The sequence below is a fragment of the Podarcis gaigeae genome, assembly GCF_964106915.1.
Source record: "Podarcis gaigeae genome assembly, chromosome: 9".
In the NCBI taxonomy this organism is placed as follows: Eukaryota; Metazoa; Chordata; class Lepidosauria; order Squamata; family Lacertidae; genus Podarcis; species Podarcis gaigeae.
This window is the reverse complement of record NC_139685.1, coordinates 44,823,996-45,276,405: the sequence shown is the minus strand read 5'-3', so window position 1 is coordinate 45,276,405 and position 452,410 is coordinate 44,823,996. Positions and strand designations below refer to the sequence as shown.

The following is a 452,410-nucleotide window of genomic DNA, read 5'->3' as shown; positions in this document are numbered from 1 at the left end:
TTGGGTGGCCAAGTGAAAGAGGATGGGACTCTTGCACGTTCAATAGTTATACAGAAGAGGAAGCTTCAATTGATGAAGTTTGTTACTCAAGCTAAATCTGCTGAAATCCCCTCTTCTGCACAGCTGTTAAAGGGGCAGGAGCCCTGTCTTTAAAGCTCTTAAAGGGGCAGGAGCCCTCTCTCCAGATTGTATCGCATTACAAGATTCAGATCCCAGAATGCCGCACTGCAAGTTGCAGCCTTGCTTAGTGTCTAGGCACCTTGAAAGGTATTTATATGTTCAGGTGCTGTTCCAGGGCGATGACCTTGAAGCTCTGACTATGAGTTCAGTTTCTTCCTGTGCCCTTGCCATCTGCTTTCTGATCTACCCACATCCTATCTACAGAACAATATTTCATCAGTCTCTTTGTTTAAGGATTAGGCCAACTGATAAGGTGTCGAGGACATTGACCTTAAACCAGGAAATCTGCAGAGAATTGGAACCTTTCAGAGATTTGAGTGTCATCTCTGTGTGCAAAATCGTTTTTAAATAGTCTCTTAGGAGGTTTGATATAGTTGTTAGACGCAACCTTGTGTCCCCAGATGTTGTTAGACTACAAGACCCATCATCCCTTACCTGGTCCTGATAGCCAGGCACGATGGACGTTGTAGTCCAACAACATCTGGGCACCTAAAGATGAGAAAGGCTGTATAGTGTGTTGAACTAGGACCAGGGAGATCTCACTTTATGTAAAAACTATCTCTCAGTCTACAGCACCTCACAAAATTGTTGTGAAGATAAAACAAATGGGCCAAACTATGCCATTCCTGCTACATATCAAACAGCTGCCATCTCTGTTATCTGTTTGATAATATCTGTTACCCTGTTGAAGGCCTTTCTTTTCTAGCGAGACCTTTAAGTAGAGATTTCTTTCCCAGTCTGTATTTGTGTTGGACTTGTTTTTAATTCGCTTTCATTATTGATGTTTTCATTATTAAATTGCTTTGAGGTGTTTTATGGGGAGCAGTTCATAAATACTAGAAATAATAATGATGATTATAACACACTGCCTTCAACTCCTTGGAGGAAAGATGGGATATATATTTAGTAAATAATTAAGTTCCCATTGCAGTTGAGATTACTGTTTCCGCCCCCCCCCCCCGAAATAGTACCTAAACTCAAGACACTCATTTCCCCCCACTACCTCTCTCCTATGCTTCTTACAGCAGGTTGATTTGCAGACAATGGTACTTATCTTTATAGCAGGAAAAGCATTATTTGCTGGAACTGGAGATACAATTGATTTTAGACAGACAATATCCTGATCATCACATAGTTATCTAGTAGACTTCTCTCAGTCTGGTTGATTCTGATTATGCAAGACTTCCTAGGTCCCAGCCTCAGGCATGAAATCAAAGGCCCTTTGTTACATTTTCCGCACCTGACTTTCTCTGCCATGTCATCAACACACCTCTTTGCTTGCCAGAGTCTAGACGACAAGCTGAGGGTTACAGATGTTCTGTGTATCAGTTACTAACCTGGTGGGAATTATTGCCAGGGTGATCACTTCCAAAAGAAGGCTCTTGTGCCTTTAATGGTTGTGCAGAGTTCATAGAAAATTTTGGCAAAGGCAACTTGTCTTGCAAGGTCGAAAAGCTACACTAGCTGCAGCCCCTTGTCTGTACAGCTGTTAAAAGAGACAGGAACCCTTTTCTGTTTTGCTTCCAGTCTATCCTCAGAGGGGGAGAGATTCACTTTTCATCATGTTATCCCTGTTTTCCCTCATTCTTCAGTATGAGATTCATTGTTGATATACAGGTAATCCTAAAACTTCCTAATTCAGATTACTTTGGCAATTCTCAGGAGGAATTGGCAGGGAAAGAGCTGCATAGTTATGTGATGCTGCTATATAAAGTGCCTTTCATTTAATTGGGAACATGCAACCTTTTGTTAGTTTTTAGCCTTATTTGTTTAAGGTGAAAGGAAAAGAAAACTGAACAAGGAAGAGCTGAGCTGTGTTTCATGGGGTATGTATGTTAGGATAAGGATGGGGAATCTGTGGCTGTCCAGATTATCGTGGACTCTAATTCCCATCATCACTAACTATTGGTCATGCTGACTAGGGCAGATGGGAGCTGGAGTACAAGGAGATATCTGGATATGGACTCCCACAAACAATACATGTTGTGATGTGGGTTATGAGTTTGTTTTAAATATGCAGAACTTGTCTATGAACAAAATGATCTAAGCACCAAGGAATAATGAGCTGTTCATCATAACAGTTCTACAAAGATGTTTCCTTATTTGTAAACTATAGGAATTCAACACTTCACAAGGCATATGAGGTTTAATCTCGTTAAACAAACACTTTTTATATCTATGACAAGTGGAAACAGCATTAGAAAATGGGATATGAAAGCTAGGAGCTAAATGGCACCTTAAACCTAGGTTATGGCGCAACAACAGAATGTCTAGGCATGATTTTTTTATAGAAAGAATACAAAGCTGAAAATGAATGAACTTCAGCTAAAATATTATGTTCATTTTTCACATGGTCTAGTCTTTCCCCTGCCTTCCCCCCTAATATTCTAAAGAGGCTCTCTTCCCCAGTCTTCAGAGAGGAGCTGGAAGTGGGGAGGCAGAAAAAGATCCTTCTTTCCTTCCACGCTGCAGTTTTAATTTGAAATCTTAGGCGCATTACTGCACCCAGAGCTCAGAAACTGCTCGCGCTAATGAAATTCCTTGTCGCAAAATGTGCAAAGAACAATGAGAGTTTCGAACACTTGAGTGGAAAAGTTTACAACTGTGGTGATTTGTGCCTGGGGAACATCAGAACACTTCTTATCCAGGTGTTGGATTATTATCTGAATCGTAAATGGGTTTTTGAAGGTAAGGTTGCCCCCGTTTGGACTCTTGCCCAATAAAACAGAACAAAATTATGACCAACCAGTTACGCTGCAAATCATTCCAGTTCACTGTTTGGAAGAACTGTGCTTCCTTTAAAATATATTTAATAAAGCCACTATTTTCCATTGAAAGAAAAGTACATTAACTGATCCCGTATATGTTGTTCTTTAATGTTAGATCTGTTGCTAGTTGTATGTTTGTTTGTTTTAGTTCAAGAGCTTCCAGCGACATTACAGATTTTGACTTAGCGCCCTCTTCTGTTTGACACATGTCACTACACTCAAAGCAACTGGCTGCCAGTTAGTCACCAAGCCAATTTTAAGTTGCATACAAAACTCTAGATAAAAGGCACAATGATCAGCTAACAAAATCCAGTTCAGATTATTGGTTTGCGATAATACAGAGGGAGGCTTTTTTTTCTGGTGGCAAGGGATGTAGCTCAGTGGTAGAATATCTGCCTGCATGCAGAAGGTCTCTGTTTCAATCCTTGGCACTCCCAGAAAAGACTGGAAGAGAATCCTGGCTGAGCTGATTCAGTATAAGGCAGCTGTATATGCTCCTTTACTGGTTTGGAATGTCCCCTCTGCTGAAATAGGAAAAGCCCCATCATGGTTGCCATTCTTCCAGCTTCTGAAGTTACTCCTGTTTAAGTAAGCATTCCCCTGAGGTAAGCTTCTGCTTTTATTTTAACGGTATGCTTTTTTAATTATTGTTTTATTATATGTTTTAATTAAGAATGTTTTAATGCCCAGTGGATTTGTGTTTTAATTATGTAATAATTTTACAGTTGTAAACAGCTGAAGAAGCCATTTTGACACATAAGCGGTATATAAATTATTAAAAAATAGTGCACTTGGTCAATCGTCTTAAACATTGCAACAGAATGCTTCAGAAACGTCTGTACTGGGTCCCAAGGTTGAACTCTGAAGGCATCTGAGGCTACTACCTTGCTAAAATGAAGCAGGTCTGCATCTAGTCGGTGTTTGGATGGGAGATTTCCTGGGAACCACATGAATGTCACCTTAGGTCCCATACAGAAGAAAAGTGAGTGAGACAGAAAACTAAGGGAATAAATAAAGCAAGTAGGAAGAAATGTGTATGCTGTGTTATAGGGGGAAAGAGGTATAAAAAACCATATAACTAGAAACCAGAAATGGAAATTTTGACTCTTTTGAGTGCTCTACAGCATCAACACCATAAAGCCCTTCGGTTCCTAGACTGCTCCTTCACACACACAGCATACCTTTGAAGTACATTTGAAGCACATTCTTTCCCTCAAAGAATTCTGGGTACCACGGTTTGCTATGAATTGCTGGGAATTGTAAGTCTGTGAAGCCACTGTAGTGCCCACAATTCTTTGAGGATGTGTTACAGATCACACAGCCTGGTTTCCTCTCTTCCTGTCCTCTTCACTCCCTGGTCTGTATGTTCCTGCCTCCCCATGCTCCTTGCTCTTCACAGCCCTTTCTGCTCTTAGGCCTTGTGTAAGTTTCCCCTTCCCAAGGGGTATAACCGTTCAACCAATGAGCGGAGGGTGAATTTGCAGAGGTGTGGAATCCAATCTGTTGGGTAAATATATCAACCTAATTTGAAGTGATCTCGCTCCTTTAGTTGTGTATGTATGTTTTTAAAAGAGTGTTTCTTTAGTAGAAAACTACCTTCTTAATGCCAATACAGTGGTACCTCTAGATACAAACGGGATCCGTTCCGGAGCCCCATTCACATCTAGAAGCAAATGTAACTAGCGATGACACGTCTGCGCGCGCGCCGCTTTTCGCCGCTTCTGCGCATGCGTGTAACGTCATTTTGAGCGTATGCGCAAGCGGCGAAACCCGGAAGTAACGCGCTCCATTACTTCTGGGTTGCCACAGAGCGCAACTCGAACGCACTCAACTCGAAGCATATTCAACCCAAGATATGACTGTACAGTGGTACCTCGGGTTACATACACTTCAGGTTACAGACTCCGCTAACCCAGAAATAGTACGTCTGGTTAAGAATTTCGCTCCAGGATGAGAACAGAAATCGTGCTCTGGCGATGCAGCGGCAGCAGGAGGCCCCATTAGCTAAAGTGGTGCTTCAGGTTAAGAACAGACCTCCGGAACGAATTAAGTACTTAACCCAAGGTACCACTGTACAGGCTTTACTTCAAACTAGTTCAGATTCTGGGGGAAAAATAAGATTTGAGATATCTCTCTTCAGCACATTCTGAACCTTAACAATGTGTTCATGGCCCTGAATAAGGCCATAATCCCAATGGCAATTAATGAAAAAAAGGCTTACTCCGTCCGAAAGGTGAAACTATATGGATGTTAACAGCTTGATGCAAACTGACAATAGTACGTAGTTCTGAACTGAGGTAATAATCTACACAAATCATGTTTGCCACTAGTGCCAAGGTCGGTATACTCCTCTACTGGAATTTTTATCAGCGATTTCCAAAAGAAATTAACACTTCATTTAATATATGAATTGTTAAATTGTTCACTGATGAATCTTTGTGATTATTACAAGGATACAAAATTCTACTGCCTACTTAAAGCTGTTATTCATGGAAATCACAGTACCTTTGCTTTGTGATACAACCACACAGATCCAAGGCATAGAGGCACCTCCAGTCCATCAGGAAACCACCCTTCATATTCATGAATAGCATTTTAAAGATCCCAGATGCACTACTGGGTTGTACAAAACAGGGATCTGAAGCACAAATTCTTTCAGACCATCTCCAAAAATCATGACATGACAGATGCGAACACAACATCGGAATAACATTAAGTGTGTTGGCCAACATGCACTGTCAAACTAATAAAGAATGCTCAAAACCAGGAAAATGAGATATGTCAGCAAAACACTGATAAAGACGACAGTGGGCTAGCTGCAGTATGATCACATTATTCTGTTCTGAGTTAGTAACAGGTTATCTACAGGATATTACATTTGAAAGCAAAAGGAAATAGTAAATTGCCATGAATGTGCCCTAAGGGAGGTACTGTAATCTTTCCAAGAGTGTATTCCTTGTAGACTGAACATTATATATTCCTTTTAAAGCCCAGCTATGTTTTGATAAATGGCTCTGTTATAGGTAACCAGAGCAAAAACTGTCATTCTCAGCACCTTTACTTAAAAATCAATTATGTTAAAGCCAATAGGACTTACTGCAGAGATCTTTTCTGCATTCAAGAAAACACTTGGTCAGAATAATCTTGCCTCTATTGAGAGATCTGCTTTTACTGTCTTATACTGGAACAAGGCATGTAGTTGTATCAGGGAGGAAAAGATAATTTCCCAGTAAATTATAATGTGCCATCCTATTCACAATAAATATTTGTAATTACAGTGGTACCTCAGGTTACATATGCTTCCGGTTACAGACTCTGCTAACCCAGAAATATTACCTCAGGTTAAGAACTTTGCTTCAGGATGAGAACAGAAATTGTGCTCCGGCGGCAGCAGGAGGCCCCATTAGCTAAAGTGGTGCTTCAGGTTAAGTACAGTTTCAGGTTAAGAACGGATCCAGAATGAATTAAGTACTTAACCTGAGGTACCACTATACTGTTGTGAGGTCATAATAGAGGCATGTTCAGCATCAGCCCGTAGGCCCCTCCCTACTTATTTTCAATCCTTTGTAGGAATTCCAAATGACTCTTTGTGGTGGTCCTTTCCAGTCTTTGCAGGCCCATGTTAAGCCCAATCAATAGTGGGAGTGAAGACAGGAAAATGCCCATATTGTGTTCCTCTTCTCCCTGGATCCAGAGTAGTATGGTGGAACAAGCATCCATTTTTCAAGCCTGTTACAGCCAATCAATCACTGCTTACTCAAGGCCAAACTAGGCAAGATATAGAACACAGGGATGGTCTCTCACCTTTTTTTTGGGGGGGGTTATTTTTATTGAAATGCAGTCACTGAATAGGGGCTTGGACACACAGCAACAAGGATCTGGGTAGAATGATAGGACAAATGCCATGGCTGAGAAGTAGAACCAGTTTGTGTACATATTACTGTACTGAAATGCAGCAAGGTTGTTCCTTATCTCAATTGGGATCAAAGCTGTTTTGGAGAAAATGGCATCCAAACACAGTATTCCATAAGAAACAAGAGGATAGATGTGGATTGTGGCTAATGGGTGCATACCACTTTCAAAACTAGCAGTAGGAGCACACTGGATTGAATAAATGGGAGTGTGTACACATCCTTTACTTTCTTCATAAAAAAATTAATTCTTTGTACTGTCTTTCTCCTCTTATGCTACCTCCTCTGCTTTCTCTTATTGTCTCATTCCAACACTGACATTGGGCTCAAATGCCGAGGCAAATAATGGGTAGTGGAGCCTAACCAGGCTGTAATGCAGGCTGCATCTCAAGTACACTTACTGGGGAGTAAGCCACATTGCGTTCAGTGGGACTTCCTTTTGATTAAAGTATTATTAGTATTGCATTATAAACATAATATGTATGACTGTATAGTGTCTCCCCTGCTCATATAATGGGATAGAGCAAAAATATGTAAAAAAGAGAGGGCTGTGAGCCTTCTTGCAAGTTCTAAAGATTCCAGTTGCGCCATGGCTCATGACCTGTCAAATCAGTCTGGATCATGGACCAGTTGAAGCATGAAATGGGAGGTGGAGAAACAAGCAACTGTTGGAAGAGGGTCAGTGAATGGCAAGAGAAAACAGACTTTTTCAGCAGAGCAACCCTGCAACAGGGTTTTAGATGCAGTGGCCAGACTACAACAAAATAACGTCTGAAGGAAAGAGTCCTCTTTTCACACCACCCCAGTCACTCTCAGATATGTTCCAGCAACTAACTTGGTTATATGTCTTTCATTCTGACTCAGTTACAGCATACTGCTGTAAATGTTTGCTCAAAAGTAATTTCCAAGTCCATAGTTATTCCCATGCACTGGGTGGCTTACCCAGACTTGCCTCCCACCAGCATGAAAAGGGTATTTGGGGGGACAGGCCATTGAAAATTCTTATGAAGAACAGCATGGGAATAATAAATATTTATTTTTTATGCTTATGTTAGAAATAGGTTGTTGCATTTACGTGAGGAAGAACTTGTTCCCCAGAAACATGTACAATGAACTATTTACACTGCCTAAGTCTCTTGAACTGTGTTAAGAAAACAAAGTAATCTCTGTGAATGAGACTTGTTTAGTTCTCTATGAACTTCATCTTTCATTTAATGAACTATTCTTTTAGCTAACCCAGCCATCAAGACATTGTTCGCTCTAATGCAGAATGTCACATTCAAATACTTCTGAAGATACTTCTTTCTAAAAACCATGGAGCTAAAAGAATAGCAGATGGCTAGCATAACACAACTTGGAATTTGCCTGGAGCTGTGGACCAGCATGATCAAAAGCTGGAGTCCACTGCAATTTAATTCATCTCTTAAATTGTGCATGTTAAATCAGTGGTACTGAGTAACGCACAGTAATTTTAACATATAAGCACACAGGCTGTTGCATTGCCATTGTCAAGTATGACATTTAGGGTCTTGCTTGTATTTAAAAGACTATTTTCAAATTTGAACTTTCTGCATAGTTTACATTATTTAATAAAGTCATATTCAAGGGAATAATATTTCCATATGTTGCCAGGGGCGGAAAGCTAATGTCTAAAGTTATTCAAGATCATCACCAACAGAGCCCTCCATGTCTACTTAGAAGTGTGACTGAATTAAATTAAGCTTACTCACAGGTAGGGGTGTATGGGGTTTTAGGGGAGGGGTAGTACCTCTGGTGAGGGACATGTCATGCTCCTTCTGGGGTGGTTTCTCCAGCTTTGGTCCCTACCCTGCACTCAGCTCTCACCTGTGGCTCCTAGAAGCTGTCAGCATGTGACAGTAGCCACACCCCAAGAAATGGCTTTGACTGGCCAGTTAAACCAGGTGAGAGTAGCCAATGGATCTCAAACACTCAGTGAGTTAGGAACTTCCTATGCATGCAAAGACAGGTTCCAGCAGATTGAGCGGATGAGACCAATAGGAGGTCCAATGGTCAAGTAGGGTTTCTGCATGTGCTGTGAGGGAAGTGAAGGGCAGATGGGGCTCATCAACTTGGGAAGGTAGCCCATCTAAGAGAAGGAAAGCTCTGATCCAAAACCTCTGCTGCCTTTGGGACATCTTCAGGAGAAGAAAAAGGCTAAGGAGTAAACCCTACAGGAAGCCAGAGTGGAGTCCCTAACATGGTTGGATGACGCCTTGTATGCCTCCTTCCGGCAACTCCTGCAGTCAAGCTGGTTCCGAACATATTGCTCTGCTTTCCTTTGGATTGCATCAGTGAGGCCTGAGGAGCTGGATCCTGAGAACCCATTACCTTCAAGATGTTGAGGGATTCCAACTCCCATCAGCCCCAGCCAGTATGTCTAAATATCACCACAGTCCAACATAATCTGGACAGTGCCGTTGCACTCTGCTTGTGGATTCCCCATGGGCATCTGGTTGACTACTTTGAGAAGAGGATGCTGGACTAGATCCAACAGGCTCTTACATTCTTAATAGAGAGCCACAGGTTCTTGACTTCATCTTTAAAACTCCTATAAACCATGTTGGATTTTATTATAAACAAGTCCCCCTGCAAATACACACACAGACACAAATTCTCAGGTCAATATTTCCAACGTAACTCTTAATCTACAGGTTTCAGTATCTATTCAGTTGTTAAGATCTGCAGAAGAGCCTCTTCTCTGGGTGCCCCCACCTTCAAAAGTGAGGCATGTAGCAACTGGAGATACCTCATTTGTTAAGCAAGGGAGGTCCCTACTTTGGAGGGTTGTCTTGTGGATTTTTTAATTGTGAGAATTGATTTGGGAACTGTGAAGTTCAAAAGTGGCATATCAATAATCAGAGAAGGAAGGGTTGGTATGGGACAGTTGGAGCACGTGTGTACAAGACGTCTGTAGTTTTATTTCCTTATGACAAAAAGCCGTAATATTTATCTTCAGTAGATTGTTAGTTAACTTTAACATCCATGGCACATGTTTATTTAAAATGCCACAGTTATGACTAAAACTAAAACCCACTGAATGCTCTGACAAATGGTATTTTAAAACTAATAGCAGGACCTTTGTACTGTCAACAGTTGTGTTGCAAAGCATAGCCGCTCTGCCTGCATTTGCCATTGAGCCCTACTCTGCAAATAATCTGAAGAAAGTAGAAGTGCCAAAGTCTAAAATACATAGTAACTAATTGATGTTTGGGATTAGCAAAAGACATTTCTGTCCATTACAGTTAAGTCTGAGTGGGGATAAAAGTTCAGTTTGCGAAATCCTTTTAAATATCTCAATTAAAGACATGAATCTTCGAGTAAATGGCAATATCAATGCATGCATTTTTCTTTTACTATATTAATGGAAGCAAATTATTAATGCTCCATGAACATTTAAATGTGAGTTAAAAGAAAAAAGGAAGAGCAAACAATTAGCAAAGGCATATGGGCTGCTTATCAGTCATTACCAAAATGAAATAAGATAACCTTAATTCTCAAGGCAAATGTAGCATGAAAGAAACAATAGCATCTCTGGTGCATTAGACTAACTTAAGAAGGATGCATGTTAAACACATTTAAATTAAGTGTTGCTCTAGAATTCTGAACTGGTTGCTTTTTCTCTGCCTTTGTGTGCCATCCTCCATATGCAATGGAATCCTACAAAACTGCCTGCTTATATTAAATAGAATGTACCATGGCAGGCTCTAAGGTTTTGTTGTCATCTCCACATACCCCATACACATTACACACAGACAAACATTGAAAACTGGACTTAATACAAAACTTTGACTAGTTTCTGGACCAAATTCACTAACACTGTTCAGCTCAACAAATCGGGACCACAAATCACAGCTCAAGGTTGGCTTGTGAATCTCGGGGTACTTTCGTTGCAGTTTGCTGTTAGTCAAACTTGATAATAGCTTCAATTATAAAAACTCAACTATTATAAAAAAAACTTTCTGAGTGGCAGGATGTCACATGAGTCCAACAGATGCCCAGTTCTGACAACCTCTGATGCTAGACTTGGGTCAGAACCATGTTTGTAGCAGAGGTATCTGCAATTTCCATACTATTCAACAGGCAAGCCAATTTCAAACTGAAAGCGGTTAGCCTATTAAAGCTTTGTGGAAGACTGCAATAGATACTGCAAAGTTTCCTCGGGTACCCATATGCATACATTTACAGAACTGCACCCTTTCACTGTGTGACACCATACTAAATATTATCCTGTTACAAAAATAGTTCATTTTTAGCAGATACTGGTATCTGTAGAAACATAATAAACATAATTCAAGGAAGCACTACAGGTTTCACAAGAATGCAAAGAAAAATTGTAAAACAAAATCCTTTATTAAGAGGTAGGCAAGACACCGATTTCAGCATTCTGTTTCCCTGTATCATTATTCCATGTGAAAATGACTGTAATTAGGAATTCAAATCTTCAATTCTGTTAATACAAAATATTTCAGTGCAATACTACATTACGACTATGCTTACTAATTGTTGTTCCAACTATATGTGTGGGGAAAGGTGCTTCCCCCTCAAAAGTTGAAGTGATGTAAGGAAAATTTGAGAACCCCTTTATTTTGCAGCTGAAATAAAGCAGCTATATTTCTATCTGATCTCCTAATGTTCTTAAATGAATTTAGCAGTTCCATTTGGAGATACAATAATGGAAATCACCTATGTTAAAAAACAAAATTAACTTAAGTTTATTGTGCCAACTTGAGTACTTTTACACATTAAAACTGGAATTTCTCCAACTCTGCTTGTGGTTTTCATTTGTACTGCTTATATTTAATTGTACTGCATCTCATTATATCAGTGTTTTTATCCCATTCTCTTCAGCATCAGAAATAGCAGTGTATTTCTGGGAAGCCAAATTGGCATTCTCATGAAGCCAGGGGAAAGCCGCAATACAGTAGCAGACAATTATTTCCATCTATAAGGTCTGGAGTTCAGTTGGCTTGCCCCGTTCACAGCATTTCAAGCTTCAGGGCTGTGGAAAACTTGACATCCCAGTTAGTTATTGATAAACAAAACTAAGCTAGCTAGATAAATATAATGCAGTTATTTACATAAAACAGATATTGCAAGAATGTAAAAAGTCCCAAACAGACTTGGAAGTTTGGTTGGGAATTTCTACCACAGGAAGGTTGTGGTTTTTTTTTTAATAAAAAAATGTAATTTATGTATTGCATTTATATTCCACCCTTTTCTCCAAGGCGCTCTAGGTGGCATACATGGTTCTCCCCCTCCCCATTTAATCCCCCCAACAACAACCCTGTGAAGTAGGTTAGGCTGAGAGACAGTAGCTGGCCCAAGGTCACCCACTGTGCTTCATAGCCAAGTGGAGATTTAAATCCTTCTCTAAGCTCCACCCATTCTAATTCTTTCTGCGGTCACCCAAGCCAATTTCCATACCATTCCAGAGGACCCCTAAAAACTTCCAAAACAGATTTTGGGAAGGTACAGAATGCTTTGGGTCTTTGCAAAAATCACCTCCCCATCCCCTTCCCTCTGGCAAGAGTGACTTGTCCAAATAAGGCTTGCTTCTATAAATCATTTAAGATCAGGTCTTTTTAACTGCAACATCACCAGCAATGACAAAAGTGAACTCACGTTACAAATTACTTAATGATGGATACAAATCAGATGACTAAGGGGTGTATTGGTACTATAGAGCCCTTCCTAATAAAGGCCTATGTTTTATTCATCTAGTTTTTACCAGTTTAATGCTGAAGGCATTATCTGTGATTAAGAGAATGCTGAACAGTGTCAGGTTCCACTGTCCACTACATAAGACAAAGAGTTGCAAGGAAATATATTTCCATGGCCAGCAATGAAACAGAGCCTAGAATGCATTCATGTTACTCACTTCCTGGATCGCAGCCATCAAAATTATTTTGGAATGGTCTTATTTGGTCATTGTTTTTAGGGCTAATCAGAAATCACATTCTCATTCTTTGCATAATGAAGTCTGAAAAGCACTCAGAATTATAGGTGGTATTCTCTGCTTGTCTCTACTCAGAGTAGAAACATTGATGTTAATGGACATGTTTAACTTGGGTTCATTCGTTTCAAAGTATCTACCCTGAGTGAGAGAAGCATTGAATACAACCCTCCAAATAATGGATGGTTTTGGAAACACGCCAAAAATAATAATAGTGTTGTTTTTTTAAAAAAATATTCAGAAAGGCAATGGATTTGGCAGCAGAAGAAAACCACACAAGATTTTGTAATAGTAAATATATTTCTAATGGGCCAAAATGCCTCTGTACACATCTTACAGCTTGTGCATTTAGGAGAGAAAGAGCACACTGAACTGCACTCAATTCTATTTATAACACACTCTCTAGGCATGTCCAGCTATTTCTTCTGGACAAAATCAGGAGCCTTCTACCACAAATGGCAAATTAGGGCTCCTTCTTCCAGAAATATTTTGCAACAAACTACCTAAAATAAGTTGTATGGATTAAACTTGGAAACTGCAGCTGAAATCATATCTCATTTATATTAAAATTCAATTAAGGTTTTAAAATACAAGTTTATTCTGTGTGGAATACTATGTTAACGTGAGCAAAGCAGTGCTTCCTGTGATACAAGGTAAAATGCCTACAGATTTCCATTTGTAATGTTAACCTTGCGTTTGGGCTGCCTCTGAGCTGGAAGGAGCATCTTGCTCTTCTTGCACACCAGAGGATGCCTCTTCAACAGGCGATTCGTCTTCTCTCTGTGCTTCTGCAGATTCAGTGTGCTTTTCATTTTGCACTTCCGATTCACCAGTAGTTACTGCTGCAGTCTCTTCTTCAACTGCATCCTTTACTTCCTCACTTGCATCAGTAGTTTCGTTTGCTTCTGTTTCATCGTTTTCTAAGGCTTCATTTAACATAACAGAGAAATCATGAAGCACAAACATGCAGTGTGAAACAGGTTAGCCTGTTACCTTGTTAATATGTGGAAAGAATATATAGCATGAAGCAAAGGGTTACTATGAAGTACATAACAAAACAAACAGAAACATGCTACGATAACAGAGAATTATTTATAAATGTACAGCAGTTAAAGACTGCAGCCATCGGGAGGGAAATGGCAAGGATGCCATTGAAAAGAGGCTCAGTTCATGTTCATATTCTATGTTTAATATATGAATGATATTATTAAAGCCAACCTTAATAGGCTGCTATGTTTAGAAGCTGCTGTGGAGCATAGCATCATGCTATAGAGCTGCAAATTAAGAAACAGCAAAAACAAATCTGCTCAGGCCACAGGTCAAACTATACTATCACCTTGATGAAAGAGCAGTTTGTGTATGCAGGAACAGTATTGTCATACTTGAAGTTCCTGAAATGCAATAAATTCTCTGTCCTTTTCACCTGGAGGAAACGGCTCTGCACATTCCTTCTACTGAAGTAGATTGCGAGCCAACCACTTTGAGGGTTTTTTTTTTTTACAAGCAAGCAGTATAGAAATAAGAAATAAATTGTAGGTTTGATGTGAATGTTTAAACTGCTGCAAATGTCAAAAATATCAAAATGCAGGAATAAGACCAAAATGCAGGAATAAGACAAGTGCTATTTATGAGCCCAGCTTTCCCCCGTTCATGAATTGCGATTCCATTATTATCCGTCTTTTTGCAATAAATGCTGAAGTCCACTGAAACAGAAATGCACACCCCAGCCTAGAAACCCGAGGACATGTTTTCAAACAGGGATTGTAACATTCTAGGTAAGAAGGCGTGGAAATGAAGATGTAATTGAACAGGCACCAGCACCACACAGATGAGAACAGTGACCCACAAGCTTTGTTAGCTGACAGACAGCAGCCCAACTGGCAAACAAAGCTGAGGAGAAATTAACAGACAATGACATGCAAAGATAGGTATGTGAACAAAGGGAGAGAGACACTGTCAGGTTTAATAATGATTGGCTACAAAGAACATAATTATTTGATGTGATCAAAACATCCAAATATTATCTAAGTTTGTACTGAGAAGTAGGTATTTCATTTAACTTTGATAGTAACATGAATAGGGACAATTATTTTAAGTTTTTTGTTTATGTCACATCATTCTCTTATGTATTGGTACAGCAGTGCGTCTTTAAGACTTGAATAAATTGACTTTTAAACAGATCCAGCTCCTCTTTTTCCTGCTAAAACAGAGACCATACTACCCAACTGTGTCCCTCTATGGGATATAACAAATTTCTAGAAAACTAACCTATTCACACAAAACACAGATTGACAAGCAAGATAAGTGTTCAGGACCCTTTATTGGACAGTCAATTACAAGTGTATTAATTCAAAACAGCCAGTGTCTTAAGAGTGCCAAGTTATCTTCTATAGGATGTATTTAAGTTGTGTTTTATCTTGGCCTTGAAAAGATATAATTATTGGGGAGTATTCTCACAAAAATGGAGTTCTATAAGAGATGGTTTTCTCAAGTTTGGCTGCGAGGTATACAACGATGGACTGTCCTTAAAAAAATTAATTCCTCGGTTTTGGAAAGATTTCCTTTGTATTTTATTCTGAAAGTGTAAAAGCAGAGGAACAATTAGAAAGATTTAAATACAATCTTTCTAGTGAAAGAAAGATTAATACAGCAAAGGAGATCAGAAACAAGATTAAGAGAAGGAAACAGAAATTGGAACAAGAAATTGCATGAACACACTCAGAAAATTGCAAAAACTGGAACGTTAGCATACACTATAAACACCATTTTGGAATTTTGCAGGTTATTTCTATTAACATTTCCCTATTCAGTTCAATGTCAAAGAGCTGGTTCATGACAAAAAATTATGGGTTTGCCTTTGAGTGCACACCTAACAGGAAGCTTCGGCATGCAGTATTTTTTCTGTGGTACCCATGTTTGTCACATACATTTTACAATTTTGAGTGTACACTTAACACATTATAGGTGTACAGCTGAAAATATATTACGTGTGAAGTAGCCTAAAGTCTTCTGCTGAGAGGTTAGAGGTTTTGTCTATTTTTTTAGTAAAGTATAGAACAGGTTATGGGTTTTCCAAATCATAGGTGAATTTGAAAGGCATCGCATTATTTAAAAACTTGAGGGAAATATAATACTTGCTTTTCTGAATGTTTCATTTGTTAAGATAATTTAAGCATACAATTTAGATGGAGGTAAGGTCATTTATGAAAGGCAATAAAGGGCCAGGGAAGGAGGAATATCAAATACCCTGCATTCTTCTCATAATAAGGCACATGAAAAGAAGGCAGAAAGACAGGAAGAGAGAAAAATAGCATGTAACATATGAATTAATGGTTTTCAAAACCCAAACGTATTATTCAATATAAATGTTAAAAAGGGGGCGGGAGAAAAACCAGGTCAGGTAAATGCAATTTGATTGCATTCATTGCGTCTAGGTAGGGAAAAGAAAAGCAGCTACATGTGTTGGGTGAGATCCAACAGTGCACATTTTTCAGAGAACAGAAGCAGTTGGGGGAACAGGTACTCCCTGGAGGGTTTTAGGGGACCCTTCAGAAAAAATTTGAGGTTCACAGGGGGCTGGAGAGAGGAGGAAAGGAAAAAGAAGCGTGCTCATGTAACAGTGGATAGTGTCCAGGTAGTCTGAGAATGCGTTCAGTGGCTGAGCTGATAGCTATTTGTAATGTCTAGCCCTGTAACTGCAATCTTAGGCAGCAATCCTTTGCGTACTTCCCTGGGAATAAGTCTCACTATGCACACAAAAAACTTATTTCTGGATAAATATGCACAGTAGCAAACTGTTTAGAATTTAACTGTGTTGGAAGTACTATTGCATTAACTTACTAGGCAATCCTATACATGCCTACTTAAAAATACATCCTATGTAGAGCTTACTCTCAGGAAACTGGGTATAGGGTCACAGCCTTCTAAACATTCCTTCATCCCTAAGATGAAACAGCTTCCATCAAAGAAACAGATCCTAACTCACGGACTATTCAGTGAGATTAATTAATAGAATTTCACATTTCTATATACTCAGCAGCACTATCTTAATGATCCTTCAGTATGAACTGTATGAGTGAAAACATGTTGGTTCATTCCTGAGTTAAGCCACAGTTCAAACTGAGTTCCCTCTATATACCTTCTTAGTTATTTCATACTGAAATATTTTCATTTATTTAAAATATTACGCAAATTATAGACATAAAAATGGTCATTTCAGGAAGCAATTTGGCAGTGCTCATTTAGTTATAATAAGCAGTACTAGAGAACAATTCCCTGGGTTTTGTGAATAGAATTTCCCCCATCAATGACTTAGCTGAGCACTATATTCAGAGTTTTCTGAAATTCCTGAGCCATCAAGCTGCTGACAGACTGGAATTATCATCTCAAACAAAACCACTTTTGTAATTTTAGTTATATGAGTTCTGTAATTAGTTAACTTTCACTAAACGTTCAACCTTCAGCGCTTTATATTTTTTCTCTGTGATGCTTAATGAAATCTTTTTAAAAAAGAAAAACCAATCCCAGACTATGTGTTACATGAACTGAATCACTTTCAGGAATGTCTTTGCATTTTAGTTGCAACAAAATGATCAAATGTATCTGAGCAAACTAACAATCATGGGTGTAGCGAAGTGGGGCAGCTGCCCCCCCCCCAATCATGTAAATCAATAAAAATACTTAACTAACTCAAGTTCTTGGGCCCCCAACATAAAGTCTGCCGCCCTAACATAAATCCTGGCTTGGTCCATGGTAACAGTAGCAATGTATGCATATGTAGCATATAAACCTTGCAACCAATAATATTCTAGGACCTAGGAGCCATTAAATTAGAACCATTGTAGTCCTGTCAAAAATAATTAAATTGACCAGAACTCTGATACATAGCCATGTAAAGTCTAACATAAAGTTCAACAGATTAGCAGCTTCTATATTTCCACCCCCCTACTCCTGTCTTTGCTGTTTTTAAAAAAAACAAAACAAAAAAGCATAAATTCTCAACTTACACTGAGGAGGCCACGGTTTTGGTTTCCATTCTGCTACAGTTCTTTGCTGCATATCAGTGATACGTTCGTTGTACCTGGATTTGTCAGAAGTAACCGTTCTGTAGGCCTAAAAATAATAATTGCACTTATCTCCATATGCCAAGACTGTGTTCTTTGCTTTTCCTATTAATTTTTATAGTTAGCAAAAATAATACATATCATCAAGGGAGAAAATGAACCAAATCCCACATAATCTGTAGCTCCACCCACTTCCATTTAGGGAATGCTTGTCAGAACATGGGATACAAAAAAAACAAACCAATAATCCATACAAAACTGTCCACATAAAGTTCAGGTTGGAAAAAAACAATTGTGACATCTTTGACCAAGGGACAAGTGGGGGAAATGACTAAATAGCATTCCAGATTATAATGTGGAGGTGGACTTTCTTTGTTCTTTCTTTGTACTTATAAATATAATAAAGTTGCACCAATCAATGAAGAAGGTGTCTTTCTTATATTCCATGTAAGACTCTCAGCTTTTACTAACTCTTCCATAAATGCAATAAATGCAAAACAAAAACACTATGCTACAAATAATCCACCATGTCACCTTTGAGATCTTTCTAGTGTGTACTCCAAGGCTAGTTTCTAAAGGGCCTCTTAGGCACATGGAAACACTGTTGTGCGTATATTTAGTTTTGGCATGAATGGGCAGTCTCCAAATAACTCATACTCTAATTTGCTGCTCTCTACTAGATAAAGTGTCCTTTTTTTTTTTTTACTAGTTGGCTTCTTGCACTGCGTTAAAGTCACTTTCCAAGGTCTCCCAAATTCCAGGATTTGCTTTTCAGCCAACATGATATTGGGGGGGGGGGGTTTGGGTAAAATGTATAAAGATCACAGTGAGTATTTTTATATATAGGCTAGCCTTTTTAATGAAGAGGGTCAGATTAAACATTAATGATCAAACGTAAATGCTTATAGCCAAAAGCCACTGCAAACCAGGAATAAAATAACAAACACAGATCATAAAGATTAATAAAACATATAAACTCTGTCACCAAAATACAGTATATGAATATATGTATACAAATACAGGAATGTTAATAAATTTCCTTTAATAGGTTAAAATGAGAGATAAAAATATATAAATTAAACTGTAACACCCTATTCTAGCTTTATAAAAATTATATCGAAGTATTTAAGATTTGATTAAAACCCTCTTCAGAATATTAAAATCAGATGAAATGATTTATTAATTAGAGTCAGATTCAAAGTTCTATTAAGAGCAACAACACGTTGACCTGGCTTGCATATCACGCTAAGCCAAGCCATGGCTTAGCAAAAATGTATAAGCTCTCAGGCAGCAGCTGCTTGTTTTGCTGCTGCACTCAGCTAAGTGATGGTTTCGTATGTTATGTGAACCTGGGGCCTCTTGGCGCGCCCAGGAGCGGGGTGAACTGCCCATGGGGGTGGGACAGTGCCCATAGGCAGGGATGGGATGGGCAGCACCCATAGGGACAGGACGGGGCGCGTGGCACCCATAGAGAAGGGACTGGGCATGTGGCGCCCCTAGGAACAGGGGGGATGCCGCGGGGCCTCAGCTGGGGGGGAGGCAGTGGGCAGACGGCGTGGAGTCTGCGGGCGCCAGAGACGCATAGCTTGGGTGCGCTGCAGACCCCACGGTGAGTGCCGCCTGCCATTTTGTCACACCCCCCCTCAGTGGCGACACCCGAGGTGCACTTACTGCACCCCCTGGCTACACCCCTGAACCTGGGCTCATGAGTTAGCTTTGCTGGACAAACCATGAACTAGTGGACAATCCTTGTTTTCAGTTCATGGTTAATCTAGAGACAGCTAACCCATGGGCCTGAGCTCATGGCATACTAAACTGAGTCTAACTCCTCTTGTCTCCGAGTTTTATTGGTGTAACTCAGAAGATAAGCCATTTTTGGCTTACAACAAGTGCAGCACAACAGCAGAATGATGGGCGAGGATCTCCTGTCCGAAAGTTTGCACATTTGCACTAAGCCATGGTTACTACATTAAAGGTAAGGTTAAGGCAATGTAAGACTGTTGTTTGTATTTTATTTTCTGTTTGCTTAAACAGGTAGAAATGCTATAGTATAACCTTACAAAAAGTTTTATGGCATATCTTCTACTATTTATTTAGCCAATGTTTGCGATAACATTTTGACGACTAGTGTTATTTTTGTAATAAAACTTATGATAGCAATAAACAATAGTTAAACAAGCACTGCTTTTCAAACATATATTACTTAGAATTAAGCTCTATTGATATCATTTCCAAATTCTGAAAATCAAAGCTGAAATGTGTAGCAACTAATGAATATTAGACAAAGAAAACTGAATGCTCGATTCAGCTGGTTAAACTCATAGGTACTAGTTAGAAGAGATGAATAACATATTTACTGTGTGTGTGTGTGTGTGTAAATATTAAAATATTGCATTCCTGAGTGGTGGGAAATAGTACAAAGCTCATTTCCTTTGGTTGGAAGAATGTTTTGGTGTCCATTTACTACATTTACATATTGAGAACGTAGAACAGGTAGGATCAGTCAGTAGGAACAATCAGTGTAGGCATCAAACTATACATGACAATGAGTTCATGCAGCCTTTTCTCCATGATTTTTTATATAGGTTTGTTTTGTTACACAATCCATAGCTATGGATGATACAATCTTAAGTTAGATAGCTGCATGGGACTGGGGAGCATAACTATCCCCAGCATCAACACACATACTTGAGACTGCAGGCTCTTTGAATTCATCATATTGATCAAACAAACTTTACAATTATTATTATTTCTAATGCCCATCTTTGACACGAAGACTATACTAGAACTGCCACTGATATTTGCTTCCAATTTCCAAGAAAACTTTTATTGGAAAACTATTCTAAAATTCATCTATTGCTGTGTATAATCACATTGACATTTAGGATATGTCTAATATTAACTTTAAGTTGTCATCATTGTAAGCAAAGTTCCAACTTAAATTTTGGTTTGACTACATTATCATTTCTCTATCCTGTTGAGAAGATTGAGAGTTTTTGGACAGTGTAAACAGATGTGTAAAGAAAGCACTCACTAAAAAACCTCCTGCTGCAGCAGCACCAGCAACGAGCAGATAATAAATAAAATTCTCCCCAGAAGATCCAGGAACGCTTCCAGATGACATCTGGCGGAAAGGTGCTTCAAAAATGAAAGCTATAATATTAGTGATAATACTAAAAACACAAAACAAAACAGTAAGCTCAACATGCTGTAATTGAGATAATCTAGAGATCTTTTTAAAGAAATGTATCAGCTACAAATCTCATAATGTAAGATAAAGACAGGATCAATAGCTCTTTCGATCATACAAATCCACTGTTGCACTTAGCATTTTCATAAGTTATTGGTAATAGATCAAGCCGAGAAGCAGTTGTTAACGCTGTCCAGAGCCTTTCCTAATCCTACCTGGAGACACTGAGGTCTTCAGCATGCAAAACATGTACTCTACCACTGAGCTAGTCTTTCCCCATAACAACATCATGATGCCCTTTCACATGAGGTGAATCCCAGGAAAAGATTCTGCACCTGATGAATGGCACAGAGTAACCAGGTAATACAAAGTGGAAATATAATTTTAAGACATTCTTAATGTGGACTTGAATATGCTGACCAGAATGAAGTTTAAGCCAGGTGTTCATTTGTTTTTTGAATGGGGCATGATAAATCAGTTGGTTAGAGCACGGTGCTGAGAACACCAAGGTTGCAGGTTTGATCCCCGTATGGGATAGCTGCATATTCCTGTGCCGCAGAGCGTTGAACTAGATGATCCTCAGGTTCTCTTCCAACTCTACAATTCTATGATTAAGCAAATATTTTAAAAAGGATAGACATGGATTTTTCTCCCTTGCTCCAAAAACTTTCTCTAGTCTAACCATCATGTCTTGAAATTAATAATGTAAGATACCTGAGGGCCTCATCACACATTCCCTACCGCAATGCCCCATATAAGCACTCCTATAGCGTTTTTTCAATCAATAAATGTTGCAGATGTAAACTACATTGTTTTGGGAGAATTGTGGCATCTTCTTTCAAGACAGAACTTCTGCTACTGCATTCCTACATTACACAAGTCACACTATTATATAACTAGGAAAAATGCACAGTCATGTGGAATATGGCCATGCACTCCTATTTGATGTCAGTAATGGGGCTACAACCTTCCCCTATCCCACTGCCCAGGCCATTTCTTAACATGTGTATAGCATTTTAAGTACTGTATATGCTTGTCAAACCTAATAACAAACAAACAATGGAAGCACCAATCTGACTCTTGCCAATTTACAAAACTTTCAGGGAAGAAATCATACTGCTTGGACAAAATATCCTCAAACACAGTCATCTGTCCCACTGACACCCTCGGTATTAAAGAGCAGTGTGGCTACCTCACCTGCAGCACCGCTAATCCGAATCCATCCCCTGAGAGCAAAACAGACTACTAGACATAGATATGGGCTAGTATAACCAGTGTACAGTGCTTAACTAGCAGGATCCATCTTTCTAACCTAGAAAGGCCCAGATCGATCCTCGCAGATAAGGACGTACACTGTGCAGATAGAGGACGGATTATTTTATGAGCAGAATCAGCAAGTTCTCGCCAGTCTGTGCTACCTCAGCCACATTCACATGCCCAATAAGAAGGGAAATCACCAGCCCTTTATTAATTTTTTTCCGGACTCTCCCTCCCAGTGGCGTAGCGTGGGCGGTGCAGGGGGGCCGGCCGCACCGGGCGCAACATCTGGGGGTTAGGGTTAGGGGGCGCAAATCCACGGGTTAGGGCGTGCAAATTACTTGCCTTGCCCCGGGTGCTGACAACCCACGCTACGCCATTGCTCCCTCCCCAACACCCTGCGCCGTTTTCTCTCCCTTTAGCCTGAATTTCTGTCAGCTGCTTACACACTGGCCAGGGGTGGGGGGAGTGATTCTGGTTGTCATCTTTTCCCCTCCGGTAAACAGTCCCACCCTGTTCTCCACTAGTCAAAATAACTTCGGAGGGGAAACAGTAAAACACAAGAGGCTCTGGTGGCTTTCTTTTCCCCCCACCCCGGGCTTAAGATGCATCTGCTGCTGCTGCTGCTCCGCCGCCGCCAGGAAGAGCCTCCTGGGTCTCCCCGGCGCCGAGGGGCTGGGCGAAGGCGAAGCGGCTCTCCTGCGCGCCAGGAGCCGCGTCCTCTCGGCTCCCCTCCATTGCCTCAGCGCCGTGACCTTCGCGTCTCCTTTCCCAGGCAGCCAACGCAAACACCGGCGCCCTCAACCTCTGCGCGCCCTCCTCGCCCAGCAGAGCCACGCGGCTCCTCACCAGCCCCCGCTCCTCGCCTCGGCGTGCTTCTGGGCGGGGGGGGGGGTTTCGACGGCGCAGCCACGCGCGCGACCCCTCCGCCCCTCCCCCCCCAAAAAAACCTCACCGTGTCCGCGGACGAAGGGGGCAGCCCCTTGCGTGAGGCGGCGGACCAGAGGGCGCCACGCGAAGCTGCAGAGGTGCATGGTGGTGGTGGTGGCGGCGGCGGCAGCAGCAGCGCAGAGTGGGCTGCCGCGCAAGGGTTCGCCTCGTCGCCTGGAGAGCTTCTCCTGTTCAGACAAGAGTGACAGGCGGAGACGCGGGAGAGACGGGGAAGAGCGAGGCGGCGACGAAAGGCGAGACTTCGGCCAATCCAAGCGCCGCGGCTCCGCCCTGCCTGCGTGCGTGCTTGCGCTCAGCTTGCCCTGCGGCTCTCTTCAAAGCGGTAGCCTTTTCGTGCTGGCCTGGCCCCCAGGGCGGTGGGGACCTGCGAGGGGGCGGGAGTCTTCCCCGCTGCCCCCTCACCTTCAGCGGAACAGCCTCGACTAGGACGACGAGAAGGGCCTGCAGAACTGGGGAAGTGGGAGGTGCTGGAATGTGTCTGCAGCAGGAGGCTTTTGCCCAACGGAACGCACACATGCATGCAAACCGCGCCCCAGGACGCCAGTGGCTTGACGGTATTCGCAGAATTGGAGCTTAGCTGTGTTTTGTATGTAACCTGGGGGGCATTTAAGACGGATGGCTAAGTGCGGTTTCCCACGCCCACCCCCAAACTGGCTGGAAAATGGGTCTCTTTCTGCCTGAACAAAGGTGCAACCCCAGAATTCCTTCCCCTTTCCTTATTACAAGGATGTAGCTGCAGGCGCTCACACACCAATATTGGCACCTCAATAAACTGGCAAGACAGGCCAGTGCTGTTTAGCTAGGATCATGGTAATATACGTTAATTTGAGACAGGACCCAGCTCTAACCCATTTGCAAAGCTGAGTGTTGTAAAGGATTAATAAACAGTAGTGTCTCCAAGCACCATGTTTTCATCACCGCGAATGAGCAAATAGAGCTGCACCCCCATCTTGGCATTACAAGGGTGGGCCAGGCTGATATAGCACTTTTCTTGTCACTAAAAGTAGGGGGAAGCTTGCAATCTTGCTGCAAAGTCCTCTGTGTGACCAGAGTACCTCTGTTCTGTTTTAAAATGGCAATGGCTTATTAACAGAATTTCATAGTAAATGAGATTCTTTGTCTCAGGGTCATGGATTCAAGCCCTGGGGTTGGGCAAAATATCCCTGCATTGCAGTGGGTTGTGTCCCAACCTTGGGCCTCCAGCTGTTTTTGGACTACAATTCCCATCATCCCTTGCCACTGGTCTTGCTAGTCAGGGATGATGGGAGTTGTAGTTCAAAAACAGCTGGAGGCCCAAGGTTGGGAAACACTGGATTAGATAATACTATGAAACGCCCCTTATGTGCTTGGCCTTGAGGTCCAAGCCAACTTCCCCAGGTACACATGTCTGCCTGCAGCAGCTTTCCTGGAGCCCTTCCCCCACTGAAATTAGACTTGAATGTACAGTAGTACCTCGGGTTACATACACTTCAGGTTACATACGCTTCAGGTTACAGACTCTGCTAACCCAGAAATAGTGCTTCAGGTTAAGAACTTTGCTTCAGGATGAGAACAGAAATCGTGCTCCGGCAGTGCAGCGGCAGCAGGAGGCCCCATTAGCTAAAGTGGTGCTTCAGGTTAAGAACACTTTCAGGTTAAGTATGGACCTCCGGAACGAATTAAGTACTTAACCCGAGGTACCACTGTACCATATTTTTCGCTCCATAAGGCGCACCTACTTTTTTTTGGGGGGGGGGGAGGGAATTAAAGAAAAGAAATATGCGGCTCTTGGGGGCTTTTGTGGGAGGTGGGGGGAGTGAGAGAGACTCGCTCTGTCCCTTCCCCCACCTCCCACAAAGGCCAGGGATAGCCGTGCAAAACCTCCCCAGGACAGCAGGATGAAGGCTCCCCGCTGCCCTGCGGAGGTTTCGCAGGCTACCCCAGAGCTGCTCAGGAGGAAAGAGGGCTTCCCCCACCGCCAGCCCCAAAGAGCAGGTCGGGGCTGACAGGGGAAGCCCAGGTCGTCGTCCCCCCCCCCCGCCAGCCCCAGGGACCACACATTCGCTCCATAAGACGCACAGACATTTCCCCTTAGATTTTAAGAGGAAAAAAGTGTGTCTTATGGAGCGAAAAATATGGTATTCTGTTGTTGCCAGTCAGTAGAATGGTGAGAGTAGAACCCACAACCATTTATCCAGTTTCCAAATGAGCTATAAAAGAAACACATTTCACATAATGACATTTTTTATTTAGTTGGCTTTCGTTCCCTCCACTTCTTCAGAGGCTAGTTGTTTTATCTTTGTTTTCAGTGGTTCTTATTTTTATCTAAGTGGCCTCAAGTCCCATCAGGGGGAAAATGTGGAGTATAAATAAATAATTTTATTATTTATAATAATTCTCTTACTTTAATATACGAAAGCATCTCTTATTTATGATTTTTTCACACTCAAAAATATAGAATTTGAACAGACATACTACAAGAAGTAGGAAATGGGATGAGAACAAAAAACGTTGCAAAAAATTCTGCTAAATGCCTGTAAAATAACATGTTCCTATAAACCTTATAGGAAACCTTCAAATGAATCAAAATAGATTCTTAAAAGTATTGAGTGCTTGCATTCAGTTGCCATCCTATGTATAGTAATCTGGGCCTCAATTAACTCAGCAGGATTTAATTTTGCCATAAGATTGTTTTGCATAGCTTCTACAGGATGGTATGACATGTACAAGAAGCCACACACAATGTTGCAGATTAATGAATATAAATGAAGTTATGACTGAATAATGTGACTAAGGCTGCAATCTTATGGTCTCTGGGGAGGTTCTGGTGGACACAGAATGCTGTGGATCCCCGTCTGCTAGAACTGACATGCCTTCAGAACAGAGTGAGTGGGAAAGTATTCCTACCCTAGAGCTTGAATACTTATTTTCTCTCCCCTTGGGATCAATGGGAAGCAAAATATTTTTAAAAATAACCTAACAATGGACAAATAAAGAAAAGGAAGCCTTGCAGTCTTTGAAAATATAATAGTGTGACACAGCCAATTATCTTCAGCTTGAAAGGAAGACGTGCAGGAAAGTGCTGTAGGTGAATCAACCTTGAAATATAACTTAATTCAAGAATCTACTTTAATTCTAGAAACAACTATTGAGAATATGAAAGAGTAGTGTGGATTATCTAAGGAATAATAAATCATCCACTTGCTGTGAAAGTATTACATGTTGAGGAAATATTTAGGAATACCCTCATAAGATTGTTATACAGAGGAGTCTCACTGCGGTTGACAAGAAATGAACAGGGAAACTTAATAATGCAAAGCTGAAGAGTTGAACCAAATATCCCATATATCCTCCTTATGCTGCACTGTTACTCCAAGTAAACAGTGCAGTTTATTACTGCACTGTTACTCCAAGTAAACAATGTAAAGACAGCAGCAGCATCTTCTCATATGATCTGCAATTAAACCATAGCTACAGTGGCAGTAGCCTCAAAGTTTTGATAGTAAATAAATAATAATTAGAGTTGCTGTTAATGAACAAAAATGCTGAGAAGGAATACAAATGCTAATATGCACAAGTGAAGTCAGTAAATCATGTTGCAATCCTACACACCTGTGAGACAAAGTCCTACTGAGTTCAACATACAAGACTGCACTGTCATACGTTATTTATCTATACAAAATAGGGTCAGAAACTTTTTTTCTGATGGGATATATTTTATTTATAGCCTTTAGAAGCAACTATGTGAAGCATAGAGATTTCAACCACCTTCCATGCTTTCTTTGCTTTATTTCAGGAAAATTAGAATTAGTTTGGAGTTAATCCAACAACCAATGGGTTATCTACTAACACAAAAATATCCTTGTAGACTATGCATTGGCTGTAACAGTTTCTATGGAGACCATCTTCAACCTAGAAAAGAGAGGAGGTAATTAAGCCATACTATGTACAGGTGCAGTCTTTACATGGCCCACAGGGTATTTTCAAAGTCAGGAAACATGACAGTCTTATGGATTTTGATGCAAAATTAACAATGGGGAAAGTGATTGCCTAACCCTGCCTGAGTACTCTTTGTACTCTTGGTCTGTCTCTTTTGTCACAGAAAGCTAATAACTAAGTGCCTAATGTGACTAAGTGACTGATGATAGTTAATCAGATAAACAGTATTTTAATCAATAATTAGTCTGTTAAATAATCACAAGCTGCTAAAGTAGAATGTGATTACTCCAGTTTAAAAGCCAGGAACATACTAATAGGGAAACAATGGACAAAATACCAGGATTAATGAGTTTGCTACAGAAACAGTGTAATGCTGAACTGAGCAGCATGCTATGCCTCCATCCATTCCATGCTGTCAGCAGAGTACTGCACAGGGACTGTGCTATGTGAATGTCCAGTAGGCAATCTTTAATGAAAATAGCAGTGTGTTTGAGAATTTGCAGAATGCAAACCGTATCACAAAATCAATCATTTGCATCTCTCAAAGGTGCAGCAATCATCATAGCTGTCCTGCTTTCTGCTCTTTAGTGGGAGATGACAGAAGACAAGGCCAAGAATACATATTTACACATCTATAATTAGCAGCTGCATGGCTGCTAATAATACAATGAAAAAGAGACTCACTTTCTGTCTTCTCCTACTGTCCTGTTATTTAAAACAATAGGGAACAGGAGCTCTGAGCAACAATTGAGAATATAATGTAGCCTACATTTGGATATAATGATACACAATTGCTTTTTATTGTAAGAATGAGCCCAGGTGAGCCTCAGGCTCATGTGTTCTCCCACAGGCACAGTTGGCAAAATCTAGCTTTGACTTATAATTTTGACTAATCATAGGTTAGAAAATCCTGAAACATGGTTAATCTTAACTATGGTTAATTGAATCAAGCCAGGTTCATACCCCATGGTTTAAAACTGGTCTGCTTCAACTAACCACAATTTGCCATGGTTTAGACATATCGCTAAGCTGTGATTAACCAAAATCAGAAGTGAAAGCTTCCAAACTCCTCCATCTCACATGACAAAGAAGGGTGAAAGGAAGAGTAGAGGAGCCTGAGGCTTCCCTAGGCTCATTTTCATAATTATAAACCATTAGCATGGTTTACCATTATGTTGGAATGCAGTCATTATATATTACGGTAAGGACAAAGTCTTGGATGTGGAACTGAAGAGTGCAGGGCAGATGGGGAAGTCAGCCATTACAGTGGTGCCCCGCAAGACGAACGCCTCGCAAGACGAAAAACCCGCTAGACGAAAGGGTTTTCCGTTTTGGAGACGCTTCGCAAAACGAATTTCCCTATGGGCTTGCTTCGCAAGAAGAAAGCCCATAGGGAAATCTCCGGGGACCTCTTTTAAATGCTAGCGTTGGGGAGCAAAGTCTTTTCCCCCCCTCCGGCCTTCAGAAGAGGTCCAGGAAGGCCGACGGGGGCCGAAAGGCTTTGCTCCCCACCGCCAGCATTTTAAAAGCAGTCCGGGATAGCAGGGAAGCGCTTCCCGCTTTCCCGGATGGCTTTTGAAGGCAGGCGGGGGGGGGGGGAGCAAAGACTTTTGCCCCCCGCCCACCTTCAGAAGAGGTCCTGGACCTCTTCTGAAGGCTGGCGGGGGGGCAAAAGTCTTTGTCCCCCCTGCCTGCCTTCCCGGGGGCTTTTAAATCGCCCCGGGACAGCGGAGAATTCCTCCGCTGTCCCGGGGTTTTTAAAATGCTGGCGGGCGGCAGCGAAGAAGTCTCCGCTGTCCCGGGAAGGCAGGCGGGGGGGGGGGAGCAAAGACTTTCGCCCCCCGCCGGCCTTCAGAAGAGGTCGGGGGACAGACTGTTCCCGGACCTGGTCTGAAGGCGGTTTCCATAGGAACGCATTGATTGATTTTCAATGCATTCCTATGGGAAACCGTGCTTTGCAAGACGAAAAACTCGCAAGACGAAAAGACTTGCGGAACGAAATAATTTCGTCTTGCGAGGCACCACTGTAGTTGACACCATAAGGAGTAACTTGGACAGATCACTTAACTTAAAAACAGCAACACAATAAGCAGACCAAGGCACTTATTTTGAAATATAGCAGAAATGTAATACTTTTAAAGAAACGAGTCAACTAGGACATTAAAAAACTGAAGAAAACAGCAAGAGAGTATTAATGACAAAACTGCAACATTTGTGATCTCTGCTGTTCATTACAGGCAACAATTTTACAAGTTGGATTATTATATAAACAAGAGCAACCATTTCCAGAAAAAATTGAGGTTTATAGCTTTATTCAGATCTCACCATAATTTTAGCACCTCCATTATGAACCTCTCTCTGCTCTTCGCCTTTCATATTCTGCTTGATGTTCATTATGCTGCTTTAGGAGCTAAAAAATAAATACACATGGTTTAAGAGCATGAGACACGCAGAGTCAAAATGATTATTTTAGGGTGGACAGGCATTAAGTGATCAGGGTTAAGGGCTGATCTGAAACCATTTGATTAATTATATATTCAAAATTAAATATTTATTATTGCAGGGGTAGGCAACCTTTTTCAGCTGGAAGAATACATTCCTTTGTGGGGAACCTTCTGGAGGCTGAGTGGGAACAGAGTGGGTCTAAATTTTAGTTTCCAATTTGTAAAGCTGTAGTAAGAACAGTTTACTCATTCTTATACTTTGAAATTCTGCTAAATAATGTATTTCCACTCATATAAACACTTAGTGGTCTAATTTGCACATCATAAAGCTAAACCACACTTTATTAAACTATGGCTTATGATTACTGTGCAAACTTTGCCCAGGTTTAACTATAGTTTGCCAAGAAAACAAGATCTGAAGACATGATTTATTGGTTTATAACTCTCATCTTGTTTTAATTATGGCTTGAGATTTCAGCATTATGGTTTGCCTGGCCACTCACCAAACAAGAATAGCTGGAAAACAAACCAAACTTTAGAAGAAAAAAGTAATGGTTTGACTGATCATTCATGGAACAACTTGTGGTTAACTTGTGATTTGTTAAACAAACAATGACTTGGTATATGTGCAAACCAAGCCAATCAACAATGTGCCTTGAATGTGGAACTGTAATTTTTCAAATGATTAGTAATTAGTGGACCCAAACTAAGCATAACGTATTATCACATTTCCTTTATTGACAAAAGTAACTAATTAAGGAAGAGTTACTTTGAAAACACTGCTAATCACATCCACAGTGTAATTCTTACCAGCACCCATATTGCTACTGAGGCACCAAAAGTCAGGCCAACTTTAATCCAGTTCGGTCTGTTTATATCATCAGGCTGTGCCCTGAACGCAGAACGAGATGGTTCTGAAATAAAGGAGTTCAGAAACATGTTAGTTCTGAGACAAAATTTTGGAGGAGAGAGTGAGCAGTTTACTTATGAAAAGGGGCTTTCACTGCATTCTGTTGGAATAATTATTCAGTCAGTCATTGATCACCTTGACATATAAGAACAGTGGCAGAAACTGTACAAATTGGAAATGTTCATTCCATATGATGAATTGACTCAGCAGTTACTATATGAATTTATATTTGTAAAGAATAGCACAGCAATGTGGTAATATTTTGTGTTAAAGGAAAGAATACATAACAGGGTTTTTAGAATGGATTTTGTCTAATGGGGATGGAACAGATAATAGGAAAGGGTTCTTTTAGCAATATCAGGGCAAACGAAAGAGACAGTATTAAGCGCTGATATTTTAATATTCTGTATTTCAGGAGACAACTCTAGTTGTTCCCTAATGTCTCTGTTTCAGTCAATATAGACCAAGTCACTGTTCTTTTTGACTCCTTCGTTGTGGCTTGCTTCCGAAAATTATTTTTCGCTCTAACCTAGGCTATGTTTTCAAAACCAATCTACTGCTATTCTTACAGTTTCAGTACAGTGGTACCTCGGGTTACATACGCTTCAGGTTATAGACTCTGCTAACTCAGAAATAGTACCTCGGGTTAAGAACTTTGCTTCAGGATGAGAACAGAAATCCTGCTCTGGCGGCACGGCGGCAGCAGGAGGCCCCATTAGCTAAAGCGGTGCTTCAGGTTAAGAACAGTTTCAGGTTAAGAACAGACCTCTGGAACGAATTAAGTACTTAACCCGAGGTACCACTGTATTATGCTACTTTGTTCCCACTTAATTCACCCAAACCCTGAAAATATTTTTTTTTAAAGCTTTAAGTTCTTTTATAGACAAAGCACCAATACGTGCTTTGTTTCACTTCTTATCGCCACACAAATCATAATCTAGAGGAAAAGTAAACATGGCAAGGAAGAAGAATCCATGGAGAGGATTAGGGAAGATGAGAGCAAAAATGGTCCATGGTATTTGGGAGCAGGTGCAGGGAAGATGTGACTAAGATAGTTTATTGTATTTTTAAATGGCTGTCTAATTATCAGAGAAGAGAGGTAAAGAACTGAGTTCATTTTGATACAAAGAAATAGCGCATGCAAATGCAACACACAAGAACTGCTTTTTAGCATCAGACCATCTAGCCCAGCCTTCTCCAACCTGGTGCTTTCCAGTGGTTTTGGACAACACTCCCAACAGCCTCTGCTACTGCTGTATCATTAGTTACTTCAGGGATCAGAAGATTTCAGACAGGTCAGATACACTTTCTTTGTTTACTGGAACCCAAATACATACCAAATACAGCCAGAAACAAATGATGTATCTATAGAGTTACAAAAGAGTGCCACTTGAGCACATTACGAGGTTAGGAATTTGTTTTCAGTAAGTGAACTAAACTGAGCTAAGAGTCCTTTCACACAGAAGTCTGCTCCTGGTTAGCTGCCTTAATTTTAGCCGCCTAGTTTAGATGCAAAAAGTGTTTTGCTATTACTATTTTTAAGGCAGTTGACAGGTAGAAAGCCTTGTCAAATACTGCAGGTCCCCCAGACATCTACCAGTAGATCCCAATCTACCCACTCTGCCCTATGCCGACTCTCTAGGACCATGGTTCCCAAAGTGGGGCACATGCCCCACAGGGAGGCAATTTGATTTTTTGGGGGGGGCAATTCGAGAATGGGTTATAAACACTTAATGGCCTTTTAGGCTTCCTTGATGTGAAAAGGAGTTCGTTTTTTGAATAAGAAAAATTATATGGGGGGGGGGTCAGGATTTTAGAGATGCTTAGATGGGGCATGGCCAAAAAAAAAAAAAAAGGTGGGAACCACTGCTCTAGGATCTCTGACATATATCTTTTTCAGTTCTACTCTTCGAATGAGACTCTTCGAATCAGAAAAAAAGAGTACTGTAAAATGAAACAATGCGTGCATTGAACCAGTTACTAAAGAAATAACATACAAGCTTCTTACAAGGAGCTTTTAAGAAACGGAAAATTGGGCAGGGTGTGAAAGTTTACGGAAGGAAAAGGGTAACTGATGTCCATTCTACTCATCCACAGCAGCCCCGCAACCCTTCTCATACCCGCACAGCGATATCGCCGATGACGCAAGGCGATGCTCTAGCCTGCCGCTATGGGGCGCCGCTAGCAGTTTGGGCACGAAAGGCCCAGGCCATCCAAACTCACAGCAAAGAATGGAGAGTGGGAAACAGATGGGGCAGGAAAAACCAGCAGACCCTGAAGGTTACACGTAGGAGACTCGGATGAAGCGTTCCCACGTTCATTCAACGAGGGTGCTACTGAGGAAGGGCAGGTGGGCAAATAGCTCATTCCTCTGTCCCGCCCAGGTTAGGAAAAGAGAGGGAGGTCCACTGGGGCCCCGTGACTCACCTCGGATTGGGTTCCCTGATAACCGCAAAAACCTCCGCGCAACCTGCAAGGGCGCCGCCATGTTGTTTTGCTTCCTCCTCCTCCACGTAGGTTCCCTGAGCGACAGTGCGAACACGCCAATCAAACAGCGCCAGGGGCGGGGCTTCCTAACTGATCCGGAAGGAGAGGACTCAGGCAGGGAGGGCGCCCCCTCCTGGTCACATGGCCGTAGGTAGTGGCTGCTTCGGAACGCTCTCCCCTATAAACATACAGTATTAAGCCAGACGCTGGCTCAGCAGCTACGAAACTGCCTTTACATCAATCAGTCATGAGAGCTGTGAGGAGATAGTAGAGCATAAAAAAACCCCGTGGTTTTGTGTTTCCGTGACTTTAGAACACACACTGCGGAAGCAGCATGCTCACGTTAGAATTTTCATAAATAAAAGTAGATGTTATTCTGCCTTTATCATGGCATTTCTTATGTAGGATATTGTAATTAACAGCAGGAAGGCTGTACCAAGCGACAACTTGTGAGAACTTCGACAGAAGCAAAATTGTACAATAGGTTATGAACTTTAATAGGTGATTGTTTCAGAACAAGTGATGTAGACTATGCAGACAAGTAGTCCATATCTCAAATATATAAGACTTCCACTGAAATCCGCTAAAGATGAATGTTTCTGTCAGAAGTTTTGGAAAGTACTGCAACTGACATGAGGGTACTCAACAGCCCACTTTCAGTATTACGGTCTTAGATCTTACTGTTGTGCTTCATACCTTAAGAGTGTAATCAATGCAGGTCTACTTAGAAGTGTTATGTTCCATTGAGTTCAATGGGACTTACTCTCAGGTAAGCACGTACAGGATTGCAGTCTGAGACAGTCCAATTGCCTGGAGTGCCATTGCTATTTATGCTGTATTATGCACACGTGCCTGGCAATAAGCCCCCATTGAACTCAGTGGGAACTCTGACTGAACATGCACAGGGTTGCGCTGCAAGGCTACATGCAATTATATGCACATTTATCCTTGGAAAAAGCCCCACAATAGCACTTACATTGAATAACATTGGCCACACTTAATTTCTAATTAAACAGCAAAGACGGAAAAGCCATTTGTCAGCGTTACATGCAAAGTTTCATGTCTATGAAAAGGCGGTTCCTTGCAATCTGAAAATTGTCTGTCATCTTCAGACCAATTTACTGTTTCTTAATAATTGCAATAATGTGCCAAAGGCTAATGAGGCATTGCCATTGTTGCAGGAAGGCAATATCACAAACTGGTTCTTCCAGTGCTTTGAGTTTAACATTGCAAGACGTCCATCAAGAAGCGTGTGTAGGTGTGGAAGCAGAACTTGGCTCTTGCAGGGATGACAAAAGAGGAAGTAAGCAGACAGAGGTGAGAGAGAAAAGAAGTGCACAGCAACACATAATTAAGTTACGGAATTCACTGCCACAGGATGTGAAGATGGCTTCAAAAGGGGATTAAACATTGAACGGCTTTTAACATCGACAGCTACACAAAATCTTCAAGTCTTTAAACCTCTAAAGGTATACAGCTATGGACCTTCCTTGTATTTAGCAAATTGGGGCAAATTTTCTCCAGGATCCAGAACTCATTACTATATTTTCAGAAAATATAAGAGGAGAAGGAATCTGAGGACCTCCAGATGTTGCTGAACTACAATACCCATTACCTCTGACCACTGAATCAGGGACGCAGGTGGCGCTGTGGGCTAAAGCCTCAGCGCCTAGGACTTGCCGATCAAAAGGTCGGTGGTTCAAATCCCTGCGGCGGGGTGCGCTCCCGCTGCTTGGTCCCAGCGCCTGCCAACCTAGCAGTTCGAAAGCACCTCCGGATGCAAGTAGATAAATAGGGACCGCTTACCAGCGGGAAGGTAAACGGCGTTTCCATGTGCTGCTCTGGCTCGCCAGATGCAGCTTTGTCACGCTGGCCACGTGACCCGGAAGTGTCTCTGGACAGCGCTGGCCCCTGGCCTCTTAAGTGAGATGGGCGCACAACCCCAGAGTCTGTCAAGACTGGCCCGTACGGGCAGGGGTACCTTTACCTTTTACCTGACCACTGAACATACTAGTGGGCAGAGTTGGAGTTCGGTAACATGTGAAGGGCCACTGATTCCCCATCCTTGATTATAATGTCTTAAATAATATTCTAGAAGTGTTTACAGTAGAAGTACTGTTCCTTGTGTTCAAAGCTTTTGATGTACCATAGATTTTCAGTACTTCCCAGAAGCATCTGGGCTGGCTACTTGTGGAAACAGGGCAGTGGGCTCTATGGGACTTTGTTCTCCTTGTGTTAAGCATAATTTAATCCTAACATTAAGCTTGCCATTGTGGTTTTCATTTGTGTAGCATATCCTGGACTCACATGAAAATTGGCACTTAGTGTAGAAACAAATATAATTATATAGAGTATAGATCGTGAATGATATTTATTTCATAGAATCATAGAACCCTAGAGTTGTAGAAACGGAAGGGATCCCGAGGGTCATCTAGTCCAACTCAGGAATCTCAATCATAGTGTGATGATGTCAACAACATTACAACCCTTGTGACTATTTTGATTTTAATGGGCTGATACACAAAGCCAAGTTACAAGGCACAGCTTTTTGGATACAATATTTCCAAACCACTTCCAAACGTACTTAAAGTCAACACAAACAAAATAAATGTACAGTATAGTGGTTTATAAGAATAAATGTAGAGTATTTTTGTTTATAAAGAAACCCCCTTGGGTTACAACCACCACCATGTAAATTAAATGTAAATGTAAAACCACCACCAAAGTAAAACAAGTGATAAAAGTTTAGATTGTAGCCTTCAAGATGACTATACAATTACTGCCACTGTGGATTTTTGGACTAATACTATGCCAGCAGGTATTCGGATTTCTGTAGTGGTGCCCAGAAATCTGCCTCGCGCCACTCTAGAGACCATCCCCTTCGCCCCTGTTGAACAATTCACTACTACCCATGTCTATGGAGAAGCTCATGGGGGACGTACTCTGACAGTAAGTCCTGCCGAGTTCTCAGCTAAGTGGCTGCAGGACACCAGCCCCGGGCTGCTGCGCTCCTGCGCTCACCTACCTGCTGAGCTGCACGCGACTGGCAAGCTCAATAAGCATCCCGCTCACGCGCCCGCACCCCCCCCCCCGCCCCGCGCAGGCGCACTCCTCCAACAGTTCCCAGCGGGAGAGTACTCTCATTTCTCAACTTACCTTGTAGGGGCTATTAAGCCTACATAGAGAAAAGAGGGCGAAGACGTGAGGCAGAGGAGGAGGTGGCGGCGGCGGCCGGGGTCGTGGCGCATGCGCGCGGGGCTCGGTGACCCGGCTGGGGAAGCCCTCGGCGGCGGCCATTTTGGCGGCGCCTCCTCTCTCCGGCCTGTTCAGTTAACCACGTGAACCGCCCGCCGCCTCGGGCTCGCTACGGGGCCAGGGGTAAAGTGGGCGCGGGCACGGCGGCTGCGGAGGCCGCTTGGGGAGGAAGCGCCAGGAGGAGGAGGAGCAGCAGCAACAGGCGACGGCGGTGCTGCTGCTGCTGGTAGCCGCGGCGGCCTGGCGGGCAGTCCCTCCCGGGAGGTGGCGGCGGCGGCGGAAGCAGCGGCAGCAGCGCTCAAGCCTCGGCAGGAGGAGGGAGCTGGTTCACCGGCCCGGTAGCAGCAAGAAGGGCGGCGGCGGTGGTGGCGGCAGCAGCGGCGGAGACGATGCCGTCCGTGAGCCTCCCGCCGAAGGAGAACGCGCTGTTCAAGCGCATCTTGGTGAGTCGGGGTGGGGGGGACAGGCGGAGAAAGGCCGCCCGGCTCCTTCCCTCACGGGCTTGGGAGGCGGCGGCGGCGCCTCGCTCGCTGCCCCTCGGAAGTGGGCCCCAGCGGCGTTGCCCCAAGCCGCCTGCCTGCCCGCCTCTGGCTCGGCCCCCTTGCAAGAGGCCGGGCCCCGGGTGCCCTCCGCGCCGGACGCCGCTGACAGGTGCCCCCTGGAGCTCGAGGGATTCCTCGTTCCAGAGCCGCCCGTGGAACGCGCCGGGCATCCCCCGCTCCAGGCGCGGCCGGGAAGAGATTCTTGTCTGGCGGGGGCTGGGTGGAGGCGGGGGCGGGGGTCTCGTGCGCCAGCAGGGTGTCCTAAAAATAGCATTGGCGACCGTGGTGGGTGGGGGAGGAAAGGCGCGCGGCTGGGAAGGGGCCTTTATCCAGAGGATTTGTGGGGAAGCTGGAAAGGCAGCGTTGATCATTTAAGTTGGGGAGAGTTTCTCCAACTTGGGACGCGCGCTAAGGTTTTGTTCTGCCCTTGCCCTCCTGAGCGCGCGGTGCTTCTGAAAAGTGATCCGCGTAGCGTCTCTCGGCGATCGACTTCAGATTCCCGGAGAACTGCACGCTCCTTTAAGAGGGTTGAGAATAGACCGGTGACGAACAGGGAGGGAGCAGCAGCTCGTGCGCGCTCTGCTAGTTCATGCCTCCTAATGTAGAATAGGCTTAGGGGACTCAGTTGTGCCACACGCCACTGAAAATAAGCCTGTGTGTTTGTGTACTTTAAAAAGTGCAGAGTTAGAATGTGCATGCAACGAAGTAGTGGTAGGCAGAAACAATCCTACTAAGGGCTACTTTGAAGTAAGTCTCATTGTATTCATTTAAGGATACATAGGATGCTAAGCCAAGTTGTCATAATAATGTAGTAACATACTACAATTCTAAAATAAAATAAAGCTGATTTGTATAGTTCTTTTAGTCTGTTTAATCCTTTTATTAAATCAGTAAGTAAAGGGGGGCGAATACCTCCACCAATCTTTTACAGATCAGTTACTTTACAGTGCAATACTAATGTCTGTTCAGATATAAATTCTATTAAATTCATTGGGGCTTACTCCCAGGCAAGTGAGATTAGGATTATACTCTTAATTGAAACAACTGGTGAAGTGGGCAACTGAAAACATTGTTTATTAAGAAACTGTAGTTAAGGGTGCCCTACATTTTATCTATTAAAACTTAGAAGCAAATGGATTTCTTTCTTGAGAATGTTAATCAGTGTGTTGGTTGGTTATCTGGTATGCTTTGCATTCATAAATTATTTGATTGTCTATTAATAATACCCTTACAAACGTGTTTCTGTGGAACAATCTGTGCCCAAGAAACAACTTAGGAAAAAGAAATATTGAATTGTTCCCAAGTAGTTATAAGGCCTTGATATTAAAATGATAATTGTAAATAATACAAGGTGCAATCTAGCCATTGATTAAAGTGTTTTAAGTCCCATTGACTAGGGCAGAATACAGTTGAACACGTGCTAGATTGTGTCCAGAGTATTGTAGTGTTCAAATTCTGTGGTTGCTGAGCCTGTGGACTTGCATGAGTAGCACATTATAGCCTCACTGAAAGTAATTGGGGTACAATTATATTATGGACAACATGAAAACTGTTAAGGAAAAGGATTGTGTTATCTATGTGATCTCATAAGTTATGCAGGTGAAAACTTTTATGGAATACCTCTGGTTGCGAACGGGATCCGTTCCGGAGCCCCGCTCACAACATGAGCAGAACGCAATGCGCGTCTGCATGGGTCGTGATTCGCCGCTTCTGCACCTGTGTGTGACGTCATTTTGAGCGTCTGCGCATGTGTGAGTGACGAAATCCAGAAGGAACCCTTTCCAGTACTTCTGGGTCACTGCGGGACGCAACCTGAAAAGACGTATCCTGAACCAAAAGTAACAAGAGGTATGACAGTACTTAATATGTTATACGTATACAAAGTAGCAATTTTATTTGTTTGTTTTTATCCTACTCTTCTCTGAATTGTTTAGAGTGGCTTAGTTTGAGTGCTTCCAGTGGTTTCTTTTCAGGCACCGATCCAGATCCGCACCTGCTTAATTTCAGTAATGAGGTCAAGTACTCCTGAAGTGTAGAACCTAGACATTACCATGACTAACATGGGGCTTTGAGCCATAGTAAAGCATGGAGTGATTATTGCTTCATTGTTGCAATTGGACGCATGCTTTTGGAACAACCAGTTCAGCATAAGATGAGGAATTTAATTCAATGTTCCTTGCTTGCCCCAGCTTGCTTGTGTACATTTTAACACTGTTATGCAAATGAACAGGTCTGTAAAATGCTTTTATCAAGCACATTTAAGGGACTCACCCAGATTAGTTGTTATCCTCAGAAAGTGCTAAACTTGTCTAGTTTCTTATGCTGAGGTTTTCAGATGCATGGCAAATCAAATAAGTGCAGCTATGCAGCTACATCTTTAGAACAGTTGCCACCATTCCAGTTTACAGCCAGCTAATGCCAGTTGCTTTTTCCCATCTAGATTACTGAACCTGTAGCTTTGCTTTCTAGGACTTTCTTTTATCAGTGCAATGTGTAGTTAACAACTGGGATGAAAATGCATGTGTGCTCAGCTTCAAGAAACTGATGTTAGCCAATCCAAGTGGTCTGCTAGAAAGTGGAGCATGCTGTGCTTATGGGATGTGTGGCATAGTATGCTTACCCCACCTCCAAACCTTTGGCATACCTAAATATGATCAGCACACACCCCATAGCATGTATGCTTGGTATGTGTAATCTTTACCACTTCATATTTTCATAAGGTAAGCACTGCATATTTCACATGCATGTGTGTTGAGATGCACTTGCTATTGCCACGAGTAGGCATTAAAGCAAAGGTAAAGTGGTCTAGCGGGGCCCACTGCAGATTACTAATGAAGGTTTAAATGGGTTTTGAAAAGTATGCAGGCTATTTACAAAATAAAAAGGGCCGTGTTAGCTTTGGAAATTTTATACATGTCCCCATTTGCGTGTCACAGTAAGCCATAGTTAGAAATAAACTATGACTTACTGTAAATGTGCAGTGTGTTTAAACAAGTTTCTTAAATTGCACCTGCCCAACTCTGCCTTTTGCCAGTTGGGGGGAAGGAAGGCATAGCACTACTTCTGTTTCTCAAAACACTCCATGAGAAGAAGCCATGGTTTGGTCTTGGCTTCCTTTGGTAGATTATTTGAGGAGAAATAAATCACAAGCTCTTGTCTGCATATAAACCTAAAACAGAGCTGTGGTTTATTGCCTTTCAGCTCAGCAAAGGGAGGAGTGAGGCATATGCCAATGGCTCATTCACAGTAAACCAAAGTTTGTTTCAGACTGTGGCTTACCATGATGTGTGAACCAGGCCAATGGTAGAAACATAAGGCAGGTGGGTGACCCTTAACAGGAAAGGCAAATATCCCCGGAGTGTCCTCATAATTTTCTTTTGGTAGGCATATTTTCAATTTTTTAAATCTTAAATGAAAACTCTGGTATTTGGGGTCTCTCTAAACTTACCTGCTTGAATGGTGATAAGTTAATTAGATACTAACTATTCATTTCCCATAGATAAGTAAGGATTATATAGGAATTTCACCTTTGGGTCATCTGTAGTTTAAGAAGCCTTATTGCTTTTAGAGCTCTGTATCATACCATTTATGTATCATTAATTAAACCAAGGCTCAAATCTCAGTTATAATTCCTTGCCATCAGATATCACTTCTAAAGTAGTATATCACCAGTTAGCATCCTCTGGAGAATTTCCAGTGTAAGAAGAGACTGTGTGGGCATTGGTAGGGTTGCCTTACACATTCAGAAGCTGAAGAGGCTGTTCTGCAGCTTACAAACTGATTAATAATCTTTAGCAACTTCCGTCTGCCTCCCTAGAGGAGATGGAAGACTCCTGCTTTCTTTCTGCTCTGTTTCCACAAACCATAGTTGAGATTAGCTTTGGTTAAGAGATAAACTAACTGTGGTTAGTCTAAAGCAGAAGCTTCTAATATCCTTGAAGCTGTTCTGAAGAAAGGGTGGTGGATATGATTTTAAGGTTTCATTGTTAAACTGAACTGTGATTTAGCATTACATGTGAACCTGGCCAATGAAAACGTATTGTGATTGGAAAACTTTGGAAAGAATGATTGAGACATTTGGCCTTCAGAATACAGTATCTCTCTCTTCAGTTTTTCTCTAAAAACTTTGTCATCAAGATACAAAACTACACAAATAAACTCCTGCATAGCTTTCCACTGATTTTGCATAAATCCTTTATTGGTGTCACTGTGGATGCATGATTATATGCCTACTGCAAGAAACGTATTGTGTGTCACTATGGATCATGAATTTGCCAATAGGTTCATGGTTAGCATTCTCTATAACTGATCATCTGCATTAACATTTCATTTTTATTGCAAGGAATTATATCTGTACTTTATTACTTGTTTATCCCGTACCCCTTATGCCAGTAGTCTTCAGTTTTTCAGACCCAACATGGAACATATGTTCTGCTTCTCACTTTTCTGATAGATGTCCATCTTTCTCTTGGATTTTCTCCTTCTCTATTCTTTTCTTGTTCTCCCCACTTCTCCATGCTCCCTGTTCTCTTCTTTCTCCTTCCGAGATAATAGCATGCAAAACAAAAAAGGTAGTAGTGCTGCAACTGGTACAACCCACTTCAACTTGGATGTAACCAAATCCTCAAGTCACCAGTTGGTAGATTAATGCTTTAAATAAGTTTAGATTGGCTAGAATCAAACTGGTAAGCAACCAGTATAGTGAGCCTATGCACTGTGGAAATTTGCACTAATTACTAAGTAAACTTCGAATTTCTTGTTTTCAAATATTGCCTGTAGCATCCTTCCTTTCATAATAGCGCTGATAACTTAAACAATTTAGCAGAAATAAGCTACAGTCACTTGGTCACTGCATGAAAAAATGTAGAATTTAAAACATGCTTCCCAGTGCATATATGTAAAAGGGAGTGTGGCACAGTGGTGTGTGATGTAGTGGTTAGAGTGTAAAACTATGACACTACCTTGAGCTCCTTGGAGGAAAGGTGAAATACGGTAAAAATGCAATAATTAAATAAATTAAAATGTTTACTTGCATTCAGAGGTAACAATAACCATAGGAAGAATCACCACTATTTGTATATTTAGTAGTTTGTTTATTTGCAGAATGGTTTTGAACCCTGGAGTTAGAAGTAAAATGCCCTACATCATTCATTCATATATATATATATATATATATATATATATATATATATATATATATGAGAGCTAGCCATAGACTATGCTGCATAAACCTGGTTGTGCAACATTGTGCTAGTACATTAAATGCCTGGTGGTCTGAATGACTTTTGGAGTTAATTATTGAATTGAAGGGCTATTTATAAATATAGAGAGCAAATTAAGTTGATGACCACAGTTATCACTAGCCCAAATAAAGGTGACTGTTCCCTTCTCAGTGTTCACATTGCTCCTTGGTATATCTGAAGTGAGTTAAGAAGACAGTAGTCTCAATGTGGTTGTTATCTTGTGTAGACATTTGGAAACATGGGGCTGTTTTTCCAGCTCAGCGTGACACTTTAGGACACACCCTGGAGAGTCACTGATAGAATCTGTAGGATAGCTCCCTACTCAACAGAGTAATGAAGCATCTTAACTAGATTCAAGTTATTGCTGTTTTGGCAAAGCAAGATCAGTCATAGGCAAGACATTAAATGTTTATGGATATAATTATTATATAGGTCAAACTTCAATAGGAGTGAAAGTACATGGAATTCAGCCACAGAGTATCTGTATATGCAACCTAAACTGCAGGTTTGGCTTCAGCTGCAGCATCAGTTCACTATTGTGTTGATAATAGCCCAGATGACTTGCGCTGCTGCAGCCAGAAGTTCTTAATAAGGATGCAGAGAGGTGGTTCAAAGGGTACTCTCTTGGGAAAGTGACCTTCTGAATTCTGATTGTGTAAACAAGTTTATAGCTAAGCTACAGGAGCAGCTAATGGGCTGTTCTTAATTTAGCAATGTGAAGAATAAATGACCTCCCCCAGCAATAAATTCCTTATTAATGACAGCTTATTAGAGAGATGATGCTCCATGGGGTGTTATTTCTTTTTCTTTTTCTGCCCTTATATCTAAAAAGACAAAATTGAGTATGGGAGAAAAATCACAACACACCATTCCCCAAATTTCAAAGGCAGCTTGTGATGGAAGAAACCTACTGTGTCAAACTGTTGAGCATTGAGCACTATAGATCTTTTATACATTAATTCTAATTAAATGTTATAATACATAGACAATAATGTTCCTTTTGGGCTGAAGAACTATTGATAGTGCCACAGATGAACTTCGATTGATTCAGAAAATGTGGAGCTTCAGAATGATTTTGAAATTACTTATGGGTCTCTTAATCTAGTCAGAAATGAATGTTAACGAACATACTTTCCCAAGCATGTGTATGTAGAATAACCTAAGTTCTTTAGTAGCATCCTCCCCAAGAGTAAATTAGTTTTGAGGGTTGTTGTTTAAAAAAAAGAAAGTTGATTCTTAAGATAAGTTAGTTTACATTCAATGTGGCTGCATACTACTTAGCATGCAGCCTTTATGGCTGTTTTATCACTCTTATGTGGACAGTTTTATTTTTACTGTGAAACTTATACAATTGGGATGAGCCATAACTCAGGGCATGTGCTTTGCCATATATAAGTCCCAGTTTTCCCCATGCCATCTCCAGAGACTGTCTGAGTTCACACTTTAAACCATAATTTGATGTGATGTGAATTTCAGGCTCACTTGCTTCCACCTTACCCTCCTGTTATATAGCTGGGAGGATAAGCTCAGAAGCTTCATTTCTGCGGAAATGCTTTTTGTCATTCTACCTGAACTGACAAACTGTTGTTAATAGTAACAATGCTTTGTCTGAAACACACTAACTTCAAACTCTGATTTTCTGTGGTGTACAAATGTGGCCAAAGAATCTTGAGTACCTGACACTTTGGACTGACATGGGCTCTTCAAATAGATGTTGCTGTGCTGGATGCACTGACCAGTGGTCTCGCTTAAAATGAGATGGCTTCTTATCTGTAAATCAACAGATAGAAATTTTAAATGTGAAAATACATGATTTCTTTGCATAATTTGCATTTCAATAGCAATAGGGAATTTATTTCAACAAGAAATGATTTTTCACTTAACTATTGTGAACAATGAACAAAAATTTGTACGGAAGGGGTTAAAACTTGCAAAACGTTGGGGGCCAGGAGGGCAATTAACAACATGAAGTTAGGATTCTGGCGGTGACTCATTCCCGCCCCCGCCCCCCACATTCCCAGGTTTCTGATTTGGACTTTGAATGGTGAACACTAATGCTCTAGAAGATACTTTGCTTATTTTGATTCTCCTTAGTTTTTAGAAAAATGAAATCTTCAATCACATTCTGCGATGAAAGCAAAACTTGTGATGTAACTGACAAGAACTTTATGATATACTACCTGTGTAATAAATCATTGGGCTTTTAACAGTGAATTGCAATGGGGCAAGTCATTTTCAGGAATAGACTAGGAATAACTTTCTTCTTACTAATATCTATCATTTTGCTGAAGTGTTTGGAAGAATCATGTTCTTTACTCCTGAAATTTGTTTCTCCCAACCTTTAATTGTATACAGAACACAATAAGAGCAGAAATACTTGTGCTAGAAACTGTTAACACATGCGACTAATGGGATCCCTCATGTTTAAACTTGCCACCCACGTATCCCTTCAAAACTAAGTTATATCCAACAAAATATTTGCATGAGTGAAGAATTTTAGCTCACACAAAGCCACTTCCCTCCCTCTCCCGTCCCTGTGAACATCCCCAAATCTGGTTTTCTCAACCCACTCCCCAAGAGCAAATTGGCTGGATGTAGAGGTGCACAGGGGATGGAGGGGAAGTTCTGCCGCGTGAGCAAAAATTGCTCTGCTCATGCAATGACTTGGTTGGATTCATTCTTGCTTGATATGGTTAAGGGTTTATGAGTGTAGCTTATTTCTGTCACATTTGTTACAGTCGCTTTGGATTTTTTTTTTTGTCTTTACAGAGGTGTTATGAACATAAACAGTACAGAAATGGTTTGAAATTTTGCAAACAAATTCTTTCCAATCCAAAGTTTGCAGAACATGGAGGTGAGTCTTCAGACTTCTATATAAACAAGTACTGGTTCTGAACATGTTAAGTTTTAAAATTGGCTTATATTTATAGTTTGCCTCATCCTTATGGTTTGGATTGGGTAGCAATATATGTCTACAATTCAATTTGAATTATGAAATTGAATTTTTAAAAAACTTCAGCCTCATTCCAGTCATGAAAACAAAGCCTAAATCGAAAGACCTTTTGAAAAATGGCCAAAATTATTTTGGCAAGTATACAAAGGTCTGTAATTGAAGGGCAATTATTCTCCTGTGTATCCACATTCATGATATGTTGGAACATTTCTTAGACTTGTAAACGGCTAAGAAAAACTGGAAGTGGTAGTAGATGTGATGGTGACAGAACTGCCTTGAAACAGCATTCGGCACTGAAATACAGAAAGTGGAGTGGGTGATTGCATGTGGAGAAGAGACAGGCCCTGAACCCTTCTTCAGTCTTGCCTACATCCCCACAATCCCTTCTCCCTGGCTGCTACTCTAACCGAACTCATTTCTGTTTTCAAGGCTTGTGGGGTTGGGGAGGGTGACTTTGGGAAGAGGCGGTATGCTAAGGTAGAACATCCCACTTTCCTAGCTTAGAGGAACATAGGAAGCTGCCTTATACTGAGTCAGAGACCATTAGTCCATTATGCTCAGTATTGTCAACACTGACTGGTAGTGGCTTTCCAGTAGTTTGGGCAGGGGTCTCTTCTGGCCCTAACTGAAGATTTCAGGGATTGAACCTGAGGCCTTCTGCATGCAGCAGGTCATGGTGTACCGCTGTGCTTAAAGGCCTTCTGGCTTGAGATTGCCCCACACAATCTTTGTGTGTGTTTGAACACACACAAAGCCAGGAGGGAGGCAGAAGAAACAAAAAGAATGCAGAAATTCTCAGTGCCAGCTTGGAATGTTTATTGTAGCACAACGAGGTTTGGAATAAGTTCCTTCTTCAGGAGTTATCAGCTTATACAGATGCTGTTGCCTATCTGGCACTACCTGAAGGATGAGTCCTCTCCCCCACTTCCAAAACCCTAATGTCAGTTCCATGATACAAATTGACCCTTTGCCCCAAGTTGTTATTAGCTGCAGAGAAGAAAATGGGCACTAACTAATTAAGCACAGCAGGTTTAGGGATGGAGGGAATTGTATTGGGAATCTATGCCGAGGAGCACTAACTTTATTTATTAACTGAATTTACCATCTCATCAAATAAGTTCTCGGTGGCTCACAAAACAGATACAACAATTAAAATGCAGTATAGAACAATAAACGCAATTAAAAATTAAAAGCACAATTAAAATACAGATTTAAAAACCTGTGGGTGATATCCAGAGTCGCACAAATAGACTCTGATCAGGCATAGGAGTTCTCCTTTCTCTATTACCCACTGTTTTCCCAACATCTGCTCTAGATAGTCTCCCAACCTTTCAAAGCCGACTTTGGGGTGTGTGGTTCTGCCTGCGGATGGACACTTTGTTGTTTTCATCCTAAAAAGATTGGACCATAAATAATCTTATCCCATTCTTCTCTTCCACACAAAACATGCCCCATCCCATATTCCACTGCTTTTAATAAAAGAAAGGTATGGCACGACATCCAGTCACAGATCTCTTGTGGAGAGATAAATTGGTCCTGAGATCCTGCACATTTGAAACAATTAAAATCTGCTGAAACCTGCCAGTCATAGCACATACAGTTACCCTTCTGGGAATCTACTACAAATAAATGTTCAATCGGTAAGGAATTATTTATTTGAACAAAAATTAAGGGCATCTTCCAACAGAAAAGGGATTTGCTCTTAAAGATGCAGAAGCACTTCTGTGTAATAGGCATATCCCTGCTTTCAGATTTATAGAAATGCTGCTTGGAATTTAAAACAAAATCTACTGATAGAAGTCTCTGCTACCAGTTTCTCTGTTCATAAAACTTCAAAATATGTATTACTATTACTATGGCTTGGCACAGCTGGTAATGATTTTTTTTCTTTTTCTTTTTAGAAACCCTGGCTATGAAAGGACTAACGCTAAACTGCCTAGGTAAAAAAGAAGAGGCATATGAATTGGTGCGAAGGGGCCTACGAAATGACTTGAAGAGTCATGTCTGTATCCTTTTCAACGTGCACATTAGATTGGCAGACAAAGAAAATGATAAGCAATAAAAAATAAATAGAAAACATATATAAACTAGAACATAAAATGTAGCCTCTCCCTTTGTATTATGTACCTTCCAAAAGCATTTGTTGAAACTTTTTGAACAGTTATATTACAGCCTTTGGATCAACCATCCTAGCTTTTAGTCTGTAATGTACCTTACTAATTCTATTTACAGACCAGATTCGAGTGAGTGCCTAAACAGCAGAGTCTTAGAAATATTTGGGCCGCATAATTAACTGTATTTAAGTGCTGACTTCTAATACTCCGAGGAGCTTTACACATATTTCATTGTAAGTATTATGCTAGTTTGTATTGGTATACTAGTTATAGTTTTCTCTAGCTGAGGGGGGAAAGGCATTTACAGACGTGGAAATAGTTGAATGAGTTGTTTCTCATTTTCAATTGTTGCAAAACGGATGACCTTAACTGAGGTTTCCAGGTTGGCATGTCTATGGCCTCCTCCAGCGATCAGACAAGAAATATGATGAAGCCATCAAATGTTATAGAAATGCACTGAAATGGGATAAGGACAATCTCCAAATTTTGAGGGACCTTTCTCTGCTACAAATTCAAATGAGGGATCTTGAAGGCTACAGGGTAAGTCAAGAACAAGCCTCAGGAAGGTTTTACAAGCGCAGTAACTCTAAATAGTTCTTAAACTATGAAAAGTATGAGAGAGCAAAACCTTTTTGCCTTGCTTTCTACCCTAATAATTTGGTAGGGATTTTGTTGTCGTTTAGTCGTTTCCGACTCTTCGTGACCCCGTGGACCAAAGTATGTGGTACGGATTTAGTTGAGAACAAAATGATTTCATCTAGTGCTTTCTTAAGTGCTTAGAATAATGCACATTTCTGCCTGCTGACTTGTAGAAGAACTAGGTTCAGATTATCAAAGACAGAATCATAAAATTGTAGAGTTGGAAGGTATACAGAGGGTCAATCCATGCAATGCAGGAATGTCAGCTGCAGCATCCATGACAGATGGCCATCTAACTTCTGCTTTAAAAAACCATCCAAAGTAGGAGAGTCTACCACCTCTTGTGGGAGTCTGTTCCACTGTCAGAAAGTTCTTCCTGATGTTTAGTCGGAATCTCCTTTCTTGTAACTTGAAGCCATTGGTTCATGTCCTACCCTCCTGAGCAGGAGAAAACAAGCTTGCTCCATCTTCATGTGGCAGCCCTTTAGATATTTGAAGATGACTATCACATTTCCCCTCAGTCTTCTCTTACCCAGGCTAAACATATCCAACTTTGTCAACCATTCCCCATAAGGCTTGGTTTCTAGACCCTTGATCATCTTTGTTGCCCTCCTCTGCACACGTTCCAGCTTCTCAATATCCTTCTGAAATTGTGTCAGCCAGAACTGGGCACAGTACTCCAGCTATGGTCTGGCCAAGGCAGAATAGATTAATACTATTACATCTCTTGATCTGGAAGATCAAGATAGTTACACTGGTTCTGCAGAAAGAATTGTCCACCTTTTCCCTTTATAATGCAATCCTAAAATAGTGATGGCCTTATTTTGTCTGCATTGTTTGATTTCTAAAATGGTTTCTGAGTTACATTTCTGTGTCGTAGTTCAACAGCTGTTCTTCCTAGTGTCTTTCTTCTTAGAAACCTGAGATATTAGTGAAGTTGTCAAGTATTAGTATTTTGTGCATGTTGCAATTAACTCATCTCATTGCTGAGTTCCACACAGATTTAGTCATTATTATCCTTAGCTGTGTTGATGCCATAGTTGATAGTGCTCAGGATTTACTACCAAAAATATACTAGTTTTATCATCAGCACTGTTCAGGTCTGGAATAGTCACATTGATCAAACTGTTTTTCACAGGTTCTGTACGAAATGTATATAAAGGCTTTTATATGTTGAAACCTTAAATTTTGAACTCTTGTCATTGATTTATTGATTAATACTGTTGATTTAGTTATGAATCCAGAAGACTGGAATGTGAAAGCTACCATTTTATTACATTTATGCAGGAAACTAGGTATCAATTACTTCAACTTAGACCTGCACAGCGAGCATCATGGATTGGCTATGCGATTGCTTATCATCTTCTGGAAGACTATGAAATGGCAGCAAAGATTTTGGAGGAATTTAGGAAGACTCAACAGGTATCATTAAAAAAACAAAACCAAGTTTGTATATAGCTAAAATTATCAGAATTGAAAATGAAGAATAAAATATAATATTTTGTGTGTCTAAGGGCTAGGTAAAAACATTTACCTATCAGACTCTCCCTATGGAGCTGATGGTTGATGTCATCTATCATCCAAAAGTAGAAAACATGCATGGATTGAGTATTCCCATCCTTCCATAAGTGATTGTATCTTTCAGAACTACCAATGCCAACCATCTTTAGTAAAAGGCGAAAGATTTATACGATCTGAGGTGAAACCAGAGTTTACCAATGCCAACCATGTGTTTGGCTGGTACATGTGCTATCTTGATTCAGCAAAGGACAATGTTTGGGAGATTGAAGAGCCACATACAGGTGGCATTACCAGTTCAAAATCTCCCTCCTTTTTTTCTGTACATATTTGGGTCACATCTGACAATCCAGATGGTCAGCCCTTTTTCCTCATACAGGTCTCCCTGATCAGTTTATGTGGGGTTTTGGTTGCAATGCTAACATTAAAAGGATGAATACTGAAGTGTTTTCTTACCTATGCAGACATCTCCTGATAAAGTAGACTACGAGTATAGTGAGCTACTCTTGTATCAAAATCAAGTCCTCCGGGAAGCAGGACTATACAAGGAAGCTTTGGACCATCTTAGTACCTATGAAAAGCAAATCTGTGACAAATTAGCAGTTGAAGAAACTAAAGGTAAATGAGCCAATAGGATTCTCTTGTTCCTAAGCCTGTTCTCAAAGAGAAATGTTAAATGAATAAGAAATAAGTTGCCTTACAATTACTACATAATTGGCAAGTTCAAAGCGTGCTATATATTAATTTGGTACTGCTATATATTTTTCTACATATTAAATTAATAATAGAGTTGATTCTTTTAAAGGCTGTCAACAATCTGGTAAGTGGGTGTGACTTTGTATTGTAACCAGGAAGCAAGAAAAATTGGAGGCTAGCTGGCCTTAAGTCTGAACTTCATTGAATATATTATACATTAATTTCCTTGAAACCTAAACAATGTTTTTTCTGGGTATTCTTGGAATAAATTGTTTCACTTCTGTTGTGTGTGGCTGGAATGCTATTTGTGTCAAAATAGTGTTGTGCTCCTCAGCACACTTTGAGGCAAGAAAAATACACTGTCTTTGATATAAGAGTTCTGCTGTCACTGTCAGTGGTTCTGGCCCTAGAAAAATGAAATATTTAACTTTGGACAGGCAGAAAAATAATTTATTAGAGTGTGCATTATGTCCATGGCAAATGCTATCTCAGCATACTCTCTAGTAAATTTTTCATACAAATACGGATTTGAATAATGTACAATTCTAAAAGTTTAGGAAGAATTCTTAATAGTCTGTGGTAGTGCCCATGGCTAATTCTTCCTAAACTTTCAACATTGTTCACTATTCAAATCCATATTTGAATATAGATTACTGGCTTGATGCTGGATATATGAAGACACATTCAGTTGAATGCATTTAGAGAAATCTTTACAAAATGCTTTAGTTGTCACAGTGTGATATAAAATTTGTTCCTCCTTGTGTTTTCACAAAAATAGAGTAGCAATACGACATAGGGTGGGAATTAATTAATGAGCCCCACCAGTAGAAGCCCACATAAGGACTTCCACTAGCTTAATGGGGCCTCTTCCCCTTCTCATCCCCCATTAGCTCTGGGGAGAGGTTGGCAGAACCCCAGAACATCACCTTGGAGGGACAGGGGTGAAAAGAGAACAGAAATGCTTTCACTGGTGGAATGATTTGCTAACTCTATGTTGAATATCTTCGGTAGAATTCTTGATGAAAGAGCTGAGTCCCAACAACAAAGGGCAGATGTTCTCATACAAGTGCACTTCTTCTCACAGATAACATACACAAACAATAGCTATATTTTGCAGCAGAGGCCATCCTGCAGATAACCATCTTATCAGGAGGTCCATTCCACATGCTATAGCCATTGGGACTTTCAGTGTGGCAGTGCCTGCTCTTTGGAACTCTCCTATTTGCATATCAGACAGGCGTCTTATCTGTTTATTTTTTGGTGCCTGCTAAAGACATTGCTCTTTCAACAAGCTTTCTAAAATCTTTGTCCCAGCTGGTACCTGTCCTGAATGTGAATTGATTTTCCATATGTGGTGGTGATTTAAACTTTCTATATTTTTTAATGTTTTGCTTTTAACAGGTTTTATATATGTAATGTGTCATTTTATTGTAATATGCTTTGAGATGGCCCAATGGAAATGATTCATAAATGAAATTTAATAATAATTGGCTTAAACCTTAGCAGAACTATATTATACATTGTTGCTGTGACTTTCATCTCCTCCAGTCCTCAAAAGTACAGAATTCAGCATCTTCATATTTCTTGGTTAGATTTATTATTTTTTTAAAGGGTATTTCAGGCCCTTCTTGCTTTGAATAAAAATTTGGAGCATATTGGTAGTCTGTGTGCCCTTCACAGAAAAGTATATTAGGTTACATTGGTGCAAAATACAATAGCAAATCTTGGGGGCTTGCAGGGGGTGAGGGGGGAAAGGTCTATTCTGTTTGGACAATCAGAAGTCTGTTAGATATTATCCAGCAACTTTGTGAAGACTCCATTTTTTTTTTGTTAGTGACAACTGTTGTATCTTAACAATGCATATGCTCTGTAGTAGCTTCAGACAAGTAAATCCCTTGCCTGTGGCAGTATATAGGCTTTGCTTGATAGAAAAGGGCTCTGCACAAGTAGGAAATGTAGCATGTTGAAGGTTAGCTCCATGATACTTAGAAAAACATTGTTTCATTGGCACAATATACCGTATATAGATATGTATATATTAAATACCCTCTCACGGTTTATTTTATAACTCTGCATTTTTAACAGGCGAACTTCTGTTACAACTCTGCAGGCTGGAAGAAGCCACTGAGATATATAGAGGATTGCAAGAAAGAAATCCTGAAAACTGGGCTTATTACAAAGGTTTAGAAAAGGCACTCAAACCAGGTAACAATATAGCCTGCACCAAGTTAGGTGCGAACCTGTAAATAACAAAGCCCTTATTTGATTTTTATATGTGATAGGAGCATATATTTTGTCATAATCCTCAGTTACTTTTCATAGCAAGCTGAATTGCGGTGAATTTACTTTCCTTTTGGAAGAAAACGTGTGTATGATGGCTGAGAAGTGCTCTATGTGTAAGCGTACACACAAATTAGTGATGGGAGAGGAATTCATTTTACGTAGGCTATGCTTCAAGAATTGCAGTCTATTTTGAATTTCAGTAAAAGTGAGTTAATGTACATTTCTTTCTTTATCCATTTATGTCTCACTTTTCTAAGAAGTTCATAGTAGTATAAAACTGAGGTCAACACAACTTTTTCAACATTGCATATTTGAGTTCTTCAGGTGTGATCAGGTTGGTTCTTGTCTACGTCGATGATGAGGGGGAACACTTGGAACAATTCAGTCTATGCACTATGTGCTGATTGTATTCATAGAATTGTAGAGTTGGAAGGGACTATGAGGATCATCCAGTCCAACCCCCTGCAATGCAGGAATCTTTTGCCCAGCGTGGGGCTAGAACCCATGACCGTGAGATTAAGAGTCTCATGTTTTACCAACTGAGCTATCCCAGACTCAAAATCCAACACTGCTTTTTAAGCTCATAGATTTGTCATTCTTTGGAAGGGGGTATTCATATGCTGGTGTGTTTCGAATTTAAGATCTTTTTCTAAAATTTGCAGTAGCAGAGATAGTGGAAGGCAGAGTTACTGGAGCAGATGGTGAACAAGACAGTTCTGCACTTGCTCTCCGTCTTGCCCACCCTCCAATCTTGGTAATCAGGAAGGTTTACCTGCTTTACCCTCAAGCATGCCATTGCTGAATGCCAGCTCAGTCAAGACGAGGAGTCAGTTGTTACTGGCCCCCTTGTGCAAGAATAGATCCATCACGCTTGTGCCACTGAAACCTGGTTGGGTGAAGTGGGGTGTAAGTTACTTTTCCCAAATATATTATCCAGGTTTCAGGACATGACACCAGTGTATACTTGAGGGACAGCAAGGTTGTTTGAGCCTTAATGATTTCCTCCCCTGCTCAGGTATCCCGTTGAGCAGGTAGCCAGGATAAAGTTTCTGCAGTTGGTGTTGGGAACTTGAAACATGGCCATTTCTGCTTCAGCTCTGAGTGTAGTATAAAGGACCCCAAGGCTGATTATTTTCAGAGACTTTAGCATTCACACTGAAGATACATTATTAGGAGGTAGCTCAGGATTTGATGGCCTCCATGACAACTTTGGGCCTCTTTCAGTTGTATTTGGACCAGCACACGTAGCAAGACACACACTGGACTAGTTTTCTTCATTGGACTGGAAAAGGGTGATCTGTGGGGTAAGGCCTACCTTTTGTCTGGATTCCTGCCCATCCTGGCTGTTGTTGTTTTTTTTTTTATAATAATTTTTTATTGTTTTTACAAAACAAAAAAAGCAGGGAACAAGGGTATCTTAACCGTCCGATATTTTACAATAGTTCTTAAGGTATACTTTAAATTTTCTCCAATCTTCCTCCACGGCCTCCTTCCTCTGGTCACGGATTCTGCCGGTCATCTCTGCCAATCCCATATATTCGATCACCTTCGTCTGCCATTCCTCCAGAGTGGGTAGTTCTTGCATCTTCCAATACTTTGCTAAAAGAATTCTTGCTGCCGTGGTTGCATACATAAAGAAAGTCTTATCCTTCTTCGGTACCAATTGGCCCACCATGCCCAGAAGAAAAGCCTCTGGTTTCTTTGAAAACGTCCATTTAAGGACTTTCTTAATTTCATTATAGATCATTTCCCAGTAGGCCTTAATTTTTGGGCAGGTCCACCAAAGGTGATAGAAGGTTCCTTCAGCTTCCTTACATTTCCAACATTTGTTATTGGGCAAATGATAGATCTTAGCAAGCTTGACTGGAGTCATGTACCACCTGTAAATCATTTTCATAATATTTTCTTTCAAAGCAGTACATGCTGTGAATTTCAAACCGGTGGTCCATAACTGTTCCCAGTCAGCAAACATAATGTCATGACCAACATCTTGTGCCCATTTAATCATAGCTGATTTTACCGTTTCATCCTGTACATTCCATTTCAGCAGCAGGTTATACATTCTAGATAGGTTTTTTGTATTGGGTTCTAACAGTTCCGTTTCTAGCTTTGACTTTTCACTCTGGAATCCTACTTTCCTGTCCAGCTTAAACACTTCATTTATTTGGTGGTAATGTAGCCAATCTCTAACTCTATGTTTTAATTTTTCATAGCTCTTTAATTTAAACTTTTCTCCATCCTTTTCTAACATTTCATCATATTTTAACCAATTTGAGTCCATGTTAAGTTTTTTAACTGCTTTTGCTTCCATTGGTGATAACCATCTGGGGGTTTTATTTTCCATTAAATCTTTGTACCTGATCCAGACATTATACAATGCCTTCCGTACCATATGGTTTTTAAAACTCTTATGCACTTTCACCTTGTCATACCACAGATACGCATGCCAGCCGAGGTTATTATCATAACCTTCTAGATCTAAGATGTCTGTGTCCTCAAGAAGTAGCCATTGTTTTAACCAGCAGAAAGCTGCTGCCTCATAGTAGAGCCTCAAGTCCGGCAGGGCAAACCCCCCTCTATCTTTTGCGTCTGTTAAGATCTTAAACTTAATTCTGGGCTTTTTGCCCTGCCAGACAAATTTAGATATATCTTTTTGCCACCTCTTGAAACACTCCATCTTGTCCAGAATTTGTAAAGTCTGAAACAAGAATAACACTCTCGGCAATACATTCATTTTGATAACAGCTATACGGCCTAACAAGGAAAGTTTCAGTCTAGACCATATATCTAGATCCCTTTTGACTTCTGTCCAACATTTCTCATAATTGTCCTTAAATAAATTAGCATTTTTTGATGTTAAGTTTACCCCCAGATATTTAACTTTTTTAACAATTTCCAAACCCGTTACATTTTGAAATCTATCTTTTTCTTCCGGTGTCAAATTTTTCCCCAACACTTTTGTTTTTTGTCTGTTCAATTTGAATCCTGCCACTTGACCAAATATCTCAATTAGGTCCAACACTCTTTTCGTACTCTCCTCTGGCTGTTGTAATGTTAGAACTAAGTCGTCTGCAAATGCCCTTAATTTATAATGTTTCGCTCCGACCTGAATACCTTTAACCAGCGGGTCCATTCTAATCATGTTTAACAAAACCTCCAGGACAGATATAAACAGGAGGGGAGACATAGGGCATCCCTGTCGTGTACCCTTTTCTATTGATATATCATCCATCACCATACCATTCACGATTAATTTTGCTTTTTGTTCTGCATATATCGCACCTATACCATTTTGAAATCTTTGGCCTACCCCCATTCCCTGGAGATTCTTCATCATAAAATTCCAATTGATATTGTCAAAGGCTTTCTCCACATCCACAAAGATCAAAACTGCCTTTTTGTTAATGTCCATTTCCAACAGTTCCAGAATGTCTAAAATATTTCTCACATTACTTGACATATATCTCCCTGGGAGAAAGCCTGTTTGGTCCTTATGAATCTCCCCTACTAGCACTCTTTTAAATCTTTTTGCCAGAATGTCTGCAAAAATTTTATAATCCACATTCAACAGTGATATAGGCCTATAGTTTTTTACTTGGCTTTTGCCAGTCTCTGTCTTTGGTATAAGTGAGATGAATGCCTCTTTCCACGATTCGGGAGCCTTTTTCCCCTCCAAAATTTGATTGCAAACTTCTTTCAATGGTTGAGTCAACCATTCTTTTAACATTTTGTAATATCCTGCAGTTAAACCATCCGGTCCTGGAGATTTCCCCAATTTCATATTCTGAATGGCACCCTCTATTTCTTGTTCTGTTATTCTCCCATTTAAGGTCATCTTATTCTGTTCTGAGATTTTTGAAAGTCCATATTTTCTGATGAATTCCTCTATTTCTTGCTCGTTTGTTGGGCCTTGCGCGTACAGTTTTTTGAAGAAGCTTTGAAAACAATTGCTTATCTCATTTGGTCTAATGATTATTCTTCCATCTTCTTCCAAAGATGTTACAGTATTCAGTTTTTGTCTTTTTTTCAAATGCCATGATAGCAGTTTCCCACATTTATCTGCCGATTCAAATGTCTTTTGTCTCATCTGCTTTATCTTCCATTCTATTTCTTGATTCATCAGTTCCATATATTGCATCTGATAGAATTTTATTTCTCTTAATATTTCTTGTGACTTTGGTTTAGATCTTAACTTCTTCTCTTCTTCCTTTATTTTTTCCAGGATTTTCTCTTCCCTCTCCTTTTGCTTTCTTCTCTTTAGGGAATTCTGCTGAATAAGAAAACCACGCATCACGGCTTTACTTGCATCCCAGATTGTTCTTTTCTCCACATTTGTTCTTAAATTTATCTCAAAGTATTCTCTCAAAGTTTTTTGGGCCTTCTTGTAGATTTCTTCATCTTTTAAGAGGGTGTCATTCATTCTCCATCGAAATGTTCCCGCCGTTGTTTGTTTCATTTCCATTTTTACAGCATTATGGTCGGAGCAGGTTTTTGGGCAGATTTCTATCTTCTTAACTTTTGATGCCAGATTGCTGGAGATCCAAATTTGGTCAATTCTAGTCCATGTCATCTTTGCTTCGGAGAAAAAGGTTCCCTCTCTTTCTAGAGGGTTCCTTGTTCTCCAAATGTCTATTAAGTCCATGTTGTCGGTCATTTCAAAAAAAGCCTTTGGTAGTCTCCCGTCCTTGGATATCACAAGTCTTTGAGCTTTATCCATGTTTGTGGAGACTACTCCGTTCATATCGCCCATCATTACAATTTTATAGTCCATAAAGTCTGATAGAGTCTCATGCAGTTTCTTGAAAAATTCCACCTTCCCCTCATTAGGTGCATACACCCCTACTATTAAGAGTTTTTCTCCTTGCGATTGAATTTCAACTGCCAAATATCTCCCTTGCTCGTCCTTAAATATCATTTTTGGGGCCAATTTTTCTTTAATGTACATCACTACGCCTCTTTTTTTGACTTTATCTGATGATATAAATTCCAATCCTAGTCTCTTATTTATCAGAAGCTTCCTGTGGGTCCTGGCTATATGTGTTTCTTGGAGGCATATTATGTCCAATTGTTCTTTTTTTAGAATGTAAAAAACTTGTTTTCTTTTTCGGGGAAGGTTCAAACCATTACAATTCCAGGTTAATAGTTGCAGAGACATCTTTGTTTATTGATGGGTATCTGTTCCTCCGACCGCACCTAATAATTGTTCTTCTTCGGTTGGTGGTGGTGAAGTAAGTCCAAATGATAGATTTGAAATGTCTGTTGGTTCTCTTAGGGTCACAGTCCCTTTTTGTAAGTCCTCAAAGTTTCTTTCCAAAAACTGGTCCTTGTCTTGTATTGTTTTGATCTTTATCTTCCTCCCTTTAAAGTTGAAGGACAATCCTTGTGGGAATTCCCACCTAAATGGGATGCTATTTCCCTTCAGCAGGTCAACAAGGTCTTTAAAGTAGGTCCTTACTTGCAAGATGTAACGAGGGATGTCTTTAAAAATCTGTATCTGAGAGTTTCCTATCACCAATGCCTTCTGAAAATGTAGATTTAATATTTTGTCTCTCTCTTCTCTGGATCTTAATGTGATTAGACAGTCCCTCGGCTTTTTGCCTTGTCTCCTGCCCAGCCGGAAGGCTGTGGTTATCTCAAAATCTTCTTCTCCTTCCCAATCCTCCAACCAAAATCCATGAATATTCTCTGTAAGGAATTCCTTAAGGTCGTCCTTTTCTTCCTCAGGGACAAGTCTCAGCTTCAGATTCTTCCCTTTTCTCTCAAGTTCCATCAAGGCCAAAGTTGCATCATGTTCACCCACTTTCCTCTCGATTGGAACAAATTTTCCTTTAAATTCCTCAACCGTACTTTGAGCACTCTCGGCTATCCTCCTCGTTTCTGTATTTTCCTGTATTAATTTATTTATGGAGTCGGTATGAGATGAAATCGTTGTTGTGTTCAGGTCTAATCTTGTTGTAAGTTCTGTCAATTTTCTGGAATTTTCTGCCAACTTCTTGGAGTTGTCTGTGGATTGCTTTGTCAATGCCTCTAGAGACTGGTTTATTTTAAGCAGTGCCTGTGTCATAGAATCCATTGATGCTGTTGTTACTCTTTCCTGTGCAGCTGGTAAGCCTGCCGTGGAGGCCCTTTTCTTTTGTGCTTGTGCTTTTGTTCTGGCCCTTGTTGATATTTCCTCCACTGGATTGCTCATAGCCAAGGTCGTTCTCACAGGAAAGGTTTAAGTGGAAAATCCCACTGTTATTTTTTCCAATGGAACAATGTCTCTCTTTCCCTCTAGGGGGAGTAAAATGTATCCCAAAAGTGAAAGTCACAAAGAAGCCTTAAGCATATATCGATACAAATCCAATAGTCCAACACGAACTTTACTTTGTATCAAGGTAAAACAATCTTCTAAATAGGCCAAAACCGTTACTTTTTGTCAAATAGAGTCATTCACATCTACAGTCCGATTTTGACAGCTCCCTTTTGACAGTTCCCCTTTTCCGGCGATACAACTCTGATCAGGCAGCCCCTACCAGGGGGGTTTAGCGGTGAGGAGGGATGACTTCTCTTAATGTTTTCAGCAGGTTAATAATGTCTCTTTTTTTTCTTCTTCCCCCCCTATTCCTGCCCAAAAGGGGGGGAGGTTACTCTCTGATGTCGGGCTTGTAGTTTTAAAAAGCACTTGTCACATAAAAACAACTTGATTTTTTCGTTGCTTGATTAAACATGCAGTTTCCGGGGGGCAGACTTCCTTGATTTAATGCCTCCCGTTTTCAGCCAAATCCAAGTTTTTAAGTCCCGTTAATAGTTGTTTTTAAGTTCTTACTCACGGGTATCGATGCCAATTGTAGTTTCAGGAAGGAATCGGCGCTCTCCGTTAATGGCGACGCGGCTTCACTCTGCGGGCTGGGTAGCGACTCTCAGCACCGCGCTCACACCCGATGCCGCTCCGGAGCCTTTAAAAAGGCTCTTTCGCAGTACCGGGGGGCGCAAAGGTGCCCACCGAGTCTCCTTGTTCGCAGGCTTCAGCGCCTGCGATTTTAGGGGTCCCCCGCTCGCCGTAGCGGGTCAGACCCGAACTCGCAGAGCAGTCTCGCCTCGGAGCTCGAGGCTAAGACCGCCATTAAAACGCTGGCGCCGACCGGAAGTCCTCCATCCTGGCTGTTGAAGTCTGTCAGAATGGAGCTGTCCATGTGGGCCTTGGAGGTTGTGAATGCCTCATTGAGGGATGCAGTTGTCTCTACTGCCCTTAAAGCGGGACTTGTTGAGAAGCCTAATTTAGATCTTTTGGCGTGAGAGATTATTGTATTCTTCAGCAAGGTGGCAGAGCAAGTGGTGATGGAGTAACTCCAGTCGGTGTTTAAAAATCCTATTCAGATCATTTCCAGTCAAACTTCAGGCCTGCCTTTGGAACAGAAGCAGCCTTTCCCCATTGGAAATGTAGGGAGAGAGTGTGATCCTATCAGTTCTTCTGTAACTCTTAAGCATCTTTCAATACCATGGGGTATTGCCATGCCTGCAGATGGACTCTGTTTGTGTCAAGGGACATTACTCCTGAGAATAAGGTGGCACTGTTAATGTACTGTTGATGTACCATTTGTGTCAGAGGAATAACTTGAAGGCAGCACAATCCGCAATCCTTGCAATCCTGGCATGCAAGCCAAAAATTATTTGGGTTTCTTCTTTTCAGTGTGCCATCTGTCACTTGTACAATATGTAGTAATGGCTGCCAACTTGGACTGCTTTAAAAGGGGGTTAAGACAAATTCATGTGAGAATTTCCCCCCCCCCCCGCCCCATACAGTCATGCAGTGTAGGAACCTGTTTTTTAAATATAGGGAAATTGCAAGAGCGGTTTACAATCTGGCATGTGAAACCTGTGTAAAGGGGGGGGGGGGTGGAATGCTACTACTCAAGCACTAGGAGTATGAAAAGGGACACTCTGGATTTTGTCCATGGAAGTTACCCAAGTGAATGTAGTTTCAGTTACGTTTGGAATCATGAAAATTATTGGCCACCTTAAATACCAAATGACATGGTTTTTTTCTTCTAGCCAACATGTTAGAACGGTTCAAGATCTACGAAGAAGCCTGGACTAAGTACCCAAGGGGACTAGTTCCAAGACGACTGCCATTGAACTTTTTATCTGGTGAGTTTCATTTTGGCAATTAGGAGAATGAGTTACAAGATTAGAGTGCCTCCTTTTCTTGCTGCATCACCTTGTTATTAGCCACCTAGAAATTGCATCAAAATTTTGCTTTCTTTTAGCCAGCTTTAAACATTAGAAAGCATAGTTCCTAATTCCTGATTACTTTTCATATCCTGTCTCTATACTGCAGCTTTTCCCAACCTGTTGCCCTTTAGCTGTGTTGGATTCTCAACTCCCATTAGCCTAAGCCAGCACTGGCATAAGTCAGGGTGATTTGATCATTTAATTTTTATACCGCTTAATATATTAAAAATATCTCTTAACCGGTGTACCAAAAAAGAAGCAACAACATATAACCCAAACAAAATATTACAAAAATACACAGTTACAAAATGTTTACATATAAAAATGTTACATTAATACAGAGTGACCAATATTTAGAAATCAATGCCAGCTCATTTTCCTTCTTACATACCGTCCTTCTCTGCCTCTGGGTTCTCACCCAGGGTCTAGCATGATAGGAGTTGTAGTCCAAAACTTCTGGAGCATACAAGGTTGGAGAAAACTGATCTGTTGTTAGAGTCACAGGTGCTTCAATCGAGGCATTGTTGAAGTAATTGGCAGAGTTGTGTTCCAGTTCTCCACCCCATAGAAATGCATAGACAAAGAGGGAAGTCCATGCACTGCAGGAGATATTAAAGTTCACCTTAATTTAGTCTAAGAAAGAGAGTGATTAATGTAGCACTTCATTTGACTTAAACTTTTTTTATTTGCCAGCATACAAAGTAACATTTGTGACGTTTTTCTTGTAGGTGAAAAATTTACGGAATGTTTGGATAAATTTCTGAGGATGAATTTCAGCAAAGGCTGCCCACCGGTCTTCAATACTTTGAGATCACTATACAAAGATAAAGAAAAGGTCATTATAACATCTGTGTGCTTTGCTTTTTAATGTTCTCTTAGAAAAGTCCATCAGACACTAAGTGTGTATCATTATGTTTTCTTATGCTGAACAGGCCTATCTGGAACCTAAAAACTTCTGTAGGGATTCACAATAATGCCCTTTATGAATGTTAATTTTCATAGAACCAGGTTAAGGATGTAAATTTGTTGGGGATGGAAAGACTCTGGGTAAAGCAAGAACAGATACAACAATTTCGTTCCGGGATCCCTACAATATTCATGGGCCAAGATCTCTTTACTGCCAGTGTGTTTGCAGCTTCCCCAGAGGGCCCTGAATGCATTCCCAGTCTGGGATGTAATCAAGCAGTATATGTGTGCATCTGAAATATGAGTACTTGTGAACTGACTGAGCCCCTGTGTATAGGGAAGTAGAATATGAGCTATAAAACAGACCTCTTACATGCTGAAACTTAAATGATGATCATGATGGGCTAGTTTCACAAAGCTTTAATATGTGTTTTGTAGGACTAGGTAATTTATTCTTGGATTACAAGTTAGGCTTCTGTTGAGGGTCTGTGGTAAACTACTGATTAATGTCATATCTTGAAAAGTGCAGTGTAAAGTAACTGCTGTTAACCTATCGGCTGCAATTAAACCGTGAAGTATTTTCTAGAAATATGTTCAAGATCTGGAAGCTCCTTTGTCAAATATGGGGCCCTAGTTGTTCGCCTAGTGGCAAGAGAACGATTTAGAAGGATTTAGTCCACTTTGTGGGATGTTTGGCTGCGGCCTAGCCCATCACTTCTTGAGTAGGAAGTAAAGCAACACTCCTGTAAAAGTAGTTACTGACCAGACTCTTACGTGGACAGAACACTTCATTCTTCCAATTCTGATTTATACTTCTACAGTCATACCTCGAGTTGAAGTAACTTCGGGATAAGTATTTTCGTGTTGCGCGCTGCGGTGACCCGGAAGTAACAGAGTGTGTTACTTCTGGGTTTTGCCGCTCGCGCATGCGCAGACTGTCAAAATGACGTCATGCGCAGAAGCGGTGACCCGTGCGGACGCGGGTTGCGTTCGCTTCTGGATGCGAACAGGGCTCTGGAACGGATTCCGTTCGCATCCAGAGGTACCACTGTATTTATGAAGTAGGACTTTATGGAGATGGGTTTGACTCTGAATTTGCAGTCTGCTGAATTAAGCTACTAATAGGTACTTGATTTAATTGTTGTCTTGTGTCTATAGGTGGCAATCATAGAAGAGCTAGTGGTAGGTTATGAAACTTCTCTGAAAAGCTGCAGATTATTTAACCCAAATGGTGAGTGCCACATGTTATATTACTATTCTGTAGCTAGGAATAAGCTCCTCAAGAAAGCGGTTGGGGTGGAGAATAGGCATCAAACAATCCATGTAGCCTGGTTTGCACCTGCACCTGCACCTCCCATACCTGTTCCTGCCGATAGTTTCCTCTATCACAGGCTTATCTAGTCTTAGGATCATTTGAACTCAGGGTGTGCCATAGCCGACAGCCTTGCATCATATGGGTAGAGCCATGTTTGGGCAGCCAAGCTCATTCTGCTCCATGCTTAGATGGCAGTGGCTTAAATGAAGGGTTGTATCACTCACATATACTCACATTCAGCACCCTTTCTCCATGCTGCCGTGATGCAGCTGAGCAGTGGAGCTGCACCTGGTGACTTGGGCCTGCCCTTCATTCCTATGTTAGAGCTGCAGCTTCAACACAGAGTCCTCAGCCCAGCTCACATTAAGATGTGAAGTGTACTTTGTAGAATACCTGGGTACTTTGTAGAACACCTCTAGATAAGTTATATAACCTGATATATAAAGGGGAAAATGAGAGTATGAGCATGAAATGGAATAGTTTAAACCATCTGTATCTTAATAAGCTTCACAGACCAGTCCACCCCCTTTCTATATAATAGCTTCTCAGCAGTCAGTAGCAAATAGCATGCCATTGGGTTTTTCCTTGTGCAGCTTACTATAAAATGGAAAGGGAAAAAAACCCTGTGAAATTTCCTCCAAATAGATGACGGTAAAGAAGAACCTCCAACGACTTTACTCTGGGTCCAGTACTACTTGGCACAACACTATGACAAAATTGGGCAGCCATCCATAGCTCTGGAATATATAAATGCTGCAATAGAAAGCACACCCACCTTGATAGAACTCTTCCTTGTGAAAGCTAAAATCTATAAGGTAACTCTTTTTATTATTGCAGCAGGCTTTTGCCATGTAGCACTACCCTTCTTGATTCTTTTTCTTCCTTGTATTTGGAGAATGAACAGATGATTTGGCTGTCGGTCAGGGCTCATAAGAGCATAAAGAACCCTGCTGGATCAGCCCCAAAGCCTCTCTAGTCCAGCTTTTTGTTTCCCAACCTGATGCCTCTGGGAAGCCCACAAGCTGGACATTTGGGCAAAATTCCTCTCCTGAAACTGTTTCTCAGCACTTGAAAATCAGGGGCATGTTACCTCTGCTCCTGGAGGTAGTATATAATCATCATAGCAGTGTCTGGCACAGAACTTCAGTATCTGGGTTGTTGTTGTTTTTTTCTTTTTTAAAAATCCAATCTCTGCTACCATCCGTACAGCTGCTGCTAGCACCAGTTGTTCTACTCATCATGGTTGTAGAGAAGAACTTGGAAATGTGCCTGACAGGGATTGCAAGTCAGAAGAGAACTTGGCTGCTCTTTGTTATAGAGTGGGACTTCAGTGTATCATACAGCATGCTATCTTTCTATTACTTTTTTGCTCTATTGGCCAATGATACCTGGTCTCCTGGTACTTAAGCCATGCATTCAGATACCAATTTTAGAGGATCTGGATGCATTTCCCAAAAAAGAAAAAAAAAAGAAGGATAACTGGTTACTAAATAAGAAAGGATGGCTTAGATGATCTAGACCAGGGTTCCCCAAACTTGGGTCTCCAGTTGTTGTTGACTACAATTCCCATCATCCCTGACCACCGGTCCTGCTAGCTAGGGATGGTGGGAGTTGTAGTCCAAAAATAGCTGGAGACCAAAGTTTGGGAAGCCCTGATCTCAACCAAGGGTAGCCAGTGTGGTGCCCTCCAGATATTTTAGAATACAACTGCTGTCGGATGATAATGGTTGTGCATGGTAATGGTTGAAGTCCAGAGCATCTGGAGGACACCATGTTGGCTAACCCTGATTTAAGTTATAATCCTGTGCACAGTTACTTGGGAGTAAATTCCCTAGAGCATTTTGACCTTTGTTTCAGAGTAAACATAATTGTATTGTTAGGGTTGGGAATTGTTTTCGGCCTGTTTTAATGAGGAGCAGTACCGAGTATATTACTTGCACCTTTCTTACTTTTATCTTTGCATTGAGTTGAATCTGGCAAACTGCAGTTTACTGCATTTATCCAGCTTACTTTTGCCTTGTCTTTTCAAGCATGCTGGAAACATAAAAGAAGCTGCAAGATGGATGGATGAGGCTCAAGCTCTGGACACAGCGGACAGGTTTATTAACTCCAAATGTGCAAAGTACATGTTGAAAGCCAACTTGATAAAAGAAGCAGAAGAAATGTGTTCCAAATTTACAAGGGTTTGTTTGGCTTACTGTACTTTTTATTTTACTGTGCTCTTTGTAGGCCATTGCTTTGAACAGCCCTGCATATTCAGTTATTCAAAAGAGTTTTAGGGGTTACTTGGATGCCAAAGCATGGGATAAAAGTATGTAAGTAAATCAGTGTCTGAATTGGGGGTAACTAGCCCCTCCAGGTGGTTCAGACTGCAACTCCCATCAGCCCAAGTTATGGCCAACAGTCAAGGCTGATGGGAGTTGTAGTTCACAGCATCCAGAGGTCACCACAGTTGGCTACTCCTGGCCTGAAGGAAGTTGTTATTGTCATTAAAGTAAAGCATTTCAGTTTCTAAATGAGGTTTTCCCTTTTATTAATGTTGACTTTCCTACCTGTCCCCCAGTCACAGCAACAAAGCAGTTCAGCGTGTACTAGAATGCCCCTTTTGATCTTCTTGCACATTCACATTTTTGAAATTCACATTTGGACGCAATATTGATGTGTTGTTTCTTGTCTGTTGCACTTGTCTGCAATGTTGGCCATACTATGTAAGCATGTTTTTCTTGCTGTAAGAAAGACGAAAATGTTTTTTAGAAATACCTTTCAGAGTCAAAATATTGCATATCCTTTTTAGTTAACTGTATATTTATAAGCTGAATATTTGTAGCAGCTTGCCTTGTATTTATTTATTTTTTTCTAATTTTTTCCTTTCTAGGAAGGGACTTCAGCAGTGGAAAACTTGAATGAAATGCAGTGCATGTGGTTCCAGACAGAATGTGCCCAAGCTTATAAAGCAATGAATAAATTTGGAGAAGCACTTAAAAAATGCCATGAAATTGAGAGAGTATGTTGACCAATTTAATATTTCTTAGTGTTCCGTTCTCGGGAATCAAGTCTGACGAATCTCTTAAGTGTATTGTTCTGAACCTCAAGAGTATCTAAACATGGGCTGTGCTTTATCTCTCATTATACTGCTTAAGGCCATAATTTATAACGCGTTCAATTCAGACATAACACCAAAACATAGTTTGATGATGGAGAAGAATCTGTGGGACCATACGTTCCATTTCCCTATTCCCGTCACATTCAGGTTTCCTTCCCCATGTTTTTGGTTTCGCTAACCCTAGCTTACCATGACATTTGAATTCGCAAAGTACGGTTACCACAGTTTGCAGACCCACTTCAAACCTTCTTTGGAATCAAAGACATCATTTAGATAGCATGAAAAACTACAGAAAAGAGGAGGAGAGCACGTGAGCCCATAGGAAATACTCCTCATTTGCCAAACTGTATTTTGGAATTGCCTCTGATTTAACACTAGTTTTTGAAATACGTTCCAATGTAAGACTGCTGTATGCAGTGTTTGCATAATGCCATATCTAATTTGGCCTTCAGAGTCGCAGAGGTTCAGTCCTGGCTTGCTATGAGAGAGCCTTTTGAACTAGAGATACCAGGGACTGAATCATGACTTTCTGTCTGGGTTGTGCATGATTTATCACTGAATTATGCCCTCTTTATGCTAAATTTTGGGTTCTGCTCAATTGTGTTATCAGTGCTTCTGTTTATGGTTCTGAAGTTTAGTTTTGGAACTTTTCTCATTGTACTTCCCCATGCTTACTAAATAACATGATATTTTGTTAGCATTTTGTAGAAATCACAGATGACCAATTTGACTTCCACACATACTGTATGAGGAAAATCACGCTTCGATCATATGTGGACTTGTTGAAGCTAGAAGATGTACTTCGACAGCACCCATTTTATTTTAAGGCAGCAAGAATTGCCATAGAAATATACTTGAAGCTTCATGATAACCCTCTGACAGATGAGAACAAAGAGCATGAGGCTGACACAGGTAGAAGTTGCTTCTAGTATTTTATGGTTCATGGTTCATTTCTCACACAATGTTAAACCGCACTTTAAAATAAACTATGGTTTAACACACTCAAGCTCCTTGCTCCTTCCCTGCTCCTCACTGTGCCATGTGGGAAAGGAAACAAGCCAGAATCTGGCTGGTCATAATGCTTGTGGTTTGTTTGGAGGAAAGATTGGTCTTTGCTCATGGTTTGTTGGAGAGAAACAAACCATGAGAACAAGTTTGCACATCACAAAGCAGTCTTGTTTCCCAGCTTGTTTCCTCCACAGAGCAGCATAGCCAGGAGCAAATGAGGAGTAAAGGGCTTTTGCAAGTTGAACCATAGTTTATTCTAAACTATGCTTTTTGTATATAGTGAGCCATATTGTCCTTTTGTGTCATTTCCATTGCCATGAGACACAAAATTGGTGGGGGGAGTTGTGATGCTGTAAAAGGTGCATGCTGCGCTATGCTTGCTTGTTTTTGGGCAATAGTAGCACAGGGAGTCTCATCTAAAGGAAAAACTGTAAACAACAGTATTCCATCCGATGTGTGGTTTCAACACTTTTCCCAGCTACACACACCCTCAAATACTGCTAATTCGAGTCCGTCCCTCCCATTGAAGAACGATCATCTAGCTAGTTGGGATCCTGTTACGGAATTAGAGTGCCTGCAGCTAATTAAAACATTAAAAAATGGCAAAGCTCCTGGTGAGGATATGATCCCCCCTGAGGTATTTAAATCAAATGCCCAATGGTGGGCCATCTTTTTGGCCAAACTTTTTACGGCAATAAACAACACATGTAAAATTCCAGCAAACTGGAAACTAAGTGTGGTAGCCCCTATCTACAAGAAGGGAGATATTCAAGATCCAGCAAACTACCGCCCTGTAAGCCTTCTGGACATCGCATACAAACTTTATACCCGGTACTTATTAAACAAGCTGGTAGACTGGGCGGACCATTCTAACCTGTTCAACCAGGAACAGGCAGGATTTAGAAAGGGCCACAATACGATAGGTCACTGTATGGTACTACAGACCCTGGTAGCTAAATATGCAAAAGCATATAAGAGCAGACTCTTTGTGGCCTTTGTTGACTTGACATCTGCCTTTGACTCAATCTTTAGAGATAGACTATGGAAAAAATTATATGAAACGGACATTGATAGACAGCTTTTAAAAATTCTCAGAGAGTTACACACAGATACTACAGTCAAAATCAGAACTGGGCCATCGGGAACTCTTACGGACCCACTGCCATTGGGGAAAGGGGTCGAACAGGGATGCCTGCTAGCCCCATTTCTTTTTAACTTTTATATAAACAACATTTTGTCCAGTACATGGCAAAGTACAAGTCATCGGCTCCAGCCCTTGAAGGTATTTTTTTTATTAAAAAAACCAGGTCAAAAATTTAAATATAAAGCTTACATTTTAAGGAGTTGCAGTGTTATATATTGGCCATCTAATAACTTTTTAAAAACATCCTAACTATACATTCATGTGGACTTCGTGTTCTGAAAATGTACCAATTAAGGGTTCTGCATATTCTCTTGATCTTCTGGGATAAGTTACAAAATGTATATTGTGGCAATCCAAGTAGTTCTGGGTGAGGCTGCATTATAGATAAGCCACTATGCCTTTTCTAACGGAAGTCATCCAGGTTTGGGCCATGATTTGGAATTTGAGAAGACTTAGAAAATGATATTAATAACCTGAGCTGCAAGAATCTAGGGTTTGTTATTTTTAAGGAATCGTTCTATTCATAATCAACAAAGTATTTTTTCTGTATAGCAAATATGTCAGATAAGGAGCTAAAGAAGCTACGTAATAAGCAGAGGAGGGCTCAGAAAAAGGCTCAGTTGGAGGAGGAGAAAAAGAACGCTGAAAAAGAGAAGCAGCAACGAAACCAGAAAAAGAAGAAAGATGACGACGATGAAGAAATTGGAGGACCAAAGGAAGAGCTTATTCCTGAAAAACTAGCAAAGGTATTGAAACTTGGGAATGTAAATTGTGTTTGAGCAACCATTTACACAGAACTATTTGAAGAGACTCCCACACAAAAGCATATCACTCTAAAAGTGACTCTTGCATGCTGACTCAATCACAAGTAGCAGCTTCTGTCAGAGCATTTTCACAGTTGTTTTGTTGCACTGAAGAATGAAACCAGAAACAGCTGAATCATTTGTGCTTCTTCAAGTGCTTTGAATATGAACTGCTTCTTGGGGCAGATGAGACTCTCTATTTTTTAAATACAGCATTATTTTCTTTCTTTTTTTAAAAAAGCAGTTTGTATTTGAAGTACTGGAGGAAGTGCTTTGACAAAACCCAAATCACTTTATTCAGGCCCTTCAACTGCATTAGGGAGTTCCCAAAGGGAACTGATGTTGGGACTTTGGCTGTGCATGGTGCGCTCCAAGCAGCAGGACTTCAAAGCATCTTGCAAAGGGTATTGCAGGCAGCAGCTGTCAGCTGATTGGTGTTGTCTGTAAACTCCTTTTTAGCTCGGCTTCAACTTTACCTGCCTCATATATAGCATCATGTAAGTGGGCATGCCTCTGTGAAGATGAGTTTGAGGGCCAAATGTTATGGTTTATCAGCATTTGAATTGGGTCCATATAAGAACACATACACCTGTTTTATCTGGGATGTATGAATGAAGGCCTTATATATTGTAAGGAACCTAGTATAGAGATAATGCACATTTGCTCCACCTGTGTAGCCCAGGCCTTAGTGACAGGGATATCTAGTACCAGGAGGCCAGATTTTGCTTAAAACCACAAGATTTGTATGCAGTGCTTTACTTTTGCCTGTAGAAATGAATAGCAGCCACTTATAGGGGATATGGACTGTATTTGTGGCCAGGAGTAAATCTGCTCCTTGCCTCTACTGACATTGGGCACTAAGAATGAAAGAGTTCTAGTTTCTTCATTGGTGTTTGTCAGGAAAAGAAGTGTTTCTGTCTGACAAGTGTTCTTCTGAAAAGTCCTCTTGCAACTTTTTCCTGTTTTGTCACCCAAAAAAATGTATGTTTAGGTTGAAGCTCCTTTGGAGGAAGCTATTAAGTTTTTAACTCCGTTGAAGAACTTGGTGAAGAACAAAATAGAAACCCATCTTTTTGCCTTTGAAATTTACTTCAGGAAAGGTAAGTGGAAGGTAGAATGAAGTGGAAACACACCACTGTACAAAAGCAAGAGTCATGCAGATGTTAGAAGGAGCAGGAGTCAGTCTTCCTGTTTTCTTCCATACCAGACTGGGCCTTCAGGTGGAGTGTTCAGACACCTTCCCCACTTGGGTATCAGTTGTAATGAGTTGCCATTATTTTCTTAGGAGTTCTTTTTATAAACAAAGAATCCTCTTGTAAGTAAGTTGAGAACCCTGCGCAAAAGGAAACCATGTTTCAGAAGATTACAAATTTTTTCTCTTGCAGAATTGTTTTATTCATTGTTTGTGATTGCCAAGAGCTTGACAACTCCGTTGGCCTAAGGTGGTCTATATCAACAAATTTTGATTGTCAGAACTGACAGTCTGGAAGAAATGTTGACGTCCGGTATTTAGATTACAGTTTGAAAAAATCTAACTCTCACTGCTTGGCATTTGGTATGCAAGCTAAAAGGCATTGCTGCCTCTTGTAGCATGTCAGGTTTATGAGAAAAAAATAGTAATCTTTATAAAACCAATAACTTTCCAGTATTAGCCATATAAATAAAAAAAAGAATTTCCTAAACATACCGTAGCATAGTTAAACTATTTCACGAAGCTAAGTCTTGATCCAAAGGCCCTGTACACATGGGGACACCCAGCCAGATCAGCGGGGTATTAATAATAATAATAATAATAATAATAATAATAATAATAATAATAATGGAGCGTTTCCCCCCCCCCCCACATAGCTTTCCAGTCCAGCAGCTTGTCACAGTCACTAAACAAATGCCTTTGGGAAGCCTCCAAGCAGGATCTAAGTGCAACAGCACTATCTGCATTATCAGACACTGCTTATAATGGTCCCCCAACTTCTAGGAGAAGCCTTTAGAAGGCAGGACTGCTGTGCTAGAAAAGCTTCAGCTCACTAGCAGAAATGTTTTCCATATGCACTTGCTCTTTAGGTCCAAGCCAGCTTATTTTGTTTTGTAGTTCCCAGAACTCACTGCATTTAAGTTGAATAAAACTTCTTAAATTGGTATATAGGTTGCATGACCACGGCATACCCCTCTGCTGAAAATGTAGAACCTATAAACATAATGACCTTCATCTTATTTATTCTAAGCATTATAATTTCAAATGTAATTATCTTGATCATAACATCTAAAGTATAATGAGGCTTTCTGTTGTATTTATTTTCTGAGTCTAATTCCCTAGTACATTAGAACATCTTGTAATGTGGTGCCAATTTATTTTGTCTCCTGCAGAAAAATTCCTCCTTATGCTGCAGTCTGTGAAGAGAGCATTTGCTATTGACCCTAGTCATCCATGGCTCCATGAGTGTATGATTCACCTCTTCAGCAGTGGTATGTACCTAGCAATCATAATTCCAGACGCTATTATAATCATACCTTATACCTGATAAAGACACTGAGCAGTTTACTCAAATACAAACAGCAAAATGGATTACATTTTCTGATTTGTTTTGATATTTCTTTAAAAGGAGTGCATGGATCTGTCCAGTTTCTCTCTCTCCTCCCTCAGTTTATCTTTCCGTTACTGCATAATACTTGCAAGTTTAAAATGCCTGGTTCAGTATGCTACCTTTTATCATTATGGGCCTCTTCAGAGAAGGGAGGAAATTGCACAATACTAGGGTGTTGTTGTTTTTTTAGAATCAATATGTTGACGAAATACATGAGTAGTAAAGAAAAGAATGGCTGGGATTGGGGTGGGGCAGTGTTCTTGGAGATAGACAAAATGCAGGAAAGCTCTGCGCACAACTCTGCTTGGTTTCTCATTGTAAAGCAGGGCTTATCTACTTCCAAGTAATTATCAAATTTCACCCTGGAGAACCAAAACTTGTCTGAATAAATAGCACTGAACTGGACAGACCATTTCTGTCACTCAGTATAAAGTACAGTGGTACCTTGGTTTAAGAACAGCTTAGTTTATGAACAACTTGGATTAAGAACGCTGCAAACCCAGAAGTAGGTGTTTTGGTTTGCGAACTTTGCCTTGGAAGCAGAACATGTTTCGCTTCCTGTTTAGTGTGTTCCATTTGTAAATTGAGTCCCCCGCTGCTATGGGAAAGCACGCCTTGGTTTAAGAACCTTTGTTTTAAGAACGGACTTCTGGAACGGATTAAGTTTCCGAGCACAATTCAAAGTGTTTGTTCTGACCTTTAAATCCCTAAAGGCCTCAGTATACATGAAGGAGCATCTCCACCCCCATCGTTCAGCCCGGACACTGAGATCCAGCACCGAAGGCCTTCTGGCAGTTCCCTCATTGCGAGAAGTGAGCTTACAGGGAACCAAACAGAGGGCCTTCTCGGTAGTGGCGCCTGCCATGTGGAACGCCCTCCCTTCACATGTGAAGGAAATAAGCAGTTAGCTTCTTTTTAAAAGACATCTGAAGACAGCCCTGTTTAGGGAAATTTTTAATATTTAATGCTGTATTGTTTTTAACACTTGATTGGAAGCCGCCCAGAGTGGCTGGGGAAACTCAGCCAGATGGGTGGGGTATTAATAATAATAATAATAATAATAATAATAATAATAACTTTATTAGTTCATAAACCAAGGTACAACTGTAGTTCATGAGTTTAAATGATTGATTTTTTAAAAAATAAAATAAAGCAAGCATATTGAATTAAGTGTCTCCCATTCTGCTATAAATTCAAAACTACTATTCACAAAACTCTGACAGGCCATCTTGGGGCTTTAATAGAAGAAGCAACTACAATCTTTAATAAGTGTATTAAAGCGTAACGTATTCTGCAGCAGTTAACTGTGTTTTCTAACATTACAGTTTCTGAAAGCAAAGATCTACCAGAAACAGTTAGAACAGTGTTGAATCAAGAAATGAATCGGCTTTTTGGTGCAACTAATCCAAAGAACTTCAATGAAACTTTCCTTAAACAGAACTATGATTCACTACCACACAGATTATCTGGTATGTAATTTGTTGCATATTCCATGTTTATCTTGGCAGTTTTTAATTTTGCTGCCTAGTAATGTACCACTCTTGGTCCTACATGTGAGATCTTGTCTACCATACCAGTTGCATTCATGCCAGTTTATGGCAAGACGGCTTTCATCAATCCAGAAACATTAGAATGTATTTCTTTCAAAAGTCAAGAGTCAGGATACTAGAGACAAGGTACATGTTCAGTTTTATGTTTATGTGAGGGATCAAATGTTTGAATGCTCTCTCATATTAAAAATAAACATCCCTGTGCAATTTTTTTCTTTTTAATCAAGTTTAGTCACTTGAAACCCAGTATTACACTGCTGTTTATTTCCATATTAGAGCTGGGATGTCTTGACTGTTCCATTGCATAACAGATATACAGACTCATAATATTATAATTCTAGTGTTTCAGATTTTTTGAACTAATTCTTCGTAATGAGGTAGCTGAGCAAAGGAGGTGGCATAAACAAATGACTTTCACAGTTGCTGTCACAAGCTCAGCAAAAGTAGCACCAAGACGAGCTAGACCTTAAAGTAATGCAATTAAAATCCTACCTTTAGCAGTTAAGCATAACTAGTTAATGAGAGGAGTGTTTTGTAGTAGGCAGTTATCAAAGTAATGGGATATTGGTATTACGATACTAGTTTTACTAAGATAAGTTATATAGTCTTACCCAGTAGCAGGTTGATGATTCTTTCATAACATATGTAAAGGAGGCTTTGAAAGCATTGTACATGCTGGATTCTTAGACTGTGTAATGGTAACAAGTTTACCATTTTTTTTAAAAGGCTGCCTGAATCTTTTCTATTACTTGACATTAAGCCCTGGGTAGCAATCTGTGTTTGATGTTATTGCAGTTAGTCCCATTTATAAATTTTCCAAACAACAAGAAGGCAAAATTAGCAACTTTGCTTTTGTTTCTTTGATTAGGTTATCTCTTACTGTCAAGTAAGAAATTGCAGTTAAAATGTAACCTTTTTAGGTTGTGATCTCTCAGTGCTGCATGCACATTTCCATATTTACAAATAGAGGCTTGGATCCTGAATTTCTCTAAACGGACAAATCCAGTTGGCGGAAGTGCACCCCAGCCCATGGAGTCCCTTGTGCTACAAAGACTTCGTGCAAAGTTAGGACGTAGGAAACTGTCATATACTTTTGGGTCCATCTAAGCAGTTGCTCTGCCATTGAGTTAAAACCCTTCACCTTCGGGATCCTCCAGAACTTCTGCCACTTCAGTCAGTGGGAGCTCCTGCTCAATTGAAAGCCATTCCATTTATACTTCAGATACAAGTCAGAGGGTTTATAGAGCAAAGTGAGAGGGAGAGTTAGTAAGCTCTTCATTTCCCATTCCATACACCAGACCAGGGTATAAGATTCCTATCTTGATCCTAAACTCATTGGCTTTGCTGCAATTACCCACATACTCAGGCCTTATTCTACCCAAAGGGCACATCAAGTTTACAAAATGGAAATGCCCACTTGCAAAAAACAGATTGGCCGCATCTGAAAGTAACTTTAAGAGATCACAGCCTTTTTGTTTCAGTTTTATGATTAACTGAATGACTTCCCCTCTCTCCTAGCTGCCAAAATGGTGTATTATTTGGATTCTACTAGCCAGAAAAGAGCTGTGGAGCTGGCAACTTGCCTTGATGAATCCCTCACAAACAGAAATCTTCAGGTAAATATGTCTGATATACAGAATGATTTATTATCTTAGCATCAGATGTACCTTTTCCAAATGATACAACAAACCCTTGGTTAAAAGAGCTCTGCAGTTAGTGGAACTTGTAATATTTAATAAAATCTCTAGGGAGCGGAAAAAGCATCCTTTTCATAGTATTCTAATGTAAGGTAAGAAACATGTAAATGTTAAACATTCAAGCAAGAAAATAATCTTTTAAAATAATGAAAACAGAACTAGCAGTAATGTGAATTGATACACAGGATCTGTTAAAATGATTAACACTGTGTTTTCACATTTTAGACTTGTATCGAGGTATTGGAAGCATTGAATGATGGTAGCCTTGGAGACTGTAAAGAAGCAGCTGAAATGTACAGAGCAAATTGTCATAAGCTTTTCCCTTATGCTTTGGCTTTTATGCCCCCTGGATATGAAGAGGATATAAAGATCACAATTAATGGAGATATATCTGCAGAAACTGAAGAACTGGCCAATGAAATATGAACTTTTTTAAAGGAGTGGAATGATTTTGGACCGTATCTGGTGTATAATATTTTTGTCACGCACCTGCTGAATTGTTCTAACCTACACAGAATGGAAGGAGTAAAAATGGTTGCCTTCAAAGTTTTACTTTTTTTATCCTGCTGACAAGTATATAATATAAAGTAACGTATTACTGGATATAGGTGGCTCAGTTAAAAGAAAAACTAAGCACTGCTAAAATTGAAAAGTATCCTTTATCTACATACCCCATTTTAAACTAATTTATATGGAATCTGAAGGCTTAACACCCACTGGAGCAGGTGTGTGGCAGAAATATTACTTTAAATTTGTCTTGTTGAGATGACTATCTCAGACAGCAAAAATGCTGTTTTAGCACTGGATCCTTTTCACTGAGCACAAAGAGTTGTTGGGGCTTTAACATCTGACTGATTTTGATACAGAGATGATTCTACCCTTTGGAAGTATGCAATGTGAATCACTATTTGCAGACAAACCTGCAATACATATATAATGCTGTTGTAGAGACTGGGACTTAAAATATGAAGCAAAATAACGAAACATAAGGTGTTCAATTAGCTTGTTGTGTCTCCGAAATTCACTGCACGTGATCAGTTTGGTGTTCTTGCACCACAGTTTTTAAATGAAGGAACCAGTTAGAACATACTTTGTTTTTATTAAAATTTGAAAAGAAATCAACACTGCTGTTCAGGAGATGAGCATGATGACAGCATCATTTGGCTGTACATGTTAAAACTGTAATGCAAGAACCAAATGAAATTATGCACTGTGATGTGGCACCAACTCATTAAAAAGACAGCATGTATTTTTCACGTACAGTGAAAATATAAATGAACATAACTATGGCTTGAAAATTCAAAGAGGGGAACTCCTGACTTCCAATTTGTGACTGATCGAGAGACTAATTGTTTAAAACCTCAGCAGGCCTTGTTCATGTTATGCAGAAAAAAGTGCTGCAGTTTAGATACCTCTGGAACTTTTCCACAGTGTCACAGGTTTGTAATACTTGAAGCCCTACATTTCTAAGAATATATTTCTTGCTCAGTTGTTTCAGGCAAGCCCATGACTTTGTAACTTTTAACGGGCCCGAGATTTTTTTTCAATAACAGACAAGCTTCTTATTCCTGCAGTTACAGATGTAATTTCCTTTGTCAAACATAAGGTACCAAATATAATGCAATAAAATGTTTTGAAAAAGAGCTGTGTGGCTATAGAATTTGCAAACTGCTGTCGGAAGAGATGTAGTGCAAGACCAGTGTAACATGAATTATAATAGCTTTTTGTTAGTGTTGGTGAAATCCCACAATGCATAATGCAGCAGTGCTTGGAGACACTATTTCCTCTTCCTGCCCCTCTTCTCCAATAAAGCTAACCCACAATGGCTGCTGTTGTGAACAGTAATTTGCAACTTGGCAGTAATGTTTAAGAGTTAATAGTAAATATCTCTGCAAAATACAACATCTTTATGAAGACTACAAATTTAAATGAGAACTTTTATAAGCTATGAAGTTTGGGATAAGAACTCTAAGGCAGAGTGTAGAAAATGGTAAAAATAATTTGCAGTATGAGAAACTTGACAGTTGACACTTCATGGTTTTCACTGCTGTACATCTCTTTAGAGAGATCATTACTCTTTCTGTGATAAGAAAAAATGTTAAAGGAAAGTATTGACTTGTCATTAATCTAGAGCCTTGCCCTTTTGGCATATATACATCTCTGAACAAAAGAAGTTTGTCATAACTTTGTGTTAACTGTACTACAATATTTTCATGGACTAATATTTCCAAGAAAATAATTTTGCTGTCTGCTACTGAGACACTCTGCTACATTACATTCAAACCACAAGCTGAATATCACGCCTAGTCTGCAAATATTCAGTGTTACCTATCTGGAAACCTTAGTATCCTATGTGCTTGTTTTTCTTCCCCTTAACTTAGCCACTTTATTATCCAGCAACCCTTCAGGAAATACTTGCTGTAGTCATGATATTCCATGGAAACTGCTCTAGAATTAGCCCTATTGTCTTTCAGGGTGCCACATTATTTCTAAAGTGCTCTGCTAAGAGGAGATGGGCTTGGGTTAATAATTTACACCTTTGTTTTTCCTCTTCCAGTGATAGTTGGTCAACTAAAACTCTCTTAAGTGCTGAGATCCTACAACATAGATCACTCATTTGTGGCTTTTGTTTTTAGCAAGGATAGTATGTTTCATTATAGTTACAACTGTGTGATCTTGCAGTGACATAAATTTTGGAGGTAGGTATATAGTGGGCATCATATACACATAAAAAGTCACAGTAATCTGGTCATTACTATTTAAGCAGCACACATGCACACCTTTTGTAGTGGGTCATTAAAAAATGATCAGTGTAACCTATAGGAAGGCAAAACCAAGGCAGCCCAGAGGCATAAAAATCATGCTGGTCGACTTGGAAACGTATTTCACTGATTTTGGTGGTACTTGCTCTGTTGTAATAAAGTATAGGGTTGTGTTAGGTTTTTTAAAATATATTGTCCACTTAAGCAGGCAGAGGAGCTGAGCAAGGGGTGGTGCTCCATTGCACTTTGCACTCCCTGAGAAGCAAAATTAATTATGCAAAACAAGTGAAGATGGACAAAGTTGCTGGGTTTTTAGAAAATGAGGAGCTTGGAGGAGGGTTTCTGCTGAAAAGCACTGGCTCCAGCAGGAAAGTAGAGAACAATATGTAAATAGAAGCTACTGCTCAAAGGCTCATGTATTGCCCAGGATAGCTGATCTTTGCCATGAGCTGGAACTACAGGTAAAAAATAAGACACTGTTCCTGCATCTTTTCTAACTCTGTAGAAGGGCGATTCAGCAGTTTGACCTGAAGTTTCCTTTTTGGCAGCTTCCTACCAGTACCGAAATTAACTCTTCTATCTACCCAGCTGTTTAAAGGCGCAAGAGCGTGGTCTACTTTTTCACCCTTTTCCATCAGTTGTGGGAGCAACAGATCTTGGCTAGGAAGAGCCCTGTTGGTCCAGTGCCCAGCCGGAAGCTGATGTTCATGGCTTTCCCCACAGCTAATGCCAGAGGCGCTGCAAGTTTTAAAGCTTGGTCTGTGGGGGGGAATTGGCTTTTCTGGGAACTTTCTGCCCATCAGTCTCGCCGGGTGACTCCCGCTTGTATATTTGGGGACGAGAGAAAGAGACAGCCAGGGGTGTGAAGCGCTCTTGTACTGAGGAGACTGGCACAAGCTTAGCGCTGGCAACAATGACAGCCAGATGGCCGCTGCCGCCCCCAACCCGCCATTTAAAGCCGCGTCCATAACATCCCACTTCTCGCGAGCTTTCGTGTTCCCGTCGTCCCTGTTTCCCCCCGCTGAGGCGACTGGAAACGCCCCTTTCCACGGCCTCGCCTTTCTTCGCCTTCAGGCCCGGCCTATGCCGCGAAAGGGGCGGAGCTGTTCCTCCTACGTGGCTTAACACGCGTGAAGCGGCAGCCGCCGCCCTCAGGTGCGGAAGCGAAGCGGCTTGTCAGGGAGGGGGGAAATGGGCACGCGCGAGCGAGCGACGGGGGCGCGCGGGCCTTTTTCGTCTCTCCGCCGCGACGTGAATCCCTCCGCCAGGTTGGGCCTGAGCGACTAAGCCGCGAGTGACTCGGCGCAGGGGAAGGCGCCTTCGCGGGCCCGGAGGCGATGGCGGCGGCGGCCGAGGTGGAGTCGTCGCTGGAGCTGAGCCTGTCGAGCAGCTACGCGGGGCCGGGGACGTTGCCCCCCGCGCGCTCCCGCATCTTCAAGATCATCGTCATCGGGGACTCGAACGTGGGCAAAACGTGCCTCACTTTCCGCTTTTGCGCGGGCCGCTTCCCGGAGCGCACCGAGGCCACCATCGGGGTGGATTTCCGAGAACGCGCCGTCGACATCGACGGGGAGCGCATCAAGGTGCGGAAAGCCGAAGTCGCCTCCTCGGGCTGCTTTTCCCCTGCCAGGCTCAGGGGCTGTTCTGCCGGCTGCCTTGCAGCTGGCGCGTAGTAGATGCAAAGGAGCAGGGAGTCCAGGGCTGCTGCTGCTGCTCCTTTAACAGGTGTGTGCAGAAAAGGCAGGTGCTTTGCCTCGGCAAGCGACGTCTGCTGAGATTTCCTCTGCTGCAATACTGTTATAGGTGCAGGTGGTGAAAGATGTCTGCATTGCCACGGGTTGGACTAGATGACCCTCGTGGTCCTTTCTGACTCTATGATCTATTACCTCTTTTACACCAGGCCACCTGGCAGGACAGGAGTGGGCAACTCTAGTCCTGTTGCTCATCCATGCTGTGTGGAGCTGACAAACGGCCAAAAATATGGAGGTCGTTTGTTATACTTGTATCTCAGCTGCTTCCCCTGAATCAAGATTTGTGTTTGCAACAATCTGAGTACAGTAACTTGAGGAAGCCCCCACCCCCACCCCGAGCTTCATCGCTGAGCCCTATAGTTGCACCTGTAAATATTCTGTTAGTTGCACCTCTGAGCCCCTTGGTCTAACTAACTGTTGTTCATGTGCTGAGTGCTGAACATGTATTAACATCACACAGTTTTGAAGATGTGCTTATATTTAGTCAAACCTGTGGCCTATTGCATCTCTTTATCCCAGTGTTTAAATAATATCACAAAAGTTTGCAAACACATAACGCTAGTTTGCTAGGGCCTTGCAGAATTCTCCATCCCACCTCTAGCAACATGTGGTTTCTATGCTGGGTACAGAGAGGTAGAGCTTCCATGCAACCAGCTGCATGGAATTCCTTGTTACCATCTAGTGCTTAAATGGAAAGTTGTGTCATCCTTATACATGTACAGTATGTTAAGCAATGACACCTCTGCTTTTTAATTGAAATGTAAGCATGCTGATTTTTAAATCACATAGATCCTAATTAAACTTAATTCTCATCTCACAATGTGAATTTATTGGCAAGCTCTTAATTCCTGCAATACCTTCATCTACAGTAAAAGACACACAATTACTAATATTTAGTATAACTGTTTTTGAAAAGCTGATGTATAAAAAGGTGTTTGCAGGAAGCTTCACAGCAAAAGTTTTCATTTATGTTTTGTTGCTGTTGCTGAGATATAAAACCACTGACCTCAAAGACCCTCATGAACAGAAATCATAGCAATATAAAAGTACTGTTGAGTTAAATTTGAAATTATGTCTTTCCACCAGCATGAGTGAAATCATTTTTTTTTCTTGTTTCTCTCCCCTTCTTGGTACATCTAGATTCAGCTCTGGGATACAGCAGGGCAGGAGCGATTCAGGAAGAGCATGGTACAGCACTATTACAGGAATGTACACGCAGTCGTTTTTGTATATGATATGACAAATATTGCCAGTTTCCATAGTTTGCCACTGTGGATCGAGGAATGCAAACAACACTTGCTCACCAATGATATACCCCGGATTTTGGTTGGAAATAAATGTGATCTGAGAAGTGCAATTCAGGTCCCTACGGACATGGCTCAGAAATTTGCTGACACTCATAGCATGCCACTGTTTGAAACATCTGCTAAAAACCCTAATGACAATGATCATGTGGAAGCCATATTTATGACCCTGGCTCATAAGCTCAAGAGTCACAAGCCACTCATGCTTAGTCAGCTACCTGATAACACAATTCACCTAGAACCTGCAGTAAAACCTGCCATGCCATGTTGGTGTTAGCTCACAGTATTTTTGTAGTCATCACTTTGGTCTGTTTGCCAGTGCTTTGAGAATATGGTGTTGGTAATGTTCCAGTTTAGTAGAAATTACATTGAATCTGCTGGGCACTTTATTGTATGTCCTCACATCTGGATGTGTGCCACTCTTATCTCTGCACTTTGTTAACTGTATCATCTAAATTACTGAAGATTTATGGAAGTTAGATTTGTGAAGCTTGACTCTGGTCCCATTGAAGTAGCTTAGTTCTGAGATCTTTTCTCCACTAAAATAGAAATGTGTAGGTTAGGTCAAATCACTGATGCCTTTAGCATTCAATTTGAGCAGATCACGGTTCTATAGAAACCCAAAGAGTAGTATGACTTGATAATTTTAAGTGAATTACTTTTAGATAATGTTGTAAATTGATTTGTGAATTGTACTTCTATCATATGTCTTAATCATGCAATGGAATGAAGACTCGACTTGAGCACAAGTGTTAAGTCACCTCTTGCCTTCATCTCATTACTTTACCTAAACTCCAGGTTAGTTAATTATGAAAGCAAGTGAAGCTCTACGGAGTTTACTTTCTGTGTAAAGTTATGTTTGATGGCCCTCATAGTTTTGTATTCTTCTTTATATGTGAGACAGAAATGACATTGGAAAAATATCCAGGGTTATCTTTTGCACAATAAAATGAAATCATGTGAATCTCATGGGACATTGGAAATTGCATTGAAAACTGAAGCTGTAGTGGATTGTTTATTTCTGATGTAACCACAAGAGATCAGAAAGTATCCACTCAATTGTGGCATTGCTCTGGAGGTGAAGCCATCAATAGGAACGCCAGATCTTGTAGTTCAGATTCTCCCTAAATACTGTAACTTTTTAAAAAGCTCTAACAAAATTCTAAAAATGTATCATTTATATTCATAACATTATGATGTAACTTAAGGTGTATTGTTTGACTTTCATTATTAGCAGTGGTTATAACCTACACAACATACAAAATGCCAAAACGTGAGAGTTGATTTGGGTATTTTTACTACCCCAATGGAATACTATGAAGCAAATGGCCAAGGTAAAAGTCTTAGGAATGCATGGTTTATCCTACTAAAAACAAACAGTGAAATCAAATGTAGACTGCAAATAATATAGGGAAAATCATATGCTATTTTGTGTGGTTGACTCACTAAGTTTTGCTTTTGAAATAGCATAAAGTAGGAGCAACTGAACTTCAGAATCTACAATTTGTAAAAAAAAAAAACTACTTGTGTGCCTTAGCTATGAACATATGGAAGGGGCGGTCTATATCATCTCATAGTATCAAAAATAAATACATAAAATATGAATGAAAGTGGCTGTTTTCCATAAGTAGTATTAGCAGCTTGTTTTTAGTAACAGTTAAGAGGTATCTTCAAATCTATTTGCAGCACAGAGTGTCTTATCTATAAAGTGTTTAGAGCTGAACTTACAAGATTTCTTGCTTGATGATTTTGCGTAGACATTTCTGCTATAACAACTGCCCTCCACCTCTGGGCAGCTCGAGCTAAAGGTGTAAGGGATAGGTGGGCTTTCCTGTGTTCATTGTGTAACATGCACTACTGGCACAAGCCTTCCAGTCCTGAGTAATTGGCAAGTGGAGAAATCCTGGTGCCTTTCTTCATCTCCTTGCACAAATATAGCTCCAGCCTTGTATATCTATTGTTGCTAATTAGGACCATCACCCATTAAAGAAAGGAATTTGAGCTTTTATTGACTAATAAAATATTAAAGCTGCAAATATTGAGGAAGGGATAAAACAGTTCTGTAGAAAATGGCATACGTTATTTGTGTGAATGACAGATAATGGGGATTGATTTTAATTACATTTAATCTTTGTACTCTTGCTCTTCCCTCCACTTGGAAAGCTCAAGTCGCTAACAGTAACATGTTATTAGAATCCTGTTAGCAGTGGCTGCCACCTGGTGTTTTTTAAGTATTAAAAACAAATATTTTACAAATCAATCAATGTTAATCAACTAGGACAGCAGGAGACAACATGGTGCCCTCTAGATGTTGTGGATTACAACTGCCATCATTCCCAGTCAGCTTGACCAGTGAACAGGGATGGTGGTACTTGTAGTCCAAAACATCTGGAGGCTACCACAATGGCTGTTTCGGAAGTAAGCATTACAAACCTTAGTATAAGTGAACCTTGTGTAGGAGTTAATCTTAACTCTGTTGTTCAGTACCATATTGTAACCTTTTTGATCCTCATTCTTCATTTATTTCACATGTGTCCTACATTTCACATTTTGTGGTAGCTTACATATAACTTTTGGTTACATAAAAAGGGAAAGCAATGAAATTCAAGATACCGTTACATATTATTCTAAGAGAATGGAGTATCAGTATTATAGGCTAACACTTAAAGAACAATTTACTTAATATTCCAAATCCAATTTGCTTATATCTACTGTGTGCTGCTTATTAAATGTCTTACTAAGTTTTAACCTTTACTGTAATGTTATTGAAGGCAGACATATTAGTACAATTACTGTAATTGTAATTGCCAAATACTAGGTGCTATTCTGTTGTACATTAGCATAGTGAAGTATAAAACACTAGCTTTTATGTTTAGGAAAATCTATTGATTGCACCTTAATCAGTAAAATGCAAGGAACACAATCCACTTGCATTGTGGGCCAAATGTGTGAGAGGATTGTGTCCAAGTTTATATAGGATTATTATTATTTTGCTTATAACCAGAAGTGACAGGGTTTTTCTTGTTCAGTTTTTCTACAACACTTGAAAAAGGGAAGTTCTTTTTACTCTGTTTTGTGTCTTTACTTTTGGTTTACGCACTTTCTAGAAACCATTTATTTAATACGAATAAATGTATATTTCTAAAATATTTCTCAAATATAGTTTACACTCCTCTTTAGAGGACTCACCTGTTTACTTTATTTTCTTAACACATTTTAGTAAAAGATAGCTTTTAATGCAAATGTAATTATAATGTGTGCATTACATCATATCCTAAAGAAAGTAAAAAATAAAAACCAGGGTTCTCTAATCAGAAGGAAGAGGGTGTTGAAGAATAAATCATGTGGACACAACATATAGGACAACATCCCTGTATTGCTCCCAGGATAGGTCTGGTAACTAATGTTGGATTTCACCCATAAATACTGATGAAATGGTTATTTTGAAACTGTTTAAACTGCTATAGTATAGTATAGAATTGTCCTATCTTATTACTGCAAAATAACATTGAGCATTGTCATCTTATCAGCACCAGTTACGTTGATAGTATCTTAAACAGAGTGTTGTCAATCCAAAATCTTCCCCATTTAATAATGCTTTACCTACAAAATGTCAATTGTTCTTTCTAAAAGCAAAAGGAAAGATTTATTTAAATTACCACAAGTACGTGCCACTGTCTTAAACTAATAAATGCTAGCAAGTAAAATTCTGCTTTTGTCTCATTTTTCCCCACTGTAATTGCCTGTCAGTTAGAAACATTCACATTGTTATGAGTGTTGTGAAGCTTCCATGTCCTGAAAGATTCTTGCTTGCCTCAGGCAGCTACACCTATGGCTATTAAAAAAGTGTTTTATTTCTGGAGTTATATGTGTATTTGTCTTTAAAAAATGAATCTGTGGAAGAGAACCAATGGGCAAGATGGGATATGTTCAAATTGATTTCTTTAGTTTAGGCCAGATGGAGCATATGATATGAAAGCTGATGCCTCTTTAATGAAATACTAATTCCATACAAAACACAATCCATAAATTCTAACAGGGGACATTGGTGAAATCATTGGAGTAGAGTGCATTGGCTAATATTCACAGTATTTAGCTGCCCACTCTTTGCTTTCTGTGCTAGCAGTGAAACCAGTTATCACACGGAATCTTATGATTTTTGCACACCATTCTCATTTGAACAAGCAAATTTGCATTTGGAAGACTCATTTGCCCATGACAATTTTTCTGGTTCAAAGAATGCTTGCTATTATTGAAGATTCTATTGCACAGCAGAAGTCAAATAAACACCATGGGGCTAAATTAAAATTTATGAAAATAGAATTAAGTTTATTAACTGTACAGAAAATAGGTCACCAGTCTTGAAATTCTGAGGATCTCTTCAGAGTGGTCAGTCATTTCTTAACTTTTAAGAATTGTACAAACGTCTCAGTAACGTTCTTAAGTTATAAAGAGCTTTTAAAAAAACTTATTCTCCTAGAATTTATATTTAAGTCATCCTGATATACGGAGGTGGTTTGGGCACATCATCATCAGCTTCCATATCTAAATCTGAAAGTTTTACAGGAGAATTAAAAATTGTATCCACTTGACCTAGAATAGAAAACACACACAGTGAGCATATGTAGCTGCAGAAAGCAAACTTTGCCTTGATTACATGTGCTAGTTACATGCAGACTAGACTATTGTAATACACTGGTTGTACATGGGGCTGCCTTTGAAAATGGTTTAGAAACTTCCACTGGTGCAGAAGGTAGCCGCCCAGATTCTTGCAGGGATCAGGCATTGGGAACACCTAATACAGTGGTGCCTCGCAAGACGAAAATAATCCGTTCCGCGAGTCTCTTCGTCTAGCGGTTTTTTCGTCTTGCGAAGCAACCCTATTAGCGGCTTAGCGCTATTAGCGGCTATTAGCGGCTTAGCGGCTAAAAGGCTATTAGCGGCTTAGAAAAAGGGGGGGAGCGAAAAAAATCGCAAGACTCGCAAGACATTTTCGTTTTGCGAAGCAAGCCCATGGGCAAATTCGTCTTGCGAAGCGCATCAAAAAACGGAAAACCCTTTCGTCTAGCGGGTTTTTCGTCTTGTGGGGCACCACTGTACCCATATTTTACCAATTGCATTATCTGCCAATTCGTTTCTGGGCCCCATTTAAAGGACTGGTTTTGACACTTAACGTAGCCCTAGACAATGTAGGGCTTTATTTGAAGGACAGCCTACACTCTCAGAAATCTGCCCAGGATGGAACATTGGCTTCAGAGGCCTGGCCTTGGTCCACCATCAATATCTATTATTATGGGCACCAATGAGACATATTTTTCTGTCTTCCAAGGAATATTACCAGGGCTTTATTATCTTTTAATTTTTTCTGTTCTACCCCACTATTGATTAAAAGAGCTATGTTGGGTTTTACAGTTCAAAATTAATAAGAACAAATTAAACTAAAACCAGCAGTAAAGTAATGTCCTGGATTTTATTTTTAACCACTACTGCCTAGTTTTTGTAATTGTAGTTAGATTGCTTTTATGGAAATGGCTTCTAATTATTACGATGATTTTAAATAATATTTATATAGCCCAAATGTCTTCCTTACATATTCATTATTTGACTTACATATTTAGTAAATCCGAAATTAATTTTCAAGTAAAACAGTGAGAACACCTACATACCAGATGGAATGCAAACTAATTCCGCAATTTGTAGCTGGTCTTCATTAGATTCTAGCCGTTCCTAAGAATGAAAGCATGAGATTGCTAAATAGGTTCACCTGAGAATAGCACTGATCTTAGAATGTGCAGTCTTCGAGACAAACACGGTTTCATTTTGTAATTTGGTTACCAAAAGTAATTGCAATGGTATAATAATGAACAAGACTAAAAATAAAAAGTTCTGCAGTTCAAGAAAAAGAAGCTATTCATCGTATAATGCCCAAGACAGTTTACCGTATTTTCCTTTACAAAAGTATTTTTTAATTTTTTTGCAGCTACCATCATCATAATTAAGATATTTATTTCAAACCATTTACATTTAATAAACCTGATAAGCTGAACAGACATATCTAAGAGATGCATAAATATGGCAGTTATCAAACAATGAGAGGTCATCCTTAGAAGTGGTAAATGCTACATAATTGGCAAATCTTAAACACAAGGGGTGGTATTCACTCAGGGTACACTGACTGAAATTAACGGAACTTATTTAGTCAAGTTCATTAATTTCAAAGGATCTACTCGGAATTAAACTTAGCTGAATACCACCCATAGAACTGTGAACCTAGTAAAAAACATTTCATGCACACACCTGTCAAGAAAAACATGCAGAAGGGGCAGTTATATACAGTTTATACCCCACTCCTTAGGAAGTGCACAGAAGCTTATATAAGGATGACAGTTACTTACCATCAAAGCACTGATGAGGTTCATAGCTGCTTAGTGTATACAGTGCTATAATATGAGATGCCCACAAATCATTTTTTTCCCAAATGACAATTCAAAAAATTAGTTTTGTGTGCATTTTGGGCTTAACTAGTTGAAGGGGGGCGGGTTAAGGAAATACGGCAACGTCATATCAAACTGTCCAAAAATGTTTTTACAGAATCCCAAAAGGCTTTCCTTCCCAGTACAAGACAAGTAAACCCACCATTTTTAATGGCAATGTTGCTACTTACAAGTCCAGTGACACTGTCATAGCATGAACAACATGGAAGACTTCGGCAACTCAAATAAGCAATAATCAGCACAATAAAAGCACTGAAAAGCGATGCAATCAGTAGTGTGATGTTGGCTCCTTCTACAAGTTTACCAAGCACAAATGCCTGCAACACAGAAAATGAGCACACACACCCTTTATCCAACCTTAGAAGTGGTGTGGGTATTGTTTTTTAAAACACCTGGAAATTCTCTTTTTTATATTTTAATTATTTTACATGAAAAGGAATGACAAGTGAAAAACAACAATAAATAGTAATTGATAAATAGTTGAGGAACCACATATATGATTTATACATATATACAAACTGATGGTGTCAATTAATATCCTCAAATTGGGTGGATAAAATGAAAGTAATATATATAAGGCAGACCAAACCCTGATCTGCCCCCAGTGCCTGTGGGAGGCATCCTTTACTATGGAATTCCCAACAATACCTGCCATAAAAGGCATTTCAGGACCAAGAAGGGGGCAGTTGAGCAATCCAATGATTTTGCCTCTGCTTTGCCAGCCTGGACCTTGTTCAGTAAAGAAACACACAGAGAGATTTTCCTGCACCATCTTCTGCCCTAACTGATGTGAGTGACAGACCTTTGGGTGTGCTAGTTACTCTCTCGCTCCTAAACTGTGTGCAATGTATTCAAAAGGGCAAGAACTGGATAGTTTGATACTTACAACGGTTGGGTGATGATAAGAGGACACATCGTCAAACCCTTCATATTTTTCACCATACTCTAATGTTATAGACGTATAGATGATTACAAGTAGAGTGACGAAGCAGGAAAATACAGAAGCAATTATCATTGCATTCACCTGTACAAAAGGTATAGGGGTAGAGAAGACCAGAGTTAAATTTGGGCTTCAAGTCAAAGGATGAAAAATAGTTCCCCATATGCCTCTTATGCAATCTTTGTACACAACAGTAATTTATTTTCCAGAGTCTTTGGGGGAACATGCATTCACAATACAATTTCCGAAATGTGGGTATGAATCAGTGAAAATCAAACCTTTCCTTTCCTAATTAAATACTGTAAATGGAAATCAACATACAGTACTTAACTGTGTTATATTTCATCCTGTGTTTTTAGGGAGTGTGTGCAGGTGTTTGCTGTTTTAAGCCCATTCCCACACATGCCTTTCTTGGAAGCAAGATCCATTTAAATGTATGAGACTTTCTTAGAAGCAATAAAGCGGCCAGAAAGAATACATTTGAACAAAAAGTACTGAGCAAAGATACCTGTGGATTTGGGCAATCAACAGAAGGGATGTTACCAAGGCAGCCAAGAAACCAGATAGGTAGAAACCATTCAGATTTTCTAGGAAAGCAGCATAGTGGATCAAAATAAGTTAAGTGGGGAATGTTTTGCTGCATTCATTAGAAAGAGATTGGCTGACCCAGCTGCTGGTCTGCTCTGTTCCGCTTCTGAGTGAGCAAAGGACCCCTCCAGGAATCACACAAAATCACACAATTTGACATTACCATCTAGTCTAGATTTGAGAAGGTGATGGTGACCAGTTGCAGCAGAAAAAAGATGGTCAGCTGCTGTGTTTTCCCAGCAGGTTTTAGGCTTAACTAAGACCCATTTCTACTTCAGCCATTACACTCATCACCCAAGGTCAGTTAATGCTCAAAGTATGGATGATGTGCATGGAACTTTTAAACAACCATGTCTATGAACTCCAATTATGGGTGTTTAAAAACATGCCTCCCAAAACCATTGTGCTTGCTATGTAAAGGGTATTGAAGGCCAAAGGTGGAAAAGGTAGTTAGGAATTTTATTCCCTCCCCTTTAACATAAATAAAAATTTTACATATGTATAGATAAAATTTGTGCCGTGTATTCTAAAACATGCATATTCTTACCTTTCAACTGTAATGTGTTACTGCAATCCAGCCATTTGGAGCAACACAGAGAGAATGAGTTATGAATTTAGAGACAGACTGAAGAAATTTTGAACTGCTGTTGAAGTGGTTCTCCTTGAGACCTTTAATCTGTTGTGGATTTTAAACTCCAAACCCCAAAATCATACATGTATGATCACTTTAATTGTAGCCTATGATGTATAGCTCCAAACACTTCAGGGCAGAGATTAAAGTTTGTTGTTGCTTTTTGTTGGCATCCATCTGTCTCGGACAATGGAGTGTGCCTTCGGGGGGTGAAATCAAACCACCGTGCAGAACCAAAGTGAACTCCCAGGGGTGTAAGCCTGGGCAGTGTGTAAGGGGGTCCTGGGCTACCCATATGATAAGAACCTCCATCTCGGCCTTGTTGACGTGGTCCCAAAGGAAAGGAAAGCAATATGTTTGGCACCAGCTTGGCTGCAGGAGTTGCTGGAAGGAGTCATACAATGCCATCCAACCATCTTAGGGACTTCACTCCAGTTTTTTTAGGGTTTACTCTTTAGCCTTTTCTTTTCCCAAATATACCCTGCAAGGCAGCGGACATTTAGGATCAGAGTTTTTCTTCTCCTAGATGGGCTACCTTCCCACGTTGACGAGCCCCATCTGCCCCTCAGACGTGAAGTAAAAGTTATGTAAATAAAAGGTGTATGTATTTATTACTTATAGAAAGCCGGCTGTATGATTTGTCCCCATCCACTTTAAACAAAATACAATAGAAACATACCAAAACAGGATTCTTTCTCAGTGAAGAAAACAAAGCCATAATTCCAGGAATAGCCATAAACTACAAAACAAAAGGTAAAGGGGATTAAGTTGGGGTGGAATGCCCAACTTTAGCATATAAAAAGAAGTGAAAAAACATTAACTTCAGGAAGATGAAAACAAACTAGAGGTTTTATTTTATAGTTTTAACTGATTTTTACTTGTTACATCCTTGTAAACCACTTAGATATAATTGTAGTTAAGCAGTGTATAAATATAAATACACTGGTTGGCAAGTGGTTTCTAAGACACCAGCTCCCGATCAACAACCAGCAGATCTATGAAGCACAAAGGCTGAACGTGGTTTATTCCATAATAAGTAAACATCTTTCCTTTAGGCACGATTTCAGAGAAGGTCATTTTGACACCAGAGAGGGAACGTAATTGTTCAGCTGGCTGTTAAACGTGGGCTCAAGATTCTTGGTCAATTTCACCAGATGCTTTTTCTTATACAGGTGAAAATGTGATTGACACATGAGGATAGTAATGTAATCGATGGCTATCAGATCACTAGGCAAGGGCAAGGAGTTGGGTATGTGAAACACTCAAAGTGTAAATCATACATTCACCCATTGCATTTCTAACATTAGCTTGGGACCCAAGAAAAGAAAAAGTAAAAAAAAAAATTCTTTCAGCAAAGTGATTGTACCGTAGTAAAATGCTGCCACTAAATTATTCGAAGTCACTACTAACAGTCCCAACTGCTTCTTGCTTGTAGCATCACCACCACAGCTCCCATGTACCACCCCCAAATAGTGTTTGTAATTACTACAATCAGCTAGTAGAATCAGAACAGTTCAGCTTCTGCAGTGCAATTTTCTCCCAGAAATCATTCACTTTTCTCAGTCCTGTTCTCCCCTCCTGAAGTAAAGCAGGGGTCCTACAAGTATCATCCACTCTCCCAATTAGCCCCACCCACTATAAACACCAGCTTCACCTGTGGATGCCCCCTTCTTTCAACTTTACTAGATAAATGATATCTCCATGTTCAAAAGCAATATATTTCTGAATATCAAATGTGGAAAACAAACATGTTGCCCTCATAATTTTCTGCAGGCAACAATGTAAGACAGGGCCTTCTTGTTATCAGCCCCATAATTATGGAATTTCTTCTAACTCACAATTTGAGTTTTCAACCCCAGGTGAAAAATCACTTATTTGTCCAGAGTTTTGGAGGCATCTCCTACACTGTTGATTTGGATTTCTCTTGGTTTTAATGTAACCTGCTTAGGGATTGCCTTGGCACTGAAGAACAGGTAGAAATAGTTTAAATACATAAACAGAAAAAACTTCCCATTGGCATTTGACTGGCCGCAGCTGGAAATGGAGCGCTGGAGAAGATGGAGATAAGCAACTAGCCTAAGACCACAAGCCATATGAAGTGCAAACACCATAAATCAATTCCCCCTTCCAGTTAATTTACCTCCAAAAAACATTAAATTCTCCTATGTTTCCCAGGAGAAATAAAAGTCCTCATTCCTCTCTCACCCAGACTAGTCCAGAGCATTCCTTCTGTGAACCTGATCCTCAGCTCCCCCACTTCCAAATTAAGGAGATGCAAGTCAGAAATCAAAGGCAGCTGCAGTCACACTTGCCCTCTAGGCTAGGCTTCCTCAACCTCAGCCTTCCAGGTGTTTTTTGCCTACAACTCCCATGATCCCTAGCTAGCAGGAGCAGTGGTCGGGGATGATAGGACTTGTAGTCTCAAAACATCTGAAGCCTGCTCTAGGCTCTTACCACAAAGCAACTAGGCCAGCACTCAGGGACGGCCCAAGGTGTTTCAGCACCTGAGACGAAATGCCCTGCTGTCACCCCTGCAATGGGGGAAGGACTCTTTAAGGGCTTCTTCTCAGCAACAGGGGTCTCCCAGCAGCTGGGCAAAGCCCCACCACACTGTCCAGCAGAGCAGGGAGATCTGCTGGCTTGTGGAATATAGAACCACAAGTTCTCTAGAACAGTGAACAAATTCCCTGTATTATACCAAATTGTACAACCCTCCCTGCTGTACTTCCGACATCTACTGAATACTTTTTTTTATTGCAGCAGGCATTTCAATTGAAGTTTGATTTTATAGCTTTATAGTTTATACATTGTTAATAAAAAGGGGTGGGGGGTAGAATTTATATAGCTTACCACTCCAGCCCAGATGGGTATCCTAGATTTGCTCAGTGCCGAGTCCCTTCTGAAAGCACCATCGATTAATCCACCTATGATACAAACTGTAGCACAAGCTATCTGGAGGAGCCCCAACAGAACCATACTTTTCTGATTGAAGATGAAATATCTGTAGCGATCCATTTCAGCTAATCCACCAATTGCCACGTCTGTTCAAACTGGGAAGAAGCACGGAGGTTGTTCAAGAGAAGGCTGCCCTTGTGGCTTTTCCTGAACAGAAGATGCAAGAAAACTCATAAGCACTTCAACAAGCATCATCTGACGAATTGTTCACATGCCATTCCATTAATAGTATGGACAATCTTCCAATATCCAGACGCATTAAGCTTTGGATTCTCTGCATATGGAGAGCGCTGGACAACTTTATCCAGTAAATATGTATTTAGAAAACAAAAACAAAAACTTAAATGGTCTGGGATGGTGGCATTTTTTAAAAAACAAAGACATATTTATATCTTTAGGAGATCCCTATATTTGATATCAATATAGAAAACATGGAACTTTCAGGTTTAAAATATACTGATGCAAATTTCAAATCGTTCATTTGTGCCCATGTTTCCAAATAACAAAAGACACAAGCAAACAAAATTCCAAATAATACAGATTTCTTCCTTATCTTCACACTTCCATTATATGCAATAGATATCACCAGGAAAATACATTAGAGCTTTCAAGAATGAGAGAATCTGCAGACACAAGACTGTCAAGAAGAAATAGTTCTGTGCTTGCTGTGTGTTTGAGCCTTCCACCAGAGTTTTGCTCTAGAGAATGGCTGGAAACAGATTTGCAGCTGAAAGGTCAGAGAGCACTGTGAGGTGGCTGAAGAATCTTGAAGTACAGACTCTCTTGGGAGATTTGGTGTAAGATAATGGATAATGCTATGAAAGAGACCTGTTTGCCTTCATTTCTGCTTTGCTTTTAGCTTGTAAATAAGCTAAATATTATGAGGACACCCTCCAGAGCTCTCCTATCCCAACAAACCCAGACACTGTAGCCATATCCTTGATACTTTTTTGTGGGATAACCAATCTCATATAACTGACATGCTTAAGTCTAATTAATGCGTGGAGGGCTTAGCTCACCTTAGAAGCGACTAGGTAATCAAACTTTTGTTTCCCTGCAGTCTACTTGAGAAACTCACTATGTGAAGAGCTTGCGCTGGTCCCGCTCAGCCGCATGGCTCTTTCAAGACACTCATATTCACATATTAATAATTTAGGAACTTTCACCACTGCAACTAAGCCAAGTTTTACTGCCTGTGCAACCTTTTCTAAATGCTGTATGGAAAAGCACATGAATCTGACCTTTGGAGAGTTTGTAAGTAAACCATTTTAACTTACCAAACATGTGGTAGTTTTCTATGCTAGGAGAAGAGGGGTGTTTTAGAACTCCCAATCACCTATTTTAAAGGTTTAACAGTCTATATTTCCACGTTTTACTTAGCAGCATATTTTGTTATTTTAAATCTGCTGGGGTTCTCTCACCAAAGAGTATTTGCCCTAAACTTTATCTTGGCATCCAGCAATTCTCCATTCACATATATGTATTTTTTCCTTGCACCAACACTTCTCACCACGCAGCAGTGGTGCAGTGAGATAAAGTCTTGTCCCAAGGGCACCACTGCCACTCTGGGAAGTGCAGTGCCATTATCAATTTTGAGGAATAGTATTTGATCTAAGGAAAGCAAAGCAGCTGTACTTCTCTTCCTGCTCCTGCCCCATACAAGTGAGCTACTGGCAATAGAAATATCTGTTAGTCTGTTGCAGGAAACACAAGAGCCTTCTGGCACCTTGAGTATTACCTAATTGACCAAGAAGTCCAATTTCCCCACATGTGGCTTGAATTGAAATAATGGGCTATTCTTCTCCTTCAAGTGTCAATTAAAGCAAACATTATATATAGCACAACTAACTTGTCATAAGGACTGCTTTGTATCTAACCATTTTATATATGTTTCCAGCATTAATCTTGTCATAGTGTGTATTTTTTGCCATTTCATTTCCCATTTTAACCTGTCTTACAGTTTTCCCTCCTCCACCATACACGTATATAAAAATTATACCTATTCCTGCCAATTTAGGAGAACACTTCATGCATCTGATGAAGTGGACTTAGGTCTGCAAAAGCTTGTACCATAATATATGCATTAGTCTCCAAGTTGCCACAAGACTGTTGTTTTGGCACTGGGATGTGAAACTTGCCACGAGAAAGGGCAGCTCCAAGCTCCACACTCGAAGGATGAATTGTGTGTTGCATAATAGGAGACACTGTTATTGCTGATCTTTCTTACAGAAGTCCCCACCACCACTATTGAAAGCTAAGTTTGTGAGCAATCCTTCTATTTTTTGTTTTTTGTTTTTAAAGTGTTTAGATATTTCAGAGTCTACAGCCGCAGAGTTACTTGTTATGGAACATGGGAAGTGGAATACTCTAAGAGTTCTGTGTGTGATTGCAAAAGGAGGGGGAAAGTCAGTGGACTTTAAACACTTCATGCAGGAGAAGTAGATGAGAAGAGGGAAGGAGCACTTCAATTTCAGGTGCACAGGAAGGGCAATTTATCAAAGCGGGTTTGCTCTCTTTGGGAAGCACCTGGCTGCCTAACCTCAGCTCCCTCCCTCCCTCCCTCCCTCCCTCGGGCAATGAAGAGGAAGTTTGAGAAAGAGGAGAGTTGAGCAGTTTGCACCTCAGGGCAACCACAGAGGAAGGAAAGCAAAACATACGCAATCCCAGAGTAGAAGAGAAAGGCACTTACTTACCTCAGCCAGCTTTACCTCTTCCTCTTTATGAGAGACCCCTAGACAGGTGCGCTGGGGTGGGGATGAGTCACCCAGGGGCTGGCTCTGCTTTGAAAGCCCCATGCAGTTCTCACTGCAGCCTGCCCCACCCCTCTGTTGTCTCAACCAGCCCAACCCTCTGCAGGTGACAACCTTCCTTGTTGCCTCCCCGCTGCATGATTTAACTCCTCATGTGCCGCCCTGTGGAAGTACTGGCTCCTCAAACAACCTAGGTTGATGGAGGGCACTTGGGAAGTTCCCCAAAGATGGCTTTTAACCGCTGTGTGTGTGTGTGTGTTGTGTTAAGCAGGGCTTACCCTGCTAGATAGTAAATTCTTATATTCTTATAATTTTGTGTCAGTTTATATAGACCTAGGTTACCATAGCCACACCCTTTTGCTTCATATTTCAGCCTCATCTCTAACTATTGAAGATAAATGAGAGATGGGATGGAATAATAATAATAATAATAATAATAATAATAATAATAATAATAATAATAATAATTTATTAATACCCCACCCATCTGGCTGGGTTTCCCCAGCCACTCTGGGCAGCTTCCAACAAAATATTAAAATACTGTAATGCATCAAACATTAAAAGCTTCCCTAAACAGGGCTGCCTTCAGATGTCTTCTAAAGGTCTGGTAGTTGTTGTTCTCTTTGACATCTAGTGGGAGGGTGTTCCACAGGGAAGGCGCCACTACCGAGAAGGCCCTATGCCTAGTTCCCTGTAACTTGACTTCTTGCAATGAAGGAACCACCAGAAGGCCCTTGGCACTGGACCTCAGTGTCCAGGTAGAATGATAGGGGTGGAGATGCTCCTTCAGATATACTGGATGGGCCATATAAACATAACTGGTAAAGAGAGAAGAGCCTGTTTATCTCTGTTACCTGAGAGATTTCTTCAGTAAACAGTTACATTACTCATGTGCATGCCTTATGGGTCAAGATGAACCAGGAGAGATGTTTTGTTAACTATTTCTTTCTCAGTTTGTCTGTTCAGAATCAACCAGAAATAACCAAGTGCTATTTTGCATGGATTTAAATGAAAGGGTGGGCTGGGGGGAGGGGAGGAGAGAGTTTAAAATGGCCGCTCACCCTTCTCAGGTGGGTGGCAGTTGCAGACCTTTGCCCCCCCCCCCCCCGTCCCCAGCAGCAGAAGCCCACTTGTTGGCTGGCTATTAAGGAATGCTCTGGCCACCAGAAAGTCAAGATAAAATGGACCAATTAGAGGCCCTGCTAGAGGGGCAAAATAACACAATTGTGTACTTCTGCCCTTATGGCCAAACACAGGGGGAAAAAACCTACGAACCCCCCCCCCCCAAAAAAAAGGGGCAAAAAGCAACCATGCTGGCCCATTAAGAAGATCTCCAAAATCCATGAGTCAAAAAGGAGCAGCTGCTTGAACCATACCAAATCTGCCTTATTTGCAACTAAGTGACTTCACATCAATGGCAATGTTTTTGTTCTGGTGCATTGAATAAGGATGCTAGTTCAGTATTTAAATATTATAGACTACTTTTAAAGGAGAAAAAAATGGTTCAGAGGCAAATAGCTTCATTCATGTAATGCTTTATTTTCATAACACAGTTTAAAGCAAGTACATTTTTTGCACCAGAAACATTATCCCTACTTCCTTGTACATGCATTCATCATATTCATAAAAAACCTCATTCATAACACAGAAAGTGCAACTTTCATTCATGTAAACTTTTCTTTACAGTTATCCATAGTTTTAGAAGTCATTTGTAAAATCTATGGATGTCAATAAGGCTCATCGTTCTAGTAACTTATTTTATGTCATCAAGTACTCAGTACGGCATACATGTTAAAATAGTATGGAATTGCCTGTCAATTATATGCAGGTCTCTTACCACACCACAAAATGTGGTCTCATCTGAGGAGCAAAGAGCTACCACACCAGGCCACACGGAAACATCTGGATCCATAGTTTCAAATAAACCAGGAGCGTTTCTTTTTGCAAGAAGCTTAAAGTGAGTAGCAGCTATTTTGAAAACAACATTTAGTTATAATACAATACAAAAATTTCACACATCATACAGGAATATAGAGAGAATAATTTTTGAAACACATTTCATAAAGCAAAACAGATCCTAATTGAAAACTGTGAGAAGGCAGTCCTCTTTTGCAGGACTGTAGAAATTAATGTTCTATTGCAGGTGTGGATCCATCTTGGAAAATGCATATTTCAATATGACAGCTATGCCAAAATGGCAGCTCTCTCATTTCTGTATATAAATATCTATATATCATATATGGGAATTTCTGTAGCTGAGGTCAATATATTAGTATGGAAACGTTAAATGCACAACAATAAACAGAAGTGGATCTACATATTGTACTGTAATGTGTACTATTTCAATATAAACAAGCTACACACTAGCAGAGTTTATATGCACCACTAAGCTGTAATTTGTTTAGCTTAATTGTAATTTGTACCTCTAAACACACCCCCATCAATAAACCTGAATATGAAATCATGGTTTAGCAAATCTCATCTTGTGCTGACTGATTTTACATGACATCAAAACCCACTATCCTGGTTTAATTATGGTTTGTTTTGGCACATCACCCCACACACTTGCCTTGCCACAAAAGCACAAGGCAAGGTCAGCACCAGCAGCCAACTTCTCATCAGCAAGACACAGCCGGATCTGTTGAAAAAAACTATGGTTAAAATAGACAATGGCTTAACATTATGTGCAAGAACAACCTAAGTTACAGTTGGCTTCAGTTTACTAAAATGGAAATTTAAAAACTGACAGAGAACAGAGTAATCCAAACCCCCAATCTGTCCTTGCACCTAGCCCTGCCCCACCAGCCTCTATCAGTGGGGGACATTTGCCATAGACAGTAAGGAGTGCTCTAGTGTGCCTGTCCAAGTGGTTGGCAGGCAGTAACTACCTTGAGTGTTATTGCTGCTGACAGTAGACAGAACTCCCCCAAATGGGATGTCTCTGGCAGGGCTGGGCCAGCATAGGATCTGCTGGCTCTGGCGTGGACCCTTCTGCCTTCATATGATGGTGACAGGCCCAGTCCAGGTATCTTCAGCGCAACATGGGAGCAAAAGGGCATTTTTCTCCCTCCTCCCTCCCCACCATACCTTTTCAACTTTTCAGTTCAAGTGCTGTTAAAGGCGGCATTGGCTGCACTGCTGCATCAAGCCCTGACTAGCGGGGCAGGATCGCACCCTAAATCATTTAAAGCTGTAACTGGTTGGCAGGTGGGTGTGGTTTTTGAAAATGGCCTCACAGGACAAACCTGGCCTGTTGGCATGAACTTTCCTACCCCTGCTGTAACAGAACTAGGCAAGCAAAGGCACTGAAGCACTTAAAAGTTCAATTCTAGTTACGACATACTGTACAGAAATACGGCAGGTGCTCTTTTAATATATACATTGAAGAGTTCAAGAATTCTACATTATGAAATATTCACCAGGTGTTAGGCTTGTGTTTACAAGACAGAAAACCGTATCAAATTCAGTCATTTCCTTTGCAGTTTTCATATTTCAGTCTGGATTGCTTGCAATAGGTTTTCATTGTGCGTTTTTTCCCCCTGGCAAGCACAGTTCAACAGCTTGAGACATGGGTCTCGTTTCTAAAAATTGTGACTTCAGCCCTGATAATAGGTATCAAATATTACCCCTATTCACTAGCATAGAGAAGACGCAGACTGCAGCTATGTCCTTGCCTCCAAATAAGACCATCTCATTAGCAGGTCAGCATGCAGTGATTAAAACATCCTCCCAAATGGAAGAATTTGGGAGTAAACATCTGGATAAATAGTGCTGCCTCATCCACAAAATGACTTGCAGATTATAAAACAAACTGTACTGCAAACTGAAACCTTGTTGGAACTAAAGTTATGTGAATGCCTTATCGATGTCCATACTTTTTCCATAAGAATTTTCTTTCTACTGACAACTGTAACACCTATCACATCTTACAAGTGCATGGGATCTTCTTAGAGCATCACATGTATCCCTTCTGATGACTTCAATAATAGTGTGTTACAGCTATAGGACAGCTACATTGGCATTCACTGTACATATAGCAAAATGTTTAAACCGTTTGCTACTAATGTCCCTCAGCTAAAGAACTCTTGCTGCTGAATTTGCCTGCTCCTTCATCACCTATGCAAGTTGCTCCACAAGTGAAGGCTGTGCATTCTTGCTACCTGAACACCATCGTCCACAGTAGTTATTACCTGAACATGTACAACGCAATCTACATTCCAAGTAGCTGAAATAACTCCTCTTTGTGGAAGTCCTCAAATTCTGCAAGTTCTTTGGCACAACAAACTGGAAGGACCAACATGCTAAGTTCAGCACCAATTTGCTCCTTTGCAGCTAAGCAAACCCTTTTGTCTAGATAAAAAATTGTTAAGCTGAACTATTGTGGATTTTTTTTAGGCGAGTGTGGCGTTGACTCTCATGAGAGTTTGCTAAAATTGATTGCTGCTCATTAACTTCCTTTTGTGTCCAAGTTCCTTTAACTTGTTCCTTCCAGCTTACCGTTTTACTTCAATGCATATTTGTGCTCCAGACTTCTTTGAAGAATTTTCCCCACTCCACCATGATTTTTGCAACTTTTGCCAATAAATGTCTCAAGATGGCACATCAGCATTTTCAAATTCTGAGCTATAATATAACCCAAATTATATGTATTATTAGCATTATTTGTAAGGAAGCACAAACTGCCATCATTTGGATCCTGACATAGGATATACAATCATAATATATGGGAATCTACTACTGAAGTGTTAGCAAAAATATCTAAATCACCCCATAACTTTGACATTAAAAACTCACTTTTATGGGAAGAATGAACATACATTTTAACAACAACAAGAATCTATAGTCTGGTGTCTGCACAGCATTTGAATACCCATAAAACACTGGGAAACTGTAACAAAACTGTCATTCAACATTTAACCCTATGGCAGCTAACATTGCTAATATTCCAGAGAAATCTCCTGTCATATACAGGGAGTGCAAGTCGAAAATCCCTTTAAAACTAAGTTCTGAAACTTACATACTTATGTTTCCTGCAGAAAGATTGCATTGAATTTGTACAGAAAAATCTCAAATTCCAAGCCATATGACTGACTTCCAGCAAGACATATCTCAAGAGAACAAACTAAAATCAGTAATACCACCAAGGAAATATACAATGGCCTATTACAAGCTTCCCCAAATGTTTTCCACTATAATGGCTATGCTGGCTGAGGCAGATTTATTTTTTAAACAAAATTTATACACCACTTAAAGGTAAAGGTAAAGGTACCCCTGCCCGTACGGGCCAGTCTTGACAGACTCTGGGGTTGTGCGCCCATCTCACTCAAGAGGCCAGGGGCCAGTGCTGTCCGGAGACACTTTCGGGTCACGTGGCCAGCGTGACATCGCTGCTCTGGCGAGCCAGAGCCGCACACAGAAACGCCGTTTACCTTCCCGCTGGTAAGCGGTCCCTATTTATCTACTTGCACCCGGGGGTGCTTTCGAACTGCTAGGTTGGCAGGCGCTGGGACCGAGCAGCGGGAGCGCACCCCGCCGCAGGGATTCGAACCGCCGACCTTTCGATCGGCAAGTCCTAGGCGCTGAGGCTTTAACCCACAGCGCCACCTGCGTCCCATACACCACTTACCCAAATAAAATTTCTAAGCGATTTATGAAGAGCAATTAAAAAGTAACTATTAGAAAGAAACATTAGAAACAAATTGAAATTAATGGAAGTTTTATTCCAAAACAACTAAAAGGCACCAAGCTGAGAAGGCTGGCTTATTAAAATGAGCAATTACCTTTTTAATAGTCATAATCATACAAATTACAAACACTGGAAAAGTTAAAGATTTTATCTAAGTTACTGTGTATAATAGTGATTATCACTACCCACATATTCTATACTTGATCCCAGTTTTCCAAATAGCTTGCAAAAGAAATGGGAATCATTTTAGGGTTCTCATAATTATTCAGTAATGACTTTTTATTGGTTCCTGTTTCTGAGGCATGGTAAATCCTCACCTTCTTACTCCTAATGTGGTCTATCTAAGTCTTCATCACACTTGAGTCCCCAGATTTTTAGTCTACAGCTTCCATATCACTGACCATTGGCTAAGCTGCCTGGGTATGATGGGAGCTGTTGCCCAATAGCATCCAAGGACTGACCGTTGAAGAACTCTGGTCTGTATAAGTTGTTTCTTATGACAATTTCCAGAATAAACTAATTTGGTGTCTTTTGCATTATGTTCCTTGGAGGATTATGTAATCAACAAGTATATTAAACACCAGTAATAAAATATGTTAAAACTGCTCACAAATGAACCTCATGAACCTCAAAATCAAAAGCCAATATACCTTCTCATATGCAATACTAAAACTTTTGGATCAAAACAGAAGAAAAGACTAGGAGGTTTGCAAGTCTGCCATCTTAGAATCCATGCATTTTCTAAAATGGCTGCATACCTGAAGCTGGCTGTAACACTGTCTACAATCCTGCAGAAGTTGACCTTTTTATTTGCCTTCTGGCACCCCAACAAATATTGTTTCACTTATTGTTGACATTGGATGTTAAATAACAGGAAGCAGAGTTTATAAGAGTCAGGGGTGTCTCTTATATGTTAATGTTAATAAATGTTAATAAAGTATATGAACATTTGATGATAAAAATGCAAAAGCTTTATATATGTTCCTTATCACCCTGATGCCTCCTTTATTGTAAGATAAATTCTGCTTAAATTTAAATGTATTTTAAAATGTTCCATCTGCTTGTTTAAACTTCTACACTGTGCTTTTTAAAAAACAAAGTTACTAGTGTAAGTCTTCACTGCCATAAAAATAATGTGCATACAGCTATGATATATATACTTGTACAGTTAAAAAACAACACAAAAACACAAAAAACAAACCCAACTTCCTGCACATGATTTTATGGCTTGGATATTTCATTGCTTTTAAACTGATAATATCACAGCCCACCCACACCTCCGCATAGAAGTTTTTAAAATTACTGTGTGCTCATTTTGGTTTTTGATTAAAAATTATAATGCTGCAGAAATTCTAATGTTCAAAATCTTTAATTTATGCAAGCATGCTCTTCAGATAGTAAGTTAGCTTTTCCAAACAACAGTACTATTGCTTTTAACATAGCTAGGGCCAATTTACCATGGACATAAAGATTAAAATATTTTTGCACAATTCTACCTTCCTGGTGATAATGACACCCAGTTTTCAATGCTCTACTGCAAGTGGCTTGAGCACATTTTAGTTTTTGGGAGGAGGGGGAGAAAGTTTGCAAAGAAGCATGTAATACTATAATCAGTAAAAGGGGAAAACTTAGTTATTAACCCATTACCAAAGACTGATTTCACCAGATCAGTGACAGGCAATGAAGAATGCATAGACTAAGTTTAGCTTGCTTGGGTATTTCCATTAAAGACTACTTTCCCATCTTATTCAGAATAATCAACACTTTGTACAGTTGCCATATGGTATTAGCTTGGGACCGGGTGACCGGAGACGAAGTTGGCAAAACATGGACTTTGTACCTAGCTATATGTGCAATAAAAATATAAGAATATTGTCGCACTGCAGTTTGGTTGGTTACAGCCAGGGGCCACTGCAAACCACAGCACGATAGCCATTGCAGCTGCATCGGAGGGTGAGAGGGAGGGAAGCAGAGGTGGAAGCAGGCCAACCAGCAGATGGGCTAGCAGGTGGCAAGGCTAGGGGGGCAGCAAACAGGCTTCTTTCTCACGCTTCCCACAGCAGACTGGAAGAAGTGAAGGGGACAAAGTAGTGTCTTTCTTTCCTCCCCGCTGCCAGCCAATGGAGGGAGGTTGTTGAGGGAAGTGAGTGAGTGGTTCAAGTGAGTTGGGGTGTTTTGGCAAGTTGTGAGTTGGGGAAGGTCTAGGGGGAAGCAGTGGGTGGCTTTGGTGAGAAGCATAGGAGCCAACTCAATTATTTACTGCACACTGCCATTCAAATGGTGTGCGTGCACCATGTCATGTGATTGATTACGTGGGGCAGAAGAAGAGGAGGAGTTTGGATTTGATATCCCGCTTTATCACTACCCGAAGGAGTCTCAAAGCGGCTAACATTCTCCTTTCCCTTCCTCCCCCACAACAAACACTCTGTGAGGTGAGTGGGGCTGAGAGACTTCAGAAAAGTGTGACTAGCCCAAGGTCACCCAGCAGCTGCATGTGGAGGAGCGGAGACGCGAAGCCGGTTCACCAGATTACGAGTCCACCGCTCTTAACCACACCACCACACTGGCAGGGCTTACGTGGGCCTCCCAATATTTTATTCAAGTTGACACCCCTGGTGAGGGGGTTTGATGGGGATGTAGGTGGGTTTGGTGAACAAAGCAAGCTTGGCTGCAGTCCCTAGCTGTCTACGTAAGAACGTAAACAGAGAGTTGCTGGATCAAACCAAAGGTATAACTAATCCAACATCTTGTTCTCATAGTGGCCAATCAGATGCCTTTGAGATCACATACATGGGAGGAAGCACATTGCCTCTGACAGGACAGGCAGAACACAGCCATTGTGACTAGCAGCCATTGATAGCCTTATCCTTCATGAATTTGTCTAATCCCCTTTTAATGCCATAGAAGTTAATGGCCACCTCTACATCTTGTGCGAGGTAATTCCATAGTTTAACTATATGCTCTGTGAAGAAGTCCTGTCTGTATTGAATCTTCAAAGTTCCAGCTTCACTGGATGGCCCCTGGTTCAAGATTTACAAGAAAGAAAAACTCCCTATCCGCTTTCTCTAAGCCATGCATAATCTAATACACCTCTGCTTTGCTCTTCCCCGTTATTGGCCTGTTCTCTAAACTAAAAAAAGCCCCAAAGGGTGTAATCTTTCCTCACAGGGGAGGTTCCCTTTTCCGAAACATCTTCCACCTCTACAGTGTTCCTTTTGAGGCAACACAGCCAGAAATGCACACGGTATTTCAAGTGTGTTCACACCACAAATATGTAGAACAGCATTATGATATTAGCAGTTTTATTTTAACTCCTTTCTCTTATCATCCCTACCATGGAACTCACTTTCCCCCCACAGCTGCTGTCCACTGGATCACTACTGTTACTGAGCTATCAGCTTTGACCCCAAAGTCTTGTTCCTGGTTAGTTCACTGCCAGGTAGGAATACTTCTAAACTAGATTAAGTTCAGAAGCCTCTGTGTCAGGAGACAAAAGCAGAAGATAATCATGGTTATTGGGAAGCAAAGATGATGTTTCCATCTTGCACGTTAATAATATGTTTGAAACAGACAACAGCAGCCGTTAAAAAATGATTATTGGTGCTTGCTACAGGACTTTTTATGGGTATAACAAAATATTCTGTACTCTAAGATCCTAAAATAGACACACACACTATTCCATTAGGAGCAGTAGGAACTATCTTCTGAATGCAGTAGATGGTGTGCACAGAAATTTCTTGGTAGAAGTCACAGGAGATACCAAGTCACAGTCTGTAAAGCAAAGGGTAGAGTTCACTCAAGTGCTCTCTTCCCCCAATCAATATGTGAAAAATAATTTAAAAACCTATAGCAGCTGCTACCCTCAAGCACACATAAGGACATAAGTTATCAAGTGACTGTGAGAAAAATGATCATGTTTAACTTCGTTCATGTGAAGCATCACAACATTTAGATTACCGGTAATTCTATGCCCACTCACATTGAACTGACTTTCCTCAACATGCAGGTAGCTCCCTGTACATATTACATACACAATTTCTGATCACTTGCAGGAGAAAAGTCTGCAGGCAAGAAGATGATGATTGTGTTCTATATTGAAACCCAGTAAGTTGCCTTGACTTGGTTTTCCAAACCTAGTTCTAGCATATTTTCTCAGTTTTACTTCTGTAGGCTAACTTAGGTAAAGGTAAAGGTACCCCTGCCCATACGGGCCAGTCGTGTCCGACTCTAGGGTTGTGCGCCCATCTCACTTAAGAGGCCGGGGGCCAGCGCTGTCCGAAGACACTTCCGGGTCACGTGGCCAGCGTGACAAGCTGCATCTGGAGAGCCAGTGCAGCACACGGAAACGCCGTTTACCTTCCCACTAGTAAGCAGTCCCTGTTTATCTACTTGCACCCGGGGGTGCTTTCAAACTGCTATGTTGGCAGGCGCTGGGACCGAGCAGCGGGAGCGCACCCCGCCGCGGGGATTCGAACCGCTGACCATACGATCGGCAAGTCCTAGGCGCTGAGGTTTTACCCACAGCGCCACCCGCGTCCCTCGTAAGCTAACTTCCCACCCCCTAATTCATAAGGTTGATAGAATACGATGCACTTACAAGACAGTAGTTGATATTTCTCTCCCTCTGTTTTAAAAAAGTGAAGAACATGATTCATTGCAGGGGGCTAACAGATGCCCCTCCCAATCCACAACCCTGGACGTTCTGTGCTCCCTTTTGGCGATTTGGTGCATTCACAAAAACAGTCCACCCAGAAACAAACACACACACATGCACTTTGCTGGCTACATTTTTCTCCTGTGCAGCAGCAGCAGCAGCCTCACCATTGTGATTGGCAAAGGCACAAGGCAGGATTCTTTGAGGGCAGGAGGTCTGAAAAATGATAAACTAGCCATCTCCCCCCTGCTCCTTGCTCCGTTTACTGCAAAACACAAACAATGAAGATAAAAATGGCTGCTACCATTTTCTTCAACAGTTATTGTAAGTACAAGTCAGTATATGTACAAGAATCTATTTTTTGTGATTGGATATTGACAAATACCATCAAACTTCACACCTCCAACAAACACAACTATAGTCTAGTTTGGCCACTGTTAAGAGAACACAATGCTGGATGAGACAGCAAAGCAATTCTTATTAGAAAGTCACCACAACTACAGGAAGATCAGCAAAACAAACAACTTCTGTGTGTCCTGTTTTGGAAAAGTATTGTGCCAATTCCAATACAACAGAGTGAGAATCCAAGCCAAATGAAGCGCCAGAGAGTAAACACTTGTCTTGCTCTTCAGATTTAAAAAGGCAAGCATTAATTCAAATAATTATTTTTGTCCTTTCTTTTGTCCTTTCTCTAAGTGCTATTATTGCCAATATTGTCAAACCATGTGTTTTGTGGGGTGGGCTTTCCCTAGAAGTAACATTAATAAATTCATCATTTTTCTGAATGCAAGGTCAGACTGCGCACAAACCACAGAAAGGGCAAGACCTCTCCGAATAGGATTCTCATATGTATGCATCAATGTATGACTAAGCCTTGCATTAAGACAAAAGGTTAAAGCCAGCGGAGAAGGAAGCTGAACAACAGTTGTCAAGTATCCAAAAGGCTGCCATAAAGCAGAAAAATAACAATTTCACACAAAAATATGTGGGGTTAAACTTGCCGCAGAGCAGTTTCAGCTTGACTTATCAGCCAATATTTCCTATTTCTCAAAACAGGCAATGGAGCTGGCAAGACAGCTGCAGAATTTACTTCCCTATATGGGTTTTTAAATGCAATGATGAGTATTAGTCAAATGTGGTTTATGTCTACAGTCACATTGATTCAACAAGTATCAGCAGAGTTTTCCAAGGTACTGTAACTCTTTTCACAACTTTGTCGCTGCTTTTTAAAATGAAACGTGAACCAAATGGAGCTTTCCAGAATTATCCCCATCCCTCACCTTAAGAGACCATGCAGATTCTTTAGCAGAACTTTCAACAAACTGGTAACCTCAGATGTTGTTGGACCACAGCTCCCTTCAGCCCCAGCCAGTTTGGCTAATGGTCAGAAATGATGGAAGTTACATTCAAAACCATCTGAAGAGCTCAGGGCTGGGAAAGGCTGTTCTAGCTCAATATTCACATCTCCTAGAAAAGAACTCTCTTTACTAGTAAGAAAGTGCTCGGCTTAAGTGTTAGCACTTCACATGAACAGCAAACTGCTTCTGAAGAAGAATTAAAATAAAAATCACAAGCAATACCAAAAATCATGAAGTGAAAATTAGCTGGAACACATCCCTATCTAAATAGACCACAGAGTGCATTGTAGTCATGCGGAGTTCAGGAGCACATAACAGAAAACATTTCTTCACTACTAGAATAGTAAATCAGTAAGAATATCCAGTAGGAATCTTTCTAGCATTTCTGCATCTTAACAGACAGCATATGCACTGTGCTCCTAAGCATGTTTATTCAGAAGCAAGTGAGCTCAATGGGGCTCTCTCAAAGTAGTATTTCAAAAGAAACTCCATGCAGGCAAACTCAGGAAGGATATTACAAGTAGACCACGCTTCCTCTCAGATGGAGTAATTTCACTGAAACAATACCCAAATAGTGGTCTATCAACTTGAATAGTATTTCTCTACTAACAGCAATTAATGTTGTGCTTAAGTGCTTGTGCATTTGCAAAACAGACTTTTCCTCTTCTGTTTGCACCAATTTGTAGAAGCAGCATTATAACATTTCAGCCTTTTTTCAGTTCACTTCTATAAGTGAGGATCAGTTCAACCTCAAAAAGCCCAGCTGAGCCAATCAAACCTCATCTGTGTTAGCTATTTGCTATAATTGAGGGAGCTAAAAAATACATTCTATAGAGTAAAAAGCTGGGAGTGCCACCAAAGCTTCCATTCACTGCTCTTTTGCTATGAAATCACATAAACTGCTTTTGATTTACTCATTTAAAAAACAAATCTAAAAAACAACCAAACTTAGTAAATTGCCCAAAACATTTTGGAGGAAACCATCCTTGTTTAGTTTGGGAAGGAAAAACTTACTAGACCCTCTGAGAAAGGTTTCTACCAATGTGCAATTTACTATTTTATTTTATAGATTTCATTGCAATTTTGAGGCTTGCCTTTTCTTCTCTTGTATTTGGTGCTTCCCGTTCCTTTTTCCCTCTCTCTATAAGAGGATGTTCAGTGTGCAGGTAACAAACATACACAAGGGAATTTTCCCATAGGAGAAACTAAAAGTGTAATCCAATATATGTCTACTCAAAAGTAAGCTGTACAACAAGGCTTACTCCCAGATAAATAGCCACAAGACTGCAGCCTGAGAGCCATTTCCCCCCATAGGAGTATGTGCACATTTTTCTAGTTACAAGCATTTTTAAGCAAGTGATCCACTAACACTGCAGATACTGATAAATCTGTTTTAAAAGGTAAGTGTCAGTACTGCTTGAAAGCTCTTTTCTTTCATTATAATATTGTGTCACCACAGTTAAATGCTAGTTAAGAACAATAAAATGTATTTATTTTCTAATTTCCAAAAAGCTATTTGACATGACATGTTCTACAGCAGAAATTGGGGTTTTTGCTATTAACCTTTAAATTACTCGTTTTCTTCCAGTTATTTGTTTACCTATGTATCAAAATAAATCTACCCTGATGGATTCCCACCCAACCATTTAGAGACAGGAAAGGGGGTGAAAAAGAAAAGGAAAAAAGTTTAGCAAGCAAAAAAACCTCATGGTACAACCTTGATTCACTTATTTTTATGCTGATTATAATCATCAGCATATCTTTATAAATTACTCTTTCACATTTCAACTTTATGTTTAAAAAAGTCATCTAGAAATTACCCAGGTGTGAACATCATAATTAAAATCATACTAGCTCTGGTTTTCATAGGCACATTTCTTAAAACAGTTTGTCCGCAGAGCCATAAAAACCCACATTGTTGTTTAAACCTCTGTGCAGTCTCCTAAAAGTGTTTGTCTTTTAGCGAAATGACAGTGTTAAGAGAGGGAATCTACAAAGGACAGCCTTCTGTGCACCAAAGATAGAAATTGTTCTAAAGCAATATTCTCAAAGGTTTTTTGAGAGCAAAAATTATGCTCCTTTTCTAGAATATTAAAAACAGCACAGTTCTATTACCATCACAAAATGGCATGTGTACAAAATGCAGCTGCACAATAACTACTAGGTATTTTTTGGGGGGGGGGGAGGGAGGACTCCAAACACCCTATTCCCCCCCCCTTCCTAGAATTTGGCAACTTTGCATATGATACAGAATGGTTGCCAAATAATGACACTGCTTTGTATGGCATATTGAATAGTTTTTTTTACAACACTAGCTGAGTTTTTAAAAATTGCTTGAACTTAAAGGTTAAAACTTGTTATTAGGGAAAATAAACCCTCTCTGGCACGGAGTGAAGGGTTGCAGGACAGCCATAGACAAACCCTGGCTGTCCTGGTTTTCAGTATCAGTATCAAGGGTAGTGCATAGATCCATTGTGAGGAGGGAAGCTGTACGTTTGTCACTTCTTCTGAGTAGCCTGGAAGGCTTTCAGTTCCACCTGATACCAGCCTGGAGCTTCCGGCCCATTTTGTCCAATGGGATTGTGGTCGTATCCATAAGCCACTGTTAATTCTTCATCCTTCTCAACAGCCCTAATAGTGCGGATACATTTAATCAACCCAAAACGAGGATGAACAAACCTAGAAAGGAAGGAAGCATACGCAGTCAGAAAAAGGAAACTCAGCAAGCCCAAACGATGTATTCATTTTCTTGAAAGCTTTACATATATCCTGTGTGTTTTTTAGATATAGGTGACGCAGCACTACCAGAGAACACTATAGGAGTGTTGCTGACCACTTTTTTTTCTGCAGCAAAATATTCATATCGTAAAACCTTCATTGGCATCACATACAACATCCAAAACAAATCAATAGAGAATGGCCACTTCCCCAGCGGCACAAAACATTTGCTAAAAGAAAGGAGGCAGAGCAGTCTATCGTCACATCTCTTGGTCTCCAGGGAGATCAGACGTCTGCAGTGTATTGCAACGACAAAAAACCAAATAGAGATATTTAGCCAGCAGCAAAATATTGTTAAATAGCAACAACAAAAGTTTTGGAAAAAGTTACAGTTAAGCAGTCCGTCCACTGTGGATAACACAGGAGAGTGGATGGGACTAAGAACAGAGGGCAGCGGAAACAGCTCTCTTGACTCATAGTAGGGCCACTGCTGAATGCAGAGGCAAAACTATGAAGATACACCTCAGCATCTTCTTCAACGAAAAATCCTGCCACCTACCTCTGAGCAAAATGTTTGTGGCTCATGCAGGATTTTCCACTTAGATAAGGGGTGCCTAACCTTTTCTGGACAGAGGGTTGTATTCACCTATTATCAACCCTCGGGAGTCACATGTTAACGTGGGTACCAACAAAGCACACAACTGGGCGCAGTTAATGAGTCTGCCTTCCAAAAGGGTCTCCCAAAAGCAATTCTACACCATTTAAAATAATTTGTCTTCATTCATTAAATTCGGTTAAAAACCATTTAATTTAAAAAAATGGTAGGTTTTTTTTAGGAGGAGGGCCCCAAAAAATCTTCAGGAGTGGGTGGTCAGGGCTAGCCACCCCTGACTCAGAGCATGATGGATAAGTGCCATTTTCCAGGAATGCTTCCCTTGCTTTCAACTGTATTTTTCATCAGTTTTTCCCACCCACTTGATATAGTGCTGTGGTTGCAGTGATCCTTTGATATCATCTGCTATCGCATTGGCAGATACAGTTCTGACACCTGAAAAGCAGCACCTTCATAAAGCACAAGTTTAATACTTACGAGTCATAGACACTATTTGGTGTGAAAGAATGATTTGCCTTGTGCCCCAATGAGGCACAGTATTTGGCTGCGTGGTTGTAGGGTTCCGGTACATCTATGACTGTTTCGTCATCAAGGGATATTGTGTTTCCATTCAGAGCCCAGTCCCTGCCATCCACCTAAAACAGACATTGTTGCAGTGTCAACTTTGGGTTTTTGTCAGACTGAAGATACAATGCAGATTTTTCTTGTGTTATATGCTTTAAAGGAGAGAGAGACCAGTGGTATTTAATTACGCTTGCAAGTACAGTCATACCTCAGGTTAAAGACGCTTCGGGTTAAATCTTTTCAGGTTGCATCCTACAGCAAACTGGAAGCACCAGAAAGCGTTACTTCTGGGTTTCGCCGCTTGCACAGACGTGCAAAATGACGTCATGTGCATGCGCAGAAGCTGTGAATTGCGACCTGCACGTGCGCAAACGCAGGTTGCGTTCCTTTCAGGTTGCAAATGGGCTTCTGGAATGGATCCTGTTCGCAACCAGAGGTACCACTGTACTCTATTAGGAAACAAATTTAAGAGAAGGAAAACATGCCACTCCAATAGTCCTGACCATAGTAAGTTGCCTTAACTTCTTGCCCTTTCTGCTTCATTACCTCTACACAATAAAAATCAGTTTTACAGCAGACTTGTGGCATACCTACTGAAATCTGTAATCGAGTAAACAAAATCATCCTTAATTTTCTAAGGCTTGCTGGACTGATATTAAAGAAACTGAGAAGCAAGATACACTTTTAACAAGACAATTCTCTGTAGAGAACCTTTGGAGATCCCATAATGACTACAGGATCCTTGACCATGCATTACATGACACTTTTTTTACCTAATTCTGATGAATACTGAAGCATTTTTGAAATAACAAGGTGAACAAGCAACAAAAATGTTTCCAAAAAGGAAGTGTTTCAGAAGTAGCAATGAAAAGTTCTCACTTCACTTTACCTCCTGGTGTGTAATTCGTACGCCATTGTAAAAGGACATAACTGTGCCAGCCTCAGCAGATACTTTAGTAAATAACCCTTCTCCTGCGCTGGAAATGAGAGATGCATCTACATATACCCTGATGAAAGGAAAGAGTAAAAAGAAGGTACAGTGTCATTATTACTACTCTGTAATACACTAATATTTTTAGAAAACTATTTTATTAGTTTATGTAAATTTAAGATCATTAATTTTGGGCCATGGGAAGAAATACTAGCACAGGTGTCAAATGTGACAAAGCCTCTGTGTTTAGAAAAAAGGAGAAGTGTATCAGCGCTTTGTCCAACAAAATGCAGAGTCCCATCAAGTTTCTGTCCCTGCCAAATCCTGATTATGTATATTGAAGATCACCTTCTGAACAGCCAAAGAAAAGTATTGCAATGTTTTTTGGGGCGGGGAGTGGGTGGAGAAACAGTTATTTGTAGCCACTGAGAGATATAGAATTATTAATCTGAAAGCACCAGAAGCCCCTTTCCTGGAAGGTTACACCCAGGTATTTAAAGGTTGCTACCTGTTCTATTGAGCGATTGTCTATTCTCCATTTGTGACTGAGAGATATATATACTGAGAGATATATTAAACAAAGAAATACTTTAGTACAGTATCACAGTTTTTCACTACTGTACTTAAAAATTCATTTAAAAATCACTTTTAGAAGAAATATAAAAGTTTCCTCCTAATAGTTACAGATTTTTCATACCAATTCATGTTTTTAGGAAAACATTTCAATTCAATTAAGCTCATGCAAGATAACCATCAAATTAATGAGCTAATATGATGTCATTTGCACACAAGTAGTTCTGTTTGCAATTCAAAGGAATAAAGTGTTGCTGAATGCTGTCTTAAAATGCAAAGCAGAACAACTAAATTGTTTCTTTGCAAATATTTACGAAAGGGGGCAAAATGATACACATAAATTATTCTACCTCTCCGATTCATAAGGATCAGGAAGAAGTGCATTTGTAGAAATGCAAGATGAAGTAGATTTATCAAAACTGTATACTGGGCCTAAAAACAAAGCAAAACAAAACAAAAAAGTACACAAATTAACGGACAATCAAGATGAAGATGCAGGTCTCTCTCTTATTAAAGTGTTATGCATTCAACACACCATAAGGAAATTAAGTTTTTAAAACAAGACAGCAAAGATGTTGTATTTAGGTCTGTCTACTATATAATAAAACAGTGCTCTGCATATTTTTTTTTCACCATTTTCATTTCTCCTCAAAACTGCAAGCAGTATTCAGTCACCTTTGTAACAAATATGAGTTCAGGTTTATACATGCTAGAAATAATGTTTCCCAACAGTGCTTTAACATTATATTTCCCCCCTGAATATGTAAAGCCAAGTTAAAAATGCATGCACCCCACATCAACGATATGTGGTCAGTGCATATTATCACCAACACTTTTCCTTAACAAAATCAAAAGCAGCAGCAATTGATTTAGACCCGGGACCCAATTTCATTACCTTTTACCAAAGGAAGTGGAAAGTAAAATGTGTCTCAACTGATAAATGGTATTTATACTTTGCATACCAGGTCCAAATTCAAAATGTAATGTGAAGCAACCCTAAACTACTATCCCTTATATTTCTTCTGGCTCCGAGTGTACAACCCGCTCCAATCCATTTTGTCAACACACCATAGCAGCTCTAATTTTAGTAATTCTATCTTGCAGAGTGGAGGGCATTGGCACAAGAACAAAATTGGAGCAATGTGAAAAAAGAAAAAAACTGAAAGCATTGTTTGCTCAAAGTTATCTTCAAAATGGTGTGTGGAAGCCATGCTACACAACACCATTTTGCACATCAAGGAGAACTTACTGCCTGGCAGCACTTCAAATTGTGGCTTCCCCTCTTCTATGGATACAAGAGTTGCCAGCTTTGCTTCCAACATTTCACCATCTATGAAGTGTCCATAATAGGCCATCTTCCCATCAGGGTACACATAGGCTATCTTCTCGCCAGTCATCTCTCCCTCTTCATTAACTTCTCCAACCAGATGACCACCATCCTGAATGAGAAGCATTAATAGTGGTACAATAAATGCTGCACCTTTTTAAGAGGGAAATGTTTACGTGTGCACACACATTTTTGAAAACTTTCAATAGCAACACAGATATTGCACTGCATCCAACTAACTTTTTTCTCAGAGAAGACCCATTGAAATTAATGGACCAAAGCTAATCATGTCAATGAGTCTACCCCAGGTATAATTTAGATGGATACCACCCAAAAGTAACAACTGTGCTAATCAAAATACATCTATAATATTTTTGTTTCATAGGTACCAGCTGCAGCTTAGGTTCTTTAAACCTCACTTCCTGCTGCCTCTTATCTTTTGCTACCCTGTACAGATCTCAGTGAGTTGTGTTTATTCCAGCAATCCAGTTCTGCTATAACAAAGCCCTGTAAAAAAACCAGGGTATTTCTACAAAAAAGGGGGTGAGGACTCTTCTAAACAAATTGCAGCCAAATTAACCATAAACCAAGTAAAATAACTGAACAGCATTCTTTAGCTCTTCAATCCATAAACAGATAGATGGATAAATAAATAACTTGCAGAGGAAATGTTTTTTGGGGGGTTTGTGAACCAAAGATAAAAATCCTAAGAGGCTTGTTGGAGATACATTACAGCTTCATCTCAAAGATTGTGACAGCCTGTTCACTATTTTATTGAAAAGCACAGAACAGACACTTCTCTGAACAGGTTCTTTGCATCTCTAGTCATGCCTAGTAAGTTATATATATTTTTTTAACTTCCCAAGATTATCCAGTTAAATGCTGATATTTATAAACACACATTTTACACAGAAGTCACCTTGACCTCCCTCCTTTGGGGGGCTGGGGGCTGGGGAGGACAGCAAAAATATAGATGTTTAAAAGCACACTGAATCCTTTTTTCTGGCTTCCGAGTACAGAACATTTTGTTACAGCAGACTGATGTCTAAAGCATGTACATAGTTACTATTCAGTATTTATTTAGGCAAAGTGTCACTAGCTTGAGTGGCCTGAATAGAGCTATTCATTTGTGAAAGCCAGAAGCAACCCTGCTATAATGGTTCTAAATTAAAGACAGTAGAGAACTATGTTCAGCAAAGTATTTATGAAGAAAAGCACCTCTCTTAGAATGGAAAGTAAAACCCACAAAGCCCCCCACAGGTTTGACTTAAATCTTTAAAAAGATGCACATGGCTGAGAAAGGCACATGGTGCGTTTTACTCTCATGTACACAGTTTGCACACAGCAGCAACTTGTGGAAGGCAAATGTATCTTACCATGCTGCATCTGCATCCAAATTATGAGAAGCCACAACCACCACAAGTGTGAAAAGGATTGCTAGGATTCTGGCAGGCTGACAAATCACAACCCTTTGCGCTCCTTTGCAGGTGGAAGTTATGCAGCCCAGCTGCCTCTCTCAACAACGCAACAGGATTTGTCTTCCCCATGTGTCAGATATCACTTCATCTCCTACTTGGCTGCCACACCTCCCCATTTAGGTTTATAACTCATTTCCCACCTTGCGTATTTGAAAAAGTCCAACGTACTTACAGGGTAGTATATCCAACAAATCCCACATCGAATATTATCTTTGTATTGCCCTTTGAATATCAGTCGCCCGTCAGCATCATATTCCTGGGCTGGCCCATTTAGTTCTCCATCTACGTAAGTGCCATGAAGAGCCCCTCCATCTTCATATGTATATACACCCTGGCCTTGCAGAGCATCATCCACATAATAGCCTTCTAATGTGCTGGTAACGAGAAAAGGGTAGGGCACAGGGATCAAGAGTATCTAGGTTATTTTGCGAAATGTTCTCAAAGTAAAAATGTCTCATTACCTTAAGGACACTCTCCCCACAATGCAGAACTGCTTGGGCTTCAACATCAGCCTCAGCCACTTTGCTCTCTGTACCATCATCTCAGGTAAGTGAGCAACAGGACCTTCTTGGTAGTGGCCCAGTGACTCTAGCATTCTGTACCTGCAGAGGTCTGTCAGGCTCCCTCTCTGGTTCATTTTCATCACAAGTTGAAAACATTTCTTTTCTGGGCAGCCTTTAACATCTTGAGTTTTACTGTCACTGGCATTATATACTTGCAGATCACTGCTCATAATCTCTTTATGGAAGTGTTTAAGATGTGTGTTGCTTTTTAATTTGATTTTTAAAAAATGTTTTACTGGAGACTAAACCCCTGCTTGCTCTGCTTACCAACCCACCTGCCATTCCCCCCACATTAACACTTTAGCGCTTCCCCCTTCCCACCCCATGCAACTATTAAGCTTGATTTTCCCTCTCCCCAACCCCCTTTCTGATACCACTTCTCTCTTCTATAGTGCAATCCCACTTTGTCCCCCTGTTTTCACCTTCACCTCCATGCTTATGCCTCCCCCACCTTTTGTGCAACCTCCCTTGCACACAACCCCCCCATAACCTCATATTATGCATCTCCCATACATTGTATTGCTAAGTGCCCTTTTTAGCTTCTGCCCAATTATGAAGTCACTATCCCCTGCATTCTTCAGACTCTTTCATGTCAGTTTTCATATTCAACCCCATTCCGGTGCCACCTGCTTCCTCCTTTCTTGCACCCCCATTTTCACCATCACTCCCTTTCTACCTCCATCGCCTCCTTACTTTTCTGAACTGTCCCTTGCACACGGATTACCCCCATTTCCAGACTTCATCCTCTCTCCTGTTTACAGTCTCCCTTGTGTGCACACCCCATGCTATTACTGTATGTTTAAGGTGACTAGAACCTTAAGAGCAAGCCTGCCAGTTATCTTGCTCAGTTAGAGAAGGTTACATCTGTTGATGGATGCTGTACATATAATTACTATACTGGACATGGAGCTTTGTGTTGAAGACAACACATGGTACCAGGAGTGAAATACATTGCGGGAAGGTACTATGAAATGTTTCAGGGCTCTAATGAGGCAGCTGAGGAATGGAAGAGGGAGAAGTTTAGAACAGCTTTTTTCCCTCCCTTTCAGTGTCTCTCCCTTCTTGCTCTACTCAAACAGCATTAGCAGAGTGAACTGCAAGGGTAAGGTATGGTAGGAGACGTATTAACTTTGTCTTATTTTCACAATCATAGTCTGAGGGGGGAAACAAAGTTATAAAAATATTTGAAGTATTAAGCAAACAAAAAAAAAGCTATACCCAAAGGAATGCCTACCTTCCATCAAAGAAGAAGAACTTTCCACGGCCATTCTTCTCTCCATGCACAAAGTTTCCCTCAAATCTGTCTGTGGAGGAGTATGTGACCGTACAGAACCCGTGCGGCATCCCATCATCATCGAGTGCACCTAATAAAAATTGAAAAGAGGCCAGTGAGACCAAGATAATGATACTGCAAGAGTTCATTCAGATATACCTTCATGTGGATTGGACGTGGGGTTTTCTGCTTTAGCACAAGTTCCGATTCCTAACTCAGCCTCTGTTCCTCTACTGCTGCACAATCCTGGCTCAGACATCAGCATGGATTACTGCCCTTACCCTCCATGCTTTGGCCAAACTACTCGCTTTTAAGAAACCTTGTTTTCAGATAGCCAGCATATTTATTAACTTAATTGTTTCTTTGTCCTTCCCCTTTTTAACTTAAAACACTATTCTGGATGTGGGGGCTGAAGAACAGTTGTGCAATTGCCCTGAGAACTAGCCAGCCAGTGTTCTGCGTAGCTGGGAAGCTTCAAGAACTTATTCACACACCGACACACCAAGTACAGTACAATAGAACCATGTCAAATTCACAAAACAAAATACATGAAGAATGTACATATACAGAAACATAATGCAGTATAAAAATAAATAAGATCAGAGTGCTACAAAGTAGTATAATGCAAAATTCCAAACACCACGATGCATATACAATCATTTGTCCAAGTTCAGTCACCTCCATTTCACACAAAATTCACTACCTCAAACATTACCATGTATACAAAAACCACTCATACCCAACAATACCACAACTCACATACAAAGGGTCACTGCCAAGCATATATATATAATACACTCCTAATGTCTGAAGCACTCATGAACTCATGCCCCACTCCCATGGGACAATCTAATTCTCTTCTCCCATCTCTCACCTGAGAAGGGTCCAGATCTATACCAGAGCAGGTTTTCACCCTGAAGGGTATAGAATCATAACACATGTCTTCTGTTTTGATTTTATATTTGTTGTATCATTGAAAACAAACAAATAAATATTTAAAGAATAACATGTGTGGTACTGTACAACCTCAACATCTGATAAAGAACCATCAGCACTGGTAGCATCACCCTCACACTCAAGGTGCCCCTTAATGTCACCATCACCTCATAGAACCATAGAATTCTAGAGCTGGAAGGGACCCTCAGGATCATCTAGTCCAACGCTCTGCAATGCAGCTGTCCCATATGGGGATCGAATCTGCAATCTTGGCATTATCAGCACCATGCTCTAACCCACTGAGCGAAGCCACTAGTCCCCAAATTGTTGCAGCCAGCCAGATGCTAGGCTCTCTCCCTCTGCACCAGCAACTTGGCCTGGTTATATGTGATGAGTCAACTCCCATCATTATTTAGCGTCAGCTATAACTCAAAGTCATGCCTGACATAGTTTCCTTGACTACAGGAAATTCCATAGTCTGTATGGGCCATGCCATCAGTCTGCAGCAGAAGGAAGGGATGTAGGGCTACTCTGTCGCCCTGGTGAGGGGCCAAATCCATCGCATCTCCCTTCTCTCATCTGGCAACAGCTGTTTCGTGAAGCTGCAGCAGGAGACTCCATCAGTTCTGCTTAGAGACCAGCTGTCATCCTTTGCACTAGCAAATGCACTACAGTGAGGAGAACTACAGCTAGTTTTGCTAAAGAGCTGCTGCAGTGTTTATTAGTTGTCCTTCCCCAGTGCACAGCCTGGTCATACAAAACCAGAAACCCTAACCCCAACCTGCAGCACCACAAAACTTGGGATACATGTGAGGAATGTGTTTTGATCCACATGTATCCTATATGCTTCTCATACTTGAGACAACTGTTCGCTCATGAAATGGTTAACGTTCTTGAGGAGAAGAAATAAGAACCAATCAAGCTTCAAGCATTTTTACATGCGTTCAAATATCTGTCTTCACAGTTTGTGACAGACAGCAAAAGCACAGGCTGTTTTAGAAGACTCTTACAGGGACTCCAGTACTGTACTTGGCTGATCTGTAGGAATGGGTCGCACAAGCCATCCAAGAAAGCATAAATTGTGTAACTGTCAGTCCTCAGGCAAAGCTCACTTGTAACTTTATATCAGTCTGCAGTGGCTGAACCGAACTTGACATTTGTTCCACACAGTCTCGTTCAGACCACTGAATTATTTTTTCCATTTTGCTTTTTAGCAGGCTTGGAGTCAGCCTCTTAGGCTGTGTACACATTATCGTTTACTCTGGAACCACTGTGATCTCACCACTGGTGTCTGAACCCATGTGCAGATGGCCACAATCAGTCTCCATCCTATAGTTTATTGAGAAATACTGCTGTATGCTTTATTAATGCTGCAGCTAAGCTGGTGTGTACATCTGAGAAGGAAGATTGCACAGCAAAAGTGGCCATGGCATGGGAGCAAGAAGGGAGAGAGATTGAGAAGAAGGAAAGGAGTGATTCAAAACTTTTAGGTTAATGTGTATATAGCCTTAGTTAAGGAGCAAATTTGAAACCTTGATCAGATTTTGCTTAAAGCCTCTGGAACTCAAGATCATAACAAATACAAGATAGTAACAAGCTGGGTGGGTGAGAACAAAGGGGCCTGCAGGCAAACAAATGACACTTCCATGTCAAGGTGTAGAGATTGACGCAAGCTGCACTGATAAACTAGGGATGAGTGAGCCCAAACAGCCATGACTGTCATTCTGCTGTTTTAATCTCATCTCTGCAAATAATGATACTCACTGTTGAACTATACACACACCAGAATGTATTTCCTACCTGAGAAGGAAATAACTGAATTCTGTGTTTGCAGAAAGAGGAAAGTGTGGTGAATTGAACATTCAGAAACAACATTATTATTTTTCTTATTACAGCCAATGAAAGTCAGTAAATTATGTTTGTTCTCAAAACACACACACGCACACACACTCCTAAAGTCTTCTGCAGTAGCAGAAGGAGCAGAGTGCTTAGGACACACTTTGTAATTAATTACACTAGTGTAACGTCCTAAAACCTGTTGCATACCAGCACTACTGCAATGCCATACCACCACCATAGGCAGATATACTGCTGTTCATGTTGAAGGCTGGGGCTCTACAATAGCTCAAAATGGTTTTGAATCATTAGTAATTAAGAAGCTCACTTACACATATAAATACATATATAAATTCTCACAAATGGAAGCTTTCCTTTCCCAGCTTAAAACTGCAGCTGCAAAAAAAGAGAGTTTTGAGAGGTGAAATGATGGGGTAGGGTGGGTGGAATGGCAATCTTTAAGAGTTGGATAGGGTCACAGAAAAACAAAATTCACTCTGATATGGGCAACGTAGGGCCATTTGGTTTCTGAACTAAAAAGACACAACTGATTTTAAGAGTCTTGGTGATGTCACAAAGGCATCATTTCCCATGACTTGCATAATTATTTTATTTTGGCCCACTATTTAGATTTTTAAAAAATGAACAGAGGTTGCATAAGTGTCTATTATACCACTGGGGGGGGGGGGGGTGGAGCCTGAATCCAGCTTGAATAAGCCAACACTGCATTCACTTGCAGACAGAGATTTTGTGTATGGGGTAGGGGGATGCACAGGCATGCACACATTTGAAATAATTTCTTCTTCTGCCCCACCTGTTGTAAGGCCAGTATCAGGTTTCTTACCAGGACACTTTCAATACACCCAACTGCCCATCAACCCTTCCACATTTCCAACTCTGCTGTCACTTCTGCAATTTTGTCGCACTTCTGAATCAAATCCTGTTGACTAATAAAGCTCTCCTGGCAAGAATAGAAGACAAGGAGGAGCTGCCAGGGTCCAAACCAAATGGAAATGTTAAGGATTCCCAAATTAGTCAATGATCCCAAGGTTCATATCTACACTACAGAAAGAATGCTCAAAACATATATATATTATGTCATATATTATATGTAAGTTGTTGAAGCAAGCACCTGATAAGCTACATATTACTATAATACTTGCAATTACAAAATTCCTGTTAGGGAGAAATCCTGTTAGGGATGACATTTCTCCTGTTAGGGAGAAATGTCATCATACTAATACAAGTATTGTCCTAATAGGGCTTTAGGGATTTTTCTAATGGGCCAATATGGTTACCTTTACTTTCTGTATTCATGTGTAAGTGCTTGAAACACAAATAATTAAATATTTACAAAAGACAACATCTTTCCACAGCTCCAATCACTATGTTTTTAGATCACCAGCACTCAATACAGTATCCCACAATTTCTATCCTAAAGTTTGCCACAAGGATCTGGAGTGGAAATATAATTTCGAATTGGTAAATATTATAAATCAAAATTGAGTTTCAGCTTCAGTGCTGCTCATTTTACTTTCTGGCCCCTATGTCTTCTACCAAATCCCTCCTGTAGGCAGAACCTCTGCCTTAGCTTGCACAGTTGACTGTAACCCCAGTACAATTGTTCAAGCAGCTCTGTTCTGCTTTTATTTGTTAGAGAACAATAGAGCTCATTTTTACAGCGTTTATTTTTTTCATAGGAAAAAAAATGCTTCAAAATACAGCTGCAGTCCCACCCACAAACCGTGCACAGGCAACCCCTGCATAGGTTTCAATGGAATTTACACATAACTAGGGGCAGAATTCAATAATGAATTGAGTTACTCCTTGGAATTTAAGTGATCATTTAAATGTAGTCAACATAGGAATTAAGTCAGCGGCAGCCAAGCATACTTCACGCTGGACTAAAGAGAAAATCTCTGGCCGCCAACACCATTATAATTTCCAAATTTAATAGTGCCAGGTTTACAACATAGCTGCTCATTTGCACGCCACAAATGAAGCAGCCCATACAATACACTGCATTGATTCTACATGCCACACTAGAACTACGTGGATCCTTTCAGGACCAAAATCTATGGACACAACACAATATAGCATCTAGATCAAGGGAAGTAATAGTGCCACTGTATTCTGCTCTGGTCAGACCACACCTGGAGTACTGTGTCCACTTCTGGGCACCACCGTTCAAGAAGGACACTGACAAACTGGAACGTGTCCAGAGGAGGGCAACCAAAATGGTCAAAGGCCTGGAAACGATGCCTTATGAGGAACGGCTAAGGGAGCTGGGCATGTTTAGCCTGGAGAAGAGGAGGTTAAGGGGTGATATGATAGCCATGCTCAAATATATAAAAGGATGTCACATAGAGGAGGGAGAAAGGTTGTTTTCTGCTGCTCCAGAGAAGCGGACACGGAGCAATGGTTCCAAACTACAAGAAAGAAGATTCCACCTAAACATTAGGAAGAACTTCCTGACAGTAAGAGCTGTTTGACAGTGGAATTTGCTGCCAAGGAGTGTGGTGGAGTCTCCTTCTTTGGAGGTCTTTAAGCAGAGGCTTGACAACCATATGTCAGGAGTGCTCTGATGGTGTTTCCTGCTTGGCAGGGGGTTGGACTCAATGGCCCTTGTGGTCTCTTCCAACTCTGTGATTCTATGATTCTACAATACTATTTCCAGGAGTAGTGTTCAAAGACGAATATCCAAAGTTGAAAAACTATGCCACTGTCCAGAAAGATTAAAGGGGAAAAAACCCCGAACATCTATCTACCCTTTCTAACAATTTCCAAGTGATACACATTTTAATATTTTCCATAGATGTGGATCTATAATATTATTGAATGGCCAAAAAGCAGGAAATTAAGAAACCAGGGCACTAAAGCTAGTCAAGCTTTGCCATTTTAGCCATGCATCTTTTCACATTTCATAAAGCCCCAGATCAATAAATCAAGCAATGATAGCATCATGAAAAGGCTCAACTTTCATTAAGCCTTTGTGGTTGCTGAAAACATTTTTGACAATACAAATTGTAATTACATTGCTAGAATGCATTATAGGTGGGCCTGACTTTGAAAGACAGTTTCAGCTGGTGCAGAAAATGCTGCTAGATTATTAATAGGAACCAAACATATATAACGTTGGTTCTGGCATGACTGCACTGGCTTCTGGGCTGAATTCAAGGCTCAGGACCTTGCAGAACATCTCTACCCATATGAGTCTGTCTGGAGGCCTTTCTGCAAGTGTCCCCTTGCAGGAATACAGAAGCTGTTAGAGGGTCTTCTCAGTAGTGACTCCCCTATTTATGCAATGCTCTCCCTAGGAAGGCCCACTTGGAACTAAGATGGTCATATTATCAGAGGCAGGCAAAAACTATTATTTACTCCCAGGCATTTTATTGTTGGTGTTTTCTCATCTCCTGCAGGGGTGGGGTTGTTTTTCACCCAGTTTGTTGTTTTTAATATTATAGTGGTACAAGTGGCTGAATATCTTAACTTTTTAGATACTTATGTGTCTTTAGAGTAGGCTTGGATTTTATTGCATGTACTTTTCTGTATCCTTTTGATGAAAGTGGCCTTAAGACCCTTGTGGTGAAACACAATTAATGAATAATTTAATTATTATCCTTAGAACAGAGAAAGATTGTGCAAGCATTCACATATTTTCAACACTCGGTCAGATTGTGGAAAGACCCCCACTGGCCCCTCAATCACACATTTACCTAGGAGTGGGGAACCTGTAGCCTTCCAAATGTTGAACTACAACTCCCATCATTCCTGTGGGCTGCTGCTTAGGAGAGCTGTTGCCCCACAACATCTGGAAGACCACAGGTCTCCTCCCCATCTCAGAATAAAGAGTCCCAGTGATTCTAATAAAACTTGGTAACAACAGGAAGACCTGACATGCTCTCTCCGCACCTATCACGCATCTCCTGGAGGAAGAGGAAGAGCACCAGCGCTTGCAGACCGGGATGGGGCAGCTATTTCTGTCTGAGCTTATTTGGGAGGGCAGCTCGCTCCGCGCTTCTTCGCGCGATTGGCTTCCCTCAAAGCTGCAGTCGAGGCCGAGCCACGCGCCTCCGGCCAACTTCCAAGCTCCGGGCTCGCGGCAGCCTGCCTCGCGCGCTTGCTCTCCTCCTCCTCCTCCTCCCGAGGTCTCCCCGCTCCCTCGTGTCCCACGAAGGAGAAGAGCAACCAGCCCGCCAAACCACCGCAACAAAAGCGGGAGAAAGGCGGCGGCGAGAAAGGCACCATATTTGCCCTCACGAAAGGCGGCGGCGGCGGCGGCGGCAAGGGCTCCTCGGAACCGTCACGACGCGGAGATGCGCGAAGCCCCGTCGCAAAAAGGCGCCTCGGAGACCCCCGTCCCTGCTCTCCCTCGCCCCCGCCCCAAGACGCTGTGCCCGCCTCCCCTCAGGCCTAAGGGACGCAGTTACCCTCGACGGTCTCTTCCAGCGTCTCCTCGTCACTGTCCATGGCTCAGCGCGGAGAGACGACTTCCTTGGCTCGGCTGGCCCTGCTCGGGAGCGCGCCCGCCGCGCTCTCGTCTGCGTCCCGGCGCTCGGCCGAAGAGGGCGGCTGGCTGCCGCTGTGTGCCCCCGAGAGCCCACGAAGGCGAGCGAGGGGCCGCCACCCCGCAGCAGAGTGCCTGCGTCGCCGCCCGCTTGCTCGTCTCCCCACGCTCGGCGCTTTGTTATAGAGCAGCTGATCCGCTGACATCACCCTGGGCTGGGGCTGCTCCCTGACTGACAGCTCCCCGCGCAGCCCCAAAAGCAGGGCCCGCCGCCGCCGGCGCAGCAGCAGGGGGAACAGGCTAGGCGGGCGCACGACGCACCCGGCCCTCCGCGGTAGCGCGCGCAACCAAACGCTCGCGGAGCACGAGGGTCCAGCCTCGTCGCCGCCGCCGCTTAGAGTCTCCCTGGTATCCACGCGCGGGAAGGAAACTCGGGGCGGGAAAGAAGGGCTTCACTAAGGACTAGGTTGCGCCACGCAGTGCAGCGGGAGGGCGGCGTGCGCGGAAAGGCGCGCGCACCCTCCAGCTGCAGCGGCCCGCGAGCAGAAACACGCCGGAGAGGAGCCGGAAGGAAGCGCCTCATGGGCCGAGGCGCCCATTCTTAGAGCCGCTTTCCTGCGACTAAGCCCCATTGGGTAAGCACTCAGTGGTGCTGTCTTCTGAGTATTTTATTTTATCAAATTTGCATACCGCCTTTCTTCAGCTGGTCTCAGGGCGGTTCACAACACAAAAACGCCACATGGTAAAATACATGATAAAAAAAAGAACACACACACACAAACCGCGCCCCCCAGCATGTCTAGGATTGCACGGTAACTGGCGAAGCAAACGAGCGAATTTGGAGGTATATAAATCAACAGCCACGAAGATTCATCCTTGAAGTGAGAAAGAAGTAATAAACTGGAGCCCGGTTTTCATAGGGTGCTTCTGAATGGAGCCTTGTATCGCAAGCATAAAGGTCAGATCTGCACATTCATTATACTATACTATATAAGGCTGTTCATTATATTGTATAAACTGATGGAAGTACCTTTATGATGTATCTGGTACCAGTGTCACTGTGTCTGTCTCTTTCTCTGTGTGTATAAACACACACACATATATATAAACACAAGCTAGGATATAGACATACCAAGAAACAAAATTATATTGAATGCGATTTGAAGAGTGTTTGCATGTCCCCCTTCTTGGAGGTCTTCAGGCACAGGCCAGACTAGGTGTCCTCTAAAAAAAATAACTGGCCAACTACATGAGAAGCTTCTGGCTTTTCACGTTGTTTCTGGCTGGGAGCAAAAGGTCTTTAAAGAAGTCTTTCTAGGTCATTCCAGCACAGTACTTTGTCTCTTATTGTGGCAAACATTTGATGTTACAGAGGAAATGTATAGCCATTGGATCAATGTGTACAGCAAAATCAGTTCATATCTACTTAGAATAAATCCAACTGTGCTCTAGTTAAGAGTGTATATGATTGTAATCTCAAAGGTTACCTTTCCATTCTCCAGCACTTTGAACCTGAGGTTTTGCACACTTGAACCCAATGCTCTAGTCTAGTCATTGCCCATTGGGTAAGGAGAAGCAATTTGATAGGAAACTGAGGTTTGGACCAAAGTCATCAACCAAACAAAAGCATGCTTATCTGGGTTTGAAACAATGTACAAAAAAAAATATGTTCATGAACCACCACCACGCCATTCCCCTTCTATACTGTTGCAAATAGTTTCTATTTTTTAACTGAAGTATACTCATTCATCTATGTTTAGTTACACTTTATCCAGCAGCCAATATATGACACATGCTTTAAGGAGAATCCCTCTCCTGTGCCAGTTAGAAATATTACTTCACTTTCCCTTAAGTGGTGCTTTTCCTGGTAGCCCTAGTTCCCATCAAAAATAAAACTGAGCAGCAAAGTTGAAGAAGAGCTTAAGCTTCCTAACTTTATCTGTACAATGCACCATTGTACCATTGTTGTCAACTACCACAGGATAGGAAGGGCACTTCAGTTCCTAAAAGCAGATATATTCCTTACCTACCTCGTTTCTGGGAATTAACATGAGCCACATAAAGGCTGCTGAGAAACACCTCTGTGGCTTACAGCATGTTTATACATCTTCCTGATAACCATCCATTCCCACACTTTTCAGTGCTTTTCCTTTTCACTTTCCAAATTGCAAAAAGCCTCATTCTTTTTTAAAGCTACTTTGTTACACTCAGACTGGGGTGGGGAACCTCCAACCCACAGGCTGGTTTGGGCCTTACATGGGTCCCAGTTTGTCCCACAAGTCCATTTCCTTCAAACTACATATACCTTTTCCATACCTAAAGTCATTTATGATGTATGGTGTGGACACAACTGGCATGCAACCAACCCCAGCAGAAAGCAGAGCAGAAGTCACTGCCTGTCAGCTAAAGCCACTTCCGGCCTGCCCCAGGAGGTGGGGTTGCGGGCTTCACGCCCACCCCACGTGAGCGGGGGCTGCTCCCAGCCCCCCCCCCCGCGAGAGCGAGGGAATCCCGGCCGGGCCAGCCCCCCCTGCCAGCCAATCAGCTAGCTGGCTGGGGGGCGTGGTTTGCCCTATTTAGAGCCGGCACGGAGGGGGCTCGCTCTCTTTTCACCGGCTCGCCCTCACGTTTCCCACCCTCCCTCCCTTTAAGTAGGCTTAAGTAGGTCTTTGACTTTGCTATGGACTTCGGTCTGTCGCCGCAAGGGGCATGGTAGGAATTTTTCCCAATTGGCAATTTCTGGCCTTTTGGTTTTTCACCTACCTTGTAGCAACTCGTCACAACTTCTCGGCATTTGGCGGTAGGCATTGGTAAGAAGGGGTTAAGAGGATGTGGGGGGGGGGAGGAACACCATCACCTCCCCCCAGCGAGCGAAGGGTGGTCCGTTAAAGGACTCCGGGGGGCGTGGCCCTGTCCGAAGCCTATGGAGGTGTGGGCCAAAGGCACGCCCCAGAGCGGTGACCCAGGGGAGTTCCTAGTCGATGTGCCTCGGCAGGAGACTCCCCCGATATAAGGTTAACCCTTCCCCGTGTCCCCAGCAAATGGGCTGGAGCCGGATGGTCGTTAGGACCAATGCCTAAGCAAATGCCTCTCATTCCTGAATTCAATAAAGTTGTGGCCTAATTCGCCCAATTAATTTTAAATTTGGTGTCTCGTGTCTTTATCCTGGTGGGGGGCGGGAACTCGCCACGCAATGAGCAGTGACTTTGCGACTGCTGGGTCAGCTGAGAACCAAGTTCCCCATGGGAAACTCAATTGCACAGCTGATCCTTGCAGGAAAACAGCTTTGCCTGCCCTTGGCTCAGCACTTCCCAAGCTGCTGTTCCCAAGTGTCCAAAAGCCAGTTGGGCCTTTCACAGGTGGGTGGGACAACCCACTTGTCAGTCATCAGCTGGGTTGTCCACCCACCTGTCAAAGGTGCCTTGGGGTGAGGACAGGTGAGGCCAAAAGGTGTCCCACCTCTGCCCTGGGGCAACCAGGCCATTTGAATTCACTTTAGTTATGCAAACCTACATTTATGGTATGTGCTTGAATCCCTTCCATAAAGTAGTGACAGTCTGGAGACTGCCTGTGTGGCAGCGGCTCAATGCAGAAATTTGTTATATCCATTGGTCCTACTGTGTGCAGAGAGTTTTCTTGCCAACTTTGTGCAGAACTGCACAGTAGACTTTCCACATGGGGAATTTCCCAATTTGGATGATTTATCAGTACCCTAATCATTGCTTTTCTGCTTTAGGCTAGAAGTGAAAAAGAAGCTCTAATTGCAGATTTCTAAGACCCTGTAGCCAAATGGGCAGTTGCATTCCTCCCAGCTTCAGAGAAGGGGGGGGGGTGATTTGCAGTGAGACCATTGTGTGTGAGAAAAGCATTAAATACCCCCTCACTGTACTGTGGATAATGATTGCCCAAGCTGCAGGGAGGGGGGCGGGGTGGGAGAAAGATATACAGGCAATACATTTTGGGAAGGGAAGGGTAGAAGTAATAGAGTTTACTAGTCCTAGAAAGGAGAGATTATAGAGAAGGAAATGGCTAGAGCACAATAGTGGTTGAGCAATTTATACAGATGATGGATTATCTACACCTGGGAAAATTACACAGCTGTTCCATTAGGTTTTTCAAAAAAAAGCTATGGAGAAGATTGGAAGCAGGATGGGGAAGAAGAAGGATACATTTTGTTTATTAACTCTCTTCATGTAAGCAAAACTACTTCATCTACAGATATTATACTCGTGGGTTAGAGGGCTTTCTCTGCTGATTGCAACTTTGTCAACTCCTGGTTAGAATCCTAAATCTCTGGGCCAGATAGTCTTCATTTCCAGCACACTCTGGAGCAGCTGCCTCTCTGGGATGGGTAAGTGATTCTTTTAGAGGTTGAGGCTGTGGAAAGTAGGTTAGAGCATGGTGCTGATAATGCCAGGGTTGCAGGTTTGATCCCCATTTGGGACAGCTACATATTCCTGCTTTGCAGGGGGTTGGACTAGATGATCCTCAGGGCCTCTTCCATCTCTACAATTACATAATTCTATGAAAGGGAGAACAAAATTTATTTTGGCTTCTCTTCCAGGCATATTCCTCTCTCTAGGTCTAAGTTCCAGTACAGAGGTTTCAAGAGCAGCACAGAGATGTTTGCAAAAGAGCTTTAAAACAGGCTTACCCTAAACTTTGGCTGTGTGCACACCTGTTACCCTCAGGAGAAGTGGTCACACAGCCAGTGCTGAATAAAACCCTGTCCCGGCTATCAGCTAACATCACCCCCCATGACATCGGCTAAGTGGCATGTGGGTGTGAGTTTTTTTTTAAGGCATTACAGACCTGTCCAGCCAAGACTGTTTCACAGACTGGTGGTGTCCAACCCCTGCAGTACAGAATACATCTGCTGTGAAGATTATATGGGTGAAATGGGAAAAGGCAAGAGATTTAGAAATGAGGTGAAGTGTAGGGCATAGAGGAGAGGCGAGTCAGAAGGCAAAAGAGAGATGGGCAAACTTCTCCCACCATAACAATGAGTTGGCAGGTGCTATTTCTTCATAATACTATGGAGAAATGGCACCTGCCAATGCAGTGAATTTGGAGAGAAAAGGAACATGGGAGATAACTGGTACAGATGAATAGAGAGTGATGGCAAACTCAGTGTGCCGAAAGCACAGTTTAAGCTCCCACCCTAGCAGCAGACTGTGAGACTTCCCAGGAGCTCACCAGACCCATTTACTAGGCCTCTTTTATTCTCATGCTCTATGTCTGGAGAGAAAGTCATAATAGAAAAGCATCCCTATAAACAATGGCAGCAATGGTTTAGGACCTTTATATACGCCTCTTCTCTTCCCTTACTTTTCATACTTTGCCAATGCTAAGTTACCTTAAACCTTTAAATAGTTTTAAAAGAGAATGTGTAGCCACCCTGGAAAAGTGGTGATGACACAGACATTGTCCTAGGCCACCTTTCCCAAAATGAGAATGAGGAGGCAGAGAGGGAGGTGGAGGTTTGCTGCCATTGTGTTAGCAGTAGCATAGCATTGAAACTAAAGGGTGTGGAGAGCTGGGGTGTAAGGAAACCAAGTGGAGTCCAGGAAATGCTAAATTGCTGCCCTACTTTAGAGAAACTATTGCATCAGTTTCTCTAACAGGTGGGCTAGTGTTGCCTACATTGAAATTAATTTTGAAGTCCTGGCATAAAGTCCCAGTTGCTGGGACCCCATTCCTTTTGAAATTAATTTAACTCCTCTTTTAGCAGCTGCAGATCATTTCTAATTCCGCTGCTTCTTTTTGATCAGCCCCTGTTTGTAATAATCCAGTCTATCTCGCAGTCTTTTGTCTAAATAACCTCACACTTGAGAGAAAAATCTAGATCCCAATTTGGGCTTTGAGCAGCTATGCTCAGCTGTTCAACGGGGGGCATCTGGCAAATTGATGAGTGTGGCTCAGCCACTTCAGTGTGTCATCCATCAAACATTCCTGGAAAAACTGTGACCAGCTACAATGGCTGTTTATGGGCAGAGAGTCACTTCTGAGAGATGAACTCTCATTGCTGCTTGGGGAGTTAATAAGCCTCCAACATTCCCATCACACTGATTAACTGCTCACTTTGGGGAGTGGACAGGTCCTTCCATGATGGAAGTTTAGGCGGAAGGTAAGGAAGGTGGTAAGATTTGAGATGGGCTTATCTCCATTCCTCTTAGTGCTCAGGAAGATTCAGAATTTCAGTTGCATTTAGGGGTAAAGAGAACCACAAAAACCCTCTAAGAGATTCGGGTTGCAATCCTGTACCCTCTTACTGGGAAAAAGCCCCACTGAACCCCACTGAGTAGACATGTCCACGATTGCACTGTCAGTAACATTTGACTCTTGGTGCAACACTCACCCTGGTGTGGCCAGATGTAACAAAGGACTGGATTATCCAACCATTAATTCCTATGGTAACAAACCAACTGTACTTTGCCAACTCTTTAGTATTGCAGAAGCCTTTCTTTCCTGCCTGCTGGCTCCCCATAGGCATCTGATGGGGCATTGTGAGGACAGGATACTGGACTGGACTGGATGAGTCTGGTCTGATCCAGCAGGGCTCTTCTTATGTTCAGAACTGGCAGACTAAGCTTGTCCTGCAGACATGACTTTTTAGACATTTTCTTCTTCTTTCACAAATGGATTCATTGATTCAGAGTGTCTTTCTCAAAATCCCATAGAGTACAATCCTAGTCTCATGACAATATATTTTATACAAGTTAGTTTCAGAGGTGCCTTTTGGTCCAAAGTTAGCCACAGTGCTTCTTGGCCAAACATGGGTTTGGATTTGAACCATGTCCATGTCTGTACAGTCCCTTCAGTGCACTGCTTGACCTGCTATGCTAATTAGAACTATGATAGACCCACAGTGAAGTTAAATGTTGCATATTCCTCCAAGAGGACTCATAAAATCCAGTGAATTTAATAAAATCTTTAAAAGGGAAATTATGAAATAAGAAAGCATTTGATTTAACAGAATAGTTAAATCACTTGCAGGTTAACACAAATGGAAGAAGTATGGGAATTCCAAGTTAAGGCATGTTTGCACCATATAAACAGTAAACATGTTCTACACTATATATATTTTGTATATTGTGCTACTCTACAACTCGTATGCATGTTGCTATTTATTGTATTATTATATTTCATTGATACTGCCCTGGTTTGTATGCCACAATGAACCAAAGTTCTTTAATACAAGAATCATAGAATTGTAGAGCAGGAAGGGACTCCAACCCTCTGAAATGCAGGAATCTCAATTAAAGCATCTAAACATAGATCTATAAAGAGAAAATATATTTGACATGTGAGCATAACATTTGATAGCATATTGCCTGAAAAGAATTCTTTCGGTGGAACAACATGCTTGGGCATATTGAGGGGGATGCTACTTTGATGTGAAAGCTGTTTGACTTCAGGTTGTTGGGGGGTAAAGTTCACAAACGGTGTTTGTGTATTTAGAAAGAAATCAGCATGGGAGCATCATGCTTGAAAGTATCCTACAGAAAGGAAGGTTGGCACTGTGCACAGTACTAGGAGTGCCAGGACAGTCTTCTCTTGTTAGGGTTATAGGACTTATTTCAGGGTGCAAAACCCACAAAACATTGGGGGCAGTTTTCAGAAATGCTTTGAGTCTCCATGAATCCAAAGAATAACAACTGTCAACTGTGTGTGATAACTAGATGTTTTAACACATGCTGATCCAAGGTATGTGGCATAGAATGAGGACAAAGGAAGTATAAGTTCTGAGGAGGCTGATTTGATTGTAGATCTCATGATTTGCTAGGCTTGTGACTAAAATGGAAGGAATTATAAACAACTACAGTGGTACCTCGGTTTAAGAACAGTCCGGTTTAAGAATGATTTGGTTTACAAACTCCACAAAACCAAAATAGTGTCTTGGTTTGAGTACTTTACCTTGGTCTAAGAATGGAATCCAAATGGTGGAAGGGCACCAGCGGCGGGAGGCCTCATTAGGGAAATCGTGCCTCGGTTTAAGAATGGTTTTGGTTTAAGAACAGACTTCCAGAAAGGATTAAGTTCGTAAACCAAGGTACCACTGTATTGCAAACAATAGAACATCTCAATAAATACTATCAGCTTTACAGGAAGCATGAAAGAGTTGAAGTTTCTTACTGGAACTATAAAGAAGAATTAAAAGTATGTGCCATGGTTTGTTTTTTAATGACAGAATTGTACTATGAGACCTAAGGAAAGAAATACCTAAGTACATAAGTCGTTTGGGGACTGAGCTATGTAAAAGAAGAGCTGGGAAAGCTGTTTATTGGCTAGGCATTTGTGCTAAACAAGATACAGTCATGTACCAGATGTCATAACTTCAGGGATAAGAAAATCAATTATGTACAAAGTAATGTTCTGTAAAGAGGGAGAGATGAAATAATAGCAGGAACCATTTCTTGATCGGGTGCAAGGAGCAGAAGCAGTTCTGGACATTGTTTATTCTAACTAGACACATTTTGTTTGAAGAAATTGTGCAGTGTGAAATACGTTTTTGTGTAATTGGGATATGTGGTTTAATAAGCAGCTAGGCTGTTTCTTAAAAAGAGGCAAACGGCATTCAGACAAACTGAAGCACAGTCAGATATAATGGTAAGATTAAGTTTGTGCCCTGGACAGTGTTGCAAATAATGCATTAATTCTTTTACAGGAAACAACCACACAGTTTTGAGCAGTTATTTTGTGATGATCCTCCATTAAACCCTAGTATACCATAGCAGGAAATATAAACTGAATCTTGACTGTATTTTACAAGGACCATAATCATTCTGGGCAAATCCTAGTCACCACAGTTATAATGGGGTGGGGTGGGGGTGGCTTAGCAACTTCTCAGTTATACTTTCGGGGGAGAGGGCATATTGGTGTCTAACTATGGGGACAGAAAATATTCTTGACCCTAAAGAATTATAGGGAGGGGGGGCCTATTAGTTCTTCTGTGTTTTTCTTAGTTCTTCTGTGTTTTCCCTTAGTTCCTCTGTGTTTTTCTGTATAAATTTCCCCAATTTCAGCTTTCTATTGCTATTTTTCTTTCCCTCTCTCCTTTCCTGTTCTCTTCTGGTTGTAAAAAGGTTTAGGGGCGCAGAGGAGGGGTCATGCACAGGTAGCTTCCACAGTAGGGGGGGGAGAGCTGAGAATATATCCTGGTTCTGGGGAACACCTGCAGAGAATGGAATTCTTAGAGCAGCAGCTCTTTTGAATAATAAAAGTTGCACGTTCACTAAAGTGTGTTCCACACTTCGGTCTCTTGTGGCATCACTTTTTAAAGTTTTCAGCTGTAAACACAGCACTATGATTTCCTTTCCCCAATCCTTAAACAATGATGTGTGATGGCTCCACCTAGTGGCAGCAACTACAGAATAGCTTCCTATATCCCCTGAGCCATTCTTGCCATGATGATGCTCTTAACTGCTCTTTAAGCAGTCTCATTTAAGGGATGCTTCATGTTGCACAATTTACTTTATATAAATCAGCCTCCATTTAGAATAAAAACCCAGCTCACTCAAAATAATTCAGGCGTGATCAAATGTTTTGTGGCTTGGTTTGGTTTTTTACCAGGAGGACACTGATAAACAGCTGAGATAAATTTATGTACTAACTTTAAATTTATATCCCACCTACCTTCCATCACAGAACCCACATAACAGAAAAGTGATTGGAAGAATGTTGAAAGGCAGAGGAATGTGATGGAATTTTGGATGGAGTTAGAGTGAATGACTGTGGAGAATCATAGTTGAAGAGTGGCCAGAGAATGAGAATGAGATGTGAGGTTGTTGGCATCTGTCGAGAGACAATGGAGTGCACCTCTAGGGGTGAAAAATGGCTGCATTTTCAGCACTGAAGTGACCTCCCCAGGGTGCAGTCCTGGGCAGTGTGTCTGGGGGTCCTGGGCTGCCCTGACAACAAGATCCCCTTCTTAGCCCCGCTGAAGTGGTAGGAAGGAAATCAGAGCAATATGTTTGGCACCAGCTTGGCTGTAGGGGTTGCCTACATCTAACCATCTTAAGGACTCCACTCTGGATTTCTGTACAGTTTATTCCTTAGTCTTCTCTCGAAGTTTCCCCACAAGGCAGTGGAAGTTTAGGATCAGAGTGTTCCTTCTCTTAGGTAGCCTACCGTCCCAAATTGACAAGCCCCATCTGCTCCTCACTTCCCTCTACATCCGCCATAGCGTGTCTTCGCTCACTGAGGCTACCCTCACTTGGTTTAACTGGCAAGTTGAAGCCTTTTCCTGGGGTGTGGCCGCTGTTGCATGCTGACATCTTCTAGGAGCCACAGGTGAGAGCTGAGTGTAGGAGAGGGAATGAAAACATGGCTAGGGGGCATATCTGGAATTTTGAGAAACTCCTGTGGGTTCCAGTCACAAAACAGCAGCTGTTAGGGTGTGGAATTAAACAATATGGGTGCTGTGGAGAGCATGGGATAATGGCTGCCACAGTTGAAAGAGCAGAACAAGAGACAGGACCACAAAATGGCGGGGGTATCCCCCCCTGCATCAGCTGCCCATCAGAAAAGATCTTCGTACCCCTCCTCTGTTCAGAATAGATGGGAGGCTGGGTGTCCATAGAATCATAGAATCACAGAGTTGGAAGAGACCACAAGGGCCATCGAGTCCAACCCCCTGCCAAGCAGGAAACACCATCAGAGCACTCCTGACATATGGTTGTCAAGCCTCTGCTTAAAGACCTCCAAAGAAGGAGACTCCACCACACTCCTTGGCAGCAAATTCCACTGCTGTCGAACAGCTCTTACTGTCAGGAAGTTCTTCCTAATGTTTAGGTGGAATCTTCTTTCTTGTAGTTTACAACCATTGCTCCGTGTCCGCTTCTCTGGAGCAGCAGAAAACAACCTTTCTCCCTCCTCTATGTGACATCCTTTTATATATTTGAACATGGCTATCATATCACCCCTTAACCTCCTCTTCTCCAGGCTAAACATGCCCAGCTCCCTTAGCCGTTTCTCATAAGGCATCGTTTCCAGGCCTTTGACCATTTTGGTTGCCCTCCTCTGGACACGTTCCAGTTTGTCAGTGTCCTTCTTGAACTGTGGTGCCCAGAACTGGACACAGTACTCCAGGTGAGGTCTGACCAGAGCAGAATACAATGGCATTATTACTTCCCTTGATCTAGATGCTATACTCCTATTGATGCAGCCCAGAATTGCATTGGCTTTTTTAGCTGCCGCGTCACACGGTTGGCTCATGTCAAGTTTGTGGTCAACCAAGACTCCTAGATCCTAGGTCCAATTGTGGCATGAAGTGAACAGTGGGCAGGTTTAAGGGTATGTGATTAAGAGGCTGAGCTGAACCAGTGCAAACAGGAACTGAGCAGGAAGGGCTAAAAGTCTCCTGTCCATTGAAATTTGAGGGGATGCTTACTGAGACCTTTAGCAGGTGTCACAGGAGCTGCAGGAGGGCACACTGAGGCCCATGCATGTCACAGTAGTGAACTCTGCATTAGGATAGTAGAACTCTTTATTTTATTAATCAATATAAATTGATTACTTGTTCTGAGTGTTACATTCCCTAAACAAATGTATCTTTATGTTTTAACTGTGTTCTGGTATGGGTAGCTTCTAGGGCCAGTATATCTCACCTCCCATGTCTTGTGTGGATGTATTCATGCAAGCATGTAGAGGGAGAGTCCTACTGCTCTCTGGAGCTCAGTAGGTGGCGGCAGCAATACATTGAGAAGTTTTTTCCTTAGTGGCGCGGTTTCTGTCTCTTTGCCAGATCTGAAAGGCCTTCCTTTTCTTGTCAATAATGAATTCAGTCTCACTGTCATTCTCATCAAACCAGTCCTGGTGTTTCTTTTAGGGGTGAGCAGAGGGGATCCTAAATAGGACTGCTCAGTCATGGATACAGCTGCTGAGCTGCTCAACTGCCTCATTCCTTGAGTCAGAACAACTGACTTTGTATCCACCGCCCACGTGCCGGTTAATGACTAGGGGCTTCCAGATTTCATGGTCCTGCCCCCATTACCATTTGCCGATCGCTATGGGACTTTTGGGGGGTTTGGGATGGGTTTTTGGAAGATGCCTGTGCATGAATTTGTTTTATGTGTATAGATCAGTACACACGGACCAATGCAGAGTCTTCACAGAAAGGCTCTCTTCCAATGGCATGAGTATCACAACAACCAGTAGATTTTTATCTGCTGCAGCCTTCATTTGCCTTCACAACCATTGTAACATGCCACTTGTTATCTTCCGCCTGTTCTGCCATTGAGGACTTCTTAGATCATTCCTTGTCTAGCTCCTCCCCTTTGACCTTACCACATTGGGTGACCCTGCTGGGAGTCCGAGACTCCTAACGGCTTTGCTCACAAGGGTCATAGGAATGTACAAGCCCACTCACAATGATGAGGTGGTGATCCAGCGAGTGAGATCCTGATAACAAGGAGTGCCTGGCACAATATTATTGAAATAGTCTCAATGCTGTAGCATGTGGCACTTTTGAGGGTTAGAAAAATGAAAACAAAAGCAAGAGCCGAATAGTATTGGGCTAACTTGATTTTTTTAAATCAGGGGAGTTGAATGGGAGGCAGTGGAAATACTGTATTTTTCGATCTATAGGATGCACTTTCCCCCCTCCAAAAATGAAGGGGAAATATGTGTTGTCCTATGGGGCGAATGCAGGCTTTTGCTGAAGCCTGGAGAGTGAGAGGGGTCAGTGCGCACCGACCCCTCTTGCTCTCCAGGCTTCAGGAAGCTATCCGGAAGCCTTGGGAGCCTGCGGGAGTTCCCACCGGTCTCCCCAGGCTTGCGGACAGCAGCCTGCAGCTCGAAACCTGGGGAGCACAGCGGAGCGTGCCCCGGGCTTTGGGCAGCTCTCTGCAAGCCTTGGGAGCCTGTCGCGACCTCCCGCCAGGCTCCCTAGGCTTGCGGATAGCACCCTGCATCCCGAAGCCTGGGGCGCACTGAGCAGCGCGCCCCAGGCTTCGGGCAGATATCCGCAAGCCTGGGGAGACCGGTGGGAAGTCGTGCCGGTCTCCCCAGGCTTGCGGATAACAGTCTATTCTGGGGGCTGGGATCGGGGGAAGTTCGGTCTTCCCCTGCCCCAGCCCCGCGCCTGGGGGAAAAAAATAACATTTTCCCCTTTATTTCCCCCCCCCAAAAAAACTAGGTGCACCCTATGGGCCGGTGTGCCCTATGGGGCGAAAAATACGGTACATTTTACAGGCCACAGTTAACATGGATAGCAGGGAACAGCTCAGGGACTTCCTGTCAGAGGCTGATAATCTCACCTTAACTATTTACAGAGCTCCACATGAGGTAGATGATGCACTGCTAATGACAGAAAAAGTTTCACGTGCCTAAAAATAAATGCCCCACGAGGGTGTTACTTGCTTCATTCTTGTCTTTGAATCTGCATGAACAAAACACATAGAGAAACTTTTGGAATGGGGCTACAGGGAAGTATTTCTGAAGTCTGAATATCTTTTCCCTTTCATGCTCTGACAATTATATCCCTCCAGAAACTCTTTCTTCACACATCAGGGAAAGAAATGAATTTAGTTCACAAGGGGGCACAGCCAATTAAGGTAGAACATCTAGGGTAGGTTCACTGTGATTAATTATAATGTGTAAAGACATAAAATTATGCAAGTCCTTTACTCTTGATTTTAATGCTGTGCCATGCTACAATGAAAGACTGGCTAAGATGCTTGAAAATTAATACAGAGCAAAATGAAGCAGTAATGGTGTATCAAAGTGACTTTAAGGGCATATATCACTGATAGTGCATAATATCCACCCTCTATGTGCTCCTCAGCTGTGGGTTGTACCATTGGGCTATAGAAGTAGCTTATTTATTTTCAATTTGAGGACAGGTTCCAACTTTTTTGTGTCTTCTTTGGGCATGGCAGCTGTCTGTCATATTTAGAAGTCATTTCCCAATACAGCTTTTGCTTTCCTTATGCTCATATTATAGTAGAGAGAGAAAAAGATCTATATTCCATCATATAATATTTGTTCCTCTGCAAAGCCAGAGTAGAGGCATTCTGGTTGTATTTCAAACAAACCTCTTCGTTCTCAGAACATGCTAATGGGAGGAAAAGCCCTACCTACCAGCTACGACCATCTATGCCTAAAAAAATATGATAGCATGTGGATCATTTCAAAGGCTGTGTTGCTGAACTCTAGGAGAAATGTATGTGTCAAATAAACGTTTGGGAGAATTCAAAATGCATATACTGCTTGATGGTAACTAAACTTCTAAGCAGTTTACAAGAAATATTGCAATTATCTATCAATTAAAAAATAGGTAAAAACAAATAATTAAAAACATTTCAAAACAATCAAAATCAGCAGTAAACTAAAAGGAGATTAAAACACATCAACATTTACATGTCTGGATAGACTTACCTAAGAAAATGAAAGAAAGAAAAAGTGAAAGTGCCTGCCTGGTGTCAACAGGAAAGCAGTTGCAAACTGTAATTCATGCCACACCAAAATAAAGATTTCTTGCAAATGTGGGGTGATTATTGTGTGGTACCTAAACAAGTGCCAGTTCCACAGATTGAAGCAGCTGAGTGAGCACATATGAAGTAAGGTGATCTTGCAAGTAAACTGGTCCCAAACTGTTAAACGCTTTATATACTTGAACTTGGCCTGGTAACAAATTGGCAACTGGTGCAGATCTCTGAGCGGACATATAATATGCTGACAGTGCCTCACTTCAGGCAGTAACCTTGCTGCAGTATTCTCCACTAGTTACAGTTCCCATATAGAGTGCATTCCATTAATTCAGTCTCGAAGTTGCCAATGCCTGAACTACTGTGCTCAAGCTCTCCCAGTCTGGGAGCAGTCATAGCTGTTGTACCAGGTACAGCTAGGAAAATACACTTTTAGCCACGGAGGCCTCCAGTGACTAGGTCCACAAGCACTGCCAGATCATGTACCTGCTCCTTCAAGAGAAGCGCAACCCCATTCAGGGCAGGCAGTTGACTAAGTTCTCAGATGTGGGAATCACTTGCCCCCAGTGGATTCATCCCACTATTGCCTCCAGTTACTGGTCCAGTCCTGCACAGCCTCTCCTGAATCAGATGTCTTTTGAGAAATAGAGTTCAGCGTCATCAGCTTCTCAGCCTTTTGGCTAAGAGCAAACATGGCAAATTTGGTCTTACCTCCTGCTGCTGATTACCATTTGGCAGCCTTCATTCTAGAATTGCTTTACGGTTCTCTGGCCTTTACAGAAATAATGGTGCGAAATTTTCTCAGGAAAGATATGTGCAGATTTCATGGTTGTCATTTGGACACACTTGGAAGCAAAACTTGGAAGCAAGTTCTGGTTAAGCCAAAATCTGGTTTTTAAAATTTATTTAGAAAGCCTACAATTTGATGCTGTGCATTTTGCTCTGAAGTAACTTCCGCTGAGTTCAGTAGGACTGAGTTCCATCAGATCTCCATGTCTATAGAGCAGTGTTTCCCAACCTTGTGCCTCCAGATGTTTTTGGCCTACAACTCCCATCATCCCTAGCTAGCAAGACCAGTGGTCAGGGATGATGGGAGTTGTAGGCCAAAAACATCTGGAGGCACAAGGTTGGGAAACACTGCTATAGAGGGAGCAGCAGATCTGTCCATACAGTGGTACCTTGGTTTACAACCATAATCCATTCCGGAGGTCCGGTTGTAAACCAAAACAGGTTGTAACCCAAGGCGCGCTTTCAGCAATGGGGCCTCAAAAACAAAAAAGGGGGTTGTAAACCCCCCCCCAAATGGGTTGTAATCCAAAAAAAGGGACACACACTTCTGGGTTTGACGTGGTTGTAATCCAAAACGGTTGCAAACCAAGGTACCACTGTAATGCCTTCTGGTAGATGTAGATCACTCGTGTGGGGTAATTAATAAAAGAATTAGCTGGATTTCAAGATCCAAAGCAAAGGCCTAAACGTGCTCTCTAGCAAGAAAGAGACCCCAGCTGAATTTAAAATCACAGAATCATGCAGCACAATGAAGCGTGGGAATTAAATCTTTTAAATATCCCATTATTCCACTTACATCGCTTCCCCCTCTCTGCCCCTGTTTTAATGAACAGACTACACTGTTAGTAAATTTATATGCTTTACTTACAAAACTCCAAAGTTTACATTCATGTGTTATTCCATGCAGCAACAAGAAGAACACAGGTAGAACGTATTGGGTTTATAAAACATGGTGAAATAGCTCTAAGCACGTGGTCAGAGCTTATAGAGAGCAAGCTGAGGCATGTCCTATCTCAGTGAATTCACATGGTGAAAGAGAATGAACAAAGAAGGAAACTTAACTTCCTTCCTTCCAGGTGAAGGGCATGACCTAGCTAGGAATACAATTCTATGATCTTAACCCTTAATGCATTTAACTAGCCCTATGCTTGTTAGTTACCGTATTTTTCGCCCTATAAGACGCACTTTTCCCCCTCCAAAAATGAAGGGGAAATGTGTGTGCGTCCTATGGGGCGAATGCAGGCTTTTGCTGAAGCCTGGAGAGCTAGAGGCGTAGGTGCGCACTGACGTCTCTCGCTCTCCAGGCTCCAGGAAGCTATCTGCAAGCCTTGCACGCCCGGAGGGAGTTCCCCCGGGCGCGCAAGGCTTGCGGGCGGCAGCCTGCAGCGCGGAGCACGGGGCGCCCTCCGGAGGACGCCCAGTGCTTCGCGCAGGTGTCCGCTAGCCTTGCGCACCCGGGGGATCTCCCCCGGGAGCCGAAGGCTTGCGGGCGGCAGCACGGAGCACGGGGCGCCCTTCGGAGGACGCCCCGTGCTCCGCGCTGGTGTTGGCCAGCCTTGCGCACCCGGGGGATCTCCCCCCCGGGAGCGCAAGGCTTGCGGGCGGCAGCTGGCAGCGCGGAGCACGGGGCACCCTTCGGAGGACGCCCCGTGCTCCGTGCTGGTGTTGGCCAGCCTTGCGCACCCGGGGGATCTCCCCCCGAGAGCGCAAGGCTTGCGGGCGGCAGCTGGCAGCGCGGAGCACGGGGTGCTCTTCGGAGGACGCCCCGTGCTCCGCGCTGGTGTTGGCAAGCCTTGCGCACCCGGGGGGGCGCATGGGGCGCCCTGAAACAGAGGGTTCCCCATGCTGCGGACTGTAGCCTGCCGCCCGACGCGCGGGGCACCCTGAAGCAGAGCGCCCCTCGCGCCAGGCAGACATGGGCCAGCCCCACAAGCTCGGGGGACAGCGGGGAGGCGCAGCACCGCCATCCCACTGTTCCCCGACCTGGTTTTGGGGGAGAAAATTTTTTTTCCTTTATTTCCCCCCCAAAAAAGTAGGTGCGTCCTATGGGACGGAGCGTCCTATGGGACGAAAAATACGGTATATATGCAATTTATCACAAATTAGAATATTGGGGAAAATGTGGAAAAGATAGTGCATGCTCATGACAAATTCTTAAAACTAGTGCTTCTTTTCTAGAAAAAGAGGTACCAGAACTCATGACAAATGCCTCCATTGTTCTCTTATAATGGCAGGGGTGCCCACCTGAGAGGTGCTGGAACTGAGTTCCAGCGAGTTCTGGCTGGGAAAAAAGTCCTGTTTAAAACAATTTTAAAATTTGCACTAGAATGCCTTTTCCATTAAGTGTTTTGTGAATATTTCAGTATTTCCTATCATCAGCCAAAAGGCATGATAATAAAATAGTGGTGCCAGGAAATGTAACAGTGAAGGTGCACTGGAAGAAGCACAGAGAAAACATAGGAGGGCTACTAGCTGATGACAATGTCATGTAGATGCCCCATAGGAAATGGGTGAACAAAGTGTCCCTCCACACAGAGTAAGAACATATAGGATTTCAACTAAAGGCCATAAACCAAAGACATTTAGTGTGGGTAAGCCCTGCTGAACTAAACTGGTCTTGCTTAAAAGGAAATGGTTGGTGGAGAAGGACAGAAGAAAACAGCCTGCAAATTCCACTAGAGGGCCTAGCAGATACACGTACTTCTAAATTGCCTTTTGCTTCGCCACTGTTTGCTCTTAAATAGCATGGGGGGAGGAAGCAAAGGGAAATAGCTTATTGTAATTCAATATTATTGCTGACCTTTCATATGTTATTGTAAATACTTGTTTTTTTAAAAAAATCTTTAGGAAAAAAGGAAAAAAGAACCCAACTGAATGAAATATATAAATTATATATTGAAGCCAATAATGTTTTGCCAGACAAACAGAGCGGCAGGAAGACAAAATAATAATCACAGTCAGAACAGACCCTCTCATCAGACAGAGTGAGACAACCATTTCAGGCATCAGGTGTTGGGGGGCAGAGGTGGCAGCCCCCCATCCCCAACCACCCTCTATTTCTCCTCAGCCATTTCCTTTTGCAGGGGGACAGGGCTCTTTGTCCCACAAGGTCTGCCCTGTGCCCACCTGAACTAGCTTGCTGCCCTCGGAAGTAATGGGGGATGCCACCTTGTTGTGCTGAAGTGAAATTCAGCTGTCAGTCATGTCAACTCCTGTACATGGAATTTGGAGGGCACCATCTTGTCCTTCACCCCAGACAAGGAAATGCATCCGTTGGCTTTGCCCACTGTATAATTAAAATAATAATTTTAAAGAGAAAGGAACGAAATTAGCATTAATGAGCAGTCTTTCTAAGAAAAAATAACTCTGGAGAGGGTACTAGGACAGTTCTTTATTATGAAAGATGTGCAGCTTAAAGTTTTCAATTATGTTTGAGGGAACTGAATGGAGAGAAGCTCTGTTTCTGAAGCTGAGTTTGTACTGGAAATGGGATGGACTAGATTCTTTAATTTTGTTGTCAATATATAACTGAACATGCACACCATTCAGTGTAGTTGCAATAATATGGAAGAAATAAATATTGGGAAATGTCACCAGTTCTAGTATAGTTGGTATATAAAACATATATATGACCATAGCTAAAATAAAGGAAATAAATTGAATAAACTATATATTAAAAAAGATTTCCCATGTATCAAGGTTTAGACTGTAAGCTCCTCGGAACAGGGACCTTGTCTTCTTGCACTCTATAAAGCACCATGCGTGCAGGTAGTAGAGAAAAGCAGGAATTTATTTCTTACTAAAAGTGTCCAAGCTCTGGGAACAGCTTCTGGAACACTGATAGAACAAACAAGGTTGGACAGAAGGAAGTTGGACTTCTTCCACTGTGAAATGGCGTGAACAAGGCAGAAGCGCCAGCTTTGGCTAACGATGGGGGCGGGCGGGCATTGTCATGTCACACACGATGCCATGCGTATCACATGTCTGTGATGCCATATGTGTGTGACAGCACACATGTGATGCATGTCGTGCGTGCATCATTGGGAGGAGACTCAGCACCTAGCCCAGCACCTTGCAGCACCAATGGCCGTGGCTCCTCCTCTCTCATGCTCAGGAGGAGCCTGCCACTGATGCCGTACCATGTCTGGCTTGGTGTTTGGCTGAGCCCCCGCTAAACAATACTGAGGGGCTGGAAGAAACCTCAGCCCATAGGAGTTGGCGCGTATGCAACAAGGGGAGATTTGAAGGTGGGGAGGAGAATGGTAGGCAGGAAGAAGAAGGCTTAACCTTTTTTCTCCCCAGCACTTTACCACTGAAACTGGGCTCCAGATGTTTGCATTATAAAGCGGCTGAGAGGGAGAAGCAAAACCAGTAGTCCATAAATAGTTTTTGCTTGTTTGTTTGTTATATGTAGGTATTTCTTCAGTTTCCAGGATGGCTTACAATTCACAGGTGGGAGCTTGTGGCCCTCGGGATGTTGTTGGACTCCCAATTCCCATCAGTCACAGCCACCATAACCAAAGGTCAGAGATGATGGGAGTTGAAATCCTGCAACACTGGATGGCAGAAGGGCCCTACCTCCACCCCTGCTTTAGCTAAATGGATGGCCAAGGGCATCCTGACTTTATATTCCAGGCAAAGTTGACTAAAGATCTTGATTAGAATTTTAAGGTATGAGAACTAATGTTGAGAGCTGGGAAATCAATAGCTTAAATTGTACCTGATCCCCACAAGTAGGGAGAGTGCTGTTCAGATCGTGCCCTGCTTTCCTCCCTGATTGCAGGCTTCCCATAGTCAACTTGCTTGGCCAGTGTGAAAAAAGGATGCTGGACCTTTGGTTTGACTTAGCAGGGCTCTTTTTATGATGTTCTTCTATACTCAGTTTCAGCTTTCCTATGAAACATATGGGTAATAACACTACAGGCCTGTTGTAAAGATTATTGAGATAACGTACCTGAAGCAATTAATGCACTCGGTATAAATTATAAGCGTTCTTATTCCTGAGCATACTCCTTTGGCAATGCAATATTGTACATTTTTACTCAGAAATAGCCCCCCCCCCCCGATATTCCAAGGTGAGAGAGAACATAGGATTGCAGCCTCGGAGATCTTTCTTGATTATCCGGTACATTTCACATTAAATGCATAGTTGCATGGAATCCGAACATTTATCATTGCCGAAGTAGTTCTCTTTTAGAGGTAGTGCCTCTTTCTAGCATCAAAACTGCAATTAATCCTCTGTCATTTGGAAAATGAGATTCATTGCTGCTACATGTGCTGTGAATATGGCTGCAGGAGCATTGCAGACATCTAACGGATGGTGCCTGGGAGATCACCTGCAGTGAGCGACACAACTCATCTATGCCAATGACATCTTGTGAATTTTAAAAAACGCACATCCCAGCTGTGATACTACAGCACATTGGACTATACAGCCAGTGCCTGTTTTTAAACAGCTATGATTCCAGCTATTATGTCCTAGGAGTTGCCTCACCACTTCAGGGAGCTATGTGAAGTGTGGGTGGGTTCCCATCAGGCAAGAACTTATATAACTGGGAAATGGGCAAAGCAAATGCTTATATACATTCCTGAAAGCCTGGGCCACTCCCACTCCCAACGTGATTGGCTGTCTAAACTTCCAAGCTGCAAATCATGACTCAGAGTTCCAGGGCCAATGACAGAGGCCCAAATCCTGAAATGTTCTGTGATTGGACACCATGTATCAAATACAGGAGCTCAGAATCCTTAGTCCAGACTCAAGCTCAGGCAAATACAGATCACTGAATACATAATACCATGATTCTATGATTCTGTAGAATTACCGGTATAGCAATTGGGGAGGTGGAAGGGACCATGAGGATCATCTAGTCCAATTCCCTGCAATGCAGGAATCTTTTGCCCAACATGGAGCTTGAACCCATAACCCTGAGTCAGTTGGTCTTTCCCCCCAATGCTTTTGCTGTCGGTTTGCCCTGTCCCATGCAAAGACACCACTTGGACTCTCATCCAACCTCACTTATAAATATAAAAGATAGAGGACGTGGAGATTTGCAAATACTGTGGTAGCTCAGGTTACATACGCTTCGGGTTACATACGCTTCAGGTTACAGACTCCGCTAACCCAGAAATGGTACCTTGGGTTAAGAACTTTGCTTCAGGATGAGAACAGAAATTGTGCGGCGGCAGAGCAGCGGTAGCGGGAGGCCCCATTAGCTAAAGTGGAACCTCAGGTTAAGAACAGTTTCAGGTTAAGAATGGACCTCCAGAACGAATTAAGTTCTTAACCTGAGGTACCACTGTGGCAGCATGATTCTCTCCTGGAGCAAAGCTGTTTGCTCACTCCAAAGAGTGATATATTATACAACTTAATGATGGTTCAAATTTTTCAGGTTTAACAACATGCATATGATAATGTGGTTTAAAGATTTTATTAATACAAAAATTGGTTCTATACAATAGTAAAACAACAACAACAGGAAGAGTGGGTTTTTCCATGGTTGTACCCTGATTATCAGGCAGCAGTAGTTGGGTATTTGTCATTTTTCCAGTGCTGTTTAAGACCTCAATGTGCTACATTGCCAAGTGGGTTTGTTGCGCAAGAACACCAAATCAGCTTTAATTGCATGATCTCAAATTGCCAGTATGCAATTGAATTCCACCCACAAAGTGACAGTCTAGAAGTACCCAACATCTGTGATTTTTTTCCTGATAATCTGGGAAAGAACTTTTTTCCTGATAATCTGGGAAAGAACTTGCAGAAAAGTGATATGTAAAGGCATGGTTGTCTTAAGCATATGCAACGCCGGGGTGCAAATATCCACCCGGCACCCCCCCAGTTGCCCAGTCCTAGGCACGAAGGAGGGCGGAGCCAGCCGGCCACCTCAGCATCTTGCTGGCTCAGTCACCCCCAAACCCACAGTGCAGAGCCGCCTGTAGCAGAATAGCCCACTGCGGCGCTCCGACTGACGGGTGGGCTCCTCCCCGAACTCAACTCTCGGGCCCCAGACTCTCGGGCTGGTGCCCCTGAGAGCCTGCTGCCTGGGTGTCCCGCACCCCTAGTGCCTATGAGTAAGACGGCCGCCTTGTGTAAAGGTGGACTTCCTTTTCTTTAGCTTGTTTGCAGGGGTGGCACTCATTGAAAAACTGGCTTCTTCTTCTTCTTCTTCTCCTCCTCCTCCTCCTCCTCCTCCTCCTTCTTTCAACTTATACACCACCCTATACCCGAAGGTCTCAGGGCGGTTCACAACAAGACCACAACATATAAAATCAAACCAAAAGCAGTAACCCAATAACCCCCACCCCCAAAAACCACATTCTAAAAGCAGAATACTTACATCCTTTCTGATTTTTAAAATTATTGTTAGCATGCATATTGCTTTCTCTCAGTTGTGGAGAGGCAGGCAGGCTTGTTGGCTGCATCTTTGAAATGAAACAAGTTCAGAACCTTGTTTCTCACCTCAGAAGACAAAGCATCCATTTGCTTAGCTTCGGAGTGTGAAAACACAGGTCAAAATGTCTCATTGTTTAACTGCAAAGTGGTGCACATGTCAATCTTCAGAAGGCAAAAGGCCTAGAAGATCTGCTTCTTTGAAACAGGAAAGGTGGCAACAACGTGGTGGACAAACCTTTCTATAGGACTAATAATATGCACACACCAAGAGGAGCAATTGCCATTGTGATATTGTTTTCCTTGCTTGTGCTTACATCAGCAAGGCATTGCAATAGGCAAATGACTCATCAGAGAAGTGAGAAATAGGTTGCTAGGCAACCCAGCAGCCTGGATGGGAGGCCGGCTCCTATGTCATGAAACTGACATGTCATGAAACTGACATGCTTGATGGTTCTCTAGATTTTAAAAATACAATAATTTTATGAGGCAGCAAAGGCTGGAAGGATAAGCATCCCTCACAGAGATGGAAGATGTCTGAGGACAGTGGGAGATACTGTACAAAGGAAGATTTGTGTAGAAGGGATGTGTACTGATTAGAGAACAGAGTGGTTAACTAGAGAAGAAATATGACAGGACAGAAAAAGGGAAGCAATGCACAATGGAAAGATGTAAATGAAATTAAAAGATTGGTGAAAATCCTAGGATTAATAGTTTAAAATTGGTAATAAGAAGGCTGTGCATTGTGCTGAGGAACAATCTACTCTTGAGTTCACAGGCTGGAAAGAAAATATTAAGAGAAAACATTAACAAGTACTATTCAAACTATAGGAAGTCACTTACTTGTTAGTTTTTAAGTACCTTTGAGTATAGGAGATGTGTTTCTGTGACTGTCCCTCATGATCCCTTCCAACTCTCTTCTTCTTTGGCAATCACTTGTAGCCGAATAAGATTATCTTCTATGAACATGGTCTTAACAGTGAGTCCGTAACTGACTGGAGGCCAATTCTGGATCCACACCTCCTTCCACAGTGGGGACATAGGTTTCCAGATGGGAATTGGTTATGGTGAGAGTTGCCAAATGTACTTTCCTCTTAGCTCGTTTCTCCCTTTTGTCCTGAGTTCAAGCGTCTTCATAGTCCATGATACCTTTGATAAAGGCTATTCCCCAATTGGAGCATTCATAAGCCAGTGTTTCCCAGTTGTTGGTGTTTATGCTACATTTTTTCCAACTCTATGATTCTGTGAACAACACACTTCTATATACGGTAATACTTATTTACTGACACTCATTATGAGGGCAGAATAATCACCCAAATGTATTGTTATATCAGCATGGTTTTCATCATGATTCTATAACGCTGTCTTGGCAGTGATGTTTGGTCTTCTCTTGTGACAGTCAGTTGTACTGACCAACAGTCTGATTTTATCAGGCAGCTTCCTATGTTCCTAGTTGTTCACCATGGAGAAGCAGAACCCATTGACTAGTGTATCTTGACAGAGACAAGCAGGAACCTGAGTGTGTCATAACATCGTCCTTAAAATATTTACATATTTAAATAGAGGAGATAAGTAGACTAGCTGAACCAGAAGTCGATGTTAAGCATCTCCCTCAGCAAAATATTTCTAAAACATGTGAGTACATAGACCATACAATGAGTAACCTTAAAAATGAAGGCACGCCCCTCTTTCCTCCATTAGTTTTTTCCTTTCCCTTTGGACGTTTTCTTTATTCCAGCTGCTGCAACAAACTTGCACAGATAACTCTTTCTGGAAGTTGTCCTACATTTGAGGGTCTTTGGAAGTAAGGTTCTTAAGGCAGACTACAGAAATTACCTTATCCAAAGCTCCACACTTCTTTTTTATGTTATAGAGGCAAACCCTTCCAGCTTTGTCAGAATAACACCCTCAAAAGCGATTACTTGATTCAACAGAGTTTATATTTAAATCTCTTTTGGCTGTACTTGCCCAGCCCAGCCATCTGCTCTCTTGTTGCAAGAGTTTAGCACCCTGCTGAGATTTGCCTCCTCAGTGAGGTCAGCAAAGAGTTACTATAGCTTGGCTGGGATGGAGGAGAAAGAAAGCATGCCAGTGGGCAGAGCCAAAAAACAATGAACGGTAGAGTCAGTGAATGCTATGAAATTCCTGATTTTAGCATATCCCTGAGCAAATTATTGTTGGCACCGAAAGGTGGCATCAGTAATACAGTGGAACCTCTACTTACAACCATAATCTGTTCCGGAGGTCCGGTCATAACTAGAAACGTACATAAGTAGAGGCGCACTTTCCATAGAAAGTAAAGAAAAAGTGAATTGATCCGTTCTAGACAATGAAAAACACCCCCTAAAACAGGAATTTAACACGGATTTTACTGTCTAACGAGACCATAGATCCATAAAATGAAGGCAATAATCAATGTACTGTACTATAAAATAAATAAGACAGTATTGTAGATGGAAAAAATAAGCTTTCCCCCCCCTTACGTGCAATGAGGGTGGGTGAGCTGGGGATGTGGCAAGGGTCAGTGAAGAGCTGATTCACTTCGGCCAGGGTCACTTTTTTTCTTGCCAGCCAGGTTCTTCTCTGGATTTCCTCAGGTTAGTTCCTCGGCGGGGTTTGGGACTGCAGTGTGCCCTGGTGTGCCTCTTGCAGGCGGCACCTCTTCCACAGCTTTGAGGGTGGGATGGGGGCCCTCTCCCTGGCAGTGGAGGCCCCAGCGCTGCCCTGCAGCCGGCCGGCTGAGCTCTGGGCTGCTGGCAAGACCTTGGTTCGTATCTAGAGGGAAGTTCATAAGTTGAAGCAGCTACTGAAGGTTGTAACTGGAATCGTACATGAGTAGAGCCATACGTAAGTAGAGGTTCCACTGTACTCCATTCTTCTGATAGGTCCAAGCGTCTTTCCTTACAGTAGCATAGTTGTTTATTGTGTGGGACACAGGTGAGCAGCTGAGACTCCAGTCCTCTCTCTCTGGCCCTTGGGACTCTTCTCCAGGCTATGCTTCCTCCAGAAGCAATACCTCCTTTCCATAGGCCAAGCCCTTCACTGGCTGTGCTCCACTCCCTCCTCAAACACTTTCAACTGGCTTGAGTGTGTCCTTAAATTGTGATAACACGTCTTTCTTGCCTGGATGAGAGGCAGCAGGGTGTGTGAGAGTGTAAGTGTGACTGTAGAAACCTCTAATTTTTGAATGGTTGGAATGCAAACTGCTGGGTGAAAGGAAAAAGTCACCTCACCCGCTTTTTGTCTCTGGGCCTGCTCATCTCTTTCATGTGGATCCTGGAAAGCCACCCATGAGGGAATGTGGACCTCAAGCTGAAAAAGGTTCCACAGCCCTTGTGCAGGTTCTAGATGTCTTCCATCAAGACCGTGCTTTTGTTTTTGGGATATTGCATGGTCCTGCCACTAACTGCACATTTGTTGCTGGGAAAATGCCATTCCTATACCCACATGTGTTCTTTGTTATGTTTTTTTTATTTTTAAGGAGCACAACCATGCAATGGGCTTGAGTTGCTGCTCGGGGAAATTCCACAGAACCAGAAACAATCTCTTTCAGTTACAACCATTTTGTAATGTGAACTTTGCAGTTTTGTTGTTGCTTTTTTAAGTAGCATGATTAGCTTTCTCTTTACTCAAAATGACATCTGTGCAAAGAGGACAGCTTCCCTTTTAGTAGGAGAGCTAATTACTCTAATTATGCACATTTAAAGCACATGACTTCCCCAAAGAATCCTGGGAACTGTAGCATGTTAACAATGGTGGGAATTGTAGCTCAGTGAGGGGGAAACTACAGTTCCCAGCGTTCTTTGAGGGGGCAGTCACGTGCCTTAAATGTGCATTGAATGTGCTTGAAATGGAGGGTATGGATCTCCCCAGTGTTGCAGAGCCTAGGAGCTGATATATTGTCGCTGAAAGTCTTACCTAGAGACAGCTTTGCCTATTAGGGCTCATATATATTTCATTGCATAGCTCTCATATTAGGTTTTGGGAGCACTTTAAGAATGGATGATCATTTGTTCAACTTTTTCCTTAGGCACATTGTTAGGTTGGGAAGAAAATGTTTGTGTACAGATGTAATATTTATTAGTTCAAAAACCAAAAGAGTGCTGGGAGAAAAATCAAAAGGGTGATGGGAGAAGAGATAATAATATAAAAATCTGCCTCCTTGGAATGCACTGGCACTATTTAACAAAAGGGAGACTTTCCAAGAGCAGTTATAACTTCTCTGTCCGCTGTGCAAAAAGAATGTGGCTTATACATCTGGGTGAGGTGACTTTGTTTTTCAATAGTTGGACACTTTGGTTGTGTTACTGGAAACAGGCAGGTTGCTTTTATTGCTTAGTTTATGGAGGAGATCACAGCACATTCCCAAAACTGTGTGTTAAGATAGGTCTTATCCCAAGCATGCTTACTAGGGAGTAAACCGGATGGAGGTTTTCTCAGTACAACTGCTTACTTGAATGTCTAACTTGACCAAAGCTCAAAACAAACGAGAAGAATCGTATCTGCACATTTTGCCCCATATTTCAGGTTATACAAAGGCTAGAAATGTACATCCAGGATAGCCTGGACGATTTTCATTTATTTTTGGATTAATAAGTGCTCTATGCAGAAAAGGTCACAAAAAGAAGGTTCAAGATCTTTGGGGGGGGGGGGGATAACTTGTTACACTTGATGGGTACCTGTGATAACTCTAAGGTTTCCTTGCAACTGCTGTTCAGCAGGTATACTGTAGCGGTTGGTATACTGAGCTGTGAACTGGGAAGTTCCTATTTTGATTATTGCCTTACTCCTTAATTCAGTTGGCAAGCCACTTTCCAATCCACAATATGATTGTACTGGCCCACCATAAAGGGAGGCTGTTAGCATTACTTGAAGTACGTCAAACACTCTAAAGTGCAGTATAAATGCTAAGCGTCGCCACTATCAGCATCTAGTTACCTTGGGTTAATGGTCTGAGGAGAAATTTGATTTAGTGTACATTTAAAGGTGATTCTATCAAATTCTCACTTTACAAAGCAATATGCAAACTGAAGCACAGCTATCATTTGAAATTTGCACCCATCTGAGTTTTGCAATGCAGTTCTCCAACCAAACAATGTTTACAAAAATGCATATGTTAAGGGGAAAGTGTGCATAAAAATGAAGATGTTAGTGCACATAACATTAAAAAATGCTCTTTAGTAGCCGAAATTGCATAGCAAAAATGTATATGCTAGTTTAAACTATGTACAAAATTTGCATACTAGGAGAAATTTACTTTGCTGCAGAATTTTCATGATGATTTCATATATCACAGAGTGCTGCAAAATGTGGAGAAATGAATTTAAGATTGAAAAATGAGAAATTGAGAGAACCAAAATTGACAGATCCTTCCATCGTTCTCTTGGGTCTGCTGCTGGCCCCAATGTGGTGAAACACACTTGTCACAAGAGTCTAGGGCAGGGGTCGGCAACCCGCGGCTCCGGAGCCGCATGCGGCTCTTTTACACCTTTGCCGCGGCTCCGCAGGTCCTCGGGGACCCTGAGCAGAAAAGCAGAAGCGCCAGAAAGAGGAGGGGGATGGAGCTGGGCAGCCGAGCCGGGCAAAGCAAGGCGGCGGCGGCAGCGGAGCTCGAGAAGTGGCGGCTGCTGGGATGAAGGAGGAGGCAGCGGCGGCCGCAGAAGGGCTGCTGCTGCTGCTGCTTCTGCCGCCGGAGGGAAGTTCTGCCAGGCGGCTTCATGGCTCATAGCTTCCCCCGGAGTAGGACAGGCGGCGAGGGGGATGCCTCGTCTGGAGGACGATGAGGAAGCGGCCGAGCAGCTCACGGCGGCGCCTCTTCCCTCATGGTGCAGGGAGCGAGGAGGAAGAGGAGGAGGGCGGTGGCAGGAAGGTGTGCTAGGGCGCAGCGACGGTTCTCTCCTCAGGTGGACGCAGCTGCCACTGCCACCGCCGGCACCTGCCACATGCAGGCGCGTTTGCTTTCGCCGTTGCGGCAGCCCGCCCGCCCTTAGGCGCCGCGCGACATCGAGAGCCGCCCACCCAGGCCACGCTCTCCTCAGCCCAGTGTGCGAGGCACCTGAGGTGAGGGAGAGAGAGAGCGCGCTTGAGGGAAATGGCGGGGCGGGGTTTTTGTGTGTGTTTGTGTGTGTGTGGGGGTGCTTCTGGATCCTTTTCTGTGCCTTGCTTCTGAGTTGCCGCCGAGTTGAGGGAGAGCACCTGAGGTGAACCACAAAATGGGCCTGCCCTCCCTGTCAGGGAGGAAGGGGTGAATTACTCAGTGATGAGGAGGGGGTCCAGAGGTAGCCAGCAGGAGAGGAGGGGGAGCACGAGAGCAATTGCAGAGGGAGGGGGGGGGCTGTTAGGCACCAAAATCCTGCATGCAGGATTTCCCCCATTCTCTCGTGCCTATGCAATTCCTGCCCTTCTCCCTTCCCCCTCGAGATTTGCTGCAGAGACAATCAAATGAAGAAGAAAGGGAAGAGTATTAGCTGACATGTCCCCGGATCCCATGGAAAGCACCACAGATTTCTTTGCTTACCAGCTCTTTTTATTTTAAGTTGGCTTCAAACCTGTAATTGTGTAGGTGTGTGTGTGTATACATATACACACATAAATATTCATATCTCTTCCCTCTCACCTTCCTTTCACCCAGTTTCTCTGGCACTGGTTTATAAATGCTGCTATGTAGAAATGATGAGAAAGTTGCACCAGCAGAAGGAATGGATATGTGCTGTTAGTAAAAAGAGAGGGAGTTGAACTGCAGGGAGGGACAGACACTTTTCTATGTATTAATTTGTATAATGCCCTCTATGCACATGGTGCTTTGCGAAAAAAGGAATATGAGAGGAACCATACCCCTCTTTGCTATCTGAAATAGACTCAGGGAAAAGAGAGAGAATGGGGGAAGGGGAAGAATGTGTGGTTATTTACATTTGGCTTGTTTTGCGGCTCCCAGTTTTTTTTTTCCCCTGGAAACGGGTCCAAGTGGCTCTTTTTGTCTTAAAGGTTGCAGACCCCTGGTCTAGGGCCCTGCAGGATTTGACATCTTTCTGCAGGGCCTGCAAGATGGAGCTGTTCTGCTTGGCCTTCGGCTTAGACTCATCTGAAGAAGTATGCATGCACACGAAAGCTCTTACCAGTAAGAAACTTAGTTGGTCTCTATATGGGATTTGGTATATAAATTTTCCCTTGGCTTTTTTGCTGGCCCATGTAGGACCAGCATGGATAGCTGGCTCGGGTGAATATCTGATGTTTCCTCCCTTTATGGTCTTGATTTATGGGCTACTACTAAAATGAGGCTGCATTTTAAGCTGTATTTTAAGCCGTATTTTAATTAACTTTGTTTGTTGTTGTTGGTTTTCTCTCCTGCATTACGTTTTATTGTAATTCATATTTGGTGTTAGCCGTGCTGAGCCCGGCCCAGGCCAGGGAGGGTGGGGTATAAATATTTATTTATTTATTTATTTGCCAACAGTGTCGTGAGTGACACTATGTTGGGGGTAATTTAAATGGCAGACTTGCAGCTGCCTATTCCAGACTGGATGTCTGTCACTGCTTGCTACCACTACTACTAGCAGGTAATTTGCTAGACAGCCACTTCCAGGGTGCATGGGAGACTCCGAGGTGGTTCTGATTCTAAGTACTTTTAACATACTACCAGCTGCCTGGAAATGTCCAAAACTTCCCAAGCACTATCCAGAAAATAACTCTGTCATTAGAGCATGAGACTCTTGATCTCAGGGTTGTGGGTTTGAGCCCCACCTTGGGCAAAAAGATTCGTGAATAGCAGGACTACATGGCCCTTGGTCTCCCTTCCAATTCTTCAATTCTGTGATTCCATTTTGTACTTCATTCTTGAAGGTATCATGCATACTGATGGGGCTGGCTATCATTTATCTAATAGTAAAGAAAACGCTTCATGTTCAGCTTGATTTCATTAACTTAGCTGTTGGTCTGGCCTCTGTCAATTTTAAGCAAACTTTGTTCAAGCAATTTAAATGAAATAATTGAAAATCAATTTCACATAGAGATGTGCCATTGTGTGAATCTGGATTCCTCCGGTTGTTTCGCCATGTTTGTTTTAATAATACAACATCTTTTGGGCAAACACCTTAAATAATTGTGTGGGGGTTTTCTTTAGGCAAATCAGGAAAACCCTGTCTTCCTCAAACTTTCTGTACTATACTAAACTTGTCAGAACAGTATTCGAAGCCTCCATCACTGGATCAGCTGGTTCCAATGAGTTTATTGTGGCACATTCAGTTGGAGGTTCATAGGCTTTTAAATGTGTTTGAGACTACTCATGGCCCATGATCTGCTTATTTGGCTGCTCCCACAAGACACATAGCTACAAAGCACCTATAATATCCTTCCCCACTCAGCATATGTGCTGGGAATGAGCAGTTGGGCAATGTGACCTCTGGAACACCTAGCAATAGACACTATAGTAGGACGGTGCAGCAAGACAAGCTGCTAGCCTACCAGAACCATCTGCGTGCATTACAAGAAGGGATTAAACCAAGCAGAAAAAGCTGGGAGAAGAAAGAAACGAATCACAGCAGTAGGTGGATTTTCAGCAAGTGAGCTCAGCTAAGGAAATGGGCTTTTTAAAAATACATTCTGAACAAAAGCCCCAGGGGAGCTGGGAGGACCAGTGAATGACCATGGACCATCTCTTCCCCACCCTCCAGATGCCATGACCATTGATGGCTGTTGTCAGGTAGAAACTGTTGGTTTGCAGCAGTGAGCAGGCATTTAATATGCCCCCTGGTGTTTCCCCTCCTAAAGCTGTCCATTTACAAGGGTGTAGAGTCATTGCCCCATCTGTGTTTTCTTCTGTTGCATGTTAACACCTTACCATGTGGCGACAGCTGCCATGTGGAGCAATGAGAAGTGGCATTTGCATCGGAGCTGTAATATTTCCACCAGCCCAAAGAATTATTATTAGCCCATTCATTCAGTTCAGACTTGTCAGGCAGTAGAGGCGGGAGTGTACATTTTAGGGTGCTGCCACATGGAACTGAGGAGATGACGTGATAGCTCAATTGAACAATAGTAGCTTGCCTGTAGAAGGCTGCTGGGATCCTAAAGAGCTGCTCTCAGATTAATGGCAGTGGGTAGATGGACCAATGCCTGACTCTATATAAGGCAACCTCCTGCAGCCAGGGGCGAATTCCTTTTGCCTATTGGTTCATAGCTGTTATCAAACCTTTCCTCATGTGAAGGCCTATTGAGGGTGAAAGTCTCCACCTGCTTGTTTGTAACTAATTATCAGTATCCAGAACCGGTACACCAAATTTTGGGACCTTTCAAAGTCCACTGCTTTTCTCAGTGCAGAACTTTAATTTTCTTTTAGCACAGAGGGCATGTGAATCTGGTCATCCCCTAGCCTTCACTTTATTTATAGCTCCCTTTGCCTTACTCACAGGAAGGCTAAGAATGAAGTACATGACCAGGCCACCAACTGTCTGTGGGTCTCCAGAACGTCCACTAAGGTCATTAAAATGCAAAACATAACTCAGTCTGCTTCTCTGTAACTTCCATGCTTGCAAATAAAGCTATTATTATAGCCAGAATTTGTTCAGTCACTTTTTACAGGGCATCTTCATGATGTCAGGAGTAATACATCTTTACCCATTCTCCCATTTCTGCTTGTTTTTCAGAGCTCAGGTTTTAAAACAAAACACAGTGGAACAACGGCACAATATTTCCATGTGTGAATGACCCATTACAAAGCTGTGAGCCTGACCATAGGCAGAAGCCATCTTCTGGAGGTGCTCTCACTTTCAAAGGTTAGTCTGATGCAAATGGCGAGAGGGCATTTTTGGTTGTGGCCCCCTGTCTATAGAACATCCTCCCCAGAAAAATACAGCTGGTGCTCATGGCTGTGTATTTGAAGAGCCAGGCAAAAAGACTTTATTTGCTCAGTCCTATCCAATATCTCTTGAATTAGTTTGTAATGTTCTGTTGTGTTCTGCTGTTTTAATCATATTTACTGAATGGTTGCAGTGGTTTTAGTGTTTTCTTTTGGTTGCCTTCATTATTGTGAACAGCCCTGGTAAAAGTGAAGGAAGGGCAGATTATAAATTTCTGAAAGAATAAATATGTGCCCAGCTTGCTTTCCTTAATACTTCTCCTGTAGACAAAACTAATCAGCATTTTACCTTATCTTCCAAATGGCTTTGTGCATAGCTGGGTTATTTCAACCAAAGTAGTCATAACATTTTTTTTTTAAACCTTCTTTTAAATAGCTGTCCCTGTATTTTTTATTTAAATAGGCCCATGGAGAACAATTTTAATTTTGTTCAGTATATATTCCCTGGCTACTTTCTGTTATATGTTTTAACCTGAACTGTTTGAAAGATTGTTTTTGGATTGCTGTAAAAATAAGTTCTTATTGTTTAAACAAAAAAAATTCCTTCCAGTAGCACCTTTTTTTTTGTTTTGACTATGGCAGACCAACACGGCTACCTATCTGTAACTTCTTATTGTTTGTTGCTGTAAGTTGTCTACTGGATCTATCGGCAGCAAAAGTGGGTGAAAACAACTGAATGAAAATAATGAATTGATCTGTTTAAGGTAAATGACAAAGAACACACACAACACGGTAGCCGTGTCGGTCTGACTCAGTCAAAATAAATTACAAATTAAAAATTGTCCAGTAGCACCTTACAGACCAACTAAGTTTGTTCTGGGTATGAGCTTTGTGTGCATTCACACTTCTTCAGATACACTGAAACAGTGGGGTTTTTCTCAGAAGGGTAGTAGGAGATAGGTGATTGACTCAATGGGTATGGTAAACCTGTTGAAGACTGTTAATGACTGCAATTAGTCCTACAGGAAAAATCAAGGGATAGTATGCAGATGACCAAAATGGCAACAGCTGTTCAGCAGTAGAGCAGACTGCCTTGGCAGGTGGGTGGTAGACAGCCATCTACCAGTCAGGGATGATATAGCTGCATTGTACAGGGGGTTGGACTATATACCGGTAACTTGTAAGATCCCTCACAATTCATGGTTTCGGTATTATCGCCACTGAATCTTTCTCTCTAGTGCAGGCATAGGCAAACTTGGCCCTCCAGATGTTTTGGGACTACAACTCCCATCACCCCTAGCTAACAGGACCAGTGGCCAGGGATGATGGTAGCTGTAGTCCCAAAACATCTGGAGCAGTGGTTCTCAACCTGTGGGTCCCCAGATGTTGTTGGACTACAACTCCCATCATCCCTGAGCTCTGGCCTTGCTAGCTAGGTGTGATGCTTCTGCTTCTCCTGGTGGTCTCCTAGGCTGAGTGCTAATCTATCTGGTTAAAGCTCTAGAATTGGCGTTTGCCGGAAGGCAGAACTGGCAACATAAGGTTAGACTGGTATTTTGGTGGACTCATTACAAAATAGCTTTTTACATCAGTCATGTGCAACCTGTACTCCAGAGAACTCTGAAGTTCCTCAGGAGCTGATCAGGAGTCCCTCAGCAAGATATTAATTAATGGTAGGTAATGTCTCTCTGAAAGTCAGCTTGCCAACATATGCAAGAAGGGAAATCTAACACTATCAGATGAAAGGAAAACTATTTATGAAACACAATTCTCAAGTGACTTTTTTCTGTAGCTGCCATATTTATTTTGCCTGCTTGTGAGACATGCAATCCTTTTCTCCTCCTTTCATGACTAACTTTTAGGTCAATTGTTTTTTTATTTGAATTGGATCATTTTTTTATTCTTGATAGGTGCTGCTTGGATTGCAAATTGTTGGTTAGTCGAAACAAACTTTGTAAACTGATCTAAAGATTATTCCTATGTGTAAATAAATTATATGCGTCTCTTGGGCATCAGATGAATGAGCTATGTGGATCAAATTACAAGCAGGCAAATTTCTTCACTAGCTTTCCCTTGCAATGCAAAATGTACAACATTCCTGAGGTTTTTTGTCTTGATTTTTAAAAAAACTTTCATCCATGCAGCAAGAGGCGATTTGAAATGCATATATGTTTTAAGATAGCATAAATACATTTCACTGGCTTCTGAAATGTATATGGTACAGAATAAATAAATAAATAAATAATCAATCAATCAATCCAGAAACCAAGGAGACAAAATATAGAATATTTTGATTACTTTATGCTACATGTACAAGGCATTTGCTTTGACTAATATCTTCCAATTTGGCTAATATTTCTGGATTAGTGATCGTTCTTTTGAATGTTCAGTGGCATTTAAAGCACTGGATCCCTGGGTTATTTGAAATCTCAGGAAGAAAATTTAGGGAGTAAGGCAGTGACCATGCTTTTCTTGACAGTGAGTCATAGAATTGTAGTGTTGGAAGGGAACTCCAAGGGCCATCTAGTCCAACCCCCTGCAATGCAGGAATCACAGATAAAGAATCACACACAGCCAGCCAGCCAGCCATACGTCAACTTCTTGGTTATTGTGTGGAAAATTTCATAAATGTACCTCTTCAAAAGTTTATCCAAATGTCAATTAGTTTATAATTAGCTGAAAATGTCAAAATGCTTTATGTAATAATGGGCAATTCTCAGTGTGGTGTAGTGGTTAAGAGTGGTAGTCTCGTAATCCTGGGTAACTGGGTTTGCGTCTCCGCTCCTCCACATGCAGCTGCTGGGTGACCTTGGGCCAGTCACACTTCCTTGAAGTCTCTCAGCCCCACTCACCTCACAGAGTGTTTGTTGTGGGGGAGGAAGGGAAAGGAGAATGTTAGCCGCTTTGAGACTCCTTAAAGGGAGTGAAAGGCGGGATATCAAATCCAAACTCCTCCTCTTCTTCTTCTTCTTCATTGCTTTGAACTGAGCAGACACTAGATATTCCACTCAAGCTTTTTGGGCTACATTTATGAAACTCCCCCATTTAAATGTCATTTTCCTTCAACATTAAGCTGATTATCAGCTGGTGAAACAGCACCAGCCATGTAGTTGCTCGGAATGAGAGAACTAATATCTTTGTTAGAAAAAAAATGAGAAGGAGAAGAAAAGCAGGCCTGCGCAATTAATCACATGTCAATAAATGTTCAATACAAAAATCAAGGCCTGATTTTGTGAACTATTGAGCAGTCTGAACTCCCATTGAACTTGCAGACTGTAAAATTCCATCAAGCTAGATGAATAAAATGAAACTATCTATACCACATACCGTGGGCTAATTTTGCTGTTGCACTGCTGACTGCTTTAAGATATGTGGTTTTAAAATATATATGTAGCAAGTTCTGCAAATATTTTTATGTCTCAGTCAGATCAGCCTTTCCTAGAGATTTTTGTGTGAAATAAAATTGTGTAAGGAAGAAGCAGAAATAGCAATGACACAGTACTTCTGCACTTTCGAGTAAAAGTATGGAGCACTTCAGCTGTAGTTGGACTACAAATCCCATAATCCCTTACCATTAGCCATGCTGTCTGGGGCTCATGGGAATTGTAGTGCAACAACAGCTGGAGGGCACCATGCTGGCTATCTCTGACGGAAGACTTGATTTATTATAGGAAGACACTTGTTATGGACTCCTTACATTGTGAAGTAACTGTCACTGCTGTTAATATTTGAGCAAGCTTACTTATGTTATTAGGGACATGGGTGGTGCTGTGGGTTAAACCACAGAGCCTAGGACTTGCCGATCAGAAGGTTGGCGGTTCGAATCCCTGTGACAGGGTGAGCTCCCGTTGCTCAGTCCCTGCTCCTGCCAACCTAGCAGCTCGAAAGTAAGTGCAAGTAGATAAATAGGTACCGCTCTGGCGGGAAGGTAAACAGTGTTTCCGTGTGTTGCTCTGGCTCGCCAGAAGCGGCTTAGTCATGCTGGCTCCCTCGGCCAATAAAGTGAGATGAGCGCTGCAACCCCAGAGTCGGTCACGACTGGACCTAATGGTCAGGGGTCCCTTTACCTTTACCTTATGTTATTGACTTCTTACCACATCAGGTTAAATGCTTCAAAAATGGAAGCCAAGCTGTGAGTTTGTACGAGGCTATGATCAAAAGTGATTCTATGGAACATATTCAAATACATTCCCATCTAGGGACTGCACCTTCTTTCCCCTTCTTAGCCGGCATGGGATGAAGTCTGGTTTGAAAGCTCCACCACATCTTTCTCTCTCTAAATGGGAAGCAGTCCTCTACGGAGTCAGACCATTGGTTCAGCTAGTAGTTCTCCAGGGCTTCAGACAGCACTCTCTTCCAGTTCTACCTGGAGATGCTGGGGATTGAAACTATGACCTTCTGCATACAAACCACAACCTCTGCCAATCAGGCGCTTCCCTAAGGTGTAAAGTTTATGCACGGAAGCAGCTCTGGGAAAAGAACAGGGACAAACCAGTTGCAATAAAAAGCAATGCTGTTGCTGCATGGCATCAGCCTGATCGGTCACCCCATATAAATTTGGGTGCCTATAAACAAGCAATTACCTGTGTGTGTTTTGAGAAGGGTACAGGCTCAGTGAAGGATAGTACCATGGGCCTTTAAGTCTGAATTGGGTCTTACAGAGTGTGTGTTTTGCAAGCAAAAGATCCTAGCTTCATTCCCTGGTTTCACCAGGCAGGAAAGACTCATGCAACTGTCAGCATAAACAACAGCATGCTAGATGGACAGATGATCTGCATTGGTATAAAGCCGTTTCTTGTTTATTCTATGTTTTTTGTACAGGAGCAATGTGACCACCTTTTTGCGTCCCTCAAACTGAGTCAACCAAATCAGGTAAGAGAGAAACTCCTAAAAATTAAACTGATTCAGATAACAATCTTTTATTATTATTTTCTTTAAAATTGGTATGTTATTAGTTCCTTTCTACATTTTTTCCAGAGCTCTGTACAGTTCTTAAAAGGAAATAAGCAATGTTCAATGTACAAAGTAAAAAACAGTAAACTAGAAAAATCTGGATAAAATGGAGCAAGTTGCTGGCAAGGATACAGTACAAATTAGTAATTAGACATCTGAAGTGCAATACCACTGCAGTGAGGATGAGTTAAAGAATGAAATAAAAATACTCTATTTTAAACAAACATTATATATATATTTATATTTATATAATATTTATTTATATGTATATATTTTACAGATTAGACCCAGTGATATCTGCAGGATTGTAAAAACATATTTACAAATAATTCTTTTTTTAACATTTCATATACATCAGCACCATAGTAAAAAAACAAAACAAAACCCAAGATATTAAAGTTTGACTTTTTATTACTTGGTCCCAGTTCAAAATATTTGGAGAAAGCTTTTCAAAGATAATGGATTTTGAGGCCTCATCAAACACTAGGTCCTGTACTTTTTTGATGAAGATGAATGTTAAATTTCTTTACTCATTAGATTTTGTGCGGTTCAAAACTCCAACTTCTTAGTCTTCTTGTTGTCACCCTTTCCAGCAAAGAGTGAGACTGCCCCAGAGGAGTGATGAAGACAGATACTTGGTTCCTATCTTATGCTTTTGCATGCCTATTCAGGTTTAAAAGAAGGTGGTTGTATCTCTCACCTCTTCAGCTGATTTCTGTAACCCACAGAACCGTTTTCTTGGTCTTCCAGTCCTCAGCGCTAGCTGATATAATGATACCTAATTACGCTCAGAGTATTTGTGGACTAAAATCTTCTTGGGATCCTCAGGCCACAATTCTCCACTGGTGCTAAGATGAGTCCTGACTTGGCACATTGTGCACCGAGAACATGGCAAACCACTTCTCTGTTAGCAAGCTTTGCCACATGCCGAGTCCACTGATGTGCAAGCTCATTGGTCAACCTTCATGTTAGCACAAGCAGGAAGTTGCATGAAGTGGTTCTTTTAGCTCACGACATCCAACTTTCAAAGGTGTCAACAATATGTCTCCCACTAATTCCAGTGAGTTAGATGATGAGACAGTATGTGGGAGTTTCAAAATCATGTCACAAACCAGATAAAATAAATGAGGGCCTAAGTACACCTTATATGTAAATATGTGTAATTGAATCGTGATTCTCCCCCTTCCCCATTTTCCAGGAAAGTTAGCTTCTGGAGGTGGTGGTTTTAAGTGAAGTGTGGGTTGTGATTGAACCCTTCTCTGCTTGCTTCTTCTCCACTTTAAAACCACCCCTCCGAGCTGCTTCTGTCCTACGGAGTTCCATATGTGTGTTTGCTCTTGCTCTCGCTCCTACTCTTCACCCCATCCCACCCTCTATTTTAAATAATAATAATAATTTATTACTTATACCACACCCATCTGGTCGGGCCTCCCCAGTCACTCTGGGCGGCTCCCAACAGAATATTAAAAACATGGTAACACATTGAAAACGTCCCTAAACAGGGCTGCCTTCAGGTGTCTTCTAAAAGTCAGATAGTTGTTTATTTCCTTGACATCTGATGGGAGGCCATCTGATGGGAGGCCATTCCACTACCAAAACTGGAGTATGCTAAAGAACATGGGGCAAACGGTGGCTGGGGAAAGGGTCAAGTATTCCATCTCTCTGCTGATTTTCCACTAAAAAATAAAATAAAAAAATGCTCCCTCTGAATTTGGATTTCCCAGGGATAGGGGAAATACGGACTGGAGTTTGGTTACACATTTACATGTAATGTATAATCAGGCCCGAAAAAGTGACATGTGTTTAATACCAAGCCTGTATCTAAAACACAGGCAAATGGTATCATATTCAACTCCCACCAACATAAATGACTCCACTTTTTTGCAGGTCAGTTCCAGCCACACAAAACTGTGGCTTAGACAGTTCCATTTGAAGATTGACCTTTGCAATGTTGTAACTTTATGTACAACTACTTCCAGCAATTACCTGAATGGAAGACCCTTCCTTTCTTATTCTGTCACCAACTAGTTTAGGCATCATAAAGAGCTTGGTGTTATCATGTTCATAGTAGGAAGGTTGACAAAGAGGACCAGCCGTTAGAGAACGTTAAGCATAAACTTGCTTCCAACCTGTCAAAAGACATGTTGACATTGCTCCTAAATAATTTCTATGTAAGACCACCAAGAGAATTACTAGCCCCTCTCCCTTAACTCCCAAAGACATCTGCCTGTGCAACCCAACCCCTCACAGGTAACACCTATTCATCTTGAATTTTCAGGAAAAGAACAAGCTGGACACCACTGTTTGCAAGTTCTTAATACATATAACCTCTCCCTTTTTAATGCCTGCTTTCTTTTGCGTCTGTGTCTTTGGTAGCTGCTATCTCAGTGAGCAATATAAGTACTGCAGCCTTTGTGTGTCCTACAGCTCTGTATTTCCCCCCATCCTTAAAAAGTGACTAAAGAGTCACTTGGTTATAGAGGAAACAGGAAACACAGGAATGGCAAACTATGTAGAGGGGGACTTTCTCTGCACCCAAAGGAGACTTGATAGCACATTGAATGGACCCTTTCATCTGCGGCCATATCTAGTCATAACCATAACCAAGCAGCCTCTGCTTGACTCCTGATCAAATCAGACACATAACTACATGAAGAAACTTGTCATTTGCTTAAACCCAGAGTTTAGCACCTGTACTGATCCCGGCCTCTCTTTCTCTTTCAGGTGCCCCTTCTTTTGTCTCGGCGCCTGTCTCTGCAATGTCCTGGCACTGCAGCAGTTCCAGTAGAACCGTGGTGGAAATTTTATTGTTATGGGGCAGCCAGTGCTTGCCATGTGGAGACTACCAATCTTCTTCCATAGCCCATGGGCAGCAAGTAGCAATTTTTGGAGCCCCCTACCTCTCTCTTTGTCTTATTCCCACCTGCAGCAGGCGGACTATGGGGTGGAGACTGCTGTGAGGACACCAGCAAGGCCTTCTGTTCAATGCTTTACATTCCATCCATGCCTTCCACAATCAGCCACAGATCAGCTTGCTTTGCACTGCTTTAAAAACAAAACAAAGAAACAAGGATGGACAACATCCTGCTTTCCTTTTTTCTGACCCCACAAAGGTTTGTAACTATACATATCCCCATGTGCTACGGATTTCCAAACAGCTCATCAAGTTCTTGCATCCACTCATCTCCTGGCCCACCTTTAATGATGGAATCTACAAGGTCTGTGCTGTCTGCTATACTTGGAAAGGAACCGCCAGCTCCTTCATTGCTGTAACTATAAGATATGTCCTGAGTGGGATTCCTCTCATAGATCTGACCTTGGCTGCTCTGAGCAAAGCTACCCCCTGGTATCTGTTGTGCAGGGGACTGGTTAAAACCAGCCATGGTGGGAACTGCTTGGCTTATTGTAGGCATAACCATTGGTCTAGCTTGGTTGTTGGTTCCTTGTTGTCCAGGGAGTGGTTGCAACATTTGCCTTCCCATCGCTGGATTCAGGGTCCGTACTGTTCCACTTGTGTCCATGACAGACTGACTAATGCCTTGTGGGAAGTGTTGCTTAGGCAACCTTGGCTGAGCAGATTGCATCGGGTAAGCTGCACCATTATTGAAAGGTCCAATTTCACCGCTAGTCCTTCCAGGGATACCTTGCAAGCCTCGTGCCTGCCAGTTCTGTGCTCCTTGCGGGACAGGCCCCATCATGTTTTGAAGTCTGGGAGCTTGTGGTCTGGGTAGAACCTGGCCCACAGGTCCTTTCATCTGCTGGTGTTGTTGAGATATGGCAGAGTTCACCAACATGTTTGGACCAAAGCTACTGACCATGCCAACCCCTTGTGTTGAGGTGGGCTGCCTTGGCCCCTGACTTGGGTTGTGTGCCAGGCTCATGCTACTTTGGTTTGGGTGCTGCAACATTTGGCTCATTCCTGTGTTCATATTGTACATTCCTGGCTGGCCGGCTGCTGGGCTGCTGTAGGGAGCCATCCCCATCTCAGATTGGCCAGCTGCGGCAGACATTGCGCCAGTGTTTTGTGAGGCTCCCATGGTCATCATGCTGGTGTTCTGGGACATCATTCGGGAAGTCCTCATGCTCTGAAGAGCTGCCTGGTTTCTCACTGCCGCTATATCCTGTGGGGAACCTGAAGCAGAAGAAGGAAAAATATTAAAAAGTGAGCTATGGCAATAATATTTTATTGGACGTTCGGGCGCAAAGGGATCTGGGCCCCTAGGAGGTGGCTCCTATGCTAGGCACTGGGGAACAAAGCAGGAGATGGCTATTGTGCTCATACGCTTCCTGTGAGCTTCCCATAAGCCTTTGGTTGACTGCTGTGGAAATCAGGATGCTAGACTAGGAAGGCCTTTTGGTCTGATCCAGGAAGGCTCTTCTTGAGTTGTCTTGCAATGCTAGTATTACCTCCAGATATGGGTCTGATTGCAGTTAGCACCCAACCTGGTAGTGAAACTTCAATGCCGTACACAGTTACCAAGGAGTAATTCCCACTGAAGCCAATGGGAAGTACGTCTGGGTAGACATGTAAAGGATTGTGCTGTCAATGGTAGTGCAAAGAGGTGTCAGTGAGGTCCATAATAATGCAAGCATTAGTTAGAAATCTATTTAGCCATTTAGAATTGCAAACAAACAAACAATAGCCTGACCATTAGTTATCTGAGGCACTCTTTCAAATATTTCCATTATCTTTCAAAACTAAAGCCATGAAAATAGAAATGTCAGGCGCAGAGAGGCTAATCAATTTTTTTATAGCTTAGGAGGCATAAGTGAATGGATTTTCTATAGTGTTGTTACTGATTATGTCTATGGAAAGAAGAAAAATTTAGAACAGAGACGGTGTATTAACAAATCAATACTGTAAGCACATTTTGCTCCACCTTTGGACCAATGACGGGAAGCCAGAAAATCCTTTGCCTGTTAAATTCTACACCCTGGCAGATACACCCAAACTAGGTGTCTTCCTGTTGAGGAGGGATGTAGAGGGAGGAGTGGATGGAAAGGATTATTGATTTCTGGAAAGCAAATATGCTCCGGTGTTTATCATCTTTATTTAAAAATAATTAGAGGAATTTTGATTATGCCAAGAGTTCATTGTGGCACCAGCTCAATACAATGCTGAGTACACACTGCTGACAAGAGCATAGCTCTCACCTCAGTAAAAAGATACATGAAATCACTGTGAAAGAATAATATTTCTGTGAAGCGTTACCTGACTGTTAAAAAAACCCAGGAACCAAGTATATCTCAGTGTCTTCCTTTCTTTCATTGACAATATGAAGCACATCCCCCAGCTTAATATAATACAAAATAACAAATCACCATTTTAACCACCAGGAGAGTGTTTTGTTTTACAGACCATGTATTTAGATTTCTCTCTTAAGGCTACACCAAGAAAAAAAGTACCAATGAAACTCACAAAATATGAAAAATGTCCCCCCTCCTCAACACAATATTTATGTGTTTTGAGCAGACAGGGCTCTTCACTGGACAACATTCTAAGATTAAATTTAAAAGATGAAAACAATGTGGATTCAATGTAGCTCCTTAAGATTATCTTTATCAATAGAATTTTGTGTACACAGGATGAAAACCCCATGAAAATTAATGGGATGCTCAACACATGGAGGTTTGAGAGGGGAAGCACAGGGCCAGCAAGCATAAGGCCACAAGAAAAGCCAACTGGATCAGGCCAATGACCCATGTAGTCCAGCACAGCGCCCAACCAGATGCCTGTGGAAACCCACAAGCAGGATCAAAGCACCAGAGCACTCTCCTTGCCTGTGGCTTCCAGCAATACTTACTGTATTCAGAAGCATTACCGCCTACAACCATGGGGCAGAACATAGCCATGGTTGCTAGCAGCCATTAATAGCTTCCTCCTCCATGAATTTGCCTAAATTCTCTTTCAAAGTCATCTAAGTTGGTGGTTATCAATGCATCACAGCTTTACATATCAACGGGACAGACTCTGACAAATAGAGGATGTGATGCCCTTACGTAGAGTTTCGGTCTCTGACAATCTCCTCTTGGGTTGCCTGCTCTTGCCTGCCACGTTAATAACTCTGTGTCAATTAGCAGTACAGTAAATAGAATGCCAGTGCTCATATCTAGCTATGCGTTAGCAGGCAGCTTGTGCTCCCTGAATGCCTGTTGGGCTCTCACCTTGGAACTGATTGACCTGCTGCACAGGGTAGGGGTTCCTCTGCTGTTGCTGGAGGTGCTGCCGAGGCAGATGCGACTGCTGTTGCTGCTGTTGCTGCTGCTGCAAATGCTAGAGAGAGGAGCAAGAAGAAGAAAAAGAGGTTGGTGAGCCTGCTGCCCGGCTGATTGTTGCGACAGCAGTCGGCAAGGCAAGCAGCGGAACTGGCGCTTTTCCAGCAAGATGTTCTTGAACGACAAGTGCTGCGTCGAAGTGGCAGGCAAAGTGAGCAGCGGCCCCGTGCAGATCAAGAGCCCTCCGCACACAGCGTTGCTCAGACTCCAGGCATCGACTGCCTCTCCACAGCAGCTCTCTGCTCTTCACTTGCTGAGAACTTTTCGTACTTCTGCAAGACTTGGGAAAGGAGAGGAGAGGAGGGAATGCTCCTAGCTGAGAATCGTGAACCAAACTCTGGGACCATCTAGTATTTCTGGATCTAAGTTAGTTAAGCCTGCGGGGCTGGTTCTTATGAGCTGGGGCAGCCCAGTTGCTGCTGCCCTGGAAGTTCCAACAATGGAGGAACAGAAGAGCCATGTAGGGGAGGGATCTGGGATGGTGTGGGGAGAAGAATGCAACCATCAAAACAACCGTGAGTATGGTTTACACTTTCTCCTTTGGCTTCTTTTCATGGAGGTTCAGTAAGTTAAGAATGGGAGGACCAGGTGAGGTAAATCACACCGTCCATTCATCTTCTAGTCCTGGGGTGGGGAACCTCTGACCCTCCAGATGATGCTGGTCTTCAACCCCCACCAGCCCTGACCACTGGTGAAGCTGGCAGAGGCTCATGGGAGCTGGACTGCAACAACTTCCAGAAGGACACAGGTTCCCCACCCAGCTGGGATATGTGGCTCTGTCCATTTCACCTCACCCAGTTCTTCCATTCCTAGCTTACTGAACCATCGTGAGAAGAAGCCGTGGGGGAAAGCGGAAGCCATACCAATCCCATTACAACCTCTCCTCCTCTGTGAATATGTTCCATTAGACTTCTCTCAATAAGATGGGCAGGTTCAAGCACTGTCACATCCTTATTTAATGACTAAGAATGATTACATGGTGGGGGCAGGGGAGATAGGAAGGATACTACCCTGAGTGCTGGAAAGAAGACCTTTCTGCTGCAAGGCCCATTTCCACCTGGCCTAGGGGTTGGGGCCCAGACTCCCCTTTAACAGCTAGAAGAGGCTCCTGGGACATTGCTGGAGCCACTCTTGGGTGGGGGCAACTGACTAAAATGTTTTAAACGATTGTTCTAATTTTGGTTTCTCTGTTTCATTTTTGTCAGGTTGGTATTGGTTAAATGTTTAGTTGGTGGTTATTTAAATTTGGGTATAACTGTAAACTGTTTATTATTATTGGTGTTGTTGTTATTATTGCTTTCTATTGATTTACTGGTTTGTTTGTTGCTTGTATAGGATATTTTGTTTTTTAATGTTTGATGTTTTGTTGTGTTTTTATAAATGTTGTAAGCTGCCCAGAGTGGCTGGGGAAACCCAGTCAGACAGGTGGGATATAAATTTTTTTAAAAATTAATTTATTATTATCTTGCAAGAAACAAATATGCTGGATTCAAGACTCAATCCCTGCAGACCATCGACTAAAAGTCAGAACTACTGGAATGATCCAAATCTTGGCCCAAGCAGCAGCAAAGGCTGACAGAACTGCTGCTGCAGCCACAGTTCATATCTGCCAGGGCAAGCAAATCACCATGCTAGTCTGGAACTGATGCCATGAAGTAGCGGCATTGAAGGTGGCTCAGGTTCAAGTGGATCCTGGGCCATCCCCACAACACTTCATTTTGGGGCTTTCTCTGGGCTTCTGCCAGTGGAGATTCTACTTCTGCCTGTCCTTCAGTGGCCAAAACAGAGAGTTGAACAGCAGTGGAGCGATGCAGGCATCACTCCACGGCCAGAAACCTGGGAGGAAGGACAAAAGCAGGGGGTTGGATTGCAGCCTAAGTGCCAGCAGCTGAATGTATGGATTTATTCATTCATTTCTCACTTCCTTAATAGGTTGTGCACTCTCCTGCTGTACAACAGCGGCTTAGGAGTACAGATAGAAGCAGATTTTGTTGCTGTTGCTTGATTACAAAAAAAAATGCAGGCAGTGCAGCAGTGACTAGCTCTCAAATCCTTGCTGTGAGGCTGTTCTCCACCTATTACTGCGAATGAGGCATCAGGCTACTGAAAAATCATTCACAGTGCCTAAAGATGCACTTATGGCATACTTCAGGGATTTTGTGTGGAAACCAGGCCCTGATGCACACTTGATAATACGCCTGAGCTCAGCAGGTGTATAGAGTGGCTTCTTCACAAATGCTGCCTTACTTGTGCAGGGAGTTACACCAGTCACCACTGCACCCGGCACATGAAACATCACTTTGCAGTTCTGTGGGATTTTACTAACTAGCCATATGGCAATTTGATCAGTTAATTAATTAAACGTAGTGCAGAAGATCCCCCAAAATTGCAAGACCAGCGTTTGATGTATTAGCATGCAGTAAACAGAAACAGATGAAAAGCAAATGCTTTTCCACAGGCTTCTTTTTCACTAAGATGCTTTCACTTAATACAAACTTGAGTGGAAAAAGGATCCCGTTCCCCCCCAAAACACTTGTTGATTCTGGGAGGCTTTTTTCACCTTCACCTAGCCAATAGCACAGTTTGCTTACATCTGTGATCAGGATTTGTTTTTATTTAAGTTTAGGTTCTTACATTAGGAGAGTGGCTTGGTTGCTGCTGTTTCTTAATTTCTCTGTGCATGGTGCTTAGGGTGTTCTAACAATGGGCGAATGGAGAAGCATGGGACACATTTTGGTGCTTGAAGTGGAACAGCAAATGCCTCCCTCAGCCAAGATGCAGAATACTCAAGGCTGGCTAAGTAATTTTGGCACCCGAGGCAGAAAAATCCCCCCAAGCTCCTCTCCCTGGGAGTAAAAGTGCAATAATTATAAATCAACGACTAACCATTTGTGTTCTTTTATGACATCCCAAATAAGCTGCCAGAGGCAGCTGCTTCACTCTCCTTAATGGTAGGGCTGACACATGGGAATCAGCACACCAGCATTAAAAAATGAATTGGGAGAACACAGGAATGATACAGGCTATAGAAAGAATACTGGTGTGGTTCTTCCTTTCTCTTAGATCCAATGAGATCCTAACTTTTACTTTGTGGAGACATGTCATAGATGAAGTGACAGCCATGCTGTTCCCATAAGCGAAGAATGATCTCCCATGATTGAATCAAACACCTTACAGAAACAGCAGAAAATTATTTTCTAGGTAGCCATAAAATAAGGAAGAGGAATGGAGATTCCTTAGAGGCATACATTCCGTTTTTCTCTGCAACATGCCATTAAAGGACCAAAGCAATTGCCTTCTGTCCCAATTACACCAGTAATTAGCATTATTGTTTATATTGCACCTTAAAGTGTTTAGCAATCCTTATCTTGTTTATCCTCCCAATAGCCTTGTGATGGAGATGGAGAGAAAATGGAGAGAGCAAACTAAGAATCAAATGACTATTCCAGAGCTGCCAGAGAGAGAACGAATCAGTGGTCCACAGAGGGAAGTGAGTTCTTCTCTAGATCTGCCTCTCTAAGTCTGTTGCCCTGCAGATGTTTTGGAGTAGAAGGGCTGTAGCTGATGGGAGCTGTAGTTCAAAACATCTGGATGACACAATGTAAGAAAAGGCTGGAGCTCAGAGCAATACACAAGTTATTGCACTATTGTGGCAGTCAGTCCCTTGCCTCATAATTGACACATGCATGACAAATGAAAGCCTAGATTACGGAAGCTGCAGGGTGCTTGTATGAACCTTATGGATTGCACTGTTTGGTTACAATTGTTGTTGGAAAGACCCAGTTGTGTCTCTGTTCCAGGTCTGGGAATGGTCACTTAAGGCGGGCATAGGCAAACTTGGCCCTCCAGATGTTTTGGGACTACAATTCCCATCATCCCTGACCACTGGTCCTGTTAGCTAGGGATCATGGGAGTTGTAGCCCCCAAACATCTGGAGGGCCAAATTTGCCTATGCCTGACTTAAGGTATGGAGCAAAAGGGTGCAGTACCTGTTCTGCCAAGATCTGCTGCTGTTGCCGCTGCTCTCGTAGAAACTGCTGCTTCTGCTGTTCCATCATGTGGAGCTGGGCCCTTTGCTCAATCAACATCTGCTTCATAAGGGCAGCCTGAGGCTGTCCACCCAAGAAACTGGCATTGACCGAACTTGTGCCCACGTTACTGGATCCTGGTGGCACCGAGGACTGCATGGGACCTGTGGACCGAGACAGTCCCACTGCGTGCTGGTCCTGGACAAGGAAACAAACAAAAGCCATGTGAGGAATCATTGGGTATGTGATTAGGCTTATCTTCATTTATTCTCAGTATTTATATCCCACCCCTCCATCACATGCAATGGAACATCAAGGTGCCTTACAAACATCACAATTTAGAAACAAAGCAAGATTTAAAAGGGGGGGGGGAGGGAGAGACAACCAGCTGATTATTTGTTTATTTTGCAAAGACACAGGTCATTACCAATCAGACGCACCAGAATGATTTAAAATTTCCACGTAGCATCTAAAGGCCACCAGGGAGGGAACCAACTGAGTTTCTAGATACGAGGGCTTCCAGAGTCTGGGTACCACTACAGAGTAGGCCTTCTCCCACAAATGCCAGCATGGAACAAGGCCTTCTTTAATGAGCTGAAGAAAAGTCCAGCAGGATCATTGGGGGAAGGTATCCCAGTCCCAAACCATTCATGGTTTTAAAGGTAATAACCTGAATTTTGAATCCGAGTCAGAAATGGGCCAGGAACCAGTCAGTGAAGCTGCTAGAAGAATTGAATCACACAACCCAACAAATCAGCCCCAGTGGAAGCGTTTTGCACCAGCTAAAGTTTCTCAGCACAGTATGTGGGGTGCTGCAAATTGCAGGAGGAGGTCTCCGCGCCTGTCTAGATGTTACACTTGCTGCAGGGATCGGCATCCCTATGGTGAGTTTTCCACCACCTGCTGTATTGTTTAGAACACGTCACCACATGAATATTGTGAGTTTTTCTGCTTTTGAACTATATCAGTGGTGTTTCCTGGCAGGAGGGAGAGACTTGTGGTATGATGTCCAACCCACATAGTAAGCTGTTTTCAGTGAGGGTTTGGGAAAACAGTCAAGAGGTTGACGTTTGCTATGGCAAAGGCAGGAATGGGTGAATCTGTCAATTTTTACTTTCTCTTACTTTCTCTTTTTTCTAGAGTTCAGGCCTGCACATTTCTGAATCAGTTTATTTAATGACTGATTGATTTTAAATTCACCAGCATTTTAGTACAAATTTATTCTCATATACTCACTTCTGCCAAGCCATTTCCCCCGAATACAATGCATTTTTGGATGGCATTTCATGAATATATGCATTTTCATGTACACTTCCCCACAATACACATATTCTTTTACATATTATTTGGTTGGAGAGCAGCATCAGAGAATTCAGGCAAGTGTGAATTCTGAAAGATAGCTGCATTTCATTGTGTGTATTGTTTCAGGAAGTGTGAATTAGGGAAGTTCACATTAAAAGCACCAATGGACCTTCATTTCTCCTCCATTCCTCAGTGACTGCAAATATGTATAGAGCAGTTTGCAGTTTACAGAGAAATAAAGTTCAAGGAGAGGCATGGTCCAAAAGTACAGGAGGTGGGAGAGGAGGAGGGAAGTGGATGATCAAGGAACTGTTGGGTGCAGAAGCCTAAATCCAGTTTTACTCTCTCTCTCTCTCTTTTGCAAGCATTGGGTGCACAGAATGCCACTTTATTGTATTCCTTCTGACACTGTATGGTATGCAATCAGATCAAGTCTAACAGTAACCCTGGCAGGTTATTAACTCATATCTGAGGAAGTATATAAGAGGTAAAAGATATATGAGGAATGGTACAGAGAGCTGGGGACAAAACCCAGGACCCCTCAAGCCAAGCTCAGTCATTCAAAGCAACGTGAGTTACGGATTCAGCAAAAAGCAAGGAACAAAAGTAGTAATTAGGGCTTACATTTTCTTGCTGGTGAGGCAACTGAACAGGGTCAGGTGGCCCCAGTTCCTCTGCACGATGCTAACCCATGTAACCTCATTATAACTTCCAGGCAAAGTGAGGTGGATGAAAAGAGATTCAGCACCTGGAGTCCAATGCCAGGGAGTCGGGTTTGAGTGCAGGGCACCACCATGATACTTTTCAGGTTAAAGAGGAGGTAGTAACATCCTTTCATTGCTGCTCGTTGCCCATTAACATGCTTTTATACCCCCATGCGCCCACACAATCAGGAAGATTAAGAGGAGATCAGTTAAAAGTGGGCTATTTTTAAACTTTAATCCAAATAGGAGTGAATGTAAGAGGAGAGCAAGGTGGTGCGAATTATACTGCAAATTAAAGGACACCTCCCCCCCCCCCCGCACACCACGTTCCTGCCTGTTTGCCTGCGATGCTGCTGGTCCCTTTGAAGGCCTTGGCTAGAGGACTTAAGAGAGGAGGCCTGGAAAGGATCTCATTAGCAGTTCCGTCAACACAGTGCTGATCGCCTTTCTCTTCCCAGTGTAACCAATGGCGATTGTTATGCAGGAGAGATGCACCAGGAACATCCCCAGGTGGTTAGAACTTAATTATGAGCAGCCCTGAAGAGGGAAATTTAGATAGATGAACATGCATTTTTTTGGGGGGGGGGGGACCAACCACTTTCTGTTACTTCCCATCCTCTCCGTTTTTCCCCTGCGAGATCCAAGTGAAAACTTGAGAACCAACTGTTGCAGCTATTAAGGCCCTGAGCAGCCGTGAAATCTACCAAAGCTTGTAGTGGAGGTCTTACAAGCTGCACGGGATATCGGGGTACATCTGACCTCTCCTCCTAAATCCATCCACGTCCTAACACCCCAGGCAGCCTTGGGGGGTGAGGCGGCAGGTGTGTGAGAATCACTTAGCTGCAGTTCCTCCCGAACACCAGCAGGTGGCGTCCCAAGCCTGGTCCTCCACAGCTCTGTCAACCTGGGTTGGTGACTGATTGCTGCCCTGGGCTCTTGCTCTCCTCTCCCTCTCCCTCCCTCCTCCTTCCCCACCCTCCCCCATGCTTGCAGATGGCTTAATCATGACTACTGTTCCCTCCTCCTCCTCCTCCTCCTCTCCCCATCCCCCTCAGTACTTCTGCGATAATGCTGCTAACGCAGAGCTAGGCAGTCAAGTGTTACAGCACAGAGCAGGTAGCCTGGCAACTGAGAGTATAATACCGAACAGATGGTGTTCGTACACATGATGGACATCACACACGACAGCCTGAGACAATCCAGGAATTCCCTGGTGGTTTGAGGCCCTCTTTATGGAAAGAGCGGGGGGGGGGGGAGGGACACACAAAACAAAACACAAGCCTGTTGGCTGCTTTGGGGATATTTCCTACCCTCTCCCACCCAACCTGACACTGAACCACTAAACTGATTTCTTGTTACTCCTGTTTTGCTAACAGCACTAAAGGGACAGCAGTCTGGTAGTGTGCGAGGGGGACGGACGGAGGGTTAAGCTTTGCGTAGCCTGAATTAATCAGGCATTACGCTGGGCCTGAGCGAGGACAGGGTTGCTTGACAAAGGAGCCACCCTTGCTTCTGCTCACAGCCGGCGCTCTCTCCTCGGTGAAGAGACTGTCTGGGTCAGGGGACGTCCCTGCAACTGGAAGCTATGCAGGAGGTACAACAGGTAGACTCCTGTGAAACACACAAAGGGGCATTTGTAGGCTGTGCCCAGGTGGGAGCCCAGGTTATGCATTTACAGTGTTCTGGGTATGAAGAAAGAGCAGCCACACGGGAACACCTGGGAGATGGGAAGAAAAGGAGCGCCAGCCTCAAATCCTGCCCCTCATCCTCTTTCTCCAAAACAAAGAAACAAACATCTCTCCCTCTCCCACTGGTGAGAGCTGCAGGCGCACACTGCAGTGCACTGCTCAGCCTCCAAATTCAATGCAATGCTGAGGGGGCTCCTGACACTTCTTCCAGGGAGCATGCTGCTCTTTACTAATGAGCTCAGGAAGCGGAGACATACCCAGGCTGTCAAATTTCCAAACACTGAACAATGCATAATCTGTGTCTGTGACGGGGCTGGGGAGAGAGAGCGCAGCAGAAGCTCCAGGAAGAGAGAGGGCGTTTTTTCTTTCTTTCTTCCTCCCTCCGAGGAGCAAGGTGGAAGGAAAGGAAGGGCTGCAAAATGCCATCACAATAGGTTTCTCAGAGAAAGCAAAGCCACCCATGCAAACGTCCCCTCGAGAAAGGTGAGCCAGAGTCTGACTGAATAAACAGTGGAATTATTTAACCTTTCAGAGTGCTCTGTTGTCGTCGTCTCGCCGTTCCCCCTTTCCCCCAGCGCTATTCCCCAGACCTGCCCCTCCACTGCAGACAATGATTTATCGGTGAGGAAATAGGTTTTCCAGTGCTAAGGTCAGAGCTGGCCGTCAGACGTTACCTTGCTCTCACTGCAAGAAAAACCTTGGGCAAGCTTCCAGAGTTCCTGCAAAGCCAGCCTAGGGATCAGCCAGAGTGATACGTGGCAGCACTGTACACCTCAACGTATCTCAAAGAATACCTTGTCCTGCAGGGGACTCTCAGATTTCATTGCCTTTAATAACCTGCTTGTAGCTGCTATACTTCTGGAGAAGAATGGAAGGGCCTCTCCAGACTGGTGTGTGTTTGTTTTTGCAGCTGTATTCTGATCATATATAACTTCATGAACACAAATCATAATGAATGCTCAGTAAAAAGGATGTCCCTAAACCACATAGGCACACTTCTAAATCAGGAGTCATCAGGGGACCCCAGCAGTCTCCTGATCAGAGTTCCCCACTGTCTTAGGTGTCAAATGAAGTGGTGGATGTCAGAGGTCTGAGTTCAAATCCCAGATTTGCTGTGCTCATGCACATGCGCAAATGCCTACATTGCAGATTCATGTAATCTGCGCACAAAGAAACAACAAGCCAACTATCAGACCAAACACAGAATCACATGGCTTTTGCAGTTACCTTTTGTGCCCTGTTGAATGGTGAAGAGTGGAAGACAAGTAGGGAGAGGGAGGAGGGGAAAACAAGTATCAGAACAGATCAGACTGGGCTGCGCACAGCAACAGCCACGACAGCTCATTTCTGTGCTCACACATAATTTTTATCATAATAAATTTTAGTTGGAACATTTGCTCCTCTTCAGAGCAGTACAGGCTGAGCTGTGCAAATTGCCATCTCATGTGACGCTTGCAAAGATGTTTCCAGTGCAGAAGCTGTGTTGTGTGCTGCGGGCTAAGCCAAATTCAGCTCAGCGTTGACCTGTGGGTAAACTCAAGAGTATAGACAAGCCCTCCATTGCATTGCATCACGGATTTACTCTGCAGAATCCAGTAAAGGGAAGGCACACTCCTGCACAGAGGCCTTTACAATCTCCAGATGGGAGCCACATCGCACAAAGTTCGGGTTGGAAGTAGGTGGCAGCTTTCAAGAGAGGAATGCTTAGGGCTCAACTTACAGTTTGACAGCCAAGCAATGCCCAGCTGCCTAGGAAAGGGCAAACCATAAAGCACACAGTTATAAAACAGACACCTGGCTTACTAAGGCTCCTGGAAACATCCTTGCACATTGCCTTGTAGTGGCTGCATGAAGGTTGGCATGGAAATAGTTTCAGAAAATATAAATAAAATCAGATTCTGAGTCGCTCTGACCTTGGTCACAATAACACAGTCACAAAGGTCCTACAAATATTTGTTGGACTGCTTTCTCCCACACTGGTCTCCCTGCAACTATAGAGATGGCCGTCCCACCACAGAAAGGCCTGCCTGGCCTTCATGTTCCTATTATGTTTATTTAAGACATTCATCTACCACTTAATCGTCAGCATTTCCAAGAAGTGTACATAAAATAAACTACACAGAATCAAACAATAAAAATAATCACAAAACCAAACAGAAGCCCCTTACACTTGACCTGAAAATGCCTGCTGGAATAAGGAAGTCTTTGTCTTATTTCAGCTGGGAGGAAGTTCCACAGGTTTGGGCCCACAGAACTGAATGACTGACTTCTGGCAGTTGCAAGCCTTGCCTCTGAGCCATTGGGGACCACCAACAGAGGCTCCCCTAAGGATCTGGGTGATCAGGCAGAGATATAAGAGATCCCTTGGTTTCTAATATATCCCTCAGCTAGATGACAGACAAAAACATTCTGGTTTCCCCAGACTTGGAAACTGTTAATGTTCGCATTCAAAACAATACTGACTCCACTGTCTGTTGCAATGGAGTGCTGCTATTTTGTTGTGTTGGTTTGCATGCTTCAGTTTATCATTTTCTACATTTTAATTTCACTTTTATTGTTTCTCACTATTTTGTTTTCTCCACTCTGGGAACATAAACGTATGCTGAAGGTGTAGAATGAAAATTATGCAAATAAATACACACCCACCCCCTCATGTTGCATCTGGTAGAAATCACACAGCCCAGTAGGATGTGTTCAGAAGATGCTTGGAAGTACACCTTACACTTTAACGAGCAAATGAAGAAAAAGTGCTCTGAAAGGGAACCCAAATCTATGTTCCCCAGTCTTAAGTAATTCTAGTTGTTGCCCAGGAATAATAGTGACAGTTAGGGAGTAATATGGATGCCTAGAAAAGCACAGCTGCTAGAGACACTCAAACTGTCAGAGCATGCAAAGAATATTAAGGGAGGAAGCCCACCAAAGATCAAAGAGAGGTCTTGAAAAAGCAGAAACCTGCCTTGTAAGCTCTTTGCTGTCATGAACGGGGAGAGTTCGCATCACCCATGCTGGCATCTTTACAAAAGGTTATAAACTGAGACTATTTAAACGCTAGAGGGAACACGCTCAGAGTCTCCTTTTGAAACCAGCTCAGGTGTCAGGGATGGAGCTGTCTCGTGACAGGTTGTTTTGCCTTGTCTTGAAAATTAATTTCTGCTCTTAGCTGTGGCATCTCCAGCATTGCACTTCCCTGAGCTCCTTTTCACCTTCTCCTCAGTTTCAAAGGGGGGAGAATTTAATCTTTTTCAACGTAGCGTCTGAGCATCCCCACACTGCAGAATTCCTGTGTGTGCCTTATAAATCTCAGCAGCGCCCTGAGATGGAGAGTAAATGTATGTGAAGCAGAAGGAAGGGATGTGGAAGGGGGGGGGGAGAGTGAAGAATCAGGGAAGAGGAGAAGAAATGGCAGCTGACTTACAACCTTTCTGCACAGCCAGATAAAGCTGCACCTGGTTTTGTGGGTGGGAGACTTTCTCTTGGCTCGGAGAGGAGACAGATAGCAGTAGCAGGGCTGTTGCTGGGGGGGGGGGGGCGAGAGGTATCAGCCTCCCATGTCTCCTTCTGCTACAGCTGGAAAACAGCAGCCTGTTGGAGGAGCCAGGAAGTTTGGCTCCCTGCACATGAAGAGCAAGAACTTCCCCACATCTTTAGCTGCTGGTGGTGGTTGCTTTTGCAGGGGGGGGGGGGCGGGAAGAGCCTATTTATGTGAAGGCCACTGTTGTTGATGGGCCAGCCCAGTGAAGGAGTGTGGTGAGGGCACCCTCTCTGGGCGATTAGTTGTGGGCAAGTTGGTGGGGGGAGAGATATGAGAGTTAACCCGGCTTCCCAGGGGGAGCACTAAGGGGCTGCATTTGTGGTGAGAGGATGAATGCAGCACATGAATGCATATTCAGTGTGACTGGCAGGTCCTTCCTGATTTTTGCTATTGTTTTGTTTGATTTGTTGCTCCGTTGTATCCTTTGTTTGTGTTGATATGCATAACCATGTCTACTCAGAAGTAAGTCATAGAACTGAAGAGTGGTAAGGGACCTCCAAGGGCCATCTAGCTCAACCCCCTTGCAATGCAGAAATCACAGCTAAGGAATCCCACACAGACAGCCATCCTTACTCTGCTTAAAAGCCTTCAATGAAGTCCAGGCACTGTAAACTGAGCCTGAGTGTTTAAGCTAGCTTTCCTCAACCTGGTGCACATCTGTGCTGACAGGAGTTGCTGTCCTAAACGGCTGGAAAGTTCCAAGCTGAGAAAGGCTGCATTGATGGACAAGTGCTGCTGTCCACTCACAGTGACTCCAGGTTCTGTCCTCTCACGGGCATTTGGGTTTTACTTCGCGCCTCCTTCCTCCCATTGCCAAACAAGGTGAAACTGAGAAGAGGGATGACTCCTATGGAATGCAGTGGGCTTGCTCCCAGGTAAGGAGAGTTAGAATTGCAAACAGACTGATTACTACATTTATACTTTGTCTTTTCATCCAAGGGGCTCAAGGGGCCATATGTGGTTCGATTACCCCCTACTTTATCCTCACAACAAAGGAGGTGGAAAGGAAAAGCAAATTCATGCCTTTCCCCTGCTTTTAAAAGAAATGGTTTTTCTCAGAGTAGACCCATTGAAATTAATGAACCTTTCTAAGTTAGATCCATTAATTTCTGTAGGTCTGCTCCACGTAAGGCTCAGTTAAATACCACCTACTGGTATTTAGCATAGAAGCTAAGAGACCATACTCTGAACAAGAAACTCATTTTGCTGCTTGCAGCTTAAAAAGAAGAATAGGGGATATCGTAAACAACTGACTTATGCTGTGAATTCACTAGGTGGTCTTAAGCAAGCCCGTCTCAGCCTCATGCCTGTCTCCCATCTGCCACACGAGAAAAAAAATCCTATTGATGTACCATATAGTGTTGTTGTAACAAAGATAATGTATGTGACGCGCAGTGAACTTTGAAACATACCATATAAAAATGGTACATCCTTGCTTTGTGCAGATAATCCTTGGAGCTCTCCTTGCTGCTGCAGAGATCAATGACACTTCAGTGTAGGTTTTAATCTGAACTTTGTATTTTTAAATGTGCCCTCCCCTTCCCTGGTGTTTCTGTTTCCTTCTTGCGCCGGGGTTTTAAAACAACTGACTGGCTGCCCTCAAAAGAGCAGGGGAACTGTGAGGGATGTGTCACCTGCACAGTGGAGCAAAGCAGCTGTTCCAGATTCCAGGCGGCCTGATTTGGTCAAACACAGCCTGCTAATGATCTCTTAGCTGTTTTATGAATTGAGCCCTTATACCCACGCGCCTGCTCTCTCCCTTTCTCTGTGCTGCCTTCTCTTTCCTTGCTTCAGGGAGAAGTGGGGAGGGGGAGAGGGAAGCATCAGCTGTCTCTGGCAGAGCTTGCCTGCAAAGGCTTTCTTCTGCCACCCCAAATTCCCCACCCACTCCCCTCTTGCTGGCCCAATGAAGCCATCAAGCTAAAGATTGCATAACTGATGAACAGGCCTATCTTGTGTTATACTGGGAGATGGGCCAACTGCCTCCATTTATAGACAAAAGTGCCATCAGTCAGCCAAATGAAACCCTTTGCGGCAGCTACTACAAAGGAGGAAGAAAAAGAGATGGGGGAGCCAGATTGGGGGATGTGCTGTGTTGTGACGTCACCAGGAGCTTCCTTCCACCACTCCCACCAGTCTCCCCAGTGCACAAATGCCTTCCACAGAAGAAACCTGAAACCAGACTAAACATAGTTCGCAAAGCCACTCTTCTTGAACGACTTCTTCTTCTGCCTGCCCCTGAATTCCCCCCTCCCCCTCCCTGTGCCTTGAACTTCACTTAAGTCACACAGTCCTCTATCATATTATATCATCAATCAAGCTAATGCTAATCAGATCAATAAGAATATATTCTCTCCAGTGCTTTCCTTTCCTTGCTCGTAGAACTCTAAAGATTTAAAATAAATCAATCCGGCCAATGCTAGACCAAGAAAAAGTAATGCTTAAAGCACCCACCCACATCCTGCAGCAAGCTTAAATACCAGCACAATGCATACTTCGTACAGGGTTCACTTATGGCTGATTCACACCTGCATGTTCATCAACTATTGTGTCATCATCGGATGACAAGTCAGATTGGAAGATGTGAGCTCCTGTTTAAAATGATTCTTATTCCCCAGTACATATGAACATACATGTCTGCTGTAGCATTATTAAACATGGTGACCATGTATATACGAACTTGCCCAAAGTCATGTCCAGATATAGGAATGTGTTTTTATTTTTTAAACAAACCTTAGAAGAAGACAATCATGTTGTGGACTGGGTGAACTCCCATAAAAGGATCTGGTATTTACCTAACATTTGCAATAGGCAGTTGGACTGAGGTCTGGCAAGCAGTTAGTACTGGATGGGCAAAGAGGAACGCTGGCAACTATGCCAGGAACAGCCTGGTTGTTAAAAAGCAAGTGGGAAAGATGGGCATTTGTTGCTTTTACTGTTGCTCACCCTAGTTTCTGGCCTGTGAAACCATTAGCATTCCTGCCTGGCCTTGCAAACCCCGCTCAGAGTTAAAACTAATCCTAAGCAGAGCATTACCAACTGCTCGACTATTGCAAGATGCTGCCTTTAGCTGTGTACAGGCAATGGCTATTCTGAGACCAGGAGAAAGCACTGTGGAGCTGCCACACTGCACACAATCACTTTCTGCAAGTTGTGGTAGTGCTTCAAAATGCACTTTGCAATATGCTATACGCTGGGTCTCAGAAATGTGACAACAATTGCTGCCTTGGACAATACGTATGTATGTATTGGGAAAGCTTCATACCATACTCTTTCACCCAAAGACTCTTACCGTAACTAAAAGAACAATTAAAAAAACCAATTCAAACAACAAGTTAAAACAGGACAGCATTAAGTAAATTAAAAAACAGTGACACATCAGGCTTATAATCCATGAAATCAATGCAATATAACAGGGCTGTGCAAATAAAAATGCATCACCTGGTGCTGAGAAAACATTAAAGTTGGTTCCAGGTGAGCTGCTCTGGGGACATTCCAGAAATTGGGCACCATCACAGAAAAAGCCTTATGTACCTTTCGGTCTGAGTGTTGAAGGCAGCAATTGCATAGTGGCCATGGAAAATCTCCATTTTCAAGTTGGGAGCAGTTTCGAAGGTGTTTTGTTTGTTAAAGTATATATTTTAGTACCTGAAAGGACATGTGCTTATCCACATCAAGGCACACACGCATGCGCACGCACGCACGCACGCGCACACACCCACACCCACCCACACACACACAATTTAAAATCCCTTAGAAACTTTATTACTTCAGAAATCAAGTCAATGCCGCCATTCCATTCACCTGCATGAAACTAGGAAATGTAGCTCTGTGGAGAAATGAGGAATGAGGAGTAAACAGGCATCTCCATCCCATCCCTCTGAAGCAAAGCTTCTCCTTTCCTCCAGTTCGTTTGGGTAGTGGTCAAGTTACAAATGCTGGATCAGGACTGGGCTGCTGGTGGGAGGAAGGAGACTCCCATTGCTCCATAGAAATAATTATCTATACTCCAGCCAAGGACTGAGACAGCTACTGGAGCACAGGAACCAAGGATTATCATGTGCTAAGAGACTGCTGATTCCAAATGACTGGAGTTTTCGAAAACAAGGTGTTTGGTGCTGATCTGTTCTTGATGACCAAAATGATGGTGAGGTACAGAAATGTATGACTTCTCCACTGCTTTAGACAGGAAAAAAGAATATGGTGATGGGTGCCCAGTGAGAGGCCGCCAGTTTATGCACCCAACAGAATTAAGTGGTAAAGTTCTTTTTCACTTGTATCACTTCAAATTGAAGGTATAGAATCAGAATTGTAGAGTTGGAAGAGACCCTGAGAATCATCTAGTCCAAGCCCCTGCAATGCAGGAATATACAGCTGCCCCATACGGGGATCGAACCTGCAACCTTGGTGATATCAGCACCACGCTCTAGCCAACTGAGCTATCCAGGCCCGTCGGGGACTATTTCACCATCCTGTGATAAAATCTTCCATGATATTTGCCTCTTCATTATTCATACTTGCCAATTGGCTTGTTTCATTAAACAGGATCTTGCCCTGCCACTACATACTTTTAAGAAGCCATGGACCATAAACCCGATACTGCAGGAAGGGAGATATTGGAATAAGAATGACCCGTTCTAGCCCTGTATACTATATGCAGCTACAAATGAGCACAGATCTGTTATGATGTTATTACTATAACAGAAGGAATAGTTTCTAATGTATGTGTTTAAGCAAAATATTCCTAATATTTCCACATTCTGCACTACTAAAAAACCATCTGCTCCAACTGTGCCTCTGCTTTCTCCTGAAAACATCCCTACTAATTGGTTTCTAATGTTGGCACCCATTTCTTGCTACAGGGACCCAAAAAACAGGCTCCTCTCTGGTTGTTTTTCCATTCACTCAGCGTAGTGAATTATAATTCCTTTCTTGCCTTCTTTAATAAAAAGGGGAGACCAAATTCAGGGACAGTGGATTCACTACTTTGCAGTGCTGAGAGCACTGCTCAGTATCAGTCACTTCATCTATTTGCTCTGTCTTTCAGTGCAAGGGAAGAGCTTTAAATCTGCCATGCAGCATCTCAGGGAACACAATTCTTCTGCCATTTGACATGGGACCACTGCATGCAGCCCATTTGTTTGCTTTAACCTCCCTTTCCCTATGGATACTTTTATATTCATCTTGTGCTCGAATCCTGCTGGACTAGGTGGGCCATTGGTCTGATCTAGTGGGGTCCTCTTTAAGTTCTTACGTTCTGTTCAGAACTGCTGCTGCACATATTGGATATGTACCAACAGTTACATAAGTGCAAAATAGTATAAGCATCTGTTTATATTGGCAGCACATCCCACCAACATCAGATGCCAGCACAAATGGTTAGGGTCTTAAGAGCTCAGTCTCAACAAGTGCAGTCTCTACAGCAGGGGTCAGCAACCTTTTCCAGTCATGAGCCGGTCCACCATCCCTCAGACCATGTGGTGGGCCGGACTATATCTTTTTTGGGGGGAATGAACGAATTCCTATGCCCCACAAATAACCCAGAGACGCATTTTAAATAAAAGGACACATTCTACTCATGTAAAACACGCTGATTCCCAGACCGTCCGTGGGACAGATTGAGAAGGCGATTGGGCCGCATCCGGCCCATGGGCCTTAGGTTGCCTACCCCTTCTCTACAGGGTAAAACTGACCAGAGTCAGGCTGAGATTACACATACATGCTCATCCCATGACAACTTCCTTAAAAAGCAAGGTTTGGTAGCGCCCCCCCCTCCAGTGGGCTTTGTCTAACAGCAATGGGTATCTCCAGCAGGTTTACCTGGTGATGGTGGTTGTCGTGGTGGGAAGCCATTTTAATTTCACACAATGCCCTGGAGCAATGCTGCATCTGAGGCATATGTGTGTAATTAAAATGGCAGGTCCTTGCAGACCCAGTGACCCACAAATGGGACTTAGGCCCAGCATGTGGTAGGTACTGCCAGGGTGCTGGTGTGCTTGTAGCTGGGTGCTGATGCCATTCCTGAATTCACTTGCACATGTATGGGTGAAAGAGCCACCACAGATCAAAACTCCGCACAGAGCTTTCATGTCAGCTGACGCCATATATAAAAAAACACACTTTTCAATGGAAGGCTGCTGGCATATCTGGCTGTGAGTCATTAAGTGAGAAGTCACTAAGAGCATGATCCAGCCAAAGATAAGTATATTAAGGTTTCATTGATTTCAGTGGGAGAGATTTAGGCACATGCTTAAGTTTTCCATTGAAAATCAATGTGGGGCTTAAAACCTTGGCTGGATTGCACCCCCCAGGGACAAGAGATCCAGTTATCTACATGCATGTGTGAATCAGCCCTTAGACAGCACTTTCTCACTGTAATGAACTAATGCAAGAGGGGAAACCCACAGGTTCCAACTAGCATCTCTGAGCCTGTTTACATAGATTAACTTTATGGTGGATTGATTTAAATCACCAAGAAAAAGGGCTGATTTAAGTTTCCAGCTCTGTAGTAACTATTTGCAATTAAATACTTTCCTTTAGTGCCTAGCAGCATAATCCAAATCTTGGACCTGCAGTTCACATGCCTTTGGCAGTACAGGATTTCTACCTGTTTGGGGTATCAACTGAAAACTTAATTATTTCTATTTTGCTTTATTTCATATTTCAACTAAGTTCTACTAAGAGTATGGACCCACTGAAATTAGTGGACATGGCTAAGTTTCGGTCCATTTCAATGGGCTTACTCTGAGTAAAACTTAGTGCAATGCCATTCAGAATCTATTCAGGCCTGGGGGCACACTGGGAAATGTAAGAAACTGTTAGGGACACCTCAAAATACCCATTTTACAGAATAAAATCTGTAAAAATATCTACCACCCCCCCAAAAAAACCTAGAGAAGAAAAGCAGCAAAAAAGCAAGCAACAACAAAAACCCTCAATCTTTTATTATTAAATATTGGGACGGGTGCAGTGCTATGGGCTGGATCGCTCATGCAATGGAGATTTCCCTTCTCACTGCTGCCTCTTGCCCTTCCCTAAGCAGCTCCTAAGTGTCAGAGGACCCCTCCATAATGTTGTAGAGGCTGCACCAAGAAAGGCAAATTGGCAGGAATTGCAGAGGGTGGGGGGCTTGAGCAGGATCATGCAAAGGATGATCTGGGCATGCATCCAGGAGCTTTCAGAAGCAAGGACTGCAGGGTAACAGGTCAGAACAGATTTCTCTATGACAAGGAAAATAAATGTCTGATCTATTTGTCTATTGCACCAGGGGCTTTAACTCATTTTTTAAAAAAATAGAGCAGTGATAGGCATTTTGCCCCCAAGGGTCATCTGAGGGGTTGGGTGGACAGTCAGGGACCAGGGACTATGGCTGACAGTGAGCATATCCTAAGACTCACACACATCTATTTTTCTCCTTCTCTATATAAAATCTCCCTCAATTTCCTCCCTCACCATCCTCAGATTATCTTGCCCCAAACAAACCATGAGCTGTAAACAAGATTTGCCCTTGGCTTACCACCTGTGATTTGTTTGAGGGAGACAAACCATGAGCCTCGGTTTGCATGTAATGCTAAGGCTAACCATGGTTAGCTTCAGGAAGCATGGCAGCAGCAGGAATGGAGGGTGGGCAGCAAAGTGGCTGCAATTTTCATTCTATGTACCTGCAGGCTAGCTTGCTCATGCATTGCTAGGGTTTGGTTTTTCTGCTTCTCTCCCTGGAGATCATAGGGATTCAACCTGGGACCTTCTGCATGCAAAGCATGTGGTCTACCAAAGCGGCAGGGAGTTTTTATTGCACACACACACACGGTGGAAAAGCCCTGGACTTTACAGCAGAGCAGCAGAATGAAAAACCCAGCAACACCTACTTCAAAAAAACAACAACCCAGAACATTGTGGAGAGCAGAGATCGCCAGCCCTGGAGAGTTGACAAATAAAAGAGGAGGATGGGAATAAACTGAAGGCAGTCAAAAGGTTTTAAAAACAAACTCATTAGGAAACAGACAGTAGGAGGGCAAAGGTACAATTAGAAAAAAAAGAAGCTCTGGAAACAGAAGTTCACAGTATTTTCAGCAAGTAGCACACAAGTCTGAACTAGGGCAAAGTTCAAGTAAGACATGACTGAGCTTCTTGGTTGGAGATTTGTATTAGTGATGCTCCTGCCACAGCTAACAAGACTTTTGCTTTCTATGGGACCTGACCCAGGGAAACGATCATCACCCACCACCCCATGGAATTCACTGGGCGTTTGACAGCATTCAGTAGTTTGCATTAACATGACATTTGTTCCAGAGCATGGATGAAATCTTTAAGGGCTTGCCATAGTCCAGTGGTACGAATATTGCCATGAACACTCATTTATTGTTCACTGATGACACGAAAGCTCATACCAATAACAAACTTAGCTGGTCTCTTAAGGCGCTACTGGAAGGATTTTTTTAATTTTGTTTTGACAACCAGAGTGTTTTAGACACTTAAATATACATCTCTGATTTATGGATTTCAACCCTGGGGAACTGTTACCTTAATCTAGTTTGTCCTAAAAAGTTCACTCTTGGTGTTAAATTACAAGACACAAACAGTTTCCTAGTCTTTCATAAACTAGGCTGAAAGGGGCCACATATATATGGATTCTGCGGTGATGACATCACAGAATGTAAAATACTGCATCTGATGTGGAAAACATTTTAGCTCCCTCTCTTTCAAGAGACATCTAATCACCATGGATGCAGAGAAAAAGGGGCATTTTTCTTTCTGTTGTAACAAACAGAGCAAGTCTAAATAAGGATAGCTTCCGGGGTGGGGGCCTGATTATGGGGCCGCCTGCCACTTATCTGATTCCCCAGCCCACCTGACTGCTCTTGTGCCAGTGCTAATGTGGAAAGTATCAGGAACCCCTTGGAACAAACTATGAATTAAACATGCAGAAGCTTACTATAATAAAATCCTGCCTGGATCATGCTACCCTGAACTGCAGTAGCAGAGAGGTCGTCTCAAGCGTGAATACTTCCCCTATGCCAGAAAACCTGCACATGAACATCTATCATATGACAGAGATGGGCTTTAGCTTAGCCTCATTTCTGATGTGCTTCCTTGCCATTCACAGGTAGTTTTGTCCTGGCTCCCACTCGTGAACATGGCACTCAGCTCAGTTATTGCCAAAGGCTTTAGTCCAAAAGTCACTACAATGCTCAACCATAGATGAGGCTACAGAAAATACAGTTCAGAAGTTTGTAGCAGAGTTCTAAGGTACATGGCTAAGCATAAGCTAAGATGCTGTCCCAACATGTGACACGCCCCCTGAGCTCCCCTTCCAAAAGCAGGTGGTGGTGGGGCATTTGCACAGTTGTCATCCCTAGCCATGTAACTGGGCAAGCAAGGCACTCCTGCCCTGCAAGTAGGCTGGGTCTGCTCACACTGGCACAGTCACTGCCATGCCCTTGCCAGTGGAGGTGGAGACGACATGGCTGGTGAAGTGCATGATCCCCGAGATGGAGAGAGCTTCACTGATGGGAAGCCACTGCATTGGGGGTATCCAGTGACACTGAGGCAGGACTGTATCCAGACAACCCTGGGCTCAGCATCCAGATAAGTGCCCACTAGACCCCAGGTTCCAACTCCATCTTCTCATCCCACTCGTCCTCCCCCCTCAGACCAGCCCTGCCCGGAAGTCTCCATGGGGGACTCCATGACAATATTTTAATGTGAAGGCATTCGAGCATGCCATGTCTCAGGGGTCTGAGGTGGTACAGTCTGAGAAAAGCTGTACCAGATTTTTAGGGAAGAGCAGAAGCTCCGTGGTACAACATCTGCTTTGGATGCAATAAGGTACTGTGTTCAAACTCCAGGTAGGACTGGCTGGGAGAAAATCCTGTCTGAATGTTGGAGAGCCACTGCCAGCCAGTGCAGACAGTACTGAGCTAGATGGAACAATGGTTTGACTCAGTACTGCATAAAGAGGTTCCCACGATCCTATTTCTACAAGTTCTTATTTGATGAGGCTGTCTACATAGATGTCTGCAAGAGCTCCTTACCCCACTAGCCACCTTTCCCATGTCACTGTCTTTTCCTTGCCTTAATGCAAATCTCATACTGCAGATACCAGCCTCACCATGGATTTTTGTCAACAGGCTGAGTGATACTCAGAATGCATTTATGCATAAGGCAATATATCCCTGTTATTCACAGATGAAACTCCAGTGAGTGGTTATATTATGTACCTTTTGAAATATGGCATTTCAAGGCAAAAGTCCATTTTAAAATAAAATAAAAATCTACATGTACCACTCTAAACATCTTTGTATCTAAGCTCTGTGTTCCTTTGCAGAAAATGTCAACAACAATAACAAGAGAGGAGGCTTTAAGTCAATATGAAGGGGGATATGGAGCTGAGAAGAAGTATCGTTGAATGTGTAAGCATGGATCCTTGCTATTCATGGAGTTGTTTACCATGGTTTAATTTCAAATATTAAAGCTGGTCACACACAGAAATCAGAATTGTGTAGCATAACAAGCAACTAGTCCTCCTTGCAGATCATCTTCAGAGAAACACTATTAATGATAGCAAGAAATATTTTATTCCAGGTAGCTGTCAAGGAAAGAGAGAATCTGCCCATCTGAGAAATCTGGGCAGCCATCGTCATGTCAGTGGAAGAGAAAAGACTTGACAAAGAGGGCACATTTTTGTGGAGCAATTTGCATGAACAAAATTCGCCATTTTACATGCAGTTCACAAACCAGCAGCAGCAGCGTTAATTGGCAGAGTTGCCACTCACTTGTGGCACTTACTTTGAGCTCTCACTAACATGAATGACTAATATTGAAAAGGCTTCAGATGTTCTGGAATTATTTTAAAAGGGCTTGGGTTCCCCCACCTCCTTCCATATCATTTCATTATCTTTACACCTTAAATGGCCTTCCATGAAAAATGGAAAGCCTCAGAAGAGTTCAGGTTAACACTATTAGTAGAATAGAAAGCAGGAATGCTTTCGTTAATACAGGGAGAAAATGGATAGCTCTGCAATGACAGCCAATATGATTGTGCCCTGCAGTGCCAATTGGGTGCCAAAACCTACTTTGATAATATAACAATGAATTGCATGCAGACAAGTACACTTTTACAATCCCTGTTACCAATATGACGTTGGTCTTTGCGTGTATCTCAGTTGCTGACACATTTGATCGACTCTGGCTGTCTCCTTCCTGGAATGTATTAGAAGCCCTTTAACTTAACGTAGGAAAGATTCCATATCCATCATTCTTCACCCGTAGAGAAAATCACACGTCTTCCATATTACTTCTCCTTAAAACACTCAGGCTACAGCTGTTGTTCTTCCTCTGGAGGGCCATTTGGCTAATCTTTTGGAAATGCCATGGGTTCTCCTCACGTCAAGCTTTGGAATGGGAATACAGTTGAAGTAATTTAACTAGATCTTTGTTTCTACATTTGTGCAAGAGCTACAACTCACCCCATCCTGGATTCACTTATTGCTAGCTATTTTTTGTTACCTTTTTACTTTCCCTTCCTCCAAAGAGCTCCAGGTAGTATATATGGTTCTTCCCAGTGCTCCCCCCGACAAAAAAAAATGTTTAGGGGTACTCTCATTTTCCTATACTGCCCCTCAATGAGGTCAAATACTGCCCCTCAATGAGGTCAAACTTAGATTCACAAAATGTTTAGGGGTATGAGTCCCCCCCCCAGAAGAAAAGCACTGGTTCTCCCCACTGTCACATTTCATCCTTGCAAGAAACCCGTGGGGAAGGTTAGGCTGAGAGACAGAGACTGGTTCAAGGCCGCTCACCAGGCTTCATGGCTGAGGAGATTGAAAACTGGGTCTTCCCAGTCTTAGTCAGACATTCGAATACCCATAATTAAAGGAGTATGCATGCTTTAATACATGCCGTGAGAGAAAGACAATTTCTATATCCATGGGGCCTCCTTTATCGTTATTATTTTTGTTACTGTCATTGTCACCATCATTGTCACCAAACAGCAGTTGTTGCGAGTAGACAGCTTTATTAAGTCGATGTAATCTAAGAGTAAATTTCTGAGATATAGAGCAAATACGCTCAGGCATACTGTTACATATAAATATCTACATTTATATATTGCATGCAAAATCTGTAAAAGTCATAGGGTTTAAAATGAGATATCTCTATTTCTTAAAACTCAAAATGGGTTGCTTTTTTTGAAAGGCCGCTAGGGACTAGATAAAATTGTACTTGGGGCCACACCCACCCAGTGGGCCTCCAGTTGCCCATGTACAATAATATTCAGTTGCTTGTATGCCAAATTTCTAAATAAGCCGTCTCCAGAGGCAACTTATTGAAAGCACATTGCACAGCTTGCAGAATGCACATTGATGGCATATTGGGAGCCACACCTAACCAAAGCATGAGCAATATTAAAACTATATTTGCGTTTCAGTTGTACCATAGCTTTAACATATATCAGTATTTAAAAGGCGGGGAGGTGGGGGGACTTTTTAAAAACCAACCACCCTTTGGAGTAGTGCTTTTCAAAAAGCTGCTTGTCCATGTCAAATGGCAAACCACTTTTGAAACTGTGGTGATTTGCCTATGGATGTACATACAGCGGACCAGCCACGTATGTGAGGGTTTGGTTCTGGGGGTCCGGGCAGCAAAAGTAAAATGGCCCCAAAGTCAGGAACCCCTGGAACTGCTCCCTGCTGCGAGGCAGAGAGCTGCTTAACAGGGGCTTCCCAGAGCTCAATACGTGAGGCACTGGGCTTGGGGAAGGAGACATGAGGGCTCTGGCAGTGTCCTAGAGCCTTGACAGCTCCTTCCCAAAGCAAGAAAAAACCACTAGGTGTCAGAGAGAGAGAGAGAGAGTGTAAGAAATAAATAAATGGAGAGCAGAGAATGGTGGATTCCCCCTGCTCTCCATTAATTTATTTATTTCCCACCCACTCACACCAAGGTTGTGATCATATAAGGAAAGCAAGTGCAAGTTGCAGGCCTACAGTGCAGTTTGACCAATATTTGATTTCCTTCCATTACATATGAGGACATGATCCCAGGGACACCCTGCTCCCCAAAATGTGGGCTGTTACCAGGATCATCACCCTCTGAACTGACACTAGGAATCAAAATAATGTTGGGTGTTAAGAGTTCAGCTGTAGTGAAGAGAGATTACTTTCTCTATCAAAATAAACAAAATTTCCTGATGAATACCACTTTTATTTTAAAAAAGGGAAAGCTTGATTTGCACTGTAAAAAAACGAACAAAAAGAAGTCATGTTGATGCTGTCCTTGTTTACTTGTACTGTTACACTAAGAGGGTATATTTAGCTACAGTGCGCTTTGCAGGCCTGCATCTTGCAGCTCAACAGGAAATCTCTGGAGTCAAAGCTAAAGATATCACGGCATGTTCTGAAATTTATGACCGGCTGTAAAGAGTGGGGCTGTAGTGGTCAGAATGCTGGAGCAGGCTCCCTTTCAAAGGAGAGAGGAGGCCAGGCTGAACTCTCCACTGTTCTGAGCTTGTGGCAGGCAAGGGGCACTTGACCAATCAAAAAATAGTAATTGTGGAAGAGCTGCTCTGTTGCTAAAAGGCCTTGAAGTGAGATGCAGACAACCACAAACACCAACCCCCGCAAGGGATGAAGTTCAAGGACTGAAGACAAGGCTCTATTCTGCGAGGTCTCTGACGTGTTTGAGGGCAGGTTTCCTTGACTTGGTGCAGTCTGGCTGCTTTGGACTACAATTTCCACCAACCTTAGCCAGTAGGGTAAATGGTCAGGCATGTTAGGGGTGTCCAAAAATATCTGGAGAACACTAAGTTAGCAAAAGCTGTCATAGGGTAAGGCAAGAGTGGGACATGGGTAAGCATTGCCAGCTGAGCTGTCTTCGTTTAGCCTTAGGAGTCATTCCTTCCGTTGTGTCATTTATTTTCCTCATTTTCCCAATTCCGACATGAGGCAGCCCTCTTCAGAACACATTATCACACACATTGGCACACCCTTGAACACTCTGAAGCCAAAATCTGGGATGCCACCTTTCCAGATGCCATCTTACTGGCAGTGGTGTTGCAATGGGGGGGGGGTGCCATGTCTGTGGGAGTGTGACAAGAAGGCACCCCATGGGGGCTCATCGCGCCACGGAGGATCCTCCGTTTGTGGCTGCAGATGTGAGCAGAGGATCCTGACACTGTACATACGGTGCTGGAGTGGCAGCACCAGCAAACCGCTATGTACAGTGCATGTGCGGCATCGCTACGTACGACACATGCGTCATACGTAGCAACACCCTGTCCCGGGTGTCACAACATCTTCGTTTGCCTCTGCTTCCTGGTTGTTGTTGTTTTGCGAGAGCATGGCTGCTAGTTTGGTTGATGTGATTTTACACCATGGTCTCCCACCCCCAAGCACTTTTTCTGGGCACTGTGCCCAAAGACACATGTTTTGAAGCACTGTGTGAGATCGTGGCTCTGAAAAAGCACTTTTGGGGGGAGGGGGGGAATCAGACCATGAAATTGCGCGAAATCACGGCAACCAAGATGTCCACCATTCTCTCATGATAAAAAATGGGATGTCCCAGTTTTTCCAGGGCACTTGTGGGGTATGCTTTGGGGCATGGGTCACATGCCTCATAAGCAACCAAGAAGAAGCAAAAGTAGGCAAAAGATTAATCAGGAGCTGCGGCAGCTGCTCAGTGCAGGAAAGGAGGAATGAAGGAAGCTTTCCCTCTCTTTCAGGTGAAGTTGGAACTCCAATTTTCTCCTCTTGAAAAAAAATGATAAGGCTATGGGAGGTTTCTACAAATACAGGAAGGGACATGTTGCGCCACAGACCTCTCTGACTTACTGCAATGACAGGGGAGAGATATTTTGAATTTCTGCAATATCACTGCGGTGGTTGGAGCTGCACCAGGATAATGAAAACAGAGCAAAATGAATAGCTATTAGATTTGGTCAGTAGGCTTGTGTCTTAATCCTGCTGCAAAAACTGCTTCAAACATTACATTTTTTAAAACGAATAGATGCCAAACATTTCACATAAACCTGTGACGTGCGCATGCATCTAATACATGCCTCCATTGTACAGGTTTCTTGAAGGAAACACCCTGCTGGAAGATGTGTTTGCTGTGCTGCCTAATGTGCGAAGTGATTCCTATGGTGCATGGCCATCAGTTTAAGGATCAATACCCAAGAGCAGACCACAACTTATTAATAGAAACATTACCTAAGATTACTAATAATAAAACCACATAAAATGTAATGTCCATTGATTTGCTTGGTGTGGTACAAGCAGGGCCCCAAACCTAGGTTCAACTGCACTTTGTCAGAAAATAAATAAATAAAGAACGAGAAAGGGGGTAGGAGAGGTTTTTTTAAGGGGGGGGAGAGCGTAAATCACCAGAAGGGGCCTGCTGTCACAAGAGCCCCCCAGAGCCCTCCCCACAACCCTCCCAGAGTCTGTAAAGCAAGGTATATAGCTTTAAGAGCTCATTCTGTGCTGTGTTTTCCTGCCACAGAAAGTTTTTAAGTCCTCTGTCTTGCTCACTGGGTTCTGGAAGGCCTTGCGAGGCTCTGGAGATCTCGCTCACTGAGAATGCTGGTGTTAGACAAGTAGGGATGGTCACACAAAGTGGGGAGAAGGGGGTGCTTCTAGGGGTCTTCCTGACTTTGCCTTTGCGCACAGACCCCCAGAATGTTAGCCTCCGCCTATAGTACTGAAAGTTTAAAAAAACACACATTTGAGCAAACCCTACCTCAGCAACACTTTACATTGCAGGATTTCCAGGTTTCAAAATATTCAAAACAGGCTTCTTCAGAATGGGACTCTCCTTAGTCTTTATGCATGTCCAGTTCAGTAATCTAAACATTTATTATTATCACACCTCAAGTTTTCTATTAAATAAACCAAAAACACAGCCACTACCCATAGGCTTATAATCTAAAAGGCACAATAAAAAGGGGGAAAGTGAATATGGGGTGAAGGGAGGTAAATCCAAACACTAATAAGTGCATGTTTGCATGTTTACTCAGAAGTGAGTCTTAATATTTTCAATAGGGATCACTCCTAGGAAAGCATGCCTAGAATTGCAACCTAAGTAGCAATGCCCATTGAACTTAAAGGGATTACTGCTAAGTAACATGCATAAGATTCCTCAATAATTCTTCATAAAATGGGGTTTATAGGAACCCGCACAATCATTTACACAAGCTGCCCTGGAAAGCCTAAGCAAAATGACCAATTGTAGCACACAGCAATGTAGTTTCAAGACTGTCCATCAGACGCTAGCCCTACATGTATTTTTCAGTCTTCACACTACACTAACTTTTTCACTGAGACCATGCAAGTACAGTATGTTCAGAATTCTGATTTGCTGTTATTAGCTTCCTACCACCAGAGATTATAACTGTATATCCTACAATGACCTGCAGGTTTGCCCTTGCAAGCCAACTTCTCTTCTGCTCATTTTGGCAGCATCGAAGGTCACAGAATGTCCCTTATTTTGTGGTTCACTAAGGGCAGACTTGAGGGTTTAGGGATATTTTATGCTTTGTTTTGCTTCTTAATAAAATAAACTTCAAATATTTATTCTCCCTTCTTCAAAGAGAGTACAGGATGTTCAGTTAATAGCGGCTTAAGGCATGCGAAGGCTTTCTGGTTGCACATTACCAAGGAAATCTAAACTGAAATTCTGTTAGAATAGAGATTCCAAATCTCCATGATTTCACTTGTTGAAACCTTGTACAGAGATCTATAAAGGTGTGTGTCTAAAGCTGAGACTTCTCACTGTGACAGTTGTAGAGCTGGGTGGTATCAGAAGAAACTAACAGGAAACAAAGTCAACAATGCCTAATAATAAAATCATCTTCAACCTAGACAGATAACTTGGAGAAGATAACTTGGAAAAGAATAGCAACAATATTTAGCATTCAAACAACTCTTTTGAGTTCTTAAAGTACACAATGACAGAAATCCTTGGCAGTTTCCCCAACCAGATGCCCTCCAGATGTTTTGACACCAATGCCCATCAGGCCCTGGACAACACATCCAATGATTATGAATGATGGGAACTGTATTGCAGGGAGGGGAATCTCAGGTCCTTGATGTGGCCATCTAGACCTCTCTGTCCAGACCCCTTGAGACTCTCCCCAGAGCACACCCAGTCCCCAACCACACACACCGGAGCTTGCTCTGTACCCTCCTTGAGTGCTTTTTGCCTAGGTGGAATATGTCCTTGCACTATGAAAATGCTTCTTGCTTGCCTGGATGGAAAAGACGGATGTGTCAGTATGTGTAGAAACAAGCCTATGGTACAAAGGTAAAATAAACATTCATTGCTCTACTCGCTTTTGCTTCTGGCCCTGGCCACCACTGGCATGTGGCCCCTGAAAAGCTGCCTAAAAGAGACTTGATTTTTCTGAGGCAGCGCAATAAGTCAATTACCGAAGAGATTTGAACTTCTGGCTTTGTTCTGGACAATGTAACAGTACCATGACATACAGCCTAAAAAGAGCCTTGGTCAGGCATAGCAGTGCAGCAAACAGAAGTGCAAGATATTCAGCAAAATAATGTGTTTCTATCCCACCTGAAAGACCTATATGGGGAAGAGCGGTAGCTCAGTGGTGGAGAATCTTCTCTGCATGCAGAAGGTTGCAGGTTCAATCTTTGACATCTCCAGGTAGGGCCAGTGGCGGAGGAACCCTCTCCGGCACCTGGGGCGGGATGCCGAGTGGCGGGGCAAACTGTCCAGCGGCGCACACGCGGCAGCCCATACGGTCGTTGTGCGAGCAGCAGCCCGTACGAACACCAAGCAATCAGTGCTCATACTGTGTGCACACCCTTGGCTGCTCTACAGCTTGGGGGGCAGTGGGCCATCTTGTCACCCCCCTTGAATGGTGCATGGGGCGAACCGCCCCCTTCGTACGCCCCTGGGTAGGGCTAGGAGAGACCTCTCCCTGAAAACTTGGAGAGCTGCTGCCTGTCAGTGTAAGCAATATTGAGTCAGATAGACCAGGGATCTGATTCAGTATAAGGCAGTTTCCTATACTCAACCACAAAAGAGAAAGCCAGGTCATTTTCCTAGGAAGCTTGGAAATGTGGTATTCTGGCCTCACAATGACCAGAAAATCTGCATATTTTTGATTCTGAGGCAGCCTTTGTTTACTTTCAGAGTTCATGCATGGCAAAGCAACTGAGCAGCAGAAAGGGATCTTGCATGGCTGTTGAGAGCTGACAGCTGTATGTTTGCTCTCTGACAATCTGTTTCTCTTTCATCAGGTGTAATTTGAGTGCTACACACCAACGGGCACATTCAGCTCCTTTCAGTACAGATGGCTTTGCGGTGCCACACTGTAGTTCATTCACTGCCACAAGATTGAAGAAGCACAATTCACCCTCTGCTGCCCGAACACAGATGACTGTATCCTCTTTCAAACTGGGCTGTGAACTCTGGGTGATGTTACAGACTTCCATCTGGCTGCAATTGGACTCTGGGGCTCTTATGGCACCCCCCCCCCAAATTCTCAGCATGTATTTTATGTTTACAACTGAGAAATTTTCAGAAATTTTGGACAGCACCCTCTCCCAAGCACTGGAAAGCCACACAGATAATTCACCGGGTACGGGAAGCTTTGTGAAGGTATTTCATTCTTAATCATACCCTCCCCATTTCTCTGGCTACTTGGAAGTCATCGCTTATAGGTACAAACAAAGAAGGATTTCATCAATGCATCACTTCTTTCCCCCACTCATCACCAGGTTTTTAATCAAGTTAAGATGCAATTGATCTATTCTTCCCCCATCCATCCCCTCAGAAAATGTTCTCTCCTCCCCACCAAAATTATTAAAATAATCAATTCGCACACAGAACTGGTCATTAAAATTCAGCTTTGAAACAGTGCCAGGTCCTTCACTCAGCCTTCTCCAACACCAAGGATTCACACAGAAAAAAGGTGGTTTGCCACCCAATCCAGGGGCCTAAACTGACAGCAGCAGCAGCTGTAGCCATTGCCTCCAGTGGCTTCATAAGCTGCATGTACTGACTGTTGCAGGAGAGATGTTGAGGGTGGGAATGTGAAATAGGGGGATGGGTGTTACAGTTTGGAAATGGGAAGCTGTGCTTAGGGCAGCCCAATCAGCCTGTGAACAAATTAATAAACAGCCTATAGATTTCATAACTAGGTTGCCAACCCACCTGGGTGAAGCCACCATTGGGGGGGGGATCCTTTTATTTGCTTATTTGACCAGAAAATGACTGGTCAAAGCTGATCTTGTTACATGGAAAGGAGCAGTTACTGAATGTGTGAGCCAGTTTGGTCCTCATGTAATTTTTTTTGTACATGTAGGAACTAAGTAAAATGTGTGAGAGCAAAAGGGTAATGAGCTACTTTTTCCATCCCTCTCCTTTCCCAATGCCCAGAGCCTTCCTTTTGGGACAGGATTCCATCTGCCTTTTATGTCAGGTCCGGCCCTTCCATTAGGCAGATAGAGACAGCTGCCTCGGGCAGCCGATGCTTGGGGTCAGGGAGCAGCAGCAAGGTATTGAAAGCAAAGCTGGGTATGCCTTGCATCCTGCTCTGCACCCCGGGCTGGTTAAAGTATACCAGCTAATGGTCACACCTTGCAGGCATGATTCTTTTGGAATTCACAGAGGCCAGCCCTGCAGTACTGAGCAAGCTGATGAAACGGTTTAGCATTTGGTGTTAATGAAAAAAGAGAACAAACTGAACTTGGTATTTACAAAGCTGGGAGCATCTCTGACCTGAACATTATGAAATCGAAGGCCCACTCATTTCATTAGCCATGTTTGTTCTCACCCTTAACCGTCGGTTATAATGTTTTAGTACTTTAAATAAATATGAGTGTGTCAGACGGCAAATCCTACAGGGCTGTCAGGCCAAGGATACTGAAGAGCTCCGCAGACAAAACGATGGCACACAAAAAAAGTAACAGCATTTATTTACAGAGAAAATGGCATGCTGTTTTGATTGCATCCTTGCTTGTAGGGGGACTTGCTCCCTTTCTCCCCCCGTGAATGGGTAGAAGATGCATTATTTTAGGAAATTGATTTAAAGAGAATTGGATGAATGGCCTTGATAATAGTATTAACTGGTAGCAAACAACCACCAATAACTGTATCAGTTGTACAGAATTAAAATTCGTCATAAAATTAACCCTACCATTAAAAAAAAATCTCCATATTTATTCTCCCCCACCCCAAATTTCCTACCCAGTGCTATTTTTGGCCTTCTCACGCCTTTCTCATCGCTATGGCTGTTCCTACAAGCAGGACGGTGGGAGGTGAATGTTCAGGGTGACAGGGCATGCAGTTCTTCCATCTGTTTTGGACACCAGTTGTTACTAGAGCCTATTTATAGTTTCCTTTGCCTCCTCCGGCTGCTTATAATTTGGGTAGGCAGAAGCAGGCAGTGTCCATCCTGTTCTCATTCGATCATTTGACCTATTCAGATCCGCCCTACAGATCTTTATCTGCACTGCTGCGATTCTTCTTCTACCCATTTCTATCTACATAAATTGGGCTGGAGATCAAAAACTGCCAAAATATTGAGGCATTCCTGTCTCTCTCTGTCTGACTCCTCCTCCTCCTCCTCCTCTGCAGAGCATCAAATTTGTGTTCCGGAACAGGTCATCTGCTGACAAGTGACTTTTCTTGGGCTACTTTTCAATAAGCTGGAAAGGTTACCTTCAAATTCAGTCAGAGCAACCCATGCTTCACATCATGATAGAACATAATGACGAATCATTAAATAAGCACCCACCCAAACCCCTATTTTATACATACATATAAATCAGTTTCCCAAAAGCAGAATTATCTGGATACGGGTGGATCAGATGACATCTAAATAAGCAACAGCATAAATAATCAACAGCATGGAATGATACACTGAAAAATAATTGGCTCCTTGTTTACAGTGTCCCAAATCTGGCTTTATAAAATAATTTCAAATGGACAACTTTGAGATCAAGATTTGAAAGAAAAATAATTGAGTTTAGCAGCCACTGGAAAAGGTGCTTATATTTCAAGCAGCAGTGTTGAAGGAGTTTACCAAAAATGTCAAAAGTGTTCTCCCCCCTCCCCCTTTTTTTTAAAAAAAGAGATGAAGTAGGGTTTGAAAGGCACATTTTGTGAATGTGGTTTAAAGTGGAGAGGCACATTCCATCTATGATTTTGCCTCCTTTTAAAAATGGCTGTGGAGAGGCTTATATATGCTGGGCACTCAATTCTTAAAAGGAAAAGACTCATTAACTTATATTAAAAGGCCTCTTTAGTTAATAAAGAAACAGCAAATAAGTGGCTGTCCTTATTCTCTGTATCCCCAGCGCAAAGATGTTTAATCTTTTTCAGTAATTGTTGTGGGGAGGGAGACTTCTCAGCTGGACCCCATCTTCCCTATGCACACTGTTCAAATCTCAGGTACTTGAAGCTACTGGAGGTCACTGTTTTCATTATTTTTCATTTAGAAATGTATGTCCTACCTTTCTTTGTATAGATAAAAGGTGGCTATCAATAAAATGAAACATGAGAAACACTGTAAGCTGTAAATGAGGCTGCGACAGCCCAAATAAAGAGTAATAAAAAGTAGGGTAACCACAATCAGGTGTCCTGGAACATCTGGCTAAAATAAAAATGCCTTATGCAGCTTGCTACAGGCTGGTTTTAACCAATGCATTTTTATCGCTTTATGACTACAACATCTCACCATCACTTGCATGCAGTAATACATCACATGTGCACTTCCATATCATCTCAAACACAATGCTTTCTCAGTGGGGATGGTTCACATATTCAGCTGTTGGGTGCTGAACAAATGAATGGTGTATGTGTGAACCAACAAAAGAAGAGTGTAGGTAGACTCAACAGTAAGTATATTTTCAAACCTTACTGCTAGCTATTGCAGCAAAAAAAACCTTTCTTCTCTTACATATTGTATTCACCTGCCTCATAGAATGAAACTTTCTTAGGATTCCCCTTCAGTCTTTCCTGCCATGCATGTTTTTGACACTAGACATATAAAAAATCTGCTAGGACTACTTTCAGCTATGCCAGAACGTAGGCCTGGAACTAGATGTGTTCTCCCACCAAGGATTCCCAAGCTCATTTACTTGTGGTGGAACTAGAGTAGTTCTCTCCAATGTGGACCAATGTGGAACTACTAGAGTAGTTCTCTCCAGACAGTGCTTGAAACTCCCATTGTTCTAGGCGCATTTTGTGACAGTTTCTGAGCTCTGGGCACAGTACTGCGCCTAAGATTTCAGATTAAAACTGCAGAGTAGAAGGAAAGGAGGATCTTTTTCTGCCTCCCCACTTCCAGCTACTTTCTGAAGACTGGAGGAGAGGCCCTCTTAAGAATAATATTCTTAAGGGGTGGGCAGTGGACCATGTAAAACATTAACATAATATTCTAGCTGCAGTTCATTCATTTTCAGCTTTGTTATTAAAAAATAGTGCCTAGACATTCCGTTGTTGCACCCATAACCTAGGTTTAAGGTACCATTTAGGTCCTAGTTTAATATTTCAGTTTCTAACACTGACTCCAGATACTCTGAACCACAACTCTCATCAGCCCCAGCCAGCAGGGCCAATGGTCAAGGATGATGGGAGCCATACTCCAAAACATTGGGAAGGAGCAGATTGGGGAAGGTTGAGCTAGAGGATGGGAAAGCTGGAGCAGCTTGTCAAGTGCAGCATGTTCAGAAGACCAGGCTCCTAGTTTGTTAAAAAATCCAATCTGCCCAAATCCAGAAACTTCATACTGCTTGCTAATTATAGGGGATGGATTTGCACAAGCCTGTACCATGCTGTGTTTAAAGAAGACTTTGAGGCCCAAGCATACACAGACCAAAGGAACCCACTACGCTAAATCCCAAGAGGTTCCCAATTAAAATCTCAAAGTCCCTGACAGATATATGACAGCCAGCATGGGGACCCCAGTGGATACTGGCAGCAGCAGAGCAGGAGGGGCAGGGCAATGGCAGCGAGTGGGAAGAAAGAGAAAGAAGCAGAAGTTGTGTAGGCCACCCATGACAAAACTGTGCTTAAAATATAATATGAGGGAGGTCTCTAAGCCTTAACCTTAGCATTGTGTGGGTCCATGGCGTAAGGCAAACTAAAATACACACTGCCCTTTGCTGACATGCAAATGCTTTCCTTGAGAATATGGTTATTGCCAGACAGATGCTGAGCTTCTTTGGTCTCATCCTATTGCTCAGTTCTCTAAATAGTATGGCTCCTGCCTATGGAGTCAAGCCTTAATTGTTGCCAAACATTCAGAGACAAGAAAGGTGCCTATGGTTCATCGTTCATACAAATATTGTTGCTGAGTTGTGAATTGTGAGGCCCATCATTAAACTCCACAAAAGACACGTGGCAGTTTCTTCCAGTGCAGGCTGTTTGTTTAAACTTTCAATTTCCATACTCAAAGCTCAAGGGTGAGAGAGCATAATTTAAATATAGTCACAATTAGAGTTGGCGATAATGGATTTCCCATTGCGATACCCTTCATTGTGCTTCAGCTTGAACTGGCTTTGCAAAAGTTGTGCTGCTAATAATAATAATAGTAACAACAACAACAAACAACAACAGCAGCAGCAGCTTTCATTGAAATTTATAACCTACTCTCATTTTACTTCCTTCCATAATTACTATATTTCAGAAGGAAAACAGCAACCCAATACAGAGAATCCTTAATTTGTTTCATTCACATATGAAAACTATTGTTGACCCCCTGCCACCTGCAAGTTTCCTGGCTAATGGATAGACACAGAGTCCTTTCAAGCAGCAATGAGGAGGACCCTGTGGACTTCAACTCCTATCAGCCCCAGCCAGTATGACCAGTGGTGGGAGTTTGATGGGAAGTGTAGTCCAGCAACATCTGTAGGACTACATATTCACCACCCCAACTTAAAATACATTAAATAGACTGGGTAGGGGGAAAGCACCAAAAAAGAATAACTTTCTACACTGCAAAGATAATAAAGGTTATAGGTGGAATTCAAAGCAGCACTAAGTGGGTTGGGCACGTGGGCAGCTAGGTCTGCTCATGAAACAAGATTTTATCCAACTCTCTTCCCTCTGTGCTCCCCCAAACCTGCTCTGGGTTTCCTCCCAACTCTCCAGAGCAGGTTTAGGGGGTGCAGGTGAAGTGTGGGAAGAGGGGAGGAGTCCCATTGCATGAGTGGACCATGTTCTGTGCATGCAACAAAGTAGCTGGATTCTACTCAAGAAATAATGAAATGCTCAAGTATTCAAGTATTTATATACTTTTAAATTAATTTGCTGCTATTAATTGTAAAACCTGAACGGCTCAGTCTTATGGGCTGCCGCACCAAAAACAAGAAGGCCACTCAGTGTCCCAACAACTTATCCGCAACCATTGACACTGGCAAGAAATCTGGACAGGTTACTGCTACCAAGATGGCAACTGGTATATCACCAGATGTAGAACAAGAGGGTTGTGCAAAGCACAATAATGTTGAGAGGAGCATGATGAGGGGTGGGGAAGAAATAGAAATGGCTCATGCCTTATTCTAAAGTCATTCCATCCTGTAAAGCAGTACCAGCCAATATTTTTGATATATAGTAGCAGATTGTGAAGGAATCACAAGCACAGTAGGACAGGTCTTGACCACATACTCCACAGAGGACACTGCTGAAGCCACATCAGCACAAACCAGCTCCCCCCAATATGGTCCCTTCCAGATATTTTGGACTGTAACCAATGGTGGAGGAAGGGGGTGCGGCCCGCCCCAGGTGCCATCACTGGGTGTGGGTGGGTGGGTGTGTGACAAAATGGGTTGTGTTTCTTTGTGTTTTTTTAAAATGGGCTTACAAAACCTTTCAAGAGTGGCGTGGTGGCTTAGGTGCCTGCAGGTTCCGCGCTGCCTGAAATGGCAGCGTGGGACATGTGTCTGCCTCCTGCCTCTCCCTCAGCCACCCTACAGCTGAGGTGGAGGCAGTAGAGAGGCTCCAAGCATCGGAGAGGCTTGTCTCGCCCTCATGGGTGGCTCGCCCCACCCCCACAGGCACGGATTGCCCCGCCCCTAGCTGCAGGACGTGCCCCCGCACCAGGCATCTGAGCAGCTAGCTACATCACTGACTATAACTTCAATGAGTCCCCATCAGCATTGCTAATGGTTAGGGAGAATGGGAGATGGGGGGCACCAAGTTGGTGTAGTCTATCAGTCAGTCTTAGAGCTATGACAGTTGCACATTTCTTCAAGATTGAGGTGCTATTGCTATAGGCCTTGGACACCCAAAGTCAGAGCCGCAATCAACAGAGCATTGTGAAATCAACTATTTGTGGCTTAAAAAAACAAACCCAAACCCTTGGAAACTTGCAACTATTCCCTTGCAAGTGACGAAAAAAAGTGTCTTAACTTGTACTCAATTAAAATGTAAGAGGAGAAAAATACATGTTTTGTTTTGTTTTGTATGCTGCATTATTTAAGGTTTAATAAGATAAAAGGGGAAGTAAGCCTTCAACATGGGAACTCCTTAAGATATACTTGCATACATTCCATATTCTTCCCCTCCTCTCTGTCCTGTTTGGCAGTGAAGTTGTTTTCCCCATGGTTTTGAACAGCCACTGTGAAACTGACAAAGACCTTCACAATGGTTTTAACAAAAAATGGCGAGAAGATGAATGTGGAAAATGTCAGAGGAAAATTTTCAGTGGAAAATATGATATGACACATGGATATGTAAAACCTCTACCTCTCTGCCCCCACCCCACCCCAATCATTGTGTTTCTTGGAAATGCTCTTTAACTTTTTGCACTGCACTTTACCTTTTTTAAATTAATTGATTGTTTTGTGTTTTTAACAGTTTGGAAGAGAAGAGGGGAACTATATTAAAGGCACTTATTTTGACAATCAGATTGCTTGCCTTTTGTAACGTAATGTCAATAGCAAATGAATTTTCACATATGTCAGAAATTAATTGATGTATTACAGTGGTACCTCAGGTTACAGACACTTCAGGTTACAGACGCTTCAGGTTACAGACTCCGCTAACCAAGAAATAGTACCTCGGGTTAAGAACTTTGCTTCAGGATGAGAACATAAATTGTGCTCCAGCAGTGCAGCGGCAGCGGGAGGCCCCATTAGCTAAAGTGGTACCTCAGGTTAAGAACAGTTTCAGGTGAAGAACGGACCTCCAGAATGATTTAAGTTCTTAACCCGAGGTACCACTGTAATAGGGAAAGGACAATGAAAAACGGAAGCAAAATAAGGAGATTTAGAATTTTAAACCAGGCTATTTTATCTCTGCTAAGATGAGAAGGAACACTGATCAATTCACTAGAGAGTATTAAAAAATTACTATTTTAGTAAAGGAGGAAAGTACGGTATTTTATATTTCACAATTCAGCTTGAAGACACACATTGTCGTCTGTATACTGGTAGGTCAAAAAGGAGCATACAGGTAACTAAGATATTTGCAGGTTACCTTGATCTGATGAGTATTTTATTCCCAGTAAACTGTGAATTTATACTAAACCCGGCAAAACTATTGCTAAGTGGAATACATGATCCAGGATAATCAAAATATGATTACACCCACCATAGACAGAAATAGGAAACAATTTTTTGGGCACCTCTACTAACAGGGATTGGCATCTTCTGCAGACAGGGGTTTGGCATGCAGTGGGCTGAGGTACCAATCTGGTAATATTTTTAAGAAGATTCTCCCATGTTCAAACATTGAAATGGATAATTTCCCCAAATGGTAGAGTGTTGCTGTGAACTCAGCTGGACTCACAAATTCCTGGAACTCAGTCAACCCACTGACCTGTTTAAGCAAGGAAAAGATGTGATAGGGATCAAGGCAAGAGCAAAGTGTTATCTCTGTATGGAATCTGGAATGTGTGTGATGGGTCTCATCCTTTTGAATATTAAGAGCACACACTGGTTGCAGAAGTGCAATGTACCCTAACAGTTAGGAACATAGGAGTAGAGGAAGCTGCCGTATGCAGAGTCAGACCAATGGTCTATCTAATTCAGTATTGGCTACACTGACTGGCAGCGGTTATTGAGGCAACATATTTTAATTTTTATTATGAAAAGTACTTTAAAAACTGCTGTTGGCAAGTACCATCTTAAAAGAGGCATCAACCCAGTCTCTCTCCTACAAAGAGAATGCCTCTTATCTTCTAAGGCAACTATATAAAAGAGGGAGTCTGCTTTTTTGCTTCAAGACAAGCATTTTAACTCAATGTATCTTGGCCTGCAATATGTACTCATGAGCACATTTTCCTTATACATAAATATAACCAATTAATTAATCAACTAGCTAAAACCCCACAAGATTAATTGATTAAGATTTCTTTAATTGGGTGGCAGTTCAAATTATTCTTATTCTTATTATTGGGTGGAACCCAACTGATATCCTTGAACGAACAGGGAGGCTTTTGAACCCAGCTTCTGCTAAAGGAAGAAGGGAGAACATTTTCACTGGTTCATCCCCCCTGCAGCCCAACAATGCTTTTCTGAAGGATCCTCAACTCTCTGGAACCTGTTTCTTGGTGTGCCCTGCGGTGGGGGGGAGGGCAAATCAGCAAAGATCACTGTCCCTCCTCTTCCGTTAGCAGAAGCATCCCCGTTGGATCAAAAACTCATTTGTGAGTTCAAAGGCACTAAATTGGATCCCACCCATTATTATGGTTAGCAACAACATTATGTAACAACACTAAAGGCATTTTATAGGGTAATACAAACAACAGAATAACACAGTAACAATGCCCAGGGATCTTAAATTTATCAGATGTGCATTTTGGGGTGGGTGTAACAGGAGGGAAAGGAGGGTCACAGAGAGGAAGAGGAAAACAAGAATGAGAATGGAGGGGATAAGAAGGAGCTAGTGTCAGCTCCTGTATATGCACTTTTAAGTTGGTGATAAAAACTAAGGGGTTATGGAAGTGGTGGAGAACCTACAGCTCTCCACAGCCAACTCCCATTAGCCCCACCCAGAATGGCCAATGGCCAGGACTGAGTCTAATAACATCTGGAGGGCCACAAGTTCCCAATAATTGAGTTATGCAGGGCAAATTATCCCCCCAACCCCAAAAATGTTTTAAATATTTTGTTCGGAACCTCCCAGAGTGGAGGGGGCAACCCAGTCAGACAGGTGTCATAACCACAACCACCACCACCACAATTCTGTAAGTTTGGTGGTATACTCTCTACTGGTATAACCAGTAAATTGCCACCTACTCCAAAATAGTAACAGTCAGGCTGATGACAGGTAACTCCTGGCCCCCTGACCAGATGTCTGTATGTATGCTTTCCCATTTCATCCTAACATGCAGAGTGACTCCTTAGGAGGCTTTGCATTATTTATACAGTAGGTTGTTTTCAGTCTAAACAGCATATCAAGGGGACTAGCGACTGTATTCCTTCTTTTCCGCTTGGGTAGAGGAAACTACATCATCTCTTCCTCGTGGGAATTAATTTGCATTAATTCCCACATGTAAACCTTCCTAGTAGCTGGAAATGGAAAGACACAAGATATGATTTCTGCAAAGCCCCAATAAGGAAATATGCAGTTGCTATGCAGAGGGAACAGAAAATGCTTTGCCAGAAACAGCCGCTATCCATCTGCGTACCTAACCTTAAAAATGGGCTACCTCTCTTTCTTCCCCAGAATCAGGCTTGTAATCTTTCCCTAGATGCATATATGTTCTGAACCACCACAGTGCACGCCATCCCCTTCCCCTGCTTTCCCTGATCACGCAAACGTATGCCTGTCCCCTAAAATAGGCAGTTTGAAAAGGTGCTGGGTGAGATTCCTCTGTTAGAAATCCCAAGCCACCACCCTCAGAGAACTCCCATTCCCAGGGTTTTCTGCAAAGAGGGAATGCTTGTTAAACCAGTTGAAATCAGTAGTGTGAATATATCCCCCCCCCCTGAAAATTTCTGGCAGATTGTTTTTAGCAGTGCTTTTCCAATTTCCACTGTCTAAAGCTGTCCAATAAAAGACGTTGCAAGAGTTGCTGGCAGCATTCCAAGCCATCCTGACAGGTCACAAGACACACAGAGTGAGAATTAGGATTGGACCCTTCAGACCTCTCAGAGGCAGCTGCCCACAGCATTCAGCATTAGCCAGGAGGTTGAGCAGAGGCTCTTACTACCTCCTTCTCTGCCAGTGCAATTTACTTCCACTTACTAAGAATACTTCATCCCTTGACCTTTAACAAATTCCATTGGTGAGCTAGGCTCGTGACTTCCTTTGAATGAAATCATGCTCAAGTCTGAGTCCAAAGCAGTGACAGAAGGAAGTCAAGCTGAGGGTGTTAGTGAAGACGAATCAATATTCCTATCATTGTTCTCTTGTTCGCCTACCTACCCATGATAAGTTAGAAACAATCAGCAACTGGCATCTTCAAATTGCTGCCTTGGTGTGTTCTTATATATTGATCCATGTGTTTTAGGCCAAAATGTATTCATCTCTATTCTTCTTATCTTAATTACCTATAACTCTCTGTCTACAGTGCTTTCAGAGCTTGACAGTTCTTTCATGAAGCACACATGACTTTCAGTGTTCACTCTGTGACAGCAGAACAACTTTGTTCTCTCATTGACTAATACAGATTTCAGCTCTGTTGAATTCACTGTCCTCTCTTCCCACAGACTTTAGTTGCCCTCTTTTTTGATAACAATGGCTTAGTTTTGCTGGTGGTTGGTCTCTACCACAAAGCAATAGAAAGAGCAAAACTCTCCTTGCTATGAGCAGCACACAGTGTGATTCAGAGCACTGGAAGCAAATGCAGAATAATGCAAGATTAATAGAGAAGCTGCAAACTTCTCAACTTGCTCTGGATTAATGAGGCATATCAGTGTGGTCACCTCTAACTGTTTATTGAGCATTTGCCCTGATTTGTTTGTGCAAAGTTCACGGGGAGGTTAGACAACACCAGTAGGTATTTACGGAGCATTCATTTTGATTTGTTTGCAGGGAAGTTGTAAGACGTGTCAAGTAAGTGCTTATCCCATACTTTCCAGTACTTTCCCACATCCCTATCCCTCACACAAAATGTCCAGTTTTGGTGGGGGGAAGTGGGTTTGTTGTGCAAGAGCACCAAATAAACTTTAGCCACACTACCTGAATCTGTTGGTATGAAATTTCAGTGAATTTCACTAAAAATAGTGACACAGATGCCCTTTGCAAAATGTTCTCAAGCTTGACCATAGTCCTTTTCAGAACTGAATACCCCATGGAAGTTGAAAAAACAAAACAAAAAACAAAGTCTCAACACATCTAAGTATTAATTCTGTTGAATTCTAGTGGTAGAATCTGACAAAGTCATACCCAGAGGTAGACCTACTGAAATCAATAAGCACAACTTAGTTGGATACTGCCCTAACAGTTAAGAAGCAGTGCAGTGGCAACATTTAGTGCCCAGCGTTATCAGTAAAGGCAGCAGAATGATGGGTCTGGAGAGTCCTCCCACAGGTTGTCTTGAAAAGGTCATTCAGTCTATTCCATTGGATTAAGGCAGGCCTGATTAAATCAAGACCATCCTTGATAGATGCCTGCCCAAATTATTTTGGAAAGCTCCATTCACTTTCCCCTCTACTTTGTTTTCTGGTTCACAATCCCAAGAAGAAGATGCTGTAGGGGCAGAATATTGGGTGCCTTGCAGCTCTACCCTCAAAGTGCATTTTAGCAAACTGCTTTGCAAGCTGTGGTTTTCCCAGAGTTGCAAGAACAGTGGTGCCTCGCAAGACGAAATTAATTTGTTCCGTGAGGCTCTTCGTATAGCGTTTTTTTCGTCTTGCGAAGCAAGCCCATTGACAGCTTAGCGGATTAGCGCTATTAGCGGTTTAGCGGCTTTTAGCGATCAGCTGTTAAGCGGCTTATCAGTGGATCAGCTGATAAGCGGCTTAGCGGCTTAGGAAAAGGGGGGGGGGAGGGGAAAAAACCCGAAGGAGCTGGCAATACTTTTTCGTCTTGCAAAGCAAGCCCATAGGGAAATTCGTTTTGCGAAGTGCCTCCAAAACGGAAAACCCTTTCGTCTAGCGGGTTTTCCGTCTTGCGAGGCATTCGTCTTGTGGGGCACCACTGTACTGTACTTCATCTAGGCTTGGCAGAATAGGGCAGTTGGCAAAAATGCTGCCAGTATCCACAAAATTCCATATGTTTGCACTGAATGGGCATGCCACAGGGTTCAACAACCTCTTACTCCCCTCCCAGATCACAATGCAAGAACACAAACATGAAATTTGTCTTTAGCGGATAGAGGAGGAGCATGGTGGAATGTGACTTACACCCAGAACCGAAGCTGCATTAGGCACTTTTCCAGTTTTCCTCTGACCTAAACTATATGGACACAGTCCAAGGAACAACAGCAATCTCAATATATGTTCTTATCATGTTCATTCACAGACTTGTGCCCTTTGGATAATGACCTTTTTCAGCCACCAAGGAACGCCCATAGTATACTACTTGTTCATCATTATTGCTTTGGCATCTCAAAGGGCCAAATCTGGCCTTTGAGTTATTAGGATCTGCTGGCTTTAGAGTGAACAGATGCAAAGGAAGGCAGGGGTTCTGTCCTTTTACAACAGCTGCACAGAAGAGGGAATTTCAGCAAGTAGATTATCTTTCCCAGTATAACAGGTAGAGGCATGGCCTAGGGTTGCTCAACCACGTGCCTGCTTAGCATTATCTGATTTTGCTTGTCTCTCCTTCACCCATGACACCTTCTGCAGCAGAGTGAAGGAGGGAATGGAGACGGAACGTGGGGCATGGCATCTCCACAGCATCTGCCTAATCCGAGACAACAGAAGGAAGAACAGAGTTATTGCTAAGCATCCTAAGTTTTTCATTCCATAATAGTGCATAATGAGTGCAGATGAATTGCTCTGTAGTACCTCTAAAGATCATACCAGGCCAGATCCATAAAGGAAGAAATGGGGGGAGAGAACTGGTCTGCCACCTATAACTGGTTCAATATTCCCAGATTTAAAATATGCAAGATGATCCACATCTTGCACCACATGAACTGCAATATTTCTGATCTTTAATTTCATTGAATGACAAGCGAATCTTAAAACATTTGGAATCAGCCAGCACACACATAACAATGGTGATGCTTCTGCCATCACAGCACCTGCAGAAGCCCACTCAGTACATCTACCTTTCATTGCCTGTGAACATAAGGGAGAAATGACAGCTTGAAGCAAGGAGATGTTGTGAAGAACCTACATGACCCTTCAAATAAATCTCTGGATTCCTGTTTGATCCAATCAATTCTGCTCTCCCAGTGTCAGCTAGTAACGGACATATCTGTCAATACCACAAGTACTGCAGTCACAGGGGCATGCTGCCTTCACAGCTGGAAACTGAGCTCAACGACTGCTTAGAGTTAAGTAAAGGATAACCCTGGATTATGCATTTCACATGGTTAGGGTTAAACTAGGGTCAAGAGCTGGATTAATACCACTATGGTTTTCCAGAAGAGGCTCAGAGCTCAGTCATGTTGCCATTACTGATCTTTGTCAGCACCATTTACTAAAGCATTTCCCCTCAACCTGCTATAGAAAAGAGGCGCATCTTAGTTAACAATTTTAATTGGCTCCATTTTGTCAGAGGCTTGTTGCAAACTCATCTGAGTATTATTCTTGCTCGCATTTGAAAGCGTGATAAAGTGGCATTTGAGTAATATGCTTGTTACAGGAGAACAGCCATCATGCTGGATGACATCCATTGGTGCCCTTTGCACTGCTGGAGAATGGTGTCTGAACAGAAACTAGGCAATGAACCAGTTGGGTAATCAAAAAAGTCTTTCCCTTTCAGCTGATACTTAGAAGGTTTCGCTTTGCTACTTCACTTTCCTTGCAAAATCTGCTAGAGTAATTACCGTATTTTTTGTCCCATATGACACTCCGTCCCCTAGGACGCACCTAGTTTTTTTTTTGGGGGGGGGGAAATAAAGGAAAAATATTTTCGGGGAAACCAAACCAGGTCGGGGAACAGTGGTATGGTGGCGCTCTGCCTCCCCGCTGTCCCCCGAGCTTGTGGGGCTGGCGCTGGGGAGAAGCGCACTTCTCCTCAGCGCCAGCCTCCAAACCAGGTCGGGGAACAGTAGGATGGCGGTGCTGCGCCTCCCCGCTGTCCCCCGAGCTTGTGGGGCTGGCCGATGTCTGCCCGAAGCGCATGGTGCTCTGCTTCAGCGTGCCCCGCGATCTGTGCAGCAGGCTGCTATTCACAGCCTAGGGAGCCCTGCGGGAACTCCAGCAGGGCTCCCCAGGTTGCGGATGTCTGCCCGGTGCGCAGGGCGCTCTGCTTCAGGGCGCACCGCGCACCGGGCAGCAGGCTGCTATCCGCAGCCTAGGGAGCCCTGCGGGAACTCCCGCGGGCTCCCCAGGCTTGCTGAAGCCTGGAGAGCAAGATAGTGGCCTGGGAATTGAACTTTATTGAAATTCTTTGTGGTTTAATTTGTTTATACTTTGGACTTGTCTTTCCCATGGGACAAAAGATCATTTGACCTTGAACAGAGGCAGGTGTGGAATGAGCGGCTCAGGGAGAACAAGAGCAGCTAAAGCCAAAGATAAAGAAAAAGAGAAAAAATCTGGGCAACTCATGCAAACAACTTTAACTCATCACCGCAGATCATCCGTCCCAACTGTGCTGACAGCACAGGAGGTGGAATTTGTACAGCCTGCTGCAGAAGATATGGCAACTGGAGGATCTGAAACAGTTTTGAAACAAATTTTGGAACAACTGGCAGTTTTAAATCAAAAAGTGGACAATCAAACATCAAAAATTGACCAAGCTACATCCTCTATTGGCAAATTAACTGAACAGGTTTCGCAGCACACCCAGGCAATTGAGAAACTGCAAGGAGCTACGGCAGAAAACTACAAATTAGCTGTGGAAGCCAACCAAAAAGCAGAACAGGCGAATATAAAGGTTGATGAAGTTAAAGGGGAAGTAAGGCCTCTGAAAAGACAGGTAGGGGAACAACAAGCCTACCTGTCATTGGTTGAACTGAAAAGTAAAGAAAACAATCTCAGGATAAGGGCTATCCCGGAACTGGAGAAAGACAATTTAGAGGGATTTTTGACACTTTTGTTCTCCAAATTCTGGGGAATTGAGGAAGAAAAGGACTTTAAAATTGTGACAGCCTTTAGACTGGGAAAATCTGTAAAGAAAGACAAGTCCAGAGACTGCTTAGTTGTTCTGAGATCAAGAGAAGAGAGGGATAAGATATTAGGCCTACATTTCAAGAAATCTTTGGAGATAGAAGGCAAAAGGGCCGAAATTTACAGAGATATACCCAAATATCTCTTGGAACTTAGGACTACCTATATAGACCTGACTAAATTGTTGAGACACAACGGAATTCCTTATAGGTGGGAGTTTCCACAAGGACTTTCATTTACTTACAAAGGAAGGAAAATAAAAATTAAATCACCTGAAGACCAGCAGAAGTTCCTACACGACCACGAGGAGGACCTGCAAAAAGGAGCTGCAGCTTCTTGGCCTCCACCACCACCGGGACCACCTTCAAGAGTCATACCACCTGGATCTGGACCAGCACTACCTCCTCCGGGATCGGAGGGAAGCTTAGACACCCCATTGTAGAACCCGTCAATTGATTCAGGATGTCTCTGCAGCTTCTCAGTTGGAACATAAATGGTGGAAATTCCCCGGAAAAAAGAAGGAAAGTTTTTCACATTTTGAAAAAGGAACAATTGGACGTTATCTGCCTACAAGAAACACATGTGACAAGGCTCCACAGAAAAGTGCTAATTAATAAAAGACTAGGCCAAGAATTTATTTCTTCGGACAAAGTTAAGAAAAGAGGAGTGGTGATATATGCAAAGGAGAGCCTGTCACCGAAATTCTTATTTAAAGATGAACATGGCCGAATTTTGGCGATTGAAATACAGACACAAGGAGAAAAATTTTTGATATTAGGAATATATGCTCCAAATGAGGGAAAATCGGAATTTTTCAGGAAGCTGCATGAGACTATGCTGGATTACTTGGACTATAATAACATCATTATGTTGGGTGATATGAATGGGGTTGTGTCTGTAAACATGGATAAGTCACAAAGTGCCAACATATCGAAAGATGGCAGACTACCTAAAACCTTTTTTGAAATGACTGACAATATGGACTTAGTCGACATATGGAGGGTTAAGAACCCTCTAGGGAAAGAAGGGACTTTCTTTTCTGAAGCTCATCTGACATGGACACGAATCGACCAAATATGGACAACTAGAGGACTGGCACCTAAGACTAGAAAAGTGGAAATCTGCCCAAAAACCTGCTCCGACCATAATGCTTTGAAAGTGGAATTGAGACTAAATACAACCGGATCCTTCAGATGGAAAATGAATGACACTATATTAAGAGATCAGGAGATTGTTAAGAAGGCCCAAAAAACTTTAAAGGACTATTTTGAGATAAATTTGAATACCACCGTGGAAAAAAGAACAATCTGGGACGCAAGTAAGGCAGTTATGAGAGGGTTTCTAATACAACAAAACACGATTAAGAAAAGGCTCTGGAATGAAAAGAAGGAGAAGATATTGGAGAAAATAAGAGAAGGAGAGAAAAAATTAAGGTCTAGGCCTAAGTCGAAGGATGTGCTAAGAGAAGTGAAATTTTTCCAGGCGCAATATTCAAAATTGATAAATCAAGAGGTGGAATGGAAAATTAAACAAATGAAACAAAGATCCTTCGAATCGGCGAATAAGTGTGGGAAACTGCTAGCCTGGCAGTTGAAAAAGAGACAAAAGCTTAACACAGTTACAAATCTGGAGATTGAAGGGAGAATGGTTCAGAAACCCGAGGAAATTAGAAAGTGTTTCCAGAGGTACTTCAAAGAACTCTACTCACAAGGGCCGCAAAAAGCTTCCGAGGTGGATCAATTTCTTAAAACTAATGGATTACAAAAAATACCCCTGGAAATGAGAACAAACCTGAATTGTAACATCACACAGCAAGAAATTGAAAGTGCCATTCAGAATCTTCAATTGGGCAAGTCTCCAGGCCCTGATGGTCTAACCTCCAAATATTATAAAGTTTTAAAGGACTATTTGATACAACCCTTGATGGAGGTTTGTAACCAGATTATGGAGGGAAGGAAGGCACCGGAAACGTGGAAAGAAGCTTTCATCACATTGATACCTAAACTAGAAACTGAAAAGACTCAACTTAAGAATTACCGCCCCATCTCACTCCTAAATGTGGATTACAAAATTTTTGCAGATATTTTGGCAAGTAGACTTAAAAAAGTATTAAATGAAGTGATCCATAAGGACCAGGCTGGCTTTCTCCCTGGTAGGCATTTGTTTGATAACACAAGAAACATTATTGACATTTTGGAACTTCTACAAACAAATCTTAATACTAGAGCGGCCTTAATTTTTATTGATGCAGAGAAGGCCTTTGATAATATTTCTTGGATGTTCATGAAGAAAAATTTGGAAGGGATGGGAGTGGGGCGGGGGTTTGAAAATGGTATAGAAGCAATCTATACAGAACAAAAAGCTAAATTGATAGTAAACAATGTGGTGACAGAGGAGTTTAAAATTGAAAAAGGGACACGTCAGGGGTGCCCCCTATCCCCCCTATTGTTCATCTCAGTTCTGGAGGTGTTGCTAAACATGATTAGAAAGGACCGGTTGGTTCAAGGAATTGAGGTCGGAGTGAAACAATATAAATTGAAAGCATTTGCAGATGACTTGGTATTAACATTACAGGAACCAGTCTCCAGTACTAAAAGAGTGTTAGAATTAATTTCTGACTTTGGTCGGGTGGCGGGGTTTAAGTTAAATAAGCAAAAAACCAAGGTTTTAGCAAAAAATTTGACAGTTACAGAAACAGATGAGTTCTCTAAAGAAACGGAGTTGAATGTGGTTAAAAAAGTAAAATACCTAGGGGTGTACCTGACCTCCAAAAATTTGAATTTGTTTAAAGATAACTATGAGAAATGTTGGTCAGAAATCAAAAGAGATTTGGAAACATGGTCAAGATTGAAACTTTCCTTGTTAGGCCGAATAGCTGCTGTAAAGATGAATGTATTGCCGAAAATGTTATTTTTGTTTCAGGCCCTACAGATCGTGGACAAGGTGGAATGTTTTGGAAAGTGGCAGAAGGATATTTCTAAGTTTGTTTGGCAGGGCAAAAAGCCCCGAATAAAGTTTAAAATATTAACTGATGCGAAAGAAAGAGGGGGATTTGCCCTGCCAGACTTGAGGTTATATTATGAATCTGCAGCCTTCTGCTGGTTGAAAGATTGGATTTTATTGGAGAACACTGACGTCCTAGATCTGGAAGGGTTTGACAATGCGTTTGGGTGGCATGCATATTTGTGGTATGACAAGGTTAAAGTGCACAAATTGTTTAAAAATCATATTGTCAGAAGAGCAATTTTGATGGTCTGGACAAAATATAAAGACTTATTGGAGAGTAAGACTCCGAGGTGGCTCTCACCGGTGGAGGCCAAGGCACGTAAGAGACTTAACATGGAGGCCCATTGGCCTAAATACTGGGAAATAATTGAAAAAATTGGAGACAATTGGAGGTTGCTGAGCTTGGAAAAACTGAAAACTAAGGTGCGAGACTGGCTGCACTATGCGCAAATTCAGGAGGTCTTTAAAATAGATAAAAAGGTTGGATTCCAGGTGGAAAAATCGAAACTAGAGACTGAATTGTTAGAGCCAAAAAGTAAACTACTTTCGAGAATGTATAACTTGCTGCTTAAGTGGAATACACAGGATGAGACAGTCAAATCCGCCATGATAAAATGGGCGCAGGACGTGGGGCACAACATTATGTTTGTAGACTGGGAAAGGTTATGGAACACCGGTTTGAAATTTACGGCATGCACTGCCTTGAAGGAAAATATTATGAAAATGGTATACCGGTGGTACATGACCCCAGTCAAGTTAGCTAAGATATACCATCTGTCTGACAATAAATGTTGGAAATGTGGAGAGGCGGAAGGGACATTCTTTCATCTCTGGTGGACCTGCCCGAAAGTGAAGGCCTTCTGGGAAATGATCCATAATGAACTAAAAAAGGTACTGAGATTTACCTTACCTAAGAAACCAGAGGCCTTCCTTCTGGGCATGGTAGACCAGAGAGTGCTTAAGAAGGACAGAACCTTTTTCATGTACGCTACCACAGCAGCAAGGATCCTGATTGCAAAATATTGGAAGACACAAGATTTACCCACGCTGGAGGAATGGCAATCACAGTTGATGGACTATATGGAATTGGCTGAAATGACTGGCAGAATCCGAGACTTGGGAGAAGAAACAATTGAGGAGGACTGGAAAAAGTTTAAGGACTATTTGAAAAAACACTATAAGCTGTATGAATGTTAAAAAAATGCACCTTTCAGGAAACTCTAGCTTCAGCAAATGTAAGTTAATGAAATGAAAATTAAGACACAAGAATTTAGAGGTAAAATAATGAAATAACTTTATTGTGTTTAATACAAAGCATACAAGAATTGGGTTATAGTAAAATTGAAATCAGGGAACATGATAAAATGGAAGATACAATAAGTTTTGAAATAAGTTAACAAATTGCTGATGTTTTATATGACAGAGAACGCAGGGTTTGGAGGATGTGGGGAAGTCCTTTAGATTGGATGGAAAAAGAACATGGAAATTTGTTATTCTTCTATTCTATTTTCTTATAACTATCCTTTATTCTTTTTTCTGTATTTCTTAAAATTAATAAAAATATTTTTTTTAAAAAAATGAAGCCTGGAGAGCAAGAGGGGTCGGTGCGCACCGACCCCTCTCGCTCTCCAAGCTTCAGCGAAACCTGTATTCGCCCCATAGGGCGCACACAGATTTCCCCTTCATTTTTGGAGGGGAAAAAGTGCATCCTATAGGGCGAAAAATACGGTAATGCTCAGATGGGACTATGGATGCCCTGGGTTAAAATAAAATAAAAAATATTGTGCCAACGAAAGCTGAATTCTGTGACATTTATAAATTATGCAAAGTAAGAAAATTTGCATATATCTGTTTGATTTGCGTCATTTAATCTGGCCTGCCACTCATTTGAATGAACAAAGGGTTATTCACGTCACCAGAACTATCTCCTGACCACCTTGGCTAGGGAATCTCACCTTGGCTAGGCCCTGAGATTTTATTATAGGCATTGCAAATTTAAATCTAGCTCTGCAGCCGGGAGCTTGCATCCTCCACAATGAATGGGTTACTTTGAAAATTGCAGTTATACTCCAAAATCTTAACTGAATTGGTTAGGAATAAAGCATTTCCCATTCTCCCATACAATGGAATGAGTCTCATGGTTGCAATCCTAATTTGGAGGGTTCATGCAAACCACCACAAATTATATCTTAATCAAACCAGGAAGTAAGTCATTAAATCAAGCACTCACAGGGTGGGGGATAGTCAAAGCACAAAGTTTGGAGAATCAGAAAAATCATGCCTGAACAATCTGTTAGGACACTCCCAGACTGCCATTATTTTTGGGGCAGGGTGGGGAGGGGCATGGCAGGGTGTCAACCACATACCAACAAATTCAGATTGGGAGATTAATGTTCATTTGGAGCTCTTGGGCAATAAACCCATTCTGTGCCCCCAATTGCACTTTTTGCCATAAAGCAAGTGAAGGGGGAATGGACTGGGAGGTGTGTAGTAAAATTTACTTGACACAACAACACTTAACCCCCCCTTACAAATAAATCAGAATGAATGTTTAATAAATAGCTGATATCTTCAAATCTCCCTGCAAACAAAACAGGATGAATGTTCAGAAGACAGGTTGCCTACAAGCAAGCTTAGTTTTAAAAGTGTTTAGAAAAGTTTATTAACTTTTTAAAAAAATACTCAGAAGTATGCAGAATAATCTACAACTGGATTTTTGCAGAGACATCTTTTAAATAATAATAATAATAATAAATAGCACAAATGAACACCAGTATCAATCCTAAGAAAACCCAAAATGTAACACCAGATATCTTCAATCTCTTTTCTCTGCTCCCTAATGCACTACTCCATCACCTCTTCTATATTCTTATAAAGAAGTCAGCCACTTACTGGTTTGCTGCTATTCTCCACCCAAGTTGCTGAGGGATTGTACCAAGAAGGGGGACAAGGTATCAAGCAGAGCTCTCCATGGTGTCAATCTCTGCTCAAAACAAAGGATCTCTCTTGCTACCTCCCTGAGCAAGCATTAGAGTGTGAAGGACACTCCACTGGTTCCATCTGGGAATTGCAAACTTCGCCTCAGTTGTTCTGCTAGTATCTGGAACTCCTTACACAGAGTTGGAAGCATAAAGTTTGATTCTTTTCTAAAAATAAAGAAATCTCACAACTATATTTCAAAAGCGAACTTCTTATTATCCCTGGAGATGAGAAGTAAACAAGTGGCAAAAAAAAACCCCTTGAGGTCAGATTGGATCACTCTATAAACATGCTGACCCAGTGTGCTGCAGCTTCAAACAAGGCAAATTCCATGTTAGGGATCATTAGAAAGGAACTGACAAAGAACTGCCAGCATCGCAATGTCTTAAAAAAAATATGTGCTGCGACCATGCTTGAACCCTGTGCACATTTCTGATTGTCTCAACTCTAAAAGGCCATGGTATGGGGAAAGACAATATGGAGAACTTTTTATTCCCCTCTCATAATATTATAACTTGGGGATGTCTAATAAAACTGAACAGTGAGAGATTCGGGAGGGCAAGGGGGGAACTATCTGCTTTCTCCATGCATAATTTTATAACCCACCCCTGATTTATATCCTGGGGTCAACAGAACTTAGCCAGCCTGGGAAGCCAGCCAAAACACGTGCTCAACTCCTGCCCACTCCTGCAGAGGGAAGGGGCAGGGTCCTCTGGCATTATGCTGAGCTCAAGGCCCAATGTTACTGGGGTGGGCATGGCAGAGGGTAAACCCCTGACCACCTCCACAGGAAAGCAGAGGCATGGGAGCCCATCCCCATTGCACTAAGCCTCAACCATTCAGAAATCATCAAGAAGTTTCTTAAGTTTCCAATGCTGCATTCACACATGGGTGTATATTTGAAGGGGGAAATGGTGCAAGCAGATTTGCACACTATCTGAGACAGAGGGAGAGGAGCTTGTGCAAAGAATTAATGCAGCTGCAATTGCATTGCTTTTTTTCTGGTGGGACGCTGGGGTATGCATACCCCTAAACATTTTGTGAATCTAACTTTTACAATTCCTGTCCTAACTCTTTCTCCTCAAGCGTTTCCCCTCAGATTGCTTTTTACCAAAATGGGATCTGCTGGGGTGTGTGTGTGGAAAAGCTCAGGGGAAGGTTGGGGGTGGGATACTAGTACAGGCATTAAGGTAAAAGGTAAAGGTAAAGGACCCCTGGATGGTTAAGTCCAGTCAAAGGCAACTATGGGGTTGAAGCGCTCACCTCGCTTTCAGGCTGAGGGAGCCGGTGTTTGTCCACAGACAGCTTTCTGGGTCTTGTGGCCACCATGACTAAACCGCTTATGGCGCAATGGGACACCGTGACGGAAACAAGAGTGCAAGGAAACAGTTTACCTTCCCTATTGGTACCTATTTATCGCATCCCTAGTACAGGAAGTATTGCCCTTCTTGTCCACCACTTCCCCCCTTTAAAGCACCCCTGGCTCATATTCCCTTAACACCAGTTCTGCATGACCTATGTTCTAACTATTCTGCTCTGGTCAGACCTCACCTGGAGTACTGTGTCCAGTTCTGGGCACCACAGTTCAAGAAGGACACTGACAAACTGGAACGTGTCCAGAGGAGGGCAACCAAAATGGTCAAAGGCCTGGAAACGATGCCTTATGAGGAACGGCTAAGGGAGCTGGGCATGTTTAGCCTGGAGAAGAGGAGGTTAAGGGGTGATATGATAGCCATGTTCAAATATATAAAAGGATGTCACATAGAGGAAGGAGAAAAGTTGTTTTCTGCTGCTCCAGAGAAGCAGACACGGAGCAATGGATCCAAACTACAAGAAAGAAGATTCCACCTAAACATTAGGAAGAACTTCCTGACAGTAAGAGCTGTTCGACAGTGGAATTTGCTGCCAAGGAGTGTGGTGGAGTCACCTTCTTTGGAGGTTTTTAAGCAGAGGCTTGACAACCATATGTCAGGAGTTCTCTGATGGTGTTTCCTGCTTGGCAGGGGGTTGGACTCGATGGCCCTTGTGGTCTCTTCCAACTCTATGATTCTATGATTCTATGAAACTCTTATACACTGATACATTGCAGAGATGTGAAGTCTTTGGCTTGGACCCTCAGTTGATCCTTCACTCACTCACTCACTCACTCACTCACTTACTCACTCAAAGATGGGTCAGTTTGCTACTTTCTGCCCTCTCTCTCCTACAACTGCCCACCACTCGATATTTCCCATACCATTCCCAAGGGCCACCCAGTTTCCAGGAGCAGATTTTGGGGTAGGGTGGAGTAACATGAGTCCGCAAAGGGAGGAGGCAGCGGCAGGAAAGGCATCTCCCATGAAAGTGTCCCACTCACTGAAAGAAAGGCTGGACCCAAGCCATTGTTTTTAATGCAAGAACTTGTGCAGTCCTGCACAGAAGTGAATTCCAGGCCATCCTAGCTTCCACCAAAGCATTATCTTAAACTATTCATGTTTTGCACAACTATTCAGAAGTGCTAGAGTAATGCCAATGTGTTCCCTGAAAGTATAGAAGCAGCCATTCTGAGAAAGTGTGTGTGTGTGTGTGTGTGTGTGTGTAAAAATATCACCCACCGCCTTCACTGGCCACTGCAAAAGGAAAGTAAAGAGGAGTTTTGCTCTTACTGGCTGGTGACTCGTAGCCTGATGCTGCTTTGGTTGGAATCCTGTTATTTTATTATCACCATATTTACAACTACCCAGGGAAAGCGCTATCACAGCTTTGTGGCTTTCACAAGCAGCTGTCCTACTGTGCCCCTGCAGCCAGCAAGCCAACGCCAACCCTAAGTGCTAGGCTTTTTACAGCAATTCCACATCTAACCTGAGAGATATGGAGCATGTTGAGTCATGCATTGAGCTAAAGAGATATTAGCTAATTGAAACGGTACCACCTGAGCTCTGAGTGGTAGCCATTACAATTGCTCTCGGCTCTCCCCTCTCCCTTTCTCCCTCATCTGTCTGTTCCATCTTCGGCTCTTTTTTGTTGTTGCTCTTGGCTCCTCCCAAATCCCTATATTTTGCCTCTTTACACGCCAAAAAAGCACTGCCTAGTTTCTAACAGCTCCTGAATGATTAAAGCTGAACCAACAACAAAGCAAAGGTGTCATGAAGACCTATTATTTGTGCCTTGCATGGTGCTCTTTCCTTCGGTTCACAGCCCCACCTCTATGCAGGTATCTCCCCCTCTCCTTCCTCACAGTGGAATAAGGGGGCTAATGACCTCCACCAGCTGAGCTACCTGAAGTGGTGCACAGCCAGAAAGGGTTATTTCGCTCTCTCTCTCTCTCTCTCTCTCTCTCTCTCTCTCTCTCTCCCCTCCCCACCCTCTGCCTAAGAAGCAGTTTTCTCTCACAGAGCAATTACCACGAATGATTTATGTGACCAGTCAAGAAGGCCTGGCAAGGTTCTTATTTCATCTATGAAAGAAAGAAAGGAAGGAAGAAGAAGGGAGGAAAAAGGAACTCTGCTGGAATTTTATCAGGGAGCTCAGATTAAATTGACAGCTGCCTTTGGTTTTGTTCTTGGAAGACCTTCTCTTTTGGAGGTATGCAGTCTGTTTGGAAATGGGAAAAGAACAAGGAGTTTACTTCTTTTAAAATGAAAACACCCCTTTCCAAAAGAGAGAGAAATCTATCCTTCTTCCTTGACTTTTTTTCCCACACACGTTTTAAGGGGAGCTGTTTTTTAAAAAGCCGACAACTGAGAACGATCCTGGAGCCCATCAGCCCGAAAGAACATTTTCTTTCACTCGACTGGAGCCACCAAGGCAACAGCTTTGACTCTCTGGTACCAGTAGTGTCGGTTAAGGGCCGGGGGAAGGAGAATGATGCAGCCTCTGTCTGGGCGAGAGAACAATCCCTGAATTCAGTTTGAAAACGCAACTTCAGACCACCACACAAGGAGAGAGGCAGACAGACTCCGCCACAGAGACAAACAGGAGCAGGAACGCAGAGAGACAGATAGGCTGAACACACACAGCCTCGCTTTGAGGCACTCAAAACTCTGCCTACAGAGATACACAAAGGCAGAAACGGCTAGGCAGAAATCCAAACACAGAGAGGGATAGAGAGAAGTCAGTGTTGTTATACTAGCCCGAAATGTGCCAACAGGCTTCTCTCACACACACACAGCCAAAACCTACTTCCAACCTTCCTTACACACACACGGAAAAGGAATCCAAAGCACCATTTATACAGCCAGACACTACAGGTGCTATGCCACCTTTGAGACTTCTTCTGCACCGGGGGCAGGTTTATGCCCTCTAATTTTGATTTTCTTTGGCAACATATGGGGGGTTACAGAATTTCCCAGATTGACCCTACTAGAAATTTATAAATCACTACTGAAGAAAAATATAATGCCACTGCTATTCGCCCACCATTAGTGGTCTTTAATTATGCAGCAGTGGCGTAAGCAAGTACCCATTTTTAAAGGATTTGTCTTTTTACTCAGAACTAGGTGTGTGTGTGTAAGGGGGTGTCATTCAGTTTGCATTTTCATATGAACCTACTTAATTTGCACTTCCTCAACCGATAGGGCAAATGAAACACAAATTACCCTTCAATACACAAACTTCTCCAAAGTTTTCCAACCAAGAAGTGTGCTTAAAAAAAATAAGCACATATTAGTGAAAACAATATACAAAGCTACAATATACAAAGGTACCTCAGGTTAAGTACTTAATTCGTTCCGGAGGTCCGTTCTTAACCTGAAACTGTTCTTCACCTGAAGCACCACTTTAGCTAATGGGGCCTCCCGCTGCCACTGCCGCGCGATTTCTGTTCTCAGAAATCAAAGCAAAGTTCTTAACCCGAGGTAATATTTCTGGGTTAGCTGAGTCTGTAACCTGAAGCGTCTGTAACCTGAAGTGTCTGTAACCCGAAACAGATTGTTATTAAATGGATGGTTAGAACAACTCTCATCCTTTGGGAGGGGGCTGTGTTACATTTGTGATCCCCTTCCCCCCTTTCTAATCCTTAAAAAGGAGCCAAGATGTAAGGCCCAGAAAGTGTGAGTCATACAGCAGGAAAATCAGTTGGGGGAGGAGGAGGAGATCTAGATAAAAATAGAGAGACATGTTGATTGCATTGTTACTGCTTCAATTAAACTCAGACGCACCAGCTTGATGAGTCATCAGCAATGACAAGGGGGCACTGAAAACAAGAGACTGAAACGTATAACCAGTTGCCAACCCCATTAAATCGAGAGACAGAGGGGGAAGCCAGCAGTAAACTCCCAAGTCAGTAGGCTACAGTCAGATGAGAAAAAGTCAGAGATCTGATGTGATCCCAGAGCCCATGTTTTCAAACAAGGGAAAACAAAGGGGGTGGGGAGAGCAAAGGGTAAGGATGGCACTGAAAGACCTACTGCCTTTCTTTAAGAACAAACATTTTGATAACCATTGATAAATCACCGATAATGCTTAACACACCAAATGGAATTCAAGGGAATCTAATCATAACCTGTTAAAGAGGTGAAAAGGACAATTAATGAAATCAATGGAGGTTGTGAGTGCACTGCTGGCTTCAGTGTAATGCACGGCTGGCTTCAGTGTAATGCACCTCTAAGGCCTGAAGGAGAAAGTCCAAGCACAAAGAACAGTTTGCAAGAAATTGGGGTATGAACTACAAATCTGTATTTGGAATTATATACAGTGCAAAGGCCCATGGATTTTTATATTCTTAAAAAGGCAAAAAGTAGCAAGCGAGGAAGTGCAGTTTAAACATCCAGGCAAATATTCCAAAGAATACATTTTGCTGGCACATAACTAAGCATGAAAAACGGAGGCTCAGGTAAGTCTGACCCACAGCAAAATTTGCCAGGTCTCCAAATTCACCAGAGAGTAAAGAAAACCCTGAGGAAGGCAGCATAATCTGCAACCAGAATAACAGATTGAGGCTGCACTGCAGTCCACAAGATTGGTTCTCTTGATATATGGTAGCAGCTTTGTAACAAGATTTAACATAAATAAAAACCTATTTTGTAGGGTACCGCATCTTGAGTCTCAAAGCCCTCCAGCCAGCCCACAAAAACAAACAGCAGAAACCAAAGGATGCTCAGGGTTTAGACCAGCAGAAGAGTAAATAGGTTATTGGACACAATGACTCATAAACAACAACAAACACGAGTGGTGTAGAATTCGGGAGAAAATCATCTTACAAGCATACTATGGAGTCTGCTCATTCCATCAAAACCATTGTACAATGTCTGTAGATGGAGAAACGCTGACTGGAATAATGTATGTTTCAAGCCCCCTATAGATACACTAGCAGCACAGAGACTTCTACAATTGCAGCAGCATATATTTCAGCTCAGGAATAATTTCTGAATAGGTGTGGCTGGACCTATTAATCATTTCCTGGGGACAGTTGGAGACATTACATAGAGGAGGGGCTGTAGCTTAATGGCAGAGCCCACCCTTGATAGGAAAGAAAGTCACAGGATCAAACCTTGGCATTTTCTGAGGGGAAGTACCACTTTCCGTCGAAAGATTTTGGAAAGCTGCCAGCTAATACTGAGATGGACCAATAGTGACCCACTTATAAGGCGACTTCCTGTGTATACTAGTGTATACTAGTGAGTACAAATGTACATAATTTGAGTTGTGAAGCTGCACTCACCACATCTGGTTCAAAAGCACATTTTTTCTTTCCAGGGCTGAGCTTGGAGGAAAACAGTTCTGCAAGTTTGCAGCAGAAGCGGACTGTGCACAGTATTGTTTGGATGCAACCAGTGTAGTCACAGGAAACACCTCCTCTCCTCTCTAGAGAAGGTTTTCAACCATGTTAAGATTGTGTTCTGGTTTGTTTTTTATATGAAGGGCTAATACACAGCACTGCCCCAGAGGAGGAAAGCAAGAAAAGACTGCTTCTCTTCCTCCTTGTTCTTGTCACCACTGCTCACTTGTTTGGAGACAGCAGCAACATAAAGGGGAAACAGTAGGGCTAGGGGGCTCTCAGTAAGGGGCCCCTGCGCAGGACAATGCCTGACACCAGAATTAGCAGCAATGCAGTTTAAGTGTTTCATATAAATATAAAGCAAGAAGAACAATTTATGAGATGTATGAATGCTTAAAGGCAAAGGGACCATTAGGTCCAGTCGTGGCTGACTCTGGGGTTGCGGCGCTCATCTCGCTTTATTGGCCGAGGGAGCCGGCGTACAGCTTCCAGGTCATGTGGCCAGCATGACTAAGCCGCTTCTGGCGAACCAGAGCAGCACACAGAAATGACGTTTACCTTCCTGCTGGAGTGGTACTTATTTATCTACTTGCACTTTGATGTGTTTTCGAACTGCTAGGTTGGCAGGAGCAGGGACCGAGCAACGGGAGCTCACCCCGTCGTGGGGATTCGAACCGCCGACCTTCTGATTGGCAAGTCCTAGGCTCTGTGGTTTAACCCAGAGAAGCAACCTAAAAGGATGTTTAGCCAGGAATTATAAAGGTCACACCTTGCCATTTAAACCAGGGATGGGGAACTTGTGGCCCTCCGGGTGTTGTTGAACTACAACTCCCAGCATCCCTGGACCGTTGGCTATCAGGTTAGAATTAATGGGGCCTGGATACTGACAACATCTGCAGGGCCACAGTTTTCCCCTCTTGATTTTAACTTTGCTTGCAGGCGTACCAAGATAGCACTCCTTTAGTGGGTGAAATTCTGTACAACTCTTGGGACACAGTAATCATTACCTTAGATTTGAAGTTGTTAGGAAAGGGAAAAGACTTGGCAAAGGATGAGAGCAAATGAACTTTGAAAGTCCTCAGACTCACTGTTTGCACATACACGGTTCTATATCCAAGGTTCACAGTCTTTCTGGTAGCTATTCAACAAAACATTTACTCTGCCAATTGGGACTGCATTCATTAAACCTATGTTTAGTTTGTAAGTATCAGAGCAGGCTGTTCAAATAAATAACCTACCAAATTGTTTCCCTTCCCCCTTTAATGCTATCTTTTGCTATTTATGATGATGTGAGACTCATTCACACTGCAAGGGTGGGAAGATGCTGTGCCACCTGTCAGGAAGAATATTTGGGAAGAGGTCCATATCCTTTGGCCCACTGCATGAGGATCATGCCATATATGGTATAGCGAGGCAATTTAAGTTATTTTGCAGCATTTGCTATGTTTCCCAGCCACAATACATTTAAAGCAGTATAGTGTGGCACATCCTCTTACCTGTGGGGGGAACATAGATCCAGGCACTCATTAAAGAGCCTGTTTCCTTAGAGCAGGGAGGACTAGCAATTTGCCACTGAACAACAGTACAAAGATCTGTACAGCAGCAAGTTTGCAGCAACAATGACCTATCTCCTAAAAACCCAAGCCAAACAGTGAATACAAAACTGATTCATAGTATGTAAGTATCTTAGCAACAAGCCAGGTAAAATGCCTTTGGACCCAACTCTCTGTAAGAAGGTGTGATTTCCCTGCTCATTCTGTGTGACTTTAGGACAAATGGTTTCAAGTGCAAGCCCACTCAACATTAATTAAGATATTGGGTCCATCATGTTCAAGAGTAAAGAGCTGTCCACTCTGCTTAGCAAAAAACCCCCCACAGTTTATGATGCTACAATCTAGGGCAAGGAGTGAGAGAGAAATAACCTATCATAGCAAATGAAAGTTGCAGGACATCCCTACACAGATATATGTGTTTTACCTAAACGTCAAGTACAGTATAGTTTCTCATGGTATGCTCAGCTTGCTTATGGATCCTGAATAACAGGGCCTACTTGCCACTAGTACCTATTTGGGACATTATACTCTACAAATCCAGGTTCAGACATAATGGATTATGATTATAAATGAGCTTCAGAACTCTCTCCATGCTCCATGGAGGGAGCTAATTTGCTCCCTCGGATCATGGTTTGCTTCCGTCCAGAACTGAACCATGGTTTCCAATTTAAAATTTGGAGACATCCTATATTTTCCTACTTTGGATATCAGGGCAGATTATGGCCTGCTCAGATGAGAAAAGGAAGTTGGAATTGCGGTGCATGAGGGCAAGAGAGGAGCAGGAAGCTTGCATGCCCAAACCTCATTCATGACAAAGTATTGGCTATCGTCTTTGTAGTGTGTGCCATTTCAGTCCCAAGTATGACATTCACTTCTCTCTTTTGATGTAACCACAAATTATGTAAACATGCTGGAAGCCACAACCAATCTGACAACTTTGCTAAGGGCGTATGCCATTGTATTCTATGTAAAGTCTGAAAATGACAGCACATTGGAAAGGAGATTTTGGGTGAACATATGAATGTGCTAATCCGTGTTTCTTCAGGTACAATGAGATATAAATTTAGACTTCATATTTAATATCACAGAAATTTCCTTGGTGAGTTATGTATGATAATAGAGCTGGCTTACTACCATGTCACATTATGAATTCCTTGCCTTCTTAACGAGCCAGTTCACACATCACCTTTCTGGGCTGTTTATCTGCTCTCTGCTAGGCAACAGACCATGGCTACAGATCATGGTTTGTTGGGAGTAGAACAAATAATGACCCCTGGTTTGGATGTCATGCTAATTCAGGGATTATGGCTTGCTCCTTCCGCATGCTAGCTGGGAGGTGCAAAAGAGAAAGGTATAGTAATGGAGGAAACCATTAACTATGGTTTACCGTGACATGAATGGGGCTACTGTAAAACAAGCAGAATAACTGGAGGGTATGAGAATACTGAAGGATGTATGAATGAAGTGAGACACCCCCATTCCAGTCCTCAGTCAGCCCTGTAGGGGTCATCTAATCAAGAACACCCCAATTAGTGAAAGGTGGCCAAGAAGGCATCCCAGAGAAGCCTCTATCCCCAACAGGTACTTCAACATCATTAGCAGTTCACTTTCTTAAACCTTCCGGCAGGCCCCTAGGCTTATCCCCTCATGCAAAGCATCTCAGCCCTCCCCCTTTGTGTCTGCTCATCAAATTAATGAAGCACATCTAGAGTGAAAGGTCTTGGAGTAGAAGAGAGCAGCTTAACAGTGATTCAACACAATCCCCTTTCCTGCCTCTGCCTCCTCCTTCTCTTTGTTATAATATAAAGAAAGCACAACTTCCTCTCTCAAATGAGGTGGGGGAAGGGTAATAAGAGGAAGCCTAGTTATTCCCTGCAGAAGGAGATGTCTGTTTACGTTCTCTGACAGATTATTTGCATATTAAAAATGCCTGGCTCCTTTGTGGCCAAGGATTTACCAGTGCCACATTTCCAACAGAGCACAGACTATCAACTCTCAACTTCAGGTAGCTTTGACCTTCCTCTTTCAATGCTCCTTTTAGGTCAATGGAGCATGCTTGGAACCCAACCACATGCCCCCCCCCATACCCACACATGCAGAGAGATTCTCAAAGGTCTTTGGTGGGGGTGAGTGCAATCTGTGCTGAAAGGGACGGGTGCCTCTTGTACAGACTGCTTTGACAAAATATAGAAATGGCAACGAAGCCCCATTAGGGATTTTCCATTCACTGATATCCAGAGAGGCAATTTCGACTTTTCAGAAGAAACACATAAACATCTCTTATCACATCACTGACCTAAATATAGACAATTACTTCAAGCCAAGGAGAGACTGGAGGAAAAGTCATACTCCTCAATCTCCAAATGCGGTGGAGCTGCTCAAGCAGAGTGTGGCAAAGAGAGGCAATAGATAACCAGTCATGTGAATGGAGAAAGAGAAATTCACGTTCTAGAATGATTGTTTCTCATGGGCCATTACTCTCCTCCCAAAAAAATAAAATAAATCTATTCTCATTTGCACTAGGAGTCCTGTTCCTAGGTGAAATTAAAATGTTAAATCTGACAAAGTGTATCCTTAGTTCGTATCTGCCACTCCTGGTACAGATTCAGTGCAGGAGTCATATGGAAAATATGGGGTTGAAATCCACCCCACTGCATAATTTGCTCAGAGGTTGGCCTGCAATTTTGTCCTCATTTATTCTTGCAGAAACTGTATTAAATAATGTCTCAAAAATTCAGCAACTTACAAGTTTTCTTTCTATGAACAAAAAGCACATGGGACAAAAAAAATCCCAAATAAACCAACTGAATTTGATGTGCTTCTTTTTAACCCCAGGGACTGTTAACATGTGGGGGGGGGGGATCTCCTATGTGGTTCTTCAGTAATAAAGTGCTCTCCTTCAGACAATGCTCATGGCTTTGTTTGGGACAAGTGGGGTGCAGATGCTATGCTAGCTTCCAAGCAGGCAAGTCACTGCTTACTGAGTTGGAAAGAGGGAGGTGGTGGGATGCAGTGGGTGTGGTGCAAATGCAATGGCAGAAACACCAGATTGGCTCTGCTGGTGCGTTTGCACTGTGCCAGCCTCCCTGCCACCTCTCCTTCCCAGCTAGTAACAACAATCTGCCTGCTAGGAAGTTCTCATGGCAATTCTGCCTCACCCAGCAAGCCATTTGTGACTGGAAGTTAGCTTGGGGCAGAAAAATATCTGATAATACATCTACTTCTACTTTTTTAGTTTTCTTGGCTGATTTAGGGTGGAATTCAGCACTAAAGGTGAACGAAGTCCATTCACACAATGCGTCTTCCTTCCTTCTTCACCCACATACTCCTTAAGCCTGTTCTGAATCCACCACCCCCAATCCTCCAGAGCAGATTTAGGGGGGAACAGAAGGAGAGAAAGTCCCATTGCATGAGCAGACCTCATTCTGCGCATACAACTTACATAACACCAGCACAAAGTAACATACAAAATGTGCACATCTCGCCTATTATCTAACACAGGAGGGACATAATGATCCCTTGAGATTGACTTTCTATGTCCAGTTGTGATAGAAATCAGAACTTTTGTAATGTTTATTTGATACCCCTATAACTAGGCTTTCCTCCAAGAAACTTAGAGCACTATTTTGACCTTGCAGCAACCTTATGATGTTGGAGTGCCAACTTGGCCTCACGACTGTGGGTGCCCGGGGCTGTGGGTGCCATGTGTGCCATGTGTGCTGAAATGTGTAGGTGCCCGGCCCCTTCATGGTGAATTTTGTGGGTGCTTGGGTACCCAGGGCCCCAGGGAGTTGGCACCTATGTTATGACATATGCTTGATTTGGAGAGAGTGATTTGCCCAAGAGCAGCCAATGCTTTTCATAGCAGAGCAGAGATCTATACCTTGGTTTTCTGCATCCAATCCCAAAATGTACACCACTGCACCACTCTGCTTCTTCTAACAGTAGTGCTGAAGGGAGCATTTTGGCAGATTTAACTAGTCATGTCACAGTAAATCACCTGCATAAGTTTCCTCTTCCCGAGAATTATTCAAAACTATCAACATTGTACCTGGTGTTGCTCAGGAATGCTAAGAAACAGTTTCTGAAAGTTCTTTTATTCCAAGCTGTCCTCTTCATTGAAGGCTGAATGTTACTTTCTCCCACTCCCAGGACAGCATTCAGGAAAATATAGGGAAGGGCTGTAGGTCAGTGGTTGAACACCTGCTTTGCAGCAGAAATCTCCAGGTAGTGCTGGGGAAAGACTGCTGGCCTGAGACCATGGACAGTCACAGCCAGTACAGAGCTAGGTGAACCCGTTGTCTGACTTGGTGTCATGTTCCCAATGAGATGTGAGCTCACACATTCCTTCCGCCTCCCTATTGCTGCTGAGAGACATGAAGAATCAAACATGCAATTATTTGAACATGGGGTCTGCCTAGCCTCAGGAAAATAATATCTGAAGAGGCTCCAAGAATGAGCATCTTTAGCTATTTGTCCTGCTTGGGGAATTAAAAATCTTGCTACTTTTCTTTCTGTAAATTAGTGCACAGAAGTCTGTAGAATTTGGGGGAGGAAAGAGTTGCTATTAGGGCCGTCCAACAAAGGGTTGATGCAATGTTTGAAGGAGAGAGGTGAAAGCACACTAGGAAACACGATCCCAAGAATAGTGGCCAATCATGGCTCCTGGGTGACTGTTTCTCATTTTCTTGCATACCTGTCTATCCCCTTCAAATAATTGCAGAAAAGACACAATTTGCAGACCTGGTGGCAGAGAAAAGGTCTGTCATTTCTGAAACATGTGAAGTGGCCCATGCTGCATATTTCCAGAACACAATGGACAGAAACTTCTTTTCTTGAAATAAGTTGTCTAGATATACTTGGTCCATCATAAAAATTGTCCATTGTACTGTCTTCCACAATGTCATGTAATTGCTTGCTGTTAAGGGAACAACAAACCACTGCTGAATTAATGTGCCAGAGAACACTTACTAAAATACAAATTCCCTTGTGTTTCCTAACACAAGGACCAATCCTGGGGTTTTCTTCGCAACAATGTTTTATTGGCTGCTCTGACAAAAGAAGGCAACTTGTATCAAACAGAGGTGAATTGTTTCATTAGCACCTGTTTGCGAATTCTAGGATTTTGGCAAGGCAGTTGTTCCTTCGAAAAAGCAGGGAATGCAATATTGCAGGCAGCCTGCATAATAACATTTAACTGAGGTGTTAAAAATGAAGAGCATTAAAATATGTTTGTTTTTAAGGAGACAACAGAAAACAACCACATAAATTACTTTCAAATCTCAGCTGCGCGTTAATCTAAAAGTGTCCCAAGGAACTGACTTGTCATGTTTATATTCTGCCTCTCTCTATACAGATTGGACCCAAGTGTGCTACCATCTCGTATAAAAATTCATAACTTTAAACAAAGAACAGTAAAATAGTACATAATATGAACTTGTACTAACTAACACCCTTTGTTACTCAGAATAAGTTTTCGCAAACCTCCTAAAACTGCTCAAAGATCAAGGCTAGTGGGTGGGGCTGCCTCCTAAGGAAGTTCCTCCCTCCTGAGGGAGGAGGTTCCACAGCAGAGGTGCTACCACAAAAAAGACCCTGCTCTCTGCTAATGTACAAGGTCTCACTAGACTATCTGTGGGACAGGACACATTCTGGCTTTGCATATGCATAGCCCAAACTGTTAATGTTTTAGGATTGGGAAAGACTTTGGAAAGATGGGTTTAAAATTCACTGCATGCACAGTTACAAAAGAAAATGTTATGAAAATGATGTACTGATGGTATGTAACACCTGTGAAGTTAGCAAAAATGTATAAGATAAGTAACAAACGTTGGAAATGTAAAGAAAAAGAAGGTACCTTTTTCATATGTGGTGGGAATATAAGAAGGTAAAATGCTTTTGGGAAATGATTTATAATGAATTGAAGAAAATGTTGAAATATACATTTGTTAAGAAACCAGAAGCATTTTTACTAGGCATTACAGGTAATGAGATAAATAAGAAAGAAAAGAAGTTATTTTTATATGCAGTGACAGCAGCAAGAATATTGATGGCCCAGAAATGGAAACAGGAGGAATTACCTACGATAGAAGAATGGAGAACTAAAATGATGGATTATGCAGAACTGGACAGAATGACAGGAAGGATCTGGAATCAACGAGATCAAAGATTTACAGAAGATTGGGAAAAGTTTATCCAATATATGCAAAAACTGAGTGATAATAAAATTACATTTGTAAGCTTTAAGGACGCTCTGTGAGGGGAAAGGGTTAAAAGGGCAGAAATGTGTAAAAAGTAACAATAGGAAGGAATGGCAGACAAATTGAGGGAAGTCAAAAAAAGAGAAGTAAGATGTAATTAAGATGTATGGAATGTATAAATTTGTTTTTGTATTTGAAAACTAATAAAAATATAATATATATATATAAACTGTTAATGTTTTAAAGCAGGGGTAGGTTTAGATGTGGCTCTTCAGGCCTCTCTCGTTGGCCCTTGAAACTTCCCCTCCACCAGCACTTCTCCATGCAGCACCTCCTTGCATTTTTGCCTGGCTGGAATGTGTCCTTGAACTGTGATGTGCCTCTTGCTTGCCTGGTTACAGAATGGCGAGCTGTTTGTGGTGTGTATGTTGCCTCTAACTTTTGTATGGCGGGTATGTAATCTATTGTACAAAGCTAGGAGTCAAATACATGGCTCTGCCCACTTTTGCCTCTGGTCCCTATCCACCACTGGCATGTGGCCCCTAAAAGCTTGCCTATAAGGCAACGTGGCCCTCAGGTAGAAAAAGGTTCCCCATCTCTGCTTTAAAATAAGCACCTTAAGGTGGGCCTGAAAATCATTTGTAACTAGTGAAGACCTTTCGAAACTAGAGTGATATGATCTGTGTGACCTGCCCCTGAACGTATTGAGCAAGTTGACATTTAAGGCTTAGCCCCATTTGGACAACATTGCAGTAGAAACTAGCACCTGTGCAAACTTTATGGGTAAAGGGGGAGAACTGGGCTGAGAAGTGAATGGTTTTGAATTCAATCTTCTTAGCAACCACTTAAACTTAAGAGCGTGCCTGAGCACTGGGTTACATTCTGTCGTACACACAACAATTGGTTCCTCATTAATAACTGTTGTACCTAACTCCAACCTGCTTATAATCCTTGTCACTTTTTTTCTCCCACTTTCCTCTTTTCCCTTCTTCACATGTTGGACTGCAACTCCCACCATCCCTGAACTCTGGCCTTGCTAGCTAGGGGTGATGGGAGTTGTAGTTCAACAACATCTGGGGACCCACAGGTGAGAAAGGCTGGCTTAAAGGATGCTTAAGAGATATGGAGCAAAAATATATGGATTTGGAGCTATCACCTGCCTGTACCCCATTGCTTAAAAAAAACAGTGTATACCATCTTGAGAATGACTGGACTAGATCACAAACAGGAATGGAAAACATTACTAAATACCGTAGTTGAACACTGCATTTAGCTCCTTGGAGAAAGGAATACTAACGCAAGAAATAAATAATGATGCTGGGTTCAAGGATCTACAGATTTGCTACCCTCTGCTGTCAAGGAACTCTGGCAGAACACAGCAGCGCCCAGATCTCCACCTGGTCTAGCTCCATTTAGGTTCTAGAAGTGTCCATATATAGTCACTCCACTTTGGGTGGTTTTTTAATAATTTTTTATTTGCAAATTTAACAAAAAGAAATAAAAGAAAAAGATTATTTAAAAAGAAAAACAGAATATAATAAAAAAGGAAATAAGAATATTCCCCACTTCCATGGGAAAGTGATTACAAAAAAAGAAAAGAATCGAGGCAACAAACCTCTAGAAGTAGAATATCACACTGAATATGCCCTTAGAGTGAACCCAGCAAGGCCTGATGAAACGCTGCTTGTAGACTTCATGGGCTCCATAATGACCCTCCCATACAATGAAACTTTCTAGTGAATCAGATGGATAGCAAATTTATAAAGGATGCAAGATGGGGCTGCCATGCCATGTTCAAAATGTGTACTTACCACCTTCCCCCCTCCCCTGGTTTGGTGGTTTCTATTTTCTTTAGAGAGAAATACTGGAACCCAAAATAATAGGAAGCAGACAAAAACAATGGAGTGTTGGAATGTGCACACGGCAAAATGCCCAGGCCCCTAGAGACATTTTGAACAGCTCCAGACCATTCCACAAGGGGAAATGAAGCAAACAATAGGTGGTTCTCATATTGGACCCTCACAAGTGATTCTAAAAATCAGTATTTGAATTTCCCATATGGACCAGGGTGGCGATGAAGCTTCCAGCATGGAAAGCTTGTAAGGCTAAGCCTTCTATTGACATGACATGTGAAAATTGTATGAGTGAATGTGTAGTGAAGCACCTTGAACCTTTTTAATATACATAGGAGGATCTGGCAGAATTTCAAAATATGTATTGTTATTGACCAGCATTTCAAGACACACACAGGGACGTAGGACAGTTTCATCCCATTTCTTTTCATTCTTTCATTTCTTTTTGTTTCTGGTTTGTTTCAATTAGTTTTTTTATTATTTCTTCACCTTTTTCCATACATGCCCTGCTCTTCAACCAGGCTAATGATTGGAAATCATTTAAATCACTTTAAAATGCAGCAGAACATTCACAACAGTGTCAGCTGTTAAAACCACTTAAAACCTATGACACTAAGGCTGTGTGCATACTTATACATTTAAAACACCCCTCCTCCTGCAAGAATCCTGGAAATCATAGCTTGTTAATGGTGCTGGGAACTGTAGCTCCGTGTGGGGCAAACTACAATCCCATTATGTATGGTGTGTGTACAGCCTCCAGTAAAAGGGATATATCTGAACTTATAAAAGGCTTTGGCACCTGGTACCAAAAAGATTACAAAGTTGGCACCAGGCAAGCTACTCTTGGGAGGGCCTTCCAAATAGTGTAATCAAAAGAGGCCTATCTAAGGTCACCCCTTGCTTTAACTAGTGTGCAGTGACTTGAAGCGGGGCCTCTGAAGATCATCTCAGAGTCTGAACAGGTTCATATGAGAACAAACAGTCCTTGCTATGCATGAGTTTTGAGTTATGTACCAGCTCTAAAAGTTAAGACAAGGACTCTGAATTGTGCCCAGAAATGGGCTAAAAAGCTGTTTCAAGACTAGCAGAGACAGAAATATGTCTGAATTCGCCTTAGGAAAGAGATGAATGGAGGACTCTATACTCAATTTCCTTGCCCCTCTCAAAACTACAAAATGTTTTCTCTGTACAAAACAAACACAAAGTTCACTGTAATGACAGGTTACTGAAAATGCAATTATTAATAGTTAAAGGGATTGCTTCTGCTTCCTTTATTCAAGAATGAAACTCACATGTAAAACATCAGTAATCGTATACAAACACACACACACACACACTTGTGCTCTTCTACTTGCTATATTGCAGAAGTATAGAAAGCAGACGGTAGTGACAGAGTAGAAGTCAAACAAGATATGACAGAACCATCATTCATGTATCTGCCCCATCTACATATAAAATGGGACTGGGCTCAATACCAGTCCATGTGAGGCAGAAATAGAGAAATGTACTAGGAGCAATGGCGAGGGGAAGGAAGAAGATCCACTGGCTTCTCCCACGTGTTTCTTTTGCTATTAAATGAACACCTCTCCAACACCTCTTTAGATGCCAGACTTCTGAAAAGAAGCATGTGATTGCCCTGTCCCCTCTAGTTTTCCCCTCAAAGGCATCCCTAGCACCTCCTTGGGTAAGTCCCTCCAGTAACAATCAAAGTGCCCAGAATGTGATTTGTTGCACATGAGATAAAGCCAGATGTTTGGTCTCAGAAAAAGAAAAGGGAGAAATAGGATACCTTTAACTCACCCAATTCGTGTTCGTGGAAGTGTATTGAATATTTGATTTTTAATACAACATTCATTGGGCAGAAAGGGATGGGGGAAATACCTAACTCTAAGATAAAAATTATTTATTGATACAAAGATTGGGTCCCATCACAACAATCTACCAATAAACTGTAAAATCTGACAGGTTTCAAGGGCAAAGTTGTGAAGAATCTCTGGGTTGTACCCTGCTCCATGCCCAGCATTCTGCCCAGGACTTACCCCAGTATCTGAACTTTACTCCTCCCTCAGAAAACTGTATCTGTATGAACCTGTCTCCTAATAAATCTCTCCAGAGGATTCAGGGGATGGCCATGCCCCATGGACCTTATCACCATTTTGCGCAAACACATAACAGGGAAAGGGACTTTTATCTGCCATTACAGTCGTACCTTGGTTTTCGTACAGCTTAGTTCTCGAACATTTTGACTCCTGAACGCCGCAAACCTGGAAGTGACTGTTCCAGTTTGCAAACTATTTTTGGAAGCCAAACGTCCGACGGTGCTTGCGCGGCTTCCAATTGGCTGCAGGAGCCTCTTGCAGCCAATCAGAAGCCGTGCTTTGGTTTCTGAATATTTTAAAAGCTGAAAGGACTTCCGGAATGGATTCTGTTTGACTTTCAAGGTACGACTGTACTACACTTTCTCTCCTAATATCTTTCTGAGGGACCCCAAGTCGACATTAATTAATCCACATCATAGAGCTGGAATCTCATACAATCTTATTTACCAGAACAGCCTCAGTTTTCTGGCCTATGGCCCTAGTAAATGATTATTTTTTTATCTTTTGTGATGCCTTTAAAACATTTCTCTTTTTACAGGCGATGCCCATTGTCCGTGATGGCTGAGGCTGATGGGAGTTGGAGGGCAAAATATCTGAAGAGCACCAGGCAGGGGATGGCTAAGGTGCAGCTCTTAGCATCAGGGCTTTGGGAATTATATCTTCAAAGTTGGAGAGTTTATGTATTTTCTCTGTGTAAATGTGCATGCATTGACATTAAAGTGCAATGCAGTGCACAGCCAGTCATTCCTCACATCAGTGATTAAAGACCATTGTGTGTTTCTAGCATATTTAGAATTTTAAAAAGCAACCCAAATCTTTAAAACAGTTCAGGCCAGACTAATGCAGAGTAAATGGTTATAGGAGGCAGAGTAGAGCCCCCAGCAATGCACGGTGTGCATGTGACCTTGGGCAATGACACTAGGCACGAGAACAGCACTGTTCCAGGCATGTTCATATTTTGATCTGTGAGATCCTGAACAATGCATTGTATACGGTAACAAAAATGTTCCTCTTGCAACATGCCAAAGAATGACATCTCATAATCTTAGGACAATTAAGAGACACTGCTATCCCCACCTGAAACTTAACTTATATATATATATATATTCACAGAAAGGCCTATGGATATAGTGGTACAACAGGTGGCATTTGAGTTTGGATAATGAAGCAATCTTCATGCTCTAGCTTCTGGAGAGAGCTGGGCCCTCAGCCACAAGTCTGCTCTGTATTGATAGATGATATTTTCCCAGTGAAAATCTTCAGAGCTGTCACAGTTTTGCTCCCTGTATTGTTTGGTGACATTGAGAAGTCCGTCTTCTGGCTTATACACAAATATTTCAGGAATTAAGGACTTGGAAGCTAGGGATAGGTTGGATACAAACATGTTTTCCTACATGGCAACCTCTGTGTGAGCCTGGGAAGAGGAGGAAGAACTAAAGAAGCAAACAGAGAGGAAGAAAGACTGCTCTGGCCAGGAGAATCCCACCACATATGTCAAATCACTAGAAAAACGCAATATTTGTAGAGAATTATACATAAGAATATAATAAAATCCTGCTGGATGGGCCAAGGGCCCATCAAGTCCAGCATCCTGTTCTCATAGTGGCCAGCCAGATTCTGGTGGCATTCTCCCTTCCTGTGGTTTCCAGCACTGCTGTCTCTGATCATAGAGGAAGACTAGCCATCACAGCTAGCAGCCATCAATAGCTTTCTCCTCCATGAATTTGCCTAACCCTCTTTGAAAGCCATCTAGGTTGGTGGCCATCACTGTCTTGCTGTGGGAGCAAGTTTTGTATTTTAACTACTAACACTCCCTCTAGTTTATCTGATTTCCAATTGTTCTAAGCTACAGTGCTCTCAAAACTATAAGGATCAGACTCGACATATATGAACCATCCCACAAATAGGTTTCTCCTGGATCATACCTATTTGTCTGCATGTTGTTCGACAGAGTTCCAGTTCAAGCGTAAATACTAATTTGGCAGCAGAACAGGAATATAGCTGTTTTATTTTTCAGTTTCAAAATATTTGTCCAGACACCGTAACAGTCATTTATGATTTTACTCTCATATTAAGCGAGCACCAAGTGCTACTTGAAACTGCAAATTATCTTATAAAGGGTAGGTGTCGTCTTTTTCATGCTTTGAATGACTCCACCGGGTAAATGCTGGCTAGCGCTCTCCTATCATCAGTAGCCTTGCAGTGGGGAGGGGACAGAGAAAAGAGGGGGAAACATAACAGCAGCCACTTCATGTGAGAGTTAAGCCCTTGGCTGCGAAACAGAGAGAAGGGAGAGGCAAAGAGAGGGGGCTGGGAGGAATAGCTTCAAGCAGTCGGCAGGTCACACACACAGAGTGTGCAACAGCAAACTCAGTTTACAAAGAGACATCTGTTCCATTACTTCGATGCATTGTGGCTAATTACATCCTGGCCCGTCTGTGAAATGACAGCCACTTATTCTCCAGTGAACCGTAAAATCTGTACATGTTCAATTTGGGGAGTGGGGAGCCAGAAGAGCATAGGGTAGCAGGGGAACTGGGGGGGAAGAGAAATGGAAGGGGAAAAGCAAAGAGAGGGGCTCCAAGAAAACATCTGATGCTTCTCCTACCAGTTCAGTGCCAAAGAATCAGCAGCTGGTAAAAGAAAGAGAGCCACCTCTATGCAGAAAAGCCCTGACAAAGGACTGCCATTTTGAAGCAGGTCTCCAGTGTCAGCTTTAGCCTGAGACTTTTTGTTCTGTGCATCTTGAAATAGACACCAGCAGAACCTATGCCAAACATGCATTGATCTGCAGTAAGAGTCCTGCTGCTGTTTTCGTTTTGGCTTTAACCCCGCTCATTTTCAGTTGATTTAAGAGCAGTTAGCTTGCCTCCATGGACCTCTTTAGTGGGAGGAAAACACAGATAAGGAAGTTCACATGCACAGATTTTCCTCTCCCAAATTCTATTTTGTATTCCTTGTTTGAATCACAATTTACAGAGTTGGGTGCTCAATAATTCATATGAACTAGGAGTATACCTACTCTGCATATTTTTGCCCAGCCTGATTCACAACATCTGATCAGTGCACACAAGTCTTGGGGTTACTCTGTTAACTTACCCACTGATACCCAGCACTATTTACAAAAGACATGGGGAACACTGGGGGAGGATGTGTGCCACAATACAGAACGTTTTCCAAAGCCCTGTGAAACACGATGCCTCATTTCTTTGTTGGTATGCTTTCCTGCATTTCCAATACAGCAGAAAAGTGCTGAAGCAGCACTCTGGTGAGATGATGTTTATTTTTGAACCACTTAAAATGTACTAAGTGCTGCATGGTGGTCAAAAATAACTATCCCTTTCAAAAGGCTCAAAAGTCGAAGATCAGAAAGCAGAAAGGAGAGAGGAAAAGGGAAATCTGAATAATATGGACCCATCTTCCCACTCTCCAGATGGACTACAATGCCCATCAACCAAGATGACACAGCCAATCATCATGGATAAAGGGAGCTGCAGTCCACAGCATCTGCAGGGCAACAGGTTGAGGAAGGCTGGGCTGGCGATATTAGTTTGGTAAGACGCTTCCTAGAAGCTCTATAGAACAACACAACAAAACAAAAAGCTCTTGATTTGGGGCTTTTTGACAACAATAACAGAATGCAATTGTCGTCAGGTCTCTTAAGCAATGCCTGCAATAAAGCACATGTGCAGACATTGTTTTCTGTTCTACTTCTGTGGCAAGCAGCTAATCAGTGCACTATGGGATATCTTTCTTAGTTCTCCCCTGAATTACGGTCTTCAAGATGCTGAGATGCTTGAGCACCCAAAATTATATTATGTGTTTTCATGTTGCTTTGTTGCTGGTATAACAGAATATACCAGCAATGAGCCCAATAGCTACTTAGGATTTGAATCTTTGGATGCTTCCACACTAAATGCTCAGTGCGGAATTGCCCTGCTTTGCTCGCTCACTTTTAGCGAGGCATCCACATTACACCATCATCCAGTTGCCATTGCACATTTTCCATGTGGTTCTTTGCCTTTTCTCAGATTGCTGTAAATCCAACCCTTTTGAAAAACGAGCACAATCTCCACTGATGTAGATGCCTTTAGCATTACCCCTCCACCTATTTAAAAGCAGGGGGTGGAGGCGATTGGGCATGGGCAGTGATGTAGCATAAAAGCAAACCTAGCACAGCTCAGCACACATTTGCTTAACTTTGGCAGTGGATGCCAGTTCATTACACAATTTATTTATTTATTAATTGACTCTTTAATCAGTAGTACACTGATTATTTGTACACTGAAATATAGGTATACCACCATAATGTTAATTTTTTTATAAAAAAATCCTTTTCAGTCACTACCATTAGCCATGTTGTCCAAACTACAGTGGTTTTTAAAGATTTCTTTTGATTTTTTTAAAAAAGCATTCAAGTAGTTGCTGTTCTATTCTTTAAGAAGAAAAAAGTCAAATTTTGTGAACTCCCAAGAACACAGGAAGTTGCCTTATACTTGTCTATCTTGCTCAGTATTCTCCATTCTGGCTGGCTGGCAGCAGGCCTCCCAGGGATTCAGGAGGAAGTCTTTCCTATCAGATAGCACTATCAGATCCTTTTAAAGGAAGACACTGGTGCCTGAAGCTGGGGCTTTCCACAGGCAAAACACGTGCTCTATCACTACACTACAGACCCTCATTTTGATGCCCCCATAAAAAGTAAGCAAATTTTTAAAAGTGACAATTTCAGAGCACACACCATCGTGGACATTACAGCTTAAAGGCTATTATGTAACCACAGGTCTTAATTGCTAGGAGGGGGGGGGGAATGCCAGAAGATTTGCTGTCAGCTACTGGCACACATATTTCATAACAGCAGCATTGGCAAAGGTTTGCATAGCCTCTGTGTCCTCAAATGCCACCCAAAACAGCCTTAGTGGCTTCTTGGAAGCAGGGAGCTTGCCAACAAGTCTTACAGCATTCTTGAAAACAAGACTCGAGGGTACACGGCTGTGCTCTGCTGGTTGCATATGCTAGCTACAAGCTGAAACCATAACTAGCAACATGCTTTTTCGGGGGGGGGGGGGAAGGGGGACAGAAAGGGGTGAAGAGGAATTTAGAAGCCAGTTGCAGCAAAGTCACTGGGCAAGGCAATACTGCTAGCACTACCAAATGGTGCTCCAGCCCAAGCAAGTATCCTATTGCCTTACAATTACAGTTCATGATAAAAAAAAAAAAGCCAGAACCTCAGCATACAGAATGCAATTCAGTGGAACATCAGTACTACAAAAGCTCCAAAGTCTCACAAGTCAGCTGATCCCTTGCAGCCTTGCTCACTCCATGATTTGCTGCTACCAACAACTTAAGTAAATGGGTCGATGAGAAGCACATAAATGATGACTGGGAGATTTCAAAGTGGATAATATCAAATATCTGATGGAGCAATTGGGTGAACTCTTAACTCAGCTCATAGTCCTATTAACAGTCCTCTAAGCCCAATATTTTACTTGCAATCTTTACATTGCACAGACCACTGTTAAAGCAAGCAGCTTTCAGTTCTTCCATCCCCACCTCAAAGAGGCCTGATGTCATCCACTTGCCTGAGAACACCATTTTCTCACCATCCTTTTTGACTCTAGGAGTGCTTCCAGATAGTAGCTTAATACTCCAAGTGTGTGTTGAGATATCAAAATATCAATAAAACTTAACAAAATGAATTTCAACTGGGACAAATGTTGGGTTCTACATGTAGGTAGGAAGAACCAGCTGCAGAAATATAAGATGGGGGACATCTAGCTTGCTAGTAGTACATATGAAAAGAATCTAGGGGCAGTGGCGGAGGAACAGGGGTGTGGGGGGAGCGCACTGCCCCCGGAGGCACGATCCCAGTGGGGTGCATCACGGCTCCCCCCCCCCCCGCGCTGGGTGCAACACTCCCGCAGGTGCCATGCCACACCCCCAGGACGTGTGCCAGCCCTGCCCCCACCTGCTCTCTGTTCCACTGCCGGAGCTTGAAGCTCCGCCACTGTCTAGAGGGCTTAGTAGACCACAAGCTTAACATGAGTCAACAGTGTGATGCAGCAGCAAAAAAGGGCTAATGCTATTCTACGCTGCATCAACAGAAGTCTTGTGTCCTGGTCCAAGGAAGTACGGTAATAGCTTTGTTCTGTCTTGGCCAGGCCACACCTGGAGCACTGTGTCCCTACAATTTTAAAAGGTTATTGACAAGCTGGAGACGACCAATATGATCAAGGGTCTGGAAACCCAAGCCTTGGGAGGAACAGTTGAGGGAATTGGGAATGTTTAGCCTGGCAAAGAGGAGACTGAGATGTCCATTTTCAAATACCTAAAGGGCTGCCCCATGGAACATGGCGCACTAGGGCATGCCATTTTAGGGGGTGATTGCTTACATCATGTTTTTAGTTTGCAATTCAGTGCTGGCCCGTTTCTTAAGTTGCTTTTTTCTATATAGGAATTCATCTGTGTGTACATATTTTGGCCGGCTCCAGTTAGTGTGCCAATAATGGAAATATCACTCACATTATCCCTGATCTAGTATAATATACATGCTCATTCGTCCACACAAAAAATATTTCCCGGAGTGAAATGCAACGTGGCCGACTCTCAGTTCAAATGCTGAAGTGGTTCTGTGAAGGAGGCTGCTCACACTTTACATCAAGCTATCGTTCCTTAGAAGCCAAGGATATTAGCAGCTCCTTTTTCTAGGAACCACTGGGCTGACTTTACTGAGGCCTTCAGTAAGCACGCTGGTCCCTTAATATCAGCCCTCCCAACTGGCTGCAATTAGCAGAGCTTGCTCTGGAAAAGCCAAATTAATTAGCTGGCATAGAGAGCTAATCGCCTGTCCACCCATACAAAAGAGATGATCCTTACAGGAGGAAGGGTCGGTGGCAGAGATCACTCTGGAGACAGTCTCTGTGTGCTCTAAGTGCCAGCCTATGAATAAATCTGTCATCAAATCCCTGCCCTGCAACATTAGGAAACACAAATACTCAAATATGCATGTATACTCAAATATATAAACTTTCTCCTTGCCAAATACCAGGTTTGAAATAGATCATTCTCTGCCATTGTTCCCGTTAACTCCTCCATGGCCAAAAACTAACCTTGCTCTGCTGGAGAGTGCATTTTGTTGTTCCCACAGTACATTATTTGTTGAAATAAATATGGAAATAAGGCTGAGCAAGACAGCCAGACTGAAATAAATTCATCACTCACAGGCTCTCAAGGGAAGAAAACTGTGCATTTCCCCCCCTAAATGATTATTTCTAAAGCACTGAAGGAATGGCTATATCACTAATGAGGCCAGGGCTCCATGACTGCTGATTATAAATGACCTAAAAAGAGACAGAGAGGGATGGGGGGAGGGGGGAGGTGTATGTGTATGGATAACAAGGGGAAGGAGAAGAACCAATTGTTCACCCTCATGATCTAGTAAGATCCTGCCCGATTCCTTAGCACAGGGGTCTGCAACCTTTAAGACAAAAAGAGCCACTTGGACCCGTTTCCGAAGGGAAAAAAAAACTGGGAGCCGCAAAACTCGTCATTATAAAAATAACTTTTTTGTCATTTTTTTATTATTTCTTTGTTTGACCCCTCAGAATTCTCCTCATAGAAACAAACGTTAAATTAACAAGTTACCATTTTGTGTGTGTGTGTTCTTCACTCCCCTTCAAAACAGTGACCAGCGTACATGCCCCCTTTCAATGCAGTGACCAGCGTACATGACCCTTACAATGTAGCGGGCAGGGGGGAAGGTGACGTTGGGACGGTGTGTGACTAACGCACGCACCCCCCATGCGACGTCACAGCCAGTACAGCGCCCGCCACAGTGGGGAGTGTCGGGGCGCACAATGCGCCTCCTCCCATCGCTAGTATCCGCTCCGGAGCCGCGGCAAAGGTGTAAAAGAGCCACATGCGGCTCCGGAGCCGCGGGTTGCAGACCCCTGCCTTAGCAGGATGAGGGTGATTGTGGTTCATCGCAAACGCTGAGCAGTACCAAAGGATGGAGAGCAAGCACTGCCTTAGAAAGGGATAAAAACAAACCATCACACACAAACATTTGTAGTACAGGCCAACTCCCCACTTGTGCACATTCGAGCCATGCACAACCACGGACTCGCATGCAGTTTTTGATACCAGAAGGGGGTGGGGCAAGGCAGCGTGGGCTTACACACATCCCGCTGACGCATGTGGTGCCTCAGAATGCAACCCCCCACAGAAATGGGGAGTTGCCTGTACTCATCTCCAAAATATACTCACTTTAGGAATTGCCTTGCAGTATATATATAGGAAGATCCATTCAATGGGGTGGGCATTGAAAGCTGTTTAAGATGCCACTGAAATCAACTGGAGTGGGGGAGGAAAAAGGGTTAGAGGCGAGGCGGAGGTCACCTCACTTATTCATAAGAACCTCCATGTAGCTTCTTTCACTCACAAATTCCCATGGAAACAGAAATCCACTGCAAATTACTAAACCCTCCTTGTAAAAATAATTCACCACATTCTATGTTTACTCCAAGCTGCACTGCACAGATCTGTTTACTTGCAAAGCAGAATTTCTACTTGAACAGGACAGGAAAAAATGGGAACAAGCAAGCAACGGGAGCCGTGAGTGTGATAGGAGACTAGCAAACAGCGGTTAAGAGAACAAACAGAAACTTTGTCAAACAGCCGACAAGGCAGCATTTTCACACGCTGCTGTTAAGACAACTTCACTTGTGAGCAAGGCATCTACCACCAATGCAGGATTCTCAGCATCAATGCAAACTGATTTAAGCATCACTTGTGAACGGTGGCCTTTGTTCCCCCCCAAGGAGCTTCCCATCACAGTTAACTAAGGCTGGAGCTGCACCCAACATCAAAAGTGTGTTTGCTGCCAAGAGTGGCAACTCTGCATTTAATTATAATCTCTGTAACATTTGGAACAAATTAGTCTTGCTCTGATGTCAAAGCATTGGATATTTCCCTACACTCATCTTATCAATAGTCACCAATGGGTGGGGATTGGGTAGGGCTGGCAACTGAAATAGACAAAACTATGACATTGCATCACATGCTAAGCTGCCCTATGCATTATATAGGTGGAGAGATGTTAAAAATGGTTGTTTTTCCCCAGTGGCAGCCTCAAGGAATCTGCTAGGTCCCAAAATCACCACACACTACAGAAGGTTTGACATTAAAAAGCAGTGCAACAAGAACAAAAAGCTTCAGTGTTGAGATACTGGCATTATAATTCACAGTTCAGTACAAGTGGGGACAATCAACAAACACAGTGTGGAGTGGTGCTGTCTGTGGCTGGAGCCCTGCCCTCTTCCAGGATACTCCATTCATCCTTGTTTTCTGCCTCCACTTTCAGCAGTTAATCAGAACTCTGTGGCCACTGGGCTTGCTCACTTCCCACTGGGATGTTTTCAGTCAGGCTCTCCCCTGATACTTTTCCTCCCTAAAGACTTCTGTTTTGTACAAAGTTCCCCCAAGCTGACTGACACCTCCTTTTGTGCATGAATGGTGCTGTTCTGAGTAGAAAAGGACCAACACTTGGAACATCATGATTGCTATTAGTATACAGAACTGGGATCTGCAAAGAAATATTGCTCTGGTTCTGTATTTCAACCAGCAAGCCATGTCTTTCTTCAGAATATTCCATTCCGTTCACCAACCCATGTGGTATTCTGTTCCTCCTCCACCAGACTGCATTCTATAGCGCTGAACATGCTCATTGGTCTGCTTTCTGGAATGTTTCCCTACTTACATTTCCCCTCTAAATATTTTGTCCTAATTCTGCAAATTTTGGGGCTTCCCCATGCCTGCTAATACCTTGCTTTTGTGCATGCAGGATACTGTTTTGGCTACATAACCAATGGCACTCACCACTAAACATCAGAAATGGAGTGAACAATACCAATGTGCTTGTAACAGCAAGAGGTTTGGTGAGGGTGGGGGTCTCCATTAGACAAAAAACACAAGGCCGTTCAATTATTATGAAGATGCAGTCATGAAATTTTTATTATTTTGTGTTTTATGTATTTATTTATAAGAATGTTTATACGCCTCCATTCTGGTTCTAAAATTAAAACTACCCTATGCATCTAACAGTGTAAAACAAAAATAAAATAAACCTAAAGTTTAAAACACATAACAGCAGATATGCAACCAAATGCTTTTTTTAAAAAAGGGAATCAGAACAATGGCCTGATGAAATTAAAAACAAAACAAAACAAAACAAAACATTTCCAAAAGCCAAATAGCCAAGCAAATCTTCTGGGCCGGAGAGTTCTAAAATTTGGATGCTGTGATTGAGAAGCAGCCCCACCAGTCATGCCTCAGATGGGGTGGAACAGGAGTTGTCAACCTGGTCCCTACCACCCACTAGTGGGCGTTTCGGGATTCTAGGTGGATGGTAGAGGGTTCTACGGCACAAGCTGAATCCCACTGAGAACTGGTGGGCTTGATTTTACCATCAAGAAAGATGCATTAGTGGGCGGTAGGTATAAAAAGGTTGACTATGCCTGGGATGGAACATGCAAGAGGACCTCGTCTGCTGACTTTAGTGGATGGATGCAATTATATGAGAGGAGACATCCTTTCAAGTGTCTTGGTCCCAAGCCATTTATGGCTTTAAAGGTAATAGTCAGTTTAAATGATATAAAAAAGGAATCACATACTCCCTAAACTGGCACTGGACAAAATCCTTGCTGCAGTGTTTTGCATTAGATTTTCAATTAAATATGGATTTTCAATTTGAACCTCTCAATTTTGTGTGCTTTAAAGGGGGTGGGGTATGAGCGTAGGCTTGCACAGAAACAGACAAAGGCTCTGTGACATATTTTAGATGGATTACAGTCATGCATCAGCGCAAGTGGTTCCCTAATGCTCATTGAAGACTGTCCCCTCTCTCTGCCCTATTGAATCTAGCCATATCCTCTCTAAACAACCTCGTGGGATTCCAAAAAGGCAGTTTCTTGTCTGTCAAACCTGCTCCACTTGTCATCTGATTTATGGTTACAGAATGGTAAACAAAAAGACCTAAGGCTCAGTGACAGGGTTCTTAATTCAGCGCATGTTGCATTTCAGTTTATTGTATGCTCAATTTCAGTTAATCAGATCAGCTGCTAACAAAAATGGTAGCTGTAATCTCAGTTATGGGTTCTGGATTATATCTGCCAAATCATTAGAGAGGCGATTGCCGGTGAGTTTGTATCCTTCACAATCTCCTACTAGGACCATTTAAACAGTGGTAGTGATATCCACAGATATTCATGGGGAACACTGAATTAATTAAAGGAGTAATTAAAAAAAACAACACAGAGACAAAATGGGAGACAGGGTCTCTTGCTTTAATAAAAATATTAATATATTTCTAGGAAAGATTGCATAGAGTTAAAAGAGTGGTAAATTTTTGATAGAGACAAATTACCCACAATGAAGACATAATTTATTATCCATCATTACATGACAGTTTTAAAAATCAACCGCAGAAAATCTATTTGTAGTACTGCGTTTCAAAATAATTGCTAGAGGAGAATGGAAATTTCTCCTTCACTCTATTTGAAGGGGGGGGAGCACTTTCATTTTTTAAGAAAATGTCCAAATAGCTGCATTTTTTTATCTACTATACTAGAAATATACTCCTGATTTAGTTAAGCCTTGCCAAAAGATGCAGTTTTGTTATTTTATTTTTAATACTCCGACCAATTGATGGTCTTTGGAGCAAGTTATATTCAGCCAATATTTCTGACAGTGATGTAATTTGGACACAATCCTGCCAAATCAAACTGTGTTTTTAAATATATATATATATATTTATGATTGTTAAACCCAGGAAAACATTGTGCCGTGTCCTATAGCCACCACCACACCTTTAGGACTATTCATGTTTCTCTGTAATTGTGCTATATAAATGGTACCTCTGAACAATATCGAATTTGGTGTTGAAGGTTATTATCTCAGCCCTGATTGTTTTGGGAAGCAACTGGTGCCCCAATTCAGCAATCATTACCAAGACATAAAAGCAGACATGGATGCACACCTGAATTTGTAATGATAATGTGCAACTGGACATGAAGCATCCAATTTATCCCAGCTTGCTCTGCGGCATCAGGATGTGCATTCACATCCGCCTCGCAATACAGATAGGAATGTGCATTGCCATCGTCACTCCTTTGGGCTAAGAATCATGTGTGAATGATTCTGACTGGATCAGGGCTTGGAAATCTACTTCCAAAACAGCCAAGGCAGAAAAGGAAGGTATGGGAATGTGCTGTTATTGCCACACTGCTGACACACACACACACACACACACACACACACACACACACACAAACATATCAGAGAAGGAAAACAGAAGGGAAAATAAGATTATTATTATTATTATTATTATTTTTAAATCAGCCAATATATCTGAGTTGGGTTTTCTTTTTCCTTTAGCAATTGCCATTCTCCGGCGCTACGGTGAAATGGAAATGTTACAGCGAGCTAACTAGGTATCAAAAGCACCTCGGTGACTCATTCTGACACCCTGGTCTGGCTCAATAGCTTTTCAGGGGGACAGAGATATAAAAGACGTGTGGCCGGGGTAGAGGCAGGGTGGGGGCTGTGAGGGAACGAGAGGTTGAAATTGGTGCACTCAGCTATGTCAATTCCCCTCCTCCTAGCTTAGAGCAGTGAGCATAAAGACCAGATGCTCTATCGGTATCATTTCTGAAGTACTCTAATGAATCTGACCCCAGGCTGCAGCTTTAAAAGAGTGCAGTGGCGTGTCAATGTAAACAGCTAAAACTAGTGTCGTGTCAAGTGGTAACAAGGCCACTGCCATTTTTACAAGCACTGTGCACTTAGCAGATAAAAGAGAGCAACCTATCACTGCTCTTCCACAAGCCTCCACTTATCAACAACAAGAAACAATGCCTTGCAAGATCACTGTTACTTGGTCCCCGTAATAGAATTCTTACAGGCTGCCTTCATAATATTCATAACCACCAACATATGGGATTTCATAGCTCTAAAAAAAGCACAGGTATTATTATTATTCTGTAGAAACTGCTAATAACTTTATGCATTAAAAATAAAATTAATGGTATTTGTGCAGTGTTAAATGGGAGAGCTAACAGTGAATAAAGTCTTCTTTTGGGGGGCAGTGGAAGCCCTCAATAAGTAGGCTTTATTTGTCCAATGCCAAGCAGATGCTTGCCATCTGTCAGGCATCTCAATAGCACTGCAAACATGCAAGCAGAGAAAGGTATCAAACTGCATTGTTTAAGGTACCTGTTCAAAAAAACAAAACAGAAAGGGCAAATTGTCCATTTCCTTAGAGAATTCTGCACGCACACACCAATGTACATTTACCCCCCCTCCTCAGAACTGTAGTTTACCCCTCACAGAACTATGACTCCCAATACCCTTAACAAACTACAGTCCCAAGGATACTTGGGGGGGGGGGTGCTTTCAATTTATGGTGTGTACACAGCCCCTGTGTCATGTGACATGTAAAACTGGATGCTTAGCTGCCACTGCTGCTGCTGCTGCTTCTTTTTTGGTAGGGCAATTGCTTAACTGTCGATTTGTTTCACTACCGCTTCATCTCATAGGGGACCCTTAAAAAACACCACAGCCCACCTTCCACATACTAAATTAGCACTCAAAATGGCAAACGCAATTCAAAATATAATAAAACAAATGTATAACGTCAAAACGTAAGAAAAAGAACTGAGTTTGAGAGTAATAGGTTAGCATTGGGGATGCAGGAGAAGAGAACACTCCAGAGGGGTGGCCTTGGCAGGTCCTCCAGAAAGCCAAGGTCAATCTGTCAAAAGCCCTCTTAAGGCCACTTTGGGATCAAAGTAGTAATCTATAAGCATGTCCTTATCAGGATACAATAGAACAGGCGAGGAATCCCCCTGTAGCTGCTACTTCTGCAGCTCTCTGCACTCTTGGGTGGTTATCGAAGCACAAAACTGGAAAGTCTTGACTTGGCCTGGAAAACACTGGCAATGTCCCCCCAAGATGACAATAGGAAACTAGCCGGGTTCTCTGCATGGTCTGCATCAAACCTTAGTTGCTGCTGTCAGCTGTGTAAATGGTTGGGGGCCTGTAAGAGTCATGCTTTTGGTACCTGGGTCTTGAAACAGCACATCCTGTCCCTTACAAGTGATGTGGACTCAGGATCTGCACACAAGTGATTTGAAAATCCTCATCTTACTTGTAATTTTGTATAGTTAAAAGGAATTGCACTGGCAGAAACAATTATGAAACAACAGGAAAATCCATTTTTAAACAAATTTAGGTATCGAAATTCAGAACCCAGTATCATAATAGAAAATTCAGATAAACAACTACCTGACATTTAGAAGACATCTGAAGGCAGCCCTGTTTAGGGAAGTTTTTAATGTGTGACATTTTAATGTATTTTTAATCTTTGTTGGAAGCCACCCAGAGTGGTTGGGAAAACCCAGCCAGATGGGCAGGGTACGAAGAATAAATTATTATTATTATTATTATTATTATTATTATTATTATTATTATTACCTATTCTTTCAATGTATAAATGCACTAAATGCAAGAAAATTTGGAAGTTCATGAAAAGAAATATCTTTCTGGACCCCTTAGGTTTCAGTGGCTGAGGACTTGTGTTTGGTGCAACTTTGGATGTTCAGATAAGCGGGGGAAATATGTAATGCAAGTGAGCTCACACTTCCTGTTTTTGTGATTCTGTATAGGGCTTTGGACATGGCTGGGAGCTGCATATGTTTTTTCAGCATCTGGATTTCACTCATTTCCCTATGGACAAGATGCTCCAGCCTGCACTTTGGGTGTTACACAGAAACATCAAAACAGGAAGTGCAAGCTCATTCATGCTTCCTGTTTCACCTGTTTGTCAAACATCCAAAGCCATTTATGAGGTTCCATCACTGTCATCACAGCCGCAGAGTGTCAAAGCACAGTGTTATACAGATGTATAATTAATACAGTAAGCCTCTCCTTTATTAAAAACACACCAGTTTCCAATATTTCCAAGGCAGCTACACAATGGAAGAACAAACCCTCCCCCTCCCCCAGTCTGCTTAGTATGGACACTCTGGGGCATGTTCACCTCATCAAGTAACTCCCATTAGCTTTAATAACAATTACATGCATGCATAAAGAGCTGCATATACTCCTTGTTAAGCATCTCTGAGTGACACTTCCACTGATACAAAAGAGCAGGTTAGCCTATTTGGAGCCATTATTGGCCTATTTGGTTAAAAATTCATGTGCAAAAGGTGTGTCCAATTAGACACACAGATGACACCTTCTGTTATCATAACAGCAACCATCCAGAAATGGCTCTACACACAAAAAGAAAGAACTAATAATTAATAGTTCACATTGTAAAATAATCCTAAATGTGATGTGGTAATTTCACACTGCACTTTGAAACATTTGTTAGTCTTTTATAACACTACGCACTGCATAAGCTACCAACCCAACTATATTTTAATCTGTTGAACCTCATCCATTACTTGCTCTTACCATAACTTTTAGCCTCAGCTGATAACTACTTTTCCAGGATGGCAATGATGACAAGTCCCACCAAAACAGTCACTGCTTTCTCTCTCTTCTCCCAGAAAGGCCCACTATTTGTTTATTATTGACCTCTAAGATTTCAGCTTCTCAGCAGGGAGTTTTGCTTTCTCGATTGAAATGTTCACATCTACCAGTATCCATTCCACCAGGCTATGGAAGAGATGGGGCTTCAAGGCTGGAGAATGACAACTTTTGTCACCTCCACTCCTTGAACACATCCCAGGTAACACTTACAAGAACCCTGTAACTAAGTAGCAGTGCAAATTGTGCAAATTGGCTCTTTAATCCTGTTTTTCAGATTGTAAACCGAAAGGAAGAAATTGTCTTATTTTAGATATTTGTAAACCACACTGGGGAGCCTTTTTTTGCAGCGAAAGAGTAAAATATATATGCTTTAAATAAATAAAACATAAATATAGAAAGAGCTTTGTTGGATCAGACTGAGGCTTCAAATTTTCCAGCATTCTGTTCCTAGAAGAGGCGAGCCAGCTGCCTCTGAGAAGCTCAAAAGCAGGAGAAGATGGCCACAGCCATCCTCATTTGTCTCCTGCAACCAGTATTCAGAGGTTCCTGCAGAATGTGTTCAAAGGAATGTGTGAGTGCAGACTTAAACTGGGGAGGGAGAGTGAACACCTACACGCCAGCCTTGGCTCCAAATGCTCCAGCCCATGCTCCACCACCAACCTCCACACATTGAATGAGGATGTCTGAAGGGGGCTCATAAGTGCACTCAGCTGTACATGCTTGCAAGCGTCCTCGTAACAAGAAACCTTGATAACACAGGCTTCCCCATTGTAGGGTCCACCCATGAGGCAAGGTGAGAAGACTGCTTTGGGCAGCAGCATCCACAGAAGCAGTAGATCCAGCTTCCACGGAATGCATTGCCTCCTCCTGCTGCTGCTGCTGCAGCAGCAGCTACTGCTGTCACAGTGGTGGTTGATGACTGTGACATGCTCCTTGGAAGCTGGCTGTGTCGCTTCCTTGGCAGCCCCCCTGACAAGGCCACCTCTACAGTGGCCACTTAAATACGATACAATACGATAATTTTTATTGTCATTGTCCCATACAGAACAACGAAATTGAAAAAATCTACATCAGACATTCAGAAACCAACAAGTCTGCTATCCCAGATATCCCAGCCTAGTTAACCCCCTAAAAACTCTGATACCCCATAATTAAATACATTATACTCCTACAGAGACTACCTTACACTGCGTTTAAAACCAAAATCGCATTTGGATAGAAACTGTTTCTCAGGTGGCTAGTCCTAGTCTTTATAACCCTGTACCTTCTTCCAGAAGGCAGAAGCTGAAAGAGATCATTTCCGGTGTGCGTACTATCCTGCAATATCTCTGCAGCTTTCTTATGACATCTGGAAGTACTGCTGGTTTCCCCCCCCCCCTACAAAATAAATGGTGGTAGCTGCCCTCAGAGGTCTCTTGGACTCTATACCCACCTAGGGTGATTCGGACTGGGCCCCTTTTCCTTCTGTGATCGCCTTTGATTTCCACTGCAACCATCGGGTAAGTTTTAATTGATTCCCCCCTTGTTCCTGATATAGACCTTCTTCCCCAGCAGGGAGATGCCATTTTGTTGTTTGCCTCAGGTGTCAAAGTGTCCTGCGCGGGGCCCTGAAACAGACACATTTTAAAGCGTCCACCAGATTGTCCCACTCAGTGCAGTGAGCCTGAGCGTAGTCTGGGTGCATATCTGGTCCTCACATGTTCTTCTGAACACATGAATAGAGCTTGCCTCTGAACATCATTACATACCAAATTCTCAAGAACTACATTTGGTTTTTAAATAACAATTAAGTGGAGTACTGGGATCTAGGATTTTAATTTTGTGCATATAATGGGAATTCTGCTTTTAAAACCATTCTCCAATGTCACGATATAGTTTGAAGGCATCCAGATTTGAGGTTTCAGAACAGGTCTGTCCTTCAATGAAATATACCAGGAAAGATGGAAAGCACAGGAAGAGTCATGACATCTAATCTTATTTCCTCTTCAGCCATTAATCATGCACAATTTCCAACAGCCATTTAGGAAGGTGAAATGCTGAAATGATCTCTGCAGAGACAGAGGAATATGATTCTTTGTTCCTGGTGCTATGGCAATGGTTGGAAAAATGCTGAAATTATAAGCTTTGCGATGCTTGCATCAGGAGCGAAATAAATTCCTTAGTAGGTATTATTGTACTATGTTTTAAATGCTTTTCTCTGCATAGGTATTAATATCCGTGTTGGATAAAATAATACGCAAATAACTCTTAAGGAAGGGGCATGTTTACGAACTAGGCAAGTCCAGGGTGAAACACCAGGTGCTCATAGAGATAATCGTGCCTCCTTTTCAAAGTGACAAAATTATTTGTGTGGAAGAAGAGAAGAAGAGGAGGAGTTTGGATTTGATATCCCGCTTTATCACTACCCGAAGGAGTCTCAAAGTGGCTAACATTTTCCTTTCCCTTCCTCCTCCACAACAAACACTCTGTGAGATGAGTGGGGCTGAGAGACTTCAGAGAAGTATAACTAGCCCAAGGTCACCCAGCAGCTGCATGTGGAGGAGCCCTCTAGACTTCTTTTTAATTGTGTGACCATGATGGTTTGTGCTAACAATGGTATCAGGGTGGTTATAAGCAATTCCACTTTTAATGCTGTTTGTGCCTGCAAATATTTTGAAGCAGACTTATTGCTTTGTTTACAATCAGTGTAGGTCTCATAGCTTCCTGTTGAAATCCTGTAACTTTTCATGTGACATATGTTCAAAGATGTGTGTCCCATTTTTGTTGTTTACGGTGCAGGATAGCACCAGATAGCAACAATGTGGTGATACTGGGGAAGCAATGTAGAGCATCTAATAGAGGAATTATGTGTGGGCAGTCCGGTATAAATCCACCACTGACAAACTATTATACAGGGTGAGTCCTTTAAAAGAGGCCCCGTGGGTACAGAGTACACATGTTCCATGGGGTCTCTTTTAAAAGACTCACCCTGTAGCATCTATGACAAGATGCAGAATACAACTTTAGATACCTTCAAACAGGACAGGATGCTTTTTGCATTCCCACATGTAGAACATAAATTTGACTGCAAATTTTGACTGCAAAATCACTCTGTAGAAGACAGCATTGGTTCTAGCTCCATCAAACTCCATCGTTCCGAGGACGTTAACAGAAGAAATACCTAGAGAGCAGTTAAGTTCCTTTCCTTATTCAAATCAACTTGCATAGGCCCCTTGTCTTCCTCCCCACTTTAGACTCAATTATCAGAGCACTGTAAATCCAAGAGGCATGGGTACCTTGGATCAACTCCTTTGCAGAGTTACTGACTTCATGATAGGGCAGGAACAGCCTTATCTGCTCAACACTTGAACACTTGAGAAGACCTGAACATCAGTTTTCTCTGGAAGTACCAGTCATTCAACTTCTCTTTATTCTCTACACCACTCTTTTGCAACAGTGGGTTATTGGAAGTTTTGGACCACTACTACCATTTTCCCAGACCACTGCACTAGGCTGGCTGGGGATGATGTAAGTTGTAATCCCACAATATATATGGGGACTCAAGGTTCAGGAATTCTGCTCTACACTGAATCTTTACAATCCTTCAAGAACTGGAGATGTCACAAAATAGGGAGAATTGCACGTTTGCTGTAGAGATAAGAGCCTATATTGAACCAGGTTTGTTATGTGGTTGTGTGGGGTTCTGTTAAGTTTCCCCAGTGTTCTAGCCCTCTTGACTACAGATGAGTTTAGGAATCTTGTTGCTGTCTAGGTGGTGCATCCAGTGCAATATTCAGATGGGCACACACAAACAGCTTTAAGTATCGTATGTTAAATTGCTCTAATGTTTCAGCTCTACAGAGAAGGATGCAGATTGAAAATTCTGAGTGAGAAGTCCTTTGAAAAGGATAGAACTCTCCCATCTCTTTCTCCTTGGCCAGCTACATTCCTCACCCTCATTCTTTTAAAAGGTGGACACATTCTTGAAAAGGTCAGGAGGACAAATTTGTTTGCTCTTTCCATGCAAAGTGTGTGTTCTGCCACAGATACAAGGGGCAGCCATAGATCAGTAGCAGAGCACATTCTTTGCACATAGAAGGTGCCAGATCCAATTCTCAGTATCTTCCTTTAAAGCCTGTGGCTCCCCCCAGATGTTGTTGAACTACAACTCCATGATCCCTGTTGCCCATGCTGGCTGGGTATGATGAGAGTTGGAGAGTCCACCAAGATCTGGAGGCCCACAATCTCTCCATCCCTGGTTTAAAAGATATTGAATAACAGGCCTGTGAAAGACCTCTTTGTGGAGAAGACAATACTGGACAGGGTGGATCATTGGCCTGTTTCAGTGTAAGGCTCCTCCATATGCTTTTCAGTTCTTTCATGGGGGCTTCAAGTCCCGCCATGTTACAACAATGCCCTGCCCATTGTTGGGCAGTCCTTTAAGAAAAATCACAGTTGATTATACTCAAGAGACCCCCTTGACAACTCTCTATAAATTTTCTCTTAAAAGCTGTCCAGATATATTTGGTTAGAGAAAATGACAGTGGAAAGGGTATGCCTCTGCCTCTTCCAGTTAGTTCTTCAAACAGGGAACTTTAAAAAAAAAACACCTAAGAAATGAGCAAAAGCCAGCTTTCATACTGCCAAGTTCTTAACAGTTAACTTGCTATTTAAAAATTCACTTCTTGAAAGCCTGGTGATGCGTATTAATGGGCTGGCATAGATGGAAAAGTGACAGATATTAATTCATGCAGGCATTCCAACAGCTGCTGAAGCTGCAGTTCAGTTTTTTGAAAACTGAACTGCAAAAAGGGTGTAGCTATTTGCGAGCTCTTATTATGGGTGGATCGATCTGTTCAGTCTCGCATCATCAAAGTGGTTTCACGGACTTGGTTAAAGCTGTTCCTAGTTTAGATAAACTGGGACATATTTTTTACTGTGAATCCTGTTAGCTTGTATTGGCTTCTCCTCCTCATTTTCTGGGGTTTGGATTTCTGCACAGGTTAATATAAACATGATAGAAGCAGTTAGCATCTATTGACCTTGCAAACTCACTGCTAATAACCATATTTGATTACTGGATGATATTTGTGGAATGATGGCTATGGGATAGGTCAAAGGAACCATAACTCTCTATTGAAGGATGTGAAAGGATTTGCCAGCAGATTTTACTAGGTGGGCTGGAAACTTTTGCTGGACTTTGTGCAGGACCATTCTGTGTGATTTAAAGCAGTATTCTGCAGCCTTTTAACTTCCATGAGGAACCTTTTCACATGGACAACTGCAAAAGTGGGAACTAGTCCTTCAGGTGGGGGCAGAACCACCATATCATCATTCCTCCAACCCATAGATGTGATCCAGCAAGATACCATGGCTGAATATATCAAAAGCCGTTGAGAAATCAAGAAGTATCAGCAAGAATACAACCCCTCTATCCTTTTCTCGACAGAAGTCATCCATCAATGAAACCAATACCATTTCAGTGCCCAAACTGGGCCTGAACCTGGACTGAAATAGTTCTACACTGGGGTAGCCTATGTGGGGGCCCTCCAGATGTTGTAGGACTACAACTCCCATCAGTCCGAGCCAGCAGGTGCAATGGTCAGGGATGATGGGAATTGTAGTCCAGTAGCATGGGGGTGTATCAAATTGGCTATCCTTTGTCCAGATAAATTGCTTCCCCCAAGCTGCCCAGCCACAAATATAGGAGAAGACAGAAAGCCATTCCTGCTGCAAGAGAGAGGAATTTAATTCTGACCATTAACGTATCTGGGCAATATTGCTTAGGGGAACAAACACACATCAGAGTTTAAGAGGCAGGAGAAGCACATGGCACTGGTGGATTGCAAACATGGTTAAGGAATCCTGCCTAGACAGGAAATAGAGCATTTTCAAAATTGATGCCAAAGAACCATATTTGAATTTGTAAATCAAATCAAAGAGACACATTGATTGGAGCACACATCTAGTTTAAAAATGACCCACTTTTTATACCACATTGACAATATTTAGAAGAGATATATTGCAGACCGAAAGACATTTTGACCTTCACTTATGAAAATGCCCTTAAAGCACTTTCCTGCAATATGATTCTATAATTCTATTCTCTGCCTTACAAAGGTTTGTAAAAGTAATTTAAAACTGGAAGCAGAAAAATGCCTTAGTCTAAAGTGAATTTACTAGTAAGATTCAAAACCATGTGTTGACTTTGCAGCCTGATCCTGTATGTGGATTTTATCTGCCACCATGCAAATTGTAGGTTTTGACATGACACCATGCTGTATTTTGTAAGTAAGGAAGCAATCTCTCTTTCCAGCACACTGGACATATAACACCACTCACTGCAAATAATAGAATAATAGAACTGTAGGTTGGAAGGGGTCCCGAGGGTCACCTAGTCCAACCCCATGCAGTGCAGGAAGAAAAGAAAAGATGATGCTTCTGACACCTGGACCTATAAATGACTGACTGGGCCAATAAATGACCACAAGCGACAAGGAATTCCATGCAGGTTGGTAAGTATTTTTTGATGGCAAACTTCTGTGGGCTACTGGAGTCCACTGTTATTCAGTAAACTGATCTGCAGAAATGGATAAACACTTTATGCAGTAGCACTAATTGTGATGTCTGTACGAATTCCAGGGTTGTAGCCTAGGAAAAACTCTCGCTCCTGCTCCTACAAGCCACTGCCTCGTGCTTCTCTCTGTCTCATAGGATTGCATGTTCAAGCCCCACTTGATATAAGAGAACATTCCTTCTATCCATTATCTCTATGATTATAACACATTTGCAAATGCTGCAAGGACACCGTGACCTTTTCCAAACCTCACAGAATACAAATACAAGGGGAGACAATCAGCCACATCAATGGGTGATTAGATGTCCAACTCCCATATGGTTAGAATGGAAATTCAGAGTCTTTTGTCTATTTCTTTTGTAAACATTCAGGCCTGGAAAATGTATACAGACACAGTGTATCAGCAGGTGGCCTGGGCCGGAGGAGTCCAGCTCAGATTTACTGTACTGTCTTTGCCCAAGATATAATGGAGACAAATATATGGAAGGACTCAAAAGAGATTGCTGATAAAAGAATGGAGCTGAAAAAGGGGGGAAAGAATAAGATTCCAGTCACACAAAAATGTAAGCGGCTATTCATCACTGTTGTAAATGAATTGTACACCAAACTGGAATATATTTCATAAAGCAAAAAAAAAGTGATGCTTTGGTAGAACAGCCTTCTCTGAATGTTTTGTTCATTTGCTTACTTTGAAAGAGGCTGCAGACGGCTCAGATCTTAGCTGTTTGATCCGTTTTTCTCCAAGCATGTGTGCTTAGTAAATTACATATTGTAAGCAACCCCAGGGTGCACAGTCCCATCCTAGTTAATACGTTTTTTTGCATTTTGACGGGGAGCTCAACAGCATGAAATAATCCAAAAGAAGCCCCCAATTGCTAAGTTTTTAAGCCATTAGTTGCTGACGATTTTCAACAAATACAGCACTTCTGTCCTGCTTAATGATTGAATTTTAAATATTAATGATGGATGGATGGCTTTGTGTGCAGAGATGACAACATCTACTGCTGCTTCTCACTAAGGCACTGCTAAAAATGCGAGAGGAATTGGGAAAATGGGGCTATTTACTGGTTTAAAGCATGTTAATCAACTTTGAAATGATCATGGCCTTTCATGTATCTAGAATACCATAAAGCATCTCAGATCATAGAAAAAGGCAAGTGAGCGTGGTGGGGATTTGTCCATAATGCACAAAGCAATTATTTTAGATCAAACCCACTGTTTCGCTTGCAGAATGCAAGCATTACAAATAAATGAGAACAGCCCACATTAAAATAAGCCACATTTTGTGCAAAATTACCAGGAAACTCTGTGTGAGGCCACCTGAAATGGACAAGCTAAGCAAGAGGCCTGGTATGATATAGCAGCCAAGATCCTGAGGATCAAATTACAGTACATGTTACAGGTTTATTTTTTAAAAAAGAGCTTTCTCCTTCTTCTAGTTCTCATATCTAAGCAGCCGGCCCTTGGGAATGGTGCCAGTCTACTCCTCTATGCAAAAGAGCTCCCAGAACAGCCACCCTCCCCACCACCCTCATGTTTGAGGTTCCTCAAAAGGGGCTCTATGCACACATGATGTACAACCATAGAGGTCCTCCACTTAGGGAATCCACACTGGAAGGTAAGGGAGAAACAGATATTCAAAGTGTCACCAGTTTCTCCTCTTCCCTCCTGTCCCATGCAGTGTCTTCTCTCTGTTCTCTTTGTAGAACCATGATTGAGTGTGCTGGTGGTGGAAAGGTTCACCCAGCAACAAGCACATCAGTGGCAGGATTATTGGTGGCCCCATGACTCCTCTCACATGTCCTTTCAATGTGTGGGTGTGACTGTACCCCCTACGCCAAGGAGAGCCAATGTTCTTACTTCCAGATTTGTCAACTACAACTCCCACTGGCTGGGGCTGATGAGCGCTGTAGTCCATAACATGTGGAGGACACCAGGTTGGCTGTTGCTGCCCTAAACATATCTTCCACTAATGAATAAGCAACCAGCAAGCTTTATTTTGAGCATCTTGGTGTATCCTGAGGAAACTTTGCACAGGCATATTTTGTTTTGTGTGTTGCAGGAAACAGGTGAAGGGGGTCAGTGTCTCTGCTTTTAAGTACCACGTCCATATACTAAACCAGTGAAAAGTATGAGCTTTTTGTTAGTGCTGTAAATGGTGTGTGTGTGTCCCCACTTCCAAGAAAGTAAATAAGTCCAAAATAGGCATGCAAAGACTAACCGTGGCCTAAGTGCCCAAGTCTTTATGGCAATGAACAAGATAATAAAACCATCTCTATGCGAAACATGCTATAAAGCTATTAATGATTATGCTCCCACATATCGTGCCAAGGGACTTATTGACAGCAGCACTCACTGCTTTGAAAAAGGTGAATATAATGATCTAGCTGGAGCCAAGATGACACTGGTGCTTCCTGAGAAACGGGTAGGTAGATTAGGGCTATCTTCTCATTAGAAAGACAGGCTGACCCTGGTTTGAGGATGTGCCAGGGCTTTGTCGAGTGTGTGGCAGAGGCAGGGGCCAGAGGATTGTCCCAGGAGAAGGGGCCAGCACCACTGTCTCCTAGAACCAGAAGAGGCCTGAAGAGCAGTGGTGGCTTCCGTGTAGGAGAAGCCTCAGGTTGCATGCATGCACTCCATCAGATGCATGCACATAAGCTGGGGTGTGGGTGTGTGGGTGTCATGATCCCACTGTTGCTGTAACTTCTCTGTGGGCATGGACTTGGGAACAGCTGCCTAGAAGCGTGTGTGCATGTGTATCTGGGGCATTGTAGGAGTTTTTGTGAGTGTGTGCTTTTGACTATAAAGAATTGCTATCAGACATGCACCTTCTTTGGCTGGGGGATGCTCAGGACAGGATGACTGACATAACTCTGTGTTTAAAGCTAAGGAGGTCCAGGGCTGCCTAATACCTAGACAAGAAACCATCTTGGAACTCCTGGTAAGAAAAGTGGGATATTAATGCAACTAACATATTTATAAAATAAAATAAAAAATTCTGTGAATAAAAACAACCTTACCTAGCATCGGGAGAAAATTCCAATTTTGAGCTGCCAGTTCCCAGCAACTGCCCACTGAAGGTATGTGTGGCTGGAAGCTTGCCACTGAATTCATTGTTCAAAGCAACCATATAAATGTTGGAGCAAAGAAATGAGTGGTTTCCTAAATGCACGGAATGCATGAAAGTTTGATGTGCTGATGTGCTTTAGAGGCTGCTATAAAGACTGGATTCAATGCAACCGTGTACATATTGCTTTCTGGTGTCTGTAAAGTGGAAATGAAAAACTTTATGGAATTCTACAGTGTCAGATATGCAATGAAGGCAATAAGGAGTACAAGAATACAGAGCAGTGTCTGGTTTTTGAGGCAGTATTTTGCATGTGGTCTCAGCCTTAAAGGGGCTTTGAGACATGACACTGATCTCCTATGCCATGGTAATTAAAAGTACCATTGCCACTATATCCCTACATGAACAATTACTTGAGTTTAGCAAAGACTTAACACACTTTGACGCCTGCATTGTTCTCACTGAGACAGACACTTTAAGAGGCAAACACATTCACGGTTACAGCAAGTCCAAAACAGCTCTTATAGGAGAGGTGCTGTCAGAATTCAGCCCTGCCCATACCTCAAATCTGACTTTTCCTCAAGGGAGGAGCAAGGGCTGCTGCCAGAGACATTGAAGAGCTGTTGGACCTGGATATGCCTGACCCAGGTCAGCATCCCTGGGTTCCTGGCTTGCTTGTAGATCCTGCTTCAACTCCTGCAGGGTCACAGGAGCAGAGGAGATGGCTGAGCCTGGCAGGAGCTGCTGCGGAAGTGCTGTGTGAGCTACATTTGAAGCTACTTGAGTGGAGGGGGACCTGTCCACATCAGGGCATGGCTAAGAGTCAGGAAGGAAGCCGCCATCTTCCATATAAGCTCCCAGTCCCAGTTGCTTCAATGCTGATGCAGCAGCCCTCTTCCAGTTGCCAAGTTCCAGCCTTCCTGACCCAGCGAAATGGACAGATGCACAGCTACAAGCATGATATGGGAATGTTGGGGATGCGTTGCCAGGATTGTTATTGTAAATTAAAAGCAAAGCACAGGGCAAAGCAGAGACAAAACCATGACATCACAGAAACTGGGTTGGATTCAGACTTCCATTCAGCAGAGTGTTAGTAGGAAGCAGGAGAGGAGGCAATTTCCCCATATTATTAACCCTGTGACCTCTGAAAAGCTGCTATGGTGGGTTGGGGAGCCCTCTGGAGAATGTGGGATGTGGTGCTGGGGGTTGTAGGGGAAAGGGAAATCAGCCAAAACCTCCTGCTTGTCCCCTTCCTCCAATGGGGAGCATCTGCTAGGTCCCAGTTCTCTCCAGAAAGAGAAGGAGCCCCTCTGTTTGCAGAGGAGCAAGTCTGGATCCAATCCACTGCAAATGACACGGCAAAAGAAGCCAAAGCAAACAGGTCATGCAAATACCTGTGACATTAAACACCCAAGCAACCACTATGGAGATCTGCCGGGCTGTCAATTGGGAAGAAGCAGAGGTTTAAACAATATGCTAACACCATATTTTTGAATAATCAAAAATAAGAACCCCGTGCAGAGGTTTCATCTGTATATAGGTGGGAGTGGGAGACAGAAGACAGATGGTCACACCTGCTTGCCCCTATCCATTTGAGATTCTGTCTGCACATGTGCTTGTCCATATGTCCATAGGCTCTGACACTGAAATATGCACCCTGCAAAAATGCGGAGTACAGATCACCTGCACTGTTGGGATTTCAAATGTGCATAAGCTGGTGCAATCCTCCCTCACATATGTGTATGCAAAATAAATATTTGCACAGGAAAACTGTCTGCTGTGGTCTAGTGGGATTTGATTGGACTTCTATCACCCAGATGTATAGGGAAATATTCTGGTTGCAGCAGCATACAGACACCCGGGGTGGGGGGAGACTAGCAGAGCTTTTGTTTCCGGAGAACAAGAGCAGAGAGCCCTTCCTCTCTTTTCATAGGCTGTGTTCTTTTAGCAGTATATCTTGACAATCTAGCCCTGGGTGACTGTGTTCCTCCTTGTCTCCCTCTCTGCACTCACCACTGGGGCTGTGTTGTGGCTCTTCTTGAGCCTTTTCATGGCTTCATTAGCATCAAAATCATACGCTGACAATGCATCTGCCAGGCAGACCCTTTCTAGCCAAAACAACCTCTCTCAAGCTGTGACTGCATCTGCAGGTGACACCTGTGTCCCTTTTGAAAGCAACCTTGGGGGGAATAAATTCAACCCTTTATGTAATCATAGCAATCTTTTTTTAAAAGGTGAAGGATTTAGTGTTTATCTAAATACCAGGAAATGTAATCCCTATACTCTCCGGAGTTAGTAGTTGAGATCGCACAATGGACACTCTTGAAGTGCCGCAACAGGATGCCAGCCAAAAGAAGGGCTTCTCTAAAATAAAAATAAAGCAAGAGCTTACAGCCACTTTGCTCCTCCATGATTCTTTTTGCTCCTGAGCTAAGCCAGGGTTCAGCTAGGTATCCCCCCCCTCAAATGAGGACTCATGTTTTTTTGGCAACACCTCTTTGGTTAGTAAGGAGAAAGCTGAGCCATGAGTTCAGGAAAACACTAAGCCAGGGTTTCCCAAACTTGGGTCTCTAGCTGTTTTTGGACTACAGTTCCCATCATCCCAGACCTCTGGCTCTACTAGCTAGGGATGATGGGAGTTGTAGTCCAAAAACAGCTGGAGATCAAAGTCTGGGAAGCCCAGCACTAAGCCAAGCCTTGGCTTAGCTCTGTGAAGTGTGACAGTAAAAAGGAATGGAAAGGAGCAGAGTGGTGCAAAGTCCTCTCTGACAGTCTGCATGTTTGCACCATCTCTTTAAGCCAGGGGTGGGGAATCAGTGGTCCCCTAGATATATATTGCTGAGATCCAACTACTACCAGCCCCAGCCAACATGGTCAGTAGTCAGGGATGGCACAGGTTATAGTATCTGGAAGGGCAGAGGCTCCCCATCCACTGAGCTATAGCCCTTCCCCCTTTGAGGCTCACAATTGCCCGGCTGGATGAGGCGCACAGGCAGAGAGTGGCCAATGAGCTTCACAGTTGAGAAGAGATCTGACCAGCATTTCCCACATCCAGTCACTGCTGCCTCTCAGATAAAAGCAGCACACTGTACAAGAGAAGGGATTGGCGGATTGCGAGAAGCAAGCGCAGGCATGGCTTTCCTGTCTGCGAAAGCTTGATGGACACATTCTAATTCAATCCCCAGAAGAGTTACAAAATGAAATGGGACACATAAACCATTAAAAGTATTTTAAGGCATTTGAAAGCTTTTCTTTACTTTTCTGCCTGAAGGGTTAGATAGTGTAGAGTAGGAAATACTCTGAGTTTTAGCTTGAAATCCAAGCACACTCCTTAGAAGTTTTAAAAAAAAAAGCAGTGGAACTTACTTACAAAAAAGTATGTTTAGAGGAAAAACTAAGGAGTATATGTAGGAGAGAGTGTTTTTAGACTGAGTATCAGCTGCTGGAAAGTGCAGAAGGGGAGGCAGCTCTTGTGCTCAGATCGTCTTGCAGGTTTCCCACAGCCAGATATGGTTGACCATTGTGAGAACAGGATGCTCTACAGTGGTGCCTCGCTAGACGAAAAGAATTCGTTCTGCGATTCTCTTCGTCTAGCGGTTTTCTCGTCTTGCGAAGCAAGCCCATTGACAGCTTAGCGGATTAGCGCTACAGCTGTCAAGCGGCTTCCAGCGATCAGCTGTTAAGCGGCTTATAAGCGGAACAGATGATAAGCGGCTTAGCGGCTTAAGAAAAGGGCGAAAAAAGCGAAAAAAACCCGCGGGGGGATGCAAGATTTTTTTCGTCTTGCGAAGCAAGCCCATAGGGAAATTCGTTTTGCGAAGCGCCTCCAAAACGGAAAACCCTTTCGTCTAGCGGGTTTTTCGTCTTGCGAGGCGTTCATCTTGCGGGGCACCACTGTACTAGATGGGCATCTGGCCTGATCCAGCAGGCTCTATTTATGTTTTTATGGCTGCTGCCATCATGCATACAAAACAGCAACATGCATACGAAGTGGGGGTGGCTTGCAAGAGTACAACCCTTCTTGACAGAGAGGAAGAGAAATCTATGGAGGCAAAGAAGTCCCATAAGAATGGCATGGAATATCGATAAACTGAGATGGCAAAAACCTGATAGGAGAAATAAAACAGAGTACCTGAAAAGAGAGGCGTGAGGAGGAGGATACACATAGTGATAAGGGTACAGAAAAAATAATCTTATTGTTTGGGCAGGTCATTTCCTGGGTCTCACTGTGAAGGTATTTTAAAATGTCCCCAGGGGTGAAAGAGACTGTCGCCCATAAAAATCAATGAAGATATCCAAGATTTAAATGTAGCCGGAATTGGCCACCCGGTTGCATGCATGCATGCACACACACACACACACACACACACACGCAGAGGCAACAGCGGAGAAAAGAGGTCCTGTTCTTCCTAACTCATTTCTTATTTTAGTGCTAACACAAACCCCAAATCAAATAGAGTCCATTCTTCCTAGATTTATAGTGGACCCTAGGGTTACGTTACCTTCGGGCAACGTAACATTTGGGTTGCGAATGCGGCAAACCCAGAAGTGTATACTTCCGGGTTTTGCCATGCTTCGCACATGCGCAGAAGCGCTCTATCATGCCACGCACGAGAGCAGAAGCGGTGCCTCATGTTGCAGACTTTTTGGGGTACATAAGGACCCTCCAGAACAAATTAAGTTCGTATCCAGAGGGTCCACTGCATTCAGAAAAGTATACAGTGGTATCTCGGGTTACCAACTTAATTCGTTCTGGAGGTCCGTTCTTAACCCGAAACTGTTCTTAACCTGAAGCACACTTTTGCTAATGGGGCCTCCCACTAATGGGCCACTACCGCACGTTTTCTGTTCTCATCCTGGGGCAAAGTTCGCAACCTGAGGTACTACTTCCGGGTTAGCAGAGTTTGTAACTGGAAGTATTTGTAACCCAAAGCATTTGTAACCTGAGGTACCACTGTATACCACCCTGTCACAAAGCATCAGGGTGGTGTATGGCAACATAAAAACATTTAAAAGCAATACAATATTGCATGTTGTAGGGCTGTGCTGAAAGAACATAAAGTTGTAGCAGCCCTGCAATGTAGTCCATTATTAATAATGCAGGTCATAGGTGGGACTGAGAGTGGTTTGGAGTCCTTCCTCATACCTTTTAGGTTACAGAAATCTACTTAAATTGCCTCCTCAGTGCAAACAGCCAAGTCAGTTGCACACAGAAGCCTCGTGTCATATTGACTTGCATGCAAACTTGTTGCAATTTTTAAAAGTTCCAAATTTATTTATTTGTTTTTTTAAATGCATATGAGGAATGACCCAAAAGAGAATAGGGACTCCTGCTTTTGAGCATTACTTTTGTTTTTTCAACCCTCTCAGCTACAGACCTAGGTAACCCATTAGGGATATACGGTAGCATTTTGTTGCAGAACTTGCTACATTTCAGAAATGCATGCTTAAAGTAGTCTTAAGGCAGTGCTTGAATAGGCTGCAGAATGGTCCTGCACTAAGAGGTCTAGTATTGAGTCTTATTTATTTTATCCACTCAGAAATTCATAGCTAAACCCTCCTTTTGTCATAGTAGAGCATCCTTGTGTTATTTCATTGAACGCTACCAAAGGAAGCAATCCACAAGGGGATATGTGATAGCTTCATTGTATCTGCTTCAGAGAGAAAAGTATGATCAACCAGAACTAACATCTTACCGAAAGAATAATAATACAAAAGCCAGCTAAGAGGCATGTATGTGGTGCCGATCAGTGTGTCTCCTCAGTCCTGCTAAATTCAATGGGGTTTGCTCCCAGGTTAGTGGGGTGAGAATTGCAGCTTTAAGAGTCCTCAGCACACTTAACATACATTATCACTGCAATCCTTGGAGAAATCCTGTAAGGTACGGTAGAGCACAGAAGTTAACTGGCCAGTATGGAAGTTCACACAGGAAAGTGTATTTTGGTGAGGAAGCCATTATACACTGAATTTCCTTTTTCTGCACTACATTTAAAACAGGGAATGCTTCTAATCCAGAAAGGATTGCTCAAAAAAGCGTTTTAGGAAATAGCTGTTGCATCGGGTGGTCCTCCAAACCATCACCAATACATTCAGCAGACTTTGGGCTTGCAAGGCCTACTTCATATTTTTTTTGCTGGAACCCTGAGGTCCATCAATCAGACCAAACTAGTTGCTCAGCTGGGTGAGCATACAGTAAGAATTAAGGAACTGGGAGAGGGGCCCCTCTGAGCACAAGCTGAGAATTAAGGGATGGATGTTTGTGGGTATGTCTCCAAGCATGGGAACAGATTGATAATGGGGTAGGAAAGCTGAAAATAATGCTAATATATTTCACATCTGGCAACCAATGTGCCCCTTTGGTTTCAGACAGTACATGGGTAGAAGAGTCCAAAAAGCCTGGGACACAAATTATCATGGCCCTCTAGTGACTATGGTAGCTCATTAACCAGAAGTAATGTATCTAGCATTAACTCTGGAAGTGTGTACTTGATTCTGACCAAACTAAGTCTCCTAGGAGGTTTTTGCTATACAAACAAACAAACAAACAAACAAACAAACAAACAAACACAGAGACATCACATTTGTGAGGGAAGACATGCATGTAGAAAACCAAAGAATAATATAAAGAAATAAGGGAGCAGAAGAAGACTGGGGAAAAACAGGGAATAAGAAAGGGAGAAGCAAGGGTGCAATAAATTAAATATTGACTTATGGTTGTTACAGCAGTAAAAAGTTGCCCCTTGAGGAAAAATAGTTAATTTGATAGAACATATAGATATGATTCTCAGAAGAATATCCAACAGTCTCAGGAACTTAAAAAAACCCAACTCCAGGCAAAGCTAAATATAAAAAATTAATTATGAAGGCAAATTCCTTCAAGGAAGTTTTTCTTTATGCCCGTAGGCAATATAATGCCACCAAAAAAAGGAAGTTTGACTTTTTGGTTTCTTGTCTTTTAAAATAAAACCAAATTCCTTCCAATCTTTCCAAAATGGAACAAGAAAAAATAAAATCAATTTACATTCCTTAAAACTAAACTAAAAAAAATGAAAGTGTGGATGAGCCCTTGCTTAGCAAGCAAGTAAATACAAGTGAAGAGACTTAGCTCTGAGTAAACCTGCACCTCTGAGTAAACCTGCAGCTCATCTCTAATTTCAATCTGGATTGAACAAAGCTCATCAAGCAGCTACATGGACTGACCACAGAAGAGATCACACAGCCAGGGAGTCATGACATGGGGCAAGGTTTCCAGTTGCTAACACTGAATGACTTGCTAGCTGACAACAAAGAGTGTAAATTCTTCAGCACACTGAAGGAGCTTTCCAGGTTTTAGCTGCATTTCCCAAAATACAGGAGACTTGGAAGTCTGGGAGACACAGTTCCTCAAGAATTGTGGGGCTGGATGCATTCCATCACAGACTATGCCTCATGCTAAACAGAATTCCTCCCTTACACAGTGATCATGCATGCTGATGGCTTAATATTCAGGGCCAGCACATCTCGCAAACATTACTAGACATTACTGTGGGGCTAGGACTGCTGTCAGCTGCAGATGGAAACAAGTCCAAGTGTTAATTTCAATTAAATGAAATCACTGTCTTTTTGAAGAACTGATTATGAATGGGGATGCTGCACTCAGCACAACAAAGCACAAAGCTATAACAGGAATATGGCGAAACCGCAAAACACACTGGATTTTGTCAGGGGTTGCATATCCAGCTCTGAAACTTGCGCAACTCATCTAAGAAAACCCTTCCGTAATTATAGAAAATAGACACAGATGCCAGTGCCTGAAATGAGAGTTAACAGGGTTAAACATGTGTTCGTGTTTGTGCTGGTACTGCTGTTCTTGGTCCACAGATGCTTCAAATGGAATGTGGAAGGTGAGACTTAAGGTGGCAGCGCAGATGCATTTGGAAACAAAGTATGCTTGTATTCAATGCATCTTGCATGTAACATAAACACAAATGGCAAAGAGTTTCCAAGTTTCATGCATCAGAATCTAATACCACTTGATGGCTTTAATCTGTGAAATTATGTGGTAACTCTCCCCATATGAACCAACCCGTACCCTGAACTCAGGCCCTTCTTCATGGCAACACAAGGGTGGACCTTTCCTGAAATGGTTCCCCATTTGTGGAATGTTCTCCTCAGGGAGGCTCACCTAGCACATTCATTATATATCTTTAGGTGCAAGGTAAAAACTTTTCTCTGTAACAAGGCCTTCAGGCTTTTAACTATCTGTTGACTTTTAAAAGTGGGTGGGTTGTTTTTAATGTTTCTCTTTCGTTTTAATGCATCCACAATATTGTCTATCTGTCCATCTGTTTGTTTGTAAGTTGCTTTAGGTTGCCCTGTGCAGGATAAAGTGACTAACAAATTCTAACAACAACATCAACAACAACAGTGATGTCCCTAAGACAGTTGGGTCCACTTACTTCTGGCAACTCCTGCAGCCAGGCTGATTCCAAACAAATTGCTCTGCTTTCCGCATAAGTGAGGCCAAGACAGGGATCTCATCTGGGCAGCCCAGGACCTGCATACAGACTGCCCAGGCCTGTACCCCAGGGAGGACACTTTGGTGCTGCTAATGCATGGTTGGACTTCACCCCCAGAGGCCAACTCCATTGTCTCTCAAGACAGATGGATGCTAACAATAGTTTCAACTTATACCTGTGTCCAGTGTTGTCATATATATGTCGTTGTTTTCTTTTTTTGCTCACCAGGGTTGTAGGAAATGGATCTAAAACTGGGCAAGAGTGATGGTCAAACTACATGTTACACTGCAACTATGTGTAATGTTTGTTCAAAGGTCCTTTTACCACTGCAACCAACCATTAGGAAATTAGGAAGGAGTGGGCACCTTGCAGTTGAAAAGGGGCAGGGTGAAGTGGGTGTGTAACTTTTCCTCTCCAATTGCTCTCCCCCTGAACACCTCTCCACAATTGCTTTTACCCAGTGCCATTTTTCTAGAAAAAGAGGTGCTAGAACTCACCATGAATTTCTCCCTTGTTCTCTTATAATGGCAATGGGGACCACCCGAAAGGTGTCAGAACTCAGTTCCCGTGGGTTCCTGCTGAAAAGAAGCCCTGCTTTTACCTCCACTGGTATTCTAGATCTAGATCTGACCTCTCAAACACATCTGGAAGAACACAGGAAGGAGAAGATTTTATTGGAAATGCACCTGGCAAGAGAAGGCTAAGCATGTTCTCATCAGAAAACACCAGCAAACTATTTTTGCAATTTTCCCAGTGGAAATATGGCAAATAATAATAATAATAATAATAATAATTTATTATTTATACCCCGCCCATCTGGCTGAGTTTCCCCAGCCACTCTGGGCGGCTCCCAATCAGTGTTAAAAACAGTACAGCATTACATATTAAAAACTTCCCTGAACAGGGCTGCCTTAAGATGTCTTCTGAACGTCAGGTAATTCTTTATCTCTTTGACATCTGATGGGAGGGCGTTCCACAGGGCGGGTGCCACTACCGAGAAGGCCCTCTGTCTGGTTCCCTGTAGCCTCACTTCTCGCAATGAGGGAACCGCCAGAAGGCCCTCGGCGCTGGATCTCAGTGTCCAGGCTGAACGATGGGGGTGGAGACGCTCCTTCAGGTATACAGGACCGAGGCCGTTTAGGGCTTTAAAGGTCAGCACCAACACTTTGAATCGTGCTCGGAAACGTACTGGGAGCCAATGCAGATCTCTCAGAACTGGTGTTATGTGGTCCCGTCGGCCACTCCCAGTCACCAGTCTAGCTGCCGCATTCTGGATTAATTGCAGTTTCCGGGTCACCTTCAAAGGTAGCCCCACGTAGAGCGCGTTGCAGTAGTCCAAGCGTGAGATAACTAGAGCATGCACCACTCTGGCGAGACAGTCCGCGGGGAGGTAGGGTCTTAGCCTGCGTACCAGGTGGAGCTGGTAGACAGCTGCCCTGGACACAGAGTTAACCTGCGCCTCCATGGACAGCTGTGAGTCCAAAATGACTCCCAGGCTGCGCACCTGGTCCTTCAGGGGCACAGTTACCCCATTCAGGACCAGGGAATCCTCCACACCTGCCCGCCTCCTGTCCCCCAAAAACAGTACTTCTGTCTTGTCAGGATTCAACCTCAATCTGTTAGCCGCCATCCAACCTCCAACCGCCTCCAGGCACTCACACAGGACCTTCACCGCCTTCACTGGTTCTGATTTAAAGGAGAGGTAGAGCTGGGTGTCATCTGCATACTGATGAACACCCAGTCCAAACCCCCTGATGATCTCTCCCAGCGGCTTCATATAGATATTGAAAAGCATGGGGGAGAGGACAGAACCCTGAGGCACCCCACAAGTGAGAGCCCAGGGGTCTGAACACTCACCCCCCACCACCACTTTCTGGACACGGCCCAGGAGGAAGGAGCGGAACCACTTATGACAGTGCCCCCAGCTCCCAGCCCCTCCCAGAAGGATGTTATGGTCGATGGTGTCAAAGGCTGCTGAGAGATCCAGCAGAACTAGGAAACAGCTCTCACCTTTGTCCCTAGCCCGCCGGAGATCATCAACCAGCGCGACCAAGGCAGTTTCAGTCCCATGGTGAGGCCTGAATCCCGATTGGAAGGGATCCAAATGGTCCGTTTCCTCCAGGCGTGCTTGGAGTTGTTCAGCAACCACCCGCTCAATCACCTTGCCCAAGAATGGCAGATTTGAGACTGGGCGATAGTTGGCCAAATTGGCCGGGTCTAAAGATGTTTTTTTAAGAAGCGGTTTAATGACCGCCTCTTTCAGCGGGTCTGGGAAGGCTCCCTCACAGAGGGAAGCATTCACCACCCCGCAGAGCCCATCGCCCAGCCCTTCCCGGCTCGCTTTTATCAGCCAGGATGGGCAAGGATCAAGGAGACAGGTGGTCGGTTTCACTCGTCCAAGCAGCCTGTCCACATCCTCAGAGGTAACAGATTGGAATTGATCCCATGTAACAGGACCAGACAGAACTCTAGCACTCTCCCGCCCTGGCCCTGCTCCCACAGTGGAGTCTACCTCCTTCTGAATCTGAGCGATTTTATCTGCAAAAAACTTTGCAAAAGCATTGCAGGAGATCTTGGGGTCCCTACCAGGCCCCGGTGGTACAGGTGGTTCTGATAGATTGCGAACCACCTGAAAAAGTCTCCTGCTGCTGTTTTCTGCAGATGCAATGGAGGCGGCGAAGAAGGCCCTCTCTTCGCCGTCGCCATTGCCACTTGGTAGGCTCGACGTTGAGCTCTAACCCGTGTCCGGTCTGATTCAGAATGAGTTTTCCGCCACCGGCGCTCTAGCCGTCTCAACGATTGTTTCATCACCCTCAGCTCCGGGGAAAACCACGGGGCTGTCCGGGCTCCATGCAATCGGAGAGGGCGCTTCGGAGCCAGACAGTCAATAGCCCTGGTTAACTCCGGTTAATTTCCTTAGTGTCTTTAGCAGAAGGCAGCAATGAGCAACTCAGTGATTTATTTGCCTTTGTCTTTCAGGACCAGTTCACAAATGTACCCAACTGGAGTTCCTGTCAATGAGGTGGAGAAGTGTGCTAACAGCCCTAGCACTGCATACAGAAGGTAGTATTTCCTTAATCCTTCCGGCATTTAGCAAAGGTGGTACTTTTACAGCAGGCCTTTGGGGGGCCTTATGACTGTTCTCGGTAACTATTTTATGGCTGCTGAAACTTGATTGCTGCTAGTTCGCTGTGGATTTTATCTTGCTGTTACATTATTTTTGTTTAAAATTTATATTGGAGTTTAATGGACCTGTGCTTGCTGCTTTGTGGATTTTCAGGTGGAAAGCAAGTTAAAAGCAAGTTAAAATAACATGTGATGCACACATGCATACATATCTAGTCCTGATGCACACAATACAATTTAGACAAGAATGGGAGTTCATGCATATTGAGACTAAGTGCCTAATGCCCACATCACAACTACTTTAAATTCCCAGTGACAGAAAGGATTCTTTCTTCCACTCCATAGGAATAATTCCCAGCTGCGTAGTGAACCAACCCTTTCCTCTTTTACTTCCCAACTAGTAAAAAAAAAAAAAAGTAGGCAATTCAAACACCAGCTAGCATTTAAGGGTATTTTATCTTAGCGCATGCATTTTAAGTGCTTTTGTCCTAAAATGTGTTTTCTCTTTCTTTTTGTGCATTTTGGTATATGTTTTCAGCTGAGATTCTATTGCAAAGTTTGGATAAGTGTGAACTTGGAAGGATAATTTTCTTTCTGATCTGTGTATTAGCTCAGGTATAAATTGGGTCAATTTGCTTAAAAATATGGACCAAATTAAACTGGCTTTCCTTTCTAGGTCCAACAACATCTGGAGGGCCACAAATCCGCCAGCCCTGCTGCAAGGACTGTTCTTCAGTCTGTTCACCAATGTGCCTCTTTTGGAGGCTTCCTCCATGTTTCTCCAAAGTTGGCTATCCACATTTATCATGGAAGCTCTGGTCAGACAAGTCTGGTCACAGTCAGACAAGCCTGAGAAGCTTGCAAATGGGAAAGGAATCCACAGAATCTTGCAATCAACAAGAAACCCTTCCAATTTGGCAGGCTGGCAGTAGAGAGGAACTTGGAACTATACACAAGGATGTCTTGTTATGCACTTCTGTTTATTTATTTGCTTATATGCATTTATAGCCAGCCATTCGTTCATGCTGTCCAAACCCAGGACTGTGGTCTCCTCCTTAACCATCATCTGCAGCCAAGAACAAACCTTGGTTACAGACAGTGATTAAGGATGAAAGAGCTTAACCACAATCCTGGGTTGAGATGACATGCTAAGCTGCTGCGCTGCACTGAGCTAAAAGGACCAGGGAGGCTACAGTGTCCTCCCTAGGCATTAGCACATTTGTTACATGAGAATAAGACCAATACGTAAGGAGCACAGAGGTGCAGAATCATTGGCACCTGACGGATCAGTTCCAAAGTCATCACCAAAAAGAGCAACACACAACAACCTAGTTCCATAAGCTCACTGAAATAGGCCATGCCAACATGAATGTCAGATTCATTACAAGAGCAGTTTGAGGACCAACAGAAAGAAGGATGCACTGACAACCACCATGCAGAAAACTGAAGCTAACAATAAGACATCTCAAAAGGCAGTGTATGTAACAAGCTGACTGATGTGAGTAACGTGAGGCATTTCATGCATGTGAAAACATCACAGGCATACAAGCAGCATGGTCACCTTGCAGATCAAGTTCATCTGGAGGCATATATATACTTATTCCTCTGCCTGCCAAAAAGTTATGGGAAGTTGGGTGTTCTTCTGTATAGGTCTGAACCTTCTGTGAATTATACTAGAAAATCTTGATGACTGGGAAAGAATCTGGTTGTAGATCAAACGTAGGAGTCACAGTGGGTGATAACTAATACAGCCTACGCACATAACGTCTAGTATACATGAACTCAGATTACATTGGCAATGATCAAATTTCCTCCAGGTTATTGACTCTGCATGCAGCTAACATTCAAACATTATAGCTTCAAAATGACATCCAAGAATGTCAGAGATGGGACTGGCATGCTGCATGGGCAGGGAGGGTACGTGACCCGTTGCTGCCCCCCTTTAAAAAAAAATCGTAACACAACGAAACAATTGCTCATGATACCAGATCTCAAGGTCATCCAAAGGAATTGTTTAGCAACATGTTAAGGATAGAGAAAAGGAAATACCTATTCACACAATGCCTAATTAATTGATGGAATTCACTGCAACAGGATATGATTAAGTTGGACGACTTTTTAAAAAGTCTGGAATCATAGTAAACCAACTGAAATTTTAATAACTATATACTTGAGGTTGTGTTTTCAGAACAGTAAAGAAAAGAATTTCTCTCCCAGTCCTGGGAATAAAATTAATGCACTTGTCAGTTGGAAATAAGAGAAAATATCTGTGTGTAAGTCCCCATTTCGTGTCCAAATATGCAGAACAAAGACACTAAATCAGCTACAAATATTTGAGATGTAGAACAAAAACACTATAAAAACAGAATCTCAAGGGGATTCTTGTTATTTCTCCTACTCTCTCATATACCTCTAATTTCAAACAAGGCAGCTGCATTTTCTGTAGTCTTTATAGTGGCAGCATCCTCGTAGCCACATGGGGGTAGATTCATGGTTTTATTATATTTCTCTTCACCCATAGAGAATTCTATTTTACTCCTGCCTCTCTTCTTCTCATACTCACCGACTCCTGACAGCATTCTCTATTCTAAATGTTTGATTTTCTCTTAGGCACACAAGATCTCTTCCACTGCACCCATTTTTCTTCCACAGTTACACGTTTATATTGAAGAAATCAAACATTTTACCATTTTCTCTCTTTCTCAAAAAGAGACACGCTTAATGACTTCTAAGCAGACATCTTTCTTGTAGTTATTTTAGGATTAAAAAAGAACCTAACATATGGTGTCACAGAAAACCCATCGGTATTTATCGCCAGCAACTTTGCCACTCACAAATCAGGCTGTCCAGAAATGTAAATACTCTGCCTGTGTGAACAAGGTTTCTCTTATACAAATCTCTTACAACAGCTTCACTTTTTCAGCAGTGTCCTATGTCTCAAGGTCATCCAGAGCCCCACTAACACAGCAGTCATAACGTGTGACACTACTTTGGATTTGTGGGCTTGGGCACTGGAAGAAACCAAGTACAGTGGTACCTCGGGTTACAAACACCCTAAGTTACAAACACTTCGGGTTACAGACTCCGCTAACCCGGAAGTAGTACTTTGGGTTAAGAACTTTGCTTCAGGATGAGAACAGAAATCGCAGGATGAGAATGGGGCAGCGGGAGGCCCCATTAGCTAAAGTGATACCTCAGGTTAAGAATGGTTTCAGGTTAATAACGGACCTCTGGAACGTAGGTAACCAGAGGGACCACTGTACCATGCGCCTTCTACACCCCTGCCCCAGAGTATGCATATCCACCAGTGGTCCTGATTTTATAAGTGTGTTCAGAAACCAGCAGTTCTCTCCCCCTGCTGTGTCAGAAGCTGCTTGCACAATTGCACTGAATCCTCTGGCCTGTCACCTAATGTCCTTGCTTAGCAGTCCAGCTCTGAATTTTCTATGCAAAAAGATACAAACCAACTAGGACTGGTTTGGACAGAATTCTCACATTGTTCCCACTAGCTGGCCAGCTCCATCTCTTTTATTGTGAAACCTCATTTTACCATTAGGCCCTAGATTTGCTTTACTGCACCCATCCTCCATATTGCTACCCTTCTGCTTCTTCAGATGAAACTAAAACTCACAATCCTGGAACCCTGTGACTTCTCAGTGGTGCCTGTATGCTCTCCTTCTCCCCTGCCCAACTTCTTTTTGACACATCACAACAAATCCAATAGGTTGCCTATCACTACAGTAATGCCACTGCACATACTAGTAGGGGGAAGGAGGGAGCAAAAAACTCTGACCTTACAGTTCCAGAGGAGGGATGTCTGTATATGATTGCTGCTAAAATACTGTGGGCCAAATCTCAACTGAAACAAAATGGGACTTGGTTGTTTTGGGGGACATACCCCCCTAAGCCGGGTATGTCCAAAGTCTGTTCTGGGTGCCTAATGCGGCCTGCCAGTCGGTTTAATCCGGCCCCTGTGGCAGTTTATTTCCTCAACAACTTCAATCCTAAAAATTAGTTCTTCAACAACTTCAATCCTAAAAAAAGGTGACCAACTTTGGTTGGCCCTTTGGTCGGCCCTCACAGCCCTTCACATCATCAAATCTAGCCCTCTTTGAAAAAAGTTGGGACACCACTGCCCTAAGCCAAAGGTAGCAGAAAAAATGGAGGTAGAGACTGTGCACAGCTCTATGTCCAGCACATGACAGGAAAAGGGAGATCTTGATGGATATACACTCCACTTCCACACCCTTTTGCAGCTCATGTGTAAGACAGCAGGAAATCTCCATCACCTTTACTCAAGAAGATGCACACCTATGATCCAAAACTGTTAATTACACAGAGGTATAAAGTCACAGAAGTTAATGCCTATGGTGTGGCTGCAGTGCAATGCTAATAGTAAAGACTTTGTTAAGGGACCATTCATAACACAAGGAGTGCATAGACACAGCAGCAAAGCTTGGTCACATGCATGAGTCAATATACACAGAGCTCTTTAAGAGCATCAACGGTCTTGTGTACACCAACCAGGACTTGCTTTCACCGGTGCCCCCTTATACCCAGCACCTCTGCTGAAAAAAACACAGGCAGAGGAACTGTCTAGTGTTCATTATAACACAACTGGGATTAGCATAAAACACTGCACTTGAAGCATTAGAGTCTGTATTTTCTATGGATTATGTTCTTTACAGCACTGGTGGCAGAGGTTTGGCAATGCAAATAATACTTATTGCAGGCTTTCAGCTGAGAAATGAGTCATGACCACTGCACTCCAGAGAAACAATATTCAGTAGGAGATTAGACAACTTCTACCACCTTTTGTGCATGCAGGAATAATGCACCCTTTTTCTTTTCTTTTTTTTAGTTTCTCTCACTAGACCACCAATTTAACACCCTGCCAACTGTCCAATTACTCCTATTCACGGTGAGTTAAATAGGTTTCTCTTCAGCCATACACACCTTTCTTTTCTTTTAGTATAATTAATGAAGCTCATCAAAGCCGAGAAAACAAGCCAGAGTACCAGCTACTCACTGACATGTTAACATGAAGGTTGTATGCTACTGATCTCTCTGCAGGGTGTTCATGTCGCTAACATGGCATGCAAAACAGTGCCAAGCGCCATATGCGGCAGGAGGAGCACACATTAAGATGTTCTGATAAGCTACATCTGATAAGATGGGCCTGGAACTCTAGCATGTCCCATATAAGATTGCTAATATCTGACTAGTATATAATCACAGCATTGTTTCTGGGGCTTTACTTCATTCTGGCTCATTCATTTTTTAAAAATACCACTACTCTGACAATAGTCATAGTGGCATTGGAGTATGTCCCTTTAGGCATGCCCACTAAGGATTCTCTCTCTCTCCCCCTCCCTCCCTCCCTCCCTCCCTCCCTCCCTCCCTCCCTCCCTCTCTCTCTCTCTCTCTACTCCCACTTTAGTATCATATATGTGTAGGGAACAACAAGGAATCAGAGAATGAAGGTTTCAATAATGCACACAGTGTGGAGTCTTGCACATTTCTTTGTGGACTGTGTGCCCTTCACAATACCACAGAAAGCAGCGCAGGCTGTGTTGTTGGTAGGAACAATTATGCAATTTTCAATCAGCCAAACGACGAGCAACAGGTTTTTGACACATAAAGAGAGGCTCCCTTCCTTCCCTGCAAACAACTGCACAGCTAAGCAACTATTGATTCTAGATCAGGCGTAGTGCTAAAGAATGAACTCTCTTGCATTGCTCTGTAGCAGCCCTTCTTGGACTACAACTCCTGGCTGTGCTGGCTGGGGCTAATGGGAGCTGCTGTCCCCCCAAAAATCTGGAGGACACCAGTTTGGGGAAGGCTTCTCTATGGGAATAATGACCTCTGTGTAGCTTTTAATCTGGCAGCTCTAAAATACATACAGCAACAAGTTTATTGTGAGAGTACAGGTTAGAAGAAATGTACAGTAAAGCACAATAAAATATATTAACCATGCAGTGATATGCCCCCATTTTGGAGACAGTTTCAGAAAGAAGAAAGGAGGGTATTTTTTTCCTCTTTTCCTATTATTGTTTCTATAAAGGACAGAATAAAAGTAAGGTAAGAGATTCTAGCTATCCTTGATTCTCTTTGTTTCCTGATGTAGGGAGAAGAGGACAGAAAGTGCTTTGTGACTTTAGCTCTATGTTATCAGCAGATCTTTTCCCATCATTGTGAGGAACAATTATTCCTGACTGCATAGGGAGGTCAATCAACAAACATTTTTCAGGAAAACAGTAAGAGAAAGAAGGGGAAATACATTCCAGATGGAAGGCTACTGTTTTACCTTTCCCACCTAAGCCAATCTTTTCTCTTGTGTGCCTCTAAATTGGCCCACTGGGACTGGAAAGATCTTTCAATATGGAAACATTAGGGTTCTATTTCTGCTCAGGTCATTTGAAGGTGAGCTAAATGAGATATTGGGGCAGAGGGTTATGAGGTACAAGTATGGTTTCTTTCTTGAGCTTGTATCAACATTTTACCTTGAAATCAAGGGTTGTTTTTAAAATATAATCTTTTAACTTGTCAGGAACACGAAGCTTGCCCTGTTTGGCCATACTCAGAAAAAGAAAAAAGTTTTTAAGTCAGGGTGGAGAATATCAGTCCCAGGGACCTAATGTGCCCCCCTCCAAGCTCTTTATTGGCCCCTCAGGACTCTCCTTCCTCCCTTGGCCACGGCCTTCACCAGGCCTGCTCTGAACACTCCCCAAGTGCTTTTGCCTGGCTGGAATGTGTCCTTGATCTGTGTTTGTGCTCCTTGCTTGCTTGGCTGAAGAATGAAGAGAGGAGTGTGGTGGGTATACACACTTCTGTGTGGTTGGAATGTGGCCTAGTGTACGAAGGTAGAAGTCACATCCATTGCTCCGCCCACTCTTCTCCATCCCTGCCCACTGCCGGCATACAGCCCCTGTAACATTGCTATCAGGCTGAAAAAAAGGTTCTCTACCCACAGAGATGATTGGAAGATTTGGGGCAGACAAAAGAAAATGCTCCAAATCTTCAGCACAGAGTTAAACTATGGAATTTTCTTCCACAATATGCATTAATGGCCACCAACTTGGATGACTTTAAAAGAGGATTTGGCAAAAACCATGGGGGATAAGGCTATCAGCTATGGCTATGGCTATGCTCTATGTCCACTGCCAGAAGCACCAATGTGCATCTGAATGCTAGCTGCTGAGGATCACAAGCGAGAAGAGTGCTATTGCCCTTGGGTGCCGCTTGTGGGCTTCCCATAGTCATCGGGCTGGACACTTTGAGAACTGGATGCTGATGTTGGCGGGCCATTGGTCTGATCAAACTGCACCCCTCTTATGCTCTTATTTCACAGATGATACTACAGTATTCTACAACGAAGCAAATAACTACAATGTCGGGGCAGGTGCTTCTTCACTTTCACAGCTGTGGTCTCTAAGGTGATGGACCGCACTATGAACAATGACGTGGAAGAGGACTTGTACATGGATGAGGACAGGAGCACAATCCACCTTGTACAGGCAGCAACTAGTGGCTTTTCTTTTGGAATCTGCCATGAGCAGAGGATAGTGGTTGTCCTTTATTGGCAAATAAGGTGGACAGGTAAAGGAGATGACAAGAGCTCCTGCTTTTAATAGTTGTGGAGAGAGGAAATTTCAGCAGGTGCAGCTTGTAGCTCAAGCTAAATATTAATCCAAATATTAAAGGTGCAGGAGCCATTCGCCCTTTTTCATTTGGCCACACTACTGGCACCTAGTAAACACATGCCATTGCTCATCATTGCCACATGGATACATGAATTGCCAGCCTTTGCCTCACAGCTTACTCAGGAAAATTATTTACTATTCTGATATTGTAAAAGTGGTTTGTGCTAGCATTAACAAGAGGCCATCCACTAGCAACTTTTCACTCCTGAGAGATCACTCATATCCTTAGAACCCTCTTTCCCTCCAAAGCACAGGCAAACTAGTCAAACATGACTCACCCCACAACTACAAGGAAATGCCACACTGATCGACCAACTAATGATCAGTGTGGCATTTTCCTGCTCTTTAAGATGTAGCAGCCATTTTGTTCTATGCCACAGCCCATGACGCCCATTTTGTCTTACACCGTTTCACCTCAGCAGCCATTTTGCGTCACGCTATACATCCACGGCAGCCATGTTTGTGGCTGGCGCCCACAGCACACTCTCAAATTCCAAAAGTACCTACTGACCCTTGACTTAAGCACACACACTCCCTCTTGGATTTTGCAACAAAGTAATGAATTAAGTCATTAAAAGAGCGTTATCTGCTCACACTTACCTGACCAAGGGAGGGAAGTGTTCCATAAGCCATCGTCTGGTTCATCATTCCTTTCTGCTTCATGATAAGCATGCGTTTCTGCTCCTCACTCAAGTGTGTCATTTGAGCCTGCATCTGTGGTTGTTGGGGCTGCTGCTGCTGCTGCTGCTGCATGTATGGCATCATGGGATTCTTGCTGGGATTGGCCATCGGTGGAGTCATTCTTTGACTCAAGTCAGCATTGAAATGAGTCAGAGGTTTAGTGTTGCCATAAGAAAGCATATTGGTTTGTTTGCTCAAGGAGTTTGTACCCAGATTATTTGGCTGCTGACTGATCATATTCATGTGGTTTTGAGGGAGGTAGTTATTCATCGTAGTCTTTTGTGGGTTGCTTGCCGTAGGAGGCACTACAGGATTTTGGTTGTTAAAGGCTTGGGGATATATCATTGGGCTATTTGGTTTGTCTGTACTGAAGGGTCCTCCATAAGGACTAGATGGAGGCCCCACTGGGGACCAGCTAGATGCTTGATTTGGATGTTGCTGCTGCTGCTGCTGCTGTTGTTGCTGTTGCTTTTGCTGCATGAGCTTAGCTCGTTGTTGCTGCTGTGCTGCCATCTGTTTAAGCTGTTCAGCTGGAGATAAGTCAGTGTTGGGCACAGCCACTTGGCCAGGCCCCGGGGCAGCTGTTGCCACTGTTGTTGGATTAATGAGATAACCATTACCCGGTCTTGACTGAGTTTGGCTTGGGGTATGTGCTTGGTTAGGAGTCTGGGGTGACTGAACCACACAATTTGCTGGTGAGCTGTCAGAGAGTGGAGCTGGGGGCGCACTAGAGACAGAAGGTATGCTAGATGCTGTAGGGACATTTGAAAATGGAGGACCTGAAGAAGAAGGCCTTACCTGGGGAGACCCAAGAGGAACATGGGCAAATGGAGAGTGTGATGGGTCACTTTTAACACTCGCACTCTCTTGAATCTCAGTGGCTGGTCTGGGAAATTCAGGCTCCTTTTTCTCTTCGAAGTCTTCATTGAACAAATCTTGTATGTCATCCTCTGGAACAGTGTTAGCCAGCTCATCTATTAACTCCTGCCACTCTTGATCATTCAGGTTAATGTCTGAAAAAAGTTTATTCTGATTTGAAAGTGATGTGTCAGAATTGTCCATGCAGCTAGGATCATCCAAGGGCTCTTGTTTTAGCTCCTTGCTGCTGCTGCTGTTGTTGTTGCTGTTGTTGTGCAGGATGTTAAAACTATCCTCAAGCTCTGTGCATCCATTGATTGGGAGTTTTATCTCTGGAAGTCCACCATTTTTACCCAGGTCATCCAGACCACCAGCATGAGTTCCACTGTTCTGCAGGGGCAGTGATGGTTTTATGTCAAGCTGGTGAAGAGGGGAAATAGAAGGCAAAGGCAAATTATTGGGCAAGCTGTTGATTCCCTCAATCCCAGGTACATCCTTCCGTATCCGCTTGCTGGTTGGGGAGAAGCTACTGTCACAGGCTCCATTCTGCTGTTCGCCATTGAGGGGTGAGCGTGCTCCTTCCAACTTTCTCTTCACCGTCTCTTGAAGCTTGAAGAAACAGAACAAAATCATTAATTAGACTCTTGCACACACTTCTGCCCTTCATAAACAACAACAACAAAACCACTATATGCAATAAACTATACTCACAGAAAATTTATTATAATTCATAACCTGTATACTTTCTCTCTGTGCCTCATTGGCACACAACACTCCCCCATCAAGTGCTGAGTGATACAGACATTGTTCACCATGGGGTACACAATTAATATTCTTCCTGTTTCTGGCCAAAGAACCATTCTCAAAGTTCATACTGTTCCAAAAGGAGGGGAAGATCTGTATCACTAGAGGTGTTAATGGGGCAAAAGAAATGTAGCGTATGCAATGGAAAACAAAAACAGCTCTTTCATACATCTTGCTTCAGTCAACAGTACTGGAGATGTTTGTTTCATGGTGCTCACAGAGTCCTCCCTGTTCTACAGACCTACTTCAATACTTAAGCTACAGGTGGAGCCTGCAAGGTTTCAGCATTATAGAATTCTCGGCATTTGCACCTGCGTAGCATGCTGGATAGATGTTCTGTCGGTGACAAAGAGCCACGTGGGAGAAAAAAAGGAGCAAACAGGGCAAAAGGGTATAGCAATTGGGGGCAGGGGACACACAAAGTGTGTTTCTACACCCTCCTTGAGTGATTTTGCTTGACTGGAATTGTCTCCCTGAACTGCAGTAGGGTTTCCTACTTTCAGTGATGGAGAAAGGTGTGTATAGAAACCTCTGAATTGTGCATGGCTTGAATGCAGCCTAGGGGACGCAGGTGGCGCTGTGGGTTAAAGCCTCAGCACCTAGGACTTGCCGATCGAAAGGTCGGCGGTTCGAATCCCTGCGGCGGGGTGCGCTCCCGCTGCTCGGTCCCAGCGCCTGCCAACCTAGCAGTTCGAAAGCACCTCCGGGTGCAAGTAGATAAATAGGGACCGCTTACCAGCGGGAAGGTAAACGGCGTTTCCGTGTGCGGCTCTGGCTCGCCAGAGCAGCGATGTCACGCTGGCCACGTGACCCGGAAGTGTCTCCGGACAGCGCTGGCCCCCGGCCTCTTGAGTGAGATGGGCACACAACCCCAGAGTCTGTCAAGACTGGCCCGTACAGGCAGGGGTACCTTTACCTTTACCTTTACCTGAATGCAGCCTATTACATAAAGGTAAGAGTTGCATTTGTCCCGTCCCCCCATTTTTACATTTGGCCACGCCCATCACTGGTAGGCAGCTCAAGAACCTTTTCCATGAGAGAATATTAGGCCCTTCAGCTGCAAAGGTCCCCCATCCTCTGTTATCAGTGATGCTAACATAAATTCTCAGTTTTGATAACTGACATGTGTATGGACTGCTACTGCCTTCCAGTGGATTCTTATATTTATAATCTAGCGGTTGTATTGAACATTGCAGCTCTGCTGGTACAACAGACTTCCATGCATGCAATGGACCTCCCCTGTCCCTTTCAGCCTCCAAAGAAGGTTTTTTTTTTCATTCAAAGTTTTTGATATTTCTACTATAAAATAATTCCTCTCCCCATTTCCCAGTTACAGAGTTACAGAAGGAAGGGGGGGGGAGAGGGGATTTTTAAAATAATTTAAAAAAACAAACACAGTGTAGATGGGTGGGCGGCACAAAAGAAAGGGATCTGCTTTCTGCACAAAGATCTAATAAATTCTGCCAGATGTTCTGAAATGCACCATCCTTTCCTCTTTTTATGTAAAGCATTTGTCATGAGCTAGGCTTGCCATACGTCAGGAAAATTCCTGAAACATCCTGGTTTTGGGGTGTAAAAATGGCGTCAGGGGGATTTTTGCCAAAGGTGGCTAACATAATATTTAAATAATAAAAATTAATAATATACCATGAATTTGGCTCAGCTTTCCTTTACCCACCTCGTTTTCTACAGCAACACATACCAGCCTTTATATACTTGGTGGCAAAACAAAGGCAGGCCTCATCTCAATCACTCTCTTGGAAGTGGCACCCAATAAATGTCCTGTATTTGCAGAACCCAATCGGTTCTGCAAATCCCACTTCTCAGCTTGCAACCATTTTGAAATAAGGACCTACATTTTGCCTTCCTTCCCTTGCCTGGGGTAGATAAGGAAGTTTATTGCCACTGTTGCCTTAATTGTGAGATACCACTATCTCAACTCACTGGTTTTCCTGCACTGTTTAGTGTCATTCTACTGAGAGTTACATTCACAAGACAAGGCTCAGGCACCACTTCAATCCCACTTAAGCCCTTTTACTACCACTAAAGTGATGGCACTGGGATGAAAAACAACTCTTCTAATGTGGGAGGAAGATGCTTCAAAAAGCCTGTCACTTCAGTCTGTCTTCTTAACTCTCTTTAAACACATTGGACAACGTTTTAAGACAAAGCTGGAGAAATGACTTGCAGCTTCAGTCTCTTCCAAATAAGTTTCATGCCTCAGATACTGCTGGCTACTTGTTCTACAAAGCATGTTCATACACTCCAGTAATAAAATTCTTCTGTTTCTCTGTGAGGAAAAGTGGATTCTATCTGATCTGCTTCCCTTTTCTCCTGCTCTTTTGATGTGCTGAGCTTGGCTACTGCCCTTCCCTTTCCTGTTTCTATATTTTTGTGCCTGTTGCTTTTCCTTCCAAGGGAGTATTATAATCCTTTAGCAATGAGATATGTTAAAGGTGATAGTTTGGTGCTTTTCTACGCCTTACCAAAAATGAGGTGGTAGAGTGACATGGAAGAATGATGGACGGTACCACTTCAGACTGTAGGTAAAATACTTTTTAAAAAAATGTGCTTAAACAAACACTTGCCTCTAGTAAAATAAAATAAAAAGTTTAACCTACCCAGCTCCCTGCTGTACTGATCTGATAGCTCTTTTTCTTTCCTTTTACATGGGGGAACATTCAAAAATATGACTCTCCCACTTGCAGTCCGAAGTGGCACAGCTCCAAATTCTGTTGCTCCACTTTGCTACCTCAAACTACTCTTGGATCTGGCAATGTCCAGTTGCCTTTTATATTTAGTTTTGCAATTTATGTAATAGGTTGCTATGCAAAATCAATAAACAAAATTAAGCAAACATTCCTTAGCCTGAGGTATTTGGCCCTGTATGCCTACACTGCTTCCATAGGCAAATAACTGTCATTCCCTCCTTCCCTGGCGTTTTTCTCAAATCAGCAACTTCTTCCTATGGACAAAGTATGCATTCCTAACACCAGAAACCCTTTTTACTACATGCATACTTTACATCAGTTAGGATATGTACAAATAGCGGAACATCGTCAAAGGTAATTCAGCAAGCAATCGAGACAGTTGCTTGCTGCACTGAATAGCCAGCCTCCTTACAGGTAAAGAGGTGCAGCCGACAACCCCAGTTCAAATCTAGCTTGGGACAGTTGCGTGAAATGAAATGCAGGTGGAATGAGGTTGACGGAGTTGCTGCTTTCTTCCCAAGGGAGTGACACATCCTTCAGGCATGGGTTACATTTATTGTTTCTTCCCCTGTCAAATGGATGGTGCATAATGAAGTCTGATGCTCTTGTGTGCTTCCCACACTCCTCTGTAGACCCTCGACTCAGTAACCTAGCAGGTTGCCTGCCACTTAAAACCTAAATATCCCCTGAGCACTTGAGCATTGAAAATGAATTGGGGGATATGATCACTTTTCACCTGAACAAGTGGGTGTGATGTCAAGGATAAACTGTGGTCAATTACATTACCACACTTTAAGGAAATAAGATGACCAGGCTGCTGATCTCAAAGGTCTCCAATAAATTCCCAAAAACTCCCACTACAGCTTCACTGCATGTCCCTTTACCATATGTGACCCATCAGGTCTTCTTAACTGGTCCTTCTTCAAGCTGGTCCTGCTCCATGCCCTCCTTGGATGCTTTTGCCTGGCTAGAATGTGCCCTTGCGCTCTGATAACGCTGCTTGCTTTCCTCAGCAGAGGTATGTGGGGGGGGGGGCTTTGGCATGGCTGGAATATAACCTACTGTATAAAGGTAAGAATCCATCTCTTCTTTACAAGTGCCTTTGGCCTCTAGCCTGCAGCCCCTGCCCCCTAAAGCAGGGGTCGGCAAGGTTTACCTCGCCTGGGCTGGTTCACTCCAGTGGAGATCCCTCCGTGGGCTGGATCGTGCGTGCGTGTGTGCCTGCGATTTCCAGTGTCCACACAGACACGATTTCCGGCACCGTGGAAATGAATCCCCATGCCACGCTGTGCCAGTTTAGCACAGCACACAGGGACTCGCCGAGTGGGCAGCTCAGTTTGGGGTTGGCTCATGGGCCGGTTAAACGACCCCCATGAGCCGCTTGTGGCCCATGGACCTTAGGTTGCCAACCCCTACCCTAAAGGCTATCCATCACAGAATCTGGCCAATGGGCTGGAAAAGGTTCCTTCAAATGCAGCTTCACACTACAGAATCTGTAGTTGTTGAGCTTTTTTCAGGGGGAGGACCTTCTCTTCTACGCCCACTTACCCCACTGCTGCAAGGAAATATCAGCTGCCACCTTACGCAACCAACCTCCGCCCAATTGCCTACCACCTCTGTCATGCAGCCCCAAGCAGCATGCTAGGGAATGGCACCACAACACTAAAAAGGTGCCAGAACACACCAAAGAGGTGCCGGAACTCAGTTCCGGTGAGTTCTGACTGAAGAAAGCCCTACCACACTCCCATGAAAATGTTGAAAATAAATGTGTGTGAGGTGGGTGGGTGTATTTTCCCCTCCCTGAAATGAACCAGTGGCTCCATTTGTGTGTCATGGTAAACCGCAGCTAATGGTTTACCATAAAAACACAGTTTGGCTTTCACTTTGCTCCTTAGTGCAAGCAGGAACAACACAAAATCCCTAGCTTTGTGCTACATCTAAACCAGGGATCTGAAGCCAAGGTTTCTTCTTTGCATCCCAACTGTGATTTCTTTGGAGTGAAACAAAGCACGTCCCTCAGTCTGGACATAACACTAAGCCAATGTTGTGACTTGTTGCTCCCATTCACGCTAGGGGAGGAGTGAAACAGGTACAATCTCCACGTTCACAGTAAACTATTCAAACTATGGTTTACCATGACATATAAACATAGACAAATTCTTGCTTGTGCATGTCATCCGAAGCTGCACAAATCAAGTTACTTAAAACTAGTATAAAGGATGAGCATGGCGGTAAGACTTTAGCTTTGTTCACAGGCAACAGATAGAGTTGCAGGAATTGCAAAATCTCATGGGAATTGAGGTGCCCTAATTTAATGAACATCCATTAGTTTCTATGGATATGTTACATGTGGAAATAACTGACATCCATTGTTCCCTATGAGGTGGGGTGCCCTGGAATAGCATTACAAAAAGGGGGGGCAAAGTATTTTTACTCCCAAAGCAGTAGACTTAGGTGGACATGAGTGAGTATTGGGTTATTTATAAGCCATTTATAAGAGGAGGAACATGGTCCTGAGCTAGGAGACCACTAAACTTTATGGGGCTATTTATTAATAGTCTAAAAAGTATATCTACATATTACAACACACATACACACCCACACGCGGACTAGCTCATCTTGGAATTTTCAGCAGGACTATAGTGGCCACACCATAGAGTATCCACTACATAAACAAGGGAGCACTTAAGGCTGTCGACAGAGCTTTCATCTGCTGCAAAAAGCTGCTCCACTTCATCCCACTAGCAGCAAGTCATTTTTCAGAAGAAATTAGACCAAGGTGCTGTTGTTATAGCAACAGTCAGAGCCACTTACACAGCTCCCCCCCCCCCATCTCATTCTGACTTCAGTGGGCAGCTATTTCAATTATGTATAGGGAGTGACCAGGGCTGCTGCTGTTTAGCGCTTTTATTGCTCCTTCAAAACAAGCTCAGAGGCTGAATTCTCTTTCGGCTTCACATCTGACCATAAAAGTCAAACAGACTTCATAGCATTTTGTGCCATTTCCGCCCACTCTAAGCTCAGTGGTCAGCAAGACCATAGACAGGGAGGCTCCAATTGTTATCACAGAGACTTTAATCTACTGGGCATATAATGGGCATGCTTCCACCAACTTTGCTGTCTTTAAACCACTTCAGGTTCTTCCAGCCGAAAAAAATCGCAAACAAGTGCTGACAGGGGACCAATAACACAACAGAACATCCATTACTTCACAGTACCAAGGAGCCCATGAATCTGTAGAACTGGAGCTCCGAGGAATCTTCTATAATGGGATTTTTGGTTTGACAACCTGGACAAGGGCAGAAATAATCGAGTGCACCGATTGGCATTGTATGTGGTGGTGGTAAAAAGGTGCATAGGATTGATCACCGGTGTGCCTGTATCTTATACGTGAATAAATAAACACATCCATAAATGCTTCCACTAAGACACAGGTTTGAAGAAAGAACAAAGGGTGCTACATTCTTCATCATCCCTTGATTCAAATCTCTATTAAAATTGATGTTTCTTATTCTCTGTGTCATTTCAGTTGAGCTACGCTGTCATTTGTGCTCAAATGAACTTACATTCCTGCAGCGATGATTGAGTATTAGGATCACAGAATTGTGAGTCTGGAATGTGTATTGAGGTCAAATACTTCAACCTCTTCACAGAGGAAATATCCTCCATCTAACACACTCCAAAGAGATTAGCAGGCAGCGTCCAGATTATATTGCTCCACAATCAGAAATAAGGAGCAAGGAAGGTGTCTGGACTTTGGGTTGTCTTAACTAACTCCACATTTCACGTAGTCAATGAAACGCGATTTGTCCTTAACAAAGGATGAGAAATGCACTGCCGAATGTCAGATTACTGGGCCAGCTTTTGACTTTTCTCAGTCATAATCACATGAATGTGTGATAAAGGGGAAGGGGATGAACTACCCCATTCATATGCTAAATGTTTCTTATGTCATATTTTAAAAATGCTTCAGCAAAGCAGAAATTGGCTGCATAAACCTACCTCTAAAAAACCCCACAATGTTCCTTAGACTCCATGCCTACAATTGGAAGCAAAAAGCAAGTGACCACAAGGGTAGTAAATTATTCCAGATATTTATGTGCCACCTTTTAGGACAAAGCCCTCTCTAGAGTTTACCAAAATAAGATTTACAACCACAATAAGTCACAATGAACAAAGTGTGACAAACACATCAATGAAATCCCTTTAAAGTCAGAATAAAATCATTCAGAAATGGCTTTACAAAGTCTTCAAGGTTTGCATGAAGATTTCCCAAGAGGGAGATTGGTAGAGTTTTCACAAAAGAGGGTTCCAAAGATATGGGGTCACCAGTGAAAAGTCCTTCTCCATGGTATCTGCCCATCTTATTTCTGCTTATAGTGGGTCAGAGAGTAATCCCCCTGAAGTCAATAGCAGGTCTTGGGTGGGTTCATTTTGGTGAACACAGTCCTTCAAATAATTTGGTCCCAGACCATTTAGGGTTTTTTAAGTAAACTCCAGCACTTTGAACTGAGCCTGGAAATGAACTGATAACCAAAGAAGCTGATAAAATTTGTGCTATATTTACCAACCCTCTGGCCCTATTAGTAGATGCATTTTTACCAGCTGTAGCTTTCAAAGGATCTTTAAAATGTAGCCCCATGTATATTGTAGCATAAAGTCAAAAGTACCAAACATACTTAGCATTACATTAGCATCCATACAAGTGGGAGCTCCACATAATGTTGCACCACGGATGCTCCCTGCCCTCTTACAGAACACTCCATTTTACCTCTCCATTTTACCCCTCTGTTCCTCAAGTGCTTTTGTATGGCTGGAACATCCTTGAACTGAAATAATGCCTCTTGCTTGCCTAGATGAAGGCATGTAGTGCTTGGGGTGCAGAAAGCTATCACTTTTGCATGGTTGAAATGTTGCAGCTGAGACTTATTATGATATGGGTGTGAAATCTGTGGACAATATTTGACTATATATGCATCAGCATCCCATGACAGCGCTGGTGTTTTCCATCAGTATTAAAGGGTAGTATTTTCATTTCTTCATTTTTGGTCTACTTAACATGCAGGAAAGCAGCAAACATTAATGTAAACACACAAAATAATAGGTTCTGAAGCAGAGACCAAGAATACAGAGTCCCTTGGGAATGTTTGCAGCAATTACAGGCACAGGTCTAATTAATTTTTTCAATACTAAATTATCTGCAAACTCAACTGGACCCCAGTGTAATGATTATGTCAGGGAAGAAATTTTGTCATTGGTTTCAGAGAGCTCTGCCCACTTCCTGTCTTTGACTTCAGACTGAAATGCTGCCTTGCTCTTTATTTACACTCAGTTTCCATAGTCACTTCACTTAAAGAAGCAATTTCCCCGCTCATCCTATTAAAATATACTTCTGTTCATAGAGGTGTCTTTATTATGGATGCCCAAAGTTTATATCTAGAATATTTAGATAGTGATTATTTCACAAAAATAGATGGGGACTTGGCAGTTTATGATCCTCTCTACAATTCCTTGGCAGTAAATTCCATTTACAATAACAATACTTACTTTTAACTAAATGGGTTTCAAGATTACAAGGTAAACTTTGCATACGTTGAACAGCTGCTGGATTTATATATATGCCGCATAATTAAGTGGCTCTTTATTTATGTGAGAGCTCAAGCTGTACATGGACTTCACTTTACCCTGTGTGAAGACTTGCCCCTGTACTTCATATGAATGTATGGGACTCCCAAGATACCCCTAGAAGCAGGGGTATAGAGTCTCCTATCACTGCCCAGGGCAGCCCACCTATGCTACGCCATTGCCTAGAAGATATTTAGGGGTTGCAGGGGAAGGTTAGGTGGAGAACATTGCATTGTGCAGGCAGAAATCCTTGCACTGACAAAACGTTCACATAACGCTACATTGGATTCAACCTGGTATCTCCCTATCATATTTTTCACACCTAAAAAATGTTACGCAGCAACCTTGAGGGAACACATGCAGATCGTACACCAAAAAGCAGCAAAAGGGGGCAGGAAGGTCTGCTTATTAACTGGGGAATTGACCATAGAGGCCCTTAGAAAGATGCTAACAGCTAACATGCTGGCCACTGTGGAAGTGAACAGCAGCAGTTGGTAGGGCAAGGTCAGTGTGGTGCATAACACAGGCAGCGCCAATCCACTGCTCTTGCTGGTGCAATTGCACCATGCAGACCTTACTATCTCCTCACTCCTCCCCCTCTCCATCCTGGCTTCCAGGAGTGGCACAAATGACCAGAGGTCAGGTGAATGCCACTGCCTACAGCAATGGAAAATGTATTGTTGTTTAAACAAACCCCGAAAACTGGATTGGTTGAAGGGAACCTAAAACCCTCCATGTTGTTGGATTACATCTACCATCAACTCTGAATGTTGGCCATACTCTTTGGAGCTGCTGGGAGTTGGAATCCAACAACATCTGAAGATTAACCACTGCTGCCCTGAACTCTTGTGCATTTGAAGCTTCAAGGTATCTCCTTATAATTAATGACTCTAAGAATACCCCTGCTTACCTACAGCATGCATGTCTCCAAATTATACCAGTGACTAATACACATCTGGCTTGTCTGCACTTCATATAAAAACTACTGCATCTGATATTTACTTTGAGAAGAAAGTATTTTAAAACTGAAGCAAATGGATAAAAGCGGACATAAAAGAGCCTTTAGGTTTATTACTAGTTGCTATCATAAATGACACCCCCTTTTTATTTCTTTTATTGATTTAAAACATTGGTTACAGGTGATCCCAGTGCAGGGTGCAAAATTTAAAGCAAAACAATTGAATAAAGCACAGTTAAGAATACACATCAACCCATTTGAACCACCTGGAGAATTTGCGCAATAATATCCCTCATTTAGATAAGCTAGTTCTATATCCAGTACTCTGTACATATTCAGGAGGCTAATGAAGTTTTACATCCCATTCCATAACAGCCTTGTGCTTTTTGACAATCTTAAGAGTGTTTTTTTATTTTTTTGTTTTTATTTTGCTTAAAAAGAGCAAAACAATAACAACCCCACAATGGTGTTTTCTATAACTAGATCTTCACTGGGTAAACAAGATCCAAAGCAAAGTCACTGTGAGAGTTCCGCAGCTTACCACTAAAAGCTCCTAAAAGTACAGAGCTTTGTATGTTGTTTTCAGGTGTGTTGCGGAAATGTACCACAGCACATCCACAAAGTGGGCTCCTGTTAATCCTTACTCTCATTAATGGACTTTCATTTGTATCTTTTCATCCTGTTGTGGTAAAAAAATAAAAATACATACTGCTCGGAATAGGTTTTGTCTGTCCAGAGACAAAAGATTTTAGGATTATATTTATGTTGGCAATTAGGTCTTTTTCACTCAAAATCTCTTGTCCTTGCTGCATGCAACAGCCACGTTACTCCCCTCTCCCACATCACATCTTGACCACTATCTAAATTAGCTTCTTCAGGGGTTTGGAAGCACCTCAAAACACCTGTGTAAACTGAAAATCTACCTGCAGAAGTACACCCACGCTCCCAAGGTAGAAGCCCTACATTAGCTTTCCATATTCTCTCATGCCATAAAGAAGAGCAGCAGTGAGTCTCACCCCTTTCCCAGGTCACAGTTCCCATTGCCCTTCATGATTTGGAGCACAAATTGTAGTCCAACTGGATGGTGTCAAGTTGGTGATGGCTGCTGTAACCCCACTGGAGGGCAATGGGGACTGCAACACAGAGGCAGAGCTGGTATGTTCTTCATCACCATGTGAGGCCTTTGGAATGCCTGAAGCAGGCATAGGCAAACTCCGGCCCTCCAGATGTTTGGGACTACAACTCCCATCATCCCTAGCTAACAGGACCAGAGGTCAGGGATGATGGGAATTGTAGTCCCAAACATCTGGAGGGCCAGTTTGCCTATGCTTGGCCTAAACAGAGCTAGAGCCAGAGCTAGAGTTCTATACAACTGCCACAAGCACCTATTGGCTAGGATCTTTGGCCCAAACACGTACTGCTTTGGAAAAGCTTTGAAATAATTTTTTGAAGACATGTACTTTAGTATGTTTGGTACACAGAAGTGCATCACTTGTTGGCAAGTTAGTTTCTCTCTTTCCTCTTTACCTTTGAAGGAGGGAAACACGCTTCATCATTGCAAACCAGAGTTATCTTTGTCTACTACTGTAAGGGACAGTGATTAATAGTAGATCAGTCTGTTCACAGTAGCAAAGACATGTGCACTTCTCAACAGCTTCCTTTCTTACAGAGATGGCCAGTCATATGGAAACAAACACTACAATTCCCTGTGCACAGGTGGCAATTCCATGCATTTAAGAGCCCCCTTCCATGAGTGGTCTTCAGATCATGGGTTGAGTAATGTTTTGATTGAATAACTGCAAAGGAGCTGCATCTCTGCAGAACTAAGTAATGCCTGAGCAGGGTTTAAGACTGAAATTATGACCACAGCATCTGCCATTCCGGAAATCTTTCTTATTTTCTTTCAGGGCTAAAGAAGAAAAGAATGAATGGTGTAATACCCGAGCTTTGGTTGGTGGGTTTAGGGGCAAAGTATGTTTTTATCATTGATTTTCCATTGCTATTGTGAACGCCTTCATGTTTCTGCCTTCTGTGCAGTGTGCAGCTTAGTTTACTTGCTTGAATAATCTGTAACAATTTGCTCTACAGAGAGGTCTTACCAGTGAGCACCTGCTCTCTGCTTCTGGAAACTCTCTATAGCATAAGTGGATCTGTGGATAATTCTGCCGGCGACTGAGGAATGGACTTGACGGTCTGCTAAGTTCATGTCTTCTATAGGAGGTGGGGAAAATACTTTGTCCTTAGATCCATTTTTAAAATCGGTGGTTAGCTCCCCTCATGGAAAAGGCACTTTACATACACCCAAAAGAAGCTCTGCCATTAGTGCCAGATTTTGTTGGAAAAAAGGAAAAAAGATACCAATTCTAGTCTCTTTCATCCAAGACAGCCACAGGTGTCACTTGGTTGCCAAATGCCTGCCTGAGGCTCTTCTGACTTTTGCTTCGTTAAGACATGGGCAGCAGACTTCATAGAGCTTTTGCAGCACATATATAGGTTTGGTTCCCTCCTCCCCAACTTCTTGTATTGTTTTTAAGTTTTAAGGTTATCATATCATTACTGAGGGCTCATCCACATTTACATTTCTCCCACTGCTTCCTCCAGGGGAAAGCTGCGCCTTACCTTGAAATTGGAGGAAATGTCAATTGGGTTTTTCACAGATTGACATTTGTTCCAATACAGTTGTAAAGAGTGGATTTTCCTGAGGAAGTGAAACAGAAAACCACTCGAACCAGTTTCTAGAAAGCACAGGACAAGTGGAAAACCAGTCGGATCCATGCTTTTTCTATGCACAAGACAAGTGAAGTGGGGACGAGCCTTGAATTTGCTGCTGTTGCTCTGAGGATGATTTCAATGTTTTGTAAATATGTTTTTTAAAAAAATGATGTAAGCCACTTTGTGGAAAGTCTTACACCCTTGCACTTTAGCAGAATCCAGAGACGGCTTTCAAAAATTCCACAGTATTTGATTTATGAGATTCCTCCAATGGAGGCCTGAAAACACTCCAAAGTGCTAATTTGTTTCAGCAGTAGCTAGCATTCATGGAAAGGGAATCAAGCCCATAAGACTACTACTGAAATTAGGACAATGAGAGCAGCATCTGCAGTTGCTAACATCGAAACTATTGTGACTGTTGAATGCAAACAACTTATTTTGTGCTACAAAGGCCACTGGCTGCTTGGTCTTCCAAGTGCCGTTTTAGAGCAAGCCCCAGTGAAGCAAATAAGCTGACAAAGCATGTCGAGGATCACAGCCGACAGGCTTTGAAAGAGATGGGGATGCCAAGAGGAAGGGGCTTATGTTTGACATTTTTTCCTGAGGGTATAACAGAAGCTGTGTGCTCCGAGGAGGATAGCTTCAAGAACATGGACCAGAAGGTCAAACTACACCACAGGAAAAAAAAGGCATAAACACAGGAGTGGAAGAGACAAGCATATGGAACATCTCATCTGGTATACTGCCACACCACATAACAATAGATCTGGGTCTAAGTATTCCATATGTATAAAAAAAACAACTGGAGGGAAAGGACAGCATGACTGCACCATCATCAAATATATACCGTAATAGCTTAAATCTCAAGATCATAGAATCGGTTCCTTTAAGGTGGAAGGTTATGAGCCACAGTTCTAAATTTCTTACAGTGCCTCCCTTTATCCCTCATTTTATCATCACAACAACACTGTGAAGTTGGTCAGACTCAGACATAACAAGTTGGCCAAGGTCGTAACTTTTTATTATGGGAGAGGTCTCCCTGCAACTCTGGAAAAGTGGCTTGTCTTGCCTTTAGAGTAGCAATTTTAAGGAGGAAAGTTTGTGGGGATGAGAAGTTACATTATTTTGGGGAGCAAAATCTTATCTGACTGCCTGGTTTAAATAATTACTTGAACTGTGTAACATTTTATGCATTTTAGTTTGTTTTGTAATAGCTTTAGCTGCACAAATAAATAATATTTGTATTTGTGTGGCACAGTAGGTCACTACTCCTCATTCTTTTCACACATACATGCTTCTGTTCCCCCATGATTCCCCCATGAAAACAGCAGGGATGGTATACCACCCCAAATTTCAGCATTTTATACCCACAGTTAAGGTTAAGGGGTCCGCAAAGGCATTTTTTTCTGGAATCAAAAATCGCAGAAAGGAGCACTAAGCATGCAGTATATTCCATCAGTTTTCTGAAGTGGCTTCTACATTGTATGGAAGCTCAAACATAATGTGGAAATTAACAGTTAGGGAAACATGTGAATGTAGCCACAGATAGCACTATTGCACACCTATAAACCACAGAACATTGCATTTACTGGTTTGCAGTATTGTACTGGCTTTGCAGTATATTCAGAGAATCCAAATTATACAATTGATGTGGCACCACAAGTTGACAAACTTCTAACGCAGGAACCTGGAGCCCTGAATACGGAGCCAAGTTAGCATTGCTAATGTAAATTTTAATTTTTCTCATTCAAACATTTGACCTCTTTCCACTAGCATCAAGGATGCACACCTCTTATCAACTATTGTGAAGTCTAATATCCTTACTTTTCTTTAGAACAAAAGCTAAAAACACATTTTGCTGACAAAGGGAAATGCAAAAGAAATGTTAATAAAAACACTACCCTAGCAGAATTTCCATAACCTAGAAAAATGAGTTTGCCCACTGGAGGGCTCTAATATTGTTTCAACTACCATAGAAACACATCAAAATGTTGAAACGGAAATTATTTCAATGTATGGGAATAGAGCATTCAAATATGTACAATATACCAAACTCCATGGATATGCATACATTTAATGGAGGTCAGAAGTAATCTAACTGTGTTTTGCACTTCTAATACAAAAGAATGGTTTCTCTCTTTCTTCCAGTTCTTATGAATAACTTAATTAAGCATCCACCTGTTAACTTTTCTTTTGCACATTATCATAGAATGTTCACACCAGTGTAACAGAAACTAAAATAAATTATTTGTAATATTTATGCAGCAGTACACAATTTTAACTTTGAGCTTAGGTCTGCTGTTTCATTTTTCAGAGGTGCCAGGTGTTCGTGAACCTGGTGGCCCATCTCGGTTTATATGGCTAACAGAGTTGCTCAAGACTGGCTTGTGAACCACGCGGCTAGACTTCCCCCTGAAATGAGCACATGCAGGAAAATACCTGCCTTTCCCCAGGACACTTTCCTAAACCCCTAAAGAATACAATACACACACAATACAAATAAAACCAGCACTACCTTTAGATCACAAAATGGGCTCCTCAATCAAACTTGCATGTGAATAATCATAATCACAGCATTCCATTCCAGGTACATGAAACCAGTCGCAAGGAATATAGGAAGCTGCCTTATACCAAGTGCGGTCCATTTATCCATTCAGCTCAATATTGTCTACATCAGTGTTTCCCAAACTTGAGTCTCCAGCTGTTTTGGACTACAGTTTCCATCATCACTGACCACTGGTCTTGCTAGCTAGGGATGATAGGAGCTATAAACCAAAAACAGCTGGAGACCCAAGTTTGGGAAACACTGGTCTACACTGACTGGCCGTGGCTCTCCAGGGTTTCAGACAGGGATCTGTGTGGAGATGATGCTAGGGATCTTTTGCATCCAAAGCAAATGCTCAGCCACAGAGCTAAGGCCCTTTCCCCTGTTCATACAACTTCTTCCTTAACAGCCACCTTGAGAAGGGAGGGTGGACTAAGCTAGTAAACACTTCACCCCTTGACATGGTCTGTCCACAAGTTTTGTTGTTGCTCCAGCATTTTCTGAGGAAGAGAGAGGTACAGCTCCCAGAAGCTTCCAGGGTGGCTTATTCCAAACAGCATATCGCATCAGGATACAATTATTCAAATAACTCCTGTGTCTTAAGGCTTGACAGGAAACACTTTCCTCTCCCAGTACCATGCAATTGCTGTCCCCAAATCCTGCCACTGGTGCCTCAATAACAGCATGAAATGTAACCTAGGGCAAAGTAACACCTTCCCTGGGAGAAAAGGCCTGTTTCATCCTCCATTTGCCAGGACAGGGAGTGGACTGGGGTGAAACGAGCGGGGTACAAGTTCACAAATTTGTGAAAGAAGGATCTTAACATGTCAGGACTTTGCTGCAGGAAAATGCCCTTGCCTGTTCATTTTTCAGAGTGTCACATGAGCGTTCATGCAGTTCAGTGGATAAGTGTTGATTCCTTTACAATACAGAGTGTGCTGATTATTTTCAATAGAACCATGTAAAGATATTTTAAACCATTCCAGAAACTGCACCAGGCATGATGCAGCAGAGTGGAATTCACACTTCTCTGAACTTTGCAATGCAGTTCCTCAGTAGATCTTGGAGGGTATTCTGCAGCTTCAGATGGTGCCTCCCATTGGCTCAACGGGTGGGCCTAAACCATGGGTCAGCAAACTTTTTCAGCAGGGGGCCAGTCCACTGTCCCTCAGACCTTGTGGGGGGGCAGACTATATTTTTTTGGGGGGTGAACGAATTCCTATGCCCCACAAATAACCCAGAGATGCATTTTAAATAAAAGGACACATTCTACTCATGTAAAACATGCTGATTCCTGGACCATCCAAGGGCCAGATTTAGAAGGCAACTGGGCCAGATCTGGCCCCCGGGCCTTAGTTTGCCTTCCCCACTTTTCTTCCAAAAGGCAGCCAAGGAGGGAGAATCTGGAAGGGACAGGATGGCTCTTGCTCCTGGGTGAGGTGGTCTGAATGTTTAGACCTTGCCTGTTGAGCAAGTGGGAGGTGCCATCCCCAGCTGTAATATGGCCTCCAGCAAGCGCTAAGAATAGGAATTCATGGTAAGTGTTTCCACTTGTTCTATAACCAAAAAATGCATATTTTAGTGAAAAACGCATTCTATTAGGGAAAATTGCCTGCAAAAACATGAACATTAGTCAAAACTGCATACAAAAATAGGGAACTAAAATGCTAATGAATTTTCATGAGGATTTTAAAAAATAAGAATTTGCAAGTTGCTGCAGAAATCATAAAAGCATAGAATTATAAGTTGGATAAATAAGGAAGTGGGAGAACCATCCATAATTTCAACAGTTCTGAAGTTATCATTGGCCATATATACCCTTTACTAAATGCAATGCAGCTTACTTTAAGAATACACAAAATGTGAAATCTCCCTTACGTTCGGTATCTGGCATTCTCATACATTAAAATAAATTTCACTTGTGTATATGGCCTTAAACTGCCTTCCTATTTTTTTCAGGACTGGGGGAAGGGGAGAGGAAGAGAAATCTTGGTATGAAATCATTTCACAACAAACCAAATTTTATAACCTTCCTGAAAGATTAAAGGAAATTTATTAGAAAGTTGGACGTGCTAGTTGGTGCTGCTTTGAGAAACCCAACATGACATTCTTCAAGGTTTTCCTTTTAATTTAAAGTACTATATCAGGCTGATATAGGAAACATTATGGCCTTTTGGCTTCTTGCCTGAGCAAATAATTATTTCTGCTGCTTAGGAAAAACACCTCCTCTCGCTCCACTTGGTAGCAAAGGGAGATATCAAGGATCTCACTTAAAAACATCCAGGCTGCTCTTTTGGAGCCCTTCATCCAGTACATGCTAACACCGTTCTGCTGGGAGATTGCTATTCTAACATAATGAGATATTAATGAGCTTTGCACATGTTCCAACCCGCAACAGCCTCCCCCCCTCTTTCCCACAAAACTAGAGATTCTCGTCCTGTTGTTTTTTTTCTGACACTGCAGTTGTGCTTCTCTCCCCTTTCTCTCCCCATCCCCGTTCTCCACCCTCCCTGCCTCCCAGCACTGCTGCACAGTTTGCCTTAAGCTGCCAGCACTAAACAGCACCAAATGGGCTGGCACCGTCTTGTTTCCTGGCCTAATGGATGCTTGTTTAAACACTGGGGCTGTTTGCATTGCTGCAGCTCACTGCATGTTAAACACAGTCCTCTGAAACCCTACGCCAATCCAATAAAGGTATCAGCAGTACAGCGTGGGGAGGCAATTACTATAAGGTCCCAAGCGAGCCTTCTAAGCTCTAGGAAGGAAAATTTGATCGAACAACTAAAAGGAAAATCTGATTCGGCTCAGCATCACGTGGAAGACGCAAGGCTTAACTGCAGCCAGGTCTGTGGAGGGCAGAGAGAAATCAATGGAAGAGCTAGTGAGAGCAAATGCACATTGTTAAGAGGGGCTTTAAGCATTTGCCTGTTAGAAATGCCATCTGCTGCATATACCAAGAGATCGGCTCCCTTCTCTCTCTTCCCTTTGAAATCCTAAAAGATGCGGAGGCTTTTATTTTTTTAAATTTTATACCGTGCAGCTTCCCCTGCAGGCCTCTCATCAATCTTTAAAACAATTCTCTTCTGATAAAGGTCCCTTTTCCAGTGCAATATCATTGTAATATCAAAGGGGTGAGGTAAAGAGATGAAAACCAGAATGACAAAGGACTCGTTATAGATATAGATATATATATCTATATCTCCACCGGCCTATTTTTCAAAGACTCTCCCCTAATGATAGTCAATATTTGAAGGAATCAGCTCTCCACCTTTGCAGGTCCAGAAATCCAGGAAGGGGGAGTAAAAGCTGCATATCAATTCGTTTTAGCTGAGAAACAAAGACATTTCCAATGCGGGAGGGGGGACCCCACTTCCTCTGTTTGAAATAGATAATGGAAAAGTGCGGAAACTGTTGCTTCTTAGTTCTGACTTACTTTAACAGCTTCTAAACCAGGGCTTGCTCCAAAGGGCACCTTTGCTGATGAGATGGAAAGTTTCCCCAAGTGCCTGTCATGGATACATTCATTATGAGGGATTTAGGAGCATAAGACATGCCACACAGAACCAAACCAACAGTCCATCTAATTTGATTTCCTGCCTCCAGCAATAGATCCCTCCGCCAATACTGGCAAGGAAAAGGCAAAATCCCCTCGCCTGCTTCAAATGCAGCCAGCTGGGTTTTACTGTGTTGGTTGATTTCTGCTTTCAAACTGCAGTAGTGATTCGTGGATGTGCCTCATCTGGCAATGGCAGTTCATTTTCGCCCTGGGAAATTGGCAGGCCTTTGTGCTGACCAGCAGCAGCCTGGCTAGCGGGTTCAAACTTTGACTAAACCAAGTGAAGTACCTCTCACAGCATCGTAAATCCAGTGTGATCCAGAGCAGAGGATGATGCCAAGCAACTACTGAACTCAAGCATGGGGCAGCTTTCTGGAATGCAGAAAGCAGCCCTTTCTGAAAATATTGCTAAGAAGTGCATATATTTTCAGGAGTCTGAATCCTTGGTAAAGTAACAGGAAAAAGCCTGCCTGAAAGTCATACCTAACTTCACATCTTAGGCTCACTCAACTTCTAAAGTTTAGCACGTAAAATAGAGGATTAAAATAATATACAATGGAACATGATGTACTTGGGATGCTACTGCTGCAAAGTAGATGGAGAAGCAGCTGAGATGTATTGGAGAGCGAACAGAGAGAAAATGTATCTGTGTCCCACAAGCAAAGTATACAAACTTCTACTTAAGTGGTACTAACAAGAGGAGAAAGACAAGAAAACAAAATGAAATATCAATGCCAGATCAAAGCAAAGGCCTGGAACACAGAGGCCCAACTCTGCAAGGGGTTAGATTTTCCAACACAGATTTGCTTGTCCATCCATGCTGATGAAAGTGTGCTGAATTTCCCCCCACACATCATGCATTCTAATATAAAGGCTGGGGAAATAGGGGACTTATTAAGCATTAACACATTAACCACTCAATGCATTGGTGATCTGTAGCAGTAATCCTTGGCAGGCAACTCTGATTAGGGAAGGTGCTCCCTTGAGCTACAGTCTCATGACCAGAGTAATTTCTTAAGGAATAGCTCATCTTCCCTGCTTTTCCTTCATGATTCTCACTGTGTAACCTGTGTACACGGGAAATACGCATTTTCCTATTTTACAACATGTATACATCATGAAACATGCACATGAACAGGTGTAATTCCCAAGGAATAAAAGTATCATATGGATGTTTGAAGTCAAGTAAGGTGGATGATATTCTCCCACCTATTTAATTTTGCTGACAGGGTACTTTTTGAGCAGAAAGTAATACAGTAAATTAGTCTTACTCCTTTGCCTGTGAAAAGGTATGGATAATGAAAGGAAATCATGAGACGTTCCTGATAGGTATTAGCTTTCTGATCTGCATTCACTGCATGTGTTCGTGTGTGTTTAACGTCTGTTTGCCAAGTTGGGTTATGCAAAAGTCATGCCAAAGGCATTAAAAAGAAGATGGGAAACATTGCTTGTCTTGCCACTTTTACAGGTGTGTATAACACACCAGCATGTGGGTGAGACAAGCACATACATTGTTAAAAGAGTATGAGACATTTGGAAATACATAAATGGCCTGACTTCCACTGAAACTGCCTTTGGCAGACCCACCTCTGTTAATGCAGGTCTGTTCTAATCATGTATAAGATATGTGTGGCAGGGCAGAAGGAGAGTATGCAAGTTAAAAGTGCAAAGTGGGTGTGCTCATGCTGATTCTTGAATCTTCCTCCCTTTCATAGCTTAATGCCTTTGAAGTCTGTCGTGCAAGTTAAAAATATATTCAGACCCAGCCAGGTTACAAGAAGAGAGACGAGCCCAGCTGGGAGAAAATCACCTTGAAGACTATACTGAACAAAGAAATGCCCCTCTTACTTTTTAAATTTGCCCCCCGTCCAACCTCACACTTAATATGTGATTGGGCAGACTTCTCTTTGAAGAAATGTGTCTGCTGCTATCATACCTGGTTTGGCTCTAAATAGTTTCTCATTTGCTACTATGTTGAAGACCTGATTTGTGGTTGTATGTGTTTATGTCTACATGAAGCACTATGAAGGCTTTAACAGGGTTCCTGAACCATTAATTAAAATTTCCTGTTGAAAAGGCTTGCCCATTTTACTGCTTCCATTGGAAAGAAGCACATCTACATCTAACCATGTCACTTCTGTCAGAGCCTGTCCAGAAAGAGTACAAACACTAGGAAGAAAACTTTGTCCTATCAATGCTCTAATTAGAAGTTAGGAAAAACATAGGCTCAAAAAGATGAGGCACAGAGTTGCAGTGGTCGGCTTTAAAGAAGAGGAGATGCTAGGAGAAAACACCCTCTTGTCTCCTTTGCTGCCTCTTTATGACACAGTGGGACAGCTAGTCAGCAAACGCTCAAGGCCAAGGAAGAAAAAATGTGGACACTCCTTTCATTGAAGCAAGAGACTGGAGTATTATTAGCTAGGACACAAAACCAGAGCCCTAAAGACTCAGCATGTGGACTCCAGCAACTTCTATTCTTCATTTCAGGTTTCCTCCAATTTTGCAGATGCTTTGAATTCAGTGGGTTCTCGTTCTCTCTCTCTCTCTCTCTCTCTCTCTCTCTCTCTCTCTCTCTCTTTCCCTCCCTCCCACACATTATGAGACATAGGCACAAATACATGAGTCTCCTGCGAGGCTGGGGCTGTGCCAAGTAAGGAAGGTCCCAGGAGCAGCAACGTGTGGGCTTTTTGCCATGCTAGTCTGATGGTTGAGACTGTCATGATCCCATCAGGACAGCCCATGCCTGCTAAATATTTACCTAATCCAACATGGCCACTGATACTTAGGGTCTTATAATAATAAATATTATTATAACAGGCAGCTCTTGACACTCAGTGCTATTCAGCTTCCTGAGGTCAGCCTCAGATTTTGTTTGAAAACAAGGAGTTCCGGCATGTGTGTTGTAGGGTGCTCAGAGAAAGAGAGAGAGAAAGAGAGAAATGGATCACCCGAGTCCCTTTCCCCACAGAGGCTTACAATTCCTGTCCCTGCTGGAAATACTTTTGCAAGAAAACAAACAAACATTGGGTTCCCACAGCTCCTTCTCACAGAAAGACAGCACATCACTCACTGATCCTTCTGCTCCCTGTTCTTCCTCCAGAGATTCATATGTTCCTCAAGTAGTAGTGGACACTTCAGTAATATCTTTTTTTCTCCTTGTCATCCAAACACTCTTATAACATTACACAGCCAAATAGCAAATAAAGTAAAAATGCACTAGGCAGAGGGAGAATAACCCTTCAGAACAAAACTGAAGAACCACTTTCTGAAATAAGAATCAGAGAAATCAGAGAACTGAATGACATATTGTAGTCTACTCCCAACCACTATACTCAACCGAAGAGTGGAAAGTTCATTTCATAAAAAAAAGGAAATAGTTGTCAGTTGAAGTTCAACACGTCAAAAAAGGAACTAAGTCCACTTCACATTCGCCCATTCACAGAACAAACCAGTTCAGTCCATGGTTCAATTCAAGTTCATCCAAATGTTCCCCAACAATTCCACCCATCCCCCAAGAATTTGGAACATTATTATTATTCATATGTTTTATTTATTAACCACCTTCAAAACCACCATCTCAAAGCAACTTCAATATAAGATCATTAAAAACACAAAAATGACCAATACACTTAAAACAAGACAAAAAAACCTAACCAATAGACATTCATGGTAAAGACTCATTTATCCAGCTGGGAAAGCCTGTCAGAACAAAAGTGTCTTCAGGTGTTTCCAGAATATTCAGGCCATAGCTGTCAACCTTCCCTTTTTTTGCGGGAAATTCCCTTATTCCAGCGTCGTTTCCTGCTGCTTCCCACTGCTATCCCGGATTGTAGACTGTCCCCGGGACAGGTGAGGCTGCTGATCCCTTATTTTTTGAGGCTGCTGACAACTTATTTTCAAATCTGAAAGTTGACAGCTATGATTCAGACAGAAGGCACCTGTCTTATCTTGATAGGAGTAGCTGCACTAAAAGTCACATGTCATGGCTGTATTCCATGTGTGCGTAAAAGGTGCAACACTGTCAGATGCTGGTGGTGGTTGCTCGTGACCCTGACCTGTCTTTTACAGGTTTATTGTGCAAACTATTTACAGTGCAGATCCACAAAGTTCATGTCCGTCTTAGTCACTTGCAGAATCCGGGAGTGGCCCCTTCCGGCTTCTCCCCCAACACAGGAACTTCGGCACCCCAAGCCGCCTCCTCCCCTCATTACATTTCACCCCTCTGCTCAAGCTGGGTGACGGACGTGACGTGCGTCCCTCCTGGCCAGCCTGGTGAGGTGAGGCGCTGGGGCTCTCAGCAGCATCCTCAAGCCCTTTCCTCGCTTGGCTGGCCCCTTCCCTCTCTTCTCCACCGGGGGTGTGGCTTTTCCCACCACTGGACAAGGAGTTGCTCCTCAGGAGTTTCGGAGGCTCTCTGTATCCCAACGGGCCCCTGCCTCCTTGCCCTGTTCCGATGGCAGTCAACTGACAAACACTTTCCCCCCTCTTTTTAAATGTAACGTATATGCTACTATAAGGTCTCCACAACACAAGTATAAACAGTGTGCATTTAGTAGGTAGGTATGTGGCCACAAGCATTGTGATGTGTGAAGCAGCTCTGATTTTCAAACTTCAGAGAACTTCTCTCAAGACACACTTTTCAGCATCAACCAACTGATGTATAAGAGAGCTACCATTATGCAACTGAACCAATGCTTAGAGAAGCATCTCTTGGCTTTGCTAAGTACTTAAGGCCCAAGGCTGTACATTAATGTGAACATCTGTTTGATTTTCATTATTAATCATCCGTTTTCACTTATGTCCATCCTCCTTAGCAAGCCATTGCCCTTCCCTACACATCTCTATTCACAGCCATATGAACGAAAGCAAATCAAGCCCTTTTCTCCAAACAAAGCCCTATGAATACTCAGGAGTTTATTAGCAATGACTCCAAGCAAAGGAATGCTTTAACAAAGCAAATGCACAGAAGGAAGCAACCGTGCCACGTTCACTGGAAGGAAAATGTTTTGCCCCTTATTAACGCCATCTTGCTTTATTTGCACCAAGAGGAGGGAAACTTTTCCAGCCCAGGGGCCAGATTCCCTCAGGGGCAACCTCCCAAGGACCACATGCCACAGCAATGGACAGAGCCAGAGGCAAAAGTGGGTGAAACGATGGATAGGACTCTTATCTCTGTAGGTCATATTCCAGCCACACACAACCAAAGGTTTCTACATCCAGTCAAGCAAGCAGCAGCATCACAACCCAATGTCTTATTTTTGCCAGGCAAACACACTCTAGGAGGCCACAGAGAATTGGTGAAGGGAGAGCTCCAAGGGCCAGAGGGCTGCATTTTCCCCTGGGCCTGAGGTTCCAGACTCCTGACTTACACCAAGGAAGGCCTTCTGTATTCCTGGGCAGGGTGGGGGACCACTCTGTCTTTGTGAGATAGGCCAAAGGTTTATTTTACCACTCAAACCACATTCAGAGCATTTGAACTCAGGTCTAGCTGGGGTAATACCAGGCAGATGCAGGATATGTGCATGTTATTATGTTAAAAGGGCAGCATGTGGAACATGTGCCAGAGATACCTGGAATCAACCATGACCTACAGTAAACTGTAAGTACAGACACGGCCTTTAGATAGTGGGCCAAATAGCATGACTGATTCAGAATGATAAAGCTTGTACGTGAAGACATGCTTTTACTCAAGAACTAGTTTTCTAAGCTTGTCCAAATCAAATGTGCTTTTGACAACATGCCAATGCTGTAGCATAAGGTAAAATCCAATATTTAACACAGGTGAATAGCTTCATGTTAAGCTCACATACTCTTCATTGTACAGTAGAGGGTGGATCAAATGATTTTGAGCCACATTTGTTAGCTACATCTTATCAAAGGTATATTAATTCCAAGATGCATGTACATGTATATATCTATATCTATATCCTACTACCTTTAAAATCATTTTTCATGTCCAGGTGGCTTAGAATCTGCACTTCTTTTTTGTCACCTATTCCCAAGCTCCATGCAAGCAAAATACGTACAGCTGAAACATAAATTCTGTTTCAAAATATGGTCCGTAACCAGAAAACAGGAAACAAATATTTTAAATAGGAGCAGTCCAAGAATATACTAGAATACTCTACTAAAACAATGTTCACACACCCCCCACAGCCCCCAGCAAGCTAAGATGGCCACTTTATTATTAGTATTATTGCATTACAGATTTTAGCCGTTCTTAATAGCCCATGTGTCAGGCCATGGCCTCCTCTGCATTTAAAACACATTATAAATTATTGTTTGCAGCTCAAATTTTATTCTGCAGGGACTGTGGCAAATGCCACTTATGCAGCTCTTCTGCCCATAAGGTAAACAGCCTGGATAAGATCGCTGCACCATGCTAATGGCAGTAATCTTCCAATCCCATAGGGCCAGTTTAAATGGTTTACCTTAGACATGTGAATTTATGTTGTTCTATTATGAGAACTTTGGGGGGGAAGAGGGGAGTTTTCACCAGGTGACAGACTGCCCTACCACATAATATATCATTAAAAAGGAAAACATCTGGCTGCTTTTTTATGCCAGTAACCAGGAAAATTAGTGAGAGAGTAAGTTTAAAATCTATACTGTGGGAAGTAGTATTGCTCCTATTTTGACATCCTACCTAATTTTCAATTGTCCTTGACTAACATAAGCTCACGCTGAATTTTGTCATTCATGTGTGTGTGCGTGGTTTAAGAAAAAATAAAATGATATAATTTTGATTTAGTTGAATTGCTCTTTAAGGCATTGACTCTCCTATGGATATCACAATAATAAGCTGCAGTACGCCCCCAGGCTTGCATGTCCACAGTTTCTCCTGCATAGCCAAGAGGAAAACTTCAGAAGCTTATACTTTTGCTTCTATTTCCAGGTGATCATCATCATGAAGCTGCTTATGAAGTCTGCCTATGTAAGCTAACCATGTTTAGTGCAAACTATGGGCAGCCCTGTTGAGTGCGCAAGTGGACCAGGGCTTCTTCATGGCTCTGTCTCAGTTCTGGAACTGCCTCCCTATAAATGTGAGGAGGGTCTTGACCTGGATGGGCTTCTGACAAATGGTGAAGGCTTCCTTACTCTCCCAAGCTTGCAGAGGCCACATTTAGTTCAACTTAACTTTCTTCTACTGTCTAGCCCTCCTGTTAGATTGTTATGATTCCATTGCTCATTTAATTGTACTTTAATCAGTTTCAGTAATTCCCATTGGAATGTATGGTTTTGACACAAACCACTCTTTGATATAAACTGTATTTTTTTTTTTTAATGAAAAGCAGTATACAATAATACAAAATAAATGAATAAACAAATCAGGCACACCCCTCGGTTTGGACAAAAGGCAAAGCAGAAAACCACAGTTTATATAACTGAAAGCAACTTTTCTGCCATGCTCTTTGAGACTGTGTGGGGAGGAGACAGGAGGGGACATGCATGCAAACCTGAGGCTCACACTAGTTCATGTGCATCACAATAAACATGTCTGTTTATCAGTATAGGTAAAAAAAGAAAGAAAAAAGGTAAAGGACCCCTGGACGGTTAAGTCCAGTCAAAGGTGACTATGGGGTGGCGGCGCTCATCTCGCTTTTATCAGTAACACCCTTCCACCTTTCATGTGTCCCTTAAAAGGAAAACGTTTGCTAAAGATACACACATGCACACATTTAACAACAATATAGCATTTATACAGAGCTGCCTTTACTAAGATGTGTGTTGGAGAGGAGGAATGTAAGAAACAAATACAGGCTGCCATTGGTAAAGAGAACATGAATCACTCCCTAAATGTGACTAGATTCCCTGTTCCTGATGGTGCCCATATTAACATAAAGCAGGGCTTAGCAACCTTTTTCAGCCATGGGCTGGTCCACCGTCCCTCAAACCTTGTGGGGGGCTGGACTATATTTTGGAAAAAGAAATGAACTAATTCCTATTCCTGACACATAACCCAGAGGTGCATTTTAAATAAAACCACACATTCTACTCATGTAAAAACACGCTGATTCTGGGACTGTCCGCGGGCCGGAATGAGAAGGCGATTGGGCCGGATCTGGCCCCCGGGCCTTAGTTTGCCTACCCCTGCCCTAGTGCCTCAGTCCAGAAAAGCCTGTGTGATTTAAAAGGATAGTTGTGGCCAAACCACAGGGGGAGCCAAAGCAGAGCAGACTTACAGCTAGCTAATCTTCCTCACATTCAAGGAGGCGTCCTCCGAAAGGCTTGTGACTAAAATTCAGGGTAGATAACAGAAGTTATCAGAGCACTACAGCCAGAGAACTAAATTTCAAACTAGCACTTTAAACCAACATTACCAGTTTACACACACAATGTTTATTTCAGTGAGCGGAAGGCTGGGAGAAGACTGTAAAACCACAAGGCTGCTATCATTGGCCCTTGAAGGAATCCTTTTTCAAATTGCACAAAATCCATGTGTGTCGGAGCTTTGCTGCTGTTACAAAACCATCGCAAAAATAGCAGCCAAATTCTGCTAGAGAGAGAGAGAGAGAGAGAGAGAGAGAGAGAGAGAGAGAGAGAACCTTTACAAAAGCAAAGTTTATAGCATGCTATAATTAAGCTCACATCCTGATAGAGGGAGCATGAAGTTTTATTCTAAATATAGCAGAAGTCCTCTTTATTGCACAAGTCTCCCCTCCTCCCTCTTTTAAAGTGAAATGTAAAAAATGAGTCACTGATATTGTCAGTGGCCTCCTTACCATTTAGATTTACAAAACAAATCAAGAAAAAAACTAACTAAAACAGAAGGCTTTTGTTTCCTCTCTTTTCTTTTTAGCAAAGTGTTACTTTGAGTTTTTTAAAGGGACGGGCAGATAAGAGATTATACAGCAGCAGTGCTCAGTGGATCAAACCCCATACTGTATATAAATAGCTGAAAATAAATAAATAATAATAAATGTTATCCAAGGCAGACAACTAATCTTGTGCTATAATACTGACACTTTTAGCAACTGTTTTGCTTGCTGCAATATACTTTCTATGTGGATGCTCAGATGTTCACCATTAATACAGGAAAAATCTTCCATGTGGATTTCCTAAGACTGAAACTTGTCAAAGGGATGAGCTGCTCTGTGATGATCTGGAAACATTTTCTAGAAAGGTGGCTATTGCTAATGCACTAGTGGGCTCAAAGCACAGAAAATGGAAGTGACAAAAGAGAGCAGCATTAAGGACATGGAGCCTGTTATTGCTGCAAAGTGCAAGGTTCTTGTGAACCACAAGCGTGGGCCCTGCAAGAAGACGCTTGCTGCACTGAGAAAGGCATGGAGCAATGCCTAGCTGGTTGCATTCAACTCACTGCTGACAGTAGCAACACTTGCAAAATGTACAAAAGCACGAAGACAACCTTTGGACCAACAGTCAGGAAAAACTGCACGGCTGTAAACTTTGGCGGGAGAGATCATCACAGACCACAGCAAGCAGATGGTGTGATGGGGCAGGACAGAATCCCAACAGAAGTGCTAAAAGCCAGCTTCAATTCCCTTCTCATGACACACCTCCACGGCTTTCTCTTGCTGTGCTGAAAAAAGGATCTGTGCCACAAGACATGCGTCTCCCCAGCATTGTGACCCTCAAAGAACAAAGACGACTGCTATGATTGTAACAACTGCCACGGAATCTCCATGCTGTGGGGAAAGCCTCTGCCCATGAAGGTCTCAACAGATTACAGTCACTCACTGACAGGGTCTATCCCGCACCTGAGCTTTAGAACTCAAGAGGTCAACAGTCAGCATGATTTTCTCACTGCACCAGTTACAGAAGAAATGTCAACAGCATAGACACCCCTTGTACATTGTCTTCGTAAACCGGATGAAGATCTTTGACCTTCTCAGCCAAAAAGGACTCTTTACACTGCTCAGCCAGACAGAGTGCCCACCTAAGCTCCACAAGATGATTGTGTCCTTCCATGAGAACATGCACTGTACTGTCCATCCTTGGATGCCTTCCCTAGAAAGAGTGGTGTGAAACAGGGCTGAGTTCTTGCCCTAATTCTCTTTCGCATATTTGTCTCCATGTTGCTCTCCTAAGCCTTTAGTTCAACTGAATTAAATAAATAAATAAATAAATAAATAATAAACTGCCCATCTGACTGGATTACCTCAGCCACTCTGGGTGGCTTCCAACAAAACGTTAAAACATGAAAGATCATGTGCACTTCCGTTTAAGGAACAGCAGAGGTCTGTTCAACCTGGCCTATCTTCACACACAGAAGCACAGTGGGCTCTTATCAATTCTAAAATATAAAGTTCCAGTCAAATGAGAGATCACATTGCGCCAAGTATTCTAGAACAACCTTGTTTCTATGGAGAAAGGCAGAGTAATTCATGAAGTGAGGCTACTGTGCTACCTGAACAAAAGGCAAGTCTCAACTGGCATAAGTATTGTGTCATCTTCCCTAGATTCTAGTTTGTGTCTGAGTTAAGTTCCAAGTGTTGGTGTTGGGCTTTAAAGCCCCAAATGGCCTAGGATTAGGGCAGGGGTCAGCAAAGTTTTTGTGGCTTGGGCAGGTTCACGGTCCCGCAGACGCCACAGTGGGCCGGAGTGTGTGTGCACGTACGCATGCACAAACACTATTTTTGGCGCTCCTTCCAGCATGGAGGAGGTGTGCACAGCTTCCCACTGGCTGCAGGAGCTTCCTGCAGCCAATGGGAAGCTGGCCAGCGTCGCAAAAGGCGGTCCCTGCTCTGCTCCACGCCAGTTTAGCATGGTGCACGGGAGCCAACTGAGCAGGTGGCGGGGGTCCCCGAGAGGGTGGCGGGGGTCCATGGGCTGGTTAAACAACCCCCATGGGCAGCTTGTGGCCCATGGGCCTTAGATTGCCAACCCCTGGATTAGGGTCATAGCAACCCCATATATTTAAAGCACTCTTATAGCACTTTAACAGCCATAGCTTACCCCCAAAGAATCCTGGGAACTGTAGCTTGTTAACGATGCTGAGAGTTGATAGGAGACCCCTCACAACACCCTTAAACTATCAGACCACTATACTATTCTGGGTCAGAATTAAAGTATCCCAGATTTTATATAGCTTCACCCAAATTTATTTGCTTTTTAGTGTGTGCATTAAACAACAGGGAGTGCAAAATCAGCAGAAAACAATAAACACTATTCATTCGTTTTTCTCTCCAGTCCCACCCCCCCTTTGGGAACCCAGCCAGGAAAGCAACAGCCATATTTTAGAAGGCATCTCAAAACTGTCAATTTCATCTCTGCGATAGTGGCATGCATAGCAAAAGGTCCAAGGCATGGCATAAAACAATTCACAAACCACTTTTATGAAGGTTGCTGGTTCTTGTACTGCTGAGAAGGCCAGATTCCATTAAAGTAAGCTTCTAGGCCTCATGACTGCTGTGGGATACTTTTCTTTTTCTTTCTGAAACATCAATAGCAAAATACTGGATCATAGAATCATAGAATTCTTGAGTTGGGCGGGACCTTGAGGATCCTCAGTCTAATCCAACCCCCCCCCCCCCCCAGTGCTGCAATATGCAGCTGTCCCATACAGGGATGGAACCTGCAACCTTGGTGTTATCAGCACCACGTTCTAACCAACTAAGCTAACCAGGCTCTAGTGTAATAAGAATAAAATAAATAAAACAACCCATCATTTTTAGTCCATTCATCAACATACCTAGCAAATCAAATTCTTCACGTTTGAAGGTTATAGTTTTAATATATGAATGCTGCATGCTCTGCCCAATGCCTGCAGTGTGACTATATTAGCCACATGTTACTAATGTATTCATACTATCTGTAGCCTTCTTGTTCGTAACGTACCGGTATATTCCGATTTGGCTGTCAATCACAACAGAAATATAAAGAAGAAAGATATATGTGCGGGTAATTCAAGAGGCTCAAAATGTATCTTGCTCCTCTGCCATCCAGTTTCTTAGTTTCCAATTAACACTTCTAGTAAAGAAAAGAAAAGTAGATACTTACTTCTGTATTATACTGTCAACGCCACTCCCCCCCCCCCCCCGCATCTAGTATTTTCCAGAAGTCTTCACAAAAAATCCGGGATAGCATGAATATGTCACAATGAGAAAGTTTACCATTTCTCTCCCCGCCCCCACCCCCAGGCAATATTCTTTGTGGTTTCTCCAGTACTGTGAATGCATACCTCTGGTGTTTACCATCAGCAATTTTCAACATGCTGACATGGCTAAAAGTGACCACAGAGCCGACGCAAGCAAGCTAGAAGGAGAAACACAAGCGGAAACACTATGATCTTTCGACTCAAACTTTGCACTTTTTCGACAGGAACTTAACAAGGTGGCCTGGTTATCATGGGAGAGGATTCGATTAGTGCAACTTGGAGTAGACTCTCTCTCTCTCTCTCTCTCTCTCTCTCTCTCTCTCTTCTCGCCTTCTTTTTCATTAACCGACAGAGCTTTGTTCCTGATGTTGCTATTTTTGTGGCTGACGCATGCAAAGCTGTTGGAGGAGGGAGCCATTCCCACTACAAAGGTTAAATTTCTTTCCCTGCTGTTGGGGCTCGCAGAAGGGATTTCTTCTCCTTTCCCAACAATCTACCTTCTCATGCTTTAGATCAGGTGGTTCATCCTGGCACTGTCCTGTTCCTCCCCCAAATTGTTTTAAAACAGTATCTTAAAGTCACCTGAAAACTGCTTGTAAACAGAAAGAGCAATTAAGGCTGCAATCCTATATCCACTTACTCCCCAGCAAGCCCTTCCGAAATCAGCGAGACTTTGTTTTAAATAGACATATATAGGATTGCTTTGAATATTTCAGAAATATTGATCAGATATCATTATTTTCTGATTTGTAGTTTAAATGTATAGAGCTGGGTGATGTTTATAAAACCTAGTACTTCAACAAAAGTCCCCCCCCTCTAAATGTAACTAGTAATTTAAGTATTAAAAGTTTGTGCAAGGCATATGAGAAAGAAATCCATAACCAACTCCTTTTGGTTTTGTTGTTCAAAGACTCTAAAGTTTCAAATACTCAAAAGGCAGTCATTATCATTTACTAAGGCAGTGTTTCCCAACCTTGTGCCTCCAGATGTTTTTGGCCTACAACTCCCATCATCCCTGACCACTGGTCTTGCTAGCTAGGGATGATGGGAGTTGTAGGCCAAAAACATCTGGAGGCACAAGGTTGGGAAACACTGTACTAAGGCATACAGTACAAGAGAAAGTCCATTTTACAAAATGGAAAGTGTTAGCCTTTTGCCTTGTTTTCATTATCAGTTTACATACATGAGGGATTTGGAACCTGAGACCAGAAGTGTAGTAGTCTGGGGTTGAGAGTGGTTGAGGACCCATTACTGTACTATTTCTGCAGGAGGGGCCCAACAGGGGCTCTGTCTCCAGCATCCTAGAGCCCCACAATCAGCATGGAAAGAGAGTTCCTTAGCCACTGAGAGGAAGTATTCTCACCCTTTGCACTGACTGAAACCAATCAGAATGAAAGGAGGGGAGTCAGCCACTGAGGATCAGCTCCTAGGGTCACTCTAGAAAAGCAGGAATACCACCCAGGAGAAGTTGCTCTGTATGTTCCAAAGCTAAACATTTAGGAAGCACAAGTCACTTCAGTTTCAACAGAATGGTGTGCAAGTTCTGCTACGTACAATAGAACTACAAGGAAAGCACAACTTAAGCAACACTGAAAAAGATACTGGAGCATTCCAAATCATTTGCCCATGTGTATGCACAGAAAATAGTAAATCTAGCTGAAAGGCAAAACATGAACATCTGCAGTGATGGATGCATTACATCTATTATTATTATTATTATTATTATTATTATTATTATTATTATTCACCTGTATTAATACAGCATGCTTTGCTGCATGATCCTATGCATATTTATGCAGAAGTAATTCACACCAATTTAGATGGGATTTATTCCCAAGTAAGTGGTAATAGCAATGCAACCATATTTTTCACTATAGTTGCCAGGGTTTAGGAGCACAAAGCAGATTGCCAACAAAATAACCCCAATATGCTTCCCAACAGATAAAAACAGTTACCGGCAATATCCAAATATCAACAGCCAAATTTAAAAACAAGCATGAATAGCAGGATTATACGTCCTGATAGACTTGCTATAAGAGAAACATGTTTTGCAGGCTTCTGAAATTATACAACAAGGCTGCCTGCCTAATATTAATAGGCAGGTGCTGTCACACTGAAACTCTGACTCCTCTCAAATGTTTGTTTTACAGTTTAACAATCACTGCTTTACAATGCATGCTTCAGGGTATGATTGTATGTTGGCTGCATGCTGCACTTAAAACTATCACCCATGTTATCTTTGCAGGGAGGTGAACTTCATATGGCTCCTAATGATGCTTCAGTTGGGGCTGGGCTATTTGGCTCTCACATTATGGTGATATTTATTAGCATAGAAATGAGGATCCGCCTAACTCCCTACTCTGAAAACTATGTTAATAGATCATCCCAAGACGTTTTACTACTAGAGCAGAATACTGCACGATTACACACACACACACGGTCCCTTGCTTTTCTCTGCATGGTAGAGACCTCTTTATCAGATCTCCACAATAAACACTGGTGTGTGTATACTCTCTCACTATGGTGTGGGTCATCTAACTTGCCATAGTGATTGTGAATACAGCTGAGGGTTGGATATGCAGTACTGGTGGATAGAAACCACTGCATAATTGGCAGTAGATTTTTATGTGGTGAAGCGCCCTGAAATCTACAGGTATAGGATGGTATACAAATTTAATAAACAATATATTATTTATTTATTCATATTTAGATTTATATGGACAGCTTACGAATATATATACATATTTAAAGCTCCGTAAACTCCATAAAAGCAGCATCCAATAAACAGATCAGCAAAGGTTAAAATGACTGGGAGTGACTCTCTAGGGTCTTAGGCAAAGAATCTTTCCCTGCTATCTCACTGTAGATGCCCATGACTGAATCTGAGACCTTCTGCGCACAAAGCATGCCTACTGCTACTGAGGTTGTAATATTGGCGAAATGGTGGAAATGAACTGATAGTAGGCACAACAAACACGTTTCCCTTCGTCCGGGAGAAATCTAGCAGGGAAACAAGCTAACATTCAGCCAAGTGTTGTGGAAGCCAGTGTGGTGTAGTGGTTAAGAGCAGGGGACTCGTAATCTGATGAACTGAGTTCGCATCTCCGCTCCTCCACATGCAGCTGCTGGGTGACCTTGGGCTAGTCACATTTCTCTCAGCCTCACTCACCTCACAGAGTGTTTGTTGTGAGGGAGGAAGAAAAAGGAGATTGTTAGCCGCTTAGAGACTCCTTAGGGTAGTGATAAAGCGGGATATCAAATCCAAACTATTATTATTATTATTATTATTATTATTATTATTATTATTATTATCCAGAGACCATTTAGCACTTCTACCCAGGCCCTTATAAGCTTTGGCCAAGGGATCACCTCAATCCTTATTTTGCACCACAACTTCTGAAATCAGTCCTGGACACCCTCTTAATAAAACCTTTGGGGGGCCAAACTGGAATATCTTGCTGCCAGTTGCTAGCATAGCTCCAGAGCTCTCGCCCCTGAACCAATGCTGCATCTCCCAGCATACTCCATGCTTGATAGTTTGTGAGAGGCTGAAAATAGTAACCTCTTCTCAGAGACAATGATAATCCAGTGCTTATTAGTGGAGCTTCTAGTAGTCATACAACTTCACAAATTTCAAAGGTACACAATCTCTGATGTTTCATCAAGTAGGTAAGGTGTGTTGTTGCTTTTAAACATCCTTTCTTTCACAACTACACTTTAAATTCCCCCCAAATTTAAGACAAATAAGGGCAATGCAATAATGATAGAGTCACGAAAGATAATGATTTGCATCTCTGTGAGTGGCACAGAAAATCATTAATTAGGCATTCAGAGTGTAAGTATATATGTATAAATTAGCATCTATTCATCGTTGAAACTGCAATAGATTTTTCATAACGGAATATTAACTATGTGAAGAGATTACTAAGGTTTCTGGATGAAGGCATCAGGCAACTGCAACACAAAAGTAATGGGAAATTTAAAAATGTAAATACTGAAATGTCATACCTAAGTGGCTGTCATAACACCATAGTTTAATACCATTTGCCACAGCCTTGCTTGCTGGAAGAGGTTGCTCCTTTTCTCTCTCTTTTGTATCTCCTGATAAGCATAAGAAATATCAGACATTCATGCCTGCTCATTAAGGAGCAGAACAAATCACAATTAGTATTTTAACTTGATAGAGAATACCCAGTCTCTCAGGCCTTTACGTACTTGTCTGAAAGCAAGGCAGATCTGGAAAGTGGCTGGAGAGAGGGGAATTCAAAGAGACCACTGGGCTGCAAGCCAGAATGAGTACCGTGCGGCATGTGTTTTTTTTTTTATTTATTTAGCCCTAGAAATCCAATCTTGATAATTCAACTGTCACACTGCAACTGCATCAGGTACACAGAGGACAGAACAATCTATCAATTGCAGGAGAAGACAGAATGGGACAGATCAATGTTGTACTGAAAAGCAACTCATAGAGTGGCCAATTTCAAGAGCGTAAAAAAGATCTTCACAAGAAAATAAGGCAAGCTGGAGACTAATCAAATCCTAGTTACTCCTTCAGTAATCAAAAGTTTCAAGAATAACTGAGAACTATACTTGACTCTTGGTCCTTCCTAATTAATAACATACAGGCAGATGCCCACATTCGGTAACCTAATCTATTCACAATGGAGACAACGGGGATGTGGATTTATTCTGCTTTCACTCACACGCTATCACCAATATCAAGGAGCAGAGGAAATACCTGGGTTACTTTTTCTCTAGGATGCTCTAGTTAGGAACATCTGGAGAGAATCTCACACTTTGCCTAAAACCAAACCAGGGACACATGGGATCTCTCACCATAAGATCCCACAGTGCACAAGTAATAAAATAATCCCACGAGGATTGGCAGAGTCAGTCAGCTTCCACACATGCTAAGTGCATGGAGAAATGAGCTGTAGAGAAAATGTAGTGCAAACAGTCGAACTCTCCTTATGGACTGACTGCCAGTGCATTAGGAGATACTAAGGTGTGGCTAATCTACCCATAAATATCCCAGGTATTACCTCAGAGCATTGTTAGCCATCAACCAACCTTCTAATGCCACTGTATGGCTTATCAATCTGGTCCAAAAAGTATTTAACCCCAATTTTATACATATATGTATGTATGTACAGTCATACCTCGGTTTGAAGTAGCCTCGGGATAAGTATTTTTGGGTTGCGCGCTGTGGCAACCTGGAAGTAACGGAGCACGTTATTTCTGGGTTTTGCCGCTCACACATGCACAGTCAAAATGACGTCACGCACATGCGCAGAAGCGGCAAATCGCGACACGTGCAGACGCGTGTTGCGTTCGCTTCTGGATGCAAACGGGGCTCCAGAACAGATACCATTCATATCCAGAGGTACCACTGTAAAAACATGTTACTTAAAATGACCCTGTGTGGCTATTTCTCCCCAAAAATTCCTGTGCTGAAGAGCAAAATGATTAACATTTTGTGCAAACTATTGTCTTTCTTTAAAGTTGGATAATTGGATAAAGTTGGCCTCTATGTTCTGACATGTTTCATATTTCATAAGCATTCAGTAGTAGCAGAACTTTTTGTTCTTCAGCTGGCCAATTTTATATTATATGTTTAACTGCAAGAGTTGCTGGACTTTTTTGTTGCATACATTTGGGCATTTGAGGTTTTAAAAAGAAGTCTCTGTGAATTGGGCATTTACCATATGAACAACCCACACCTAACACCAGCATAGAAAATGGCTTGTCCTGGGTGCATTCTGGTGCGAACTTGCCTTTCCTGAGAAAATATAATAAGGAATAGAAATAGTTATGTTTAAAATAAGGGCAACTTAACCTTGTGTACAGAATGAGCAGGACTCTTCAAAGACTGTGCCACTGAAGGCTAAGAAAAAATAAAGATTTATGGAAATGTACAAAACATGTGAAGAATAATAGCTCCCTTGTTGGGACAGAAATCAGCAACAGGAATGTTGAAATAATGTGATCAACAAAACAGAGCTGGCAATTTCAGCAATTGTTAGCATATATCAGCTTTACATAGAAAAATACCAATATTTATTCCAAACATAGGGACAGAATCTAGCTGCTACTAACGCTCAGGGAGCAAACAACCACGCTTGTCCAGCAGTTGTGTGTCTGTTCATGCACCAAAAGTGGTTGCATGGGTGTGCAGCATGAACCTGAAGGTATAATTACTCTCAAATGCAGCATTTTAGTGATGAATCCTGAAAAGGCACCTACTGGCTGCAGAGCTGATAGCCCAGAAGCTCCAGCCTGGTTTGTCACTCCTTCTACTCCTGTGGCTCTGTGCTAATGGGAGGGAAAGGTAGCTTGAGAGGCAGCTAGGAACCCAGGTAACCAATGTGGAGACATCCAGTCCTGGGTCAGGAATCTCTGGATATGGTGGTGCTGCGGTGGAGGTCTTCTCCCTGTGTTCCTCTTCCTCCTCTGAGACAGCAGGCCACAGGTCTGAGTAGAGCTGGACACGGAGATGTATCCACACCTGCTACCTGCTTTTTTAAACTAGAGATGTCAAGGATTGAACTTGTGCCTTCTGCATGCAACGCACAAGTTGATCTATGGTCCCTCCTGTGAGCTTATGATGGTCAGGAACTACAGTGAAGGAGGAGTGGATCCTCTTGCCATTTAGGGCTCATCCACTTTTAAAGTGCCATGTCAAAGTATTTCCCCCGTCCCCAGCGCTTTCACCATGAAAACTCGCTCTTTAGTGCTTTATATGAACAAACGGCAATTGAGGTTTTCCATGGATTGCTTGGACAACCACAGAAATGTGCTAGAAATGTGGCATGAAAGGGAGTCTGGATGAATCCTTAGCAAAAGCAGGCATATTTCCCCCACAGATCTCACTCAGCATGCTTATGCCATGGCAGCTAGAGCTGTGGATGTGATTTTGCTGCAAGTCTCATGGATTTCAATGGAGCTCACTTCCAAAAAACATGTGCTTGGATGAACCTGCGATATAATAAAGTGTGAGAAGGCACCATTCTGTAGTATCATTGTCGAGATTTAATGAGCAAGGTTAATTGGGAACTGATACGCCCCAACAGGAGAAAAGCTTTGTGAAAGTTCTTCAAGGGTATATTTTTTTTTATTTGAGGAAAGGTAATTATAATATAAAAGAATCGCACAAGGAGGATGTTCTTTAAATTCCTATGATGGTGGGGGGAGTGCATCTGAATGAGCTGCTGCATCTATCCTGAGTGGATGGGAGAGAAAGAGAACAGGAGGCCAAGGGGATTGTGTCACAAGAATATGCTCTATGTCTTCTGTAGCTGGTAATGGCTTGATCAAATAGCCATTAAACCCCTGAGAAAAAATGCCTTCAAAGATGAAATGAGTTTCTTTGATAGAAGCTTTGATCAGGATGGAGAGAGTTTAGATATTCAAGGACAAATCCTGCTTTTCAGCAGTGGTGTAAGGAACATAATACCAAGTCTGCCTGGAGAAAAGAAATAGTGGTTTGGGGGGGGCAGTTTTTCTCAAAGGCATTTGAATCTGGACACAAGTGCATCCCAGTGCCTCCCCATATTATTATTGTATTTGAAGGTGGTGTGCACACACTCCTCCATGCTATTTACTACCCTGTGAGGTAGTTTAGGCTGAGAGATAGTGACTAGCCCAAAGTCACCCAGTGAGCTTCATGGCCCAATGGGGATCTGAACCCCGCTCTCTCAGGCCTGGTCCAACACTCTTACCACTACACCAAACAAATATTTTGCATTGGGGTTACCTAATGGAAACAAGGTTGCCCCACAAGATTGTCGGTTGTGCTTTCTGACAACCATCCTCCTCTTTAGAACCACATTTAATTTTCAGTAATTCTGGTGAGACAGCCAACTTTTTTTGTTCCAAGTTGTAATTATGCCTAATCCTCTTCCATTTTGTTTCATGGGGGACTAATGGGAGCTGAAATTGTGCAACCAAATATGTAAAATCAAGTGGAAGACACAAATCTCACCCTTGTGATTAGTAGGGGTGGGCAATGCTAACAGGACTAAGGTAAGGGTCCTGGCGTCGAGATTTGCTGATCTTAAAAATATCCCTGAATATTGCTTGGCCTAGAGATGAGAAAAGCTTCAAGGCCCAGCCGGCTATCACAAGTCCTCCTTTGTGAGCTTCAGAACTTCTTCTGAACTGTTCCAACCACAGAAAAAGGAGTTACACAACCTGGTCTTAATTGAAATATTCGGTGCCTGCTGATATGTTCAAACACATCCACCAGATCTTGATTATTCAGTGGCAATTAAAGCTATTAAGTCAGCAGACAGACAGCAGGTTATTTCATTGTGATTTGACAAAGCCAGCCGTCTTGCTCTCCCCTTCTATATGACAGCACTATAATTAGCGGTAATCAAATATGATTTGGACTAGGTGTTGCACGCCTGCTTTCTTAGCCAGAAAGGTATCCTGCCGGTTGCATAATCTGGAAACGCACAATTGTCTGGACAGAGAAGTAGCACAATGAAAACATGAAGACTCAGGGGGAGGGGGAGGCTGAAGTTTTTTCCCTTCCTCGCTGTGAGTTTACCAGGCAGGTTGCATCTTGCCTGTTAGACGATTCAGAATTAACCATAAGTTTAATTTCGGTAAGTTATATTTAAGGAAAAACAATTAAGTTAAATTACAAAAGTCTGATCAAATAATATTGTGAAATGCGCTAATAAGTATAATTATTCTCTGCACAGATATTCTCCGCTTGAGAAGCGCCTGTAACCTCCATTAACATTAATGGGAGCTCTGCTCGTGCATCAGGCGCAGACTAGAACCTAATAGGGCATTACAGCTTCAAAGTGCTGTACAAACATTAACTAATTACTTCTCATAACCATATTGGATGGTAGGCGAGGAAGGATTAATAAAACTTGATTCCAGGTGGTATTGGAAATGTACTCTTCAAGAAAACCAGGGATTCACTGTGCTACCACTGCAGCTAGAGCGAGGTGTACTTTACAGGGTGAAAGTGAAAAACATCAAGGCAAGTTGAATGAAAATAATGGTGTTCCTGCCCTGGCTAAGTGGAACATTTCATGTCCCAAAGCAGAGATTTCTGTCATTCTGAATGTTTAAGGCTAAATCCAGCATAGGCTCATAGCTTAGTGGTAGACTACCTGCTTTGCATGCAGGACGTCTCAGTTTCAAATCCCAGCATCTCCAGGTATATGGTGGTGGAGGTGTTTTTTGGGGTTGTTAGTGGTTAAGTTACTCAAATGTCTCCGAGCAACTTGGATTAAAAACATCAACACAGATTCATAATACTTTTTTTTTGTTAAAAGGGCAGGGTTGGAAAAGACTCCAGTCTGAAATCCTGGACAGTTGCTACCAGTCAGTGTAGACAGTACTAAGCTAAATGGACCAGGGACCTGACTCAGTGTAAGACAGTATCCTGTTTCAGCAGAAACTTCACAGTCCAACTCAAACCCAATGTATTCTGAGAAATTAGCTCAAGATTTCTGCCTCTGTGTGTGTGTGTTGACCAGAACCATATTCAAAAGTTAGAGCACAACATTTTCAAATGAAAACTAGACATCAACTGTAGCAAGCAGTATTAGGAAATAGCAGATTCATAACCTTCTGATGCTAGTGACAAAATAATTCATTGGCTTCCAGTCTGTTTCTATATGCAATTTGAAATGCAATTATCACCTTTAAAATCGTAAATGACTTGGGTAGAATACACTTGTGTATTTGGATGATTATAGTGTTGCTATTGTTCATAACAACATTTACTTGGAAGTAATAATCAATATTTTTAAGATCTCCGTGACACGTGAGTGCAATTTTTATTCCCTATTATTATGCATGTATGTTAATGCCCAAAAACCTGTGTGTTAAATGTAATTTATACATAGTGGTGTTAACTTAATGCTATTTGTCTGAAATATTCAGGATATATTATGTCTTCCTCCTGGCAAAGATTTCTTCAAATTCAAGATGTCTTAACACATTAAAGAGTATTAGAAAAGCATTTCAATTAGTTGGCAACCTGATCTTTTTAGAGACGTACCTTATTGTCTCACGCCCAATTTTTTTTTTCTTCCCCCTCCAATCATCCTAATACGTTAGTCTTAGAGCAGGCAGACAACACATTTGTGAAAACAGAACAGCCTGAACTCAAATCAAGAGTGAAATTAAATGCTGGCAACCTTAACTGCCAAGGTCTGCTAAGGTGGCAACCTCAGGGAAGGATTGAAAATGTCATCATTTATGATGTTCAAGTAGCCAACATACTCCATTCTAAGCACTTGTTTACCACAGCAAGTTTCATGATCAAATTACCTATTATAGCAGGCTCTGATCCCTTGGTGTGAGGGATGAATTCAGACAACAGTTTTCTCCCCACCAAGAAGCATTGATTTTGGCAGTAGTGAAAATGAAGGTGGCACTAGATTGCCTACAGGGGTCCAGTGAATGGAGGGCTTTGTAGCAATCAAGCATGCAGGGAGGAAACCTGCACTAATTCACCTTGTCAAAAAGTAGGCAGCCTTTACAAAAGTTGACCCAAGTTTGTCCTAGATCTCCTTTTCCCATCACTTTTACAGAAATTCAACATAACTACTTAAATACCATTCAGAACAATAATCAAAATACAAGCTGTTAAATGGACAAGAATACAGCAAGGTAACCTGTGGACCATGTCATCTGTTTTTTAAAAAACCTGATGAGAAACACACAAAATGCATCTTTCAAGCTGGTACTTGCCCACTCTACTTTTTGTAAATATTATGTCATAATGTGACAAGCAAAGACTTCAAATCTGGGAGCAAGTGTCTTTTGATTGTGCTGCACTAATACCATGGTATTTCAGTTGACCTGTAAGACATAACGATCAACTTAAAACAGTCCACTGGTAGTAGTAAAAATTCCTGTTCGTTTTCTAATGGAAATAATTCCTGTCCTTTTTCTAGTGACGATGGGAATTTGTCTGTTTCAGGTTAGGATGTTTTGGAGGAGAGACAGCTAAAACTAAAACAGTGGTTCTTTTAACGTTCACAAACCAAAGCTAAGTTGATTCATGGAAGACTTCTGCAACGTTGCAAAGGGTTTGTCTGAAGAGTTTCCTGCAGACTGAGAAGGCTACTATTGTGTTTTTTGTCACCATAAAGGCTAAGCAGTAATTAGCACAAACATGCTTAAGTGATTCATCCCATCACTATTTCTGCATCCAGCCTAGTTGTGCATAATTTAATACAAAACTACTCTTATTTCAATCTAAATAAATGGAAGATCACTAAGAGTCAGCATTTCCATGCCTGCATGTTTCCCTAAACAAAACCACCTAACTTCCACCCACCCTCACAATATTGCATCAAGGAATTAGAACTGCTGGAAGCATTTGAACTGTAGAAGCTCATCTCAGCAAGTACTGTATGTAGAGTCTTTCCATCTTCCAGCACAAGGCCTTTCAAAATTAGCCTGAATGAGACTTCCAGTCCCCAACAAACAGAGCCCCCTAAGAAAGTTGAATTGGCTGCCATCACTCAATTGTGGCAAAGGGCCAGCTACAAGAACACACACATATTGGCACATGTCTTCTTTTCAGATGCCCAATGGAATGCCACCTGGGAAGCAAAAAAAGACCCTCTTGCAACAGTAGGAAATATGTCTACTCACTACTCTTACTTAATCCAAATAGGGGGGTTGCCTCTATTATACTGTCTGTTTGGTCCAGGCATTATGAAAAAAAGTGAGCTGAGAGCATAGGAGCCAACTCCTAGGGGCTGAGGGGCTGCCCCCAAAGCTGATAAGCATTGCCATTCAGATGGTGTGCATGCATCACATCATATGATCAATTATAAGTTGTGCAGCTTAACCCCCCCCCCCCAATATTTTATTCAAGTTGGCACCCCTGGCTGAGAGGAAATAGAGACTAACAACTACCCTTGGCTCTAGCTATGTCTGCTTGTGCACCGACAAAATCTTGTCCCTGGCACATTTCTCTGAATAGTGCTAAATTAATGCAATATGCAACTTTCATCACTCCCTCATTCCTATTCTTTCCAAGGATGCTATGGAGATGAATTGAAAAAAGTACAAGGCAACAGAAAGCAAAAATGTATTCATGTACGATTCTTAGCATATCCCATCAGGAAAAATGCCTAGGTGTTAGTAACTGAGAACTGAAATTGGGAGACGAACTTGGAGACCTAAGGCTGCATTAAAGAAGAGGGTGGATCTAAAATATTGTTTATAATTTGCAATATTTACAAATGATCAGGTTTTAAAATACTGGTAGAAACTCTCATAATTGAGCCCAGTACTGCCTAGCTCATATCAAAAAATATACTTCTGAATGAAAAGCCAGGGTAATTTCCTCTATCAGAGATTATGCTATGGAGTCATAAAATTGCATAGGGTATTGTGGGAGTGTGCATGCATGTGCGCGCACAAACAGGTTTTCATATCCATATCCATAGTGTTGCAAACACACTGCTCCACAAGCAACTTTGCAGCTTATTTCAAGAACTGGAGATGCATGCAGATAAGTGTTTTAAAAAATGAAACTCCTGCAAATGTTGAACAAAGCTGTTCAGAATAGAACTGTTCTTCGTTTAAAGAGTTGATTATGAATTGATTTATAGAACAAAAATGGTTTTAAAAGTTTAATTGACCCTCAGGATTTTTCAAGGAAAAGAAGTTTGAGAACTGTTGCCACAGAGCAACATGTCATCCTATCTGTGATTTGGCTTGTTCTATTTTGACCACTGGCACTGTTATGATTCAGACTTCTTATTTTGAGTTTTGAGGGAGTAAAGTATCAGGTTCTCAGGTGTTTTCTAGCAATCAGGATCAATCTGTTGGAATACATCTGTACCAAGCTTCCACTTTCTATCTACTGTGAAAGTACCTTAACAGTTTTGATATCAGTGTGTCAACTGGGAACTAAGCAGAGATAAAACAGAGATACAAATACAAATATTAACATCAAATTCCTTGGTGATTATGAAGGAGACGGAAGTAAACCAGTAATGCTAAAATGCTGCTATAGAAACAAAAGTATTCAAATTCCAAGAGAAAATTCATAGAACACCCTGGAGATGTGAAAGATGGATACTGCCGAAAGATGTTTTGCTCTTCCTTGAAATGAGAGAATATTGCAATGGTGGGGCTTCCACTAGCTAGAAAACATGGGGCTTGGTTCCAGTATATTATTTAACTGTAACACAAATTCTCAGGGCCAGCCCAAGGTATTTTGGCATCTGAGGTGAACCACTAAATGGTGTGTGCGTCCCTGCACTCCCCCACCAGGGAAGAAGGGGTGAGTGAAGAGCCAAATCAACCTTACTCGGCAGCTGAAGTGGGAATCAAAGGCTGCTGTGGGGGGGGGGGGAAGGAGCCTGTTCTAAATCATGCTGGGCAGGTGCAGAACCTGAGGGGGCAGCACCTGCCATTTCCTACCTAATGGTCAGAGAGCAGCATTATACCTTCTACAGTGGTACCTCGGATTACATACGCCTCAGGTTACATATGCTTCAGGTTACAGACTCTGCTAACCCAGAAATATTACCTTGGGTTAAGAACTTTGCTTTAGGATGAGAACAGAAATCGTGCTCCGGCGGCGTGGCAGCAGTGGGAGGCCCCATTAGCTAAAGTGGTGCTTCAGGTTAAGAACAGCTTCAGGTTAAGAACGGACCTCCGGAACAAATTAAGTACTTAACCCGAGGTACCACTGTATTCACCAAGAAGCCGTTGTAGATGTGGCATGGCGGAGGGAGGGGGGCTGTTGAGGAGATGGCAGATGCAGCGCCAAAGATGCGCCTGACAATGCTGTGAATATTGCCCATTTGAATCCTGCTGCCTGAGGCAGTCACCTCACCTTGCCTCATGGGAGGGCCGGCCCCATGAAAATTAGAGGTCATTTTGCTCTGAAAATGTGCTTAGGGAATGGGGAGGTAAGAAAAGAGAAGGGAGAGTGTCGTAAGAAACAGGATTTCTATTCCGGGGAAATCATGCACTTACAAACAGCTTTCCTTCCCCCACCACCTTAGTTAACTTAGCCAGCATAGTGCCATTAAGGCCAGTTAGCAGATCTTTAGCAGTCACCACACCTGCTTATTACAGTACACTGAATGTGAGTCAGAGCTGGAAAACTTACAGCTCAAAGGGTAGGAGGTGGAGCAGTGTGTGAAATACGTCTGGCAAAGTAATGTGATCAGCCTGAGCAATGCCGCCTGCATTAAGACATTGCTAGTATCTTTTTGTCACTAACATCAGCTAAAACAATAAACCAAAGGACAAACAATGGCTTCTCCACCTCCCCGTGTCCTCTTCCACAAATTATAGTAATTGATTTAGTCAAAGCAGGGGTAGAAAGTTGGGATAGATTACTTTCAATACAGCTTAGCAAAATTGTACTCACCCACTCAATAAGTATATTCCACCACTAGCACCCATGGATGATCAGAGCTGTATCTCACCCACCCCCACAACCCACAATGATTCCAATGATTCAGATGCTTTTGTTAAAATGAGCAGGGCAATATGAGAACATAGGAAGGTGCCTTATAATGAGTCAGGCAATTGGTCCATCTAGCTTAATGCCGTCTGCACTAAATAACACTATCTCTTCAGGGTTTCCCAGCCATACCTGAAGATGTCAGGATTGAACCCATGACCTTCTATGTGCAAAGCATGTTCTCAACCACTCAGCTTCCCCTAATTTAGTGCATGATATGATACATTTGGCTACAAATCACTTGTCCCTTGGACAAGTCACTTCCCAACCCTGCAACAAAAGTATTAATTTTTGCAACAACTTTGCAAAACAGGGAAGAATACAAAATGAAATGATCCTCTGGTCACTTCTGAAAGAAGTGAAGGAAGCCAAGCTTTTATGCCTATTTTCCACAACATGAATTAACATCACCATCTTTGGGCAAAGGAAGCCTCAAAGTAACCAGAAATGTGTCTGAGAGGACACACCTTCTTGATATATTGCATTAGCCTAGCAACAAGAGCACAAGAACAAAATAATTCTGGGTGCCCATCAAGCTGTGTTGGTAAATATGTGTGTTACTAAGGCAAAGCTGCTCCATCACTTTTGCCTTCGATTGTGACCTACAAAACAAATGAAAGAAGGCAAGAAGAAGGCCTGACTATTTTTCTCTATACTATAGGCAAGAATTTCAGACAACTCTCAACTGCAAGCAACACCATATTCACAGCTGAATCTGTGGCAGAGTGGAGGGTGGTCTGCATATAGGATGGAGCTGCATTTCCTTGATAGGCCTACTGTAGGAGGACTACTGAAGAGGGAATGCCGTTTGTTTGGTTGACTTTCAGTTGTCCTTGAAACAAGCATTTAGGTGCTGATTAAGTACTTTCCTACCTGCCTGCTATATCTTACCCCATCTTATTATTTTGTTTGCATAACAATCTTATCATGGGAGGATTCTTGTATGCATGTTTTGTGGTTGGGAGCACTGTGTTAGGCAATGAAGATATGTCAGCCTACCATCAATTAAATGGCTTTCCCCAGAAGTAGTTATCCAAACTTGGATCTTACAGTCCAGGAATTATCCAGAGAGGGCCTTTTTGGAGATAGTGGCCTAATTATGGAATGCCATCCCCAAGGAAGGTCACCTGGCACCCACATTTAAAAACTTTCAGTACCAATAGAATAAATTTTTATTCATGTTGGGGTTTTTTTTGCCCTTGGAATGGATTATTTCTGCTGGGTTTTAACTGCTGCTGTGCTGGTTGTAGTGGTTTTAAACCAGTCAAATGGTTTTTAACACTTTGATTCTTTTAAATTAATGGTTTAATTGTATATTGACCTCTACAGGAACTGTCCAGAGAACTGTGGTGATTGGGTGGTCAGCAAATGTTCTACATTTAAAAAATAGTTTGGGTTGTGATTGTTGTTTTTGGTCTTTCCCAAATATGGTTATAGTCCAACCAACTTGTGTCTGTCTGCCTTGTGCCCTCTCTTCAGCTGCCTTTTCCTACACAAACGTCTTTTTTGTTTTTACAGGGGCCAATCAGTTTTAACTGACCAGCACCTGGATCGTAAAATGTCTCTGAAGGAGTGGGGGGGGGGGGACAACTGAGGAGAAAAGGCAAAACAAGATGAAGTCAGAAAGCAACCCAAAACCAGAGGGACTTTTTGTTGGGAGACTGGTGGGGGAAGGGAATAGACCATTCAAAACAGTGGTGTCTCCATGGCAATATCCTTGGGAGCTAAAGAATGCACACTAGGCCAAAGCCTCTCTTTGGCGCAGAATCCACAAAGTGCATCTCCCAATAAACAGTACAAAGAAGAGGAGGGGAGAAGGCGAGCCCAGAGAGCTGCTGAAAAGAGGCTGAGCTGGAGACCCGGGAGCTGAGTCAGCCGCAGACAGCAGGCTCTGAGCTCTTTAGCTGAGTAAATGAGAGGCTGCGGGAGGGTTCTCCCTGGGCCCTGGCGTGATTGATTCCGCTAATGACAGGGCTTTGTGACTTTTCACTAGCTAGTAATAGCTGCCTGAATGGGCAGAGGAAGGAGCTTGCTGCGCGAATAAATGAGTAATGATCTGCAAAGCCCTCTCCCCTTCCCCTCCCCCTGCTTGATGCAGGACAATGCCAGCTCTGGTCTCCCTCTGCTCAAGACTCTTTTTACACATCCATGCCATCATGATGAGTGGGAAGAAGAAGAAGAAAAAGCTGCCTGTTTAAAGACAGCCCTTTCCTGCAGGAATATACCTGCTCCCTCTGGTATCCATTAACCTGCTCAGTGCAAGAGAAGCACAACTGATAGAGGCCCCAGTTGGCTTTCAGTGACCCTTTCCAGGCATGGAGAATTTTGCCAAGCTTGGCAACCAATAAGTTGTGTAAAGTCTTTAGGTTTCTTGACTTTTTCTGCAGTCCAGAGTTGGGTGGATTGTTTTAATGGTCCTTCTAACTATGTGGCGTCCACTTTTTATTTTATGTATATGCTTTGTGTCCTTAAAAGATTTGTGTGCTTTCGTGCTTACAAAGCACACAATATGCTCTTCCATAAATTAATAACAATAAGCAAACAAACCTCTATATTTCTTGCTAGATGTACTTTTGGAAGTTGATCTGTAATAGTAAAGCTCTCCATATATACCATTAGTGGCTGCAACTAAATGCCAGCTTCCCTAAACAGTGGATCTTATACCAGCACCTGTTAGCATAAACAGAAAATAAATGGCACTCTGCCATGTGCTGCTGATGTGCTAAAGTTGCATATGATTGGACCACCACATAGGGAGAGTTCAAATGCAATTCTCTTTGTCACTGGATCATCACCAGCACTGATAATGGCTTTTTGGTGGCAACCAAAGATTGGTGTATATTTAAGGTCATTCAGTCCCACAACTACTCTCTGAAAGAAGCCTCCATGATTCCTATTTTAAAGGTGGGGACTGAGGCCAAGGGGGAAACTGACTTGTCATCAGTTACTCAGTGTATTTAAATTATTTGAATTTAATCAGAAAATCTTGTTAGTCCACAAATCTCTTGGGAATATATCAAACTCTCACATTGCAAGGGTACACAGGTTATCAAATTCTGATGGGTATGAATTCAATTCTTTTCAGAGCAAAGCTTTGGAAATATTGTCTACAAAAGATAAGCATTAGTTGATAAAGATAGTAGGGCTGTAGAGCAGAAATGGGGGATCTGCAGCTCTCCAGACACTGCTGACCACAACTTCCATCATTCTTGACCATTTGAAGGACCACAAGTTGCTCATTCCTGCTCTAGAGATTAGGTTGGTGATTGTTAAATACTAAATTTCTAAGATGTTATATGAAACTGAGAAAAACTATTTCAAATAATAATGATGATAAGACATTTTTATACCATCCTTTCTCAAAATTGTTTTCAGGGTAGGTTATAGTGTTTAAAAAGCATACAAATACAAAAACTACAAAACTCAGAACCTGTAATGAAGCAACTTTAACAAATTTTTGTTCCATTTGTTTCCAATGGCAAGCGCTAGAGAGAAATAATACCAAAAAACAACCAACCTTACAAATTTGTAAATTAGAAAGGGTCAATCCACCATGCCCAACTGATTTCTATAAAGTGCCACCCCTAATAAAAACACTGAGTAATGACTACTACTTGGTTCTTCTTGTTTACAAATATAAATAAATAAGGATTAGAACAGAAAAAGAAATTATGGTAAATACTGTTATCTGGATGCTAGCTATTTGTGTTAGTCACTCAAAAATTCTTTGTAGACCACTGCTGCAGGTCTTTGTAGCAAAAAGGGGGAGAGTAACTGAGGTTCCCCCCCTTAAGTTATTCAAATTAAATATAGATTCCCAAGTGCCTGCAACGTTTGTTTATTGGATAAACTTTATCCCAAGGGAGTTAAAAGGGAAACTGCAATGTCTGCTAAATATAGGCTAGTAAACTGATGTTAATTACCTCAGATTTGGAGTAATTGGCCTTATAGCCAGATATTGATCCCAAACTGTCAAGCTTGTTCATGAGCAGTATAGTATAGCAGAAAGAAAATTCTCATGACATACAAGACCAAGATCCATGTGAATACCAAGCTTGTGCCCAGTGTCAATACTATAAAAATCCTTAATAACAAGGTTGCTCCCAAGGGAAATGGTTGAAGTGAGACAGTCTTACATTGTGATCTTATAGAGATCATGCAGTTATGCAGCTTGCTGCGACAAAAAAATTAGGTGCAAATCCTATACATATAAACACACACACACTTTTATGTACCACCATTCTATGCAGTTAAAGGCTTTTTCTAGAGCTACCAAACCTATAGTTGATGTTTCAATACCTTGACCATGTGGATTAGATTACAGTGTCTGTTAGTCATCACCCAGGCTTAAAACTGGAGTTACTGACAATATACCTGCAAATTGTAACACTCTGTTGCTAGGCTAATATGGAGAAGACTCTGGGAGGTAGAAGAAATCAATGTACCTTTTTAGAGGGCAAACACCTGATTGGGTGTGGAAATCCCGAATTAAAAATGAATACTGGTGTGAAGTTGTCTCCACACCCCTTCAGTCTCGGGTCACTTTCAGTTAAAAAGAAATTATATCACTGAAATGACATTTATACTGAACCAAAAAGAATATGGAAAGAACTGAGTGCACTCTCACATTTAACTCTCCTTGCTGCATTGCTATGTGGGCTTCAAAGCCAAAACTCTACAGATTTTTTTCAAACTTGGATCTTATTCTATTCTCCAAGCTTGAATAACCTTAACATACCTAAGATTTTGCAGGTGCATATTGATCATAATAAAGCTGCATGGGATACCACAATGGTTCTGGAATCCTGCATAGGATATGTGATGCATGAGCCATGGCACTGGGACACTGGCAAGTACATATGACTGAGAACAGCTTCACAATTTATGGGACAGGCAGAACATATCCACATCTTTAAAGCATCCATGTACGCATTAAGGTACCTGGTCTAATCAATAAAACCCAATTTAGTTTACTGTGGTTTTCCTCTCACAGATCTAAAATTCCCAGCACCCTTAAACTACAGTTCCCAGGATTATTTGGGGGAAGTCATGTGCTTCCCACAAAACGTGATCCACCTGGAGTAGGAACTAGCAAGCCACTCCAGCATTCCTGCCAAGAAAACTCCATGGACAAAGACAACAGGCATATAAAAGTTATGACGCTGGAAGATGAGCCCCTCAGGTCAGAAGGCATCCAACATGCTACTGAGGAAGAGCAGAGGACAAGTACAAGTAGATTCAGAGCTGATGAAGCCGTTGGGCCAAAGCCAAAAGGTAGCTCAGTTGCGGATATGCCTGGAAGCGAAAGGAAAGTCCAATGCTGTAAAGAAAAATATTGCATAGGAACCTGGAATGTAAGAACCATGAACCTGGGTAAGTTGGATGTAGTAAAAAATGAGATGGCAAGAATAAATATTGACATCCTGGGCATCAGTAAACTAAAATGGATGGGAATGGGCAAATTCAGTTCGGATGACCATCATACCTACTACTGCAGGCAAGAATCCCGTAAAAGAAATGGAGTGGCCCTCATAGTCAACAAAAGAGTGGCAAAAGCTGTACTGGGATGCAATCTCAAAAATGAAGGAATGATCTCGATAGGAATCCAAGGCAGACCTTTTAACATCACAGTAATCCAAGTTTATGCACCAACTACCGGTGCTGAAGAAACTGAAATTGACCAGTTCTATGAAGACTTACAACACCTTCTAGAAATGACACCAAAGAAGGATGTTCTTCTCATAGGGGATTGGAATGCTAAAGTAGGGAGTCAAGAGATAAAAGGAACAACTGGCAAGTTTGGCCTTGGAGATCAAAACGAAGCAGGGCAAAGGCTAATAGAGTTCTGTCAAGAGAACAAGCTTGTCATCACAAACACTCTTTTCCAACAACACAAGAGACGACTCTACACATGGACATCACCAGATGGGCAGCATCGAAATCAGATTGATTATATTCTCTGCAGCCAAAGATGGAGAAGCTCTATACAGTCAGCAAAAACAAGACCTGGAGCTGACTGTGGATCATATTATCAGCTTCTTATAGCAAAATTCAAGCTTAAACTGAAGAAAGTAGGAAAAACCACTGGGCCAGTAAAATACAATCTGAATCAAATCCCTTATGAATACACAGTGGAAGTGAGGAACAGGTTTAAGGATTTAGATTTGGTGGACAGAGTGCCTGAAGAACTGTGGATGGAGGCTCATAACATTATACGGGAGGCAGCAACGAAAACCATCCCAATGAAAAGGAAATGCAAGAAAGCAAAGTGGCTGTCCAACAAGGCCTTACAAATGCCGGGGGAGAGAAGCCAAGCAAAATGCGAGGGAGATAGTGAAAGATACAGGAGATTGAATGTGGATTTAGTCTACATCCCAATCCCAAAGAAGGGCAGTGCCAAAGAATGCTCCAACTACCGCACAATTGTACTCATTTCACATGCTAGCAAGGTTATGCTTAAAATTCTACAAGGCAGGCTTAAGCAGTATGTGGACTGAGAACTCCCAAAAGTGCAAGCTGGATTTCAAAGGGGCAGAGGAACCAGAGACCAAATTGCAAACGTGTGCTGGATTAAACACAAAGTGGCCATTTGCGATCTGCCTAGTGAGATTAAATACCAACTAGCTGAAAGATAAAGAGAACAATAATATGCAACCTCGCTAAACTGTGTGCTACTTTCTGTAAGCTCACCCTAACTACTTTGCTATGCAAAATAATCAATGGCTAGTAATGATACTGACCAAATGCACTTAATATTTCTGCCAGAGATTTGCAGCATGTATCAGAAGGATGATGGGCCTTCCCAGTTTGCTTTACAGTGGCTTGTGGAGGTTGATCCAGCAGCTAAGGAATAAACTTGATCTCTGACTCGTCCCCTTAAGTGACTTAACTTTTATTTCGGAAAAGGTTGCAGCTGCTAAATCAGAGGAGGCCAGGATAGTTTGCTTCTTCTGCAATAAGCCACAACACTACTCTCTCTGTGTGTAAATGCTCAGTGCCAAATTGGAAAAAGTGCTGGGTCCCAGTAGTATGCTGGAAAATAATGTGGGGTCTTTTTAAATAACTTGACCTCCCCAAGCTTCAGAGTATAGTACAACAACCCCATGCTGCCAGTGAATATTGGCAGCATAGTCATGAGTCCTCATTCTACTTACGTAAAATTCAGAGTTAGGAAGAGGGAAGCTAGTGTCTACAGCACCAAGGACACCAATCAGGGCCCTCACTTCCATAAAAGACATTGGGAGTGTAAGTAAAACAAAGAAATCCAATCCAATCAGATGATAAACAAAGCTATTTCACAGAAGCCGTACATCAGGTTTGGGGAACATTTAGCCCTCCAGATGTTGTTGAACTCAACTCATATTAGTCCTAGCAAGCATGGCCAATGAATGGCCTTACTAAATAGTCTCCACAGAGACATAATAATTTGGGCAGTGGAATTACTGACCTTGTTTCACCATTGTGTGGAAGTCTAAACTTACTGATACAGAATCAAGGCATGATTATAATGTCTAGAGTTGAACGTGGTCTTCAGTTGGCACTTTGATCTCTTACGTAAGTGCAAACTTTTAAAATTATGTTTTTAAAAAATCAAGGAAAGCAATTAGCCTACACTTGAAGACTGAAAACAGAACACTGGAAGCTACTTTTCCTACAAAATTAAGTGATAGCATATGAGCTGAGCAACTTGCTGTGCTTCCCAAGGGAGCTCTTCCCCATATGTTAGCTGGTTCTTTAGAGAACATGCTCAAAACACTGCTTGCTTCCAGAGAAACGTGTCACTGCTGCTACCTTACAATTTGCTCTTGTTTTTCTTAGCTGCTCAAATTCTTGGGCTGTTTTGAGGCAAAGAATGATAACTATAGTGATTTATCTTTTTTAGTTGCGAAACTCTTAAATAAAGTGCAACGTGGCTGTTATTTTCATCACCCGCCTTCCCTTTTCTGCCTACTCCATAATGCCCATCCACCAAACAACAGGCAAGTCCAGAAATCTGATTAGCTGCTATAAACAGACATTCAAGCTCAGAGCTGCAGATTTGGTTATAGAAACAATAGAAGTGTTAACTCACAGTGGCATGCAACTGATTAACAAAGCCTTAGCTAAAGTTTTCAGCTAGATATGGAGACAGAATTTACGGTTGCAAAAATACGTCGCTAGTTATTTCATGCTTATTAGCCATTTGTTTACATGGAATATTTTCAAAATTTTGACTCACTGATTAGGATAAAATGTTCACCTACTGGAAATGTAAAGCTGCCAATTTAGAAAAGCCAAAGGACATAGTCCCTGGAATCCATCAAATGTAATTCTTAATAGTCTGAAAGCTTTTGAAATTGCATTAATTCAGTTACCATAATATTTTATACCTCGTCCAGCCCAGCCTTACCTTGTCTTTGCAATTTCCTGATATTCCACGGAGAATAATTGTGGCCAAGAGTAAATTTTGACAAAGGAAAAGCTTTAGGCTTTTGCTTGCTGAGTTCTGTAAAAGTTTGTGGAATTGGATCTTTAGCTGTGAGCCCAGATACCAATGGTGTTTAAAGCCCCTTGTATATGATAATGTATTTTCATTTCATTCATGTTACCTTGAATGCTCTTACGGGTGGATAATGCAAAAATGTTTGTAACAGTTCTTGTTTATCGTACATTGCAAAATGAAATAGAAACATTTTTAAAAGACCCCTGTATATATATAATTATATTACGATCCTGACATTCATACTTGTTTCTTAGTTACAACTTAAACCACAACCACTGTGGTTTTGGACCCCAAAGAAACTCAACTCCAGTTTGTTTTTAAAAGCACAATTCTAATAATATGTTCAAATAGCAATAAGTTTTTAGCTTCACTTATTTTCAAGCTATTTTATTCAGTGCTTTAGTCATAACTACCATTTAAAATTATTATAATTGAAAGAGATTAGGTAGCAATTTGTTTCACTCACTTTACTCTTTTGTTAGCGTGTATCTCTGAAAGAACAATGATAAGAAAATAAAAATTGAAGGACTACAAATTGCCTTTTAAAGGTTTATCTAGATATCACACTGAATATGAACACAACCATTAGAAGCATCTCTTGCACAAGTTGCCAGGCTTAATATTAAAAGAAGATCTCCTAGCCCTTAAATGTGCTTCTATAAACTCATCTCCTGAGCATGCAAAGTGTTAAGAAAATGCCTTCAAGCTTGCACAGAAGCTTCCCATTGCCAGTGAGTAACCGCAAATCACCCATCTGCCTGTAGGGGGAATATCTATGTACCAGGACACAACTGATACCTTTGAGGCAAACATCAGTCCCCATACTAGCACACATCACTGAAATCAATGGGAGTTTTGCAAAAGCCATTACCATTTGAAGCAGGAAAACTCCAAGAAATCAGTGTAAGTTGCTGCCAGTTGGCCAAAAGTACCCTAGCAACTAGTTAATTACAGCAAGAAATTTCAGAGGCAACAACCTACTTCCTCTTTTCTTGATTGTTAATCCACTATGGCAGGGATATCCAACAGGTTGATTGGGATCGACCAGGAGGTTTAGGTAGATCGCTGGCTCCTCCATCCAGCCCCAGCCACTCACCCCACCCTCCAAATAGCTATCATTAGCGATCTCTTGGTGAGCTTATTTTTCTATTTATTTGATCTTAACCCCTTAATTGATATTTCTACTCTAAAAAAAGTTCAAGCACTTTGACCTGAACCCTTTCCCCCAAAATGGGTAGAACACTGCCAGATTTTAATCGTGCAAGTAGATCGCAGTCTATTGGAAGTTGGACGTCCCTGCACTATGGGAACTAAAGCTCTGTAAGGGGAATAGGGGCATCCTAGCAACTCTCAACACCCTTGTCAGACCACAGTTCCCAGGACCGTTGAAGTGGTATTAAGAGTGCTTTAAAAGCAAGGTGCAGTTGTGCACTTGCTCTCTCTTTCCTAACGCCACAACTTTCCTGAACCATAAGGCCCAATGGAGGGCTCGTGGGAGTGGTTGGATGCACGGATACCAAAGAAGAACATCAAAAACCTTAGAACAGCCAGCTCTAGTGCTTTATTTATGAAGGTGTAAACTTACAGCACAGCAGCCTGCCAGGTCTCCTTGCCTTTGCAGACATGGGACGGACACCGCAGCAAGGAAATGGCTTGTCTGCTTCCAAGCGAATGTGCATATATTGTTTATACGCAAAGTAGCATATGACATTTCACCTGACTAGATGAGGGCATAGGTGGCAAATACCCAAACTTTACAGATAGCTCCCCTTTCTGGGCTCAGAGCCCAGCACCCCAAGCCCACAGATAAGAACAACATCAAAGCAAACCAATTAGCTTATATTAAAGCAAGTGAATATAAACATATATAAGATCATTGCTACAACATTACCAATTAATTGTGGGGTTATCTTGACTACCAAGATGGCGTTAGCAAAGCTTCCGGAATAGTTCACCTTGGGTTCAACACCTAGGGTCCTTCTTTCTTTCTCCCCCACTTCCCACCCTCCTCCTCATCTTTCAATGGGCATACAAATATGGGGAAGGAAAAGAATATATCAGATAGCTCTGGGGGCAACATGAAATCAGGCCATGGGCAGCACATGACCCCCAAGGCCACAGATGGTTCCACACCTGCTTGACCATTTTCCGATTCCCCTCGCCCAAACCATATTCCTTCTGCAGCCTTCTGCTTTTGTGGCAGGGGATGTCAATGTCCTTTGTTAATAATTCCTCTGGAAAGGAGGTCCTTGGCAAGCTGAGTTCTGAATACAGTGGTAGCTCAGGTTAAGTACTTAATTCATTCCAGAGGTCCATTCTTAACCTGAAACTGTTCTTAACCTGAAGCACCTTTCTTAACCTTTAGCTAATGGGGCCTCCTGCTGCCACCGCGCCGCTGGAGCATGATTTCTGTTCTCATCCTGAAGCAAAGTTCTTAACCCGAGGTACTATTTCTGGTTTAGCGGAGTCTGTAACCTGAAGCATCTGTAACCTGAAGCGTAGGTAACCCGAGGTACCACTGTATATCTTGCGAGTGCCCAGTTCAAACTTAAGTAACATAGAGCTGACTGTTTTGAAATGCTTGAGAATGGATTGAAAACAAATGAGTTTTGAAAGTTTGGGGGACTCTGCATGGTATCCCAAATCTAAAAATAGTACCTCGACACCAAATCAAAGAAAGGCAAAGGAAATATTAATTAGTAGTGCATCTACAACCCTCTTCAGGCATTCAGTTTGACCATATGAAGGAACAAACATAAATGCTGCATGTGTGGGGCACACTCCTCTGCCAGCGCATGATCCATGATCATATGAAGGCCTTACTGCAGTCCCCTTCAGAATGATGTTGATCATGCATTAACTAAGAAGTGTGCTTGGCCTGTGCAATATCAGAAGGGGGAGGAACCTGCCCCACGCATTTGCCCCTTTGTGCATTCAAACTGAATGCCAAAATGCAGCTAATGACTTGCTACAAATGCAACACAATTCTATCCATGGAAGTAAATTCCACTCATTTCAACTGCACTTATTCCAAGTAAGCATGCGTAGGACTGCAACCTTAGCCACACAGTAATAATTGGCATACTCAAGATATAGATATATCAGTCCCCCTAGCATGCCATAAAAATGTGGTGTTCTTCTTCTTCACTATTTAATGTTCAGGATTCTGCATTCAGGCAACCAGCTCTCACTACACTTTGCCTTTGGAAATAGAATGGGAGCACAGAGGCAGACAATCTGTCCCAAACAGGAAATGCCTCAATGTTCTCTAGGCAAAAGGCATGTGGCAGGAGAAATGGCAAGCTCTAAGAATATCCATCACTTCCTTTGCGTGGGCAGTGACAGAAGTCAGCACAGGAAGTTGGTTGGCTATAGGACAAATAACAAGATGAAGCAGGTGAAGCATCTATCTGCCTAAATTTCAAAACTGAGTTAAGTGCATCTCTTCTGATATGTTACATTAAAATAGACAGAACTTTGACTCCCAACAGTCACTAGTGCATATGAGTATTTTTGAACTCTTTGCAAGTGTTGGATTTTCCATTATCAGAACTGTTATCAGAGAATGCAAGCAAGTAAACAGCAGAGACAGCGGCTGTTCCTCCTCCTCAATTACAGCAGCTCCGTGGTGGACCCTCCTGAAACGCTGTGTGCTTAGGCTTCAGCAGCTGGCCCAGAATATTGTTTCTCTAACCAGAGGGGTCCTAAAATTGTGGCTTGCTGTAAAACAAAACAATTTATAGTCACATATTGTGAATGTTTTTGTCCATGGAGTTTTGTCCAGTGAGAGCTGGACCATAAAGAAGGCTGATCACCGAAGAATTGATGCTTTTGAATTATGGTGCTGGAGGTGACTCTTGAGAGTCCCATGGACTGCAAGAAGATCAAACCGATCCATTCTTAAGGAAATCAGCCCTGAGTGCTCACTGGAAGGACAGATCCTGAAGCTGAAGCTCCAATACTTTGGCCACCTCATGAGAAGAAAAGACTCCCTGGAAGAGACCCTGATGCTGGGAAGGATTGAGAGCAAAGGAGAAGGCGACAACAGAGGACGAGATGGTTGGATAGTGTTCTCGAAGCTACGAACATGAGTTTGACCAAACTGCGGGAGGCAGTAGAAGACAGGAGTGCCTGTCTTGCTCTGGTCCATGGGGTTACGAAGAGTTGGACACGACTAAACAACAACAACAACAACATTGTGAATGTATACCTAAGGTTTTTTGAACTAGTGAACCAGACTATATACTCCACTCCCTCCCAGACACCTAACAGTTTCCCAGCTTCCCATAGAATGTCTGAGGTAACACCAGAAGAAAAGTAGCATTTGCTTAAATAAGCATGCAAAGCAGCAAGAGAGATTCCTGTACCAACCTGCTTGTGGGCTTTGGTGCAATCCAGCCAATCAGGAATTGCTAGTTAACTCACAGAATGGGAAGGAGGATGGGCCAATTCTAAAATCAAAGGCCAATTCTAATAACAAGTAACGTGCTTCCTTCTGTGAAACCTCTTAGGGTTTTATATGGCAAACCCTTAAGGAGATGTGCATATTTTGGTATCTCCACATCTTAGGGCAGGAGGTTGTTTAACTGGCCCACAAGCTGTCCCCGAACTGACCTGCCTGCTCGGCAAGTCGCCGTGCGTTGCGCTAAACTGGCGCAGTGTGGCGCAGGGAATCGCTTTCGCAGCGCCAGAAATCATGTCTGCGCAGACACAGGTGCCAGAAATTGTGGGTGTGCGCGCTCATACACACACCCGATCCGGCCCATGGAGGGTTCTCCACTGGAGTGAACCGGCCCAGGCAAGGTAAACCTTGCCGACCCCTGTCTTAGGGGGTGCTTCCACCCATGGGAGCTTCCCCATCTTCAAGAAGTAGTTGGTGAGCCTCTACTTAAATTGCAGTTTCTGAGAGCTGTACATCTGGAGAGTACCATATTTCTTCTTAGCAAGGTAGATGCCCCAAAGCTGCAGATGACCTTTCAAAAATAAGGCTGTTTATACCCAGGGGTGAAAGTATTTAGCATGGCAGACTTAAACAATCTTGCTGTGATTTTACAGTTCTGTCACTGTGTTTTAGATATGCAGATGTAGTTACAATAATTGTTTTATACTGTTTTGTTGCTGATTTATTTATTTATTTATTTATTTATTTATTTGCATTTTATACTTGGAATGTTTTGTTGTTGGTTACCTGAAATGGTACAAGCTTGAAAAAGTATGTTATTATAATTAGACTTTGAAAACCCCAGATTGTTGGCTTCAGAGATGGGTCAGTCCTGATTCACAGGAGAACCACTGTTGGGTGTATATCTTTCAGTGAACTAAAGGGAATGGATCTTCCTTCAAAATTATATGAAACGGATGCAGGAAAAAGATTTTGCATTCTCAATAGGCAGGGTTTGGCACAGTCAGCAGAAGAAGCTTTGGGAAGTAAGGGGTTTTTACTTCCACCCCTGGCCTTGTTAGCTTGCTGAATATCTTGCAACTATGAACATACATTCCAGCAACTTTGAGTTTTACTACACAGAAATGTTGTCTTTTGATCTTATAGCAGAAGTTGATTCAGCTACTGAAATTACATTTTTAATTGAGTCCCATTCATTCCAGAAATAGTTTTAACAGGACACAGTTGTTTCTTATCCAGCTCTACATACATTTCCTACTCTGTCTATCCTTTGATTGTTCAGTTCTTGTTTCACTTAGAAATGGGGAGTAAGGTTTGTCACAGATGGCCACAGCATAACAAACACCTGAGGGCAAAATCTCAAACCTATGTGGTCAGAGAGTGCAGCAGATTCAGCATCTTTCTTGTTAAAAGCCATCTTTCGCAAACAATGTGAACTATGTGGTATTTTTGAAATATCTACTGCTTCCAGACAGATGCTGAGACATTCAGGCTTGGCCTGCAAACCCCTGCAGGAGGGCTGGAGAATTTCTGGTGGCAAACCAGGCCTAATATACCTTGCTATAGCTACAATTCTGCCTGTGACCCAGACTTAACATTATAGGGAGACTTGTGGCAAGTACCAACCCCAACTCCCTAGTACATCTCTGGGTCATGATGGCATTACTTCACCCCCTGATCTGCTTCATTGGCTGTCACTTGTGGGAAGTGTGGAATGTTAAGGAGCAAAGTATCACTTCAGACATCTGGCTCATCTACTCAGAACAGCAATGACTCTCCAGAGTCCCAGGGTACAGGTTTGTAACATCACTGGCTACCTGTTTGTTTTAACTGGAATGTCCGTGATCCAATCCTGAGTCTTCTGTGTGCTAACATAAGCTCTAGTAGTGAGTTGAGGTAGCATGCAGTCTGTGGACTAGGGGGACTGGGCTAGAAATCTTCTGTCCGGTATAGGGAGGGAAGTGTGATGCTCCGACGGGTCCAAGAACCCTCCCACTACCTTCCCCAAGCCCACCTGGCTTTGGGAAGGAGGCAAGAGAACTCCAGAGGCCTGTTAGAGGCCTGGCGCCCAAAGCCCAGGAAGCTTCTGCCCAGCTTGGCGAAGAAGGCACAATGCTCACAAGTGCGACATCCCCATTGCCCTCGCAAGCTGGTGGGTCTGGCCCTAACTGTTCCCCTACAAAAAATTCACTGCACACCACTGGTGAGTTGTAGCCCTCACCACACAATGCCATTGCAACATTTATGGTTTTCAGCTCCATAAAGAGATATGGAGAAAAACACGGGCCAGCAGCATCCATAGGTCTGCCTGTAATAGTGTGTTTGGGTTTCAGACTTCCATCCTGATCCTAAACGTATTTACTAAGCAGTCTCATGACTTCAACAGGACTCAGTTCTACATATGCCTGCTTAAGTCTGCAGCATTGTACCTTTGCTCAGGCTCTTGTGGGCTGCACAGTATTTAAAATAATTTCACAATTGTTCCAATGTTTCTGAAGATATATTTACATACAAGATTTCTGTAGATAAAATTTTGCACCCTGCAGTGTAGTTTCTCATAGCTCAGTGTTGAGCAAATGACAAAAAACAAGTCACTTCAGTGGCATCTGTTGTCTGGCATCTGTTGTCATTTAACGAATTTTGGAAACCTTAACTTTCTGCCTACCACCTACGACACACATACACTCTTGTGCATTTAGATACCACAAACCTGTGTGTTTCGCAGCATGCCATACAAATTTAGCTTCCATATGTTCAGAGTTCCCAAGCACACTATAATCTACCAAGAGCTACACCAGTAGCAGCAAAGCCAGCATTCTACCAACCAAAATCAAAAGTATTCAGGTATAAATTTTAGATAAACATCAATAAGGAGCGCACACTGTAAGATAATAGTTATGCTGTATGTTAGATCTGGATGGCTCAACTTTTCATACCTAGAGTGCTGCAAGACTACTTCAACACAGAACTCATGGGCAGCACACTGCCTTGTTGTGCGGGTGGGGGCAAGAGGAAGGCACTGGGTTTTGGGAAAGAAGTGCAAGGCTCTAGCAAGGTCCTAAACCCCTCCCACCTCCTTCCCAAAGCCTAGCCCCTCACTTACCCAGTTCTGGGAAGGCAGCTCAAAGGAAGGGCATCAAATGTTTTTGAGGACCACCATAAAAGGCCTTGAGGGCTGCACCTCGGGCCATGCATTGGACTATGCTGTGTAAGATCACAAGAGCATGTAACCTCTCTCAACAGTCCTTGGGTTCATCAGCAGAGCCCTACGCTGATTTTTGCTCACTATGGTAATCAAAGCAAGCTCGGTTTCATTTAGGTCTATGCTCCAAGATGAAAATAAGAAATGAATCAAGGACACTCTAGATATGAAATGGGTTCCTGTTTGAATACTTACAAATAGACTGAATAAGATTCATTGACAAAACGCGTGTAGAGCCCCAGTTCTGGTGATTTCTTTTCTCTAATCCCCTGGTGAGTGTATGCATACATCGCATGCTACTAAACCCAGGTCACTTTAGAAAGATGAAGAAAGCTCCCCACCCAAAAGAAGAAGAACTCTTTATTGCACCGGCCTGTTGTTCCTGGAGTTCCTCTAGATAAGACCACCTGCCTGTCCTTCCAGCCATCCTCTACTCTGCTTTCATCTGTGTTGAAAGGAAACTAGCAAGACACATCTGTTCTATGCCTGGGGGGAAGCACCCAGGCAGCTTTGCATTTTGATAGAGCCTCTTCCTATATCAAAGGTTCATATAGTTAAAGCTATGGTTTTCCCAGTAGTGATGTATGGAAGTGAGAGCTGGACCATAAAGAAGGCTGATCGCCAAAGAATTGATGCTTTTGAATTATGGTGCTGGAGGAGACTCTTGAGAGTCCCATGGACTGCAAGAAGATCAAACCTCTCCATACTGAAGGAAATCAACCCTGAGTGCTCACTGGAAGGACAGATTGTGAAGCTGAGGCTCCAGTACTTTGGCCACCTCATGAGAAGAGAAGACTCCCTGGAGAAGACCCTGATGTTGGGAAAGATGGAGGGCACAAGGAGAAGGGGACGGCAGAGGACGAGATGGTTGGATAGTGTTTTCGAGGTTACCAGCATGAGTTTGAGCAAACTGCGGGAGGCAGTGGAGGACAGAGGTGCCTGGCGTTCTCTGGTCCATGGGGTCACGAAGAGTCGGACACGACTAAACGACTAAACAACAACAACAACTTCCTATATCAATTCTCTCTACCTTTGCAAGAGAAGAATCCTGCCACAGCTTGAGAAGCCTGAGACACCACACCAATTTTAGAGTAACTTTTCTACCGGCTTTGAAGTTCTATATAATTATGCAGACATGTGACAATCATGTAGCAGTCACATCGCACTTCTCGTTTTATCATAGGTCCCCATTTGTTATGATGTCTACATCCCATATGGCAAATTCACTCCAAATATGGTGGTTGCCAGCTTCACTAGTCAACAAAGATCTCACCAACAAGAAGAGAGATTTCACCAACCAGAAAAGCTGAAAGACTAACAGTACAAGCCTAACTATGTCTACTCAGGAGCAAGTTTTGTTAAATTCTGTGGGACTTGCTCCTAGCTAAGTAGGATTAGATTTGCATATTCACAGGTGTATGATTATGTGTGGGTATAGCCCCACCAACTACTGGAATGCAGCCCCCTGAATCTTTCTTAATTTAGGGTGGAATCTACACACATATAAAAAACGCTGTGAAAATGCTTTTTTAAATAAATGTTTTGAAAAATACAGTATATTGAATTTGCCACCTAGTGTCACATTTGTAAACTGCACTTTACAACACATTTAAAACATTTTATTTGCAGCTGTATAGATGAGTCGCAGCCAGATGGGTGGGGTATAAATAATAATTTTATATTATTAATTATTATTAGTATTATTATTAGCTCCCAGCCCAAAAATATTATTCACTATTGATTTATAAAATTTGCAGATGGCTTATCTATTTCTATAACATCTTACAACAACAACAAAATCCAAAAAATAAAAATAAAACAAGTCATCTCAATTGAAACCACAGTAACAAAATTTGTTAAAATTAACTAAAATACAAAGAACATTGGTGAAGACATAAAACCAGCAGCTTCATTGCCCTGAAGGAAGTGCAAGGTTTTCATCTGGTGTCAGAATACCAATAATGTGGGTGCCAAATTTCAGGGAAATGGGAGTTTCAGAGCTGGGGCTCCCTCACATACAAAGCCCACCTACACATTCTCATGAAACAAACTGTCCTCATCAGAGGAACATACAGGAGAGCCTCTCTGAACAATCTCAGCTCAGGGGCGGGGAGACGCCTCTTTGGAGACAGACCCGTTTGCAATACTTGTGCATATTATCTAAAAAGGAGGAGTAGGAAGGGGTATGTTTGTTTTCCTTTAGCACAACTGGTGGTTTTTCAATATGCAAATGAGTGCAATCTAATCAATTGGTTAATCAGTTCATTGACAAGACCATGTGATTCACAAGCTAAAGTTTCTTTAATCAGATTCCTTTTAATCAGGTGACAATGATGGGGAAAGGGTTGCTTCACAATATTCTCTAGGTAGTCAGGCACATGTTAAAAGGCAAAGGAGAAAAACCAGTTAAAAAGCAGAAGGTGACCTCCAGGAAACCCCTAAGAAAACATGGTTAGGATGTAAACAGAGGTGCAATGCAAAGGGTTTTACTTCCAACCAAAGCAAAGTTGCCACCTTTTTCTTTTTACATGTTAAAAATGCACAAGAGACATGCATTCTCTGCCTTGGGCACTGGGCCACCAACACATATGCTTGTTGCTGAAATTCAGTCCTTAGCTATTCTCCCCACTGGGGCATTTGAACCTGGGAGCCCATGCACCCAATTTGAAAATCATACCCCAGACTGCAATCCAGGTACCATGATGAGAAGAGGTCCCAGGTTCAAAGCCCCAGACTAGTTCTTTCTAGGTGAGGAAAACTGGCCGTACCATTTGTGGAGGGTAACAGCTCAATGGAAGAAGGCATGCTTTGCAACCAGAACTTTCCAGGTTCAATCCCTGTCATCTCCAGGAAGAAGGATCAAAGGGCAAGAGATACAACTGATCTCTCTCTACCAAGAGTCTAGGGAGCCATGTCTAGCCTAGATAGAAAAATAGCCTGGGCTGTCACACAGTAGCTTCTTATGGCTTATGCACAAGTGCAAAGGCGTAGCTTATGGCCCGTGTGTATAATCACTGCCTTGATATTTTACAGGAGTTGGCGGTATATAAATACTTTTATAAAAAAATAAAAATAAATCATGAGCTTTCTTTTCATCTCCCATCTAACCTGTATCAGTTCAACAGGAAAGTAAAAGCAAGCCTTTCCATTTTCAGATATAGCTTCATTTATCCATCATTTCCCCCCTAATTTCTTCCCATATTGCTAGGTGATTTCAAGACACTTAACCCAGTTCCACACACCCCGGCCCTCCACACACCCCCCCTCAAGACTTTGCTTACAGCAGGCAGAAGTGCATTTGCCTGGCAGAATGACATAAATATCCAACCAACCAGCAAATAAACACTGGCACACTCCTAGCTACAATTTCCCCATGCATAGCTTTTGAACAAACAAAGCAAGAGCTGGCCACAAGACAAAGGAAGAATTTGTTCTATTCAGTGAATTTTCTGCTCTGTAATATGGAAGCTGATAGGAAGCAACCGGCTTTTCACTTCAGTGTCTTGTTCTCCCCCCCCCCCCCGCCCCCATTATGATTATCATTATTGTTTTACTGGATCCTTGTCCAGCAAAATGTAATGCCTGCTCCCAGGTGCTTCTTTGCTGACGGTGATTAATGAGCACAACCCCAGAGCCAGCAAAAAATAAAAATAAAAACATTAAAAAGCAGTACACTCTTCTTAACAGAAAACAGAAACAAAGCAAAACTTCTTCAAATGGGCAAAAGCAGCTTGTAACATTGTGATCACAGGAGTTCTCAGCAGGTTCCAAGATCCACCAAAGCTACTGGACATCTGGCACCATATGCAGAGCAAACCTGGGTTTGCCAAGCATACGCTCAACAGGAAACTTTGGTCAGAGGTGCAAGTCTAGCTATAAAGCTCTCCCTGGTAGAACAGCAGACATCAGCACCAACTTCCCAGCAGTGATGGAAGTGTGTAGCAAAACCACCCACCATTTTAGATTTCCCAGGGTGCCCTGATATAGCATTGTGGGAAATTCAATATGGCAGTGCCTCACAGCTGCCCAATGAAAAAGGTGGAAAGCAGAACCAGGGGAATGAGCAGATGGGCAAATTGACTCTTCATCCAGCATACGCCCCAGCACCCATGGGCTCAAAAGATGCTGGATGCCAACACTGAACCTACAGCCTGGGCTCCAGTGAGCCTACCTCATCTGCATGGCACATTTTCATTGCAGTCACTTGTTGCATTTGTACTTTAATATGCTACGTGCAAACCAGCCACTACTCAAAATTGGAAGCATCTCCACTTAGCACTTCAATTCCACACAAATATACTGGCTCAGTAATGTTGAGAGTTCTTCCCTTCAAATGCAACAATCAGACATGGAATTGCACACCCTAAAAATTCCAATTGGGGCCAGTTGTTCTATATTTGGGGTTGTCCCGCACTGTTCAGATTGACAAAAATGTCTCTCACCAAACATAAATGAACTGTGAAAAAGACTATGAATTGAAAGAGGAGACAATAGATGTACCGTTCCCTGTTTATCAGGCTTGAAAATGAAGGCGGTCTGTGTGCCCTCCAAATACTATGGAGATCTATCCTGGGATATTGTCCAAGGTCTGATTTCTGCAGCCCTGCTTAAGAATGTTTCAAGAACTCCAATCAATACAACAAACAGTGTCAGAGTTATTTAGCTGGCATGTGAAACTTCTACACGAACACACCCTTTAATTAAAAAGTTTAAATAATGTTGAAAATCACAGACCTCATGTGTGCTCTTACATTCCCCTTAGGGCAAGGAAGATTTTTTTTAAAAGGAAGCAAGGCACATTATTTTGTTGCTAGGTTATAGAACATCTCACATAAAACATCCAAATGATGCAGCAAGATAAAATCTGGCATGCAACACACTTGCTGATCTTAACATCTATATCTTGGCTTCTTCAACAATAGGGATGATTGATATCTGCTTTTTACCGATAGTGTAACTAACTTCTTTTCATTTGTGCATGGGGTCTGAATATGACTGGGGGAAAGGAGATGTGAACCCATTGCCTCCTTTAACTCTTATCTCATGGGCCTGAACTGTCTCCAGCTGTCTCCTGCCTGCCAAGTGCGCTGAAACACCCAAGGTATGGAGCAATTTGAAAGGGAGAGGAAGGTGATAGATTGCATTTCTTTGTACTTTTTCCCCACCCAAAAAAGGTGCATAATTGGGATAGGAGCACCATCAGTGTTTATTGTTTTTGAACCCTCAATGAACTGAAAAGGATTAACTGATAAGAATTGCAATGAGAATGGCACCCAGTCTCAGCCAAAAGGAGTCCCCCATATTAGACCACACCCACCCAATATGGCCAGCATTTGAGCATCCCAATGTATGTACTCATTTAATAAGAGTCTACAGCCACAAGGTAGCCAACTAGGCCAAATGACAAACCAGTACTTTTGACTCCAACAATGTTATACTTGGTGCAGGTTCAACTGTATCATGCATCAAAGTTCAACCAATGGTATATTAAAACAGGACCTATTTCAAAGCCCAACCCTCGCCTAACTTAAGAAATGTTAAGCTCCATCCTGGGAATTGATGCACATGTCTGTCATGATTCTTAACTAGGCTGTCATGACTTTTCAGTGTCAGAGCTGAAGTTCCATAGAAAAGCTGTGGCAGAATCTTTCCATAGCTGTAGTATGACTCCTGGCTGTATTGACCTACATAGCATCTGATACGGATGCAGGAAGGGGAGAGGGTGCTGGGCCATTTGAACCAAAAATGTGGAATTATTTATAGCTTGTTTTCATTATTATGTTCCAAGACGGTGCAAAATGCATTAGAAATACATCACTTGCTGTTCTTCTTTCCACCAAAATCAAACAAATGGCTTTCCTGCACTCACTGACCTCTATGAAGGGGGTCAGGATATTAAAATGTAAATATTGATAATGACAGGGTAATATTTGTAATTGCAAGGATTCAACCCTTTGGTCTGGCAGCAGCTACTCTTTGGAACTCCCTGCCCATTTTTATTAGGCAGGCACTTTTGCTTTAATGTTTCTGGCTCTTGCTCAATTTTCTTTCGAGCAAGCCTACCCAGACATGCCATTTTTAACATGCATTTTTATTGCATATACTTATTTTAAAACTGCTGGCGTTATTTATATTTTGATGCGAACATGTTTTTAATGTTTGCTCTCATCTGTGTTTTTTAATGTATATTTTAGATTATTCTGTGTAAAACTCTTGGAGGCTCTTGTCATCAATTAAGCAGTATATAAAATGTGTGTAATAAATTGTAATTAAAGTTCAAAATCTGTACATCTCATTATTCCAAAAAATCACTTCTGTCTTTGGCAGGGCTGCATTCTAGAATTGTCAAAAGATTCCAACAGGCATCACTACATCGATTTATCTTTTTAAAAACAGGAAGAGTAAAATGAATGAGAAATTGATTTTTAAAATATAATAAAAATTGATACACAGAACAGCATCCATGGTGGTAGAGTGGAAGTGAGCTTAAATCTCTTTCACCATTGTAAGTTGTTAATTTATATCCACCACAATAATTTGTTTAATTTAATGCCATAACATCTGGAAAGGCTGCTCATTGCTTTGGTCAAAATGAGCACCAGCTTTGCATGGCAGGAGTTCTCATGTTGAAACCACCAGTTCATCTCTAGGCTAAAAGAACTCTGGTTTCAAGGCTCAGAACAGACCTTTGCCTGAGATTTCAGTGGGCCATTTGCAGCTGCACCAGACCCTAATAAGCTCAGTGGAGCAATGGCCTAAGTCAGCTAGCTTCCCCCAACCTGGTGACCTCCAAATGTTTTGGACCATCAGCTCCCATTATTCCTGACCACTGGTCACGCTGGCTTGCCTGAGGCTGATAGGACTTGAATTCCAAAGCCTCTGGAGGGCATCGGGTAGTCTAAGCCAAATTATATGTACTACAGTAAAAATCCCAAGGCAAGATGAATTTTATGGTGGTACCCTGACCACGGGGTGACGAAGAGTCGGACATGACTAAATGACTAAACAACAACAACAACCCTGACTAAATGCTGATATTGTGGCTTCTAAGTTTGTCCACAACTGTTCTCTGCCATCTACCCTTGTATATAAGGCCTCAAGTTAATGATGCATTTCCAAACCTTAAATTCTAGTTACTCCTGCCTGTTTGTTTGTTTCAAACCCTGCCCCCCCCTCCACCAGAGCACTTGCAAATTGCTGGCAGTCTCAGTTGACCACTTAATAAAAAAAACCTATTCTACAAATCAAAGCTTATTAAAATAGAAGGCTTTCTTCTCTCTTAGCACCAGCATCATTCTGAAAATCAGTGCCACATTATGAAAATCACAGGCTGTTGGATAGGCTTTAAAGAAAGGTACTTTTAAGTGATCCTTTTTTTGGGTGGGGGTGGGAGGATTAGTAGACTGCTCCTGTGCCATATTATGAAATCACAGGCCTTCGACTAGGGTCTTGATAGCCTGCTTAGCAATCTGGTCCCGGACAAAACAGCTTTGATCTCCATCGTGAGGTGGGGAAATACAACCGTGGATATTTTTTACTGTTCTGCAACCTTGGTGGGAACCATTTGAATGGAGCTAGCAAACCACCAGTGGTCTAAGGACTAGAGCCTCTGATTTAAGATGTTTCCATGTAGGAGAGGTTTTTCATTTGCTTATTGGTTAACTTTAGCACATCAGTGCATTTGGATGTAGGTAAGAACAAGGACTGCCTTGTTTATTCAGTGTTAAGTATTAACAGGGCCCACACCATTTCATCCACAACAGGATTTTATCTTGCAAGAAGTGTGTACATGAGTGGTCTTGTGCTAACAAAGGCTCTGCATTTGAAAAAAGAAACTCACTGAAGTTTGGTTATCTTTAAAAAAACATGTGTTCGAGGTTGTTGTTTTTAAAAGGCCACATTTCGAAACAAAGTATTACTGTCTATGCACAGAAAATTCAGCCATTGCAAGATGTCTATGTAAAATATAGGTGAAAGTATTTTCTTTTACACAGATGACTACCAGATTCGTCATAAATAAAGGCTTTTTCGATAAGCAAATGAAACCATCCTCTCTTTGGGATCCATTCTTTGGTGTGTATTTTTCCTCCAGTTTCTTATATAGCATAGAAATGTAAATTTTGTTATCTCTAGATGTAGAGAGAGAGAAAGCTGCCGAAAGTTTATTAGAGTGCATTGCCCGGATTTTAAGCAAACCATATCTTATACACACAGTAATGAGTTTTGTTTTAACTGCTTTTGGCAATTCAATTTCAGTGTCCAGTAAAGCAATTACCAGCTATTCCAACAGAATGAGAAAGCATAACATGACACAGTAAGAATCTTTGTCATTATGTTTTAGAAAGGCTTGCTCTTAAAACCAGGTGATTGAAAACAAGTGTGGCTGCATATTTGAGGATACAACTGAATATCCTGACTGCTACATATCTGAGGATAGGACTGTGGGCAGGAGCAGCTATAAGGTTTTGCATTTAAGAAGATGCACTCATCTCACTCAGCAGTTTTGCCCCAAAATTTGAAATATAAATTTGCCCCAAACTGAAATATCATGTGTGTTAACACCAAAACACTTCATTAATAAATCAGTTTAATTGCTTCAAAATGCAACTGACAAAAGGTGCCCCCAATTAATCAGTAACATATTTTAATAATAATAATTATTTTAAAATAAGTACTTACACTAACAACTGAAAATCACAAGTGCTGTATGAGCATTTCCTCTTGTGTGAGAGTGAAAGAGAAACATCTCTTCTTAGATAAAGCCCATGATGCATGCATCATCTTAAAAATACAGAGAACCTACAAATCCGTTGTTTTCAGCAATATGCTAATTTATGCAAATTTATTTATTAACACACTGGTTGATTGATCAGCTAAAACTTGTATGAGTAATTGACTATGATTTCTTTAATCATATGGCAGCCCCCTGCCTTTTTTTTTAAAGCTACATTTTATTCAACTTTTCATAATTGAGATTGTTGCATTTGAAACTTTTATGGGGGGGAAATGTTTTTAGCTCTCATGGTTGCAGAGAAGGGTTTGACAATACCTTGGCATTAGCTGTCAAAAGCTCAGAAAATGGGGCAAAAGAAAGGGGGGAGCATCAGCTGTCATCACTGCTCTAAAGAAGGCCATGCATTCTGCTGCCTTGCCATACAAGACGGTGGCAGAAAGAGTGTGCAGAGGGAGGAATGGCTGTATGTGGCACACGGAAAGAGCTGCAAAAACTTGAGGGCAATGTGCACAGCTGCAGAGGACTCCATGGCACTCACCTGAGTCATCAGGTCACCTTAGTCACTGCAATTACTGTAGGTAGGATGCCACTTTAGTGTTTGTGGTCACAACACCTAAACCTAAATAATACTGCTAGCTCAGTATTCCTGCTACTTGTTCTTGACAGCACTTGCAAGGCTTACAGTGCCCATGCCAGAAGAGCAAGCATAAATCAGAAATATAGGAGAGCCACACAGTATCTTAGCAGATAGTTACAGATACAGTGGTGTTTGGGCAAAGGGGTTGGACAGTGAAACTAAAACATGTACCAAAAGGAACTGTAAATTGGAAGAGGAAGAACACCCATTATTAGATTAGTTATCCTAAACCATTTACAAACACTGCATCTATCTATCACTTCGATTATGTTTGTAAACAAGACTGCAAGCAAGATACCCATAATTATGACCGAAATGTTTTTGGTTTTTGGTATTTATTTTTTTTAACATTAGCCAAGCAATTGTGTGCATTTAGCTTTGTGAAATGCAATAAGTAACCTGGCAATTTATTATTTTCTGTAAATTGAAGACAGATTAATCAATCTAGCTACTTTCTTTTGTCACCAATTGCATTTTTAACCCAGAATCTGTTTATTTTGATAACACAAAATGATACAAGGCCCTGAATTAATTTCTGTCTGCTCACTTGTAATATCCAATCTTCGACAATAGTCAGGTTAAGGGAAGAAAAGCACAGCTAAAATCTTAAAGAATGCCTCTGATTCCTGATTGTTAGTTTATTTTTATATTTTTATACATTGGTTTTCTATTCACTTCCATTCATATTTATTTTCTATTTCTGTTCAAAGTGGTCAATCACTACATCAGAAAAGTATATGAATCCTTTATCAAATCAGTTAGAATCATAATTTTAAAATGTAGAAAACTAGCACAACAACACATTCGTAAGTAACACCAATATATTGGCTAAAAGATCCAGTTCCTTAGTCATCAGAAGTCAAAGGCCAATTGAAACAGATGGGTCTTAAACACCTGCTAAATACCAGAAGACCCTAGTGGCTACTCCCAGGAAGAGTGTACAAAAACACAGATATTGTTACAGAAGGTGCCCTATCTCCTTTGCAAACAATAAAACAAAATAAAATGCTAGAATCATAATAGCTAGTATCACAGGAAAGGCAACAGTCCTGAACCAGATGTACTTAGAAACAAATCTTAAAATCAATGCCTTACCTCTGAGTAAACATCGCTAAGGCCAGGTTGCAAACAGACTCTTGCCTGAAGTGTCAACACTTTTAAATATTCTGACACAGTGTATGAAACTGCAGTGATCACTCTGCTTCCTGTGCCCTTCAGTACCAGTTCCCCTAATCTACACCGTCCTATCCAACACAGATTTGAATACACTCGGCATTTCTCAAAACAGGGGTGGGTAACCAATTACTATCCAGTTGTTGCTGGACTACAATTCCCATCGTCCCTAACAAATAGCATGCTGGCTGGGCTGAAGGGAGTTGTAGTTCAATTGGCATCGGAAGGATAATAAGTTCCACACCCTTGCTTTACACCCCTATGTGCATATCTGCCAACTGCATATGATGAAGTAGGCGATAGTCTACAGAAACCAATGCCGCAAGATGCAACACCACCTGGTACTTGTAAACTTCTGATTTCATCCCACTGCATTTGGGCTAAAGAAGCTACACGGTGAGAGGCACATTGGCTTCTGCTAAGCTCAATTTTTTGGTGCATTTAAAGCTGTTAACACCGTATTTGCATTATGAACGTGAAAGCCCTTTAGAACTTAAATGGAGAACCTCAAGCCTGGAGCCTGAATGCAGCCCTCCAGGCCGCTCTGTCTGGTCCTTTGGATTCTTTTCAGATCATAGAATTGTAGAGTTGAAAGGTACCCAGAGGAACTAGTTCAGGAGTGCCCAAACTTTTTCAAAGAGGGCCAGATTTGATAAAGTGAACATGTGGGCCAACCAAAGTTGTTTAGCTTTTTTTAGGATTTTACCCCAGGACATATACTGCTGGATTAAAATGACCAGCAGTCCGGATTAGGCCCCCGGAACACACTTTGGACATGCCTGATCTACTCCAACCCCCTGCAGGAATATGCAGCTTTGCCTATGTGGGGATTGAACCTGCAACCTGGGCGTTATCAGCACCACACTCTAACCAACTGAGCTATCCAGGCTCTCTTCCCTTTCCCTGGCTCTGCTCCACACGCCTTCTCAAGTGGAAAATGTCCTTGAACAATGAAACTGTTCTTTGCTGGCCTGGATGGAGGATGGAGAGGCTTTGAGCCCTCTGACTTCTGAAGAGCCACGTCCACTACTCCACTCACTTTTGCCTCTGGCCCTGCCCAACCTTTGCAACCACTGGAAGGTTGTGCAGAAGTGTATGGAGCCCTCTGATTGAAAAAGTTTCCCTGTACAGTACCTGTTTTGGAAGAAGCTAGAGAGACAACAATGCTGGGCGAGGCAATTAAGTTAACTAGATGGGGATTTTTTTGTAGATACATAATTATTACAAGTTAACATCCATATGGTGTAGCAAAATTTGTTGAGTATCTTGAATAATTTTTTGGGGGGTGCGTGTGTGAAAAAATTAATAAAATAGTTACAGGATAGAATTTTAGCATTGTACCCACAGTTTCCATCCCAGCAAAATTATGATACTGCAGATAATATCTTTTAATAAAATGGCCTCTGCAAAAGACAGGCCATGACTGGGGAATGCAAGGAAAATGTTTTCATTAAAATGATAATGGAACTGTGAAGTTTAGCACCGTACATTTTCCCACTGAAGTAGAAAGGCAAAAGCCTTGGTGCAGCTCCTTTCACAACAACCTCTGAGAAACAGGGCAATTATCGGGAAATGAACTGAACTGAACTGAACTTAGAAGCACAAAACAAAGCCTAATTGTGCAAAGGGATGAGACCTGCTACTTTTCTTTGTACCAATGTAATGATATGACAATTTGGTGCTCTTGGTACCACAAGCTTTATACACTACTGTGGTCTGCTCTGAACTCTGGGAAAACAACAAAGCCCTAAAACTTAGGCTCCATCTGCACTATACATTTAAAGCAGTATCATGCCACTTTAAACAGTCATGGCTTCTGCCAAAGAACCCTGGGAACTGTAGTTTATTAAGGGTGCTGAGAGTTCCTGGGAGACCCCATCCCCCTTACAGAGACACAATTCCCAGAGTGGTTTAACAACCAATCCCTCATCACAAAGAATTGTAGCTCTTTGAGGAGAATAAGGGGGTTAATGATATTTGAGAGAGGAGGAAGAGAAAATGCTCTTATCGTTTTCCCACAGGTTTCCCTTCTAGTGTGTATACTTGTGTTTAGAGCAGGTGTTGTGAGCCTTTGGCCTGCCAGATGTTGCTGAACTACAGCTTCCATCATCCACAGCCATTGGCCATTCTTGCTGGGACTGATGGGAGTTGCAGTTCGGAAACTTCCAGAGGGCCAAAAGTGTCCCCACATCTAGTTTAGGCAGGGCTGGATTTAGGTTTGATGAGGCCCTAAACTACTCATGGTAATGGGGCCCTTTATATGTCCAGCTGTCCTTTGTCAACAACAAATTATCACTGTTTTTTGTGTTGAATATATGCTATATGGTAATTTATGGACCTAATAGGTATCTAAAGACATTTGCCACTGTTGCTGTATGTAGGTTTAATTTTATTTATTTTTTATCTTATATTTTGGAAATGTACATCCACTTGTTTTCTTCCTTTAAATTTTTTTGGGGCCCTAAGCTATAGCTTGTTTAGCTTGTATGTAAATCCAGCACTAAGTTTAGGGGAAATGTAATGTGGCAAGCAACCATTGGGGGGGGGGGGCAGATGTCAGGTGCTAGACCCTGGCTTCAGGTTTTGGGAGACCTTTGGGCAAGATGCTTTAGGTGTCCTCCTAATCCTACCTGATATCACCACCCATTCATTTACTCTCTCCACTAGAGCCCCCTTTCACACCATTGCCCCCAAGGACAGAACACAAGACAAGGCTCCTGCTCCTTCTCCTTACTCCTGCTCCTGCTCCTGTTCCTGAAAGCCTGCTCAGAGAGGGCAGATGAACAAGCAGCAACAGGAAGGACAAGATGCCTCCTTACTTCCTCAGTGGCAACAACAGGGGCTATAGAAGTCAGGGACTTGTGTCATGCTACTTCTTCCTATCAGTATTCATAGCAAGGTCACAATTCAGACACTGGGAATCCCTGAGCCTTGTCCATTTATAGGCCTATTATCACCACCAATAAGACATTCAGAATTGTCGGTTTCAACCCCCTGCCGATATCTAAGCTTGCCTAGGGCTGCATGCAGATAGGCAGAATTGGAATGTCTTCCATTTATTTTACTTACAGTTTTATGAATGCACACTAACTAAAAAATCTTGCAGCTGACTGATTTTGCAATATGCAAGTGTTGTGACAAGCGAACCACACCCAGACAAGCTAGCCAGGCAAGAAAGCTGGGATTAAGATAATTTGTGCCATACGGGTTGTGCTGCCCACTGTCTGGCACAATTCAACAGTTTACTGGGAGAGCCACAGTTGAAGTTGGAAGGTATGAACCCTTCAAAATACTGTCTCTACTTGGGGGAGGGGTGCGATTTGCAACCATTATTCCGGATGTGCTTGACATGATTGCATCTGTATTTGTCTTTATGGGGCATTTCAGGTTTTCTTCCTAAATCTGGTCTCTAATTTTCAAACACCCATTTCGACTACAACTTCCATCATCCCTGACCAATGTGTGACTGGGGCTGATGGAAATTGTAGTCCAAAACATCTATAGGGCACCAGGTTGCAGGGAGTGGATACACTAGCTACAAACAAACCCTCACAGAATAATGTATAAAACATTGTTTAAAAATTACCACATATAGAATCTTAATAGTGCCATCCACTACAATCTGGGTAGCAGTGTTTTTTAGGGAGACTGGAATATTTAGGATCTGCTCCACCTAGTGAGATTCAGGCAATGCCAGGCTATGTTTTTCAGACAATTCTCTCACAGCTTAGCAAAATCTCAGCTGGCACTGTCACTGGATATAATTTGATAAGGATCCTTTGTCTCTGCCTGCAGTCTCCGGGTATATAGCACACTTTGCTGTGATAATTGGTTTGGCTGTCCATTCCACCCATCAGGTGATAGAAAACTATCAATCAGGCTAAATGCAATGTGAGAGAAGTCTCTTTAGCCAATTAGCTGGTAATGAGAACATTAGCCACAATATCTTCAGCAGAGGGCACCTTAGCAATTGTTCTATCTAGGTGATTAATAGTGATCATATGATACTACAGGAATTTTATGCTGTTATATTAAAAAAAAATCCAAAAAGAATTATCCATTTCACACTCTTAAATATTTTAAAAGCCACTGATGATCTTATGTTTGTCCCTGCTTATTTCTGTGTCTTGGAGATTAGTACTCTTTGTACCAAAACAGCATTCCAATTATATTAGAATTTTCCTAGATGAGAGGAGTTACATAATATCAACTCATGTCCCATAATTTTTAGGAATTATGTGATTTTTCTAAGAAAAGCAATGGTTGTAGAGGCCAAATCAGTAACACAAAAACAGAGGCAACATTGCTATTTGAATGCAACCACACAGAGGCAGCTTCATGTGCCAAGCTATTTATGTAAAGTGGCTCCGTGCATAATTTTTCACTCAGCAAATAATGCAGTGCTTGGAATGAAATAGTTTGGTTTACCAAAGTTCACTGAATTAGTACAACAATCTCTGAATAACACCTGAAAGTAAGTCCCCATAGTTGCCGACTGAGCTGAATGTGCATTAAGTTCATTTTGGGGTTGCGTTGTTGTTTTTACTCTTTGGACACTTTAGGCTTTTAGGCTTAAAGATCATAATTGTTGGGGAAATCGTAGACTCACAGAACCGTAGAGCTGAAAGGGACCCAAAGGGCCATATATCCCCATACCCTGCACTACAGGAATGTCAGCTTCAGCTGCCTAAAGCCTGGAGGGTCCAGGCAGCTGGCATGAACAGCACTGGGCAATTCACATTCCACCGTGCGTGTGTGTTTTGATATTTTATTACTCTTAAGTATATTCTGTACTTGTAATGTTCTGAATGCTGAAAACAAAATTCTGAGGATCATTTGGGTGAACTGGAATTAACTGCGAACTTCAACGTGAACCAAACTAGTTTTGCAAATGAATGAATGTGAAGTGGAATTAGTTTATTTCTGGAAATGTTGAACTTGAACTAAATGAGCTTTCTGAGCTGTAACATTATCCCAAGAGAAAACAAAAAAATGAGTGCATAAGTGTGTCAATGTGAGGAAAAATCAACAGAAACATGAAAGGAATCATTTCCCCACACTGAAACACTTGTCACTTGAACCTGCCTCCATGCCAGCCAGCCAGCCTTGTATGTATTTAACAACTCACCTGGTAACTATTGGTTGCCAGGAATTCTGTGCAGGTTAGTGAACAGGCTGGTAGAAGAGAGACCGATTGCTCCTCTCTCCTCTACCAGCCTCCTTGACTTCTATCTAGTTCATAAGGAAGTTAAGTCTCTTCTTCCACAACCATCACAGAAACATAGTGGGCTTGTGTTGTGGAAACAGATTGCTCCATCCTTTTCCACCAGCCCACTTTTTAGATAGCAATTTCTTTATTACTAAGCTCTTAACAGGCCTACATTTTCATGGTGGCTGCAAAGGTGGTGGCAAGTATGGGAATGCAGGCCAGTGGACTTTTGTGTGTGTTGGGGCTGTGGCTTTTCACAGCAGAAAATGCCTCTTGCCTTGCACACATATTTAACAAGCAAGCAGGCACCACTGATTTAGTCCCAGGTAATTTCTGCTGTATTCATGGGGACTTACACCTGAGTAAATATGCTTTGAATTGGGTTGTGAAGTGCCTTGCTTCTACCCAAAGTCAATGTCATATTCCTGAGTGCAATTTTAGCCTCCGAAAACTGAACCCTAAATGCTATGAAGCATGACAGCTTGGAGCTTCTTACTGTCCTGTGCTTGGTTACATTTTGCCTCCCACAACAGGTCTGTGTGGGTGTTATGTGCATGTGTATAAGCAACATGCATGATTTAGCAGTACAGATCACAGAAGTGCACTTTCGGAACAGGAAATGCAAAGTAGATAATTGCCAGAGTGATTGATACAAAGATACATATTTTACTGCCTTAACTTTACCATTTTTGTACTTTTAGGGTAAAATGTATCGCGCGCACACACAAAAAACTTCAGGTGCGATCAGGAGCTTTCAATTGAATGTGTCAGGGACTCTTCTGGCATACCTGCCATCCTACTACCCATCCGTCTCCCTGCCTGACCTGGTCTCAGGTGTGGTGTTAGTGAATGCTTAGGCAATAAAGCAACAGGCCCTGCCAGCAATTCATTTTTCTGTGTGGCAAGGCTCTTCTCTGGCTGCAAGAGCGAAGCTCTCAACAGCTCTCAACTGCAAGCGTGTGGAGAGGGGTGAGGGTCAGGTAACCACTTCAAGTGCAATCTGGCCATCTCTGCCTATAGGGAATGCGAAGACGGGGGAGTTTCTTTCCTTCTTGGGATTCCAGACAGACAGAGGGAGGCCAGCTATAATATGCACTGATGCACTCTGTATGTCCCCACTCACCACTAATTACAGAGGTGTAATTAGTAATAATATAGTAACTCCAAGTGTTCATGACAAAACTGATTCTGCCATGGGTCAGCATGCCCTGTCTACTGCTGAATGGACCTTAGAGAGGAAAGGCAGAGAACTGTGGAGGGCTCAGCTTTCTTCACCTGCAAGTCCCTTTTGCGGTAAACAAATCAGACCATCCCATCATATACTGTGACCAGATGAATAAACAAACATGGCTGCCACAATTACGGAGTTGCACAAGGCCTCATCTGAACCAGGAATGTCTCTTAGGAGATATCCAAGCTTTCTGAAGCATCTTGTGCTCCCTGAAATAGGGTGCTTTACCTGAAATTCAGATGAGCACCATTTTAGCCCTAGTTTGGAATTCCTATCATTTCCCTGTAACACCTTAAGATACCTTAATTGAATTACATACGGTCCAATTTTCTTAATACAGAGACAGGCTCTGAGTGATCTGTGCTAGAGGAGAGAGGTGAGGCAAAAGAGATTAGTGAGTGGAGTGATGATTGGAAGTGGCAGGGTAATCAATAGGCCCCAGTTCAGAGGGTGAACTGACAAAATTCAGCTGCACTCTGAATGCTATACATTCACTGGCATAAAGTCTCCAAGTGAGATTGGGATGTAGGAGGAATGCTACCAAGTCAGATGATTAAAACCCATTTTTCTTCTCTAACTGTCCTTTAAAAATATTATTCCATTTCTCCACCCCACCTCTTATTCAGCCCCTCTTATATTTGAAACATGCAATGAATTTCAGATGAAATGTATTAAAAAGCGCTTAGATGCCATGGTGATAGGCACATTATAAATACCATAGAATAGAGGAGATGAGATAGACAGATTTAAGCACACAGTGAATTCCACATGAAAAATATTAAAATAAAGCTAAAAGGTAAAAAAAAAAAAATCCATTTATAGGACTATTCTGCAATATACTCAGTCATTCAGTTAAAGGCATTGGTTCCAGAGAGATCAGTGCAAGCTCCTGCCAGTGGCTTCAACTTAACATCTCTGGACAGCTTCTGCAGTCACTCCCCACACAACATTTCTAGTGCATTTGCTGGAGTCTAGCAAAGAAAAGCAGTGGCTCAAAGATCCGAATGTTAACGGGAAAGTTTCATATTATTTAATGCAAGGGGGAAAGCTCATAGTCTTCCAAAGCAAACAGGAAATTTTCTCTCTCTCATATCTCTCACCCACTGGTATTAATATGAGAGGCAGACGTGCCACTATCGTCATGGTAGCAAATGTTGAGGGTGACATCAGGTTGGGAAAGTTTCATCGGGGGCAGGGGACAGAAATGGGTGGGTATGAATATACTGGTAGACATATACTAGATTTAAATATACAATTGATTCCTCTAGTAATAATTGGTGGAAAGGAGCTAGTCGAGCACCTGCATAGTACTAAGTATTTTACATACAGCCCAGAAATCCTTTGTTTAGTTATGTGCTCGCTGGAAAGGTTCAGCAGGTCAGTTTCTTTCTCTCTGCTTGGGCCTTGTTCCTCATTTGTAACAATGAGACCCACCAAACAGCAGGAGCTAAGTATATGGCACTGACTCTCTGGCAAGTGTGTTTAGGACTGCAGGTGGGCAAAACAATCCTAGCAAGAGGGTGCAGAAGGTGAAGAGTACATCACTTATGTTGTGACGTGTGGTCTGTGGCTTGGCTTGCTTTCTTGCAATATATGCACTGTACTTGCAAGTATGGTAGGTTGTTTCTGCTAGATTGACCTAAACAGAAATAGATTCAAGACAGTATCACTATATGGATTTTATATCAAAGGATTGTACCATATAGTACATTTTTTCATATATGAAATCAACACTGCACGCCCATGTGTGGTGCATGATATATCTTGTTTGAGCTCTTAAATGTTATAGCTATTAACTATAGTGTAGCCATGTTATCTTTATATATTTGAGTGAAAAGCTGAAGAAGTTGCAAACTGAGCTTCAGAGACCTGGTTATCTTTTGTTTTCTAAATGTGAGCTGTTTAGTTTCTAAATCCTGTCTGTATGTATTGGTGTGTGACTATTGTTTGTACATTACATTTAATATGGGGAAGAGAAAGGGGAAATAATACAATTTTTTTACTAGAAGGGGCATGGATCTAGTGTGAATTCCAGAAGTATGAACACAAGTCATAACATTTAACTTATGTGATTGGTATAGTTTTCTGGAATCACCATAAGGTGGTATTTTAAGATTTCAGAGATTTATATACTCCTTTGTGTGACATATACATAAGACCTCTGGATAGAAATTCAACTTTTGCAGCTAAGACATCAAGGGGAACATCTGATTGTAAGAAGTGGACAGAACTGTCCTCTTTGTTTTGCTGGTGTGGAGACTGTCAAGGGAGCATGACAAGGTGCTATGTTTTGGAAGGTAAGATTTATTTTTGTTCATAGAAAGGCTGAAGTTTAAAGGCCTTTGTTGCCTTATTTTATCTCTGTTTCTATTTATTAATCTCTACGTGGTGTTAAAAAGAACTTTTATAGGAATATGAAGCTTGGAACACCTGCCAAAGAGTTCTAATATAGCCCACACATGAGCAGCTTTTTACTGTGTGTTAGTGCCACACTTTATAAAGCAGCATTTGATTTTTACATTACACACTGTAATGAAAAGTTTACCAAACCTTATTTTTAACTACCTCATAACCCCAGCTGTTTCTAGACATGTTGCAGTGAGATAGCTAATTCTTACGCCCTGAAAAAAATAAAATTCCGTACATATTTTGTAATTCATGAATTGTGGTGCTGACATTTACCCTTCACAATGAAAGGTGTGTGGGGAGGGGATATGAATAATCAAGAACATACACGTGCACTAAATATATACGCTGGGGGTGGGTGGTGGCTTGGAAATGCAGGGAACACATCAAGTGCTTATCTCAAGTGCTTATCTGGTCAAGAAGGGTCCCTAAACCCAGCTTATAACAATGGCAAAGCAAAGAAACAATATGACAGTCTTAATCAGAACATTGAATTTAGAGCACATGGGAGAAGTAATGTACTCCTCTCTCTATTCTGTACATGCAAAGCAGCAGTATATCCACCCCTCTTCACATGGGAAAATGCTGTCTATTTCCAAAGAATCAATGGCTATTAGGAGTTCCCGCACCCATCTTCTCTCTCCTGCCTAACCAACCTCCCTCAAAAAGGATGGGGGGGGAGAGAACAGACAGCTCCTCTTTCTTCAGCTTTTAACAGCTTTGGGAGGTCAGGATGCTATTGGTTCAGCTTTGTGTGCGATATGGAGCTGTTCACTTAGCAACAGCAAGCAGAAGAAGCAGACAGCCACACCACCTGGTTCAGTGAGCGTCTGAGTGGTTTAAAAGATTTGCTCTTCTACCGCACAGAAACAACTCGGCTCCGAGAAGCATTCAGCATCTCCTGGGGCATCAGGGAGGGATGTGGTGCCCAGCACCTTGAGTTAACATGCCCGGAGAAAGGAGCCTTGACACAGCACAATTCACTGTTAATAACAGGAGGCCTTAAAGCTGACGGAAAGAAACTTGGTAGAGCACATTTTAACGTAGCATGCAAAAGCACAATCTCTTGGCCCAAAAAGAGATAATCAAGAGGAACAGATGTATTAAGAGAAAAAGATGTGGACAAAATTATTACTAACGGTTTTCATAAACGATTACCCACTAGCAGTTTGTTTCAATGTTCCTTGTCCAAAGCAGCTTTTCTCCAGGAAACAACATGGAAAGTTCATCAGACTTCAAATTCTACATTCCAAGCCATATCTCTTATCACATTATATTTTAGTCCCTTGTTTTCTGGAATGTTTTGTTTTATCAGAGAAAGGCGAACTCTGAAATGCACTAGGAAAAAATAACCCGATCACAAAGAGATTCTCTCATCTAAACCTAACTTTCAAAATGACACCATCATCCTCATCTACACATCAGTTCTCATAAACAAATAATCTCTTTACCTAACAGTTAACCCCACACAGTCCAATACATGGGGTGACTTAGAATCTGTTTGCACCTGCTGTTCTTCAACATGGTGCAGCTCATCATGATCCTCTCCCTTGTGAAAAAAGACACTAACTTTTCCACAATATTCCTTCAGATGTCTATACAGGTGTAGTGGAAATGTACACCCTCATCCTTTATGTTAAATCTTTTTTATTATTATTAAGTGACAGGAGGCAGCATTTTAGGAAGAGAGATTATATATGGACAACAAAACAAAACAACAAAGAAGTTGAACAAGGACACACTGGTAGTCTGGTCCAGACCTACCCTACACTAGTCTTTGTCAGCGGACTGGCAGAAGCCACCTTATCATGAGCAGTCCCAGTGACTGGCTACCTAAGGGATGCCTTTTATAAACCATGTTAACATGGATACTTGAAGGGTCCCTTCTAGTGTCCAGGTCCTAACCTGCCAAGGGCTTTAAATTAGGGATAGTGACACTCCAGATGTTTCTGAAGAAGTGTGTATCTGAAGAAGTGTGCATGCACACGAAAGCTCATACCAAGAACTAACTTAGTTGGTCTTTAAGGTGCTACTGGAAGGAATTTTTTTGTTTTGACTCCAGATGTTGTTAGGGGAAGGGTCGTAGCTCATCAGCAGAGAACCTGCTTTTTATGCAGAAGGGTTCAATCCCCACATGGCTGAAAGAGGGCCCTGCCTGAAATTATTGAGAGTCAACGTAGATAGCATGGTGCTAGATGGAACAATGGTCTGACCCAGTATAAGGCAGCTTTCTATCACCCTATGCTAGATTCCCATCAGCCTCAACCAGAATGGTCAATGGGCAGAGATGATGGGACTTGTGATCCAGGAACATCTGAAGGACCACAAGTTCCCCATCCTTGCCTTAAAGGCTAAACAAACCAGTACCCCAGGCTATTTCTGGTTCAGCTTATACTACACATGTAAGCAATTGCTCATGTAAGCAATAAGTCCTCTTTATTAACTCTCATTTGACCACAATTAAATATATTGATGATATCATGCTACAGATGTTTCTACCATTTTCAGTATGTTTGCTAAACCAAGAAGACTCTACTTGGCTATTAGTAACCTGGAAGTCCTCCTCCAGACACTGCAAGTAAGAATCCACCAACGGTGTGTTATTTTATCCTTTTAACCCTCCTTGAGAAAGTATTTTGTTAGATTTTCCTCACATTCAAAAATACAATAGACATACTATGAAGGAGAGGAAACAGTACTTCCTCAGATAAATCATATGCAATTATATATTCAGTAGGAAAAGTAAACCCTGTAATTTTCTAAAGACAGAGAGATGTGGTGCTTGCTGAAACTCTTTTATTGAGGCTCAGCAATGCCTTCCACAATAGGCACAGTGTTTGAATTATAAGAAAGTTGTAAAGACTTCCTCCAAGGGTTAACCCACTTAGGAGGCCACACTTACATGGAGCCAAAGCCATGTGGTCTGTAGTATGAGGGAGCTCAAGAAGTAAGTGTGTGGTTTGTGGTAGCTCAGAAAATGTGGACACAAGTATGCAATAACCACTTGGCCTGAACAAGAGGTCTCCACCTGCACCCATTCTTGCTTTCCAGAGAGGACCTTGCCCCACCTCTCACTTGACAGGATCCAAGGAGTGTGAGACAATAGCATCTTACAGCAAATACCATAAAGGACAATGTGTGATGCATGTAAGACAAGCATCCGCCTGGTTCTTGGCTCAGTCCCTGGCATCTCCAGGTAAGGCTGGAGATGTGGAAGTACTTCTGCCAAAACCTTGGAGAACCACTGCCAGTCAGTGTAAACAACAGTGAGCTAGATGGACCAATGGTCTGATTCAGAATGAAGCAGCTCCCTATGTTCCTATGAACACTGCGGCCAGCTGGCTAGTTTAGCATCATCTAGACTAGTTGGAGTCTTGCCTTCATTTAGAAGCCTGCAGTCATTGCTACCCAATGGGGAAACGTTAAATTTGGATAAGCAATTCCAGCCCATCTCTCTGCAAAAGAAGAGCTGGCAAGTGAAGATAAAGTAATGACTCAGGAAAATTGAGAGTTCTCTTCTTCTTTTATCTTTAAGTCAAGGCAAGACAACATTGTATTCTGCTCACCAAGGTCTTTTCCCAGAAAGAAAAGCTTCTTTTAAAAAGCCAGCCTGCAAATGAGCTGTCTTGTGGAAGCGGCCTGGCCAGGCGTCCATGACGCTTCTGGCCAAGCTGCAAAACGCTTCCAGTGCTCTGGCAAGCAAGATACCTGGCAGCACACAGACTGCTGCTCTGCAAAACCCCCATTCCCACATTTTTCAAGTAGGTAAGAAATAGCAGGAATTCTTTTGAAGCAGCAAGAGACCCCCACTGTTTCTTCTCTGTATCTTGCACAAAGGAGGTATGATCCTGAGTCTCTCCCAGCCTCCTGTGCGTAACAGAGGATGCAAGTGAGAAGGCTGGTGATGACCACAAATGATGGCTGACTAGGAACATAAGCCAGCATTCATGGATCCCGCAGCATGGTGATGTTGTGGATGATCACAGGCTGCATGCCTTGCACCCTGCTATGCCTGCATAAGTTATTGTCTTGGATATACGTATGAGGGTGCCAAAATAGCATATATATTTTTTAATTCCTATAACCAAATAATGCCTTTTGCCCTTCGACGTGACACCTAGATCACAGGTTTTAAAAAACAAAGCGTCACAAAGTGTTGAATTGGAAATTATCCTGGGACATTTTCTTGCATTATCTGAAACACTGTACAGTACATTCACGAGAAACAAAAATGTAACCTTTTTATTGGTGGCACCATTTGGCAGGCACAGAGGCAGTTGTTTCCCAAGTGGGACGAGATTGCGTTAAGCTATCAAGAAGAAAAGTAGAAGATAACGTTGCCAGCTTTAAGAGAGAGAGAGAGAGAGAAAAGACATATATATTTCACCTTGGTTCTCTCCCACCCCTGAAGCTATGTATCTTTGGTTTTTTACTTCAACAACAACCGGGCAACACATCTAGCAGCAGGATGTTGTACTAAAAACAAGATAAGTCTCTGCTTTTTTCCCTGCCGTTCTTTACAGATGACAGCTCAGTACATGCCCCTGCAATGTTAGTAATATGACACTCCCATCTGCATGAGCTCAACAAGCCAACCAGCCCCGGGCTACATCTTTTTCTGCAGCAGCACAATTTCACACCCTTGCTCAGAAGCTCCAAAGAAAAGGAGCTAAGTGGATCCTCCCATCATAAATAATCAGAGTTCTAAGCAACTGCTGCTCCTTCTCAGTACATACAGCTTGGATTTAAAAAAACAAGAAATCATGGTAAAAAAGCAGCCACGTGTTTTTTCCTACCTTTAAAATGGGGTTCTTTTTGGCACCAATCCACAAAGCAATCATCTGCTATCAGGCATATATTTGTAAACAAAGCACCGTAATGCAACTTTGTCATTTTACAATTTGTCAGAAATAAAATAGCTTGCTATGCACTCCTATTTGGAAAAAGGAACAACTGATGAGTAACTATTTGGGAAAACTGAAGCAGAGATGTGTTTTGCTTAGTACTAAAAGAGCTGCAAAGTAAAAAGTTACAAGGTTGATTCAAAACCTTCCTATTGAAAGGTGTCCCACCCATTAATCCACAAGCAGATCTTTGAAACTATAGTATTTTAAATACAAATACTGCAAATGGCAAGCTGCATTTTAAAGGGGCAATTCTAGCCTTTGAGTGAGAGAAGAGGAATTGGGTATCATTGCTAATGACACTGGACTGGAGGTAGTGCAAAAGTATCACTTAGAAGAACATGTATTCTTAGCATATGGTACCGGGGCGGGGGGGAGGATTGGGATGTAATTATATGGATACTTACCTGGAAGCAAGACCCCACTGAACACAGTGGGATTTACTTCAGAGTAAGCATGCATAGGCATGTGCTGTAAGAATCACTATTGCAATCTATTAAAAGCTGCTAGAAAGCATTTGGTGTAATAGCTGTTTCATGTCACACCAGTGGTAACAGAACAGAAGCTGAGAAAGCGTGACTGCTAGTGTCAAGCGGGCGGGAAACACAGAGAACCCAAATGCTTCAGTTTCTTTTTTAAAGCTTCAACAGCATGATCGTGCTTATCACCTTGGCAATAGAATCCCACAAGGTAGAAGAAGAATGGCAAAAGGCTCCAGGAGTGGCAGAGTGAATCCAGTCCTGCAGATAGGCCCATTAAGACACACCAGTTGGAAGTTATCAAATCAGATCAACACAATTGTGGAATGCCATTCAAGGCTTTATAAATCAGCATGAAGAGATTACAGCTGATGCCCTCCTAAACAAATAATATTGAGACTTCACCTGTTCCACATAGATTCTTACAGCTTTATGTTTTCTTGAATTTGCTCATGCACAAAAAACGGAAAGGAATTAATAATAATAAAAAGCCAGCATAGCACCCAAGAACAGTGACTCAAGATCTGTTGTGTATTGTTTGGAGAACTGTTTAATGGAAAAGCTGAAGGCCAACGAAGTAGCTGCCTCTTAAGTGTCCAGGCTTTTGCTCTCCCTTAGTGGGCTTTGCAGGTTGCAGACCGCTACGTGGCCTTCCTTTCTCACAGTTACATTGAACTGTTTGGCTCTGGACCTAGGACAGGAACAAGCACTGCCAGCTGGGCCATCTGTCTCGTATTGCTTAGCTGTACCTTCAGGACTCAAACAATATTTTCAGGCAGCTCATGATGACAAAGGCTGGGAACTCCTGTGAGTGAGTTCTGATAGCATCTGCCATAATGCTCTCCTTCTCTATAAACAAAGTTATGTTAGCACATAACTTTAAAGCAGCACATGCTTATATACAGGTATATGTGTGTAACCTCTAGTGCACAAACAAAACAATCAGAATGGTGTGTTGGCTAGAACTGGAGGTTTCAGTGTGAAAGGAACAGAGGTAAGGTACTTTTACAAACCACTATTCCCAACCTAAATTACTTTACAGAGGTGTTGTAAGGCTGTCCTAGACACTGCTCTGAGCTTTTTGGAATACAAATATAAGAAGAAAATAAGTAACTGGAAGATAAATGCATACTCACATACTGTATATCTGCATGCCTCCATGTCTTTTAATTAAGAGAAGGGCAGGGCAAAACCACCCTTCCAATGATTTCACAGCCCTCTTTGTTGGGCACAAAAAGGAAATTCCACTTTTGGTTACTTGAAGGTTTTGCAAACAGTGGCTAATATGTCTAGAAATGGGGTGGCAGAGGGGGAAGCACAGAACTATGGAATTACCTACATCAACTGATCAGCTGCAATAGCAGATGCAGTTCATTTTGTCCCTCAGTATGCATTCAAGCACGGACTGCACGCACCATCGGCCACTCTACAGCTGGGGGGAGGCAGGGGCCATCTTGTCACACACACCCCTGAGTGGCACCTCGGGCAGCCCGCCCCCTCCGCCCCCCACTTTGTACGCCCCTGCCCAGGAGTTGCCGTTCATGGCCAAAGTCCAATATGTTCTAGAGTGCAGTGACTGACTATTTAAAACTCTAAGGCATTATGGAACAGGCAGATGCACAAGCTACAGACCTCAAATAAGCTGCCACTGTTAATGTTCCAGGCAAAAGCAGCCATTAAATAGCCTCCAATCTCAGGATGATTCAAATTATTTTCCTGCAGCCATATCTGATAGTCTATTTTTCCCTTATGCCATTTATCTAATGATAATGTGGGGAAAAGCAATTCTTATGTTAATGCATGATTCGGGGAGTCTGAATCCTCTTAACAAGATGCAGCAACCAAGCCAGACATGTCCCAAGGAATGTCTTTGCTTGGTCCTTTACACTTCACTTGAAATCAGGATACGGCACTGAGACTTGGCAAGATGTAGAAAGAATAAGCTTCCAGTGTGATTGCTGCATGGAAGAGCCCAGAAGCATTGTAGCTTGACGTTATTTATCCAACCTGACTTGCTATGAAAATGCAGCTGAATCAAGCAGTTGACATAAAGGACACTGTTATTTATAATAACCTGTGTAGAAGAAAGTTAGTAAGAAAATCAAGCAAGACTTAAGGGGAGAATATAATGTCGTGTGAGCAAAAGCAGGGCCACTGAATGATAAAGCTTTAAAGGGTGACGTATGAAACCTGCCCCATGTAACAGATCCCTTCAGCAGCATGTAAGTGAATCATTAGAGATACCCATCTGAATGCACTAATCACTGAGGGTCAAGAAACAAAGACAGCTTAACCACAAATCTGAGATGATGAAGGAAAAGAAGTGAGAACCAGGAAGAAAATTTGAACCAGGAGCAAGAGGGCAATAAATGACCAAAATTAAAAGAAGATTGATGGCGTCACAAGAAACCGTAATGTGTTCTCGAGAATTATGGCGAACTATGTGCCAAATGGAACAATTTAAGGAACAGAGAGACATAACTGAAGTGCTACTGTCGTGCCTCGAAAGTCAAAATTTATGGGCAGCCCAAACATCAGGGAAAGATGCTCTGGCTATTATAAATCACTGCCTCTGGGCCAGCAAAGAATTGTGGATTTCAGTGAACTAAAACATGCTTAGGGTTACACCCTGAGCAAGAGCAAGCCAGTGCAATTCCACTGATGAAGCTTTACTGACTTTTTATGGTATCTTTATACTTGAGCTTTAGTATTAACACACAAAATACATTTTGCATCACTTAGTAAAGACGCATGCTTCTGTGATCTCAAAGAAAATGGGAGCCACAAGCACTCCACAGAAGGACTTAATAAACTTCTTGTATTCAAGGCAGGTTGAACAGAACAAACATAATCCAAAATAATGAAAGAGTCCTAGTAAAATGTATTTTTTGTAGGATAGCCCACTGATACCTCTATGCACACATAGAAGGTGTTGACATCTCAATATGTATGTAACAAAAGTCTGTAAACCAGGCTCAACCAGGTCTGGATTGTGCAAGGTTCTATTAGCAACTTGGTCACTGAAAAAAATATTTACACCTGTTTGAGAACTTTGTGCTTTCTAACCCAAAAAGGCTGAACACTTGAGAGCTGAATATTTCACATATTTTGCAGAGGCAAACCCAGTTTAGACACTAACAGCACAATCCTGCGCATGCCTACTCAGTAGTAAATCCCACTGGGTAATGAGGCCTACTCTCAGGTAAATAGTATTGAAAGGCTTACGTGGCAGAAAGTCCCATTGAACAAAGTGTGGCTTACTCCTAAGTAGACATGCCCAGGATTGCCTACTATAATCAGGAAGATACAGACAATCAGGGCTCACTGATCATACCCCTATGATAAACTTTTTTCACAAAATCATGTTTGATGTATTAATATTTTGTATTTTTAAGTACACACTATGATTAAAGCATCCCAGGTGGACATCTAAAAATGTAGTTCAAAGAGAATGGGGCAGAGTGCAGACACTATCTGTAGAGAAAGAGAGATGATGTCATCTGTACTTGTTGCTTGCAGGGTGAGGGGCTTTTAAGTTTATTGTGATTACCTGCCCAAATTCAAAAAGTGTGGAGACAGAGGAAGAAAAAGTCAAGCCGGAAACTCAGCATAGGACAATGCATGTCTGGTTATCTTATCTATACAAATCAAGGAGAGCAAGCAGAGATTCCAGCTTAACAACAAGGCTTGGGGGAAATGAGAGTAGAGCTCTTTCAGTCTGGAACCATTTTTGCAGACGCAATTATAACATTTAACAGCAAGTACAAAAAAAGACATAGAAATAAAATAATCTCTAGAGGGAAACAAGAAAGTGAGGAAAACAAACAAATAAACAAATCCCATATTTGCTTTTCCAGACCCTACCAGCAGAGTTTTCAGTAACTCAGCTTGGGAAAAACTGCATCTGAGAAGTATGACACTTCCACAAAGCAGTTTACTCTGGACTCTCTGCAAAACCTCCATGCATGAACAGTACTGTTCATGCATGGAAGTTTTGCAGAGAGTCCACCTGCTGTCCTTTTCACAATGCCATCCCCTATTACTCTCTCATTTAATATGGAGTTACTGTTTTCACAGAAAGTCTGTTAAATAGAAAATAAGCCCAGGCACCCACCCATACAACCCACAGAGGCTGCGTACAAGCATAACTTTAAAGCACATTCGAATCACAACCCCCCCCCCAAGAATTCTGGACACTGTAGTTTTCTAACGGTTGCTAGGAATTGTAACTCTGAGGGGGAAACTACAATGCCCAGAATTCCTTGAGGGTAAGAATGTGCTTCAAATAGGTGCAGTGTGTACACACCTCCACCCCACACACTCATGCACAGACAGATGCATACACACAATTACACACACCAGAGAAAGAAATGAATATTACATCACTTTGACTATCTTTAAATATTTGACTATCTTTACATGAAAGGTAAGTCCCAAATAAACACATTTAGGCCACCAGCTTTGCGGAGGGGGTTGCGGCTGGAGAGGAAGAATGTATTTATGGGGATGATGATTATGGGGGCATCAGAGCTTGTTTGGGGCCGGAGATGGGAGTCCGATTAGTTATAAATTTGAACAAAAAAGCATCTGGTCCCTGGTGGGGCCCCCACAACCAGCTTAACCCTTCAAGGCCTGGGGCAAGTGTACCTGTCTGACCTCTCCACTCTGCACAGGCTGGTGGTGTGTGTGTGGCTGTTTTCAGTGTGTTTTCTAGAAACAATAAAATAAAATGTTGGTACTCATATCTTGATAAAAGTGCCATGAGTGAATTTACACAATGACTGCTATTGGCAGGAAAGAAAGAAAAGAAAGAAAGAAAGAAAGAAAGAAAGAAAGAAAGAAAGAAAGAAAGGAAGGACAGGAGTCCCTTCTGGTGAATCCTACTCGCCATCATGAGAAACTCCCACACTTCAAAATTTACCCCAGCACCAATGAAAGAAGTAATGTGAGCATTGCCCCCCCCCCCAAACGTCCTGTAGGAATCCAGTTCAACCATGTCAGGCTATCACTTCAAAATAGTTTTCAGTATCATGTTTATCTTTTGAATTATGTAAGCATTCATTCTGCACTGTGCGTGTTTCTGGGCAATACCTCTCTCGACCTGCTCTGACTGTAATACTTCTATAGAGTATATAGGGTTTGTTACTGAATATTATTGATACTGGATATAGTTTGATTGTACTGTTTAATTAAAAAACTGATTCCCTTTCTAGAATGTGATTTTCCCCCCCACCTCTTGTTCACAAAGGTAAGCTTTCAATAACTCACCTTTGAACTGAAGAATGAGGGCAGCCCACATAGGAGTCACTTGCACAATTAAAAGCAAAGATTGCTGATGCAAATGCATTGTGTTCTAAGTAAGATGCTATTCAGCACAAGGCTCAAGGTCTTCCATTTACAGTGGTAAGTGTTTATTTAGAAGGCGATATTTAATTTAATTTAATTTATTTATTTAATTATTTTATTATTTGCTTCACACTTCTGGAACTTAGTATCTGGCCAATTTCCCATCACTATCATTCTCTAACCATTTGTTTATCCTTGATCCATCACATGGAGATTACAGAACTCAACTGCCTTAGGTCCCTCTTGTGTATTAAAATGTGCAGTCTACAAATGCTGTTTTTTTAATAAACATATATATTTATATTTGTTATTTATTTGATTTATATATTGCCTTTCATCTAAAGATCCCAGGGCAGCTTGCAAGAGATAAATTACTTTTTAAAGGATCTTAAATCCAGCACAGAAACTGGAATCCCAATGTTATTCACCAATCAAATTCTTTATCAAAACAATTATTTCACTTGTCATTCCTTTTCTGCTTAACAAAACATATTTGGGTGATGGTCTGACTCAATAATGTGTTCTTTAGTTCTGTTTTAAAGAAAAAGTGGTATCAAGTGTTTTGGAATTATCATTTTTATTTATTTTTTAGCTTGCAGTTTTTAAGTTCTGAATTTTGTACTATTTTTGATGTGTTTGTTTTGATTGTATAGGGGTAAATCAGGAAGAAAAGAGGTAGATGCAAGGAAGGGGGGCAAATGACAGATGTGATTAAATGAAGTTCTGCACATGATAGAACCCTCAGCTGAGGGTCAAGAGGACTAAAGGTTTAAAATGTGTGTTTAGAATCACAGAGTAGGAAGGGACCCCGAGGGTCATCCAGTCCAACCCCCTGCAATGCAGGACTCTTTTGCCCAGCGTGGGGCTTGAACACACAACCCAGAGATTAAGAGACTCGTGCTCTACTGACTGAGCTATCCCAAAAGGATAAGAAAGAAAGAAAGAAAGAAAGAAAGAAAGAAAGAAAGAAAGAGAGAAAGAGAGGGAGGGAGGGAGGGAGGGAGGGAGAGAGGAAGGGAGGAAGGGAGGAAGGGAGGAAGGGAGGAAGGAAGGAAGGAAGGAAGGAAGGAAGGAAGGAAGGAAGGTGGATCTATCATCATAAATTATGTTCTGCAGTCACATTCTATCCACAAGGAGCAGCAAGAGAGAATGGTTTGATTCAATGAAGTCTAAACCTTGGATAAACTTTTCCAGTCCAATTTAACTCTTACTCAAAACACCCATTTTTGAAAATGCTAACAAATAAATGGATGCCATGATATATACTTGTAGCAGATGCAAAGTTATGCATAACTATTTTTTTTTTTTTTTTTTTTTTTGCATTCTGCAGTGCAGACGGGAGTCAAAAACTGTAACGACTTCTATAGCAAAGTTACACCAACATAAAACTGGGTACAGCATGCAGGTCTTGAATATGTACATCCACAGATAGATTTATAGTTAAGCATTTATAAGTACCTTGCCAGTTGACAATTATATACAAACATGCCTTCATATGCATACATTTATAAAGAAGATTTATCTGTTTATATAGCCACCGAACTGGGGATGCAATCAGAGAACTGTAAATAGTCTTTGCCAAGCCGGAGATGATCAACACACACAGGAACTGTTAACTCCTCTGAATGTGATGATTGTGAACTTTAAGCCCCCTGGCATCCAAGATGCCTTTTGTCTGAATTACTAGCACAGCTCTGCCTTACCTAGCCATGCTGCAGTCTCAACCAGTTTTGTTTGGGTTAATAACATCTGGAGCATTGCTCTATCAGAACGCCTCACATACCATTGGTGACTAATCAAAGGCTACCATCAGACCCATATAAATCTCAAGAGAACAAGGTTCCTACTTCAACAAATTCTTCACCCTTTTGCATACAGTCGTACCTCCGCTTACATATCCCTCTGGTTATGTAAACTTCAGGATACGTAAGCGGCAAACCGGGAAGTATATTTCCAGGATTTTGCCACGCGTGCATGCACAGAAGCGGTCTCTCTGGTTGCGAAAACGTCGGGATCCGGCCAGACCTCCAGAACGGATCCTGTCCACAACCAGAGGTACCACGGTATTTTGTGTTACAATAGATTGAAAAGCTACAAAACTAAGGCAAAGGGTTTAACAAAGGGGCTTGGTGCAAGCAAACCTTGGCGCATTTGTGCCTGCGTAAGAGGTCCAGTTCTCTTATGTTTCCTTATTGCAAGAGAGCCTGTGCAGGAGAGATCCAATTGAACGCTGAAATTTTAATAAAGCAAAGGAAAGCAACACCCCCTCTTGTTAAACAGCACCAAGTGACACAACCTGGTTCCCCTTGCATAATTTAGAGCACAATAATTAGCCCTGGAAAATTCAATCACTGGACTGACTGGTGACACTTAGAGGGCCTAAAAAATAACCAGGGAACCTTGGAAAAAAGATCAGAAATGTTTGCAAAATGCAAACAGAAACACCATCTCTGTTTTCTCTCCCTGGTTTGAGCCAAGGAAAGGGAGAAAACACAGATATGAGGATCTTGGGCTAGGCTGGGAATGCGAGGTAGACCTTGAGAAGCTGGAAGGGAGCCATGTGACTCCTGCAGCAAAATACTGCTGTGAAAGTGATAGGGAAGTGTGGGTTCCCCCGCAAAAGGAGTGCTATCTTGAGTCTGCACAATAGCTCAGTTGTCAAAACGGTGCAGATGTTGCAGAGAAACACTGTGTATCAAGGCTTTTTCAAAGACTTTCCAAGGTAGCTTCCAGTTAAAAACAATAGCAATATGGCACTGCAAAGGTATTATGGACAAGAGGCATATGTCTCTCCCCTTCCAACATCCCCTGTACTGTTTTGTCTGAGGGCAAAAAGCACACAAGCAAGGCCCCTCTGCAGTTAAAAGCACAGGACTTGGCTTACACTGGCTGGATACCTGCACAATTGAGAGCGAGAGACTCGTGCGCCTCTTCCGCAACACTCACTGTCTAATCTATGTACAATTTATTACATGTCCTTCACTACAAGGTTCCAGGGCAGGTTATACCAATATAATACATATATAATACATGCAGGTCCCATTTTCAAAATGCTGCTTGTGCGAAAATTCACTTATCTTAACATAGTACCCAAACCTCAATATACACACTGAAGATTCTGAACAACTTGCATTTGCCCACTTCCTTACTTCTTTATGCTTTGCTGGTTGGTGGTAGCCATTTGGGGGCAGAAACCATGCAGGGAGAGAGACCAGACAAATCAGGTTGCTGTTTTTTTGCAGGTTGGCTGCAGCCATTTCAGGAAGAAACTATGGAGGAAGTGGGAGGAGATTGGACAAATCACATTCTCATAGGAAATAATGGAAATTGTCAGCTTCTTATACGACCACTTGCCTAATGAACGAATTCCAGGGAATGCACCGTGTTCAAAAAGTGGACCTGCGTGTGCAGTTATAAAAACAAGTAAAATTGTTCCAAACTAAACAGAACAGAGTGAAACAAAAGAAGTTGGGTCCCACAAAATACCTTAGCTGTTAAGTCACGGTAAAGAGTTGCATCTTCAGCGTACAGTGGAAGCTATACAACCAAGATACTAGATACACCTGTGTTGGAAGGAAGCTCCACAACTTAGGGGCCACCACAGAGAAAGCCCTTCTCTGGGCCACCATACCCTGCACAGCCAAGGACAGTGGAATTACCAAGAGGCTCACTCTGCCAACCTGAGAGGGTTGGAGTGTCACCTCAACTAAGCACATGAACAAGTTAGGTGGTGGAGTCGCTTACGCAAGTCACCCTTCACACATGACATAATGGGAACAACAGAGGGCTGTTGTTTGGAGGACAAAGACTGTAAATCTATACAGCAGCATGTACAAAGTGCTAAATACCAATGCTACAGGTTTATGTGGCACAACAGTAATCAAGTCATTAAAGACAATTGTATGTTGGCCTGTCATCCAGAGTAAAAAGTGTTTGGCATGTAGTTCTTGAATTCTCCCTCCCCCCACCCCTTGTGTCCTCTCATTGGAGAAATGTCACTCTCAGATCTCGGTTACAAGAATGCATCTGTTTCCTTTAAAAGAAGGAAATGGAAAGAAACAAGAAAAAAACAAAAACAGAATAGATCTCAATTCCTCAAATAGCTAGAAAGCCCACAATTGCACCTGCATTTTTCCATAAAAAAATTTAACTGTAAAAATCGCACTGTTTCCCCCCCTTAAAAACCCCGGCTATAGTATTTAAAAACAACTACAGCAAAGCAGCTCTCATATGCCAATCCCTTGCATTCAAAATGTCTTTTCTAAGTGATTATGTGCAGCAAAGCCATCCATATTTCTGCTAGAACAAAATAAAAAATCTGCATGACCTGCCAGTTAGGCCAATTGGTGACAAGGTGTCTGGTTTTTAAATCCAAAGCTATTTTGACATTGTCAGAGCTTCCAAGACAACAGAGAAAGTCCCACAGTTCAGTGAGTTAACCTGATCAAAGACACACACCCCACCAAGCACTGCTAAAGTCAGCGCAACCTCTTTTTATTTCAGTAGGGCCCATGTCAGTACTCTGCACAGCCCAAATCGGAAGGTATGGGTGTTGCACAACTATGATACTTCATGGAGTGTACCCTCCAGGCGCTATTTCAAGCACAAGCCAAATTAGATGTTTTAGTTAGCACAGAAGTCATGATTGTGCAGAAAGATTACCCTGCTTTGGCATGCCCTGCTTGGCCGGCAAAGTATTTTTCACCAAGAGCAAGCTAACACGTGGGCAACTTAATGCTAATCAGGGCTTCAGCTATTGCAATACAAACCTACAAGCCTCTGCTCTGAAACATACTAGAAAAGCATGTTATGGAAGGCAATGGAGACAGCTCTACATACGTACATCTGTGTGTGTGTGTGTGTGTGTGTGTCGTGCGTGCGTGCGTTCACCCACTTGCCTTCTTGAGACCCTTAAACTCACTTCTACAGCTTGCTCCCACTTAATCCCATCTTCACCCAACAAAGTCTCTAATACAGTGCTCTTATGCCACCATAGGACCATTTCTCCAATGAAGCAGCACCAACGGCAGCTTCCTTTAAATAGGTAAGGAAGAGATGAAATGAGGCAACTACCATCCAGCACTGTAATAATAGAATTAAGTGCATTCTTTTCCCCAGGAAGTCTGCACTCAGGCCTACACTACAATGCAGGGCCAAACTGAAGACCTAGCTCTTAGGGACAGTGCTGACAGCACTTGCTACCTAAAATATCTAGGCTAGTCAAAGGGAAAATTACACATTTAAAGTGGTACAACATCTTTAGTTCGCATTTTTATATGCTAACTTTTCAATGCATGGCAGACTCTACCCTGGGATTAGAGTAACCTAACCAAGTTGGCAGATCCCACTCTAAGCCCTGTTCATGTAACAATAAACATGTCAGAACCAGCTAAGAACTTGAGCTAAGGCAATGTAAGCCATTTTCCATATTTCCTAATGTCTGGATCGTTTTTGGTTCATTTTCAGCATCTTCTCAAGAGGGAGGGATATATAGAATAATGGGAAGCGAGACACAGGACAAGACGACGGAAATACTACCTAAAGATTTCCAGGGAGATGTATACTGAAGCTTAGGAGCTGCTCCAAAATCTTATCCTGAGACAGATGGCTTGGAGTGTCATAGACAAGTACCAGAAGAGGGAGGAGTTTCTAATTCAATTAATGAAAATAAGAAGAAAATGATCCAATGATATCTTAACTTAGGAATGAAAGAGGATTTCCCATAAGAGGCACATTCGTGAATGCAAGAGAGCCCCCAAGGCCCCGTAATGACGAGCTAGGGAAGCAAAGCACCGCAGTAGTAACCTCAGATTGGAGGAAAGGGTTTCATTCTTCTATGGTCATGTAAACAGCATGCTATTAAGCAAGGCAGTGACCACCAGCAAAATGTAGCAGGACATCTCTACAAGCATGAGAGAGAATCAACAGTTGTGGAGAAGCAAATGAGAAGCTTTGATACAATTAAGGTCCTTGTTGCTCACAGTCGTGATTATTTAGATGTGGTGGTAGTATGTGGAGTGATGTACAGTTTAGGTAGCAGCTGTCTTGCACAAAACCAGAAGGATAGGGAGCCAGTGCCAGCCCAGCAAGCCAGTGCCAGCCCTGCCATTAGGCAGCGTGAGGCAGCTGCCTCAGACAGGAAATGCTGGCAGTAGGGAGTAGGGGTGAGGTGTTCAGAGGACAGAACCGTGTGTGCCACATGGCCTGCCCTAAGCCATTTAAATGAGCCTGCTGTCATTCAGTGTGATGGAGGACGCTGCCCTATTGCCAGCATTGAAGTAAAATTCAGTTGCTATTTTGCTTGGCTGCCTTATAAAGCAATTGGGAGGGGGTGTCAACTTGTATTTAATAAAACGTCTGATAAAAACCAACCCCTTTTCAATAATGCAGTTCCAGCTGTGTAAGTGACACCAAAAGTCAGAATGTGGGTGAACAGGGACAGGCAGGGAACCAGTGCAAAATGGAGTAACTTGTTAATAAACACAACAGAGTCATATTTCCACCTTCGAAAGTGTTGTGTTGATGGAACCTTGCCCATCATCTGATGATTAGGATATACTGATATGCAGCCTTATGTCAAACTACTGGTCCAGCTAAGCCCAAGTACCATGTACACCAGGGATTCCCAGTCTGCTGCCCTCCAGTTATTGCTAGACTGTAATTCCCATTACCTGATCATTGGGCAAGTAGTAGTTCAACAGCTTCTGGAAGGCACCACATAGGCTGCCCTTAGACTACAACTTTGCTGACAGGAGTGGTAATCCAAAAGGGCACCAAGTTGGAGAAGGACTACTTTGGTATATCAGCATCTCTCCAGGGTTCCAGGAAAGGGGCCCTTCTATGCCCATGATCCAGAATCCTTTAACTGCAGGTGCCAGAAACAGAACCTGGCATTTATTTGCATGCAATCTTTGACAAACCTTCTCTATTGTTCAAAGCTGTGGATATTATGCATCCATAATTTTATTATGATGTTTAACAGCACACACGTATATCACTACATTTTTGTCGCCAAATGAGGACTTCTGAATATGATTTTTTATTTGTCTCAGTCTTTCCATGTATGCAGTGCAGGAAGCAATATATGCATATTTTCAAAATGTTACTTAACAGTAGCACAGAAAGCAAAGCACTTAAGCTTCACATTTAAAAAGAAAACCCTGATGTTTAAAAGTGGACTGTCATCAGGGCACTTAACACTGACCTTCCTGTGTCCACACCTACTGTTTTCAAGAGATCACTTATCCAAGCTACTGTTCACTGTAGCAATCTGGACTTTTGGGAGAGTATTCAAGCATCAACCTAATGCAATCCTCCTGAGGGGGTGTGGAAGTGTGAAATAAAACTTTGTATCTACAAATAAACTACTCATTTTCACTTTTTTTAATCTAAAGAGTATTTATTTTATTCTTCATTGCCTCCAAGAAATAACACTGGGGGGGAAACCCAGAGAGGGGTAAATACAGCGACTGTGGTAAAGCAGAAGTGAATACTGTGAATGAGGAACAAAAGTAGAACTGTCTAAGGTCCCCAGATGTTGTTGGACTACAACTCCCATCATCCCTGAGCTCTGGCCTTGCTACCTAGGGGTGATGGGAGTTGTAGTCCAACAACATCTGGGGACCCACAGGTTGAGAAAGGCTGGTCTAAGCAAAGACAATTAAACTAAAATACCAGAAGAAGGCATATCCTTACTTCTTTGAGTTTTAAACTGAGAAAGCCCCTTGGAATTCTAACAGATTTTGTCTCAAATACAGACTAACAAGAATGAACAGGAAGACTACAATACAACAACTTTCACTACAGAACTCTGTACACACCTGTTGTCAAAACCCTTCCCTCAAAACCCCCTTAAACCATGGTGTCTTATTTGCTTGCTTGCTGAGCTTGCCTATGGAGATGGACATAAGATCTTTTCCTTTATCCAGTCTTTATTGTATGTCTGGTATGTCTGAGTATCAGCACAATAAACAAGGCAGCTGAGGTGAGCCAAGTCATCAATGAAATCAAATTACTGGCTAATATCATATGTAATAATTGAAGGCTTGTTAGGATTCATTCTCTTCAGGTGCTCTTCATATATTTTACAGGCACCTTCCATGCATTCATTCATAGACTCATAATCAGCCTAAGTCCTGCCTTCTGGGTGCTTGGTAGTTGAACAAGCAAAACTGTGTGAGACACAGTGACTCGTTCCGTTCAGCTCAGGAACGAAGCACAAAACTCAACAACTTTTCTAACACAATGCACCATGACCCTCAGAAAGCACTACTATAAACGACTCATTTTAAAGCAATGCTAGTTGAAACTGAAGTATGTTGATTCTCTGACCTCACTGAACAAGTTTGTTATGAGGTTTAAAGCACCACAGAAGAACCTGTAATCACACAGCATTTCTTGTCCTCACTCAGGGTTTCTCCTGCTACAAGCACCTAGGGTAGAACAACCTGAAGTCAAACAAGAGGAGGATGGGCAAAACCAAACACTTGATGAAGTACTTTCATCAGGCCCTCTGACTGGACCACTTGAGCATCCTTATGTATATCAACTTGACAATCACTTCCTAATTCTTCTGATTAAGAGGGCTTTTTTAAAAAAAACATCACTCATATAGCATTTTTAATGTGCTACGGGCTTTAGCATCCTTGTTTCATTCATCCCACAACCACAGTGGGAGAAGAATGATGCTCATTAAGCAAGGGGACCAGCTAGAGAGGGCAGAATGGGCTTCAGCCCTCTCAATATTTCGAGGCAGAGTGTTGAGACCCCACCCAGTATTGAGGGAACTCCCATCCCCTGCTGCCCCTGGACAAACACCAGCACACCAGGCAGAAGGCTTGGAGAGCAATTTTCACCCTCCGCACCCCATGCCACGATCACCTGAGTGTCTCAGAAGGTGTCCGTGCATCCTGGCAGGCATGGCCCGATAGGGAGTGGGGCGCTGTACGTGTGATGCCATGCACGCACGATAGCCCCCCGGTGTTGGGCCCAACTCTGTGTGCCTGCCAGTAAGTCAATGCCAGAGGTGCAATTTGGATTCAGCTTTCCCAGGTGCGTGTCCATCTGTCCACTTGTGGTTTCAAGGCAGCAACAACAACAACAATCTGTAGGGCAATGTATCTTCCCCCAAAGCCTTCCACCCTATGAATCCAGTTTGCTCTTCAGGACTAAATATCAGCAAAACAAGATGGCACCTTAACCTGTTGCTCTTTAACATTTGGAAATAAGGCACATTGTTGATGTCTAAACACAACACAGCACTTGAATTTCTACTGCCCCAGATAATTTGCAATGCATAAGACACTTTCCAGCTTCCTCACTTATTTCAGTGGAGAAGTTGCACAGCTGTAGGAACGCAAAGCTGCAACACAGAAGCTCCACAGAAGTGGAGCTCTGTTTCACGGCAAATGTGTTTATAACTGTAGTTTAACTCAAATATATGTCCAGTAAGACTCTAGATGTACAATGTATCTATGAATTACCTATTTCATTCCCTTCAGTTAACGCAATTGTTTCTCCTTCATTGTTTTTTTGTTGTCCTACCTTTGCCATGTAATTGGAAAGGAATAATAGTATTACAGGTCACCCCAATGTCTGCCGAGTGGGAACAAGATTCCAGGGTCTTTGCACTCCACCAGGGTTTGTGCTCCTGTGGAATGAGGCATGGCAGAGACTGCAGTGTCTTTATTATGGTTTGTTTACACATATTTACACCTGAGTTTAGGTGGAGGGAGTGTAGACCACAGGGGCATAGTATGGGGGGGGGGCTGTGGCCCTGAGCGTGAACCAGACACCCCAGCACAGCATGGCCCAGTGCTTCCCTCTGCCCACTGAGGGCCGTGCCAGCTGGTGGGGTCCCCCCCTGTGTAGGCAGGCAGGGGGCTCAGCTTAGGCCCACGTGGCTCTGGTGGGGTTGTTCTAGCGTCAGTGGCTAGGCTGTCACCCCACCCCCCACCTAGCACATGGCTGCCCCAGGCATCAGCAACCGATGCTATGCAACTGGTAGAACATTATATCCCAATAGTGTCTTCTGTTGCTCTCTTCATAGCTTCAGCCCGCTTGAGTCCAGTCTCTCAGTGCTGCCTCTCCCAACCAGCCCTACATGATGTCCTGCCCCTCCCTTCTTCTCAAAAACCCTTGCTCCAAAAGCAACTCAAGCCTGGTGTAAAAGGGCATCTTTTTTCCTGTGGTGACATCATGCCCCTCTGTAACCCTGACAACTTTCCCCTCCCAACTCTGCTATTGTCTTTTGCTAACTAACACACAGCTAGGGGAGGAACTCCACCCTGCTCCTTGTCTGACATTGAATGTGCCACCTTTTCTCAGGGTAATGACTGCCATCAGCCATCTTTGTTCTTTCATGGCATCTGTCAGCTGATCTCATGAACAGGAGAACAGGCTCAGCCTGTATTCTTACACTGCACATGTTCCCTTAATACTCCAATACTCCCTTAATACTCCAGATATTAATTACATCCTACCATTTGCTAAATCAAGAATTTTGAGGCATCTGGGCCCTCTCTCATACATTCTTAACAATAATTTCATCTTCCTGGGGGCTCATATCAAAGTAACTCCAGTAGCAGACACTAGGGTCACTATAAAAAGTCTTTATTTTCATACGCAACCTTTTCAGGATTCCTTGACTCTATCCACCTGATAGTGACAGAGTACACATGACTCTGTATTTTATTTATTTAGGCAGAAATTGCATTTTCATTTCCCTTCCTTTCAATCTTTTAATTAAATCTTTCAGGAAACAAAAACAAAAAGTTGTGGATGTCTGCATTTCCACCCTCGAACGAGCATCTTAGGTTCCAGGACACAGAGTGCATTGCACATTCTGATCAGGCCACTTCCATTGTACTTAGGAGTGGGGAGTTTAAAATTCATGAATGTTGCAAGGGCACGGACAGCGCGTCCACATTGTACAGCCTTTAACATGTGCGGAACTCTGTGATCATAGCAGCATGTGAGGTGGCAGTTTAATGATCTGCAGCTATAGCATTTATTCAAAGCTTTATGGGGGAGGCATAATTATGTAATAAAAATCCTGTTGCCCTAGTATTCTCCCCCTTCCAAATGAATAATATATTCTGCTGCAGTGGGACTTTTTAGGACTGCCAGTGGCTAACCCCCTTAGCATTATGCTTGCTGTCAACTTCCTTCAGCAGGAGAAAGCCACAGATCACACCTCCTGTGCAAGCAGCTGTTTAACCTGTGTGTGTGTGTGTGTGTGTGTGTGTGTGTGTGTGTGTGTTCACCTTTAATATTGATTTTATTTTTGATATACAAGTTTTCTGATATACCAGATTTCCACAAAAGAGGCCCACACAGGCCCACACACGTTTGATTCCAGTCCAAGAAGCCTGTGGTCAGTAGCATTTATGCACGGAGACTGTTTTGAAGATACTGCAGCAGGTAGATAAAGGAGCAAGCCCCCTACCATCAAAATAAATAAATACTTAATTATAATCATAGTACACATCATGCACAACCTCAATTAAAGTACACGTGTACTTAGCTTTAACGCCATAGATCCAGCTAGTACAAGACTGAAGGAGGGAGTTAAATGAGTCTGCCCAGGGCAGTTCAATGTTTAGCACAGCAATTATGTCAACTTGGGAAAATTTTGTGAAATCGGGATCTTTATGGGAAGGATGTGCAGGGGAAAATAAAATGCTGGGAGAAGGTAATGCAACAGACAGCGGACAAAAATGGGGAAAACATTTCATGTTAAGAAATAGAAAATTAGAAAACTGAAGCTTGTGAATGTCCCCCCCCCCACCCTGCGCCACTCTGGCCGCATGCTTTAAGGTTGCATGGAGCCAAAGGAATGTATCTTTAGGAAGACAAGGAGGAAAACTGGATAGAACAAGTTTTGGGCAGTGTTGCAGCTTGTGGAGGGTGGGGAGCAGCAGTTTCAGTTACAAATTCAAGCAGCAGCAGCAGCAAATCCATTGCTTTTACTCTGTGTGGCAAAAAGGCTCAGTGTGGAGGAGTTAACTAGAAGCTGAGGCCTACTGAGGAAACCACAACAGCAAGCAATATTTTTAGTTTCTCAGCAGATGCACTGAAGGATTGTACATTCATGTTTACACGGAAAAGAATAACTTGCCAAACTTTTGGCATGGCCAAAAGAAGCTGACATGGAAGGCAGATCAAGCTAAAACCTGAAGCGCACATTAATTGCAGTAACTGCTGAAACTGCAGCTGGTGGAATTTCTACATTCCTTGTAGGCTCTTAAGCAATTGTATGACTATAAGCCTCCTGGAATTAACTCACGTGGTGCATTAAAATAAATCTCCAATGGATTTTTTGAAAGGACGGAAAACACTACCTCCTATGATCTCATCTGTCTACACACCCAACACTCCATCTCGAGCACAACAGCACTGAGATTGAGGCTACAGCATCTGTAGAATGACAGTGACCCATTCCCAATGTCATGTTCTAATCCATTTGGAACATCTTGCAGGCTCAACAGATCTCATCCTGTGTTTCTAGTTCCATGAAACCAAGTTTGCTGTTATGTCAGAACTGGGTTAACTATAGTTAGCACTAACCTCTAAATCATAATTTAAAGCAGGTCTACAAAGCATGCTTTGAAAGCTAGTGCTAACCATTACCTGATTCCTGATGGCACAGCATGTAGAACTGGATGGGGGGGACTGTATATAAGAGGGAAGGTATTAGCCAACTGTTTGCTTCCAACAGAGCATGGGTAGCCAAACTAAGGCCCAGGGGCCAGATCCGGCCCAATCGCCTTCTAAATCTGGCCCGTGGACAGTCCGTAATCAGCATGTTTTTACATGAGTAGAATGTGTCCTTTTATTTAAAATGCATCTCTGGATTATTTGTGGGGCATAGGAATTCATTCATTCCCCCCGCCAAATATAGTCCAGCCCCCCACAAGGTCTGAGGGACAGTGGACCAGCCCCCTGCTGAAAAAGTTTGCTGACCTCTGCAACAGAGCCTCTGAACTGAGTCTACAGCCAGGGCAGGGCTGATAATCTCCTCTATGTCCAGAAGAGGTAGGGCCTGAACATAAACTTGACAAAAACAGAGAAAACAAAAGTGAAAGCCAAGTTTTGCAAAGGGTAATATTTATGTAAAACAACATAGTTTCTTGTCATGGCTTCTGTGAATCAAGTTACCCCATTATACTGTTAGTTAAGACAGGAATTTAACATCTAGAGTTATTTCCATTATAGTTCTCCGAGCTGCTAAGAACTAGACTGGACAATTTATCCAAACATATAATTTGGACATCAGTATACAGCGAAAGAGGGAGAGAGATAGAGAAGCAGTTGCCTTCTTTTCCTTATACGAGTTGACAGTGTGTGTCAAGCTATTGTTACACCACTTCAGCTGTCCTGTGTATATTCCTTACTAATGGGTTTAACAGCTAAGGAACCAGTCCTTCTGCTAATATAAATACAGGGCTATGTCTTAAAGTCTATCACTTTTATGTCGATTAGTATCTAACTTTTTATAAATGACTTGGCAACTATTATGAGCAGTCGCTAAACATGCTTTTCGGCACGTAAGGTGCTTTAAGACATATACTAAAGCATCCTCATCACTCAAGTCTACTTGACTCAAGCTGGGTGTGCAAACATGCCATCTATGCCAACCTTCCCAAACCTGGTGCTCTCCAGGAAGTTTTGGACTACAATATCCATCAATCTCAGCCAAACAACTCTAGTCCAAAACATCTGTTGAGAAAAGCTGATCAATGGACTCACTAGTTTTCAGGGCAGTAAGAGGCAACATGGTTACACGGTGACTATATTGATGCTTGACAGGAAGTTTCCAGAGTAGGTTCTGCTTTCAATAACACTGGCTTATCTCTAAAATAATATCCAGCAGTGCCAGGGGGTAAATTTAAAATTAGTGATGAAAAGGTCTTCGTACCACTGCTTCCTTCAGGTGACTTCATGCACCATTTTCGCAATGCACATCAAAATATGAAATGTCATAAGAAAAGCAACACCACTTTGAAATACAGTATGAGTGAAGAGGCATATAAATGCTTCAAATGCCCCCCTGGGGGGACATTTAGTTCTGTCCAGTCCCAACATACATAGGATGTTGAATTTTCGGTTAATTTTCCTTGTTTCATCCCAAGTCAAAGGCTGAAATATCTGACAAAGCTTATCCCCAGCCCCCCAAAAAATCTGCTTCAGCTTTCTGTTATCTTAACCTATCAACTTATCTTAAGCTATCAACTTAACTATTCCATCAAATCCAAAACACATTACATTGAAGTAACTCTAATTGATTTTAGTGAAATACCCACTTTGGAAATGTCTTTAAGTCTGCAGCCTATAAAGGTAAAGATAAAGGGACCCCTGACCGTTAGGTCCAGTCACGGACGACTCTGGAGTTCTGGCACTCATCTTGCTTTACTGGCCGAGGGTCAGCTTCTGGGTCATGTGGCCAGCATGACTAAGCCACTTCTGGTGAAACCAGAGCAGCTCATGGAAACATCGTTTACCTTCCCGCCGGAGAGGTATCTATTTACCTACTTGCACTTTGATGTGCTTTCGAACTGCTAGGTTGGCAGGAGCAGGGACCAAGTAATGGGAGCTCACCTCATCATGGGGATTCGAACCACTGACCTTCTGATCGGCAAGCCCTAGGTTCTGTGGTTTAACCCACAGCGCCACCCCCATCCCTGCAGCCTAGACCCATTCCTAATTTCAGTGCTTTTCAGAATACTTTTAGCCAACACTTGGAAACATGTTTATGTGCTTCTATACAATGAACTTTAACTATTGGGAAGACTCCAGATTCTCCAGGGTGAAAGAAGTAACTGAACACACACAGACACACACACACACACACACACACACACACAACCTACAAATCTAAACACTGACTTCATAACATTGAGGGATTCAGCCAAGAAGCTCCTTTTCCAAGGGCAGAACTGCAGCTTTGAAATACAGTGCACACAATACCACACTTCCCTACTTATCCCATTCTGTGTAAGTTAAAAACAAATCAACTGCTTTTAAAGGTAGACAGATGTGGCACTGGGAGGAGAGGGAGATGAGGAAAGTTGAGTATGTCAATAATTGTTCTGTCTGGAAATGGTTAAGTAGTATTATTATTATTATTATTATTATTATTATTATTCAAACTCGAAGTCAAGGCACCACTTCATGAGACCCAAACACTGAGGTACAGAAGCTAGAGCAGGAAGAATCTATGAACTCCCCGCTCCCCGACTTGATAACTGAAGTGGATCATCACTGAATGTTCTTCTGTAATGGAGCCAATATATGGCTACTTCCATTTCCCACACCCAAGCAGGCTTCTGTCTGCAGAAGAACTGAACATTCCACTCCAAACATTTCTCCAAATCAAACAGCACCATTAAATGTGAAAAGTGAGATCAATGGCAGTGGTGCAAGCCCAGTTAAGTTACCCAATTTCTTTTGTTTTTTAAAGACACGGTGTAACTGTCTAACACAATTTGCTGGATGAAGATGCAAAACAAAATGGAAAGCTACAGAATATACTGATTTCTTGGGTTGCATTGGCCAGGTCCACACATCACAGGAAGTCATATATTATGTCTTACTGTGCATGAGCAAAATCTTGCCTGCTTCAATCTTCCCCAATTGTTCAGGGAGGAACTGCTGGTTACAAAGAGAGTCTTAACCATACCTAGACAGTAGGCTATGCGGTGAAATTATTATTGACTATTATGCTGTAAATGTTTATGTGCATGGTCATCTAAACCTATTTCTAAAACATTCTGTGCTGTTCAGAGAATCCAGATCTGATTGAGAAATGGTATACAGACAGAAAGCGAGTCTATAAAATATTTTTGTAGAGCATTAGGATTTGCTGAAGACCCAAATGTCAATGTGGTTCACCAGTTTCCTTTGGTCCTTTAAGATGTGGCTTCATTTTAGAAGAGTATTTTTAATGTTTACAGGGTTATTTCATTTTGGGGGTAATATTTTCCCTTCCTCCTTTTAATAGACAATGCAGACAGGAGAGATCAACTATCCCGGCTTGTATTTAAGCGCTAGCCTGGTAGCCACACGGGAAAAGAAGCTGCATAAAAACATCCTGTTCTCAGTGGCCAGACAGAGGCCAGGAGGCGAGTGAAACAGCACCTCTCTCCATTGGCAATTCCCAGAAACTGGTATTCAAAGCGTACGGATTTCAAGGATGGAGGCAAAACACAGCCATCATGCAGGTGGCTGCATTAAATTCCATGTAGGCAATTGAAGGGATTGGCAGAAGAGGGATGCAGTACTCAGCCCCACCTCTGTGCCCAGCAGACTTTCAGAACAGACTGAATTCCCACCTCTCTTCTGCCAAACTCCAGCAGACTTGTTTGACTGCATTCATTTATATTGCAGGCTAGTGACTTTTGTGAGCTCATTTACAAAAAGGTGCACTATTATTTATTTATTTATTTATTTATTTATTTATTTATTTTTTATTATTATTATTATTATTATTATTATTATTATTATTATTATTATTATTATCCAGATTTGGTTAAATTGTGTAAAATGGTTGCCTATTTATTTTCTGAGCCAAATTCAGTGTTAGGGACTTGCTTCTACAGATCGAGATAGCTTAGGAGTCAAATACTCAAAGGAACACCTCTCCCTTTACCAGCCTGACCATGACTTGAAATTTTCTAAGGGAGTTGACTCTTTCCCACATCTCATTGTTAGGGAAAGTGCATTATGTGGTGATACTAGAGAAGGCCTTCTTGGTGGCGGTGCCCTCCCATTAGTACTATGCCAGGTGCTGACATTGCTATCACGTTGGCACCTGGTCAAGACTTGTCTATTGGTGCAGGTGTTTTAAGAGCTTTACTCTTTGACCAGCTCTGCTGCAGTGTGTTTTGTTTTTAGCAGATTCTATTCTGATTGTTTTATTGTTATGTTTATATCATGTACTGCACACCCTGCTCTGGGATCTATATAAATGAAGGGCAGGCCATAAATATTTTAAGGAACAACATAAATAAAATATTGTTGTGGCTTTTGACTAAACCTCTCCCCCCCCCACCCCTGCCCCCATCCACTGTAGCAATGAATCCCACAGATCAAGCAGCCTCTCCCCTCAAATTTTATATATAAACATTTTTCCCTTTCAGGTTACTGGATCAACTAGATAAACTTCTTCTTGTCTCAGTGCAAGTGCTATGAATTATCACGCCCTAATGTTTTGTTTTATGCTGCACCCAATCAATTTTCTGACTGCTCCGTTCCACACAGCAATTCTAGCCCTCTAATCCTGCCGACTCCTAAAAGGCTCTTCTTCCTGAACTTCACGGCCACTGTGGCGTTAAATGCACAGCCAGAATCTGGGTCTACCTTTCCTCCCCAAAGGCTAGTGTTTAATAATTAATACAATGGCCTCCGATTCCACATTCTGAATTGAACATATGGGAAGCCTCATTCAGACCTCCTCACAAGTTTTAATTTTCCTCAGCATAAAGTATTCCCTGTACATACAGAGCTCCCAAATAAGAACAGCCATTGTTTATTTGTTTGTTTAAAACATTTTACCTTGCTCTTTTGCCAAGAAAGGCTCCTGGAGTGGATTACAGTATCCATAATAAGGCAGCCTTTTCGTTCATGACACAAAAGGAAAAAAGGATGGCGATAGGGGAGACACACCAGCTCGAAGTTACAGTTTCAAAACCCTTCTCTCCAACATCCAGAGCATGCAAACATGCAGTTGTCTCCTACATTCTGAAACCGTCATTGCATCAGCATAAAAATTACCGGTTTTATTTCCTGAAGCATCCACCGAGTTGGGTGCTTTACTCAGTTTACAAATAAGAGCAAATCTTTATGGCATCACTGTCACCACTATGCGGAGATTTAGCAGTACCAGAGAGTGCTAAATACGGTGGTGACTAAACAAAATAAAAAAAAATTCTTCCAGTAGAGACCAACTAAGTTTGTTACTGGTAGGGAGGAAGGCAGGGAGACTAACCGTAGGGGGAGCCAAAGTCAATGGCAGGCCTAGCCAACTAATTCTGCTTTTGTTGCCATACGTTTTCATATCGAGTTCAACATGGGCATCACTCAGGTTACATTCACACCATACTTTCTAAGCGCTATGATTCTCCTAAACAGTAATGGCTTCCCCCAGAGAATTCTGGGAGCTCTCGTTAGTTAAGGCACTGGAAGATGGTAGGGCACCTCTATTCCCCTTCCAGAGCTACAGTTCGATGAGTGGTTTAACAATCCCTCTTCTGGGAATTGAAGCTCTGTAAGAAGAACAGGGGTCTTCTACCAAATCTCAACACTCTTAAACTACAGCTCCCAGAAATCTTTGGGGGGAAACCACAACCATTTGAAGTGGCATCATACTACTTTAAATGTATGAATGCAGTCTTAGATTAAAGAGGAGGAAGCCGACAGTCAGTGCCACCCCATGAACTGATAGTAAGTTAGAAGGCAGGCAGATGGGGGCTCACTGGGGCAGACTGAGTTTGGTGGGGAAGGACCCCATTCATCCTAATGGACCAGACTCCACTGCAGATAGAAGGTTCTCCAGGAACCCAGAAAAATGCAGAGAAGAGGTCTAAGCAGGGTGTGGTTTTATTAGAACAACTTTGGCATCAAAGCAAGACCTACCAAAACTTTTCATGGCTGTCAGGCAGGAAGTGAGAACCTGAGTCCTAAGCAAAACCTGGGCTTGGAATGGCTCCAGATTCTGGTATGCTAGGCTGGATAGAACAGGGGTCAGCAACCTTTTTCAGCTGTGGGCCGGTCCACTGTCCCTCAGACCTTGTGGGGGGCCGGACTATTTTTTTTAAATAAAAAAGAACAAATTCCTATGCCTCACAAATAACCCAGAGATGCATTTTAAATAAAAGCACACATTCTACTCATGTAAAAACATGCTGATTCCCGGACCGTCCGCAGGCCGGATTGAGAAGGCAATTGGGCCAGATCCAGCCCCTGGGCCTTAGTTTGCCTACCCCTGGGCTAGAAGAACATGGACTGGGCTCTGTGCATATTGTGGAGATGATAAGAGAGCTTGCCATTGAGGCAGACAAGCCCCAATGTGGGCAAGAGTTCAGGGAATGTTGGGAAGGGAGTGTGTGTAATCTTCAGACCCCCAGGAAATTGCAGAGAAGCAGAGTATTGCTTTATTAAAATAACTTTAGAAACAAGTACTCAGAGCAGGGGTTCAGTTCAAGGGTCTTGTTCCCTTGTAAGTAAAATTCCAGTGGGGCACATGCCTATGGTAGGCATGGATGCTCTTACTGGGGTTTTTTAAAAAGCTCCCAGGACTCTTTTTGGTTAAAGAGTGGGGCAGAAGTACTTTTAAAGCAAACACACACATCCTGCTGCAGGCCCCAACACAGATGGAATGGCCAGGGGTGGGGAAAATGGGGCCACGCCTGCAATGTGCATCGCCCAAAACTGTTCATTTAAAACTCCACTGCAAGATTCCATTTTAACTTGCTACTGCCAGTGTTCCTTCAGCTGAACAGTCATTCAAAACATACAGCCTTAGGGAGATGTCTAATGTTACTCATACTCTGAGTACATCCACTGAAACCAAGAAAATCCACTGCTTTCAGTGGGCCTACTCCAAATATGACTTAATTGGACGTCACCTTTAGTTTCTGTGTTAATTACCAACTTTCTCCATCTACTTCCCTTCTGCCCACCCAGAAGCACTGCAATGTGTTTTAAAGACATGAAAATACCTAATAATAATAAAAGAAAAATATGATAAACAAGTATAAGACTTAGGAATAAAACAAGGGAAAGAAAAAGCCCATTTCCCAACCCTACTTCATGCTAAAGCTGAACCAGAGGAGAAACTATGTGAGCCACGTTAACCAAATAATTAAAAAAAAGCCCTCCAATTAAAGTGTTACAGTTCCTTTAAATCCCAGAACAAACGGTGCTGCTGTTCATGATCCTTGAGGATGCAGCGCAATAATTGTCACTTAGCCACTTAACTCCCTGCTGCATGGCTCAGTCACTCATTGTGGTTTATCTCTCAGCCAATTACTGCTGTCATTTGCATTTCAATGTGTACCATCAGGAGCCAGGGCAGAGGCAACAGCAGAACAGGAAATGGAAGCGCAGCAACTGGTTATTTGGGTTTGATTCAGACAACAATTTTGTGATTGGGGGACAGAGGTTTGCTCTCTAGAAATGAATTTGCCTTTGTTGTGCCTCCAGATTCCTTTCAGGCAGTCTCTGGGGTTGACGGACAAAACGGCAGTCAAATTTGTGGCGGAATGAAGCAATACAGGTTAAGTTTAGCTGTAAACCTGCTGAAGCCAATGGAAAAAATCATCTAAGGCTACAAATCCAAGGCACATTTTCATGGTAGTAAAACCCACTGAACTCAGTGGGATTTACTTCCAAGTAGGCATGCATAAGATTGCCCTGGAAGACTGAAGTAGTTGAAAACTGTTCTCAAGTAAAAATAAAATGGACTGCATATTCACATTACATTATGCTCATATCTTCCTTACAATGAGCTCACGGTAGTGTACAAGACAATGTCGTGTCTCAACAACCCCATGAAATATGTTGGGCTGAGAGAGAGTGACCTGCTATGGTCACTCAATGAATTTCATGGCCAAGTGTCTCCTCTGCCCAAGTCCAAAAAACTAACTTCTACACAGGCTCATGTTTATTTATTTCATAAAATTTATACAGTATGCTGCTTGATTATAGGAAACCCCACATACTTGAGGAGCAATTTATAATAGGACAGTGCTTTCATTCCTCTTTGTGTATTGTCATTCAACATTTAAATTGACTCCCACCATACATGAATATAGTATAAATAGCCCATTTTTTAAAGTTACATGAGCCTATTTCTCTTTTTATTTAAGAAATTTAAATGTAAGATTTTGTTTGCTTTGTACTTTTAATTGTGCAAGCTGAAATTCACGTTAGCCCACTAGGCACAAATATAATGTGGAACACTGCTCTTAAAGCTTCTGCATTCACAAGGTAGCACACAGCTAAAATTTACTGCCAAATTCCAGACATCTCTGTAAACAGCCCAGATGATTCACAATATTTAGTGTTTAGGGACCAGATTCTTCTTTTACCTAGTTGACAGAAGGAACATTAATCTTCTCCTGCATCTATCAGCAAGCTCACAATGACATTCCATCACAATGTGGTCTAGCAGCAGCAAACCAACGGGAAGGGAGGCACCCACCTATACTAGTGGCATTTCGATGTATTTTTCTCTGTTACAAAAAACAAACAAATTGGCTATCCAATTTCTGCAGTCAACATGAACCAGATGCTATAGAGAACCATCCAATTTAATGGTATCGGGTCCATTTCTTTGACTCGGTTCATTAATGATTAGGACAATTCATTCGGAGATACAGGTATTATTAAGCACAAGTGGAATATTTGCAAAACACTGATGAAGAGCAAAATAAAATGCTACCCTTCCCTACAGAAAATACGACTGGAAACTGGTCTTGCATCAGCTTAATGCAATCGCAGAAAAGTGTTACGCTCAACTGACTGTGCAGATACAAAATCCAACAAAAAATATATCTAAAAGAAAAATCTGATAGAAAAACGTGGATGACTACAGTTCCCTTCCTTGTGCCACATCCACTTGTTCTAAATAAGAAAGAAAGAAAGAAAGAAAGAAAGAAAGAAAGGGAGTTGTCTTGTTCTAGGTCACACAATTTGTCCACCTAAGCTCAGTGGGTAGAGCGTGAGACTCTGAATCTCAGGGTTGTGGGTTCAAGTCCCATGTTGGGCAAAAGATTCCTACACTACGAGGGGGCTGGACTAGATAACCCTTGCGGTCCCTTCCAACTGTGACTGACAGCAGCTCCCCGGGCATTAGGGAGTGTCGCACATCACTTGTTACCTGGACATTTTAAACTGGAAATACCAGGGATTGAACCTGCATGCAAATTATTATTCCACTGAGGGATCCCACCCAATTAACCCTGACACCGTAACACAAAGTGTCCAGAAATAATAACGCCTAAAAAAGCAAGCAGGTCGTGTGTGAAAATCGGTTAACTGAAGGCCAATACAAAACAGCAATCTTTTCCTGCAGCTTTTTATTAGGATTGGAAAACATAGATTCAAACCATCAGCTCCCCACCCCCAACCAAGTATATTGTTTTAGAGAGTCATGAAGACCCAGGCAAAACTCTGGATTGCCCACAGGCGAAGTTACAAAGTCACTCAGTCACATCTCTCCAGACCACCCTGTTTCTATTTTAGTCCTACCTCTTAGAGAGTGTCACAGTTAACAGGAAAAAAGGTCATGTGCAAATCTTGTTCAAGCATAGAATCTATGAATTCATGGTCCTAGACTCCCGTCCCAAGGTAACATACCCAATGGGCTGTTCCACCAGGAATACCAAAAGCAGAAATAGAAACTTTTTACTTTTTTAAAGGATATAATATAAAGAGCCCTACTGGATCACTCCAAAGGCCAATTTAGTCCAGCATCCCATAGCCCACAGTGGGCAGCCAGATGTCTATGGGAAGCCCACAACGATGGCTCTACTCAAAAATCCTAGAACTGTATTGTGAACCTGCTTGTGTTTCTAATGGTCTTCAAAGACAGCCCCACATACAGGGTGTTGCAGTAACACAGTCTTGACATGACCACAGTCAGATCCACCTTCGCTAAAAAAACCAGGCACAGCTGACTCACCAGCCCAAACTGGGTAAAAGCACTCCTGGCCACCAGTTGTTGCTGATCCCCCCCACCTTTTCCAAAATCTGGGCCCAGCAAGCAGCTGGTTCTCAAGTCCAGAATCTAGCAACACAGTGCACTGCCATCGCTGGCACTGTCTGCAAAAAGCAGGCTGCCTCCATCAGGCAGAAGGGAAATGCCGAGTGCTTGAGGTGTAAGAATAGGTGAACTTGCTTCTACAAGTTATGTATGTGCACATCTAATTGCTTCTCTCTCTGAGTAGCATGTTTGTCTGTGGTAGGGCGTGAGAGGGTAGATCAGTGCAAACACTAGAAAATTATTACTTGCTTTCAGGCCTAGTACTATTCAAAAATAGCAATATTCAGGGCACTTTCCATTAGAAATGTCTCCAAGACCCACAGCTCTCTAGCCTGGACTTTACCATGCTCCCCTGACTATTCCAGCTGAAGGAGAATGGCAACATCTAGCAATTGTTAGCTCCAGCCGCTTCCATAATATTCGCAACTGCAAATTACTAATGCTTCCAAGTAGGACACAGAGCCTGTGTATCCAGATCGGCCGGTCTCTCTAAAAGAAACACACCAAAAACCTGAAAAACAAACTTCCCAATTTCACTTCTAACCTGACCTCAGCTACTCTGAAATGCACAGCTAGATGAGGCAGAAACGTGACCTACTAAGTGGGGAGTACAAAGAAAAAAGACCTAAGCAGTTTGAACAAGAGCCTGGAATGAAGATGGGAGGGGAAAAGAATGCAGGAATCATGCTAGGTGAATTTGCTGACCTTCAGAGGTTATGACAGTAACAGAGTGACATAACATGGGCTGCAGCCAAAAACAGCACAGGCAGCCTTGAGAATACTCCAAGCAATCATGCTGCTTTTGTTAATACGCCTCAGTCCAAACTGGTCACACTGCTTCGCTTTCCCCAGAACACAAAGCAGAGCAGAGGCAGCACAAAGGGCACCATACCAAGCTAGCTTCTGTTTAAGCATATAGAACACGTCACAGATACACTTATGGGCATGATTCATACATGAATATGCCAGAATAACCACTGTGGATTTAGGCCTATAAGGCTAAACTGGGGTGCTGGGTTCCTAATGCAACAAAACAGAAAATGGCAGCAAGAAAATGGCCTGCCACCTAACTCACGGGCTTAATCATCTGGAGCCGGTTCACTCTGCTGGTGGCTGTTTTGTGGGGCACATGTACCACTTCCTCTTGATTGTGCAGGTTGCTGTGGTGGGTGGGAGAGAAAATGGTGGGTGGATTGTCCTACTTTGTAGGGAGTACAATTAGTTCAGTAGTGTGTTTAGGTATGGGAAATGAAGGTTTAAATGCCCCACTTGGTCATGACACTTAATGGTTGTCCTGAGGCAAATCACCACAGCCAATCTTACAGAATTGTTGTGAGGATAAAGGAAAACGAGAAAGCTCTTTCACAGAAAGGATACTAAGAAGAATTTTTAAAAATGGCCATTCTTGCCCTCTCAATGCCCCCTCAAGAAATGAGAGGGTTGCCAACCCATGGCACCCACAGTTGCTTACAGTGAAACCCCCAGGCAGTGGGCCCAGACTCTTTCTTTAAAAAAAATAAAAAGAATGAAGGTTCAAGGTATGTCTCTAAGAAGAAAAGGAGTTTGGATTTGATATCCCACTTTATCACTACCCTAAGGAGTCTCAAAGCAGCCAACATTCTCCTTTCCCTTCCTCCCCCACAACAAACACTCTATGAGGTGAGTGAGGCTGAGAGACTTCAGAGAAGTGTGACTAGCCCAAGGTCACCCAGCAGCTGCATGTGGAGGAGCGGAGACGCAAACCTGGTTCCCCAGATTGCAAGACTACTGCTCTTAACCACTACACCACACTGGCTCTAGCATTTCTGAAAGAAAATTATGAAGCAAAGTGTGCAGGTTCTGATCTAAGTGATTTCTGTGAAATGAGTCAAGTTAGCTACTCCCACCTGTCAGTGTTTTCAGCCAATGAGTGATTGATAAATGTTGTTTAGACACCAAGCTACAGGAATCACTGTGGTCCCAATGGGATATAAATGCAATAAATAAGCTTCCCACTTAGCTGCTTAAGAAAGCTGGAGGGGCCAGCCAAGTGGAGATGTCAGTCACCATCCTGGCATCTAGGGATCTCCACATGGTCACAACTGGACCCACACCAGTCACAAAATGCGTGTGATGCCTGGCTCGTTTCTAGCACTATCTGAAGCCCGCCACACATGCCCTCTTCCTTGTCACAACAGAATAGAGATAAGAGGGGCAATTGTGTGAGCCCCCTACAATATGATAGATAGGAGATTTTATATTCACAAAGTATGGTTGTGAAACAGGCAAGTACAAGTTTGCAGTCTGCACAGCTGTCTTCACTATCTCCCAGTCAGCTTGGAGTATTGTATCATTGTTTTGTTTCATGCTGAATGTTGTTTTGCTGAATGATCACTGGCTCTTGGGACCTAAGCCCTGCTCTTACCTAGGAATGTCATGCTGATAATGAAGAGCAGTATGCCAAAGGATACAGTCACAAGGAGGCATCTTTGGCAGAGGAAAGACTGCAGGAGTAGTGCCTTTCATACAAAATGAACTGAAGCTGGCAAGATCACACTGAACTCTGCTCTGCCTCAGAGACCATGAAATAAGTAGATGTTAGCAATGGAGTTCAGCTGAACATACAAGAGGTGACCAAATTAAATATATATGCCCTTAAAACTAGAAACCTGGGAATTTGTATCCAGTGGATCAACTCGATCTGGCAATTATGCACAAAGAGGGGGCTTGTCAGGTGGAAAGTGTCAATAAGCCATTTTATCACAGATGCAACCCAGCTAACCTGCACTATGTGGAGCATACACTAAGCATAGTGAAGGGCTTGGAACTTTTTATAGATATTTGGTTAAAATGTGTTGCTACAGACATCTTCCCCAATCTGGAGCCCTCATATGTTGTTGGACTATTTTTAGGAAATAAAAAATAATTTCTCAAGCTGAAGAGAGATACAAGTATTTCACTGACCCAGAACCTGCACTATTCTCGCTACAGCAGTGGTGGAAAGCCTGTGGCCCTCAACATATTGTTGTGCCTACTCCCACCAGCCCCAGCCAGCATGGCCAACAGTCAAGGATGAGTTGCAGTCTAACTCCAGTGTTAGAGAAATAGTATGTGTGTGTTATAAAACCTCAGGGTCGTCTGCCAATATTGAGGTGTTGCATCAATGGGAAAGAAACTGCTTTTTTGTTTAATGGAATTCTCTCACCAAGGCTATCGAGAGAAGAATTCTGATAAACTCATGTGACGCTATATTTTAAGTTTTGGAAACAGAACTTGCTCCCTCCACGTCAATTAATTTTATGTTACATTTGGTAATTTGGAGCAAATAAGTGTCTCATATGATATAGTGACTAAAGACCTGCATCCAAAAATCTAACTGGCTATTAAAACCAATGTGCAAAATGACCTACCATCCAATATTTGGGGAGTCTTTATGCTCCCTGACTCACAATTTTCCACTCACCTTGCTCCTCCAATATCTTCTCTCTCATCCCTAGTAAAGTTGAGCTGATTTTTTTCAGAAGACTTTCTTCTGAGATTTTTCTTTCTCTCACTGCTTACCCCTCCCCCCAAAAAATAATCTATTTGCAGAACTTTCTCTCGGGGGCATTGTGGAGAATGCAAAATGGCATCCAGGCTGCTAATACAGTTACTGCCACTGCCATTTGCGGTGGCAGCAAAATAGCAAAACTTTAGGAAAAAATAAACTGCGCTACTAGCACTGCTAGTTCCACATCCTGAGAAACTAGGTGAAATGTTCTGCTGCCCACAAACAGGATGGACAGTTACAAGAGGCTATTTGCATGCAGCTGTAACCTTTAAGCCTTTCCGAGGTTCTCTCCTTCGAGCCTTCACTATCCCTCTGTAACCCAGAGCTAACAGGCAATCAGTTATTAACCTGTTACAGTCGTACCTCGGGTTAAGAACTTAATTCGTTCTGGAGGTCCGTTCTTAACCTGAAACTGTTCTTAACCTGAAGCACCACTTTAGCTAATGGGGCCTCCCACTACCGCCGTGCTGCTGGTGCATGATTTCTGTTCTCATCCTGAAGCAAAGTTCTTAACCCGAGGTACTATTTCTGGGTTAGCGGAGTCTGTAGCCTGAAGCATCTGTAACCACTGTATATACAAAAGTTCTACATACACTTTGTTCCTATAAAGCGCCATGCATAGATAACGTGTCAGGTATAGATACAGAAAACTTGATCTAAAAACCAAAACAAAACATGGTGATAAACCTTACAATTAATTATTTGTAAGCAAGCTAGAAAGAGGAAAGTAAGGAAATATGGAGAGAGCATCCACAGTCGTGTACTTGAATCAATTTCTAGTGTGGCAGGAAACCACTCACATGCAAATACAGACAACTCGTCCAAGGGAGACATGCATCCTGACGGTAGGCGACTTTTTTGTAACAGGAAGCCTCCCCCTTCCCATTATGCACTATTGGATTGTCTGAGGCAGACACTAACAGCAGCTTTTGCTCTCCTGCAAGGAGCTACAGGCTGCCAATTACAGGAACACAATATGTACAGTTGATGCAATAAAAAAAATTGGAGGACGCATCAACCTCTGGCAACAACACAAATATTTTCATTCAAATGATTGAAAAGAACCAAGACCTCACCCAAAATAATAAAAGCACGCAAGGTTTCCCCCCCCCCAAGCCTAAGATACAGCTTTTAAACAAAATAATTCCAATATTGGCTTTTTAAAATGGCTTGTTATCAATTGTGCTGCAACTGCATCTGTCATTACAAAAGCTCTTTACCAGTGTTAATGTTTAACTGAATGTTTACCAATTAATTAGCACTTATAAGCTAACATTTTGTACTAAAAAAAAAAGCAGAGGGCAGTGCAAATTTAGCTCCTTTCCTTTCCATTCTTTGTAGCTATTTTGTTTTTATGGGTAAAAATGTTTATGAGACACAGACCACCTTATACTTTCCTAGCAGCCTACAAACACAGAATAGGTCCTACCTGACAAAGCACTACAAGAGAAAACTAACAAAAGGCTAAGCTGGAAGTGTGATCTGCAGACGGTAGAGGCCGACCCCAGCAACGCAAATGCACAAAACTGTGGAGGTCTGTGATTATGCTGTGAACTGCAACCTTGGCTGGGAAGCTGTATCACTTTGAAATATGTTATTGGTATTGTCCATCTCCTCCCCCCACCCCACTCTGCATGAGCACAGATGGTCAAACCTTACAGCTAACCCTGTGCCATGGATAATGAGGTAATAACTTTGCTCAGGCAACAGCCCCTCTGGTTCCTACAGCCATTAACATCCAAAGAGCATCGATCTGCCACATGCCAGAAACAGAATGTGTCTTCACCAGCTAAACCATCCTGTGGTAAGAAAATGGTTCTAAGAGCTGAATAACTGTGCCATTTTAACTGCTTAGAAGCTGAGCATATAGATCGCTGCATCACAATGGCAAAGCCATCTTACCTTTGAAATACAAAAAGCACAAATATATGGACCGAAACTCAAGCATGAGAATCACAGTCTACAAATGCAACAAAGAGTATTCCCATTGCCAATTTGCCTCACAAGGGGTACTTGAAAACAAAACCAGAAAACATCACACTTGAAAAGAGCCAAGACAGAAACAAGAAGAAAATGAACCCCCGGCCTACCTGGCAGCAAGTCAGTATGTCAAATCCAAAGTCTAACATTTGAGAGTCAGTCCCCACAAGCAAAGGCCAAAGGTCAGGAAGTTCAGTCCAGGATCACTCAAAGTAGCCAAGTCTGAAGTCCACCAGTCAGAATACAGTCCAGAGTCAAACCCAAAGGACAGCCCTTTAGAAGTCTAGGAACATAGATGCCAATGTCCCTCAACAGGGGCAGTTGAGCAGACACAGTACCTCAGCTCTGCTTTCTTTCTGTACTCTGCATTCTGATTGCAGCATCTGGGCTTAACGAGGTATATGACCCTCACCTGCTCCCAGCCTACTCCAGCTGAGGAATCACACCCTTCCTCCCAGAGCCAACGAGTCCCACCTGGCTAGCCAGGAAGCTGGCCTGTGGGCCCTTACCTAATACAGCTCCACTCCCACCATTTGCTATACCTCAGAGCCTGCTGTGTTGGGTCCTGCTGCTCTGGTTTCTTTGCACTGACCTTCATCCCCCTTGCCATCCTCTATCACCCTGCAAGTACTTCCTTCCCCACACCCTGCTTGACCCAGTGTGTCCCAGTTTCAGCAACATCCCTCCCCAGGATTCTCTTCCTCCTCCCAGTCATCCTGCCAGTTCTTGGCAGATGGTTGGAAAGCGAGGAACCAAGAGGCCCCTGGGTGATGTGAGAACAGGCTAAGGAAAGAAGGGAATCATGAGAGGAGGCCAGAGAAAAAGCAGGTGACGGCTCTTTCCCTGCTTCTGTGAAGTCACAGAACGTTCCAGGGAAGAAGCCTGACACAGAACCCAGACCACAAAAAGGAGCACTGTGAACTCTCTGTTTGCAGAATGCTCTCATCTTGTGGTACTAAACATCAGTCGGCGCAAGATGTCAGGGCAGAACTCCAGGATCCCTCTCTGCGGAAAGAGCAGGTGGGTGGGGGTGTCCCTAAACACAGCAGGGCTGGCTTACCACATGTTGACGCAATTGAAGTAATGTGCAACATCTAAAGAGGGGTCTGCCTTAAGACCAGTGAGTGCAGACTAAATTTATCTAATTGCACCACTGACTAAATTTAAGGGAAAACAAAAAAAAAAAATTCCTTCCAGTAGCACCTTAAAGACCAACTAAGTTAGTTCTTGGTATGAGCTTTCGTGTGCATGCACACTTCTTCAATTAAATTTAAGGGGACAGGGAGTAACTTGAAAGCAAGCAAGTGTAAACCACTAGTGAGATGTGCATTTGTAAAAAGATGAAGGGCTGAATTTAAAGAATACCCTTCTACACATTTCTTTTGGTACGCTTCCAGAAGCAATTCTGCAATTACCACTTCTTCCCAATCAGTTGATGGGAGAACAGGAACAATTTCCTGAACTTCCTAAAAATGCACTGCAAGGCATGATGAGAACAGACCTTCCCAAACTGGACAGTTTAACTTGGCTAAGGAAATGCTCATTTTAGCTTTGATGGTTAAGCAGAGGTGGCTTTCCTTCTTCTTCAGAGCCTATTAGACCCACCAGAAAAGGGTATTCAGGGTGGGGGTGGCCAAAGGGTATATACCCAGGGAGGGTCAGTCTAACAGTATAATATGTTTCCTACACTAGGCTACAGTTATGGTTACATATTTCTATCTATCATTGTTTTTATAAATTGTAATAGTTCACAAAACGTCAGGGTTGAAACAAGTGAACCAAGAAGCCACAATTTTAGCAAAATTACAGAAGTCTATACCAAATCATTTAGTGAAAATCTCAGAAATGCAAGATGGAGATGGAACACTTATGAAGACTAAAGCTACCTGATATTCTCATTATGAGCCTTTGTCAAGAAAAGTAAAACTGTTAACAGGTCCACAAGCACAACTTAGGGTTCATTAGAAGATCTTAAGAGGCAAGTTAGTCATCCTTACCTCAAAGGGTACATAAAGATTGGTCTATAGGTAGACTCTTTGCCACCAAATTTGATAGTTAACCTATACAATGGTACCTCGGGTTGCATACGCTTCAGGTTACATATGCTTCAGGTAACAGACTCCCTAACCCAGAAATAGTACCTTAGGTTAAGAACTTTGCTTCAGGATGAGAACAGAAATCGTGCTCCGGCGGTGTGGCAGCACCGGGAGGCCCCATTAGCTAAAGTGGTGCTTCAGGTTAAGAACAGTTTCAGGTTAAGAACAGACCTCCGGAACGAATTAAGTACTTAACCCGAGGTACCACTGTATTAGCTATTGTGAGAATCAGGGAGTGGTATTTGTGGGGAAACATGAAAGCCAGTTGTGCAAGGAAGGGAACTGTAAGCAGGCTGTCCTAGCTTCCCACTTCCATTGCAGTATCTACGTAGGAGAACTAGGGCAGGATAAAACAAAAATTACAGTTCAAGTGGAAGTTTCATGTCCTTGGTCTACGACAGGCAGATCAAAGGAAGAGAACAGAATGAATCCAAATTATGGTTTAAGGTTCAAAAGGAGAACCCAAAGGGGTACCAGCCTGAAACAAAAACTAAGGAGCAGTCACAATGCCTCCAGTACCAAACAATAGGGAAACAGTGGAATATGAAGGATCTGATCACACTTTCACTGTCCGAAACACCCACCTCAGTATTTCAAAATTATAGACTGGTCGAGGAGGTCTTCTATGTATTTTGGAAAGTTCCCTGTTCTCTATGCATCTGGACATCTCTAAAAGCACTGTAACTAAATTTTGCATGATGTTTCCTGAGATTAAGGAAGTTTCATCTGTGTTTGGATATGATTAGACACCATTTTGAATCAAGATGGCAGACTGAACCTTTCAAAACTGCACTTTTTTGGTTTCTTGGAATTCCCAAGCAACACAGGACATAAGGCTGCTAGTAAGCTATAAGGGTGCCTTAAATGAGTAGTACTGCATTATTTTATAATGAGTCCATGATCACTTATCTATGTAAGCTGCTTCACACAACTAGCACAGCATGATGAGCATAACTCTGAGAGCTACCAGCGGAAGAATGGGCCTTCCAGGCAAATGTTTGATAACAAAACATTACCCTTTAGCTGACTGAACTGGTAAGGATGAGTAATGGCAAAATGCTGTGCTTGGACTGGGTGTGTGTGAAAGGGGTAGTTTCTACTCGGCCGCTGTCTCTCTTGCTCAGATAAGTAAACTAAAATGGGGATTACAACCATTTACCTCAAGACTGTTGTGAGGAGGAATGTTATAATTGCTGTACAACACTTTGTAGGCTAAAAAAGTGCCTTTATAAGATTACTGCTAATGAGTAACTGCTTTTAAGAAACATTTAAGAATCATAACTGAGGTTATGCACCTAGTACGAGTCTCTGAAATTTACTTTTAATCATCTATATTCAACCTGGTTCCCTCCCAAACCCTGCCAGTTATGTCTTAGCAGTGTCTCCATGCCCAGGTCTACCTACAACCATCTAGTGTTCATCAGAACTATATTTTAAAAAACTGCCGTGAACCTTTGAGGGTGGGTGAATTGATAGTGCTGGCAGCTGGAATGTATTTTCCTATGTTGCCTTCCATATAATTGTATCATCCAAACTTTTAGAAAGGGTCTAATAATTACACATATACACGATGCATATATTTGGTAGTGTCTTATACCCACTTTTTAAAAGCCATTTCTGCCCTTATGAAGAAAGATCTCTCTTAAGAACTATTTCTAAGCCACCTAAAGCTTGCACTCTCTCTCTCTCTCTCTCTCTCTCTCTTACACACACACACACACACACACACACACACACACACACACTTTTCTTAAGAGAGGCTAGCTTTCTTCCACCTGATCCGACAAACACTGCTGGCAATCCCCCCCTCCCCTCAATGCCTCTAACATATTTTCACTTAGCACCAGTTTGATGTATAAGATCTGACAGCCAGGCAGTTATAGGCCACCTGCATCACTGTCGCCATGACAACAGTGAAAGACAATCCATGATCCCATGCCCTGGTCACACGTTTCAATACAGCTTATCTGTCCAAAGCCACTGAGTCTAATGGAAGAGAGTAATTACAATCTTCCACTCATTGTCAAAATTCTCGCCATATAATTCTCTTCAAAATTATTTTATTCCTCTCATACGGCTGCTTTACACACACACAACCCTAAAAGAAATCCTCAGTGGGAGTGGTAAGGGATGGGGGAGGAGGAAGGAAAGGGAAAGTGGCAACTATAAACTGAAGCAGAATATTAGCGAACTGTCCCTTTACTGTGGTAAAGAACTGGAGCTGAAACAGAAAGTGGTACTAGCCACCAGAAAGGATCAATCATGTTTTCACTTACCTACTCCTGTTCACACACCATCCCTTTGTACTATTTTGATTTCAAAAGAAAAGGGATTCCTGGTGAACTTCCTGCCGTTACAAACTGAGCAGTCACAATCCCAGAAGGCAAAGCAACAGTGAGTAAACAGGCTGGTCTGTCCAAACACTCTGACAATTAGCAAAGGGGTCCAGAATCTGAGCGCCTGCGATTCTGCTGTGAGCCATGAAATCTCATTTTGAAGAATTATTCATTTCTAAGGTGGCTCCTGTGTGTTACAATAAAGCTCTTGAATGTGGAAGACCCAGATTCAGATCCCTACTCAGCCATGAAACTCATTGGGCAGCCTTAGGCCAGCCACTTGGCTGGTTCCAATGTTGCACCAAATCATGGCTGGATGCCACATAAATGAATAAGCTACAAGGACCCTTATCCTCACACTTTCCGCTCCTCACTTCGTGCTCTGAAATTCCCTCTTCTTTCTTGGTTTGAGGAAAAACATAGTTTGTCATTTTATCCACGCCAACACACTACGGGTTATGCTCACCAGAATGCAAACCAGAATGAACCTGTATTTGCTTCTAATTTCCAGTTATGTTTTGCCTCAAACCAAGAAGGAAGATGAGGGGGAAATTATGGTGTGTAAGGAGAAGGAGGAGGCAAGCAGAAGGATCCTTCACGCAGCACCAAACAATGGTTTGGCATTACTATTGAACTAGTCTGCTATTCCTAAGCTGACTCATGGAGCTGCTGGGAATGATACATCAAAATAGAATATACTATAACTGACACAGAACTTTAACAGAATCTTGGGTAGAGAGCAGGATTTTCCCATCCTATCACAATGTCACCAATTCATCCTCACTACTTACATACCAGTTAAGTGTTTCCACTGAGCAGCACTGGCCAACCCATGAGGCGGACTGAAACAGTCATCTTGGGTGGCAGAACCTCAAGGGGCAGTGTCCTCTGGGTACCCATATGCCCCTGCCGCCACTACTGGGGTTGTGTGGCAGCTTCCCCGTGCAACCTTGGAAAGCAAGGCTGGGGGGGCAGGGGGAGGCAATTTCCCATTTTACCTCAGCCAGCAAAAAGGATGGGCCACCCCTGCCACTGAGACAAAGGTAATGGCCTCCAATCAACAAGACTAGGGGCCTTAATGCACCAATCTAAAGCCTCCTACTGAGCATTGGATCACCTATATCAGGCACGTCCAACAGGTAGATCATGATCTACTGGCAGATCACTGAACGTCTGTGGTAGATCACTGGTTCCCCCCGAAGAAGCTCTACAACTTTGTCTCCCCTAAAAAAAGCTCAACATTTTTGCCCTGCACCCCCCAAAAATGGGGCTTTCCTCCTCCCTAAAGAAAGCTCAACAACTTTGACCTGAACACCCAAAAACAGGGCTTTCCTAAAAAAAACTCAACAACTTTGACCTGAACCCCAATCACTGCCAGTTTTTAACTCTGTGAGGAGATCGCAGTCTCTTGGGAGCTGGCCACCCCTGACCTATATTATTATTTGTCACAGGAGTAAAATATATCTAGATCACAGTAAAAAGGCTAGGCATAGCTGTTCCCCTCCCCCAATGGTGTTCTGGTTGATTTACTTTCTCATGTGTAGCTGAATAGCTACCATTCAGTCTTATGGAGAAAAGCACAGTTTTGGGCCTGGGGATACAACTGTGGTGTGAGCATAGCCCACCTCCAACCCCTGATCTAGAAGGCCCAGGCTCCCCTGTTGGACCCTCTGGGGAAAGATGCAAATGCATTTCTGTGCCTGGGATCCCTGCAATGTATGGACCTTTGTATCTCCCTGTATCACCCTATAAATAAATTTCAGAAACTTCACTAGTTGGGGAACTGGACTGCATTGTGAGAAAATGTTTATGTGGATAAGATGTTTGGACAGGGAGAAGGAACAGTTCATTGACATTTTACCTGGCAAACCCTCTCAATAGTAATAAGAATTTATTTATATGCTGCCCATCTGACTGGGTTTCCCCAGTCTCAAGCAACACCCATGTTTATAGAGAATAAAACAAAAACAATTGTGCACTTAGATACATTAGGCACCCGCACACAAGGTTCTCTTTCAATCCCAATTAATTGTTAAGTTGGGCTATGTTGTGATGTGTGACTTGTGCCCAATACCTTAATGCATCAGAAACAAAGGTCCACCTGAGGCCTCAATCAGCCTAAGCGAGAAGCGATTGCTCTGCTGTTGACAGTATTACTTCCCCCTTCCCTCCTCCTGCGCCAAACAGCACAACATCATTTATCTGTCAAAATTCCCATGCCCAAATTCCTTCATCCACAGTGAGCTACGTGACTCGAATCCATAAAACGTCTCCTTTACATGCGATGTAAAAGGAGTGCAGGAATGAGAGAACATTTTCTCTGAAAACATTTTACAGGTAGCGAAGTAACCTCAGGACGCAAAGGTCCTTATTTCTGCAGCGTGGGGTTTATTATATTGTAATCTATCATATAGGAAAGATTATATAATGACAACCATCACGCTGCTGAATTATTAGATTTGCAAATATTTGCAATATAACAACAAAAGCCTTCATTAGGGTTCAGCCCCATTGACTCAGTAATGCTGCAAGCATTCGCAAGGGAATAAGGGACAACAGAGCTAACTGGAAGTGGTGGGTAGGCAGACAAAATGAGCTAAATGAGAATTTGACAAGGACATCACATTCTGATGAACTATGGAAGAAGATTTATGGCAAGGACTTGCTCATGCAAAATGATATGCCAGGCTTGCAGATAATGTACCCGTGTGGCGTGAGATGAACTGAACTGTGGCTCTGGAAACCATTCTACTGGAGGTTTGCATGATCAAGCCGTTAACCCACAGGGCTTACTTGGGTAAGAGACACCCTAGATCAGGGCGGCCCAACACACAGTCCAAGGACCACATGTGGCCCTAAGGCCATTTTTGGTGGCCCTCAGCAACTTGGGATTCCACCGCTGCCACCGCCACCCCACAGCCCTCGTACTGCCTTCCTAAAGCCAAGTAAGCAAGGCGCAGGACTTTGGAAAGGAGGCATGAGGGCTCTGACAGGGTCGTAGAGGCCTAGACGGCTCCTTCCCAAGCCCAGTTAGCACTTTTCCAGCTTTGGGAAGAAGATATGAGGGCTCTAGGACTATGCCACAGCCTAGCACCTCCTTCCCAAAGCCCAGTGACTCACTTATTCAGCCTTGGAAAGACAGCATGACGGCTGCAGGGAGCATCACATTTTTGGCCTCACTCCCCCCGCATGACATGGTGGTGTGTGGCCCACTGGTTCCATGTCAACGTACTATTGCAGCCCACTTGAGATGAAAAGTTGGAGCACCCTGCCCTGGGTAATCAGGAGCCCTTCTTACATAGTACAGTTTGAGACAGAACATAAAACACTGCAAGCATATCACCTGAGTGTAGCCTGAACTAATGAGTCTAGATGTGCCTAGAACCCTCTGATTCATAAAAAAAGGACAGAGTTTAAATCTCAGGTCTAAACACTCTTCTGTGCAAGTAAACTCAATGTGGGCCCATATATACATTTTTTTTAGTTGCTGGTACAGTTCTCCCCATCTCAGTTCTCCCCATTGTGAAGCCCCATTCCATGTGGTAATATCTTCAATCCCAGAGGGGCAAGTTTTGCTAATAATGAATTCTAAATGACTATGAGATGTGTGTCTTGCTGTTCTTGCCTCACCTGGTGTCATAAGTCTATGATCTTTGGGGGGAAAGATTGGGGATTCAGAGTGGGAGATGGAATTGCCCTCAGGGCAACTGAACCAGAGACTCTGATGCAAGGGCAGCCCATTGTGTCAGAGCCTCTCTGGCCTTTCTGGTTGTGTTGCCCTTCTCTGACCTTGAAGACTCCAGCACAGAAACCCTATAGATTCACAGTCTCTTTGGCTTCATTGGAGTCAGTCAACAACTGCTAACATAGACTGGACCCCTTTAAATTAAGAGCTCCTCACATAGAAAACAGAGCTAGCTACTGAGAGAGAGCTGCAGCTCCTATTCATGGTAGTCTGATGATGGCTGCTGCTGAAACAACATTCCAGGTCCGCTCTTCTGGGGTGAGACCTAGCGAGGTTTCTGTGTCCTCTCATCCTTCAGAGTCTTGGAGGACTACCTGTAGCAAACTCTGGAGGCATGCAGGAAGATGGATGGGTTTTGGTTAACAGAAGGGAAACCAGAAGACTCAATGCACAAATTTATTTCCATTGTGTAAGAAGACAAACATTACTGGATGTCATTGGGGTCTCCAGCCTAAGCCCTACATGGAGCTGTCCAGGGTGACACTGAAACGTTGTCTTGCCTTGTCTCCATACTGCTGAGGCCATTGCTCAAAACGTATACAGTGGTACCTCTGGTTACATACTTAATTCATTCCAGAGGTCTGTTCTTAAAAATGGGGCCTCCCACTGCCGCTGTGCCGCCACCACCACACGATTTCTGTTCTCATCCTGAGGTAAAGTTCTTAACCTGAGGTATTACTTCCGGGTTAGTGAATTCTGTAACCGGAAGTGTTTGTAACCCGAAGTATCACTGTACCTTGTTCCTCCTAAAATCTGAGATATCCAAAAACATGCTGAGCAAAGAATTGGGTTTGATGCTCCGTGTAGCTTCTTGTTTCAACTCATGGCTAGCAAGAGCATGATAAATTATGCAAGATCAAGGAATATATGTGCATGTTTTAATTTTGAGGTAACCCAAAAGCAATTTGGTTCCCCTTTCTGTCCCATTATGGTGCTGCGTTTTTTTGTTTTAGATTGTAATCCTGAAGGCGGGGACTGCCTTGTTTAAAGTGACTGTATGTTAGCCACTCTGGGAGCTTTTATAGCTGAAGATAGGGGTGCAAATGCTCTAAATAAAAAAATTTCAATGGAATGTAGTCCAATCCACACATGTAGAAAAACCAGGAGGCATGGCTTTCCAAGGAGTGTAGTTTTCAGAATGCAGAGGAAGGACTGAATATATTGCCATGTTAAAAAAAACATACTCCAGCTTCTGGTAAGTGGAATGCAGGTCAGTGGAGGCCAAACAGAAGTCTTCTCCAAAGTGCTACTTTCTTTGCACAGAGAAGTTTTGTGGTTTTGTGTGTGTTTATTAGGGAGGGTATTCAAACATGTAGCACAAATTAATCAAGTCTTACAAGGGCTGTACAAGAGAGTTTTCCTGTGTGGCAGACCAGCTCTTAATTACAAGTATCGCAGATAAGCAACAGGTGAAGAAAGAAAGCAAAGCCCTATTCATAAACTAGTTAGCCAAAGAACAAAGGTAAATTCATCCACTGGGAAATACAGCATTTGTAATAATTTGATCTTCCAAAATGTTTTTAAAAGTAGAATGCTAGCCTCATTAAGCTACTGCAAATTAAACATAATTTTCTTGTGTACATTGCAAATGCCTATAAAAAAAACATAATCTGTGAAACACACCTTAGTTTTCATTATTCATCTTGTTTATAACACTGAAATTACAGGGATGGAAATGAAACAGTTCTAATTTAAGTTATTCACTTCAGGAGATGGGCTAGCCTGTCACCAATAACTCACTAACAAAGCATGCAATATACTTGCTCTATCCAAATTCATTTGTATGTGATGAGGTGAGTGAAGGGGAGACATGAGAGAGGGGTCTAGATTATGCCTGGTGTGGAGAAAGTGGACAGGTGTCAGTTTCTCTCCATCTCACTTAACACTTGAACTCAGGACCAGCGGTCAGGGATAATGGGAGTTGTAGTCCAACAACGGCCGGAGACCCAAGTTTGAGAAACACTGTATTAAACAATTATCCTCACTGTAAATAGTCCCTGTCCAACATATGAGAGTTATACCAACATATCTGAGCCAGTGTTAGAAATTAGTCAGGTACCAGGTTTCATTTTACTACTGGCATGTGTCCAACTGCGACCATGTGGAGACCTCTGGATGCCAGTTTGGCGACTGACATCTCCATCTGGCTGGCCCGCCTTTTTCTCAGTTAATCCCCACAACAACTCTGTGGGGTAGGTTAAGAGTGGCTCAGGGTCACCTAGTGAGCTTCATGACTGAGTGGGGAATTGGACCTGGATCTCCCAGGTCCTACTCCCATATCCTAACTGCTACACCACATTGGCTTCCTAGAGTACTTCTGCTATTGGGCAGCTCTATAAATTAAGGAAGTAAATAAATATGGGGAAAGCAAAATTTCACTTGGAGAAGGATCTGAAATATTTTCCTTGAAGTTTCAATTCGTTTTATTCTAGATTGCTTGTAATGTAATACATGTAATGTATTAATGTGCTGTAAACCACTTTGAGATTTTTATTTATAATATAAAGCAATATAGAAAAGAAATGAATAAAAATAATAATAAGCCCCACTGCAAAAAAGGCACCTAGTCATTCCATTGTAGCGACCATAAGCCAGGTTTAAGGTGCCATTTGTCAATTAGCTTATACAGTGGTACCTCTGGTTACGAACTTAATTCGTTCCGGAGGTCCGTTCTTAACCTGAAACTGTTCTTAACCTGAGGTACCACTTTAGCTAATGGGGCCTCCTGCTGCTGCTGCCGTGCCACCGCCACACAATTTCTGTTCTCATCCTGAAGCAAAGTTCTTAACCCAAGGCACTATTTCTGGGATAGCGGAGTCTGTAACCTGAAGTGTATGCAACCAGAGGTACCACTGTACTGTTTATTGCTCATTCCACATGCCTAAATTTCAAATTGCTAGCTCATAATATTTCTCTTCAAGAACTGTATTAGAGCAAACAGCCAAACGGATCAGATAGGCTTTACGTTTGGTTAGGGAAGGGCACATATGTTCATGATTCTGCACTCTCGTTTACTGTCTAAAGGTCAGCTGAAAAGGAACAACTGGAGAAGGAATTCTGGCAGCAGTAACACTAACTTCTGATGTCAGAACGCAGAGCTTAGTCACATGGTAGAGGAAAGAGTAAATAAGGAAAACAAGGGTCATTAGTTATAGCTGGCATTGTAAAAATAGCACTTCTGGAAGCCACTGCTCAACCATCTCCAGAGTTAACTTGTCCACACATCTTTTGAGAATATGTAAAGAAAACACAAAAATCAACAACTAGAATTGTGAGCAACCTAGGAAACAGCTGTAATGTGTTCTGCAGTGAGATAACTGTAAAGAACAATGCAGGAAAGCAGTAAGCCGTTTGTTACTGCTGTGCCAATTAGGTGAAATTTCATGGGGAAAACAGAAAGCAACAGCAGAAGAATCCAAAAGTACTTCTTAAAAACAAACAAAATATTTTATTAATGCAGGATGCCTTGCTTTGGAATAAAAGGTGGTGGTTGTTTTGAATCCAGTTTCAATCCACAAAAAGGAGTACACTATTACAATTTCATTTTTCTTTAGATGTGTACAATGTAAGTGATCACTGACCTACAGTAAATGGTGTTGTTGGGTTGTTGTTTTTAAGCTCTTTTGAGACAATATACATGGTGATATGATCAAACTGTCCTAACTGCACTACTGAAGCTGCAAAATGTACAGAACAGACAGAAAACCCAGTCTGTTTTAGCCTGCTCATATGGGACTTGGTGTCTTAGAAACAGTTATTTTTAAGACAGCAACATAGTATTTCATTTCAGGGAACTTAACCATTAAGGATCCACCAAAAACTTTTCTTATGAAAAGACACATAAAAAGAGTCATGGTGATATTTTTTTCCCCCTCTTCCTTTTTAAAGCAGTAAGGAGGAGACTTTGCCAATTGCAAAAGCAGAAGTGTGTGCCCTTTGGCTGCTGTTTACAGATAGTGTGTTCGCCTCCAAGCCTCAGATACTGTGACTCATAACTTTAAATCAAAATGCGGTCTCCCTGCAGAACAAGCAAGAAAACCCATTCACTGCCAGTACACTCTACAAAAAGAGAAGCACTATGTTCTTCCTGAAGCGCTACTTGTGCCCTCCTATCAGCCAAGAATCAATTTGTTTCTAAGTAGTTCAGAAAAGAGGCGAAAAGATTAACTGAACCATTTATTGGCTCTAACTGTAGGGTGAGATATCCTTACTCTAGAGTCCTTGAACATTTCCACTGACTTTTTGGCCCTTCGTTTGAAGTGAAAATGGAATTTAGTACAATGAAGTATATCCGAATTATCATACAGTGAGCTAGCTACATTCCAAAATACCATTTTTAAAAAATTCTGATCAAAATTCCTACAACAAAGAGATTTTTTTTAGCACCAACTAAGAAACAAAATGTAGCAGCTCTGATATATAATTATTGCTTTAAAAAAACTGCAAATTGTATTCAAATTTTATCACATTGCAACCTCAATTCTTGATTAGCTACGTAGAAGAAATGCCTACATCACAGAGCTGCTAATGAATAATGAGCTTATTAAATTACAAGCTGTTATATAAATAACTCATTTTTTAAAAAGTTCTTCCACGCAAGGTGAACTCTCATACTTATGGACAAACAAACCAAATATTTTACCAATCCCCACCTGCTTCCTTCAAACCCAAAACACCACACCCCCTTCTCAAGCATGTATTTAATTATTTCTAGTCAGTTCGAATAATTTGTTTAAAGTTATGGGCCTCTTCTTGATTCTAATAAGTAGGCAATTCTTTATGGTAACCGAGGTGGCATTACTCCATCATTCCCACTGTCACCATATTACCCATCACGAGAGAGTGCATTGCTATGAACTGTGCCCATAGACAGTAACAATAAAGCATGTTATCACACTCCTTCAAAATCAGGACAGAGGACATTTCCCCCAAATGTACAGTAATTCCTCCTTACAGATTCTAGACATAGAGAGCCCGGCTGTCCAGAGAGGAATGAGAGCACCATTAGTGGTGCAAGAGAGACCTTGGTACTGTTTAAAAAAGAAAGAAAAGGGATCTGAAGCAAGTCAAACTGCTTCTCAGCCTTCAAGGAAGGAGTGATGTGCCAAGGCATTAATGAAAAGGAGCAGGCTCTTTCAAAGTCACTGTTCTTGGACAAAAATGGATTTGTAATAGAGAAAATTGTTGAGTGGTCATGGAACAGGGCCTCACTCAAGGTTATCACTTCTCCAGGCTGAAATGATGCTGCATCCCATCACAGATACGGTACCTGCCTCCACAGCTCTAACAACATATTGCATTTGTATTTGTTCAGTTCTTCAGACATGCAAGAAAAAAGATTCTTGAAATTACCATGTAGTGTTAGTACTGCAGAATATTTTTTTATCTTGTCACCACAGTTTATTATATCTTCCATTCACAACATTCTCCAGTGTCATACTTAAGTTGGAGTGGCTGTAATAGCAGCTTAGTTGTGTGAAGATTTAAACATGCACATTCATTTCATGCACACAAATGGTCCCTCTGAAGCCAACTACATCTGGAATGCATACAGCTGGCCTCTCATGACCTGAATCAGACTGTTTCATTCATGAATAACTTAAGTCTACTCACAGTCTAAAAATGTATGCACTTGTTTCATACTTTCTAAGTTGCAGAGTTATATGAAAAGGGTCCCCTTAGGAAAACCCACATACTGCCCCTTACCCCAGGCAATAATGAATGACTATCCCCATTTGCTAACTTTCAGCAAGCAGGTGTTTAACTTTCTCTTGGTGGGCAGGGGGTAATTTGCCTGACATAAAAAAGAAACTTGCTGGCAATATTGTACACTCACTACATTATTCCACTAAAGTTAACACATGCCAAAACTGTAATCAGCAAGATTTAGCAGACATCTTACACTGTGGGGGGGAAAAGTTCCAAAATGTACATAGGTGATGCAGGGAAAATCCACAAAACCGAATGTGCAGGGATCTATTTCCAGCTTTCATTGATTTCCTGCCATATCCATGCAGATTTGTAATTCCACATATTGTTTCCACAGTCTTCCTCAGATATATCCCCCGGGGGGGGGGGGGGATGATGGTAAGTTATTTTAGAACCAAGGCAGCTTCAGTTCCTTGAAAGCAAAACAATGTTCCAGATTCCTTAAATAGTAAGTAAATCTTATGCAAGTTTCTTGGAAATGGTGATGCATCGTTGTTTTGTAGACATCACATATTTATTTCTAAAAATATAACACATTTCACCTCCCAGGCAAAGGACCATACCAAACTTAATTGCTGAAAAGAAACAGGCTGGGTGAAACCCCACTATAAAAATTCATATTCAAAGTTTAGTTTAGCTTCTTTCATGTGCAAGAAGCATGGTGGAATCGACACTGAAAACAAATTAGCTAACTTCTGTGCTGATGTTGAAGAAGTAATATGATAGGACTGCTTGCTGTTTAATGCCTGTTTTTAATCTGAGAATCCCCACCCCCAATCCTTCATCTCGGTGGTGTGGAACCTCTTTCCTGTCTCGGGAGTCATCTGCTGGGGCAGGGGGCTAAAGTAAGTGTGGTGGTTCCAGAGTCAAAAGTGGGTGGAGTGCACCCCATTCTCCTTCTCTTCCCCCTGCCCTGTCCCAAGGAGGTTGCTGGGAAAGGGACAGAACGCACTTGCCAGGTCTCAACTGATCACTTGCAGATGACTTTTATTTCCTCCTGCTTTGATCCATCCATTTCACCACCACCCCTCTCCATTTTCCCACTCCTGCCCTTCTCTCTTCCTTCCTTCTCTCTTGCTTCCCTTACCTGCCCTTCATCATAAGCTCCCAGGACAGGTTACAACAATATAAAAATGCAGTATTAGTCAGTTAAGACAATTGACATGAGCATGGGCCTTAAAAGGGTATCGGGTGTCAAAGGCCAGGGTACTGAGGCAGAGTCTTCAGCAAACAATGAAAGCTATGCAAGGAAATCATCATACACACCTCTGTGAGGAGGGAACCACACACCCTAGGGACTGTCACAGAGAATGCCCTCTCCCGAACCACTCCATATTGCCTTCCCAAGTGCTTTTTCTCCCAATGGACTATTATAAGTGGGGAAATGTGGGGAAAAAACCACACAACAGCAACTCTATACTGGACACTGGAGAACAGCAGCCATGTGTAGGGAAAAGGTAAGGCACCCCCCCCCCACTGCTCCTCGGATACCAACCACCACTTCAGAAGTGGCTCTAGTCATCTAAGTGGGTGCTGATCTACTGTTAACTAAGCATGAACCTTGGCTTCAAGGTCTTCACTCTGAATGCCTCCCGTTTCCTTCTCTGTGGCAATATCAGGGTATGTGGCATGCGGCCAAACAACTAATCCGGGAATCGAGGCTTGCTCATTAGGTTTTGCAGGCCTCTGACCGAACGTAACATAATGTTCCGAGGTTATGCAATAGAAGGCAGCAAATCACACAGCAGTTGAATGAATAATGCTAATGAAAACTTCTGTTAAATATTATGGTGAGGGGGAGAATCTGTCCTGCTGCCTTTGCCCGTTCTGCCTTCCATTTAAATCTCTAGCAATACGGTAGACACTAGTTTTGTCCAAGTGAAAAACAACCCGATTCTACTGAGGTACAAACTAGTGTATAGATTTCAAATTGAACTGACAATATTTTAACACCTTCAGAGTGCTATGAAGAGATAGGTTCGGATCATATCTGAGAGTGCTTCCAAGTTGTTGTTTCTCAAAAAGTCAGGCTTGCCAGTTATTCCTTGTTGATTTCATGGTATTCCTCTCCCCCTCTACTTTAGTACTGATAGCACTAAAGGTTGTACCAAACTTTTGCTGTTTTGTTGTCATGTTCACAAAGCACCCTCATAACTCTTAATTCCGTGGGGGCATTTATCTGAACAAGTAGTTAGCAAATTTTCTTATACTAAACAGAAAAAGTACATTTGTTCGATAGCAATTATCTTCAGGCTGAGATTGTATTTTTATATAATAAATAACAAGGAGGAGGAATGTTTTTTGTAAGGATGAACACACTAAATGAATCATGAGTACCTGTCAGGCAGGTTGTATAAGTAAGGTGGAAGAAGACTAGGGAACTTTAATAAATAAGCACCCTTTTAGGCCTGCATCTGTTCTGCTGTTCTCAGTAACTGAGTGCATGTGTGTGCGTATGGGCCTGCAGGAGAGATCAAAGTGAGAGCTCCAATGAAAGAGAGAGAGAAATAATCCTTAGTGCAGATGAATAATAGCATATTAGACAATATATGCCCATGAACGAGTAACTAAAATATCAGAATATGCTCAAGACAATAACACAAAGTATATGAAACCTCAAATAACACTGCCATTGTCATTGTTATTTACTCTGGGGGAAAATTGGTGGTCATACAATACTTTCTATTTCAAGTTGCAGAAATTGCCTAATGGGGCCTAGATGCAAAACAGTAGTAGGAAAGTATTGTGTGAGCTTATCCTTGGAAGGTAAGGCACAGACATTTGTTTTATTATTTGATAGTCATGTTTAAGGATCCTTCTACTGCACACCTTTAATTGGATCTACATTTCACTACCAGCTGGTTTTCATAATCAGCCACTGTGACATAGTCATTAAACCAGGACGGCACAAGACATTTCGGCACTTGAGGTGAAACACAAAATTGCACCCCCTCCTCCCCACAAGGGAAGAAAGGGTGATCTACATCAGGAACAAGGATGGAATAAAGATCTACATTGGGATCTGTTGCCCCTGTGGATCATTATGCCCGAGGAGGTTACCTCACCTCACCTCACCCTGCCCTTGGAGGGCCAGCCACAAAATGCAATCAACCATCTCTTAGCCTAACCTCCCTCACAGTACTATGAAAATTAAATGCAGTGGAAGGAGAACCATGTCTGTCATCTTGAGTTTCTAGGAGGAAAGGTGGGATAGAAACGTAATAATAAAGGACACTATTAGCCTGACAAGTTTAAGTTGACAGTCCCAGAAAAAAACCCAATCCCTGAACATCTGAAAACATCAATGCATGTTGAGAATCACATCATTATTCTATATACTAATTTGCCGCAATATTTGCTGGCATATGTCTGAAAAATTGGGGGAGGCAAGTATCTCTCTCTCTCTCTCCACAAAATTCAGCTGGAATTGTCATCATTCACAAGTCATTGTCAAGATCCTAGAGAAAAAATCCCTTTCCTTGAGCACCCCACTCTGAGATACAAGGGACACCATGGCGTAATTCATATATAACAACATTCCAGAGTTGTTATATTGTTATAAGAGCAGGCAAGTGCAACCCTCAAGCTTGCACACTTGCACATAAGGAGAAGGAATTAGACGTGTTAGCTTCTAGTATACGACAAGCCACTGTTTGCCAGATTTGATGGAAAGGGCAAACTATGACTTACCACAAATTAGAAGGGCAGGCTTCCAATCTCTTCTCCTGGCACATGAAAAACACAGCACACTGAGACTCATCAAGGCTCTCAGGAGAACAAAGTTTGCCAGTACATCTGAACTAAGTCAATGTAACACAAAAATAATCTTTTCCCATTGACATCTATATGCTTTGATCAAGCCATATTGTGTGATTACTGAATAAATATACGTGTGTGTGTATTTCTGTGGAACTGAACTATGTTCATTTCCAGTTCTCATTCCCTGGGGAAAGCTAACCCAATCCAGTCCTACAATAGCTGCACCATCCGCTTCCAAAATTCTGAGTAGCATTTTTACAGTTTAAAGTAGCCATAAAAGGCCATGATGTTTGAATTGCATTTGCCATTTTACTGCCCATTCACTCAGTTTGGAGATATCATTTGCCACTCTTCACAATCCCTTTTTGTTTTAATGATGCTGAACTATTTAGTATCTTCAGCAAACTTGGCCACCTTAACAGTTCTGATCGACAAGAGAACATCTCCTCTTACCCCATGACTGCTAAGCTTTCTCAGGAGTCTTTGGTGAAGTAACTGGTCAAAAGCTTTTTGAAAGTCTTGAGTACCCTTTGTGCACTGGACCATCTATATGCTTGTTGACACTCTCAAAGAGCTCTAGCCAACCCAATGCCTAGTGATATTCAGTTGAAGGGCGGTATACAAATTTAATAAATAATGATAATTTTGACTTGTGATTATAAGCAAATATTATTTGATGCTAGAACCGGTCGAACAAGTTCTGCAGTTTGTGAAGTTAGATGCAATGAAAATGAAAGAACATATATACAAGAGTTGCTAGGAATAACATAACAACACAGGAAACCTAATGAGCACAATAGTAATAGAAAAGTGCAAGAAACTGGAAGGTGAAATGGATTTGAAATTTAAAGCAGCTAGACAAACCATGTAACAGAAAACTCAATCAATCGTTTTATTTGCATGCCGCCTTTCCAAAGTTAAAACAATGCTCAAGGTGGCTTACAGCATCTAAAAAATTACATAACCACAAACAAAGCAAGAGTAGTGATAAACAATATTAAAAAGTACACAATCAAACTGGAAAATTGCCACATAAATCATAAGATCCAAAATATAGATACAGTGGTACCTCGGGATAAGTACTTAATTTGTTCCAGAAGTCCGTTCTTAACCTGAAACTGTTCTTAACCTGAAGCACCACTTTAGCTAATGGGGCCTCCTGCCGCTGCCGCGCCGCTGGAGCACAATTTCTGTTCTCATCCTGAAGCAAAGTTCTTAACCTGAGGTACTATTTCTGGGTTAGCGGAGTCTGTAACCTGAAGCATATGTAACCTGAAGCGTATGTAACCTGAGGTACCACTGTACAAAGATGCTGTTAACAGCCCCCCTAAATAATACCCCAGTTCAAAATTCTGTTCAGCAGTCTCAGCTGTTGTAGCTGGAGTCAGTCAGAGCCCCCCCCTCCCAGGCCAGCTGGAAAAAGGCCTAAAGGGCAGGGTACAGGTCTCCAAGGACTCCCAGTCAAAACCATGCTAATCATCCTAACCAATCCACAGAAGAGAGCTATTGGCGGTCCATCTACATTTCCTACCTGGATTTACTTATTACTTTACCGAGAACCTTGCTGAACTGCTGGACCACACTAGACGGTTCCCTGCTATTAAAATGGCTCTCCTGACAGCACTTTCCCTCCCAGTTACAACATGCTGAACTGAACAATCCTTCAGCACTTTGCACAGGCATGGCTAAATTCAACAATGCATGAAAAGCAATTGTCTGGCTTGTTTGTTGAACATCCAGAGAGCAATGCTGAGGACCCATCCCAAGGAGAAATTTATAGAAGTAGTTATTGACTGTTTTGGCCAAGAGCCTCAGAGTCTCCCATTTTTGTTTCAGTAGCGATCCACTTTGTAGTATATTTTCCTTCATGTTACGTGTGGACAGGAATTAACAACAACAACAAAAGCCTGGCTACTTTCAGATCTTATATCTGGCACTCATCACAGCCAAGGGAGATTCTGTGTAAAAGGTGAAAAATTCAGCCTTAGGGGTTTTTAATTTGTTTTTCAGAGTCTTATTGTTGTTCAATGGACAAATTATAGCTCTATGTCTTTCTGGTGCCTTACTCTGTTATTGTTCAATGGACAAATAGAGCAATCTGTTAGAATTTAGTTCAGAAATATATAATCCCATACACTATAGTAAATCACTATTGTTTCTTGTTGCTGCTCTTCAGCACCATGTAATAGTGTGTGGAGTTCAGAGGTAAGTCAAATACCTGTACTTAAAAGTCATGGATCTCTCTGCCCGTCCCCCCGAATTATTTCTGCAGACACCCAAGCCTCCTGTTGATTAGATATAGCTACGTCTCTCTCTTTTGCCTTCTAAGCATAAAACTAACTAGGCCCACTGCTGGCTCTTCATTCCCCTCTCTGTTTTTACTGCCAACTCCAACCACTGGTTTTTCATCAAAATTGGCCAAATCTGCATCTTCTGCTAAACTGTTCATGCCCTAGTTATTTTTTCCTTGGACCACTGCCACTCTGACCTTCCTTCCTGTTCTCTCTCACCTCTTCAGTTAACTCAGAATATTCCTGCTAAAATAATCTCTCTTTCTCAACACATCGCCCTTCTCTGCCTCTACGTTGGCCCCCAGTTGCCTTTTACAATGACTTTAGCCTCATCCTTGTATCTTGTTTTTCCTTCATCCCATCCTCCTTTTCTCTGCATATTCCATGCTGTGCTCTTCCTGGTTGCAGGCAAAAACTTACCTTCTTTCGGAAGCATAAATGGTGCTGTAAGTACTTCCAATGAAGACTCCATAGCTACCATAATTCTAGCCTCTTATAAAACCAATCAGGAATCCAAGAGTGTTGCTTCAGCACAGTGCTTCTCACTATCAAGCACCACCAAAGGATACCTTAGCACCAAAGGCTACAATCTTCTGCACAATTAGCCAGAAAGAAGCCCAACTGGTTACATCTGAGTAAATATGTATTGCATCTGATTCAAAGGCAACAGCCCTATGCACAGTGACCTGAAAGTAAGAGCCACAAAACTCAGGATCAAACTAGATGCAAGAGTATAGAATCATAAACTGTAGAGTTGGAAGAGACCCTGAGGGCCACCGAGTTCATCTACCTGACCTGTTAATTCAAATTTATATTTGCTGTACTAATGTAACTAAACAGTGAGGTTCAATTTTGGCAACAAATGAGGAATAGTGCAGAGGTTTCCCCCTATTTGGGGCTTAACTCCTAGAAACTCCCTCCCAGAACACTTTGCTTTCACCTAGCTGGGCTTATTTCTGGTACTGAAAGGTGATATCAGGGCCCAGCTGTGGAAAAGTAAGACAGACAGAAAGAGGGATTCCCTTGCAAGCCTTTGCAGTTAAATCAGCACCCACCCCATGTTTCTACATATATTCACCAGATGTGAGGCGGAACTCACGGATAACCACATCCCCCTTGACTCTCAGCGGGAGTTACTTCTGAGTAAGCAGGCATATGATGAGGCTGTCAGTATAAGGTGTCAAGGATACAGTTACAGGAAAAGTCTTTTAGAATTTGAAAAGTTACAAACCAGTACAGAAGAGCAGAACTGTAATAGGCCATCACATGGGCATGGCTTAACAACATTAAATAATTTTTAAGATGGTTTCCAATACTGAAGTGCATTTGCCAAATATCTAAGATGCATTCAGCAAGTTAAAATTTATACACTCAACACAGTAGGAAGTGAGAAAGCAGATTAGCTAAGAATGGGAATGAGTAGATGTTTCTTGGAACTAGTCTGATGATGAGCAAAGGAACATTTTGGAGGAACTGCAAGTTTTCCATCAATAACTTTTAAACAAACCTAACTAGCACAGTATTAAAACACTTCTAGTTATGTAACAGAGAAATTAAAACTGGCTTTCACAATGACTAGGCTGGAAAATGGATAATAATAAAGAAATGCATGTCTTTATTGTACAATTCTTATTGTGTTTCCTAAATTCATTATTCGCTGCTATAGCCAAATGAAGAAAATGTTTGGTGATGTTATTATTAATAAACAAATCAAAGATTTAGCAAAATCAACTATACATCCCCTATCAAGTGCTCATACCCAAACCTCACAAAACTGGGATTAAATGGTTATAAATTTCTCTGAGGTAGGCTATTCTATAATGGTATTTTGAAATTTTACCTGTGGTTATTTTGGGGAGGGAAGGGCCTTTAATAAGATGGACCATTGGCCTCGCTTCAGTTCAGACAAAAGCTCACACACAGGGACTTGAGAACTAGCCCCTTTGAACACATGGGAATTTACTTCCAAGCAGACATGCAGTTTCTGCTGTCAAGTGACTTCCAGTTCAATCCTATGCATTATTTCTGTCTCCACCTTACAAACAAGATGTGTCAAAGCGATGCATTGCACAGTAAATATGACAATAGAAAATGACAAACATCTGATGATGTTTATTCCAAAATTAAACTGTTTGACTGTCAGTGGAACATATACGTTGAAAAATGTGTTCTTCATGCTGCTAAAGGTGGGTGTGAGCACAAACTAAATGGAAAGGTGAGAAATCAGATTCCCTCTGGAAGCTGGAGAAAGTTTCCCACCCCCCTCTCCAAATTACCATTCCTGGCGGAGATCTTGTAAATTGAAGGAAAGTATGGAATGACTCACAGTTGCACATCACTTTGGGTTCCCCTGACAAATTTAATGAATAAATATTAAATAACAATAAATGCAGCTGCCCCCAGGAAAAGCAAATCCATCACCATATGCCTAGACTCCTTTGGGCTGTTGGAAGCCTTAGGTACATCCAGTTAGACCAAGGATTGACAACTGGTATGGCACAGATTCCCATCCTTAATTTAGAAGATTAGGCTTGCCAAGATGCACTGAGAATGCATGGAGTGTGCAGGTCCCTGGGTGTGGAAATGAGGCTGTACTGACTTTCTCTGAGAGAGCATCAACTTTTAAGTTTGAGGTGTATGCCTTTGAGGAAAAGTCTACAGTGGTACCTCGGGTTACATACGCTTCAGGTTACAGACCCAGGTTACAGGCTACCCAGAAATAGTACCTCAGGTTAAGAACTTTGCTTCAGGATGAGAACAGAAATTGTGCGGTGGTGGTGTTGTGGCAGCGGGAGGCCCCATTAGCTAAAGTGGTGCTTCAGATTAAGAACAGTTTCAGGTTAAGAACGGACCTCCGGAACAAATTAAGTACTAAACCTGAGGTACCACTGTATTTATAAAATATGATCAGCTGTTCAGTAAAGCACACATTATGGAGTACAGCATACGTTGAGAAACACGTGTAGAAGGACAGTTTAGGCCTCCACAGATTAAACAAACAAACAAAATACAGCTCAGTAAAGGCAACTTATTGTTCTCTCTATTGAGGATTAGGAAAAGAGGAATCAGACACGTGGGGCTGCAGTGTTCTCTGAAGACAGAGCACCACCTCACATTTCCCCCAGCACTTGTCAGTCAGTACAACAATTGGGGAGGTCTGTATTCATCACAGATCATGTTTCACTGATTGGAAGGAGGACACAGTTCTCATTATGAAGTCTCACAAACTGGATTCAAAGACACCGCAAAAAGCTTCACACCTATCCTGGCAACTTCCTTCTCTTCTTTAGGGAGCTCCCTTACACGCTGTTGGAAAACCACAATTTGCTCTTAATCTTTCTACAAATCGTAACTATATTGCTGGTGAAACCCTTTCTCTATAAGCACATTGTTGATGAAACTCTCTCCCTTATTTAAAATGGCTGTAAATAACACTGCATTCAAATTTTTTAACCAGCAAAGCACACACTGATTTGGCATGCTCCAATGATAGTGGAAGCCGAATGCAAATATCCCTAGCTGTGGATTTCATACTAGAAGTAATTTTAACCAAGAGAGTTTCAAAGATACTCACTGCAGTCCTATCAATATATATTCAAACACAAGACACAGCGAGTCCAATAGATACTACTTCCAAGTGTGTATGTATAGGACTGCAGATTTAAACAAGACATTAATTTTTATTTTAAAAGGATGTGCTATAAGCTAATATTTCCTGGATTTTGCAACTTACCTGTAACTGCAACAAATCCAAAACTTTTTTTAAAAAGGTATTTTGGACCCCAAAAGCAAAGCAAGGTTTATTAACTGTCAAGTGAAGAATATGATCGAATTATTATATCGAGGGAAATCAGTGGTTTCTTATCAAAACAGATGTTACAACATCCACTTTATTGTTATTACTGGTGGGAAAGGAGCCATTCCAGGAGGGAAATCTAGACCTGTCCAGCACATCAAAAAACAAACCACCCTCTTCTGCCCATGGCAAAGAGATTCTCCAACTACAAGCCTTTCCCAAATCCCATCTGCAAGCTAGAGACAGAGAAGGAAACTATTGTTTCACTAGTGAGTCAGTACCGCAGCTCAAAAGGGGGGGGGGGGTGTGGAATGCGAAGAAGGCTTTTGTTTGTTTGCTTGCATGAACTCCCTGCCCAAGTCCTCCGAGTGCGCCACTGTGTCGCAAGCGCAAGCTCCATTAGGGAGCAAAGAGCGTGAAACAGCTTGAGGACTGAACCCAAATCCTATTAGAGGGCCGGGAAGGGCCAAGCAGACGGGCAGCCGAACAGCGCCTCGTCGGCTTCCTGTTTGCGAGTCAGGTGCCTCCCTTTGTGCTTTGCTCTGACTCGTCTGTCTCTCGGCTTTCTCCCTGCCAGTGTGTGTGTGTGTGTGTGCGCGTCCGCAGACCGGCTCGCGCTCCAGGTCGGGCGGGAGGAAGGCGGCGGCGGCAGCGTGGGGGGGGGGCGGTTATTCCTGTGTGGTGAGGCTGAGCGCTTTATCTGCCTATCTCAACCCCCCTCCTTCTCCTCCCGGCTGCACTGGAGAAATGCCCCGCTGTCTCCAACAAGGGGCGTTCCCTCTCCGGCTGCCTTTTCCCTGGAAAAGCAGGGAGGCGGCAGCAGCTTCCTTCTCCAACCCCCCACCCTCGAAGGGAGGGAGGGGGGAGTGGTGGTTTCTCCACGCCTGAGGAGGAAGGCGGCACGCCGCGCAGCAGCGTTCGCTTCCAGGAGGGCGCACTTTGGGCCGCGTTTAAGCTCTTCCCCGCCCCCCACGGCTGAGCGCTCGATAGAGCAGACAAAGCGCCGCGGCAGGCGGGGGGGGAGGAGAAGGTGTAGCGGACTCCGCCTGCGGGTCGCGGCTGAGCCGGCCTTTCGCGCGCCGGTGGGAGGGGCCGAGGCGGCCCCGGTGAACTGAGGAGGCGCGCGCGCACACACACACACACGGACGCCGGGGGTGGGGTGGGGAAGAAGAGTCCCACATCAATAAATGGTCCTTCTCTCGACAGGGGAGGAGCCGGCGGCGGCGGCGGCGGCTGTCTCCCGCAAGGTCCGCGCCCGTTCCTTTCTCTCCCTCCGCCCCGCCAGCCTCCGCCTCCTGCGTCGCACCACTCGCCCCAGCTCCTCCTGGGCTGCCACTGCGGCTGACCCCGCCGTCAGTCCGCGCCCTCCAAGCCTCCCACCCAACTTCCAGCCGGGGGAGGGGAGGGCGGCTTTGTCAGGCAGACGCCAGCTGGTGGGGTGGCTTGCCGAAAAGCTGGGCGGCGGGGAGGTTCCGGCTCGCTCCTAGCTTAGGGCGGCCATAGGGCAGCAGGAAGGCAAAGGGACCTTGCAGCCGCTTCTCTCCAGCTCAGCTACAGCAGCAGACCTTTATTAAAAACTGAACCTTGCGAGCGGTTGCCTAAATCTAAGCTCCACGTCTTACTTGGGCAAACATTCGCCGCGCGACCTTGTTCATGTTTACTCGAAAGTAGGCAATCACTTTTTTAAAAGGGGGGAGTCACAACTCAGTCCGTGTGCTTCAATCCGAAACGCGTTTACCTGGGAGTAAGTCCCACTGAGTGCAGGTGGACTTATTTTTGAACACACCTGCGTAAAATCGTTCCTGTTTGAGGCTCGGGATTAAGAGGAAGCTTCCTTTTAATATACATACTGTATACATATTCCAAATGAACACCGTATTTTAGTAATTGGTTGACTAGGGCGCAGTAGAAAAGCCTTAGAGCCGCAACCCTGGTTTAGGAGAGCTGCTGCAACAGAATAAGCAAACAAATCCGAAAGAGCGACAGCAGCCAAAGTAAAATAATAATAAAGAAAGGAATGCCCTCGCCCTGCCCTCCAGCTGCCCCTGAGACCATCTGCCTGGATTTCGGCAAGCAGCTCCCATCGACACAATCACTGCGCCACCAAAGGCAGAATATTTCACAGCTCTCCATAAACTCGATTAGCTTTACTCGGCTACACCTACTGGAAACCAGGCACGCTGGAAGCAGGGACTGACAACAGATCTGTTAAAATAAAAAAAACCCTGACCGCTTCTCCGCTCCCTTCACTAAAGCTGTCGGAGGGTAGTTGGGAAGGTAGAATGGGTGTGGGAAAGGGATTTCCTAATCGATTTGATCAGAGCAGCTCGCGGCAGACGATCCTTCCCGGACGATTTTCAAGGGGAGGGGCGGTTTTAATAGGGACACGTACTGACTATTTTGTTTTAAGACAAGATCGGTGACCCGGCGAGTTCTTGTTTAATTTCTTTTAACCATCTGGGTGAGTGTGAAACGCCACTTCCTACTAGTAGTTCTTACGCCAACGGCAGGTTAGCTCCCGCCCCTTTGCTGTTCTCTTCTAAGCCTCTTAAAAGGCCAAGGAAACTTTAGAATTACGAAAAGGAAAGGAAGAAAAAAAGGCAAGAAAGAAATGCAGCCCAGGCGGCCGCTGAGTGGCTGGGGCGAGTTTGGAGAGACTTGATTGGTCCGCTGCACGCCGCGCACACTCACGCGCCGCCGCCAGCCGAGGAGGAACCTGCCCAACTTTTCCTCCCGAGGGCTGTCACTCCCGCTCCGCAAAGCCAGCCCACAAAGCTCCCCCTCCGCTGGATTTAAAGAGGCAGCGAGCATCCTTGCAGACACGCACCCACGCTGGCCAGAGAGATATACACGCGCAGGCACACGCACGTGCTTTCCCCCTGGTCTTCCCGGCGCTCCTCCACAACTGCCTACACAACAAGGGGGACCCTCCAAGCGCGTCGGCTCTCCCGTGTGCGTTTTTACGCAGCTCTTCCAATGGCACGTGAAACAGCCAAATGCACAATTCATTTGTTTCATTGTTTTGCGCCGTGATCGATGCAATGATACCTGTGAGCGACTGGGGGAAGTGGGGTGTGTGTGAGAGAGTGTGTGACGCCGGCAGGTGAAGAATCATTACCTGAGTGATTGATCCAAGTGGCAAGCGAGAGAGAGACAGAGAGCGAGCGAGTGGGTGCGCGCGGCTTAGCCACCCCCACCAATGCAGAGGCTTCGACAACTCCTCTTCAAATAGTCCATTTTGCTTCCTGGATTCCCATATTAGTTATAGGACCAAAGTTTCCTCTCTCCGCCCATTCCCTGGCTTCAGCCAAGCATCCCTCGCTTTCTCTCGCTCTTTCTCTCTCTTCCCCCACCCTCCTCCCCAACCTCCTACATCCGCTCCGGCGAGAAGGGAGAACTCCAAATGAGAAAGCGCCAGCCCACAAGTGCTCCGCAGCCGCCCTCCAGCCCCCTCTCGCCCGCCCGCCCCCTTACCATGATCAGCGTGTGGTTCCTCTGCTCGGCCGTGGCACACTCGGCATCTTGTTGCTGCTTGCTGCTCGGGTGCTGCTGCTGCTGCTTGCTGCCGCCGCCGCCGCCTCCGGCCCCCGATTTCTTGGCCCTTTGCTCCAGGGTCCTCTGGTAGAGGCTCACCGTGTCCCTTCGCTCCAGCTCCAGCTGCTCGGCCTGGGCTTGCTGGTACCTGTTCTCGCAGTTGACGTGGTGCCTCCTGCAGCCCTCGATGCGCTGCCTCAGCCTCTCCACCACGGTGCTGTGCTTGGGAACGCCGCTGCTCCCGTTAGTGCCGCCGCCGCCGCCGCTATGAGTAGCGCTGTTACCGGGAGGAGGGCCGTGGGGAGCGTTGTTCACGCCGATCCCGGCCCCGCCGAGGCTGCTGCTCAGGTTATTGTTGAGGCAAAGGCTGCCGCCGTTCGCGGCAGCGGCGGGGGTTGCAAAATCCCCCATCCTCTTCTCCGCGCACACTATTTTGGAAGAACTTTTCCCCCTTTTGAGAAGCGGGCGCCACACGCCAGGCACAAACACGGGGGTCCTCCGGGGGAAAATACTCTTTAACGGACCATGGGGGAGGGAAGCAGCAGATCTCCAGCGAAATGTTTTGGGGTTGTTTGGTTTAAAACAAAATACCCCCAAAAATTTTTTAAAGCCTCTCTCCCTTCCTTGTCGATCCTCTCCGGCAGGAAGAAAGCTTCCCCCCGCCCGCCCCCCACAAAAAAGAAAGAAATTGCCTAAAGAAAATGTTAAAAGCCGAGACCCAGGAGGCGGTGCTGCGAGGTTATCGCCAGACACAATCAACAAACACAGGAGGAATCCCAACAAACTGATCGGTAGCTTGTTCGGTGGCAAACTCCAGGGAGTGAAGATCAGATCAGTCCACCTTTGAAATAATCCATCATTTCCAAAACAAATCCCAGACCGAAAACCTCCTTGGTCTCCCCCATGTATGAAAACGGAGGAAGAGAGAGACACGCACCCACATGCGTGCAAAACAGGCAGGAATCTCTCTCCACGCTCCACACTTCTACACACACACAACACACACTCGCACAAGACACCTACGGACATACACACCGGGCAGACAACGCGCACACAGGCACCCCAACATCGCACCCCGCGCCACCGGGCGGCAGGCAGCGCCGCTTTCTTAATTGTGTTTTCTCTCTCCCGGGGAGTAGGGGGAAAGGAAAAAAAAGTTTGGGTGTTTATTCCGCACCGTGTTCTCAAAAGTACTTTGGCTGCTCAGTTGTATTTTTCAACAGGAACCTAAAAGGGAAAAGGAAAAAAAAAAAACACAGCAAAAGCAAATCCTCCAGCTGGGGGGAAGTCAACACGTGAACAATCCGGGGCGATCTGCAAAAGTAGCTCGCTGAAGTATTTGCAGAACGTACGCCGAGCTGCTACACACGCAGACTGCTCTGCTCTGCTCTGCTCTGCTTGCTGCTTCTCCTCCTGCCACCATCACAATGATAAGTGCTGTCCTCCTCCACCTCCTCCTCCTCCTCCATGCCAGCGGAGTGATACCAGGACAAGAGCGCTCAATAAACAGAGCAGCAGCAGCAGCAGCAGCCGCCGCTCCAGCTCCTCCAGGCCGTGAGGCAGACCCGGGGACAAGGTGCAAAATCCGGCCCGGACCTTTCGCCAGCAGGAACGGACACGGCGATTCCCCGCCTAATTCCCCCTCCGGCTCCTAGCCATGCTGCTTGTTACCTTGGGCGGAAAATCAGGGACTGCCAGGACCGAGCGAGAGCGATCCGAGGGGGAAGCTGGAGAGGCAGGCAGTCAACTTTTGACCTGGTCGCGTGGTGCGTGTGTGTGTGTGTAATACGCCTGCCCTGTGTGTCCGGTTTCCTTTTTCGGCGCGAGCTGAAGCTCTGTATCATGCTGGCCTAAATTGTTACATATTGCATGGTATAGAACCTGTGCATGATGATGATGACCACAGCAAGGGAACGGCAGCTTCCTAACTCTCCTTGCCTGACGTTTACCACGTGGAAAAGTCAAGAGGAAGAAAAGAGGCTGGTGTTAGAATTAACCCTGATACGCCTCCCTCTACCCTCAATTCAAATATCCGAGGGGTGGTTTTTTTTTGGGGGGGGGATGCGGGAGAAGCACAGTCCTTGACTCACTCACTGGAGAGTAAATCTCATTAATTTGTTTCCGACTAAACTTATTTACAAGTTGAATTTAAAACAATCCCAGCCCTGGATAGAATGTAGGTGCCGGACACAGTATCGTCTACTGAGTTACACGAACTTGCTATTATTGTTACATCGATAGGGATACTATATATATACCATTTCTGGCCACAGAACACTTTTGTGAGGTAGGTTAAGTTTACCTATCGCAGTGCTACAATTCCCAGCACCCTTAACAAACTATAGTTCCCATGGTTCTTTGCAAGGGGAGGTGCGTGTTAAATGAATAGCGTGGACACAGCCATAGAGTGACAAGCCCAAGGTACTTTACTGCCTTGTAACGCCTTTAAAAAGGGAGAGAGGAAGAGTGAGATCCATCCATTATGCAAGGGAACCTACAATCTAAATCAGAGCAAAGAGGGAATTAAAGTGCTTCCTTATCTCTCAAGAACAACTATAGGTAACAAACACAGTGCATGAAGTTGGGTGGTGTTTAACTGTTCACTGGTTGGACCGCTAAGTAAAAGTAGTTAAAAACTGGTACACTGTTCGCTTTCTCTACTTGGAACTGACTGAAGAAGTACCCGGTGCTGCACAGCTCTTTAGGAGGCAAAACACAAAATATGTCTCTCATTCACCTTTTCCACTCGTATTGGTTACTTAAAAGACTGCAAAAACGAGAATGATTCAAATAAGGGCCGATGGGCAGCATCCAAAAACAGGCCAGAACTTTCTATTTTTAACAAGAATACAATGTGAGGCTCAACATTTTTTCCAAGAGAATAGAGGGTATTTCCATGCAGAGCTGCTGAGAATTGCCATGATGAAAATAACTGAGGAAGCAGGGTATTTAGCCCATCTCATAGGTAGACACATTCAAATGCAACATGATAACATTGCACTCAATAGTAGTTGCAATCCAGGGGAGCGTTTCAGGTGCCTTAAGGCTGTCATCTTAAACAGGCACTAGGGAAATATTCTTACTGAACTCTGTGGCACTTACTTATGAGTAGACATGCTTTGGCTCCAGCACACCATCTGCTGAACCCTGTGGCGATCAAAAACTGTATGTTAGTACAGAGTAAGATGTACAAATATATTTTTTCTGTTGCCTAATAATCCAAATCGTATTGATTAATTATAATATCTATATCCCACCTTTCTTTAAAAAAATAATATTAGACTGCTAACAATAATTATTTGTATGTGTATGCATGCACTTTAGGAAATACAATAAAAACTGAAAACCACATGCAAAAACACAGCTTAGGGAATGCATTCCAACTGTAGGGTTAGCCAATCCCCAAAAGTCCTTCTAAACACACTTGTTTTCAACAGACAGTAAAAACTAGACAGTGATGTAAGCCAAACAGGCCTCCCTAGGCTAGAAGTGAGCCACCAATGAAAAGGCCCTGCCTCATATTCATTGTTGGGGGGTTATGGTATGGAGCAAGACTTAAAATATTGATCTGAGTGCGCTGGGTGAGAGAATACTTAGTGGATCCCCATGTGGCATGGTGGTTAGAGGATCAAACTAGGCCTAGGGAAACCTAGGTGCAAATCCCTGCAAATGTCTCTCTTGGTTGTTGTGAGAATTAAATGGGGCAAAACATGTATGACATCCTCAGCTCCTCGGAAGACAGAGAGGAAATAAATGTGGAAGGAAAGTCTCTTCCGTTTTCAACTGCATGGCTAAAACAATGCTCCAAACCATTTTAAAATGAACAACGTAGATTCATTTAGTGTTGAAGAACAAAAGCCCCAAATCCAGAATGTAGCTGAAAGTGAATATTATTTTGTTCTCATGTGATCCAATTTTTGAATCGGTTTTAGTCATTTCCATGTCTAGAACTACCGACAGACAAAACACAAGCTTTGAAACCCCCGTCTCATGCTTGGAAAAGACTTGACCTTCTTTAGCAATTATTTAAAAAGTATTAATTTTCCTCCATATTATTTCCCACAGAAACTGCACTTTGAAATACAAAATAATTCTTTAAAAAGAGACCAAAGGCTGTTGTGATTTACCCCAGCCAGCAGCGACTACTTTCCTGTATTAGGTCACAAACCTAACCCCAATCCATCCTGCTGGAGTCGGTTCAGAATCAGTGGACAGTCTCTGGCCTCTGCCCATTGGAGGGGACCTCTCTGCTGCAGCCAGAGAAAGTTCTTTGCCGGCAATCCTGCCACTGGCAGAGGGAGCCCCCAATGGGGCATGGTGTGGTGGGTGAGAGCTGGGCTGGTCAAGGATCCACTGGTTCACCTTCCAGAGCAGGGTCCCATTGAGTCACAATGGGAATAACACCTTTTGATCGTTCAGTAGTTGGGCTCATTTTAGACACAAGTTCCAACTGGAAGGGCAGCCTGTGGATTCCCAATGCCAGTTTTGGATGAAAAATATGCATACACTGCACTTTATGGCCAGATTAAGTATTATTAGTAGTGCATTTGGTGTAGTTGCTGTTGACATTACAGTGGTACCTCGGGTTAAGTACTTAATTCAATCCGGAGGTCTGTTCTTAACCTGAAACTGTTCTTAACCTGAAGACCACTTTAGCTAATGAGGCCTCCTGCTGCTACCATGCCGCCAGAGCACGATTTCTGTTCTTATCCTGTAGCAAAGTTCTTAACCCACTTAACCTACTATTTCTGGGTTAGCGGAGTCTGTAACCTGAAGCGTATGTAACCTGATGCGTATGTAACCCGAGGTACCACTGTATATCTATCTATTGGGGGAGAGGGAAATAGACCACTTAGGAAGACCATGGGGTCAAAACACATCTGGCCATATTTCATTTTATTTAACTGAGTTGGGTGATTTCATATTTTGTTTGTTTATTGTCTGTATTAGCTACATAAAATACTTTCATAATACCAAGGTTGTTTAGTTTGTGTTATTTGGAAATTCAGGTCCCAGCTTGTTCCTAATCACCCCAAGCATATTCATATATGCAGTGTTTTCTAAAAAAAAAAAGTTTAGGGGTACTCTGATTTTCCTACTCATATTGAAATACTGCCCCTCAATGAGGCCAAACTTAGATTCACAAAATGTTTAGGGGCATGCATACCCCTCCATCCCCCCCAGAAAGAAAGTACTACATATATGGATTTAACCACCACACTCACACTTTCTGCCTTAGTCTATAAAGGCAAGTAAGCTGGTAACATCATCTAGAAGTCCCTTTATAAATCCTCTACGCCATGTCACATTCAAGATTTTGCCCCTTTGTGGTTTGCCTTTCATTGTCTGCATCTTATGAGCTGGTGCGGCCACTGTTGTCCGACTTTAACGGTATTTTGAAGACAGGGTCCTGCCCAAACAGTTTATGAACCACACTCACACTTTCTGCCTTAGTCTTTTTGCTCCCTGGCCAGATTGCTCTGCGCATCAAACTGACCGTTATTATATACAATTGGGGCCTGCAACAAAACACTGCAGTATGAAGTCCTTCTGTTCAGGCTTCCAGTCAACCAGTCATATCCTTTTCCAGGATATGCCATTCTACTCTTCCTCTTCCCTTCGTTTTCCATCCCACCCCCTGCCCCACACCAGTCAATCAGGAGTCCAAACCTACCTGTCTTCATTGGGCTAGGTCCCCCCCCCCCCGTGTGTTTCAGTGCTTTTGAAAACTTTGGGGTTCCTCCAAGATTGCAGGTATCCCCTCTTCTACATAGGTGGTGTCTTTTTGGCTATATAAGGATCCACACTTGGAGAATGAGCTTGCTATTAGTATATAGGATTTCTTTCCTGAGGTTAAGGAATCAGCAGAGTAGCTATATTTCATTCACTTCCCAAGAACAGCAATTCCTGTGTGTCAATTCTGAAACAAGATACAATATTTAAAATGAACCTCTGCCTTGCAGGTCTTTGACAGAACCAGATAGCAACACCACATATTTGCTGTCCAGAGTGCTGGTGGTGTGTAACAACTATATGAAAGCAATAAACAACAAGTGGCAAACTATAAAGGCAAGTAAGCTGGTAACATCATCTAGAAGTCCCTTTATAAATCCTCTACGCCATGTCACATTCAAGATTTTGCCCCTTTGTGGTTTGCCTTTCATTGTCTGCATCTTATGAGCTGGTGCGGCCACTGTTGTCCGACTTTTAGCGGTATTTTGAAGACAGGGTCCTGCCCAAACAGTTTATGAACCAAGGTGTTCCTGAAAAGATTTATGTGGGTGCTCCACTCTATTCCCTTCCTCTGTAATCCTATTGATTTTAGGACCCAAAGGATTTCAGGAGTCAAGTTAAGGCCCACTGTGAATGTTTTTATTGCACAGCTAATTGGATGATGACATTAATTTAATAAGACTTTTAGCAAAATTACAGTTAAGTAGGCCAGAGACCAGGTGTGAATAGGTTTCACTTAGCCTTTGACAAGTATTTTGTGCACTTCAATCGCAGTGCCCCCTAGAGCTGACTAGCTAGTTTGTGGGGGGAAATCTGCAGAAATTAATATTGATTACACACTGACTGTCACAAAGCCTGACAATGTAACAGTGGTTGCTGTAACATGTGGCGACGAAAAGAATACATTCGCTTTACTCAGGGTGTTGCAGCAATTTGCTCCCGGTGTGTAATAGGACATTATTTATTTCCATAATTCAAAGAAAAAAAGAAATACCATTGGAAGGAAAGGGGTTTGAGGCAATAAATTATTTGTTTTATGCATTCGAATAAGCCTAACTCCAGTGCAAATATGTAATGTTGGTAATTTGTGTGTGTTTTTCTATTTCTGGTTAGTACTGCAGGTCAGAAGCAACATAAGATTCTGGGTTATTCATTTTGTTTCAGGATGTGTGGATGCAATACAGCCTAGTGTCTGTATATAATGCGGTAACATCTATACAATGTTATTACGAGGAATGGAGATGTGAGAATCACCCATACTCTTTCCTTTCCTTTCTCTGGCAGGTCTTTAGCCACTAGCTGGCCACCAGCAGGGTCTTCTCATGGTGACTGCCACATATCTTTTCCTCCTCTGGTGCTTTTGAATGGTTTTAAGTTGTTTTGGTTCAGCACTGTTTTGATATAACAACTTATTTAATTGCTTTTTATTAATATTTACAACTGATTGGTGGTTTTGTTTTGTTTTAAAGCTCTCTTTTTTAGCGTGTGAGCCACCTTGGGTCCTGCCCTGGGGAAAAAGATGGGACATGAATAGTAAAATAAGTCTGAAATAAGCCATTTAATGAGTGGATTTCTGAGATGTGGCACCACAACTTAAAGTAGGAATGGAGAAACCTTAGATGAATTTGTGCTGTTCCGCAGCTGAATTGTGACACTGTCTAGCCATGTCACATGTTTGAGAAGTGTCACTGGTTCACACTACAACTAGTGAAAAACCAAGGTCAGCAGCAATTAAGATATTGTTGTGAGTTTGTGGGGGGTGGGGGAAGTAGGCTGTATGCTGAGACTCTTCTAATCCCTGGATCCAGGAAGTTAAAATATAAAGGTGTGAATTCCTGGCGAGGTGATAGCCTAGGTAATTAAAGGAAGTGGATCTGTGCCAGGTGGTAAATGGGTAGGGGCCCCTCCCTCAACTCACTGGTAGTTAGAAAGATGAAGGCCAGAGTGGAGAGTTGAATGATGTGAGCTAGAAGCTGGCTTACCTGTGGCTTACCTGTGGCAGCACCTTTATTGGTGGAGGGGCCAAATTAAGAAAATGTATCAATAATTGTAAATGCTGAGATGAGTGGAAAGTAAAGCTGAAAACAAATGGAATAGCATATCAGCATTTTATTGATAAATTAGTTGAGAGACCATGAAATATCGGGGGGGGGGGCAGTCTTCAGCTCTTCCCTTCCTTGGTCCTCTCACCCCACCCTCAATACAGTACATCACTTCTCCCTCCTGGAAAGTCTGCCTGAATACTGGGTTGGGAAAAGTGATGACACATTCCCGACACATTGTTGCCCACCCTACACCCTGAATCCAGCTGTCTGTCTCATGTTTCTTTGACACACTGGGACATACAAAAAAAGAAAAGATTTACAGTGTAAGAAACTAGCTATTGCACATATAAATGCTATTGGTTACAGAATATGCACGCATGCATATGAAATACCTACCTATACAGAAAGTCTTCTAAAGCAAAGTTGTTGCAAACACCTAAATGTAGACACTAACACACATTCCAGTTTCATATGTGATATACAATCGGCTTGCTGGTGTTAGCATTTGGAAACTAATGGTGCTAAAGCTGACAGAGCACTAATTACTAGTTGTACTAGGTGATTGCCTTTTCAAGGATGTGTTCAGTGAGGCACAGTTTTGAAACATTAGAGTACAGGCCAACATTGGAAAAAGACATATGATGTAAAAATAACCACATAAGCTCTCAGTGTGATTGTCATAAATGAAATCTGCCTGATTAAGAAAGTTCTGTTTTAATGCTGAAATGTGAAAAGGGCCAGTCAAGGAAAAGGCATTTAGAGTACTACCAAAAAACACCACCACTCCTCTGACAGCACCTAAGTGTATTTCAGTGACCTCCTCTGAAAAGGAGATAGAGGCGGGGGAACTAATCACCATTTAATCACTTGCATATGAGTTAATTTGTTAGATGTTTGTTGCCAAAGTGGTAAAACAACGTATGTAAGTCAACGTACAGCTAATGTGGGATGGTATAAAGCTGGCATTTATTAACTGTCCTAAAATACCTTCTAAAGCAGAGATGGGGAACCTGTGGCTCTCTGTTATTGGACCAAAACTCTCATCATCCCTGACCAATGGCCATGCTGGCAGGGGTTGAGGAGAGTTGGAGACCAGCAACATTTGGAGAGGACCACAGGCTTCCCAACTTTGTTCTAAAATGTTATCAAGTTAGTTTCCAATTCTTAAGTCACATTAAGAAGCCCACCTGAGAGCTAGTAACACAGAGGCCCGTGAGCTAGACATTCCTCAGGTCAAACCTTTCCTCATCTTCAAACTCACTGAGGCTGCAATTCTAGTCCTATAGAGGAGGCTCCATTGAACACAGTGGAACTTCCTTCTTAGTAATCGTGGATTGCAGGGCGGCCCCACCATTAGGCAGAGGAAGATGGCTGCCTCAGGCAGATGAATTTGGGTGGCACAGAAGGACAGCAAATTGTGATTTAATGTTTTATTATTATTATTGCTGCTGCTGCTGCTACTCCTAGGCTGGGGAGAGGTAATTGTGGGATTTTCTGACTCAGGTGCTAAAATAATTTGGTGAGACTTGGTACTATGGATCTTGACTTGGGAGAGGTACTGCAGTTGGGTGTTGTGCATCAGCCAGCAAAAAATATTGGGTTGACCATGATTCATAGGATTGCACAGGAAGTGGCTTTAAGAACTCAGCCTTCACTCCATTTCTTGTGTGGGGATAATAAGAATTACCTACACTTACAGGTTGGTTGCAAGGATTACAAATATAATATACATGTGGAGGCTTTGAACACCTGAAATGTGTTATATGAATGCTAGGCATGATTGCCCTGATCCAATTAAATTTAGTTGTGCTGTATGATGCAAATTCTGGACTGTACCACCTGAGACTGAAGCAGGGACCTCACATTATGAAGTGCTTCTCCATAAATATCCGCATAGAATAATAGATGCTAGGGGAAAGAATGCTAGCCTTCTCCCTAAGATGCTAATTTTCTATGTGTGAGAATTTTTTTAAAAAATAAAGAAACATTAAACCACATACCCTCCTCACCTGCAGTCTCAAGTGGTACAGTTAATGCAGAAGTTTACCACCCCAGTGACTACTAGGCCAAAGTCCCACTGAAACTTATTTATTTTTTAAAAAAACATTTGCATACCACTGTTTATTTAAAAAATATATCAAGTGGTTTAGAACAGAATATAAAACCATACTATAAGTATGCGCCCCATTATTTTGTCATGTGATTTAGGCTACAAACCTATGCATGCTTGTGTAATAGTAAGTGCCAATGACTTAAGCAGAACTCACTTGTGACTAGTAAACACATGTAAGGTCAGACTGCTAGCCAAGACATACATTAGCAGTATTTAGGGCAAAGTTATTAGTAGCTTTTTGTTTGTTTGTTTCCCCTGAGAGCACCTTGCAAGGAAGAACACATCACAGTAACAACAGGCAGAGCAGAATGCCCAGCATTCGCCAACAAAGGGTTCTCTCCTGCTCACCCACAACCCCCTTAATCCTCATGTGGTGGACCCCCCCCCCCACTTGCTGCAAACCTAACCTGTCTCTTCTTTATGAGAATGAAGGGAACTTTCCACTGGTTGAGTGAAGGAAGGTAATTACAAGAAGAGTCAGCATGTTTGCATTTTACACAGCTACCTCTCTTCTTGGGACTGGGCAAATTGAAGGTACGCAGGTATCCTGCTTTGAGACACTCTCAAATGGTGAGCCTCATTGCTGCCTTGTTAATTTAATTTCATTATTTTTATATAAATTTTTATACTGCTTAACTTTAAAAAACGAAACAAAAACCCACGTACCCACCTACCAATGTAGTGTACAACACAGACTAAAACAATATAGAATTTGGAATAAAATAAATTGTATTGATGAATGGACCATACTGTTGGTGTCCCAGCTTACCTTTCCTGCCTTACTTTGCTCTTCCAGCATCTGGAACTGGGGTTCCTACCTCTAGAATCTTGAGGCATGGTCCCTATTATTTCTGAGAAGATGAATGTTAGTAATATGCCCTACTTGTGCTTCTCTTGTTGTCCTTGGTTACTTGTTTGTGCAAAGTGCCCTTTGCCCAGAGTTCCCATGTGTGCTTGTCTTAATTTCTCAAAACATCAGGACAGAGAGATGTGGCCCTATGCCGTGTACCTTGATATATGAGATCTGTGTTTCCTGGCTGTTCAGAGAGTGGATGGTATGCTCAGTCCTGTATTCCCAGTTTGGGCTGGGAAGGAAACGATAATTGTCGAGTGTTAGTGCTGACCTTTAAAGCCCTAAACAGCCTATACCTTGAAGAAGCATCTCCATCCCCCCACGTTCAGCCTGGACACTGCAATCCAGATCTGAGGGCCTTCTCGGTATTGGTGCTCACCCTCCCATCAGATGTCAAGAAAATAAACAGCTCTTTGACTTTTAGAAGACATCTGAAGACAACCTGTATAGGAATTAAAAAAAAAAATGTTTGATGTTTTATTGTGTTCTTAATATTTTGTTGGGAGCCACCCAGAGTGGCAAGGGCAACCCAGTCAGATGGGTGGCAAATCATCATCATCTGGAACTCTTTCTGTTGGCATAAACGAGAATGTTTTTAATTTGAACCACCCTTTTTACAGGCATCACGTTATGCTGACATCACAGGGAAGGCCTGATCTCTCAGCAAGTTTAGGATCATGAGCAAAGTTCACAGGAACCCCATCATGCTCCAAACCCTTTCATTTTCTTCACCTGAGTCAGTGGTGTCACACTGGTATAGAAGTTGCTCTATCAGCAGTATGTTGCACTGGCTTTTGAATCCTGCATATGTTTGTGTTCCGCTGGTGCAAAGAGGATTTAGCAACAATCTTATTGTCAAGTGAGTGGACATACCTCAGGGACAGGATTGTGCCGCTGTTTACTTTTAATCTTTTGTTAAAGGCAGCACTGTAGGGTGGAGATGCTGAAGAAGATTTACACCCTGTTTCTAGAGAAAGCATACCCTACAACACACACACCCTACCACACACACACACACACACACACACACGTATCTAAGTGTGTTGAACCAAAGATGAACTGTTCCAGAAGCTTTGTTTACACTATTTGGTAGTCAAGATAACACCACAATTAATTGGTAGTTGTTGTAGCAATAAGCTTATATGTGTTTATAGTCACTTGCTTAGATATAAGCTAATTGGTTTGCTTTGATGTTGTCCTTATCTGTGGACTTGGGGTGCTGGGCTCTGAGCCCAGGAAGTGGAACTATTTGTAAGGCTTGGGTATTTGCCACCTGCAACCTCATCTGGGCAGATGAAGTGATGGAGGTCCAAGACAAGGTGAGGTATGTTGCTTTGTATATAAAGAATGTATGGATATTTGCTTGGGCACGGATAAGTCATCTCCTTGCTGCAGAGTCTGTCCTGCATCTACAAAACCTAGGAGAACTGGCAGGCTGATTTGCTGATTTGTCTCTACCTTATTTAATAAAGTGCTAGAACTCATCACTCTGGCGTTTTGGGCATCCTTTTTTGGAATACACCAGTCTCCCCCAACCCAAGAGCTTCCAAATATCATTGGGTTACACATCTCCTATCAGCCCCAGACTGTAAAGCTAATGGTCAGGGATGGTGTGGCTTGCAGTCAAAAACATCTGAAGGGCACCAGATTGGGAAAGGCTGACACACTATGGAGTTGGAAAGTAAAATGTAAGTGGCAGTCTTCAACTAAGTTTTACTCAGAGTAGACTCACTGAGATTAGGGTGAATAGCACCCAAGACTTATAGCAGGGAAGGTTCAAGCATTAATTCAAATAACTGAAGCTATGAAGAAAACAGAAATGTAAATATTCTGGATCCTCCTGTACAGCAATATCAAATATGAAGGGGTTTCTTTTTAAATTAGAAAAAGATTACAAATATTTGTCACTGAAACATGAAGATAGACTATCTTTCTGTGCCTGAGAGAATCAATGTATTGCTAGTGACTTGAAGTGTGTATGTGCGTGAATCTTTTGAAACAAGGTTCAATTATTTGAAAATTAAGATGCTGCCATTCTTTCAGGAAATCACGCCGATTTCATTTGGGGCTCTGTATTTAATCAATACTGGATTTAAATATATCAAATTATTCAATTACATCAGCTATGGGGAACCTGTGGCTCTTCACATTTTATTTACTTATATGCAACATAATACAAAAAATACTAAGCGGTATGCAGAGCATTACAGTTATAAAGTCATGTGATAAAAACCAAATGAACATATAATATCAAAACCTAGTAGCATATTAAAACAAATTATTAAAACAAAATACTGAGCAGCATGATCTAAACAAAATGGTAATGATCAGGGAAAGCCCGCCTGAACAGATGAGTTTTCAGTAAGTGTTTAAAACCTGCCAAAAGTTGATGCCTGAACGGCAGGAGGGAGATTACTCCAGAGGGTCCTTGCGTAACCACAGAAAAGAGAATTGTTGGATTTCAATTCCCATCTGCCCAGCCAGCATGGCCCACTATCAGGAATGATGAGAGTTGTAGCCCAACTCGAACAACATTTGGAAGGGTCATAAGTACCCTGTTCCTCTTCTATTGTAATCTATTGTCACTCTAATTCTAAACATGTAATTTGAAAGAAAAAACAACTAAGTTCAAGAAAACTTTGTAGAGCTCTGTGACTTACACACTCAAGTGGGGAGAGCTTGACTGGTAAATAACAGCGCTATGAGTTTGGGGGGCAGGTAGGTAGAAGGTAGAACTCTCTTCTGGATCCAGCATGGATTCTATTCCTGGAATAGCCAGGCTAGCTTCAAGGTAAGAGGCAATGGCCCTCTAAGGATGGGCTATTAAGGCAACAAAGGAAGTGGTGCTGTGCAAATGGGTGGCCCCCTTCCCTCAACTCCTTGGTAGACCAGAGTTGGGAATTGAGTTATGTGAGCTAGAATGTAGAATCTGGTAAACTGCAGCCTGGGCAGCTGAGAGACAGAGCTGAGCCTGATATTGGTTGAAATCCAAGGCTGTGGCTCTGGGAAAAGCAAGACCCACTTGGGGTGTTAATGCTGTGAACCCTCCTACTGCAGGCAGAGATTGTATACATGTGTAAATAAACACATATACAGTATATCCTAAAGACACCATGGTCTCCAATGTACCTCATTCCAAAGGAAACCAAACCCTGGGATCCCTGGGATCTAGCTCCGCTTGGAGATTGTGGTAGTGTAAAACAAAATCCATGCAGACTAGGCCAGGTTCTTGTTCTCTGTATATAAAGCTTATCTACTTAAACAACTTTAACAGTGTCACTATGTGGCTAACCTATACAATTTACTGCATGCCAGAGATCCAGGTGCTACCAGACAGGTTGCAAATAGCTATTGTTAAGACAGTTTCAGTCCACATCAAACAAGAGATTAACCTCCAGAGTGCTTGCTTGTGCAGAAGGCTGCAGTAATTAAGTGGCTTATGGCTCTGGCATTGGATGACACAGCCTTGGCTGTTCTAGCTGGAAGGTTAACATGACACCTAAAATCTAGTGTTAACTCTTCAGGATAACACTGAGGCAAAAAAAAAAGTCATGTGGATTAAAAATGAGGTGACACATTGCTACATCCCGATAAATATTCTGTAACGGCTGCCCTATAACAGTCCTTGGCCTCTTGCCTATGTAATTGAATTGATGAGGATTATTTCAGGAACCACTAAAATCTGTTTTATGCATATTCCTTTAAGTCAGGATTCATGAAATTGTAGGGCTAAAGACCTGGAAGAAGTGATTGATCATCATCAGCAATGATATTAATATAGGTTCTTACAATCCTTTACTCTCACAACACTCCTGCAAAATGGGCTGCAAGTTTTACTGGTTTCTGTCACTCCTTTTCTTTTTTAAAAAAAAGTTTGGTTAATCACCTTCCTTTTACCCAATCAGTTAACTCACTGGTTCTATTTGCAAAATTTCAGTATGGATTATCATTTGAGAAATTCAAACATAAAGCAATGTAGTCTATCTATATATATGTCAGTAGCACCTTAGAGACCAACTAGGTTTGTTCTTGGTATAAGCTTTCGTGTGCATGCACACTCAACATGAAAGCTTATACCAAGAACAAACTTAGTTGGTCTCTAAGGTGCTACTGGACAATTTTTTAATTTCTTTATATATTTCGACTGCGTCAGACCAACATGGCTACCTACCTGAATCTATAATGCAATGTAGTTCATTTAACTCAGGGATCAGCAAACTTTTTCAGCAGGAGGCCAGTCCACTGTCCCTCAGACCTTGTGGGGGGACCAGACTATATTTTGAAGAAGAAAAAAACAAAAACAAATTCCTAAGCCCCACAAATAACCCACAGATGCATTTTAAATAAAGGGCACATTCTACCCATGTAAAAACACGCTGATTCCCAGACCGTCCGCGGGCCGGATTTAGAAGGCGATTGGGCCAGATCTGGCCCCCGGGCCTAGTTTGCCTAGCCATGATTTAACTCAAGGAAACACGGGGATCATAAATACTTTATTTTTCTATGTTATAGTAATAGTACCAAAATACCACCCTCAAATAAAACAAGGGTATGGACCTTTAATGCACAGCTCTACTGACTGGAACTCTGACTAATCAACAAAAGATTTAGCTGATTATGGAGCCCTAAATTAATCAATGAAAAACGTAGTTGATTAATGATCTAACTAAAGTTTGTAGCTGCTACTATTAATTATTATACAGCTTGTGGATTGAGCCAAGAAGCTTTCTTTCAGGCTTAACCCCACGTATGTAATATGTGGCTATTACTGATCTAACTTTCAGGGTTCTTGCATTACAACAAAATAATGCAAGTGACATGTGCAGAAGTAAGTTTCTTTAAGTTCTGTGGGGTTTACTCCCCTATACGTGCTTAAAGGGTTGCAGCATAAGTTTCATATTGGGAAATGAAGTCAAAGCTGAGTCGAAATATGAACCCAAGACTCATAGGCCCAAGCTTACAGGACATCCAAGTGGGCATTCATACTGAGGCAGAATCTTCTAAGTACACCGTTGTGTTAATTCTTCTGATGTGCTAAATCAGACACATGACACATGAGAGCCACAGATGGCCTATACACTAATCCCTCCAGAAGCCCCTGCAGCAGACTGAAGGAATAATCAGGTGGTCCAAGACCAGTAAAGAGATGAAATCCACATGTGACAAATATATACCAAGAACTACACAATGTGGTGCCTTCTTGGTTTTTAGCTAATGTCCGAGCTATTTGTGCATTTTCCATAAATCTGGATATGCATCTTAGAGACGAGATTGGAGAAATAATAGCAGCCATTACTGGATTTTTCTCAAGTATCTCCTAATGAAAGTTCCAGTACACCCAAGGGTACTATTGCCCCAGTTTGGGAATGAGAGCTGATCATTACTTAGACTTGGTGGGGGTGGGGTGGGGGGAGAGAATACGCAAGCATACATAATTATTTGATCCTTTTCAGAAATGTACATGATCAAGTATCTCTCCAGACAAAACCTGTCCCCAAAGTCCCTAACAAACAACCAGATCTACTCCGTTGTCCTAAAATAGCACTCTCTTATAGGGTGGGAAATGTTTACTTTTAAAAAGTATTTGTCTATTTCCTTTTTTTAAAAAAAGTATAAAGCAACTTAAAAAACCTGTGCCAGTTAAAACCAATACAAACTACTCTTATATAATAACAAAACAGAGCTCTACTTAAAATAAAATAAATGGGATAGGCTTGCTGTAGTGGTGACTAGCATGTTGGGCAAATATGCAGAGGTCACACTGAGAGCCAGTGTGGTGTAGTGGTTAAGAGCGGTAGTCTCATAATCTGGTGAACCGGGTTCGTGTCTCCGCTCCTCCACATGCAGCTGCTGGGTGACCTTGGGCTAGTCACACTTCTCTGAAGTCTCTCAGCCCCACTCACCTCACAGAGTGTTTGTTGTGGGGGAGGAAGGGAAAGGAGAATGTTAGCCGCTGTGAGACTCCTTCGGGTAGTGATAAAGCGGGATATCAAATCCAAACTCTTCTTCTTCTTCACCTGCTTTCACTGTTAAAAAAAATAAACAAGTAGAAGTGAGCTCTAGCAATAGAATGGATCACATGAAATGATCTTTACTCACACAGCTTTACAAGAATCCTCTACAGAAGCAAATACACACCATGAGAAATATGTTTTTGTATTTATTTAAGTGACTTTTATGCAGTTTTTCTCAAGACCACGGGTTTCTCAAGGCAGCTCACAATCAGCAATAAATTATTATATTTTTATTTATTATAAAAGAAGAAAAGGAGTTCTACTTATTAATTAGGTAAACTTGGAAGATATAGGTCTAGCTGCAAGTCAGTTATTATTCTTTTCTGTGGACCGCCCTGAGACCTCCGGGTATAGGTAAAGGTAAAGGTACCCCTGCCCATACGGGCCAGTCGTGTCCAACTCTGGGGTTGTGCACCCATCTCGCTTAAGAGGCCGGCGGCCAGCGCTGTCCGAAGACACTTCCGGGTCATGTGGCCAGCGTGACAAGCTGCATCTGGCGAGCCAGCGCAGCACATGGAAACACCGTTTACCTTCCCGCTAGTAAGTGGTCCCTATTTATCTACTTGCACCCGGGGGTGCTTTCGAACTGCTAGGATGGCAGGCGCTGGGACCAAGCAGCGGGAGCGCACCCCGCCGCGGGGATTCGAACCACCGACCTGACGATCGGCAAGTCCTAGGCGCTGAGGTTTTACCCACAGCGCCATCCACGTAGGGCAGCATATAAATTCAATAAATAATAACATTTTCCTAGTAATACTCTTGTAGTCTGGTTGAAGCTCTCTGGAAATTTTATTATTAAGCCTGTTTTGCATTCTTTTTCATTTTAGATTTACTTGGGCAGTTCACTTATGCATGAATTCTTGTTTTATTTGCTGTTTAAATGCTTTTATACTTTTGTTTAATTGGTTTTAGGTTGTTTTAACAATATTCTTTCTTTTTTATAGTGCACACTTCTTGAAGATTTTTAAAAATCTTAAGCAGTTTATAAATGCTTCCAAATAAATAAATATTTGTGCACCCCATCATTTGATCACGAAAGACTTGATGAGCCACAGCTGAATGTGTAAACATTGTGCTTGAGACAATATAGAACATGCTAGTGCTTGAGGTAATGTAAAATGTTATGGCAGTCCCCTCTGCGGTGTGTGTGATCTGTTGATGTCTCATTTGCATACGCAAGTAACCACCAAAGGGGTATACAAAGACTAGAGTCACACCATCTTTCCCATAACAACTTCTAATGCAAAGGCAGATGTAATGTTTTACCAGAAGTTCATGCTGTGTGTCACTCTAGACTTTCCCCATCTCTATTGTTACCACATGACACCTTGATTCATGCATGTGTGAACCAACCTTCGCTGCCAATACTTCTACAACATATTTTCCTAGGGGGCTTGTTCTGTCTCAGGATACAGCAGCAGAAGCCAAAGCATTCGCTAAGTAGGCACACGCTTGTCAATACATCTATGCCCTGTGAGTAAGAGAATGGTAAAGCAAAAGCCAAGAAATATAGAGTGCATCATCCTTGAATAACAAAAAAATAAAAATTGAACTGTCAGAGTTAATTATTTTCCTTGAGTCTTCTTGCGCACAATGCTGTTATTAAATGAGCAGACCATTAGAATGCGTATGAGTCTGCAGCTCTTCAGTTATGCTTTCAAAAGCCTTAGCAAAACACCAGGGGAGCGCAGAATCTCCATATTTTAAGTCAATTAAGACAGAAAGAAAATGACTGTTTGGCAGGACTACCTAATAAGGTAACAACAGGTATTTCATAGTACATGTAGAAGTTTGGTATTATATATTTAATGTCCTCCTCTGCCAGTTACTCTTTTTTCCCTATGCTGTTACATGAAAGGTGTTTGGAGGGTTTGCTTTCAGAGAGACAAGACAGACAGACAGACAGACAGAGATGCTGGAGCTTTCCATCCTGCAAGCTCAAATGTGGGATGTTGCTGGTAGCTATTTAGCAGTAAAGGGGAGAGGCTCAGAAGACCTTTCTTGCCATGATTTTAATTTGAGGTGTTAAAAAGAACACTATTCTGTCCTAGCCCTGCTGCCTCACACGAATAGATGTGCTTCCAGAGCATGTTGCCAACTGGCTCCTCACAGGAGCTAATAAGAGCTCTTTCCCCCACTCCCCACACATGCTACTGCTGCACGGTACTAGGTCCACTCTATTGCAGTCAGGCACGTTAGTGAAGTCCTTTCTGCCAGAACCACATGGCAGTCCACTTACAAATGCAGGAACATAGGAAACTGCCTTACCCTAAATCAGACCTTGGTCCATGTAGCTCAGTGTTGTTGACAGTGACTGGCAGCAGCTCTCCAGGATTTCAGGCAGGGGTCTCTCTTAGCCCTACCTGGAGATGCTGTGCACTGAAACTGAGATCTTCTGCATGAAGAATGGACGCTCCATCACACTGAGCTATTGGCCTTCCTCTCAAGGCTCTGGTGTGCAGACTAATCTCTTATACTGACTACAATATAATGCTTCCTTCAAGTTGAATTTCAGGGTCAGGGGAGGAAACCCTGCAGGCACCAGGGGAGGCCTCCCCAGGTACATGAGTGTTCACAGCTGTCAGGTTAGCAACCCCTGCTGTCTTCTTCTTTCTTTGGCGATCACTCATAGCTGAGTAAGATTGTCTTCCATAAGCACGGTTTTAACAGTGAGTCCATAAGTGACTGTGGAGGCCAATTCTGGATCCACACATTCTTCCACAGTGGGGAACATAGGTTTCCGGGCGGGAGTTTGTGCCTTCCTCTTAGCATGTTTTTCCCTTTCGTCCTGAGTTTGAGTGTCTTCAAAGTCCACAACACCTTTGGTAAAGGCTGCTCTCCAATTGGAGACTCGCAGGCCAATGTTTCCCAGTTGTCTATATTTATACTACATTTTTTTAGATTTGCCTTGGGAGGGTCTTTAAACCTCTTGTGGACCACCAGCATTACACTTTCCATTTTAAAGTTTGGAATAGAGTAATTGCTTTGGAAGACAATAATCAGGCATCCAAACAACATGACAAGTCCAACGAAGTTGATATTGAAGAATCATTGCTTCCACACTGGTGATCTTTGCTGCTTCTTCTTTACAACCCCTGCTATAGGGCGCATGGCATGGTAGTGCCTCACCACACACAGAGCATGAATTGGAAGAGAATGGCTTTGCTTGGCCACTTAGAATTACAGTTACCCACAGGCTACTTAGGAGTACAGTCACCTATTTTTTGCTACCTACAGCAGTTATTTTGTGTTGGCACCTACAGCACTTTTATCAAGAGATGAGTACCAACACCACTTTTTTATTTTTAACAAAAGCAAGCATTGCTCCTCAGAAAAAATCCACCACAACCTGCTCCCTTCATGTGTGCACATATGTGAAAGGACCAGTATTGCAACCTAAAGCTTTAGTTCAGGGGTGGGGAATATTTGGCCCTCCAGATGTTACTGAACTACAACTCCCAGCAACCCTAGTCATTGACCATACTTGATGAGATCTGTAGTTCAGTGATATACAGAGGGCCAAAGCTTCCTCACCCTGCTTTAGTTATCAATCTGCTGATGAAATCCCACATGCACAACCTCTCAGCACCTGAATTCCAGTGGTGGGTGTTGTCAAAGGATAAAGTGGGTGGAGCAACAGGTGTGATTCTTACTTTTGTACAATAGGCTACATTCGAGCTATGCAAACTTAGATGAGCAAACGCCTCTCCCCATTCAAGCAAGGAAGATATATTATCACAATTCAGGGCCAGTGAGGGGCATGACCTGGGTGTTTGTAGATGTGGGGAGAAAGTGATAGAAGATCACCTGGTAGTAGAAAAGGGTCTGTTGTAATGTCTATGAAAGACATCTGTTGAAATTCTGTGAAACTTATTTAGTTGGGGAGGGGGGCGGGATGGGGAGAACAACAGAATTCTTTAGAAGCCTTGCCTCCAGTTTAACAGTCTGAGCTGTTAAGGGAGGGTTTATGTGGCTTTTATTGACTGAAATTCTGTTTTAACTTAATTTTGTTTGCACAGCCTTTTCTTGCCCATAGCATGTAACAATAAAACAAATGCAACAAGGTAATTTTACATTTATTAGAATTTCCTAAAGTTGGAAGCTTAAGTAAATAAATGCCTGTATACTTAGGCACATGGCAACACAGAATTATTGTCTGACAGTTATCATAGCAAATGGCAGTAATATTTTGGTAGAGAATGGGGGGGGGGGGTGTCACCGAATTTGTTTTCACCCAATAACTGTTAAAAAACAGAACCCCACGAAACAGAATTAAAAAACACATACATCTTAATCAGTTGTGTGTGTGTTTATTACTAAACAACGCTCAATCTGATTCAGTCTTTTTGTTAAATCTACACTTGTGAACATAATACTTATTGTCTGTTTAAGGAGAGGCATTTTTCCAGAGAAAACAGAGCCTTGTGGCAACTTAAAGACTGAGACTGTGAACACACTGACCCATTTGGACAAAAATGTAGCTTTTCTAAATCTGGAATAGTCTGTGCTCGTCATCTACATGCTTTTAATCTGGATTTATTCTAGATCTTGCATCCACAAGGGAGGGTGTGGTTGCTTGATAACACATTTGAAAACTCCCTTTGATTAGGTAATACAAGCCTTTTCTTTCGTGCACATGCCCCAGGTGAATAAAGAAGAAGGTGTGATTATCATCTTGGTATATGTCCACACACAACATAATTGGGAAGTTGTGGATGCATGCCCCCCCCCAACTGCTGGGACTGCCTACATCTGTTTTCAAATGTACACACGGGGAGTAATGCAGAATCAGTCTTAAAACCAACAATAACCATTGTTAAAAACATTATAAGCAACAGTACTACTAAAAGCAATTTTAAATGGCCAAACTAAAAAAAGATTGTCCTTGATAGCTTTTCTAAAAGCAGAGAAAGTGGGAACCAATGATAGCTTTGAAAATGCTGAAGGTAAAGGTAAAGGTAAAGGTACCCCTGCCCGTACGGGCCAGTCTTGACAGACTCTGGGGTTGTGCGCCCATCTCACTTAAGAGGCCAGGGGCCAGCGCTGTCCGGAGACACTTCCGGGTCACGTGGCCAGCGTGACATCGCTGCTCTGGCGAGCCAGAGCCGCACACGGAAACGCCGTTTACCTTCCCGCTGGTAAGCGGTCCCTATTTATCTACTTGC

The 452,410-nt window shown here is 42.5% G+C and overlaps 7 protein-coding genes, 2 long non-coding RNA genes and 1 pseudogene across 14 annotated transcripts; 3 read left to right on the top strand and 7 right to left on the bottom strand.

The window, feature by feature from the left end:
* Positions 1 to 11,211: 11,211 nt before the first annotated feature.
* Positions 11,212 to 23,755, bottom strand: MGARP (mitochondria localized glutamic acid rich protein). Its single transcript, XM_083756089.1, has 4 exons — positions 23,299 to 23,755; positions 20,931 to 21,034; positions 17,840 to 17,945; positions 11,212 to 13,759 (listed from the first exon to the last, which is right to left on the bottom strand). Exons 1-4 carry the CDS (start codon positions 23,375 to 23,377, stop codon positions 13,518 to 13,520), a joined length of 531 nt encoding a protein of 176 aa, XP_083612215.1. The 5' UTR covers positions 23,378 to 23,755; the 3' UTR covers positions 11,212 to 13,517.
* Positions 23,756 to 26,968: 3,213 nt separating this feature from the next.
* NDUFC1 (NADH:ubiquinone oxidoreductase subunit C1) lies at positions 26,969 to 36,350 on the bottom strand (the record flags this gene model as incomplete). Of its 2 annotated transcripts, none has more annotated exons than XM_083756085.1 (5): positions 26,969 to 27,185; positions 29,538 to 29,622; positions 30,467 to 30,570; positions 32,994 to 33,231; positions 36,210 to 36,350. In XM_083756085.1, 4 exons carry the CDS (start codon positions 36,348 to 36,350, stop codon positions 29,557 to 29,559), a joined length of 549 nt encoding a protein of 182 aa, XP_083612211.1. In that variant the 3' UTR covers positions 26,969 to 27,185; positions 29,538 to 29,556. The 2 variants fall into 2 exon arrangements, with proteins under 2 accessions (XP_083612211.1, XP_083612212.1); XM_083756086.1 differs by having other exon boundaries at positions 32,994 to 33,088; positions 36,210 to 36,302.
* Positions 36,351 to 36,485: 135 nt separating this feature from the next.
* Positions 36,486 to 76,259, top strand: NAA15 (N-alpha-acetyltransferase 15, NatA auxiliary subunit). Its single transcript, XM_083755610.1, has 20 exons — positions 36,486 to 36,751; positions 44,863 to 44,947; positions 46,948 to 47,052; positions 47,543 to 47,700; positions 49,087 to 49,221; positions 49,782 to 49,935; positions 52,099 to 52,218; positions 60,331 to 60,426; positions 61,239 to 61,345; positions 62,575 to 62,647; positions 63,377 to 63,546; positions 64,762 to 64,914; positions 65,607 to 65,735; positions 66,533 to 66,746; positions 68,539 to 68,732; positions 69,781 to 69,889; positions 71,154 to 71,252; positions 72,697 to 72,840; positions 74,440 to 74,537; positions 74,844 to 76,259. The coding sequence occupies exons 1-20, from the start codon at positions 36,698 to 36,700 to the stop codon at positions 75,042 to 75,044; spliced, it is 2,598 nt and encodes an 865-aa protein (XP_083611736.1). The 5' UTR covers positions 36,486 to 36,697; the 3' UTR covers positions 75,045 to 76,259.
* Positions 76,260 to 78,380: 2,121 nt separating this feature from the next.
* Positions 78,381 to 84,142, top strand: RAB33B (RAB33B, member RAS oncogene family). Its single transcript, XM_083756046.1, has 2 exons — positions 78,381 to 78,963; positions 80,272 to 84,142. The coding sequence occupies exons 1-2, from the start codon at positions 78,718 to 78,720 to the stop codon at positions 80,710 to 80,712; spliced, it is 687 nt and encodes a 228-aa protein (XP_083612172.1). The 5' UTR covers positions 78,381 to 78,717; the 3' UTR covers positions 80,713 to 84,142.
* A 595-nt stretch (positions 84,143 to 84,737) lies between these two features.
* Positions 84,738 to 95,711, bottom strand: LOC310852466 (uncharacterized protein). 3 transcript variants are annotated; one of them, XM_083756050.1, is made up of 7 exons: positions 95,648 to 95,711; positions 91,939 to 92,190; positions 89,768 to 89,827; positions 87,816 to 87,953; positions 87,100 to 87,246; positions 86,102 to 86,162; positions 84,738 to 85,028 (listed from the first exon to the last, which is right to left on the bottom strand). In XM_083756050.1, the coding sequence occupies exons 2-7, from the start codon at positions 92,101 to 92,103 to the stop codon at positions 84,925 to 84,927; spliced, it is 675 nt and encodes a 224-aa protein (XP_083612176.1). In that variant the 5' UTR covers positions 92,104 to 92,190; positions 95,648 to 95,711; the 3' UTR covers positions 84,738 to 84,924. The 3 variants fall into 3 exon arrangements, with proteins under 3 accessions (XP_083612176.1, XP_083612174.1, XP_083612175.1); XM_083756048.1 differs by lacking the exon at positions 95,648 to 95,711 and adding an exon at positions 94,737 to 94,893; XM_083756049.1 differs by lacking the exon at positions 95,648 to 95,711 and adding an exon at positions 94,733 to 94,883.
* Positions 95,712 to 96,312: 601 nt separating this feature from the next.
* SETD7 (SET domain containing 7, histone lysine methyltransferase) lies at positions 96,313 to 123,861 on the bottom strand. Of its 2 annotated transcripts, XM_083755922.1 has the most exons (10): positions 123,734 to 123,861; positions 116,493 to 116,622; positions 114,868 to 115,069; positions 113,140 to 113,329; positions 112,241 to 112,322; positions 111,276 to 111,393; positions 110,300 to 110,457; positions 100,416 to 109,170; positions 99,165 to 100,039; positions 96,313 to 99,094 (listed from the first exon to the last, which is right to left on the bottom strand). In XM_083755922.1, exons 1-8 carry the CDS (start codon positions 123,771 to 123,773, stop codon positions 108,990 to 108,992), a joined length of 1,101 nt encoding a protein of 366 aa, XP_083612048.1. In that variant the 5' UTR covers positions 123,774 to 123,861; the 3' UTR covers positions 96,313 to 99,094; positions 99,165 to 100,039; positions 100,416 to 108,989. The 2 variants fall into 2 exon arrangements, with proteins under 2 accessions (XP_083612048.1, XP_083612047.1); XM_083755921.1 differs by having other exon boundaries at positions 96,313 to 100,039.
* Positions 123,862 to 124,129: 268 nt separating this feature from the next.
* LOC310852538 lies at positions 124,130 to 168,878 on the top strand. Its single transcript, XR_014568233.1, has 4 exons — positions 124,130 to 124,445; positions 156,057 to 156,185; positions 160,960 to 161,080; positions 163,886 to 168,878. It is a non-coding gene; the product is annotated as an uncharacterized lncRNA (long non-coding RNA).
* On the bottom strand, positions 161,112 to 432,734 carry MAML3 (mastermind like transcriptional coactivator 3). Its single transcript, XM_083755381.1, has 5 exons — positions 430,428 to 432,734; positions 282,356 to 283,903; positions 171,427 to 171,663; positions 167,327 to 167,435; positions 161,112 to 165,293 (listed from the first exon to the last, which is right to left on the bottom strand). The coding sequence occupies exons 1-5, from the start codon at positions 431,514 to 431,516 to the stop codon at positions 164,302 to 164,304; spliced, it is 3,975 nt and encodes a 1,324-aa protein (XP_083611507.1). The 5' UTR covers positions 431,517 to 432,734; the 3' UTR covers positions 161,112 to 164,301.
* Positions 382,584 to 384,499, bottom strand: LOC310853071 (enhancer of rudimentary homolog pseudogene; annotated as a pseudogene). Its single transcript has 2 exons — positions 384,430 to 384,499; positions 382,584 to 383,136 (listed from the first exon to the last, which is right to left on the bottom strand). The product of its transcript is annotated as an enhancer of rudimentary homolog pseudogene (transcript).
* An 8,287-nt stretch (positions 432,735 to 441,021) lies between the features above and the next one.
* Positions 441,022 to 445,496, bottom strand: LOC310852545. Its single transcript, XR_014568246.1, has 2 exons — positions 445,403 to 445,496; positions 441,022 to 441,463 (listed from the first exon to the last, which is right to left on the bottom strand). It is a non-coding gene; the product is annotated as an uncharacterized lncRNA (long non-coding RNA).
* Positions 445,497 to 452,410: the final 6,914 nt, after the last annotated feature.

Bases quoted from the DNA above. Each gene is read 5' to 3' on its own strand.
- MGARP (XM_083756089.1), bottom strand. From the start codon at position 23,377: ATGCACCTCTGCAGCTTCGCGTGGCGCCCTCTGGTCCGCCGCCTCACG. The intron at 21,035-23,298 runs GTGAGGTTTTTT...TCATTTTTGAAG, and splicing joins CCCCTTCGTCCGCGGACACG to CACCTTTCCGCCAGATGTCA. The intron at 13,760-17,839 runs GTAAGTTGAGAA...TGTTAAATGAAG, and splicing joins AAAACCGTGGCCTCCTCAGT to CCTTAGAAAACGATGAAACA.
- NAA15 (XM_083755610.1), top strand. From the start codon at position 36,698: ATGCCGTCCGTGAGCCTCCCGCCGAAGGAGAACGCGCTGTTCAAGCGC. The intron at 52,219-60,330 runs GTAACAATATAG...TTTTTCTTCTAG, and splicing joins AGAAAAGGCACTCAAACCAG to CCAACATGTTAGAACGGTTC. The intron at 66,747-68,538 runs GTAGAAGTTGCT...TTTTCTGTATAG, and splicing joins AGAGCATGAGGCTGACACAG to CAAATATGTCAGATAAGGAG.
- RAB33B (XM_083756046.1), top strand. From the start codon at position 78,718: ATGGCGGCGGCGGCCGAGGTGGAGTCGTCGCTGGAGCTGAGCCTGTCG. The intron at 78,964-80,271 runs GTGCGGAAAGCC...TGGTACATCTAG, and splicing joins TCGACGGGGAGCGCATCAAG to ATTCAGCTCTGGGATACAGC.
- LOC310852466 (XM_083756050.1), bottom strand. From the start codon at position 92,103: ATGGATCGCTACAGATATTTCATCTTCAATCAGAAAAGTATGGTTCTG. The intron at 86,163-87,099 runs GTAAGTAGCAAC...TTTCATTCTTAG, and splicing joins ATGACAGTGTCACTGGACTT to GAACGGCTAGAATCTAATGA. The intron at 85,029-86,101 runs GTATGTAGGTGT...TTTCTATTCTAG, and splicing joins ATTAGTTTGCATTCCATCTG to GTCAAGTGGATACAATTTTT.
- SETD7 (XM_083755921.1), bottom strand. From the start codon at position 123,773: ATGGACAGTGACGAGGAGACGCTGGAAGAGACCGTCGAGG. The intron at 115,070-116,492 runs GTAGGCATTCCT...TCTCGTTACCAG, and splicing joins TTCTTCTTCTTTGATGGAAG to CACATTAGAAGGCTATTATG. The intron at 110,458-111,275 runs GTAAAGTGAAGT...TGTCTGTTTTAG, and splicing joins TACGAATTACACACCAGGAG to GTGGATGGCAGGGACTGGGC.
- MAML3 (XM_083755381.1), bottom strand. From the start codon at position 431,516: ATGTCCGTAGGTGTCTTGTGCGAGTGTGTGTTGTGTGTGTGTAGAAGT. The intron at 283,904-430,427 runs GTAAGGGGGCGG...TGTTTCTTCAAG, and splicing joins GGAACCACACGCTGATCATG to CTTCAAGAGACGGTGAAGAG. The intron at 165,294-167,326 runs GTGAGAGCCCAA...CTTCTGCTTCAG, and splicing joins GCAGGTCAATCAGTTCCAAG to GTTCCCCACAGGATATAGCG.